At 40.2% G+C, this 576,716-nt stretch overlaps 18 protein-coding genes, 4 long non-coding RNA genes and 2 other non-coding genes across 46 annotated transcripts; 10 read left to right on the forward strand and 14 right to left on the reverse strand.

Annotated features, from left to right (window-relative positions):
* Window positions 1–23,872: 23,872 nt before the first annotated feature.
* ogfrl1 (opioid growth factor receptor-like 1) lies at window positions 23,873–34,511 on the reverse strand. The gene is made up of 7 exons (XM_044215178.1): window positions 34,167–34,511; window positions 32,691–32,777; window positions 32,458–32,536; window positions 32,082–32,160; window positions 29,674–29,740; window positions 28,799–28,944; window positions 23,873–27,939 (listed from the first exon to the last, which is right to left on the reverse strand). The coding sequence occupies exons 1-7, from the start codon at window positions 34,341–34,343 to the stop codon at window positions 27,396–27,398; spliced, it is 1,179 nt and encodes a 392-aa protein (XP_044071113.1). The 5' UTR covers window positions 34,344–34,511; the 3' UTR covers window positions 23,873–27,395.
* A 22,645-nt stretch (window positions 34,512–57,156) lies between these two features.
* b3gat2 (beta-1,3-glucuronyltransferase 2 (glucuronosyltransferase S)) lies at window positions 57,157–122,181 on the forward strand. Its single transcript, XM_044214004.1, has 4 exons — window positions 57,157–59,164; window positions 85,858–86,002; window positions 107,709–107,857; window positions 119,425–122,181. Exons 1-4 carry the CDS (start codon window positions 58,631–58,633, stop codon window positions 119,509–119,511), a joined length of 915 nt encoding a protein of 304 aa, XP_044069939.1. The 5' UTR covers window positions 57,157–58,630; the 3' UTR covers window positions 119,512–122,181.
* smap1 (small ArfGAP 1) lies at window positions 121,527–258,335 on the reverse strand. Of its 6 annotated transcripts, none has more exons than XM_044213999.1 (11): window positions 258,025–258,335; window positions 241,229–241,362; window positions 239,446–239,531; window positions 235,118–235,193; window positions 213,712–213,777; window positions 210,840–210,914; window positions 163,214–163,277; window positions 151,749–151,870; window positions 131,751–131,943; window positions 128,641–128,897; window positions 121,527–124,273 (listed from the first exon to the last, which is right to left on the reverse strand). In XM_044213999.1, the coding sequence occupies exons 1-11, from the start codon at window positions 258,140–258,142 to the stop codon at window positions 124,127–124,129; spliced, it is 1,338 nt and encodes a 445-aa protein (XP_044069934.1). In that variant the 5' UTR covers window positions 258,143–258,335; the 3' UTR covers window positions 121,527–124,126. The 6 variants fall into 6 exon arrangements, with proteins under 6 accessions (XP_044069934.1, XP_044069933.1, XP_044069935.1 ...); XM_044213998.1 differs by having other exon boundaries at window positions 210,840–210,917; window positions 258,025–258,334; XM_044214000.1 differs by having other exon boundaries at window positions 128,659–128,897; window positions 210,840–210,917; window positions 258,025–258,331.
* On the forward strand, window positions 250,608–254,433 carry LOC122884284. The gene is made up of 3 exons (XR_006379852.1): window positions 250,608–252,535; window positions 252,990–253,044; window positions 254,420–254,433. It is a non-coding gene; the product is annotated as an uncharacterized LOC122884284 (long non-coding RNA).
* Window positions 258,336–268,641: 10,306 nt separating the features above from the next.
* slc1a4 (solute carrier family 1 member 4) lies at window positions 268,642–292,903 on the reverse strand. Of its 2 annotated transcripts, XM_044214651.1 has the most exons (8): window positions 291,626–292,903; window positions 283,947–283,989; window positions 282,259–282,324; window positions 275,026–275,192; window positions 274,575–274,808; window positions 273,401–273,595; window positions 273,060–273,194; window positions 268,642–272,407 (listed from the first exon to the last, which is right to left on the reverse strand). In XM_044214651.1, exons 1-8 carry the CDS (start codon window positions 292,138–292,140, stop codon window positions 272,164–272,166), a joined length of 1,599 nt encoding a protein of 532 aa, XP_044070586.1. In that variant the 5' UTR covers window positions 292,141–292,903; the 3' UTR covers window positions 268,642–272,163. The 2 variants fall into 2 exon arrangements, with proteins under 2 accessions (XP_044070586.1, XP_044070587.1); XM_044214652.1 differs by lacking the exons at window positions 283,947–283,989; window positions 291,626–292,903 and adding an exon at window positions 282,832–283,910.
* Window positions 292,904–307,055: 14,152 nt separating this feature from the next.
* sertad2b (SERTA domain containing 2b) lies at window positions 307,056–350,395 on the reverse strand. 2 transcript variants are annotated; one of them, XM_044214340.1, is made up of 3 exons: window positions 349,952–350,395; window positions 324,961–325,129; window positions 307,056–309,678 (listed from the first exon to the last, which is right to left on the reverse strand). In XM_044214340.1, exon 3 carries the CDS (start codon window positions 309,672–309,674, stop codon window positions 308,382–308,384), a length of 1,293 nt encoding a protein of 430 aa, XP_044070275.1. In that variant the 5' UTR covers window positions 309,675–309,678; window positions 324,961–325,129; window positions 349,952–350,395; the 3' UTR covers window positions 307,056–308,381. The 2 variants fall into 2 exon arrangements, with proteins under 2 accessions (XP_044070275.1, XP_044070276.1); XM_044214341.1 differs by lacking the exon at window positions 324,961–325,129.
* A 4,631-nt stretch (window positions 350,396–355,026) lies between these two features.
* On the forward strand, window positions 355,027–360,993 carry LOC122884916. Of its 4 annotated transcripts, none has more exons than XM_044215424.1 (7): window positions 355,027–355,140; window positions 355,238–355,315; window positions 356,271–356,390; window positions 356,891–357,243; window positions 357,609–357,650; window positions 357,778–359,498; window positions 359,846–360,993. In XM_044215424.1, exons 1-6 carry the CDS (start codon window positions 355,099–355,101, stop codon window positions 357,929–357,931), a joined length of 789 nt encoding a protein of 262 aa, XP_044071359.1. In that variant the 5' UTR covers window positions 355,027–355,098; the 3' UTR covers window positions 357,932–359,498; window positions 359,846–360,993. The 4 variants fall into 4 exon arrangements, with proteins under 4 accessions (XP_044071359.1, XP_044071360.1, XP_044071361.1 ...); XM_044215425.1 differs by lacking the exon at window positions 359,846–360,993 and having other exon boundaries at window positions 357,778–359,047; window positions 359,382–359,497; XM_044215426.1 differs by lacking the exon at window positions 357,609–357,650 and having other exon boundaries at window positions 355,030–355,140.
* Window positions 360,994–362,180: 1,187 nt separating this feature from the next.
* Window positions 362,181–367,925, forward strand: LOC122884914 (alpha-internexin-like). The gene is made up of 5 exons (XM_044215416.1): window positions 362,181–362,899; window positions 364,582–364,812; window positions 365,096–365,623; window positions 367,498–367,622; window positions 367,733–367,925. The coding sequence occupies exons 1-5, from the start codon at window positions 362,606–362,608 to the stop codon at window positions 367,923–367,925; spliced, it is 1,371 nt and encodes a 456-aa protein (XP_044071351.1). The 5' UTR covers window positions 362,181–362,605.
* Window positions 367,926–367,971: 46 nt separating this feature from the next.
* On the reverse strand, window positions 367,972–380,937 carry pcgf6 (polycomb group ring finger 6). Of its 6 annotated transcripts, none has more exons than XM_044215418.1 (12): window positions 380,795–380,937; window positions 380,427–380,538; window positions 380,038–380,137; window positions 378,768–378,864; window positions 377,716–377,771; window positions 377,549–377,608; window positions 376,758–376,875; window positions 376,258–376,285; window positions 375,401–375,499; window positions 371,103–371,162; window positions 370,574–370,660; window positions 369,374–370,456 (listed from the first exon to the last, which is right to left on the reverse strand). In XM_044215418.1, exons 2-12 carry the CDS (start codon window positions 380,499–380,501, stop codon window positions 370,406–370,408), a joined length of 831 nt encoding a protein of 276 aa, XP_044071353.1. In that variant the 5' UTR covers window positions 380,502–380,538; window positions 380,795–380,937; the 3' UTR covers window positions 369,374–370,405. The 6 variants fall into 6 exon arrangements, with proteins under 6 accessions (XP_044071355.1, XP_044071357.1, XP_044071353.1 ...); XM_044215419.1 differs by having other exon boundaries at window positions 380,763–380,839; XM_044215420.1 differs by lacking the exon at window positions 369,374–370,456 and adding an exon at window positions 367,972–368,402 and having other exon boundaries at window positions 380,427–380,849.
* Window positions 380,938–381,161: 224 nt separating this feature from the next.
* On the forward strand, window positions 381,162–384,416 carry LOC122884918. The gene is made up of 3 exons (XR_006380001.1): window positions 381,162–381,622; window positions 382,793–382,882; window positions 384,370–384,416. It is a non-coding gene; the product is annotated as an uncharacterized LOC122884918 (long non-coding RNA).
* A 2,603-nt stretch (window positions 384,417–387,019) lies between these two features.
* LOC122884919 (RING finger protein 122-like) lies at window positions 387,020–400,223 on the reverse strand. Of its 2 annotated transcripts, XM_044215428.1 has the most exons (7): window positions 399,981–400,221; window positions 399,020–399,879; window positions 392,929–393,085; window positions 391,796–391,838; window positions 391,634–391,675; window positions 390,342–390,424; window positions 387,020–389,504 (listed from the first exon to the last, which is right to left on the reverse strand). In XM_044215428.1, exons 2-7 carry the CDS (start codon window positions 399,108–399,110, stop codon window positions 389,384–389,386), a joined length of 537 nt encoding a protein of 178 aa, XP_044071363.1. In that variant the 5' UTR covers window positions 399,111–399,879; window positions 399,981–400,221; the 3' UTR covers window positions 387,020–389,383. The 2 variants fall into 2 exon arrangements, with proteins under 2 accessions (XP_044071363.1, XP_044071364.1); XM_044215429.1 differs by having other exon boundaries at window positions 399,020–400,223.
* On the reverse strand, window positions 394,621–399,013 carry LOC122884920. The gene is made up of 2 exons (XR_006380002.1): window positions 398,336–399,013; window positions 394,621–398,097 (listed from the first exon to the last, which is right to left on the reverse strand). It is a non-coding gene; the product is annotated as an uncharacterized LOC122884920 (long non-coding RNA).
* A 3,736-nt stretch (window positions 400,224–403,959) lies between the features above and the next one.
* Window positions 403,960–405,821, reverse strand: LOC122884924. The gene is made up of 5 exons (XM_044215441.1): window positions 405,372–405,821; window positions 405,166–405,258; window positions 404,771–405,037; window positions 404,555–404,647; window positions 403,960–404,292 (listed from the first exon to the last, which is right to left on the reverse strand). The coding sequence occupies exons 1-5, from the start codon at window positions 405,429–405,431 to the stop codon at window positions 404,101–404,103; spliced, it is 705 nt and encodes a 234-aa protein (XP_044071376.1). The 5' UTR covers window positions 405,432–405,821; the 3' UTR covers window positions 403,960–404,100.
* A 7,538-nt stretch (window positions 405,822–413,359) lies between these two features.
* xpo1b (exportin 1 (CRM1 homolog, yeast) b) lies at window positions 413,360–442,547 on the forward strand. Of its 3 annotated transcripts, none has more exons than XM_044215432.1 (25): window positions 413,360–413,751; window positions 415,301–415,432; window positions 415,814–415,915; window positions 420,093–420,165; window positions 421,779–421,840; window positions 423,962–424,006; window positions 427,361–427,542; window positions 429,089–429,137; window positions 429,250–429,369; window positions 429,464–429,592; window positions 429,687–429,845; window positions 430,025–430,222; window positions 430,892–431,030; window positions 432,014–432,195; window positions 432,413–432,569; window positions 432,724–432,887; window positions 433,058–433,192; window positions 433,323–433,515; window positions 435,898–436,004; window positions 436,309–436,503; window positions 437,818–437,986; window positions 438,347–438,481; window positions 438,598–438,757; window positions 438,885–438,981; window positions 441,036–442,547. In XM_044215432.1, exons 2-25 carry the CDS (start codon window positions 415,307–415,309, stop codon window positions 441,180–441,182), a joined length of 3,225 nt encoding a protein of 1,074 aa, XP_044071367.1. In that variant the 5' UTR covers window positions 413,360–413,751; window positions 415,301–415,306; the 3' UTR covers window positions 441,183–442,547. The 3 variants fall into 3 exon arrangements, with proteins under 3 accessions (XP_044071367.1, XP_044071366.1, XP_044071368.1); XM_044215433.1 differs by lacking the exon at window positions 413,360–413,751 and adding an exon at window positions 421,231–421,279 and having other exon boundaries at window positions 415,396–415,432; XM_044215431.1 differs by lacking the exon at window positions 413,360–413,751 and having other exon boundaries at window positions 433,323–433,506.
* A 2,001-nt stretch (window positions 442,548–444,548) lies between these two features.
* On the reverse strand, window positions 444,549–456,283 carry sanbr (SANT and BTB domain regulator of CSR). Of its 4 annotated transcripts, none has more exons than XM_044215435.1 (21): window positions 455,462–456,282; window positions 454,300–454,451; window positions 453,977–454,148; window positions 452,857–452,959; window positions 452,344–452,582; window positions 452,064–452,122; window positions 451,413–451,573; window positions 451,086–451,172; window positions 450,792–450,902; window positions 450,480–450,603; window positions 450,175–450,327; window positions 449,328–449,470; window positions 449,077–449,173; window positions 448,955–448,987; window positions 448,612–448,711; window positions 447,691–447,776; window positions 446,509–446,537; window positions 446,060–446,133; window positions 445,780–445,868; window positions 445,479–445,561; window positions 444,549–445,346 (listed from the first exon to the last, which is right to left on the reverse strand). In XM_044215435.1, exons 2-21 carry the CDS (start codon window positions 454,447–454,449, stop codon window positions 445,310–445,312), a joined length of 2,130 nt encoding a protein of 709 aa, XP_044071370.1. In that variant the 5' UTR covers window positions 454,450–454,451; window positions 455,462–456,282; the 3' UTR covers window positions 444,549–445,309. The 4 variants fall into 4 exon arrangements, with proteins under 4 accessions (XP_044071370.1, XP_044071372.1, XP_044071371.1 ...); XM_044215437.1 differs by having other exon boundaries at window positions 452,857–452,956; window positions 455,462–456,281; XM_044215436.1 differs by lacking the exon at window positions 455,462–456,282 and adding an exon at window positions 455,256–455,377.
* A 236-nt stretch (window positions 456,284–456,519) lies between these two features.
* pex13 (peroxisomal biogenesis factor 13) lies at window positions 456,520–461,737 on the reverse strand. Its single transcript, XM_044215439.1, has 4 exons — window positions 461,421–461,737; window positions 459,962–460,668; window positions 459,696–459,818; window positions 456,520–457,479 (listed from the first exon to the last, which is right to left on the reverse strand). The coding sequence occupies exons 1-4, from the start codon at window positions 461,492–461,494 to the stop codon at window positions 457,112–457,114; spliced, it is 1,272 nt and encodes a 423-aa protein (XP_044071374.1). The 5' UTR covers window positions 461,495–461,737; the 3' UTR covers window positions 456,520–457,111.
* A 9,645-nt stretch (window positions 461,738–471,382) lies between these two features.
* rel (v-rel avian reticuloendotheliosis viral oncogene homolog) lies at window positions 471,383–487,967 on the reverse strand. The gene is made up of 11 exons (XM_044214522.1): window positions 487,851–487,967; window positions 487,413–487,451; window positions 485,599–485,738; window positions 485,234–485,382; window positions 484,317–484,408; window positions 475,716–475,856; window positions 474,860–474,964; window positions 474,399–474,617; window positions 474,192–474,257; window positions 473,987–474,061; window positions 471,383–473,860 (listed from the first exon to the last, which is right to left on the reverse strand). Exons 1-11 carry the CDS (start codon window positions 487,855–487,857, stop codon window positions 472,947–472,949), a joined length of 1,947 nt encoding a protein of 648 aa, XP_044070457.1. The 5' UTR covers window positions 487,858–487,967; the 3' UTR covers window positions 471,383–472,946.
* A 1,760-nt stretch (window positions 487,968–489,727) lies between these two features.
* On the reverse strand, window positions 489,728–507,450 carry papolg (poly(A) polymerase gamma). Its single transcript, XM_044214105.1, has 24 exons — window positions 506,684–507,450; window positions 505,513–505,671; window positions 505,041–505,107; window positions 504,780–504,861; window positions 503,185–503,294; window positions 502,239–502,292; window positions 501,366–501,477; window positions 500,713–500,802; window positions 500,295–500,433; window positions 500,094–500,166; window positions 498,138–498,258; window positions 497,823–497,907; window positions 496,885–496,938; window positions 496,452–496,571; window positions 495,988–496,097; window positions 495,060–495,181; window positions 494,775–494,932; window positions 494,538–494,638; window positions 494,000–494,202; window positions 493,786–493,869; window positions 493,629–493,688; window positions 493,363–493,466; window positions 493,136–493,239; window positions 489,728–492,052 (listed from the first exon to the last, which is right to left on the reverse strand). The coding sequence occupies exons 1-24, from the start codon at window positions 506,698–506,700 to the stop codon at window positions 491,877–491,879; spliced, it is 2,505 nt and encodes an 834-aa protein (XP_044070040.1). The 5' UTR covers window positions 506,701–507,450; the 3' UTR covers window positions 489,728–491,876.
* A 1,657-nt stretch (window positions 507,451–509,107) lies between these two features.
* haao (3-hydroxyanthranilate 3,4-dioxygenase) lies at window positions 509,108–516,682 on the forward strand. The gene is made up of 10 exons (XM_044214106.1): window positions 509,108–509,303; window positions 509,520–509,598; window positions 510,576–510,659; window positions 511,443–511,549; window positions 512,952–513,041; window positions 513,149–513,192; window positions 513,274–513,419; window positions 514,208–514,276; window positions 514,473–514,555; window positions 515,015–516,682. Exons 1-10 carry the CDS (start codon window positions 509,215–509,217, stop codon window positions 515,085–515,087), a joined length of 864 nt encoding a protein of 287 aa, XP_044070041.1. The 5' UTR covers window positions 509,108–509,214; the 3' UTR covers window positions 515,088–516,682.
* Window positions 516,683–519,519: 2,837 nt separating this feature from the next.
* Window positions 519,520–523,479, reverse strand: LOC122884790 (transmembrane protein 229B-like). 2 transcript variants are annotated; one of them, XM_044215144.1, is made up of 2 exons: window positions 523,312–523,479; window positions 519,520–520,459 (listed from the first exon to the last, which is right to left on the reverse strand). In XM_044215144.1, exons 1-2 carry the CDS (start codon window positions 523,346–523,348, stop codon window positions 519,975–519,977), a joined length of 522 nt encoding a protein of 173 aa, XP_044071079.1. In that variant the 5' UTR covers window positions 523,349–523,479; the 3' UTR covers window positions 519,520–519,974. The 2 variants fall into 2 exon arrangements, with proteins under 2 accessions (XP_044071079.1, XP_044071078.1); XM_044215143.1 differs by having other exon boundaries at window positions 523,297–523,447.
* A 3,516-nt stretch (window positions 523,480–526,995) lies between these two features.
* Window positions 526,996–529,794, forward strand: LOC122884456 (hydroxycarboxylic acid receptor 3-like). The gene is made up of 2 exons (XM_044214411.1): window positions 526,996–527,129; window positions 528,176–529,794. Exon 2 carries the CDS (start codon window positions 528,252–528,254, stop codon window positions 529,242–529,244), a length of 993 nt encoding a protein of 330 aa, XP_044070346.1. The 5' UTR covers window positions 526,996–527,129; window positions 528,176–528,251; the 3' UTR covers window positions 529,245–529,794.
* Window positions 529,795–531,457: 1,663 nt separating this feature from the next.
* On the forward strand, window positions 531,458–531,551 carry trnai-uau. Its single transcript has 2 exons — window positions 531,458–531,495; window positions 531,516–531,551. It is a non-coding gene; the product is annotated as a tRNA-Ile (tRNA).
* Window positions 531,552–545,336: 13,785 nt separating this feature from the next.
* Window positions 545,337–553,859, reverse strand: LOC122884746. Its single transcript, XR_006379959.1, has 2 exons — window positions 551,192–553,859; window positions 545,337–550,285 (listed from the first exon to the last, which is right to left on the reverse strand). It is a non-coding gene; the product is annotated as an uncharacterized LOC122884746 (long non-coding RNA).
* Window positions 553,860–573,321: 19,462 nt separating this feature from the next.
* Window positions 573,322–573,415, forward strand: trnai-uau. Its single transcript has 2 exons — window positions 573,322–573,359; window positions 573,380–573,415. It is a non-coding gene; the product is annotated as a tRNA-Ile (tRNA).
* Window positions 573,416–576,716: the final 3,301 nt, after the last annotated feature.

Raw genomic sequence — 576,716 nt, forward strand, 5'->3', positions numbered from 1 at the left:
AGTGAGAGAGAGTGAAGCAGAGGGAGAGTAGTACCCATAAGTTCACACACACACACACATACAGTCCACACACATGCATACTTGCACATGAGCATCTTGTTATTCTCCAAAAAGACTCTGGATTGTGTAGACATGGACAGTAATAGAGACGTACTATAAAGCAGACATAGTGTGACTGCAGTAACACGCGGTCATATAATTAGAGCTAAATAACATGTACTGTTGGATAAGTAGCATTCCTGAAGCATTATCTCTGCTCTGCATTGTCAAACCATCCATTAGGCTTATTTACAATAGACTGCCTGGAATTGAGTGCATTTAAGACCGTACAGGACCAAGAGTCAAGGGCTCTCAAGGCTTCCAAGGATTACTTCAAGGGCATAGCAGAGGTTTGTAATTTCAGTTAGAACCTTTCAACTCTGATTTTCTGCCACTTTGTACTGGAGTGGAAGCAGATTGAAAGTTTGAGTCACAGAAGTGAAGTAAATACTGAAAGAGGTCCACACACAGTAAACAATTAAAACTAAAGTTTTGCTAAGGCTTGATCAAAAACGTGCACAAGTAAAGGTATCTGACGTCTGTATTAAGCTGGTTGACTTTGAAACTGCTGTTTATGTGTGCGCACGATGTGCGTCCACAGTATTTTGTTCCCTTTGTTTTCGTAAAGATGTCCGTTCACTGAGACAACAGTGGGCAAGCTTACATCATTGTGTTCCAAAAGTTCTGTTTACCTTCCATAAGATTTACATTTTCAGATTTATCCACTCTGGGGAGCGTTTTCCAAAAGCTCTGTTTCTAGGTGAGAGAAACTCTGGCTTAGTGTGGACGGAGGGCCGAAACACAGAAAAAGAAGCATTTTTGTGTACTTCTTTGTGTTCTATTTTGTTTTCTTTTTGCACAACCTGTCAGCAAAGGAATCCCCAAGCTTTAGCAGCAATGATGATATTTTGCTTTTATAATTCAAAGAAATACAAAAGAAAAATTTGGTTTACCCAATCTTGGAAAGGCAATGAGATCATGGCGAGTTTCACTGATTGGCAGTGTGTTTAAAGCAATACTTTGACATTTTGGGAAATACACTTATTTCAACCTCAAAGCACCACTAAGCATAATTACAGTCTCACAGGGCTGCTAGCATGACTGTAGACTCTTAGTCTTGTTACTTATTTAAAGGGCACAGCATTTTTGTTGTATGAGCAAAAAAAAAGACTTTCCTATTCCTGATATTCACCTTTATCTGACAGCTTTTGTTGTTACAGATGACCTCAACCACTACAGATGACTTGGATCATTTACAGAATAAGATGTGGACTAGGTAGGTTGAGAAACAATGCTAAACTCATGCCGTTGCCTCGCCCTTGATCTCATTAAACACACACTGATTTCATTAGTTAAACGTTAATTTCGGAACAAAGTTTGGTCTGCCATCAGGTAACTCATGGAATTTACAACGTTAGTGACGTTTGTCAGTTTAAGCGGTGAAAGCAACGGTCAGTGCCAGCTTAAAAAAAAAAAAAAAAAAAGAGAATCTGTGTAATGTTATTTTGCCAACCTGGGTGTCAGAACAGGGTCACTTGCACCTGCAACACGTAGCAGGGTGAGGTGGACAAAACACAGTAGAGTGAAGAAAGAAAGATTTTGATCAGCTTTATTTTAGACAATACTGATCTTTTAAAAAATGCCTGGATCTGCCCTGATACTGATACTGATACTTAGGATCGGCTCGGGACGTCTCTAGTGAGCAATATACTGAGCTCAGTAATGACATGCTCTCACCAACCTTTTACCTCGAACTTCCTAGCCAGGATTCTACATAGTCAGTCAGCTAAAATAGAACAGTTACATCCGATCCTGTGTAGTAGCAAATGTCAGGAGCTCAAAGTGGCTTTGCAGTTCACGTTTAATTCATTTTAGTACATGCTGGTTAAAAAGCGTTGCTTTCTTTACAGTTAGCTTGACACTTCAGTTCTTTGTTAGTGAAGGAGCGGGAGGGAACCGGGGGAGAAATGACATTCCTGTCTTTATCTCAGCACAGGACACACATGTGATTACATGCTCTCTTGCTCTTTCACTCTCCAACTCTATCACACACATACAGTCTCTCTTCCTCTTTCTCTTTCTCTCTCACTCACACACACACACACACACGCACGCACATGCTCACAAAGACATGCAAACTCTTACAGATGCACTGTGCTGTCTTTCTAAGTCGCACTCTTTCTCTCTGACACACACACACACTCAAAATGACGAAGGCTCACTTATGGGGCCCATGCCATCCTGCCATCCTTTTTAAGCATTTAAATTAGTCCAGCCACACAGCACGACAGCCAAAGGTGTGATATGGGCAATGCAGTTTCACTTTTTGTATGTATATGTGTGTGTGTGTGTGTGTGCGTGTGTGTGTGTGTTAATATAAAGAGAACGTGGATGAGAAATGCAGATAGAGGAAGAAACAGGAAGTGAGCGTTTGGGTTGGGGGAGCAGGGTCAGAAAGGGCACTATGGGAGTCCTCCACATTAATTCGCGTGTGAAGAAGTAATTAGGTGTGTGTGTCTGTGTGTGTGTGTGGTACGTACGTATGCTGAGCTGTGGGAGTGCGTATGCTGGCTAAACAGACGGGCTGGGTTGTGTTTACATGGTAAATATGTGTGTGTGTGTGTGTGTGTGTGTGGGTTGGGAGTTAAGAATGTGGAATGTCACATCCTGATAGAGTGCTTACTAGACAACAAAGCCAGGGAAAGAAAACATAGTAGAAACCATCAACTCTGCTGGTCACTGCTCAGCACTGAGTCTGTACTGTAAAACAGACAGAATGAAGGCTGCTCTCGAACACTGTAGTGTATGTGAACAGTGCCAGTGAGGCTCGTGCACCAATGTTCTGCTTTTGTGTTGCAGTGCCCTGTCATCAGTGGTTTTCATAGACTTTTGCAGTTATGTCACATACCTTGAGAGTTAATTATTATTTTTTTTTGTATCTTTTTAAATTGATCAGCACAAACCTTAGTCACAGTTGTATATGTGTGTGTTTCCTTTTTAATTCCTTGTTTAAAAAAGCAGTACGGAAAAAAAAGAAAAACCAAGACACCGATGATTCTCTTACGTCTCAAGAGAAAAGAAAGATACTGATAGTTGAAGTCTGGAATTCAAAATGTAAATTGTAAACAAAATGTAGTTTGTGCGTTGGTGGCAATGTTGAGAATCAGAGTTCTGTTAAGGAGGTATTAAGGCTTAAAGGGACAGTTCACCCTAAAATCAAAAATATATTTTTTTTCCTCTTAGCTATTTATCCATCTAGATTGTTTTGGTGTGAGTTGCCGAGTTTTGGAGATATCAGCTGTAGCGATGTCTGCCGTTTGTGAATATAATGGAACTATATAGCACTGGCTTGTGGCGCTCAAAGTGCCAAAAAAAAATAAATTTGAAAAATTAACAGCAACGTCTCTTTCCAGAAATCATGACCCGGTTACTCAAGATAATCCACAGACCTTGTTGTGAGCAGTTTCATGTAGGAACTATCGGTAGAAAGAAAATAGTTCCTATACGACAAGTAGAGTGCCATCTAGTTCCATTATATTCAAAAACGGCAGACATCTCTACGGCTGATATCTCCAAAACTCGGCAACTCGCACCAAAACAAACTGAATAAATAACACTACAGGTAAGAGGAGAAATATGTATTTTTGATTTTGAGGTGAACTGCCCCTTTTTAAATGAAGTATGTTTTGAAGTGAGTGTGCTTGATTGACAGGTGTCCCAACTGCGGTGATTGCTGCTTACTTTTTCCTCCTCAGCTCCACCCAGATTTTCTTACTTTTGACCAAAGTTGGACAGAGATTGACATCCATGGGTTAATACCAAAAGATGCTAAACTGTTAATATTCTACAGTGTATGTTTAGCTCTAGCTCCTTAGCTCCATAGCCTTGCAAATTTTCTAAGCCCTAACCTTTTTAGTCCTCATTATGGTAGCTACAAATGTAGTCCCTTTTGGAAAAACCTGAACAAACTGTTTGCTAGCTAACATTAACATATCATTCCTAGCCTAGCTGCTAGCTTAATTGCCTGTTTAGATTAGATGCGCCAGGTTTCCATCCAAATGTAGCACACATTTTAAATGAATTTCCAGAAAAAGAAAATGCAAATTAATTTGCATTTCCATCAACTACCGCTATGCAAACATTAGGAGTTGGTTCATCAAGATAAACAGTTGGTGGTGCTAACTCTCCAGTTAGGTGCCAATTAAACCATTGCAGAAGAAGAGGACACAACGAGATGTCATAATTAAGAGCGGCAGTCAAACCTCAAACGAACAAAAACAATGTAGAAAATATGACGGAAATATGGCATTTAGAAAATACATTTATCATAAGAGATATATGCACACAAAGACATTCAAATATATAAACACACTTACCTACATTTACTCAGATATACATGAATTTAAAGTAAACAAAAGCTCCTTTACTACTCTACTACTTTAAATAGAAAAAATAACGGATAGAAAGGCTACTACAAAACAAAAGTAAAAAAGTATATATTATGGTTTTGAAATGTAAGGTGAAGCCTTACATTAAAAGGTACAGTACGTCAGATTTGTTAAGGACAGCACCAGTAGAATTTTACAGTCATCCCATACTTTTGTGTGATGATGGATTATGGATCTCAAGCAAGAAGCAGGCGTCTGCAAGTTTGAGAATAAGAATAGACAGCAGGCGTCAGCTGTGGAGGAAAGTCACCAGTGTTTTCTTTGAGTCCAAGTTGGCAGTGGGACAGAAGCTAGAATCATCTAGTAGAGTTCTGTAATTCTGTGCCCTTATGTCGATACTGTATGTGTGTGTGTATCCATTCTTGTATTGTTATATATTTATTAGTTCTATTATAGTCTGTAATCATAAGATAATCAGATGACTGTGTGTAACTACTTTTTTTATTTCAACAGGTGGAATTATCGCACATCAATGCTTGACATCTTTACTTGTTCGACTAAACAGTGTAGTGCAGGCCTGCATGTGTGCATGGATTGTGTGTGTGTGTTCATAGGTGCTGTATCCTCTCCAGGCCGGTTGGCAGTCAGGGCTACTGTAAACATCCTTGACTGGAAGCTGGTGTTAGGTTCTGGGGCTTTCAGTCGGATGTTTGCAGCAGCCAACTGCTAGTACCATCGCTACACTTCACCTGCTGTATGCCGTCACATAACGCGTGTGAAGTGCACTGACCTGACGTATGTGCAAGTATAGTGACGGTTGATTTAAAGAATGGTTACATGAATAATACCTTACATAAAAAATGATTTGGTTAATGGGGAAAAACTACAGTTTATTACAACCTGGGTTTGCCGTACCTCTTCCCATTGGTTCTATCGGTTATGATGCCATTGCACTAACTAAAGTAATTGCTGTCATCTCGGAACAAGGCGACACAGCTACAAATCCTATGGGACAACAAGCATGACTTTCAGATTAGCTACCACGTTATTTGGAGGTAAAACCGAGAGTGAACGCTTTTGTAAAGCCTAATAATCTGTAATTGCACAGCGAAACCTTGAGCGCGCACAACTACGGCCAATAGCCTATACGGTAGGTCAAAGTTGAAGAAGGAAGTCGGGCTGTAAGCTGTGAGGGATGTTTGCAACAGACAGTTGGGGTAATAATTGTACAGTTTGCCTTCATTTTCTCTTCCAAATAAATGTGACTAAAATGGCTTGTGTGCCACTCGGGTGTTTTGCCCCATTGGACCTATTTTGAGCGATAACTCCACATTCCGAGATCTCAGCAATTGATTTGTTGAGTACCAGTGGCGGCTGGTGGTTATTTACCTGGGTGGGGCTACAGGTAGTGCTTACACACTCGTAACGTTGTTGAACTATCGAAGACATACATACTTGCATTTATCATGCCATCTTGCCATTGACTGCTTGAATTTTTGTCACATTGTTGCCATCTGCTGGACTAGACCAGTGGAGCTGGCTAATATTGTGGTAATGGCTATATGTAGGTGTGTCCTGCGGGGCAGCTGTACTACAGCTTGATGTAAACAGGAAGAAGTTGATTAAAGTCAGAGCTCAAAGTATGACTATGTGCCCCCTTCGTATTGATAACACAAATTCTAGACCTAATTAATACTTCTTAGACTTCTTAAAAAAAGTGAAACAAAGGGGCTAAAAGTCTCTGCTTCTTTAACAATTATTGACAGCGCGTTAAATACAAACACAGAGAGCCTTCCTTGTGTAAGGTCCTGATTGGCTACTCAGCCAATCATTCATGAATCCCAAGGTTTTATTGGATTCTTTTTACACCCATTTACTTGTATTAAATGGAGGTGGGATCAGGAGGAAGCTAGTGCTGAATTAGTGTGTATTGGACGGCAAAAGAGAATACAAAATAGCCAATCGTTTGGAGGTTTATTTCATACTGTATAACTTCATTTGAAGTAATATTAAAAGCTCATTAAGTTGCTCATTTCAAATATATAATAATAATTTATTAAGCTTTCTGACTCTGATGCACCACACGTGTGCTCTGTATTGGCCGCCACCGGTGAGTACAATATTATCATAACCGATACAACCATTGGCACAAGCCACAAAAATGAAACCTGTGTTGTAGTACACAGCAGTTTTTCTTTAAAACTCAGTCTCTAACCACTAGGTCACTCTTGAAAACAAATGGCAGCTCATGCTTACATTTACTCAGAATACACTACTTTGAAAGTCAAGGGCTTAAGATGGCTCCTAACACTATTAACTTTACATGGTTGTTCATACTGGGATGAATCGCAGTCATGCGAATGTTAACTGAAATATTTTGGTTTAAGTAAGTGGTTACCAACCTTTTCAGCGTGTGACGAGTCCAAGTGACCTTCATTGCCCCAATCACAGCCACAATAAATGCTGCTTGAATGAACTTGTGCCTTTCAAAATTGGGAAAAGGCACAAGTTGTATGGCTGTTAGTGACAAAAACTTGGGGGATGACTCAATTCATAGCAAAAGTAAATATGTACCACTGGCACTAAGCAAAAAAATCATAGAAAAACTGTAGGGAGGAAAAGGAGTGTGATTCCAGGGAAAAACGGCTGGCAGTGATAGTTGTTTCCATTCAGGCCATTCAGTTCCCAATGGATGGGAGCGGCGTCATCGTCTCCTGTGAGACGAGGACAGGGGAGGAGGGGAAAGAAATGGAAGGAAAAAGATAAAGGGAAAGAGGAGCAAGATAAAGTGAGGCAGCTGAGGTGAGAATGAGGGAGAAGAAGGTAGAAGAAGATATGGGTGAGGAGACAAAAACGGCCATTCCTGAATGGTTTGCCCTTGATTCCCCCTCCATCAGTCGGAGCTGAAGGGAAGTGGGTGTAACATACACTACAGGACCACAGACAGGGAAGGAAGGAAGCATTCTAATATTACAGACTCGCTGTGGGGGTGGGGCCCCCACATTCATCATGCCATGAATGAAAACATGCTGTGCGTCTTGCAGTTTCTGTCTAAACAGTCTCAGCGCTCCTTCCTTGGTGCTGGAAAACCCAGGAAATAGACAGTTCAGCTCTCAAAAGCTCCTCTACATTCAAAGAGGCTGTCAAACCAAGCAGCCTATGATGCAGCAGTATATTTGCTGCTCCTACAGTATTTAGACGGAACAAAATTCCATATCAATTCATTTGAAAAGAAATAATCTGCCTCAGAAATGTACATTTAGTCTAGAGGTGTGTTGGTTTATGGTATTCTTAGTGATGATCCTGTTTGGCAACAATGAAAGTAATGTCATACCAAGAATTTATGTGATGTTATACTTTAATAGTGTTAACTTGCTACCAATTTTTTTTTTCTTTTTTTTTTTTTAAAGGGTGAAGTCACCCGATAAAACAAAACAAAAAACACTTTCACTTTCTTACCTCTAGTGGTATCTAACCATGCAGATAGTTGTGCTGCTATTTTTTCTGGTTTTTAGATATTTCATTCGTGGTGCTCACAGCATTGGAAAAAATCCATAGAAACAGCAATGTGTCTTTCTGTAAACAGCAGATGACTTTCTACTGAAGAAATAGATGAAATAAAAACTGTTGACAACATATTCCAAAAACAAAAGTTTGGTTTTTTTAATGTAATTTTATAATGTGACGGGCACTTCAAACAAAATTCCATTCAACTCCATTGTTAATATTTCAAAACCTGGGCAAATAAAACTATCTTGGCATGGCTAGATACCTCTCTAGAGCACTGGTTCCTAACCTGGGGGTCGGGACCCAACTGACGGTCGCTAGATAAATCTTAGGAGTCACAAGAAGATTGACAGGATAGGGAAGCAGACAAAAACTATTTCTGCTACATAAAATTGTTTACTTTTTCAAAAGTTTCTCTAATATTTGTTTTGATCTTTATTACTAAATTATTTGACTTCTTTAGGCCTATAAAAATTGAACAGATAAAACTAGAAATAAATCACTTTGATTATGCTGGTCAAAACTCATAGGCATATGCAACCTATAACAAGTGGTCGCAAGTAGACATTGCTTCGTTTTTAGGCTCACAGACCTAAATGGTTGGTAACCAGTGCGGAGAGAGAGAGAGATATGTCTGAAAGTATTACATATTTTAAACTTAATTTGGTTGAACTAACTGTTTAAGTACAGTTTTTACAAAATGGAACGCAGAAATTTCAACATCAAATTTTGGTGTAAAATTAACTTGTCTTCTCAAAAGCAAACCATGTCCAGATGCACTATCTGTGCTACTTCACACTGTTTTCTGTTTCAGACAGATTCTTAGGTCTTAAATGTGTTAAACAATTTTAACATTACTATCAACTAACTTCATGCAAGGTGTAATGTTGCCCTTTGACCTCTGAGTTCCAGGAAATGTAAACATCCTACACTCTCGGCGTCCGCCCCCTGGTGGCCGGGAGTGGGACTGTTTGCACTGTCTGGCTCAGGAACTCAACTAGCAGCTGGGGAGGAACATTCTATTTTTATTTTTGTGTCAATTCACATTTCAGTGCAGAATACAGATATACTTTTAAACATAATATAATTTATCTGGTACATTTTGTTACGGTTACTTAACTTCAATTCCCCAACCAAAAACCAAGGATACTGAATGGAGCAGGTATATTTTTACTTCCGAAATAAGTTAATGTAAGTCCTCCATTACAAATTCGACTTCTAAGTGTGTCTCCTTGTTTTCTGTGAGAAGAAATGTTGGAGGATTAAACCACATTTTTTACCTTCTTGCCCTACTAATGTGGTTTTTACCCTCTTGGGGTCATAATATGTGGTATTTCTAGTTTTAAGCAGGAAATTGCTTTGAAATTGTTTCAGCATCTGAATGCGTGTTTTAAAATCCTAGGTGCAACACCAAAACAAGCACAATTTGCTCCGTGTAAAACTGACATTTCATACACACAAGTAAAACTGAACTATTAAGCATTTCACTGTGGAAGTTAGTCCTCTTTCTTAAAATCCTGCAAAAGAATTCAGATGTCTTCACTCAAATTATCGAATGTCAATAGAGCTTTAGAGAAGCCAGCCTGGCCACACACAGATTTACAGTACATTACCACAGGCCTGCTTTCATTCTTTCAATTTGCGAAATGGTGTCTCCATTCTCAGTGCCATTAAAAGGACATCAACAATGTTAAATTTAACTTGATGTAAGTGGCCAGCAGCCTGTGTAAATAAAGAGTTATGAAAGTATCAACTGAAGGATTTGTGCAATTCCTCTGACATCCTTGGTTGAACTGCTGGGGAATGCTTGCCATTCGGGACAGGAAATAGGGAGCGGCACATCTCTGATTGGTCGGTTTCCCTGAACCAGCGACCTTAGTCATGGCTGTCCCATTGGAGCAGGGACACAACTCACACACTTGAGAGTATGTGACAGTTTTATTCTTTCTCTGAGACTGTAACTACGCAAATGTGTATTCAAACCTGTCCATCTACATAACTTATCCAAAGGCAATCAACAGAAACTCACTTGACTACATGTAAGGAATCAGTGGTCCTATATGTGTCATTATGCTGTAACCTGGTGTGTGTGTGTGTGTGTGTGTGTTCTTTGGCATGTTAAGTAGCAGGAGGAAAGACGTACAGAGGAAGCAGAAACAGTGGGTGTTGTCTGCTATTCTAGAACTAAAAATATACAATCTGTAATACATAGGAAGGGAGGATATGGCTGTTTAAAGGGGAATAATTCTGTGTGAAATCTGTTTGGTCAGTGTACTCAGTAGAGCTCACGATACTGTACCTATACTGTACATGATGGCAGCAGTAAGATCGGGAACAAAAACAGACTTGAAACTCATATAAACAGTTTATTCAGAGCCTGAAATGTAGGATGTGATTTCTGTTCATAAACACTAGAAATCATGCCAGCCATGCATTATACTGTTTTTTTTTTTTGAATAGTGTAGATCACCATCAAGTAGCTAATAGTTACTTCTGAATTACATAAATGATATTTTCTCTGCATATATGAGCGTCCTCCATCTGTAAATGGTCATGTTCACTGTGAATCTGTATGACTACTTCCTCTAAATATTTTTCTGGGTATTTTATGCCATTATTAGAGAATACTGTATGGAGACAACAGGAAATTAGGGGAGAGAGATGGGGAATGACATGCGACAAAGGTCCATGGCCAGATTTGAACCGGGGATGTTGCATGTTTACGGTCAGTACCTCGTGATGTACATAGACATCTATAAATTGAATATTGCCTATTTGAGTCCATTAAAAGTATTTATAGTGTTTGTCTATACACAATGTTGTCTAAACCCCTTCATATACGACCACCTGTTATCACGTGACTGAGATGCGAAACAACTAAAAAGAATCGCAACATTACTAAAAATTGACCCCAAACCACTGAAGACACACAAAACATTATATTTATATTATATTGTATGCATTTTAAACTGTTATGTTTTTCTATATTTATATTTTATTGCATGTACTGTATTTTTCTACTCCTTGTATGTACTACTGCTATTATATTCTGTTCCTATGTGTTGTATCCTGTCACTGCTTCAATTATCCAGTTTGTTTTCAGTTACCACTGGAGTTTTCTGTGACTTATTGTGCTTACTTAGCTTTTGCACATACAGTATCTAAAGGTATAGCAAATTACCAAGTTTGATGTACTCTTTATTATAAAATAGAAAATAAAAGTACAAATGTAAACATACAATACATACATCTTGTACTTTTATGTACAGCTTACAAGAGAATTGTGTAAAATGTGCAGTGCATACTCTTCCCACCAGATGGAGCCATAGTAACACTGCTTACAGTCATACATCACTGCTGCACAGGTTCAGTTACCAACCTATAAGATGTTATGATTGACTGAACTCAAGGTTGAATAAAATTGAGTTGTGTCTAATAAAGATTTCACTAGACTGGTTATTGCATATCACTGTGTCTCTAAAAAGTCTGTCCGGAAAGCCTAAATAGCGCTGTGAACAGGTGTGTGTGTGTGTGTGTGTGTGTGTGTGTGTGTGTGTGACATTCAGTATCTCAGGCTACATTCTCTCTGGCTGCAGAAAGTTTTCCGGGTCAGAAAGTGGGGCAGTAACAGGTAAGGAAAAATTATATATTATAAGTATATATAAGTTCCTGTTTTCTGCACAGCAGAAAGCAGAAGTGGACTTTTTGTCTCAGCTCCAGTTTCTACCACAAGACATAAAGCAGGGAAAGCCCCCGAAACCAAAACTAACTGCAGTTTCAGCCTGTCATCGAGACTGAGGCAGAGCTGCAGCACTGTTTGAAAAGCCTGCAGTCAGGAGTTTTCATGCAGAACAGTGTGTCTTTTAAAGACTACACAGTGACCCATGTAAAGTACAGCCTTAATGCTGCTAATGTAAAGGGCCGTCCATTATGAACTGACTGAAACGACCACCAAGCCAACGGTGGTAAAAACAGCATATAGGTTGACATGCAGACATTAAACACGTTGCAGATTGCAAGTCAAAGTGTCAGCTTGACTGACTCCAATTTGAAGTGGGTATTTTCTAAGTAGGCACCCTTTATAGAGGGTTTATAAGTTGCAACTAACAACTTTATTAATGGTTGTAAGGTTTTATAAATCAGTTATAAGCATTTATAAGAACAAAGTCTGAGCTGCCATGTTGTGAAAAATTCCCTTGGCTGGTGTTTATCCTTTCTATTTGGTACTAATGTCGTTATAAATGCTTTTTAAATCCCTTAATAAATACTAATGGATTTCTCACTGTCTAATAAGCCATCAGATATACCGTTATAAATGTTCATTAGTCATTAATAAAGGGTTTTTAATTCATTAAGTCTGCAGTTGTAAATGTTAGTAAGTTGTTAATAAATGGATTTTGATGGTCAAATGGTCCAGCCACTCAAAGAGCTTTTTCACAATCTGGCAACCCAAACCTTGTTCTTCTTAATAGCTTATACAGTAACTGATCTATAAGGCATTAGTAAATGACTTATGAATTGTTAATAAAGCCATAAGTTACAACATAAGCTCTTTATAAAGAGTGACCTACTAGAAAGTAGCACCCTCCTGGGTTTTGTTGTAGGGATGCAATTAGCCAATCACGGCCTACTTTGGAATTGGATATCATTTGAGTGACTGAATTCTGAGTGTGAAATGTATGTAATAAATCGTGACCTCAGAACTTCCCACAATGGAATGAAAAAGTTGTGTCCATGTCTGTACACTACTTTCTGCTGACAACCCACAATACATTTCATTTGACAGTTGCGAAAATTAGCGTTCTAACCCTGCTCTAACCTTGTCAGTGATGACGCAAAATGATGATTCATAAAAGTCCAAAATGTCATTTTATAATTGCTCAGCAGAGAAACAGGTTTGAACCCAGATGCACAACTCAAGAGACAGGCAGGTAGGTAAAAAGTTCACGTTTATTCGTAGTCAAAGTTCAAAAACCAGGCAGGCAGCTAAAACAGGCAAACTCAGGCAGAGGGGCAAAGGTCCAATAGGCAGGCAGGCAGAACAGTAAACACAATAGACAATCTGGCAAAGTGTGATTGGGAATGGGCCGGTGTATATACTGCAGGGGCATGTTCGGTCTGAAAACGTGTGCACCGTTTTGCTACGGTTTCCGGGTTGAACGTCATGTTTCCGTGAAACGGTGTGCAACAGGCATTATGTACGTTTTCTCTCATTTGGTGGGTGTGTCAGAGGTGTTACCCAGTCAGCAGAGACGCATAAACCCTGCAGTATTAAGGCAGTGCGCACAATATCATATCACAACAATCAGCAATAATGAGAGGCCTAATACTCATATTAAAATAATGAGCTCATATAGATCATAACACAGTCTTGAAGTGGGTTTTTCTTCACCTGAAATGTTTGCCTTGTCAACCTGAAATGTGAGGCAAACGCTGGCTCACTATTAGGAACCACAGTTTCCACATAGCCCTTCACTCGCTTGGGATGTTCTGCTATTCTGGACAACAAGGGCACTGACTGTAACATCAAGCATATTTTGTAGTATTAAACCCATATTTAAACTGATTTCATCAGGCGCCGAAAATTCTTCGAAAAGAAAGTAAAGAATGGCCTTCTCTGCTGCCACAGGTGCAATGCATGCGTAACACAACAGGGTGCTCAACGCACCGCCGTTTCCGTTTAAATTAACGCTTAATGTTACGTTTTGTCGGGCCAGAAAGCGCTCCAGGACTGATGGGGAAAATGGGAACTGGTGTGCTGGTAGGCGGGGGAGGTCAGGTGATGGGGAATGGAAGGAGGGAGTTGGCAGGATCTGAAGTGACAGGAGAGTGAGTTTGTGGCAGGGAAAACAAAAGCAGCCATGAGAATGTGCAACTAAGAATTGGGTGGCTTGTGACACAATTTACTGCTTACTATAGAGTAAATGATCGAGTGTCTTTTATATAGGGAGTAGTGAATGAGTGAACGAGGGAGTGAGGTGTGGACTAACAATTGCATGAGTCAAACACATAATGTTTTGGTTGTACTGAAACAAGAAGTACTATTTTAACTGACAGTGAGGAACTATGAAAGATCCACTGACATTAGATGTGTTTTTAATCACCTGAGGATGTGTCTTAGTTTCTTCATGCAGCATTATATACAACTCTTTAGAACTCGTTTTGTATTCTGCCCATCTTGACGTGCATTTGTGTGAGTATAATTTGAATCAAGAGCATAAGAAGGAGTGGAAGTGTTGGAAGCTCTTCAGCTCTGTCCATCATTACAAGCACACATTTCGTGGCCGAGCATTGCCCAAATCAACAGAAGCTTAATTTACATTCTAGGCAAGGTTTCCAAGTTTCAAAAGATACCAAAGATATCAAATACTTCAGGCTGAATTTGGGGGAAATTTGAAGCAAAAGACATCTAGAACAAAGATATTTGATTTAAAGGACAATCCATAAGAAAAACGTGTTGTCCGCGGTTTGAATATGCAGTGTAAGCGTCAGAGTTTCATTAAGTATTAGACAAGCAGATACACAAGGTAAAACAGAGTGTGGAGACAAAAATGATTTCTAACTTCAAACATATGTAAGGGGAAATAAATTGGGGATTCAGGTTGATAAAGGGGTTCATATAAAAATGTCATTTTTCATTGAACTGCTCAGAATCATGAAAAAACGAATAAACTATCCCTTTTATGAAAAACAGCCACTGAATGGGATTGATTGCAAATGCTTGGTTATGTTTTTAAGATTTAAATGTTTCTCCAGTTGTTCAGTGCAATCTGCCAGAAGTAGCAGTATTCAGGCTTCGACTGTCAGCTTCAGCGCTGATATATGCACAAAGGCAAAAGGAATAGATCAGTTATTGTCAAAGACTTCAAAACAAAGCGCCGCTGTGGTGCACGCTGCTGCGTTACAGATATAGCCTTTAGACATACTGTTGTGAAAATAAGTGTTGGTGATTACCAGTCTCCAGCGGCGTCTGAACTCTCTCGATCTCCCCTCAAGGATGAGACAGGAGAATATTGTGAAATCTCTTTAAAAAAAGGCACAGCAGTGTGCTGCAGAACATGCTGGGAGGAAATGGAAGATGAGAGGACAGGAAGCACATGGAGACACCATCTGTTGTTGGGCAACAATGGAGAAAAAAAGTGCCAAACTGGAGACACACACACACACACACACACGTGCACACATGATATAAAGCAAATGGCAAACAGAGTGCAAGCACAGACAGTTTCAACAGTGTGAGCACATATTCGTCGGAAAAGGATGCTTTAACATTCAAAATTCCAAACTAGGCGCAGATTTAAAAAATCTGAGAAGATTGTAAACATAAGGTAATTTACATCCTATGAGAATATAATAGTATGAAACAGCATTAAAATGTATTATATGTTAGGCAAAAAAAATCATGGTGAAATAAATTAGAACACACACACACACATAATTTCTTTGTATTAATTCAAATTGCACCCAAAAGCCTAATCCTACACTTCATGGTACAATTGAAACAATTCCATTCAGTCGTGGTGCCTCAGCTGCGTGACAAGCTAACGTTATTCTTAGGCAGTTACCTTTTACAAAGTCAGCAAACACCCTTACCTTTTTCCATGATATTCCATCTATGGTGTCAAATCCAAATTGCTTCCTCACGCTACTTCTCAAATGATTTGATGTTATGAGTATCCGTTCAGCACAGCTTGCCAGTTTCCTCCATTTTCCAAAGAGAACACCTATAGCTTAGTTTACTGAGGGCAACAGGGCATGCAATAGATCATACTGACACCCCGGCTGCAGCACAAAGCATAGTCTACTGTGCTTACAGCCTACCCTGTGAAATTTTTCTTACCGATCATTACAGAATATTGAATATTTAATGTTTTCTTATGTTTGAACACTACTTAATAAAAATGGGCATCTCAAACATGCAATGACTTCCTCTAGCATCACCATGAGGTTGACACTTGTGGTTATGATTGAAATGTCTTGACAACTATTGGATAAATTGCCATGAAATTTGGTACAGACATGTCCACCTCAGAATTAATTGTATTAACTTGGGTGATCCCTCAACTTTTCATCCAGCGCCACCATTAGGTTAAATTTTTGATTCGTTATTTAGGACCACTACCTGCGAAACTAATGGCATTCCCATCAGCTTCAGACATACTTTCATTTAGTGCTACTAAGCAAATGTTTGCATGCTAACATGCTAAACTAAAATGGTAAACATGGGAAACATCAGTATTTTAGTCACTGTAGGAATTGTTAGCATGCTAAAATTAGAATCTAGCTCAAAGCACCACTGACCATAAGTAAAACCTCACAGAGCCGCTGTAGTCTCTTAGTCTTGTTAGAAGAAGAATCCAGGCTGTACACTGACTCCTAGGAAGTTTAAAGATGTAGGACACAACCTGTGGCCAGATATAAGCCACACACACAAGCGCTTTGTTGCTATCTTGCTTCTATAATTCAGTGTCTTCATCTTTTGATATGTATTTCTAAAAACTGTAAAAACCCATTGCAGTTCTTTGCAGTGGGCCTGCAGGTACTACATTGACCAACCAGTCTCAGCAAGGGGCAAAAGACCATATCACAGGTAAAGGTTCAAAGCTGTGAAGCAGGTTGTTTAGATGTCACCCCATGGCAATCCTCTCTCAGCCACCACCATGGACTAGGCTGGCAACACACTTCAGCCTTCAGGAAGCCACCTCTGCCTTCAGACCATGGCGCCTGGAGCGGACCCTGGCCTTCACACAGAATAACAACACAAGTCCACCCAGACACACCTGCCTTCAATCAACCCAGTGAATCATAGCCATTGGCTCACAGCAAATGGAGAAATCCCTCCACCCCACACACAGACACTTACATTACATTACATTTCTTCCAAACATCAGATAATGTGGTGAATATCGTGTTGAGTTGTGTACAGTATTATTATATACCGGAATCATCTTGGGCAGGATGTCAAACCAGTTCCTTCTTTCTTCACCCAAGGTGCCCAGCAAACCTAAAAGAGTCCAATTAAATCTCTCACAGGCTCCATTTCCTGCTAGATGATAGGGTGTAGTATGATTTTTTTATTATGCCATTCAACTTGCATAGTTCGTGCATCAGTCTGGATTCAAAATTGGGGCTTTGGTCTGACATCAATCGTTTGGGAACACCAAAGGGTTGAATTACCTTGTTCCATAGTACCTTAGCTGTTGTCCTGCAGTTTGGTCTGTCCATGCATGAGCATATCCACCATGACCAACACATTATGACAAGGGTCTTCTGGATGACCTATGGACAGAAAGTCTGCAGACAGCAGTTCCAAAGGTGCAGATGTCTTAATAGGGATTAAAGGGGCTTGTTTAGTAGTAGCAGCCTTGTGCAAGACACAGTTTTGACATTGAGAGCACCAGTTTGTAACATCTGTGCTTAAATTAGGCCAAAAAAAAATCTTTTGGATCAATGATATTGTATTTTCTCAGCCCCAGCGACCTGCATATTATATAAGTGTATATAAGCATATGATATAACTGCCAAACAGAATGTCGCTCACCCTCAGGGACCAGGAGTTGAATCACTGCGTCGACTTCCTTCGGGTTTCGCAGTGTATGGCACACTCCTGCCGTCTCTCGAGCTTGTTGGGCCGATGGCCCCTCCGCAGATAAAATGACACTCTCCTCAAGGTTGGTTCCTCCTGAAGGCTTCACCGCTGAGCTGGTGTGCGCTCAGGGAACAAGGACACACAAGTGTTGCGTTTGGGAAGTTCTCCTGGTTGGCCTTTCCTGCTCCCACACACATTGCTTTGGCCACATGAGCGCCAACGTGCACGAATGATGGAATTTCCACCTGTTCTCTGCTGTATCTGGTGGAAATCGGCAAAATGCATCTGCACTTAATATGTCCTGGCCTATACTTAACCTTGAATTGAAAACTTGCTGCTGCCCATCTCTGCTCCAAACTACCAAGTTTAGCTGAGTTTAATTGCACCAGGGGATTATTGTCAGTATATACAACAAATATGTAGAGCATAATGTAAATACTCAGCAAATTTTTTTGTTACTGCCCATGTCAGAGCCAAAAATTCAAAAGCCAAAAGTTTAAAGGAGCTATAATTTTTTATTTTTTTTTATCATTTTTCTCTGCTGGGCTCAGGCTCCTGCTGGCAAAAGCAATTACCCTTTCTGTCCCATCCTGCACTTGGGCAAATGCAGCTCCTAAACCTCAATCACTGGCATTTGTGTACAAAATGAAAGGAAGGTTAAAATCAGCATAAGCCAAGATTGGTTTAGAGGTTAGGGCCATTTTTAGTGCATTGAAAGCATCTTCACATGCTGGATTCCATTTAGTGGGCCATAGGCTTTCCCTATTTCTTAGATTCTGAGCTGTTCCTACTAACATTTGATTGGGCCTGCAATTTTAGCAGTCCTTCACAACTCTGCAGTAATAACCCGCCAAACCCAGAAAAGATTGCAGTAGTTTGAATAGGCCAATCCTGGATACATTTCATTTGATCAGGATAGCAATTCCTCTCGCTGAAACCCAGTGTCCCAAATACAGCACTTCCTGTTTCAAGAAGCGACATTTGTTGGGCTTTATGTAATTTGTCAAGCACTGAATCCAAATGAGACAAAAGGGCATCAATGTCTGGGGAGTATATCATCACATCATCAGTTAAGACTGTAGATTTTGTTCCCCCAGACATGTATGCATTAATCTTTGAAAGGTAGCTGGCGCATTCAACAGATCAAAGGGCAATCTGGTAAATTTGAATAAACCCTTAAGTGTAGTGAAGGCTGTTTTCTGCAGGGAAAACCTCCACCTGACAATCCGCTTGCAAGAGCAAATGGAGGAAAATACTTTGCCTTGCCCACACTTGCCAATGATTCTTCTATTCTTGGGAGAGGATAAGCATCTTTATGGGTCACTGCATTGAGTTTGCCATAATCCACGCAAAATCTCACAAAAAGTGTTCCATCTTTCTTGCGGACTAGCACAATTGGGGAAGCCCATGAGCTGGAACTAGGCACAATGATGTTAGAGTCCAACATACCTTGAATCAAGCTCTTCACCTCTTGGTACATTTTAGGTGGAATCTGTCTGTAGTGCTCCCGCACTGGGTTTATAAAGCAAAGCCGGAAATTTTCCCGCTCCTCTGTGGACAAATGGAGGCCTGTTAAATCAGGAAGAACATACTGCTCTTTAGACTTGGATTTAGTTTGGTCCATAATCACTCTAACAGTGTTTACACCAACACACGTCATACTCACACCATTCTCCTGTGTGACATCTGCTGGATCAATGATAAAATTCTTAGCTAGCTTCTGATGTCTGTAAAGGTACATTGGTGAATCATTGCAGTTTTGGACTCTAATCAGGACCCAGAAAATGCACATACGCACGTGCACGCACACACACACACACACACACACACACACACACACACACACACACAACAAGCCAGAATAACTCCACACCAATCATCAATAGCCCTACAGTGGGGCTTAAGCAAACATTATGGAAGGCCTCCTGATTCACACATTCAGTATGAATCAGTAGAGTGTGCACGTAGGAGATACACATGATACACAAACACACGCACACATAAACACTTACGTGTAGTGATGTAGGCCATGGTGTGATATCATCGCTATTTTCAAGTGTTATTTACCTCCTGTTTTGGAGGAAATAAGCGCAAGATTCTAGTCAACAGCCACATCACCAACCAACATCTGGATGAATGGGTGAAAACTGGGAGAGGTGAAGTGAAGGCAGCTCTACAACAGAGATAACTATAAGAGAAGATATTGAAGAATGAAGACATTATGACAGAATGCAACACCTTGAATGTCACTTTGGTTAACCAAACACAACACACAACAACAGCAAAATGTCTCTAGCTAAAGTAATCTTGTTGAGTTCATTCAGATGTGTTTAAAAATACATTGCTCTGGCAATAGTTTTAACATTGCAAAGAATTAGCTCGTCATGACAAGAAAAGTTTTCTTATCATTGTAAGAAGATGTTTACGGAGCCCCCAAAGGCTCACGGTGGGATTTGCGTTACCTTGCATTCCCTCTGATCCATAGGAATAGTTGGTGTGTTGGTCCAGTCCAGTTATAATACACTGTCAGTTTAGGGAAACGTTCTGCAGATACCACAGAAAGGAGAGATGATGTGACACTTTACATTATGCATTTATTGTTCATTACTCCTTTCAGTATACAGCCACTGGCTGTGAGTGCAGCTGCTCTGCCTGGCTGTGGTGGGTGAAACTGTGGAAATGGTTATTGCTCTGGATGCATTTGTGGTTGAATCTATGATTCTATGGATATGGCTACGGTAGCTGTACTGCGACTACTCTTTCCTGCTCCTATTAACATTAGCCAAGAAATCATTGGTAATGATTAAGCCACACAGGATTTGAAGCTGTGGTGCTTCTATCAGATATGACAGATGTGTTACCAACACACCACAAGAGTTCAGGAATACAGTTGTATTCAGTCAGCACAACTATGTCAATTCACTGCACACATACAGAGGAGGCAGGCAGGCAGGCACAGGTTCAAAATACAGGAACAGGTAACAAAGAACAGGTACAGGAACAGATACAGGTGGCTGGATCCGGCTGTTCCTGCCGACTGGAGATCTGGCTGACCTGGCAGGGCGAGACTGTATCTCAAGGTCTTGTGGAAACTGAATCTCAGCAGATGGAGTTTGCGCAGGTGTAATGGTGATAGCCCAGTTGTAATCACATGACCGAAGTGTGGAACCTCTGTCACGTGATAACAGGTGGGTGTAGTTGAGGGGGAGATGGTAACAGATCATAATGGTTTTTGGCATCAGGTGTGAATGTCCTCCTTGATCTTTCTCCAGCTATCGACTGACTCCTGGTCAATGACCTTTAACCTTCGGACATGCTGCACCTTTCTCTCTCTATCCTCGTCCTCACTAACAAGATTTTGTGCTCTGAGTAGGAGGGTCCTCACCACTGATCTTATATGATATAAGTGGTGGTTAGAGTTAAAATTGAGATACTGGTCTGTAAGAGTGACTTTCTGTACACTGTGGTCTTAATATTCCCATAAGCCTTCACATGGATTTTAACATGTTAAGTTTCTGAAGACAGTCATATCTGACTAGCTGATCACTCCAAGCTAAATCAGGGCTAATCACAGGCCTAACCAGAAAGATGTTAAAGCAAGCATATTTTTCATGTGTGTTCTCTATAAAAGCACTCATCTTTTATAATACAAACAGAATAACCCTAAAATTTCCATTTTCAATATATTTATAAAACTGCATCATGTGAAGCTGCTGCTCCTTTGACACTTCATCTCTCCCGTCTAGTGTTTTCTTGTCAATGGCCGCGGACGAGACGAGCGGAAGGGCCGACGCTGTCACTGATGGGAAAAGAAAGAAAGGTTCAGTGGGAGTGAGATGAGTCGCACTACAACAGAACTGTTGTAGATGTTCTTTGAAGACTCTGGCGTCATCTTTCTGCTTAAGCCCTCTCCTGACGGCTGCAAGCTTTCTAATCGTATCCCTCTCATTATCTTCCAACTTCTTTGTGGAAAACAAACACTCGTTCGAGAGAGTTCTTCTGTTGGTTTGCTATTCATATAATGTAAGGCTCCTAGTGCCTCCCCAGCTCTCTTTACTGAGAATTTTAATCCTATTATTCAGCTGGTAGATCTGCCGCAACAGATGTATACTTGAAGAAAAATCAGAGTGTATTTCTTTCTTGTCTCGGCTCTGGAAGGCACAGGCATCACATGATTGACTGTAAGAAGCTTCAGGACTGGCCGTGTACATAATGAATGGTTAACAATACCTCCGAACTAGAAATGTAAGTAATGGTTGTCAAGCTTTCTGACTAAAGAGATCCATAATATGTAATTTTTGTGAATGCATTCACAAAAATGACATGAATACATGAATGCATTTACAGGCAGAATATCTGCTGTCTGCTGCATACTGGTGTTAATGTGCCTGTCCTTTTGTCAGCTGCTTCTTTGTCACAGTGTAATGTAACACTAGATGAATGTACATTTATGTTTTATGCCTGCCAACAGGGTAATCTGTGTCTTGTCTGGACACAACTGATAATAAATGTATAATTGTCTAACACAAACAGATGATGATAGGATACATTAGAGAGGTTTTATGCAAATAACATTCATAAGTACTTAATGCGGGCTTCCAAGCAAAACTCTTAACTGCTGTGATCAGAAGTGAGACATGAAATTACCCTACAGTTATGGATCCTGATGATGACACGTTTTAGCCAAGTCTAACAGATGCTGATGACTCAGCTACAGCACATAATGCATAATATGAGACTGTTCACTTAAATACCAGAAATAAACCTGGGCATTGTTATTTTGTGTTCTGTAATGTGGGCATATCGATCCCTTAAAGATCAACTCAATAAATGTCTTTCTGGTTAAAGTTTCTCTCTTCTCGTCTCTGTGTCGACTCTGCATGTAAAAACTATATCAGGGACATTCAAGCCAACATACAAGTGGATAACACTTGAGAACCATACTCAGAGTGCATGTATTGGTCATTCCAATAAAGGGAAGACGATGATAGGTCCATAGGTTCCATAGGCGCTACTTACTCTAACCTTAAATTAGTCTTGGGACTCTTTTACTTTGCTCCAGAATTTCTGAGGCAAACTAAAAGTCTTTTTACCCTCACCCGTGCCTGTTCAGCGACTTGCAGTGAAATTGACTGTGCTGAAGTCGAAGGAAGGTTGTGGTAGGTAAGGTGGCTCAGGAAAAACAATCAAGCAGAAAAGTGCAATTTTGATGTGAAGGACGGGAGAGTTTGTGCCTGCATCACCTGCCTGCTCACACCAGGTCTAGTTCTACTATGGCTGTGGTGATGATCTAACATAGCCGTGATGCAAGAAGAGCGCTGTCCCTTCACTCCAGTTTGGAAATCAAATGTATTCATAAAGAGAGCACTTGAGTCCATAGTGATCGTGGCGTGTCGCCTCCAAACCAATGGGTTCAGAAAGCTGCAAGGTCCTTCTTTAACACAAAATGGATCATCACCACAGCAGTGCTCACATCCTCATTTTCAGGTACAGAATTCAAAACAACGTTGCATATGTTTATGTGTGTGTATGTGTGTGTGGTCTTGTATTATACATATTGTGGGGCCATAAATCTCTTTACACAGTCACGTTGTGGGGACTCGCCTTCCTTTTGGGGACAAAATCCCAAAGTCTCCATAACGTAAATCATTTAATTTTAGGGTGAAGACTTGGTTTAAAGTTAGGGTAAGTTTAGGGTTAGAATGGAGAATCCATGACAAAAATTATGTATTAAGGACGTGTAAAGCATTATGCAGGTTCATTTCATATGTTTACTGGTTTTTAAAATAATAGTAATAGTATTGTGAGTGGAAATTGTGTAGCTTTAAAGTAATCGTTCAACATTTTGGGAAACACACTAATTCACTTTCTCTCCAAAAGTTAAGCACAACTGGGCTGTGATTATGTGGTATCGATGTGCATATTAATACTGCATTAGTTCCAGTTAGATTAGAGGTTCTGACATTAGCGATGTTTCAGAAGTCAGGCAGATAATCTCAGTTATATTAATTCAATTCAATTTTATGTATATAGCGCCAATTCATAACAGAAGTTATCTCATTGCACTTTTCCTATAGAGCAGGTCTGGACCGTACTCTTATCATTATATTAAGTATTTGAAAGTGAAACCCTTTGCATGTCTATTCCTCTACTGAGTGTATTTAATAGTGAAATCTGGTAGAAAAACTGTGGTTCTTTGGCTCCAACCACTGAGGTTTACCTCAACTGAGATTATTCCTGCTTCCAGTGTAGCTCTGCACCTGACAAATGTGTGCTTACCAACTTTAAAATAAAATGTACAGAGAAACACACAGTGCTAACTTTCTTTAAACACTTCCAGATGACAAAATTCTTAATTCACATTCCTATTTTTATTTGAGTTAAGTGTGGCAAATTTCACATTTTAGGGCAAATGTTGTGTTATTGTGGCCCATCTATGCCGAAAGAACGCTGGGAAAACACTGGTGTCTCCAGCAATATTCATCTATGGAACAATCACATTTTTATCAATAAGCCAGATACAAACAATTTCAAGTATTATATATTATGAACCTCTCCTCTATACCAATTCTTATGGGATTTATTCCTGCTGTTATTGTACATTAATACTCATACTGTATATGACTATAATGCAAACAATAATATATAATAATAATAATATCAAAATGCTGTACAAAAAACAGAATGTACAGGAAATTAGTTGAGAAAGACACTCCTTACAGCATACAGATAAACATAAAAAATACAAAAAAGGCACTTAAGAATATCAGATACACACACACACACACACACCCTCTCTCTCTCACACACACACACATATATATCTACACATACAGTATACTAAAAAGTCAGATACTTGAGTCCATGTTATCACACAATTCACCTGAAGTTATTTTTACAATTATATCAGATACACATGGCTGGGGAGCAATGTAGAGACCTTATCAGTTAATGCTTATCATTAGGCCTTATCCTACAGGAAGAACAGCTGACAAAGTCAGGAAGAAGTGTTTTAAATCCCGATCATATGCATCATTACTGTCTTACACCTCACATGGCTTTTAATTTGACAGATATCTATTGCAACCAGGAACTCAAATGTCTGTGTTTGAAATGATACCTAGAATTAAACAAAAAGTCCCTATTGGCTGACTGGACAGACCGATACACACGCCCTGCTGTGTCAGGCTAAAACTGGTCTTTTATTAGACAAGCAAACACAAGCAGTGTGATGCTGTCAACCTCTGATATGATGAGGGTGATGATAGATGTGATGCTTAACAACATCTCAGAGGTGAGTGTAAAATCTGCAGATAAACCTGCTTTACTTCCTTGAGCACCTGCTAACCCAAAATAATTAGCCTGGCTTTCAGTGGAGAGTTAAATTACTGTAGCGTTCTACATGCTCATTAATTAAGTGACTCCTGCATCCTTATTAGAGTACAGTTCTAGGGGAAATATTATTTTTGTGGGGTATTTTTGGGCATGTAAATGAACAATATATTGAATATCTGACAAAAATATCAGCAGATGCACTACTACAAACTCACCCCAAGAAGCTTTTGACTGTCATACTCAGAGGGATAAAGTCAACAGTATCACCACCTACTATGTGTAGCCTGGTTGAAAACAAATTATTATTGCAATGTTAGACAATATGAAAACAATCACGGCAAATTCTTGACCATTTGTAGATTATATACGTAGATCTGTTTCTAAATCAACAATTTGGAGAAACCTACAGCGCTTTCAACAGGAAGACACAGATTGTCAAAAAAGTGCAACACACCTGTCACACACATCACCTGTCTGACCACATTAACTTCAGTCACAGTTCACATCCAATCACCTTGTTTACTTAAGTATAGAGGGCTTTCATGTGACATAACACACTTCTGCTATTGACAATAACAGCTAAAAAAAAAAGCATGGTTCTGCGCTGTTCACTACCAAGTCACCATTTCACCAATGCCCCACTTCAATGATTTTGTCAAAAAAATTAAACCACAGTAGGGCTGTCACCTTTTAATTTGAAAATTTGAACTACCATTCGAACGGAGGAAAAATTAAATATTAGATCTGAAATGATCAGTCGGAATTTAATATTCATAGTCGCAACAGACCGTGTTGTGTCTCATCAGTTTCAGTCTCTTTCAGTCTCATTTGTTAAATGCACTCTGATCTATTGCATGCCCTGTTAGCCTCAATAATGCGCCAAACGAATAATCATCATGACACAAAACCATCTGAAAAAACAGCAGAAGCATTTTGAATTCAACACCATAGGTGGAAAAAAGGTTGATAAAGCTATCTTTAAAAAGATAACTGCCGGCAGTTATATTACCGCAACAACAAATCTGAAGTCACCTGTTAGCTTGTTACTTGAGTGAGGCATAGCGAAGGCGCGGAACGTCAATTCTTCAACATATTTGACGATTAGTCTACATAGAATGCATTCAAATGATTACGTGCTAGTTCTTATTTATTCAAAATGTACTTTTTTGGACAAGTGGCAGCCTTAAACCACAGTGGTTTGCTAACCACTGCTGCTAACACTAGCTAGCTGATGTAGCTTCATTTGCACCACCAATATATCTTTCAGAAACTACCATTAACAGCAGATGTTAGCATTTTAACTTTGCTAAATTAGCCTATTGGCTAGTTATCCAGCTAAAAGTTTGATATTGTTTTTTCAGAAGAGGCTAGGGCTAAGAAAGACAGACTTTACTGTGTCACAGTAACTTATATTTTGAAACAGATCTTTCTATCGACACTGCTCCCTTTGCTTTGAAACAGTAGCAGGAATCTTGGCCTATTATCATTTCTATATTTAGCCACTTTTCCAGTGGACCTCCAAGGTGCCATAGTTAACAGGAGAGTAGTGATGTCACTAAAAAGCCTCTCTATTCTTAACTGTTTCTTATAGATAGCAAGTCAGTAACAAGTCTTGTTTTTTGCTCTATAGTTATGTACAATTTTCAGAGGGAGCGGCTATCTTCAAGCAGATAAATATTGAGCTGTCCCTGCTATTATTAACAACAAAGTGAGGATTTCAAGTCAATCTAAAAAAATATGGTTTAAAAGTATTGCTATGACAAATTAGCCCACCCCTGCCTTTTTCACTTTTGTGATCCTTATGTCCTTTCACAGGATTTGAAACAAAATAAAACAAATTCTCCCTGATCTCCCACTTCACATTATAATTTTCACTTTACAGCGCCTGTACAAAGTGAGCTCAGTCTAGCTTGTTGCTCACTGGAGCTCCAGCTACAGTGTTTGATGAGTAAGCAGGATTCTGATTCCCAAAACCATCGCAAGACAAACGTGCCAATCAGACACCATTGGTTCTAAAATGGGTGTCAGTATCAGTAACCACATTTCACCTCTGCCACAGTTCCAGACCCAAAATATTAAATAAGGCATTCTTCTGTCGTTTCGTTGTTTCATAATCATAGCCCTGATGAGGAAAAGCCTTGCAACACACTCTCTACTGGATTAGATGGTTTTGGGATTTGGTCCAAGGCGAGTTTGTTTAGGTTGGCTCAGGATATGACCTCCCAATCACCCCAGTCCCACCCCATATTCAATACAGTGAAACTGATTTATCAGCAAAGAAATAACATCATATTTGTTTATGGTAAGCCCTTAACCCTGAATTGATTCTAATGACACGTTGGTCAGATTCTATGTATGTGTTTTACTATTACTGTCATGACCCTAAGTTTCAGTGTCCTTTGGGGTCGTCCAGAAGTCAGAATAAAGTTCTGGCATAAACAATGATTTTCTTTTTCTTTCCAATTTAACTGGTTAATTTTCAAAACAGCCGTTTTGTTTTCTGCTTTGATAACTTGATAACAATCAAACCCTATTCCCTACAAAGGAACAATCTCATTGTACTCGTTCCTCTCTCCTCTAGCTCCCGCCATCATCAACGCTCCCTCCAGTCCAGCCATATTGGAACCAAGTCCTGTGCAGCCCTTCAGCCCTCCTCCAGCCAGGTCCTGGCACGTCATGGCATCATGGGAAGACACAATAATCCTGCTACTTGCAGATGTGGAGGTGGTGCTCTCCTCCCCCCTCCTATGTTGCTCTGGTGTTGGAGCAGGTGCTCTGATCCCACTACTTCCAGCACCTACACTACTTCCGACACCTCCCCTTTTAGGTGGCGGACCCCAGAGGAAGGCATGGGCAGGCCTGTAGTGCTTGCGGGCATAGCGGAGCAGGCGTCTGCGGGTGGCCGGCAGGCGGATGGTGTAGACGTAGTACTCCAGGACGCTGTGCTGCATGCTGGGAATGGTGTTGTGGCACAACGACTCCTCCAGGAACAGACGAACCAGCGGGGCCTTGAAGGCCTCATAGCCGAGCTCACCTAGGGACTTCAGGATGCGAGTGATCCGCAGGTAGTTGTGCTGAGACCTTGAAAGAACAATAATAACCAATAACCAATAATGTTAGTGAACATTACCAGGTCATGGAAGGAAAACAGATTTATGGACTAAATTCATCAACAATCCCACTGAGAATTAGACAAGAAGTGGGAACAGAACAGCTGGGACAAACATGAAACATGCAGGCCAGCATACTGAAAAGAAATCAAAATTAGGTGCTGAAATGAACTCTGCATGACTCACGGTGTTGCAGTCATCTTCAATTCTGAGGTCTTTGACAATACAGAGCCCTAATTGTTTGTTTCTGATGGTTGTTTGGCCTGAGAGGAACCTAGAAACCCCTGTGCACCAGATGCAAAGGTGGTTGTGCATATTTGATGGGATATTAAAAGCAAGAGAAGGGAATAAAACTGTACTGACCAGCTGCTTTATGGTGGAGAATTTGTTGTTTTTCATGTGGTTCGGATAATGGCAACAATTAGCATCAGATGCTAAGGTTTAGAGGTGGTTTGTGAGTTGAAGAGGTTATAGAAGGAGAAAAACATACCTGTACTAAAAGTATACACGTTTGGCAAGAAAACTCAATGACTTCTCTCGGGCCATGAAACCATCCAAATAGGATGTGAAAGAAAGAAAAATCCTTTAAAACCCCTTTAAATTACCCTTTAGCCATCTGTTTGTTGACTTAAAACATGTTGTTTCACATTTGGCTGCTGATAGAAGAACAATTAAGTTGCATGGGATTTAGAATAATTGCTTTGCTGAAGGACACAAAAACAGCAATTGGCAACCGAGCCGGAAGTTCACACATATTCTGGCTGCACTTCTATACCCCTAAGCTGCTGCACAATGTGTTTGTATGTGTGTGTGTGTTTGTGTGTGCTTACTCATTAAGGTGCTGGAAGCGCTCCTGCCAGTTGGGAGCCCGAGCAACATTCCCACTCTTATCCAGCAGTTTGATGCCATAGAAGTCCAACATCAGGGAATAGGCCGTCAGGAATCTCCGCTTAGCTTCCCGAGTGCTTTGGAATTCCTGACAGGATTCAACACAGCAGATCAGAGACCAACAGACAGGAACAACAACACCTCTCTGTTTGGCATCAACATGCATTTTGGGTGATCAGATGGAGAGGAAGGACATAAAATCTACGTGTAAATGCACTCTCGTCTCACCCAAACCACATCTGAAGTTGGTCAGAGACATGTTTTCTCTCATTAACAATGGAATGTAAATGAATTTCAAGACAAATACACATAACCAAAGAAAAACTAACTTTTAGCTGAACAAATACAGTTCAAGTGGGTAAGCATTCTTAACGTTTACATTAATAATGCTCAAACTGATGTCAAATTTATTCAGAGCCAAAACACAATGAAGACAGAGCCTTTTTTGTTTTTGTTCCATTTGAGTGACTTGTGGAACTGCTTTATACAGGGAATAGACCATATTCTTTAAATGCAACAACTTACAGCACACTGTCATTTAAAATGTAAAAATACCCCTCTTGTTAAAAGGCATGTTTTTAATTTATTGGTTGAATGGAAAATGCACTCTATCACTCAACCATGGTACGCTTAGCAATGAGGAAGTGCAAACAAACCAAATATGCAGCTGGAAGCTCAGACAGCAACGCACTTGTAAACATGGTGTCAATATACTGACAATGTGTGACATGTGTATATATATATATATATATATATATATATATATATATATCTATATATATATATATATATATATATATGTCTACTTGTGTCTTACTTTGATCTCATCCTGAGTCAGTTCATGTGCGTAGAAGTTGAGCCCTTGTTCTCTTAATGGGAACAGCCTGCCACATGGAAAAGGGAGAAAAGAACAGAAGATCAAATGAAAATAGATAGATGTGTTGAAAACACATTTGTTTACTAAATAATGTAGATTATTACTTAAGTGTCATTTCACAACAGTTGCTATTGCTGTCACTGTAAAATATAGAAAGTTAGTACCACTATTGCTCCCTAATACAGGTCCACAGTTGTATGACCATAAAAAAACTGACCGTTCGCTAAACCCCTTCCCCGAACAGTGATTAACCAATCATAACTTAAAGTTCCCTCCCCAGACACGTTTCCAAGTATGTAAAAATACTAATAATAATATTTTGTTTAACATGGTTATCTCACGTAAAAAGTTTGTTTTAAAAACTCTGAAAAGGGACTCAAAGCACATCTACTCTTTCTCCCTCATTGAGAAATTCTAGATCTATGAATGCCCCGCCCACCACCGCTGCGTGTTAGGTTGACTGGTGCTGCTGAGAGCATAGATGTGGGCGAGAGACATACATCCATGGTGAGAGAGTGGTGCGCGTCAAGATGGCGTTAGAAGAGTTAGAAGAAGGAGAGATTCGGCCGTACATTTGTGAGCCTCAGTCGGACCCAGATGAGGAGTCTGTTGTGCACCAAAATAGGCAGCTAGTGGACGTATCAGAATGGTAAGTGTAGTTAGCATCTTTTATTTGTTTATGTTGTTTGTTAGCTTGTAACTGGCAGTGGCTGACACAACCTTAGTGGTTGTGAAACATACAATAATATCTGCTACAGTGTTAGTGTTTTCACATTGTTATTATGTAACGTTAGTAGATACTGGACGGAAGCTCCAGGTCCCGGTCAGCATCCAAAAACTGCACACTCTATGTTTGCTGTCAAAACTTTCAAACTACGCTAACTTAGTCCAAACTCTCGCTCTCTGTACTGACAAGTCCGCTCTGCGTTGGAGGTTTCAGGTTTCCAAATCTAGGAGTCCGTTTGAATCTCAGATTTTTGGAAAATGTACAGACATCTCCCCCTTCAGTAGAGGAATGTGAAAACACCTCTCTAGTGACAAACTTTGCACAGATACAAGTCAGTAAAGTCAAGGTCTGACATTTTAGGGGACTTAAACATAAGAAAAACACATTTTTGAGTGGAGGGCTACTTTAACAACCGTAGCGAGGCACAGCAGGCTCCTCAAGCTTTGGATTTTTCCACACGTTGGAACGCTTGCTCGTGGTGGGATTTGTTGGGTCTCTGTAATTAATATTATAAAGAGTACGGTCTAGACCTGCTCTATAGGAAAAACGCAATGAGATAACTTCTGTTATGAATTGGCGCTATATAAATAAAATTGAATTGAATTGTAGCAATGTGCATTAGACTGTAGTAAGAAAGATATTCTGCATATAAAGAGTTTGAAAGGTGGTGTCACAAGAGCAAAAGTCTTAGGAATGGATTAAACAGTGTGTTTGTCTGCTCTCATGTAAGCTGCAAATATTAGCATGCCTGGCTAACTAGCTTACTACCTACAACAGTAATGTAGCGTTACTTCCAAGGCCCGGGAGCACATTGTTAACTAATTACTACATTAGTTTGTGGGGTTATAGGTTACGCTAAAAAAGCCCTTTTCACAAGCAGCACATCCACTTTGTAGTATTTCCTTATCATATTGATAATACTAAGACTTACTAGTTCTACACTGCAAAACAACAATGTTGTTTCTTTATGTCCATGTCTTCTACATGGATCATCTATTGGTGAGGTTGCTGTGTTTTAATCGGGACATGCAGCTTTAGCCTCAGTCTTTAGCACAATATCATGTATCAAGTGCATATTTAAGGCCCTTTTACAAGGTTCCCATTTTAAAACATTAAAAGGTCAGCCAGACAGAGTGTTTTTAACCAACTCATGGAGCTAATGTCAATTTAATTAGCTAGCTACAGTAGCTACAACTGACAAAATCTGACAGCGACAGTTGTCATTTCAGCAGTCAACATCAATGGTCCCTTGGCTTTTGTCTACCGCTGTCTGAGATTTGTTTTCAAAAATGTCTAAGAATTTCGAGTTGTAAATCTGCCCCTGCTTGTCAGGTGTTGTGACAGTAACTAAAGGGAACGGGGCACAGCGAACGAGTCAATTTCAAATCTATTCCGATTTTAAAACGTCCCACATTTCACTTTCAGGAGGTACAGCTGATAAAATCCTCACTTTATTTGTGGTGACATTTGCTTGACGATTGAACAGAAAAAAACAAGCTTTGACATGTCGGCTACTGTGGCTTATACCACCAAGCAATTAACAATCCAGTCAATTACCAGGAGATTGTGCTATCACATATAAGGTAAATGAAAATGAAAGCAGATAGATGAAATGTCTCACCATTGAATGTAGGTGTGATTGTGCTCCAGTTTGTCATAGTCGCCTCTCCACTTAGTCAGAATCTCCTCTATATAGATACCTGAGAAGAGACAGGGGCTAATTAGCTGCCACACACATTTCTAGTGTGTATGTATGTGTACTGTATGTACGGGTGTGTGAGTGTGTGTGTGTGTGTGTGTGTGTGTGTGTGTGTGTGTGTGTAAGCGTGTTTAAACATTGGATCGGTCCACTAATCTCCTGGTCTTTTCTAGTCAAACATGACCTTTAGCCAAACAAAACTCACTAAGCCCAAAGCCAACATTGCTTCGCTCCACAGAGGCAGGAGGTCTGCATGCATAGAGTGTGTGTGTGTGTGTGTGTGTGTGTATGATCTCACCATCAGGTACTAGAGGGATCTTGTTCAGGTAGAAGCGCAGGTTACGGTACTCGTTGGGTTGCCGGGACTTTCTGTAGTTCTACACACAAACACACAGATCAAAGAGATCACACTGGGCGTCTACAATAGCAGAAGCAGAAAGCAACTGTGCGTTGTATTACATTTGTGGGTATCAATGGCACCACAATAACATCATTTTTTGTTTGCGCACGTGTGTGTGTGTGTGCTTGTACCGGGTAGTTATGACGGTATTTGTAGAGGTCTCTGGCAGCATAGAAACTCCTCTTCATCTTTGGAACGGACTCTGGGTATTCAGTCAGCTGAGAGAGGAAGGATGAAAGACAGACAGACAGACAGAAAGAAAGGAGGATAGAAGGGAGGAGAGATGGAAAGAAAGAAAGAAAGGGAGAAGAGAATGAAAGAAATAAAAGAAGAAAGGGTAAAAAGACATAGAAGATGTCATAGAAGACATAGAAGATATGAAACCAAAACATCCTGTGTTTTCACAGACGCAGTGTATCACTCATCTACCATTCAGCTGAATTAAAAGCACTGACTTTGCTTTTGAGGTCGAGGGCTGTCACCATCCATTTCTTTCTGGTAAAGGAGGACAATTCACATCAGCGCTGCCGTGCAATCGCTACAAAAGGAGCTAGAAACTAGATCTGATTCTCAAATCGAATCTGGGTCATGCTAACTTCCACTGGTCAGAAAGGCTCGCAGTGTTACACTGGGCCTGATCCTGTTATATCGAACTTTATAGCTACTATGTACTGGACAGTCTATTAACTATACCAAAACTCACTCAAAAAATTCACCCAGTACCTCAAGCTATATACTGTATATACTGTGTGATGTTTCTTTTCTGTCTTATTACAGCCAAGTTTGTGACTTGTGTGATTTTAACCTGATCCTGATATTACATTACAATCTGAAAACTGCATCCTAACTTTGAGAAATTTCTGGTTGTAATCATGGCAAAAAAATAAATAAATAAATAAAAAATAGTCCTGTTATAACCTGCTGGTTTTAATATTCTGAAAGAGTGTGAAGTAGTCTAATAACATCCCTCCAGCCAACTATTCTGACAGTTCAGGACCATAAAAATGAGGCTGTAGTCTAATAGAATATTGTATTTCCTTCATAAACCAGCAGGCAGACAGTGTAACTTCCACGGCAATATTGAGAATAGCCAACTACCTTTACTAATTAACTAACAGAATTATGTGTACAGTATGTAGTCAATATTGCCATGTTTGGTGGAATATCCTCACCACATAGTGGTTTTGGCATACAGCATCATACAATATATAAAATAAGATTTAATACTTCAAATTCGTCAACGTTATATTCGACCAAGCGGCATTTTATGTCAATTCATCTCAAATTTGATAACAATTTTACAGTTGGTTCAGTGCTTGCTGCCACCCATTACTTGTAGTTCACACCATGTGAGTGTAAATGTTTGCATATAACCAAGGTTAGCCTACATAAAATTGACATATTCTTGAATGAAGTTTGGCGGTGGCGGTACGCTCGCCTCAACAGCACAGCAGCATGTATCGGTTACTCGGTTGCCCTTTTCGTGTCCTGGCCTTGTCAATATTGAGCGCTGCCGGTGGCACACATTTTACCGCAGCATGTCCCGGCTCTCCCCACCCACCATTGTGTCATTACATGCATACTACAGAACACTCACTGTAACTTACCTGCGGGGATGTGTCTCCGGCGGCCCGCTCGCTCTCCGCCGGGCTGACGGAGTCGGAGATGCCGCTGTCATCTTCAGCCGCCGGCTCGTCGCTCTCTGAGTCCGACCCCCACGTCGAGTCGCATTCCTCAACGGTGCTCGGCTCCTTGAAACGCCAGCTGCCCAGCAGATTTCCCATTTAAAAAACATGCAACACCTGCTCTCTTTTATTAACCTCTTCTTTGGACAAAATAGTCTACTACATAATTTTACTCACAACCTCGTATTTCGAGCTGACACTACCCTCAGAACTGAGCTTTTAAATGGTAGAAAAGGGGGGAATTTCCAGATCAGCAACGATGATGCGTCTTTCGGTATGAGGGGTGATTAGTGCCACAAAGAAGCAGGAGGGGGTCTTAAAGCTACAAACTGAATTTTGAACTGAATAAGTATCAATTGTTTTGATGGTTGCTAGAAATATCATCAAATAAACTATTAATTGGGAGTGATTGTAAGCGTCAGTGGTAAACTAAAAAAACATATAGGCCTACAGTTTATTGTTACAGCCACAGCTTTGGGTGATTGGTAAACAGCTTGCTGCCATCACTAAATGCAGCCATGTAGCCATTCTGTAGTGAACCTATTTAAAGTAGCTGAAGTTGGTGTCTTTTCTCACTTGGTGGTCAGCACAGTTTTTCCATTCTGTTACTTGTGGTGTTGAATGCAGCTGCTCTACTGTACTTTTGGTCCAGCTGGTTTAAGCTCCTCAGTCATACAGTATGACTGTGGGATTTTGCTATTATCTTCACTACTGTATGCCAAGGTTAATATTAACATGTCCCTGTGGTGACCTGATCCATGTGGATTTTTTTTTTTTTTTTTTTTTTTGCTGTCATCTTTATTTTCTACCAGATATTTGATGTTTTTGTGACTCAAGATGTTTTGCACATTAGATTAAATGTATACATGTACATAGACAGGTTATGTTCTGAGTGCCTCAGCTGCATTTTATGACAATATTGAAAGACAGAATGTGCAACCCAAATGTTAGATTAATTTACAACACAGCAGAACAACAGAACATCTCAATCTGGCAATAATCATCATATATTTTTGTGCTTGTTTTCCAAGAATTATATATAGAATATATATTATATATTGTTCTTGTTCCTCTGAAGACACTGATACTATTTGTAACTAAGTAGGCCTACTTTATAGCCCATAATTCTGCTGTCGGATCCCTTGCTTCTCCTCTTCCTGCTGCTGTGTGGCATTAATCACTCCCTATACATATTCCCGGTTACAGCAGCATCAGGACCAGAGCTGCATCACGTGACACCGGGGCAGGGGGAGGTTTCAGTGCCCGTATCAATGTCACTCCGCAAACAAAAGGAAACTGTGAAGTTCTCTTTCGGACAATCCAAGCTATGTTTGGATTTTATGGCATTATGGTTTTAACTACACAGAAGATATATAGGAATAGTTATCTTGGGCCATGTGTAAACATATTCCTAGCATGGCAAAAAACTGACTTTAAAATTGTCAGTAAAAGTCAAATGTACTGAATGACTTTAAGGAGATATTTACCTAGCAGTCTCAATTAGCCGTTTGTGTGAAAAAAAAAATCATTACATTATATTTCAGAGCTTAATTTCTCAAATAATTTCTTTTTTTCTCAGCTATAGAAGCACGGTTATTTTTAAATTTTCACTTTTGAAAAAAGAATTTAGTTCAATCTATCTCACAACTTAGTGTCATCACGTCTTTACTATCAGTATGGGGATGCTATTAACCATTTATTACAAGGGTGATCTGCTCCAGTCACTGTCATCCATCACTGACATGATGGATATGATGCAGTTTGATTACATATTTATTGTAAAATTAAACAACACTGTATTGGTTCCTTAACCTGAATTGATTCTAATGTAAAGTTTCGATTTACATAAATATTTTACTGCCTCAGTAAATTGGCCTTAGTTTTAATATTAGTATTTGCCGGTGGTGGAAATTAACTTGTGACTTGTTTTATGTTACTTTATCCTTCTACTCCATTTTAGAAGGAAATAATCTACTCCTTAGTCCATTACATTTATTTGACAGCTATAGCTACTAGTCACTTTTCCGATTAAGATTTTACATTCAAAAACATATGGTAAGGTTACAAAATACAACACATTATTAAGGATTAAACCAGTAACTCCCAACTTTTTTGGCTTTTAACTCTTCACAAAAAACAGTGTCTGGTTGGGGCCTCTTGACACATTTCAGATGTCTAGATTTTAGATGTCTGTTGTTATTATAAAGAGTACAGTCTAGACCTGTATTGAATTGAACTGAATTTAACTGAACTGTTAGCAGTTCAGTCAGTCAATGTTCTGAGTACTTCTTCCACCGCTGGTATTTGCATTGACCTTAGTATCATCATAGCTTTTTAGTTTACAGTTTAGGTGTCCTGTTTTTCAAAATAAAATTCGACTGGATTATCACAAGTTACAAGCAACTTTACTGCAAATTACATTAGTATTGACCTTCAAAAGCACATACGAGTCCAACCCTTGTAGGCATTTTGGTTTGGTTAAGCTTGTAGGTCGACCACCCTTAGACTGGGAAGCGGACGCACCTGGAGGGGAAACTACAGTTCTTGGCAGCATGACCGACACCTGTGACATTGATGTGACTCATGTGATCATAAGGTACCTCCAGCCCACCAGCTGGGGCTGCTGCTGCAATGGGTGAAGGCACTTTAAAAGTGAGCCACAGAGGTCAGGGTAAAGTCATCGTTCTAGTCGAAAGAAAAATGTGTGATGTCAAAATCAAGTGAAACCGAGAAATGAGGTAATCGAGAGTCGATGCAACAGTATCAACAGCATAGTCTCTGTTTTGTTACCAAGTACAGGAACTGAAGTGATAGTATTTTTAGTATTTTGAGTGACCCCTCACATTACATTACATACATTATAAGTAATGCAATATGATAATATCTCATAATATTTTAACTAGAAGCAACTGGATAGAGTGCAATCCTTCACAAACAGTTAACAACGCTGCACGCCCTATATTGCTTCTTATCTGTCTGTTGGGTTCATGCCGGGTTTTATTTGTCTATAAAAATGGAAGTGAATGCAATGTTTTCAGCCAACTTATATGTTGGACTTCCCAACCACCACATGACTACAGCAGAATTCTTACAACCACAAATCAGTTACTGTAAATGGTGGAAATCCCAGGATCAAATGACTACTATAATCAAATCAAGCACAGCAAAAATCCTTTTAAAATGTGTTGAGAAAAGCTGTTTAGTACGGTACAGTAATAGACAAGTCAGGGTTAAAAACATTTGGTCCTTCTAACTTTGTTAGTAGAGGTGAACACAACCAACTTTAACAGGTGATCTTTTCCTAATCTGAGGACTGAGGAACAGCCTGTGAGGATATTAGCATTTCATCTAAATATGAGCCAAATGCCACAGCACAAAATCATTTTTTTCTTTACATACTCTTATGCCTTTATTGCTCATATATTGTGTCAGTCACAAGGGAGTTTTCTGCCAGTAAGCATTTTATTGCTTTCAGTCCAGCCTGTTTCCTCTAATGTGTTCTGGAAACACTAGACCAGAGCCTGTATATTGGGAAATAACAACCCTCATGCTGTACAGTGATAGTACACACTTACACTGTCACACAGTTAAAGTTAAAACCAAGCATTAATGTAGGGGGACTGCAACTAATGATGACTGGTCAATCTGTTTCAGACACTCCCCTCCGGCAGGAGGCTGCGGTCTATCAGGACCAAAACCTCACGCCACAAAAACAGTTTCTTCCCGACTGCAACCGGCTTCATCAAAAACACCCGGGCCCCCCACTGACACTGGCTCATACCCCCTTAACCCCTCACTACATGTCATACTGCTAACGTAAAGTCTACACACCTGACTCAGTGCGTTACTTTAATGCACATCTTTTATATGACTTTTGACTTGTAGTACTTGCTTGCTATCTTTCTTTATATTTTTCTACTTACTATGTTTATTGCGTGCACCATAATACCAAAGCAAATTCCTTGTATGTGTAAACCTACTTGGCAATAAAGCTGATTCTGATTCTGCTGATTGTTTGGTCTATAAAATGTTTGGTGTGTAAAATTGTTTTGTCTGACCAACAGTTAAAAACCAAAGATATTCAGTTTACTATCACATAACATAAAGAAATGAATCAAATCCTCACAGTTGAGAAGGTGGGACTTCATTGGCTTTTTTTCTTGAAAAATGACAATTAATTGATTAACAAAATAGTTGCTGATGAATTTTCTGTCAATTGTTGTCAGTCAGCTCCACATTAATACAACATTCAATTCAATTCAGTTTTATTTATATAGCGCCAATTCATAACAGAAGTTATCTCATTGCACTTTTCCTATAGAGCAGGTCTAGACCGTATTCTTTATAATGTTAATTACAGAGGCCCAACAAATCCCACCATGAGCAAGCATTTGGCGACAGTGGCAAGGAAAAACTTCCTTTAAGAGGCAGAAACATTGGACAGAACCAGACTCAATGGTGGGCGGCCATCCACCGCTGCCGAGTTAGGGGGGGGGGCATGCAAATATGTTAACATGTTATAAATATGCTTCAGTTGCCTTTGTGGCATTTAGCACAGTGGGCTTTGCTTCCATTTGGGTGTAGACTTTTTTAGAAAATAACATGCACTCAGTGGAAATGACATGATGCCACAACAATATACCAGGGACATAAATGAGGACACCAACAAAATGAGGAATAAACTTTAGTATTGTTTTATTCGAAGGAACTACAATAAGAGGATGTATTTATGTATTTAAGTGTTGTGAGAACGCAATTCTCTTTATTTATGCTGTATTAGACACAGACTGTACATTATGAACAATTATGAAATTCTCTTCTGCTTATTTACCTGAAGCACAGGCCTACAGTAAGTTGAATTTGGATATATATATATATATATATATATATATATATATATATATATATATATATATATATATATATAGGACCATTAACAAGCTAATAAAGCTAATTAACAAGCCATTAACAAGCTAATAAATTACATTAAATTAAATTAAAGTAGAGAAGCTTATTAAACAGACTAATAGAATACTTTTGTAGTCCTTTATTATGTTTAGCCTAATCTGTTTTTATTCACTGCTTTTATTAGGTTTCTTGTGTCATGATAATACTATATTTGTTTGTATGTTGTTTATCTGCTTGTTTGTTTCTTTTAATTCTCACCATCAACCTGCCCAGAGACTGCAGATGAAAACGTGCCTTTTAGCTAAATCTTTGACACATTTACCTCTCGTAGATGTTAATTAAAGCTGCACTAATCAGTATTTTTTCTAAGAACAATGGCTCAAAGTACTGCGTGCAATGTGAAAGGAGTTGCTCGTAGTGACAAACTCGCAGAAAACGATCACTCTGCAGTCCAGAGTTAGCGATTAGCTGGTGGAGCATATAGAAGCTGAAGACCCAGATATTTTTCTCAAAATAGGAGAGAGGAGACTAAATATTGGACTTAACATTCATCAGGTGACCAGAAACACGAGTCCAAATAAATGCTAATGTTGCTATGTGTCTGCTGGATGTGTAAACAGGCAACTGTTTGCTAACACATTTGCCATGTGAACTTTCTATATTTAAATTATGTCAAATGATGATGATGCTCCGGTTGTTGGGGAAATCTGCCCCGGAGCAATCAAAGAACACAATGCCACATTTGATAAATTCGCATAAAGGTGGCACATGTGGTCTTTGGACATTTCACTAAAAAAAAAAGACTAATTAAAAAATGATGATTATGAATTATTGATTGCAATGATTTTGCTGAGAAACAGTTGCCTGTGCGTCTGTAAAGAAACTGTACAAGCTCAGAGTGGTAGGACATTGAGCAGGGTGTATCTGTACCGATCTGCAGCCTCCAAGGAGGGTTTCATAAGAGATCAGTCGAAAGCATAACTACAAATAAAAACTTCATAGATGGATACAGAAGGCCACATTTGCTGCAGCCTCTGAAAGCATTTGGTTCCTCTTTCCCTTTTCTGCTGTACTTACCGTATATTTACCACCAGGGAGCAGTGTTTTCAATATAATGGCAGGCTGTCTCATCGCCAGCCCCTCCCCACTCTGTGTGTGTGTTCATGCTACATACATGAAGGTGTATGTAGGTATTTGTGCCTATGGGCAGATAATAAAGAGGAGGAGAGGAAGTGGAGGAGGTTGATAATGTATAGAGACTCATCTGCATACACACATGCATGCACACACATGGGACAGGTGCAAAAGTACTTTAGCTGTAGCTGCCAGCACAGACGCAGTATGCATCAAGCTAAGAAAAGGCCTCTAGGTGAAATGGGCAGCTCAATAATCCCTGCCTACTCAGCCGTTTGGGTATACGTGTGTTCATGTGTGTGTGTGTGTGCGTGTGTGTGTGTGTGTGTGTGTGTGTGTGTCTTAAAAGCTGTTATGTCTCTCCGAGGATTAACTTGGGTGTGTCGTTGCCATTAACAACATGTTAGCTACCTGAGCTGAGAAACCAACCATAAACCATAATGACCATACAGTACCTCTGTGAGTGTGTGTGTGTATGTGTTTGTGTGTGTGTTTGTGTGTGTATGTGTGTGTCTGTGTGTGCAACTGACTCTTTATGATAGCTGAATGTAGCGATGGTAGTGTATGTAGTGAAAAGATGGCAACGGGGGGAACAGATTGAAGGGAAGACACTTTTTTCTAGTGTCAAGTTAAAGTACATCTAACACAGTCAGACACAGTTTACTCTCTTAAACTGGTTATCAGTGAGGTGATTTTTTTTTTTTGTCCCATCTTTGGTGTCATGACCTCATTGCCAGGGTGTTTTTTGTCACTGGGACTCTCAGAGGTCACCTGCCAATCAACCGGTGTGTGTCCAGTCTGGCAATGTGACATCTGTAACCTTTGATTTTCTGTTGGTGAAAGTGTTGCTCTTTTCTATGATTTGCCGTGGAGGCTATAACTGCTCATACTCTGTATTCAGCTGATGTATGTGTGTGTGCGTGTGTGTGAGAAAACAGGGAAATCACTGATGCATAGTGCTCAAACTCAAACCCATGATACAGTGTTCATAAAAGATTGAGTTGTGTGAAATTTGAGAAAAAAAATAATGTTATCTTTCATTTTGCCATTGTCTTCCTCCATATTTTAATATACTGTAGCCTATTTGTTTTTATAGTAAACCTACAAAGCACTGTGTCAGTATAATCTGCAGAATTTGGTCCATAACACACTCTATTAATATTAAAATTGAGCATTAATCATGAATAAATCCCATCAGAGGGATTTTGAACTATAACTGAATACTCTTTCCTCTAAAAGCTGCAAATTAAAGTTTGGTCCACTAATGATGTGGAAATCTAACCCACATTCTCAGCTAATTAAAAAAAAAAAAAGGAAAGGAAGTCATAAATGTTTATAGATTAAACTCTTTTCTAGGGAAACAAAAAAATGGATATATAGGAAGTAATTCATTGAATGATTCTGGTTGTTATGGAATAAACAGAAGAAGAGCAGGGTAGATACTGTGCTGGAGTAACTGAACGGTAAAGTACAGGTCAATACATCATGTAGCCTAACTCACTGTTCCTGTAACAATTTAGTTAATTAATTATGTCCTTAGATGTTCTCAAGTGGTTAGAAATGAAAGATGGAGCAAGATTATCATGGTATTGATGTCACAGAGACACACGTGTTTATGTCCAGCCTATGACTGGAATTCAATTGCTCAACTAATTTAGGAGTGCCCTTTTGACTTGGTTCAATGAGTGCTGCAGTGCTGCTGTTTGTCTTGCTGTCAGAAATAAAACCAGTGGCTCTGAACCTGGGGATTCACCCAGAGAGGAGACTACATCCTCACTAGTACAAGGGACTCCTGTGACATCCCCTGACAGGGCTGCTGTTTAATGTGACATCATCCTAACCAACTCATTCTTTTTTAATTTTTCCTAGCAAACTGAAAAAATAAAATACATCATGTCCTCTATGGCCTACTGAACACCAGGCAGGTGCCCAGAAGACCATATTAGCGCTAGGTGAAAAAAAAAAAAATCAAACTGCACACTCAACAACAACAAATCGTTCTCCAGACTCTCCACAGTCTGCAGTTGTGCACACTATTTCAAATAAATCAACCTCCCACTCTGGGTGGACAGCAGCGCTTCCTCCGCCCACTCATTCACAAGCCAAACACACTCAAGGTTATGTACCTTGAAAAATGGCTTCTGTAATACATCTGTTGGACCCTTTTACAGCAAACCTCATGATGTCCCCATGTAAGGCCTTTTAGCATGACGTGAGCATGAGACATAGGTCATCCAGCCTGTCAGATATTGTGAATAGGTGTTGTCTACATTAAACTCACAGGCACAACCTGTGACACATGCATGGTTAATAGTTTATTTGCATGAATATTGTAAATTTAATTCTCTCTGTTAATTGAAAAAAAAATTGTCATAGTCCTTTAAATGAAAGGAGAGAGACTAAAACATTAGAATACAGTATTAAATCACAAACAAGCTAAACTAAGTGTACCCTCAAGAGTGTTGCAGGGACAAGGACAAATAGACTGAAGGTGATAATTCTTAATTTAAGGGAATAAATAAAATAAACTGTGAGCTGATTTTGCATTTTGGGGGTAAAAATTTTTATTTTGTGCTTTAAAAAATACCACTGTCAAATACATCTCAACTGAGTAAACATTATTTATAAGTTTGACAAAATAATCCCAACCCAAGGACCATTTTCTCACTGTTTGGATCTGTTGACTTGCAAGCTCAGTAGCTGTTATGATTTCATCCATATGTCCATGTTAGCTTAAACGTTACAGCTGCTCTGTGGATCAAATGACTACGTGGAATGTGAAAGGGTATCACCAACCCTGTCTCATTCCCAGGTCATCAAATACCGACGTTTTGCCACGCCCCTTGGTGTCCACCATTTTGGTTTTTACAAAAGAAACTTGGCAGTCACGTTCCATAACATTAACCTATTGTAGGCCTATTGTTGAATTATCAAGGGCACTTTCGTGTTTTAGTTTTGCCATGGATGGTTTTACATTGGAGTTAATTAAAAGCCCGGTGCGTCTCTTACAGACGATAAAGGGTACCTTGCCCACAACTTTACTGTAGACAGCAGACAGACAAAGTTAGCTACTTGCTGCTGAACATAGTGGAGCATTTAGCAGCTAAAAAGCCAGATATTTTCCTCAGGAGTTGGTGGAGACCAAAACAGAGCAAACAGGAGAGTGAATACGACTCCAAATAAATGCTAATGTTGCTCCGTAACTGCTGGATGTGTAAATAGGGAACTGTTGCTAACAAATTTACCATATCAACTTAGTACAGTTGACATGGTGATAATATGTCAAAGTTGTGTTTACAGCTTGTTGTGTGGGCCCCAAGTGGCCAAAAAAAATCAATCAATGCAGGTTTCAGCATAAAGACAGATCCATCTCCATGGCAACTGAGTAAACTACATCTACTAATAACTTATGATATGGTTGAAAGCTCCAGAAAAAAAGCAAGCAAGTCGACGCTAACTTGGGATTGTTTTGTCAAACCGCTATTTCCAAGGAGGAATTTGCTTGATGCTTAATTATCAACACAATTTTAAATTTGTGAGTGTTCTTTCATGACAAACACATATGTATGTATGTTGGTATGGAGTATTAAATGACAGCCTCTTCTTTATAAAAGAGACATTAAGTAATAATAATAATAATACGTTAAATAAGTGAGTAAGAGTTGCTCTTACTGTAAAAATCCATTTTCATATCCAGATCATAATGTACTTTTGAATAGGTTCAGCTTGGACCTATCTGATGCTGACAACCACAAGATTCATGGCTTTGGGACTATAAGGAGGGAAAGAGAAAGCAGAGTCATCATGCAGAAACGATCACATCACAAATGAGTGTGACAATCTGAGAGCTCTGCGTCAAGTCATTTGGGATTAACAATTAGCAATAAACACAGATTACAGCTCATGAAAAAAAATCATTATCTCTCTGCTCTGGTAATTAGGACCTCTAGCTGATCTCAAGTAAAATGTGTGTGTGAAGCAAAGCACTAAAGAAAAACTGTGTTTTGGTCAACTTCCTTCTAATAAATAATGGCTACAAAATCTGTCAAACACTTTCCAAACACCACTCCCAATTCACTTCTAACTGTTCAATGTCACACCCAAACACATTTTGTTGAATTTCGCCTCCATTTTCTATTCCCCCGCAGCTTTCAAGTAGCAGTGCACTAGCAGCTAATCTCTCAGGCCGACAGTCTGGCTCATGGCTAACGACTAAGTGTCAGTGTAACAGATGAGGCTGCTGTCTACACTGACCTGTTTACAGACAGTAAAGGCTACAGGCATGAATGTTGCTGGTGATAAATCATTCATCCACAATGGCTAGAAGATTAACTGGTGGCAAATGAACACCAGCCACCAGCCCAAAATGTTGCTGAATCAATACATCAATCAATTAATTGATCAATGTAATGCCATCAAATGTAGATTACACGTTGGGATGCTAGAAAAGTTTGTTTTCTTCACAAATAAAGAGACTAAGAATGCCAATTTCAGAATAACACATTTATGTTTATGTTTATGTTTGTTTCAGTGTTTAATAAGTTGTGGGGTGATGGAAGCCATCAATACATTTTTGGTTTTCCCATGCTAATCATCTTATAGTGTGCAGTTGAAATAGAAGGGGATTTTCTTTCTCAAATGAAAAAGAAGAAGCCCTCTAGTTTCATAGTTTGAATTAGAATATTAAGTTGATAAACTGGACTCCATGAACAGACAGAGACGTTTTTCAGCTCAGACAGAATGGCGGGTGTCAGTGTGAAGATGGATTACTCTAAGCTCTCAGTGCACTGGTAGACAGTGACGGCACAGTGAAACACACAGACAGCTGTAAGGTGATATATTACACTACAGTTTAAGACACAGTAGTGTGCACAGACTCTTTCAGAGGCAGTGAACCAAACAGGGGAAACAGGGAACAAGATGACTAGAGCAGGGGAAAACACAGAGTACTGGGATGAAGGTTAATTCACAATTATAAATTATTGTCTGGAGAAAATTGAATCCAAATCAGACATTGTAACATCTGGATCATTGAGGTGAAAGTTCGTTCACATTATCAAATCACTCTCATCTGTAATATCTTCTTGGCTAATCTGGTATCTTTTGTCTAGCATTGTACTAGTGCTAGTCCAAGTCCAAGACCACCATGGCCAAAATCTCAAGTAGCAAACGTGTCAGGCCGGCTCCACGGTACTCATGCTGTCTTCACACTCTTGCACCACACCCAGAAACCTCCGCAAGAATGTATCTGTGACGGGTGCGCAGACCCAGCATGTGCGTCTTGAAATTTGAAACGTTGTGGACCACGCCAGCTGCACTCGGCTTGGCGTTGATTGGCTTGTTGGTCTGTTGAACCACCAGGCCAATCTCTTCCTTTTCCAACTCCTTCAAAAAACACAGTGGAATCCAGATAGGCAACACATTTTTAAAGATGATAATAACGAGGAAGCAATAAGAAGAAAAAAAAAACAACAACACGTGCTGTTTTAAAGCAACATGCATCCATTGGCATCCAAGAGTTATCACATGCAGCTTTTCCTGCATTCGTCAACTTCAATAGCAGCCTCCTTGTGAACTCGCTGTAGATTTGTCCACAGCACCCACTACAAGGCCAAAGGAGGAAACTCCCAAAAGGATGAGAGTGCAAGTATGAACACATTAATTTGTAGCTGACAATTTGCATCAGCTGCAGAGGAGATGACGCGTGGCTTGGCGTGAGGGCCATATTAAGCCCAAAAATGTCTTCAAAAGCAGAACTACTCAAGTCTAAAACATGCATGCTCTAAAGAAATCCCAACTTCCCATTCCCAACTTTTAAATAATTTTCCACTTTTGCTCCTAAGATACTAATTTACTGATAATACCTTTTTTCAGACTTCCAACAAACAGTTAGGACTTTGCCTTGACTTGGAACCTACTGGTCTTGACTCGGGACTTCATAGCCAAGACTTGAGGCTTACTTGTGACAAAACAGTGACTTTGTCCCACCTCTGCCATTAATTGATATGGTGGTTAGCAGAAAACCCAGCTTTGCTGTCTGCAATGTTTGTATATATATATATACATATATATTTGCTACCAGTATATGTCGCTAGAGTTGGACATTTTCAAACCCTACACGTAGAGGCCTTAAATTATTTAAGTACTAGATCATTTAATAATACTGTGGAGGTGGGCATGGTTAGCTGTCAGCTGCAGAGGGGGAGGTGGGGGAGTGGCTCAGGTGAGCAGTGTCACAGCTGTGTCTTGTTGACTAATTATGCTCTCCCCTTTTTTATGCAGTAGCATGCTGGAGTGGAAGCGCTCAAACAGGAACTTTGGACTTTGTTTAAACTGTGAGGAGGAGGAGGAAGAAGAAGAAGAAGAAGAAGAAGAAGAAGAAGAAGAAGAAGAAGAAGAACTCGGCCAGCGCAAGCAAGTGGCGTTGTGGTTGAGTGTTTTTGTTGATCGCTGAAAGTATGTGTGTGAGCAGTCTGAATAAATAAAAGATGTGACCTGTAGTACTTCTGTTCCTGTGTACACCGACGTGATAGTGTGCTGCTGTAACAAAAGAGTTTCCCCTCGGGGATCAATAAAGTATTTCTGATTCTGATTCTGATTCTGAAAATGCCCCGCTGCGTCTGTGTTTATGCCAGGGGAACCCACGGTTGCAACAGTCCTGCTACAAATACCTACAGTGAGAGGTATCAATTCTATTATTTAGAACTATTGAAACACACAACCACGCACACACTCTTTAGCTTTCTACTACCTTGTCCAATAACCAAAAAAACACAGCTAACTTGTCCTTGAGCAAAACACACTGAACCTCAAACGGATTAACTGACTAAAAAATTGACATCTAAAACAGTCCAGTGCAACTTGTTGCACTTAACACTCATTCACTCAGCCAAACCCCAACATGTAGTTAACATTGCATGCACGCACGGTGCACAGAGTTTACATTGACGCTGTGTTTCTAAAGGGAAGGTCTCCTCTGTTATGCTAATGGGGCCAGATATTGCCAGTAATTCAAGGTTAGTCAAACAGCAGTTTGTTTGGTTGCTGGGCACGCTCGAGAGACTTTCCTGTCCTGGCTTGACAACACGCTGGCAGAGCTACAGCCATCAATGTCATTGCACAGACAGCGTGAGGTAAAGCATTTGTTTCCGAGTCCAGCCTTGTGTTGTACACAAAGAAAAAGCCAGGCGGCGAGCCAGCTGAGAATGTAGTCACAGGGAAAAGTATGTAGTGTATAGCTGTGTGAGAGACAAATCGAGGAAGGGTGAGATTTTGCTACCTTCATGTGCATATGCAGTGCTTAGGCATGTACACTTTAAAAGGCTCCTGATAGATATTCTGTCAGTGTTAGTCACCCCAAATTGACGTCCTCACAGCAGCTGATGGGCTCATTTAGGATGGGTCTTAAATGACTGTTGTGTGTGTGTGTGTGTGTGTGTGTGTGTGTGTGTGTGTGTGTGTGACTGTGTTTTACCTCTGCACTGTACTGTTTCCTCAAACTGCACTGTTTTCTCAAGCAAATCAGAGTAGATTGCTTCAGCGCTCTCAGAAAGAGAGCGAGAAAGAGAGATAAATACCAAATGAAATAAGAAAAGAGAGGGAATGAGATGGAATGGAAAGGGAAAAAACAGCGAGCCAAAAAAGGCACACAGAGGAAAAAGAGACAAAGAAATAGAGAGACAGAGAGAAATTGATAAACAGGGAAGACAGTGAGAGAAAATCTTTATTGCATTTTTTATCCCGTTTGTCTGGTAAGAAAGGAGGAACAAAAACAGAGTTATTCTTTTGGAGATTTGATTTTAGAAGCAGAGAATAAATTCAGTACACTGCCAGGTTCTGCTACTCTGTTGGGAGCACAGAGGAGGCAATTTTACCCTTTATGGCCTTATTCACAAAACACTGTTCAGCTTTCAACCAAATGGTCAAAGGTATTATAACCAGAAGCTTGTATCAAACCCATAAATGTATTTTGTTGATGGATAATGACAACATCAGCAGTAGTTTGGTCTACTGAAATCCAAAAAAGGGAATGAGTAAATTGACTGAATTTCTTTGAGCTGTTTCACTATTGTGACATAATTAAATTGCACTGTTGGAAACTTTTCTGGATCAATTTTCATGGACACAATCATGTTCAGTCACTATTTATTTCTTCTCAAGCATGATTTTTCATGCCCTTTAAAGAAGGCAGCCATGGTTCACCTCATGAATAATCATGTTTCCACCAAGCATTGTCCTGCTGCTCAGCGAATTGTTAACTTTGGATCCTGCTGACACAATGTGACCACACAAAGCTCAGTTTAAGAATCCTTAGTTAGTAGTTAGTGTGTTTTAACTTTCGGCTCAACAACATAACAGCAGCATTTAGCATGGATGGATTACTGCCTACCAGGCTCAGGCCTAGGGGCCTAAGTTGTCACGGGCAGGGCTGCCAACTTTTCAATTTAGTTTGGAGTGAGATTCGGTATCGGTGAAGTCGGTGCATTTTATGAGTAGGCCTTCTGTGACATACATGGGCGTATGTGCTGATGGCTTGGATCTTGCTCTTCCCATTCAGCTGACTTTTCAGGACCTAAATGATCACAAAGAGATGCAAAACAACCACAAAGAGACGCTTTTACATGGCTTATATAAGAACCTGGCCTTTTACTTTACTCCAGAAGCAGCTGGTGTACCATAACTCAAATATTGGGTCAACAGATATTTTGATGAGGGTTACACATTTAGCACCATGAAGCAGTGTAACAGATAACATTTACTATATCAATAATACACTGGTTGTCTATGGGTTCACCTTGACCTTGAACGTTTCATCCGAAAACATCTAACGGCAGTTAGTGTTTAGAATTGTTCCACATGGCCACACTCGAAGGCGTGGTGAAAAACTGCCACCAAAGCCTCCTCATGGCACATCACACTGCCTCCCCTATCTGACTCCAAGAACTCTGTGTCTTTTGTGTGTTTGTTGTCTTAATGGCATTCATGCTGTTGCACTCAGTTTAGCGTCACACTGAAGCTGTGTTATAAGAAACATCTACTGTTTATTTGCTGCTGCAGTAGTTCCATACATTTCACTGATATGCAAATTCATTACATTACTTTACACAATTACCAAATAGAGTTAAGTTTTAGTTTTACTTCTCTTTATCTGTCTATATGCTCTCTCTTATTGATGGCCACACTCAAAGGCGGGATGGTAGAGCAACATTCCAATAATTTCCAAGTTTTTTTAATCTTCAGTAGAAAATAGAATGTAGCAATGTAGTGTTTGGTCACATTTCCTCAGAAACGTTAAACGATTTTGAAAATAGCTATCCAACTGCTACTGGGAAATCTAGTTAAACTAGTAGCATTGCAACATGTAGCGTCGACTCACCAACGCTGATAATGCTGGTGTTGTTATTGCTGCACAACTGGTCATGTCCTTTCTCACTGCCATTATTGGCTTGGCAAAAAAAAAATAAAAAATTGTTAAAAGTGTTCCAGCCCCACACAGATTACAGATGCACACATCATAGCTGTAGCTGGTGCCCTTTTTGTAATACATATGAGAATTGGATTTGGCAATGAAAAGGATCACAATAAATAGCTGTGTCATTAACATACCTGGCAAGACTAAAATCAAATGGCTGCCATGTGAATGTGAAAAAGTGCTCCAACTCCAAACACCTGCCAATACATGAAAAGTCTCATGTATTGTACTGTATGTATAAGGGCTCATCTAGCTGACACATTACCACATTTTAATAACCTTCATCAATTCCACTCAGGGGCGAATTCACAAACAATGAATTGAGGCCGCTGATAGCACCATGAATTGAGCATCATTTGCAACCGCTATCTGCCCCGTCTCAAGATCCGTTTCACAAAAGATATTGCCGCTAATGATATTACAGCGCAAACATGGCCATAAGGTTTTGCAGCTGAGTGCAATTTGCCATTGTTTTGCATCTGTTAAATGTTCATCTGCAATTCTCTGTTTTGGTCCCAGTAATGTTTGTTCTTAAGGTATACTGAAGTAGTAGCAGGTCACATGACATGGTTAAGCAGCATTTGAGTCAAGAAATGCAATGCAATCACAAATGCAGTTGCAAGAACAATAGCCTGCTTTCCACTCATGTGGAAAAAGATCTTTGATTTGAAAGAGAACTTGTTCTAAATATAATTATAACTATTCTAATAATCTAATAACTCCCCCTGCTCTTTCATTCGTTTCTATCTGCGAGATATTTCTTATTTTTCTATGACTCACTCTGTATGGAGTTATTGTTATTTGGGGTGCTTTAACTGTGCGCTCTCCCTCAAGTCTCTGGGCGCATGGAGAGCTGTTTTCTCTCCTACTCTGCTCTCTGCTGGACTGTTACAGTGCATAAGAATCGTCTCCGTTTCTCACAGCAGCAGGTTTCATGTTGTTTTACAGTTTCATTCCCTCATGGTGGATATCAGGTATGGTACTGTCTCTGTGCCACCTGTGCTCATATGATGTACTGTGATGCGCTATTGCTTCGCCACACTACAATCACTGCTGCCATGATCACTGGAAAGTCCGGGTGTGACGCCCCTTTAAAAATGCCCTTCAGTTACCATCAACTCTCCGAAAAGGTCCGCTGGAAAAGTCTGTAATCAATGACAATTTGGGTAATAATTTTACTGTTAGCCTTCATTTTCTCTACCAAAGCAGTATGACTAACCTGTGGGTTTGTTTAATTCAATTCAATTTATTTATATTGCGCCAATTCATAACAGAAATTATCTCATTGCACTTTTCCTATAGAGCAGTACTAGCCGTACTCTTATAATAATAATATTTACAGTGACCCAACAAATCTCACTATGAGCAAGCACTTGGCAACAGCGGCAAGGAAAAACTTCCTTTAAGAGGCAGAAACCTCAGGCAGAACCAGACTCAGGGTGGTCGGCCATCCACCGCTGCCGGGGATTAATATTAATAAAATAATTGGAATGTAGAAATACCTGTTGAAAGCGACAGGAGAAAGGAGAAAAACGAGAAAGCACAGAACTAAAGGAGAGAGAAGATGTCGAGTTAGTAACATGCAGTAATGGGATAAGAATGCATACAGATGGAGAGGGAGAGGAGGAGAGAGGAGCTCAGTGCATCATGGGAAGTCTCCCAAACAGTTTAGTCTGTAGTTTACCTTTAACATGTTGTTTTGCTGTGTGAAACATCCTGCTACTAAATCTTGATAGCCTTGGTAGCATGAAAGTATTATTGGTTATTGTTCCCAAATCAAATAGATTTGCATTTTTCCACATTTTTTTCTTCAGTCATGCACACTCCCCCCTGCAAAATGTCTTCAGGCCCCCTAAGGTTGTCCCGCCCCACAGTTCGACAACCACTGATTGAGTTAATTAGCCACTTTAGCAGCTTTATGTAGCAGTAGAATCAGCAGATGATGCCAAGTAACAAAAAAAAGTAAGCGATGGAAAACAGGGCAAGATGCTATATTTTTCCATTATTGTTGTATTATTTCATTAAACGCAATAAATACAGGGTCAGTGTATTTTCTAATACATATGGTTAAATGTAAAGACATTAAATCTAAAGCATTTGTTATTAGCCCTTCTATAAATATATGATACTCAAAAGTGATTTTGAGTCAAACCACTATTGTATCAGTGTTGGGAACTAATAATTTAGTTAAATACATGTTAAACATAGGTTTGTTGTTTTCTTCCATATTTAAGAGAATGTCAGGAGCCAGGAGACTGACCAATTTAACATCTAACGGAGTATTACGCTCTTGACTTTTTTAGTACTGATGCCATCAAATGTCAAGCGGCGCCTCTGAATGTCTTTTCATCCCGGCGCAGAATGTATCAAGGCACCCACCGATCTGTAGAAGTGCTGGACAGAAACTTATTTCTATGCTAATGGTGTTGACAAATGTGTTGTGATCGGGTTGCCATTTTTGAGCGGATTTGAATTGTCCCCCTGAATTGAATTGTACTGTGAATTATCATATAATTGCATTTTCAGCTGTGATTTATGTGCACATCGGAGCTGGTGTGCTCCAGCTAGTTGGTTGTGGCATTTCGGCAGCTGGTCTGACTCCAAACACTGCAGGATGTTTCTCCACCAGTAAACATCAATCTTTACCACCCCATTCATTCATTCATTCTTTGCTTTTTTCTTTGTTTCCCTATAGGCGATGCTTTCACTTGCTCCTTTATACTTCCCATCTTCCATCCTCTATCTCAGCTGTATTTGAAGGAATGACAGTGAGGTACCCTCAGGGTCACAGAGCAGATCTGCATTCTTCATGGTGCATGCACATACAGTACACACAGGCACATACATTCATACATGTGAACAGTCACGTCTTCTCTTCTCTGTCATTGTATTTTTTTTTCTATCCCAGCGCTTGGCATTGACACATTCTCTCTCCATCCTTTTGTCTATATGCTCCAGTGTGTCCTCCTCCTGCCCACAGTATTAAATTGCATAGGTTTTGCACTGTGAATATGTATATCTATATCTAAAAGAAGGTAATTGATGAAAAAGAAAAAAAAAACAGAAGAAAAAAGATCACCACACACTTATCGCCATGTACAGTATGTGATAATTGTGCAGATTAGTTTAAAAGGATTCAATGTTTTTTCATCCATACTGGGATAGAAATGACTGAAGAATGTCCATTGAACATAAGGTTAAAAAAATTAAAATTCCAATCATAAATAAAACGGTCCTTTCAATGATTCTAAAACCTGTTTGTGCATACTTATGTATAATCATATAGCTCGGCTGTATAAAAAATAGTTCAGTCTAAGGCCTTCCCAAAGACAATGTGGTATTGACCAATTGTACAATAAATATGACAAACTGCATTATATACAAATGTGAGAGGCAGAGGACCATGCAGCTGTACAGTCCCACAGTGTGTAGACTTAGTCATCCACGTCATTGTTTGTCACCACACTGCATGGCCCTGGCTGCCCTCAATCACACAGACTCCTGACATTTAACATGATGTCACATAATAACCAAGCCTAAGGAGTCAAACCAAAAGCATCTCCAAATTCAACCCTACATTGATGACAGGCAGCTGACTCAAGTCTGTGTCAAAGGAGCTGGACCAGGACTGGTGTACCTTGACGCGGTGAAAGAATAATGGACTGGATTTCCTGAAAGTGAACTGATTTTTTTTAACTGCACCAACTGCTATCACACTTTGACAAAGTGCTCAGGTAATGCTGAGTAGATTGGACTTTTAACTGTGCAAACACTGGCTGATATAAACCTCCACAGCTTTTTCAGAGCACAAGGCAGAGGCACAAGTTTTCAAACATACAAACAGCAAATGAAGTATTTGCAACCAGTTAAAACTGCACTAGTCGATATTTTTATATTGAATCAATGTTATGTGATGTAAAGTGAAAGGTGTTGCTCATTGTGACAAACCCACAGAGAATGTGCCACCTGACTGCAGTTTTCCCTAACTCCATGGAGCTTTTTAGTCCAATTTAGATCATTTTTTCTCATAAATTGTATTTCTACCCCGAGCAGGAAGCTTTTTTCAGCAAAAAAGCTCTGATAAATGCACTATTCACTAACTGCCCAGCATCAAAAAGCAGATACACAAACCTAGTTGCTAGCTTAACTAGCTGGTGAACATAGTGGAGCATTTTAAAGCTACAGAGCCAGTTACACTTAAAAAATAGTTTTTCTTTTCGTCTCAGTGCTATCTTATTGCCACATTTGTTCTATATGTCACTTGTTTTATATGTTACATGTTCTTGTGCTGCTTTTTTTTTTTGGTGAACCAAAGACAATTTTCCACTCTGGTGGACAATGAAGTTTGTATTGTATTGTATTGTATTGAATCGTATTGTATTGTATTGTTGTTACGGACAGAAGGGCAGGAGACACCGAGATGGAGACAGATGTATTTTATTGAACACAGCAATGAGTATGGAAGGCAGGGAGGAGAGGTGGTGGAGCCCACTGGAGAACCGAGTGGTATTCCGCTACTCTCCTTGTGGATTGGGGCTGGAGAAGGAGAACCGGAGCAAGGTACTCGGGAGACAGGAAGGCACACGATGGGTCGAGGATCGCTGGAGTAGAAGTACAGGCTGGCGTAGGAACGGGAAGGAAACCAATAGGCGTTGAGATCGATGTCGAAGAGTCCTTTTCATTGACATGACTGAACAACAGGCTGAGGTGAGTAGGGTGCTCTTATACTAGTGGTGATGAGGTGCTGATGGGGAGCAGGTGTGTGATAGGGAACAGGTATGTGATTGGAACTCTGGTGAGGGAGTGCGTTGAGACTGGGTGATGGTGGAGCCTGGCCTGTCTGTGACAATTGTAGGCTATTCTATATTTTTTTCAGGGGTTGGAGACCAACACAGAGGTATAAGGACAGTAAATATGGGATATTAGCCAGGTGGACAGACACACTGCTCCAAATAAATGCTAATGTTGTTGTTTGTTAACACGTTAGCTATAACAACTTCATAAGGTGATAATGTCTGCGTTGTGTTTCCAGCTTGTTCTGCTGCCCTCAAATGGCAAAAAATCAGTTCTTGCATCTTTAAAAATATAGGAGAGAGTAACTTCTTTTTTCATTCATCCACAGACATGGCATAATTGCGTTCGAGGGGTCAGCTAGTCTGCAAATTACGAGCTATCAGCTAGTTAGGATATCTTAAATTTGGAGGTGTAATTAGCTAAAAGAAAGCTGAGTTTGACTACATTTCATTGTTTGAGTTAGTAGAGAGTGTGTCTTCAATTCACGGTATCAGCTAGCGCCTCTTTTATCCTTTGGATCATGTCTTAAATTTTTTTTTCATCTCTAATTTTAACAGTTTTCTGCCCATTGAGGTTTAATTATGTCTCCAGAGCAGTTCTACCTCTGAAAAATCTGCATTTATTAACTGACAAAGCTTTTGTTATTGTAAATTCATTTACATAATATATTAATATTGTCATGTAATTTAGAAAAGCATTCCTTAGCTGTGAGAATTAACGACATGCTGAGGTAATTTGCTTGAAAGCTGTTGTTCAGTGGCTGATGCTTTACATTGCAGTGCAGTACATCTGCAGCAGGATTGGCTGTGTGACAGAAAGTTGCAATTATGTATACTTAAACATGTCTATTTTTGGCCCAAGTGTCCTTTCAGTTGTCTGTCATTTACATACATACACACAGGCACACACACTTCCTATGAATATAACAACATTTACTGTATAATATGGAGACTGACAAGGCAGGTTGACAAGTGACTGACAGGTGTGACAGCATGACAGAAGGAGGAGATGGGAGAAGATTTTACAAAGATGATCGGGATGATGGATCAGGAAAGGAGTCCAGACTTGACATTGGACTGACATGATGAGTGCAACAGGATTTAAAGGAGCAGTCCGTATGATTTATGCCATATTATGATAAAATGGCAGGGTTTTATAGAGTTGTTGATCAATTCCAATGACTCAAACATTACTTTGCTTGCTGCTGGGACTTCTCACTCTCAACACTCTCCACCCAGGCATGTTTGAAATAAAACAAATTGGGTTGCAAAACACTTGATTATCCAGTATAGAGTTATATAATATAGTGCAAAATGTACGTTTTTGAACAAGTCCCTTTAGATCTTGTTTTCGAGGTCCTACATAAAATGAAAATAAAAAAGCTGTTCCTCCTCTATGTGCTACTAATAATATCTGAAGCAGTTTTAATCAAAATGATCTAATTTAAAATTACATTCAATTACATTTTGCTTGATGAGTCATCTTAATTTCTAAATTGCTCATTGTGTGTGAACAGATGCAGAACATGCAATCAGGGTTGATAAAGCATGAAAATTTAATATTGGAATAAACCATTTGCAGTCATCACGCCAGTCTCTTAAAAGTGATTTATCACTGAATAAGCCCGTCACCTGGTTTTCACCCAAATCACTGAGCATGAGATTGATTAAGCCTCCAAAAGGCTTTTTGTTTGAGGACAATGTAATACTCAATAAGTCTCAAAGTGCCAAACATAGTGCCAAAAACTAAAGTCCTCCCTAAAAAATCAGGCCGGTTACCTAATCCAAACAATCAAAGGTGCTTTCATCCTGTGAAATTGTGAGCTTGTTTGCCTGCAATTAGTTTGGTGTGCAAACCAACTCTATTAGCATGCCTCAGTGATTTCTCTTCTCTTTCCTCCCGACAGATCTCTTGATCCGTGTTGTATGCATAATTAACCATCAATGATTAACTTCTCAGCTGAAGTGGAGAACACCAGTAAGCCAGGGGCTCCTGCACTCATCCGTTTCAAGGACCCCTAAATGGATCGGCAGTAGACCACCAACCCGTGTTTGATCCGATTCTGTTCAGATGAACCCCATCTGAGAAGTCAGCTGTTGGTAGATATGACCTCGTACGGTCAGATAGGGTGGTAATGACACAAGGGAGGGGAGAATCTGTATCATCAACAGTTATTCTCTTCACAATATTTTGGCCTTTCTGGATGCCCACTGTGTCAGATTAGGTGATCATAGAGTCATAAAGACTTATGTTTATGTTCAAGTGACAAAGCCCTCTGTAGTAATAGTATTTATGATGGGAGCAAAGGAGAAAGTCAGGCAATGATGTATTTTGTCGTAAATCTGGACGACATGTTGACTATGACGACATTGTCGTCGCCAACGCCCCATGTCTGTCGAGTCTGGGCTGTATCAGGCTGATATTGTGTGGTCTGATGCTGGCATTATGCATTTTCTCACTGTCTTGTGAGCAATGTGAAAAATAACATGTCACCACTTTTCCTTCATTTTGACCCTGTAGAACTCTTTCAGTGTCCTGGGTCAAGAAATACAACCCTGAGCCACTCCAGCTTTGATTAAAGGAATAACATTTATTTGGTCTATAAAATGTCAGAAAATAGTGAAAAATGCCCATCACAAGTTCCTGGAGCCCGTGGTGGCCTTCAGGTGCTTGTTATGTCCAAATAACACATCAAAAAGACTTTCAGTTTACTCTCATATACAGTAAGAGTAAAACAGAAAATCTTCACATTTGAGAGGCTGGAAACAGCAATTTCTTTCTTTTTTTTAAATGACGGTTAATCAAAACATTTAGTAATTGTGTTAATTTTCTGTCAATCAACTAACTACAAATTGTTTCAGCTCAATTTATAAATTATGAGAGCACAGGCTAGCCTTTAGGTTTAGGATGCATACCATTTAAACATAGATCCGTGATTCAATATTGCTCAGGAAGTGTGCATGTTGCATGTCATATATCTTATTATATGAGGTCACCCAGGATAGTCTACATATTATGACCTATTTCTAATCATTTTGTGCTGACATGTTTGTTTTGAGTTACTGTCTTGAATTTAACCTACACTCTTTAAGGACAGATAAGGGTGGTGAGAGTGAAAAGCATGTTTGCAATAGGTCTATTTCAGAAATGACATTTTTCTCCTGTTTTTAGCATTAGGGACCCCAGGAACTCTCTCAAGGACCCCTGGAGGTATCCATGTCCCGGGAGTCCTCATATCAAGTCCTCATTTTTTTTTTAATTATTTAATAATGTATTCTTGACAAACACAGCACGAGCTATGGTAACACAGGCTGCTCTCTCTTTCTCTCTCTATGCCTCTATCGACTGGGTTTATTCTCAGCGGACAGTGATGCGCACAACATGGCCTTTCTCCCGTGTTCCCTCCTCTCTCTCTCCTTCTCTCTCCTTCTCTCTCCCTCTCTCTCTCTTTCTCTCTCTTTCTCTCTCTCCTTCTCTCTCTCTCTCTCCTTCTCTCTCTCTCTCTCTTTCTCTCTCTCTCTCTCCCCAGGTTCTCTTCTCTATCCAGTCTACCCTCCTCTGCTCTGCACCTGCTCCTCCCCTAATGCCTTATTATCCTCAGACTCAGAGCAGCGCTCCGTCCTCGCCAAATGATGCTCCTCGGCGGCGCACATCGGTGGGTTATCACCGGCCGCTGCAGGGAGGACCGCTCGGGCTTGTTTTTCTCCTCTGGAAACACGCACTGAACGCACTGGGCGACAGAAGATGGGAATTTAGCGGGGTTTAGGAGCGAGTGAGCTGGAGGAGGTTAGGAAGACGAAGAAGCACACAAGTCCCATCCGAGTGAAGAGAGGGAGGAGGAGGAGGAGGGGGACTCCGGGGAAACGGTCCCGCCGGGACGGGGGAACGCAGCGGAAGGTTTTGTGCCTCACATAGTTTGAAATGGACTCAAGATGCCTGTTTTTGTTGTTTGGTTGTGAAGAATAGAATCACAGGATTTAAAGGAAGTGGTTCTTGGATTTGCGGTCGGTCGGTCGGTGCTTTTCTGTTTGTGATGGAGTGAGTGAAAGAGAGGGCGCACGGTAACTTCAGCCTCGCCATGAAATCAGTGTTTTTCAGCCGTTTCTTCATCCTGCTGCCCTGGGTCCTTATTGTCATCATTATGATCGATATCGACAGTAAAAGGACGATCCGGGCTCCGGCAGCCGCTCGGAACGGCAGGGCGCAGCGGGCCGCCCGGACCGGCGCACCGGGGGTAGGTGGCACCCAGAACCAGACCGCCCTGCCGGTTATCTACGCAATCACTCCGACTTACACCCGTCCGGTGCAGAAAGCGGAGCTGACCCGTCTGGCCCACGCCTTCCGCCAGGTGCCCCGGTTCCACTGGATCGTAGTGGAGGACTCGACGGCGCGCACGGAGCTGGTGGCGCGCTTCCTGGCCCGGTGCGGCGTGCCGTACACGCACCTGCATGTGTTCACTCCCCGCAGGTTCAAACGCGCCGGGATGCCGCGCGCCACCGAACAGAGAAATGTGGCTCTCGCGTGGCTCCGGCAGCACCGGAGCAGGCGGGACACCGGGGTGGTTTTCTTCGCGGATGACGACAACACGTACAGCCTGGAGCTGTTTGAAGAGGTAACCCCGCATTTCATATGTTACCTGAATTATTACTGTTCAGTTCTCCTCACTTTACAGCTGACCAAGAGCATCATGGGAACTGGCGAGGTGCGGATGCGACGTTAGCTGTGGCGTATGTCTTACAGTAATTCTTCAACGTTTCATAGCTAAAATATAAGAAATTCAGTTGTTTTAGTTTGAAGACCATGAGGTGGAAACATAAACACGAGTTTCATTGCATTGCTACAGGCTACTTTCATTTGAATACCCTTCAAACCACGACATTAGCACTGGTGGAAGGAGTAACGTTAGGCCTACTCTGAACCTTAACTTAAAGTAGTAATACCACAAGGTAAAAAAAAAAAAAGAAGCCCACTGCATTACACGTAAAAGTTACTTGTAAAATATAAAATAACAGAAGTATTATCAGCAAAATTTAGGCAACACAATGTCACCACTAAAAAAGGAAATAGCACATTCATTATTTACAAATTAAAAGTTTAACTCATACATTATAAAACACACCCCTTCTCAGTTTCACTCAGGACTTTTGCTGCTACAATCTACTTGGTCTGGTATGACCAGTAGCTTATGGTGGCTAATGTTAGCTAATGTAAGCGAACCTTTAGATATTGTTGTGTTACTGACATCACTGAGACAGCTCACCGACTTCATGACTCTTCTGTACTTGTGCTGCTGTTACACTGCATTTTAGCGTTTGCCATTGGCTTATAATTGCCACCTGTGGCCATAGCTGCCTTTCAGAAAAGGTATAGGCTTGCTTTAAAGTGTCAGAAGTACTCATGCAGAATGGCCCCTTTCAGAGTCATATTATTAAATCACTTAATTATTAATGTTGATGCATTAACATGTCAACAGCATCGTAATGAACCCGGCATACATGGAGCTAATTTTAACTGCTTTACAGTTGGGTTGTTTAATCCAACAGTATCTTATTTGCTGATCACATGTTTTGTATTTATAATGTTAACCTGTAAAGTAACTACTAACTGTAGCAGTCAGATGAACTACTTGACTAAATGTACTTAGTTACTTTCCACCTGGACGTAAGTGTTGGAGCCCCACCACCAAACAGCTTTGATAAACCTCAGAGCAATCCCTGCACTCTCTGTTGCATAGGATTTTGTCCCACAGATGTATTTATTGATGTCATGTTGGGAGATAATAGCGGTAATAATAGCGTGTACTATTTGTGCGCCTTTTCTCTCAGCATCAGCACTGTGAGGGCAAAGGGTCTATTTCCCCCATTTCTGACTGTGTTTGCGCCCTGCTCTAATCATTATGCTGCACAGGAAATCTCATTGTCAGGCATTCCCCAAATGGGATCATTGTAAAGGAATTCAAATATTAAAATTCACTGGTTCTTTATGTTGATGGGATCCCACTGGAACCTTACTAAAAACCCTCGGGCGGTTCCAGACCCTGTTTTGAGAACCGCTCGTTTCAACTGAGAGGCCGTGGTTAAACCAATGTATTCTAATAGTGAAACTGGTTAAACTACATGGACTCTTGGTATTGAAGGAATATGTTCACAGAGAGAGAGTGGGAGCAGAGTGAAGGCTAAAATGAGTGAGAGAAAAAATAGATGAAGAGTAAGAAGGAGTACTGACTGAACAAGAGATGAGAGAGATGGATGGCGGCCGTGGCGGTGCTCGGGGTGTTTTGGTGCACCGGGGTTGCCACTTCTTTCAAATCTTTATCTCACCACCATCGCTGTCCAATTTTCTACAGATCCACTCGCCAGCACAGAATTAATAAGCAAGATTGTGTGTGTGTGTGTGTGTGTGTGATTAATTTATTTGCTCTAGCTCACTGTCTGTGTGTGTGAGTCTATACTATGGTGAGATTGTTAGGGGTTGACAGCAATACTGGTATTATTGAATTGAATTAAAAAATAGATTTTTATTTTTATATTCTCTGTATTTTCCAGTTTGACCCTTTTCATGCCTTAAATCCTTACACTTACGTGGATGTAAAACCCTCTGAAGTAGCATTTAGACCAATATGAGACACTTAAAGTCTTCTGATATATAAATACTGATAAAAACATATCAATGCTGTAGTCTGCAAATCTGAGTTGGACAAGAGGCTAGATGATATGCCAGTATCAATCTATTACATTGGCAAACTGATACCTCCACGTAATTCAAGTCGATGTCTGAGAGTGTGTTTATGTTAAGTGCATGTACGTGTATGGGTATCTGTTTTCACATCACTGTTAACGATCAGTTGTCCTTTATGTTGAAGACACACAGCCGTCCTCCAATACACCATGCTCTATCTAGATGTCCAGGTAACAAAGAAAGACGAGCCAATAGCAGCGGCAGCAGCAACTAAACAATCTGCTCACTCTCAGAAATGCACAAACACTCTGAAAGAATGCTTCTCTGATTGCTGATTGCTCGCTCTGATTACTGCCATTCAAAGATAGCTCGCCCCAAATCTGAAATTGGTGTAATAATAAAATGTTCTGAATGCAAAACATTTTTTATAAAAATTCAGAGAAATCCAATAGCTCTGCACTGAATAATATGGTAAAAACTGAAGGAACATACTGCAGTTTATCTGATTATAATACATATACACTATATATAAGCTCAACTTCAGGGTGAGTGATTTAGTGACTGATAAGCTTTGATGTGGTGATTCAAAAATGTTGTGCTCTCCTTTACCTGAGCTTTATAGGATAAAAATTGTTGCAACATGTTGATTTGAGAATCCTCTACTTGTGAAAGCAGTTTTGCATGATAAATGACTTAAATCATTAATCGATTATCCCAGTAGTTGCAGAATAACTTTCTGTCCTTTTACTAATCGATTAATCAATTCAACTTTTCAGCTCTAAGGCTAGGTCTAACAAAAAAAAAAAAAAAACGAACTGAAGACAAACTGCGGTTTGGATTGGTGCTCAGTCCATCATGCTTAGCTAAAGTTACAGACGAATGACCCGAAGGTCTGTCTAATCAATCAAAATGCAGCAAGGTACATTTTTCACGTTGGTTCAAGCTAAAGAAATCCAGCTTTAATTTGAATCACATGCTGACTCTAGCTGGCTTTTTTCTCCATTGCATCCCTGAATGCAACACAGGTAAAAATCCCCCGTATTGTGAACCCAGTGTACTGTAGCTGAGTCTACTCTGTGCTAGATTCTGTGCCTGCAGCTCAGTGTTAAGAGCATCTGTTTGATTTGTTGATAGCCCCACTGTCTTATCTCTGTCCTCCTGCCTATTTCATTACCCAGCTCCTCTGTGCAGGTAATGGCCTGTCATAGAGAGATAATAGGCTGTCATATGGCAGTAATAACCTGTAGAAACCGTCTGCAGGCTTTAGACTGATGGCAGTAACTATGCTTATAGTGGGTGGCAGCTTCATATTAGAAACCTTTTTCAGGCAGTTAACATTTTTGCAACTTAACTATTATTTTACTCTGACCGTTTGTAATATTTCTTAATCCGTTGTGAGTTTTTCATGTAAAAACAGATAAGTTCAGATTTTCTCAAACCCAGTACAGCAGGTCACATGCGTTTTGGTGGCTCTCAGAACCCGATACACATTCACTGTAATTACGTGCGTAAAAAACAGAAGAAAATAGACTAAAATACGTAAAAATCCGCTTCAGGTCTTGGCTACACATGTACTGTATAGCTTGAGTAAAAAACTTCCTGTGTACACAACAGTGTATATTTGATCAAATGGAAGCATATCTGTTCTGTGAATCGGACAAGTTACCAACATCAAAAACACCTAAAAAAGCTGGCAGTAATATTTTTCTATTGATTGATCTATCGACTATTTTACCGATTAATCTAAACGATTAATTTTCAAACTGACCATTTAATTAGAATTTTATTTTTACAAACTGTATGTCATTGTATAATGCAGCACAAAACAAAACGGAAACAAAGGTTCACATAGTAAAGGGCAAACTGTAGGTTTCACCGGTCAAATGTCTCCACAGTCAGTAAACCAGTTCGTTCCCAGTTGTGTCCTCTCCTGGTTTATTTCGTGTGCCCAGCTTCGACGTCTGTGTCTGTTTGTGTTGATTTGTTTGAGAGACAGAGAGAGAGAGAGAGAGACACATCTGTGGTCAGGCGACATAGAGAGTGAATGAGGAGACGGAGCGCCGGTAGGAGAAAGCCGGTGAATCAGAGAAATAAAACGTTTACATTCTTTTGTGATTGTTTCACAGCGGTTACATTCTAAAGCACAAATAAACACGACCGCATATTGATGCTGACGCATTTTCAGCATCGATGTCATCGATTACATTGACTACTCGCGGCAGCCCTACAGCTTCTTCCTGGTAAAAATAGTTTTTTTTATTATTAACAACCTGCACACAGTGCTGGTACAGAAACACATTTGTAATAATGTTAATAGTAATTAACATTATTATTACTATTCTTAAATGTTTTCCCTACCTTGTAGGCCCACACATTGTTGTCATTGTTATTGCTTTTATTATTATTTCTTTTTTTCTCTAATGTTGCTTCACTTGTAAACACAGTACAGTGGTCTCCGCGGGTTTCCCCTGTATAAATACCTACCAAAGTGATTCAACCACCAAAAAGAAGTATTTTTATTCAATATAATTATTTAAACCAAATGTATCATTCCATTAGCTACTGTAGAGCAAAAGGCAAGGCATTTCTGACCTGCAGTTGCCCAATTAACAAATGAGGAACACCAGCTGGGGCAAAATCAGCCTCATGCTTGACTCTGGGTTGCTGATTACATGAAAGTAGCTGCCCAGGCTGTTTTGCTCCAAGAGCAGGCTACAAACTACCGCAGAGTAATGAGCAAAATGTGTTCCCCCCCCCCTATGAAAAAAACATACGTAGCAAATGTTTAACAAGCCTCCTTGCATTCCCCTTCCCTCTCTGGCAGCAGAGTCAGAGTGAGAAGTCAGCTGGAAAGGCATTTAGCATTGAGAAAAAAGTTAAAGGGTATATTCTCTGTTCTCGTACATTAGTCAGGTCTCAGTGTGGCATGGTTTATTATGCATGCAACACGTTCCAGCAGAGTCACCTCCTAGCAGTCAATAGGGTGTCAGAAAACACAAGACTGCTCATTAAATGCCGCCCATGCAATTACACCTTGATTGCCCACACACACACACACACACACACTGCTTCCTGCTAATTTCTTCAGGTGATTTAGCATTTTTGCCTTCAAAAGTCAGTGTGCTGCCATCATGGGAATCTCCCTCACTTCAGATCACGTTAACATGGTGTTTATATAATTTGAATGATACAGGTTTTCGTGAATCACCTTTAATTTTGGCTATTTTCATTCAAAGTTGTATTTACTCATAGTTTCTTCCAGACATCATTAGCGGACACTAAAACTCTGTTTATACCCAGAATAAGGGAATTGTTGTGGAAATTCCCTAAGCCACTGTAAATGAGGCTTCATTGATTACTTTTGGGTTATTTTAGCAAAATATCTCCCATAGCACAGTGGAAGGATTTCCCTGGTGGGAGAAAATCAACGGGGAACAAGGATTTGACTTTACTTTGGCAGTCCAGCAACAAAAGTAGTTCCCTGATGCTTAATAATGCAGGTTCTTGCTTGCTTTAGTTTATTCACAGATCACGGTAGTGTAATACTTGTGAGATACAAATTTGTATATCAAAATCAGAATCAGAAATACTTTATTGATCCCCGAGGGGAAACTCTTTTGTTACAGCTGCTCACTATCACGTCAGTGCACACAGGAATAGAAGTACTAAGCAAATTAAAATATAATACACTATAATACAGGCAAGATAAATTAAGTACAAAGTGGATATAAGTATAAAATTAAGTGTGAAGTACAAAGTGGGTTTACCGGTTGATGATAAGTATGTACGGTATAATGATACAATGTAATAATATAAGTAATAGTGCATTTACTGTTAAGTTAAGTGTAGCTTATTAAGATGATTATGAGACGGTGGATATTGCACAGCGGTAATAGAAGTATGAATAAATATCAATCAAATATTATTGATATAATATAATAATAATATGGCACTTAATTTATATTTTGGGTTTTTACCACTTGGTTGTTATTCTTGTAATTCTTGTAGTTTTGGTCCTACTGGTAGAAGTTAATTTCTGAGATCTGGGAACAGGTCAATAGGGCTGCACCTAACGATTATTTTTTTATCGATTTGTCGATTAATCTAACGACTAATTGATCAATTATTCTAAAGATAATTTTTTATTACTTAATAAATTAATAAAACAATTAATTTAGCCAAATTAAATGTCAAAAACGTGTCTCATTAATATTTCAATATTTTATTCAACCATTTTTACAGATGTAACAAGAAAGTATGTACTGCAGGGCATTATTTTGCAACAAAAATATGAATAATAATAATAATAATATACATATATATTTGTCTATTGAAAACATAATATTTGAAAGAATATTTTTATATATTACCCTATTTCTAGTAGGTTATTTCTTATGTTACCATTTTAATTCTACTTAATTCATCTTATATTCTTCTTCTTATTTTAGTGTTTGCTCACAAACTACTTTTATCTGCTCACCTTGCTTTTCCCTTCAGTTCTCTTTTCCCCACACACACACGCACACACCTACACCTCTGGTCTCTGCACACGCACACCGGCTTGCCCTGCCTGCCTCTTTCTGTTTCTATCAGTGTGTGTCTGCACTGTTCTTCAGTCTGTTTCTTCACCAGCACTATGTTTTATAAAGTCGTCCAAAAAACACAACTCCCATTATGGATTTTTTTTCACCCGCGATTCTGTTTTACAACAGCAGGTGAGCCGTGTGTGGAGGAGGCTTGTTGATAATGACGTCATGGCACCGAGTGACATCGGCACCAAGAGGTGCACTTACAAGCTTTTACAAAACATAAGTAGGCCTACATAAACAGGAGACGCACGGGAAGGGTAGAGCGAGGGGAGATTGTGGGTGAGGTTTTAATGCTGCAGCTTGTTCTCCTGGAGAATCCATGCTTTGACCGGGTGCAGCCATACTTACTTGCAACGCATCGAGGCATGATATGCACATTGACGTATTTCCATAATCGCTGTCGATTACGTCAATGAATCGTCCCAGCTCTACAGGTCAACATCACTAAAAAGAAGTCACATGGGGCAAGAAATATGGGTGAGGAAGTGGCGTGATTGAGATCGAGTGAAGATGATAAAACTTTTGTCTCGTAGTTCAGAAATAAGATTCATTCATGTGTTTGTATAAGGTTATGGATAGTTTTTAGCTCATGCTAGCTAAACTGTTAGTGTTGTAACTAAATTGCTAAAGTGCAGTTATTCTAAAGTTGTTCTTCTTTTGGCATTTTTGGCAGCTTCATGTGCATTGCCTCCTCCTTCTGGACTGGAGGAGGGCTGACCCTGAATTACATGTAGCCCGGGAAAACCAGTCAGATTTGTGATCTGGCCAACAGAGACGCATTTATGTGTTAAGTGTAAAAGATCTGTATTATGAGACACTTGAAATGACAAGTGTAAATGGGGCCTTACACCATCAGAGAAGTTTTAAATAAACCCCCAGATCAGCAAAGTAATTACCAAAACTTTATGTGTGGGTAACATCCATTAATAATATATCCATGAAATTGTGAAATAATCCAATACATTTTAAAAACTTATATTTCTAGTGTATGGAATTACAATGGTTAAAGGGGGCACCAAATCGTGTAGGTGCAATCAATTAATTTTGGTTATCAGAATTATCAAATATAATCAAAAAATGCATATATAACCTTAATTAATATTAAAGTTCCTCTGGGCGAAAAACCAAATCATTTTATGTACATTGACAAAAATTAAGCAGGCCTGTGCTTAGCCGTGTTACGCTATCTTAGGCAGTCACAATTTCAAATTTATATAATTTATCTGTATTTACTGTATTTATTTAATATTGAACACTTTGGGTCTCCATTTTGGGTTCAACTTAACCTGCTGTACTTACCTTAGTTGTTCGCATACACGGTTTTTCTGTGCAATGAGGAATTATTATGGACATTCAATTTTGATTTTACCTCCAAATAAGGGGGCTTAGATAATCTGACTGAACTGTTGGCTTGTTTACTACCTATCTGATAGTCTGACTGCTTACCTTTCTTCAGTCAGATCTCAGCAATTACTTTAGTGAATACAGTGTAATCATAACCAATGATGACATGGCATGATGGCCAAAGCTGCAAAAATAAGACCCAAGTTGTAATAAACCCGAGTTATCTTATAAAACTACTCATGAAACTCATCTTTGTTTATGTAAATGGTTGGTCTAAGAATATTCACCATTAAATATTTTGACCCCAACTCTGTCTGTCTTGGGTTTTACAATGGAGGAACCCACTGAAACTTAATTGCAAAACAAGCAATCAGGAAAATTAAGCTGTGCTTTTTTTCCCCTCTTCATTCCTGAAAAGCTGACTCCGGGGATGGAGGATTTTTCAGCTGACGGTAGCATGGCAGAGCTGTTTGATTCAGCTGTAGCAGCCTGTCAGCCAGGCAAGACTTTCGTCAGACCTTATTTGAATAATTGAACTCCCACGGCCCTGAGAGCTCCACAGAAGTCACAGCGACTATTTTAGGGAGCAGGTACTTAAGCAAATGCTCTGTGCTGAAGTGCGACTCTGGGACACCTTTCCCAAATGGTGCCATACTGGATCTAGTGTTCATTTTTTAGTTCTGATATGGTGTGATGGCTTTTCAGATTGTGTATTAGTGGTGGAAATCCACTGCTGCACTAAAATGCAACAAAGATCTTTTCCGTTTTGAATCGGAGGGCTCATAAACTTTTAAATTCTAATTTGAAATTAATTTGGATTTTCATTATGCTTTCAAACTTATGCTAATACCTGTCGCCAAGTGCTTGCTCACGGTGGGATTTGTTGGGTCTCTGTAAATAATATTATAAATAGTACAGTCTAGTCCTACTCTATAGGAAAAGTGCAATGAGATAACTTCTGTTATGATTTTGTGCTATATAAACAAAATTTTATATATTCTTCTCTCATATGTTATGCATCCTATTGGGGAGTCAGTTGGTATTAGGGAATTGGCTAAAAGAAGTTTTTGGAGGAAATGGTCAAAAGACACACATGCAAACATAAAGCATATATTTGATCCAAGCAGCAGATTCCAGGCCTGCAGAGAATCGAGAATCGGGGCGGCACAAAGAGAAACTGCTGGGATAAAGGAACCACAGCAAAATGGGAAATTCAATTTCCTCAAACACCTATGAGCAATTATCATAATTACATAGTGTAGTGGGAGAAGCGAGGGTGGGGGGTTGTAATGTCAGGCAAGCGAAGCAGAAAGGAGATGAACCTCGCCGAGAGAAATTGTCCGTGTTCGGGTTGGTGGGAGGGTAAGGATGGGGGGAGAAAGGAAGGTAATGGAAAGGTTGAAGGCTTTTAAGGGCCAGTGAAAATGTAAAAAGGTGTTATGTACCAGCTCTCTGCTTATTTCCGCTGCCTTTTTTTTTCTGAATTTGCAGTTTGACTACACATCCTCCCTATACTCTCTATTCCCTCATCAAATCCCCTTTTTGCCCTTGTTCACCACTGTGTGTTACAGCGATTGGGATACATTTATGTTAAACAGAAGCTGGTATTCATTGAACCTGTTTTATTAAAATTAAATTGACACATTTTGTCATTAGGGCTTGCAAACCCTCCTTTCAGTTGGTGAATTTGTCTAGATTGAGGTGACATGAACAATATCAGTTTCATGTCTGTGCGTTAATATGGAGCTGAGGCAGTGTTGCCTGGTATACAAGAATTATTGTATTTGTATGATATTTTAGCCCTTTGTACAATGTACAATCAATAATTCTGAACCACTCCCAAATATGGGAACATTCTGACATGTCAAAACTTCAGGTTTTTTCCCCAAAATAGTGAAATTGTATGGAACTGATTTGGAACCGGTCTGATTAGTCATTATACATTTATTATGTTAGCAATGTGTCAGGGAAAACTTGGATCTGCCAATAATAGTCCAGTCATATCTCTTCTGAGATCTTGCCACCCACTCACAACCTCTGACTGTACAGTATTTCCTTTCCTTGGGTATGTTTTATGTGTCAAACTGTTTTGTTTGGTATGGTTATCCTCAAGTTTTGTCTGGTATGGTTTAAGGTACAAAAATGCTACATGTAATTTACAACATTTGCTTGCACACAAGGTTTCATAGTGTGTCCTGTAGCCTGCATAGAAAACACTTGCCTGTAGTAGTGGAACCCATTGCAGTCAACTTGGTGAACCCATCAATGTACTGTGAACTTAACAGTCCTGCAATAAATCCTCCCTTCATGAAGGTTATAATGTTTGTTTTTTGTTGAAACAGTTTTAAAGAGGTTGATTCAACTAAATAATCATTTTGTAGGATATAGTTTGTGCTGCTGTTGAACTGTATTGTGTTATAATGAGAGGTCTTTCTAATATTCAGTCTACCCTTATAGATATAAACATGATATGACATGGACAAAATATTAGAAACACCTGTCAGTATAACACATTACAACTCAACAGCACCAACAGCTTGTGTCAGGATGTGTTTAGCTTAGCTTAGCATAAAGTCTAGAAATGAGGGCAAACATCTAGCACTTCTGTTTAAAGCAAAAAACTACATCTACCAACACCTCTAAAGCTGACTTTACACAATGTGTCTTCTTTCTTAGAGGGATAGTTCAGATTTTTGGGGGGTGGGGTCGTATGAAAATATTCTAAATATAGCGTACACTTAAACTGATTTTTTTAGGTGGCTAGAATACATTTTGCTGCTGACCCTGTCCACAGCAGTAGGTTGCTTCCATGCCGATACCCCTGTCTCCTTCTCCAAACTGGGGGCATGCCGACCGCTATCTAATGTAGGTAATACACTGACTATGGATAAGCACCTCATACAACCCCACTTCAAAAAATTCGAACTATTCCTTTAAACTAATAAATTAACAGAAATGCAAAAATGACAAGTCATGATTTTACAGAGGAGTTACATGTTGAAACTATTTCTTTTAGAACAGTTTATCCATCCACCCAGTACTGCAGCATCTGCAGCTACAGTGGGTACGGAAAGTATTCAGACCCCTTTAAATTTTTCACTCTTTGTTTCATTGCTGCCATTTGCTAAAATCAAAAAAGTTCATTTTATTTCTCATTAATGTACACTCAGCACCCCATCTTGACAGAAAAAAAACAAATGTAGAAATTTTTGCAAATTTATTAAAAGAAAAACTGAAATATCACATGGTCATAAGTATTCAGACCCTTTGCTCAGTATTTAGTAGAAGCACCCTTTTGAGCTAGTACAGCCATGAGTCTTCTTGGGAATGATGCAACACGTTTTTCACACCTGGATTTGGGGATCCTCTGCCATTCTTCCTTGCAGATCCTTTCCAGTTCTGTCAGGTTGGATGGTGAACGTTGGTGGACAGCCATTTTCAGGTCTCTCCAGAGATGCTCATTTGGGTTTAGGTCAGGGATCTGGCTGGGCTAGTCAAGACTGGTCACAGAGTTGTTCCGAAGCCACTCCTTTGTTATTTTAGCTGTGTGCTTAGGGTCATTGTCTTGTTGGAAGGTGAACCTTCGGCCCAATCTGAGGTCCTGAGCACTCAGGAAGAGGTTTTCTTCCAGGATCTCTCTGTACTTGGCCACATTCATCTTTCCTTCAATTGCATCCAGTCATCCTGTCCCTGCAGCTGAAAAACACCCCCATAGCATGATGCTGCCACCACCATGTTTCACTGTTGGGATTGTATTGGGCAGGTGATGAGCAGTGCCTGGTTTTCTCCACACATACCGTTTAGAATTAACGCCAAAAAGTTCAATCTTGGTCTCATCAGACCAGAGGATATTATTTCTCATAGTCTGGGAGTCCTTCATGTGTTTTTTGGCAAACTCTATGCGGGCTTTCATATGTCTTGCACTGAGGAGAGGCTTCCGTCGGGCCACTCTGCCATAAAGCCCCGACTGGTGGAGGGCTGCAGGGATAGTTGACTTTCTGGAACTTTCTCCCATCTCCCTACCGCATCTCTGGAGCTCAGCCACAGTGATCTTTGGGTTCTTCTTTACCTCTCTCACCAAGGCTCTTCTCCCACGATTGCTCGATTTGGCTGGACGGCCAGGTCTAGGAAGAGATCTGGTCATCCTAAACTTTGTCCATTTAAGGATTATGGAGGCCACTGAGCTCTTAGGAACCTTGAGTGCTGCAGAAATTCTTTTGTAACCTTGGCCAGATCCGTGCCTTGCCACAATTCTGTCTCTGCGCTCCTTGGGCAGTTCCTTCGACCTCATGATTCTCATTTGCTCTGACATGCACTGTGAGCTGTAAGGTCTTATATAGACAGGTGTGTGCCTTTCCTAATCAAGTCCAATCAGTTTAATTAAACACAGCTGGACTCCAATGAAGGAGTAGAACCATCTCAAGGAGGATCAGAAGAAATGGACAGCATGTGAGTTAAATATGAGTGTCACAGCAAAGGGTCTGAATACTTATGTGTCGTAGGGGGTGCTGTATGGAGGTATGTGGACCCAAAAGCAGATGACGAGGAAGCAGTCTCAGGGAAAAGTAGCCGGATGACTACCGTGTTTATTGTGGGGTGGTATGCAGGCAAGAACAGGCAGAGGTGAGCAGACAGGTAATGAGCAGACAAAAGGCAGATAAGTACCAGATAGCATGGGTGAAAGCAGGGGAGTGAGTCCAAGGTGGGAACACAGTTCACAGGGGAGCAGGCAAAATCCAAAAATCCAAGAATCCAGAATCTAAAATCCAAACAAGGACCACAGGAGAACAAAGAATCCAATATAAACTCACTAGATACCATTGGCAGCAACAACACCATGTGTACAACGATGATCCGACACAGAACAAACAAAAGACCAAGACTAAATACCCTAGGGGAGGTGAGATAACAAGACACAGGTGCCAACAATCAAGGGAGGACCAACAATCAAAACTGGAGGGAAAACACAGACAGGAAGTAAAGACACACAAGGGAAGAAGAATACTACCATAATAAAACAGGAAGAGATAACACCAACACTACCACAGTATGACCATGTGATATTTCAGTTTTTCTTTTTTAATACATTTGCAAAAATGTCTACATTTCTGTTTTTTTCTGTCAAGATGGGGTGCTGAGTGTACATTAATGAGAAATAAAATTAACTTTTTTGATTTTAGCAAATGGCTGCAATGAAACAAAGAGTGAAAAATTTTAAGGGGTCTGAATACTTTCCGTACCCACTGTATAGTGCGGGTTGCTAGGCACAGTTTTTGAGCACACGTTTTGGTTTTGGTCTCTATACAGGCACATTGGTACCTCATCTAGCCACGTCACTGTGTTGACAAGGCTTTGGGAAGCTACTCACAATCAGTGTGCCAGGCTGTTGTTTGCCAAGAAATACTTGCCCTTAAAACCACTAATTGTAATTTTAACATTTCTGTGTACATGTTAAGGTGGTCAGTGTATTCTGTCACTTTGGTCAGAGACAGGCTAGCAGTTTCCCCTGCCGCCAGATCTTATGCTAAGCTAAGCTAGCACGTCCTGATTCGAGCTCCGTACACACACACAAGACTTATATATTTTTTATATATGACTATTTTTATTAATGCACCGCATAATACAAGCAATCAAAATAAGGAGGGGAATAGTGATGTATGACTTTTTTAGAGGTGAAAGAAAGGTGAGCAAACAAATTGCTGGATTTTGCCAGAAATAATTTGGTTTGTGCACAACATTACGTTGTTGTACAGTATATATACACAAATGCTTGCACAGGATATGCACACAGACAGCTAGTTCCCCTGTTGGAAAGAAACACTGTGACATTACAGTATATGTACAGGTTTGTGGATATTCTCACATAAATCACTCAGTTTCATTCATGCATATACAACCACACACACAAACATGCACCCAATACACATGCACCTTCATTTCTTTCATTTTTTTCCACATCCACCTATAAAGCATTCAACTTGCACACATATCAGGCACCACTGCATCACAGTTTCATAGCCTGGCATCTCTAATTTGATTCATTCATTTTCTCCCAGCTCATTTCTTCCCTCCCATTCTCTGCCATGCATATTAATAACACACTGATAAAAATACGCTTGATTAAAATCACACCCGGCCTAGCCACCCGAACACTCGTCCCGGTGCGCAAACAACACAACGACGCCTCTTTCTTCAGGGCAGGAGGCAGGAAACGAGAACATCCATAATGGATTTCATATTCTTCATCATTAAGAGTCTCTTTGTGTGTACACAGAATTCACTTCTCACCCATTTGTTTGCTGGGAAGGGAGTCAGAGTTGATTACCCAACTGAGCCTCAGTGTTCCCAGACAGAGTGTCCTGGCTGCGAGTCAGATGAAATGTGATTCCTCTCACCACTGTATTTTTCACCCCTAGCTTTTCTTTTGGTTACTTGTAAATAGCATGCATTTAATGACTGAGCTGCCGGTGTTGTAATTTGTCAGGACTTGCAGGTTGTCGTGCACACAGCTGTATCTGAAATCATTTTTCATGTGCGACAAAGATGAATTATTTGTTATCTCAGTACAGCGTCTGCCCCCTGGTGAAGATATCCATATTGATAATGAGACAGGAGCTTTTGTAACGCATGACAGTGTCCACTGGTGGCTCTAACTCTACAGCCTAAACTGATGTACAGTACAGAACAAAGGCCTGTACAGATTCATCAGTGCAGCAAAGAGAGGGATGAGAGGGGCAGAGAGCTTGTGTTGTTGTTAGGTCTTATCAGAAGACGTACAAGGTACAAGGTAATTTGATCCACACCCCGGCTTCCTTTTCCGATGACGATGATGATGTATTTCTGTCACAGGTAATACGTATTTCAGCAATAAAGCCGGGGGGGACAGATGAAAAAACAAGAATATAGCTAGCAGAGTTTGACGGAGCTGCAGGCCACAGCATCTACATGCGCAGCCATTGCCATAGTCAGAATCTCCTGTACCAGTCGATTTGAACAATTTTGGCTTAGCTCTTTAAAACAAATCCAATCAAACATCATTCAATGATGTTTCAGCATTAAGGGTCAAAAAAACAGTTTGAAAGAGCTACCGGCCGCTGCAGCTACATGCGCAGCCGTTTCCATAGCATGACATGACATTTTCCTGGAATCATTCCCATCTTTGACTTTCACTTCAACAGTCATATTCAAAACATTTTTCACATATGGATTTAATTCCATTTCACTCTCAATAGGTGTACTAGATTGCAGACCTGTGGACTTGAGTCACATGGCTTAGACTCTGGTGACTTTAGACTCAACAAAATCCAACTCCCAAGCCCAAAGATTACAGTAATAAAAATTAATTTTAAATGTGCACCGAATTAACTCTTAATTTTCCTGCCGATAGATAAACTTTGAATCAATTCAGCAGCCAATCATGCGCAAGCAGGAGGGAAAGGTGCGTTTGGCAGTGCACACCAGCAAACATAAACTTACAACTTATAACTTGCTCAGAACATGAAACACAAAGTTTAGGATTTGGACTTGGAACTTGTTGGTATACTTTATAGCCAAGACTTGAGTCTTACTTGTATCTTGCAAAACAATGACTATGCTCTACCTCTGCTGAAAAATATATAAATGATCATTTAGATATTTATCTCCTTGAATTGCCAACCAGCATGTGTACATATTTTACTTGTGGTGTACAGCAGCAAAATTAACTGAACTCTTTTAACACTATTTTAGACAAGAACTCCCTCTTCTAGGACACCTTATTACTTTTTTAGAATACTCCTCTCTGTCTCTTACCACCAACACTGAGGACAGATGATGGTGAGACAAACATAGTGTTGCTGTTATATATATTTGTGATCATGGAAGACACCAGGAGATGGTAGTGGCACAGAGGAGGTTTTGGGGTCCAGGTCATACCCGTGCTTGTCTTGGCGCCACCTTGAATTTGCTTGACATCTTCTCTGATCCAAACCATATGTTATCATTCTGTTTCTCCATATTGTGATTTTATTATTTTTATTTCTGTCTACTCTGTATATAAAACATCTATTGTAAGACCCCTCCTCTGTTGCTCTTCCTGCTTTTTCTTTTCCCCTTTAAAGTTTTTCCTTCTCCAAATAGACCTTTTTCACAGCAGACATTTTGGTTTGTCACAGCAGGAAAAACACAAGTGAAATTGTTAACATTGAAGATTCCATTTAGGTGAAGTAATTCCAGGGGCCTGCCCACTGGCATGGATTAACTGAGCCATTGTTTTTTTTTTTTTTTAAGATTTGTTTTTGGCATTTCTGCTTTATTATGATAGTAATAGCTGAAGAGGCAGAGGGATGACATGCAGCAAAGGGCTTGGGCTGGAATCAAACCTGGGCTCACTCTACCAGGTGAGATACCGGGGAGCCCCAACTGAGCCGTTGTTAACGAAATTTGATTTCACCAGTGCTTTGAAAAATGTCTAATATGGGTGCAAGGAATGACAGTGTTGTATGTATACAGATTGAAAAGCCCTTTCTGGCAGTTTTGTGATTTTTAGGGAGGCTGTATAGGGGTTTTCGTGTGTGCAGTCTATCGGACCTCAAGGGCTCTGAAGATTTGTGATTTTGGGCTACATAAATATAATTTACTTGACATGAAAATCTGGGGGAAAACCCACAAAATCTGGACAAAAAATTTAACTTTGTGTACAGAATATCAATATAGTGTGGATTATTACTATTAAAATACAAAATTTGAAGACTTGACACAGGGCCGAAGTGCCTGCTGCTGATGTGCAATTTAGCTTTGCCCTTAGAAAGAACTCCATTAATGTGAATGCTTAAATCATGTACTATATTGGGATCTCCAGTCAGTGTTTAACATGTGAAAATGTATTTATGTCCAATAAGTAAATGATTTGTCTTGCACCAGAAACCAATAAACTAAGACTGTTCTCTTCAGCTTTAAAATGTGTAGCTGCTTCACAGACAATGAAAAGGAGACTGAATATGTGGACACACAGAATTTGTTGAGTTTTTACACCCCAAGGAGTGATGTATTCCTTGTGGAGCCATGGCACTTCAGGACTAGAACAAATACTTTATCTCCAGAAAATCCCACTCTGTGCTCTCACGGCAACCTTTACTATTTTTCCTTCCCCAGTTCAGTCCCTGTGGGGGAGCTGCAGAGTTTGTTCTTGATGGCAAACCTGATCATAAGGGTGAGCTCTATGGTTTCTGGCTTTCTGACAGAGTTGTTTGTGTTCTCGGATATGGACAGGATACTACATTACATGCAGGACTCATAGCCTCTCTGGGACCTTAATCCTGCTCTGTAGTGACACAATACAAGACTGACATCAGGAGTGGCATCTAGCTGTTTTTACACACTTACTATTCTTCCAGGAAGGACAATTGTTCTTCCTTTTAAACCCCTTTCTTTATACAACTTTATCATTTTGCTGTTGCTTGCTGTGATGAATACACTGTATTGATTTCACAGAGCTACATCCCAGCCTAAAAAGATTGGGTGTGTGCTTCCCCTCCAACTGTAACAACTATTTGTACGTTGCCTTAAAGATATATGGATTTTTACTCAACTTCCAATGAAAAATAAGCATTAAAACGCATGTACACCCACACTCCCACACACTCCCCAAAACAGAAGCCTTTCTGTGCAGAAGATTACATTCAAGATTGTGTTGATTTTTTTTGTTCAACTCCATGCTTTCCCAAGAATGTTGCAGTGTTGGTGAGTGTTAGTGTGGAACTCATTCTTTAAACCCTAAAGAACTCTTTTTTTTCTGAGATAAAGGTATAAAATCCCCTAACAATGACAACCCAAAGTGGGAATAACTGTTATGAAAAAGCAGGAAGTGGTTTTTTAGCGGCAAAAAAACATGAGATGATAGTAAAATCAATTAATAAAAGATAGACTGAGTTCCTGGTTTACTCCTGAATTGGCAGTAAAGAAAATCTGGGCAACAGCCAGAAACAGGAACCAACTCACTGGTTAGCATTTAGGCGTTAAAGGAATGAATGCACAGCTGTAGTCAGAGCTGCCAAGTCAGGATACTACTCACGCTTCCTCACAAGTTCCTACTTAGAGGCAAATTCAATAAATCTTTACCTCCCTATATATGAAATCTGATTACTGTTTATCATTAATTCAGAATGATCTGCGATCAGCTTTCAACAGACATTTTCCTGCTGCTAGCCATTTGTCTGAGGGTGATCACACAAATAGCTCGTAACCTTTCACTGCTGCTGATGTACTGAAGTCGTTTATGTTATGCCATAGATGTTTTTACATCTATCTACACCTGTCATCACAGAGCATATTACATATATGTTTAACCTTTCCATTATTTCCATTTCCATTTCTGCTGCTCAGAAGATCCAGAGATAGATTATAATCATTTGCATACTACTGGGTGACTGGGTCACAGAATATAAATATCTTGGCATCTGGCCTTATGAGAAATGTACATTTAAAGATCTTGCAACAGAAACTTAGCTTATAAAAGCAGATTTTCTCTGAGATGTAAAAAGAGGATTGTTGAAGCAGTTTTCCTCTCTGTTCTAGAGTGCTTGTATGTCATTTATAGAAATGCTGCTGCCTCCACTTTTACCATTCAGCCCTTTGGTTCATTACTGGAGATAATTACAATACTTGTCACTGCATGCAGATGTGAACCATTTGTATTCATGTAGAAAAAAGCCTGAAAACTTCCATATTTTATGCGTCTATGGAACTTTGGTTGGCACTGAACCTAACCCCATACTGGACTTGTTGACTCTTCCTGCACCATATACCACACCGGATTTAGGAAAGACTGCTTTTATTGTTATCAATCCGGGCTCATGGAATAATCTGCAAATCCACATACAAATCAGAAGGCTTAGACTCCCCTAAAACTTCAGACTATTCTCAACAAATCTGCCCATACCTTGCTCTAACTGCTTTAATTGAGCTCCTATTCAGTTTACTATTTCCTTGTGTCTGTTCTTGTCACATTATTTGATTTATTTGTCATTGTACCTGCCAACAGGGCATTGCTGTATAACAGCATGTAGTGTATGCTCAACCAACCATCCCTGTTTGAATAAAGGTATAACTAGAAGTTTGTGTTGCAAACTTTTCCTGTGCCAGCAGTAAACTACAGATGGTGGCATGAAAACCAGCATGTGCTAAAGCAGTCGCCACCGAGCAGAATAATGCACCATCTGTTGAAACAGTCACCCCACAGCTTTGTTCGGCTCCCAGCAAACATTTTGACATTGAGTTGTTGCTGATAAGACGGCCTGCACCAACGTTGAAAATGAAAATTGAGACAACATCTGTAGTCAGCTGCTACTTGCATCAGGACCGAAATACAGTATCTTTCTGATATCAGATCAAAACTGTCTACAAAGCGGGTTTAATATACCTTTTTTTAATCCTATGATATCATGTTGTTAAAAGATTGTGCTTGATTAAACTGATGCTGAACTTGGACACCCCCTGATCATTACTGCCTGTCAAATGCTTCCTCTGTATGCGGGGGCAAAGATTAACTTGTCATTTTAATCTGATTTTTACCTCAGACCCAGAAGATCTGGAAGGTGTGTGATTCTGGGTCTAATAACACTGCCACCCTAGATAGACAGACTCACTTTATACACAGATAACTGCGTAGCCTGGCCACAGTCCAGTTATAATGGATAAATGAAAGCTATAAAGACAACAAGAGGGTAAGCAGTAAAATGTGCTGTTGATGTAGCCTGGCACTGCCAGCCCAGTTTTCATCTCACTCATTAATGCAGTCTGGAGAAGCTCAACAGACATTTGTTTGAGACAGATGTCATCTTAACTAGGCCATACAATGGATTATTGACATCTTACTCCTTCAATCAGACATCAGCATAAACCCTTCCTGCATCTGATTCAAATAACTCGCTGAGCTGTCATTGGTCTCCGCTTCTGATTTTCAGACTAGGAAAACAGCAGCGAATGTGAAAATGATTTGTTCTAAACCACCAAAACTTGAGGCAAAAAATGACAGAATCCTGCTTTCTTTCATAACTGTAACACCTTGCTACCAATTTTTTTTTAAATAAAAAAAAAATGGGTCAGATGATTATATGTTATGTGAAAGATGTGAAGCATTTATCCACTAAAGAGCCCGATTTTTTTAAGCAGGAAAAAATCAAAATGTTGGTCTTCAAAGTGTTATAAAATTGGGCCCCTTGTAAGTCCAGCCAGCGTTTCTGAATATGTTTGCCTACCCACGGACCCTATTTCCATTCTAATGCTCTAATAATGTGTGACACTGTACTGAGCTTTGAGGCGCAGCATTCAAACCAGGAGATCATTAGCAGTCAAACTAGGACTTAACCGCTAAGCCAAAATAACGATCGTACTCCAGGAATGATCTGTGAACGACCAACAGCCTCTCTTTCTTCTTCCTTCTCTCCTTGTCTTTTCATCTGTGTTTTCACAAAGCAAAGGAGCTGGAGTCTTTGAAAAATGACCTGAGAGAGAAAGGCAGACAGCAGCAAAAGAGAAACGAGGGGGAAGGGTTTTAGCGTCACACAGGCAAACTCAAGGGGCCACGGTATTAACAGTGAAAGGGCTTCAAAGCTGCTGGCATCGCTCCGGGGCCCTGGCAGGAGAGAGCGGTGTTAGGGTGCGGGGCAAAAGAGATGGAAAGAAGAGAACGTATCTTCAGTATAAACAACTGACAGATGTAGTACATGTATATAGTTAAATATCTATAATTAAATGTAAAACTAGCATGGAAATATTACAGCAGAATAAAGAATATGATCCACATATTCGAGGATTTTTAAACCTGCAACAAGCTCAGCTGCTGCTCAAAACTGAAATGAAAAAAATCTTAAACATACAGGCTTAACACATGCGGGCTGGTTACCTCCCACTTTGTGTTGTTTTATTAAACATGTTATTATAGATGCATGTTTCAGATAGATGTCCATCCTGTCTGTCCTCAGAGTGAGCACCTGTCAGTACTTTCTCTGTGCAGAGTGTTTGTTTTTGTCTCCTTACCTCCGAAGGTTGATTAGTTAGTTTCTGCTCTGTGCGCACAAGAGGACACAGACATTCCATGTCAACAAAATAAGGACACACTGGATTTAAAGGCAAAAAGCCCCCAGGCAGCGAAAAACCAAACCAAAACCAGTGTAAATTCTGAATAAATGTGCCTGTGGATGTACAGATAACATGCAACCTCACTTTCACTACTGGATGCTTTTCCATGGAGCCTATTTTTTAGCCGGTTTTGGACCATTTAAAGTGAAGAAAACTGCTATGAGAAAATGTTATTTTCTGTGCCATTAATTTGCTATGACTGCCTATATTTAGCAACTCCTCTAAACGTCAGGATACTGAGGTTAAGAAAACATTGTTTATCTCTCAAATAAAAAAAAAACTTGAACTACAACCTACAACATATCAGCCTGGGGGAGTATGCTGAGTCTGTGTCCGGATACATATGTAAGTACATAGACGATGTCTGTGTCACCAAGAACATCACCACCCGTGCTAACCACAAACCCTGGCTCACCTCTGAGGCGTGTGCGATGTTGAGAGTACGAGATGCTGCCTTCAAATCCGGTGACATGGTGGCCCTCAGATCAGCGAGAGCCAACCTGAACCGAGCCATCAGGGTAGCAAAGCAAAGTCACTTCTATGACTCCAGGCACACCAGGCACATAGGGAAGGGGATCCAAACGATCACAGACTATAAGACTGCGTCACCACCCTGTGATGACAACACTGACTTCTTCAATGAGCTCAACAACTATTTTGGATGGTTCGAGGCACTCTCAACTGAGGTTCCAGTTTTCATACCGCCCTAACTGCTCCATTGAAGACGCCATAACCACTGCACTCCACCCGAGCCTGGCACATTTGGAGAGAAAGAGCTATGGGGGTAAATCGGTGTGAGTATCATTGTAAATGCACAGACTATGAGTCACAAATGTATATATATATATATATACTGTATATATATATAAAACACACACACATATAAACGATCTTCAAATAGATTTAAAATTCACAAACAAGCTCTTCATGATCCACAAATAAAAACCAGTGACTTGTACTTGAAAACCAGAATTTGAATAAATGCAAAATGACTTGTCTGCACATGTGTGTCATATTCTATTTGTAGATTGTTTTCAGAATTTTTGACACTACTGTTTCACTGTTTCACAAGTTAAAATTTCTACAAATGAACTCTTCACAATTTGCAAACAAACACAATCTAAATGATAGGGCAGGTACTACTACTCTATCTGGTAGGGCAGGTTTGGTTATTAGCAGAAATATCAAATATATTTATGAATATTAATACAATTATTAATATTGTCAAAATTATTAATATAGATGAATAATTACGGGGCACCACCCTGGGATCAGGGACCAATAACCGAATGTGAAGAACAGTCTCAAAGGTGGCTGTCCACCTAAAAATTTTCTTACATTAATAATAGACAATGAAGGCTGAGGTCTGAGCACTGACTGTCGCAACCAGCTATTATCACAATACGTACACACAATGACCAGGCAACTGCTCTTTAAAAGATACAGTAGCATTTATTTAACCTTAACACTGATTATCAATAACTTCAGCTAACAACCACTATCGTCTAGTCTAAACACAATGAGCATACAGTCAGCAAGCATGTAGGATGTGTGTGTGTGTGTGTGTGTATGTGTGGGACAATAGAAAGAGAGAGGAAAGCACACAGAGTAAGGCATGAGGAATCTCAAATGCCGTGGCAAAGTGTAATTGTTGTCCCTTTATCACACAGTAATCCAGCAGCAGACTTTCGTCCAGTGGCTGTGTTACTGGACCTTAGTCTGATAAAGCACAGTTATTAGCTCCCACAGTGGCTACAGCTGGCACAGTTAAACGGCCCAATGGCGTGAAAAGACAACGGGCAGTGTGGGGCGCCAGGCTTTATAGAGTTGGTGTCGTCATAACCGTGCACCGGGATTTCATGCGCTGTTTTGTGTGTCCCGTCCAGTGGGAATCCAGTTTTGGATTCAACTGGGATCTTGCGTTGGCTTCAAGCGAGATTTCGCCTCAGTTTTTCATCTAGGTGTGAATTAACGGCTGTGTCGGCTTGGCGCCTTTCTACTGTCTGTTCTTTGTTTCTCAGTCAAGTTTTGGCCTTTCCAGGTAGGCCTGTCTTTTGTCCATCGCATGTGGTGAGGCTAGGCGAGATCCAACATCCCCTCTTTGCAATGGAGGGTGGGGTTCTGATCACAGCCTTCAGAGCAACACTGAGGCCGAACAGTTCCTTGTGGAGGGGTAACATGGCGTTACATAGTCCTTGCGTTCCTTAGAATGGGAAAAGAGGTTAACAATTCACAGTTAAAGGAATTAGTGTCTGCTCACACTCTAGAGCCTAAGTCTGGGCAGACTTCTAACTAACTAAACTACACATACATGGCACATATAATTCAGTATTCCAATCAGACGAATCATTAACCGCACACAGTTCTTAAATGCTCTGAGTCACGATGGAAGCATCGGATCATGAAAGTAGAGCTTGAAAGAGGAAGAAAAGAGAAGAGCAGAGGAAAGGTGGTTAGCAGTTAGTTAGCCTTGCTCCTTTGCAGGATTGGGGCTAGTCTGTGGGATGGTTGCTGAACTGTGCATGGAAACGTGGCTGAACAAACAGGAGTGAGTCCAGTTTGGCCTGCAGCGTCTTAATGTATTGTACATTACGTGTGCAACAATTGTCGTAATGATCCAGCCACTAAGGAGGCGCCTGAGGGCGATTGCACTGATTGGGTGTTCCTGACAAGGTGCCGACCTGCTTATTTGATTAGCAAATGTGGTCGTGAGCCCAGTTGGTTTGAGACTGAACTGCACCAATTTTCAATTCAATTCATTTCAATTCAATTTTATTTATATAGCGCCAATTCATAACAGAAGTTATCTCATTGCACAATTTGGTCCCTTCAGCTAGAAGTTGCTCTTGAAGGGAGTCGTCAATCATGAGGTGACCTCTAAATGCGTCCATAATCTCAATCTCTGCGTCATGCCTGTCGGAGTTGAGGCGATGGAGGACAATATCATCAGTATGTACAGTGGCTCCTTGTGGAACCGTTAGGAACACCGTCTGGTTTGGCAGAGTTAGCTCTGCCAAACCAGACGGTGTTCCTAACGGTAGTGGCGGTATTATGTCGGTCATAAGACATTAATACTTCAATGGCGGGTGTGCTAAGTAGCCATCAGTTGCCAGCTTGCTCTACTCTCGTGTCTATCCCTTCGTCTCTTATGGACATGCTACCTTGGCACTTTTGTTCAGGAGACTCGGCTCTCATCGGACATACACTCAAACTGCAGTGGAGTAATAAGCAAGAACATGTCACATCACTACATGTATAAATTAGACTGATTTTGCTTTGGCTGATCAGTTATCAGCATATTTTTTTTCTGTAATGCTTTTACATGAGAAGTTAAATAACATTTCAATACTTACTACAATGTAGAGAATCAAACAATGACACTTGATAGCAAAGGAATCCTTCATTTGAGATTTTGTCCCATAAGTGGGATGTAATTTTTATAATGTCGTTCTCGTTTTGTATATCCTGGGTTGAGTACTACTGGTGTTTGATGGTCAACATCTAGGACAAACAGACTATGATCTGATATTGTTATCAGGTCTAACATAGCGTGGGCCACAGTAACTGTAAGAAGCTGACTGTGTTTCTAAAACACTTTAACTATAAACAGAATCAAATCACGAACTGTTTATTGTGTTCTGTGTCACTGATTTTAATCAAGAAATATTTTCCACTGAAAAATAAAATTGTTTAGGGTTGGATAATTTCAACATGCCACCTACTTAAACTAAGTGCTTAAATGAAATTGTGAAATCCCACACACTGTCAGCACACTGTCAGCAAACAGAGTTTATCAGAGACAGGTTTCTTTCATGGACCGGGCATCAAATTCACAATGTGAAACAACAGGGGAACAAATCTCACATCAACATGTTGTTGATGTAATAATTGTCTCAGGTGTTTGAGATTTGGCTCGGGTGGTTTGAGATTTGGTACTGCTTTTTGATTGGTTGTTACAGCCTGTGGCTTAAGTACAAAACTATGTTGTTTCACATTGTGAATTTGATGCCTGATCCATGACTAAAACCTTGTCTCTCATAAACTCAGTGCTGACAGTGTGCAGGGTTTCTACTGTCTGCAGTTTTGCCTCTGTCATTGAGCTCTGGCAAGGCTCAATATGCACTTTGCTTGAGCCAGACATCATTTAATTAGGCTGTCAATGGCAGATCGACAGTTCGCCCTATCACTAATACATCAACATGAACCTTCTCCTGATTGGACACTCACTGGGCTGTCATATGTTTTTGCTTAAATTTATCAAGCTAGAAGAACATGGCAAAAATGTCAGATTTCTCCTAAATTATTCACCAATAAATATATTTTAGTTGAAATAAATACTCTTTGGGGTATTTTTATTTTTCTACAGACCATGTTCTGTACTCAGCTATTCTGTGCACACAGCCAGGTCTCCTCCTCCATGATTGCTTGGAAGTTTGCAACAGAACTCTAAATCCTCTCCATACATCGTGCTAAACATACACTTGGTTTCCCGTGGCTTTAAAGGCTAGAACTCAGTGTGATGTCTGTGTGCAGTAATGCAGTGCTGCTTACTGATTTGGTTTTGTTCTGTTGTTTTGTCATGAGCGACTGGCTGGAGGCTGTTTGGGTGAACGATGAGGAGCAGTGTCTGAATGAATGGGCTTCAGGGTGGCCGGGGTTGGAAAATAGAATCACACACACACACACACATACGCATCCACACACAAAGCCAAGATACAGATGTCTCATACTCCAACACAAAAACTCAGCCGTCCTCACAAGAGTCCACTCTTTCTCTCTGTCTTTTATCTCGCTCTCTCTCTCCGTTTCATTTCTCGTCGCACTGCTTCCGGCTGTGTGCAAATTCATTCACTGTGAAAATGGAAGACAGCTCTGCGCAGCACAGTTTCATTTAGTCTTCTATTCAGTTAGCCACAGAGTCCCTGCATGCTGCTCTCACCCACATTTCAGATGAAATTAAAGATCTCTAATCACTCATGCGCACTGACACACAAGTTCATTTCAGAATCAACGTCACCAGTGTGTTCACTGACTTTCTGGGGTTTTTGACTTTATTGCATCCACTCAGAGTGGACATTGCCTGTAGGCTCAGACATCATGTCTCGTTTGCTTTTGCAGAACTTGTCTTGCGATTGACAAGAAAACTGAATGTGGACCAGCAAAAAGTCTGGCTTTAGATGGCGTCGCAGCTGTTGTTACTGCAGCAAAACATGCTTTTAACCAGCCCCAAAGAGGAGAGTGTTAGAGCAGATCTGCCTCCTGCCTGCTGTTTTTAAATAATACAACTGTCAAATGGCTTTGGTCAGGTTTCAGTTCGTCACAGAGGAGACTATATTCAAAAATCCCCAGTCTGCTGGACGTTTACGCCTGAAACTCTTAAATGAATTCCTCCAATATGTCAGAGGACAGTGGACAGCTTTGTGTTTAACTTAGTCTCATTTGGTTCTACCAACCATCTTTACACTTGAATTGTATGAAAATGATGTGTGTATGTGTTCAGCTTGAGTGAATGCAGATGTGTAACGTTACTGTATGTAATAACTGAACAAACCCCTTTCCTTCTTCCTTTTTTCAGATGCGTAGTACTCGAGGTGTGTCTGTTTGGCCTGTGGGATTTGTAGGTGGCAGAGCATATGAGCGCCCCCTGGTGTCCGGGGGTAAAGTTGTGGGCTGGTACACCGGCTGGAGACCAGACCGACCCTTCGCCACCGACATGGCAGGTAAGGAACAACTCGAATAAGTAAAATTACTTATTGTGTTAATAAAACTGATTTCAGATTTGTTTTTGTAAATGTTATCCAACAAAATGACCAGAATGTATTTAATGAGAAATTTAGATTTAACAATGGGACAAAGAATGGTTATCAGCATATTTGTTCACACTAATAAATCACACTGGAAAGGTCTCCAGATTACTAATGATTGTGCTTACCCTCTGGCCTTTCTTCTAGCATCACCTTCAAGTCAAAATTTCCACTTGATCAACTCTCTTTTTTTCATGATCTCGGTAGATTGCCATCAAAATCCATTCATTGTCTGATGTGAATAAAATCTTTTGATTCTAATGACCACATACATACATACTGTTGGTAAAGCACCACCAAAGGAAATTCAATAGCATTCTGTTTGTTCCATTCAACATTTTGAACACAGACTTTGCAGCCTCTCAGCCACTAGTAAGGCTTTAGTAATCTGTCTTGTTTTCTTAAAGGTCTACTCCAACAATTTTATACATTAAAATTAGTGCCAAGAGTACTACTCAGCCTGTGAAAATGGCTGTATAATGTTTTCTGTGGCTCTGGAGGAGCTTTAAGTCTGAGAAAATGGGATTGGGCTTGGAGACTACAGATTTATAACAGAAAGCTTGTGTTACAAAGTGGAGATGTGGAGTTTGAAAAACGTAGGCATTTATCAGGCAGGGAGACCCTAACTTTGTGGAATGAAAAGTCTGGCAATGGGATGACAGAATTTAACTTAAATCCAAACTTGAAATAAGGCATAATAATGTGTTTATTTACTTGCTTCTTTTATTGTAAGACTAAATAGATTACTGGTACAGAAATAAAATGCTTATCTTTTTTGCAGTATAGGTCACATGCTATCTCCTGTCTCTTTGATACTCTTTGCTGAATTTTATTTAACATAGCAGGATTGTTTAAAAATGTTTTTTGACCGAGGTAGAACAGGGAATTCATGTTCCATCTGGAGGTAAAAATGTAATAATATTTCAGCTTGTGGCCTTTACTGTTTAGTAAATAGTGGTGAAAATGAAATGGTTCGTCTTTTTTAGTTCTCAACTCTTTGTGGAATCAAAAGATTGTATTGATCAATTCAATGATTACAGAACAGTTAAAGTCAACTGGACTGTTTTGGCCTGCTGGCTTTCATCAGAACAGAGAACAAACAGAGAACAATATGCTGTGCTCTTTCTCTCTGTGAGTTTACCAGAAGAGATCACACATTTTTCTATTGAGCTTCTGTTTTTTCATAGATTAATTTACCATAAAATGAGATCTGATCTTTCCAATTTAATATTCTGACTGCTACTCCTCCACACAGGAGCTCCTGTGCTACTCTGCTTGATTGTTTATTCCTGAGATAAATCACAAAGCATGATTGCAGAGTCTTGTTGAATAAAACTGTTCTGAAAATCACCAGATTAGATGGAATCAGAATTAAAGGAATTCAGTAGTCTCAAAATGAAGGTCTAAGACATCTGGAAACTCAGCAGTTTATGAGTTGTCTCAGAAAGACTCCCCAGCTCTCAGTATAAAGTCAAACAAGCACATACAAAACCTGAACAGATGCACCAGACATTAAAAACCTTAATATTTCAGCTAGATGTTTTCCTCTTGGTCAAAGTGAAAAAGTTGAGATAAAGAGAATGAAAATGTTTTTTTTTTTCAAATTAACGGTGACATTGTAGAAAACTGTTTTTGCTTCTTTTTCTTCTTGTTTTATTTCCTGCAGTGCAGATGCAACATTGCCTTCTTGCTACCACCCCACCATGACTTGCCTCCACTTCACGACAAACACCAAAAAAAATAAGTACAGCTGACCAAAATATCATATGGTTTGTGTGTGGATAATATGAATAAATGTTGTATTAGGTGACAGGCAGCATTGAGATCCATGATGTATAGTCCTCTCTCAGAAGCAAAGGCAGAAGTAGTATGTGACATTGTTACACATACTCCATAAAATGTCATAGGGAGAAGGTTAGGGTGAATGGTTGGGCATACAAAGCGTCTGACTTCCACAGACTACTGTTCAACTTCCCATCTTGCACCAACAATTAACATTGGTTTCTTCCCTAACCTTAACAAAGTACTGTTAGTTGACTAAACTTGACCAAACCTTATGAGTAGTTCAGCATAGGTTCATACACTTTCTTTTCCAAGAGTTAGATGAGCTGATCAATACCAGTCTAATGTCTGTGCATTAAGTATGAAGCTGGAGCCGGTGGGTGATTAGCTTAGCTTAGCAGAAAGGTAAAAATGACACCTAACACCACAAATTGTTGTTTTTACAGTCATGTTAAGGTGTTGGTTGGTTATTTTTGAACTTTGGAGAGCGACAGCCTAGCCGCTTCCCACTGCTTGCAGTCTTTATGCTAAGCTAGCTACCACTGGAGCTGCAGCCTACTTAATACACAAACATGAGCGTGGTATTCATGTTCTCATCTCACTCTCAGAAAGAAAGCAAATCCGTTTCCCAAAATGTTTAACTGTTCTTGTAAGCATTGAGGCGCCAGGTCGTAAAACGCTCATATGAATCATTTTTGTAAACAATGCCATCCTGATGATAGGAGCGCAGGGGCCGACAATGCTCATATGACAGCAATGACAAATGATCTGTTGTTTTCATTTACGCTGTTGGCTCCATTGACTCCACTGATTACATCATTTTGTTGATGGAAAAACACTAATTTTCTTTCGCCAACCTCCTTAAAACTCAAATGGAATACCTGTTCTCTCTGTATTGATGATGAAGAAAACAAAACTATATTGTTACAAGGTGCGACCAACCTTTAGGACAGAGTGAATGAAAAATCCAACTTGACAATATCACTGCAGTGATATGAATGCATCTGGTTGGATTAGTGACAGAGTTTTTATATGGAAAACACAGAGTCCAAATTTGTCTTGTAGTTATTATCGTTCTAATGGAGAGTAAAGACTAAGCAAACATCTCCATGAATCTATTTACGTCTCCCATCTCCAGTGTAAAAATCCAATCATAGGAGTGTTCAGCACCAGTATGATGAAAATAATTCATCACACTGACCAAATAATAACAGCCTGTCAGTCACCGCTCATTATCCCACTTCACCCACACATACTGTGTTTAGACTCTCTGCTGTCTCTGTCTCTGTCTCTGCAGTTTATGTAAATAAATAATATTAAATGTAGATGTGTTGCTTTACTGTAGATACAAATGCTGATTATCATTCCAAACACATATGTGGACACAGCCGAGGGCAGTGCCGCAGAGCGCACATGCGCTCGCACTCACTCTCTCACACACACACACACACACACACACGCACACAGGTCTGCCCTTGGGATTAACGTTAGTTAAACCATGATAACAAGAGCGAGCCTCTCTTTTTTCTATCCTCCACCTTTCCTGCTACACCACGGCCAAGATCTCATCCCTCCATCGTACTCCCAACCATCCCATTCCACCTAATCTCACTCTCACACACAAACACACACACACACACACACACACACACACACTGTAATTATCAGCCTTACTTTTACACTGCACTATATAATTACACTGTCAATTTGCAATGCTAAGATTTACTGCCGTGGCTGTATTACGAAGCATTTTTCGCTTTAAATTCTGCAAGAACAACAATGGCTGTGCCGAGCGAATGGCACAAACTTTATTCACTTTTAAATTATTATTCATAGGATTTACAATGTGGTGTCTGCAGAGCACTGAGTGAGTGCCAGTGCGTGTCCTAATAGTATTGTGTTATACAGCGCTGTATTGTTAGCAGATCACCAAAGCCTCCTATCTACTGCTCTGTCTCATTTGGCCAGACACAATGGAGCCTGGACAATGATACTGTGGAGTACTATTCACCTCAGTGTGTGTCTGTGATTACAGACGTGTGTGTTATACACATACACACACACAATTACTACATCATCCATCTATTTGAAAGACACACAAGTATACACCTGCCAGCACTTGAATTGGAGTGGACAAGCATACATGTTCCAGGACACGCATATATACACACATGAATTTTCCAGAAGCACATTAAAGCTGCATCTTTGCAAACAGGGCAGTTGAGTATATGTGTGCGCACACAGCAAACACAAAAATACAAGGTGTGCACACACAAAGACACACCACCACAAAGACAGTTATACCTTTGTTGAAGTGGTACTTGTGCCTTGGGAGTGTTCCCAGAGATAGAGACATGAAAGTGTTTAACCCCCAGTAACCCCAGTGTTTATAGGTTCATACCCTGCTCCTGAGATGGTGAGATGAGAGGTGCAGAGAGGACGATAGAGACAGTGTGCAGAAACAGTTTAAGACCATTCCTACTGCACTGAAGTACTGTGGTAAGAGTCGATCTGAACAGAAACAGCTGAACAGGGGAGAAAAAAAACACACATTAACAAAATGTGTCACTTGTACCAAAATATAAATTAAGGAGATAGAGGATGAATGTTGCAGATCATAAGTTATTTGACATATTTGTACAGTTCAGTCAGGACACTTAAGTCAAGGTTTGAACTGTTTATTGTAACAATAAAATGCATTTGGCGGTTAGGCTCTGCTAATGTCATGCTGCAATCTGCTGCACTTGATGCTCTACCGTTTTAATGCTCCTGCATATTTTTGGTTTGCAGATTTTCTCTTTGTTTACACTTATTCTAAAAAGGTTGGAGGTTGGAAAAGGCATCTTTGTTTCAATACATATAGTACAGTTCAACAGTCTTCAGTACGTAAACATAGCACACAAGCACACACTAAAAATCGCGGGTTACGCAAGTATTTTTCTGGAAAAGGGAACAGACATTGGCGAAAATTCCTGGGAAATACTGGGAGCTTGATTCCAGATATTAAACCTTCTTAAACTACCCACTAACCAGAGCTTCACTCATTTTTTATTTATTTTTCATTCTTATTTATATAGCACCAATTTAAAACAGATGTTATCTCATTGCACTTTTCCTATAGAGGAGGTTTAGACCGTACTCTTTATAATATTATTTACAGAGACCCAACAAATTCCACCATGAGCAAGCACTTGGCAACAGTGGCAAGGAACTTCAAACTTCCTTTAAGAGGCACAATGCAAATGCAATTTTAAAATAATAATAATGTAATGGTAGAGGTTATATTAATATTAATATAGTAATAATAATAGGAATGATAGTAATAGGAATAATAATGATAATAATAGTAATAAGGCTAATAATAACAATTGTAATAGCAGTTGTCGAACAAGAACACAGGGCCCACAATCACAGATCCAGAGGCAGAAATACCTGCTGAAAGCGACAGAAGGAGAGAGGAGACGAGAAAGCACAAAACTATGGAAGAGAGAAGATGTCGAGTTAGTGACATGCAGGTGGCATGTTCCAGGACACGCAGTTTTGGAGACTCTGTAGGTGAGGAGAAAGATTTTAAATTCTATTCTGGATTTTACAGATATCTCTTTTCTCTTGTGCCACACCATTCTAGATCAACAGTCTTAAGGGACTTGGGGCAGCCTGATAATAAGGAATTACAATAATCCAGCCTAGAAGTAACAAATGCACGGACTAGTTTTTCGGCATCATTTTGAGACAGGATGTGCCTGATTTTTGCAATGTTATCTAGGTGAAAGAAGGCAGTCCTTGAGGTTTGTTTCATGTGGGAGTTAAAGGACATATCCTGATTAAAGCTAACTCTGATGTTCCTTACAGTGGTTCTGGAGGCCAGGGCAATGCCATCTAGAGTAACTATATCTTTAGATATTGTGTCTCGGAGGTGTTTGGGGCCAAGTACAATAACGTCAGTTTTGTCTGAGTTTAACATCAGAAAATTGCAGGTCATCCAGGTTTTTATGTCCTTAAGGCATGCTTGAAGTTAGCTAACTGATTAGTTTAATCTGGCTTGATCGGTAGATATAGTTGGGTATCATCTGCATAACAATGAAAGTTTATGGAGTGTTTTCTAATAATATTGCCTAAAGGAAGCATATATAAGGTGAATAGAATTGGTCCAAGCACAGAACCTTGTGGAACTCCGTGACTAACTTTGGCGTGCACGGAGGACTCACCGTTAACATGTACAAACTGAGATTGATCATATAGATAGGATTTAAGCCAAGTTAGTGCGGTTCCTTTAATGCCAATTAAATGTTCCAGTCTCTGTAATAGGATGTGATGGTCAATGGTGTTGAATGCAGCACTAAGATCTAACAAGACAAGTCCATTGTCCAATGCAATTAAAAAGGTAATTTGTCATTTTCACCATTGCTGTCTCTGTGCTATGATGCACTCTGAATCCTGACTGCAAAATCCTCAAATAAACTATTGTTATTTAGAAAGTTACACAACTGATCAGTGACTGCTTTCTCAAGGATCTTTGAAAGAAAAGGAAGTTTAGATATAGGTCTATAGTTGGCTAAAACCCCTGGTTCAAGAGTGGGCTTTTTAAGAAGAGGTTTAATTACAGCTATTTTAAAAGACTGTGGGATATAGCCTGTTAATAAAGACAGATTGATCATATCCAGTAAAGAAGTGCCAACTAAGGGTAAAACTTCTTCAAGCAGCATCGTTGGAATGGGGTCTAAGAGACAGGTTGATGGATTAGATGAAGAAATCGTTGAAGTTAGTTGAAGAAGGTCGATAGGAGCAAAGCAGTCTAAATATATATCAGGTTTTACAGCTGTTTCTAAGGTTCCTGTGTTTGAAGATAAATCTGTACTGGTTGAGGCCAGGACGTGATGGATTCTGTGGGAAGACTATTAAATGTTCAATTTCAATGCCATATACCAGAACAAGGTAGAGGGTGTGGTTAAAACAGTGAGTGGGTTTATGTAAACTCTGACAAAAGCCAATCGAATCTAATAATGAGATAAACGCAGTTTTAAGGCTATGATTTTCAACGTCCACATGAATATTGAAATCACCTACAACAATTATCTGTTTTAAGGACTAAACTTGATAAAAACTCTGAGAATTCAGATAAAATTTCAGAATAAGGACCAGGAGCACGGTACACTATAACAAACAGAACTGGCTATCGTGTTTTTAAGTTGCATGTGAAAGACTAAGATCAAGCCTTTCAAATTAGTTATAATTTAGTTTAGGTTTAGGGTTGATTAATAGGCTTGAGTCGAAGGTGGCTGCAACTCCACCTCCTCGGCCGGTGCCTCGAGGAATGTGAGTATTAATATGACTGGGCGGAGTGGATTCATTTAGGCTAGCATATTCTTCATGACCCAGTCAGGTTTCAGTAAGACAAAATAAGTTAATATGATACTCTGATATTAAATTGTTCACTAGTACAGCTTTATATGACAGAGATCTGATGTTCACATTTAATTCTCCTATTTTGTTGTGCTATTTCAGCGGTGGTAATTTTGTTTAGGTTTTAATGTATAACTCCCCTTCTGTTAACTTTTGATTTTATTCATTTAAGTGGTCGGGGGGCAGACACCATCACTAAGGAGTTTTGGGTGGGTAACTGCTCTAATGGAAGCACAGAGAAGCGTGTCACACTGGTGACTGGAAATGAGACAATACGCTTACCTCAAATCTTCCTTGTTCTCTGTTTTTCTGTTTATTTCTCCAGAAACCTGTTGTGCGTTTAGAAGAGCAGATATACACGTTTCCTAAAGTATATCTAAGTGGAATCACTGTAGTGTTATATAAACTGGTGATAAAGGTTGCATAAACAGTTAATTTATCGTTGGCTTTTGATTTTAATGTCACAGTGTCATGGTTGCTGAGTGTGCTTATATCTGTTTTTGCCCTGGAGGTAAACTCTTTTGTATTTCATATCAGCCTCTGAATTGAAAGTGAATCACAGAGCGATGGGATGGAACAGAGACAGGGGGAAGGGATGAATAAAGGGAGAAAATGAATAAAAATTGATTGCATGCTAGCATGTAAACCTAGGGGACAACAAAGTGATCACATGGTTCCCTCAGGCTACCAAAGCTTCAGGTTAATCTACAATAAGACAAATCAATAAAGCACAAGAGGCAAGGCATTGTTTTCCATCTCATGTCATGTATTTATTCTTTTTTTTATCCTCTTTTCCTCCAGTTCTGTTTTCTCTTTCCTTATTATGTATTATTCCACGTTTGATTTTGATTTCTGATAGATGTAATATAAAGTTCTGTGTGGGGTCATTCAACTCAAAAGAGGTTGTCTCCTCTCTTATCTCTTTTAGCTCAGAACATTTCATGGTGATTAACTGTGTGCACATAAAATTTCATGACACTTAACTTATTATATTTTAAAAGATGTACAAATGGAAATTCAGGCATCATGATGGTGCTGGAGGAAAGATTAGGGTGTCCCTAAAAACAGGAAATCCAGCCATAGCTTGAAGTCTGTTGATGTGCTCAAGTGATGTCACTTGAGTCAGAGTCAGTTGGGGCTGAAGACTACAAGGTTGAAAATGTTCTCATCTCTGCTTGAGGCTAGCGGCTCCAGGCTACTGTCATGTGTGTTGTGTAGTGGTATGTGGATCCAAAGGCAGATGACCAGGAAGCGGTATGAGGTGAAGTAGCCAGATGGCTACCGTGTTTATTGGGGGTGATGTGGTTTACAGGCAGGTACAGGCAGACCGGTAGGCAGACAGGTACTGAACAGGCAACAGGAAAATGGATTACCGGCTGGCAGTGGTGGAAACAGGGAAGTGAGTCCGATGTGGCTAAACAGTCCAAATAGGGAGCAGGCAAAGTATAAAATCCAGAATCCAACTAAGGTCCACAAGACAAAGAATCCAAAGCAGAACTCACGGTAAGAATACCGGGTAACTGGGCACGCGAACCAGGTACAACAAAAAGAGCAACTGTGGGAGCCACGCTTCCTCCTGGAGCATTTCCCGGAAGGCGCCAAGAAAGCAACAGACTGAGGTGCCCCCTGGCTTGCAGGCTGAGATGCTGACTGGAGACTAGCACGTAGGAGGTATGTAGGGATATGAACTGGGGACCAGCAGGCTGAGGTGCAGTCCGATGGCTGGCAGGCCGGGGTGCAGTCCGATGGCTGGACTACCGAGAGTCAGGCGGGTGCCTAGGTATGGGTTCGGGACTGGGATCGGTTGAGGAGTAGCAGGCAGGGTTGCAGGCTGGGGTGTCTGGGTATGAAGGAAGTCCGTGAGCCACCCAGGGATGGCCTCCCGCAGCCCAGGTGATGTCGAGAGTCTGGTTTCGACCCGACATTTGATTGCCTCTCTGCGGGACTTGTCACATATTTCCCCCCATATGTCCCTTAGGCACACCAGATCACAGACCATCTGGTCCGCTTACTCGGACAGTTCTGCTGGGTCCATGATTGGTTGGATCATTCTGTCGTGTGTGCTGTGTAGTGGTATGTGGACCCAAAGGCAGATGACCAGGAAGCGTGTGAGGTGAAGTAGCCGGATGGCTACCATGTTTATTGGAGGTGATGTGGTTTACAGGCAGGTACGGGCAGACCGGTAGGCAGACAGGTAATGAACAGGCAACAGGAAAATGGATTACCAGCTGGCAGTGGTGGAAACAGGGAAGTGAGTCTGATGTGGGTAAACTGTTCAAAATAGGGAGCAGGCAAAGTACAAAATCCAGAATCCAACCAAGGTCCACAGGAGACAAAGAATCCAAAGCAGAACTCATGGTAAGAATACCGGGTAACTGGGCACAGGAACCAGGTACAACAAAAAGTACACCAAACGGCGACACACACAAAGGTCAGAAACACTCACAGGACAGGAACAAAACTCAAGGCAGGAATCACTCAAGGCAGGAATCACTCAAGGCAGGAATCACTCAAGGCAGGAATCACTCAAGGCAGGAATCACACCAGGCAGGAATCACACCAGGCAGGAATCACACCAGGCAGGAATCACACCATCAGTAACAACAATGATCCAACACTGAACAAAGACAGAGACCCGGACTAAATACCCTAGGGGAGGTGAGCCAACGAGAAACAGGTGCAAACAATCAAGGAAGGGCCAACAACCAAAACTGGAGGGAAAACAAAGACAGGAAGTAACACCACAAGACACACAAGGAAAGGAACACTACAAAATAAAACAGGAAGTGACAAAACCTTAAATTACGACAGCTACAGTAGTCGCCACTAGCATAACACACCCAAATCTCTGACCAAACTGTCAGTGGTTGTGTTGCATTGTGGGTAATGTAGTCATCAGGTTCTGACGAGGAAGAAGAATGTATGGAATAAAAAGGACGATATTTTTGGTTCTGCTGCATCAATTTAAAGCTTTTTTTAAACTGTCCATCATGTGGCTGACAATGTTATAGGAGTGCAATGATATATATAATTGCCATCATTAGGCCACTAATGCCCCTTTTTGAACAAATAGGTCTAGATACTAAGAAGATACAGTGTCAAAACTCAGGAACTAAATCAGGAATAAGGGCGTCCCTTTTGTGCATTCCTGAAGAACCATGAAAATGAGGCAAAATAAACTGATGACTAAAAAAATTATGATTTCAGTTTCTACACACAAGGAAACAAAAGTCATCAAGTTGTCCTTTGAATGTACTGTGGTTTGTGAATAGATGGATGAATGGATGCAAAGGAGACATGCAGAGATGGAAAAGGAGACTGAAAACTTCAGTACGCCTGTCTCCAAAGTAACAACAATCTGCATTTGTTTCAAACTGCAATTAATAAAATAGCAAATAAAGATCTCACACAACCTCTTTGCATTGTATGTGTTCTAGAGGTCTGACAAACATGTTGAATTTATTTCCTTCCTTTGCAAAGCCGATTTTTCTTAAACAAGCGTTTTTGTTTACTAGCTTGCAGTCTTCTTTTTCACTGCCTTTGTTGGTGCATTAGTGTTTCTTGATACCTGCGTGCATGTATGTGTGCATGTGTGTCCTATTGCGAATGATGAGAACTTACAAAATGGGGACCTAAACATAAAAACATTACTCCATAGCGGTCAAAAACTTCACAGGAAACCTTTAATTTCAGTAAACATTACAGGAAATGTCCACGCCTTGTCCTGAAAACGATACTACTGGCACAAAGGGCTTACTCTGTGAATGAAGCTAAACAGAAGCTGAAAAGTCTGTGTTACGTACTGTAATTCTTTCCCGATAGTTCCTAGGCTATTAGAAAGTACAACCCCAGTGCAGGGACTTTTTTGGCTCCAGGAAGTATGGCTGAGGAACTAAATTTAGACTCTGGTTCCTTCAGTAAAAAGGTAAGGTAAAGTTCCTGAGTTCTTGAAATGGTTATGGGCCCCTGGAAAGAGGCTATAAACATGCAATAAGCTCACACAGTAAGCTTACACTGTTTGTACAAAAAAATCTAGGCATGCATAATCACAGTTGTAGAATAGTTCTAATTTCAGTTGTTGATAACTTACTGTATGTACAGCGCCCATGTAATTATGGTCGACAAATGTTTTTCTCCAAAAAGGGTAATGTAGCACTCAAGCGATACATACAGTCATTTAGGTCAGCTAGAGTGGGTCAGGAGTAAAATGGGACAAAGTTAGTGCAGAGGCTGGACAATAGCCTCTTGGGCAAACATAGCTCAGATAAGCTGTGATCTCCATATCACAGAGGCTGGCTGTGGGTTAGAAGATGTCTATCTTGTAATTGCTCTTTTATATCTATCTGCTCCACCTGAGCTGCATTTATGTCTGTGATTAGCCTGCAGTATCGCACATAGAGCAGTAATAAGCCTGATACCGGACTAACCTAACAGTTGTATAGGCATTACATCAGGGTCTGTGTGTGTCTTTTTTTTACCCTTAAATAAACAAATTAAAATATAGTGGTTATCAGTACAAAGTATAACCATCAGTCTATAAACATTGGTTCTGTATGAGTCTTTAAAATCGCTCTCAGTCTCACCCTGGTGTGTATGTGTGTCTGTATGTGCGAGTGAGTACAGGATGAAGTGGTAGGGTGTGTTTGTGATGGTTGACCTGACCTAAAATGCAGCAAACTTAAGCCTATAGAGGGCTGATAAGCTGAGCGCATTTGCATGTCTGCAGTTTCTCTCTGTGTGACCCATGCTGACACTCACATTACTCAGAGGACTGCTGTCTGCTGGCCACGTGTCAGTACCTCAGGATAGCTGCAGCCTTGAAAATGCTTTTCAGCCAGGGGGAGAGGGAACAGAGAGGAGGCAAGGATGGTGAATTACTTGGGGTGAATTCCCACACTAATGCACTGATTGCCAAGGCGTTCCACCCACTAAAGATTTGCATAAATAAATATTCAGTAATTATGCCGAGACCTTGTGCATGGAGGATCGCAGCAATTTCTGAAAATATCTTCCTGTCACACTCTAAATGAGAAACTTCAGCATCCCTCAGAGAAATGCTGCTCTTCTTAAAACATAACTACACCTACACTTTCATTTGTGCTGTCTTGATGGGGTATTTAAGGACTGTACCAGTGTTTTAGCACATTTACTACAAAGTACATGCTTTAAATTACACCATAGTGTTTAGAGTTACTCAACAGGCAGAATGAAGGCAAGGCAAGTTTATTTGTATAGCGCATTTCAACAACAAGGCAATTCAAAGTGCTTTACATAAAACATAAAAGCAATATAGGGCAATATAAAATGAAAAAACAATTAAAGAGTTAAATAGAGAAAGAAATTAATCATTATTTGAATTAATAAAAGGCAGTGGCAAACAGAAAAGTCTTCAGCCTTGTGCTTTATAAACCAACAGTAGTATTTTGAAATCAATTCTTTGACAGACCGGAAGCCAGTGCAAAGACCTCAGAACTGGAGTGATGTGATCCACTTTCTTGGTCCTAGTGAGGACACGAGCAGCTGCTTTTTTAGAGAGACTTGTAAAGACACCGTTACAATAGTTCAGTCTACTAAAGATAAATGCATGGTTTAAAGTTTTTCCTAATCCTGCTGAGACATAAATTCTTTAATCCTGGATATATTCTTAAAGTGGTAGTAGAATGAATTTCAGGTCTGAGACCATGACAACACCAAGATTTCTGGCTTGGTTTGTGGTTTTTAACATTACTGTTTGAAGCTGAGCGATGACTTTTAATCGTTCCTCCTTGGCACCAAAAACAATGACTTCAGTTTTATCTTTGTTAAATTGAAGAAAATTCTGGCACATCCAATCATTGATTTGTTCAATACACTTACTTAGCGCTTGTATGGGATTATAGTCCCTTGGTGATATGGTTATGTCAATTTGTGTGTCGTCTGCATAAATATGATAACATATTTTGTTGTTTTCCATAATCTGAGCCAGTGGTAGCATGTAGTCCCTGTCCTTTAAGTAGGATTCAAACCAGTTTAATACTGTGCCAGAAAGTTACACCCAGTTTTCCAGTTGGTCTAGTAATATGTTGTTTTTTGCCACCTGTGTTTAGCTTTACGACACTCTCTTTTTTCTATTCTTACCAGCTTGGCATTTCTCCATGGAGATATTTTCTTACCAGAGACAGCCTTCACCTTAGTGGGTGCAATGGCATCAATAACATTTGTAATTTTAGAATTTAAGTTATCTACTATCTCAGTGAGACCCAAGAGAGGGCGGATGTGAAAGAGAACACCTGAATAAATATTTCACTGGTGTTTTCATTAATGTAGCCTTTTTGTGATTACCTCTGTTTGAACATTTGTGTGCACAGAGATAACACTCTCAAAGAAAACACATGAATGATGAGAGCGACATCAGTCACCACAACCTTAGAAATGTTCAGACCCTTGGAGATGATTAAGTCCAAAGTGTGCCCCTTGTTGTGTGTGGGCTCTGTCACATGCTGAGTTAGTTATCAAGTTATCAAGAATACAACACAGTTCTTTAGTCCCTTTGTCCCTGGAGGTTGTCAGCATGGATGTTAAAATCACCAACAATGACTACACAGTCAAAGTCAATACAGATTATAGACAGCAGTTCAGTAAAGTCTTAAAAAATGTGTGTACAGTATTTATGTGGATATTTACAAATATAGCTCGAGAAAAGGAATTCAGCTGAAAAGCCACATATTCAAAAGAAGCAACATTTCTATAAGACATCTTCTTGCATTAGAGGGAATCATTGAACAAAATGGCAACTCCACCTCCTTTCTTATGCACTCTAGGTTCGCTCATAAGACTGAAGTTGGGAGGGTTAGACTCTTTAAGAACAGCTGCACTGTTATCTTGGTTTCGGTTTCAGTTAAAAACATGAAATTAAGATTGTGCTCAATAATAAAGCATTATCTGCTAAATTGTTTGCAACAGGCTGTGGCTGACAAGGAATGAATGCTAAATTAGCTAAATTTGTAGAATCAGTTGAGCGCCGTAACTGGCTGAGGACTTTAGGGCGAGGGAATGGGCGGGGGGTAAGTTTGGTTTCAACAATGACCAGCTCTTTCATCTGGTCAGTGAACTCCAATAGGGGGAGAATGGAGAAAGGGTGACTGGAGATGAGGGATGACCTGGATGGAGTTTGGGGGGGGGGGGGTGAAGAAGGTGAATCCTCACCGGTGTGTTAGTGGCGGGGTGGAGACTCTTCCCCTCGACTCTGATGTCTCTGATGATTAAAGCTCTTCTCAGGCGGGGGCTGGGGTAGCTGTCCTTCAAGGTTTCTGCCGCGCTGTGTTATATCTTCCTCCTGTTTTGATTCCTCTTGTATCTTGTCCTTGGCAAGGGGAACAGATGGGTGACATAGGAAGTAAAATAGGTTAGAGATGAAAATTTTTACTCCTGACTTGTTATGGCAGAGTCCATCTGCCTTAAAAAGATGTCTGCAGTCCAGGAAAAGTTGAAATTGTCAATAAAATGCACTGAATGGACGGTGCATGCAGTTGAGAGCCATGTGTTCAGTGCCAACAATCTGCTGAATCTCTGAGCTCCTCTTCCGACTGGTGGTAGAGGGCCACTGATCAACACCTCAGCATTTAGATAGCTGACTGTGTTCAACAGATCGACAGTCCTGTTTAAGCACTTCAGACTGTTGTTTCACAACATCATTGGTTCCTATGTGCAGTATGGTATTTTCCACATTTGGGTGTGCAGCCATGATATGCAGGATTCTTTGTCATGTCAGATAACATATCCTTGGGATCCTTGGTGTTCTTACTGCACATGCTTCTTGCATCTTTTACAGCGAAATCACCCACAAGCAGAGCTTGAGGCCCAGTCGTTAGCTTTCCCTGTAGCCTTTTACTTTCTGATTTACTCTCAGTCCTTACCCTGCTGTGTTTAAATGAGAGGTTATCCAGGTCATCAGACAGAGATCCAGGGTCCTGCAACAGTGGAGCAAATTTGTTCCGCAGTTGCATACTTGATTGTTGGGTAGGTTTGTTGCTAACTCTCCCTTTTGCAGCTGTATACGGCTGTGTCCTAGTAAGAACAGGGGTTGAAGAGGCGCTCTGCCTGGATGATAATGCAGGCCAGCCAGTCACATCACAAATCTCAGGGCACTGGGCTCTGCCTGTTACTCGTCCTCCCATTTCCCAGGGAAATTATTTACTCTTAGGCTTTGCACCAAGAGAGTTCCAGGGAGGACTTTTAGATTTATTGCCTGGTACACAGCCCTCCTGTTTCATGATAGTCTTGTTGGTGCTAATTAGTCGTGTTTTAGCATGCTCTTGTCCACTGCTTTGAGTCCATAGTAAAGTGGTGTCTTTACCACATAGTCCATTCACTTCCATGTTCACTTATAACCAGTGGATTTTGGTTTCCAGCACTGCAATTTTCTGTAGAAGTTGTCCGTGGAGAAGGGAGGCATCTTGCTGCTAATTAGCTTTAGCCAAGTATCCACTCACTGTAGTACAGGCTTGTGCTGTTGGTAGACCACACTCACGTAGTACTGAAGAGGTCATACAAGTGCTGAAGATATGACAATAGTTTACTTGATCGGAATAAATTACAGTTCCAATGATTTATAAGTATCCAGAAGCCGCTGCTCATAATTTCTAGCAGAATATCAGCAAAAGAATGCAAGCAGAGGTGAGAGCAAGCAGCAAAGCACCTTCTCTCCTTCATTTTACTTAGTGTAAAATGAAGGAGAGAAGGTGCTGATGGGATTTGTTTTCAGCCCAGTGGGGGTGTCCTGAGGCTACAGCATGGGGTCTTAAAAGGAAATGCCACAGAAGACAAAACCCATAAGGATTACAGTATGTTATCTCTGGACAGTCCATGCTAATGTTTGTGAAATATGACTGGAACTAAAAACAGTTCGATCAGATTGGGACATTAGAGCTAATTCATGATTGTATAATATAAGTTTTCCATTGAGAATTAATTATATCAGTATTTTACAATACTAAGAACCATAGACTGGTCTGTGTATTATGTGTACAAAAAGCTTTGTAGCCACTCTAGTGGTGTAGCTCCAGGCAATGTTGGTTGGTTGGCAATCCTCCCCTTTGGTCCAGACTGAATTATTGGATCAAATTATGGATTGCATGGAATTTGACATTCATGTTCCCCCACGCAATGAATTGTAATAACTTTAGTGATCCCCTGACTTTTCATCTAGTATCATTGTCCCGAAATTTCACATTACCCAATACTTTGCTGTATGACCAAATACCTGCAAAAATACTGACTTTCGCATCAGCCTCAGCTATACTTGTTTTTAGTTCTAACTGCAAAAGTTAAAATGATAAAATGATAAGCTAAGATGTCGACCATGGCAAACATTACCTGCTAAATGTCAGCATGTTAACATTGTCATTGTGAGAATGTTAGCATGCTGACGTTAGCATTTAGCTCAAAGCACCACTGTGCCTACTGTAAGTACAGTGTCATAGAGCTGCTAGTGTGTCTGTAGACTCTTAGGCTGTAGAAGCATACGGTGTAGGTTTTAATGAGTTGAGTCTCAGTTTCACCCCTTCGCATCACTGCAACACAAGATCCATGTATTATACATAAGTAGGCTGAATCATACTTTAATTATATTTCCCACAGTAACTTTATTGACATCACTTCACTTTGTGATATAGAGCAAAGGTGGACTACCCAAATACTTATAGAAGTGGAGTTACATCCAGGTAATTTATAATCTCATTTCACTTTGTCTCATTGCTACAAATGAGACTACTGCTGTGCAGTCACCGTGTTTATTCATTCATAGATTGCAGTGATCGCAGTGAGCAGGTTTGCAGTAGAGATGGCTATGTTACTGAAAAGGACTGAGAACTGAGAACCTTTCTTCACCTTACTTAACGTTGTCTTCACTCTGAACAGTTTCCACCAGTATAGAAAACACAAGCAGCCCATGCCAACCAATCACAGTTCTTATGGTCTCCACTTGTTATCTCCTTACATGTGGTATCCCTGACGTGTAGTTAAATTTTTGAGGAGGTGCATGTCAACTGTGGCACAGCTACAGCGGCTACATGTGTAGGCTCCTTACACCATAACACCATGACACACAAGCATAAATCTAGCTTAAGTCTTGTTATCCAGTCAATATCTTTGAAAAGCTAGCTGTTGTTTTAATCAAAAGTCATATATTCTGTTTCACCAGAATGTGAGAGTGTGTTTGCTTTATTATTTGCCTCATGCTGGAGCCTCCTGGCAGGTTAGGACAGCTCTCTTAAATTTTGGAAGATGGGATAGGATTATTTTCTTAGGTTAAGATAGTTGATAATATGATTTTACTATGGCTAAAGCAGGACTAAATGGAGGAGAAACTATCTAGTGATAAACATATAGTATGTTCTGAAGATGTACAAGGGGATAAACTCTCAGGCACCTCATGAAAAAGCACTGCCAACTTATTGAACAACAAATGATACACACAGTTCAATCATATTGAGCTGAGGGCCAATTACCAACATTTGTCAGCTTTAAAAGAGGTCTGACAATTATCAATTGAATGTGTTTAATGTGTTTAAAACAACTTCATACTGATAGAGCTCCACAGAGGCCTGAATTTCAAGAGCATCAGTTAATATAAATGCAAAATTACTTATGTGGAAATAACAATCATGTCAAACACAGATAAACTGCAGACTACTGGCAGAAGAATAGAAGCCAATACCTCATTGCCAGGCAGAGAGGGACACTTAACAGAATATTTGCCACAAAACTACACTACTTTTTCATTTGGAAACAATCTATATCTAAATTATATCTAAAGGATTCCTATTCTTTACTTGGAACGCGTAGATCTTTTTTTTTTGTCCATAGCATTCTCCAAGTTTTTTTCCCGCCATTAGCCACAACTCCATCTCTGAGCACTTTGCTCTCTCAGTAAAGCGTCAGCTATAGGTGGAGGCAAAAAGATGTAAAAGAGACATCATGTGTCACCTTCAGACCTCTGGCCTCAGGGTCAGACAACACATCAGATGTGTGAATGACGTGTTCTCCACAGACATGTTGATGGGAACAAGGTTAAGTACAGCAGTAGAAAGGATTAGCTTCAGCTTTTATGTTTAGTTTGTTGCCTAATGTATATTAAGTGATCACATTGATTATTTGAGTTATAGAAAATAGTTTGAATACTAATGTCGCAATCAGAATCACTTTTCAACCTTTAAACATATTTCTGCTTGTAGGACAATATCTTTTTGCTTTCAAAGTAATTACGTTGTGTTAGAATTTCTACCACTGTTACCAATTTTTCAGGTTGAAATCTGGTTGCAAGCCAGCCATTAATCCCCACCTCTCGTCTATTACAACACACTGGCATCATGAGCATTTTGACTTTCCTCTGACTTTCTCATGCTGTCTTTCTCATCTATAGTACAATTATGGCAGGAGAATGGCAGACCCCTGCAGTAAAGGAATTTCATATCAGAATCAGAAATACTTTATTGATCCCCGAGGGGAAACTCTTTTGTTACAGCTGCTCGCTATCACGTCAATGCACACTTGAGAATAGAAGGAATAGAAGTACTAAGCAAATCAAATATAATACACTATAATACAGGTAAGATAAATTAAGTACAAGTGGATATAAAGTATAAAAGCTAAAATAAGTGTAAGTACCAAAGTGGATTTAGAGGTTGATAAGTATGTAAGTAATAGTGCAATAATGAGTACTGTCAAGTTAAGTCTAGCTTATTAGATGATTATGAGATGGTGGATATTGCACAGGAGTAATAGAAGTATGAATAAATATCAATAAATTAAACTGAAAACAGAGTATATTGCACTGGAGTATTGCACCCATTTGGGGGAGATGAGTCTTTCACTGAAGGTACTCCTTTGTTTGACCAGCACATCATGGAGTGGGTGGGAGACACTGTCCAAGATGGCATGTAGTTTGGCCAGCATCCTCCTCTCTGACACCACGGACAGAGAGTCCAGCTCCACCCCCACAATGTCACTGGACTTACGGATCAGTTTGTTGAGTCTGTTAGCGTCCGCTACCCTCAACCTACGGCCCCAGCATGCAACAGCATACAGGATAGCACTGGCCACCACAGACTCATAAAACATCGTCAGCATTGTCTGGCAGATGTTGAAGGACCTCAACCTCCTCAGAAAATAAAGGCGGCTCTGGCCCTTCCTGTAAAGCGCTTCAGTCCAGTTTATTGTCTATGTGCACTCCCAGGTACTTGTAATCCTCTACAATGTCCACACCTACCCGCTCGATGGAAACCGGGGTCACTGGTTCCTTGGCCCTTCGTAGATCTACCACCAGCTCCTTAGACTTTGTCATATTGAGCTCCAGATGGTTCTGCTCACACATGAGACAAAGTTCCCCACCACACCCCTGTACTCAGTCTCATCACCATCGCTGATACAACCCACCACACCAGAGTCATCAGAAAACGGTTGCAAAAAAAGCAGAAAAAGGTTGCAGGACTCTGTATGGTAGCTGAAGTCTGTGGTGTAGATGGTGAAGAGGAAAGGAGAGAGGACAGTCCCCTGAGGGGCCCCAGTGTTGCTGACCACGCTGTCCGACATACAGTGCTACAAATGTACATGCTGTGGTCTGCCAGTCAGGTAGTCAACAATCCAGGACAGGAGGGGGGCATCCACCTGCATCACTGCCAGCTTCTCACCCAGCAGTGCTGGCCCGGATGGTGTTGACAACACTGGAGAAGTCAAAAAACATGATCCTCACCGTGCTTACCGGCTTGTCCAGGTGGGTGTAGATGCGGTTCAGCAGGAAGATGATGGCGTCCTAACTGGTGTGTCGAATCTGTTAAAGAACAGAATAAGTTTGTTGGCCCTGTCCAAACTGCCTTCAACGCCTCTGCTGCCAGTCGGTCTGAAGCCAGTGATGCTCTTCATGCCGCTCCAGACCTCTCTCATGTTGTTCTGCTGGAGTGGAACTTGTCCTTGGCCTCCCTGATCTTCACCTTCAGGTCAGCCTGGATTGCCCTCACCTCCTCCTTATTACCATCAGTAAAGGCCCTCCTCTTGGCATTCAGGATGTCTTTGATGTCCTTTGTTACCGATTGTTTGTTATTTGGATAACAGTGGACCATCTTAGTTGGGACAGTGCAATCCACACAAAAGTTAATGTAGCCAGTGATGCACTCAGTGAGCCCAACAGTGTCGTCTCCATGAGGCTCCCAGGCATCCCAGTTTGTCACCTCAAAACATCCCTGAAGTGTCTCATAGGCCTCCTCTGACCATCTCCTCACTGTCCTTATGGTCGCAGGCTGTCTTTTAACCAGAGGCAGATAGCAGGGTTTGAGGTGAACCAGGTTGTGGTCTGACCTACCCGGGGGGGGGAGCTGTATGTATCCTTAACGTTAGCATACAGCCATACAGCTGGTCCAGTGTCCTTTCCTCTCACATACTGGGTGAAATTAGTCAGTGTTGTTGAAACACTGACATGGTTGAAGTCACCCAAGATTAATATGAGTGCACTCGGGTGTTGAGTCTGGAGTTGTGCTATGGAGGTGTGAATGGCGTTGCACGCCGATGCCGGGTTAGCAGAGAGGGGGATGTAAACAGCCACAACAATGGCATGTGAGAAATCACGTGGCAAATAATATGGCCAGAGTCCCACAGCTAACAGTTCAATGTCCGGGCTACAGATACTCTGCTTGATAGTAACATGACCAGGGTTACACCATCTGTTGTTGACCAGAACAGCAAGCCCACCACCTTTCCGCTTACCGCTCCGGGTGTGATCCCTTTCGGCCCGAACAGTCTGAAAGCCATCAATGGAAATGTTATGATCCGGGATATCCTGGTGTAGCCATGTCTTTGAGAAGCACATCAAACTACACTCACGGAACTCCCTCTGACTCCGGGCTAACGCCATTAGCTCGTCCATTTTATTCGCCAGTGATCTCACGTTGCCCATTACAAGAGAAGGCAGACACAGCTTAAATCTCTTGTTCTTAAGTCTCTTTTTTCTGGACCCCTCTTTCTTCCCTCGCCGCTTCGTTCCACCTCAGCATCCTCGGTGTGTCCTCCTCCAGATCTCAGTGGTGACATCGGTTGTCCTGGGCGCCATGCTGCTTGGCTTCAGCATGATCATTGTAAACAATGCGGCCAAACAGCTGTTCTACAGCGGTGCCCTGACCGAGTAGCAGAAGAAGTTTCACGGCGAAAAAAAATACCAAAACACTTTCTACTCTCACTTTCGTGAGAGCGTAGTTTAAATTACACATACACAAAAGTTTACTCAAGTTTGAAGAAAAAGGAAAGCTAAAAGTTGGAAACAGGCAGCATGCACGTTGGCGCACTAATGCACTCTATCATTTTCTGCTCTGATTATAATAGACTCATATTGTGTTTTTACTCCATGCTGGCTAACCTGTTTTCTTTTCTCTGCCTTTGTTCCCACTCCTGCTCTTTTTCTCTCCCTCAGGATTCGCCGTGAACCTCCAGGTGATCCTGGCGAATCCACGGGCGCAGTTCAAGCGGCGCGGCTCCCAGCCGGGGATGCAGGAGTCTGACTTCCTCAAGCAGATCACCAAGGTCACCGAGTTGGAGCCCAAGGCCAACAATTGTACCCGGGTCAGTAAATAGGCACCGCTGTCACCATGGCAACAGATTGACAATACTTTTGGCTACGTAACAATGCCGTTCAAGGGCCTTATTTGCTGCTCACATCTTCAAGTGAAGGACATTAACCAATTGTGTTTTATAATTCAGACACAGATAGCTAGTCTTCATTTCTATTCTTTATTCTATTATAAACAGATCGCTCTGAACAGATACAGCGTTCAAAATTTGTGCAGTAATATTTGGTTTTCCCCCCACTGACCTGATTGACACAGTTTGCCATTGTCACAACACTACTTCTCAGAGTTATAACTCAGTCAGTCAAAACACACAGACATCATAAACACACACACACACAGTCTCTAATTACAGCGGTGTCAGGATCTGATGTCCATCAAGGATAAACATCCACAAACAGACGCTTCTGACTTAAGATCTTGTCTCGCAATCACGACTTTTTCCAGCTGATTTTTGTCTGTACAGTGTGAACAGTAACTGCTAGCAAAATCTGTAGTCTTGTTGCCAAACAGGACTTTACAGATACAGATTTGTCAAAATGAAAACAAATAGGCCATGGGCTAAAAACACAATGGTGTAGATAGTTACATATTCGGCAAGGATCATCCTCATTAACTTTTCATCAGTTTTCACCAGATTAGTTGTGCAGTGCAGGATGAAGCTTGACGGATGTTCCACAGGTGTTATTTTTACAGAAAACAAATTAATGGGAATTAATGAGTTGAAGTTAGGGAAATTAAGTTCTAAAAATGGCATGCAAAATGGCCAAAAGATTTTTACAGATTTTTGTGAATATTTTTCCCTTTTTTTATAGATACTTCAAATCATCTTTATTTTCATGAACAACTCCTCCCACTGCATGCAAATTAAATGAAATTATGCAATACAGCCCAGTGAGCCATCATGGCCCGTTGTTTGTCAATAGCTGTATCTTTTTTCCATTTCTTTAATCATAGACACCTCCAACCAACTTTAAACTAATTTCGGGTCTCCTCCCATTACATTCCCAACCTCCAGTATTTAAAGAAAAATCATGCAATATGGCCCAATGCTATTCTGACTTGTATTTTCTCTCTGTTAAAACCTCCTGTTGTATTTTTGCCATTCATTTCCACCCAGACCATTAACATTTATGCAGATTTTATGTAGACTTAGTTCAGAGTCTCAGAGCTCTTTTTTTAAATGTAGGGTTCAAACACAAATAGTGATTTATTATTGGATTAATTTAGGTACATGGTTAAAATATTATATTCTTTTGTAAACACTTGTATTTTAAGGGTCAAAGGTCATGTCCACAGTTAAGATTTCATTTAAACAATAAGGCAATATGCAGTTTGTATTCTTTAAAACATTTAAGTGATTTTTCTACATTTCACTTCTCTCAGTCACACTGCTGTTTGGTTATGCAGGATTGATCAGTAATGTAATAAGTATGTTATCAGACTGTATTGACCTGCATATTGGTGGTAGATGACACAGACTAGGGTTTAATAAAAGCCCATTTTACCTGTCTTAATCTAGCACTTGTGCGTTTGTGTGTGTGCCTGGGGCAAACTGCAGTCATAATAATGGCTACCATCACAGCAGTAACTAACCATGGGGCATCTCTCCCCACTATTGACAGCATGAGTCATGCTTTAAGCTGGTGGTACAGGCTAAACTTAGACACACATAGCTTGAATTGGATAGAAATGGCGTTATAGCGCTATAAATTCTAGTTGTGTGCTTAGACAGCTTAGATTGATGCAGCTCATCTCAAATCACCACAGCCCCTGTTGGCACTTGGCTTTATGAAGCCACTCATCCTCTTGACAACCATCACAGAGCTGCCTTAAAGGACTTTTCGTGAGAAATGGATTCTATTATGTTTTTTCCTTTAAAGGAGTATGTGAGCTAAAAGTGTCACCTCCCCAGTTGTTCCAAACAAGCATCAAGTATGCAAGTAGAAATTCATTTACGTGTTTTTAGTTTTTTGTTCAACTGTTAATATGCTTTTCTGATACTGTTTATTAGCAATGTTCATGTTAGTCCGTTATAGCCTGATAATCAAACTGAATTGTCATTTCACTTCACGTCATTATTTAGTGTGATATCATGTTCATCAGGCATTTCCTGTTCGGGAGGAGGGATTATTTTGCCCGACCCAATCAGCAGTGACCGACGTATCCATCAACATAATTTTTAGTGGACACGAACACATTTCCACTTCAGCCGAAAATATGCAGATTCAGGAGTTGTTACTTTTGTAAGTCCACTAAAAAACATATATAGCTCCTAATTTAGGATGCAGATTTTGCTGTGAAATTTGCTAAGAACATTCATGCTTCCAAGTACATGAGCCCCACTGTTGGACAGGGGCATTACAGTGTGGGGAATAGTTGAACGAACTATCGAGTGCCCCAACATGGGCAGGGCCGTTAAGACACCTGGAATTAACGTTTTTATTTTCTCTGCAATTTAAAAATGTTAAGTTATAAGCATCATAACTAAATTATTATTGTTGACAGACTATTTTTTTGGTGTGACTATTTCACTACAGAGTCTCTCAGTTACCCTGCCCCCAGAAAGTAGCTCAGGGTTTAGTCTCCTCCCACAGTAGGGTTCAGACAAAAGAATGTCCAAATGGGGTAACCGCACTGATGTTGATGCTGGGATCTTCCAGACAATCATGTATTTTCAAAGAAAGGGAAGTCAGGCTACCAATAGAGATAAGAAAGATGTAATATTGATATTTAGATTGAACCTAGCTATCTAAAATTATAATAGTTTGCTGATAAATGAAACAACATTGCCCTCGGTTTCAGAAACAGCCACAGAGAGTGGAACAGCTGCACATCTGAGCTCATCGGGTGTCTAAGTTGCAGGAGTTTACACTGAAAGGAGATTTGCAATTCTAATACTAAGTGGTCCATTTTATTGTTTTGTATTACAAGTGTTATACAGTTTTAAGATGTTGGTAATATACAATATTAAGATGTTAATTTCAACTACAGGCCAAAAAACAGCATCGGTGTTTTTTGCTTAAAAATGATTCCCCTAATGACCACCACAGATGCATGTGATAAGTTGTTGAATTTGTTATTTGTATATGACAGTGGATGTATTAAGAGGGGAAGGGGGTTAAATAGGGGAGAATATGGTCAGAGCCCAGATTTTCCTGCTACACCCCTGCTGATAGTAAGGCTCAAACAACACCAGAACTGTTGTTTCAGTCCAGTAATTTCGAGTTGTGGGGTGCGACAGACATAGCAGCATCTAGGGGGCACCAGCAGGGCTATGTTTTTTTAGTTTTGTGTAGTAGAATTAGGAATCTGAATTAATTTATGGTAGCCAAATCACCATCCTGCTTCTATCCCTCCATTACACTGTAAACAGTATTTTCAGTCTCTGTGGAGAAAAGTGCAGCAAGCAGCTGCTTCACCTGGAATCAACAAATATGAAATCTAAATGTACTCTTTATGCGTGCAGGTCACATTGTTGCACTGAAAGTTCCTGGTGGGTTATGGGTAAATGTTTCCTGCAGGGAATATGATAAAGACCCCCGGAGCTGCTGGATCATCATTTACAACTGGCTGCTGCTGCCGTTGCAGACAGCTCTGTGCTGAAACTATCATCATCATTATCAGCCCCATTACACTAATGGAGGTGTCCTGCCGCTGATATTAATACAGGCCATTAGCAGGCTGTGACATCATCAGTCATCACCCAGGACCACACAAATAAGAGGATGTGATATCGGCATTTATCACATCACAGTTACAAAAGCAGCGGAATGTGACATCATCACTCATAAAGCCACTGTTGTTCAGTTAGAAGATGTGACATGACTCCAACAGTTTATCCAGAGATCATAACTCATAACCAGTTTTTGTCAGGACAATTGTGACGTCATCATTTCTCAGGTTGTTGTGCAGAAAATGTGATGTCATCATGAAATGTTCTTGCGAAGTTAGAGATGAAATCATCACTGATAACCAACAAGTCGTCATACCTAAACGACAGAATAGATCTTTTGCCAATGACTCCCAAGTCACGTGACGTAAGTTACTGTGAGGGAGCTGGAAAGCACACTAAGGTGAAAAAAGACACATGTACATTGACTTTGTAAAGTTTGTTAAAACAGCCTATACAGGAAGTTCATTTTTGTTATGTTGTGCTTTTATTTTGGAAACCTTACTAATCACTCTCTCTTTGAGGTCTGCTTCCTGGGGCGTGTTTTCATGGAGTGCACGCGTGAGAATGCAGCCACAGGACTCCAGCAGATGTCAGTTACCTTATTAGGCCTACCAAGTGGTCAGTGTAGAGGCAGGGGAGTGGGTAGAGGGGCCTTTTATTTAAGTTTGGCTTTTGTTTGGTATTTTTTTACTTTATTATGCATTTTATTTAATCTGTATTAGGCAATAGTCATTTGTATTTGATGTATTGTCATTGTCATAACAGATGTTGTACGTGACGTAACTTAAGTTAAGTACATAACTTAAAATAAGTCAGTGTTAACATTTGATTTCACACGGGGCACGAACAGCGGCCTCCTGGGTGAAAGTCCTGCGTTTGACACACACACACACACACACACACACACACACACACACACACACACACACACACACACACACACACACACACACACACACACACACACACACACACACACACACACACACACACACACACACACACACACACAGGCCTCCTCCCTATATGGTCGCTCTTTAAACTACCTCACCTGACTTCCTCCTTTGCTCCTGTCATATTAGGTTATTATAGTTTAGCATTTTTCATTAGTCTTCATTTTTACTTTTTGTTTTCAATTTCAGTTTAGTTTGAATTCATTTTTAAAGCGGCTTTGCTAGTTTAGTTTTTAGTTTTTGAAAATGCTTAGTATTAGTTTAGTTTTTATAGGTTTTAGTGTTAGTTTTAGTTATTATTTGTAATATGGGGTATTTGTCAGAGGCGAGATTCAAAAAGGTCAGAAAAAGTATTGCGTAATAAAACATACTACAGTACAGTACATTCGTACTGCCTGGCCTGGATCTAACGTTAGCTTCCTTTCGGGGGAGGGGGGCTGGGCGCTCTCCCTTACCTTGTTAAACTAAGCTAGGTTAGACTTCTTGTGGGATTTTTTTTCAAAAGGAAGATTCGTGGGATTTTTTCCCTTGAGAAATGTTTCACATATTTTATCAAGGCACTTGCTTTTATCTGTGACAGTCGTATTCAAAGTAATCCCAAATGGGACTCTGGCGCTTCTCCCGACTTTCGCCACCGCCATGATGCCAGCCGTGGTGTGGATGAACATGTCACGGACCGTTGCGGTGCCGACAGCTGGTGTAAAACTGGCACAGCTAAAAAATTGGAAGATAGATTATCTTCCAGTTCATATCCACCTGAAATACTAGGCTTGTGTAGTATGAAATAAATTGACAAAGACGAAAACTAAGGACATTGTCTCTATAATTTTAGTTTGTTTTGTAAACACACAATACAGTTTCAGTTATCGTTTTTTTTTGTAAAGCCTCGTTTTTCTTTTATAACGAAAATGTTTTTTCACATTTAGTTTTCATTAACGATAATAACCTTGGTGCAGTGGAAGTGACATCGTTTCTCATCAGTTTTTTGTACAATGAACAAATAACAATACAGAAAACAATACAATAATAATAATAATACATTTTATTTATAGAGCACTCAAAGACACTTTACATAAGTTAAAATACAGTAAATATAATATAAATTGAACACACCATTCCACCAGAGGTCCATTTCAATTATTATAAATTAATTTAAAAATATAAATGAATAGATAATTTTCAAAAATGAGTAAATCCACTGTGCTTTGGTTAAATCCACTGTGCTTTCAGGACATTTTTGTGAATAAAGAATTTTGCAACAAAAATAACAATAGTTCAGTTGAAATTATTTCTTTTTGCATTTTTATAGGACATATATCACAAGTTAAAATTAAAAAGTAGTAGTCACTTTTAATAAAGTGGCTTACACAAAAAACCTTCACAGTGCTGCTTTCATTAAACATGATGAGTATCAGTTTCTCTTTAAATGAAGCAAAATACACAAATATCAGACAAGTCAGTACATTTTGCTAAATGGGAGTTGCAAGGATATCTATCCTGAAGAATCTTAAAGGAATAGTTTAACATTTTTGGAAAAGTGCCATTTGCTTTCTTGGCCAGAGTTAAGAGTCTGTACGGTAAATATGTTGCTGGAGCCAGGTGACATTATCTAATAATAATCTTATCAAGATTAAGTCCACTTTAAAGCAATGGATCCACATTTTGAGAAATACATCATTAATTTTCTTGTCGAGAAGACTGATACCACTCTCATATATTCATTCAATATAAAGCTTACCTTAACATAAAGACTGGACACAGGGGAACCAGCTAGCCTGGCTCTGTCCAAAGTTCAAAATCCACCAAACAATATCTCTAAAGCTCACTAATTATGATAATTTGACATCTCATTTGTTTAATCCATACACAAATAGTAATGTTAAAATGACAACTTACGGTTTTATAGGAACTTAGTCCAGCAGATAACCCCCCATAATACTGCAGCTTGTTGTTTTTTAAACTTTTGTTTTTGAACAGATTAAACAAATGAGATGTAACACTGGCTAGCTGTTTCCCCCTGTTTCCAGTCTTTATGTTAAGGTAAGCTTCATATTGAATGAATATATGAGAGTGGTATCAATCTTCTCGACAAGAACATTAATGATGTGTTTCCCAAAATGTGGATCCATTGCTTTAAAGTGGACTTAATCTTGTTAGGAATATAGTATTTTTGGGGAATCAATCAAGCTTTCTTCGAAACCATCGAAGATGAAATCGAAAAGGATTTTCCTAAAGGGATGAGTCTATTTTGAGAGTGAATTAAACCTTTTATGTGTCTGCTGTTACAAGATTTACTAAACAGACTCAGACCTTCCAGGAATTAACCCAAGAAAACCCCTCTAACTTCTCCTCTAAAACCAAGGTGACGTTTCATTGAGAATACATGATAAGATAGGAATAACATTGTCATTGTCATCATTACTTATAAGTTATCAGAGGCACGACAGACTATACGTTGGTCCCCGAACAATCATAGAGGTAGGAAGGGAAGGAGGTAGGGACCGACTTCCGGGAACAAGAATGTTAATGAACAATGGCGGTGTGTATGATACTGGCTGGCTAGTGTTCGGAGAAGCCTAAAAAAGAAAGAAAAACGGACTGTGACCGTAACATGTTTCACGGTTCCACCTCGCAGCACCAACATCATTTCTCTTTCGCTTACTATTGTTTACAGTTGTGCACAGTAGAGCGCTCTGTAGTCCTATTGGTCAACTTTTGGAACACGTTGTGGATTTTGTCGTCGGACGTCGTGAGGCATCCCAGATGCAGCGTCAGTTGTCGTTCGCTATGATACACTAAACGGGATTAAATGATCAATTGTTGTGCCCGACGCCCATTTTCGTTCCCGACGCCCTACGTCTGTCGGGTTGGGCTGTTATCGTGTACTCTGAACCTGGAATAACTCTCAAGCTTTAGTTATATATATGGTCTGAACAGTTGTGAATGAAATTATTTGATATTGATGCCTTTCCGGCAGCGGTGACACACCCTAACTCCAGACTCCACTTTGTCCACTTTGAGGAAGGTATCTAGGATCAGATGACAGAGCCTGAATCCAGACCTTGACAATGAAGGGCAGAAATGCTCATCTGATGGCCGGGTCAGTATCTGGAGACGACTGACAGGAGCTGTAATGTAGTTAGAGCAGGAGTGTAATGGCAACAGACAGCAGTGACAGGACAAGAGAAGAGGGGGAAGGCGGGTACAGATGGAGACAGATGATAGCACCGGAGGAAAAGGAGATAGAGAAGAGAGGAGGGAGAGTAAAAGCCGGTGTAGAGAAAAAGGAATAGGTAGATGAATTGATTGAAGGTGGAGTTAAAAAAAGAAGACAGACAGAACGACACAGAGGAGAGAAAATGGACACGGATATCTGCTGCCATGGACTGAAAGACTATACTATATTTAATTTGCATTGGCTCTCAGATTTTCTGCTAAACTTAATTGTTATTTTATTAATGTGGTTAAATGCATCTCTGACCACCACTAGATCTAGTTTGGGTGATCTGATCCTCAAAGCATCCTGAGTGCATTTACAAATGGATTTGATGCATTTTTTTCTCACTGTCCCATTAAGGGATCATTCTGGTTTATTAAAACTCGGTTCTCGAGATTGAAATTTTATTCTTTGGACCTTGGAAACAGCAGTTGACAAAAAGAGTCTCAAGTCCTTAAAGTGCTCAGAAAAATGGAGTTTGCCCAATTGTCATGGAATTGAGGATGTTCAAATTTCCATCTGCTGAGGAAGATTGTGTGATATAAAATCGAAAGCTCCAGAACAGCTACTAATGGACCTAGTGGTGTAATTGTTTTGACGGCACGCGCTAGTTTCCTCAATCTTGCGTTAGCAAAGAGAACATTTGGCGAGTTTGATCAAAGCGACAATATGATATATTTAACATGAATATTTTATTTTTCCCCAAGTTTGAATGGTAGTTTGAATTTTGAATAAAAAATGGGAATAATAAAATTGTACTCACCAAGTTAATTACTGAGATCTCGAACACTCTTTAGGAAGACAGGGCCAGAAACACGAGTGGTTTTAAACAAACACCCAGGTTAGCAAACTCTTTTTGAGGAGAAAACCAAGAAACCAGAGAGCACTGACAACTGTAAAAGTACATATATTGGTCACTATTCTCTAATAATCAAATTTAAGGGATTCTTTCCAAAAATCTTATTTATGTTGTGTTTATGTTTTAAAAATGTGGCCAATATATTGTTATCAGCCTTTTTTAAATGCCTTAAAAATTCATTAAATTCAGTCTGATTATCAGACTATATTGTATATATAGTGAATACAATGTTTTCATGACTGATAGAAATGATGGGCAAAGCTACAAAATTAAGACCCAAGTTGCAATAAACTGGAATTTAAGTGCAATCATCCAAGATTTATGTCATTTCGAGGTAAAACTGGAAACTGTTGCTACACAATCGTCCTTCCACTGCTTCTCCACAAATTCCTCCTCCTGATGGGGAGAAACAGGCCTGTTCTCTCCTTATGCTATTAGGGCAAAAAAAAACAAAAAAAAAACAAAACGCTCTAACCTGGTAAAGCTTTTTGTGTCCAAGTTGCCTCAGGGAGGAAGAGAACTGAGAGAGGACTGAGAGGTAAAAAACAAGAGCAAAGGCGTAAGAGAAAAATTGGATATGATGAATGAGGAAAATGCAGAGCAAACTGGGAGAAAGAGACTCTTGTGAGTCTTTCAGTACTGTTTTCCCCACAGCTCTGGAGTGATGCTTTAGTGGCTGCTACATTAACCTCGTTAGATATGCAAAGCAGGCCAATTAGCAGCACAGTGTGCAGGAAGTGACATGTTCCACCTGAAGAAGCTGAGAAACGCCAGTGTTCACAGCCAGCAATAAATCATGCCTCTGTGAGTGTGTGTGTGTGTGTGTGTTGCTTTGGACACAGAAATGTCACACACGTGAATTATAAGCTCATTAGCTATTGACAAAAAAATAAATTAAAAATTCTTAATCCAAATAACTTGAATCTCTGAGGAATGAAATGTGTGCCTCTCTCCAGGAAAATATCACTCTCTGCATCCATTGCAGTGTTTTCTCACCATTATATTGCTGTGAAATTGGTTGCAAACACAAGACAAACAACTGCAGTGAGGTGCATGCTGCTTTTGATTTGATCCATTTCAGGATGTGTCTTCTGTGTGTGGAATCCCTCCTGGCAGACTGGTGAGCATTAAATTCAACAGCAGGAGGATACAATGCAATCTCTGTTTCAAAGACTACAGCAGTGTCTTTCATTTGACAGATATTTCATCAGAGCATCATCAAGGAATGAAGCCTTTACTTCAAAAAGTCTTTCCAACGAGGGAAATACAACTACCCACTAGCTTTAAACTAACATGTAGCCAGTCACCGCTGATGTAATGGAGGTTCCTCCCATATTTAGCTTCAGGGGTGTCAATCTGTAAAATCTGCACTGAAGTGTCAATCTGACTACCCAAGTGAATCTTAACGGACTCCTTATCAGCTCTGATCACATGTAATTACCATCACAGGAGAGTGTGATCTGTGAAGTGCAGGTAAAATTACATAGATTTCTACTCTTCACATCATGCTGCTACTAGTGTTCGTGTTCTCTCTATTGGGGCTGGTTCACGTAGGCCGCATTCTCAGGTTGGTTCTGATTATTCTCTGGTCTATTCGTATTGGGTCTGACTGTCCTTGGGTCTGTTTCGGATCAGATCTCTTTCATTTTGAACATTTTTATGCATGTTGGGTTTAAGTAGGTCTTCAGTGGGTCTGTTTCTGATTAAGTCCAAAACCTGGCTTCTGTGAAGACCTCTACTGGAAACACAAAATGCTACAACAAAGGCCAATGAGACAAAAAAATACAAAAAGTCAGACGATCAGACAGGTTGTAAGGAAGTAAACACTTTAGCCAGGTACACAGGTAAACTGTGTGTACTTAACTATGGTAGGTCAAAGGTGAACCAGGAAGTTGGCCTGTAAACTGTGGAGACATTTGCAACAGACAGTTTGGGTAATCATTTTACTGTTCACCTTCGTTTTCTTCTCCAAATAAGTCTGGCTAACCTTGGGGTTTGTTTAACATCTGACTGCTTGTCCTTTTCACCTTTTTTTTAGCCTCATTCCTAGATCTCAGCAATTAAAGGTACCCAGTGGAGGTACCCACTGTTTTCAGAATCAAGACGTTTCGGCTCCCATCCGGAGCAATTGTGAATCAATTGAGAATGACTTCCAGATGACTACGACTGAAACCTTTTCTACGATGTGACAACAAAACAACATTATCATGGATGTGGATGTTCTCTCAGAGAACATTACTACTTTTTCATGTTGGTTTTAGAGGCTATGCATCCCCACTAACCAGGAAAAAATTGTAAACAGTAGTAAGAGAATACAGCCTCTTAGTCCACTCTTGAGCGATTAGGTCAAAGTGCAGAGTAAGCATTACTCCAGCCACGATGTAGGGTTATTATGACAGTGATGTGCATACGACTAATGCACATATGTTATTTAATTAGTAAGTTTAATAAGTTTCATTACAAATGTTTTTTATTACATTATTGTTATTTGTTAATTATTACATTATTGTTATTTGTTAATTATTACATTATTTATTATTCATATTTCAACTGAGGGTGCAATCCATGCGTTTGCACCCTCGTAGAACTGGGCCTGGCTACTAGTGTTCAAAAACCTCCACAGCTTTTTCACATTTTTCTACACTGACACACAAAAGAATTCTTAGGCACAAAATACCAGGTGTCAGCAGCTTTAATCAACTTAAGTCTTTGGTCTTACATGGTATCAGTAAAGCTCTGCCATCCACCTGCATCTGTGCTGTATTTATCCAAGCATAACAGCCTGTTCATTCTTTATTTAGTGTCCAGCGTTTACACTGTCAGCAGACTTTTTCATTCTTCTTCTTCTCTCTTTCAGGTGCTGGTTTGGCACACTCGCACAGAGAAACCACACCTTGCAAATGAGCCCAAACATCGGAAAGACACTGTGGTCATCGAGGTGTGAGAGGAAGAGCTGAGCAGCGGATCCAAAACCAGAAGCTGACTGTGGCTGGCCATCATCTCTCGGCTGGGACTAAAGACAGCACCCTGCTTTCTCTCCTTATCGGGTTAATACAATCTTTTCACAACAGACACAGACTCTGAGGAGCTGCATGACTTCTGGCTGTCTGTCAAACGTGCTGTGTGAGAACTGGACAGCACTGAATATGTTCGTTTTACAAACTGAGATGACTTGGACTGTTCATTTCTTCCATCTACAGCTTGCTGATGTAAAAAAAAACGTTTTAAAAAAATCATGTTGCTGAATTGAAAAGTGCCATGAAAATCATTAACGTAATTTTGAATCATTAATACATCATGGTGAAATTAACTGTAAAACCGTGATATAATTAACATACAAACAAGGCTCGTGGTTCAGATAACTGCCTGTATCTTATGACAGTGTTATTGTGATGCTGTTTCTTTAACGGCAAATGCTTATTTGTTTTCTTTACAATGTCTTTGCAGTAAAAAGCTGGTTTCAGGATGGTGTTAGCATAAAACTAGCTTAGCATAAAGGCTGGAAACAGCTAGCCTGGCCCTCTCTCTAAAGTTCAAGAATATGCCTACCAGCACACGTTTTATCTCATTCATTTAACCTGTACATAAGCAGAAATGTTAAACTGACAATTTGTGGTTTTAGGGAGGTTACGTAGGCTAACTATTTCTTTGGGAACAACAGCTAGGTGCGCAGTGAGCCAGACATGCTATGACTAAGTATTGGATAGACAGATAAACTGCTGTTCACCAAGAAATATCTCCAACACGTAACTCCCCTTTAAAATCACAAATTGTGATTTTTACATTACAACTGTTGTTAACATTTAAACAAACTAGATACAATGTGTTAATTAGCTTTAAAGGTGTTGGTAGATGTATTTTTGGACTTTAGAGAGAGCCAAGCTAGCTGTTTCCCTCTGTATCCAGTGTTTACGCTATGCTAGGCTAACCACATCTGAACTCCAACTATGTACTTCACGCACACGAAATTGGCAGTTTTTCTCATCTCACTTTAAGAAAGAAGGCGAGTCTGTATGTCACGTTATGTTCCACTACCCAAACATAGACGCTGGGGTAGGCGTGTAGGAACAGTTGCTGTCGGCGCTCTCGTTCTCCTTCGTCCCTTAACTTCCCTGTCGTTGTTTCACTGGCAATCACCCATGCTGAATTTACTCTTGAACATCTAAAATAAGCGGATTCACTACGTGAATGCCTTTGTACATCAACAGGAAACTAACTGTAGGATAAGTCTGGTGAGTGAGCAGAAACTATCGCAAATTAATGTGTTTCAGAAAGTTGGCAACCCTACCCTACACATCTCTCTTCACTGAGCAAATTAAAATGTTGGAAGGGAACTTTTTTTGGATCTGCTTTTCACTCCTTTTATCATCTGCCAAAAGTTTTAGGTCAGTTTGCTCTGGAAGAACAGCACCCTCTTCATGTCTTCATGGTGGCTCATAGCTGTAAAGAACCAATCAGAGGCAGACAGCAGCAGCTAGATTTCCCAGCTCTGGTCTTTTTTGTCTAAATTAGTCACATTGATATCTCAAAGTTAATGTGGTAATGATTTATTGATGCATAAATGCTATGTAATTCTCTTTTACAACACCCTGAACTGATCATATGTAATGAACTGGAACAACCTTTACTGTCCTCTCATTCTCTGTGTAAGTGAAGAATGTGATCAGGTTGGAAAACTGCCCAGGTGAAGTAACATCTCTCCAGACAAGCTGCCATCAATAATGTAGTCTGTGTGCCAACAACAAAGAAATCTCTCACAAGTAAACGGGCCTGCCAGCGGAGGAAAAAAAAGGAATGAATTGAGTAGACGGGATATCAGACTGGCCGCTAGTTTCACAGCTCAAATGTGAACCATTTTCTTTAGTGTATTTAACTTGGCAGTATTGTCCTGATCACTGAAGTTTAGAGAGGATTGTGTTGGTGTATGATGTAAACACAGGGAATAAAAACAGGATTAAATCCAGGATCCAACAGCCTTTATTTCAAATGACCCTCTTGTAAAACTTGGAACAGAAAAAAGGAGCAAACTAATAAAATTCCAATAAGATAAAACAGTACTTTTACAGTTAAAAGGGTCATTGGACAAAGGTGAACACAGAAAAATTCCTGGATATTTTTTTAATGCATGGAAACTCTTTTTTTCCTCTGTACTAGGCACCAGAAAATGTAAACACATTGGAAATAAACCTGGAGGACATTAGATTTATTGAATATGTTTATGTGTCGTTCACACAAACCAAGTGTGTAAGAGTGCTACAGTTATTGCATGGCAGGGGGAGCCTGTGTATACAGACACGAATCTGCAGATTCATGTCTGCAGCTCGGCAGTGTGATCGTAACTTTGCGTGCATATATGTGTGTGTGTGTATGTATGTTTGTACATTTCTACTCTTGCTCCTCTGTTCTTACTCCTAATAAACAAGGACTGGACAGTGGTGATGGGACTCATCCAGCGTTTTCATACAAGTCCCCTTTTGCAAGCACTGTCCACTCCTGTTCTTCGTCCTGCCAGTCTAGCCCTCTGATTGGTCATCCAGGTTTATTTGCATCAGATTAACTGTGCTTCTCTTGTACTGCACACAACAAAACACCACAATAAAGATGGCAGAACATATGGTTATAGCATCATATATGACGGGAGCAATATTTTGGGTGTCACATTGGTCCAGTTAAAAAAAAGAAAAAGATTGTGGAAATCCTACCCTGCAGTTGTAAGGGAACTGACAGTTCACGTATCTCTGCAGTTCCCTTACAACAATCTGAGGAACGAAACCACAACACACGAGAGATACAGTACCTGCTCTGCTATTTAAAGTGCAGTAAAGACAAACAGCTGTGATTCCAGTAGTGCTTTAATTTGCCTTGGGGGAAACTGCTCATTTCAACAACAAGGAATGTCTTAACTGGGTCGGAGCCCAGTTTCTACTAATCCCAGTTCGTTTGGTTTTAAAACACTTCAAAACACCACAGAGTGGCTACCAAAGACACCCAGAGGACCCATGGGCCGCCCAGCAATTACTGAGACTTTAAGGGAATTCTTGACATTTGGAGTTTTAGGGTGCTTTTAACTTGCTAGCAGTATGAGAAACAGGGTTGGACTGATAAATTCATCTGCTGATAAAAGTAGTGATACTGGATAACTGGCCAAACAGCCAGTGTTGTGTATATTATCAGTGGTTCCAAAAAAGTTTATACATAACTCCCTAAAACTACAAATGGATTTTTTTACATTTCTTTTTGTGTATGAATTGAACAAGTAAGATATAACTTTTTAATTAGAGGTGCTGGTGGGCAGAATTATAAACTTTGGACAGAACCAGGATAGCTGTTCCCCCTGCTTCCAGTTTTTATGCTAAGCTAGGCTATTCGACACCTATCACAATACTTAGCAGACATCTTCTTCTTCTTATCTACTCTAATCTCTTTAGCAGGAAAGCGAAGAAGGGTATTACCCAAAATGTGGAACTATTCCTTTAATTGGAGAATCCGTTACTGACAGTCCTTAGTTGAATAACTTATATTATAATAACGATTGTTTAAGTTGAATAGTTTTTAGAGTCCTAGGAAGACTCTCCAGTATTTCACAATAAAAAAGCAAAGATTCAGAAAAAAATACAATAAAAAACAAGAAATCTTCTAACCCAACCCCCAAGGTTAGGAACCACTGGTGTGTATAATCTTTACTGTAGAGCTGATGAGTGGTACACCGGCTGCTGAGGGAAAAAACGTAACCACGAGTGGAGTAAAATAACATCTATTGTATAAGCAGCTTTAAACCCATGTCAGTCAAACCCCATTTAGGATACTTTAAAGTAAACTGGAGAACCTCATCTATAGATCTTCCCCCCCCCCATGGAGTGTCACGTGATGAAGATAACTCAAACCAAACAAAGTCATTGAGAGTTGAAGCTTCAGCCTTTCTTCTATGGCTCTAACAATGTGGAAGGTTCACATCTTATTCACATAAATACAGTACTGTTCAGACTATTATCTGCTACGAGGCTCTGCTCGTCCTATAGAGAGGGGGAGGGAGAGGAGAGATGGGGGGGAGGGTTACAATATACACAGCAGAGAGAGGGAAGAGGACAGGGTAGCATAGACCAACCACAAGATAGCCATATCTACTGTAGGTATTAAAAGACTATTCACTAACTATCCATTTTGGTAATGATATTATATTACTAGAATAGACACTTGGAGTTATTGGTCCAGCAGCTTTCTTTTCTGTTGATTCTGCTGTTTTGTCTCTTTCTTCAGACAACAACAACAAAAAGAAATCAAAAAGTAAGAGGACAGTTGAAATAAAGACAGGAAACAACAGCTGCCAGTCTTTCTTTTTTTCCCCACTCTATTCAGTGTGATGTCATCTTGGCTTTTTAAAACCATGGTGAGGGTGTGTAGGGTTTGGGAGGGGTGTTAAGGGCAGTCAAACTACCCCCGCTGTGCGTTCTTTATTCGGAGTTGTGAGGAGATGGGTGGGTCAGGAGCAAATTTGGCCATTCTGTTGCCATATCACCACTCTCCGTTTTCCCCCACTCATCCTCTGGACCCCCTTCTCGTCACTTCCACAGCTGAGTGCTGAGGGTCTGCCCGGAAGCCGCCGGTGGAGCCGCGGGCCAACCAGTCACGGGGGCCCCTGTCTGGCTAAAAGTGGCTTGCACTGGCCCTCCACCACTTATGGCCATGCCTGACATCTGCTGGGTCATCTGAGTGAGGAAAGGAAGGGAGAGAGGAGGGAAGTCAGTGTTAGAATTCATCAGAGCAAAAATAGACAGCTATTCCCCCATCCCTCGCTTTTTACCTTCGCCTCTGTTCTTGAAGGCTTCTGGCTTCCCCTGCTCCCTGCCCTCTCCCCCTCCCACCACTCCCCGTTCACCTCCCAACTCTTCACCCCTGCCCCCTCCACCTCCTCTGCTCCCCTGCTCGTCCTCCTCCTTCCATCCTGTCTTATCTATTATGAATGTGCTTTGGTGCAGCGCTACTCACTTATCTGGTCATCTGAGAGCTGTGGGTGAGTGTGTGTGTGTGTTGTTACGCATGTGTGTCAGCCAAGCCCAGACATACGTGCAACCAAGCGCTCGTTCATCAACTCACCATTCCATTACGTCTTCCTGCACAGTATGCACACACACACACACACACACACACACCTTGTCGTCCACCTCCCACTTTGACTGTTCAAAGGCAGTGACGCATGCATGTATGTGTGTCACAGTGGTGATTTATGATCTCTCATTAACCTCTCCTGTTGTTAAGATGCTGACAAAATTTTCGGTGCTGAGTGCAACCACACACACACAGACACACACACTATATGATAAGGACTGGATATAAGCAGTGTGTTTCAGCAGCAGGTAACGGATTTATGACGGGGAAGCTCTTAGACACGTGTGTTGACAGGCCTCCCAGTATTGATCCAGCATTGTAATGTACAGTGGGTACGGAAAGTATTCAGACCCCTTTAAATTTTTCTCTTTGTTTCATTGCAGCCATTTGCTAAAATCAAAAAAGTTCATTTTATTTCACATTAATGTACACTCAGCACCCCATCTTGACAAAAAAAAAACCCTGAAATGTAGAAATTTTTGCAAATTTATTAAAAAAGAAAAACTGAAATATCACATGGGCATAAGTATTCAGACCCTTTGCTCAGTATTTAGTAGAAGCACCCATTTGAGCTAGTACAGCCATGAGTCTTCTTGGGAATGATGCAACAAGTTTTTCCACACCTGGATTTGGGGATCCTCTGCCATTCTTCCTTGCAGATCCTTTCCAGTTCCGTCAGGTTGGATGGTGAACGTTGGTGGACAGCCATTTTCAGGTCTCTCCAGAGATGCTCATTTGGGTTTTGGTCAGGGCTCTGGCTGGGCTAGTCAAGAATGGTCACAGAGTTGTTCCGAAGCCACTCCTTTGTTATTTTAGCTGTGTGCTTAGGGTCATTGTCTTGTTGGAAGGTGAACCTTCGGCCCAATCTGAGGTCCTGAGCACTCTGGAAGAGGTTTTCTTCCAGGATCTCTCTGTACTTGGCCACATTCATCTTTCCTTCAATTGCAACCAGTCATCCTGTCCCTGCAGCTGAAAAACACCCCCATAGCATGATGCTGCCACCACCATGTTTCACTGTTGGGATTGTATTGGGCAGGTGATGAGCAGTGCCTGGTTTTCTCCGCTTAGAATTAACGCCAAAAAGTTCTTGGTCTCATCAGACCAGAAGATATTATTTCTCATAGTCTGGGAGTCCTTCATGTGTTTTTTGGCAAACTCTATGCGGGCTTTCATATGTCTTGCACTGAGGAGAGGCTTCCGTCGGGCCACTCTGCCATAAAGCCCCGACTGGTGGAGGGCTGCAGGGATAGTTGACTTTCTGGAACTTTCTCCCATCTCCCTACTGCATCTCTGGAGCTCAGCCACAGTGATCTTTGGGTTCTTCTTTACCTCTCTCACCAAGGCTCTTCTCCCACGATTGCTTGATTTGGCTGGACGGCTAGGTCTAGGAAGAGTTCTGGTCGTCCTAAACTTCGTCCATTTAAGGATTATGGAGGCCACTGAGCTCTTAGGAAACTTGAGTGCTGCAGAAATTCTTTTGTAACCTTGGCCAGATCCGTGCCTTGCCACAATTCTGTCTCTGCGCTCCTTGGGCAGTTCCTTCGACCTCATGATTCTCATTTGCTCTGACATGCACTGTGAGCTGTAAGGTCTTAGATAGACAGGTGTGTGCCTTTCCTAATCAAGTCCAAGCAGTTTAATTAAACACAGCTGGACTCCAATGAAGGAGTAGAACCATCTCAAGGAGGATCAGAAGAAATGGACAGCATGTGAGTTAAATATGAGTGTCACAGCAAAGGGTCTGAATACTTATGACCATGTGATATTTCAGTTTTTCTTTTTTAATACATTTCTACATTTCTGTTTTTTTCTGTCAAGATGGGGTGCTGAGTGTACATTAATGAGAAATAAAATGAACTTTTTTGATTTTAGCAAATTGCTGCAATGAAACAAAGAGTGAAAAATTTAAAGGGGTCTGAATACTTTCCGTACCCACTGTATATATAGTATAAGTCTTCATGTCGATAAGTCTGGGCATTTTAAATTATTTTCACATGGAGAGATCATATCTGTTATTCAAACAAGAATATTTTTAAACCAAAAATCTGTGTGGTCATTTTGATCATGTAATAGAAGACAAGATGAAAAACATTTTAGTAAGAGGCTGGACTGCTTGGGTATGAACTTGTTGCTTTCAATCAAACACTAAATAGGAATATAGATTAGGCCATTTGGCTGGCCAACCAGTTAACTAATACTAATTTTATAGTAATAGTTTAGTAATACAATTTGTTTATATATTTCTATTTTTCATTTATTTCTCGGTAGCTGACTTACATGATTTTAGGTGATTAACCAAGAATATGCCACATATAAAGAAAAGAGTTACTCATGAGTCAATCAAACACAGTGTCCATCTGCCTTTTTTGAGCAATGTTTCTTTCACAGTTGCCACCTCATGAGACAGTCTACTGAAGCTAATGGATCAAAAAGGAATTTTCATACAAGGCACTGTACATATTTAAATATCCAGTTAGCTTTAACTTAACTTACCTGACGTTTTTATCAACAGTGTCAGGGTTGCACTTGGGCTTGATAATTCACATCTTGTTTAATTATATCCCTAACTGGCAGTACAGCTTCACTTTTTGATTTTGGGCTATATAAATAAAATTGACTTGACTTGACTTTGTAGGCTAACTCTGTAAATATTTTTGAGTTTGCCAAGTGTAAATGACATCTCTAAAGTTTGGATACATCCTATTTCCTAATCACCTTTTAACTATGAGCAATGGGGGTCCTACATGAACACAAAATAATCTGCTGAAGTTACAACTGTTTTGTTTATTTCAGTTGGGATTTCTGTATTTGTGTGTTTGTCTGTGCTCTTCTCACTGCTCTGAAGTGGGTGGGGCTCTGCCGGAAAAAGGTGATGTCATGTACTTCCATGCACCAATCAGGATTTAACAACATTTGAATCAAAATGTGATGACAGTTGTTGGGTTGTTTGCTTACGTGCCGGGCCACAGTCCTGATGAAGCAGATTATCTGAGTTTTTGACTCTCACTTATTAATACCTAATAATGTTTTTTCCCCAAAATGTTAACATTGATTGTTGCTTATTTAGTCCTGGTTTTTTGTTTTTGAGAAGATTTAAAACCACGTTTTTAAGGGCTGTAAAAAAAAACAAAAAAAAAAACATCCATCCAAAAAGTTGAATGGTCACCTAACTTTGCCTCTTCCTGCTATACACAGACGAACCTCCTGCTTTGTTGACCAGTCTGCCAGCCACACCTACTGTACCTAATTTGCATATTATGATCCAGTCACTATGTGGGTAGAATCACAATAACAAGAATGCTTATCATTACCACCAGGTTTAAATGAAAAGACCCAGGATCACCTGTCACTGCCCAGATAATGAACCCAGACACAGGTTGAATGTTTATTAGTCAATGTTTGTTCACTCCACCCAGTTATGTGTCATTCCCAGCTAGTTATACGTTTTTAAATGACTTTGTCACCACTCCCCCTGCATCAAAAAATCCCACCAAATGTTGGTGACTTTATTACGTACTCGCTAATCATTTCATGGTACTGGACTGGAATTAGGGACAAAGGGACAAGAAAGTGACTTGACAGAATTTAAGAAAAAATACCATTATAATATATACAATAACCTTGGTTATAAAAAAGATTGAATAGTTGATTAAGGCTGCTCTTCTTGGGCTTTCAGAGAGGCTGAAGGAGTGAGGTCATTACTGCACTGGGCTTTGCATGAAATTAGGCAGCAGAAGATTGTGTAAGACCATATATTAATTTTTAGAACCAGAATAATGGAACTCTTTCACAGGTGGTGTAGAGGAAAAGGACATTATATTTATGACATTTTTATTTAGGTTACTAGAATAAACATGTAAGTGTGCTTCCTAAAAGCTTAATGTGCAGAGAAACCAGAGTGGAATTACAATCAGCTAAATGGTAAACTGATGGTGAGTTCATCATCACCATAAAATGAGTTAATCACCTTTGTCTGTCCTGTTACCTGGCTCATATTCCACTGTCCTTGCTGCTGTCCTTGCTGCATGCTGTACATGTTCTGTCCCTGGCTGGCTGGCACCATGCCCTGCTGCTGCATGCCCATGTAGCTGCCGTTGGGCAGAGCCATGCCGGGCATCATGGCCCCTCCGCCCATCATGGTGGTGGGTGGCACGGCTCCGCCCATCCCTGGGGTGAAACCCTGCGGAGTGAACTGCATCTGAGGCTGGCCCATGTACATTCCGGCTGGAGAAAAGAACAACAGACACACACAGAGTTAGTCAAGTTATATAACTGTGCTCTACAGGACTTGATGTAAACTCTCCTACCACTGAGCATATTTTCAACTAAACATAAGGGAAAACAGAGTTGTGTTGAAGTAAATAAACAGTTTTCCTCACACACTGCAATGCAGTTCTGCTTTGATTCACTACTAGATATGTAGGAAAATAATTAATTTAAAGAGTAATTAGTTACTCTCTAAAATCCAAATATAAAAAGTCTCAGGGGTGTCAAACTTCCATATAACCAGCTAAATTATTCAAAACACTTCAAAACACTAAGTATGGCCACTACAGCCACTAACTATGTCTTGTTATTGTACTTTATTTCCCTTTCTCTGCAAAGCACTCTGTGCTCCTCACTTGAAGAGTGGTTTATAAATAAAATTAATTTAAAAAAAAAATCATTCAAGGCATTTTATAGCATTTATTGTGCAACACCCATTCAATGTATTTTCACTTTGTAATTATCTATCTATATAGTAGTTTTCATTGTTAGTGGCGGAGTTTGCCATTCCCGTGGGATTAAAATTTGGGGATTCACAGGAAACGATGCAACATGTAGTTCAATGTTAATGTTCATAATTTTATCTAATTAATAGAAGTCTTACTGTTTACTCTTAACTCTCCGAACGCAAACAGATAATTTCCTACTGCTGCTTCACATTAAAAGCATTCAACTGGCAAAACACAAGATGGCTTTTATTGTGACGCCGCCACAGGAAATGCAATGCCTTTGGTACCAAGGTTAGGACTCAAATCTGTAACTTTAGTCAGTTTGATTTAAATGCAAGACTGACTTCATAACTAACATATATGTGAAAATGAAGACATTGCTTGACTGGGCCGATTTCAACACGCCAAAAAGCAGAAATACTTTTTATTACTGCATCTAAAGATTAATCTGAAACGGCAGAATATCATATTTCCATGAAAATATATCACCCATCAGTCATCATTTGCCCATCAGCGCTACATGAGTCACTGTGGGAATGTGATAAGTAGCTAAACAAAAATGCATCATGATTTTTACTGAGTGGAAAAACCTCAAGGAGTAGAAAGAAGATAACTTCTTTAAATTGACAAAACATCTTTTGATATTAGTCAGCTATGCTGAAGGCATGTACAATATGTTAGAGACTTCCACCTAATACTGAAAACTAGCCTCTTTTAGCACAATTCCTACCATGTCTCAAAGTGTTAGAATCCTCACCTGGTATAGAATCAAAGTGGAAGTCAATAAAGGATCCACGGATTCATGGACTGTTGGTAATATTTTGTAACTTCAGTGTCCATTTTGATTATTTGGGTATTAGCTGCACTTATAGCCACATCCATCCTGTTACTAGAGAGGCCAACACACAACCACACACACACACACACACACACGCACAGAAGTCAGTGATTTGGGGTATTAGCCTGGCAAGGTTCTCTTGGCTTTCATCTCCATCAGCATTTATTTGGATTCAGAGAGGACAATACGGCAGCAGAAAGCCCTTCATCCTGATTTCCATTCCTAATCCTCTATACATCAGCGTAATCATGCAGCAATATAATCAATATGCACATGTGCCTGCTGTACAAATCTGCTGCCTACTATCCCCCACCATTCAGAAAACATGTACCACTATTACTTTCCCACACACTCCAAACATGCACATGTTGATGTATGTGTACGTATGAACAGCCGACTACATGCACACATACACACACACACAAACAGTATTGTCACTTCAATCTTTACACATAATAACTGTGAGATGAGTGTGAATCTGCAGGCACTTCTCTATTTTTACTGCTGCAGTGGGACTCCAGTAAATGCAGCGTGGAGTGGACCTGTCTGCCTGTCTGCTTTTCAGCATGCTGACCTTTTATCTGCTTTCACTCTCCCACATTTTTATGATGCATCTTTCCTCTGATGCATGTGTGAAAGTGTGTAGGTGTGTGTCTCTGTTTGTGTACAAACACCTACGTCTGAGTATGCGCTCTTGTGCTTATATTACTTGTGTACAACACATTTAAGTGCTCAACAACTACCATTTCTTTGCCCTTGAGCAAGGCACTTATAACTGCAATATACCACGTTTTTACATGCAATGAGAAAATACTGGATGTATTCCCCATAACTGTCTCCCAGCCCTGGGGTCAGGACCCCCCAAGGGATCACAAGATAAATCTGAGGGGTCATGAGAAAATTCCAGGGATAGGAAAGAAGAAAACATACTGTATATCTGTGATACAAACCAGGATTGTGAAATTCTGAAAAGTTTTACCAATTCAACCATATCAAAATGATTGAATCAACCTGGGAAGGGAAAATCACTCTTGGTTAAACTTCTAACAACTCATAAACTTTATACAACCTGTGATAATGCGGGCCACTAGTGAACATTGCTTTATTTCCCCAAGGGTTAGAATCAATGGTATACTGTTAGATAGGTAAGATGCTACCTGGTGTTGGGGCGGGGTTTGTTGCACACTAGCTGTAAACTACAGTATGATAGCTTTGGTTGAACAGCTGAGATGCCAACAGTAGAATTACAAAAGGTTATTTTTGCAACAATATACCAGTAAGCCTTTGCACGCTAGGGCTATTTCCTGTAGTTGAACAGATTATGTTCAACTAGAATATGTATTAACCAAACTAAAGGAGTAAGTGGCTTAAGAGTCGAATAAACTGCTGCAAATTAGTTTGGTGTGAAAATATTTTAACTTTGTCATTCTCAACATAAATATGTAGATGCTGGATGAAATGATTAAGCTCAACTGACTCAATATGGATGACAAAGGGTTAACAAAAATGCTGCATGTGTGTTACCTTGTCCTGGAGCAGGCTGTGACTGGCTCTGCGGCTGACTGCCCACTGAGCTGCTGGCATACAGAGACAGGATGGAGTCTTTAGATAAAAGCTTCTTCTGCTCCGCCTTCGTGGTGGTAGCGGTGGAGGTAGAAGAGGAGGCAGAGGAGGAGGTGGAGGGGTCTGCCTGCGGAGGTGCTGTACTGGAACCAGACTGTCAGGGACAAAGAAGTGGGGAGGGGATGAAGAGAAATGTCATGAAATATGTATAGTTTCATCCAAACATATTTTTTATCTTTTGATGTATAATGTACTTGCCACCTTACACATGCACGTATAATACAGTGCAGAGTTGGATATGCCAAAAGTAGGGCTGGGTAAGATTCATAAGTTTTGGCACTGATACTAAAACAATCCTTTTTTCAATAACTTACAATTATTTTTCAATAGCGTGGCTGGAGCCTTTATTTACCTGATGAGCAGAGAGAACCAGGCCATTTGAAAAAGGCTTCCCCCAAGGCCGCTCTCACGAGATAGAAATGACAACACCATTTTGTTTCTTTTCTTATGTAGCAGTATACACTTCCCCCACCCCTTAGAAAACTATGTAACAGGGAATCTCCTAAACTGAATAAAAAAGAGGAGGCTGCATGGATGCACTTCAGAGTGAGTAGGAGATGTAACTGAATGCATCTATGCTTACTCTCCTCGCGAGTAAAAACTTAAGTTAATGCCTTTGTCTTTCTTTCCTTGTATATGATTTAAATGTTCTAGGTGTCTTGAACCTGACACTTATATTTCAGATGGACCTTTATGTCAATTATATTATATGTTAAACTAAGAACCCTTCCTTCATTTTAATGTCTTTTCTTGATAAATTCAGCATAATGTTCAAGCTCCACAGCACTAATTCCATCAGTACAACAGAGTCGTCATACTCACCACTCTGCTCCCCTTAGTTTCACTATTTAACAGAAATACTATTCTCCCTAATTAATTAATTCTAATCACTTCTACTTTGCTGTTCTTTCAATCGGTGTTAAGCTGCTGTGAATGAAACTCAACACTTCCTCCGCACATGTTTCACATTAAAAGCCTTCTAGCAGCTTAAAGGGTGTAATTCCTCCTTTTTCTGGTAGGCTTTTAATGTAAAACATCTGCAGGAAGTGTTGAGTGTCATTGAACACCGATCGAAAGAACAGCAAAGTAGAACAACTGGAAGTAATTAGTGAGAAAAAAATGGAAAAGTAGAAGCTGTAGTAGTGGTAAGTATTATTGGCCATTGACTGAATACCTACATTTACAGTTTAAACATGTTTTTCTACCAAACCCTTTATTTTCATTTAACAGAAGAACCACAATTCTTAAATGTTCGTACAAGAACTTTGATTAAAAATAACTGTTTAAAGTTAGCAAAATTTTGATTGAATTCCGGAACTATCACAATGAATAAGCAAACAACAATACGAATCCGACCAGACATTCAATGCCAACTTTCAGTCCTTACAGTTTTTGGTCAGTACCAAAAACTACCTATTCCTATCCCTAATGGACTTCATGCCATTTAACATTTAATTCTTGGAAGTCTTTCTCTAGGTCTGCTCATTTAGCTCATTAGCTATTTTTTTTATTATGTTGGTCTTACGTCTATACAGGTACAGGTACAAATAAAAACTGTGCGTATAGACTCGGAGTATATTCATTCATACATGTACTGTATAAATCAGGGTGAGAAAAGATGAGACAAGTCAGGAAAGCAGGCGAGGCGAACAGAAGAGACAAGATAAAAATAAAGGGGAGAAGAGCAAGAGTTGAATAAAGGACAGGAAAGGAGAGAAAAGAACGGAGGAGACAATAGAGGAGAAGAATTGTCACTGTAAGTGTGACAGATGACATTAATTAGGCCACTGCAAAGAGAGGTAGACATGAACAGTTGCAGACAGGACACACACACAGTTTCGCTCACATGCACCTTTTCATTAAAAAAAAAAAAAAAAAACTTTCAGGCACCCACCCATTTGGTCTAATGGATGGAGCTGACAAAAACACCTGCTTAAGAGCTCTGTACAGGTGTGTGTGTGTGTGTGTGTGTCTGTGTGTGTGTGTGTGTGTGTGTGTGTGTGTGTGAAGTGAGGGGACAGAGAATGGTGAGAGAAAGGGAGAGGCAACAGTCAGCTGGACTTCATGAATAAGATCAGGAGAGACAGTGTGATAAACAGTGGCTCCTGCAACACACACAAACACACACACACACAGGTAAATAAACCCTCCGAATCCAATGTCAGTACTCTATACAATTTCAATTCAATTTTATTTATATAGCGCCAATTCATAACAGAAGTTATCTCATTGCACTTTTCCTATAAAGCAGGTCTAGACTGTACTCTTTATAATATTATTTACAGAGACCCAACAATTCCCACCATGAGCAAGCACTTGGCAACAATGGCAAGGAAAAACTTCCTTTAAGAGGCAGAAACCTCGGGCAGAACCAGACTCAGGGTTGAGAGAGAGAGAGAGAGAGAGAGAGAGAGAGAGAGAGAGAGAGAGAGAGAGAGAGAGAGAGAGAGCAGGAGGAAAGAGAGCATACAGTAGCACAATGCAAATTCCACATAGAATTATAAAATAATAATGTAATGGTAGTGGTTATATTAATATTAATAAAGGAATAATAATGATAATAATAATAAGACTAATAATAATAATAATAATTTTATTAGCGGGTGTCGAGCAGGAACAATGGGGTAGTATGGCTTGCAATCACAGATCCAGTCTCTGCAGCTCCAGAGGCAAAAATACCTGCTGAAAGCGACAGAAGGAAAGAGGAGAGAGACGAGAAAGCACAAAACTACGTAAGAGAGAAAATGTCGAGTTAGTAACATGCATTAATGGAATAAGAATGCGTACAGATGGAGAGGGAGAGGAGGAGAGAGGTGCATTATGGGGAGTCTCCTGGCAGTCTAGGCCTATAGCAGCATAACTAAGGGATGGTTCAGGGCTCACCTGAGCCAACCCTAATTATAAGCTTTATCAAAGAGGAAAGTCTTAAGCCTACTCTTAAATGTGGAGATGGTGTCTGCCTCCTGAACCCAAACAGGGACCTGATTCCACAGGAGAGGAGCTTGATAACTCAAGGCTCTGGCTCCCATTCTACTTTTAGAGACTCTACGAACTACAAGAAACCTTGCATTCTGGGAGCGCAGTTCTAGTGGGGTAATAAGGCATTATGAGCTATTTAAGATACGATGGTACCTGACCATTAAGAGCTTTGTAGGTGAGGAAAAGGATTTTAAATTCTATTCTGGATTTTACAGGGAGCCAGTGCAGAGAAGCTAATATTGGAGAAATATGAAACATGTCAGTACATGTGCCGCAGCATTCTGGATCAACTGGAGAGTCTAAAGGGAATTATTGGGGCAGCCAAATAATAAGGAATTGCAATAATCCAGCCTAGAAGTAACAAATGCAGGGACTAGTTTTTCTCCGTTATGTGCCGGATCTTTGCAATGTTACAGTCCTTGAAGTTTGTTTCATGTGGGAGTGAAAGGGCAATGCCATCTAGAGTAACTATATCTTTAGATATTGTGTCTCGGAGGTGTTTGGGGCCAAGTACAATAACTTAAGTTTTGTCAGAGTTTAACAACAGAAAATTGCAGGTTATCCAGTTTTTTATGTCCTTAAGGCATGCTTGAAGTTAAGCTAACTGATTAGCTTCATCTGCCTTGATCGATAGATATAATTGGATATCATCCGCATAACAATGAAAGTTTAAGGAGTGTTTCCTAATAATATTGCCTAAAGGAAGCATATATAATGTTAATAGAATTGGTCCAAGCACAGAACCTTGTGGAACTCCATGACTAACTTTGGTGTGCATGGAGGATTCATCGTTAACATGTACAAGTCCTTTGTCTGATGCAATTAGAAAGTAATTTGTAATTGTCACCAGTGCTGTCTCGGTGCTATGATGCACTCTAAATCCTGACTGGAATTCCTCAAATAAACTATTGTTATGTAGAAAGTCACACAACTGATTGCCGACTGCTTTCTCAAGGATCTTAGACAGAAAGGGAAAAATCTACAACCACACACACACACATTATACTTTCTTTTAGTCACACACAAACACAAACATAATACTCAAGTGTGCATGCCCATGTGAGCACGCACACACACACACACACACGGAGCTTTGTGAGTGTGCTGTGCTCAACTGCTTAGCAGGCAGTGCTGCTCCCCTCTGTCTCTCTTTACTGACTTCCTTGACTGGAGAAGGGATGGAAGGAGGAGAGGAGGGAGGCAAAGGAAGAGATAGAGGAAGGATAGAGGAGGGAAGAATGGAGAAGAAAAGGATGGACAGAGGAAGCAAGCCAAGGTAAGATAAAGAAGAAGGGAGAAAGAACAGAAAAAGAGAAGGAGGGAGGTGGCCAGGATGCAAAAGGAAGAGGAGGAGAGGAAGGTAGGGAAGGACAGAAAAAGTAAGAAAGAGGAAACAGGGAATAGTTGAAGGTTGAAAAACAAAGATACAGAGAAGGAGAGAGGAAAAAAGAAAGGAAAAGGGAGGACAAGTTGAGAGGAAAGGAGGCAGGGGTGGATGAAAAAATAAACAGCTGAAGAGAAAAGATGGCTAGCTAATCATGCCAACCCACACATACACACACAGGGTCCATTTTCTCTCAAGTGAAGCCAGTTAAGGTGAGTCAGGTGTTGGATGGAGGGATGGAGCTTCCTTCCTATTAATAGCTGCATTACATTAGCATGATACTCCTCCTGAATAGAGGAGTGAATGAGAACAGGCAGCAAACTGTCCTCACCTGATCCATCTGATGTCAGCAAGCTATTTAACATGACTCAATCAAGGAGCTAAGCCTATTTGCTGCTAAGCTTGTTTGCAAAGTTGAAAATTACATTTAACAGACTTCAAATCCCCCAAACTGCAGTAATCGCCAGCCATTCAGTTTCCTTCTTCAAGACATATTTCTAGAACGGACAGCTGGACCTGGACAGAGTCTACTGGCTCAGAATGATTTGGCAAAGGAGCAGCAACATGTGGAGCATGTGTTAACCAATGAAAACTGCTTGGAGGTGGGGTGTGTTTAATTTACTTTGTACTAAGATATTGTAACTTTTTACTGTGTAGTATGGCTTTTTTATGGGTGCTGATAGTGACAAACCTACAGTGAATTATCCCCCAACTCTATAGTTTCCCTCAAGAGTTTTAGCGTCTTTCAGCTTATTGTTTTGTCTGCAACTTTACTGTTCTAGTTCACTCTCACTGCTCTCATCAGTGTTGTGTCCAGTTGCAGCAGGCAACTGTTTTCAGTGAAAAAACTTAACAAACTCACCGTACACTACCTGCTCAGCCCCAAACAGCAGACAGACACAGTTAGCGACTAGCTGGTGAACATAGTGGAGCATTTAGCAGCTAAAGAGCCAGATATTTCCCTCAGGAGTTGGTGGAGACCAAAACAGAACTAAAACAAGAGGGACTATTGGACTTAGATTTGCCAGATGACCAGAAACACGACTCCAAATGTATAATGTTGCTCCATATCTGCTGAAAGTGTAAATAAGCGACTGTTTGGGAACACATTCGCCAGGGGTCTGTACTGGGGTTTTCCCAATCTAGTTATGAGCGTGTTCATAAAAGGGGTGGTGTTTGTAGCATATGACCAGTTGCAAACAAGGACAAGGTTACTGGCAGCAGAGGGGCATACTTTACAAATAGAGCAAACTATAATATCAGACAAATATGAAGAAGTTAAACACATAATCCAGCTGAAAGCAACACAGTTGCAGCTGCCAAATGCAGGAAGGACAGCTGCCAAAAAAACGCTGACTGTGTGAATGCGTAAATGAATAAGCTTATAATATCACTGCCCCATCATTAGGGCATCAGTTCTGACTATAATTACATTTATAATAATAAAGTTTATTTGTATAACACTTATCAAAACCAGCGTTACAAAGTGCTTTACACATAAAACACAACAAAAAAATACACAGTGAATAAACAGGCAGGCATAGGGAATACAAATAAAATAATTAAAATAGAGCAGTGCAAGACTTAAGTGCAGCATTAAGAATAAAGTATAATGTAACTCAATAGTTAATTAAAATAAACCTAAAAATTATGAGAAAAAATTAAAAGAAGGTATGAAGATTTGTGTATTCCATTAAATTAATGTGCTGCTTAGATGTATTCTTATGGTATGTATGATCATTTTAGCCTTATTCTTTGAGCTGTAACCCGAGTGCTGTGAAACGGACTTGGGAGCAAATAAAAGATAAATATAAAAACATAATTCAAAGTGTTAAGTAGGCTTACTTTCATATCTTATAACTACAACAAGTACAAGTACAAAATCATAAGGGTTTTGTTGTCTCTGAACATGCTTACCCTCCTAAGAGACCCTCCCACGAGCCGCACACCAAGTTTAAATTTTTTTATTCTTTTTTTATTAGGCGCACCAAGGTCCACAGGATCTTTTATGAATGGTGATGCCATTTTCCAAGAGAACTGATTGGTCAGTAGCCTATATAGGTGGTGCCATTACACGTGTTGATTGCTTATCTCAAACATAACCTGCTGCAGAGCAGGTTAGATGTTCAGCACAAGTTACCATGGCGATCTATCCTGGCAAGAAGCAAACCACCGTTGTAACCCTAAAAACCCAGGGTTAAACCTGAAGTTACCTCGCTAACCCCAAATCCTGCTTAGCAGCACAGGCCTCTGATCACATCTCTAAGGTGATTTTAATGTTGCGTTCATAGCTTGTTCTGCTGCCCCGAAAGAGGCCAAAAAATTAATTAAGGCAGGTTTCAGAAATTCATGTTAAGGCAGTGTTTCCCAAACTGGGGCTGCACATGACAAGGGTGAAAAATGTGGAGTGAAACTGAAACTGAGGAGACCATTTTCAGAGCAGACATTTTGACATGTGAAACTCAGGTGTAACTAATAACATGGTTAATTGTTGTTCTGCATTGCATTAATTGCTGGAGTAAAGCCTTTGTTAATGTCATTAGTTCCAGCAGTTGTCCAGCTGCTTTTCCTGCTATGACAGGTCAAAATGTCTGTTGTGAAAAAGGTCTATGAATCTAATTAATTTGGGAAGAATAAAGAAACAGCAGTGCTCTAATGCGAGCAAGGTTTTTTTCCTCTGGGATATTGTATTCTCAGAGACAATCAGGCCTACCATCTGACCTACAATACTATATGGTCAATCAAACTGCATTATCAGCGTCACAGACAGGCTGATATGTAGCAGTCTTTGAAAACATTAATATATCATTATCAAAGTAAGTATACTAGTTACTGTGAAGCAAATGAGACAGGAGATGTTTATTAGCCTTTATGCCATTCTGGTGCACATGTTTCTTAAAATTAAGGTCTCAACTAGTTGAAATCCCAAACAAAACATCATAACAGGTGGCATTATTCCTATTGTGTGGTCTCTCTCATTAGTTTCTCTTTGAGTGATTTTTTTTTAATAGATTTTGCTTCTGATTTGTTGAATGTGTGTAGGCTCTTAAGTTGATTTGTTTTTGGCTTCGCAAGTACAAGATGACCCATGGTGACCTGTCTGTACAAGTTGTTCTGTAAAGACGTCCGGTTTACCGTCTACGATTGCATTTCTGGCAAATATGAGAAGACTGGATGTTAATTTCTCCTCAACAATCATGACAGACTGCGGTGCATCTTTGCGACATTAGTTTTAAAAGAGCAGTGAATAGCTAGTCTTGCAGCTCTATTTTGTGCGAGCTGGATTTTTTTGACAACATTTTTTGCAGCACAGGAGCACATAACCATACAGTACCCTAGGTAAGAGGGAACAAGTGCCTGTGTCACCTGATTCCTAATTGATGGTGTTACATAGGGGGAGGCATTCCACGTGATACCCTGCCCCATTTTTACAACAATAGCGTCAATATGGTCTGACCATGCCAAGCATCTGTGATTGCCAGACACTCCAGGAGTATTAGCTCCATTTGCACTGAAAGAAAAGTGAAGCGATCCAGGCGATTTCTTACCAAAGCCAAACTGGTGGCACACAATGTAAATGCAATAATACAGCAGTCTAACCTCACTTCTAAAGGAAGGCAAATTCCAGCAGAATATGTCACATGTGCATCTATCCTTTTCTTAAACACACACACACACACACACACACACACACACACCACATAGTGTGTGATGCGTTGCGCGGCTCCTAGCAGCACATTGTGTAATAGAAAGCCTCTTCAACAAGGCTCCATTCTTTTCAGCCAATGTTGGTGCTGATGGGTGCAGCCAGAGCTTTGAATTATCACTCTGACAGCCTTTTCCTCACTGTCGCTATTCATAGACCTTTACAGCCAAACACACACACACACACACACACACACACACACACTAAACTATCTTTCTCCCTACAGTTTTCCATCACGGCTTGAAATACTCATACACTCCCCTCTGATAGACCATCTGTGGCTTTAAAACCACACCAGGCTCTGTGTGTGTGTGCTGAAGGATTTGTGCTAATTTACTGGAAACAAAAGCAAAGCTTGCCTTGGAAATCTGAATTCGAGAAAGAGAGTGACAATAAGGAACAGGGCGGAAAGAAGGAATGAAAGAAAAAATGAAAGGAAGAACAAGAAGGAAGAAATCAATTGCTGGTCAGTTCATTACCTCATCCCTCTATACCTCCCTCGACTTTTTCTTCTGCTCTCAACAAACTGCGTTCATTGCGCTTTCTTCTTCCCATTCGCTCCCTCATCCCTTCTTCTGCAATCAACTGCATTTCCTTCTTTTCTTTCCTCTCTGTAATTTCTTGTTCCTTTTTCCCTTCTCTCTTTCATTCTGGTTAGTCCTCAAACACAATGCACTTGCACAAAAAGCTTCTACTTTAACTTAATAAACAGAGGCCGTGTTCAGCCTGGGGAGACCATTGTTAGGTGTTGGTGTCAGATGTATTTTTTTCATGTACCATGTAAATTTCACAAAAATACACCAGGAAAGTAGACTTTAGTGGCACAAAGTTTGGCTGGAGTGAAAGCCATAGCAATTAAGGCTCCTTGTTCCTCATTAAACCTCGAGATTTGGTACAGCATGCATTATTAGGATATTCCTGCTAGGTAAGAAGACGAGTACGCCTGCTCATAACTTCAAAGATGCACTAATCAATATTAACAATGGATTAAATGATTATATTTAATGTGAAAGGAGTCACTTGAAGTGACACACCCACAAAGAACTATCACCCAACTCTGCAGTTCCCCTCACTCTACTGATCATGAAATCTACGTGTTTCCGCCTGCATGATGTATCAATATGTAGTGAATACGAAGCACCAGCAATTTAATTAACATTCTCCACCATGTAACATGTAGTTAAAATTTTGCTCAGTTTTACACTAAGCCATTTCTCTTGATCCGTCAAGAGATAATGCACAAATTAGCTTTGTGAGGGAATTAACCTGAAATCAGGCAGCAAGAGGTAAAACAAGGAACGGATATGTAAAGTGACTGAATGTAAGTTACAGAAAACAAAGGCAACAATCTTTATACGTGAAACATTTATTACATACAACTAATAATTACTAGACACACACAGGAATATATATATGCAGCCATGAATGTTATGAATACAGCGATGAATAACTGATAAATGATAGAGGACCAGTGTAATCAGATAAGTGGATAATTTTGGCATTGACCAGTGAAAATCACCCTTTATGTGCCGTTCAGCAACTGAGAGAAGTTTTGGGAAGCACTTGTGAAATATTTCATGATTCCATATCATGATTATATTGAAGGGAGATTCTATTCCTGACCTCACGCTAAATTACTTGTTAGTAACCTATTAGCATCAACCCAAATATAACACAGCCTTGTGAAGCTCCCAAGGGCTTGGGTTTCTTCGGCATTATTGGTCCCACGGTGTGACTCAGCTTGAATCGGTCTCTCTCAGAAGGCAGATCACCCACTTGGCTGGGTGTTCTGTAGCTGCGATGGCTTTCAGAGTTTCACAGTTCGTTCAGTTCTAACTTTGTCATGTTAGAATGCTGGATGTCGACGTTCAACACGTTCTGTGCGGCTTGGAATTCTGTTGACTCTCCTGGACCCGCAGGGATGAGAAGCGTGGACTGCAGAGCCAGCAGGACAGGGCAGAGGGCAAGAGAGCTGGGCTCCGGACAGACGGCCCGCATGCCGCCGTCCAGGCGAGTCACAGAACTTTGTTAAGGGTCTGCAAAGTACTGAAAAGAAGAGGCATTGAAGACTAGAGAGTTTGGGCTTTCTCTGCTTTAGTAGTCTTCTGTCCAAGGGACTGCGATGTGATCTGTTCTGTCTTAATTATTTTCCTGTACTAATTTCTTAAAGAATCAATTGTTTGTTATCAATTTAATGCTTCCATGTTAAACTCAGTCTCATCAGTTGCTGAAAGACACTAAACACCTATTATATGAATAACAGGATTGTTAACCCAGGAAAATGTCATAAATGACAATCATGTTACATCTGTTTTTATTTATACACATGTTCCTATATATGTGCATAGTCATATAGACAGGAATGTCTTTTGTTTGTCTCTTCTCTGAGTTAACAGCATGGTGTGATTTTGGCTAACATGTTGACATGTGGCAGTTATCAGACCTGTTAGGTCCAGGCCAGTTGTAAAATGGGGCAATGGTCATTTAACTTTCCCTTTGATTATTCCTTGAGTTCTAGCAGATGTTTGCTTAGGCTCCAAATAAAGTGAAGACAGGATGTTTGACCGGAGGTTTTATGTTTGAGGAGAGCTTGTCCATGACTAAACAAGCGGTTTAAGATGAGGGCATCAGGTCTGTGTGGGATATTTAAATTGTTCGTTATCATTATCATCATAATCTTACAACTGTTTTGGTTCGGTCTTATCAAACATGTTTCTAGCAACAGCATGCAGCTGTTTTCAGCAAAAAAACAAACAAAAAAACTCTACAAACCCACTGTACATGACCCGTGCAACACCAAATGGCAGATAGTAAATGTAAGTAAATGTTGTGTTTACAGCTTGTTGTGCTGCCCCCAAGTGGTCCAAAAAATTTATTAATGCAAGTTGAATACAGAAACAGGTAAAGATACCCACACTTGCAGTATTTCCACTATAATGCTTGACTGTACTGTCGGTTTTATGCTCTGTTGCATTAATCTCTTGCATGTTTCCTGGTAAAAGCTCTTAAACAGTGACTTTTTATTTTACTTTGTTTGTCCATGCTTGTTTTCAGTGGTCTGCCAATCATAATTTGATTGATGCAAGATGGCTTTGTATGTTGGATGTTCTGATTCTGTAAGGATGACCGTGTAGCGGCTGGACTTAAAAGCAGGAGGCTTGAGGCAGAGGTTAGGTGCAAACCAGCCAGGTGTTAATTTCACCCACAATGAAGACATAGTAACAGTAACAGTCATACTTTTCAACATAAAATCTTGACAGCAGCAGCGTTTGATGGAAACTGGCAGCCTTATATAGCCTGCAACTGGCAACAACCTCGAGCCTACCACAATACAGGGAAATCTGCCCCTCACCTGACTGAATGTCTAATCGTCTGCATATTCTTAATTTATGTTACACATTACAATAGTATCATAGAAAACCTGAAAAGCAAATTAAAGCACACCCCTACACTAATTACCACATGGTATCTCCCGGAACCTTTAAATTGGTGCTCAGATAACCTGGGGACTCTTTTAGCCCGAACACCCTGGAGAGGAGACACAATAGAGGCGAGTGACCTGAACACAAACATTACACATTTTATTATTGCACAACCAACAACAGTTAACACTGCATTCAATCCATCATTATTTTAGTTATACCACAATGAGCACATTGTGTTGACATAACCAAACTAGCTAAACTGAGTGTATGTTTGTCTTTACAGGGCCGGCCTTCAATCAATTCCCGCTAAGAGGCAGCTACAACATCATCATCATTAAGACATGCAACAAGTTCTAATAAAAAATTTTAACCCTTGTGTGTGCCTTATTTCTTTTACCATACAAATTGTGCTCCAAAATACTAGATATAAGAGGACCTTCATTACAGTCTCAAAAAGATATTCCTTTGTTGTACTGGTCTTCAAATGGTGTGCTGACTTCATGTCTACTGGTCTTGCTCCAGATGAGAATCTCTCCAGCATTTGTTGCACTGCCCATTAAGGAAGTTTGAATTTAGCTGCCATTTGGCGCTGGGATAGATTTTCAGCACCCAGGAGAACAATTTGGTCCCCAACTGCTTCATTAACGCTCCTCTAACATCATTACGAACAACTGGAAAAAAAGCCCTGGTAATGGAGACAATTACGGCAAGAATATTGTACTGATTTAGTCAATATAAAGTATGAATTCTTAAAGACCAAAAACTATTGAAACTGAACTATGAACATATATCTGTAACATTTGAATAAAATACTGTATATAATATGGCATGACAATAATTATCAGTTGCCTTCTGCATACTGAGGGCCAGATTTACTAAGAAAATGGCGTTGCACAAATGTGTGCTGTGATTTTCATTGAGTTTTGCAGTCCCAATATGTGTATATGCTCCTGATTTACTAAGACAGCAGCTCATTACGCAGTCAGCTCCTGAACCGATCCTGGGACGCCAGACGCACACCGTGAGTGAAGGAGAGCTCAGTCGGCACAGTTCAGCGGTGGGATTTCTATCAGATCACTAAGCTCAGAAAATCAGTGACAACGTAATGATCTTGATTCTAAAACATTTACTTTGGACAACTCCAGCTGAGAAAACCTGCTTATATTACTCAAAGGAGGTGGAGATGGTGTTAAAATGCAGCTAGGTAAATGCAGCCAAACACAGTTAAATGTCTTAACAAAAGAAAGAACAGTTTAGCTGTAGTCTGTAGTGATTCTACTGTTAACTGATGGTCAGGTTCAAGTTTGATGAGCACAAAACAAAAGTCCCTGCCCACTTTTCGTTTGTGTTACAGTAATCAGATACTATGTTCATTAATAATAGCCTAAATGCTTCATTTATGTTTCTCAGAATCCTGAGGAGAGAGGCACACCCTGCAGACACAAATGACATGCAAACTTCGACTCCAGCCTGTGGCGTCTGATCAGTCTGTTTGCATGTGTCACATCATGACACGAGGAAAAAGTCTTATTAAATCTGCCCCTGGGTCTCTTACTGATTGCTCACAAACTGGGTAACCTGTATGAACCCAGCAGCTTTAGGAAAAAACAGAAATAGGATTGTTGGTGGCGATTAAAGCCAGTGCTTCTGGTGTGTCTGTTAGGGCGGATGGGACTTCATGCTCTAGGTCCTGTGTGTCCCTACCCTTACCCTCCACCTTCCCCTTACTTGTTCTTCTGCACTTTGTCTCATCATTCACTCTTTCTCCTTCCTTCCATCCTTCTTTCCCTCCCCACCACTTCAGGTTTTTACATTCTTTTACCTTTTCTTGGCAAAACTTTTTCTCGCTCAAGGTGGGGTGAATGAGAGACAGAGGGCAAGACATAGAGAGAAAGTGTGTGTGTGTGTGTGTGTGTGAAAGAGAGAGAGAGAAGGAGAAAAGCTAGGGATAACACAAATCCTCCCCCTCCTACAAGGCTGTAATCATATTTTTGTAATTGACGTATTCGCAGATAGGCGAGCGATCCCCGATGCCAGTTAATAGCTGCACGAATCAGCAGGCTGCCAGCTTCCTCTTTTTTCACGCACCCAGCTAATCACAGCTGTAAAGCAATATCTGCCTGCTGAATCCCACATTCAGCCCTCTGTATGTGTGTGTAAGGTTAGGTGGATGTGTATTGACTGTCAAAACCATGTCTTTGTGTGTTGCTTGTATGTATAGGAGAGGAGAGTTATGTGAAAATGGAAAGGTTGACACAGGAAAGTTCATGGAGTTTCCTCCTGGGAGCATGAAGCTGCACAGCAAATTTTGCGAGCGAGTAAGGGACCAGGAGATACTGTCATTACACAACTGAGAGGGGCCCGATGGTCAGGAAAGGTCACCTAAATACAACCGGTTTCTTCCTCTAGGAAGCAGAAACATGAACAGGGAATTAGTTTGTCAGACTTGTTGGTTACAGACAAACAAACAAAAGAAGGCAATCACAGGCTAACTGTCACACCAAGGCAGAGGCAATTATTATCCACATACTGTGAGGTAACTGCCTTTCTTTTAAATGCTGCTGGAAATGTCAATGATAGTCTCCACATTCCACTGGACATGGCTCAGAAAAAGACAAGCAGATCTCTCCTGGTGAGTTTGAAGGCAGCATATAAGAATCTTCTTTGGACCTTGGTGGTGTATTAATACACAAAGAATAAAAAACCTGGCTGTGAGAGCTGCAGTGAACTCCATCTTCTGAATAGAGGACTGTGGCAAAAACAAAATGTACTGTTTGACATTCAAATAATACAGTCTACAAGACAGACAGTGCAGCCATAGGCAGAGGGCCATGTGAGAGCAGCCTGTCAGGTATCAAACAGCCACTATGCAGCAATCACTTGCACTCTGTGAAGTGTTGTGTAACAGTCCAAGGCCTTAAAAGATAGCCCGACTCTGCTGCACTGAAAAATAGTCATTTTTAATCTAATGACTACAACATTACAAAAGCCGCTTCAGGGATCACATAAGGTACAAGGTAGCTTTATTTATCATTTTACAACACAGGGTTGTATAACGAGATTTGAGTTGTAGTTCCTTTTATGCTACTCACAAAACAAAACAAACGTTATATACAACAATTAAATACAGTAGATGAGTGAATAAATAAGTCATGGATGTTATCATTATTCAATCCGACGAACAGTGGAGGAAAGTAACAAAGTACAAATTTGAGGTACTTGTAACTTTACTTCAGTATTTCCATTTTATGTTACTTTATACATATACTCCAGTACATTTCAGAGGGAAATATTGAACTTTTTATTCAACTACATTTATTTGACAGCCATAGTTACTAGTTACTTTGTATGTTAAGATTATACATAAAAACAATAATAAGCTTATAAAATACAATAATTAGTAAGACTTGGGCTTTTACTTTTACTTAAAGTACCAATACAGCTTCCACCACTGCTGCTGAATAATGGTGCAACTTACTGTATAGTAATAAGAAGTTGGCAACAGCATAGATATTTTTTTCACGACAACCTGCTGTGCAGCACTGTAGTAAAAACATTAGCATCGTTGAGCCTCTGAAATTATGGTTCAAAGAATTATGCAGCTCATGGTAGGTGTGAAATTCCACTCCTGTCTCTTTGTCTAGTGTTGGAAAAAGGTGGTGTCAAAAATCCAATAGACATCAGAAATCGAAAGTCTACAGTCTTTCATCACAATTTTACACACGTTTCTCTTTCCATGGTGACTGCTGTTACCACAAGAAGACGCTTTTCACATGAACTTTAATTTCCCTAGGAAGAGTCTTAACTCGCTGGACGAGAAACAGACTGCTGAACACATTTGGATCCTGATCGTTTACTCCCGAGAACAATCCCATACCTGCAGAAGGAACAGACACGGACTGACAGTTCCCTTCACGGAGAGCAAGATCGCCGCTGAGCCCCTCTCCCTACTGATATTGACCGCTGTTTTCCTTTGCTGCCCTGAAAGCAACAGTTTCACCATTGGACCTGGATTCGTCAGCGTCCAAGCCTGAAAGAAACTCTGCTGGACAACTCCAAAACAAACTGACGCATGAATCGCTTGCCAAGAGCGATTTCAAGTAAGAGGCTTGTGTCTGGGCAGATAGATTTTATTTCATCTAAGTTTCATTGTTGTGAATTGTGCGTTGCTTATTTTTGAAAGTGACGGAATGCTGCGTCCGAATTGCTGTGTGTTTTTCTTTGTGCTTAGCACGTTCCATTTTGTATCGGTATCACACTGTGGGGCTGTTTTAATTGTGTTAGCTTTAGCCACTGTGGGATCTAATAACTGTGCTTTATCAGACTAAGGTCCAGTAACACGGCCGTTGGACAAAAGTATGCTGCTGGATGTGACAAAGGGACAGCTATTACGCTTTGCCACGGCATTTGATATTCCTTGTGCCTCGCTCTGTGTGCTTTCCTCTCTCTCCACTAACCCACACACCTTTGCACTTACATTTACACGCATACACACATCTCAAACGGCCCAGATAACGTGGCAGCTTTGCCAGCCAAGTACAAATAGAGCTCGTCCTCCCGTTTTGGCTGTGTCCCTTTGAGATTCGCAGGCCTGCCTGCCATTTGGCTTTGTCCATGACGACCACCCACGTGGCCGCCACATTCCTTGCGCGCACCCCCCCCATCTTCTACACCTTTGAGACTATTTTTCATGTTTGGTTATTGATCCCTGAGCCCAGGGTGGTGACACGTAATTATTAATCTATGTTAATAACTTTGATAATATTCATAATATTCATAAATATATTTGATTTTTCAGCTATTAACCAAACCTGCCCTACCTGAATCCCAACAAGCGTTACCTCGCATCACCTGTGACCGAACCAGGGCATCACAGAGAAGAAAAAAGGAGGAGAATTTTGGAATTAATGATATATGGAGATGAGCGGAGGTGCAAAGCAGACACAGAACTGCAATAGATGGAGTCAATGAGGAAGTGAGCATGGAGGGGAGATTAGAGGGTAAGTGGGAGGCTGGTATTGGCAGAAGGGGAGCTTGCAGTTACAGCAGCCTATAATTGTTCTTCATGCCTGGGTCCCCAGCGAGTCACTGCCTGGTCTGGTCCCAGGAGGCTCGGAGATGTGTGTGTTTGTGAATGTGTGTGTGTTTGTGTGTGTGTGTATCAGAATGAGACATACAATTTGAAGCCAAAGAATAGGTCAGAGTCAAAGAATGAATTTTCAACCCAGGGATGGGTCACTGTGAATTTGAACTTTGTGTATGTTTACATGTGTGTATTCTGCTCTTATAGTACATGAACTGCATATCATGTCAGCTTTTTATTTTCTGTATGTGCATCTATTCTAGAATCTTCTGTGTGTGTATAAGTGTGAAAAAGAGTGTGTCCTCATTTCTAGCCGAGCCGAGGTCAAAGGCCACGCTTAAGGGACCACAGTGGCATTTCAAGCTCAACGCTTCTCCTTGAAAATGTTTAATTCAACCAGCCTTACTAGTTCCCCTAAGACTAGTTGGTGAAGGAGTGAGAGAGGAAGAATGGAAATATGAATGAGGACTGGGAAAAAGAGTCTTTTTTTTTTCGTTTTCTCCATTTTATTTTCTCTTCTCTCTTCTTATTTAGACAAACACCCTGTTTATTTTTTTTATTTACCCAGAAAATTACGACCATCCGATTGGTGAGAGTCACATAGGGTGATGGGGGCGAGTGGGGATGGGCTCTTTCTGAAATCCACAACCATCTCCACTGTCTTAAGGGTGTTGAGCTCCAGGTTGTTCTGACTGCACCAGATCACCAGGTGGTCAATCTCCCACCTGTAGGCAGTCTCATCCCCATCAGAGATGAGCCCAATGAGGGTGGTGTCGTTCGCAAACTTCAGGAGCTTGACGGACTGGTGACTGGAGGTGCAGCTGTTGGTGTACAGCTGGTGGTGTAGTCTCTCTGAGTACCATCGTTTAGCTTCTCTCACCGCCTTGCTAAACCTGTACTGACTCCTTAAACCTGTCCCTGTCTCCACTCCTGAACGCCTCTTCCTTTTCTAACCTTAGCTGTCTGAGTTTAGCTGTGAACCAGGGTTTGTCATTGTTATAACTGCGTGATGGTACACATCAGTCCTCACAGAAGCTGATGTATGATGTCACAACTTCCATGAACTCATCCAGACTGTTGGTAGCAGTCCTGAATACATCCCAGTCAGTACATTCCAAGCACGCCCGAAAGTCCTCCATAGCTTCACTGGTCCACTGCTTTGATGTCCTCACAACAGGTTTACAGAACTTTAATTTCTGCCTGTATGCAGGAATCAGGTGGACCATGACGTGGTCAGAGTGTCCCAATGCAGTGCGGGGGATGGTGTGATGACGGACATTTAATATACTGTCTGTATTTGGGGATTTCCCTTGTTAAAGTCATCGAGGACAATAACTAAGGAGTCCAGGTTTCTCCACTCCACACACAGCATCTGGTCGGCGAGCGTGAACTGTGCGTCCTGCTTGTAGGTCTGCGGTGGAATGTAAACACCGACCAGAATGAATGAAACAAACTCACGGGGGGGAATAGAAGGGTTTGCAGTTGATGAAAAAATATTCCAGATCAGGAGAATAGTGCTGTTGTCACGTTGTGACACCAACCACTGTTGATGTAAAAACACATACCTCCACCTTCTGTTTTGCCGGAAAGTTCTGTGTCGCGATCCGCTCTGAGAGTTGGAAGAGATGGAAGCCTGCCATCTGCAGCGCAGAGTCTGGTATCGATCCACACAACCACGTCTCCATGAAGCATAAAACGGAAGATGAATAAAAGTCTCTGTTTTTCCTCACCAGTAGCTGAAGTTCATCCAGTTTATTTTACAGTGAGCGCACGTTGGAGAATAATATTCCCGATAACGGTGTGCGATGTCCGTGCCGGCGGAGGCGCACAAGCGTACCTCCCTCTCCTTCGTCGTTTCACTGCATGAGCAAGGGTGAGAGCACCTTTGACTAGAATGTCTAATAATTCCACTGATGGAAGCAGAAAAGTGGGAAATAAGTCCGCTGGTGTAGTTCCCCTGATGTTCATGAGCTCTTCTCTGGTGAAAGAGCTCCAGGTATCACAGCAGAAAACTGAATTTACAAGCAAAACAATACAAAACAATGCGCACCAATACACGAGGTAGCCATCTGTGGCAACAGCTTGAACTCTCTGATTACCCTATTCAGAGCTACAGTATGAAAATAATTTGCTTAAAACAATCACCTGTCTTTAACAATGTACTTCAAAGTTTGTGAGATTCCAAATACTGTTCACTCTGTCTTTTTATACAGCATTTAAAGATGCTATTCTCTATCTTATCAAACATCAAAATGTTACAATTGTGCTTCTTCCTCGACAAAACCATCTATGGCTGAACGCAATTAACACAATCACCAGTATGCAGAGTGCACATAAACCAAACAGTCAAGAGTTTCATTATACAGTTTGGCCAACTCGTGGAATTAACGTTAATTACTGGTGGCATTTGTCATTTTAATCCCGCAAAATTGGGGGTCGGCAACTAACACTTTCACCTCTTACAGCTTGTTAATAGTGTAAGATTTAATTAAAATTGCACTTTCAAATTTTGAGCGATAAATATTTCAGCCATTACTCCCACCATTTTATTTACACCGTTTCTCCTCCTTTTTTTAAAAAAAAAATTCTCTTCTTGTTTGACTCATTCCTTCTCATCTTTCCTCAACTTGTTGTCATTTTGCAGTGCCTCTTAGAAAAAACAAATGTGCTTTCATGTACATTTGTTTTTTTGTATTTTAAGTGAGTCATTTTTCTCCATATTTCCCATCACAGTTTACCCATGTGTTATTTGGTCAGCTGCATTAGGTTTAAACAACATGTATATGGCAGGTTTGAAATAGATTTTATTGCTTATGTTATATTCTATATTTGGGTTGTATATTTTAATCTGATTTCACAACACAGATTGATATGGTTACCCTAAAGAAGTACCAGACAAATTAAGTTAAATACATTATTATTGCTATATTCTAAAAATAAAAGTATTATTACTACTACATCTCTACAACTCCCAGCTGCTATCTTCATTGTAGCAATTCACCATTATTCCTCTTACTGTCAGATAGGCCCACACTCATTCTCTCTTTGAAAGACATTGGTCAAATGAATTCAATAAAGGAGAGTCTGTGACAGTTTGCTTTGATATGATCCTCAGAGAGTATGAGTCTGCACGTATAGGGGAGATGGCGTGTTTGTGAATATGCCTGTGTGTGTTTGCATCATGGTAGTCTCCGCAGACTCCCTGTGTTACAGTCTGCCTGAAGTGATAAGCAGATGATGAAAGCCTGAGACTGTGTGTGTGTGTGTGTGTGTGTGTGTGTGTGTGTGTGTGTGTGTGTGTGTGTGTGTGTGTGTTTGTTACCTGAGCCTGCTGTGTGTTGTTGGACGAGGGGAGAGGATTAGAGACCATTGGTCCAAAGATATCCAGTTCATCGCTGACTGGTGCAGCACCACCAGAGCCCTTCCCACCACCCTCTGGAGCATCTGAGAGACAGTGAGAAATTCAATTCAAATTAGGAAACACCCATCTAGATCACATCCTATATTATGATTACCTGGGGCTCAAAATCAGTGCCTCAGGTAACTTTGGTCTGGCAGTGAATGCACTGAAACAAAAAGCATGTAGAGCATTTTATGCAATTAGAAGAAAATTTTACAAAATAGACAGTTTAATTTACAATTAGAATTTGGACTAAAATATTTGACAGTGTAATCCAACCAATCGCCCTTTATGGTAGTGAAGTTTGCGGTCCACTTAGTCATCAAGACTACACTAGATGGTAAAAGCATCCCATCGAGGCATGCAGAATTCTGTAGGTCCCTATTAAACATCCAAAGAAAAACACCAACCAATGCATGCAGGGCCGAATTAGGCCATTACCCAATGATTATTAACATTTTTTAAAAAAAGAACACTTACATTTTGGTTACATCTCAAACTGAGCCCCAAAGACACACTGAGATTTCAGGCACTACAAACCCAAGAACTGAACCCCAAAAAGAGTCCCTTCTGTTATCTGGTCCTGAGACTTACTGATCAAATAACACCCAATACCGTTCAACCTCAGAACAGCACTGCTTTCCAACCACTAATCAAAGTAAACCAAATTATGAAATTAACAAAAGATGCAGATGGAACATTGAACAAATCAAACCAAAACACAAAACAAACTTAATTGCTATCTGGTCCTAAACCATGGATATAAACTGGCAGAGTATATCTTTACTGTCAGAGATCCAAAGCAGAGAGACATCCTGACCCAATACAGACTCAATGACAACAGTCTAGCCATAGAGAAAGGACAACACAAGAAGTCCTGGCTACCAACAGTGGAAAGACTCTGTGGTGAGGAAGAGACAGAAATGCACTTCGTCTTAAAAGGTGACAAATATAATAATATCAGAGTGGAATACTTGGTGGAATATATGGAGCTAAATGACATTAAAAAGAAACAGATTCTATAAGGAGAGGGACATGCAGCATACTTAGCTGCACAATATGTGACTGGATGTCACAAACATAGTTAAAAAAACTTCACTGAATAAAACAAATAATTATCTTGACAGCCTTCCACACACACACACACACACACACACACACACACACACACACACACATCCTTGTACTTCTATCTTTGTGAGGATCGTCATTGACATAATGCATTCCCTAGCCCCTTACCCTAACCTTAACCATCACAAATAAATGCTTAACCCCATACATAACCTAATTCTAACCTAACCCTTAAAACCAAGTCTTATCCTTCAAACAGCCCTTTGAAGTTGTGAAGACCGGCCAAAATGTCCTCACTTTCCAAAAATGTCCTCACTTTGTAGGTAAAAAAACATGTTTCAGTCCTCACTATCCCTTCATCCTCCCCTAAACATCAGCCCTTCATCAGTGTGCACACACACACACACACACACACTTGTTTCACTATCCCTGTGGGGGACAGTCATTGACATAATGCTTTCCCTAGCCCCTAACCTTAACCATCACAACTAAGTGCCTAACCTTAACCCAATTGTAAAGTCTTAACCCTCAAAAAGCAGTCTCTACCCATGGAGACCTCAATTTTTGTCCCCACAGTGACACAAGTCCCCATGGGTTAGTGTGCATTCAGGTTAAAGTCTGGGATATGGGATACTGGGATATAAGAACATGAAAGTTACATATACACATACATTTTGGTTGTATATATGATTTTGATGTTATATAATATATTTTATCCATATTATGTTATTGTTTGTTTTACTGTTTTTGTGTATTTATTATTTTTTAATATTACTGTTTGGGGTATTGTCCAGATATTTGATCAGTTTGTACTTGGATGCTTTGGAAAAATTATTTTCAATACTTTCATGCCAGCAATTTAATTGAATTGAACTGAGAGAGAGAGAGAGAGAGAGAGAGAGAGAGAGAGAGAGAGAGAGAGAGAGAGAGATATATGACTGAATCAAAGGCATCCAAGCAAACAGGTCAGGTGATGGAGCTGTAAATTCTGCACATTTATGACACCTGGTGTAATCCCGGTAAGACCTTTTCTTAATTGGCAGGTAATCATTTATGTACTTTAGTTTACAATGAAATGCTGTAAATTCTGTCAGTATACAGTATAACCTTGTGTACATTTTACATGAAGTTGTATATCCATAAATGTTTTGGCAACACAGTGCAGTGTGTTACTCATGATGATAATGTGGATGATGATCACCTAATACTAAAAACCTGAGTTTTTATGACTTTTGAAGACAGTCTTCATACACCCCATGGCACAGATTCCTCTTTGCACTGAGAAAAATTAAAAAGTCAAAAACAACATTTAACCTGCTGATGAAAATCATGCGACATGATTGAAAGCTCCAGAACAGCTACAAAATAGACCTACAGACAGATATTTAACCACATTAATGAACAGGCATAAAGGGAGATTAATAAAGACATAAAAAAGTGAAGGTACTGACACTAAAAGGACTTATTAAATATGACCTTTACATACATATGCAAGGGTATTTATAAGATGTATGCATTCACACAAACAAAATTCTGATGACTGCACTCCTTCAGTAGTTAGCTTTGCCCTGAAATCTTTTTCATTTAGGCTTTTCCTTTTGCTCTGGGAAAATACTTACTAAATAAATGTGTATAGTATATATGAATATAAATAAATATATTTGACATTGTGTCACAGAGCTGGTTTAGTTTAGTTTCATTTAAGTGTAGTTGAATTAACAAGAGTCAGATATTGTAACTAACTCTAAAAGGGCACATTCTGTCACAATGGATGTAGTTTTTTTTTGTTTTGTTTTTTTACAGATGGTTCAAAACTAATATTTTCCATTTATTTGGTTAAAATGAATAGGCCTTTTTCATGGCAGGCATTTTGAGATGTAGTGGCAGAAAGGGTACAGGTACTATTAATTAATGATGGCTGCATTCCATTTAGGTGTGCCAGTCCCAGGGGCCTGGTATTGTATCATGGTATCATCTCTGGCATGGCCTATTGGTGCATCTATATGGAACGGAGCCATCATTAATGTTATTAGTTTAACCATTGTGTTTCCTGCTCTGACAAGTCAAAATGTCTGTTGAGAAAAAGCCATATGTTCAAAGTCACAAAAAAGGATACTGGACTGGTAGTAGTTTACCATACTGTATTTTTAAGTTTTACAACTTAAATGTATATCATAGGGAACTGTCTCAAACTACTGTTGGATCATTTAAGTGGATATTTACCTTATGATGACCACCTATGGCCATTATTTACTCTCTTTTGTATTTAGCACCACAGCACTGAATATGAAAACAACTTTTAAAGTTCAAGAAATAGTTCAACCTTGCTTTCTTTCAGAGAGTCAGATGAGAATATCAATCAATATCAATCTCATGTCTGGATGTTAAGTACAGAATGGGAGTCAGGATGTGTTTAGCCTAGCTTAGCACGAGGACTGGAAGCAGGGTGACACAGCTATCCCTGGCTCTGTCCAAAGTTCTAAAATACGCCACTGAGCTCACTAATTAACATTATATCTTGCTTGTTTAATCTGTACACAAACAGTTTCTCGGCACTGTCCCTCCCATGAAACAGTTTGAAATGTAACTGTTTCATGGGGAGGACTGGCCAGGTAGACACAAGGACATGTAGTTGTTTTTTTTTTTTTTTTTAAATCATGGGTTTTATTTACTCAACAAATGAGAAAATACAAAGCAATAGTGGATATCATCTAAATTTAGTCCATAAAAGAGGTCGACAACAAAACAAAACTGCAACAGTATTGAACAAACTGACTTTAACAAACCTGATTGCCTTATCTGAATGAAACATGAGTGAACACACAAGGGGTGGACAAAATCCAATAACTAAAATATGTGCAAATAAACACTAGACACTGTTCCCAGTTTGCTAACAACTCAATATTAATTATGGAAAAACAACAACAAACTCTCTAAAGACAGCAAATGAGCGTATTTCCCAAAATATTAAAATATTCCATTAAGAGTATATATATAAGTAAGATCCTTATTTGATGGTTACTTCCCAAGAAAACGAAGGAAGGAGTCATATCATTTCTGTTTCTTGTTAAGCTCAAACACATTAGCTAAATTAAAAATATGGCTGATGTTTAAGATGTTTAACAGTATCATTATGGCAAAAAGTGTTGTCCAGTGAGACTGTTCCCATGGTGCTAAAGAAGAAACTCCCATTACACAATGTACTGTCATCTGAGAGACAGCGAGAGTTGAGAATTTTGTGTGTGTAAGAGTGAGTGAGCAGCGGAGGTCATTTATATAACCACAGTGATGAAACATCCATAATTTAGCCCTTTTAAAGTGTGAACAAGACTGAGCTCCTTTAGCCAGACAGCAGGGTACAAGGAAAACCATTTACTTTGAGGAGGCCAGAAAGACCACTCCACATCCTTTCAAACCACTTATTTAAACTCATTTTCAAAAAATGTTGTGATTGTGACATCTTTCATCCTAATATTTAAACTATTGATGGATGCCATCTTGTGATGCTTTCATGTCATTTATGAGCTTGGCTTTTATTTTGATAGTTAAACTACTTTGTAAATTGCTGTAAAAAGTGTTTGAGGAATAAAGCCTATTATAACTATGATTATTACTTTAGGGGCTGACAGGAATGACATTTGTGAGTCACATTGTTACATACTGAAATAGAGTGAAAAATACAATTTCATGTGCATCAATTACCCTCCTACCACTCTAATCCCCCCTCTCTTACCAAAAACTAATTCACCCATTGCCATGGAAATGAGCCACAGGGAGAAAAAGGGCCCATCATCACCATCATCACTGACGAGCTGCTTCTTGAGAGCACTCTCGACTTCACCATGGAAACAGACCAATAGTTCAGGCTAGGGGTGTGTTTTATAATCACCCCAAACCCCTTTGCCCCGAGTACATTCACACACACACACACACACATATACAGAGCCTCCCAGTATCTTCAATGAATGCGGCGACCTCATTCAGCAGTGGGGGGCTGTCACATTAAGGTCTTAGCCACCACCACAAGGAGTAAAATATCTGACTTGATTAAGCCCAGCATTGATTCTAATACAATATTCTGAATAGATTTCACACAAATACATCTGAAAATGTTCTATGATTATGTTATCCCAATGCTCAAAATGCTGCAGGCTTTTGCATTCTATCAATAATAAAATTCACTGGGTCTTGGTCTTTGAAGTATTGGTACAGCCATGAACCCAAAAGTATGTTCAGTTAACCCACTTTGTCCCATAGCACAAGTCACAACTAGGGCATGAAATGAAGCTTGCCCACCCCCCTGCGAGTGATCTGGGATCAAGTGAGTCCAGAAAAAAGAACACGAGCCCAGTTGGTGACCGCGTTCATTAGCTGCTTGTAGACAGAATCATTATAGAGAGGAAAGTGTGGAAAATGGACACAAAATGACCTGCTACTGGTTCAATATGTTTGTTTACAGGTGATAAAGGAAGTAAGACACCACCTCCTGCTGGGTCCCCGAATGTGCACGGATATAAAATGGTGAACAGATAATGCAATAGTTTATAGTGTGATGTTGGTGTTTTGATGCAAATTTGCACACATTATTAATGGATCTTTGAAGGGAGCATGCAAACAAACATCAGCCAACAGACAGTAATGGCGGACACTTGCTGTGTTTACATAGTTTAAGTCTGTTAACACAAGTTGGATAATGGCAAAATAGTAGTAGTCCCTTTACAGTCAAGGCTGCGCAAAGTGAGCAACTGCCCTGGGGGTACAGACCGCCAGTGGCCCTTAAAACCCAGGTTCACTGCATATATATTGATTTTAGCAATTTGCACCACTACAGTATACTCATATCAGCTAAGGCGGGTCCTGCATTATTACCTAGTTTTGTGGGCCTGTCTTGTAGAGGAGTCCTGTATCAAATTCTAGTTCTATTAACTTTATTATATTAGTTTAAATTGTCCTCGATTTTTTCCCTTGGGCCCCCTAACAGGTTTATGTGGCCATGTTTATAGAATGTCTACACTAAGCTACAAAATGTCTGCCCAATAGAAAAGAGGCTTAATCAGTTCTTCTTTGTCTTGTTTTGATGGGTAAAAAAACTAAACTGTGCTTCACAGCCAACATCTGGTAAGGAGTGGTAAAGACACAGCCTTGTTACTCTGCTGAGTCCCAGCCTGTTTAACATAAATGCAGCTTAAAAGTACCATTGGAGTTTTTGACCACAAGTAGCGCTATGGAGTGATGTTTTGTTTGTCGTACATGCGCAAAAGGACAGATATGCATGCACGAGCACACAGGTGACGTGATACACATTCCTGCCACCAGTTTCACACTTTTCCGCTGACTGACAATTGGTGCCAAGAAATATAGCAATGCACCAACAAAGACTGCTAGCAAGAATACATAGATGTACAACGATACATGTTTTAATATATCAGCTTTGCAAATGTTTTATAAGGAATGAAATGCATTCGACACATTTGTTAGGCCCCAAGGATACACAATGTGTCAGTGCGTTTTGGTATGAATCAATGAATGTAAACATACTACTGCTCTAATGGAAATGTACCCAATTGTTACAGCTTGTCTGGTAAACACTGGTCGAGGAAACAAATCCTGTTTTTTGTGACAATCAGGCAACTGTCAATATATTACGTGGTCATCTGCACTGTTAACTTCGAGCAGCTCATATTCTAGGCTTAGATAATTAATTGCTGATTCTTTGTCCCGGTTTGAATTTCAGAATTTCGCCAACTGTGCCTGGAGACAGCACCATAGCCTGACCTGCCACCCATTCATTCAAACTGCTAGATTAAACTCAACACTGCAATCATTTATGTTATCTGCTGCTCGCTACATGGCTTAGCTAAGTCTACAATAAAAATGTATGAATCTGCATGGTCTTACTTCACCTCCTTTTGTGCCACCTTCTCCATACCTATTTGGGCTGTCAATATTTCCATCGTGCATGCCTGTTATTGTTCACTGTTTTGAATCCCACAAAATGCAGCCATCCTCCATAAAGGGACTTGTTGCAGGTATTCAATTCCATCCGCGCTGTTTGGATCCATCCACCTGCTAGAAAACCCATTCATCTCCTGCTAAATGGCCTTAAGAGATAGAACCACAAGACAATGATACACGTCGCCCTTTCACTCTCCCACACATGCAACAATTTATCACATTTTTAAGGCACAGGTGCTTTGGTCCTTACACAGACTTATTATTAGAAACAGTCTTCCTCAGAGCTTTTTACGAATTTCTCAGAGGTGGTTCACTATACGCACAGATCTTTTGATCGCATGACCTCACTATAGCTGACATTACAATTAACAATTAACCCTCACTACTTCTCTATATTTCTAAAACACTCAAAAACTGATAGGGATAGGAAAAGAACGTCAATTTTAATCTCTGAGACAAACTCTGCTTTTGCCCTCTGTCTTCTATGACTTGCTACCTGAGAAGCCGACCCAAAGCCAGAAAACAAGAGCCTCTCTTTGCCACAGAGGAGGGGAAGCTCATGTCCCAAGCTTGGTTTACCTCTCGCCTTCGCCTCCTCTGCCAACCCTCCGGCCTCCCGCCAGAGCGCTACACTGCTCATTCTCTCCGCATCCGTAGCTCCTGTCTCTACGCTCAAGGCTATGGGCCAATGGTCGTCATCCGCCTACAAGCCTCATGACTCAGCTGCCTGCATCTGTCCAGCAGAAGTTTGCCACACAAATGAAGTAAAGCAGGTTTCCTCAGCCCAGATGTTCATATCAGAGGAAAGGATTGTTACCTTGTTGTGTTAATTCACTGTAACTCCCATATCTAAAAATATTTTCAACAAGTGGTAATGTGTGACCACCTTGTAAAAAGTGCTTTGATAAAGTAATAATAAGTAATAAAAAATACGAACGTTATTTCTGGCCCGAGGCTCAAGCCATCCTCGATGCTCAAAAGCAATGCCTTTTGATTTGCAGCTCATACAATAATGTTTCGAGAAACTGCTGGGCTCACTTATTAACTCACTAGCTTGTTACCTCAACTAGCAATCCATGTAGATTTAATTGGCCTCCATGTAAGCGCATGGAAATCCAGGCAGGTTTGCCTGGTATGGTCGTTTTGGGGGTCTTGCTGCTGCTCTCCCTGCCTTATGGCTTTCCACGTATGTGCGTGGAAGGGCGGGGAGGTCCAAGAACAGAGAAATACTACCACTAAAGTGGTGCTGAGAAATATATAGTGATCAAAGAGAGGGTTAGAGGCGACACAAGGCTGTCCTTACTGTCACACAGACAGACATGCAGTATGAGTCTTAACACCGACTTGGTGTGGATGGTACAGAGAAAAAAAAGATGCGTTTTCAAATTAGCTCACCTAGTGTGGACGTAGTCTTAGCATGTTGAAGCATGAAGCATACATTGTTGATGATCTTCATTGTTTTGGAAGACCCAGCTGTGTACCCCTTCTCCCATTTTTCTCCATATTTTTTTGTCTCTCTCTAAGAGCAAAGATGCCAGAGGCGTTTGGAAAAAAATCTATATGTTTGATGATGTATTTGGAAATGGTCTGAACCAATGTTAAGTGAATGGAAACAGAAACTGAAGAAGAAAAATGCTCTATCCCTGTTCACATCAATAAAATGTGTGTTTATCCTAATTAAAAATATTGAAACAAGAATAACTTAAACATTTCTACTACAGGTAAAGCTGGGACTAAAACAAGGACAGTTGCTCCTAGAACACGGAGACAACACGGAGGAAGAATCCTGTTTACTTTCTCTGGACACAAGTGTCAATTCAGCGTGTCAAGGCCATTAGTGCAGGGAAAGACCGAGGTACAAGTGAAAGGGACATAGAGACAGAAAAAACAGAAACTAACAGACAGGTGTGCTCCATCAGTTAAAGTTTCTGAAATTGATTCAGTGGCTCCTGAAGAGATCTATTTTTGGCAGGATGGAACATCTCTGAGACAGCATTTATCATTATGGGACACAAAAGCTATCAAACAAAATCTTTATTTTAGATTTTGTTTGATAGCTTTTGTGTCCCATGATGATAAAACAAAATATGTTTTAAAGTTGCTGTAATCGAGAATAAGCCTTCTTTTATATTAGATATTTAATAAAAAGACAATAGTGGTCTAATTGTTTGGCATACCAACAAGAAAAATGCAAGGATGGAAAGAAAATTTGTATAAAAATGCTAATCTGGATGTCCTCACAATATTGTTTTTTACTTTCATTTCAGCACAGCCTGCTAAACTAAATTAAACTGAAGAGAGGAACTGACAGAAACACACACACAGATATAGAAGTAAAGGCAGAGAGTGCCTCTTTGACAGCTGCAGAGTAAAGTAACCAGAGACACAGAGGGATGGATGGAGGAACGGGGGGATGTGTGAGTGCTGAAGGCATACTGCCACGTATTTGACTTATTGATTATGTGTGAAATCTCATCCACTCGACATGGCTGCAAGGTGTGTAGCATCGGTTATTTATAGCAGGGCATCCACTCTCGCTCTACCATGCTGCGGTCGAGAATGTTTGATCAATGCTGTATCCACTGGCTCTTTCTTCTGTCAGCACAGCTTACCCTCAGCTATGTCTAATACAATACAGCATTGTATTGGGAAAACACACTGTGATTGCATATTACAAATTTATGGTGAAAACCCTGAACCAACCCTCACTTTTTCTGCTGTGTTTTTACTGAGCATGGAGCAGAATCTCGTGGTGGTTAACTGGCCAAGACACATACCGTGTACTCAAAATGTCACAGGTTTGTATCCAGCTTGTGACCTTTGTTGAATGTCATATTCTTGGTGCATTCAATTAGGCACAAATGCCATTAAAATGCATGCATGCGGTAAAGAACACATGATCAGTTCCCCCTCAACTGACAGCTTGGTAATCTATGTCTACACATTTGTCAAACTGATAATACAAATTCCTGGCCAGTTGTTGCTTTATTTTGAGATTGTTTTGCACTGTGCATATATAGATGGTGTGATGATAAATTATATCAAATGTCAGACACTTTGTTGTAGGTCAGGGTTTATATGGTGTTTTCAGTAATTTTGCCAGATAAGACCTCTTGCCTGGTTGAAGTTGGGTCGGGTCACTTCTGGGGAGTATACTGACCAAACTCCATGTATTGATAACAATGATAGAGGTGACACTAAGTTGTCCTGCCCCAACAGGTGCAACAATACTAACAGGAGAGTTACACTTGAAAGCAGGGCAAAAAGCCTGTGGGGGGAGAAGTGATAATTGCACAAATGGGAATAACAGCTCACACTTTCAGACAGTCTCTCCTCATAGGCATCCATAGTGTAACTCTGTTGTTGTTGTCTCTGTGTTTGTCCATGCAACAAGTGATGAAAGCAGTTGTTTAAAGAATGAAGAATGAATGAACTTGCTTATAAGATTGTTGGTTTCGGAAAGTTGCAAAAATTGTGGGAAAAGTGTCCCTGCAGCCAAGCAGCATCCCTCCTTCTCTACTGCATGTATTATTTAACAGTGCAATTATATAAGAATATGAACAATCAACTTATCCTGAATAAGAGGTCAATCCCACCCCCTCTCTCAAATTGGATGGACATTGCAGAGCGTCACGATTTCGAGGGTCAAAAGTAAAAAGGATTGAACTTTACGCAAACCGAAGGAGGTGGAGATCAATTTGCGACCAGAATCGAGTACGCCTTAACCCATTCTTCACTGAAATGAATGGCGAGCAAATTTTGGTTTGACTACACCTGAGACTGGCTGACACTTATCAGCCAAAATAAGCGAAAATACATGAGTGGGTGTACCATTGCTGTAGAGGCCCTAAATTAAATACGCTAAATCTGGTCTCTGATGTATCCCCACATCTTTGCTGACTCAGAAGCATTTGATGCCATACTTCTTTTCCCTTTTTTGCTCTAAAATTTAAAGCCACAAAAATGCATTAAGCGTAATTGTTTCCCTTTCCTAAAACCACCTTTTAGCTCCATAGGTCTGCAGTTTTTACATAGATATATGTTTTTACATGTTTTAAGGGCCCATTCCAATTATTTTGTTCCTATTAGATTAAGGACTAAACCAGCTAAAGATAGATTTCCCACAATGAGGGTATAAAAAGGTTTCTGTACATCACTCAAATAAAGCCTGACAGCATTAAACATTTCCCCTTATAATATTACACATTATTTAACCTGCAATTAATACAACAATCTAAAAATGTTCAACTGGTTTAATTTACATATCTAACACATAGGAAAACATCTGAATACACTCATAGTTATTATATTGTCTGAGGGTTATTATATTGTAAGTTGGTAGAAGGTTGGTCATGTCTTACCCAGGCCCAGCAGATCCACAGCCGGCTCTGTGCTTTCCTTGGGACTGGCTCTACACTCGGACTGCTGAGAAAGACAAAGACAAAGGTAAGAAAATTATATAAAATTGTTTAATGTCCAATTTTCCCCAGTGTTCTCAATTTTACAATATGATAGATACTGCAATCATATGCAAGGATTTGACCTGTCTATTTAAGTTTTGATAGTCATTTATCATGATTAGATTTTGTAAATCATTGCTCTATTATGCATGCCCTAGTGTGTATCCTGAAAGTTTCCCAACCATTGAGTAGATGTTTTGGCTGAGATCTAAAGATCTAAAAAAAAATCCATTATTCTGGATTTCAATGGAGAGTTTTTTTTTATTTAAAGGGACCCTGTGGAGTTTTTGATCACTAGTGGCACTATGGAGCATTGTTTTAAGGGTGTGAGTCCCTGTTTTGTTTGCATCTTGTGTTCTACTATCACGCACATATGCACGTGGGTGACATAAATGGCATATGATGATGTCCACATCGTTTGGGGGAAGGGGGTACGTTTTGAGCCCAGTCACAGCCCATCCTCACCTAAGTATCTAGTTGCAGTAAATGTACAGTGTAGGCTACAGTTTGCCTATGATTAGCCCTAAGGTTAGTATCAACTTCAGCCCTGGAGGAAAACTAAGCCTTTCCTGCGTTTCCCGACCAAGGTCTGAAAGTTGCAGCAGGAACGGTTAACACTATGCTTGAGTTACCTCATTAAGCAGATTATATGATTATAAAAAATATTTTAAATACTAGTCATAGTGATAAATTACTCATATAAGGATTTTACTCGCAAAGCTTTTATTGCACTTTCAGTAACAAGATTTTACTCGCCAAAAACGGGGGTGGGGGGACTTTTAAATCACAATGTTATGAAGATAGAGGGCTCAGTGGTTGATGGCTATCAGCCATCGGTGATGGATGATGGCATCATTCATCAGCCCAGCCCTAATTCGTGCTAATAGTTTCACTCATTTCCACTGATTGGTTATGCGACAAGAAGCATAACGATGCGCTAGCAAAAGGCAGGGGAAAAAAGGACTGCTAGCTGATATGATTCACATTAAACCGCCTTAATTATTTTGGCCACTTGGGGTCCGAGGAACATGCTGTAAATACAATATTGACAAATCATCATCTTATAAAGTTTATATGGTGAACATGTCAGCAAACTGTGTAATGAAATAACTTCTGTTATGCATTGGCGCATATATAAATAAAACTGAAATGAAATGAAACCGTTCCCTAGTTACATATCCAGAAGACATAGAGCAACATAAGCATTCATTTGGAGTAATGTTTCTGTTCACCCTATGAAAGTCAACCATTCTCACTCCCTTAGCTCTGTTTTGGTCTCCACCAACTCCTGAGAAAAATATCTGGCTCTTTAGCCACTAAATTCTCAATTCTCAAGAGACAACCTTTCACATTACATGTAGTCATTTAATTCATTGGTAATCTAAAAATATTGATTAGTGCAGCTTTAACAACACAGGGTACAAAATATTCAATAAATTCACTATGCAAATGTTTTATGAGGAAAGAAAAGCATTCAGTGCAGTAACCTGTAAGGGATCAAGAATACTCACAATGTGTTTTGGTCAAGAAACACTAAACAAGAAAACTAACCAGGGTACCTTAAATTTATAGACAAGATGAAGCTTCTACAAGGCTCCTCGCTCTGCATATTTTGTGGTATGCCACAAGTGGCAGGAAATCTGCTCAATTGTTTTACAGAACAAAATAGAAAGACAGCACAGTTTTTCCAGATGAAACAGAGATCTAGCTTTCTTGAAGGTTTCTGGAACTTTTGGCAATGATAGACACTTGAAAGAATAAAAACATATATTTACTGTATGCTCCATAGTAAAGCAAAGGTAAAAGAATGTACAGAGTACCCCTTCTAAATGCTTACTTTAAGTAAATCAAATAACCGACACACAAAAAAAATCAGTAAACAGCAATATTGACAATAACCTAATCTTTTAAGTCATATATCGAGTAGACCTTTCAGCTGTTTGTCAGTGTTATACTGCCTTCGCAATATTGTTTCTGATAAGTAACCATACTAATTGAGTTTTGAAATTAAAAGCAAATTAGGGGAGTAGAATAGGGGAAAAAAGAGGTAGTGTGGGAGCAATAGGAGAGAGTAAAAAACAAAATGAAATACAGATAGAAGGAAGGAGAAAGAGGGAGAGATTAAAAGTCAAAGGGTAGGAGAATAAAGAAGGGAGGATGGGGCCAGATAGAGTGATATTGGACAGAAAAATCTGGCGAGGGAGAGAGAGTATAAAAAGTTAACACGTGGGCCATGAGAGATCTACAACGCTGGTAACAAACCCAATTTCCCCCCAACAAAAGATCGATGGACCACATTAAATTCAATGTCGTTCCAATCCAAGGCAATGAAAACAATTACCGTGTCCGCTCCTAATCAAGAATGCATTGGTTGCGAATTGATGTGTGTTGGGACTGCAGCAAAGCTTGAACAGTGGCGGCGTGAATTGCAGCAGGAAGGTCATTTGTGTACAGCAGAAAGGGGTTGGTTTGTGCTGTGCATTCATATTGACTGACAGTGAAGTGCAGTTATACAGGAGTCTGAAATACCAGGTATCACAGGGAAAGCATTACCAAAACTAGTTAGGGTTAGGGGGAAAACAGACTTCATGAAATATTGTGGCTTAGTGGTAGAGCGGGTCGTCCACCAATCGGAAGGTCGGCGATTCAATCCTGGCTTCCCCCAGCCCACATGTCGAAGTGAACTGAACCCCAAATTGCTCCCGAGGGCTGTGTCTTCAGTGTGTGTGTAAATGAGTTAGTTTCTTTAAACTGATTGAACAGTGGCAGTTGACACCTGCCATCAGTGTGTAAATGTGATATGTAGTGTGAAGTGCTGTGAGTAGTCAGAAAGACTAGTACTTACAAGTACAGTCCATTCCACTACAAAAAGATTCCTTGCTGACTAAACTGCATATTTAATATTTAGATAGATTTTCTTTGCATATCTAATACATTTCATTGTTCAACAAAGTTATTTCATTCAGAGACACTTGTGTCAAGGGATTGACCATTTATAGTTAATGCTATTATTTGAGGAAACTCTCAAAGAATCAGAGAATTTTGCTGGAAGAACTAATCTCCTTGACATGTCAACAATACCAAAAGCCTAGCACATGAGGAGGTTGAGGTGGTGGAGGAAGCATTGACAGAGTAGTCAGTGATAAAATGTCAGGTTATAAACGCCAATATGTACACCAGAATGAATATGACTAGATATTACGAGTCAGCTGGTGGCCAAGCAGCTGATAACTGAAGCATGAATGACGCAGCTGATGCCAATCAGAAAATACAAATGCGACTTCAGTTCTCTGTTTGAACCAATGCAATACTCCATTTCTAGTAGCATTTATTCATTCAAAGGCAGTATCACATTCTAGATTTTGGCTTCCCATTTGGCGGGTCACCTTCCTTAAACAGTGGCTGTTAAACCTTCAAGAAATTCTTAGCATTACTTTTGAAGCAAAAGGTTTTGTGTCACATGATGGTCTTCAAAGTTGTTTGACAGATTTTCTTCTCACTGACAACAATAAAATTTAGGGATAGGGATGTACTGATCTATGTTTTTCTCTCCCGATACCCATTCTGATCTTGAATTCAGGGTATCTGCTGACAGATTACATATCCAATACCAGTCCTCTTTTTTTCTCAAATTTAAAATCTGTGAAACTCACTAAGTGAATCTCTTTGAGTAATTTTTATGTAAAGTAACGTGAGGCCAGGGATTGCTGTGGCACTAAAAACTCACTGGCCCACCATTGCGGAATGAATGTAACTGACAGATGAACCACTGAATATTACAGTAACAGTGATGAAAAAACTGTATTACATGTGGTCGTCAAGTGAAGTGTTTAATCAGGTAAGCATCGGCACCAGTACCGATATGGCAAATGAGATTGGTGCATCGTCAACCCTAACCATAAGATTAAGGGGAAACAATATTATATTAGAAAATGTGTATATCTAAAAATCTTATAGTACAAAATATCAATACAAGCACAGTGCTCAAACAAACATATACACATCATTATCAGCCGAACCCATGTTGGTCAAACCACATTACAAAGTTCTACTCAGAAAAGCCCACACCTCCATTAAGAGTATCTGCAGGGAGAGAGCAACAAGAAAACACTTTATGGTATGCCTGTCCATTTGATTTCAGACATTTCAGACCATGCACAGGGTTACAAAAATGAGATTACATAGCCTTTCAATGCTACATCCCACACAGCTGCTGTGAGACAGAGGAGAAAGAAATAAGAAAATCCTAAATGTCACTCTATATAAAAAGCTTAAATTCCCTGCAGTATGTTCAGGATTTGGATAGAAATGCTGCCAATATTCTTCTTGAAACGCTGGCAGACAAGTTGGGTTTTCCTTTAGTTATCTGGGATGACACCAGGTGATGCAGCTGACAAACGGCTAGCAACATATTGTGAGTGGGTGTCAGGGTCAGTTGAGTTTGAGGAGAGAGAAAGGCTGAGACAGAGATGCACTTCCTCCTACAATGTAAAACATTCAAAGAAATAAGGAACATTTACTTTAACTCTGTAATTTCAGATTTCAAGGAGCTTAATTGTCCTCTCAAAATTAAAAATACTTCTAGGAGAAGGAGACGGGGTGTATCTGCCTGCCCAATATGTATCAACATGCCACAACCTAAGTGACAATGAGTGACCTAGACACACACAGCACCAGCGGTGTAAATAAATGTAAATGTAAGTACATTTACTCAAGTACAATACTTAAGTACATTTTTGAGGTACTTGTACTTTATTTGAGTATTTCCATTTTTATGCTACTTTATACTTCTAGTCCACTACATTTTGGAAACCAATATTGTACTTTTTACTCCCTACATTTATTTGACAACATTAGTTACTTTGCATATTCAGATTCAGTTTATGGATTAAGCTACCCAGCAGTATATAAAGTTAGCCTCATCTTTACCAGATGCAACACTGGTAATACTTACACAATAATGCATCACTAATTACAATCTAGTGATATAATATATATATCAATTATTCGGAAATGGACCATTCTGCATAATGAGTACTTTTACTTTTTGTGCTTTAAGTATATTTTTGAATGCAGGACTTTGCAGGAGTATTTTTACACTGTGGAATTGCTACTAAGTACTGAGTACTGCTACTATCTGAGTAATTCTTCCACCACTGCACAGCACACACATGCATTCTCACGCACACACACACACACACACACACACGCACACACACACACACAAATACATGCATAGGATATACTGTATATAATGTATATAATAAATATATATCAATCTAAATATTGTGTTAATGTTCATATTACTGTTATTGTGTGCTGTCTAAACAATTTGGACAAATTATATTTTGATGCTTTGGCAACATTGTTTTTGAAACTTCCATGCCAATAAAGCCCTTTGAATTGAATTTAATTGAAAGTGGAATAGGAGGGGAGGCCAGCAATCGATAACCCACCACCATGCCAGTTGGAATGAATACCACTGAGCAAACCATACCCTCTGATGACTGCTGTCATATCAGATTGCTGTCAAATACACACCAGACAAAGTCATCAGCTGACGCCTGTCACACTGCACATCTGAGTGGAGGCAAAGTGTGCTGTAAGTTTGTCCCTGATGTACTCGATGGCTTCTGCTGAAGCCAAGACAAAATGGGTGACAGTGAGGCAGTGTTGTAGTCAAGACCACCTAAACCGAGACCAAGTCATGACCAAGATATGAGTGTATTGTGACCAAGACAAGACCAATACTTTGAGGGGTTGAAACCAAGGCAGGGTGAGACCGAGTCAAGACCAAGACCAAGCAAAAACGTAATTTAGGAACAACAATTTGTCACCACATACCCTGTCCCCTCAATTTCTCACAAAATTAACACTGCATTAGCTAGCTTTACATCCCTCAATATATGTTAACTAAATTAGGTAGCTTGCACACCTAGCTAGGTGGCAAATAGCTGGCAAGCAACTAAAACTAGCGCCCTGAAACATACAGTATTTAAATACCGTAAAACTTAAATTAATAGCCAGGGCTTTTATTTGTTTCAATCACTGAACTCAACCTGCCTATATTTAGGACAGGCCTTCAACTCCCTTCGCAGAAAACTTTTGCTCAGCAAAGATGGGAAATACTATAAAATTTTTTATTTAAAGCAGTATGAATATTTCTTGTATAAAAATAGGTTATCGAATAACATATCAATTATGAATCAGTCATTTGATCTTGTTGTCTCTTGTCAAGCGTCCTGGTCTTTGTTCCTGTGTTTCCCACTGAGTTTTTGATTATTTTCTCAGTTTCGTTTGTACTATTTCCTGGATGCGGTGGACCGGATTTTGGTTGCTCTTTTGGATTATTTTTTCTGATTATTTTGTCACACTATTCTTGTTACTAATTCATTTCAATCACTTCTACTTTGCTTAATATATATAAATGCAGTCAATTTACCATTTATATAATACTTCCTGCACATACAGATTAAAAGCATTCCAGCAGCTTAAAGTGCATAATCACAAGGTCAAGAATGAACTCCCAAACAGAGTGGTGGGTATGACTTGACTAAATTGTTGTACTGATGGAATTGGTGCTATGGAAATGTACATTATGCTGCATTTACTATTACTATTACTATGTATCATTATATAGACTTGGTCATTATTTGCATACCTTCTTTTATTTTATAGTTATTGTTAGCGACATTGAGGTATTACTAGTCCCATCTAGCTTTTTTTTTTAACCATACAAAGTTATGAGGATTCTTGATCACTCAAGATTTCCAACATCTCCAGATGAAGTTCAAGGTAACAAAGACACCTAATGTTACAAAAATGAATGAAAATCATTTTGAAATATTTTTTCATTTATGTCACGACAAGCATGGAAACAACACCAAGGGACCCATGAGGCAAATAATTAATCAAGATAAGGAAGGTAGCTGCCAGAAATGGTAATACCGTATATAAATATTCATTAGGTACATGAAACTGGACCTAAGATCCCTCGGGTACCTGTGGCATCCTAATTACATCAAAGCATGAGATAATGCTATTATAAAAAGTGCTTGATGAGACGATAAGCAGCGGTTTAAAAGCTGGCAGCAGCTTGTGTATCTGGCATTTATGTTTTGTATGCAGCTTATATTAAGTGGACAGTACAGACTGACATCTCAAAAGGAAAACAGCATACTGAACATGCACACAAATGCATGATATTTAGTTTTTGTAGATCTCTTCCACCTTCAGCACCTGCAAAACAACAGGTCAAACAATGTGGAAGGAAGAAAAATGGAAGCTGCTGTCAAGGCAGCTGAATGACAATAAAATAATGAGCATATAATGTGGTTTTAATGGTGAAATTTAAAGGGCAGGTCTCTCAGAGAGGAATTATCCTGAGCTCAGTCTGAAACTAAGGATGATTTTCAAGAGATATCTTCTATGAACATGGCATAAAACAGAAACTTCAATCCAAAAATATTATCATCAGCTCTCAAAAAGTCTATTAGACAAATCTGTTCAAGTACAGTGCTTAAATTTTGAAACACATAGGGAATATAATATTTGTAAGTCCCATGATACTCATGTACCACCCTGACAAAGGCATATAGCTGTTAACATTTCAATGGAGCAACTGACTGTTACTTAGGCTTCCACAGGTCTGCACTTTGTTGTTCAAATCTGGGCTTTGACAAACAAGTACAATTAACCAGTCTTGTTTTTACCAGTTGACAAGTATCTCTACAATCAAACCATTTGTGTCTGCCGCCGACCTAGACAAATGTTTTTATGCTTCCACTTCATCCCTTCATGATTATTGTAACTCCCTATATTTAGCACTTAATAAAAAAAGAGCAAATCTGTCTAAGTCTGCAAACTGGTCCAAAATGAAGCTGCAACACTTTTCACTCTAAGAGAAAAAAATACATTACCCCTTACTTTTACTGTCTTCCAACTGCTTCAAAAACACAGCTCAAAATTATATTTATCACTAAGCCCATACGTACAAGGGCACACTTAAATCAACAGAAAACAGCTCTTCTCACAATTCTTAAGCCTAGAATTTAGGCATATGGTCAAAGTGCTTGAGCCCCGCTACAATGTGCCTTCACGTGTGCATTTCAGTCAGTCTGTTGTGCTGCTCTGTATAAATGAGCGCAAGCTGCAGTTGTTTAGGAATTATCAAGTCTTACGATAGAGAATTACATTTGTGTTATTTATTTTTTCTTATTGACAATATGACAGTATTTGAGTGTATTAACTGTTATAGTAATCATGGCCAGAGAGCTACTGTTTAATGTTTACATTTTTCAAAATAATTACAAAAATATTTTTTTTGTTTTCCTGCTGTACCGAAAACGTACCAAACCGTGATCCTAAGAATTTTGTGTACTATTAAACCCCTACCTTTTACTGTATAATGTTATTACTTCCACATGTTTTTTGTTTAAGCACTTTGTAATTATGTTAAGAAAAGTGCTTCACAAATATAGTTATTATTGATATTGCACGTGCACTACTTGAATGTGCCATTTATCTTATTTGGACTTATCCAAAAACCATAGTGGGGCATCAAAGTGGCCCAGTGGTCTAAAGGCCCCATGCACTATGCAGTAACAGAGATCTTGCAGGTACATCGCATGAATTGCAAGATGGGTCTAATAAATTATTGGTCGTAATCTGTGTCAAACAGTGTAAAGTGTGTAAAATATCCATTTTGAGAAATGTAAAATTGTGTGATGGATGCCTAGTGAATCGTAGGGCTATGATGTAAATAGAAACAAAAATACGCAAGCAGAGACTTCATCGACTTGCGCTATGTATTCTGTATCATTTCATGCTGTATACTCATTGGTTTGTTTGTAGATGCGGGTGGTAGCAGCAGTCACATTGTGCGAATTTGGTTCTAAAATTTCTTTGTCTTCTGTGGCGAAAGCTCTAAATCAGCCATCAATGGACTTGTCTCACAGTGCAATCTAAGATAACCCCTGATGTTACGGACACGCCAGGCTCCACAATCACCCAATCACAGCGCACTCCCTCACCAGAGTTCTAATCACACACCTGTTCCCTATCACACACAACTGCTCCCCATCAGCACCTCATCACCACCAGTATAAGAGCACCCTACTCACCTCAGCCAGTTGTCCGGTCTCGTTTGTACTAACGACTCTCCCCATCGATGAAAAGACGACATTTGAATTCCTTCCCTTTCCTACGCCAGTGTGCGCTTCCACTCCAGTGTTCCTTCCTCCAGTCGAGTGCTCAGTCTCCAGCGTGTGTGGCTCCAGCTCCCAATCTCCAACCCCATTCTACAAAGGACAGTATCAGTACTCCACTCGCTAGTCTAGACTGCTCCATCACCCATCACTTACCAACATACTGTGTCCTTATTGCTGTGTTGAATAAAAACCACATCTGTCTCCACCTCGGTGTCTCCTGCCCTTCGGTCCGTAACAGAAGACCGGACCGCACCGTAGGACGACCAGCATGAGTGCCATGGATCCTTTCCAAGAGCTGGTGGATCTCCTTCGCCGTGGGCTCTCCGCCTCACCGCCGTCACTCCACCACCTCCGGTGTACGCCAGTCCCATGGCCAAACCAGCGGCCTTCTCTGGCTCAGCGGAGAACTGCAACAGCTTCATCCTTCAGTGTTCGCTGGCCCTGGAGATGCAGCCGCACCTGTACCCTGACGAGCGGTCCAAAGTAGCGTTCATCATCTCCCAGCTCCATGGATGCGCACTACAGTGGGCCGAAACTATATGGGCACAGAATGGACTGGTGACCCAATCCCTGACAAACTTCATTTCCCACTTTAAGGATGTGTATGGAAGACCAGCTGGTGACTCCTCTGCAGGAGAGTGCCTCTACCACCTCAAGCAGGGTTTCCGATCCGTGAACGACTATGCCCTGGAATTCTGAACCCTCGCGGATGCCAGTGGATGGAATGAGCAGTCCCTAGACACCACCTTCCGTCAGGAATTGGATCCCAGGGTACGGCTGCATCTTGCCGCATACAAGGATACCATCAACCTTGAGTGGTTCATCCAATTATCTATCTGAGTCGACACCCGTATGCAGGCGTGTTTGGAACACCAGCACCAGCCGTCATCTATGCCATCCCTCCGCCAGCCAGAGACTCACTGCTCTCTAGAACCAGACCAAGAACCCATGCATCTGGAAAACAACAGACTGACTCCCACTGAGCGGCAGAGACGACTGTCCCGGGGCTTGTGTCTGTACTGTGGAGCTGCGGGGCATGCCATAACTTCCTGTCCCATTCGCCCTCTTCATTACATGGTGAGTGCCATCCTTCCATCTATTAAGAATATGAAACCCCTCTCCACCGTGGTAACCCTCACTACTCCTGCTGTGTCCATCCCAGTACAAGCCCTCATCAAGTCCGGGTCAGACGGTAACTTCATCTCAGGTGCCCTCTGCCGCCAGCTCCACCTCAAGACCACTTCCACGCCATCAGTCTACCAGATTCACGCCGTGACAGGCAGACCACTCAGCCGCACACGTTTCCAGGTATGTGCTGGTCCCATTAACATCTGGATAGGAGTGTTGCAGTGGGGCAATTCCTGTTTCCCTCACCTACCTCCACCATCTACTCCTCACTCCAAGATACTTCCTGTCCGCACCACATCTGTAGAGAGTCCGCGAGAGAAACAGTCTGTAGATATTCCACCCTGATACGCCTCCTTCCGTGATGTGTTCTGTCCTAGGAAAGCGGCCAGACTGCCTCTACACCGGCCATGGGACTGCACCATTGACCTGCTACCGGGTGAGCCAGTGCCCCGTGGGAAGATCTACCCTCTGTCCATTCCAGAGCAAAGAGCCATGGAGGAGTATATTGAGGAGGCATTGGCTACGTCCCCTGTGGCATTCAGCTTTTTCTTTGTGGCCAAGAAGGACATAGGCTTGCGGCCTTGTATGGATTACAGGGGACTCAACCGGATCACCGTGAAGTTCCGCTATCCTCTTCCCCTCATCCCAGCAGCATTGGAACAGCTTTGCGGTGCCACTGTCTACACCAAGTTGGACCTCCGCAGCGCATACAACCTCATTCGTATACGTGAGGGGGACGAATGGAAGACTGCCTTTGTGACTCCAACCGGACACTACGAATACCTCGTCATGTCGTATGGCCTGGCCAACACCCCCTCCGTATTCCAGGATTTCATCCACGAGGTGCTCCAGGAGTTTCTCCACAAGTTCGTCTTGGTCTACATTGACGACACTGATCTATTCCCAGAGCCTGGCTGAACATCGCCACCACGTTGCGGAGGTCCTGAAATGCCTGAGGGAGTTCCAGCTGTTCCTCAAGGCAGGGAAGTGCTCATTTCACCAACCCTCAGTGCAGTTCCTGGGTTACAACATCAGTAGCAGTGGCATCCAGATGGAAGAGGGGAAGGTGGAGGGCATATGGAACTGGCCCACTCCATCCACTATTAAGGAACTCCAGAGATTCCTTGGCTTTTCCAACTTCTACAGACGATTCATACAGAACTATAGTACCATTGTACACCCGCTGACCTACTCCGCAACAAGCCCAAGTCTCTGTCCTGGTCACATGCTGCTGACGAAGCCTTCAATGCTCTAAAGGAAGCATTCACCAGCGCACCGCTCCTGGTTCACCCTGACCCCGAGAGACCCTTCGTGGTGGAGGTTGACGCCTCTACCACAGGAGTAGGAGCGGTGCTGTCCCAACAGCAGGGCACCCCAGCCAAACTCCATCCATGTGCATTATTCTCCTGGAAACTTAGCACAGCAGAGAGAAATTACGACATTGGCAACATAGAACTGCTCACCATCAAACTGGCCTTGGAGGAGTAGAGGAATTGGTTCGAAAGTGCTAAACATCCCTTTACGGTGCTCACCTCCCATAAAAAACTGGGGGTACCTCAGGGACGCCAAATGCCTAAATCCCTGTCAAGCTCGCTGGGCACTATTTTTCACACCCCCATTCTACAAAGGACGGTATCAGTACTCCACTCACTAGTCTAGACTGCTCCATCACCCATCACTTACCAACGTACTGTGTCCTCATTGCTGTGTTGAATAAAAACCACATCTGTCTCCACCTCGGTGTCTCCTGTCCTTCTGTCCGTAACAGCAGAGACCATCTATCACATCATCCCTTCTGTACAGACCTTTGTTGCATGATACCTCCCTCTTTATCACCACATTTCATGTCTTTCTCTACTGTATACTATCAAGTAAAGGTAAAATGCCCCAAACACTCATAACAACTTAAACAGTGAAAAAGTTAAATAAAAATACTGATCACTGGCCCAAAACACCAGCTATCAATGGCTTTAGTCCAAAAATATTTGTATTGACTTCAATACCAAGCACTGCATCGCCGACTACCCCTGCACAAATGATGAAACCTGGAACCCACAAAGCTTACACATACATACTGTATATACAAAAACACGCCTGCAGCTCCCACCCTTTACAGAGAGGCTAGTGACCCACTGAGACTGTACTCAACAGCCTTACGCAACACAATAATCTAGTGTCCTCCTTCACACGTATGAGAGGCAGATGAAACAAACGTCTTATCCTCTGAGGAGAGGCAGAGCGAGGTGATGGAACACACAAAGAGCAAACAACACTAAAAGAGAGAGAGGGAAAACAAATAGTGTGGAGGGAGACGAGTAGAAGATGAGGGCTGCAAATTGGTTAGTGGTGGGAGGAAGGAGCAACAGGAGTAGGAGCGAGGGAGGGAAGGAGAAATATAGAGGACAAATACAAGAGGGACAAGAAATGGAGGACAATTAAGAGAATAAGGAAGAAAAAACAGGACGATGATTGAGGGAGACATAAGACAGACAGCTGCAAACAGTACAGCTGAAAAGCAAGTCTGTGACAACAGCAAAGGTAGCACTAAGAGCTGCAGCAGTAGTAGTCAAACCGTAAATTCTAAAATAGTTTTATTTACGTCAAATGAAGAGAGACCCAGGCCTTTAATAGGGATGAACCAATCTAATGAGTTGGATTGGTATCAGTCAGATGTTACACATCCACAATAAATACAGTTTTCGGTTCTGCTACTGTATGTTAATTTGCTACGATGAGCTAATGTTGATGCGTTAAGCTACTGCTGATAATCATCACTTCTTGCATGTGCTTCAAAATGAATGCATTTTAATTTTAAGGCAATGGTAGACCTTTACTGTAAAACTGTAATGTTACATGTATTAAGTAATCACAAAAACTGTCTACACCAATATCATAAAATGCACAAGCCTATTAAGAATGGTGAATAAATGACCCCACGTACAGTTAAGAAGTTGTGTTACAGTTACAGCATGAGTGAAGCTAATGAATTCCATGCAGTGCGGTGCCACTATACAGATTGTAAACATGTGAAAAAGAAAGCCATGGTTTTGGATTGGTACTCAGTAGCAGCAAATACCCTGAGTTTATATTTAGGAATCTGAATTTATGTGAGAAAATGTCATAACGGTGCATCCCAAGCCTTTATATCTAATTTCCCAGTTTTTATATTTTATCATATTTTAGTGTAGAAATGTCCCTGATTTATGATGTTGATGATGTTTTAATTTGCTGAAAATGCAAACTCAACATTTCCTCCATTTTAACCTGCAGATGAAATCAGGACAATGTACATTTCCACACCAGTGGAAACAACATCAAAGAATTAATTCAATTATTGATGTTCTTAATTAATTCGAATTGCAGCAACTTTGCCTTTTTTCATGCTGTGTTAAGCTACTGTCAATTCCACTTGCTCCAGATGAAGGTATTATGTCCTTTAAGCTGCTGAAAGTAATGTGTACCATCTGTGCAGGAAGTGTTGCATTGACAGTAGTTTAACACTGAACAAAAAAACAGCAAAGTAGAAGCAATTATAATTAATTAGTGAATGAGAGCAGTGTGACAAAATAATCTCAACTCAAGGTCCACTTAGCTTTTTCTGAGCTTCCAGTCGTTGCTGAGAACAGTTTTGGTCAAAGCTCCGAAAAATCTAGGTGTACTGTACTTATTTGCTAATTACTTTTGATCACTTTGACTTTGCGTTTTTTCATTCTGTTTAGCTACTTCCTGCACAGATGTTTCACATTAAAAGCTTTCCAGCAGCATAATCCCAAGATCCAGAATGAACGTCCTCAAATGAGAACAATATTTCTGTTAAAAAGAGAAACTAATAGCAACAAAGTGGTGAGTATGATGGGATTATATCATTGTACTGATTATTATTATTATTAAATATTGCTGTGGAAATGTACATTATGTTGAATTTACTATGTGTACCATTATTTGAGACTGAATACCGGCTTTTATTTGACAATTATTGGAAGTTGTGGTAGCTGTAGTGGTGACAGCAGTAGCACAGAGTTACTAGTAGCAGTGGTAGCAGTAGCAGCAGTACTGTAGTACATTAGTAGTTGTGGTAGTGCTACAGTTAGTGGATTGTCTTCTTGTGACTGACTCATTAACAACATAAAAGAGAATAATAAAACTGCCACTGGCTGGATGAGCCAATGATCCCAAAAACAGACAGGTGCAGTGGAAGTAGGAGGAAGAAAGAAAAAGAGAAGAGTTGACCGAGGAGGAAGGGGAGGATAAGGAGGTCGATCTAGGGGGAGAGGAGAGGGAAAAAGGAAAGCGTGAAGACAAAAGAGAGCAGAGGGCAATTAGGAGGAGAGAGAAGAGTGTTGGATGTGGAACAAGGGAGACGGAAAGATGAAGAGGGCTGGGAGCAGGGAAGGTGGAGAGGAAGAGGAGATGGATAATGATGAGAAAGACAGGCAAAGAAAAGAAAAGATAAATGACAGGAGGAGAGGATGACAAAGGGAGGGACAGGGAGGAAGGAGAAGCACACCATGATGACTCATGATGAAGAAAGGAAATGGAAAATGAAAAACAAAGGATGAACTGAGGAGATGACAAGAGGAAAAGGAGACATAGCGAGGAAAAGAGAAGATAGGGGGCAGGAGGATGTGTGTGTGTAGTTTGTTTATGTGATGGAGGTGTGTGTGTGTGTGTGTGTGCATGGAGTGAGAAGAAGAGTGTTGAAAATGCATTACCAATAGGGACAGAGATATCCATATCATAAAGTGGGCAGCACCCCAGCTCTACCCAGAAACACAGAACAAAGTCTGTGTGTGTGTGTGGCACCACAGTATGTCAGAGGCTGTTAAGTGTGCTGGGATGCTGCAGTTCTGCACCATTCAACACGATCTGTCACTCAGCTGGTGGCACTGACACACACATACACAAACACATACACACACACACACTCTCAATCTAAAAGGTTTTGTCACAGAGAGGAGATCTTAAACTGCCACACGCAAGCATCTCTTCCACCCAGTTACATTCATCTGACAGTCATGGAGAACCCATTGCATTTTAACACACACACACACACACACACACACACACAAACAAACAACCACAACACAAACTCTCACACATTGGTATCAAGCACACATTCTACAAATATTTGAATCCACAGAGACATAAACAACACACACACTTGATTGTTTGAGGAAGGTCACGGTGTGGTCTGATGGCTGATGCGTGACGGTGCTGTTCAGGGAAAGAATACCTAATCAAATCAAAACAGTGGCAACTAAAACACACACACACACACACACACACACACACACACAGAGAGAGAGAGAGAGAGAGAACAATTTAAACAGGGTATTTAAAGGTATTTAAAGAAGTGAATCTTATTTGTCACTAAACAAAAGAGCTTTCAGAGCATCGAGAATCTCGTTAGGTTGTGTTTTTGAGAAAGTGGCAGCCAGCTTCACGTTAGAATTTGTTTGCTGGATTTAGGGAACACACACATACCAGCTGCTTCAATTCAGGGAACACACACACCCAAAGCCCACCTTCTCTTGAGGAACACACTTGATGAACTGTATTTGATGTACGCACACACTCAAGACACGGACTCTCACACACATGGATTTAAAGAAGACATAGTTGGATTTGGGAAAGGGATGTGCAAAAAACTGGATTAGCATGCTGGTACTAACACGGAACACTGGGTTACCAGTCTACTGGGGACACCGAAAATCTTCCTTCAACTTTTAGTGTTTTTAACCTTTAGAAATCAAATGTGTGTGAATGTTTGTGTGTCTGTGAGGGTGTTTTGTAGTTTAGTCAGGCTGTTTTTCGCTAGTCTCTTCCCACATAGCCTCTCATGTCCTATTCCAACAGTGAAGAATCAGGATTGGACCTCATGTTGTTACTGTGAAACCCACCTCCACCATTTTGCATAAAATAATTGGATTTATGGTGTTTTACATATGGTGTCCTGACTTTACTGCACTGGTGACTTCAACAACAAACACAGAACCTCTGTGTTTGTGTGTGTGTGTGTGTGTGTGTGTGTACGTGTGCAATCGAGAAAGTTGACAAAGAACTGAAATTTCAAAGAGAGTGTGAAGTGAGACTAAGTGAGAGAGTTGTACTTGTAAAATAGTTGGTGTTTTAGCAACTGTTTTTGCATTTGATAGTCATATGTGTGAATTAGCAATCAGAGCGAATGAGCTTGTGATTGTGTGTGAGATTAAGTTGGAGTGTGAATGAGACTGTAGCAGTACTGGAAGGGAGGAAGACTTTATTTGACAAGTATATTTTGCATAAACCCAGAGTCTCTATGCTTTACATTTGCACCTCCTAGGATACGTGGGCAGCCAGAGCACCAGATCCAGATCTAGGCGCAGTGCCTTGGTAAAAGGCAATGGCAATAGTGTGTCCATATCCTGCATATCTTTTTGCATGAATCCAGAACACACAAATGAGAGCCACGTGAACACGGAGGGAACATCCAAACTCATCAAACAGTCAGCTTTGTTTTGGGGGACGCATTGGAGACATTGGGATCAGGTTGGACCATATTCTCATTTGAAATGAAAATAAACCATACTAAATGGAAAGTCTCTGACTAAATCGGATCTGAAAACACCAGCAGCTTTTACTCTTAGATGCCCTGAATAACATTTTAAAACTGATACTGTCTTTGTTTGACTGTCTGTCTCCATGTATCTCCTTCTACACCATTTTTGAAAATACCTCTCCCTACTGTAGATTTGTGCTGTGCACATTTTGCTGCTGACACACGCTTGCTGAAAACATTCCTCTCAATATTCAGATATCTATGTTCTCTACGGTATTCTCAACTACCACAATAATGCAGAATAATGGTTGAACTTCATTCATCCAGGGAAAGTACTATTTCCTTCACCTCCCTACTCATGAATACTTAATAAACTGAATATTTACATGTAGAACTACTCACTTATAGCCAATGGAGCAGTCGAGGAGAAAGCTTGACAGGGGAACAATTGAGGTGGTGTATCATTTTAGCATTCATAAATCATTACCAATTTAATTTAGAGAAATGTATAGAAATTAGTGTGATTACTGTTCAAATCAACAAGACCATAAGAAAATTACTAGCCTTTACAACCCCATGCATTTTACTTGTGCCGAATTTGGCGGGTAATCTGCGCGATTGCTCTTCAGCACTGTTCTTCAGGAGCAAACAGAGATCACGCTTTCTGAAAGATTTCTGGAGCTTCTGCCAATGACAAGGTTTACAGAAAATGTGGTTTTTAATTCAGTAAACACTTGCAGTAAAGTCACATTGTGAGATATTAGCCTGGTTCCAGACCTCTATTACAGACGTGTGGGAATCACTGCCCACATGTCAGATATTTTTCAGAGATTCATATAGGTGCCTGATCAGATCCATCCACCATCCATTCCATACAAAAATGCTGATGTGTGGATTAGATTGATGCAACTGCACAGCAGGTTTGGGATGATTGTCAATTTAATTGGAAATGAGGATGGACTGAATCAATTTGCAATGTCTATCTAGATGCCAATGCTTTATGATTTTTTTTTTTTTTGGGGTGTATGTGCATGTACATACATTAATAAACCTAGTCTCTTACATGGTGTGTTATATTTTAATTCATTCTGTCTGTAGCCTACCATGCATTTACAATTTGATGCGTCCTCTACCTAGCAGCGCTACGGCTGCACAATTTACCAGGGTTGGGCAGAACAGATCATACTGAGACAGAGCTCAGAAGTGCAGTAAAAGCTTGTCTCCTTGATGTAGGCTAATAAACAACCACATACTGTATGTGCATAGCAAGTGTGGAGTACAAGTGAGAGAGCGAGGAGCAAGTGAGAGAGAGAGCGAGCGTCAGAAAAGTGACGGTGAATGGAGCAGAGCAGAGGAAAAGGTTAGCAGTAAATTGCCAATCTGGCTGTAAATGTACAGTGTGTCAGTTAAAAAATACTGCAGCTTCTCAAGACCAGGAAAAGTCTCATCCGTTGTTTCCAAACTGTTGGAAAAGTGATGGGGGTTAGCTCCGAAGCCCCAGTAACAACCCAGCCTACATTTTAAGAGTACTGTCTGCGGTCGAAACGGAAAACACATCAATGATAATATTAAAATAATATTAAAGTGATTAAGTAATTGAATAGCACACATTATATATATATATATATATATATATATATATATATATATGGAATATCTTAATGTGCGTCCCCACCTTTAGAGAAACAACTCATAATCCAACATATTTCTTCAACTGTCGTGAAAAACGTTGAGTTGCCTGCTCCTAGCTACCATAGCTTCTGTGACGTCTGAAAATGACATAGCTGGTGAGCTAGTTTCACAGTGCAGATGCCACTGTGAACGCAATTCTCACGAGACGGTGCAAGATCCCAGATGGTGGCTTCCAGCTGCTAGACTGCTGATCCAAGCAACACATCTCTCCTCTGACATAAAAACTTTTTTTTCTCCTTCTTCCTTTCTTTTTTTTCCCACTCAAAAACCGGACTATAACATCAAGCAACCTGGACATAGACAAGTGCTTCAACAGGATTTGCATCATGAACAAAGACAAAACAGACGACACAAAAAAAGGACAAAGCCAACTCCACTCCAAACCCCAAAAGACCCGATCCGGATTCACTCTCCAGCCCGTGAGTCTCGCATGGGGCGAAGCACAACTAGCTACTAAAAACCGTGACAGGTGGAGGAACATTATAGATGCCTTATGCCCCAAAGGGGGTGAAGAGCATAAGTAAGGAAGTAAAGCCTAACAAAGACCCAACCCCGCCATCAGGTTACTGTCCCATTTCTCTCATCAAAATGGATATAAAACTCATCAGTAAAGCACTAGCTCACAGAATAGAAAAGGTAACTACATAAATAATGTAGGCTTAATGCATTATTAATTAATTAGTTATTGTAGTGATGATGATGACAATAACAATAATACATTTTTATAGATGATGATTTTTGTTAATGTTATTATTTTTGATAATATTATCAGTATTATTATTAATACTATTGGGACTTACAGATGGAAATTAGCTTGTAGCTAAATCTGGTACAAAGCCTCTCTCTTCTTTTTGAGATTAATGTATTTTGTACATGGTCCCTGATATAAATACATTTAATAAACTAAACTAAACTGATATTATTATTGTTATTATTATTAGAATACAACTGATAAACACATACATCCACAACTTCCACAACACTGACAACTTCCTATCTGCTCATCTTCCACTTTATTTATTTATTCGTCATTAATATTATCCATTTCTTTATTTTATTCTATGTAGTTTTCAATACATTTTTCTCTCCTCTCCCCATGCTTTCCCTTAACCTGCCACTTCCCCTCTCTCTCCCATCCACTGCTTGCCAGTCCGACAGTGTGGAACACACACACACACCCCAACATTAAATCAACAACTAACATCACCTTGTTCTTTGACAAAACTTTTGTTAATTGTCCTCTATTCATTGTTTTGTTTTCCTCGTGTTGTCCTGTTAAAGTTTTTTGTCTTGCAAAAAAAAAAGACAACAGAACAGCTTACATGAACATGATTTCAGGCTGAAAAATTACGAGAAAATGAGGGGCGATTCAGTATGATTATTAGGCTACTAAAGTATAAAATAATAATAATAATAATGATAATATTAACGGTTATAGTAAAATAGCTACATGAAGCACCTATAATATGATAAGAGTCTTTTCAATCGGTCACTTGTCCCCTGCAATATTTACTGATGACTGTCAAAATAAATAGGTTACGGCCCATCTCCTTCACACATTTCAGCAGCGCCTTGACATAAATCTATGGCTAACAATAAATCTGTTGTATGATATATCTTACAAAGCCCTGAGCTCTGTAAATGCCAGCTAGCTGAGCGGACATGGAGAGTAAGCTGGGATATAACTGTCTCAGCGGCATATAGGCTCTGCTGCATCACAGCGGAGGAGATGTGTTTGTGTGTGTACAGGATGGGAGGAGGGGCATGTTGGTGCGTGCATTTGTTCATCTGTGCATTTATAGTGGGGGAGGTTGGATGTAGTCAATTCAATTAAATTTTATTTATATAGCGTCAATTCATAACAAAAGTTATCTCATTGCACTTTTCCTATAGAGCGGGTCTAGACCGTACTCTTTATATTAATACAGAGACCCAACAAATCCCACCATGAGCAAGCATTTGGCGACAGTGGCAAGGAATTATTATGTATGCATTTCTGATTATGTATGTCTTGCGTGTGTGTGTGTGTTGTTTTGGGAAACAGGCTTGATTCTCTTCCTCCAGCAGTGCAAATCCAGCTTACTGGTTAGCCTCCTTGTGGCTACACTATCGATCCTTTGACTGCTAGACCTCAGAGAGCACCGCTTTCTATGTGTGTGGTGTGTGTGTGAGTGTATGTGTGTGTCATGTTATTAGTCACAGAATGCTGCTCCTTTGGCTGCCCTTCACACCATCCGCTCAAACTAACTCCAATCGACCACAGATATGCTTTAGCTGCTGCAACTGCTGCTGCTGCTGAGTGTGTACGTGTGTGTGTGTGTGTGTGTGTGTGTGTGTGTGTGTGTGTGCGTGTGCCACATCCAATCATGGGAACCTTTGAGGGCCCAACTGAGTCCAGATGTACAGAGCACCTAGCGATAACACACTCCCCAAATCCCTGCACTGAATGAACAAAGATGCACACAAACGCATCTACACACACACACACACACATGCACAGACTCCTTCATTTCTATCTCCAACAAAGGCAAGCACCAGTGTTTTTCATGGAGGAAAGCAGCCCCTTGTTCTCTTTGATAATTTATTCATGGGCTGAAAGAAAAAGACAACATATGCCAGCAGTCTAACGGGATGTGATTTAGTGTTTGTAGAGAGAGCGATAGACACACGGAGAGCTAGAAAGAGAGAGGAGGAGAGAGACAGAGGGCGGACAAATGAAGGGGAAATGGAGATGAATAGAGATGAGGAGAGTGAAAACAACTATAGAGATGATGATAATAATATAATAATAATCACTTCTTGCCTAAAAAGGTGTGTTTTTGTAGCGTGAGTGTGGAGTACGCTGTCCTTTCTCTTCACTTTCAGTTACACACTAGTCCCGTCTCTTTCACATGTGCATGTCATAAATTAATCTTAACTTAAAATAAAATCTACTCTATATACAGGGCTTCACTTGTTTTAAAGAATGGGTAAATGAGCAGCCTACTGTACATATACACTATGACAAGACTGAATCTCAGAGCCCATTCACACTTGATAGCTATCTGATCTCAAAAAAGCGAAGTGTAAATGAATCCCAGAAGCATTCAAGACAGATTAAAATCCGATGGCTCAAACTACCTCCGGATGTGATTTGAGACGCATTCTAGCCAGATGTTGAAAAAGATGTAAATGCATCAGTCTCTCCAAGACGCATACGTAATCTTTGCTCCTCCCACAGTGTAACTATATCAGTAAGCAGTCTGTGCAAATACCCACTTTTTCTGATGCTCTTAATACATCCATGGTCTGGATGTATTGTGATAAGGGCAGCTAAAGTTACACTAAAATGACTTTCAATTCATGTGTTTGTGTTAGCTTATGGATTGGTGTTATCTCACGCTAGCTACAAACACGCTAGCAAACAGCTTCATGTGCATTGCCACCTCCTTTCCGACTGGAGAAGGCCCAACCCTGATTTACATGTAGCCCGGGAAAACCAATCAGACGCGTACCCCTGTAGTATATCACCTCAGAAAATACAGTGAATGGTCATGTCTGCATGTGTGAATCCATAAGACAATGATCCTGGAATTGTCAATATTTAGGCTGTGTCTCTTTTTGTCAATAAGTGTGGTCAAGTTTGCATTCGTACTACAACCACTCGGAGGCAGAAGCTGGACGTTTCAACCATTTATCTATTACTTTTAGCTATCCATTTTGATTTTCCTGCTGGATTGTTAACTAGTTTTCCTATTGTAACATTTTGGTGTTACAACAGGACTCAGGTTGGCGTCCGGTACAGTCGCCTTGTCATAGCTGGAAGATTACTGGTTATTGTAAAAATGAATTTAAATTGACCTCCTACCAATTTGTAATCCTATTTGTGTATTTAGTTTCCTCCTAAACACAAATATATGGATATATTTTTCATATCTTTAATCATATCATGATTTAAATTCAAATTAGCTCAGTTACCCCACAATCTTTCCTGGTACCCCCTTGTCACTGCAGAAGTTCCCCCTGGTTGTGAATCCCTGGGCGCAGCACCTCCAACACAGAAATTTCAAAATGAAAGTGCAAACCAAAATGTTAAGTAATATACGTACAAACAGTCACAACATAAAGTCAAAGAAATATAAATAATAAATATTGTTAATAAAGTGCAACAAAAGCTAAAAAACTATCTTTAATCAAAGAACAATACAAACTCTCTAATGGTATAATCAGGGCTGGACTGGGAATGAAAAATGGCCCACCGAACCCCTACTATATACCACTAGTATATCCTTTTACAGCTTCAACAGTTTACAGCTTTTTTGATTTATTTACCTTTGTCAACTACTCTCTTCAGATGGGTGTCTTCACTACTGCTCTTAAGACCACCATAGTCAAACCTCTTCTGAAGCGAAACAATTTAGATGCCTCACTTCTTGATAACTACAGACTACTCTCTAAGTAAAACTTTAGAGAAGCTTGTTTTTAATCAGTTAAATAATCTTATGAACTCTCACAATATCTTTAAAAAAAGACCAATCTGGTTTTTGAGCCAATCATAGCACTGAGACGGCAGTAGTCAAGGTTGTAAATGACCTCAGGGTAATATGGATATGAAAAAACCTTCAGTATTAGTACTACTTGACTTAAGCGCAGCCTTTGATACACTAGATCATTTGAATCTTTTAGGTGGACTTCACAATCAGGACACAGCTTTGCATTGCCATGTGTCCTGATGACAATAGATGACCAATTTCTACAGCTCAACCAGGACAAAAAAGAAGTCTTTGTTATTGTACTGTTGTAGTACTAAAGCTCAGAGACAAAATCAATCTGAAACTGGAAGCACTGGCTTTAACCCACTGTCAACAAGTAAAAAAACTAGGAGTTATATTTGACTCAGATCTTACCTTTGAACCTCATATTAGAAACATAACTGGGAATGAATTTTATCATCTTAAGAACATTGCGACAGTTTCTCTCTCAAGCCAACACAGAGACACTAATGCATGCCTTTATTACCTGCAGAATTGACTACTGTAATGCTCTACTCTCTGGTCTCCCTTAGAAGAATGTAGCTCAATTACAATTACTTCAAAACTCAGTTGCACAAGTGTTGACAAGGACCAGAAAGAGAGCACACATAACACCAATTTTAAAGTCTCTGCACTGGCTCCGTTTGCTTCAGAATCAATTTCAAAATCCTTTTATTGGTTTATAAATATTGTCATCTGTCTTACCGCTTCAGCTGCAGAACCTTGACTAACAGTTGGTATCGCTGGGCTCACTGGGCTGCTCTCTCTGCTGTCTCTCCTCTCTGCTGCCCGTGCCTTCGGACTCACAAGGCTGAGATGACTGACTGGTAACGGCACCAAATGAATAATTTGTTATTTTAAAACATTTGGCTGCCTCAGCCTCAAAGGACTTCAACCTCTTCTCTCTCAGCTTTTCAGCACCATCTTTATGTTTTACAGTGCAGACGCTTTGCTGCTTGCTCTTGCCTCTGATCGCAGTCTTTTGCTGATATTCTTGTTTTTTTTTCCTGCTAGAAATTATGAGCAGCAGCTCCTGGATACTTAGAAATCTGGGACTGTAATAGTTCAGATAAAGTAAGTTTTTGTCATATTTTCAACACTTTTATGACCTCCTCAGTACAACGCGAGTGCAGCCTACCTACAGCCCAAGCCTGTACTGCAGTGACTGCAGTACTTAGCTAAAGCTAATTAACGTTAGCAGCAAGACGCCTCCCTTCTCCACGGACGACTTTCACAAACTTCTACAGAAAATTGCAGTGATTGAAACCAAAATCCACCGGTTAGAAATGAACGTGGAAGTGAATGGACTATGTGGTAACGACACTACTTTACCATGTATTCAAAACAGTGGACAAGAGCATGCTAACACACGGCTAATTGGCACCAACAAGAATACCAAGAAACAGGAGGGCTGTGTACCAGGTAGTACATCTTGGTGCAATGCCTAAGAGCAAATAATGTCCCAGGGAAATGGGAGGACGAGTAACAGGCAGAGCCCAGCACCCTGAGATTTGTGATGTGACTGGCTGGCCTGCATTATCAAAACGTCCACGTATTTGTCTTCAGTAGACTCGACTATTGTAACAGTGTCTTTATAGGTCTCTCTAAAAAAATCGATCGGACAACTGCAGTTGATTCAGAATGCTGCTGCTCGAGTCCTCCCTAAGACCAAGAAAGTGGATCACATCACACCAGTTCTGTGGTCTTTACACTGGCTTCCTGTCTTCTGCTAAGTTATGAACCATCCAGACCTCTCAGGTCATCTGGGACAGGTCTGCTTTCGGTCCCTGGAGTCAAAACAGTGTTCACTTTTTCTGCACCATATAGCTGGAACAAAGTCCCAGAAAACTGCAGGTCCGCTGAAACTCTCATCAAGGCTAAAGACTTTTCTCTTTACCGCTGCCTTTTAATAAATCAAATTTTGATTCATTTCTTACACTGCACTGTAACTTTTACTCTCTTTTACCTTGTTTTTATTTTCTATTTAACTCAATTTAATTGTATATAAATGTCTTTTTATATTGCCCTATGTTGATTTTATGTTTTATGTAAAGGACTTGCCTAGTTGTTGAAATGTGCTATACAAATAAACTTGCCTTGCCTTTTCATTTGTCCATCTTGCTCCACTCCTAGTTATCCATGTAATGTCACCCCATAACAGAGATGGGAAAGGGGCGGTGCCCAGGTAATGTTAGGATCAACTGGACCAAAAGTAATTGGCTGGGAGAGAGAGGCTGACAGATATAAGACCCAACCACAGTGGGCTGGCATCCGGCCAGTCACGGCGGGGACACACAGGAGGCGGAACCGCCGTGAAGCGCCCCGAAGTGCTTCCTGTTTCCTTTAGGCATATTAATCAATTGGGTTGTTCAGACAGAGGGGGCGGCTCGCGCTCAGCAGCGATAGTTTCGCCATCTGGTCTATTTTTTCTGCATGCCGCGAGCGAATCTGGCAAGAAAAACCACTGATAATAAATTATAAACAATATAAATTGATATTATATATGATTTAAATGAGCTGATTCTGATAAATAATATCCCATGCTTGCCAACCCTTTTGATTTCTCTGCCCCTCTCCCTCCTGCTCTCCTGTGAATTTCCACCCCACAATAAAATATCAAGACCTGCCCATCCAATATATTTATTAGAAATAGTATCACTGCTGTTTGTGATGGTGTATTTTAAATTAGCTACGTACTTATTCCACATATTAGTCAGTTGTCTCTAAACAGAGCGAGAGAGCCGAGCAGACACACACAGGCCTCTGTGTGTGCGTTTGTGCGCCCTTCATCCCAGATCATCACACAAGGCGATCCTTTTAACTTCATTGTTGCAGAAGAAGCGACGCCCCGCAGAAACACAAAGCTTTAAGTCATTAATTCATGAGGTTATTATAAAGATCAGCTCTTTATTGTGATTAAAAAAGAGCAGAGGAGCAGAATCGCTTGTTGACTGGCGCGGAGAAATGCGCTTCTGGTCTGAACAGCCAGGCTACTGCTCGCAGGAGAAATGACCTAGCATGGCGCTTCACGGCACTTCTGCCTCCTGTGTGTCCCTGGCGACAGCCTCATTGGTGTGTAATCAAAGATGCATCTCTCTCACGCTTGTTTTTGTATAATTTTGGCACTCTGTTTTTGCAGATGCGGTGTTAATGAAGGCACTGAGCTCAAAGGCCGGGGAAGGGGTTTAAAGATGTGATTGGGCCAGCCCAGTGTCAAGAAAAAAACAATGGGCCAATCTACCTGTTTTATGGGCCGGTCAGACAAAAAAAAGTGTCAGCCCAAAAGGCATGTCGGACCACCGGGAAAGTGACCAGTCTGCCAGATGGACAGTCCAGCCCTGGGTATAATCCTCATTCATTTCTCTTGGGCATAAGCTCAGAAAATAGTTTAATGCAATCTAATACAACACTCCAACAAATTCTACCTTTGTGAGGCTTACAATGTTCATTTTTTGTTGTGTTGACTGACTGATGCATTGATTTAAGTGTATGGTAGCTTTTGAAGTCTTATTTCTGGTGTTGCATTAGTAAAGTAAGGCAAGATGCTTCTGGTTTGTCTACTCCCTCGATGAACAGGGCATTCATCAAGAATATCATGGCTTACACTGTGAGAAAGTTATTCTTGGGTTGAAACATTTAGGGAATAATTTTAATTGTGCCAACTATCTAATTTTTTCACTATCCATTGGAAAATACACAACAAGTCCTCCAAACTAAACAATAAAAAATATGTTGTCTGTCATTGCCTTCCAAAATGACCCATGTTAAGTGTTTTCTGATCAGGTTCTCCCATCGACAGGAAGATATTGTTTGTCACTGCCTTCCAAAATGCATATGACCATGACAAAAGTTATCTGATCGTTCACCTTGATGGTTAAGGTTTAGGTTTAAGCACAGTACACACACACTCAGATGCCAGATTCTGATCAGTGCTGTAGTCTAATTAGTGCCTACAGGCACTGGATAGGAAGTGTGGAGAAGGACACAAGGTTGAGCTTTGACAACCCCAATCAAGCTGAATAAAAACGGTTCATTTGAATACAAAGAAAAGAGAATGACAACTACTTGATATTCTAGTGTGTCTGTCAGGCTGAATGTCTGTGCATGACTGTCTATATTCATATCAACATATGTATTCAGTTTTACCCATATTATCTATATTTGCCTAAAGTATAGTACTGTATTTTAAATTTAAAATCAAACAATCACCTCTGATATGGACATTTCTCTATGACCGCAGCTGGTGAATATGTTATTACCATTTAATTTAAGATGGCTGAGCAGAAAAGTCAATGCTTCTGGTTAATTTTTCATTTAAATGCCCAACATATCCCACAGTTCCTCCTGTCAATTAATAGATACATCACCCTGCCTGCCCTTCAGCTGAAAACACAAAAATAATTTATTTAGTCTGTGAGGGGAGAATTTGAGTGAATTTTGAAGGTCAAAATACTGTTCAAGAGCTGTTCAAGTTTTCCTGACAAGTAAAAACAACAGGGCATGAAAAAAGGCACATGTGAAAATAATGACTATTGGCACAAAATATTACTAACCTAGTACAATACCATGTGTCAGCTTTCAGAAAAAAACCCTATACATCTATCACCACATGCCAAAAATCCTGACAATATTACATTACACATAACATAACACTTGACCTCAATCAAGGTAGCAATTTCAGTTTCAGTTTCATCAAAATGTACTTGGCAAAAGCATTTAGTAGTGTATAACTGTAATTTCCAGGTGATATCTAGGGCTGATAGAGGGATTATATTTTCCATTTGTCCTAAGAATACTGTAGTTACAAGAAACACTCACTGGCTGCATCACATAGCATTTTTACATCCATAGCACACATTGAACAAGTTATCAGAGAGAAGACTTATTGTCACGGTACAGTAGCCGGGATGTTCCAATCCAGTGACTGAATGTGACAACATGTGCTTTCTGGAGCAGTGACGCACGTTGACACCAGGAAATGGTAAACTGCAAAAACATTGATATTGGACAATCCTGCAAAAGCATGGATTATGGTCAGTGCCAATGTTTTTTACATTCTCGTTTTCTGCATTCTCGTTTTCCTGCGCATGGCAACTATGGTGTAGTTAGGGTTAGGGAAAGATTGTGGGTATGACAAATAAACTATAGTTACACTATAGTTAAGGTATTTGGCTAATGCTATTATGGTTAATAAAAAGGCAAATGCTAACTGCAGGTCTGTGACAGGATGCGAACTTGGGTCTCCTACATGACCTCCTAAATGGACTTGCTACACCTCTATCAACCATCCACAGCTCCACTCCCTTTCTTTCCACCTCACTACATATTCAGTAGGACACACAACTTCCTGCATTGGCACTGGACGCTGGCATTGGATGTAAATCATGAGGGTCAGATTTGTCCAATATTAACCAAATTCCTAGGATACTAGCCTGCATAATACAGGATCTGTTCAATAAAGTTACATTTTCCAAACAATAGCAACTTTCAATGTAAGTACAAATACTTACAATTTACTTTAACTTCTCTGATATAAAGACACATCCACTGCATCTGAACGTTCCTATTCCCTAGAATATAACACATACACGTGACATTCAGGCAGTACATACTAATATAAATATTCAGGAAGCCCATGTGAACAGCCAGCTCAGCGATTGTACTTCCCCATTTCTCACAGTCTACAATATTGATTCAGTCTTTCTAGAGCTATGACTCTCCTTCAGTCCTCATCATTGATAAGATTCATGCACAAGTGAAACTACTGTTGGGGGACTGATATGCTGAGGTTAGGTACCGCATACAAATTTCAATCACTATCACACTGGATTGACGTGCCGTAAAGGGACAACACTGCCTAACATCTGTCTGAACACCTGTGTTATGGTACACTAGGGAAAAAATCTACACTTTAGTATGCGTGATGAAAGGAGTAAAAAAGACAGCATCAATTATAAAATCAACGTGTTTCGGCAAATATAGCCTTCCTACGAGCAATGGGCCATCTAGTTTTGCAATTTGCTAATGATATAACTGTATAACCCACTGTAATATGGTTGTAACATGGTCTCATTAGCAATACTTTCTGTAGTGAATATTTAAGATTCAGTAAATCCAAGAGGTCAGCATCTAAAGGCTTTCTTTATTTTATTCAGTTTATCTTATAAATGCTGAAGCCTGCTGTATGGATGCACAGACAACAGAAAAATAAGGCAGACCCTACTGAAATCAGTGACATCATACATCAGCAAATGTGTTGATGATGTGAAGACAGTAAAATCATTCCCTAATCCGAAAGCCTGGATGGATGGAGAGGTGTGGGCTCTACTCAGAGCCAAAAAGCTAACAAGGAAGCATACAACACTGCTAGAGACTGAAAGCTGGTATCAAGGAGGCAAAGCTGAGACATCAGGAGTGACTGGAGAAAGCTCAATGCCAACAACACCAAAGATATGTGGCAGGTGATCAAAAACATCACAGGCATAAAAGCAGGAGCACCCCCATCAGGTATGAGGCCATGCTACCAGATGAGCTAAACACATTTTATGCTCGTTTTGATCTCCCCAACAAAGAGTCAGCTGTCATCTACCCTGCCTCCAGAAGATCGGCCACTGTCAGTATCCACAGCGGATGTGAGAAGAATCCTGCTGAGAGTGAATATGGGTAAAGCTGCTGGGCCTGATTACATGACTGGCCGTGTACTAAGAACATTTTTAACATATCACTGTCACGGGAAATTGTTCCCACCTGCTTCAAAACAACCACCATCGTCCCTGTACCTAAAAAGTCTGTAGTGTCTAGCTTAAATAACTACCGCACTGTGGCTCTCACCCTCATTCTGATGAAGTGCTTTGAGAAACTGGTTCTCCAGCACATAAAGAACAACATTCCAGCCAGCCTGGACCCTCACCAGATTGCATTTGGAACCAACAGATCCACAGACGATGCCATCTCAACTGCCCTCCACTCAGTCTTCACCCACCTTGAGAACAACAACACCTACTTCAGAATGCTGTTTGTTGATTTCAGCTCAGCATTCAACACAATCTCCCCCATGAAACTGATTGGAAAACTTAGCACTCTGGGCTTGAGTACCACACTCTATAATTGGATATTGGACTTCCTCACAAACAGACTGATTGGATTGGCGGTCACACCTCTTCCACTCTAGTGCTCAACACCGGAGCCCCTCAGGGCTGTGTGCTCAGCTCCCTCCTGTTCACACTGTACACACATGACTGAAACCCTCGACATGGAGACAACTCTGAAGTTTGCGGATAACACCACCATCATCAGCCGGATTTCAAACAACAATGCCACTTCATATCGTGAGGAAATGCAGAATTTTGTAGAGTGTTGCACACAGAACAACCTACTGCTCGATGTCAGCAAAACCAAGGAGCTGATCGTTGATTTTAGGACAAAGAAGGCAAAGACACACACCCCTGTCTACATCAGTGGAGCTGAGATGGAGCAGGTGAATAGTTTTAGGTTCCTGGGAATCAGCATCACAGAGAACCTGATATGGTCCTCTCACATCTCCAACCTGGTCAAGAAAGCTCAGAAACAGCTGTATTTCTTAAGTAAACTTAAGAAGGCAAAATTCCTGTGCCAAGTTCTTATTAACTTTCACAGAGGAGCAATAGAAACCATCCTGACTGGAAACATCACAAACTGGCATGGCATGTGCACGGCCCAGGACAGGAGGGCTCTGCAGCAGGTGATTAAAACCTCTACCTTCAGGCTGTGAGACTACTTAAATGAGCAGTGTGTAGGATTGAGTGGCATCTAGCGGTGAAATTTCAATTTGTAACCATTTGAATACTGCTCGCATCACCATCCCCTTCCAAGCGTGTGGGAGAAACTAAGGTGGCCGCGAAACTCGCAAAAAACGCGAATGGGCCTATCTAGAGCCAGTGTTTGGTTTGTCTGTTCTGGGCTACTGTAGAAACATGGCGGTGCAACATAGCAACTTCCGCGGAAGGGGACCTGCTCCCTCTGTAGATATAAAGGGCTTATTCTAAGGTAATGAAAACACAACTATTCTCATTTTGAGGTGATTATACACTAATTAAAACATACTTATAAATATTATATTTCATTTCTGCCAATAGCACCTCCTAAATGTTACACACTGGACCTTTAATTCATCCTCAGCAGTCCACCATGTAAAATAGTTTTTAATTTCTATGACTCATTATATATTCACTAATTTGCTGTATATTATTTTTGTACATAACATTTGTTTTTTAGTAGTATAAGGGGGAACTACAATCAACATCCCGTTATACAACCCTGTGTTGTAAAATGATCAATACATCTCTCTTGTATCTTGAAATAATGAGGTAAGTGAATTGAATTCTTACTGAATAACTCAAAAAGATTCACTGAAAAGTGAATGGTACTTCACTTCAATGTTCTTGAATTGAATGTTTATCAAACTCAAGTAAAGAGCTAGATCTTTACATTTTTAGATTTGAAGCAATTAGCTGTAGCTCTCATCCAGAGTAAAAACATCCATGGATGAGTAAACAGGTAAGGGATAAGGATCAGGTTCATGAACTTCTGGAGAGACATGGCAGTGAATGAACGAACAGATGCAAGACTGAACCTGTGACCTTTTGGTTACAGGACCGTCTTACTATCTTCTAAGCAACCGTTTCACCTGCACCTGAAGTACAGGTCTGGCCAAAGTCTGTCTCTAATGTCACCTCCATCAGTTATATATCAGTAAGTTTGACTGACATAACGTTGGACATCACTGTTCCAATCACAAAACTTCTGCAATTTATTCCCTTGTCCTCAAATAACACACAATAGTACACACCCAAATTTTACTTTTCAATTATCCAAACAGAAGTTGCACCAAAACTAAAATTAAATTGTAATCAAAAAATAAATGGATGGGCAATCAAAACCCAAATAACCCCCTACCAACACTGCTACAAAAACTGCAGGGAAATAATGAATGCTTCAATCATTTTCAAAGTCTCATGAGGCAGAGCCAACTGAGTCCTACAGCAACAGCATTTATTTTTGAAGTATTTTATTAGGGCAAATGGTATGCTATGAATAATACCTCTGCATTTCCACATACTTAAAGAATTGCACATTTTAATTATTCCTTTCTTATTTTGTATCTACACTTTATTAGGCAGAATACAAATGAAAGGAGGGGTGCATCACTTCGATTGGCCTTTTATTCTCTCCATTAATTGTTTCATCTCTAAAATGTAGGAAAAAAGTCCATTGTAATTTCCCAGAGTCCAAGGTGACATCTTCAAATGTCTTGTTTTATCTGACCGAAACAACAAACAAACTAAAACAAGACATTTGACACAAGCCCAAAGATATTAAGTTACATGTCATATATGAAGAAGAACAGCAACAAATCCTCACACTGGAGAAGCTGTATCCAGTGGATTTTTTGCAACAAAAAGTCTATCAAATGATCAATTTCAGCTCTAAAAGTTATCTAATCTAATGTAATCTAATCTACAATAAACACCATACAACAACACCAGCGGCAACAATCAGACGTGGGCAACAATCAGGAGGAGGATCTAACAAAAGAAAAAGATGCTTCTGGTTGCATTAATGCAAAACCAGGTTCCAGCATGGCGCATGCTATAGACTAAAAGGTAGGATATTGCAACCATTTGACCATTGTTTATTAAATCTGCCTCAACTATATGGAAGTGTAATATGAAATTGCTGGAGTACCCCTTTAAAACACAGCCAGTGTGGTTTGATAACAATGCAACAATATTTATTAATCAATAAATTAGATAGATTAGATTAGTTACTGTAACTGGACCTATGAATACTGCAGTCTGCGTGCAAGAATCCCTAACCTGAACAGATTCTAATTTCATCAGATTTAATACACATACACTATGCATGTATCATTACCTTTAATCGTCACAATGTCTAATCTAAAAAATATGGAAGATTAGCACAAAAATATTGTCTCTTGACAGCTGCAATTCAACAATATTAGAATCGGCCTTGAAAAATCCATACTTGTAGCCTCCTTCAGACTTACATCTGTAAAATTAGTTCAGTAGCTGGTGCATTCACAGTATTTTGCACTTTGAATTTAATGAAATCAAAGAAATGCCAAAGTGCTGCTTGTGTAAACCTCTTTGAAGAAGAAAGGAAATTAAGTGAAGTGAAAGGAGATGAAATATTTCTGCTGATTAAAGCAGAAAAGCCACAGCTAGTTAAAGGCTGAAGTGAACAGATACGTTTTTAGATTTCTTTTAAAAATATTTAGTGAGGTGGCTTCCCTGATATCTAGTGGGTAGTGTGTTCCATAGCTTTGGGGCGTAACTCACAAAGGCTGCATCCCCGATTTTCTGTTCAACTTCAGTTGCTGGGAACCTCCAATAAACCAGCAGCAGATGATTGCAGTGTTCTTGAAGGCAATTAGTGAACAAGGGAGTTAGCAATGTAGCTTGGTCCTAGCCCATTAAGTGCTTTGTATATAAGGAGGAGGACCTTAAAATCAATTCTAAATGTTACAGGAAGCCAGTGCAGAGCAGCTAAAATTGGACTAAAGTGCTCTCTCCTCTTGGTTATGGTTAATAGCCGAGCTGCAGAGTTTTGAATGCGCTCAGTGGGTTTTTTTTTCAGGAGGCCAGTAAAAAGTGTATTACAGTAATCAAATCAGCTTGAAATAAAAGTCATGAATCAGTTTTTCAGCATTTCACATACTTTCAGGTGGAAAAATTGTGTTTTCATCACCTTGTTAATGTGGGACTTGAATCTTAGATCTGAATCTAAAATAACACCAAGACCTGTAACCTCAGATTTAATCTAGGGAGTTAATTTCCCCAGATTATTAAACATCATTTCTCTTTTTGTTTTAGGGCCGACTAGTAGTATTTCAGTTCTGTCCTCTTTAACTTTAAGAAAGAATTGCTCATCCATTCATTTATTGCCAAAAGATAGGCAGTAATGGAGTTTATAGCTGCAGCATCATTTGGTTCAGCAGAGATGTACAGTTGCGTGTCATTCGCATAACTATGGAAACATACATTGCTCTCTAATGATATCACAGAGTGGCAGCATGTATAGTGAGAATAGCAATGGACCAAGGCAGCTCCCTCGTGCAACCCCAAAACAGATGTCATGTTTGACAGACACGATTTCCAAGACTGACATAAAACTTTCTCCCTTTGATGTATGTTTTGAACCAGTTTAACACACAGTCAGAAAAACCAACCAACTTTTCAAGACGATTGATTAAGATATCATGGTCAATTGTATCAAACACTGCACTTAGGAGGACAAGAACTGAGACCGTATTAGTTTAGTCTGAGGTTGTTGATTTGAAAGAGCAGTTTCAGTGCTGTGATATGTTCTAAAGCCTGACAGAAAGTAGTTTATTTGCACTGAAACTATCTTTTCAAGTATCTTATTAATGAATGGAAAGTTGGAAATCGGCCTATAGCTGGTCAGTGCATTACCATCTAGGTTGGGTTTCTTTAGTAAGGGTATTACAACAGCTGTTTTGAAGGCATCTGGGAAGATGCCTGTTTGAAGAGATGTATTTATAATCTCCAGGACATGACTTGAAACACTGTCGAACACCCGCTTAAAAATCCTGTAGGTACAAGGTCAATACATGAGGTGGAGGAGTTACACTCAGTGACAGTCTTGCAAAGCTCAGTTAATGTAATACAGGTGAATTTCCCCTTGTTAGATCTTTTTTACAGGGTTTGCTGAGGTCATCTGTGTTTAAATCAGCAGCAATACTGGCTCTAATGGAAGTTATTTTGTTATTGAAGAACAATGCTCTTCACAGTTTGATGCAAAGAACTGCGAACGGGTGGAGGCAGTGTTGAGTAGCTGGTCAATAGTATTCTAGAGTTTCCAGCATTCTCTGTAATAATCTTGGAAAAGTAATCCTTTCTTGCCAAACATATTGTGTTGTTACAGGCAGTCACGGCTTCTTTATATATATATCACAGTGAACTGTGAGCCTGGTTTTCCTCCATTTTCTTTCAGTTGCTCGACAGATTGTCTTAATCTCATTAACACTGTTATTGTTTAACCATGGGGCAATTCTGTCAGTCGACCTCTTTTTAACCTTTAGTGGAGCTACAGTACTTCAAGCAGATGACAAGTTATTGTTAAAATTTTCAACCACATCATTTAAAGAGCAGTCATAGCTGTATGACTCAAATGATCGCATAATATTAGAGAACTTTGCTCCAGCCTTGCCATCTAAGAATCTCTTTTGAACCAAAAATTCCCATTTAGTCTTTAAGATTAGGTTGGCATCAAAAAACACACAGTGATGATTAGAAATAGGTCATTCGAACACTGCAAACTGAAATCTGAAAAAGATTAAATATCTTAAATCATGGCAATATATGCTTGTTTTTTTGTTTGACAAGATATTACTTCTTGCCAGGCAGTTTTTATGTTATAGCATTTCACTTGTTTCAAGCTTTTTTCTAATTTTCTAGATTTTGTTATTGGTTCTGAGTAACGTAATGCTTGAAACTAGAATTACCAGAATTATAAAGCAACTTCATCAACACTGACAAGTACAAAACTGCTTTGTCGAAGTCAGAATTTCTTATTTCAAGCATCTTATCCTTTTTATCTCTTCACATATTAAGAAGATGAGGCCCAAACATTACCATGACGATGAGTGGCTTAATTTACATGTCGGATATGTAGAATGATCAACTGATCCTGATGAACATTTTGGATCTTTATTAATGAAAAGAATTAGGCTTTTCTGAAAGCTGACTTTTAAGTCATAAACCAGGCCTGTCTAGAGAGCTAATAAGCTTTGTCCAGCAACCTCCTCTGTCCCATGACCTTTGCCGGACTCAGGTCACTAATGGAAGGTTGAATGACAATTTCTCCATTTATTGTGGGCTGCAAAGACTCACAAGCATAAACAACATAAGCCAGTCTAGTAAATTACAACCTACTCTCCCTGACCAGTGCATAACACAACCTGACACCACCCTCTCTTAAGGAACATCTCATTATCTCTGGTCTTCATCAGGACTTTTCAACCTAAGACTAAAGGAATAAAGAAAATGACTTTGCCATGCAGAATCAAAAACTAATATGTTGTGTTTAATTGATAATTGACAATAAGAAGGGTGTGGAACTTCATGTGGTCATGAGAATGCGACAAAGCAATAGACCTTGTCAACAAAAGAACTGTGTATGTAAATAAATTAATATGATGTCTCCATTTTTAATTAACATTAACTATTCTTTCAGTACATCCATAATAAGTTGGGACAGCATACAGTAAGTGATAATATGGGATACAGTTTCGTTAGTTTGTCCTTGCTTACCACTCTAATGAGATATCGCTAATAATATTTGCAACTGATCTCTTGTTGTCTTAACCTTAATATTAATCAATTGAACATGCCTAAGGTTATTGGATGTTACATATTCACCTATTATGATGTGCTGAATAGCTAATGAAGCAGAAAATGTGAATATGTATCAACACAACAGTTAATTTATCATGGCTGGTAATAAGAGAAAATAGTGAAATGCTGAATCACACAGGGAGTGTGTGTATCCGCTAACCCCTCCTCCCCTCACCCCTCTGAAGAGAAAGATAAGCAGACAGACAAAAGACATTCTTTAGAATACAAAGAGTGTGGAAATATATGCACATCTAACTTGGTGTGTCATAATAGCAGATGTCTTAACATATAGGACAATATCCCGTTTTATTCATAAAAATGTGGTGCCTTCCAACAACTGATGAGACAAGCTTTAACACGGGAGAATTAAACTTAAATCTTTATTAAGCCATCAGAAAGAATTATAAGATATGGTGGAAGGGGGACTGAAGTTTCGCGCCTTGGACAAACAACCCCGCCCCTCTTACAGAAGACTTAAGACAAGAGGAAACTTCTTGCACTCTGACATTCTTTTCTTTCTGACATCAACAGTGGATCGAATCCCACCCCCCCGGAGCGAAATCGACTCAAAGACTTAAAGAAGAAGAAACTTTATTAGCGAATCTAGATGGCTGATACTAGATTAAGGAAGTCGCTACATCCAGTTGCAGCACTGGAGTCCTCAGCCAAAAGCTGGCAGACGCCCACCACGTTGCCATCACAACCGAACTTCATCAGCCTGCTTATGGAGGAGAGATCCAGCTCAGGCCAGAGTCGGTCAGTTTATTTAATTGTTACTATTAAAGTTTGTCCACATAGTGGTTTCCTTTTACACACACATTATACCGCTAACCAAAATACTCATTCACTGCATCCTCTGTGTCAAATGGTCATTCATTCATTTATTAATTATTCATCGCTGTGTTCATATCATTCATTCATGGTTGTATTTATCCGCACATTTGTGTGTTGAGTAGTATTGTAGTGTAGTCTATTAGTTTTTTTCCTGTGTGTGTAGTTAGTAGTTACATCAACATTTATAAAACGTTGGTTATTGTGTGTTTGTGTGTATGAAATATTCCAGTCACTGTCCCGAGACAAGAACTCTGTAGCAACGTCAGATCAAAACTAAAGGGATTATTAATTACATTGATCATTAATTAATTAATTTCTCCTTGTAAAGGAGTGGTGCCCTGTTTTAAAATGAATTTACTGAGTTGAATACTGTTATTTAACATGAAGGCTGATTTTATTCTGATAGCCGGAGGTGAGTATAAACCCGCTCGTTCCTCTTACCAATCTTAAGATCATTCGATATGATCAGTTTAATGCATTTAAACCTTTAATCTGCTAAAGGTACGTTCAAAGCTGTCCAGTAAATTCACAAGCTCCATTGCTTTGGAGTCATTCTTTTTATTGATATGAATATTCAGGTCTCCATTAAGGATTAATCATATCTAGTGATACCAAGTGAGATCAGCTCTGAGAATTCCTGTAGAAATAGTGATGAATATCTTGGTGGCCGATATAATGTAATGATAAGCACTGATAGTTCTGCTTTGAGCTCAAGAGCAAGATATTCAAATGATGTAAATTCACCCAGGTCAATGTCATTACACACAAATTGTGTGTAATGAAAAAATGGCTGCAATCCCTCCTCCTTTCCGGTTTTGTCTGACTGATAAAAATTGTAGTTTGGAGGACAAGTCTCTATCAGTGTTGCTACACCAGTAGTGCTGTTTAGCCAGGTCATAACCAAAAAACGTTAAATGCAACTTATTTTGAGATTATCAGATCATTAATCAAGAAGGATTTGTTAGCCAATGATTTGACAATAAAAAGAGCTCATTTCAGATGTAGAGATTCTGTGACAGGAAAGGAGACTGGTTGTGGCTGAACACTGACAAATTTAAGATTACTGAGACAGGTACCAGATGGTCTGTGATTGCTACGATGTGTTTGACCATGCCATTGGCTGTTTAAGATCAATGGTATGTTTAAGGAAGCGGCATGGGGTCTGTCTGATCTCTGATAGACACCTGAGTGATGATGTCTGTGGTTATTGCTGCTTAATAGTTCATCAATTTGACTAAGCTTCAGCGTGGCAGCTTTCACTAACTCCTTGATTCTTGAGTGTGATGGTGGTGGTGGTGGTGGTGGGGGGTCCCTGATTGGGACAGAGACATCAGAGGGTCAGGTGAGATACAGGCTGTCTGCGCTGTCCTCGCACTTCCCTCTCTCTCCCCCACATTTCCTGTCTCTCTTTAGCTGTTCCTATCAAATAAAGGCAAAAAGCCCAAAAAAATTAATCTTAAAAAAAGAGTAAAATAAACTTTATCCCATGGGTGAGGCACGTTTATGCTAGCCATGTATTCAAGCCAAGGAGTCTGCTAAAAGATTTGATTCCTTTCCCAAAAGTTGGAATGGAGCCTGAAATTAATACAGGTTGCGATTGACAGTCGCTCAGTTTCTCCAGTAGCAGGCAAAAGTCTTTTTTCAGGATCTCAGAGCCAGTTTTCCTTCGCAGAATGTCAAAAGACCCAGCGTGGATAATAATCCTCATATTACTTGGATGTGTAGAGAGGAAAACTGGCAACAGCCCTGTTCTCTCCCTGACAGCCATAGTAAGATTTTCAGTCATAGCCATTCTTACATGCTTGGTTATAGAGTCCCCAATCACAATAGTGTCTGTCATATCAGGTGTGGAGCAGTGGTTTTGGGGCTATTTCTTGGGTTTTTGTTGTCACACATTTCGTCAGTGGATCATACCTATTTTGCAATGGGAGTTCAGGTGATGCAGTGAGCATTGGTGCTCTCTTGTTGGATTTCTTGCTGGATTTGCCTCTGAGGCGGACGACATCAGACCATGTCCTGGCTGGTGCTGTGCCAGTAAGAAGCGTCATTAGGTTGCAAAAAGAAGTCTGATATAGAAGTCTATGAGAAAATTACCCTACTTCTTACTTGATTTATTACCTCACAAAGCGGTTTTATGGTTTACAGTCTCAATCGCTAGTTTCAAGTCTTCTTCAATACAGCATGATGTTCATTTTGTAAATTATGGTCCTATTTAGAGTAAAATAGACAAATTTGTAAATTTGTTTTTGGGTGCTGCCGGTGTTTTCGTCTAAGAACTTTGACCCTCACAGTGTGGTTTCAGTTCATGAAAGTTAATTCTAATATTGGTCGCCTAAAAATGTCTTCAGCGTTCAGCGTTTGGTTGTACTAAAAGACACTCTAGGCATCAGCTGTTCATTTTGTCCGGTAAGTACATTTTGTTTTAAGCCTGTTTTTCGCCAGCCAAAATTAGCATCCCAATTATTATCACAGTTAACGTGAATTATGGATGCATCTTGCTAACCTAACTAGCATACAAATATGGTCACTTCCAGCCAAAATGCCAATCTCGAGGCTTCAAAACGGTTGTCCACAAACCAATGGGTGACGTCACGGTGACTACGTCCACTTCTTTTACACAGTCTATGGAGTCTTCGCAGCTAATCCAGTAGTGTTAGGACACATCCAGGGGAGCGTGTCAACCACGTCTGTGATGGGATGCTCTATATTTGATGTAATCCCGTGTATAAAAGTTTGTTAGCATTTGGTGGCTCAGCACCTTGTACAGTAGCTGCTACAGAGTCAATGAATTGCTGACTCTCCTGTATTTGACGCAGCATTTCAATCTTCCTATCAAGCTGCGTTATGCTTTCAATGCAGCTCACTGATTTTGCTAGTGGGTTGTTCCTTTGATTAGCATAGGGGTCCTCTGGCTCAGCAAAAACACTAAAGGCCATCTTATTCTGCTATAAAAGTGATAAAAATATATGGTGGCAGCCTTCTGTGTCTTTCATAAATTAAAGTGCCAGTGATTTATAAGTATCCAGGATTCACTGTCTATAACTTTTAGAAGAATAAAACAAAGATATCTGCAAAAGAATGTAAGCAAAGAAGAGAGCAGGCAGCAAAGTGTCTGCACTGTAGGAAAGCAGGAAGTCAGTCAGTTGATGATCACTTCGCATCTCTGTGAAGGACAGAGAGTGAGCGGTAAGAACAGGAGGAGAAAGAGTGAGACAAGGACAAAGTGAGTGAGAAAAAGGACAAAGTGAGTGAGAGACAAGGAAAAAGAGTGAGAAGAAAAACAGAGAAAGACAGAGAAACAGAGAGAAACATGGCTGTCAGCATGTTTCCTGCTATACTGGAGATTAAACAGCTTTTAGCACGTCAGCATACACTTAGACTAACAAGTCTCTCTCTCACACACACAAACACACTCTATTGCTCTCAAACACACACACACACACACCAGAAATGTCCTCAAATATCTTCTTGACACTGGGGCTGATCAACAGCAGGAGCTCAGCTGATAAGGAGGAAGAAAAGGAGATGAATGACGCCACATATCTCTGCCAGCACACACACACACACACACACACACACACACACACACACACAAGACATTCTCTCTTGAAACATGCAACATGTATCACAAACACAAACACACACATACATCAATGTGTAACATCTGCAGGTAACATTCATTTTCATATGCTAAATATCAGATTTACACTGGGTTAAAGCACATATTATTGCTTATTAAAGTTGTTTTGAATCAAATGGTACTAAGCATTTGATATAATTCCTTGTAGTTTTTGAGATACAGCCATTTCTGTATCATATTATATTTATTCATTTGTCACATGGGGTTACTCATTTTATAATTTTTCACAAAAACACTAGTGGAAATACAGGTTCCTATGATCACATGTTCAAAAAAATTTATCCACTTAATGACCAGATAGACTCAAGTAAAAAATGTATTATAAAAAAGACTTTCCAATGCACTTTCAGGGAGAAATAATGAGAAATGTAGCTCCATGACTATGAGTTTCCATGCATTTCTATGGGGTTTATAGGTATGGCTGTACTCTAATTAACTAATGACCACTGTTCCTTTTAGAGGTGTCTCAACCACTTACAAAAACACACACACACAGAGCGAGAGAATAAAGCCTAAAGCCAGGAGCTTGTTTACATACATCTTTGGGCTTTGAAATGCAGGTGTGTTTTTATTCACATATCTAGTTTGTTGCAGTTGGCCAGTCTTGCTGGCAGGCACAGGGTTAGAGGTTCTGTAAGAGAGCTATGGCTAATTCTCGAAGATTAAAAGATCAAAAAGATTCACTGTTCAAGAGGTGATTGAATTGGTAACATCAGTTGACACTGAGTGGGCAGACATTTTTATTGAGCCTCCAGATTGTAAGAGTGGTGACAGTGCAGAGGACAGTGGAGATGAGGAGATGGGTGGAAGTCTGAAAAACTTGTCAGGTCAGCTGCTAGATGTTGTAACAAATGTGATCCTCTACAAAAATGGAGAAAGGGACAAGGTCAATGAAGATGAGAGTGCTGAAGATGAAGAGACACAAGTGGCTAGTACCAGTGCCAACAGTGAAAATGTATAGAATGAGGAAGGCCTACCCATGGATACACCTGTGAGAGCTGACAACGAGATTGAACAACCTGGAGCTACAACTGACAACGGTCAAAGAATAAAATGGTACAACAGAGATCTTCTCAAGAGAGAGGGAGAAATTTGCGTAGAAAAGAGCCTCAGAAACGGAGAACGAGACTGAGTGGGACTGAGTTCTTCGACAACAAGCTGATTGTTTAACTATGTGACCAGAGCAACCTATTTGCATTGTACAAGGGGATGCACAACCACAATGTGTCTCCAAATGAAATGAGAGCCTTCTTGGCAGTGCTGCTAAGTGGCTACAGCAGAGTGTCGAGGTGTCGCATGATGTTGCGGTGGCCTTTCTAAAATGAGAAGTAAAAATAGCACTCACTATACATTCATACAACACTACAAAATGGTGAACTCACTGTATAGGTGACTATATAATGAGTAATGAGTGATTTCAGACACAGGTTTGGGCTTTGAAGCCAATTTGACATAGTGACCAAATCGTGGAATTACAACTTCAGGGTCCGTCACTGGCCCCACAAGACTTTCCCATAGACTTACATTGTGAAAGAAGAAGCTGTAAAATGCTGGATAAATATTTTTGAGCGTCACAACCCCCGAATTTGATCCATTCGGTTTACATAATTTCAGTGCTGCAACTTGTTTTTTTTTTTTTATAAATTTGAAGTGAAGAAAGTGAAAAATGTTTTTTTTTTAAAGACTCCAAAAACTTTTATTACTACTTTAAACAGCATTCCTGTGTGAGGAAGAACTTATTTTCATTAAGTGAGGTAAATGAATTAAGCACATCGACTCATTTATATGTCGATGTTTTTGTATTTACATCCTTTGTATTGATATTGCAATCTAACTTTTTAACACATTTTTAACTAATTTTAAGAGAATTGATTTTGTATGTAGCCAATGAAGGCTAAGGATGAATCAGTCGATCTTAACCACGTTAAGTGCAGCAACACACAAGACAACACAGCCAGTACCAGCTCTGAAATGCCCCGTTTATGGGTTCATACGGGAAGACGGTGTAACAATATACAAAGAGTCTGGAGGTAAATGCATTTTTTATCGATTGGGAATAATCATATGCTGATTGCTTTTGATGCCATTAAAATAAAATGCAATATTTCTTTTCAACTTTGATTTTCTTCTGACACTGGAGCAAATTTATTACAGCACAACAGTGTTCTTCAGACCAGCTCTGGATACATTCACACAGCAGTAACCTGAGACAAATAACTTTAAACCACCACTAAAAACAAGAGTTGAGATTAACAGCAGGCACACACGTGGTTTGATTTCCAGTTTTGACAATGATGTCAAAGACATGAGAGTAAACTCAATAACAGGAAGAAAGCAATATACAGTAAAGTCTAACACAGACATGAGACTTTGATGCCAGATGCTTCACTGTGTATTCTGTGACTGCAGGGGAGTTCATAGAGAAGAATGTATGTACCTCATTGGTGGAAAAAGTCAAAGATGAAGTCCTTCCCAATCTCAGAAAAAAAAAGGAGAATCTTAATCTTCACTAGTCTGTCAGCTGTCACCTCACAGCAGAAAGATGATCTAGGGGTTTTAACCAACTATAGAACTATATTTAACCTTCCCTTTCAATCTAAGATCCTTGAGAAAGCAGTCACCTATCAGTTGTGTGACTTTCTAAATAACAATAGTTTATTTGAGGATTTTCAGTCAGGAGTGCATCATAGCACAGAGACAGCACTGGTGACAATTAGAAATTACCTTTTAATTGCATCGGACAATGGGCTTTTCTCTGTACTTGTCTTGTTAGATCTTAGTGCTGTATTCAACACCACTGACCATCACATCCTATTACAGAGGCTGGAACATTTAATTGGCATTAAAGGAACCACACTAAACTGATTTAAATCCTATCTATCAGATCGATCTCAGTTTGTACGTGTTAACGGTGAATCCTTCGTGCACGCCAAAGTTAGTCACGGCATTCCACAAGGTTCTGTGCTTGGACCGATTCTATTCACCTTATATATGTTTCCTTTAGGCAATATTATTAGGAAACACTCAATAAACGTTCATTATTATGTGGATGACACACAATTATATCAATCGATCAAGGCAGATGAAACTAACAGTTTAGCAGTTAGTTTAACTTCAAGTAAGACTTAAGGACATAAAAACCTGGATGACCTGCAATTTTCTGATGTTAAACTCACACTGACAAAACTGAAGTTATTGTACTTGGCCCCGAACACCTCAAAGACACAATATCTAAAGATATAGTTACTCTAGCTGGAATTGCCCTGGCCACCAGCACCACAGTAAGGAACATCAGAGTATCTTTGATCAGGATTTATCCTTTAACTCCCACATGAAACAAACTTCAAGGACTGCCTTTTTTCACCTATGTAACATTGCAAAAATCAGGCACATCCTGTCTAATAAAGATGCCAAAAAATTAGTCCATGCATTTGTTACTTCTAGGCTGGACTATTGCAATTCCTTATTAGGCTGCCTAAATAAGTCCATTAAGACTCTTCAGTTGATCCAGAATGCTGTGGCACGTGTACTGACAAGAACTACGAAAAGATATCATATTTCTCCAATATTAGCTTCTCTGCACTGGCTCCCTGTAAAATCCAGAATAGAATTTAAAATCCCTCTCCTCACCTACAAAGCTCTTAATGGTCAGGCACTATCATATCTTAAAGACCTCATATTACCTTATTACCCCACTAGAACACTGCGCTCCCAGAATGCAGGGTTACTTGTGGTTCCTATAGTATCCCAAAGTACAATGGGAGCCAGAGCTTTGAGTTATCAAGCTCCTCTCCTGTGGAATCAGGTCCCAGTTTGGGTTCGGGAGGCAGATACCATCTCCACATTTAAGAGTAGGCTTAAGACTTTCCTCTTTGATAAAGCTTATAGTTAACAGAACAGAAATATTACAATAGAATAGAAATCTGACAATATATTGTAATGTATAATAAAAGGCTACAGTGTGCAGTTTATGAGCAGATGGAGGTAGAGTAAGAAATGTAAATGCTACAGACCCTGTGTTACATTTCAGTCTCACTGGCTACAGTTGCCCATAGCCTTCATTCCATTTCCCTGTAGAGCATCTGAACACACACACACACACACACATACAGCAGTACCGACACCGCTGAGAGCTACATTATTCCCTCACTGCTTCGTAGGCCATGGAAATACTCTGAATGTACTAACCATGACCCAGAAACACACACATTCACTCCTTCAGTGCTGCCCCACCCTCTCTCTTTCACAAATACAAGCACACACACAGTAAAGATATGCATGAACACATACCACAGCCCTGGCATGCACACACATACCAAGGCAAAGGCCAATGCACAGCAACTCTCACACGTTCTGTCTTCCACAGAAAATGCATTCACATCACACACACACACACACATCCTGACCTCTGTTCCAGACGTCAGTAATTGCAGCTCATTCTGACGTTGGACTGAGTTGGAATTACATTCGAGTCAAAACTCAGTCATTTACTTCAAAACGCTTATCCTAGCTAATGGCAGTAATTTTGTCATTTTCATTTATCTTTCCATCAATATCCAGATTTTATTTTGAATCACGATGTTAAGCAAGTTGTCTTTCGTGGTTTTAGGGCATCTTTCTCTGGTGCAGTGAACATTAACAGTCTATCTACATTTAGCAAAATCTGCCAGCGTCAAGGGCTTCAGTGACACAACATATTTTTGAAAGACAACAAGAAAGTAAGAATTATTAAAGATATGTTGGAAACGGCTAACTTGTTTGATGTAGCTGAGGTTCAAGTTACAGTATCCAACACACACTTCACTTTCATGGATGATAACATAGTTTTTGAAATACGGCTCACATGTTTACACCCCTGTGCATGAATGAGAAATGATCCCTACTGATGCAGGGAGCAAAACTAAAGCATCTGTGAACAACATGAATGCTTATGAGGAGTTTCCCTTGAGGATTCAGTTCCTGCACCACAGAGGTGGAGCGACTGCACAGGCTCTCTCTGTTGTCACACATCATGCATTCATAACACCACACTGACACACACAAAGCATAGCACTTCTCCTTGTCCTCACTCCACCGTTCACAATGCTTAAACACCAATGTACATAAAGTGTGATCGATGTCAGTGGGCTGCATTCTCATCGTTTTTCTCCTTTACTTCTCGTGTCGTTATTGTAGGTGCACTTATAGGCCAGTTTTTATGGCAAATCAAATCAAAACTGAATTCAAGGGTAAAAACTTCAGGCACTACTGAAAGCCAAGAACCTCCATAAATTTGACTGAACAGTGATGTGCACATTAGCTTGTCATCAACAGACAAAGATGGTAGATAACATACAACTTTTTGTTAATTCATTACAAAGATGTAATTGTATTCTAGATTCTAGACTACAGGGGTGGCTGGGGCTCAGGAGGTAGAGTGGGTCGTGTAATCACAGGGTTGGGGGTTCAAGCCCTGCTCCTCCTGTCCAGAAGTCGAAGTGTCCTTGAGAAAGACACTGAACCCAAGTGGGCAGCTCCCGGTGGGCAGGCCAGCTCTGTGCATGGGGTACTTCCTGCCCATAGTTCATAAGGCCTTTTCCAAAAAAATACTGTAAATGACATGACTGTCACATTAACTGACACACATCATTTGATGCCTGTTGCACACATCAGATGCTTTACTCATTACCAATTCTTTTCTCTCGTTATTAATCCTCTCATTATTAAAACACAATCATTTAAAACTGCATTCAATTTTTTTGTTTAAATACCTGCATGATGCAGAGCAACTACATACCACTTTGGATGATGTTTTTATGCTGGGTTTCGTTTTACACTGCTGGTATTGCAGCTAATAGAACACCAACTATAAAATTGATTAGTCTATTGGTATTTATCAGGGATAAGATTAAATCAATAAAATTAATTTCACTTTGATTTAGCCAAACACTAAAGTGATTTCCACGTATCCTTCATAATGGGACAATGTCAGGTTCCCATAGCAAAAACCCACAACGTGATGCATACAGTTTGCGCAACTGTAATTACATGGCTTCGTTCAGTGGCATTACTAACGTACGGCTCAGTAAGTTTGCGTATATAATGTTTTCCCTCAGCTGAGAATCTATATCACTCATAGAGAATATCATCAGGAAAAGAATTAGTGAAAGGGTGGCACTTTTTAAACCTGATTTAAATCCAAAACTCTGAACATAGCCTCCTCCGGAGCAGGTTAGGTGAGCAGCTATCACGGCAATCTAGCCAGGTTAAAAGACACGCACCTTTGTGACATTGAAACTCTGGCCTTAGGCTCAACATACCTCGCTAACCCATTAATCTCAATTTGTAGTGCACCCCTCAGTTGCTCTTCTGTTGTATTTCTAAGAAAGTAGCAGCTCAATGAGTGTTTGCAGCCTCCAGAATTTTGGGACCTGTAGAATTAAAACACACTTGCTGATACCACAGTAACCATGTGTGACGCCAAATCAAGGATTATAACTTTAACCTATGCCAGGTTAATATAAACAAATTACTGATTTCCAGGTTACATGTAATCGATTACGTGTGAACATCACTTGTACCTTTGTGTTGTTGTGTCCCTCCACTCTATTAACATCCTTGTCTTTCTTCTTCTCGTCTTTTTTCTTTTCACGCTCCTTCTGTCAAGAAAAAAGAAAAGATGGTGTAAGAAAGTGGCATATTTGCAACAGCATATACAGCCTATAATATAAATTTGTGTCATAGCATCTACTAAAACCCCATACACACATTAAGGTAATTTATATCATTTAATAATGTATTTATGTATCTACACTCAACAGTATAGATGCAGAAAGTAAATTCTGCAATATATCACAGTGAAAACTGACATGTAATGCAATACAATAATTAGCATATCATACTGCTTAAGCATGCAGAAAGAAGGCACTTTTCTTCATTAAATCACCATTCGACAACCGTTATAATATTCTGTAGGAGGAAACATGAGGCCTAATGGTAAAGATTTGCTGCACCTCATAGCAGGTTGAAAACAATTAGATCTCATTCCTTAATGTGATTTTAATGCACTCACAATGCAGTTTTAATGTGCAGACATTATTAGAGTACAGAGAGTTGATGTAGTGTTTTCAGGTTAATGGTTCTCTCTTGCTTTGTCATATGTAAATGAGCTGGTGCTGATGCCAGCCACCAACAGGCTTTAGCTAATGACTGTCAGGATGCCAAAGAGAAAAGCTTTAGCTTAGCGGGTGAAGCCTACAATCTAGCTATTATGGTAACAATAACAGTCTGTTTCTCTCTGTCTCCCTCTGTCTCTATTCTCAATACAATTACTTTACTGGCTATGTATTTATAGTTATTTATGCTGAGATGGTTATTTGTCTTGAGAACATAATAAACAAAACTACATAATCATCGATATTTACAACAACAAATCAGGCAAATCAGAATGAGCACAGAGCATGTACCATTATTCTAGTCACTATCTTTTGTGCTCTTTTGTGAGCATGCATTATGTCAGTGTTTTTTGGCTTATGGAATGAAATATTAAAAAACAAACACAGCAACATTATAAAACCTGGGTCAAATGTCAAGGCTTGCAGGGGAAAAAAAAATACATATTTTTGCTTCTATTGTATTTTTTGAAGATTCTTCTCTGGAGTTCATGGCAGGGGAACGGAAACAACAATGGCTACTGTTTACATATGAACAGTATTACAGATCCTGGCCTCTATTCTGGTTAAACTGATTGACATTCTTGGTTGTTCACCTACAGCACATAGGCTATATTTTGGCTGCATTTTTGTTGACATATCCATCAGCAAGTTTGAGTATATTATCTTTGAGGCTCTGGCAGGCACCAAGTCTCTGACTCTATTATCTATGCGCTAATGAGGCTAGCACTGGGCAATTTGCTCCAGCAGCATTAGCAGGCTATTATAATCCCATCTGATCATCACTCATTAAACACAGCAAATTACAGCTGGGATCCTCCTCCACATATCATGTTAGCTGTGTTTCTAACTTTGGTTATTTAATCAGTTCATGTCTGCATGGCCAGCGCAACTTAAAGGAGCACTAACCCCATGCACAGGTGCAAAGGATTATGGTTGGTAGAGACTGGCATGGATAGGGAGTGGACGCAGCACTTCTAAATACTAGTGCTGCGTCCACTACCTATCCAAATTCTGAATGTGACATTTATGCCCTATATAGAAAAAACAACAACTATGGAACAATAAAAGTAGTGTCCATGGTATATACACTACTCTCTGCTTACAATCCCACAATGCAATGTGTTTCATTTGATAGATGCCACAGTACATTTGTCAGTGATGACGCAAAACAATGATGATACATAAGCATCCGAAATCTCAATTTACTGCTCACTACAGAGTAAACTATTGAGTTTCTTCTTATAGGGAATCGTGAATGAGTGAACAAGGGAGTGATTTCAGACACAGCCCCGGTCTGCATGCCAACACATTTAAAAAAAATACCTACTTGTGCTGCTGCTGTTAATTTATCTTGGTGCAGGGAATATCAGTGTGTATGTAAATATAGCCATGGACAGAGTTAACCATGGCAGATTTATAATTTGAAATTGTTTGACCCAGGTAACAAGAGAAGCATACAACACAAGAGAATAATCCAAAAACAATAATAAAAAAAAAAACATTACAGATTTAAAGTGCAGCAGGCAATAACATTTTTTTTTTTTTAAATCAGGTGAATGCCATTTTACTTGTTACTTGTTGTATTGTGGATAGTGTTATGTTCTGATTGCCGGTTCCATTTTGGATCCGGTTCACGGTTGGCAAAATACCAGGATTTGTTAAGCTCCAATGCTAACTTATCTCAATCCTTTTATCTCTCCTCACCCTTTTATAGCAAAGAGTAATGTTCAAAACATTCATGTGGCAGGCTTCTTATTGTCAGCCGGCACTGAGCGTCACTTTTGCCAGTTAAAATGAGTGAAATAAAAATAGTTTGTAAAACAGAATCAGAAATACTTTATTGATCCCCGAAGGGAAACTCTTTGTTACAGCAAGGAAGATGTTTCTGATCTCTTGCTTCCTTGGACAACTTAGCAAAAGTTTATCTATGACATGGCTGTCTGAATAAATCCTTCAAACAAGGACTATAACTCCAGTCCAGTAACAGCAAGGCATCTCCTATATTGTCAAAAAATATAATTTTATACGGTTAAATAATCTACGAGGCAAAAATGAAAGACTGTCAGGCACCGTCCCAATTAATGTTGCCAATATGAGTATCAGAGGGAAAAAATCTATAAGCCTAGTCAAACAATCTGCCATTAGTGGACTGTTCTGACCTTTCACTTGGCCCAACAAAACAGTGACAACACCACACCATATCTACTAGACAACATGGCCACAGAACACAACCACAGCAAAACAACACCACACCATAGAATACGGGAAAGACCTGCACCTCCTGTCTGCTCCTGTCAGCCTGTGAGGACGGTGAGGTGGAGGGAGGAGCAGCTTCAGAGGACTTCTGCCGGAAGACAGAGAATTTCAAAGGGTTAGACAGAGAGACAGCGACAAGGGAGGAAGAGCAGAAGAAAAAATGAAGATAGACAGAAAGAACAAGGAGAACAGAGTAAGAAGAAAGAGCGTCACGGGGGGGGGGAGAGAAGCAGAGAGAGAGCAGAGTTAATTAGAGGGAGTGATGGAGGATTTTCTCAGCTACAGCAGAGTAGTCTTCGCTTCAGTAGATGCTGCAAGCTAAGGTTATATTCAGCCTCACAGCTGCACAGGAAGAATGGTGTCAAAATAAGGTCTCACATACCCCCCCCCCCGCCCCCACATACACACAGTTATAGAGTGTAGGGATGACCTCTATTAACCTGTCGTTGACCTGTGAGACAGACTGAGAGCATGCTTGAATTGAACTCTGCAGCCTACCAGCAACAGTAGCTGGTTGTTTTCACAAGCCATTTTTATATTTCTCTGCTCATCAAGTGTTTTGTAGAGTAGGAAACTGTGATCAAACAGGGTGACAGCAACCATGTCTTCCTCTGACCCTACAGCCATTTTGGAAGAAGTTAGACAAATGTGAAAAAGTGAAAAAAAATTTAAAAATTAGAAGTCATTCGGGTAAAAAAACAAAATAAAAATAAAGCCAGGCCACAGTCAAATGTGATCAAACCACTCCCACACAGTCAGAAGCAGATTAGTTGAGCTTTTGAGTGTTAAACTCCTAAATAATACCTAAGGATGTTTTTTTCTAAACTTTGATTGTTACTTTTTAGTCATGAATATTTAATATTATAGAGAAATACTTAAACCTGTAATAACTGTGTAGTGTGGGCCGATGAATGAAAGAACAGCGGAGTGTTTAACAAGTACCCTTTACTTCAACAGGCTAAACATAATGTAAAAACAACAGTTATTAGTAGCTGGCATAGTTCATAAAGCCATCTTGACTCTCTAGCTCAGTGTCTCAACTAGCATCTGATTTACTACAGTGCTGCCTAGTGGTACAAAGTAGCAGAGCTATAAATTAACACAAACTGTTTGGGGGGTTTGCCACTTGAGGCAGCAAAAACAAGTTGTGAACACAACACTAACATATAAGCACTTTTTAACTTGGTGAGCTTGTTAGTAAACAGTTGCTACACATCCAGCAGTTATGGAGCAATATTATCATTCATTTTGAGTCATGTTTCCGTCCACCTGATGAATATAAGTCCAATATTCACTCTCTTTTAACTCCTGAGGGAAATGGCTCTTTAGCTGCTAAATGCTCCACTATGTTCAGCAGCTAGTCTCCAACTGTGTCTGTTTGTTGCCGATCAGGTTGCACACAATGGGTTTTTAAAGCTTTTTTGCTGAAAACAGCTGCCTGCTGCAGCTGAACCCGACGCTATGAGAGCAGTGAGAGTGAACCAAAACAGTAAAGACAGACAGACAGAATGAGCTGAGACTCACTATAAAGCTCCATAAAGCTTAGATTCAGATTCAGGTGATAATTATTTGTAAGTTCATCACTACGAGCAATCTCTTTCACATTGTCACACTGTTTTCACATTGTCCTGTGACACATTGTTATTATAAAAATAGAAATTATAGTCGCTTTGAGATTTAAAAACAAGCTTTCAGACACTTCAAAGCTGCATTCATTGATTTTCATTTTTAATTTTTTGTTACACTTGGAGGCAGTGCAGCAATCTGTAAACAAAACATTGACATCACCTTACAAAGTTTTTATGATGAACATGTTAGCAAACAGTTGCCCGTTTACACATCCGCATCCATGGACAGAGAGCAAAATTAGCATTTAGTTTTACTGACCACCTGATATATAAAGGAATAGTTCAACATTTTAGGAAATACCCTTATTTGCCTTTTGCCGAGAGTGAGATGAGAAGATCAGTACCACTAATTGGTCTGTGCGTTAAGTATGGAGCTGGAGCCGAGAGGCGATTAGCTTAGCATAAAGACTGGAAACAAGTGGAACAGCTAGCCTGGCTCTGTCCAAAGTTCTCGAACCTCTAAAGCTCAGTATGTTGTATTGAATAAACTCTGTTCTTAAGAATGAACTTCAGTCTCATCTTTGTATGTACAACATATGTTTGTTTAATCCTTAAACAAACCGTATTGTAAAAATGACCATTTACAGGGAGTTATGTGCTGTAAGTTTTTCTGTAACAGCTGGGTGCTGGGTACTTCCTGGAGTCTTGTATTGTGCTTGGTAGATGGGTAAACTATTTGTAAAGAAATAGTTACAGAAATTGCCCTAAAACTACAAATTGTTTTTACATTTGTCTTTTTTTGTTTTAGCCAAGCTAGCTGTTTCCCCCTGCTTCCAGTCTTTACCTATGCTAAGAAAACCGCTCCATACTAAAACACACAGTGGTATCAATCTTCTTATCTAACTCTCAGCAAGAACACAAATAAGCGTTTTTCTCATAATGTTTACCTATTCCTTTAAGTCCACTATTCACTCTCTGTTTAGCTTGTTTTGGTCTCCATAAAAATATCTGGTTCTTTACCTGCTAGATGCTCCACTACGTTCACTAGCTAATTGCTAACTTTGTTTTGTGTTGGGTAGATAGTAAGCAGTGGGTTTATTAAACCCCTCAATGTCAATGGGATTACAAAAGAAAAAGCTGAGAGCAATTGCAGAATTCAGTGATACATTTTTGTTCACATAATGTGATCAGTTAATATAAAAAAAGATTACTACAGTTTCAAAAGTATGTCTGCCTGTGTGTTAAAGTGTACAGACATGTCCCTTGTATCAGATGTAAGGCAACCAGGCTCGATATGCATTTCACCACTGAAAGAGATTATCATAGTGCGAGATGGACAGACAAACAAAATTGATTGAGACAGGAGGGAGATACAGAATAGTAAAGAAAAGATAATTCCCAATACAACATTTGCATGCATGGCATATGACTGCTTTCATGTTCAGGAGAGTCAAGAGAATAGGACTCCACAGATGAAATCATTCATTTATATGATTGAACATTTGTTAGAAGACTGCATTCTCTTTTGTCCCACAATTCTGAGAGCCATCAAATGCAGCATTGGCCAGTCTGACATGTGACCCGGATGTCACTAGGTCAATAAAAAGGTCAGGGATGCTTTGTTCTGCCTCTCTTTCTCCTGGAATTCTTCACTGTAGAGGGTTGGCCCCCCCTGCGTGGTTTGCTCACCAGCAGACACCCACCTGAACTCTCTCCTCCTGGCTTCGCCACGTAATCTGCTCGGAGCAGAAACACGCAGCACAACCGAAGTTTAGCGCCAAAGGCTATTGCACAAAGCCTGCTAGCTAACTATAAGAAGCACAAAGCAAGTTAACGCCGAGCGGTTAACTCAGACGGAGCGACCAGCTTTCTCCGCTCTCTACAAGCAGACACTGCACAGCAAAAGATGCTTCCACAGCGGAACCGCAATTCTTCCCAGCTTGGCTCGTCTACAACAGACTGACCGCCAGCTAACAGCGGCACCAAAGCAATCTCTCTTTCCCTCCCACGGATGGGTAACATAACAACTGGGCATAAAATAGAGTAACAGTGTACTTGGCTAAGCACAGGACAGTTTAGTTAATGATGCACATGAACTAATGTGTTTTTCTGTGGTCTGATCACTGACGCAGTCGAAGACAGGCAGTTGCTAGCACAGACCTTAACTAACTTATGCACTGGGTCTACATTTTTTCATAGCTATTGTAAACTACATGGATCATATATGCCACTGCTGTCGACCCTATGTTACATTTTGTTTATGCATGATTTACTTGTGTTAAGGGCATTGTAGAGGTGGCTGTTCCTCACTTTACCTTTTTTCTCTCCGACATCTTCTTGAGGATTCTGCCGCCAAAAAAGCGGTCAGAGACAGGCCGGAGACTGTGGGTGGTGAAAGTGACCAATCGAAGGAGCGGAGACATCAGCCACTGTCTATTCCATCCCCGCCTCCAAAGTCTCAAAAGTCAACTTGACGAGTGAGCGAGTGTTGAGCAGTTGCAAGCGCGTAGAGAGGGTTGAACCCTGGGAGCAAAAATGCTTCCTCGTGAGGATGCTTTTCTGCTCGCGGATACTGTTCTGTGCGTTGTATCACATGCACGTGCCTGGTTTTTATGTGCACAGGTTTTGAGACTGATTAAATGCCATACATTTTCAATCACTCTTCAAAATCAATACCAATCCAATCTGACAAAAATCCCATCAGCTTCTTCACCACAGAACTTCTTAAATCTTTCCAACCTGTGATGAGACATGTCAGTTAACATATTTAACTAAACAGTTCTGATGCTACCTTGGCCTTGTCTTTATCACTTCCTTGTTTATTCTTTGCCATCTGGCTGTTTGCTGCCTTTATATATGCACCACAGCTTCAGCTGCCTCCCTCAAGATTTGTGTCTCTTTCTGCCTCTCCACACAACAGCTAACAGATTGATTATTCCGAAACACGGTGAAAGTAATCAGGTCATTAAAAAACTAAAAACAAGTATGTTATGGGGGTGAAAAGTGAAAGGACATACAGTACAGTTATAGAATACTGAGCCATATAAAGCTAGAATGAAGCATTTAATAAGATTACTTTCAGAAACAGTATGAAGGAAAACTATGAAAGAATAACTTCACGGTCTAAAATAGTTTGAATTATACTTTCAACTCACACTGGTGGAAAATGGAAAATCCTACTATCCAACCCAATTATTCAAAACAACAAACCAGCAGTCCCAGTTTCATCAACTGCAAAACTATGCAACTATGACACGTTGGTTTACTTAGATGAGGAGCGGTAACTTTGTTTTTGAAGGCCTTGACATACTTCAAAATGAACACAGATGCAAACAGCAGGATGGACGATGACTCCGTTTATACTACACTGGGCGTTGAAGTCACGCAGACCATTGCAGACCCGCATGGCTACTCTGATGCAAAAATTATACTTTGAGCTTAACTTATAGTACTGTTAAGTCCAAACATCTGAACAATTCATCCAATCTATCTTCATGGAGACATGGTCAACTGTATCTGTGGTTCATCCACATTGTTGCCAAAATCCCAACACATCCTCATACCTAAATGACAGAATAGGTTGAGTAGTAGAGTGTGTTACACCATTGTGCACACACTCCTGCATTTGTTTTTGTCAGAATCTTAAATTAAGCTAAGGGAATGCAAATCTGTAATGGAACTGTACGAGAGTCCCATTTTGGACTGCTGATAAAATATACCAAGTGCTCTTTAGCATCTCACTGTTAAAACTAGCCAGAGAAAAAGGAATTCAGAGAAAGGGGTGACATCATTAACATCAACCCACCTCCTTTCCTTCCTCACTGCCTTCCTCTCCTCCTCCTTTGCTCTCTAAACCACCTGAGGGAGGCAACTAATACTAACTGTGTCTTTCCGAGGGCAGAACAGAAGAATGTTTTCTCTATTTTTCATCCTTCTCCATTTCCATCCTTCTCCCTCCCTCCTCAACTGTTAAGGCATCAAACGACTGCTTGCTCTTGTTGCCTGTGGTGGTGAAGGAGCGTAGCAGAGATGTGAATTCAGAGAAATTTCTATCCCGCTACTTATTCTGTTGACGTCTTCCAGACTTTTTTTTTTTTCCTCTCTCAAAACTTCCTCCTCTTGCGACTTTGATGCTGCCGGAGATGTCGACACAGCACTAAACAGTCACAGATGGACTGATGATGAAGATAAAGAGAAAAGAGGCTGGAGGGTAAGAAGGAGGAATGAAAGGAATACAGAGGGAGGGGGGGTGCAGAATGATAAAGAGTGGACAGATAACAAGAGTAGTAGTGCGAGCTGGGTGAAAGAGGATGAACAGAGGTTGAATAGACATTAGGACTTGGAGATAGACGTGTCTGGCTATCTGCTATGGCGACTTCTGATAGTGAGACAGAAAGATGGTTAACATCTTAACTGAAACTTGTCCGCTGGGCAGACCTTTAACAGCTTCATTTGTACTCTTACAGGGGACACTTCTTGAAGTGTTATAAATAGTTAGTTACACAAAGACAAATTATGGTGGCTGAGGTGTGGTTTTAGATGTTTAAGCTGTAATATAATTCCACAGCGTTCTAAAAGAATATTGAGTCACGGTCTACTGAATGACCGTGAGCTATGTTTTGTTGTGACATGGCTGCGGTAGGTATCACAAATCTGCTTGAAATCTCAAATGCATCCATTATAGAAGACTTTGTATAGAACCAGATATACTTTATTAACGACAAGGGTCAGAAAGAAAAAGCTATACACTTGATAAATTAACAACATGCGCAATAGCATTACAGCCAACTGTCTTGCTTAGAGCTAAGCAATCAGAATCAGAAATGCTTTATTGATCCCCGAGGGGAAACACTTTTGTTACAGCAGCTCACTATCACGTCAGTGAACACAGGAATAGAAGTACTAAACAAAAAATATAATACACTATAATACAGGTCAGATAAATTAAGTACCAAGTGGGTATAAGTATAAAATTAAAATAAGTGTGAAGTACAAGGTGGGTTTACCGGTTGATGATAAACCCACTTTGTACTTCACTTCTTATTTTAATTTTATAAAAAATTAAACGGCCATGCTAGCAGCTCTGTGAGCATTGGTGTTGATAGGTTTGCAATGTAGTGAGTTCCCGGGACCTACAGGTTGTCATTTGAGTGGGTCCCAGGGAAACTAAAATTTTAGTTTTTTTGACAAATTGTAATGTTAAACTCGTGTGTAGGGATGGGTATCATTAGGATTTTATCAATACTCTTATCGGTTCTTTTTAATTACTAAATAATTGCTTTTTAAAAAATATTATTTAAAAAAAGAATACATTCAGAACAGGATTAGAATTGAATATTTTAAATATAACTACAGCATCAAAAAGTAATGGTTACAACAGCAAAGTATATAAACGTCTCACTGGAAACAAATCTAAAATCTTAATTAAACAAATCATATTCCTGACATCAAAATACTGAGTGCAGTTTAGAAAGAATAAAGAACAGTCAGTCAGTGTCAGTCCTTCCTCCTGTCCTCTGTCCTCCTCCCTCTGCTGCTGCTGTGATTTCACTGCAGGTAAGTTACCGCTGGTAGAGGGAGGAGGGGCTGGTTTGCCTCTGCCAGCAGTAAGTTTACAAGAATTTGCCAAATTTTAAGATACAAACTAAGATAAACAGACTACATACAGACAGCTTCGTTTTAGCTCGTTTGTAACAATTCGCTATTAGCCGAGCTGTGCTTGTGTAAACATAGCGACGGTGGATCAGACTGAGGACGGAGCAGATTAAAATATCGCTTTCTACATGTTCACATGTTTATGCTTGTTGAACAGGTGTATTGATAAAGCATTGGCTTTTTACCTGCGAAGGTTTTATTGCACTTACAGTAACGAGAATAGTTGTTGTCAGCTCAAGAAGCAGGACGTGTACCTAGCAACATCACTGTGTAAGGCTGTACTTGAGCACAACAGTGCTATGTGCTAAATGCTAACAACAGCATGCTAACATTCTCACAATGACAATGCTAACATGCTGATGTTTAGCAAGCAAAATGTTTACTAGGTTCACCATTTTAGTTTAGCGTATTAGCATGATAGCAACTTCCAACTAGCACTTAATAAAAAGCAGCTGAGGCTGATGGTAATGTCATTAGTTTTGCTGATATTTGGTCATTTATCAAAGTACTGGACAATTAATATTTTGACCTGATGGTGGTGCTAAATGAAAAGTCAGGGATTCACAAAAGCAATTACAATTAAGCCTGAGGGGGACATGAATGTGTGTACCAAATTTCATGGCAACCCCATCCAACAGTCATTGAGGCATTTCACTCAAGGAATCACCAAAATCATTAGAATATATTGACTGGGAACCATGAATTTAGTACCAATTCATCCAATAGATGTTACGATATTTCACTAGATATGTAAAACATTTAACCTGCTGGTGACGCTAAAGGAAAAGTCAGGAGATCACTGAAGTCAGTAGGAAACATCCTCTGGGAACCATGAATTTCTTTACCCAATTTCATGGCAATCCATCTCATAGTTGTTGAGATATTTCAGTCTGGACCAAGTGGTGGACTGACACAGTCAGAGCCAAGTGTGGCAAAAAAAAAAACAATGCACAAAAGAGTCATGCTTTGCAGTAAGCCATTAAACAGGAGTCAAAAGTTCAAATATGTCTCTTGAATAAACTTAAATAAACTGTTAACTTTTTGTGCTAATTGTGGTAACTTAGCAAGCCAGCTAATTACATGGGCAATTATGGCAGGTCAGGGCTGGCATGTTACCAGTTAGCTCGCCAGCCACAGCAAACAAGTAATCTCTACGTTATCAAGCCTGCGCCAAATGAATTTGAGTTTTCCACTTCCTGTTGTGACCAGGCACGGAATGAAAATTGATAACAGTAGTATTATTAAAACTTACAGCATTAATTATGTAAAAGTCAAATCTGTGCTGGTCCATGTACCTCAATTTAACCACTAACTCCATTAAAATTGCCAGAGAAATCTGTATTCTCCTGTTCAACAAAAAACTAAAGTGACAAACTCCCTGTAGCTCTTTTGTCGTCCACTGATGTCAAAATACAATATGTCAGTGGATGGCAGAAGTTAAGTAGGCTGCCACAGCTGGCTGCAGGAACACACAGAACATTTCTAAGTACTGTGGACACAGCAGACAGGACATCCCTATGACTAACACAGGCAAATAAGGTTGAAAATCAGCAAAGTCTTCCTCCAGGGTGACTGTGCTGCTCTCTTGTGACATTTTTAGGCCAATCACTGGGTCATCACAGAAGGTTTGCAAGATGCACTCTGATGTCTTGTTGATTCCAGTAACATTGAAATACACACACACACACACACACACACACACACACACACACACACACAACCCTACTAATTCACTCATGGCAGACCAATGAGCTTATGCTGCATGGGCAATGGAAATGGAGTGGATGCACTTATGTACTCCACTGTGAACAAAGTACTGCAAGCTGTCCATTACAAAAGAACACTGTTTCTCTCCATTGGTTTCACACACACACAAACAAATAAAAATCCACCACTTTAAAGTTTTATATGCAATAGAACTTGCAGTCCAAGTCTGCATCAGTAAGGCTTTTTGAATGTCATTACGTTTGAGAATTGAAATCCTAAAATGTCAAAACACAGTATCTGGATCATCATAGGAAGAGGACTGAGTATCATTTGAAACTTTTCCATATCAGTGCCAATAAAACACCTTAGTTTGAGTATTCATACCAAAACAATGCCCTTTTCAAATTCTAACTGGTAAGTATAAACATGTTTTTCAATAAAAAAATGTTTTTGTTAATTTAAGGGCAGACTGTGTAACTTTTGAACGAATAAATACAAGTCTCTCCTCTTACAAATGAAAAGTTGAATTGACAAGCAATTAAACACTCTTCCATCAGTTGAATACACTAAGGGGTTTTGCTGTTACAACCTTACTTGGTCTGGTATGACCAGTATCTTATGGTGGCTAACAACTAAGTAAATTTTAGATATTGCTGTGTAACTGACATATTTCTGAGTCAGTTTGCTAACTTTATGACTTTTCTCTATTTGTGTTAATGTTACACACATTATTAGCATGTCACAGATAAACAATTAATGGTTTTATCACAAAAGTAAAACAAGAAATAGGAAAACCAGAAGACATGTTTGTTGTGTCCTTCTTGTGATCCCATTCCACCCGCTCAGTCAGATCACCCAATGATGATGTTTTTAAAGCTGCATTAAATAATATTTTTACATTAACAATAGGTCCAATGTGTAATGTGAAAGGAGTCATTCATAGTGATGAACCCACAGAGAATTACGCCCAACTCTGCAGTTCCTTTCAGTCCTACAGAACTCTTCAGCGTCTTTTAGCTTACTGTTTTGGTTTTATGGCCCGCAACTTCACTGTTTTGGTTCAGATTGACTGCCGCCACAACCTTCTTTCCAGCAGCAGCAGGCAGCTGCTTTTTAGCAAAAAAGCTTTGATAAATCCACTGTACACTACCTGTCCAGCACTAAACAGCAGACATAAAAAGTTAGCGACTAGCTGGTGAACATAGCAAAGCAATGAGCAGCTAAAGAGCCAGATATTTTTTCCTCAGGAGCTGGTGGAGACTAAAAACAGAGCTGAAATGCAAATGAATATTGGACGTACATTTGTCAGGTGGACAACAAGACAACGCCAAAGGAATCGTATCTGCTCAATGTGTTAATAACATGTGTGTTGTGTTTACACCTTGTTGCGCTGCCCCAAAGTGGCCCAAAAACTAATTTAAGGCAGGTCTAAAGCAACAGACTCAAGAGAATCTTGGGAAATTAAGTTAAAATCAACGTACCGCTGATTGCAACTTGTGGCCACAGTTCCCCAAAAGTTACAAAAGTTGGCCTATTTGATCAAAGCTTTTATCTTTTATCCAGCAAGTCAAACTTCTCACACGCGTAAGTGTTCAACGTTATCTCAGTACAGGAGGTCAGTCTCTGTAAAATACAGTAGAAGTCTATCAATATTGTGATTTAAATGTGGCAAGACGAAAAATTTGATCGAGCAGGTGCCATCTTCCAGTACTTGGTCAGTGCATTTCACACAACTAAACTGGAAAGGGTTACAGCTTGCTGCCCCACACTGAACCCATGGTGATAACAATTATGGTGAAACGCAGTCAAAATGTGTCATTAGCATAATTTCGGGTTAAATGCGTTTTTCTTGGACAACCACAATAGGAATGATCATTTCTACAAGAAATACTGCATGCATTTAATCCAATTGCATCATTCTGCATCCATCATGTTAGAGCACTGAAACTGACCATATCAAGTGCCAATATCATCCAAACATACTGGTAAATAAATGCAGTACAGTATGATGAACTACAGTGAAGAGGCATGCAGAGACACAAACTGTTTATTTTCTATAAGTGCTCAACAAATAAGTGAAACCAACAAATTCCTCACTCTCATTCCAACACACACACACACACACACACACACACACACACACACACACACACACACACACACACACATACACAACCTATAGCTCAGAGTTACTGTAGCCCGCCCTCTCCTCATATTTCTCCATCTGCACCAAACTGCTTAAAGTGATAATGAGTTGTTTTTAATAATTAATTTGCATATAAAAGCCGAGCCGTCTGTGTGGGTGGCAGAAACAGATCCTAGATCACAGTCTAGCTGCTGGCAATGCTTCAGAGGAAGCCAGAGAGAAAACAGAGAGAGAGGCAGGAGGCGAGAGGGAAAAAAGAAAAGACAAACTGAGAAACAGAACGAAGAAGAGAATGAGGGAAACAAAAAAAGAGAGACAATGAGGAAGGAACACATAGATGAAATAAAGATGTGCCAGAGAAAGACTGCTGTGAACAAGGCATTTTGTATTAATCTAACACATTTAGTGTTTATGTTTGAGAGTGTTTTTATTTTCCTGCAACATTTTTTTTTTTTTAAATGCTGTTTTTTAAATTCAGTTTGTGTGTTTGTGTTTGTGTGTTTGTGTGTACCTTCCTTTCAGTTCGTAGCCTTGCTAACTTGAGTGGAGTGTGTGGCTGTAAGGATAGAAATGTCCGCCAGTTGGCAAGGCTTTTACAATTGTGACAATTGCCCCATTTTACGACTGACCTGGACATCCCAGCAGCATTCTGTCCGCACTCGACTTTTCACAGCTAATAAAAAGTGGAAAAGTGTTCACTTTTGAACAGCTAATGAAACAAGAAATGTAAATATGCATTTACACAACAAATAAATTGATCATAATTGGAAATAAAGATAATGTAAGTGGAATGCTGAATCTCAGCGTGCATGTGTGCTGACCCTCCTCCTCCTCTCATCCCTCTGAGAGGAGAGGCAGGTAGGCAGAGAAAAGACACTCCTGAGATTCAAAGATTGCCAAAATATATCGACATTTACCTTGTGTAATTTTATTTTACTATTTAATTTACTGTTACAGATATATGTATGTATAGCCTATATAGCATATGGTGTGTTGTCATAACAGCAGATGTTTTAACATACATGTATCACGTATGACATTTAATTAACATTGTCTGTTAAAGAGTAACTAAACCCCCAAACCACTTTTTTCAGCTGAAAGCCAATGTGTATGGGTATTTAGTAGTGTTGCTGATGGATTCCAAATCTTAACATTTTAGTGCAAAGTATTTGAATTCTACATATTGTGTTAAAATATGCATAGCGACTGTCCTCTACAGGTTGAAACCCGGCTATTGCAATTGAATTTTACTATTGGCTGATCTGGTGGCAGGTGACGTATATGGTGGCAGCTTTCATCTCCAACAAACCCGCCCTCTCCTATTTAAAAAGTCACATGTCACACGTTTCGCTGCTCTGATTGGTTGTAGGTCTGAGCCTGCGTCCAGTGTGCAGGTTCGTCCATCGCAATGCAACAGGCTCACGAAACTCAGATCAAACTGTCAAACTAGGCAATGCTGATCAAATATGAATCAACATTCTGTTACTGCATTAACTATTTCGCAATTTAATTGTTTTCAGAAATACATTTTATTGTACTGTTTAGCTGTAATTCCAGAAAGTTTGTGACCAGGCTGCCATTTTTTAGCTGCTTGAAAACAGACCAAGCACCGCCCCGTCGCTCACGTTGCTTCTCCTCTCCTGCCCTGCTCAGCCAAAACTAAGGTGAAATAACAGATACTTTTCCTGTGATATGGGGTTTGATGCTCTAGCTTAATAAACACAATTAGGAAACGTAGATCGAAATTAGGATCTCCCATCAACATAGGTATGATAGCTAAATTACTTCAGGTGATAATAATTCCTAATAATAATATCCTTTGACTTTCCAAAACTTCTCGGTTGCTGAAAGGTGCCTAGTTTATTTCACTGGTAACTATAAAGTCAAAAAAGTTTGTCCACTGTGTTTACACTAGTTAAGACCACTTGCCAAAATAATCATTCACTGCAATCATCTGGTGTCAAATGGTCATTGATTCATTCATTCATTCATTTATTGTTCATCGCTGTGTTCATATAATTCATTCATGGTTGCATTTATCCTTTAATTTGTGTGTCTAGTAGTTATTAGTTGTGTTTGGTTGGTCATAGTAGTTAAATAAACATAAACATTTATAAAAACTTGGTTATTGTGTGTGTATGAAATATTCCGGTCCCTGTACATGAGAAAAGAACTCTGTAGCAACTTCAGATTGAGACTAAACTGATTATTAATTAATTATTATAAATGACTATCAACATTTTCTCTTTGTAAAGGAGTGGTGCCCCTTTTTAAAATGTATTTACTGAGTTAAAATCTGTTTCTAATTTAAACGCTCATTTTATTCTGATAGCCGGAAGTGAGTGTAAACCTGCTCTTTCCTCTTACCAAAATTAAAGTAATTTGCTATGATCAGTACGATGCATTTAAACTTTTAATTCGCTACAGTTGCATTGTTCATATTATTTCACAGTATTTGGTCTGTAAGTGTGTGTGAGTGTTTTGTAAACCTTTGATGCCTTACATCAGGGCTCAAGGATTAACGGTTTTAAATTAAAAACCATAATTTGAAAGAGAATCATTGATTGTGCTGAGTGATTATTCACAAGGACAGCAATTTACATTAAGAATGACATTGTTAAGGGGCGCCCCAGTAGCTCACCTGGTAGAGCGCGTACCATTAAGGCTGAATCCTTACCGCAGCGGCCTGGGTTTGATTCCAACCTGGGGCCCTTTGCTGCATGTCATCCCCTCTCTCTCCCGCCTTTCCTGTCTCTATCTACAGCTGTCACTGTCCAATAAAGCAGTGTTAATTTTGTTAACGAAAACTATGATGAAAAATGTTCGACCTTTTTTCCATGACGAAGACCAGACGTTGACAAAGATAAAAATAGATTTTTAATAATAGAAACTATGATGGCAACATCTCCGCTATAATTGAATAATTGTGCAATATTCTGTGTACTACTCCCGTGCAATATTAGTTTTCCCATGTTAGTTTTTCTTATTTATTGTTATTGATATTATATACCTCTATTACTCTCGACAGTACATGCACCTCTGCTTATTGCTTATTATGTTACATTGTATTATTATACTGTACTATCATCATCAACCGGTAAACCCACTTGGTACTTGACACTTAGTTTATCTTATACTTATACCGACCTGATACTTAATTTATTTTCTGACCTGTTTTTATAGTGTATCATATTGTTTGCTAGTACTTTCTCCTGTGTGCACTGACGTAAAGGCGAGCTACTGTAACAAAGAGTTTCCCTACGGGGATCAATAAAGTATTTCTGATTCTGATTCTGATGAAATGTAAGTTTTGTTTTTGTTGAAGAGACGAGACAGGACTAAAATGTTAGTGGTGGGCTATCGGACATTCAAAACATACACGATATTTTCCCCCAATTTTGCGTCTAGCAAATATAAACCCTGCCATTGACTGATGTGTGCAGACTGATGTGACGTGTGTAGATGCTGTCCCAAACCAAGTTAATGACAACAACATGATGGCTTCAACGCAAAAAAGGGTTTGGTCGGAAAAAAAGACTAGATCTATGGACACACTTTATTTAGAATTCAGCAGAAAGGAAAACACAATGCACTGTAGTAACGGGAGACTGAGAGACGCCCTGTGGCTACAAATTAGGTGGGAAGAATACAACCAACCTAAAGAGAAACTTGAAGCTGCACCACCCTGCTATTTATGCCAAGGTAAATTGCTAACTGTAAGTCCTAATGTTAACTAAGCATATACATTTGCTAACGTTAAGTCAATGTTACTGGGCAGTCGGCTATGTCAACTTGTGGCAAATTTGCTAGCAAGCCATGTTGGCTTAGCCTGGCTGGAAGACAGTTTTTGGTAACTAATGAATGAATGAACCTGGCTAACATTGGCTGGGTTAATGTGTTAGCTAACATCAGTTCGCTAGCTTCAAAGCTTGTGAGTGAAACATGCAGGGCTTGGCAATTAACTTTCTAACTTTTGGTCGGATAAGTGAAATGCTTTTTCATATATATCCTTCGAGTGAAACCTATGGGGGGAAAAAACGTGTTGGCTTTTAAGACCTGTTCCCCAATGTGTCTAAATGAGCATCTCGTGTTGCTGCTGGAACATTTATAGCCTGCGAGTTTATTTATTTATTTATATATTTGGATAAGCAACTTGTAATTATGCTCGATCCGTTTTCACTGACTTTACCAGAAGAAGCTTAATGGCGAGCCCTAAACATGCATCGCAATTACTATCTAGTCAAACAGTTTTTTCTAAGAATACACAGCAATTTATGTGGAAGATATTTGTGTATGATTTTTTAGCTCTAAGGCCAGGCTAATGTTTCAGCACTTGTGTGATTTTAATGTGTAATATTGGTAAGTACAATATTACACAACAGCCTGATAAACTGTCTAGTATGTTTTAAAAGAAACACATGCTGTCACCTTGATTCCAATTTCCGATACCTGTATTAGCCTAATTGAATTAGTTTAAAGAGAGAAAACATTTTGACTAAAACGTAATGACTTTTCGTCGACTAACACTAGACTAAAAATATGAAGGATAAAAATAACTAAAATGTAATACCAAAACTAATAAGCATTTTTGTCTAAAGACTAAGGCTAAATCTAAAATAGCTGCCAAAATTAACACTGAAAAAAATCCCCCGCTCTTTAGCTGTAAAAGGTGAAGAAATTATTCAGCGACTGTTCATTTCTCTGGCTATAATGACAACTGTAGCACATTTAGTCAGCTATAGCTAATTTACAATAATTATGCAAACTGGCATACCTAAAAAATTAAAGGCTCAAGCAAACATTGTTTTGTTGAGAAAGAAACACCTGTGTGGGAGGGCTGCATCTTTTTTGAAAAAACAAAACAAAAAAACAACACAGTGGTGCATCTTTCTCTACATAAACAATCACGTTGACCTTTTTCAAACACTTTCAGGCTTGGTAGTTGTCATATTTAAATGACTGACAGCTGGTGGGTTGTGAAAAGTAGGCAGAATCTCCCAATTACTTTAACATCATGTTATTGTCTTGATCACCTTAAAACCACTGAATTGAGACCTCCAGTATTCAGGGCTGTGAAGCAGCCTGTCAGTCTGTGAAGCTAACGTTAACGTTAGCTCAAGAAGCTACACTGCAGTAACAGTAGATGTAGTAGTAATCAAAACTTACTCGGTTAGACGTAACTTAATAGCTGTTTGTCATTTTTACCGTAAGTGGACAACTATGTAGCTATTATCAATGAATATAACACCACTTTTTAACTTTTGAATAGTGATTTTATTTGAAAGTTAGAGAGTAATATAATGTAATAGCTTTCTAAATGTGAACTAAATTTGTCATTTTTTCTATAGAAAACTATCTCAGTTAACGTCCAAGTTGACTATTTCTGTGACTGGTTTGAAAAAAAAGAACCCCAGGAAGACATCAATAGTCCTTTTTCACAGTAGACATTTTGACTTGTCATAGTAGGAAAAGCACCAGTGTAACTAATAACATTAATGATGGCTCAGTTCTATTCAAGTGTCCTAGTAAGCCATGATATTGTGACAGTGAACATGCAGAATACCAGGACCCTGAAACTGAAGCTAATGATGGCTAAATGGGATTCAGCCATCATTCATTGTATTATTCACACATTATTCACACACCTTTTCCTACTCTAACATGTCAAAATCTCTCCTGTGAAAAAGGCCTATAACAAGAAACAACAAGCAACTATGTTATTTAAATGCTCTTTTTCATGTACAGTAGATCTTGTTTAATAATAAGTAGACATCCAGCTGAACATAGTGTGGGAGTTACACTCTCACTTAATAAAAACAGGATGCACCTCACAAGTTAGTTACAACATTGTCATGGTGGTATGATTAAAAAGATAGGAGAGACTAATGATAGAGCAAGACGAAAATTTTCTTCACCATTTACACCGGGAGCACATTGTCCATGATGACACTGACATGCGCGCTTTGTTTCGATTCCGGTGAGCAGAGGTGCAAAGATTACAGTATGAAACATTTATGAGTTAGAAGTAAATTATGAAGAATCAACAAAAGATTGAAATAGATTATTGAAGAGGGATATGAGGAATAATTTGCATCAAAATTACATTAAATGGCAAAGTTAACGTTAGTTTATCACCACTTGTTGTCAGTATTACTCCATTGTGTAACCCTGAATGGGCTACTACCTAAACTTCTACATTTTTGTTACGCAGTCAATTAATCAAAGAAATCTCAGTGTTGAAAGTGAAGTAGTGTCTGTTGCAGTGATCGTTATTTGGAATAAACAAGAGCAGAACATTGATTTTTATGATGCAGTCACTTGAAATGGGAATTGCGGCTTGCCCGTAACAGAAACGTCTGCACGTTAAGTTATAGACTTCAACAGTATTTGTTTAAAAAAAAAATATTTTAATAATCTTTGAATTATGAACGAGGTGTTATTTGACAAAGTGTTGTATCATATGTTAACTACTTCACACATGACAGCATACAACAGTTTTTTTCTTAATACAACAGCCTATTGTTAGTTTTTTACTTTTCGTTACTAGTCAGTAGTGTCTTTATCTTCCATATTATCCGAACACTGCACTAGATGAAACGCCACTCTCAGCGACAATGTTTTGATTATGGTCAACTTAATTACTTTGTAGGATAAGTAGAGATGGTGCAACTGATCAAAGTGGGGAGTTTAATGTGAAACTAGTCAGTTACAACATAGTAGCTAGTGTTGACTTTACACTTAAGCTTAAGCTCAGCTGGTGCAACAGGTTGCTGGAGTTCAAAATAATAATTGCAATTTGAATAGCAATTGTTCAGCTCTACTTTACATAGAGTACAGCCAGGTTTCAGCGAAAGACTCCTCCCCCCAAAATGCACCACAGAGCGCCACAGGAAGTCCTGCCTGTGGCCATCAAACTCTTTAATTCCTCCCTCTAAGTGTCAGTCTGTATGACCCTAAGTCATTAAACTGGACATTGGATCATTAACATCACTGCAATACTTGAAATAATTGTGCAATATTCTCTGTTTAATACTCCGGTGCAATATACTCTGTTTTCAGTTTAATTTATTGATAGTTAACCATACTTCTATTACTCCTGTGCAATATCCACCGTCTCATAATCATCTAATAAGCTACACTTAACTTGACAGTACATGCACTATTACTTACTACTTATATTATTACATTGTATTATACCGTACATATTTATCAACCTCTAAATACACTTTGGTACTTATTTTAGCTTTTATACTTAAATTCACTTGAACTTAATTTATCTTACCTGTATTATAGTGTATTACATTTTTGATTTCCTTCTATTCCTGTGTGCACTGACGTGATAGTGAGCAGCTGCAACAAAAGAGTTTCCCCTCGGGGATCAATAAAGTATTTCTGATTCTGAGGACCACTGAGTCAAATTACTAGGGAGTTTAATGGTCGATTTTTGTTGGGGATACAGGAGGTTATATGTGAACACACACAAAGACTGCTTCACAAACATTTTGGTGAGCGTTCACACTGCCTTGCAGTGTAACTCGCAGTACAGAAGCAACCCACTCACTGACTCGACAACACACCTCACACAGATAATCTCTCTGGAAACAAGACAAGGAAATGTGCACCCACCCACCCACATACACACCTACACATTCACATCCTTCCTCTCCTAGCATCCACACAAACGAAGATTCACACAAACACATCCACAGACATCTCCACTTTCTGATAAAGACCTGTATCAGAAGATTACTGTATTTTTGAAAGGTTATTCTCTTGTGTGTGCACCAACTCTTGGTTTCAGATCCAATAAGAATGTTGTTTGGCCTGAAATCAGGGTTGAAAGGGATTTCACTGCCTTTCCACACATGTAAACTAAGAAAACATCATAGATAGATTAAAGTGCAGAGACGGTCAGTGACTGTAAAAATACTAATTTTACAGGCTTGATGAGTGAAAGACACCAGTGTTAATTTCGTTAACGAAAACTATGATGTAAAATGGTCGTCAACAACCTTTTTTCCATGACGAAGACGAGACGAGCTAAAAATAGATCTTTAATAATAAAAACTAGGACGAAATGTAAGTTTTGTTTTTGACAGGACTAAAATGTTAGTGGTGGGCTATCGGATATTCACAAAATGCATGATATTTTCCCCCAATTGTGTGTCTAGTCTGTCTGTCAAAATATAAACAATGCATCCTACTAATGATTGACGTGTGGTGCAGACTGATGTGACACTTTATTTATAATCCAGCAGAAAGGAAAACACAATGCACTGTAGTAACGGGAGACGGAGAGACACCCTGTGGCTACAAATTAGGTGGGAAGAATACCTCCAACCTGAAGAGACACTTGAAGTCGCCAACTGTAAGTCCTAATGTTAACTAAGCATATACATTTGCTAACGTTAAGTAAATGTAACGGGCAGTCGGCTATGTCATCTTGTGGCAAATTTGCTAGCAAGCCATGTTGGCTTAGCCTGGCTGGAAGACAGTTTTTTCTCACAAAGAAGTTTTCAGTTTGTGGTAACTAATGAATGAATGAACCTTGCTAACATTGGCTGGGTTAATGTGTTAGCTAACATCAGTTCGCTAGCTTCAAAGCTTGTGAGTGAAACATGCAGGGCTCGACAAATAATGTTTTAACTTGTCCGAGACAAGTAAACTTTTTGGTCGGACAAGTGAAATGCTTTATCATATATTGACCTATCATTCAAGTGAAACATATAGGGAACAACAGTGTTGGCTTTTCAGACCTGTTCTCCAATGTGTCTAAATGCGCATCATGTGTTGTGTGTTGTTTCTAAGATTACAGGGCAATTTATTTGGAAGATATTTGTGTATGATTTCTTAGCTCTAAGGCGTGGTAGGCATATTAAATCGACTAATTGTTTCAGCACTAGTGTGATTTTAATGGTAATGAATTAGTTTAAAGAGAGAAAACACTTTGACTAAAAGTTGACTAAAATGTAATGACTTTTCATCGACTAAAATGTTTTGAGTTGTCGTCGACTTAAAACTAGACTAAAACTATGAAGGATAAAAATTACTAAAATGTGACTACAACTAATAAGCATTTTCATCTAAAGACTAAGACTAAATCTAAAATAGCTGTCAAAATTAACACTGAAAGACACAGTTACTGGAAGCCAACCATGAGGCCTTGGCACAGACAAGTCAGTGCCGGAACTCATTAAAATGCCTTGTGTAAGGAAAAGATGCTAAATATGATAAGTAGCACATTTCAACTTTTAACACCACAGCAGCTAAAACCATGCACACACTCTTTGATGCAGTTTCTAGCCTTTTAGCATTCATTTTCAGATTCTCGACAAAAAGCAAGAGATGGGAAATCATTCATATTTGATCATTAAAGCAGGTACAAGGAGTCTCAATTTAATACCGATGCCTCTATATGACCTACATAAGCAAACGACATCATCAGCGAGAAGATTGGCTATTTCTATATACGATTTACGTCACACAGACTGGACATTACATTTTCCCAGGCAAAGATACACAGTGAGTAGTACGTTAGCCAGTTAAAAGGAAGCAGGAGGAGATTTTTCTTTACAGAATTTTATTTTTGACATTATGGCTGATACTGGGGCAGGATCAGCTAAGAGAAGAAAAAAAAGAATTGACCGAAGGACAAAAAAAAAAGCTAAATGGGACAATGATAGAGCTTATAACGTAATTTGCTACTGAGCTATATCTTGCTGTTGGCTTATTATTATGAAGACATAACATTACAAGGGAATGTTGATAACTATAGCTTTCTCAACAAAATAACTATTACAAAGCAACCAAATCTGTTAGTTGTAGGTTTACAGGTAACATAGGTGTATGAATGGTACTAAAACAAAGTTTACTTTGTTTCACCATTGTCATATTACAGTAATTAATCTTACATAGATTACATAGCCACAAATAGATACATGACCTCATCGCTATGCATCCTGCAAACAGCTGTGTGTAAAAAAAGAATAACAGTATTAAAAATAAGTTGTGTCTTTCTTTCACTCGCTTCCAAAACAAATGCACACGCTAGCCTGATAAAGATCTTTACGACACCAGGCGGCGGTGCTCATGGGAAATGCGGTCTTCATTCCAGGACACACTACCGCTTTTTTCCACAGGGGCCGCCAAAATCAACACAAAATGAAAGTTCCTTGTAGTTGCTTTAATATGAAGTCTCCTAAAATAAAAGACTATTTATGCAGATTTTGCAACTGTTAAAAAATTTGGTAGACTTTCCACAAAAAAGGAAAACTTAAGTATTCTAAAGGAACAGGGACATTTTGCATTTAAGTTGCTTTCTGTCATTAACAAGAAGTGATGTTGATACTCACTGGAGCAGTAGCCAGGGCCTCCTCGTCGTAGTACTTTTTCCTTTCGTACTTGTCCCGGATGAAGACCTCCACAGCTCTGAGGGTTAAGATTAAGGACTGAGATACTGCAAAAAAAATTCCAAATATCCATTATGCACACACGACACACACACATGACACACACATACATGCTAAAATTATTAACATACCGTAATTCTCGGGAATAGTGGAAAAAAACGTAGTCCCCAACCTTTGCTTTCCTGATTTTATGGGTGTTAGATACAGCAGGTATTAGAAAAAAAGAAGCTGTGATTAGGACATTGCCAATTTGAATTCCTGGATGAGTTTTGAAATATAGGCGGAGATAACGTGAGAAATTGAGAGTGTCCTCCAAAGTAAAACAAGAACATCAGTCTTTGTTCAAACACCTAAATATGACCTATGTTTACGTTTAATTGACAAGGACCTCAAGCGTCCGTGTGAATTATGACTCTTGTCTGTCAGGAGCAAAGGCAGATGTATCATGATGCTGATGTAGAGCCTCCAAACATGTTTAAATGGATGGATGGTAGGAGTGGGCGATACCAAAAAAATGTACTAATACCAAAATTGTTTTATTATTAAAAGTGGTGAATGTACTATCATGTAGGGAGAGCCATGTGTCATTATTTATGAGGTGCATCATTAATAGGCTACTTCTGAATACATTTTCATTTACAACAAATGGTTTGCCAATAATTAAGCATTTCTTTTTGCTATTCTAAGTTGATTATCAGTTTATAATGGTGAATAAGAAATATGTTCATTATGTGAATTATTTGAACTAGCGATGTAATTGATTCAGGAACAGGCCATATGCATCTAACAGTGATTTGTAATGGTTTTAGAAGGTACTGTTCCTGCCAATAGGGACATCTGGTCAGAAAAGACACTGAGCAACAACATATTTTATCATTTAGTTTGGAGGACTTGTTAAAGAAATTTTACACTCCAAGCTGCCAAACTCAACTTGTCTGAAAATGGGTTTTAAAGCAAATCCTGTCAGTCTTCAAGTATAAGATAAATTAAAATGTTCTACAAATGCTTGTCATAAAGAAAGTCCAACCTTAAGCATCTAAACAGTCAGATTACATCACTTGCCAAGGTTTGAAAGTCTTTAATTCACTGGTGTTAAAATCTATGACTTTGAGGTGTCCTCGTAGCATAACGGTTAAGGTGCATACAGTATCATAAAACCGCAACTTCCCCAGTGTACACAGTCAGCGGCAAAACTATTTGGAACAAGATACATTCTAGTATATTCCCTGACTTTCCTGGAGTATTAATCAAACTCCATGATTTTCCTTGTGTACAATGCTTCACTCAAAATGTCATGATCAGTGGGAACACTGATGAAAGACATTAAATCTAGACTTGGATTGTATCTCCTTGCCTAATGGTATCAATGGCATTACTAATACTGTTCAGTCAAAGTGATGGATCAGTAAAATTCAGTAAATAACAAAAAACTAGTTTCATTAACAACAAAAATTTGGGTGGCCACGGTGTTTACATTAGGATTCCTGCCCTTGTCTAAACACCATGACGTGGCATGCAAGTGTGTGCACACACTCAACCTCACACCCACAAACTCCAAATCACACACTCTCAAACACACACTACCAGTACACCCAGGCACTACATCAGCGCTAATCCTGACTCTCTTATCTCTCTATTTCAGCAGTGACGCTTCTGTCGGATCGAGTAATAGACTTCAAAAGATTGAAAAATGATGACCACTCGCACAAGTCGAGCTACGAAATAGGTTGGAAGAGGCAGGCTGCTGGAGCTGAATCTCAAACACAGCACTTATTTATTACTGTTGACTAGAAACAGCAGACCAGATAGGATGCTACACTACGATACTCAGTGTTGTGGATAAATGTGTGCCAAATGACATGGTGGTTATGTACACATGACCACAAATGAGTGTTAGATGAAGATGGATGGTACACCAATGAAGGACCTACAAAACACACCAAATAGACCAGAGAGATTGATATATGGGCCAATTTCTGGCATTTGATATAAATCATATCCGGTCCAGTCAGTGCTGTCCAGCTCTCAGCATTATACTGGTTACCAATGGGAAGTGCTAGCATATAGATGCATTTAAACTGCATTAGTACTGAATGGTGAGATAGCTACTGTAGTTACACTGGAGATAAGAACATTTCCACAATGCTAGACACTTGTGGAAAAAGCTGCACAAATAGAAGAAGTGCCAATGCCACAGATAAACTTCATCTGTAGATTAGCCATCTTACTAGTTAAGATGGCTAAGGTTGCAGCATATATCTCCGGCTCATTAAAACTAAGGTGAGACAGGTGGGGGAAATCAGCCCAATTAATACCCGATTCAAGAGAAAACTATTTATTAGTCAGTGTTATTTATGGACATTGCTTCCGCCCAATATGGTGAACAATGATCACAGGCAACGCCACTGCATAACATCATTTGTTGAGGGTTTCAATGGTGTATTTATAGTTGTGCAATAAAGGGTTACAGTGTAGCTCTGAAGTCTACTCACATACAGTAGTCACTGTAGCTATGCCATAGGCTTTCCCATAGCAGACATGCACATCCTAAAAAATGTAGCTACACATTGGGGCTACAGTAGCTACTGAGATACCACAGGAAGATAACAAGAAGCTTGGGCTGCTTGTGTTTTCTTCAACAAGTTTCTGATGCCAGAGAACTTTGCTGATAGTGAAGACAACATGAAGCAAGCTAGACAGTTATCATCTCCTTTTCAGTAACACATCTAGCAAAGACACCTCCACTGCAAACTTTCTCACTGCGACACTGCTGCTCTCTGTCAGAATGAATGAAAGAATGTAAATATGGGGACTGCACAGCAGTAGTCTCCTAAACCAAACACAAGCTATCTGGCTCTAACTCCAGTTCTACAAGTATGTGCATAGCCCATTGTTGCTCTATATCACAAAGTCAATGAAACAAAACAAAAGAGAAAATATGGCGGGGGAATCAAACTCCATTTTGTCATTTACATTCGTAAGCACAGTAAATAGCAAGGCCAAAATGATGTGTGAGTATGAACACAGAAGCACACATAGAAAACGCTCACACACATTCAGGCGGTAGCTCCTCTAATCCCGAATCTGTTATCTGCTGTTTTCAGCCAGCCGCGCTGCTGTCAGAACGACTAATGGACTTCAAAAGAGTGAAGAATGATGACCACCCGCACAAATGGGCCTGCCAGATACAAGATAGGGTATTAGAGCAGCATTTCAAACAGGGAGATTATTTATTTCAGTCTGCTGGTGGAAATATGAACATATGCTGCTGTGTTAACCACACAGCTGTCTTGTCTTGTATCGTGGAAAAGGGCAAACTGGAAACCGCTGTTACACCACTGTATTCATAGACACTGCTAGAGGTGTGGAATGACGCTAACGTAGTGAGCCGGTCACTTATTTGGTGCTGGAAATGATTGGGGATGTGCCGACGAAGCTGAAGTTTGATGATGACAATGAGTTAGATTTGATACTGTAATTTCTCTGTCTTGACACATCAAGAAAAAGGCCCATTGAAGAAGCGATTTCAAGTACGGTTAAACTGATCAGTATGCTGGTATTTCTGTATACACCAAGCATTGGATTATAGTGCCATCAGGCCTTTTGTTTTCTGGCTGCACCTCCCTCCCAATAGGCCTGATTACTGGGCCATCATGGAAACAAAGATGGTCAGTTTCAGGTGAAACTAGGCAGAGTAAACAGCACTCAGGAAGATTCCTCCCTGAGGGCAGGGCTTAAGCAACACAGAGTAGCTTAAATTTCGAACCATTTTCACAATTGAGAATGACTTCCGGATGGGAGCTGAAACATCTTGAATTTGAAAACATTTGTTATGTGCTTGTTATGCTTGTTATTTAAATCTATACTGACATGTATGATGACGGAGGGTTTTATACAAATGTATGGTGACAGGCAGTTTTAATGCACATATAATGTTAAGGAAGTTTTTTCTTGCCACTGTGGCCAAATGCTTGCTCATGGTGGGATTTGTTGGGTCTCTGTAAATAATATTATAAAGAGTACGGTCTAGACCTGCTCTATAGAAAAGAGTTTCCCTTCGGGGATCAATGAAGTATTTCTGATTCTGATTTCTGATTCTGATATAGGAAAAGTGCAATGAGACATAACTTCTGTTATGAATTGGCGCTATATAAATAACATTGAATTGAATAATAATGATCATTTAAATAAAGTTGGGGATGAATAAATGTTGGGGCCATTAAATAGACAGCTAGAGACCAACACACAGAAAGCAGGCAGGAAGAGGATACTGGTCTGTCTGTGGCCGTCTGAAGTTCTCTGGTAGGTGAGCTTCATACAGCTTTCTGGCCCTGCTGTTGCCCATGTCTACCATACTCTGCAAGGAGAGAAGGATAGAAAGAAAGAAAGAAAGAAAGAAAGAAAGAAAGAAAGAAAGAAAGAAAGAAAGAAAGAAAAAGGAATGTGGTGTTAGTACTAGGAAGGCAATTGGTAAAATGGCTTTAAGAACACGTCAAACACACACAGCGAGTTCTTTCATTTGTCACATTTGCATTCAACTCAATTTGCCCGCCGACTCCTTCCCATGCACACTCACACACATACAAACACACAGAGCGAAAAAACCACTGGCCTTATGTGTCAAGGCTAAATTAAGAGGAGGGTGATAAATGGGGTGATGATAGGAGAAGTGGAGGAGATGGAGTCGGAATAATCAGCCATCCGGAATTAATTAGTCATTGAAAACAGTGATTAACATTCAGAGTGAGACCCTTTCTACGCACACTCAGCTGATGGATAGGCACTGCCTTGAGGAATCACACAAACGCACACCTTTACCATAGTACACACATACACACCGAACAAGTGGATATATTAACAACTGGATGAATAAATAAATTACTGGCATGCTCAGGTGAGTTTCACAGACACACACACACACACACCACTTCTCCTTATTTATCGTATGTAACTGAATCAATGTAACATCCTAGTACCCACAGAACACACCTATACACAGACTAATAACAGTTCCCTATATTCCCTGCATGGATGTGTGTTTACACATATGTCTACTATCCACTGTGTATGTGAAAGTACACTGGAATGCATACTAAATACTACATTTCTGTGTGTGTGTGTGTGTGTGTGTGTGTGTGTGTGTGTGTGTGTGTGTGTTCCTTGTTCTTATATCCCGGTGGGGAACCTGCACACGGACCCATGAGGACTTGTGCAGAGACTGCTTTTTGAGGGTTAAGACAGGTTACAATTTGGTTAAGGTTAGGGTAAGGGGCTAGGGAAGGCATTATGTCAATGACTGTCCCCACAGGTATGTGTGTGTTTGAAGTCTGACATTGTTGTGTGTGTGCCACATTACATAGACATGCTGCTGGTTTAATTAACCCTTTGAAAACTAAACTGTTTTTGCTCGGTTTTCACTCCCTTTATTTACGGGTTTATGGCACAACATGTCTTCGCTCTGTAGGGCATATATTGTTATTTTCAACTGGGCTACTCTGAAATGCCTTCAATTGGCATGTTAGTGGTACAATACATGTTTGTTCCAGCAGTATGTGTATGACTTCAGTGTGTTTCGATTTGACTATGGATCTGAGAAGAAGGGGTGAGGTTTCTGACACAAATTGGGTCAATTTGGTTGAAAGGGTTAAAAGAAAACCTCCACTGCAAAACAGAAATTACATTGTGTTACTCCAGTGATTTTTAAAAGCCAACTTGCACAAGGCAAACAACAACTCTACTCTGTTGGACTTTTTTTCCATTGATTCTGCCGCGCAGTATGTGGACTGTTCAAATTTCAAAAGTACATCTGATTCTTGATATGGAGCAAGTTTGATTGATGATTTAATTTTTTCCTCATAGCTATCAGCAGCTACTGGCCCAGACTAGAACACATCAAGTACAACTTGTTGATCTGAATCATATTGTATAATATTGTATATTGTGTATTATTATTAATTATTATATGTGTCATTTATGGTGGATTTTTCCTTTAATACTCAAGTTGTCACTTGAGTTGTTTGTGTGTTAAAGGTGTGTGTATGGTCCTGAATATACCTGGATTTGCTCAGGTGTCCACTGGTCCAGATTGACAGATTTGACTCTGGAGATGTGGACACCCAGGTTGCGGTGGATTCCAGCACAGCGGATACACATGAACACCCCGAGGTTCCATGATGCCCATCGAGGACCTGAAATGGGAAAGAAAGAGAAAGAAAAAAAGAAATAGAAAGAAAAAGAGAGAGATTTCTGCTTTAAAGCTGCAATGGTTAAAATTTTTATGTAAGTCCTGCTGTTATCAGTTTAACTGACTCTGTAGCACAGCTGCAGAGAGGAGTATTCCATCCCTACCATTTGACAATGACAAGACAATGTAGAGTCAGTCTTTCAATTCCCTTTAATTAAAATCAAAATTGTGGAAGTGATAGAACAGCAGGAAGAGATGAATTAAAACTTGGAGTGACCACTATTCTCTTTGAACCTCTTCACCCCAACACAGTCCATCAAAAATGTGCTTTAAAAATTCAAAAGGTAACTCTCACTTCCACTTGCCACAAAGTAATACCAAGTAATACCAAGTTTGTCACCTAACAATGAAAGCTATAGGTTCTAGTAAGTCTTACAGTTTGTTAGAAACAAATACAGTAAGAACTCTGTAGTCAATATGAGCAGTGATAGCCAACATAGCTGCAAAGATAAAGAGTCCCATCCACAGAAACTCAAGCTCAGAAGTCGCAGTTTGGACAAACTGTTTGACTGACAAGGGATTTCTGGCAAGTGCAGTAGCTTACAGGTACAGTACACTATCAGAGTTGAAGAGAAATTCAAGAAGTTAATATGAAAAGATAAAATCCAAACAGCACAAACATTCAAAGTCTTGACTTACTTTGGTGAAATGGCCTCACTTGGAAAAAACTTAGTATTTCAGAACGTACACACCTCAACTTTAGGTTATCCTACTACCTGCTACATATCACATGCACGCCATTCACACACATTCATACACTGATGGCAGATGCTAACTGCTCATCAGTCCAAACAAACTAACTAATCATTCACACACACTCTGGAGCAATTTGGGGTTCAATGTCTTGCCCAAGGACACTTCAACATGTGGGCTGGGGGACACCGGGATCGAACCGCAGACCTTCCAATTGGTGGATGACCTGCTCTACCACTAAGCCACAGCTACCAAAATCCCTTCAATACATCTTAATGGGATTTTATAGAGGAGCATAGTGTGGTTTGTATTAGCTATTTATAGTAGGGATGCACCAATTGTGAAATTCTGGGCCGATACTGATGTTTAAATTAGCAATTTGGCCGATGGCCGATACCAATGTTTTTTTGTTGTTGTTTATCCCCCCTTTTGTGCCAGGGAAACAAAGAAATCTTCATAATAAAAAATAAAAAAATAACTGTTTTGAAGTCATTCAGCCCTTCATTACACTCTTAGAATGAGCACAAATTCAATCATAAAAATTTATAAAACAACCTTTAATATGACCTTCTTTTACATGAAAAAGATTCTTTTTTGAAGAATAACTGCTTCAAAAGCCTGTTTAGCCTGCTATACAACTACCTACTCAATGAGAAGAATGTTTCAGTACTTACATAGCCCAACAAATCAAATGCTGTAGTTATCAAGGACTGAGGCTTGCTTGTGATGGTTTGTGCTTTCTTGGTGCCCAGTTCATCTCACCGTTTTTTATCCGCTTTCAGGTAATCGTGTCGGTTTTTCAAATGGGTGATGAGATTTGATTTAAAATTGCTTGTAGTACCTCCTCTTGAAATGTCACTGGAATATGTCTTACAAACTGCCATCGGTGAATGTCATGTTATTTGCCGATATGCCGATGGCAGTCAGCAAGGCGGATATCGATACGATAGATCGGTGCATCCCTTATTTATGGATATTGTTTGATTACAGCTCCTATGGTTTAAGAAGTATTCTTCTGTATGAAAGTACAACCATGAACATGTCATTTTGTACAAATGTGCAGATTTATCGTTTTGTACATTAAATGTGCAAGTCCTGTTTAAAAAATGGCTGCATTTAACCAACTCCAAATAAGGAACCTGATTTTTTTTTTTATTATTGCTGAAGACTTTGGTCCTTAAAAAGCACAAGAACTATAAAATTCATGTATTTTTGTTGCATGCATTCTCAGTTACTTTTATTTAGTAATTAATAGCTTTAATTAAATGTCACTATAATTAAAAACCTAGTTCTAAATATGAAAGGTATCATAAAAACAGGTATTTTAGCTCATTGAAAGCAGCTTTGAGTTTAATAGACTCAAAGCTGTAATAGGTCATAGAATTGTTTAATCCATAAAGCCTAATCCTCAAAAACAATCTATTACATGTGGTATGACGACAGGGCAAACCACAGTTCTAAACCCATTCTTTCTGAGAGCAGTACAAATTTTCATGACACAAGTAAAACCAACTAAATTCAGTATCTTTGTTTGCTAGACAGAGGCTACTGCAAAAATAACTAACATGGCGTTACATAAAAGCCCTGGCAGAAAAAAAGAACAGGGCTTGCTACATAGAACCAGAAGACGTGAAGAGCCTCCAGACAGACACAGGCAAGATTTTGATTCCTGTTGACACACAATCATGCTGTCTGTTGAGAGGAGGGATGGAAATTTTTAATTATCCCACAAGCAACTGCCCCATACGGGTCTGAATTTTTTAAACCTGATATTAACCTTTTTGTTGAGACCTGCAGCTATACTGATGTTTTGAGACAACATTCAGTATCTTCAAACTACTCTATGACCTTTAACTTGTCAACATCGCATACCACAGAACCTAAGTAACGCTCGAAATTAATGATGTCCCGTTGTCCCGGGGACAATAAAAACAACACCTGGAACACAAAGATACAGTTCTGCAACTGTTGTTGATAAACTTATCATTACAAATGAAATTATCACATTTATGCGTCATGTAATATATAACATTTTAATTGTTAGGTGTTCAAATTCGAAAAATGCGAGGCAGCACCAGCACGAGCTCTACGCTACATCACACGCTACACACACAAAATCAATCATAGAGAGAGACCCAGGCTGTGCAGGGGCGAAAACCCTGCAGTCATCAAAATGCTAAGGTGGCTGAACAACAGCGGCGGGGGCAGCGGCAAAGCAAGGAAGCCCCCTGAAGAAAGCCACTGTGACAGCCAGAATCATGAAGAAGTGTTCCCAGTCCCATCCATTTACTTCTTCCCATTGAAATCTTCTCAACAGACAGGTAAGTTAGCCAGCTTATCAGTCATGTCTAGCATCAAGTGCTAGCTAGCTAGGTTTAATCGTGAAATGTGGATGTTATAATGCGATTGGCTGAAGACGGAGCTACGGCAACAGGCGGCATGCACGTTGGCGCATGCGCACTAATGTAGGGTGGGACAGTAGGGTGGGACTTGACGCAAAACCATAGACTGTATAAAACACAGACAGTGTCCGTGACCTCACCCATAGGTTTCTGAAGAGCCATTGTGAAGCTCAAAGTGGACGGCTCCCGGTGGCTCCGGCCATCACCATCTTGGCAGTGCCTGACAGCAGCTAATCCAAAAATGGGCAAAGAGGTGGAGCTGAGGCAGGCAGAATGAAGCCTGGTTGCTGAACCACCTAGTGGCTAGCCACCTGACAGGGCACCCACCTGTCACTCAAAGCAGCCACACCCTTAATTATGCATAACTTTAAGCCTTAATTTAAACAGGTGGGTTATAAAAAAAAGTCAACCCCTCACAGTTGTCATTAGCGGGGAAATTAGCTATAGAGACCAAAACCATTTTTTTGTACCAGGCTGTAAACATGTTTATTTCTGCTGTAAAGTTGGGCATTTTAACATGGCGCTCTATGGGGATTGACTCACTTTCGGAGCCAGCCTCAAGCAGCCATTCGAGGAACTGCAGTTTTTGGCACTTCCGCATTGCCTTCATTTTTCAGCTTTCAGAGATTGCTGCGTGCGCAAAATGGTTGGGGGAAAAAAAATAATGCTACAGGGATTGGCTTTGACGAGTTCCCCTGGAACTCCCAAACCTCAAGTTTCTCTCTGTTGTTTGTTAACATACAGCCTAACATTAGCTAGCTGCCACATATTAGCTAACATTAGCGCTTGTTCCAGTGGACTTCTGCCAGACCAGCATAACATCAGTTAAAAGTTAACTTTAACCCAGTCCGGCTCTATGTGAGAAAACAACAGCAATATATATATATACACACACTAAATCTCCCTCTAATTTCAAAAAACTATTTATGAAGGCTGTTGATTGTGAAGTGAAGATAGAATAATCTCACTCTTGTAAACTCTGTGTTTTGAGAAAAAAATGTAACTTAAATGGTAAAGATTATCATTAGAACAAAAACAAAGGAGAAGGAGTTCCCAGTAAAACAATGGAGATCAGAGATTGGTCGTTAGGTGCGCACATTCACAACTCATTCACGCTTCTGTCTAGTTGATGATTGGTCAACTGAGCATACTGCTGCTCTCCCCCACTGACTGAACACAGTCAGTCCAGAGAGCAACAGCCACATGAGAACACATGGTGAAATGTAGCGACTCTCTTCAAGGGAGAGAAGTTAAGGTGTGCCCAAAAAGTTGCTACAGTTGTCGCTAGGAGTTTTTTTTTAAAATAAGTGGTCTTGAAAGTCCCCAAATCTAGCAAGAAAGTCGCTAAGTTGGAAACACTGTGTCAGAGTGGAAAAGCCACTGAAATTAATGCAGGATACTAAAGGTCTCAGTATGCTTCAAACAAAATAGTTTGTACAGTGTGTCGTCCAACTATGTCTTAAGGCAAAAGTTCAGATCTGTTCAGAATGGCCGTGCTGAAAGGCAAGGCGAAAACCCTGCCATCATAGCCTCTTTGCTGTCTTGCAGCAATCAATCATACAAATGGTTACACACTTTCGGACAGTCTCTGCTTGAAAAGATTCATGATGTTTTGCGGCTGTACAAACAAGAAATGAAAGAAGTAGTTTTGTGAGGAATGAAAAAAGAAAGTTTGAGAGAGAAGTTCAAAACCTGCCTTACTTTAACACCTCAGCAAACCTGGCCAATCGCTGCATAAAGTGGGCACGATTGTAGGATTTTCTGTCTCTAAAAATTACAAAAATTGTCAGGCGCAGCTTCACCAAATTCCACAATTGAAAAGGTTTCAGACGTTGTAAGACAATCCGACAAGCACTTTGTTTGAAGCATACTAAGGCCATTAAACTCACTGAAACCAAGAATATTAACACACTCGTGCATATGTGTAGAATCTCTTTAAATTATCTAAAATATAAGAGCTTCCCATAGAAATCTGTCATCCAAATGCATCATCTATCATATATAAAGTAGCACAAAACACCCTAGTTCTGCCAAATCTCAGTAGGCAATGGCACCGAAATGACAGTCAAATCATTTTAATAGGCTAGTGGCTACAGTCCCTCGGTGCCATCTTTGGCTCTGTCCCTCTCCAGAGCATGAAGCTTACTATCTGTCAATTTGACGATTGAAAGCGACTTTGAACACGCCAAATGCAAAGGATAAACTTTTATGGATCCAGGCTACATAATGGTGGTGCAGCAGGGACGGTTGGATGGCAGCGGGAATGCACGCAGTCGAGTGGGCTTGCCGGTCTCGGGTAAGAGCATCAGTGTGTTAATGCAGTGGCACTAATGCGCTGGACGGCCTAAAGGAGCATTAAGGCAGGGATGACTGAGTGTTAAGCCTAAATCAAGCAGCTCAGCCATTGTAAGCTGGACTCTATCTGAATGGATTGGACTTCACTTTGATCTACTCTTAGATAACCTCTTTCAACACATTCTCCAAAACAAATGCATATAGTAGTCTGAGCTGAGTTCTCATCTACATACAGTGAAATGCATATCACATATGTGCATACTTATGGAATAATGCAATTCGCATTCTCTACTGGCTTCTGAGAATTTCTATTACTGTGAGAAAATCAATTGAGCAGTTCAGCAGGGTCTGACTGTATTTAGAAAAGTGAACGTCTAATACAAATTATACTCTAAATATAAAGTACGCTATTGTAGAAAGACATACACTTTCACCTGTGTCTTGCTTCATCAGTGCTAAACTGTGCTGCGCTATTTCAACCAGCCAATCACATTTCTCTTTGGGATGATGAGCAGCCTGCACTAATGCTCTCTGATGCTCTGACTGGTGAGTACCAGTGTCAGTAGATGATGATCAGCAATACCTCTGAGTCACTTAGCGGAATCTGATTATTACCCACTTTTGGCAGGAACCAGATTTCAGAAAGTTCATGTAATTCGACATTCGTTTCCTTTATTCCTTTATTCCTTTGCCATGAAAACCCTTAACTTGGTTTTTGAACGTTTTTAGGTATCATTATGGTAACAGTGTAGTAAAATGAAAGCAAAGACCATTCCTTGTGCCTACTGTATGTGGTGTTGTATCTAGACTATATCAATTGATATACTTTTGAATGTGTGTGCAAACACATGCACACTCATTGAAAATAAAAGCTGCACTACCGTCCAAATGTCCTGACCACCAAAAAAAAAAAACCTTTCAGAGTGGCAACATTATACTACTAAACTTTAAACATATTACTGTAAATATAATACAGTTATATGATAATCTTGGTTCAACAATATGCTACAGAGTAGCAGCGAAATCAGATTGCTGACCAACTTTATGTAAACTGGGGTTTTGCACATTTGTAAATGGGTTATCAGATTCCCTCGGTTTATCCTGATTGCTCAAAGTAATCTGCTCTGCTTTTGTGTGCATGGAAACTCATTAGCTTCAACCATTAGCTACCGTGACTTATTATTTCAGGGTTCATTTTCACCTTGTTAACTTGAGGTTGGTACAAATGTGGTGCTGAAGGGTCCTAGGTGCGCACCAAAACTAATGCTTTTTAAGAGCTAAGTAGGTCAAATTAAAACACTATACTTTGGTGTAATGTTAAACTTTTGGCAGGTGCAATATAATAGCAATTGTGTAAAAGAGGAGCCTTGGCTGTGGAGGGTAAAAGCCACTCTGGTTTGTGAGTGCTGACCAACTGCACTGGTCTGTATCTATTAACCTACTGTTGCTGCATGGCCTGTTTGTATGCTGTCCTATTCTGAATTCATCAATAATTTCTGGTCGGCAGGTATAAAAACTATCTTTCCCCCAACCTTAAAATGACCTTCCCTGAGTCTTCAAATGAATGAATAAAAAATGAATGAATAAATGCAACTGAAGCATATGATTACTATGAAGTGAATAGCAGATGGGTTAGCTGTAGTGTTGGTTCTGAAACATTAGTATCTGTTCATCTGTGTCTCTTGTGGATAATTCAGATTCAATAACAGTCTTATTATGCTATCCATCTTTACACTTGCTCTGCACTGAAGTTTGGACAAAAATAGACAGCTGAATTGAGTTCTCTCAATCCTCCCCACACACACACACATACACACACACACACACACACGCACACAGAATACAAACACACTAATGCTAATTTGTAGACTGCTGACCTGATTAGACACAAATGAGCTCCTCTCACACACACACACACACACACACACACACACACACAGCGCTTTCATGCAGGTAAATTCAAGCATATCCTGCAGAATGCCACAAAGATGCGTGTGGCATGAGCGTGCCTGCACAAAAGATACACATATGCCAACATACAAGCACACTGACACACCCACTTGCAAACAACTAGATACCCATGAAGATGACATCACAGGGACCCACTTAAATTAATATGCACGCAAATACAAACATGCGTTTTTACCTATATGCATACAAACAGAAACACACTGAAAAAACAAACAAACAGTCATTCCAGCTGAGACACAGACAGACACACACCCTGGAGCCTCGATGAGTGACAGGGGAGAGGGGGTGGCCAGCCAAGCATGAAATTAAAGCCCCAATTGTCAACCTGAGGACAGGACGACGACTGATGGGTGTGTGCGCGCGTGTGTTTGTGTATAAATGTGTGTGACGGTGAAAGCAAGGTGGGGAAGGCGACCGCAGATACCAGGTGAGGCGTTGTGCTCTTCCATCGAGATCAATCTGTGGCCCTCTTTTTAATTCTGCAGAACATATGCTGATGGGCATTTAAGCTTTGTGTGAAAATGCTCTGAAGCAACAAATAAGTAGGAAAAATAAATAAGGAGCATCTGAATTTACGGATGTGATTCCTGCAAGCTTATTTGATCAATATTTGTGAGCAAGAACAAAAGTCTGCGACGAGAAAGCAGAGCCAGTTCTTTCTTCAGGGACAGTGTCAAGATACAAAGTTTGAAGTTGAAAGAAGTAGATTTTGTGGACTTAAACCACTTGGCTCATACAAATCCTACGAGACTAATAACACTGCAGTCTTTATCTGTTCTGAACCACAGCACCCAGAAATCCATTCTGGCTACTGTCACGGTCACCTTTCTGCCTTTTTATTTGAATTTCTCTTTAGCTTTTATATCCTTCTTTTATTTTGTCTTAAAGGTTCTGTATATGAGATTTTGAACATTTATACAGCAGCAAACAACTAGTGGAGTAATGGCGTCCTGAGCAGAGAATGACATCATACTACCCATTCATTGTCATCCGAGCTTCTCTGTTCTTTGTTTTGGTAGCCAGTCCGGCCGTGTGTGCATGTTAGTGCATGTGAGTCCCTCCCTGCGAAACTGTTGGCTTTGAGGAGAGCGATATAACGGCTGTTTCTTTTCTCTCTTTCTTTTAATGGGCGTACTTTGATGGCCGCATTTGTCACCAAGTATTACGTTGCAGCCATTGCAGCCCGTTCCGCGGATGCCTTTGCATAATCTAAATGTGTATTAATGGTTTATTTTGCCCAAACCAGAGTTGGTGATTGTTGGAACAGTGGAAAGACTAACAAAGACGGTTTTGGTGAGTTTTACTTTGTTTCTGTCCAGTTTCAATGAAGTGTGTTTTATGATGATCTGCAAAGTAAAATTACTGTTTTTCCTCAATGGAGTCTGGTGGGCCGGGGTCTGAGATGCGGGCGCTCTAGTGCGACATTTAGTGGCAGTGAATGTCGCATACAGCTCCTTTAATGTCCTCTTGTAAAACACCTTGATTTAACAATATAATTCTTCTCCTTATTACCTCTAGGAATAAGAAACAACAGCTAATGTTAGTGCATAAAGGCTGAAAAGTGCCACATGTAAGAAAATAAACCCTCCCTGTGCTGAAATTCAGAGGTATTCTCCTTTAAAGAAGGTTAACAACCTCCATTTCCTAATTAAATGTCCTCTTAGTAAATCATCGGAAGGCTGCCAAAATCTTCAGCACAGGCCGGAGGAGAGTGGAGAATCAGAGAGCACGAGCAGGATGCTGAGGGGGAAATAAAAATAGTGCTGTGCTGCTCCCTGCTGGTCCATTAGTGTGATTCAGTGTCAACAGTAATGAAGATTGGATAGACTGCTTCTTCAAGGAGAAATGTTATCCTCTCCATGCAGTGTTTCCTCTTTATTATTACAAGAGGAAAGCCTAATAAAAGCGTATCATCTGGTCTTATTGTCTGTTCTAAAACAAATGTAGGAACATTATGGCCCAGACAGTCTATAAATCACGACAGATGGACACTACATAAAACCATTATCAGAGGTAATAAAGACTGAAACAGCTAGGAGGGATATACCCAGGGGGTGAATCCAGATACTAGAATTTAAATTACAACTTTTAGTCTACAATTTGGCTTGTGGCTTGTTTCGTTATGTTTTCTATAGGAAAAAGATGAATGATACTAGAGCATCAGCAAGCATGTGAGCCACAAGATTTTAAATCTTTTGCTCTGTTCAGCAGTTTAAATTCAGGCAACAGAAAATAACTGATGGATGGATGGATTAAGAGAGGACAGGATTCCATCTGCTGGTGATAGAAGGCAGTGTAGTGAATACAGCCGGAGTATGTTAACATTCTTGACATGACAATCATGTAGAGCTGAAACAATTAGTCAATTAATCAATAAGTCAATTGACAGAACATTAATTGGCAACTGTTTTATAATTGATTCATTTTTAATGCCAAAATATTTAGTTGACCCTCATTGATATAAACATAGTGGACAAAATGTTAGAAACACTTCTCAGTATGATGGAATACAGTTCAACAGCAGCACAATTCACATCCTCCAAAATCATCATACAGTTGAATCAATACATCTCTAAAATCAGTTTCAACATTTATTGCAGGACTGTTTTATTAGACTGGTTTTATTTTAGCTAGGTGTACCTAATAAACTGGAAACTGAGTTTACAGATAGCATGGAAGAAACCCAAAAGACCAAACGCTGCTTGTCTTATCTCATCAATACTGCTAAAAGCTATTCAGCCTGATTAGTTTGGTCACTCAGAGGTAAAATACCATCCATAGAAGAGTTGTGAATGATTAACAGAGGGCATGGTTAGAGTTTAATCAAACTATCTAACAATCTACTGGACTCTCCCTAGCACTCAATCTAGATCTATAGTAAATCAACAGGTTTGCTCAATGTATGAATGTGCTTAGACAAAAGATAAACATTAATAAGACACTTTAATGCCACCATGCACTACTGTATGATGTTACATTAAGACAAAAAGTTAGCAGGTTTTTAATAACCATCTTTGGAGCAAGATGACAAAAGGAGGTACATGGCGATTTCCTCTTCTCATTGAACGCTGCCTGTGCGAGGTTGGCCGAATCACCCATCTTTTTGTCTACAAATCATCGTGGCATTAAGAATAAAATACAATGGCTTCAATCTTATTAGATGGCTTTCGATATAAATTTATACTTATTATGGTGTGATGCAAAGCAAATTTTGGTAGGATTTGTCAACACAAATTGTTTTGTTTTGTTAGTAAATAACTTGAATATCGATGGAAACACACTAGATTAAAATTGTTATCATGTTATAGTAAAGTGACTTTATATGAATCTGTTCTGAATCTACAACCAGAGAGACATGTCAGACCAATATCACGTATATTGTTGCAGTATCATGGCCATTAGCTGTTGAGTGAGAATACTAAAGTACATGTCTTTGTTTTGGTCTTTAGTCAGTATGATTCATGGCCAACATTAGCCGACACTCAAACAATAACACATCAGTTGTCCTTCAATTATGCTGATGTAAAGCTGCAGAAACTATAAATGCTTCAACATAGAAATAAACCACATTTCTAACATTTGCATGAAACTTGCTTAACAGTTGGAAACATACATTACCTATGTGACACTGAGCCCAACTTGCCACTACACCCACTATATGCAGGCTGAGCTGCAGCGTCTCACTGATGATGCCTCTTCTCTGGACACTGCAAGGCTAACCTGTCCTTCACACCTTTAAAATGTGTACAATTGCAGGTGCGTATGCAACCTTCTGGGTCCAAATTAGTGTGAGTGTGTGTGTGTGAGCCTGTGCCAGTATGTTGTGTGTGTGACAACAGAGAGGTACCAAGGACAGGTCGTCAAAGCGCTGAGTGCCCTGCAGGCGCTTGCCAAGATCTGCTGTGCCAGCACAGAGGAGAGCATGTGCCAGCTCCGAGCACCCCCAGCCACAAATCATAACACTGACACACTGCCAGCCTCTGTGTGTGTGTGTGTGTGTGTGTGTGTGTGTGTGTGTGTGTGTGTGTGTGTGTGTGTAGCGTTTGAGTCACATTGGTGAAACGATTGTGTTAAAACCAAAGGCGAAAATTATAGTCTGGACTCTAAGTAGTGGACGGACTGAGATGCCAAGGAGGACAGGAAAATGGAATTGCAATCAACCCTCTCTCTCTCTCTCTCTCTCTCTCTCTCTCTCTCTCTCTCAATGTAGGGCAGTGTGTGTGTGTAGACAGGAGAGAGGATGGAATTACAGCTGAGAGGCTAAGGTGAGTCACCACACTGCAGTGGTCATAGCAGGGCTGCCACACCCAGACACACTGACTGCAGCAGGCCGTATGGAGGACAGATAGTGTTTGGTCATCCCAAACCCTAAAACAAACTGCAAACTGATCGATCAATCAAACCAGAACTCTGTCCTCTGAGTGGTCAATCAGCCATGGAGTGAATGCTTGCTTCAAAAATCAATAAAAGCTAATACACTGCCTCTCTTGTGTTTGGAGTGCACTGTGGAGACATCTATGTTCAAGCTCACAGAGAGAAATGTTCAGAAGTTGACAAAAACAATCTCAACTCCAGGTCCAGTTACAGAAGTTCAGTTATGAAAAGCCCTGTGTGGTTAGTGTAGTGAAACAATGGGACACGTTTTCAGGAAAAATGAAACAGATACAAAAAGATGGTAACCAACATTAGTTCTGACTGTCCATTAAAAAAAACCTTGTTTTAGCCCAAAACATACATAATAAATATAGTATAGCAAAGTAATACTTGTGCATAGTGGTAAATGTGGACCTTGGAGAAGCTGGAATGTCACAGAAGTGCAAAATGTTAGGTGGAATGTGAGGTTAGGAATGTGTTCATACTAGGGCTGCATGATTTTATAAAAAAGGACAGAAAAATGCAAAATGTGTTGAGGGACCAACAGCCTAAAACCCAAAGAGTTTCAATTATGCAAAATGCTATATAAATAAAATATTGGTAAATAAAACATCTACCAAATATACAAACCATTCTTGTTTCTGTATTAAAAGAATTATGACATGATGCAGTTGCTTGTTGTTGAGGTTGACACTTGTTGAGTTTTCCTTTTCAAACCACAGAAAACTCGAAGTACACGCAGATCAGCAAAACAAGTCAGCAAAAAACCTTATTTTTGTTGATAATTTTGACATCTACAGAGCAGAACCCAAAATACTTTCACACACTGAATCTCAGATGATTCGGTGTCATGATTATCCAATTAGCTTGGCTTTGCACACTAGTGTCCTCCATTTTTATTTATTAGTCTAGTTTACTGATAGGTCAATAGGGCATGTAATAGGTCAAGCTGATAGTAACGTTTAAGAACGCCTTCGGCTGGAACACAAAACAAACTACTTCAGTTTTTTTCCCCATGTTCAAACAAAAGTTCAAATTTCAGATAAAAAGTGACAGCCCTACCACCTGTCTTGTGCAAGTTCATTAGCAATGTTTGTACACATAATTTATTTTCTACTACTTTGGTGTTGCTTTTGACATTACTACACAAGTTAACTTGAGTACTTAATAAGAACTAATTAGGAAGCATTAAATGAAAATGCCTAAACCTCAATGACTGATGCCCTCTGTTCCCCAGGCTTTGCTTTTGAGAATTCTTTTTTGTAGTCTTTGCAGATGACACCACCCTCATTGGGCTCATCTCTGATGGGGAAGAGTCTGCCTACAGGTGGGAGATTGACCACCTGGTGACCTGGAGCAGTGATAACAACCTGGAGCTCAACACGCAAGACAGTGGAGATGGTTGTGGATTACAGGAAGAGCAGCCCCACCGGCCCCCATCTCCCTGTGCGACTCCCCTGTCAACACTGTGGAGTCCATCCTGGGCATCATCATCACTCAGGACCTCAAGTGGGAGCTGAACATCAGCTCCCTCACCAAGAAAGCCCAGCAGAGGATGTACTTCAACCTGCCATCCTCACCTCCTCCATCACCATCTGGTACGCTGCTGACGCTGCCAAGGACAAGCGCAGACTGCAGCGTATCATTCGCTCCCCCGAGAAGGTGACTGGCTGCAATCTACCTTCTGTCCCTCCGGGACCTGTACGCCTCCAGGACCCTGAGGCGAGCAGGAAAGATTGTGGCTGACCCCTCCCACCACGGACACAAACTGCTTCAGACACTCCCCTGGAGGCTGCGGCCCATCAGGACCAAAACCTCACGGCACAAAAACAGTTTCTTTCCGTCTGCAGCTGGCCTCATCAACAAGGCCCGGGACCCCCACTGACACTGACTCTCATACCAACCCTCCCCCCCTCAATTTATATTTTATATTTATGATTCTGACCTGCAGTACTTGCTTTATCTTTCTACTATGTTTATTGTTTTGCACCAAAATATCAAGGCAAATTCCTTCCTATGTGTAAACCTACTTGGCAGTAAAGCTGATTCTGATTCAAATAAGAGTCTCTGCAGGTGTTAACTGGTTGGTATCAACTTTGTTATCATTTTGCACTGGCACTTGAAACTGACTTGGTGATTGTTACTTACAGTGTGAAAATACAGTACAAAAAACTATTTTATTTATTAATTTGAGTGGTAATGTTAAGCAAATTTTGTGCCAGATTGTGGTTTCTTCCTGATCCTTAGGTCTTTTAGTTATGAAACTTACTCAGCACAAGAAAAAACTGATTCAACTTATGAGGCTTTTTCACAACATCCATATATTGTTTGGATAAAAATAGCTGTGACATAGTCAATGTGACTCATAGGGCATGGCTGAATGCTGCTGCTTTATGACTAACATAAGTAAACATGCCTCGGGCTGCAGGGTGCAGTGTCAATGAACGTTGCAGAAAACAAAAATCAGTAGATCAGATTTTAATGCAGTTCAGCTGCAAACCTCTATGAGACTTCTATGTTAGCTAGAATTATTAGTTTGTTTTGCAAAAAAATACCACGATTGAATACTGACATTTAACAATGCAGATCAGCAAATACAGCCATTCTCTTACCCACCAGGTACCAGTAAAAGGTTTCTTTATACAGGCTTTCATTATCAGCTGATCCTTCCCATTATGAAATTCATAATGACAAAATAGTTGAATTGTGTGCTGTGTCAACCTAATCACTAGCAACAAAGGAAAGCCATGGTTAACATAAGAATGGTGTAGTGTGTACCAGTCAACCACAGCCAGGATGGACTGGGAATAAAAAAAATGGTCCTAGACTTTTTTACTCAGTCTGCCACCCCCCTTTACGTTTTTTTCTCTTTTTATTTGTCCATCTTGCTCCACTGCTAGTTATGCATGTGATGTCACCCCATAACAGAGATGGGAAAGGGGCGGGCCCAGGTAAAGTTAGAATGAACTAGACCAAAAGTAATTGGCTGGGAGAGAGAGGCTGACAGATGTAATACCCAACCACAGTGGGCCAACGACACATCTCTCTTGTTTTTGTATAATTTTGGCACTCTGTTTTTGCAGATGCGCTGTTTAATGAAGGCAATGAGCCCAAAGGCCGGGGGAGGGTTTAAAGATGTGATTGGGCCAGCCCAGTGTCAAGAAAAAAAAACCAATGGGCCGATCTACCTGTTTTATGGTCCGTCCACTGGGAAAGTGCCTGGTCTGCCAGAGATGTGGTGGAAAGCTACCTTGTGATGAGAATTTTAAAACTAGGATATTATTTATGAAGACTTTACAAACTATAAATATGATGTATTTGTATGTTAAAAATGACTTTTGGTCTGAAAGGGTCGCTATACTCTAGTCTGCAAAGCTGTGGTGCATCTGCCTTCCATTATGTGTCTGCTGTCAGCTACAACACCAGGCTAGGATCATGAAATAAGCTACTATTTAGATTAACATCAAGGATGAGGGTAAAGTTAAAAAAAACTGAGTACTTCTTAAAATCAACTTACATTGACAAAAGATGCAGCATCAGCAGCAGGCAGTGGCAAATCATGATCAAAACCGTTTCAGTGGCTGAGGAAGGTCTGGTACTACAGATTAGTCGGATGGCAGCATAGGCATGGTGATGACGCAAAAGGCATTTAATCTCAGTCATAGGTAGACCCGATATGAGCCGTTCAAACTCCACTCGAAAGTCTGGGAATTTCATGCTTCCATACTTATCGGCAAACATACACTTAGGTTAAAACATTTAGGCAACAGACAAGATCCTGTGACAATTTTGTGATCAATTGTGCAAAACATTATTACTGTTGGAGCCATTTCAATGGTGGCCATTGGCTGGTGCTGTAGGTAGGCATGGTAGTCTACTTAAGTGTAGGACTAATTGATAGAGGTGTGCCGAACTCTGGCCTGTTTGACTCTGATGAAGACGCACCTTGCGTCGAAACGTTAGTCATTTAATAAAGTCGGTTGCTTCAAGGCCGTGTGCTGCAGTAAACTTTGGATCTTACCTCTCTAGTCTCTCCTGATTAAGTTTCAGATTTTGGAATGGACTTTCGCGGGTGGTTTTGCTGTGCACGAGGGCATCGCGAGTCAGATGTAAGGTGTTGCCTGCAGCTGCAACAAACCTACGGTATCTGATGCTGACGTTTTTTTTTTCTACGCGGGACATTCAGCGAGCAAACTACACCTTTTAATTTAATGTTGCGTACACAGAACAAGCATGTTTTCCGCTCATAAATAAACCAGTCAAGGGCATGACATCGATACTATCGGGCAAAAACTGCTTCAAGTTACACGCAGCCATACATTACAAAACCGGAATTATAGTCCATCCGATTTCAGAATAAAAGTACCAAGCATGAATTTCGAGATTCAGAGTGAAATTACAAGTATAAAAAAACAACTACTGGCATAAACAAAAACGATAAAGCGTTTCAAACTATTACTTTATTAATTATTATTATTAGTAGTAGTGTTGTTGAAAAAGATCTCGATGAAGATTTTACTTTTAACATGGCTAACGGAAGTTGTTACTTGGATAAATGTCGCTCAATATTGTTAATTTAGGCATATTTCTGACTGGACACGCAATAACGTTAACTGTGTTTGCATTGCAGAACATACGTGTAAGTGTGTCATTCTGATTAAAAATCATTTCAATCGGAATGACACACTTTGGTATTAAGCAAAGAGGCTAAGAGGGATGTAAGCATAGCTAAACATGAGTGACATCAGAATAACGTTACAATATGTTGCTAGCTTTAGCAAGCCGTTAGCTGCCAAGTTCCCACATCATTTCATCTTTTCATACACACATTTCTGACATGGAAGTTTTACAGCAAATATTGTAAGGCTTACCTTTTGCCTCACAGTCAGCACAGTACTTGTTCTCGTCTTCTCTCAGCAGTTGAGACAGAATGGCCTGATGCTGCTCATTCAGTTTCTGGGCTTTTTCTCTCTCCGACCGCGTCGTCATTTCGCCAAAGTTTGGAAGTTAGTCCTACTTGTGTAAAGCCGATAAAAACCACGGAGTCTTCCGCTTGTATTAAAAAAGGGTGGGACACCCCCTTGTAGCCGCACTGTACTGCCTGTATTCAGTTAGCTTGTATCCTGCTAACAAGGCAATATGGATCTAAGGCAGCATCATCCCTGCTGCCTTCAAGGCTGTCGGAATTTTTACAGCAGCACATGAATCAGAATCTGCTTTATTGGCCAAGTATGTTTGGACACAAGGAATTTGACTCCGGTTTCCAGTTACTCTTAGTGTCCTTACATACAAATGTACAGGAAGATACAGAAGACATTCAGCTAAAACACAGACAGCACGCTAACAGAGATAAGCAGATAAACATACATCTATGTACATAAGCTGCATCTTATGAAATGCGCTGTACACATTTATATTATTATTAATATTTGCTCCTGCTGGCCAGGGTGGGCCACTTCTACAAGTGCATAGAACTGAAATAAAGAGTATTCCAGTGGGCAGAGAAGAGACAGGGACATCAAAAATGGTTGTAATGGTTATCAGTAAACTGTATGAAGTGGTCATGGATGAAGAGGTGTTGGAAATAGGCAATAATATGATCCTGTTGGATTCAGGGAATGGAATATTTAATGTAGGATGTCATAATATAGACTACATTATAGAACGTACCACACAATAAGTGATTCTTTTCTTTCAGCAGTTGGTTCATGTCTCCAATAGATTACTCCCGAGAGCAAGAGTGCTCAATAACTCGAGGAAAACTGGAAAAGTCCACATCTCAAGACGAATAAAAAAAGATATTTTGCTGAACCGTCATTGAACGGAGCAGGTAAGTACTCAAATAGCTAGCTTTTTATCTAGGTTTGGTTGTGGTGTTTTCACATTCAACATTTTACTTAACCTAAAGTGCAGAAGTATTATAAGCAAAATTGCTTCAAATTCAAAGTTCTCATCTTATGCAAACTGGCTCCTTTCAAAGTGTTGTATCGTTATATATTATATTATTGGATTATTAATACTGATTCATCAACATGGAAGCTGTATTTAAATGTTGCATGCTGTCAAGGTGAAACCAATTAACCGCTTTATATATTGTTGGTAGTTTAACCTTTAACATTGCATCATATTTTATAAACTGAATAATCGTTTGTAAAATAAGCTGTGTAAAATCTTTATCTGCAAAGTAAGTAGTAATTATCATTGTCAAATAAATGTAGTGAAGTAAAGTGTACAGTATTTCCCTCTGAAATATAACATTAGTGAAGCAGAAGTAGAAAGTATTAGAAATGGAAATACCTCTTAATTGTACATAACAGAGTACTTTTACAGTGGGAACTTTACCTCCAGTTACACTGTGATGACGCTGATTGTGCAAGTGTGTGTGGGTTTACTTTTCCTAATATTTCTACTTCATTTATTATTATTATTAGTAGTAGTATTCAGGATTCTGTTATCACTCTCAGCCAGAGCTCCTGGCTGAGCTGATTGGGGACATTTACTGTTACAAAATGCTGCTCCTTCTCATCGTGACTCTAACCAAGAATCTAGTTTGCATCTGGTCCTTTTATTCCCAATTGTTCTCTATAAACGTGTCTCAAAACCAGCTTCCTATTGCTGTGTGTCACAGGAGCCCAGTCAACTTCAGATAGACAGAATAGACAGAATCATTCTTCTGGTAGAGTTCAGTAAGAACAAACTGTAGCGAGACAGCATACAAAATATCTGCCAACGAGATGGATCAAAGTGCAGATTTTGAGCGTGCTGTAGGGGAGATGGAGTGGGGAGAGTTGGTTTCCACTCTCCAGGCAGTGATCGATGAAATGTTGAGAGACACACCCGACCCTCCACCTCCATTTCCCGTCCCTGGTGGGCTAGGTTTCGACAACACCTACCCTCAGCCAGTGGAAAGTCTGAGCGGAGGATGTGGTGGGTGCTTCCCACTGGGAGCAGCTCCACAGCTTTGAGCAGCCAAGTTTATTGATGGCTACTCCTGGACTAAACATTGGACAGGCTGCTCCCATCATGGACCAAGGACCTCATGTGTTGCTGAATGTAATGAGTTGTACAACGGTACTGTAAGTTTGTTGTGCTGATGAATAAGCTTAATAACTACCAATTAGTCGAGTAATAATTCAAGAGTTCTCAGTGTAGTAAAACTGAAAACAGAATGAGGTTATCTTAAGAAACGTCGTAGAATTTCGCTTTGCTGGAAATCTCCTCTGCCTTCCACTTCCTCTCAGAGGCTCTATGATATTATTTTTATCATTAAATTGGAAAAAATAAGATTTTCTCCTGAAGATTCATTAGATTGTTTTTTTTTACTAAACGGCAACCTTACATAACTAATTTCAACAACTTGCAAACCCTACCTTCCAGCAGGGTAGCATGTCCCAATACGTATAGGGGTGGAACTAGAGAATATCTGCCCTTTATCTTTTTCTGGCATAGGTATGGCATAAATGATTGTTTAACAGAGTAGTACCTGATTGATTTTCTCTTGAACGGCTGATCGATGAATCAACTATTTGTTTCAGCATGAGCTTTAAGTTTTAGTCTACCTGTGGATTATCTGGGATGTACTACAGAGCGACCATTAATTGTTTCTGACGTTATTAATCTTTAATTTTGTTAATATGTGCCAGTTTTGCTTTTTATCTGTAATTGTTCTGGGTGGATGCACACAAACTGCAAGCAAACAGAATCTTTCCAAAACTCCACACCTGGTAAGACCCTGGTTAACCACACACACTCTGAGCCATCTTCACTGTTTGGTTGTAGATGCGGTGCAATAGACAGCAGGTTTAGTAGCAATGTTGTGGGAGAATATCAATGCTGGAAGAGTCACAGCTGTACAAAACAAAGACACACATCTACTCTGAACTTTGTCCTGCAGTTTCAGTTCAAAACTCCAATAGAAAAATGACACTTTTTATTACTATGTAAATTGAAATTCAGGCCGTAGAGTCTTGTAGCTCAGCATTTATTTGTTAGGATAAATAAACTATATTTCAACAAGGCTGTCTGCATCAGAGTTTCAGGTGTCAGGCTGAGCTCAAATACACCTTTATAATTAAACTGAATTGCAGGTTGAAGGCATAATGAGTAGGATTTTCCTAAAAATAACAATGTATAGACTCATACAAAAGTAATCCCTCTCAATCATCATTAATGACCCACTAGAAGTGTGTGGCGGTGTCTGTATCTGCAGAGACGCTGCCCTTTGCCTGTATTTTATTTTTTTCTTCTTAGTTTGCTGTGTTCGGGACGTTTCTGGCCGTCAGCCTTTGGTGTGTAGCCCCCAGCCAATAACGGAGAGACCAGGTTATATTGCTGTCTATGTCTCTCTCCTCTGCTCTCTGTGTGTCATGGATGTATCTCCAGTGTGGAGATAGGTCTGGCTATGCGAGACTATGGATGTATAAAGAGCTGCAGGTCTGTGTGCGTCTGTTTGACCCGAGGGCGGGACTGAGCTTCACACACACACACACACACACACACACAGACAGACAGACAGACACACACACACACACTCACACACACAGGCAGGCAGAGCGGAAGTGTTGCTTCGGCTGCATGTTCACACAAAATCCGGCAATGTGGCTCCTTCTCGCAGGGTTGTGTGGAGGTGTGGGCGATTTTATTTGTGCTTTAGAACGTTACCGCCGTGAAACAATCAAAAAATAATGTTTTATTTCTCTGATTCACTGCTTTGTCGCTCCCTCTCTTCATTCACTCTCTAGCTCGGTCGACCACCACTGCTCACTCTCTCTCTCTCTCTCTCTGTCCCTTGTTGAGCCGGGGGAGGAGGGGCCAACTTTGAATCGTGTGTTTAAAAAAAGCAACCAACAAATCCTACTCATTCTGCCTTTAATTTGATAAGTAAACCAGCAAAAGTGACCAGATGTTCATTAAGTGATGTGACTGCACGTGAAACAGGTTTCACATTCTGATCCTAGTGGCCTGACAGCAGTCTGTTACCCAAAAAGCAGTCTGTTATTCAGTAATAACAGCAACATCTACCACTGAAGTTTGAAATAGTAATTGTTTGTACAGAAGCCAATTTTATTAAGCAGAAATCTGAAGCCTTTAGTTCACAGGTGGATGTTTTTACACCAAGGCCAGGCCATTTCTGATAGCAAGTCAGAGTTAGAGGTAAATTTTAGTTTTAATCAGGTACTCATGGGGACTCATTAAATGCTGCATTAATGCATTAATTAGGCTCTTGCCTAGATTTTTCCACAGTGGTGGTGACCTTTGTGACCATCTGCAGAAACACTTGTGGTTATCTACCTGTGTATAATAGATTCTAAAGGTGTGTTTTTACTCCACAGATGTCACGCAGCCCATTCAAGCACTTACTCTTACCAAAAGAGAGGGGAAACTCTGACACCTGGTGGACAGATGGCATCATTGCAGTTTATCTAATCACAAGTTCTGTGTGTGTTTGTGTCTCCAGTATAACAGTGTACCAGTTGTGAGGCTCCCTGAAGGCATGGACCAGAACCTACGTGGTGTTGGAGTGCTGTTGGAACAAAGCCATCAGCATGGTGAGGATGCAAGTGTGGCTGATTAAATTCAATTATATTTATATAGCGCCAATTCATAACAGAAGTTATCCCATTGTACTTTACATATAGAGCAGGTCTAGACCGTACTCTTTATAATATTATTTACACAGACCCAACGATTCCCAGTGGCAAGGAAAAACTCCCTTTTAACAGGCAGAAACCTCAGGTAGAACCTGATACTCTGCTAAATACACAACCACCCAAACCCTCCACTGTCCAGGTACTGATACACACAAACATCAATACACACACACAAACAACAACATCAACACACACTTCCACAGTCTTTCACAAACAGAGTAAATGTTCATTCATTTTTGGGGGGGGGGGGTTCTGCTACATTCCTGATTTTATGAATTGTATCATTATTACTTGACACTTTGGCAATATTGTCTTTGTTACACTCATGCCAATAAAGCATATATATATATATATATATGAATAAGAGAGAGAGAGAACGGAAGCCAATTAAAAAGCAAAACGCAGACAAATGGTTTGATGAAGAATGCAAGACCATCAGAAAAGAAAAAATAGCAAATGAAAAACATCGCCAGCCAAACAGCCCAGCCTTACGCATTAGGTACAATGAAATTTTAAACAAATATAAATGTACAATTAGGAACAAAAAACTAAATTATACCCACAAGAAATTTCAAGATATTGAAAACACCATTAGTACAAATCAATTCTGGGTTATGTGGAACAACTTCAACACAAAGCAACAACAAGCACTACCCATCCAAAATGGTGACATCTGGAGAGCACATTTTGAAAATCTGTACAAAGACATACCAATAAATCTAATTCATTCAGAAGAAACAATTAAAGACAACCAAAGCCCCCTTGATTTCCCAGTTACTTGGGAAGAATTGACCACACAGACAAAATCTCTCCAGCCAAGAAAAGCTTGTGGTCCAGACAGCATTAAAAACAAAATGCTCAAATGCAGCACAACCAGAGATGCAGGGTGCAGTGTTGAAGTTGTATTCGTACTACAGTCAGGATATTTTCCCGACATCTGGTGCAAAGGGCTCATTTCCCCCTTTCATAAGAGTGGGGACAAATCAGACCCTGGTAACTACTGCTGACACTATCTGTGTATTCTAAATAAAAGAATACTAGATTTCCTTGAAGAACACTCCATCTTGAGTAAAAATCAAATTAGCTTCCTCCCAAAAAGCCACACCACCGACCATGTATACACCCTTCACACTTTAATTAACAAACATGTACACCAAACAAAAAATGATAAGATAGTCACTTGTTTTCTGTTTTAGAGAGCTTTTGACTCTATTTGGCATGAAGGGCTCTATTACAGACTTTTACATTGTGGTATAGGGGGCAAAATGTATGATCTGGTTAAATCACTGTATTTGGAAAATAGATGTGCTGTAAAAATTGTAGACAAACAAACTGAATCCCTCACCCAGAGACGAGGTGTTCATCAGGGCTGCAACTTAAGCCCGACTTTATTTAATGGTTATATAAATGAACTTGCTGTACAGTTGGATCAATGTGCTGCTCCTGGCTTCTCCCTCCTAGATAGAGAGGTGAAGTCTCTGTTTTATGCTGATGACCTTGTTCTACTGTCTCCTACTGAACAAGGACTACAGCAACAGCTGGACATAGTAGAAAAGTACTGTCAGAACTGGGCCGTGGCAGTAAATATGAAGAAAACTAATGTCATGATTTTTCAAAAATGCCCCAGATGCAAGGAGAACAAATACCAGTTTACCATTAATAATCATTTCATTGAACACAGTATGAGTTATACCTACCTTGGTATAACCATAACACCATCAGGGAGTTTCAACATGGCAGTGAATGCGCTAACAGAAAAAGCTCTAAGAGCTCTAAATGCAATTAAGAGAAAGTTTTATAATTTTCAAATTCTAATTAAAATTTGGCTTAAAATATTTCATAGTGTCATTCAGCCCATTGCGCTATATGGTAGTGAAGTATGGGGTCCACTCAGTCATCATAGCTATACCCGTTGGGAAAAACATCCAACAGAATCGTTACATGCAGAATTCTGCAGATACATTGTACACAGAAAAACACCAACAAATGCATGTAGAGCAGAATTAGGCAGATACCCACTAATAATTAACATTCAAAAAGAGAGCGCTCACATTTTTTAATCACCTTAAATCCAGCCCCCTAGATACCATCCATTCCAAAGCCCTCCAATCCCAAGAGCCAGTTTGTGGTCGCTGAGCCTGTAGTTGGTTAGAATCTGTCTCTGCTTTCTATCTCTGACAGTAGAGAGATATTCTGCCAATTCATAATCTCTTTATTACAGCATCTGTATCTAAAACCGAAGAGGTCACTTAACAAGCTATGAAGCTGTGTGACACCAGTGATGGGGCCTACTCCCTTACAGACAGGTGTGATGGAGGCTCCTTACACACAGACAGTCCTGATGCGGCCTCTCACACACACAGACTGCAATGACTCTGCTCGTGTGTGAGATCTGTCACCTGCCACAGGTGTATGAGGTCTGCTTTCTGGACTCCAAGACCAGCATCCACAGCGCTGGTCTCCCCCGCTGCACCACCTGAAACGCAGGCGACGGAGTTCACCCACTTGTTCACAGGTGTCAGTGATGATGGAGCAGCTTGAGCTCCTTCCCCTCACTGCACTGCCTCAGCTGCCCTCCTCCCCACACTGTGCCTGTAGATTTTGATCAAATAAATATGTAAAAAACAAAAAACTAAACAACATGTTGATGGTGTAAGTACTTCATGGTAAAGGACTTCATCAGCACTTAATCAGAATTACAAACAGCACTTTGACATGTGACTTTTCTAAGCAACATGAGACAACTAACAGAGCACCACAAACACAGTATCATTGCCCCATGACTCTCCCTCCATGAAGGTTGGTAACTGTTGGGACCACTGTCACTCCACCATTTGAATTCATTCATTTGTGGGACTTTAACTGAACTTTTATTAGGAGACTGCATGCTCCTTTGTTCTGTAAAAAAAAAAGGAGAGCCAATGAACTCAGTCTTCTACAATCCTCCAGGTATTCACGCGTGGGTGTGAACTCCCCCCCATGGACCCAGCTTCCAGCTACCATTGGTCAGTCTGATCTGTGACCATTGATTTCACCAGGTCAATAAAAGGGTCAGCAGCCATTGTTCTTTTTTCCCCCCTCCTGGCTTCATCTATAGCATTGCTGCTCATCCGCAGCTGTCCACCAGTGTGGCCTGCTTGGAGCAGACACACAGCAAAACCAAACTCTCTCTTACAGCAGCGACGCAATGGCCTGTTCAAGATTTCTGCAACAATACTTAGTTAGCGCCAACAGCTACTACACAAAGTCTGCCAGCTATAAGAACTAACATTGAAGAGAACAAAAGATGGAGCTCCTCCATCTGCACAAACAGACTGCACAGCAAGGATTTTTCTCCAGTCGGAACTAAAAATTCTTCCACACCTAGCTCATCCACATGGCCAGCTATAAAGGAGGACTTCAAAGCAACCTTCTTTCCCTCCATGGACTGGTAATGTAACTGGGCATTACATAGCTTCACATAGCTTAACAATGTACTTGGCTATGCACAGGACTGTTACTTTTGTGAATGTATATGTATTTATTAGGTTCATTGAGTTTTATTGTTGTGATGTGTTTTCACTGTTATTCACGGTTATTCTGGTAGCCATATGCTAAGTTGATGTTAGTGATGTTTCACACAGACACAGGGTCTTGCATGCAACTAACACACATACACTTCAATTTGGCCCAAGAGCCACACTCTTTAACATATATGGCCTGGCTGTCATTTTGAATTTCCTTTCTTTGTCTAACCATGCGGCCGTGGCTCAGATGCCATTTTGAATTAGATTTCTTTAGTTTGACATAATTTTGGACCCAAGCAGCCATTTTGGATCACACACACACACCCTTTGTTCTGTAGTTTAGGGCATTTACAGTTGGACTTCATATTGTGTGTTTTTGCTTTGTTTATCTTTTAATAACTGCTTGTGTACGATTATGCTGGTTTCTTTAATGTTGCACAAAAGTATATAATAATTAATTTATAATAATTTGCCAACCTAATCAACCAAATCTTTCAACCTACTAGCTATTAATGGTAATTTTGATTATAATTATTAAATTAATTTTTAAGTTAAGCGTTCCAAATGGATAGTTTAGTGTATTTTATGAGACTGAATCAATTAGCTATCATTTTCCCTTGTTTAAGGGTGGTGCCCCCTGAGAACTTTATTCATTAAAGTAATTATTTATGATTATCTTTGATAATTCTGACAGCCATAATTAATTGATCACACCTACACAATTTGGTGCCCCTTTAACCATTGTAAATCCCAACATAATTAGAATCCCTCTACTCAAAATTTTAAATAATAAGAAATAGTTAAATGATTTTAAATCATAAGGCTAATAACAGTTAGAAAATATTTTCTAAAACAGCCATATATATTTAGCTAAAGTGTAAAGATGGTAATTAAATTTAAATTATACATTTTTTTATATTGAATAAATTGACAATTATTTAATTGTACCCGGTCACATATTCATGTACATCAGTTGTTCACAACCTTTTTTACTTGTTTACAAGTTGTAAGTTCTATCAAAGATTTTCCCATTGAACATATAGATTCAGAATAATGGACCTACTCAAATATTCAAATGGGAATTTAAGACTGGAAAAATTGAGAATTAGGGGCAATATTCTAAAATATTTTTGTTTGTTCCCCTGTGCAGATTTACCCATTCAACAATGTTGCCAGAATTTCCATCACCCATAAAAATGGGTTTTCCCATCAGGTCAGTGTTGCATTGAGATTATTTGACCTGAATGTTATTTGGTCAAGCTTTGGTCAATAGCTCTGTGAGATTTAAACTCTATTTCATTATTATGTACACACATCATCAGAGCACCCCTACAAAAAATCCCGCTTAAGACACACCATTTGGCAATTCCCCATCCAATTTTTGGGATTTGTTGCAGCCCACATAGAAAGATTCCAAATGTTCCCATCAGCGCTCACATGTCTTTCAATTGTGGGATTAGGATAACAGGTTCACTTGATATGCAGATTGGGTCATATTGAGGTTTTCTTCAAGGGCCAGAGAAGGTTGAAAAACCCTGAAGCCAGAAAGAGAGATTAAACAGCACTGAGCACAACTGTGCACCTTATAATGTACAGAATATGTTTTGGAATTGACATATCTCCATACAGTAAGTGGTTTTGATACCTTCTGAAAAGATATAGTGTGATCATCCTTTCAATTGAACTTTCCTTCATAATTGCCTAGTAGTGAACGGCAGCAGGTCTTCAGTGTATCTGTAGCAGACCTTACATTACTTCTCCAGCAACCTCAGTTTCTCCTCACTTTTTCTTCTTATTTCACCTTCTCTGTTTCTCCAACAATGAGGTCCAAATTGTAAATAAGTGTTACTTTGCGCTTTTATGAACTAACCTCTGCTGTCTGATGATGTCTTCATTGTATATCAACACAATACAAATGAACAAATTCTGCTTTTATAAACAGTTTTTATCATCATGATAATGATGATTAATAATAATAGTAGTAGGACCATCGACAAGAGTGAGTTGCCAGATGGAGTAAAGTGTCACAAAGCACGGGCAGAAACTGTGACATTTTGACAAGCCAGAAACATCAGCACCAGGCTGAGTAATCACTACTGAGTGGTACATTAAGTATACCAACAATCTTATCAACCCCATACTTATGTGCAATAGTCAGAAAAAAATGATTAACCCTTAAAATAGCATCAAATATTCCTGTGTATTGGGCCTGGTTCTGCAAAAGCCTTTAAAGGGCAGACAAAAAGCTTGTGTTGACATAGACCTCCTGTGTAATATCCTGAATAACAACATGACCTAATAATAAAGGGTTAAAAAAACAGTAGCCTTTTCATTTGGGTTGCATGAAAAATGTAGTGTATCACCTTTAATGTTGACAGATAGCAGGACCAACAGGAAAGAGACAGCGGTACAGTGTTACACATTGACAAGGCAGCAGTTTTTCCTGAACAAAAAACACAGCAGAAATTAAAGTACATTTCTATCAACAGGTTATCAGAAACACTGGCAGAAAAATTCATTAAAATTATATCATAACAATAAAAATTGAGAATGAGAAAGTACAAATAATACAAAAAGTTAAAACAATTACAAATAAATTAATATTAAATATGGGCTATATAGTACATGTACCACATTATATGTAATTACATGTGATTGTACCAGATATACTCAACAAAATCTAGTCATAAAGATCAGCTTTAGGTTAACAGAGCAGTTGTTAGCTTAGAAAAGTCATCTGTTAAATCTCAGATGATGAGTAAGAAATTTTCAAACATACTAGTTCGCTTCCTCATTAAAGGAGACAGTTTGTGTCACACCATGATTGAGACACACCATGATCCAAAACTAAAGCAGCACCACCACGTCATAATGAGCATCTCAGACATTAGGTGACAGCAACATGCATTAAGTTTATGTTCATATACATGACGTTCCTTCCTCTCGTGGTTTTCACTTTAAAATATAGTATAACACAAGACTCAGCTCAGGAGCAATTCTCATCACCAGTTGTTCCCTATGAATGTTAAACAGTAAATCAAATAAATAGGAAATATTACCACAGTTATCATTCAACAAAGCCAGCTGAAAACTCACAAGTGTTACAGACAAAAAAATGGTTCAACCAAGCTGATCGCCCTCAGTTTAGTACTTTCACATTAATGCCTGTCACCACCACTAGAGGACAGCACAGGTTCATCCTGTCAGTCAAGTCCTGCATCCTAATGGGAGACTTTCTGCTAAACCATCAGAAATTTGGCAGTTTCCTTCATGTTAAACTGTATATCATACTGCACAGACATCAGCTATAGCATGTTGCAAGTCTAGTCTTACAGTTTTTATCCCTAGATCAAGGAAAAGCACCAGGCAGTATGCACTTTTAAAAAAAACCCACCAAGGTAAACATTTAGCCAATAAGACAGGAAGGGGTTTTGGTGAAAAGTCAGGGACTGTGACATAGCATCATCTCTGGTCTTAAAAACAATTAAAATACAAATATTAACAAACATCACATAACTTCCGGGCTAATATCATGATGCAAGCCTCTGAAACACTACTGAGACAAACACTCTAAAATCAAAGGATGGATTCACAAAATAATGACATCCAGTATGATGTGAACTCATGTATTTTGGTCCAGTATTTGAGTGTAAACATTTGATGGAGCTTTGATTTTTGAGTGAAGTCTCTGTGCATTTGCTGGGATGTCTTAATCCTGAACTACTGACCTTACTGACAACCATAAGTCGAATATCTGTTCTTTAATAAATGTGAGACTGGAGTGTTTTCGTGATGTCAAACAAACAAGTGTGTTTACGGTACTTGCAAACTAATGTTCCATTAACTGTAATTATGTCCCGTAACTATGTATTTAACAGGATCCCGTAAGCTCTTCAAGATGCCTTCAAATATGGAGGTCAGCTTTTGGGCAACAATAGCAGGTTGCATTTACCTAGCTCCTAGTTTGCTGTCTCAACAGGACTGGGCATGAAACTTTCATTTTTGTTCTGTTTTCGACTGGGAGCTGATCTTTTCACCATACATAATTTTTTTCATACTATCTGTTTCATGTGTTACAATTACTAGCTAACTTGAGTATCAGGTCAGCTAACCATGACTTAATCTAAACACCTGATATATTAACTAAGAAATATGATCATTAACTAACTAGCTAACTGATAGCTGCATGTTAACATGCATTGCTTTAGCTGGCTAATTAGCTAGCAAACAACACCCAAAACTAACTAGCTACTCCTTGGTAACGTATTTCTCAAAAGCAATTAGGAACAAAGCTACCTGCTACTTTTATAAAAAAGTCGCAACACTAATGTATTGTTTGAAAGTATTTTGTAACAAATAGGTAAGAAAGATGCCAACACACACAGATTTGCGCAGCTGACTCGCCTAATTCAAAAAGTGCTGATGCATAAATGCAGCTTTTGAGAGCTAGCTAGCTGAGACGGCTGGGTGTTCAGTGTGTAGCCATTATTAGTACACAGACTCCAGGAGCAAATTTGTAAAGCAACTATATCATTAAAAAATTGGAGGAAAATGCTGATATCAAATGGGAAACAAAGGCAGGTAAAAGTTAAGTACCTTATCATGTTTGCAGTTGGCTTTTTATGTGGACTTTTCCCAGAGATTTAGAGAAAGAGAACATTAACCCCAATGTTCTGTTTACTCAGGGATAAATAGGATTAGTCTGGGGATATAACACGTATCGATAGGTTTTCCCACATGGTAACGCACCAGCTTCAAATGATCCAACATTCAAAATGCTTTACCATAGTGTGTGTCACTAGTTAAACAGGTTGCGTAAGGCTTGTCCAAAAAATAGGCCCAATTCTTAACCGGTCATTTGAAGGGTAAATGTTTGACATTGTCTGCTGTGTACCACACTGTGTGTCACTGGTTAAACAGGTTGCGTGAGGCTTGTCCAAAAAATAGGCCCAATTCTTAACCTGTCATTTGCAGGGTAAATGTTTGACATTGTTTACTGACAGTCAGCAAGCAAAAGTCTGGGCACCTCTTGTAAACAACTCTCTGAATTATGACAAATAACAATTTTGAACCAGGGACCAAACAGTTCCCTTTTCAATCTGATTTGACTTTGAAAGACAGAATTTGCTGTTTCCATCCAAGCTAAGAATGGGCTGAACAAATAAAATGCAAATACATACATTTCCACCAGCTGAGTTGAAGTGATTATACAGGCATCCCAAATGTGTAATTAAGTTTGTTAGACACTTTGACTTGTCAGCAGTTGGCAAGTTGTTAGTGATCTATAGTTAATGTTGGTCATTGCTGTCTGAAGATAAAAACAAACACAAAACAAAACACTTAATGCTGTTCTATTGTACAAACTTATGGCCGTGAGCATCTCATACAGTACATGAGACAAACAGAGCTACGACATTTACGGGAATGTTTTGGGGACATTTTACACAAAGTGTGTTTCCATCACTGTTTATAGCAAAATGCTTTAATCAAAATTTTAAAAATACAAAAAAAATAAAATAACTTTTTAGCTAGATTGAGGAAATGATTTCTAAATCAATAATTCTAAAATTCATCATATCCTAATCTGCATTAAAATGCTTGTATGGAAACCCAGTTATTGAGGCATAAGCCCAAGTGACTAAATTTCGAAAGCACAACAGCAGCACTAGGTGCATTGTAGACTGTTAATGCTCTAGACAGTTATGATGGCACTTTGTTTTGTCTCACAAGTGAAACCATTAGTGACCTTGTTTTTTGAATGGACACTGAGTCAGAATGGTGTCACATCAGCAGCAACGTCAGAAGTGTCGAAAGGTCGAAAGGTCAGGGGGCAAGAAGAAAAGTCTTGCTGAGTTCACAGGACAGACTCAATGGCTTCCGGCGTGGCCCCTAAGGCTTTGGTTTGGTGCATGACAAGTGGCGACGTCTCCTCCTCCGCCTGGATGTTGGCCACCGCCTCCACCCGGACCTCCGCCAGCTCCCCTTCTTCCTGCTGCTGCTGCTCCTGCTGCTTCTTCATCTGCTGCTGGTTGATGTGGTGGAGGATTCCAGCACCCAGAGCGTCGCCCTCCACGTTCACCACCGTGGTGGTACGATCCCTGTACGCAATATGGACATAAGAGACAGCTGAGGCCGATCTGCTTTCAGCAAACATGGAAATAAGATTACATGGTTGAAGTTAGCCCTGACCTTATGAGTTATCATCTTTCACCTGCTGTAATCATTTAAAGTAAACAAGCACTACCACAGATCATCTTTCTTTGTTCTTAGCTGCTTCTATTAATGCCCCCATTATTTTATCTCCATCGAATTTACATTAATAGTCTCATTTTTGGAGTTAAATGTACAGTATTTCCTCATTATTAAAACCAAAAGAAAGGACTGAAAAGGGCACGGCATACTTCTTATCAGCCCCAACCAGAATGGAAACAATATTGATAGAACTCCTTCTGCATAAGGCTGAGTGTCTTATCTTCACAGTTGGATGTTTTTGTTCCATAACATGAAACCAAAAGAAACCCTGGAGTGACTTTTGAAAGCCAGAATTTTGCACCACCCGGGACCTGTATAATGAAGCAGGAATGCTTTTTCAGGTTCACCCTTTCCCTGTTTCTCCGTTGGCACACCAGTTGGGAAACCCTCGTCTAGTTTTGCTTACTGTAATGTTGGAAACGTGTGTGCAGACGTGCTCAGATGCTGCTGTGTGTGTTATCTAATATAGGTGTCAGTGGGTTCACAGGCTTTACTCACACAATCCAGTCAACAGCCAGCATGAGGGACAGGTCGTTGGTCGGCAGGCCAATGGCCTCCAGGATGATGGCGATGGTAATGATGCCGCCGGCTGGGATGCCTGCTGCACCAACACTTGAGGCTGTGGCTGTCACCCTAGAAATAATGATCAAATAATCATATGAATGATATAATACTACTAGTAATACTTTTGTAACAGAAAGAACAGAAAGTTGACTTTTTAACTTTGCTGGCAAATGTGAGAACAAATCTTTGAATAGATGATTTTCGGGTGCTTTCATCTCTTTTAAGTGTTCTGCTGAGCAACTGGAAGAAAACTTTTTATCATCCCCTGAACTCACAGGATGGTGAAGATCTGTCCAGCGTTCAGCTCAGCATTGTTGAGCTGAGCGATGAAGACAGCAGCGATGCACTGAAATATGGCTGCCCCATCCATATTAACAGTGGCCCCGATGGGAAGGATGAAGCGGCTGATGCGTTTGTCCACACCGTTGTTCTCCTCAATACATTTTATCATAGAGGGAAGAGTTGCTGAACTGGTGAGAAAAAGATAATTTCATCTTTCAGCCATTCAGATGAAACTAATACCAAACATTCATCTAACGTTCAAGCTTCTCAACCTTTACCCCCAAATCACTGCAAGCCATAAGAATTTCCATATTGCCTTAGCTGGATTAAGAGTTTTGATATTTAAATTACAGGGTGCAGGAACTATAAATGCAAAACATGATTCAGAATGTTAAGGTTAGTTAAACAGGTCAAACCAGCTTTTCCTATTTGTGTTACAGTTTTTCCGTGCCACTTAACATCTGACTAAATGTCTTTCTTAACATCAATATGAAAATATGGTATAACAAAATCCAATTAAAGACATTTCTGTTGAGAATATGTAAGATTGTAAGTGTGGCCCTTCTTTGCTATTCAAAAAATGTATGTGCCACTCCATTGCAAAGGAATCCTGGATGACAAAAAGGCTGTACGGCCCTCTTTAGATTATATTATCCAACACTACTACACTGCATTAACTTTATAAAATCATTTCCTGAACTGCAGTGCAGTCAAAACAAAACAAAATATTTAAAGACCTATTAGTGGCCCCCGAGAAGCTGCATTGTTCAATGCATTGCACAGTATCAATAGTGTTGAAACAAACATCATACTGATTATTTTGCTCTTCTTAGAGCCTTACCAGTTTTGGGGCTAAAAATGTCAACTTTGTCTTGAGGGTGGTGCTACAGCAAAGGTCACAGGGGTCACTAAACTCTATAGGGTTTCAATACATTTGGAAATCTGCCTATTAGATTATGAGATATTATGAGTGTGGCTCAAGAGGAAAGTTCAGGCAGAGAAAAGGGTTTGCCTTCTAAAAACCATGAATATGCTCAGTAAATTTCATAGCAACCTGCCAGATTTTGATCTTTCTTGTGTACAAATTGAACGTTTCACCAGATAGTGGAACTAGCTACAGGAAAGGTCAGGGTAGATCATCTGGGACCCTGTGATGTGACATTATACCTGGAGCAGGTGGCGAAGGCAGTAGTGAAGGGCGTGATGAGGCCTGACAGGAAACTGAAGGGGTTCTTGCGTGTGAAGCCAAAGTAGATGAGGGGCAGGACGATGCCTCCATGGATAATGTGGCCCAGGATTGAAGCAAAGATATATTTTCCCAGACTAGTGACCAGAAGAACCACATCTTCCATCTCCACAATCTTACTGCCCACCAGGAACATGATGCCAAAAGGGATATACCTTAGAGACACAAGAGGTAAGAATTTACCAGGAAAGAAAAAACAGAAGGATAGTAGTTGGAATGTGGGATGATAACAATGGTCAGTCAGTGCCTGCTTTTAAGGTCGTATTAATGTATAACGTATTGTCACAAAATATCACCTGATATTCAAATATAGTTCAAATATACCACTATCAGTACCACTTTAAAATCCCATATGCATCCAACTCTACTCACCACATGATCCAAGACACCAGCACCATGGTGGCCTCGTTGAAAGCGTTGAAGAAACGAATTAGCTCCTCCCCCTCATCTCCCAGCTTCCTCAGCGCCACGCCAAACACCATAGCAAATAACACCAGACCAAGGATGTTCATGCCATCGGTTTCAGTACCAATAGGCACCTAAAACACACAGTAGAGTAGAGACAAAAAGTAGTGAAGAAATTGTGGGAAGGAGAGCTTTGAAAAACCCTTTGGTAGGTTAAAAAAAAAATATTTGAAAAACAGACAAAATGGGAAAGGGCCTACAGCCATGCGGAAGGTTTGACAGTTGAATTTGGTTCGGTAAGACTTGATGTCTTGATGTTTTAACATGAGCATCATTTCATTAAAATACACATCTGCATTGAGATAAACAGTCTTTCAAAACTGCAGCTAAGACAGTTTACCTGGACACACAATTGTGCAACAATAAAGAAAGATTTTACTTTTGAAAAAAGAAGCTGAAATTTTTAAACAAGACTAAGAGACTACAGCCATGCGCCACATGTGAGGCTGTACTTAGGCACAGTGCGGTTTTCAGCTACATACTAACGTCAGCATCCTGTAGCGTGATGATGATGATGATGATGAATAATGATACTTCTTTTATTGAGAAACGAGTGACCCTTTCCTGATTTCACGGTTCACATGACCTCTGGGTCACAAAACAGGCCTTGCCAGGACTCAAGGATGACACTAAAGGAAAGTTAAGTGACAACTGACCAAATGTGGACTGGACATTCACAGCACACAGCACTGTGAACTCATTAAAACAAAGGAACAAAGTTTTCAATGCAAAATTAAATGTAGGCTACATTAATTGATATGTTAGGTTTAATTAACCATATAGGACGAATGTGAAGCTTTGGGTCAATATGTTGATTTGGATGCAGGAATGACAGAACACAGATACCCCAATTCCGATGCACACACACATGCAGGGTGCGTGTGTTTGCTTGTCACCCCTCCTCTTTTCATCCCTCTCAGGGGGAAGAAAGCAAAGACAAGGAATACAAGGTACAAGTACAAGGTAATTTATTTATCATTATACCACACAAGGTTGTACAACTAAATTAAGTTAGTAGTCCCTTCATGCTACACACATGCTACATACAATATATATAATATATACTGTATATCCTACAGTTATTTACATATGTACATACACATATACACCTGGGAAATAATTACTTTTTTAAAATATTTTTATTTTATTTTTTTTTCCCAAGTACATTTTTTGAATTTGCATCTGGGGGAATGCAAGACAACATCAACAAGACAGTGAAAATAATAATAAGGTTATTATCTTCAAATAAATTGTTCGACATCTGGAAACAGTGTCAATCCACTTTGAGTGTGCTTGAGAACTAAGCACCATCAATGTAAACAAAGAGTCTGTCTCGTCTCATCCTCCAGAGTCTTGCACTCCTTCATGTGGGCCAACAGTCTTAGATTTCCTGTAGCTTGGCCAGCCTGAGTCCCATTTCGTCCAGACCGGACATTAGCCAGGAGCAGCCTTAAGTCCAAACTGGGCCAGCTTGGCTCCTATCCTGGCTCCTATCTCGACTCTTCCTCTCCTCCCAGGGCGTTCACACAACAAATGTCTGGTCCGGTTGATCTGGCTGGGTGGATCGTCTCAAGGTCTGCTGCTCTTTAATCCAAACCCCAGTTTCCTTTTCCGATGAATAGGTAATACGTGTTTCAGCAATAAAGCTAACAGATAAAAACCAAAATGTAGCAGTTTGAAGGAGCTAGTCTACGGACCGCAGCATCTACATGTGCAGCCGTTGCCATAGTCAAAATCTCCTGATCCAGTCGATTTGAACAATTTTGGCTAAGCCCAACTATTTAAAACAAAAATGTAGCAAGTTTGAAGGAGCTACCAGTCCCTGAATCTACATGCGCAGACCTTACCATATCAGTCTGACATGTATTGACACTGACATGTATTGATTTTATTTTACTATTTTATTTGCTGTGCTTATAGGTATATGTATGCATATATATAGATCTATATAGGTACATATGTATATGTATTGCCATAATACCAGATGTGGTACATGATTGCCATCTATGAGCCTATGTAATACTGTCTTATGTTTATTCATAAGATATGTGAGGTGTTGGTATCTTTCAGCAACTGAGGAGGCCATGCTTTCAAACAGGGAAATTAGACATGTGTTAAACTTTATTAATTATTTAGAAAGAAACACTTAAGAGAGCGGTAGGGTTGGGGGAGTGAAGTTTTGCCCTGTTAACATCGGGCACCGCCACCCCCTTGACAGAAGACTATAAAGCAAGAAGAAGCCCAAAGATTACTCTCTTCTCTCCTTCTTGGCATCTCGTTTTGTCCTCTTTGGGTTCTCGATCTCTTTCTGCAAGAGGGCGGGCGGGCGAGCTGCTGGCCCGGAACTCAGCTGAATTCCTGAACCACACCGAACATGCTGAAGGCCGGCATCCAGCCAAATCTTAGAGAAAGAAACCTTCTACAAGAAACCTGCTCCAGTCTTGCTGCTCAATGCCTGCATTTCTAACATGACAAAAGTGAGAAAAGTCAGAAAAGTCAGAACTGCAACAAACTCTGGTGAACACTGTCATCGCGTCTCCAGCACACCCATTAAGTATTCTCCTTCCCTTGTGTGTCTTGTGGTTTTACTTCCAGTCTTTGTTTGCTTTCCCTCGGCTACCTTGGCTGGATTCTGGATTTTGTACCTTGTCTGCTCCCTATTGGACTATTTAGCCACATTGGACTCACTTCCCTGTTTCCACCACTGCCAGCCGGTAACCCCTTTTCCTGTTTGTTACCTGTCTGAATGCTGGTATCAAATTTCAAAGCAATCCATCCAATAGAGTAATTTCATTATGAACCAGAAATGTCAACTTTATAGTGGTGCCAGAGGAAAATTCAGGAGATAGCCAACATCATCTAGGAACCATGGATGTCTGTACCACATTTTGTGCCAATCCATGCAACGGTTGTCAAGATATCTTACTCCAATCCAAAATGGCAACCTCACTAGGTGCTTGAGGAAAAGTCAGGGGATCACTAAAGTCCTTGGGATTAATCTTCTGGGGACCATGAATGTCTGTACAAAGTTTCATGGCAATCCTTCCATTAGTTGTTGAAATAGTTCAGTCTGGACCAAAGTGGTGGACCAACAGGACTGATGTACTGACCCATGATCCACACCGATGGCATAGCTAAAAATGTATGTTGATCAAACAAGACTGGTTTCTTAGGTCATGAAACACTTTCACACAACAGCATTTGTTGAGTGTTGGTCGCATACTGTAATCTTGAACTGGGACCTCATCTGTAGCATTTCATTATGGAGATGGGAAGCTTGTCAAACAATAGTGCTGATATATTCTGCAGTAGTTTATATGACAACTCTTGCTACAGTGTGCGTGCGTGGGTGCATAGGTCTGGAGACAGTTGAAGGATTCAGTGAACTGAATGATGGATAATGAATAAAGACAGGGACAAATCCTGAGCTCAATCCCCTTCTATTGTCCTGAGCTCTCCCACAGCTCCACCAGCTTCATCCCCTGGCACAGGGGGGACTGTCCATTATGACCCACAACAGACAAATACCATGGACTAATGCCAAGATGAGATCCTCCAACTGTTCCCTTATACTGGGTCAGTGGAAGCAAGCCATGGCCACTGGGGAGAAGTAGTTGGATTTAAAAAACTATTACCGCATGTTCAAAATTTTAGCATATTAGATAATACAGAAATCTCTTATTTAAAAACCTGCCAGCTAGTTACTGAAATTTAGTAATTAGTTACAGTTACTAGTTACTTCTCTCAAAAGTAATTGAATTACTTTATCAATTACTGTAAAAGTAATTAGTTACTAGGGAAAGTAACTTTTGTGTTACTTTGTCTGCTTCAATTCTCTTATTAATGCACACATAGCTATATTATTTTAGTGACAACTGTCAAATTATATCTACAATTGTACCCATTATCCCTGATCTGAGTAATTAATACCAGATGGCAGCAACAACTAGCGTTCCTACATGTAAGCTACGCTTAGACAGTAGGATTTAGTAGAAGAAGACTTACACGAAGCTGGATGTATATTAACCGAGCATTGCTACAGTAGTTGATGAACCCAAGTTTCTTCAGTTTATATTAGAAACACTACAATCACTATGATGAACAGCAAGCTCACATTTCCAGAACTGTCTAGTGCCAATGAAAGGTCGTGAGCTGGAATGAGCTAGAAACACGAAAAATGCAATTTTGAACAGGCCACACCCCTCACACCGTAAGTCTGAATGACTTGGAAAAAGTCCAGCTCAATGTGCTCTACAAAAAAGCCTCTTGGACCACTAAAATCCGCCTAAATAGATTTTCTGCCATTTCGAATTTTTTGAAAAACTAATTTTTGACATCTACTTCGAAAACGTAGGTCCGATTGCTACCACATTTTCGGTGGATAATCATTGGATGACGCTTATCAAAAGTTGTATAAAGCTTGTTGATAATCTTATTTAGTTCTCAAGATATTGACCAATGAACTTCAAAAGGGGTATGGCTCAGCACATAAATAGACCAAAGTCAACAACCGTTGGGCCAATCGTGAGAAAACTTACAGGATATGTTCACATAAGTGCCTGAAACATACCCTGAAAGTTTCATTCAAATCGACGACTAGGGGGCGCTACAAATGCAAAAAATGTGTGTGGCATAACACAAATCAGTCTATAAATCAGACATCGTTTGTCCAATCATCACAGAACTTACAGGATATGTCTACAGAAGTACCTGAAACATACCCTGAAAGTTTTATTCAAATCAATCGCTAGGGAGTGCTACAAATGCAAAAAAACTGGGCTTGGCATTACACAAATCAGACTATGAATCAGAAATTGTTTGTTTTCTTCATTCTATTTGTGAAAATGCAAAAAAGGGTGATTTCACTGCTTTTTTCACGTCACATTTGACCAGGTCCAGATCAAAAGGTTTAAACTTCTAACAGTCTGTGTTGGCTTGAACCCCGGAAATGCCACTTGGAGCTATATTTTAATTTAAAAAAGTAATTAGTTACATGTCTAGTTACTGCCAAAAGTAGTGGAATACTCCCGACACTGCCTGTCAGTAATAAAAGTGGTGTTATGGAACATTTTACGCATTCTTCAAAGGTTCTTTAGTACCTACTGTGTTGAACCATTTGAGCACAGTGCTGCAGATAACTTTAAAAATGGTTCTTTGTAGCAGCTAACAGGGTACTGCTGTAGTAGAAGCCTATTAAACCTTTTGTGCTACTATCTTAAATGCTTTTGTTCAACAGTCTGTATATCATCATTCATCTGTTACTCTGCTTCTGATAAACTAACAAACTCATCATACACTCAGTTATGATCCAACATCCACTAAACCTAACAGGCCCAGCGGCTATCTGGAAATCTGCAACCAGCCAGGTGCCAGGCTGTGTTTGTTCCCTGTTTAGACCAACACATGATCTTCCTCACTGGCCCAATGCATATCTGGTGGGTCAAGCTGACCTGTCCATTGACCAACACTCTTGACTGACTGAAAGCTCATCTCACTACAAAAACAGAAACCACTTTGTAACACTTCATGCACTTGTTTTAAAGTTGTACTAGGCAAGATATTAATGTAAAAATAAACCCAAATTCTGTGGACCAGTCTCCATCCCTTTTAAACCAGATGCCAAACCATAAATTAACTAATTTGGAAAGTCTTTCCCACGAGGGTGTTCATGATGTTGGCCTCAGTTGTAAACACGGGATGGAATTAGTTGTGTGAAGAATAGCTAGCTAATCACTGTATGAAGTGGGCGGGCTTGTCGGGTTGTCAGTTTCAGAAAGTAACAAAAATTGTCAGAAGTACCCCACCCCCAACCAAACCCAGAAAGTTGTGGAAGGAGGGTCAGATGATGTTTGACAAATAAGCACTTCGTTTAAAGGATCTTTCCAGTAATCTGTGAATCCAGAGAAAATGCAAAAACACCACAGATACTTTGAACACTAGATAATCTAAACCTCTATGTAGACAATACCACAGAAATGGGAAAATGTTGAGGCCATTGTTAAGCTGATTGCTACTGCATTCCAAGAAGCACAGCACAGAACTTTTCTGAACTCCTGAACACAATTTTGAGCATGAAACAACATAGCATGACACTGCTGAGGCCAATATGACGGTTTGTCAGTTTGAGTTAGTCAAACCAAGTGGTTACTTATGTAGTGTCACTACGAAAGGATCTGTTCATGGCAAGTGTGGAGAGGAGGAATGATTACTCTTCCAACATATATATGACATGTGAGTATTGTATTAAGACAGACTTTAAAAAAAATGGAACATATCCATTAATGTGTGTGTTAAACTTAAAATGCTTTTTGGTGATAAACGCTGGATAAACAAAACTGTGTTTGATTGAGATGAACTTTGCAGGCTACATAAGATCTCATCTGCTGGTATTTGCTCTTTGCATGTTTGCACATGTCCACACTTTTAGGAGCAGAGTAAATAAAGGTATTTTGTCCCTCATAGTAATGAACAGCTTCTCCCTCCTTTTTGTCTTCAGTGCTATACCTTCACTGGTTTAAAATGCATTTTAATTATCCATTGATCTATTTAAAATCTGACTGTAAATAAACAAATACTGTTGGTTAACAGTAAGTAATTGCTAATGTTATTCTACTTAAGTGTTCATGAGTTCTGAAACCCAGGGATCTACTCATGGCCATTTGGCGGCAGTGGACCTGAATCTCTGAGACATTTTTTAATCTTTAAATAAAAAACAATTAAACGATAATTGTTTTTTATCACACACACAGCCTTATTTATAATAACTGTCCTGTTTTAACAGCTCACATGACCACGTTCACTCTTACAAAAATGTCAGCATTTCCTAATCAACCTTGAACCCATTCTCCCTAAACAAAGTCATCCATTTCTCTCAAATAGTGCATTTTTAGTGAATTTGCACCCATGGGTGACTCACATACACACACAAAAACTGCTCAGAGTAAACATGTTCTCCAAGGATCAACAGTAACCTCCTGTTTTTAATTTGGCAGAGATTGTTTGACTTATATAGACACAGATAAGAGCACTTTTCCTTTCAAATTTGCGCTGTTTAGCATTTTACACATGTATCATACGTGTGTGTGAATGTGTATGTGATTGTGTGTGTGACTATGCATGGGATGCTTATACTGTTTATACCTTTTGATAGAGGGTGGTCCCATTGGTGTCGTTCCCTACAGCAACCATTTTGTAGTCAGTGGCATACTGCAACATAAAGGAAAGGAAAACTTTAAGTTAATTCTGTTTGATGCTGTTAAGTCATACATTTTTTAGTACATTCTAGTGCTGACATTTTTATGAAATGTAATAGGAAATTTCATATTTCTGTTTTTGCACAGATTAGATGAATAAGACTTTATGCTAAAATAAGCTAATCTCCTCCCAGCTCCAGTTCTGTACTTAACCCATAGACATGAGAGTGGTATCTATCTTCTCATCTAACACTCTGAAAGAAAGTGAATATATGTATTCCCCAAAATGTCAAACTACTCTTGTAATTTCAATCATTTAATCAGAGCAGCACTTAAATTTTGCCACTGACTGAAAACCTCATGTGAAGGATAAAGGGTTTTTTATGGTTAAGAAAAAATTGTGTTTAATATAATTATAATCTTACAGATGCACAGTAGCTTTTGTGAGTGGTTTTTCAAATGTTGCTAAGCAGGGTGAAAATGTGGTGAAAATGATGGAAAACACCTGAAAACTACTTACTACAACAATGTCTGTTCATTGCTCTTGAATGCAGCATGTGCATGGAGTTGGGGGCCGGTTTGATGCTGTCCACTGAAGTTCAGACAGTCTTTCAGCAGTAAAGGAGACAACCAGCACTGCTACAATTCTCTCTCTCTCTCTCTCTCTCTCTCTCTCTCTCTCTCTCTGCATGTCTTTAAAGTCTATAGGATAAAGGTTCCCAACATCTTGGCAGATCTATGGACTTTAAATGAGGCTATAGGTTCTTGAAACTGCAACATACTTGGACTTGCAGAGGCATACAGTATGTGACTATAGTCACAATACTAAAAAGCCTTCCCCATAATCTAAATCTTACATTTCATTTGTTTAAATGTCTGTTTAAGCATCTAGCTGCTTGTCATTTTGTGTAAATCTCCCCTCTCCTCTGCTTTCTTGGTTTAATCCACAGTTGGACCCATTCCACAGGGTCTCTACCACAGTATAGGCTGGGTGGGCGTCAATATTGAACTCTATGACCTGGCTGCACTTTGAAACTCCATTTACTCTCTCCGTGAGAAGTCAATAACTTGTTTGTGAGTTTATAATTCACTGGCATGTTTTTAGGCAAGTTTAAGGCAATTGGTTCGATTATGTGAGTGTCTGTGCATACTTTCCTTTTTGTGTGTGCATAGCCATGTTGTATCCCGGCATCGCCAAATATTGAACTTTCCTGGATCTTATTTTAGCCTTAACAGACACAATAATAATTCTAGGAAGTGGAGGGGGCTGCGTTCAAGAGCAGCGAGGCGAGGCGGGTTGCTAGGCTGGCTCGAATGGAATGGTTTTACCATGGTAACGGCTGGTAAGGGACAAGGAAAAGAGCCGTTTGGGCAAGCAGGGGAGAGCAGTGGTCTCTATTCTGAACATCTCCTCATTAAGAGGCATTATGAGGCCCTCAGCGCTACAGCCAGGATTTATAGCCGCTGTACATTAATATGGAGTGGCATCCGCCTGGTTGGTGAAATAAATTTTGATGAACAATCCAAACAAGACACAGGTGGTAAGGAAAAACAGACAGAAAGTGGGGATAAAAAGGGGAGTTGGTGAAATAGTGAGGACAATGTGGTGTGGTGAAGTGAAGTGCTGGCACTCACAGAGCGGAAAGCAGCAGCTACCAAGTTCGCTGGGAATAAATTTCTGAGAAAGGAAGAGAAAAACAAGTTAGATTCACAGATATGTACTGCTATGTTACTGCTATTTTTCCTGTTTGATTTCATGTAATTGACCAAAAATTCTGGTAATATTTAAGCTTAAGTTTGTTATTTAAAAAAAAAAAAACAATCAAACAACAACTCAACACTAGCCTCAGAAAGTCTTTCAAAATTGTGTGGTTAACCCATCTGAATGATAAATTGTTCACAGGATTGGTCATCACACACTCCCTGCACTGGCTCTTTTCCCAGGATCTTCCATTAAGTCGACTGTTTCCTAAATTCCCTGACAAAGCAGTTGTTCTGGCACTGATCTACTGTCTGGTTCATCTTTTATTAAAACAAATCACCAAGGTCTTTACTGGGATTAGATATTCCTGGAGGTTTCACTGTATTCATTTACTCTTCACTTTTCCGTTATTTGATAGGCAAACAGAGATATTTCTTTTACAAGAGACTTTCATAAAAATGAAAGATAACACTTAGTTCAGTCATGCGTTGTCCTGTAGTCGGTCAGCAGCTTACAGGGTTTGGTTGTAGCCTGTATATTCTTCAAGTTTAAAAATAAAATGGCACTAACTTTTTATTTTACACAATTGTTTTACATGTTTCAATTTAAATTTCCCTGTCATACAAATAAAAAACAGCTGCACAATCTTTCCCTAGCTTTAACCAGGTAGTGTTACTTGCCTAAACAAAACCACCACTTTTTTGGTCAGCAGCTCAGAAAACCCTCATTTTGGAAGGCAGTGACAAACTATTTTTTTCATTTTGTTAAGAATACTTGCCTCCTTACACTTACTATATCTAGATTATATGCAAGTGTTGGCGGAGGAGGAGCCAATGGCCTGCATAATTATGTTTTTTTAAAACCTCAAAACATGAAACATAAGAGGTGACAGTGTTTTGCTTCATTAGTGTTCGCAGGTCTTCCTGTCAGGTTACATACACTCCCAAACACATCCATCACTCAGATACTGTGGCCCAATTCCATACTATGTACCAATTGTACACCATATACCAGTTGTCGTAGTATACTGTTTTTTGCAATTAGTATACAGCAAAATCAACATACTTCACTTCCTTTTAGACCGGGTTGTACCAAAGATCAGGATTGAAGTTTATAATCGAGTATGGATTAATTTAGATTAAAGGCTGAAGTCGCCATCTTGAGGTTTAGGGTTGTGGAGTGCATATTGTTGGCTTCAACCAACAAGGGATATTTAGATGTCTACTTGCAGGAGGAAGGATTACTCAGGACAAGGAGCATAACGTTTGTCTTCCTTTACTATGTGTCATTTACAGTATACTGTAATTAGCTCAACATGACTGACATACCAACATAACTGACATACTAAATAACATGGGGCATAGGAACAAAAATAGTACCAGTACTACAATATTAATTATCAACAACAAGATAAAGTTCCGAAATAGTTGGGGTATCATTTGCCTGCCTGCACAGGCACAGGCTGCAATTTCCATGAATACGATGTACAACATTTGGTTTAGCCCATTCATGGGCACATTGACTGCACAGACGAGTGAACAACTCCAGATGCAGGGGTTGTGAGGGAGTGTGCACCAGAATGTATTATAGGAAGTTCAATTTGTCTGTATATAAAAAATAAAAGCCATTAAAGAGCTGGTTAGAGCTGTAAAGGCATCACTAATGAACTGGCTCCCCCTACTAAAGAATTACTGAAATCCTTCCAGTCAGGCCAGTTTGCAGCATTTGAACTGGAAAGCATCCAAATCAAGCTGGTTTATCTCATTTGAAGTACACAAGCTGCTGCTGCTGGCCAATTGTGTGGCAACATGCGGAAGATCTGGGTAATTTTATACCGGGAAGTCTTACTTTTTTGGCTTCATGCGTCACTGAGCAACTTTCATAGGAATGAACGGGGCCCTGCCTCCGACGCTGGATCCAGTTCTCTTTATACATCCATGACAGCAGTGCTTTAAGCTAAATGCTAATATGCTCACAATGACAATGCTACCATGCTGATGTTTAGCAGGTTTAATGTTCGCCATGTTACCATTTTAGTTTAGAGAGATATTTCAGTCTGGACCAAAGTGGTGGACCAACCGACCAACAGACATATTGACATTATCATCCCTAGAGCCATGCCGCTAGTGTGGCTAAAAATAATTTGGAATGTTTTCATTTTAGTTTAGTTATTTTGTGTTGCCCTGCCTGCTTCTGTTACCACCTCCAGTAATTTATTAAAGTGACCTTTTGTTTATTCAACCTTCCCATGTGTTCTGTCTGCATTTGGGTCCACCTTTGAACTGAAACGTAACAAAAGGAAACCCTACATTCATAAGAGCCACAGTAATGGAGAAGATGATAATATCCAGCTTTGAAGGAAGTTCATTATTCATATTATAACTGGACAGTTCAGTTTGGAATATCGTTTTTTTTTTTGTCACTACTATAAATCCATTATGAAAACATATTCCTTGACAGTCTGTCTTTATAGGCACCACGCAGAAGTTATTTTCACTACTGTAAAATAAGCATACAGGGATTACTGTAAGCTTGCAGGCCTTTTCCATGTATTAGTCTGTGTTTGTTGTAACTTTATCCTCTGGGGTCACACTGTATTGTGCAAAGAAATACAGACTTTGCTCGCATCTATTCCCATGGCCAGACCACAGCCAAGCAATTCAGTCCATAACCTCATGACCCCCCCACCCCCCACCCCATTAACTCAGGGCCAAATGGTGCTACAGCTGTTAAATGTCAGCTCCACTGGCCACAATGGCAGGTAGCCATGATATCTTCATTTAGTCACTTCTTTATTTCCTACTGCTGCTAAGAAAAGTCATTGTTTGGTTAAATTATTGCACCCACACAAGGCTTCATACTCTTCTTTTTTCCATGAAGGCGGTCAGGTTTCCTCTGTCACGTGACTGAGGCGAGGATCTGGATTAACCCTGGGAAACCAGAGCTGGCATGCTTTTCCCACAGAGCCTCCCCTGAGCCCCCCTGCCTCCTTTCTGTGATTTCTAAAGCTCTGTTACATAACAACTTGATTTCCTAATTAATCAAAGCCAAACATCATGCATGACCCTATTAATTCACAGCAGCAGAAACGGGTTATTCAGCTAATATGGTCAGGAGTGTTTCTAACTTTCTGGTGTCATTCTGAATCACTGAAACACTCATTGCAACAGTTGACAGGTTTTCTCTACTCTCTATGAATTAAGATTCATTCTCCACACAGAAATACAAGTAACCAATAGTCAAAGTTGATTGTTTTAAGAAAGTAGTTATTTTAACCCAAACCATGATCGACCATCACCTGAAATGTTTCTCAGCAAGCTATATTTTGAAAGTCTAACCAGACGTTGCATCATATTTATTATTATTATTATTATTATTGCTAACTGTGGAATGAGGACGTGTTGAAAACATGACAGTGCCACACCTAGGCGAGGCAAAATGCATGCATGCTTATCAACCTTGACACTTCAAAAATGTCTTTGAGGATTTCTTTGGTGTAGCTGTATTGCTGTCCGGGTGGAAACAGAAACTACAATGAAAGGCAATGAAAGATATCAGGAGGGTTGGCAAGTATGGCAAAACGTGACACTGCCACGGTGGACTGGTGGTGTGTATTACACACTTTGGGTATGATACCGGTTTCATATAACGCGACTAAGAGTCTACAGCCACGCTAGCGCCTCTGTGAGGCTGTACATATGTGTACAATAGTATTTGGAGCTAAATGCTAATATCAGCATGCTAACATGCTGATGTTTAGAAGGCAAAATGTTTACCATGGTCGCCATCATAGTTTAGCGTGTTAGCATGCTAACATTTGCTAATTAGCACACAAAGTACAGATGCGGCTCATGGGAATGTCATTAGTTTTGCAGGTATTTCGTCATAAACCAAAGTTAGACTGTCCTCCCACAAAGAACGACAGCATCAGCTGTTTCGGCAAGTGCCCCAAAACCACATCCGTTTACATTCAAGTGACTAAGCCCTCTAGTGGCCATAGTAATTATGACAGGAGCAAAGGAGTAAATCAAGTGACATTGTTATACAGCGACAAAGTCTGTGTAGGGAGGTCAGGGTGGATGTATGGGTCAACAAAACATCAGACTTTAACAAGGGAGATCGCTGTTTGTTTCCCGTTTATTAATGTAACCATGATGACGAAGGTCCCCTAACGTTAACATAGTACTACATGGTATTTGAACCCAAAACACGATGTATTCTGTAGTTTAATTTGAGAACTTGTTGACCAAAGTATTGGACATATTAAAATTTGGACCTGATGGTGGCGCAACATGAAAAGACAGGGGATCACTAAAGTTCTTACAATTCATCCTGTGTAGGACATGAATGTGCATTCCAAATTTCATGGCAATCTATCTAGGAAAAAATCAGGGGATCACCAAAGTCATTGTTCCAGTTCACATATAAGCTCAAAGGGAGATTCTGAGACTTATGTGTCCATGTAATGAGAGTGTGTCGACAGAGAAATCGTACAAATCCCAGCTGTCCCCCCACAGAGAAAAGGAGCAACTGCTTAAGACATTATCTGGACTTTAACATCATGTCCAGGAAGATATAAAATCCAAGGCTCTGCCAAAGTTTAACACTTTTTTGCCCTTGGGCAAGATACTGAACCCCAAATTGCTCCCGAAGTGAGTGTGTGAGCAGTTGGCACCTGCCATCAGTGTATGAATGTGTGTGAATGTGTGTGAATGACATGTAGTGTAAAGCGCTTTGAGTGGTCGGAAGACTAGAAAGGCGCTATACAAGTACGGTCCTTTTACCATTTACCATTTACTTGTAACCTCTGTGAATGAAAATGATCCAACTTAAAGACACCCCATACTGTCAGCTTCAGTCCCAATTTATCAGCAATAAGAATAAGAATATGTCTCTATCAGAATTGGCTTTCAAATCCTGTACTGGTCCAATCCTTCCTGAAATGTTTTGAGCAACTGACCGCCAGTACAAATATAAAGTCTGACTCCAGAGTGTAAAACTGAGAAATAAAAACAGACTGTCCACCTGCTATCGTGATAAGGGAGAAGTGCTGGCAGCAGCCGACAGCGTTTAGTTTGTACTGCGCAGTGCTGCTATGGGGTGTGAAAGGTGACATAGAAGTGGATTACTTAGCTAACTGAGAGGAGAACTGACTTGTCTACGTTCGCCAGCGCCTGGTGAAAAAAAAATCCTTCAATTTCGATTGCGTTGATGGAGAATGCGGGCGATGTCACGGCGACGTATCAGAGGTGCGCTCAATGTGCGAGGTGGCGTGGCAGCGACGGAGCTGAGAAATGTACTTTTTTTTTTTTTTTACTTCGCGCCCGGATAACGTGCGTGTGAATTAGAGCATGGAGAAGGTGCACGTCTGCATAAGCACACAGATAACGTCCGTCTCGCCTCCGTCAGGCTGTATGCTGTGACTGCTCACATTACACGTAAATGCAATGAGGATTTGGATTTCACAAGTTTATCAACTTTACAGCCATACCCAATTTATGCAATATCTACTGTTTAGGTCCACATTATTTAGAAATATTAGGGGAAAACTCTGAGTTACGGAAATCACATCTCTATACAAAACTGCATAGTCTTTGCCCTAAAATACATGCCAATTTAGATATATAGCCTTAGCCTATTTATCCCCTTTCCAGGTAAGCTAGCATGGCATACAAATGCATTTTGACCTCTGCTTTCAATATACCTCGGTCTTCACTCTCTACTATTAAAACTAAGCCCTTTAATGAAAGACTCACTGTTGGCAAGCCATGGAGGTGTAACATTATTTCAACTATATTGACTATATGGAGGCTAGCTTGCGATAACCAAAGCAACCATAACAACTATAACAGTGCCAGGTTATTTGGTGAATACTGGCGAAATGAAAGTTACTAAAGTTACACGTCACAGACGTCACGTAGCTTCTCACGCCCATTCTCTGACGTCATTGGTCACGGCGTCAAGGTAAGCGACGATCGACACGATTGGCTGCTTAGTTATCAAAGTGCTGTCAGCTTTCACACCCCATATGGGGTTTATCCCTCCACCTCTTTCCCTTCCTCAAAATACTCTCCTCTCTTTTAACAGCTGTCAGCTTTCCCTCACACTGTGGGAACTTATTATTAGGACTCCTCCTGTATGGCTCACTGAAGGCCAGTAAGTAAGCATGCTGTTATTTATAGGCTGAGTCATCTAATACAGCTTTTTGGCCATCACTCGGACAATGAAACTCTCAGCTGACACCTTAGTGTCACCAACTAAATCCACAGACATAACACCATGTCACTCATAGAGATGTGCAGTGCTTCAGTGCAACTGGAGACGAGCCATAGTAGCAGATCAGCTACAAGTCAGCAACTGCTGAAAGCATGTGCAGTCAGATCTCCATGGCAGGTTGGGCGGGGCCCGGTTAGCCAATGAGATGGAAACAGATGATCCCTACGGGGAGAAGAAGAAGAGTCTTGTGCTAACTTTAACTGAACATAGTGTCGGGGTCCTTCTGGAAGCACCAACCACTGCTGTCCCAGTCTAAGGCCCCTATAGGCCCTTAGACTGTAGACTGTGTAAAATGATAGTGGGCTTGGAGAATACCTTGTTTGGACATAAAACCTGGTTGTGTATATAATAATGGCAACAACGAGATGGCAATGACATGCCTCTGCAAAAGTCCACTATGCATTTTCCCTTTTCCTTTTCCACTAGAGTGACAAAGCAAGAAGAAAAGCATGACTAAGTGGCACTTCAGCCTTGCCTTTTTGCTGCATGCTGATCTCAGTGGTGGACGAAGTCTTCAGATCCTTTACTTGAGGAAAAGTAGCAATACAACAAGAGCTACATTCAAAATCTTACTTATGTAAAGGTTCAGAAGTAAGTATTAAAAGTACTCAATCTGCGGAAACATCATGAGTGTTTTGTTATAAAGTGGATTATTATTACTGATGCATTAATGAGTAAGCAACATTTTACTGTTGCAGCTGGTCATGGTGGAGCTAATTATAGCTACTTTATTTACCTTTGTGTAATTTAATCTGTTACAATGTATGATATTTTACAAGATAGTCATGTGTTTTGTATGTAAAATCTTAATGTGCAAAGGAAGGAGTAACTGTGGCTGTCAAACACATGTAGTGGAGTGCGTCTCAATTGTAGTGAAGTAGAAAGTGACATAAAATGGAAGCACTCAAGTAAAGTACAAGTACTCAAACTTGTTTGTTACTCTCCACCACTGACTTGAGTTGCATATGGGGGAAAGGATTCGAGTAACTGCCTTTTCCATGTAAAGCTCCAGCCAAACCAATTCAGTGGGTAATGGATGCTGGAGATGAGTCTGTGATGACCACATTCCCAGACAGATAAAAGTCTATAACAGTCACAAAGAATGACTTGGGTGTTCAAGTGGATGTGTGCCACTGCATGTAACGCTTCCTACAGCAGTCAGTGTCTCCTGGGATGGCCCCATGCGTCGAGCCGCTCATGTGTGTAAAGGTGAATTTGCTCTTCGCTCACAGCGAGGTAGGGCGCAGCGCAAATGTCTTATTCAACAGCGTCCTGCATATCAGTGTTTCAATTTTTCTGATTGTTAAAAAAAAGAATTAAAGTGTTGCTACAGTACCTGGCCAGATCTAAAAACGAGTCAGTGGTCTCCTTGTTGCTGCTGACGCTCTCCAGTCCCAGGTTGTTGGTGTTCAGGGCTCCTGCGCCCACGCCGGGTTTGATGATGAAGGCCAGGGCCACCCCGATCCCCGAGGCGATCAGCGTGGTCACCAGAAAGTAGGCGACCGCGATGCCCCCCAGCTTGCCGAGGGAGCGGGTGTCCAGGCTGGCGGCGCCGGATATGAGGCTGCAGACGACCAGGGGCAGGATGATCATCTTCAGCATCCGGAGGAGCATCTCTCCGGGGAAGGCGAAGTAGGTCATCTGCGCCTTGGTCAGGTTCATGTTGCGGACCATCATCCCGAGCCCGACGCCCACCAGCACCCCGGACACCGTCATGATCACCAGCAGGTTCTTTCTCAGAAACTCCATCAGCTTCTCCCTGAAGCTCTTCTGCGCGCTTTTCTTCAGGATCCGGTCGGTAGAGGCCGAGCTGGGCATGGCGTGCCCGTTGATCTCGCTCTTTTTCTCCATCTTTTTCTCTTCAGAGAACCGTGGGAAGCTGAGTCCGCTTCCAAGCAGCGTGGGTTAGATGCACACACACACACACACACGTTTGGCGCACGCACTCTGCTGTGTGAAGGCTGGTCCGGTGTGAAGGCTGAACACAGAGCGCAGGGAGAGCCAATGGAGAATAGGCGACGACACAGAAAGCCAGTGGAACATGCGCACAAAAACCGGTACAAATACCAAGAGCAAATGATGCAAGAGCAGGGAAGATTGCCCGGGTCTGTGGCATTGTGGTACATTTTCCTGTACTGACTATAAACATGTGGTGATTAAACCACCAGAAGAAGACAGCTTCACAAAAATGTTGAGTTTATTTTCTATGTCCTGAGACTCTTCTTTTTTATGGCAGTTCATTTGAATGGAACGGCAGCGCTGAAAAAAAAAATCTGAATAATTTCATGAAATAATGGTTATTTTAGAAAGCAGAAATTTCAAATAGACCCCATTGTTCTCTGAGGACTGATATACTGCACATAATGTGCATTGCATTTGTCCACATTCACTCGTGAATCCTCGTTGCACCTCTGGTATTTAACCACGAGGTGGCACTATAATAAAGCTATTGTACGTTATGAGTATTTCCACAACAGCCAAAGTTAAGCTATAGTAGAAAAAAGATAGCAATAACTACACTTTTGGCTCTGCTGTTGTTTAATGTTCCTGTTTCTTCCATCTGTCTTTTTATTTGTGATTTACTCCTTCTGTAAAGAACACTCTATTATCGCCTCTTTTTGTACACAATGTGCTGTATAAATAAAGGATTATTATTTTAATATTATAATTCACAAGTGTTAATCCAGAGTTTAGCAATTGAGCTTCAATATGAATTATTTGTCAGTGTTTTTTTACTATAAAATGTGGAATTTGAATGGATTGTAACTGTTTTGTTCCATGCATGAAGTTATATGATTAAATATAACAATAATAATAATATTTCAAATAAAATAAAATAATATAAAATCACCAGTGCATAGTCCATTTTCATTATTGAAATGTATTATTTATAGATTGTAATATTTTTGACTGTCTGTTGACCTTTTACTGGCTTTTGTTGGTTTTTGGAGTTCCATATATTTAACCCACTTTCTATGATTATCATGTAATTATACAGGAATACAAAAAAATTGAAGGGGTTTTGTAACGTATAAAGTTTTGGGGAAAATGGCAGTCAGTAAAATCAGCTGATCATTTTAAAAAAGAATACTCAAAGGCCTGCCATGTTTTAAGTATCCACCTGCTGTAAAAGCCATGTTAATATAATAAAAGCAGCATCTAGACGACAGAGAGAGAAGCAGCCCTCTGTCTCATTGCTTCTGTTACTGACTGTCATCTGTGTTGTCCTCAGTGACCTTAGCTCTGCTGTTGCTAAGTTCCCCCTTCCCCTCACAGCTGTGTGGCCTGAATGCTGGAAATAACCACCGGCCTGCGGATCAGGAGTCATGGCTGTTTAACAGTGGAAAATGTTGGCACTGTGCTGCAGTAAACTAGAAGAAAAAAAACAAAAACAGAGAAAGACACAGGCTGAGCTTTGTAATGGAGACTATCCAAGTGAGACATACAATATCCAGAGCAAAGAAGAAAACAGCCAGTGCATCAAGGTGGTACCAACACTTTATTAGAAGATCAAATCTGATCAAATTAGTGTGATCCGTGTTTGATATGACACATGGAAAATACTGGTTTCTACTGTAAAACCTGGACTTGAACTTACTCTAAAATCATTTTTATCAGATTTTATTCTAGTTTCCAGGATGAACTCTGGCACCTACAGAACAACCTGTGAGAATTTCAAACATGACTCATGACTGTAGACTATGCAGACCAAAAACTGACAAAAGGCAGTAAAAGCAGTAGGATAAAAGGTTCAGATGAGTCAAAAATGTAACTGAATACATCAATAGGTTATATTGTTAGTTAAAAAATTATGTAAAACAATTAAAAAGCTTTACACTTTTCTTTGAATTAGCTAGCTAACTTTTAACCTTAATTAGCAAGCTAACACTAATCATACACTTTTAGTTTAGTTTGTTTGACATTATCAAAAAGCTGACATTAAATCAGGCACAGCAACAAATTGTCAACAAAATGTAAAGTCCATAATTTATTTTCATTGTGGTCCCTGATGATAATGTTATGGAAATAGAAGGTCTGAACTTCTAATTAGCGTTAGCTTGCTAACTTTTTTATTGTTAGCTTCCCGGCAAATTTTTTTTAGCTACTGTTACAAGAGTTTATACAGTGATGCTACGGCAGTGTACTGTATACAGATGATAAACATTACCTACACTAGCTGGGGTAGTTTTATAAAGATAGTTAGAAAAGGCTGGAGCTCAAGCATGTCTAGCCACCAGTGTTTTCAGTTAGCTAGCATGCAAGCTAGCCACACAGACCTCTCGAGTGATCCATTGATGGAAAACTGAAAACTAAGGAGCTAAAAAATATAATGAGCTAGTGTAAGATAAATAGCATAGTGAGCGGAAGTCGTGACGTCACTAGCCTCTGTTTCACTAGCAACTAAATTTCTCATTCAGCATTTCTTTCATCGGTCTTCTAAAAAAATGAAGGGTGTTCTTGGGGTTTACTTTCCCGATACTAAGACAAATCGGCATTCACTATAGCAGTTGCTATAAAAAAATTGAAACCTTTCTGATTCCAACAAAGTTAATTACTTTGGTTTTGTCCATATCGATAAAACTCATCAAAGCTCTCTTCTAACCTAATTTTTTCTACGTTCTAGTTGTAATCCATGCTGGATATCATGTGTAGACCACACCATGTAAATTCGATGTAAATTGGATATTGTCTGTCACAGAAGTTATCATACATGTGAAGTTTGATTCAGATGGGAACGATGTACAGTAAAGTTACAACCAGTTCCTGTTTCATGGAGTAACATCGAAATTCGCCACCCCTTAACAGCCACATTGTTTGACAAAAACTCAAGCTTTTGCTAACTTTTCATCTGCAACCTGTTTTATATATGCTGACTAAGTTTGAAGTGGATCAGATTGACGGTCTATGACAAGTTCATTAAAATATGACCCCTATAAATCGCCAAAAATATGAAAATTAATTAAAAATGGTTGACTTCCTGTTGGGTTTAGGTCATGTCACTAAGAGACTTTTTTATTCGTCTCGGCATCTTACATGTGACTTCCTGATGTCAGTAGGTGGTGCTATGACTATGACTCAGTTTGGGGATGTGGATGTGTTCAGGCCTGGACTCTTTGTCCTGAAGCAGAATTGGAGCGATTAGAATGTTTAGAAGAAATTAGTATTAACAGGGATGCGTGTCCTAATGAAAAATTAAATAAATTCCAGATTTACAGCCACTAGAAAGGAGGGCAGTGTCAGTTGAATTTCAAATGCAGAAAATTAATTGATCAGAAGTATTATCTATTATGTGCTCATTAAATGAGCTACAGGCACAGATGTTTTACAAAATACGTCAATGGTGCCTAGATAAAGTAAATGGGAAAAATCCTGACCCATTTTATGTATTTATTTCTGGAGGAGCAGGCACAGGAAAGTCTCATTTAATAAAAGCTGTGTATTATGAGGCATGCAGATTGTTAGCAAGAATGTCTAATAATCCAGATGACATTCATGTTTTACTAACTGCTCCTACTGGTGTGGCTGCATATAACATTAATGCTACAACAATACACAACAGCTTTGCGATAATAATGCTAGGTTGGTAATAATGCTTCATTGCCATATCAACCTCTAAGGAAGGAAAAAGTAAATACAATAAGAGCCAATTTGAAAGATCTACAAATATTGGCAATAGATGAAATTTACATGGTTGATCATAAACTTTTGGCCTATATCCATGGGAGACTACGACAAATTAAACAATGTGCTGATTTTTCTCCCTTTGGCAATGTTTCTGTTATAGCTGTTGGAGATTTTTATCAGCTGCCACCAGTTAAAGGAAGGCCTCTTTAGACAGAGCAAGTAGGGACCAACCTATGGGCAAATACTTATAGTCACATAGAGTTGACAGAAATAGTGCAGAAAAGAGACCAAGAGACACTAAATCGACTCAGGAAACATACCAAAGGGGAAAAAAGAGCAGGATGAAGTGTTATTAAAACAATGTGAGACAGGCATGAGTGAAGACACAGAGGACCCTCAAAATGTTGCAACAAACAGCGAAGTGCAAACACATAATTTCAATATGTTTGGTCCAAAGGCTCACGTTATGCTTATCAAAAATATAGATGTTACAGATGGACTTGTTAATTGAGTGTTTGGCACTGTTTGTACTGTGAAATTTGATGGAATTCCCAAAAACGTCAATTTTGATGATAAAAAGATTGGCAGAAAACTTAAGGTTAAATTTCCATGTTCAGTACCAGGACTTGAAAATGCAAGCCCAATAGGCGCTGACAAGGACAAAGTGACAAGCAGTAGTGGAGTTAGACGTAAATTCCCATTACATCTAGCCTGGGCTTGCACAATAAATAAAGTGCAAGGGTTCACTTTAGACAAAGCCATGGTGTCATTTTAAAAAAAAATCTTGGCTGGCCGAGCATATGTAGCCTTAAGTCAAGTGACATCTTTGGAAAATCTTGTCATTTAAGATTTTAAAGCCACTGCCATATATTAAAAAAACGGTATTGACATTTATCTAGAGAAAATGAAAAATATATTGAGGCTCCATTAACAAGAACAGAATTTTCTCTGTAGGTCTGTTTACATAACATTCGAGGTCTAGATGTACACATAACAGACCTAAAACATGATCACAGGATATTGTATGCTGACATACTTTGTATTACAGAAATATGGTTGCAACACAATGCACCACATAATAATATTGCAATGCCAGGATGCACAATTCACCATAAAGTAATGTCTCAATCATACAGTAACGTGGCAATTTTCTCTGGTTTACAGATAGAACAATGGTGGCGTTGGCTTCTATCACAAAAACCACATCATTTGTGACATTCTACATGTGCCTTGTAGTGACTTGAAAGCCATAATCTTTAATGTTCAACCTCTGAACCACAATTACAAAGTGCTGTATAGACCGGCATCACAGAAATTTAGCCTATTCAAAACAAACCTGACTACTGTAGTTAGCCATTTTAATCAACTTTCAGTAGGAAAATAATAAGGGCTTGGTGGTAGAGCCACCTGGGCTTGGTGGTAGAGTAGGTCGTCCACTAATCGGAAGGTCGGTGGTTCGATCCCGGCTTCCCCCAGCCCACATGTCAAAGTGTCCTTGGGCAAGACACTGAACCCCAAATTACTCCTGAGGTGCCATTGGTGTGTGTCTGTTTTACTTTATTTAAACTGATGGCAATGTGAATGTGTAATATGTAGTTGAAGCACTCGGAAAAGTAGTCGGAAAAGACTAGAAAGGCGCTATATAAGTACAGTCCATTACCATTAATGAGAACGCACTTGTTTCGAAATCCATAGAAAACCTCATGCAACAGCAAGGTTACAGTCAAATTGTAACCATGCCAACAACAGAAAATGGGACAGTAATTGATCACATTTCCATGAAAGACAATCCTAAAATCGTGCAAATAATTTCCACATGCTACAGCTACCACGAATGGGTTTCTTACTTGCTAACTAGGACCTGCAACATTCATCACTGAAGGTGGAAAGTCTGTACTACTGTGAGGGGGGCTCTTTTAGTGAGTTTATGACTTAAGTTACACACTTGAAGAAACATTTCTATAGCGCCAATTCATAACAGAAGTTATCTCATTGCACTTTTCCTATAAAGCAGGTCTAGACTGTACTCTTTATAATATTATTTACAGAGACCCAACAAATCCCACCATGAGCAAGCCCTTGGCGACAGCGGCAAGGAAAAACTTCCTTTAAGAGGCAGAAACCTCGGGCAGAACCAGACTCAAAGGTGGGGGGCCATCTGCTGCTGCCGTGTTGGGTTGAGAGAGGGGGGGAGGCAGAGAGAGCGAGAGAAGGGGGGTGGGGGAGAAGGAAGCACAATGCAAATTCCATCTAGAATTTTAAAATAGTAACAATGTAATGGTAGTGGTAATGTTAATATTAATAAAGTAATAATAATAGGAATGATAGTCATAGGAATAATAATAACAATAATAGTAACAAGGCCAATAACAACAACTGTAGTAGTAGCTGTCGAGCAGGAACACAGGGGCAGCAGGTGGCCCATAACAAAGAAAGAACAAAACTACAAGAGAGAGAAGATGTCGAGTTAGTAACATGCAGTAATGGGATAAAAATGCATACAGATGGAGAGGGACAGGAGGAGAGAGGAGCTCAGTGCATCATGGGAAGTCTCCCGGCAGTCTAGGCCTATAGCAGCATAATTTCAGGACTCACCCAAACCAGCCCTAACTATAAGCTTTATCAAAGAGGAAGGTCTTAAGCCTACTCTTAATCATAGGAGTACAGCACCGAAAGAGATAAGCCTTCAGTCTTAGGAGTTTAGCAACCCAAAAAAATAGAAATGTCCATCCAGCTCTTAGTTTCCTTTACGTTAGATACCATCCTGCAAAGTCCCCTGCATTTACCTGATCATTCACCTGATCCTGTTGCTTGTTCCATGCCTTAGATTACTCATTCTATTTATTTATTTAATTATTTATGTATTCACTTTCTAGCTTACTTATTTACTTATGTAGGGCCTGCATCATTCATCACTGAAGATGGAAAGTCTGTACTACCGTGAGGGGGGCTCTTTTAGTGAGCTTATGAGCTTTTTCATGTGTATGACTTAACAAGCTATACACTTGAGAAAACATTTCCGACATAGGAGTACAGCACCGCAAGAGACAAACCTTCAGTCTCTTCAGCTCTAGTGTCCCTTACTTTACAGATCCATCATGCAAAATCCCCTGCATTCACCTCATCATTCACCTGATCCTGCTGCTTGTTCCATGCCTTAAATTACTCATTCTATTTTTTTTTTTTTTTTTGCTACAATTTATGTAGATTGGATTTGCAATCCCAGATTAGTTTAAAAAAAAAGTAGGTTTCACGTTTGTCGTGATTTTGCAACAAAAGTGCCACCTAGTGGCTGAAAAATACATTTGAAAAACTCAAAATGGAAAGAGACATTTCTGTTGAGTTTTTTTCAAATGTGTTTTTTTTTTTTGCCGCTTTAAGCACCACAAGCCAGTGCCATATAGTTCCATTATATTCAAAAAAGGCAGACATCTCTACAGCTGATACCTCCAAAACTCAGCAACTCACACCAATCTAGATGAATAAATAGCACTACAGGTAAGATTTTTGATTTTGGGGTGAACTGTCCCTGTAAGTCTTGGTGTCCATGTATAATTATAATTATTTCAAAACACAAATAACAGAACAAAATATATCATTCTTGACAATAACATATATGAATATCATAGTAAAAAAAACAATAGAAAAACAATATTTGACTTACCTCTCCTCTTTCCATAAAATGTGCCAAAACACATAAAATGATGCTCCAAGGGAGGACGTCTTCCCTAACCAATCAACAACCAGAATACAATATTGACATGGCATTGGACCAATTATAATTTCCAAATTTCTGAGTAAAGCCATAGAATATTCACACAGTAGCAGCATATTAGAAAATAAATTATAACGTGCAAATTGCTCACTACTTTTAAACACACTAAGAAAATACATTTTATTTAGGCCTTTTCAACAGAGTCCAAATTTCTTTTTTTCAGATTTACGTTTCCCTTTTTTTAATCAAGCTGTAGCTAACTAGCTCCTTGCATTAGCCAACGCAACAGTTAGCTTGTTGTAGCACCCTGAAGAACTGTTGAGCTAATGGCGAGAATGGCTTTGGACTGGGGGGCACGGCAGAGGCAGGACGCCGCTGGGGAGAGCAGCCTCTGGCCTCGCTGCCTCAGCTGTCTGGGCTTGACCCACGGCGGGACTATGGCCAGCCGACATGCTGCTGCACTCCCCTCACCCGGGACCCCAGTATGGGCGACGGACTGCTGCAGGGCATGGAGGATATTGCTAGTTGGATTATTGCTACATTTGCGAGTGCTTATGTTAATCGGCCACCTGCTCTGGATCAGGTATTTACCAATGGTGTTGTGATAATTCCTTTGATATTTCCTTTGTAGTCTAGAAATGGAGCTGATGTGTTTAAACTACTTTGTTAAGGATAATTGCCAGCAGTTTACGTATATTTAATTTCTCTTGATAGAAACCACACACTACTTTAATATGCCCTGGTGAACCTGTACTTGTGATAATGCATTGTTGGGAATAAAATATTGGAAATCAGGCCAGCTTGGATTCAAATAGCAAGTGGTCATCATCAGTCACCACACCTTCCTTCACAGGTGTTGAACACTGGCCTGCTTTTTGTTACAGCCCTGATAAATACTCTATTTTCTGCATTAGACCTGTATGGTTAATCTGGAAAAAACAGGATAAAATTAAATTATGTTATTTTTAATAAGATAAGTAGCAACTAGTGTAAAATAACATGATGCCGTGGGTCGGTTTGCTTGTTAACTGGTATTCTAAGTGCACCCCTCAGTTATTCAGATTGTATATAATAGTGTACTGCTATTTTTATAAGCAGGAAACGCCATGAAACGCTCGAAATATGAGTGGTACTGCCCCCATTTCAAGTGATACTCCTCCACCTGATCAAGCAGCCTATATAAAAATTGTTCTAGGGCAGCCGGCTGACCAAGAGAAGTGTGCCACAAAGATGGTGCTGGTGCAGAGGAGGCTTTCAGTTCTTTGACCAGAAGTGTCTGGATTCAAGTGGTGGAGTCAAGTCACTTACTGCAGAGAGGTCACCCAAATTAAACAGACTTGGTGAAGAAAGGGATATCTAGGCCAATAAGGTTTTCCACAGTGTTATGTATACAGGGTACCCCTAGGGTTCTCCAAGTTCAATTTAAGACATTTTTAAAGACCTTTTGAATACCACTTAGAATGAAATTTAATGCCAACCTCGTGGCCATACTGGCAAAGGTATGAAGGATACAATGGAAAATCTGTGTGGATTTTAAGCCCTCGAAAATAATTATTTACCAAGTACTTGAATTTAATAAAACACTCATAATGTTCACATTCATTTTTAATACACAATAGCTTTGTGAGGTGTGTGTGTGTGTCCTCTAACCGTTTTCAGGATCCAAACCACCTCTGCCCGAAAGGTAGAGCCACAATGAGCTCGCAGGTTCACGGGCCGCACTACTGACAATGCGATTTCTTCAGTATTGCTACACACTGGTGTTGGTGAAGAGCTTTGCTGTGCACAGCACTGTGCTCTAGGTGCCTGCTGCTGGCGGGCTGTAGCACATGTGACGTGTTTCGCGCTCTTCATATGGGAGTCCAAAGCCATAAGTCCCATCGTCCCCACTTGAAATACTTTCGGCACAAACAGCATCGTGCCTCACGGTCATTGCCTGGAATGAGTTTAACCCACTCATATTTTGGATTCTGCTGCCACTTAACGACACTTGCCCATTCTGAGGCAATGAGCTAATGTTAGCTTGTTAGTAGCAAGGTGCGAGGCGTTTGGTTTTCTTTCGTTCTTGCTCGCACACACTCCACTGTAAAGTGCGTAAAGCAATACACTGACGTAAACAGTTCCTGTACTGTTGTAACATCCAAGTCACACCAAACAGAGTCAATTGTAACATTACACACACACAAAACGTTTTACACATTTGACAGTTATTTATGACGTTACAGTATTTATTTAATCCTACGAAAGGACAAGAATTTTTTTTAAGACCTTTGTCAACAAAATTCAATACTTTGTAAACGAAATTCAATACTTACCTTATTATGAGAATATTAAATTCAATGTTTTACCAAAACTCCTGCATTTTTGGGCAACTCCAAAGCATGTGTACTAAAGAACTAATTGTGTCAAGACACCTCCTGCACTCTGAGTTGTCAACCAAACCCACTTTATGCAGCCTGGATGGCGTCCAGTAGACTCTATTTATAATTTTGGATTGGATCAGTCTTGTTCACTTAACATTTTTTTCCCCATTCATAAGAATTCTCCCCCATTCTGCCTCTGTAAATGATACCTCTAAGTCAGTTTCCCATGTCAATTCAAGGGACAGTATATTGGAATCCAAGGCCGTAAGCATCATAGAGTAGTAGGAAGGGGCTTCATGACCAAGTCCAGAAATGTTTAGGAGTGTCAACGCTAGATGGGGCTATTGAGGGGGAGCCAAAAGTTTGTACCAGTAGGTGTCTTTATTGTAAATACTTCCAAAATAGTTTGTGTGGTAAATTGAATTCCTGTCAAAGTGCCTCAAAAGATTTTAATGTTTCATCCTGATACAAGTCCCCTAGAACTGTGATACCTTTTTGAAACCGGGTGATTAATCTATACAGAGCCTGGGATTTAGCCAGATCCAGGCAGACCAGTGAAGATAGGGGGGGACGACACCAAGGCCTCCTCTGTCCTCTGCAGTTTTTGCGGGTTCACTCTGGGATGCTTGTTATTCCATAAAAATTTATTCCAAAGTTGATTTAATAGTAGTGTAGTGGGATTCAGACTGGGAGAGCCTGCAGCAAGTTTAATGATTTTACCTTGCACCACATAGAGAGATACAATAGACCATCACTCTATATCAGCCTGCAGTCTCTCCAATAGGGGGTCAAAGTTTATTTTAATCAATTCAGACAATGGGGGTAGGGGGTCCATTTGTACATGTGAAACGGGTTTTGCACATTTGTAGATTTCTTTCTGTCAGCTTGTGGACCAAATGTGACTTCCCTCCTATTTATTTGTATTTGTTGTGGTGAAACTATTTACATTTGTAAAACCTATATTATTTTTATGTGAAATTAAAATACATTTTTACAGAGTAAGTTATGCATATTTGCAAATTGTATTTTTGTGGATATGACTTTACACAACACAAATAAAAAATACATGGTTGTGCGTAGTAAAATATTTGTGTATCATGGTACACATTTGTGGATTGTCTTCTATAGGTTACAACTAATAAAGTCCAATAAAAACTCCCATACATTTTAGCTAGGTTAAATGTCTACACTGTTGTCTCGTGTTGTCTCATGTTGTCTCATTAGTCTCATGTTCCAAAACAAATTTAAAAGCAAATTGTTTAATTGCGTCGTGGTTATGACATTAGCATTAGCCTTGCTAATATTATCTTAGCATAAAGAAAATGGAACCATCAGGGGCTAACTTTAAAGTTAAATTGTCACTTTGGCTGAGGAGCTCAACTTATGTTGTAATCGTCAGCAAAATGGTAACGTTAGTAACGTTAAACGAGTAGACCCAGAGCCCTAACGTGAGTAGCGTTATACAAGTGGAATTTGGAATAACAAGTACGCTAACTTTAGACTCCATGAAATAACGTTAACACCTCACGTTACATCTAAATTGTGATGGCTAGCGTTCACTAAATCAAAACAACTGAACCTTATCAGGCTAATTAACAGTCCCAAGCTTGACATATAGTCATATAAACCAATTGAGTTTATCATAACACTTAAGACCAGAAACGGCCCTCTTCAGTCTTTACTCTTCTTAGGTAGGCTATGTTGCACATGCCAAGAACAGAAGCCAGGAGCTCAGGAACTCAGAAGGTATAAAAAATATAAAATACAGACATTATCAGTAAACATTTGGAATTTCCTGGAATGAAAAGCATGACCCAAGTATGGAACTTTGGTCACATGATAACAGGTTTTCAATTGTGAAAAGTTCAGATTATTTTGTCAAACAAAAAAAATCTATTTCAGCAACATTCATTAAAAGCACGCTGGTCAAAGGTCTGCTAATTATATAAATATGAAGGCCAATGTGTTTATGAGCATGTATGTCAAAAAAACAAGACTGTACACAATATCAGAAAGTAAGGAGACAAAACAGACATTTGCTCTTTTTACAGTTTATTGTATATATATATTTATATATATATAAAACTACAAAAGTAAGACTTTCAAATTCATAGACAGCTGTCCATTATCTCATATACTATACATATACACATATATGTATGTATATATATATATATACATACATATATACATATTTATTATCTACAGTCCATATTTGGATCCCAATACAGTGATCAGCTGACAGTTTCTCTCTGTGTGTTTGTCTTCTATTGCATAGAAAAAGGCACAGCTCTGAGGTCTGTGTAAAATACAGCCGTCGTAGGAAATCAGCCTCGACTGCGATCAGTCCTTCTCGGCGATTGAAACCACTGCACACTCGGACAACGCTAAAACAGATTCAGTAACAAACACTGATCGAAAAAGTCTCAGGAGCTCGAATGTTGTTCATATTATGTACATTACTTTTGGCATTGAAGCGTCTATGACAGGCTTTGGAGTCTTGACATCTGAAGGTTGGAGACGGGTTTTTGAGTATTGCTGCATGAACTGTTCGCCTTCATCTGGAAAATGATGAACAAAAAGAGTACAAAAGATGTAAAAAGTTGTGGCCGCCACCCCACAAATATCAATAACAAAGCAACAAACAAACAGATAAACAAGATAATATAACTACCTATGTATATAAAAAAATGGCTTCCACCCATAATTCCACACTCAGATACATTCCTATCTGAAGTACATTCCTACCACACATTCTGTACACACATTTACAATCCAAATGTTCACTTCACATCAAAAATAAATATATTTACACAGAAAAGAAAAAACAATATGAATAAATAACTTCATTGACCAAAATACAAGCACTCCAAAATTCAAACATAGTGAAAGAAACAAGACACAGTCGTCTACAAACAGTACTAGTTGGTGCTGCTATCTGTTCAGCTCACACTGCTTTGAATTCAGTTCAAATGTAGTTAATTTACATACTAACTGAGGTCAAATGCACACTGGGAAACTAATAATCTTCCATTAGAAGAAGTTTTAACATCACCCCGACCTCAATGCTGTTGGTTAACACAGTAAGATGAGTCAGACTGGATTCCAGATAACACATTCTGTCCCACTAACAACTGCTTAATCCCAACAGCTTGGAACTTTACTAGAAATACTATTAACATACCATTTTACACCATAGCAAGGCTGTTGGCAGACAGAAGTGTTTAGGGTTTCTTGTGTTATTTGTTACTTAACTACTTTTGAAGGAAAAAAAATCCACCCTTAATTATTCGCAACACCTCTTGGTGATGTACCCTGCATTTCTGGACCACTGCAGTGTCTGTGGTGTATTTTTCTAATATTGCTAGACAAATGTAGATATGTATAATTATAAGATACAGTGCATAGCAGTTACAATGGTGTTTGGTTTAAAATGACCCATTAAAGTTGCACTTATCAATATCTTTTATATTATTACTGGATCGAATGATTATGCATAATGTGTAAGGTGTCATTTGTAGTGAGGAACTCACAGATAATTATCACCAACTTCTGCAGTTCCCCTTAGTTCTATGGAGCGTTTTAGCTTCATTGTACTGGTTTTCTGGCCCAGAACTCTTCTTTCATCTGCAGCACATCTTACATATAAGCCAAAACAATTTTATAAGGTGATGAGATGTCATATGTTATGTTTTCAGCTGTTCTGTTGTTGAGGAGGTGGAATCCAATTTCACCAAAAGTAGCCTCAAGACTATTACAACACTTTACCACACAAGTCCTGAAATGCATTGAACATTCATGAATGGTGATAAATAAGTGTAAAAGTATCCCAGGGTGGATTTTTCCTTTAATATTTGAGCCTATTGATGAGTGATGAGTCTGACTGACTCATTGCTTCTGTTTTTCTCAATATTGCAGCAAGAAAAGGCATTTTACATCTTTTTGTTTTATTGTGTCAACTCAAAACAAGTCATGTATCTGCACCTTGAAGACTCCTAAATTTGTACTATCCTGTGGTCCTGTAACTAGTTTGACTTCAATATAAAAGGAAATATGGTAGGTCTGTGATTTGTCTGCGTCTACTGCTGGCCTTTTCTACCTATCAAATTACAGCTATCCTGGTGGCAACATGTTGGTCCAATTCAGAATGGGCAATGTGCGAATTATGGCTAAATATGTGACACTGCTATACACAATACAAACTCCTTGCAAAAGCTTTTGTGTGGCTGTGGATCCGTTCATTCTAAATGGTCAGCAGTCTGATAAGGTATATTTAGATGACTGCGACACAACTGTTTTAAGCCTTTTGCTTCTTCTCCAAAAAGCTCTGCAATGCATTTTTATCCCTTTTTACTTTGAGCACCACAGTAGCCATATCTGTGAATTGGGGAAAGTTGTGAGTTGGATTTCGACTATTAAATTATCAAACATAACATCAGCTTCATTATTTTAAAAAAGTAATGGGAAATTTGTGTAAACAGGACTATTTTTTTTAACTTTGATAGCATATAAAAGGCTCAACTGTAGACATAGCATTTGATAAACTGAGTCTATTCTATTTAAAACTCTGTGTGTGTGTGTGTGTGTGTGTGTGAGATCTGCTGGGGAAAAAACATGAGGAATCCTCATGTGACCCTCATCTTAGATGCTGCACTTAGCCATCACATTATGTCTTTTTGTGCCAAAAATCATTCATAGTGGCCGTTGCAGGAGGGTAGTGTTTTGAAACAAGTCTTTTGCATCGTTACAGTATCAGGTTAACACTGTGGTTTGGGTGGTTCAGTGGAAATCCACATTCAAATTAGAGACAGATTTAGCCCTCCTGCTATCGTATGTGTTTAAAACATCCATGGGCTTTGGGGTCAATATCAAAACTGTACTGTACAAAAGTGAGCAAAACCATGAGATTTGGCATATAGGGCTCCTATTCTAAACAAAAGTAAACATATTCTGCAAATACAGGGTGTGTGTGTAATACTGTATGCTGGGCTGTAATTTGTCTGTCACTCATGTTGCTAATTTTGTAGGAATCAAACCAAAAATAAGGCATTTCCACTCAAATATTCAACTTTCTTTGTGTGTTTATGAGAAATTCTACAGAGTCACATTGGTACCACAATGACTTTCCCTGCTATCTGTGATAGTTGTTTTGTCTTGGGTCCTATGAAGCCAAATTAGTTTGGAGCCTAAAGTCTCTGCTTAGGTTGGACTTTTCAGATCATCTACATCTACAGTAGCTGGGAGGAAAGAGTTGGTGATGGGCTGCTGCCGCTTCTAATGTAAGCACGTCAAGCTTTCCTGTGGATGTAGCTCATTTGAATTCTGCTGTAACTGAAGCATGATAACTAGCCCAAATGACTGAGCTCATGTAAATTTCCATCCAGCACAGTTATATGTGCCTGCCAATAAGGAAGGGAAAGAAAAAAATAAGTCCTGAACTGAATTCATAGACATGATGTGTACAAGAACAGACATCTCCTTCTACCAAAAGAGTTTAACAAACAACCAGGCGATGTGTTTTAGAGCTATTCCCAAAGCGTAATTATATAGCCAAGCTAATATGTAGCACACTGGCAAAACAATGTATTTCTCATAAAAAACTTTTTATGCTTGCTTTACAAATAACATAGCATATGTAATAAGATAAAGATTAAATAATTATTATTTGATCATGTTACCTTACCTCAAATTACCTTACTTAATAATAGTTTTAATACAATACAATAAATTAAAACAAACATTGAGGAGTGACCTCTCTAGGCTTGTTAAAGTGAAAAGAACTCGGAAAAAAACAAATACTGTAAAAACAGGAATTGAATAAGTGGTCATTTTGAAAGGCACTCATCTGTTAAAAGCCATGAATTCAGTGTGTTTGTGTGTTTTGTGTGTGTGTGTCATGTGTGTTCACTTGTATTTCTATACCTGTGAGAAGTAAATATCCTCACAAAGACAGAATGATCAAAAATCCTCCAGAATGAGAACAATTTACCGGTCCTCATTTTTTCTATTTACAGTTACTTTTTAGGGTTAAGGCTTGGGTTCAGGTTAAAGATTAAAACTAGAATTAGGTTTAAATTAGGATAAGGAAATGAATGGAGTCCATGGAGGTTCTCACAAGTATAGAAATACAAACATATGTGTGTCTTTGTTTCCTGGTTACTTCATTTCCATATTTGGAAAGGCAAGCACAGTGCATGCACAGTGTTGTGTAGTAGCAGTTATCATAGTAGTACTAATTGACATCACCATCAATGTTTACAATTACCGACCTTTGAAGAGAGTAAAAAAAACATAAAAACAACAACCAGAAAACCCCCCAAATCAATCCCAAATTGTCATTCCAGTCTATTCTCAGGATTTAACTGTCTGTGTGTTTCTGAGGTTCTGAGTCACGAACCCACCAACACCTCCATGATGTGGTCTAGTTCTGTCAGATCAATTTTGAAAGGCTGACTGGCTGAAACCTGGGGGGCGGGGCCGCTGTATGGCGACGCCAGCGATTTGAGGAGGTCGTCCGCCGTCACCACTGGCGACAGTTTGGCGAGGCCACCACCTGCCGTCACGCTCACAGCCCCTGCTGTCGTGCAGGGGTCAAAGTCATACATGGACGTGTCGATGTCGGCAAACAGAACATCGTCCAGCGCCAAGTCTGATAGAAACCCCGAGGGGGAGGAAGAGGAAGAAGGGGAGGAAGGAGAGGAGGAAATGTCTACTAGGCCACTAGGGGGCAGTGTGGGCAGAGTGTCCATCGGCCGGAGCTCAGCACAGCGGCTTTCTGCTAGCAAGATGCCAGCTGCCTCTGGTTTAGCACCCATGGTCCTGCAGTCTCTGGGTGGGCCTGTGGGTGTTGGGGAGAGGGGTGCTAAGTGGGAGGGCTGGGTGAGTGGCGTGGGAGCTGGGGAGGTAGTCACGGTCGTAGTATTAGCTGCTGCTGTCCTTGTTATGGCTGTGGGAGGACCCAACTCCATGTCACTCAGAGCGGAGGGGAAACCGTCATTGGACGAGGCAGGCACAGGGACCCGTGGGGACGTCTGGCTCAGAAGTGCCGAAGGTAACGGGGGAGGCTGTGCCGGGGGAGGCGACAGAGGAGGAGTGGGTGGGGATGGAGCACAAAAGGCTGAATCTCCACCATCCTCCTCCAATAAGGAGGCTGGAGTGAGGCAGGCTTCCAGAGGGGCGGAGCAGGCCTCCAAACGGTTGTGGCAGGCCTGGGATGCCTGGCAGTTGGGAGGCACCATTGGGTGGGGTGAAGACGGTGGAGCGATCACCGGCATCAACAGCGCAGAAGGCTGGGATACCTGTGCCGTCGCTGCCGCTGACAAAACACCAAAGGAGGGTGGTGCCTCACGGAAGCCCTCATCCATAGGGTCATCTGGTGGCGGCGAGGGCGGGAAGAGCAGCGGCCGCAGGGAGCCTTCCTGCTTGAGTTCATCCTGGATGCGTCGCAGCATGTTGTTGATGAGGACGCGGCGCTCCAGGCTGGGCTCGCCAAGTGGCCGCTGGCTGTACAGCTTCATCAGGGAGATGTTGAAGATGGTCTGCCGCTGCAGGGTGTACGACACCTTGGACAGGCCCTCTGGACCGAGGCCTAGTCCCCCTCCCGCCACCGACACCTCCAGCGTTTTGCCTTCCAGCCCCTCTTCATCCTCATCCAGCTTCCGCTTCGCACCTTTACCGAACATATATCTGGAAAACACAAGACCGCAGAGACGGGACAGGAGTTAACTTGTCTGTAACATAGTCAGTAACAATACAAGGCAACAAGCATGTCAACTTGGGTTGCAACTGATTATTCTTAGACGATTATTTTTTCAATTAATCAATTTGTATATTAAATAAGTAAAAAAGTAAGTAAAAAATGCCCCTGTGACATATTCAAATTGCTTGTTTCAGAAAGAAAGGCCTGTGTTAATATATTTGTGTCACTACGAAGTTTATCCAGCAGCGCACTGTGTCATTACAGTGGCATGCAGTGTCATGACACGAGAAAGAAGAAGCAGCTTTGTAGAACTCGCATCATACCATGAAATGTAACAGCCACCTCACTAATGGTAAAAACTATAAACCAGCACAAAAATGAACGAAATTTTGCGAATTGCAAATATGCCCCCCATTTTTTTGTTTTGTTTTTTAAAATCATTATCGTATATAATTTGAAACACCAGGATGCAGCGAGAATTGGTGTGTGTGTGTGTGTGTGTATTGCCCTATACGCTCACTCCGCAAGTTGCGTAGGGCCCCGCCTCCCCCCTAGTCAAAGCGAGTGTCAATGTTTACAACGTTGATGACAGGATTAAGTGGAACTATTCTTCTGGTCACTTAAAGAGAAATTAAACACCATGAGCGAGAAGTGTGGGAACAAAGGTAAACTTGTGTTCTCTGCTCTTCAATGTTACTGTTATTTGTCAGCAAGCTGCTAGCTGCATCTCTCTCTAGTCTGTCTGTCTTGCTAACCTAGCTGGTTAGTGCATCTCTTGGTCTGTCTGTGACTTGCTTGCTTGCCAGCCAATTCCAGGGCTGTGCTCTGTGACTTTGTGCCTGACAAAAGTGAGAGTGACATGCAACTATTTATTACACCAACGGGCAATGGCGTTTATAAACTGCAGCACAGAAAAGATGACTGCGTTGCGCGTGAACATATGCGCATGCACGAAATTATACTCGCGCTTTCCAGCAGCAACCTCTGTGGGGACCAGTGCAGACAATATACAGGCGTGATGGCACTCTAGGCGCACATAATTTTAAAACAAGACAATGATTATCTAGTCTTTCAGTCAAGGTTTAGTTACAACTCGGGAATAATGCAAGATGGAAAGCAATGGATTGACACCGACTATTGATTGAATAATGAATTTAAAATGAATTGTTTGACTGGAATAATTACCAGGCAGCAGAGTCAAAGCACAGCGTTATATTTTATTATTTTCTACATTTGATATTTTCTCTAATTTATTATTTATGTTAATGTTAATATTCACTTATCTTAAGATTCTCTAGAAAATAGTCTATTCATTCTGTTCTGTATAGGTCTATTTATTCTTAGACCAACAGATGAAGTAAACTGTTTTAAAGGAGGGAGGATTGTAGTGGGAGCACTGTGCTGTCAGGTGTGACTGTGTGGCAATGGCACATGGTTTACATGGCTCACGGGTCAGAATAGTTTTGTTCTGTTTTTTAGGGAGGCCGTAACAGAGCCCCTTTGCAGAATTTTGCCTAGGGTCCCAGGGAGTTGTATGTCAATTTAAGTGGCGCTCCTAAATTTTGTGCTGGTGCGCCAAAATTTTTCAGTTGGGAGCACCAGTGCTACTAGTGGAAAAAGTTAGTCTGGAGCCCTGAGAGTAGTTGCGAATTAATTTCCTGTCACTCGATTAATCAATTATGCAACTCATAACTTCAGCTCTAATGTCATCTAAAATAAATGATGTACCGTAGTCCTGGTTTGGCCTTTTTAGTAACAATTACATCACCATACACTGATTTGTAATTGTAGCACGCCACTTGGGCCAGTCCCCTTTGGACCATGGGGGTTAAATGTAACCCCTCTGGGTATGTCAAAAAATGCCAGAAGGCAGTGATGAGAATTCTGTGAAAATTTTAAGATAATAAACTAATCTTCCTCAATTACTAACCATGTTTTAAATACAGGGTTCCCCCCCCCCAGTGGACTTTTCCCTGACTTTCGCTAACCAATTCAGAGCACTTCCATGACCAAAAACTGTTCTTTTTTCCTGGTTTGTTGAAAACTGGTGAAAATTGACATACTTTTTTGTTCCCTGCCTGGAATACACCTCAAACAATTCTGATATTCCAAAAAATTCACACCTGGCCACTGGGGTTTTTGTCGGGGATGCACCGATCCGATACTGATATTGGATATCGGTCCGATACTGACTCAAACAGCTGGATCAGGTTTCATGACGATGGGGCCGATCTATTGAATTAAATTCTGTTTATGCCTACGTGTGCGTACTACGTCATGCGTCAGCAGCGATTGTGATTCACTCTGAAACACAGTCGCAAAATACAGCTGGAGTCAAGAAATGTAATAGGTCAAAGGTTAAAACTATAAACCAGCACAAAAATGACAACATAAACCACCATGTTCTGAACATACACATTACAAATACTGACAAAAAGTAGCATTTGCATTTTGGAACATAAAACAGCAAACTTAAACTACTCAGTCCAGCACTAGGCATCATGGGAAATGAGTGGTGTTGCTACAATATGTAGCAAAAAGTGGATCAATGCATCCCTAGTTTTTGTATGTTGATTCAAATCCAGAAGCCCTAATGAATGACAGTTTAACTGGGAGGGGTCGACTATTTGTCTATTGAAAATATCATATATATAATATTTGAAATCTATTTCATTCATTTCATTTCTATTTCAACCCTATTTCTAGTAGGTTATTTCATATTTCACCATTTTAATTATAGGCTACTTAATTCTCCACCTTATTTTAGTGTTTACTCAAACTAATCTGCTCACCTTGCTTGCTTGCTAGGGGGAGATTGTCTACTAGTTAATCGATCGAGGACAGCGTCGTTTTCTTGGACGGATAAAAAAAAATTATTATAAAATGGGTCGCCAAATGTACTTTGCCGGATGTTAATATACCTGGGCGGACCGCCTAAGTAAAGTCTATGTGGGAAACACTGGGCCCTACTGGATCTCGACATGTTTGCAGACTGAAACCCAGCAGCTTAACCGTGGTGATTCAAAAAGCTGCTTAAACGCAACAAGCTTACTGCAACAGGGAATTTAAAAAACATACATTGAAACCAAGAGCAGCTGCAATGGGAGCCTCGCCGCTGCATACTGTAGCCCGGCACACTCATACACACACACACACACACACACACACACACACACACACACACACACACACACACACACTCTAAGTTATGTAATAGCAGCGTTCCCTGCTGTACCACAGGATCATAGGCCAGATTTAAAGCCCAACCCCCCTCCACCCTCCCTCCTCCTACCATATTAGAGTAGCACATTGAGTTACTTATACCACTTTCAGACAGAACCCATTCATATGAGACAGCTGCCACCCTGCTTCTCAGTGTTAGCAGAGACTTCAGTCTACACTGTAGTTTTAAATATTAAACTGATAAACTGCAGAATTACACTGAATAACGTAAAATTACAAATTAAGTTTTAGTTTCACCTCTTTGTCTGTCCATCTGCATGCTCTATATCTTGAGCGTCCACACATGCACTTTGGACCTCTTTGTATCTAACTCTCTCTCCTTCAGTTAAATGACATTTAAACGTCTGTATCATTTAATTAATTTCCATTTCTGGTAGCAACGCCAGTTCACCAAAGCCGGACAGCATCCAACCTTGACTGAGAGGAGGGTCAACTGAAGTGGGTTGACTCATACTGATAGACCCCCCATGCGGGTTTGACCCGCGTCACTGTGTCAGTCTGAATGGGGTATTAGTAAGGGGGTGGGGCAGGGTGGGTGGCGAAAGACATACAGTAGGAGAGGAGAGATAGCGAGCCACGGTGACAAAGTCACAGTTTATTCCCTAAACGTACACATTCCAGTAGGTTAATAGGTCTCTCTATTTAATCAAACAATCTGATGGTGTCATTATTGATGCTACAGAGAAAGCAAGGAAGGCAGAAAGATAGACAGGAAAATGAAAAAAAAAGACATGAAAAAAGAAAAAAGAAAGAAAGACAAAGATAGAAAGTAAGAAAGAAAGAAGAAAGAAAGAAAACAGGCATCGCTGCAGTGTGTTTGACTCTAATCCAGGCTGACAGACTCATGCAGCCAGCCACTGTCTACACACACACACACACACACACACACACACACACACACACAGCGCATGCGTCTCCTCACACACACACATACAACCACACACAGGAAGTGTAAGCTGCAGGCCCAGTCACCAAGACTGGTTGGTTGCCATGACAAACAGAGTCAGCTGGGAATTCACCCAAAGAAATGACAAAGAATGGGTTTGGGGGCTTTGGGGTTGGGGGTTGGGGGGGTAGAGGAGTAGGTGAGAGATTGGTCTGGAAAAGGTTGGAGGGGAATGAGCAACTTTCTCTCCTCCCTCTACTAAAACTACTGCTGAGGCAGGTACTTCAACCCCGACCTCTTCATTACTTAGACTTTGCAATTGGCTCATTCATGGTGCAGACCTGTTAGTTCACTGGCTGTTCATATACAGTTTCATATTAACATTTTACTGTTGTTAGGGGATGTAAAAAACCTTTTGACCATTTGATTTCTTTGCCTTGGACACAACAATAGTACCTCAACATTTTTCTACGCTAGCAAGTTGGCTGTAATGTCTGTCACTGAGAGTCTGTCATTTTCCATGGCAACGGTTACAAACCAGATATTGACTTGGGGCTTTTGAGGTGCTGGTAGGTGCATTTTTTAAACAGAGCTAAGCTAGGCACCAAAATTATATCGCGTTAACACATTAATTGGTATAAAAAGATGAAGTAGAGTGATTGCACTCATTTTGGGCTATCAGAAATAATCGATATTTATATTAAATGATAGAATTTAATTTGCATTAAATTCACCTCGGGGCACCACCCTTAAAGAAGGGAAAACTATAGCCAATTCAGTCTCATCAAATATGCTAAACTATCAATTTGGAACTCTGATTAATAATTTAATTAATAACTACAACCAAAATCAACCATCAATAGCTAATAAAGTTTGAAGGGTTTTGGAGTTCTAAATAGTAGAGGTTGGCAGCATTCACTCTTGTGCAACATTAAATAGACCAGCATGTATATTCAAAAGCATTTAGCCTATTTACAAGATAATAAAAGTAAAACACACAATAGGTAATCTAAATCTAACTGTACTTAACTAAACTCAAGATCCAAAGTAGTGTGTGTATGTGAGAGAGCGAGAGCATGTGTGTGTATGCGAGTGTGTGCCAGAAAGAATGTGTGTGTATGTTTCTTTGTTCTTCCTCCGTATGTTCTACGTGCACGAGCATGAACACATGTGTTCAGGTCAGAAACAAAGAAAGAAATGTGAAGCGGGAGCTTTGAGTTTCCTCTCCGGGGCCAAATTGGAGTGAGTGTGTGATTCGTGCAGGGTAATGGTGCCGGGTTAGAAAAGAGGACGGTTAGTTTGCATGTGAGACATAGTAGTTACTGGATGTAACAAGTTCTATGAGTATATGCATATACTAATATACATAGTATACGTATATAAAGCATAACTAATATCAACTTAGCATGTGGCTACCAAATTATGATGAAAAAGATCACAACAATAAAGCTCAATGAACCAAATTACTACATGTACACTGACAAAAGTTAAGCAGCCCTGTGCTTAGCCGTGTACACTGTTACGCTATGCTGTGCCCAGTTAACGTTACTAGTCCATGGAGGGAAAGGGGTTGCTTTGGTGCTGCTTTGTTAGCTGGCGATTCAGTCGGCTGTGGATGAGCGAGGCGGGGAAGAATTGTGGTTCCGATGCAGTCTTTGCTGTGCAGCGTTCCGATTGTGCAATTCGGAGGAAACAGTCGCTCCATCCTTGTTCTCCTTACTGACTTAGCAGCTTGGCGCTAACTGGTTTTGTTGCTCCTGTTGCTTGTAAAGTTAACTGACAGACTTTGTGTTGTAGCTGCTGGCGCTAGCTAAGCTTGGTTTCAGGGGATCTTAGGCAGACTCTTGCTTCACTGCCGTAAGAAAAAGAGTTTGGTTCGGTGTGTCTGCTCCGAGCAGACTACACGGCGGAGGAGACCTCTGTCCCCAGGTCAGAGAAGTCTGAAAGTCTGACAACGATTTAGCCTTTGGGGGCAATGGCCAATGTTTCGGGGCTTCCGGTGCTGGTCATTGTTTACAATACAATTAGCAATCTCGGAACCCATCGGCTATCGTTTGACGATGATTTGAATGCAGATAAATTTAAAATAGCTAATAAAAAGCTAATCTCTAGGGTTCCAAGACTGATAAAAAGCTAAATCGTCGTCAGACGATAGCCGATAGGTGAGAGAGAGGATGACATGCAATAAATGGCCACGGGCTGGATTCGAATGTGGGCCTCTGCGGTTAACACATTAACAACTGACCAATTTATGGACACTTCAGCTGCAATATGTCTCTTTGTTCCAGTCGCTTGGCAGGAAATCAGGTAATACAGGTGATGTTTAAGTTAGATACAACCATCTGGTGGACAATATATGCCATCTAATCAATTCTCAGCGACAGGTAAAAGTATACCTGTTAAAACATGTTTCCATTCCTTGTCACATGGCCAGCAATGGCCTACAGGACATGTGAGAGTCCTTGGCCTGGATACTCTTCATAAATGTTTTATCTCACTTACTATTTCTTTTTTGATTAATCTCAGTCAAGGTGGCTATTATGATGGCTCGAGCGTCCTGATGCTTACATGCTAGGATCAACTTGAAATTCTACAAAAACACTAGTTCTTAGTTTTTGCCAGTTTCATATTGAAGTTTGGAGAGTATCCTGACATTAGTTACGTCAATTATTGATCAAATTTTTTCATCATTTTTATAACCAAAGAAAAGACGTCAGCATTGCACGCGCTGTTTGATTGACAGGTGATCTCTGGGAAGTGCAGAGCAGAAACTCCACAGCAATGTTAGCAGCAAAGATGAAGACAAGATCAAAACTCATAGAACTGCATTTTCAGAGAGTAAAAGACGTTCTTGAGGCTCATTTGGGTGCCATCGAGAACTAAAAACCTAACTCTTAACTGTTCTAATTGTTTGTGACTTGTAACCATCTACTACTTGAGTTTCTGCATTCATTGAAGCTAGCTAGCTAATGCTGCTTCTAGGAAAATGGCGAATCAGAGAGCGTCAGGGAGAGACAGAAACAGAGAGAGTCAAAGAGAGAGCAATAGAGTTAGTTTCAAAGCAGTTTGCGGGTGTGTGATTGAGAGTTGAAGCAGCTGCGCATGTCTGACTCACTGACTCATGGCAGGGTGTTTAGACACACACACACACACACACACACACACACACACACACACACACACACGGTGCAGGGCTGACATACCAGAGGCGCCCCACCCCTTACATTCCACTTCATTATCCTCCTCTTCCCTTTCCTTCTCCTCCACCTCTTCCCTTCTTCAGTCGCTCTTTTACCTCTTTTCCATCTATGTTTTTCATCTTCCCTCCGCTCTTTACCTCACACCCTCCCCCCTCCTTCTACTGACTGTCCTACCATTGGCAACCATCCTACACTCTATGAGCCATGTCTAGATATGAACACACCAGAAGAAGTAAAACAGATGATAAGTGAGTCAAGTAGATAAAGCACAGCACTGGAGTACTGTACTCCAAAATGGAGCCACGATCTTCATTCAAGGTCACTGTGACTTAACGCGCCACTGTTAACTGTCTCACAAAGAACTGTCTGAAAACTACATTTTCCAGAAGGTTTTCCATGAGGAAAATGTAGCTAAAGGTCTTCTGAGACTTTCGAAGCAAAGATATGTTATCTGTTAACGTGTATATGTGCTTCTGTGAAATCTATTCAAAATGTTGGATTAGAATAACTTCAGGTTCAGTGCCTCCAACAGTCCAACAGTGTGATCAATTTCAAAATAAGTGTGTAATCAATCCAACTGCATCATACCCATCATATCAGAGGCTGATAACACAAACTGGACAAGGTTTTACTTTAATAAAAGTCCAATATCTACCTATTATCTTATCAGTACTTGTAATCAATGAGACATCTTATGTAGGGCTGGGTACTGAACTTCGATACTTTTATGGTATAATCCGGAGCCGATGCGGAGAGTACTTCTGAAGGCAAACATAGTGTTGCTTAACGTTACAGACCGCCAGATAACGGAGAGAAATACTCCTGAAGTTGACACGGTGGATTGTTGTCAGACCCGGGCTAGCTTCTCTTTAGCACAAAGTAAGAGGTCTCACTCTGCCACTATTTCCCAAAACTACAAACATCACCCACACAGTCATTCCCTTCTACTTCTTTGGATTAGGCAGACTAGACGCTACAATGGCGTATTGCTGTCATACTGTTTGTTATTAATGTTCCTTTTGACATTTATTTATAGGCTATAATCCAATACTATACAGATATTCCATCATTTTCTTCATTTTAGTCCAGTAATTCAGGTTGCGTAAAGTGTGCAGTGTCTCCAGCTGCTTTGAACAGCTTCCTCCTTTGAAGTGAGTAATTTTACCGTAATGTGTAATGTAAATTTCTTTCGTTCATGAACCAGCATTGAAGTCAAGGTATTGGTACCGGTACCAATATTGAAATTTTTTGAACGATACCCAGCCCTAATCTTATGAAATGTGTTCCATTTGCAGAGATTCCTCCTTTTTTCTTACCCTAGAAACCAATTTCAAAAATGTGTGACAAATTTCTACTAGCCTAAACAAATAAAAATCAATACATAAATGGTTGCTTCCTGCAGAGCGAGCTGATCTATGAAAAGAATGTCAGATAGGAACATTTCTCAAAATAAACGCTTATTTGATTTTGCCTACTGCCCATAATATCACCAAATATCCTGATACAAAACCAAGAACAAACCACAGACTGAGCTACTTCTGAACAATTTCCATTAAGCTACATTTTTTAAGGAAGATCAACTATAATTGATGAGGACACAATACGACCAAACAGCATCAAAATCTGAAATTTAATCTCAAATAGAAAGGCCTACTTGTGGCTAAGTGTGTGTTTAGATAAGATTACATGAAAAGTTGATGATGCCCTCAGGGAAGTGGGCCTCGGCAGTAAAATAATAATATAGAGCAAGAAGAAGAAAAATAGAACATAAAGAACGTGCATTGAGTTTGAATATATGTGAAGGAATGAAAAGTATAAATCTAATCACAGAATGATGGTGGAAAACATAAAAACATGAGTGTTTTATACATTTAGAGGTAAGGTCAGGTGTGTGTGCAAGCATGAGAGTGTGTGTTAGCCTGCCAACTGTGCCTGCAAACACACATTAGACATGTGGGCTGAGCATATTATTCCAGGAGCTGGCTGTAGTGTGTGTGTTGTGTGTGTGTTGTGCCGTAGTGCAGTGCTAGTGGATGGACTCTGCAGTGATGTTATGATCCTGTAACCGGATACGTTGGTTTCCATGCCTGAGCTGCACATCCACCCCTCCCCCTCGCCTCCACATTGGGCTATTTCAGGTTCTCTGGATGCATAAAGTATGGACACACACTATGCTGCTGCATGTAGAAGAATGTAGCACTGGGTTGTATGCTTAGTATGACATGTATTAATCTCAGCATTCGTTCGTGCACGAGGGCACACAGTAGCACACTTGCAGTTCGCAGTCATGACTGTGCTTCCACTGTTCCTCCTCGCTGTAATGCATCCAGCTCTGCACATGAGGACGACACTGTCCAACTCACTCCTGTTTGTGTGTGAGACACACACACACACACACACACACACACACACACACACACACACACACACACAAAATGTAGAACTAGTAAACACATTCCAGACAAAACCCAGAGGAAGAGATAGTGCGTTGTAGTGCTCGCCTGACCAGACCCACTACGCTCAATAGCAGCTACGCTTCCACACACAACTTAAGATACAGTTACACCATGACGATAGCTACTACTACTACTGTTTCTACTACTGCTTTTACTGCCATGACTACTGCGGTTACTACTACAGCTCTGTCTAGTAATATATTCATTCTGGTTTTGAGCACTTGCACGCATGCATTAAGTGCCACAATTAGACTTGGTCATCAACAAACCTTCGACAGCAAATTTTCCATTAAAAGTTTCAACACGCTCTTTTGCATGGGCCTGCAATAAAACAGGCAAATACCCTCAACCAGGAAAATACAGTGCGTGTGTTTCCCCAACAGCTGCTCTCAACAAGACTGGTACTCAAAAACCGGAAACAATGAAGTGACACCATTAAACTCTTTAAGACTTATCATTAAGCAAATCAGGGTTCAGTTCTCACATGTGGTTTAAATGGTGAAATGCTGTTAGGAGTTTGGTGATGGTGAATAAAGGTCAATTAAATATTAAAGGTCATATAATTTGTTTTTTGATCTCAAGTGGCTTCAAGTGCAATTTTGCACTTTACAATTATAATATTATTGTGAATATGAGCTATATTATGGCTTACACTGGTAGTAGTGTTAGCTACAGTAAGTTGTCAAACACCCCCCATGAACTGAAACCATGTATACTTGAACCCAACAGTATAACTAATCTTGAAAACACCTTTATTTTGAAATTGCTGAACAATGTTCACAAGTGTTTCTGCGGAACAACAACAAGGGAGGACAGATGGTAGAGGAGAGTAAGAACCAAAATAAATAAGCCAATCATGCGGCTGGAAACAATGTCCATGGGTGTGCGTGCCACAAAACGTGTGTGTTTGTGTTTTCGCTCATAGTGATCATAAATGCTCACATTACAGAGGTCAGCTGGGTATCAGACAGGGTATTCACACAATCTCTTATGTAATAACAGACCTGGTTACAAAACACTACAGCTCCTACTGCGCAACATGCAGCATCCCATTAATAAAAACACAGTGGTGTGAGCGCCTGCATGCTCAGGTTGGATTTAACCACTTAAAACAAAGATGTTGCTTTCAGTTAATAAAGAGCTGAAGGCCCTCTTGAATGAAGCCTGAAAGATTTTGTTCCCCAGTTTTGGTGAACAATAAATGCATTACAATTCATTTTTGAGAGTAATCCTTATTTATTTGTTTTATCTGAGTGAATGGCTTTCTGTAGTTGATTTACAGCAGGGGGGGAAATTAGCACTCGCCAAATGTGGATGATTTTCTGTAGCTTGCAGGAAATGAAAGCTTGCTTACCGGTAGCTCCGTTTTCATAGCCTAGCCTATTAGATGAGCTTATCAGAATGGATGTTTCCAATGCAGCTTCATTTGCTCGGCACAAGTAGGTAAATGAAGTCATTCAAAACACAAACTACTTGTGTTCATTTCGCCTGTAAGTTATTGCTTAATGCCGCTAATTACAACCTACTACATCTACGGTATCGCCTAATACTACTTAGCTAACATGATGAAACTATTCATGAAGTCAGTCTAACATTTGATCGCGTGGTCAGTGGTTACATAACCTTCGAAACGAGCCACAACTTAGTCGTGCGCGTGCACGCATGTGCGTGCGTCATAGGTGCTCTCAGGTACTTGAACAAGTAGCATTAGACCTACTGTGTGTGTGTGTGTGTGTGTGTGTGTGTGTGTGTGTGTGTATGAGAGAGAGAGGAGAGAGAATATTGGTATTTTCCTTAAGAGTTTAAATATTTACCTTATGAACTAAAATAGCCTATTGCTTGAATATTGTAGATCTTGATTTATTATTTTTCAAATGCAGTTACACAATGCTGGTGTGACGATTTATGCTGGCATTTCAAGTTGTGTATGTCCCATAAAAGGTCTAACTCTCACAGTATTATGAAGGTATATATTTTTTGATTACAAACAGGGGTAAATGTACTGTAAGAATATGGGGAGCATAAAAAAAAAAATGAGTGGATGTTGGATTTTGGTATCCACCAACCACAGTGGCAGGCGGACAAAAAAGTTCATTTCCAACACTGATTTACAGCATTTAAAGTAAAGTTAGTTAGTCTGAACTAGAGTGTTTGATTCATCACACACTCTAGTTCAGATCACCGATCAGATCTGGGGCAAGCAACAGAGTCACTGACTTGTAAACCCTTTTTTTCCTGACTTATGTTGAAACTAAACTCAGTTGCCAGTTTATTAGGTACATATAGCTTTTTGGGGGATTGTAGTTTCTATTCTGTCTATTTGGTCTCGGGGGCGGCTGTGATTATTATTGGTAGAGCGGGTCGTCCACCAATCGGAAGGTCGATAGTTCGGTCCCGGCTTCCCCCAGCCCACATGTCGAAGTGTCCTTGGGCAAGACACTGAACCCCAAATTGCTCCCGAGGGCTGTGTCTTCAGTGTGTGTGAATGATCAGTTAGTTTCTTTGGACTGATGAGCAGTTAGCATCTGCCATCAGTGTATGAATGTGGGTGAATGTGATATGTAGTGTGTAAAGCGCTTTGAGTGGTCGGAAGACTAGAAAGGCGCTATACAAGTACGGTCCATTTACCCTCACTGACAGAACTGAGCTGGACAAAACATTAGAAATATGTCTCAGTATAAAGCAATACAACTCGACAGCACCACAAACTACTGCGACCAAAGTGACCATAAATGAAATAATCATTGAGGCAGGATTTATAACAGGGCTGCGATTTAGCTAGGTGTAATTGGCATCTGAGTATAAACATTCAACCAAGAACCAAACTTCTGCACAGCCAGTACATCGAACACCATGAGTCAATCTTAACGAAGAGACCTCACCTGACAGGTGCCTATGCTTAAATGCCTTATTCTTTGGGATTAAAGGTACTATGTTAGTTAAAGGGACAATCCACTGTTTTTACAAAAAGTTAACATCATGTCTCGCTTTTACAGAACTGTGCAGTAAGTCACAATGACACACATGCACAATAAGGGTGTGCGTGTATCTCAAATTTCTGGTCATTAGTGTATTCACACACAAGCGCACTCCCTCTCACGCACGCACACACACTTAAGTCTATAAATAAAAGGCAGAAGAAGAGAGCAGATTTAGGTCAGCAGACGTGTCTACACGCCGTTGAGCGCTCCACTCTTTCCACCGAGCCTCTTCGGGGGGAAAACACAGCTTGACACGTCCAGTGACAAAGCCTCAGAAGTAGGGCTGCACAATTAATCACAATATTTTCGAAATCGCAATATGGCCAAGTGCAATATCGCAGAAGCTGCAAGTTTTTGATAAAGGTAAAATGTGTGACAAAGCGCATTATAATGAAGTACTGTAGTGCTGCAGAGATGCCCTGGACTACAAATCTTGTTCTCCAGATGTAAGAAAACATGTTCGGTACAGACCCCAACAAATGTCACATCAGCATGATTTTAATAGATTCAAAAATGATCATTCCCACTAATCGTGAATCATAGCGCAATCGTTATATCTCTCAAAATAAATCGCAATATGATTTTTTTTTTTTTTTTTTTTTTTACCATATTGTGCAGCCCTACTCAGAAGCTACAGAAATCTACAGCGTCTATATGTCTGGTCTGGTTACTGCAGCATGCACTGTATCACAGCAGCATCAGCATTATTACCACAGTGCCCACCTTGTTACAGCAGCACCAGCTTTAGTGCTGCAAGTGTTATCATTTTTACTGCAGGCAGTACCCTTATTACTTAAGTATAATCTTTGTGAATGCAGTACATGTATTACTGCACTTGAAGCCTTACTGGTGCAATGTGAGCCTTATTACTATTTCTACTTATAGGTATTCAGCTACTGAACGTATGCAATATAGAGTAGCCTGTTACATCCATCCCTCATAGGGTAGCCGATGTAACAGAACTTCCTTATTACTGTAAATTCAAGCCTTAGAGACTGACAATAAAAGCCTGCAGCTGTCACCTCTCTCATGATGTCCAACACATTTTCATATCAAGGCCTTCTAAAAATGCCTGTGAAGATATGTGTTAAAGATGATTTAGTTATCCCCAAAATTTCCTTCCAGCTCAATATTGATGTATTGAGTTTGAAAATAACAGCAGCAAGCTGGGAGGACATTTAGGGGATTTGGAGGGACTACTGGGCGCTAAAACAAAATCAGGGAGTGTATCTTAAAACTAAAGGAACACTATCCCCCCCCCCCCATTTTGTTTAAGGAGTTCAGCAGTAAACTGTAGAGTGGAAGCTGATCAGAATTCAGCCATCACCATGTCTCTTATTAGAAATATTCCACAGTGACATTTAAAATCAAAATTCTTTTGATGTACTCTGGACTCTACCAGGAGTCTGGGGACCTCCTGCGGGCTACCCCACTCAGCAAAAACTAGGCTTTCCTCTCCTCACTGTGGTTATCTGCTCATCTACAGTATAGGCAGTTGTATAACTCTGCATCACATCTGGCTACTCCTCAGATGGGCTTTGGCACTGATCAAACAGGGCTCTGTGGTCTGATGTGAGTCTATATTGTGGGTGCTCCTCCAGACAAAGTAAGAACCTCTGAGATGACCTACACAGCACAGGAGCAACAAAGTGAAGAAGAGGTAACTGACATTATAAGAGCAGACTGCTGTGTTGTGGTGCACGTTATGAAACAGGGGCCCCTCCACTCACCACAACAACTACGCTGACTGAGACAGTCAAACACTGGATACCAAATCACTTCCACAATTACACTGCAAAAACACATTTCACTAACGTTACTTTAAGGTTTTTACAGGGGTACAAGAACATGCTTCACACAAGTTGTCAATCAAGACTAAACTAAATGTACAGTATGTGTGCTTTTGTGTAAATATGGAGCCCATCTTTTCTACGTGCTGTTCTTGACAACACATCTGTTCAAATATGTAGATTTAAGTCATTATATTTGGCCCCAAATACATTTTCAATTAATGTTGTTTACATGTAAAAGTATAATGTAGGTCATTTAAGTCATTTGGAAATTACGTTTTAAAAATTTGAATAACCAAAAGGTGATATTATTAGTTTATGTAACGTTCTTCATTGTAGTAGTATGTGTCAATGGGTGAGTGTATTTTGGGGAAACACTCTATGTATTTGGGGTAAAAAAGTTTATCAGACAGACTTTTCCCCCGTACTGATCAACTGGAAAGTGGCGGCCGCTGCCTCGGCTCTATAAACTGTAATGACTTTTCCGCGGACAGAGACAGAGGGTCACTGGAAGAACAGCAGAGACAAGTACTGGAAGATATTATCCATTTTAATACGAAAACTTTTTCAACCAGACCCCACTACCCACAACACTACTGAAACAGCCTTCACCGTGTCTATTATTCATTAGAAACGGGTTACAATGCCTTGCCGTAATGCATTTCCTCGACGTGTTTTACTTTGCTCTTTGAAAGATAGAAACGGTGTCTTACCACGTCCAGGGCCGCCGGAGTTTGAAAGAGAAACATGGGGGGGTATTTAAACAGTCCTGTCGGCTACTGAAGAACAAGCCGTCCTCGGTCCCGGAGACTCTGTCACACAATGGCGCTGATAGGAGGAGAAAACTGCCTCCGCTCACAGGAACGCTGCTGCCTTCACGAGCTGTTGGAAAATACTCGCGAGGTAAGCTGCACGTGCGCTAATGCCCAGCGATCGGTTAAATTTGATTCAGAAACTTTACAAGATGTTAGTTAATCAGTGGGACACCAAGCTACACACAGGTATTCGCAGATCTGTATAAGACAGGCTAATGTGGCTAATGTTGCACTTAAATGAAGAACGTGGGCAAGTCCAAATGTGGAAGATCAAGATGTGACAGTTAAAGGACAGATACCAAACTAGATGCATTTCACTACTACTATGTAACTGTTAAGGAATCTTTATTTATTTATTTACATTTTCAGTCAGTAATAAACTTTAAGATGGCACAGTCGTCTGTGCAGAGGTCTCATTAAAGGTTGTCCTCCTTAATATTGGAGACAAAATCTGCAGATAGCAGTTACAATAGAGTTAATTAATATATACTTCTTGGATACACCTACATTTTTTACAGTTACTTTGCTTAAAAAGTCGTTTACACTCCCGACATTATTATTAATGTAACAACGGCATAATTAGCCATAACAGGAGCCATTTTGTTACGGTGGTTAAGTTTACGAGGAGCACGTGAAGGCATCAGGACAAGCTGAAACCGAGCAGCTGCCCCGAGAAGTGGCGTCGTCAACTTTGCCCCAACACACAGGCACGCACGCGCGCTCGCACGCTCGCACACTATGTTGTAATACTGTATTGCTTTCTCTCTCCCTATCAGTATAAGACTGGTTTATTAAACATTAACAACATTTTGAAACTGTAAAGCGGAAGCAGTGTTCACGTTTATAACTGTAACTGCTGTGTCAAGCCCTTTTTACACAGATATCCCGCAATACTGCCGTGAAGAAGAGCCATCATTACGCCGGCTTTGCGTTTTTACACTGAACCCAGTGTGTGATTTTAGACAGCATGCCGGTGTTCCGGAAAGTACCCCCTCAACGTAGGCGGAGCTGATCGTCATAGCGACGCAGCCTTTATTCACTGACAAACTGTAACCTACACTGTACATTTACTGCCAGATTGACAACTTCACTCCTCACCTTTTCCTAGTCTGCACCACTCGCATTCGCCATCACTCTCTCGCGCTCAGCCACACACTCACTACACACACGTGTGTGTCCGTACCTGCCAACACTCCCGTCTTTCCCGGGGTTCTCCCGTATTTAAAGGCCATCTCAAGGTAATTTGCAAACTTTATTATGAATAGTCGTCATACACGGATCCAAGTTGTTGTCACCGCAACCTGGCAACCCACAACCGATCCAAAGCGTGTGGGTTGCCAGAACAGACTATAATAAAGAACCCCAGTTCTTTATTATAGTCAAAATAGTATGTTATCAGAGATTTTTAGTATCTGGTGGTGTTTTGCCTTTTCCACTTTGACATGTACTGAAAACTTATCATGTAACTCATCATATAAATCATTAATTTATTCTTTTATTGACACGAGAACGGTGAGTGGTCACCGGCATGAGACCGATGGTGCTGGTTAGTGATGGCCCGTGCAACCCGGCAGCAGATGGCAGGAAGATGTCCAGTAAACCCAAACAAAACCCAGCAGAGAAAATGGGCATCTTAGACCGTTTGTGCCCCCTGACGCCCCCTGCACAATCACCCAGTTGTGTGCTGATAATACACTCACAATCACAAAACACGTCTCCCTGTTTTTTTTTTTCCCAGACAGGCTGCCTGTTCTCGGGACAGACTTTGATCAACCCACTGTCACAAGTATTTCCATCTATTGGAGTCCAGTGTTGACAGGACTGACTTGTTGGCACAGAATCATTCAGTTCCGCCTCTTGTCAGGGTGGAAGACCGCAGGCCTTCGTGCTGCACTAAAACTCCCCACTGTAAAGGCCTGGTCACACCAGAGAGTGGCACAATGAAAATCATCCACGCATCATTGCGAAAGATTTGGTTCTAGAACCTTGGTGAAGCTATGCTAACGCTAGTCAGTCACAATAGCTCCCGAAGCTGCTTTCTGTTTTTGTCGTTTACTCCACTCTGGCGTTTTGTTCTCAGGATTGTACGTCATTTAATTCAATAAAGTTTTATTGCGTTGGGGGCTCTCCGAGCTAACAAGCTAGCTAACTATGAGCTTGGTCGCTAACAGGACAACAAGTCCACATAGTCAACTCAAAAGATGGATTTGTACCATCGACTCCTGTCTCATAACTGTCTGCAAACCATTCGGCTTTTGTCGAGCAGTTTCTTTTCCAACAGAGGAGGGTTAAATAAAAGTGGAACGGTGCAAAACAGCTAATACGCTACATTCCTCCATTTTGGACTTTTTGGCTCTCTGTTCTCTCAAATATCAGCACTTGTCAACACAGCTTGCTACTGGTCAACGGCGCAAATTTGCTGGTCAAAGGTCACCCAAGTTCAACATAACAGCAAATATTCATACAATATAATGCACTGATGAATCAACTGATTTCAAAGTGAAATTTCGCCATTTAAAATACTGTTGTGACCAGGCCTAAAGTCATCATTGGCTGAACGTTGCAAGACACAAAAACTTCCATCATTGGACAGTATGACATGTATGAGTTTTTTTGTTTTGTTTTTATAAAAGGCTAAACTGACTCAGCTCAATCAGTGCAGACAGCAGTGCTTGTGGAAACTGCTGGTCCAACAAGAAAATACAAGAATATTCTGTTATTCTTGGCAACAGGGATTCTCAATATATTGGTATCATGCAAACAGTTAAGCCTGAATGAAACCTCAGCTGGAGTATGGCTAACTAGCAGGTTAGCTTGGGTGGCAAGCTGTACGTGCACGCATACGTCGCTTCTGTGGTGAATGGAGATCTGATTTTAGTCCTGTGTTCATCTCTCTGGACTCTGAGTTGACTCATGAATGCCGAGCAGCGAGGAGGGATGACTCTAAATAAAGATTTCAGGTCAAAAACAGGAAATGGCTCAGTGAGCAGGGAGGGCAGGGCCATAGCAACACCAACTGGAGAGCTGCACCCACAACATCCCTCCCTCCCTTAATCTATCTTTATTTATTTCTCCCTTGCTCTTCTTTTATTTCCCTCTCTGTAAAAACTGCCTGTTCCTCGTTTCTCTTGCCTTTTTGCTGTTGCTTTATCCTCATTTTTCATTACCTGTTTCTGTCTCTGTCTCTCTTTTTCTGTATTTTTCTTCCATTCTGTCCATTCATTTCATTTTTTTCTGAGGTTTTGATTTCAATTCGGTGACCTTATTGCCACGACTATCAGAAAGAGAATTGCAAAAGGTCAGTAGTTTATGCATTCAAACCATCATGAAAGGCTAAATTATTATTTCCAAACATGTACTATAAATTTAACAGAATTATCAGAATATACAATAATATAAAAAAGAGAACATGTTATGCTGCAAGACGTTCAAAAATCAGTAAATTCTCTATTCTATTTTTATTATGTCTTTGTCTACGTTTCTCTGTGCACGTATCAGGTTGCGTGTGGGTGTCACTATCAGTGTGAACTTGAGTGTGAACCTGACTCACGGTGAGGTCACTGGTCCCAGTCCAGCCCTGTATATGAGGCTACATGTTGCTTCCATCCCTCACCGTGTCGCGTCTTTGGGTGATAACGCACTGGATTACGACTGTCACCAGAATTAGTTTGCTGGCCATCATCTTCCATCTTCCATTTGCACTCACTGTGACAACACACGGTGCATTTTTATATCACCAAGGTCTATAAATTCCCACAGACGCATAAGCAGGAAAATGCTAGCATGACACACACACACAGCTGGAATAATTGATTCACACGCATGTGTCTGTGTGTTACTCATCAGTTTTATTTACGTATGTATTGATTATGTCCTCTACTACGTATTTGTCTTAGTAATTTAAGGAATCACTACACACTACTAGCAGCATATTATTGTTATTACTGTTGCACCTGCCTCTACAACTATTACAAGATGCAAGATAGATTTATTGATCATTTTACAACACGGGGTTGTATAATGAGATTATGATTATAGTTCCCTTTATGCTACTCAAAAACAAATGTTATGTACAAAAATGATATACAGTAATACTGTTGCTGCTACCACTTCGGCATTTTCTTTCTAAACACAGTCAACACCAATTTCTCACAGCATGGGGTTTGAAGTATAAAAAGACACACATACTATACAGTATTACATTATTATACAATAGGGACAGTCATTGAAGTAGTTTATTTGTTATCACATAACTCTAACCATCAGAACTAACCTTAACCTTAGTGTGACCTTGTTCCTAAAAATGTCCTTTGAGGACCAGCCAAAATGTCCTTACCCTGCATAAATATCCTTACTCTGAATCTCCAGCATTTCCACCAGTCCTCAAAAAAGACCAACTTCGTATGCAGAATATTAAACAGCTACGACCAGACAACCTCGAGAAACAGCAATATTAGCTGTTAGGGGAAGTCCACCAATTTTCTAATCAGCTTACTCTACACGGGGGTCCTACTCAGCCTGTGAAAACAGTTGTCTAATGCAATGCTTCCCAATCAATAGGAAATGAGAAATAATACATAGTTACGGTATGTTTATTTCTGACTTTTCTCAAATTTCTGCTTTTATTGTGAGATACTGGATATTTTAATTGTACGGGCCTCTAAAAACTATTCAAATGTATCAGTTTGAGAAGGGACTGCTTGCAGCTCATAGATGTATGCAACCTGTGTTAAGAGGTCACAAGTTGAGATTGCTTCGAGTCACAAGCCAAAAAGATTGGGAACCACTTGGGAAATGTGTTCTGTGGCTCTAGGAGATGAATCAAGTCTGGCAAAATGACTCTGATGATGTCATCAGGGTTGTCTGACTTGGGCTTGGGGACCAAACAAAAAGCTTGCTTGCAAACTGGGGACATGGAGTTTAAAACACACACTGTAGGCATTTACCAGACATGAAGGATCTGTCCCCATCTTTTTTTATCTTATCATATTATTACCCCACAAGTGGACAGATGACCTCAGTCTAATGCCAAAAACATTGACTTCTATATTTGTTTAAAGAGGTGTGTGGGAGAAAATGTTAAACTTCTCTTGCATTACATTTGGAAACTACAAACCCATAGGAAAGTGCACAGGCAGGGCGATTTCACCTTTGATTATACAGCTTTGAAAATATTCAAGTTTAAAATTTTGAGTGAGTGAGTATTTTAGAGCAATGTGGTCCTAAAAACTAAAACCTTTCAAATTTGGCTTACAAAAGGAAGAGAAACAGAGTAAAACTAATAGAAACAGCCATGTGTGCTGGCAGATTTGGGAAGGGGAACCAGAGTATTATTAATACTATTAAACATGGGCGTGGCACACCAGCCCAACATGGGGGGGGGGTCCACACCAAAAAACACCCATCTGCTTTCTTTCCCATTCTCTCTCCCTCTCTCTTTGTCTCTACCTCCTCCTATTCTCCCTCTTTGTCTCTTTACCAGTCTCAGTGTCCATCATTCCGACTCTATGCCCCATACACAGCTCCTGCCTCAATCACATACACACACACACACAGGATGGTTTATCCTTGATACAGCATCGTGTATCCATGATTAGTGCCACCTTTTTGTACGGTACTATTTTAATTGATATAAACACCCACACAGACACACACAAAGCTGGACAAGGCCCGTTGGTGTGTGAAGTGGAATCTCTCCGTTCGTCTGCCGCCTCACCATCTTCCTTTCTTTTCACTGCATTGAGACTTCAAACACTTGTTAAGTGCCTTGACTCACGCACTTCAAAAGGGGAAGTACAAGTAAGCAAAGCAAGTCGGCCTCCTGCAGTGCTGCCATTTTAGACAAATAGGCTCCCAAAATGTTGTCATGCCGCCTACACTCATTACCTTCTCACTAGTGGTTTCTCGTAATGTTGGTGATCTGAGTCCTACTGTGACAATCAACAGCAGCTTTTATCAATTGATGTTATATGGAAGTTATCATGAGGCAAACAATCACCAATGAGAAGAAAAATTAAGAATTCATAAGAGCATTAACTTTTCCTTACAAGCACCTATTGTCTTGTGTAATATAAATGTACAGGCTAAGGACTTATAGTTATGTGTTGACCAAACTAATCCCTGAGTAACAGGGTGGTTAAAATGAGCTATTCTCCACAACGTCTTAGGTCAAATGTCTAAAATGTAAATCCACAATGTGAGTCAGTCAGGAGCACATAATGTAAATCAAAACTCAAACTATAGGACAGACATTTAAACATTTTTCCTACAGTTGGCAAAATTGTTTACTTCTTCTTGTAATTTTAAAAGAGTCACCAGAGAGTTAGTCGACAGTCCTGCAGGTAGCAGTGCTGCAGGAAAAACACCAAAATTCAGTGACTTATCTGAATGGGGACCTTTGTTGCATATCATCCCTCTTTCTCGCTCCAGTTTTTCTGCCGCACTTCACTGTTTCCATTCATTTAAAATACAAACACAAAGCAACCCTTCCACACACACACACACACACACACACACTGCTAAAAATAAAATGTTGGGGCTTATTATCTCAAGATCATGATTTAGGGTGCTTTCACAACTGTAGTTTGGTTCATTTGGTCCGGACCAAGGGAATAAATGAAACATTGTTCACACTGGCTTTTCACAAACAAACCAAGACAAGTAAACATGAAGTAATCCACACTGACAGACTGACTGGCAGTTTATGCAGCACTTTACTGTTTCTAATACTGTATGCATATTTATGTTCTCTGGTGTCACAAAGAGCTCACTCACGTGCTGACGCGTTACCATGGTTACCAAATGATTTTTTTTTTTTTTTTACATAATTATATACATCACTTATACAGATTAAGATCGCTTCCTGAGCAGTTTACAATCAGCAGATGGATTTATTATTAGCTTTTAAAGTACTATCACAAAATCCTGTGGTTGGTCCGTTTGCTTTCACAAACCACAAACAGAGCACACCAGAGTTCGCTTGGAAGTGGACCCCGGAAGACCCTGCTTTTCAAGCGGTCTCGGTCTGGCTGTTTGGTCCGCACCGGGGGTTCGGCTACAGCGTTCACGCTAGCCAAAACAAACCGTACTAACCGGACAAACACACCAGGGTTCGTTTTAACCGAACCAAACAGGTTAGGTGTAAAAGCACTCTTAATGATCTTGTCATGACTTAATTATATTATTACATCTATGTCAAGATGACAAATGGTGCTTTCTGGGTTTTTTTTTAAGCCTTTGACAAGATTACAGTTTAATAACAGTGTTGTTTCCACATCATAAAAAATGTGTTATTATCTAAACAAAATTTGACAATTAAATTGTGATCTCAAAAATTTGAGATCATTAACTATCTCGTGATTACTGGCCTCAAAATATTATCAGCAACCACAGCTGTTTGTGGCTTTGTCACAAAGTGGATAGTTCGTGATCAAAACTGTGTCACACTGGCTTTAACTACGGCAGCACTGTTGGCCTTTTGATTTACCATAATCTAAAAAAAAATTGGAGGATTTTTGAGTCGTTATAAGAGAAGATGAGCTTTTATTGATCCCCAGAGGGGGAAATTCAGAAATAAGTACAGATAAATAGAGAAAGTAAAAAAAAAAGTTTTAAAAAGTATATAAAATAAAAATAAGAATAGAAATAAAAATAGAAACTATACATGAGCATTACAAGTAAACCCAAAATTACAAACAGTGGTGTGATTAGTAGCAGCATTATTATTTTCCTTAGCCAAAGAACCCTCCTTCTTCTGCGCAGACTAAGAATCTTCTAGACGTAGAAGAATTTAGGGAAACTGGTTAGGACGCTCCAAACAAGACTTTTCATCTCGCAAGAAGAGGGCTTGTGCCTTGACTAAGAACATGGGTGAGAGAGCGAGCAGGAGGGAGGTGTGTTTACTCATGGCTGTGTGACACCTCCAGTGTCAGGTGACTTACAGGAAAGCAGTTGTTGTTCTCTCCCCCTCTCTCTCTCTCTCTCTCTCTCTCTCTCTCTCTCTCCTCTCTTTCATTTGAGTCCTTTTGTTTTCTTTTCTCCTTGTTTCATAACTTCTGAGATGAACTGCTTTTCTCTCTCTATTCACTGACTTTACTGGCGGGTTGTTTATCAGACTGCCTACTCGAAAAGTACGAAATGCCAAAAACAAGCAAGAAGGTTATGCTTCCAAATCGTATAAGATGATGAATGACTTGATTTGAAAGCAGTCACTGTAAAAAAAAAAAAAAAAATTCAAAAAAAGTTCAGCACATGATGTTATTCAAATCAGTTAAGACATAATAATAACCATCTTAGACATACAGTACAGTACTCTGTTGTATGTTTTCATGGCTTTTGGCTCTGGGCTATGTGAAAAGGTTTACCCTAACCATTTAATGTGTGTGTGTGTGTGTGTGTGTGTGTACCCATCCATAGCAAACTGGTGAGTGTGACACATTCCAGTGGGACAACTCACCAATAGTCTAGCAGTAGATGGGACACCGATACCTCTGTCCTCTGGGGAAAATTCAACAAAAACACATTGATGGCGGAGAATTCAGTTCCCACTATTTGACGTTTTTTTTTCTTTTTTTTTTGCAATTTGGGTCACAGGTTAGCTCAGTTCCGAGTGGTCTGAACGGTAGTGGAGGCAGTGATGGTTGTTACAGCGCAGGAAGTAGTAGTGATGGAAGTAATACTGGAAGTGATGGTAGTGGTGTTACAAGCAGGAAAGGTGTTGAGTCATAGCAGTAGCAATAGTAAAAACTTCAGTGTTATTGTTTGTTACAGACTTACTCACCGTATCATTACGTGCGTGTGCATTCTTCCCTCCCACATACTTTTGCTGTCTTGCCTCTAACAATAAATTCTGCAGCGTTTTCTTTTTTAGAGTGCACTTCAAGTCAAACTGGACTGCAGTGAAAACACTGTGGAGGGAGATCCTGTAGCTGAAAACAGGAAGGTCATTAATCTTCGAGAGAAAGCGAGCCGACTCAAAAGTCACGGCACGAGGAAGCAGCCGCAGCGGCTCAGCTTTAGAGACTAGCGGCCAGCAGCTTTAGCTGGTTATCCGTCACTTTTTCTGCCCTCTGGCAGCTTCATTTGACTTACTGTTCTCTCCCTTCCAGCTGCAACATCCACAAAGCGCTATCTTACCCCTCTGGTGTCGCTTTTTTGTTCTGTTTTTTTATCAGGAATAAAGAACAATGCACAAAAAGTAGGAAATCACTCAATGTTGTCATTGCAGCCCAGGGGTTACTGTGGATGAGTTAACGGAAGAATTTACGACTGGCCTTTGAGGTTACCTTTTTTTGCAAGTCTATTTTGTATCCCTACCATTTGTACCTTGAAAAGGGCAACTAGTTACCCAAAGTGTCATCTTCATCTATTTTAAATTGTTTTCCAATCCGGAATAGCTAGTTATCCCGACACTACAGTCCTTGTTGCTGCTTACTCCCACTCTTGGTCTCGGAAGTGTGTAGACCGAAGGAGAACAAACTGAACAACCAGTAGGAGTCACTGGTGCGGCAATAAAACCATGATCCTTTATTGGCTTCCCTTCTGTGAACACTGACGACTGCATCCGACGTAGTGCCCTGCCGAGCCGGAAGCACATTGCCGCCGGGGACTGACCCGGGTCTTTGTTTACCCAGGGTTGCAATTAATGATTATTTTCATTACTGATTCATTTTATGATTATTTTGTCTAATTATTTGATTATTTGTTTAGTCTATAAAATGTCAGAAAATAATGAAAAATGCAAGTCACAATTTCCCAGAGCACAAGGCAACGTTTTCAAATAGCTTGTTTTATTAAACCAAAAGTTAAAACCTGGAGCCAGAGACTATTTGTTATGTTTCATTGATAATTACTCAGGCTTCAGTTGGTACAGTCAGGCCCCGTTAGGTGCCTGTTATGGTACATCTATTAAAATTTTTTTTTTTTCTATGCACAAATGTGCTGCTCTTGTACCTCTGTTTTTGAGTGTGCAATCTCAATACCTCAATATACGTACATGTAACATTTTGATTCCTCTAGTATGTTACATTCAGATCACATTGTCTCCAGTGTCTCCACACATCTAAATCTGATGAGTAATGTCTCCCAATTTAATTCATTTCTGTGGTATCATCATCATAATCTCGTTCCAACTTGTCTGGTTCATGTGTTTCCTTCAGTCTCACTACATTGCTAATCATCCAGTTTGCCTCCTGTTCTCTACTTATGTTGCTAATGTTACGCTGACCCGAATGCTTCGAAGCTTCTACCGTTGCCATGGTAATCGACATTCAAATCAGTATTCGAATGCTCTGTTGTTATTTTTTTTATTATTATATATGCATTACCCCAAACATCCCAAATAGCCGATGAAATAAGAAATAGTAATCCAACATTATTAACATTAAACGGCATCTTAGAGCGGAAGAGGATGACAGCAACGCTGTGAAGCCCCAAAAACTGTATTCGGGACAGCCCTAGTTCTAGCCTTTACCATTATCCTGTAATTTTAAGTTTAATTCAAATAATTAAGTAATAAAACGCACCCCTGCTCAGTAACACTCTCAGGGAATTTGTTACATTTGCTACAACCTTACTTGGTCTGGTATAAGCAATAGCTTATGGTGGCTAATGTTAGCAAATTTTAGATAGATATTGCTGTGAAACTGACATTATTCAGCCAGTTCGCTGACTTTCTGACCATTTTCTACTTGTGCGGCTATTACGTTTTAGCATGTGTCCTTATTCTGTAACTGTCACTTGTGGCCACCGTGTTCAGCAGAAGTTCCACGGTCTTACTTTGATTGCAAAGTTGACGATGTGAACAGATTACATCACGGCAACACTGACAGAATATAGTAAGCATTATTCCATGTTATCAGATCAGAAACTGAACAGTTTTCTCTACTTTTGTTGTAATCAGAAGACTGCAGAATAATAATTTTACAGTCACAATCCTTTGCTGCAATCAGATTACTCTAATCCTGTTTGATGTTTGAAAGCAGCAGAGCACTGTTATCAGTTTTTATTAATTTCTTGCTATAACCCTCTTATATGAAAATGTGTTTTTATGTTGATATACTGGAAACAGTAATCTGATTATAGTAATCCAGTTACATGCACAGTAATCTATTACTTCTTCCCCTGTTGCTGCCCTCCTACGCTAGACCAGACTGGCTGAGTCAGCTCCGCTGCTCTATCACGATTCAGCCTGACACACTTTCCCTCCCTCAACCCCCCCCCACACACACTTTCCTTCATGAATCTCTTCATTCAGTCTGAGCTGTGTTCAAAACTTTCTCACCTCTCTGCTTGTGCTGTCAGTCTCTTACTGTTTCATCTGATTGCAGTCGCTCCCTCTTTATCTCTTTGCAATAAGATATAACACCCCCAACTTCTGCCTCGCTTTTCTCCTCTATTTCATTCTTTCGACCCCTCTCTCCCTCCCTCCCTCCCTGCTGGCTGCCTTCAGGGTAGCAGAAGGGAAGTGAATGGCTTCAGCCCTCCCAGCTGGTCCCATCACCCAGCAACCCAGAGCAAAACAAAAGAACACACACACAAGCCTACGAACAGGCAGGCAATGCGCACACACAGACGGGTTCACTAGCAGATGAGTAGATGCATGTTCTTAGACACACACACACCAGTACCCCCACTTCTGCCCCCGCCCCCCAAACTCACATCGATAAACACAGCCAGCCATCCAGCCGTCCCCTGCAGACTCCCACCCATCATCCCTTCCTCCAGTCCCCCACCCATCACCCATCATCCCCTTCTCCCCTCCCCAGCACCCTCTCCAGACACCCAGTCCTTTGTCCACACTCTGCTCTGCACAAAAAAAAAATATTTGGGGGGGAAAACAGATGAACATGTGTTGGTCCAAAAACGAAGTCGCCACAAAGTGAAGGGTAAATGCGCTGTTTGTGTTTACGGTGCTCACACACACACACACACATTCAATACAGTACATACATAAAAACTGCAACTGAGCATCGGAACAGAGCTCGATTGTTATTTTAAATTCTGTATTCATTCTGAAGAATGCTTTTGACAGGCCGCAGAAAAATTGGGTGGTGATAATGAAATAGCTGAAAGAGGGTACGATACAACCGACACAGTATACTGTGTCAACATAAAAGTTACTGAGAAATCTGAACATTTCCATCATCCATTTTTCAATAAATGACCAGAAAGCTCAGTGACACTTAATTGTTAAATGATCAGGGCTGGATTAACACACTAAGGGGCTCTGGGGTAAAAAGGTGCTGTAGGCCCCTATTGACCCCCCACAACCCTTCTGCCACTCTGTGTATGTATTAAGCACAAATTTATTTCGTAACATGCACCATTTAAGCACAATATAAACTGAAATAATAAGAAATAATAAAGGCCTTAAAACTAGATTTTAAGTGGGAGTCCTCAAGATTAAGGCCCCCATCATTTCAGTTTATAACGTGCTTTAGTGGTGCACACAGTGTTAACAAACTAATTTGCTGTTAATTAACTTATCACAAACTAATTGCTACTTAGTGAATCTGGAGCCTTTGGGCCCCCAGTGGCCCACCTTCTGGTGCACTCTGTTGGTACACCCTAAAGACACGACACGACACCCCCTGACCAAAACCAGTCACAGCATTAACTGGGAAGAGGTCAAAGTTCATCAACTAGGAATCAGTGGACAGCTGGAGAAAGATCAAGGAGGACATTCACGTCTGACTTCAGAGACCATCTTTGAACGAGAGACTTATACAAACACCTGTTTTCATATGACAGAAGTTCCACGCCTAGGGGCTGGATGTAGTCCAAAAGCGGAGGAAGACAGAGAACACGGTTCTGTATAGCACATTGAGTGTTTGCATACACTGACCGCACAGTCCGCGTGTACAGTTTGCGCAGTCATACATTTTGGGCTGCAATCTGATGCGGGTACATGACAAAGTTTACGTCACACGGAACAGCCATACAGATGCGGAAAGTATAATGGGGGCTTTAGTTCACATAACGACACCTGAGTTTGAGCCAGTCCCATTTGCTGAATGAAGACTGCGAGATGCGAGCGAAAAGGTCCGAAAACATAAAAGTTTGTTCTTGACCTTGAAAGCAGTAGCTTGACAAATCATCTCTCTTACCCCAGTGCAGTCGCAAACAACAAGACAGCAACCGCGTCTGGGGCTTTGTCAGCCATAAAATGGAACACAACTAGCATGAATATACTGTATTTCACATGTGAATCTGCACATCCTGTACAAAGCATTAAAAAAGTCAAGACATGTTACAGGCCACATCTAGACAGTTTTATCATACATGGTAGTGGTCGACCGATATTGGTTTCTCAATGGCCGATGCCGATATTTAGAGAGCAGGGCGGCCGATATATAATGCCGATATCAAAACAAAGAAAATGTATAATTCCACTATTCCATGTACATTACAATCTAATATACATGGTTATCTTAGCCAGTAACATGTGGTTTTCGATGGAATTTTTATTAATTAATGAAATAGAAAAAGACATTGTAGATTTCAGAATGTGACAGTACAGTATCATTCAACTGCATTATTCTACACATTATAACATAATATATATTTAATGCTAGCCAGTAACAGTTTTAGATTAGATTTGTTGTCATTTAGGATGGGAGAAACGTGTTAACATTTAGAAAAGACGATGGTGACCGAGGACATTTAGGCAAACGTTTACAGCAGGATGCATGAGAGTTATAGTAAAGGGCTCGAAAATAACTTTTTCACCACCTTCCCAAAACTCCCAACGGGGAGTGCTAACGTCGTTCCACAGCAGCCACACTGACAAAGCTGCCTGCAGATGTGTCGATGTGTCTGCAGATGTTTTTTTGTTCATCGGCCTCGTGAGCACAGGCATCGGTCAACCGATTATCTCAAAATGCCAGATAATCGGCCCGATTAATCGGTCTATCACTAACACATGGATGTCAATGCATTGCTATAGTCTTATTGATTCTATATTTTGTTGTTTCTATATCCTCTTTTCATTTGTTGCTGTAATGTCCAAGGCATGAACACACAAACACAGAGATCCACAGCAGCTGATTTTAGGAGACAGCTCTAGCAGAAGGACTAAAATGGAGCAGCTATTGTGCAAGTGAATAAATTTCATCTTCATAAAATCCGAGGGAAAACAGTCAGAGCAAGGCAATGACTGGAGTGGAAAAAACCAAACCGGACTACTAAATATTTAGTTTAACTTTCTCCTTCGGCATGGTGATTGTGAGCCAAACCAAACCTGTAAGAAAAATGGTTTGCTCCCAAGCTTTTTCAGCCCAAACTGCATGAAATGGAGTGAGATTTTCTGGAAACAACACAATGTGGAAAACCTGAGAATGCGAGCCACTTCTGCAGGCTTCGGGAACCATAACAGCAAATAGGATGGAAAATTGGGGGGAAATGATCTGAAGTGAATTGAGTCCAGACTCATCTGGTCCGATCCTGTCTAAACACGCTGCTCAAACATCAGTCTACCTCCAGACTAGACCAGTTGAGCCCCGTCCAGTCCACCTGAGCTCGGGCTAGTCCAGAGTGGTCTGGTTTAGTTTGGTTCAAAGCAAAGCCAGTGTTGCCTGGTCCAGCTCAGCCCAGTCCAAAACCGTATGTCCCAGTCCCAATCTACAACCATCTTAACCACATCCCTCAGAGGCAGCCCAGTCTGGCCCTGCAAACCGTCCCAGCACCAGTCCCAGATTTTTCTTGAGACCTCTTGGGGGATCCACTGCAATGCACAGTCTGCCTTTGAGGGAGCAATGCAACAAAAAGCAGAATGAAGCCACTTTTTCCTACAGTCTCGTGCATTTTAACTGTTTAACTGTGTACTATATGTGCATGCGTGACCAGCTGTGTGCAACATGGAATGATGTGTGAATTTGCCATCCCAAACACACACACACACACACACACGACTTGCTTCCACACAAAGCCCAAATTATGGTGTTACACACATCATCATTCAGTCAGAGACCCAAACAGTAATCACCCCAAATGCTACTCTGCGCCATTGACACAGATATCAGCCACTTGAATGGCTGCCAAGCTGACACAGCACTGTATAACAAAGTATATAATCATTATGCCATAATCATACAGTGGCTGCAAGCCAAATATCCCAATATCAGGGCTGGCCTGTATACACTCCCTCACCCATTCAACATTTGCCATGGCTGATTTTTTTTCAGCGTGGTCACTACAGTCCCTAATGCAACACTGTGTTAGTTACACTGAAATACTGTACAGGCTAGTGGGAGTACAGACTGTCCTGAATATAGACTTTGTACACGCTTTTATATAAGTACACCATATCAGTATACATTATCAGTGTCTGCTATTTAAGCAAGCAATACACTTTCAGTATCTCAGTAAACAATACAGATAATATATTAGCAAACACCTCTACAGACAGGGATTGAATGAGTAACAAAATGTCCTAAAGACAGACAAGCTTTGTGCACAAGCTTTGCGTAATGCAGAGCTAGAGGCGCTGGAAACTGCAAGATGAACTTATTGCAAGAAAAGTACAAAGTACTCCGAAAATTCTCCAATAAGTACATTTAAGCAACACTAGAAGCTACCCAGCTACAGCAATGACAGTAAATAATTGACTTAGACTTGTCTTTTCTACCTTTTTTTGAAAACATTTTTTTACAAAAATGCCTTGGATTTTGTTTTACCCACAGTGCTGCGGAATGCTGCTCCCACCAAAGATGGGGGTGTGTGTGTGTGTGTGTGTGTGTGTGTGTGTGTAAAATCACAACAGAATCTATGTGAATGCTTCCTGCATTTAAATACATTTACATCAATCTATTAAATAACACATTATGATGACATGGGTTATCATGCTTTCATGAAATAATGGTAGTCCAACAAACTTACTTACTTATTTAGTGTCATTAGAGGATAATGTTGTCCTTCACTGCCTTATCTTTGATTGATGGCAGCTTGACAGGAAGATGACAAATCAAGTGGTTGAACAAAAACAACGGTTTGAAAAGTGAGGGGGACATAACTTTTGGGATTTTTTTTTTTTTCACCTAGTGCCATCATCTGGTTAAAATTTGAGCGTTTAGCGCCAATTAGCAGATGCTAGAATGCCGACATGCTTAACTAAGATGATGAGCAAGCATTACACCGGCTAAATATCAGCAGAGTAGCACTGTCACTGTACACGTGTTGGCATGCTGACATGAGCATTCAGCTGAAAACGCCACCGTGTGCTCCTGTGGCTGCAGCCGCTTAGTCTTGACGAGCGGCGTACTCCTTTCTCCTGGCTCCCACCACCTTAACATGCAGCAGTCCAGATGTTCATCACATCTGAAGACTGGGAGTGACATTAAAATACACACGTTGTTGAACTCAAGAAACACGCTGGTATTCCTGCAGCACGATGACTCTAACGTATAACATCGAACTGCTCAGTGAGTTTACAACATCGTGTTAAGCATTGAACAGCATATTCTCACTGTCGCATGCACACTTACAGAGTGGGAGGAAGAGTACGTGGGAGGGGGTATTCCAACAGAGTACATGATGTAACATGGACTACTATACAGGTAGTGGAGCAATGAGTCACTGTGCTGAGGGAGGTAACATAATAACATCCCAACAACTCAACATCTGTGTGTGTGTGTGTGTGTGTGTGTGTCTTTTCAGAGGATGTTATGTTCACAACACGCGCTGCAAAAGTGCCCACCTTAACAATTCATTTAGACTCTGTGTTCAAACCTGAAAAATGAATTACTGTCATGTAAGCTAGATTTCCCACGTGTAATTCCATATTTTTAATGTTTATTCAATGACCTTGGAAATACTAATTTGACCAAAAAAAAAACAAAAAACAAACAAACAAAAAAAAAATCTTCACTCAAGGTCCACTAGCTTTTTCCAGACCTTTCAACCGCATGGTCTCATGGTCTACCTCAGAAGATGAGGTGTGCTTACTTGTCATGGAGAAAGCTCAGATGTTATCATGGGACCTTAGCAGGGAACTATGACAACTCCAGCCAATTGAAAGGGTATCTATCTATCTATCTATCTATCTATCTATCTATCTATCTATCTATCTATCTATCTATCTATCTATCTATCTATCTATCTATCTATCTATCTATCTATCTATCTATCTATCTATCTATCTATCTATCTATTTAGCCTCTCTCTGAATGCAGGCTTATCTATTAGGCTTATCTATTATTCATACTTTTCGCTCTCGTTAAGAGGCCTGCTCTGCAAACGCTGCTCTTCTGACATTCGATCCCCCTGTTCATGTGTGCTTTGTGTGTGTGTGCGTTCTGCATGTACAGTATATGTTCCTCAGAGCTATACTTGTTTAGTCTTGTCTCCTCTGGACCTCTGAATGCAGCACAATACTTCCATAGTCATTATATACTAAGTGCATTGTGATGCACATCATAAACATACTGTAAGCACTGTGGAAAACAACAAGTATAATGTTGTAATGAATCATGCTTATATTATGAGGCCTGACCAAGGAGCTAAAAGGAATCATTTTAACAACATTTTTATTTAAAGCACCTTTTACTGTAAAACACAGTTTTAAAATCTAAATCTTTAATCTCAATAAATGGTGAAACAAAAAGAATATAAAATAAGAATTAAAACTGACCAGCTTGTGGGCTGTTACACAGTTTTACACGTGTTTTATAATTAAAAATAAAAACAAAATATCTAAAACTATTCTAATCATTTAACAAAACAATACCAACTCAAGTTCTACTTACTAGCTTTTTTCAGAGCTTTCAACCATATCACTGACATTTTTAAATCAACACAAGCGAGAAGTCCTGACAATGATATGGATGAAATTAGCTTCTGAGCTTGCATGCTAACAGATCCTGCTCACACCTGGGCAAACTTCATCCGCTGATGAAGACCGTGTGATACGGATAAAAGCTCTGGAAAAAGCTAGTAAATGGACCTTGAGTTGGAATTATTTGTCAAACTACTATGTCCAAGGTCAAGAATGGACTTCCATGCCTAATTTTAGGTATTCTAAAAAAAAAAATTTAAATACACATTATAATTTAAATTTTTCCACATTGTGCCACATTACAGCATATTTTGTTTAACATGAAGTTATCATAATGGCTGCCAGTGACTATCTGTTCCAGTTCGCCTTCCGAATCATTTCCAACAAGATCTCAAAAGACAAGAAAGACTGGCATTCATGTAATGATGTGAAAATGTCCTGTGTTCCCCTCAGTTTCTCCTCATAATGCCTCATAGTTGATCTTTTAAGTAAAGCTGGATGAGGTGATACACACACACACACACACACAATCGCTATGTGAGACAGAGAAAGAGAAAGAAGCGAGGTAGGTGCTGCTTGTGTGAATAATGAAAAGGAGGTCAGTGCCTGAAGGGGTGGGGCGATGGTGAACACTCTGCTCAAAGTAAAGGCACTGAGAACGTAGAGCTGCCACACACACACACACACACTCATACACACACTAGATCGCCTATTGTGATGGTGGATTGACAAGTAATGGGGCAAACTAAACTTGCATGTCCCATCTTTGCACCTTCACCTCCCCTTAAATAAGCATTACTGATAGGGATGGGACGATGTACGATTTTATCGCGGATCAGGATAAAAAACACTCAAGATAAGTTGATTGAGTTAAATTTCCATTATCGGGATAGTCGTGGACATCCTCACATGACATGAGTGACTTTAAAAGAACAAAGCCAATTCCAGTTGGACTATTAGTTGGATAATTACTGTATTTCTTCAGTCAGGGGTAAATTATATATACTGATGCAATTGATGAAATTGTTGTATGTACTATTTGATATCATGGTAGAGAAGTGAAAAATAGAGCCTGATTTAAAAAATACAGGAATTATCATCTAAGAAAGAACAGACTCACACAATGTTGCTATTTTTTATTATTATTTATTTATCCTTTATTTATGCAGGGGGACCTTATGATTAATGATGACCTTATTTAAGATTGTTTGATTGTTTGTTTTTCACTAAAAAGATGTGTCCTATCTGTAATGCAAAATGTAAGGTAAAGTGATTCTAGTATGTTATGGTGCCATTTTAAGAGTTTTAAGCATTTTTTTGATGGTTATTGGGATAACATCGCGAATCGCAATTAATTTGGCCAGGATAATCGTGACATGAAATTTTCATTATCGTCCCATGCCTAATTACTGATAAGACGTAAATGCTACTGTAGTCCTACAAAATATAAATTGTACACTTCAGTGTCATAAAGACCTTTCACATCCATTGCTGACGTATGACTTCATTAGTCAAAAACGGCGAAACTCGGCGAAGCAAATACACAGCTTTGATGAAAGAGTTGCCACAACATGACGAGTCGTCTGTTATGTTCCTACTGATCAATGAACATCTTGTGGTTTTTGACTGGCTGTCTATTCGAAGTAACCAAGGTTTCCAATTTTTCCTACAAAATAAAAAAAAAAAAAAAACTGAAGCCCTATCGGTCTTTGAGACAACTGATCATACGCTAAACCCGTCCCACTTAGCAACCGTATCTAGGCACTAGGCCTGTCAAGCTTTTTTCGATTTCTCCACGTTGCGGCGGTGTAGTGAGAGCGGTTTGAATTTGAGTTTGGAGGGTGTTGTCTGTTTGCCTTTCCAAAACCAAAAACACAGGAGCAAAAGTGTAAGGCATGGATTAAACTGTGTGTTTATCTGCAGTAATGTAAGCTGTAATTGTTAGCATGTCCAGCTAATTAGCGTACTGCCTACAATACTAACGTAGCATTACTTCCAAGCTCAGGAGTTAGCATATCATTAACTAATTACATTAGCTAGTGGGGTTACAGGTTACATTTTAAAAAGCCTCGTCCACTGTGTGGAAGCCGGTCCCTGGATGCTATGAGTTCAGGCTAACGTTAGCATCTCTGTCCCGCTCTTTATTGGATTTTGGGAAAGTTTACATTCTCAGCCACATCACAAAGACAGCGATACGTTTAGTCAGTAGGCGATTTGTTCATTTTTAACAAGGGGGGGATGGCCCAGTTGGAGCCTACTGCCGTTAGTTCTCATCGTAAAAGCCTTTTCTCTTGTAACGTTAAAAGTGAAAATACGAAAAAGTATATAAGCTGAGCAGCCAAACAGGTTTTCTACATGGATCATCAGCTGGTGAGGATGATGACTTTTAGGACCTGTTAGCTTTAGCCTCAGTCTTTTAGCACAAGTGCACGTTTAGACCCTTTCACAAGATTCTTGTTTTAAAACGGGTCCACTGGAAACATTTAAAAGTCAGCCGGAGATGGGGTTTTTAACCTATACTTGGGGCTATTGTTAGTTTAATTAGCTACAGCTGATATAATCTGCCATTGATTTGAAAATGACTTTGAATTTAGAGTGGTAAATCTGCTAGCATTAACACTGTAAACTGTTTATGTGCCGTATGAGAACAGTAAGCTCGACAGGCGCAACAGTAAGGGGGACCGGGGTTAGCGAATGGTCAGTTCTGACACTGCAACAACAAGCTTTCCAAGAGCATCTTCATCAATGCCTTTTCATCTGTAACACTGCAATCGGAGCTTACAGCCCACACAAGTTTTCTCCAAGTCGAAAGCAATATGTCTGGGGGCTGAAACTGATGACAGTCAATATTTTGTTGGCGCGTGATAGCTAATGGGAGCCACAGTGAGGGTCCAGCATGACGTTCAACAAATGGCAGCTAAAGCCCACAACATTGCAGGAACATGAGCAGCACCTCCGCCCGCTGTCTGAGCGACCAGTAAGCCCTACACTACAAATTTAAAAGGATTATTCTGAACTTAGACTGTTCAGGCCAGAGTGAAACATGCCCGTTTACCCACAGGTCCATATTAACAAGCTTAATACAGCATCTACACACAGACACACACACACACTTATAGGGGAATTTGGAGGGGATACCTGTTCACTGATAGTGCTGGTGTAGTGCAGTGGAGCAATGCCAGTCCTACTGAGGGATTATTGTGTGGTGATGCTATCATCACAACCACTCTCCCACTGTCTATTTATAGTTCACAGAGCTCTCTGCCTCTCTCTCTCTCTCTCTCTCTCTGTCTCTTTCAGTCTCTCTGTCAGATTCTCCATACTGAATGCCAAATGCATTAAAAGGAGAAGGTCAGAAAAAACAGAAACACTAACCAGCAGTTAGTGGTTTCAAACTTAGAAATATAACACCTGTCCCTGATCTTACACAGAGTGCTATTCTGAAGTTGGTAAACTTTATATATCTCCCTATATGACACATAAATACAACATTTTCACCATAGAAGATAACATTCCATTCCATTTATTTACATTTTATCCGAAGTGACTTACAATAAGTGCATTCAACCGTGTGGATACAACCAAGAGTCATGCAAGTACATCAGCTTCATCAAATATGCTTAACTGCTTCAAGTGCTACATTTAGACACAATAGGAGATAGAGAAAGTGCCGGATTCTTCTTCCCACCAGAGACAGCTGTCTGCAGCCACAGGTTCACCTTCGGGCTCAGAAAGTTTGAGACGGTCAGGCGCTTATTAAGGTGTCTCATTAAGATTTCCACCTGCAGTCACACCTCATTTGCGGAGTGGTTTATCTGAACTCCAGAGTATTAATTTCAGTTGGTCAGGTGAGAACAAACTCACCCGTCATGCGTCACTTCTATCTGGAAATCAAACACACACAAAAAAAAATTCACCATAGCTGCATTTAACCACAACATTCCCTCAAAGGTAGAAGGTGAGCTAGGGTTTCTACTGACCAGTTTATTAAATGTGGACAGGCGTCAGTCTCAGGTTTAGGCCTGTCACGATAACTACTTTTGTTGGACGATAATATTCTCCCAGAAAGAAAATGCGATAAATGATATTATTGTCATTTTAGACCACTGATATAATGATAATATAATAGCTTAATATTGCAAGTACACCGTTTCGAAGAGCAATGACCTTTTAAGCTGCCTGAGCCCCGCCCACGGTGAACCTCAGACACAGAGAGCAGACGACGAGAGGACAGAAGCAGCGCCACCAGAAATGACAGCAAAACGTGTCTCGCACTTAGCGTCGGTTTTTTTCTGTTCAGTTGGCTTAGGCACTGTGAAAAAAGAAACACTCAGGCTCTGCGCCCAAGTCTTATAATGTAGGGAAAACCTTATTCTGGCATCACGTTTGCTAAAATGTTGGTGGCATTCTTATACGTACAAATAAACACGCATGTAAACGCAACGGGCAAAATCCTACTATATACTGTATGGACATGACCTCTATCTTTTTTGCTGACCTCGATACGTCGATAAAGTAATTATTGTGACAGGCCGACTCCAGTTTACTCTGTTCATCTTAGATTTAAGCGATTTCAGATGTACTGTAGGGACCTGACCATAGCTCAGGGTCCTGAATGTATCATCCCAGTGTTCAGACAGTGAGCGCTGGATGGCTGCTGATTCTGTGTGCCAGACGGGCCACAGCGTCTGAGCCCCAGGCCGGGAACACAGACAAACCACGGCACCTTAATCTGGATTAGCTGCTAAATTAGAAGCCTGGTTGCTTGTGTAATCCCGTTGACAAAGTTCCGGCAGCTCCCGTGGCCATTTGACGGCAAACGATTCACTCAGACTCGGGCCAGACGGAGTGACCCATACAGAAAGTACAGTTATCTTAACACAAATTTTAGATGGATGCTATGAAAATATCCGTATAAGGGCACCCAATTGAAGCTACAACAGAAAATCTTACACTGCTACTACCAAAGAAGAAAAGGTGACCACATCTCAAGCCCTATAAAGTCATCATGAGTACAGCGGAGGAAGAAGTATTCAGACGTGCCTGAGTAAAGGTACCAATACCACAATGTATGCATTCAAAATGCTACTTAAGTAAAAGTACAGAAGTATTATTAGCTAAATATCAAAAGTAATAGTACTGATCATTATGCAGAAAAAAAATGGCTCCTGTGACTGATATATTATTATATATGACAGTATTAATAGTTGTTGTTAATATTGATGCATTGGCGCTCATGTAGCATTTTACTGTTGTATCTGGTTGAACTACTTTATACACTGTTTGGTAGTTTCATCTCACAAAGGGGGTAGGGAAGAAGGAAAAACAAACTTCTGCTACACAAATTGGTATTTATTTTTTGGCCATTTCTCTAATCTTTGCTTTTTCGTAAAATATTGGATACTTTTACGTCTATGGGCCTTGAACAGTTATTTTAAAGAGACCGTCTGAGAAGTTTAGAGGGGAAATGTCTCTTTGGTGGAACTGCTACCATGTCAGGCATCTGAAACACGTCAAGGGGGGTTGTATTTTTGTATGTATTGTGTAATTATGTAAATCTTAATCTGAAAAATAAGTTGCAATTATAGCTGTCAAATAAATTCAGTGGGGAAAAAGTACAATATTCCCCTCTGAAATGTAGTGAACTTTCCACCACTGTGTGAGTACAACTAACAGAATAAACCTCTATGGGGACATTATTGGACTGCTGACATGATCCCAAAGAAAACAAAAAATATATAAGTATGGCAACACTATTAAACCCATATAGAAACACTGCGACAGCATTACAACAGATACTTATGTATAGCCTACTCTTTGCACATGTGCAAACATTAAGCATAAGTGTCTAAGCTTCCTGTGAGCCTTAAATAATAGTACGAATAGTAATACTACTACTACTAATAATAATAATGATAATAGTATTAGTAGTAATTAAAAAATACACTTCTCATCAAAAGAATAATCTCACAATTATACAATTTTTTTCCCCCTACAGTTTGAACTTGATGACACTACACGCCCTCCTCCAAGTACACACACACACACACACACACACACACACACACACACACACACAACCACAGCCGTTTTACACCAATGTGTGGATCAAGCCCAAGTAGGGAACGCTGTGCTGCACTGGAGCAGCGCAGCAGCAGATCAGGATGTGTCTGTCAGTCAGTTATGGTGTGTGTGTGTGTGTGTGTGTGTGTGTGTGTGTGTGTGTGTGTGTGAGCTTAACGACAACTTGGTTATATAACGCAGGCAGCAGCAGAACAGCGGCAAAGGCGCGCTGCTTTCCTCCGAGAGACAAGAGACCACGGCCAGTTTATCCGAACCCGACAGGTTATGCTTTCACTCTTCTGAAAACCTTTTCAAACTGGACTCCCTGAAAAATCTAGGAAGTTATTGATCTTGCGTTACGGGGAAGTAACTGTATCTCACGGAACATAGAAGAAAATATAGGCTATGTTGATCTTTACAATCCGTTACTTAATTCGGCATACACATACTTTGCTGAACATACACATTTTACTTTAAGCACTGATTCACCCTGTTGGTCACGCAGTCCCAGTCTCTTTCAGCAGAAGAAGAATGTCGGTACAAGGGGCACCATTTCCAAAATCTATATATTTTATGATAATACGTCATATTTGGTGTGACAGATGTATGCCGATTTGAAGAGCAGCTTGAATTAATTATTTATAATAATTATAAGTATATCGGAAGCCTTGTTCTATCGCATATCAGCTTTAAACAATAAGCATGATCCAATAAACAACACATTTTCCAGTGCAGTTTGGCAGTACACTGTCCACGCGCGATACAAGGGTGCGTAACGGGAATTCCACGCTGCGCTTTTTCTCTTGTGAAAGCGTTGACTGATGTAGACAGGCAAGAGTACTTGCCCATTCATTGGACACGTACATATACGTTTACCATACCAAGAGCTACTTTCTGAAAATGTTAAAGGTGCTTAAATAAGGAGGCAACACGCGGACGCATACAATTCCACGTACAGATAGCGAGGTACAGAGAAACATAACTTACGATCACAACCAACAGCACCAGACACCAATACACCATACAAGAGTTCAAGATGCAGTTTGAGACACTTACCCTCTATGGCAGATCCGTCCAGCACGGTGCTAAAGTAGAAAAATAGATTTGAAAGAAATGGCTTTCGAGGTGTTTTGTTACGGAAGAAAGCTCACTCCGCTACTGCTGAGATATGTAATTTCTATTTTACCTAAAAACTGATGGACCATGTACAGGCTCAGTCCAACGTCTCCAATGTCACAGACCGCGGCCAATGCGAAGTCATGTAAGAACAGCCAGTCTGGTGCTGCATTTCTGTATCACGAGGCAGATAGTAAATAAGAACAACCTACTGCTCTGGCCGTAGGTGGTCAATAACTCATACAAATTCGGCTCAGTTTAGATTTTAGATGCTAAATACGATTAAAAATTACAGTTTACCTTAGCTTTCGGGTAGTTTAGCTACAATTTAAAGAGGCTATAGGGCTAATGTCAGCTTTCACGTGTTGAAATATTAGCCTAGCTTAAAATGAAGGCTTTAAGCAATGGATGGCTAATTTTACTTTTATCACCGGGTGTAGGAAAATGAAACAATTATTTTGACAATATAAAACAAAACGTAGGCTAATAACTTAACTATACATATAGTACGCTATAATAGATAGACATACGCATATAGGTTGCCCCTGCTGAAATTCCCTGTAATTATTGACATGCTGAGAATATTTGGGTTATTGTGTGACTTATGTCCCTTCCCGTATGGATCTGTATTTGGCATGAGTTTAAAACAGAAATTTGTTCCCACAGTCCATGAACGCAGCAGCAGCAGGCAGTGTGTGACAGACATGTCGTGCGGTGACTCAGAGCTGAGTCAGAGCGTCGTGTCCCGCCCACATCGCGGTGGCGGCCAATAGCGCTCGTGCGGAAGCGGGCACAGTGGCGAACTCAGCCCCCACCGTGCTTCTGTGTACGGTTTAAAGGGACGCCAACTCCCGGCCCATTGATTATTAAAGGCAGGTGGGCGGGTATACGTGTTACATATTCATATGTGACATAAATATGAACAAATATTTAAATATGAAAGATTGATTGGACTACATACACAATGAACATGGGAAAGGAGCAACAAAACAATTGCTTCTTCGTTTCTAAAAAAGAAAATCCCTCCTCATTCAAGGATTTAAATAACAATCATGAAAGTGAGGTTTCACCTCCTTTAACATAATCTAATTTTGTGTTTAAGTTAAAGCAGCATGTCAGCCTACCTGTAAATATGAATGTATGAGTGTGTTGAGACCACTGACTGCATAAACATACACAGTGTGTCAATTTCATATACATTCCCATGGCTGAAGACACCTAAATATCAGCAAAAATACTTCTTTCCTCTAGAGTGCACACTGCAGACACAAAGACACACTCTTTGGCTGTCCTCCTGGTCACTCTGGAGAAGAAACAAGGGGGTCCAAACCCGATTTTGGATTCCGGAAGAAGACCGCAAGCCGACAAACATGGATGTAAACAATTGCAGGTTTCAGTGTAAAAACTCTCACGCGAAACAACATCTTCTTCTTGAAACTTTCATGCCAATAAAGCCCTTTGAAAGCCTCTGAATTGAACTGAATTGAATTGTATGCAATGTAAGGCCATTCTAAACTCACTGTAGAGTACACGAGCTTGTGTGTGATTAGGATTTTGTTTTGCACAGCTCTTCATATACCAGTCAGCTGCAGGTTTGACTGAATGAACTGCACACACACACACACACAAACAGACATAGACTCATATCCTTGAACCCACTACTACAAATACCAAGTTACTGACTCCCAGTGGCCTGACCGACACCCCCACAGAGACAGACACACCTTCCTAACCAGCTACCCACCTGAACCTATTTTACACCAAGTGTGTGCTACCTTCAGATTGCAACGGTGATGCAGATAAACCTGAAAATGATTCAGAGCTAGACGACAGATAAACAATGGTACAGCTGTTTCACAAGGCAGAGGTTCTACATTTGTTAACTAATAGCTTCATTAATGGTTACAAATCATTCATATGCCTTATATATCAGTAATAAGGTACTAAGGACAAGGTTTGATATGGCTGATATGATGATATAACTTTCTGCAGCAGAACTTGCTTCGTTGTTTTGCCTCATTCATCAGGAACAGTTCAATCGCTCACCTGCTGAAAATCAGCTGCAGAGCATCCAAACCAAAAAAAATCTATCTGTAACATAACAACAGACGTGATAGGCCTTTTTTCACAGAAGACATTTTGATGTGTAAATAATGAATGATGGCTCACTATCACACTGTCGTGGTTTACCGGGACACTTACAACGCAGGAATCCACCGCAGCCATGGTTAATGTTATCAATGACACCTGCGCTTTTCCTACTATGACAACTCAGAATGTCAGCTGTTAAAAAGGCGTCTGGCTTATCAGAAAGTGGAAGTAAGTAGGTCATTGTTAAGGGTCGAACTCTACAATAAGCCATCAGGTCTGCAGATATAAATATTAGTAAGTCATTAAAGGGTTCTTCCACTAAAATCCTTCATCAAGGCGTGCATCTGCTCTCACTGAGGTCCACAATCATCTTCTGTTTTTACTCTGTTTTCCTTATTCGACTCCCTATTTCCGATTCTCTCCCTGACATGTTTTATCCTGCTGCGCCGTCAGGTGGTGGAGGACTGCTACGACACCCTGCAGGAAAGGAAACGTCATTAATATCAGGAAAGGCTTGGGCAGAATTTCCACTTTGCTCCATTTCTCTAAGATATACTAATTTCCAGAGAGATCTTATCTTTTTCACAAGATCTGTATAAAAACACACGCAGTCGTGGCAGGGTTAACCTGTTGAGGGCCCCGGGGCAAAAGTTTACTGCTGGGCCCCCGGTGGGTCACCCCCACTTCCCACCCTCTGTGCATGTTTATGTACCTGCTGCCTCCATGTTCCCATCAAGTAGTGCACACAGCAGACTATACAAGGTAGCTTCATTTTTTCCCCTCACACCCAGAAACCAACCAGTACTCCTGGACTAACACATCTGGCTCCAGGTGTTCCAGGTGTTTTGTATATAATTAGGGAATAAAGAGGAACATCTCACTCCCACGTGATTTCTATAGAGGGCTATGGGACTCATACAAGCTTAAACTACGGAGTAAAAAAGATCTCAGTACTCTAAGCCAGCAGTTTGAGAGCTCTGCCTGCTTTGAATGAAATAAATGACAGAGCTTATGTGTGTTTTCTGCTGTACGTACAGAAGAAAAGACAATAACAAAGTATTTCAGAAATTAAAAAGTTAATACTTGCCCTATGACAAATGAGCATTGCATTTAAATATGGGCTGATGTCAAGTAAAGAAATAGGAAGTAGTGGCACGTTTTGAAGAAACTCAACTTTCCTGCCTTGCAGTCGGCGACACGAAGTGACATATGTTGTTGCTTTTATAGGTTATAAATGTCCATTTTTCCCCTCCGTGTAAATATTGAACTTTGATTTGATCTGAAAATGTGTCAAATTTTTGCCATTTGTGATTTATTTGAACCATTTTGGTCTACTTTTATTAGATTTTTTAGTTTTTTTTTAAATTTAGTTAAAAGCTCTCTCTCTCTCTGTCAAATTTATTTTATTGGCAAGACCGCAGGATGCTCACCTGATTTCATACAATTCTGCATTTTGCCTTAGTGGAAAAACAGCCTACACCTATGCTTAATAACTTTCACTGAAATAATGTTTGTAAGCCTACTTGTCTGTACAAATCTTATGGCATGTATTAAAGGATGGTGATCTAAATGATTGTTCTGACGAAAATAATCTGTTGGCGAAGTCCTTTCAGATAAAATACATAAATACCCAGATATCTATCATTTATTTGAGCCTTATTGTGGCTAGAAACTGAAATTTTGATGACAGCAAATGTTCAGGGGGAGGTTTTTCTGTTCTGTATCGACCACAAAGTTGTTGTTTCTTCCTTCAAGAAACCAAACCTTCGTTCAGTCACTTGTAATTTTAATCACCTAACATACAGTCAGCTGATGGGCAACATAACATCAGTGTGAGCCTCAGTTTACTGCAACAGACATTCATTCCATTGGAACATTCTGACAGAAATCAAATGACAAGAAATAGCATTTCCTTTTCCATTTCCCCCCATGCATTTCCCTTTTCCCGTGGCAGTGGTGGTGGAGGAACTGGTAATTATGTCGCAATGTTCAAATGAGGAGAAATGTTTGCAAACACGTCTTGCATTGACTCCGATATAAGGTGATTTAAAGTTTAGAATTTGGTTTGTAAGTTCATCACTTTTTGTGTTTAGAGATAAATCAGTTTGGCTCTTTTTTTACTTGAATTTCGGTTTAACGAAACACTAAAATTGCTGTCTGTAGGGAATGATCTGTGACATGAGACAACTACACCACTTATGGTACAGTAATATTTGGTTTCATCATTACTGTTGTCATAACGTGTTGTTGTTTTCTTTACGGATAAGAGAGAGTACGTTTAGTAGGCTATATGGAAATGGATGGTGCGCACAATAATGCCATCGCTGCAAATACCGTGAGACTTTGCATTTGAGCAGTGAAACTGAAAACTCCCTGTAATCATGAACTTGTCAGGACGGAAACAAACATTTGAATCCTCCAGAGGGTATGGTGTTTGAATTTAGCCGAAAAGAAAGATGCTCCGACCGCTCCGATGGAGCTGGACTCACCCCGAGGACGGCTGGAATCTGCGCAGCAGCACACCTGTCTGATGTGCAGAAAGCACTGCAGGCCAGTTCCGTTGGCTCCTCACCGGACCTGTTGCCACGTCAGGAGATTTAATAATGAATGAAGTTACCCGGTGCTGTGCCACGTGCGTAAAAATGCGCGCAGCGTCTCAGTTTGGAGACGCGCGTATCGATCCCGCTGCTGCGTGATGACTTCAGGTATTTCATAAACTCAAAGGAAAGAATACTAGCCTGCATATAAACGGTCGCAGGGAACGAACATTGACGTCTCTGCATAAACCCTACTGCCGCTCAGTGGTGCGAGCCTATTGGTAGATTGTATTTTGATGAGCATTTTAATCTGCAATATGTGTGAAATTGTAGAGCAAAGTGAAAGAGCCCAAATGCAACACAGCCTACATGAAAGGTGATTTACATTTCACAAACATTTCTTCATATGGAGAAACTTTAGATTACAGAGGTGCGACTGTAAAAACAGCTGTGTACGAAATGGACGTGAAGGCTTCCGTGGTTGCTATGTTTTGTCTCCAGGTGCATCACTTTATGTAAGATCGTCATTTAAACATAAACAAAACCTCTAACGGCCAAGAAAAGATTTTCACAAGTTTCACTCGACGATTTCTTCCAGATGACCGCTTCTACTGAGGACTTCTTCCGTCCTGACGAGGACCGAAGACGTACAGAGCAAACTTCCAGCATGGGAAATGTGAGATTTCATCACGTTGAAAGTCTTCGGTGTTTTCTGTGTGTTTTAGAGACTTTCAGAACCCTTAAACGTGACTGATGTTTTGCCAGTAGGCTCTGGCAGAAGCACTCAGGCTCCCATGGTGCAGAGAATATACTGAAGGGAAAATAATAATAAATTGCAGGATCAGGATCAGAACTGGACTGTACCGGATCAATTCATCTATTCATTAAAACAAAGACCAACCAATGCGCATAAAATAATTCAATAATAATAATGTCATGTTTTTATATATCCAATAAATAATTAAAATCACAAATTTAAATCAGCAAGCTCCCAGCTGGGATACACAGTGATGTTGTGAATGTAAGTGCAAGTTAGCCACAAGTAGTCTGAACTACTATACCTATATGATACCCAGCAGATATGTGGCAGTATTCTCATACAGTTTGTGGCAACATAGTGGTTTGTTATTTCATTGAATGTTTTTCTTCCTGGGGGGGATGTGTAGCAGTAAAGCACAATACTTACTGACATGATAAAGGCCTTAAGGGGGGTCCTGCTTTATTACCTGACCTTGAGGCCCCGTCCCAGAAGAGGACCCCTATGTCAAAATCCTGTTTTAAGTCATTATTTCAAATTTATGCTTACATGTTGCATATTCCTAAATCAATATATTTATTCAGGTTACCACAGTAAATCTGGAGCCGGAATTCTACCACAGAACAACTGTACACACTGGGGTTAGTAAGGGCCCAGCTGCTATTTCCCCCCCGGCAGGTTAATCTGGCCCCGTCTATGGGGAAATTTTAGGGAACAACAAAATATATGTTGGTGAAAAGTAATGTCGTTTTCTAAGAGAAGTTAAACTTTTTTTTTTTTTTGCAGGAAATTGTGAAATTCACATTATTCTGAGCCCTTTGTTACATTTACTGTACTTGTAAAGCCTCATTCTAACGTGTGCGTATTGTCGCAGTGTGATGTGCCCATCCGAGACCATGACAAACAGAGGGCGAGGAGAACCTCTGGACGCTGGGCACAGAGTGCGTGGAAGCCTGGAGCCTACAGCAAGTGTCCGTGCTGCAGGGGCAGCCAGGTCAGAAAAAAAAAAGGTTTATGTCCCAAATTGTTCACAGCGTAATCTTTAACAACTAGAGAATCAGACAGTTTTACAAAATGGAAAACACACAGCGGACTATATTTTCAATACTGAATGTTTTGGCCATAGTCTAGGCCTACTGCACAGGCCTATTGCACTGCTTATTGGACTCATTTACATTACAGTAACTTTCCTGTTTTTTTAACCAATTTACAGCCTCACTTTGTGACAACTTCAGTTTTCAATTTCTACTTCAAGTTCATTTTTACTGTCCTTAAATTTAAATTCTCCTTGCAGCCAGGTGAAAAATAAAATAAAGGTTGTATCTCTAAAACCCTATAAAATGGACAGAATCTGTGAAGGGTCTTTTAATTTGACAAAGTAGTCCTCTGCAGTGCATCTGATGTAGATTTTTCTCTTGTGAGATTCTAAAAGTGCGTTATTAAGTAAGTTTACTGGAGCCTGACATCCACTGGTGTGTTGCTGACCTTCCCCAGGTGCCGAATTTAAACCCAAAGCGGCAGCACTCTGCTTGTACTGGCAACCTTCCCCAGAAGAGGAAGCGGACCTCAGTGGCCCGTCCTTCCAAACCTGCTCCTGAACACCCAGAGGTGCTGAATTGGGTTCCCACTCCTCAGCCCTCCACCCCAGCTGCTGACATTCCAGGGCTGTTGAATCTGGTCCCAAGGCCTCAGTCCACCAACCCACCTGCTGACCTGCCAGTCGTCTCAAATGTGGCCCCCAGCCCCCCACTGCTCCGCTGCAGCATGACGGAACCTCTGAAAATCCGCAACCGCTCAGTGGAAGATTACCAGCAAATCTACCATGAAGTGGCAGATGATATGCTGAGGTACGTTTGTGTCAATAATCATGACTCTTTCAAACACGGGGGAAAAAACTATCACTCAGTTTTTCCACATACAAGCTTTTTCATTGTATGTATCAAGACGGTGTAGTCCCTCATTCGTCCAGGAGTGTTCCATCGTAGAAAAGGTTTCAGTCGTAGTCATCTGGACACTGTATTCAGAATCAAGACGTTTCGGCTCCCATCCGGAAGTCATTCTCAATTGTGAAAATGGTCTGATAACTCAGAAATTTAAGATACTCTGTGTTGCTTAGGCCCTGCCCTCAGGGAGGAGTCTTCCTGAGTGTCTGCTGTTTACCCTGCCTAGTTTCACCTGAAACTGACCTTCTTTTGTTTCCCTGATGGCACAGTAATCAGGCCTATTGTTTTCTGGCTGCACCTCCCTCATCACTGTTAAGTACCTGATTAGCTTATGATTGGCTTGACCAAAGTGTTAATACACTGTGGTAAACGGTTGGCAAGTATGTATCATTATGATTTCTGTTTCTTCCAACCTCTGCCTCCACCCTCTGCCAGCAGCTTTTACCACCCAACTGCTGCACCCGCCTCCACCTGCAGGTTCTGGATGACAGCTACATACATATCTCCACCCACAGCCTCTGAAGTGCCCCGTTCCATCCATCCATACAACCTGCACCTCCACCTCCACCTGCAGATTGTGGCAGACAGCTGAAGGCCGTACCTCCACCTACAGCCTCTACCAGCAACCTGCAGCGTCCACCTCCACCTGTAGATTGTGGCAAATAGTTGAAGCCCGAACCTCAACCTACAGCCTCTGCCAGAAACCTGCAGCTTCCACCTCCACCTGCAGATTCTGGCAGACAGCGGCTGCCCACAGCAACACCTACAGGCTCTGCAAGACACCTGCAGCGTCCGTCTCCACCTACAGCCTCTACCAGCAACCTGCATCTCCACCTGCAGATTCTGGCAGACAGCTGAATTGCAAACCTCCACCTATAGCCTCTGCCACCAACCTGCAGCGTCCGCCTTCACCTGCAGATTGTGACAGAGAGCTGAAGGCCAAAACTCCACCTACAGCCTCTGCCAGAAACCTGCAGATGCTTGCCTCCACCTGCAGATTCTGGCAGTCATCTACAGGCCAAACCTCCACCTACAGCCTCCTCCAGCTCCTGCCTGCAGCATTTGCCAGCAACCTCCCACCGCGGTCTCCACCTCCAGATTCTAGCAGAAAGCTGCAGCCTGAACCTCCACCTACAGCTTCTGCCAGCAACTTGCACTGCCACCTCCACCTGAAGATTCTGCCAGACATCAGCAGCCCGAACCTTCACCTACATTCTTTGTCAGCAAACAGCTACTGTCGCCTCCGCCTTCATGTTCTAACAGACAGCTGCGGCCCAAACCTCCACCTTCAGTCTCCTCCAGCTGCTTCCTTCAGCCTTTGCCAGCAACCTCTCGTCTCCACCTTCAGATTCTGGCAGCAGATGCAGCCCAAACCTCCAGCTACAACCTCTTCTGCCCTCCACTATAACCTCCACCTTTTTTAGGTAGCTAAAGATCCAGCCTACCGTAGCCACCTCTGTCCCCAGGCATATCCTGCAGCCTCTATCAGTAATCCGTAGCCCCATCACCCCCCTGCCCATTCTGGCAGATAGCTGCAAACAGCAGTCCCGACACTTGGTGGCAGCAGTTACTCCTGCCAGATATATTATGCCTCAGCCTCCACATTCACTTATAGCTCCTATCAGCCATCTAGTAGGATGCAGCTCCAACTCCCGCCTACAGTCTTTGTCAATTCAACCCCATGCAACCTGCAGCCCCAGTTTTCTCAGTATGTATAAAGGGTTACTAGTTACAAAATTCAATGAAAACTAGCACCAAGTAGCTTTATTTTTCCTAAACTTTAACCCTGTTGTTTTCTATTTCCTGGTTGCTTTGGGTAACCTCATGTCACTATAAACCCTGCAGCAAAGTTTCTCACTCAGCTTTTTATGTGTTGTGACCCCCCCCCCCCATTAGTGTTCACATTGAAAGGTTCAGCCTTGTGATTGTTGAAGCCACCACCTACAAACCAGTGGTTGCCAGAGGGAGCGTCTCATGTGAAATGAGGGTTGGTGGTAAGGCACATTTACGGCATCATGTGACGTAAATTGTGTTGTGTGCAGGAAGAGCACCCAGCCGTCAACATGAACCTGCACTATATGGAGAAAAAAAGGACTGTGATGCTGAACTTCATCTACCAGAAAGAGCTCTTCTTCCTCCAACCAGGCTTTGCACTCAAGGTAGTAATCAGTGTGATGCACAGCAGTATGAGATATTTGGTAGAGTCTCAGTGTCTAGCCATGCATTTTCAGTTAATCAGATTTTTTAATGTGCGTTAGAAATGATCAAGTCTGTCAAAGTCATTAAGTGAAAACAGGAATGTCATGTATCGATGTATCTATCAGAATAATATCTGAGGTGTAAACTATTTTCATGAAATGAAAGACCTCAAATATTTCAAGGTCTGGAACTCTTCTGAATGTAAATAATCCTACAATTGACTCTGAGTGCAATGGTATTTTTTTAATCGAGGTTTGGTGATGTATTATATTCTGATACAACACATTTTCTTTGTGGTTTTGTCCAGGCCCTGTTGGACTTCACAGACTATCAGATCTACCAGGAGCGGATCGAGGGCCGTGCAGACTATTCCTTCTACAAGAGCTGTGCATCAGAGACGTTTATTCCTCCTCACCATCCTCCACGTTCACCACCAACTCCTGCTCCTCTCCCAAACTGAGAGCGCCCCTTCACGTATTCCCCTCGTATCCTCCGTACTAGAAGTTTCTTCATGCTCTGACCTCACTCCTGAACTCTACCTGTAGAGTAGCGCATGCCAACGAGCCGAGCCTTTAATTGTACCTTGCCTGTCACGCCTACAGGGAGTCTACGTTTCTATGGAAGTCACTGAACTGCAGAAATGATCTCTGCTCTCCTGATTATGCACATTATGAATTTGAGGATGTCGATGAATGAATCAACAAACTTTCTGGGAGTTTCTGAATGAGGACAGATGCCCTTCATTTCCAGCCACGCTCCCTTAAAAAGACTGCCAGTTAGCTTGCTCTGTTAGTGTGAGTTGTGCTTGTTCTTTAAGCCTTTGCGCTGTTGCCCAATAAAGTCCATCAATCAGAATCAGAATCAGAAATACTTTATCTCTGCAGTCATCAGATTTGAGTCCACAAGAATTAGTATAAAACAGATACCTTAATATTTGAGATCTTGGTGAATTTGTGGAATTTCGAACGCTATTTTCTCATCAGACATTTTTCTCATTTTTATCTGTTTTATTGCAGTTTGCCAGCAGCTATATGTAATTATAAGTTTCACTGAGGTGCCAAGAACAGGTCAAGATGCTACTGTGATGGATGTGTTGAAACTTACAGGGACTAATGTACTCCACTGTAAAAAGGCCAACTTATATTCTTTGACATAAATAATGATTACAAGTTGTTCGAACTTAGAAATAGAAATTATCAGCATGTAGAGTAAAAATGTTTGTTGTAGCAACTAACAAAGCCAGTCCTCAGACTTCAACAAAAGTGAAAGAGTCCTCATAACATAAAACCTTTAGCTATGATTCAGCACAAAGTGAGAACGTTTGTTAACTTGTGTTCCTTAGTTTTAGAACCATTTCATAACTTACACAATGCACGTTTTGACTAACTGTAAATCAAGTTGTTGATTGTTAGCAAACTTCCCAGCATGGATTGTATAAATAAAATTCTCCAGAGAGCCTTGTTTTTTAGATTAATTTGGGGAACGTTATAATGGAGTGTTGTTATGTATCTGTTTCTGCATGTGTCTCAGATGAGTCATGAGTCATTTCATTATAGTGAATGGTGATGCTGTAGTGTAATAACCAAACAAAGTACTGGAAAGGGGGCCACATTGTGTAACATCCCAGCTTGTGAGATCAATGAAATGTTGTGGAGAAACTAGATAGACCAAACTCAGACCTGTGCCTGTACATTGGAGCTGTGGTGCATAGGACAGTGGGTAAAACCCACATCCTGAAGGCATTTTGTTTTTTTCATTAGCACATCCACCAGCCACAGCGGTTTATTTTAGAAAAAGTGACTGCAACACAGCATCTCTCTGAAGAAGCCTCCCATCATGGCCACATTTTCCTTGCATCCAGGAAAATGGTGAAGGACAAGACATCAGGGCCTAACTGAAGTTACTGTCCACACTCCCAAGTCATTCTGGACTACCTGTGAGTCTGCAGGGTTCTTTGGGACTCTCAGGTGGAACGCCATGGCCGGATTCATCTGCAAGAGTGCCCGGAGCAAAAATGAGCTGATGGGCCCCCTTTTAACACCTCGTTCCTCCCCCTCTCTGTGCAGCGTGTACAGTATTCCTATGTTGGAATACATCCAGGTTTGCTGTGTGATAATGTGATTAAACACACATTCATTTAGGAACTGTCAGTATCGGCTAAAAAACTATTTTTCACACGAGAATGCCCGTTCTCAAGAGCAGGTAAACAGGACCTGTGTGGAGGCCCTTATCATGCTAATTAATAAACCTGTTGATGTTAAAATTAAGTACAGAACAACTCAGAAAGTGTATTGTACTAACTATGAAGCGCTATGAAGGAAAATTAATTTTTCCTGCTTCGTCCATGAGAAGCGGGGTTGCGAGTGGCAGCGAGAGGGAGCTGCTGGACCACAGCGGCATCAGGTGCGCCCTGTGCAGGTGAATGTGGGAAGGGCTGATAGTTGATGAGCTGCTGCTGCTGGAAGCAGTCAGGCCAAGATCAACCCACTGGTGAACATAGGTCAACAAATATACCATTTACTCCTGTTTGAGTTCCAAATACTAAAAAAAATGTGTGTCCAGCTGTTAAATAATTACCCGTTTAAAAAATGAAACCATCTATTGGTTAGCCATTTTTAAAGATTTACTTTTTTTTCCCCATGAGAAACAAATGGGCCACAGACTATTGTTAGTTTGGGTAATTTCATGGGATTTATTGACAGCCTTTTCCCTTAAAACTAGATTTTAAGATGGGGCCTCAATATTGGGTAATAAGGCAGGTGTTATGGCCCCTATGGGCCCTATTATTTCAGTTCATAATGTGCTGAAGTAGTGCATACAGTATTAACAGACATCTGCAATTAATGAAATTACCCAAAAGGAGTCTGGGCGGAAAATGTACATCAGTGTTTGTTTTGATCATCTGGAATAACTAAAAACTCATTTAACATGTTCACTCCACTGCACAAATGTTATACAGTCGCGTACCTTCGTGCGTAAAGTGGTTCGCTCCACTTGCAGCCTGTTGTCTATAAGCTCCTGCAAAGCTCTTTAAGTCCCTCAGTTTTATATCTGACTCACAGCAAAGATGAGCCACGGAGACCGCTACACCTCGTCATCCTACCGGAAGATTTTCGGGGATTCTCCCAGGTTTTCCATCTCCTCCTCCCGCATGAGCAGCGCCTCTCCTCGGGGCTCCCCGGGGCTCCGGTCCATGGCTGCGTCCCGCAACAGCGCGTCCGCCCTGAGCATGTACAGACGGGTCGGCCGGCCCTCCGCCTCTTTCTCTCCGGTGCGCGCCGACTCCCTCGACTTGACCCAGACCTCCGTGGTCAACAATGAATTAAAAGTCATTAGAACTAACGAGAAGGAGCAGCTGCAGGTAAGTGTGACGGGTTGAAACTAATTAGTCACTTTTTGCATGTTGGGTCACTACAAAAAGATTGATTTAAAAGTATTTCAGCTGATTGCTCTATAATGGTCTGTTTTCATTCAAAGTTCCATATTATATATCTATATGACTTATAGTTTTAGACATGAAGTAGCATTTAATGGGCAGAACTTGCTCAGGAGGCACGAAGCTTAGTGAATACAATAAGCTTAGGTTCAGCAGCTCCAGCCAGGACATTTCATCGCAGAATCATAATTTTCCTAACACCTCACACAGCTAATAAGGGCCACATTTTATGACTAATTAGCTTCCAATTCTGGTGTCCCCGTCCCTGAGTATCAGGCCACTAGTTAAATACATTTACCTGGCAAAGTAGGACTAAAGCTGTTTATATTGGATGAAAACTACTATTAGGCTCCTCTAGTGTCAGAACGACCTCATCCTGAACTTTATTAAGCCTTTAACCAATTTAATGACACTCCAAACAATGAATTCATCCTTACCATGATGAAAGCACCAATCATTTTGCAAACTTTGCAAAAGCTGACCTGGTCTTTTGACCTCTCAAAGATCCCTTCCAGATATGTTTTAGTACATGTAAGAAATACTCTGCTTTGAATAAGATTATGTGCCTTTCACAGAAGAAAGTTAAAATGTCTATCTACTCCTTCCCTTATAAATAGAAATGATGGTGAGCACAGACAAATTTCCCCCCTTCAGCAGATGATTGTGAAAACAGCCTTCTAGTGACTAAACATCATTTTGACATGCCACAGCAAGAAAGGCATAGTGTAAATAATAAAATTAATCACGGCTGAATTTCATTTAGCTGCTTCTATCTAATGTTGGCGAAGCTAGCTTTCTCTTGTGAGCGCTGTCTGTCTGCTGTTTAGAAAACTGTTTGGATTAACCACTTCCTCCTGGAGGAGAAGACAGTCCATCACCAACACAACAATGTCAGCAAGGCAGTAAGAGAAATCACCAGTGGGATGGGATGCTTTTCTTCAGATCAGCCCCATTTTTAAAGCTGCACCCACCATATTTAAAGCTGCACTAATCAATATTTTTATATGGACAATGGATCAAATTACTATGTGTAATGTGAAAGGGGTCGCTTGATGAACCCACAGACTCAGTAGATTCCTCCAGCTATCAACAACCACACTGTACACTACCTGCCCAGCAGCAAGCGGCAGACAAAGTTAGCGACTAGCTGGTGAACATAGTGGAGCATTTAGCAGTTAAAGTAGTTGGTGGAGACCAAAACAGAGCTAAAAGGAGAGTCAATATTGGATTTACTTTTGTCAGGTGGCCAGAAACACGCTGGATGTGCAAATAGGCATCTGTTTGCTAACAACATGTTAGCCATATCAACTTTTTAAGGTGATTATATGCCAATGTTGTGTTTAGAGATCGTTCTGCTGCCCCCAGTGAATGCAACTGTAAGCTTACCCAGTGCAGCTTTGACACATTGTTTAATTCACGGTGTGTTCAGAAATATAAGCTATTAAAATAAGTGGCGTTTCAATGGTAAATGATAATAAATGCAGGCACTTTTATAACAAGTTTAAGGTTAAGTGAATCAAACCCCTCTGCTTTGCTGCCTGTCCGGTATTGCAACCCTAATGGAAGATTTTGTGTGATGATAAACAAGCGGTTATCCTGTTGCACAGGGTCTGAATGACCGCTTCGCCATGTTCATTGATAAAGTCCGGCACCTGGAGCAGCAGAATAAAGTGCTGGAGATAGAGCTGGTGGCACTGCGGCAGAAGCAGTCCGAGCCGTCCCGCATCGCACACCTCTACCAGCAGGAGATGAGGGACCTGCGGTCCCAGGTGGAGGAGCTGAGCAGGGACAAGAACCATATCCTGATCGAGAGGAACAACATGGAGGACGAGCTGCAGGTATAAGCACTGGGTAGTTTTGAAAAGGACAGGGAGTATGTAAGGAGATTTCTTTTTTTGCTGTATCCTGTTAGTATTTACTGCTGCAAAGTCCAGTTTCCCCTCAAATCACAAATCATTATATTATTTCATCGTCACCATCATCTTTCATCCAATGTCTCATCTTTCATATCTTTTATCTAATAATTTTTTACCTTTCCTTATCTTATCTCATTGCTCAAATCTTACTTGCCCATTACCTCACCTCTCTCATCTCTCATTCTCTCCTCACATCTCACTGCAGAAGCTCAGTGCGAAGTATGATGAGGAGGCGAGGGCACGGGAGGAAGCTGAGCAGACCTTGAGGTCCTTCAGGAAGGACGTGGATGACGCCGCAGCCGTTCGCCTGGACCTGGAGCGCCGTGTGGAGTTGCTGATGGACGAAATCTCCTTCCTGAGGAAAGTGCACGATGAGGAAATCCAGGAGCTGAGCAGCATGATGGAGGCGCAGCAGGTCTCCGTGGAGCTCGAGCTCGCCAAGCCGGACCTCACCTCGGCTCTGAAGGAGATCCGCAACCAGTACGAGTCCATCGCCTCCAAAAACCTGCAGTCGGCCGAGGAGTGGTACAAGAGCAAGTTTGCCAGCCTCAGTGAGCAGGCCACCAGGAGCAACGAGGCCATGAGGGCCAGCAGGGAGGAGATCAATGAGTTCAGGAGGCAGCTGCAGTCCAAGACCATTGAGATAGAGACCCTGAGGGGCGCCAATGAGTCTCTGGAGAGGCAGATCACAGAGATGGAGGATGCACACAACGCTGAAGTCACAGCTATGCAGGCAAGCAATCATAGTCATTAAAAATAATAGTAAGTATTCTCTAACTGGGATAAACCAGGGGACACATATTAGCCTCTATCTATGTCGCCATCAGGATTACTGTCCCCTAGTCTCCTTAAAGGGTCTTTTCACCCAAATTACACAAAAACAGACTTTCTCATTTACCTCTTGTGGTATCCAGCAGGGCCATAGCCATTATTCGTTTATATTGTCATTTATATGGAGCAGGTCTTCGAAATAAATTGATCTTAGAATCAACAACTGCTTTTGAACTTAACACGACTAACTATACTCTAACTACTAAAACTGTTTAAAAACCCTTTTCCCTACAATTATTGCCAGAATACATAGTTCTTTCCAGGAAACTTCTATATTATTAGCGAATTACAGACCTGTAAGATAAAGCCTTACTGTTGTATTCCCAATATGAATATGTACTTGCTGTTTCAAAGCCCTCTTCACACTGCCAGGAATAAAATTCTGGCGGAGAAATACAGAATCACAGTGGGAACGATTTTAACTGTAGACTTCCTCAACATTGCTAAAAACCTCCAATTTCCGAGAAGAAAATACACGAGGACATGATTTCAGTGTCCTCAGTGGTCGCTGCGGCCCTGGTATCTAGCCATGCAGATATTTTTAGTTTGATTTGTCCAGTTTTTGAGATTTCTGACTCCACCCCAGTACAATGGAGGTGAATGGAATTTCATTTGGGTGCTCACAGTATTGAAAAAAAAAAAATAATTTCTTTCCAGAAACAGTGTCCCTGATACTGCTGATAATCCACAGAACAAACAAGGGACTATTTGTTTGATAGAAAGTAGTCCCACTCACCTCCATTGTGTTGGATTGTAATTTTGTTGTACTGGTTCTACAGATACAGGCAAAACTGGAACACCCTATTCGATGCAAGTCTTTGAGCAGGCATTGAAACAGTAAAAGATAACAAATAACGTATTACTTTGATACAGTCCTTGGAAATTGCGATATTACACATGATTATTATGATAAAATCCCCCCAAATACTACACTTTCGGAGCAAGCACTGGAATTGTAAACGGTCAACGGTGAAACGTTTTTTAAATGTGCTGGGGGAAAAAGTCACCTGCTGCAGCACTGCTGTCATTACTGTCTACAACTCTGTAGAATAATAGGATTGGAAGGGAGCAGATCTCAGGGTCAAGGTCCTCATGAATTATGTCACAGCTTGAGTAAAGCTGTTAGCGAACCTCACACAGCATGGAGACCCCAACGTTTGTATGTCAAGGACAGAGTAGAACCGAGGAATCCAGCATACTGACGATTTTATAATTTAAAACAATCCCTCATACGCTCACTGATTGTAGTTCTCCTGCTCTGTTGCTTTTTTTTGTTTCGGGACATTAGAAATAAAGAAACCCTGCCTATAATATTAACCTGTCTCAAATAAAGTTCTGTCTCTCTCTTTACTTAAAGTAAGTTTGACAACTTAGCGTCGAGATCGTCTAATTCAGGTCACGCCTTTAGTGTGTGGTAATCACTTTAACAAGCCCCTGCGACTGTGAGACTGACTGAAACAGTTCTTAGTGAATTGACCCTGCGTGTCATTTAGCTTAACCTCTGACCTGCTAAATCGGATACAGGAAGGCCATCTGCTTTCACTGGCTTTTTAGAGCAGGTGAAGTTAAGCCCCAAAGGTTATTGAATTCCTTTGAGGGATACAAGGAAATCCTATGGTTAGCAGTTACACCACAGGAAAGCCTACGACAAAGTGGATTAAAAACAGTCTATATACATGCTAAATAGGTGAATTTACCCCAAAAACTGTGTCAGACACTAATGATAATCTATCTGCCTCTACTCGTCTAACTCCTTTCTTATTTCCAATGTAACAGGACACTATTGGCCACTTGGATACTGAGCTGAGGAACATGAAGGGTGAGATGGCCCAGCACCTGAGAGAGTATCAGGACCTGCTCAATGTCAAGATGGCCCTGGACATAGAGATAGCCGCCTACAGGTGCCAGCTGGATTAAAATGGACAAACCAAACAAAAGATAGTAGTAGGCTCATCAAAAATCTTTAAGCATTGCGAGGTGTGTTGACATTTGTTTCCTTTGGTCCTATAAGGAAACTGCTGGAGGGGGAGGAGACTCACTTTAACTCAGGGATGTCGTTTGGTGCTGCCAGCTACAGCTACCAGGCTCGAGCCTCAGCCGGCGCCTCCAAGAGCAGCCAGAAGGAGAAAGAAGGGGCCACGAAGGAAAGCTTCAAGGAGAGCAGTGAGGATAAAGATGAGGCAGACATTAACTCCAACAACTGAAGAAAGACAGACAGGGAAATCTGGAAAGTGGGAAAAGAGATACACTGTATATGTATAATGAGTTCATAGTTACATACTGTATTTATTAAGGGCAACACTAATACAAATGTTTTAGGACTAGAGCTGAAGTCAATATTTGGGTGATCATCAATATCTTGTGGTTAAAAATTTGTCTAAAAAAATACAAAATTTGACGTTTTTTCTGGGGCTCAGTATTTAGATGATCTTTGGACTCTAAAACGATCGCATTTTCTAGAAATAAAAGGAGAGGTGTGTCAGTATTATAAGACGTAAACCATTAAACAAAGGAGACTAACCTGTAAATGTAGACCAAATGTAATTTAGGTCTTCAGAGGAGATGAAAATGTTGCAGATATTGTAAATGCAACCAAGTATTGAATGTTCTGGGGATGAATTTCCATTATGCTGCTGTGTGAGATTGCACTGGGGGGGGTGTCGCTCAGATAGTCTTCATTTCTTAAGAGAAAGACATCAAATGTTAGCGTAGTTCCACTTCTCTGTCTCAGTTTAAAGCACTTTAGGCACATAGGGTGTATGGAGGATGATGGCGTCTGCTGGCTTTTTCTTTGCACCACTGTGTAGATGTTCTCCCCCTTGCATAATACATAATTAGACACAGTACTACTCTGTTGGAAAACCCTGTAGCGGCAGAAAGAATAGCCATCATGGTTTATCACTATGTGGACATTGCGTAAGCAGTGAAAAATATTCATCGCATCAAATAGCACATGCAGTCCAACTGTTAGCACAGGTCTCTTCACCTGGCTGCAGTGTCATACTGGGAAACCTGCCGTTTCAGTCGCACTGAAAAATGCAATGAATAAAATGACATGACTGAAAAATTGTTTTCTATGCTTCCATATGCAAGTCAGCGTATTCACAAATACAGGAGGACGTTCATCCAAGGCCGCCCCCGGTAAGATGTGAATCTCCACTAGTTCAAGCCAAACTGGGAAAGAGCCTCAACTCAGTAACAACTTGGACTCTTTTAAGATTTTAACCACATGTACTGAATGGTAGAAGAAATTCAGAAATACCTGGCCTTTGAAATGAAGAATTAAATGTAATATATCAAGATATTAAACAACTAAATAATAAATGTCATTCATCACGGGCTTTGTGTTCTCTAGCTGTGGTCAGGAAGGAATGCAAACTTCATATCTCCAACAGATGACACGGACTGGTTGACTTGTGATACTTCATAACTGCACACCAATAAACATGACCTGTATGATAAAATGCATCACTGGTGGAAGCAGTACATTGACACTGATATCATTTTCAATTTAGTCACAGTTGAGCAGTTATGTGAAGTATGGACATAGCATTTTCACTTATGAACGTAGCCTACAGTATGTCTTAAAAGTCTGATCTTAGGCATAATCCTCAATACAAACAGGAAACATGGATGAATTAAGAAACATTTCTCAGTCGTGCAGTCATTTATTAATTAATTGTGACAAAAGCAAGTAGGAAAGGTATTTTTATGAAACCCTACGAAAGACTTCCTAATACAAACTCCGTTTAAATAACTGCTTTTGTGCTCGGGCGAGTTGTACTGAAAGCATGTTTTATCAAGTCAATCGCATCAATTTACATCAGTAGTCTATACAAAAGCTCTTAAATGTGTAAATCAACAAGAAGAAAGTTGTAATTAAAGATAGACTCTATATAAACACGCACACAAACCTTTGGTAGTGAAAGCCCTTTTGTTTCAAGCCCTTTAAATCACAATTATCTATCTGAAATCACACAGCACTTGAAATCATAAATAGAAAAAAATGAAGATACCGGTTGCTAAACTACACTGATGCAGCTTTTCAGACATGACATTGTATTGCCTTCACAGACGTACTGTTTGAAATTTGAGGAGTTCCAGACTCACTAACAGTGGTTCAGTCCAGTTTTAGCCACAGCAGTAGTCACATTCTTGTGTGGAGTGAAAGCGCACTGAACAATACCTAAAAAGATACCGTGGCAGTAGGAAATAGGTATTTGTACTTTCCATTCATCGGGGATAATTCATTTTTACATGCTGGCACTTCAGTAAATCAAATGAATGTCACTTGTGTCCAGCAAACTTACAGCAGACACATGGGTTGTCCTGAAAACAAGATGTTGATCTTGGGAGTTGGAAATTTGATGCTGCAGTGTGAACAGCAGAGTTCAGGTTTACATCTTTTCATTCTAGACTGTTCAATAAAGAAATCCAAGTTCTTGGACTTTCTCTTCTCCAGCCACCTGCTACACTTTAATGCGACATTTAAGTTTGAGGTTTTATCGAACAATCTGTAAGCAGATTGTGACAATTGTAACAACACATCCGAGGCAGCTGTGGAGTCGCTGTAATGCCAATGTAGAAACTTTACTCCACATTATGACAAGAGTCTGATGAAGAGAAACAAAGTCCAAAAGGTCAGTCCTTCCCCTCAGGAATTAACTACATCCACCTCTCGTGGTCAAGACTGGGAGGGCAGGACCAAGCCAAAGTGCAGCACCAGCAGACCATCCTGGAGCAAAGTGGAAACAAGACCAAAAGGATCTCTCAAATGTATTCCTGGCCTTCTACAAAACTTCCATTATTAAAATTGTGGTTTGTTCCTACTGTATGTTGTTGTGGTGCTTACCTGTAGTGCCTCGTCGCCCACAGAGTTCTGTATGTCTTTGAGTGACTGGTAGTGATCTAGGAGGTGATCTCCACAAACCACATCCACCTGCAGGAAACACAAACACTTCAGACCACTGCAGCAATTCATGATGCCTAGAGAGAACTGTGTGTGTGTGTGTGTGTGTGTTTTATAATGATTTTGCCATAAAGTTTCTAGGCTTTCAGGTCAGTCCTACACAAAACTCTTCAAAATTCTGGAGGGACAAATTATGAGTGCTTCACAGCTTTTGAAATTGATTGGTTTTGACCAAACGAAACCATCTAGGGTACCCAGTGTCACATCAAAAATGCAGGGCAACATTTTAAGTGACCAAAACACTGAACATACAGGAAATGCTTCAGATATGTATGAGAAACTGGAAGGTGATGATGGGGAAGACTAAAACTTCAAGGGCAACTAGTCAATTCCAATTCTTCGAAAAGAGTTATAACAATATAAGAATTTAAAGGGAAGAGTTATATAACTGTTGTGAGAGTGGACAGTGAACCTTGCTTAGTCTTCCTCTGTCCTCTCCGGGTTCGTCCAGACAGGCCAGGGCAGTGCAGCACTGAGACCAAGAAATCAGCGTAAGCTTCTAATCCTCTTCCACGTGTTACTAAATACAAAATACACCAACACTCACCGTCAAACTGACCACATAACCCATTTCTATTTGTGCTCTGAGGAAAGGAGGACACTTCTGATTGTAACTCTAATATTTGTAATCATGAAACATCTCTTACAGCATGTCCCCTGCTCTTAAGACAGACATGTGGTATCATTGGACTGCTTATTTGGTTATAATCAGATTAAGGTTGTCCTTAAGGAGTGTCTGTTGTCCTTTAGATGTAGGCAGCCTGCTGAGTTTTGACCTGAGTAGCTGACCCTTCCATGTTGGCCTCTGCTTGTCTTCAGTGGACACATGTGCATTCCTCACTGCACTGCTCGATCCTCTGGTTATGTTTTCATGCCTTATCTTTTTGATACGTTTCAGTTTCACCTCTCTTTCTGTCCATATGCATGCTTCCTCTCTTGTTTTCCCACACCTGCGCACTTTCTATTTCTCTTTTGATCTCTGTCCCTCTCTCCCTCTATTTTCAGCAAGTCGTTTGAATTTTTGGTTTAAACGTTGGTATCAATTAATTTCCATTACTGGTAGCAAAGCCAGTTCACCAAAGCAGCTTTTGACACATATTGACCCGTAAAGACCCCCGATGCGGATCTGACCCATGTCACTGCGTTGGCTGAATGGTGTATTACTACTGGACTTTTAAACACTAGACAACCAAATTTCCTCCTCCCATTTCTTATCACTATGATACGGCTGTTAAGAGGACACATCTTTCAATAAGATAATGACAAAGTTTACTTACACCTTGTCCAGTGTTGCTATCATTTCCTGGAAACAAGTAAGGGTGTAACGGTTCTCAAACCGCAACCGAATCCACGATATAAAACGTCCACGGTCTCGAGTCGCGGTTTCGTCCTGGGTGTGTTAAAAAGTCAAAATAGTCTATTTATGTCTACCAGTCGCACGCACAGTACAGAAATTCTAGAGCGCAGGTTTTACTAGGAAAGTTTTGGTAGTGCACCAGTTGTTGTCTATTAGCTGCTAACTTTAGCATGCTACTCAGCTAGCCTGGTTAGCCAGGTTAGTCAAGCTCAAGTAGTGTTGGTTTCCTGGTTCGTTAAAGCAAAAATGGACGATTAGTGTCAAACTGTATGCTGACATTGTTCAACTGAAGAGTACGTCTGCGGAAACACTTCAAACATGTCATTTACAACGGCATTAACCAAAAGTGTCGATTAGCGGAACGAGACAGAAACAGACTGGAAGGCGAGTCCTTCTCCCCGCAGCGTTCAGGCAGCCTCTCACTGCAGATTCAGACCATGACCGAGCAATAACTAATGCTATAGGAGTGTTTATATGCGATATTGTTCAGGAATGATCAACAAGTCAGTCTTACGATGGAGCATTACTGAAATTTTTGTTATTTTTGTTATTTATTTGTTATTATTGACACTATGCCAGCATTTGAGTGCCTTAACTATTGCAGTAAGAATTATAGCCAAATGTGCTGTTGAATGTTTACATTTTTCAAAATAAATGACAAATGTCCTTTTTTTTTTTTTGTTTTCCCTGCTATACTGAAAATGTACCAAACCGTGACCTAAACCAAGGTACATACCGAACCATGAGCTTTGTGTACTGTTACACACCCCTACAAACAAGTAAATTAGGCAAGTAGGATAGGCTACGTCATTAACAACAAGGCTCCTCCACTTGCGGCTCACCTGCTGTTGTGAAAAAATCCAAAATGCGAGTTGTGTTTTTTGGGCGACTTGATAAAACATAGCGCTGACGAAGAAAGTCAACAGAGCAGGCAGATGCAGGGAGAGAGAAACAGAAAGAGTCGGAGCGGGGCAAGCGGTGTGTGTGTGTGTGTGTGGTGGGGGGAGTTTGTGAGTAAACACTAAAATAAGGTGGAGAATTAAGCAGAATTAAAACGCTGAAATAAGAAATAACCTACTAAAAATATGGCCATGTATTAATGTATTCTTTCAAATATATATATAATTTTTTTCGATAGACAAATATAATGAGCCCCCCATGCACACGTTCCAATGTTCAATACCAATAAATGGCTTTTCTTCTTCATAAGGTGTATTTGTATTATTAAACTATTGTTAGGCTTATACTAAAATAGTGGCATAAAATGAACAGATAAAGACAATTAAAAAAATCGTTAATAACAATTATTTGTATGACAATTAATAAATAACAACAACAATAATTAATAGCGAAAATTTCATGATCGTGACAGCCCTATCTGAGTCATGCAGTGGCCCGTCATTTGACACGTCAACTGACACACACAGCACACCCCGACTGTACCCTACAGACAGAAGTAGCTGGGATGTGCCCATCCTGGGGTCAGTCCCCTCCTGGACCCCCTTCAGTTCGCATACCAGCCCCGGCTGGGAGTTGAGGACGCCATCATCTTCCTGCGGAACCGCATCTACACCCACCTGAACAGGCCGGCAAGCATGGTGAGGATCATGTTTTTTTGACTTCTCCAGTGCTTTCAACACCATCCGGCCAGCCCTGCTGGGTGAGAAGCTGGCAGCGATGCAGGTGGAGACCCCCCTCGAGTCCTGGATTGTTGACTACCTGACTGGCAGACCACAGCACGTGCGTCTGTAGCACTGTGTGTCGGACAGCGTGGTCAGCAACACTGGGGCCCCTCAGGGGACTGTCCTCTCTCCCTTCCTCTTCACCATCTACACCACAGACTTCAGCTACCACACAGAGTCCTGCCACCTTCAGAAGTTTTCTGATGACTCTGCTGTGGTGGGATGTATCAGCGGTGGTGAGGAGTCTGAGTACAGGGATGTGGTGGGGAACTTTGTCTCATGTGTGAGCAGAACCATCTGCAGCTCAATGCGACAAAGTCTAAGGAGCTGGTGGTAGACCTACGAAGGGCCAAGGCACCAGTGACCCCGGTTTCCATCCAGGGGGTCAGTGTGGACATTGTAGAGGATTACAAGTACCTGGGAGTGCAGATGGACAATAAACTGGACTGAAGCGTTTTACAGGAAGGGCCAGAGCCGCCTCTATTTTCTGAGGAGGACAATGCTGAAGATGTTTTATGAGTCTGTGGTGGCCAGTGCTATCCTGTATGCTGTTGCATGCTGGGGCAGCAGGCTGAGGGTAGCGGACGCTAACAGGCTCAACAGACTGATCCGTAAGGCCGGTGACATTGTGGGGGTGGAGCTAGACTCTCTGTCCGTAGTGTCAGAGAGGAGGATGCTGGCCAAACTACATGCCATCTTGGACAGTGTCTCCCACCCGCTCCATGACGTGCTGGTCAAACAAAGGAGCACCTTCAGCGAAAGACTCATCCCCCCAAAATGCACCACAGGAAGTCATTCCTGCCTGTGGCCATCAAACTCTTTAACTCCTCCCTCCAAGTGTCAGTCTATATGACCCTAAGTCATTAAACTGGACATTGGACCATTAACATCACTGCAATACTTGAAATAATTGTGCAATATTCTCTGTTTAATACTGCTGTGAAATATACTGTTTTAGATATTTATTCATACTTCTATTACTGCTGTGCAATATCCACCGTCTCATAATCATCTTAATAAGCTACACTTAACTTGACAGTACATGCACTATTACTTATTACTTATATTATTACATTGTATTATTATACCGTACATGCTTAACAACTGGTAAATCCATGTGTAACTTTACACTTATTTTAATTTTATACTTATATCCACTTTGTACTTAATTTATCTTGCCTGTATTATAGTGTATTATATTTATTTGCTTAGTACTTCTATTCCTGTGGGCACTGACGTGATAGTGAGCAGCTGTAACAAAAGAGTTTCCCCTCGGGGATCAATAAAGTATTTCTGATTCTGATTCTGAAATGTGATCAAATAGCTGCTTTTCTAGAGTTGACTTATACCAACACTAGGAAATAAAAACAGTGGCATATCAACACACTGCTGCTGTGTGGGTTTACAAAGACAACAACAGACATGGTTGTTTTAATATGCATCATACGCTGCAGGTGTGTGTTGCCCTTAAGTGAGGACATTAGCTTCCTGGCTGCACACTGTTGGCCATTACGAAATTGCTGTCTTCTAATATGTGAAAGCGCCCACACACTTACATACACCACTGTGGCCCTGGTCACGCCTACACTATACTGTAATGCCAACTTCCTTTGCTATCCTACTTCTGTGGTCACTTTGTGAACTCATTAGCTGTAAGCCTGGCAGACTCACCTGGCAGGTGGGGCTCAGCTCCATCTTCCTCCTGATGAACAGCTCCACGTGGCGGATAGTGGCCTCGCCTGACACACGAACGTACCGCCTCTCTAATGGCTAAACAGTGACAGGGTGGAATGTTATTCATCAAAAACTACAGAGATTTATAATTAAATTGGTGCCATGTCATTTTAAACTGTGAAACTGAAAAAAACAAAAAACAAAAACGTAACAATGTTGGTTATTATACATGTGTGTTTTATCTACACAATATTCCTATTTGGTGCAACCTTAAAAACATGGCTTACAGGGTTTAAAAATTTCACTTAAAATTGAATTTATAAATATTTTCATATTAACATATCAAATGAAATGTAACTCACAGCAGCTCTACAGAGCTTTTAGCTCCGTGTTTATCCCAGCCCACACACAGATTATATGATTAGAGTGTCACTGCTCTGCCAACCCCATATAAACCCATAGGCTGCTGTTTCCAGCAAGTAGTGAAGAGAGTATAGCATCTAGCTGCTAAAGACTCAAGAGACCAGTGCTACAATGCCAGAAAATATTGGACTATCTAACTTTTTAGCCAACAGTTCACGTGGGTTTTTGAACTGCACAGTCCCTGATAAACAATGCAATTCTCTGAGACAAAAGGATTCTTGACAGTATATCCAACAGACACTGTAATTACAAGATAGCTTGATCAGGAATATCCTAATGGATCATCAGGCGTGGGTGCAGCATTTAGTGCAATCTTTATCATGTTATCATCCATCGTGTCCATAGTTTCTGTTACAGTGCACTATTATGCACTATTATAATCTAATAAGAATTGTTATAAATCCCTGTTATTAACTATTTTAAGTAATTACCTTATAGTTACTGATGCCCTCTTCAGCCCTGAAAACAAAACAAGAGTCAGTATACAGTAAGTACAACTTTTTGGTACTAAGCAAGCAGTCAATATAAGACAATGGGACTATCTGGTGGCATGTGTATGTAACTACATGCTAATTTCATTCACTGCTACAAACTGGGTTCCCCTTTTTCCTCAAAGCAGAAGACGTGGTTGCCAAGAGCCAAATTCAGGTCAGTCCGTCGTGTTTACGTCTACAGGTCAAAAGCAAAGCCCCTATCCTTTGAACTAGAATTATTACCTCTCTTATCTTGTACCTCTCTTATCCTGGCTGTTATGCAAATGCCTTCACACTGAACTTATGAGTTTGTATTCTTTTTAAAAAAATGGGGCATGAAGTACACAATATACCTAGCACTAGGCCATTTTTACAACAGACATTTGAACATATCATAGCAGCAAATATCAGGTGTGATTAAAAAAGCTGGACAAAGAACTGCCCAGTGAGATCCTTGCCCAACAAAATCCAGCAGCAGAGATACATCCAGCTCAGGAGGAATGGTGAACACAGACTGGGGAATGTTATCCTTCTTCTGCCTCCTTAACACAACAGGACCCGGAGGGGAGACCACCACTGCAAAGCAGGAACGAGAAAACACAGGGCAATTCAAACTCTCAAGCTCTTGCTACTGTTGTGCTGAAAATCTCCATCTTTGGATTTCCAGTTCATTAATGCTCAGATTTAATTGCAAAATGAAAACACTGAAGTTAAAATGTCAAACACATTATGCATACAAGTATAAAACTGAATGTGGTTGCGAGACGGTCAATGATTGTTTTCTCCTCTTATTAAAGTCCTTAACGGTAGTTCCCCTTCTTTGAGGACCTTTGTTCCTTTGTTCAGTCTTCCAATGCAGACAACAGTGATCCCAGCTTGATAAAACTTTATTGTGTTTGGGTTGTGTTTCAGTGTTGTCAAAAATAGTCTGATTGGTCAAAGGTTGCACTGCAGTGAGAGAAGACCAATTTGTTACTCATTGACAGAGAACAGAGTGGTGTCGTTCAGGTCCCCATGGAGCTCTATGACCAACAGCATTAAATGTGTTGTTGTTCAATATTATTTGATAGCTTATCTGCAGTGCGTGGATCGCCATTGCAGTTACTTTGAGTAAATACTTCAGTAACTCATTAAAACCGAACGAAAGTGAAATACTATATGTGATATCACACACAGACAATGAATGACAAGCGTTCCGCTAACGTTGCCCCAAGCCTGTTTACTTAAACTTATGGCTGAACTATTTTACCTGGTTTTGGCACATCCAGCCCTCTCTCTTTGTAGAAGTTACTCATTTGTTCTCTTTCGACTGTAGTACAAAAAAAAAAGAGTTCACATTAGAATTTTAACAGAAAATGACTCATAATGTTTATGAATTACGTTAAATACATCTGACTGTATATACACTGTACTTACACTCCTCCAGGAAGGGAACCATTTTGTAAACAATATCCTGCAGTTGTCTGTCAGGCCTGTAGGAACACAGAGGAAAAGTGTTTGAAGCTTGACACTGACTGCTTTATCACAGATCTGACTGACAGCAGATTTCCAATCCTAAAATTGATTTATTTCCTCAATTTTAGGATTCATTGTGACAATAAACGAACTATAAAAGTGTTTCCACACGTTTAAAAGACTTTTCCCTTCTGAATAACTTAACCTCAACTATAAAAAATTTGGCTGACAATAGGCTTGGGCGGTATTAAGGTATTATGGTATACCAGGGTATTTAGAAATCCCGAAAGTATTTTAAATACCGTCAAAAACACAGACGCCCCCCTTTCAGGTGGATCGATCATATTGGCTCTTAGATATTTTATTTTCTGTGCACTCAGTTCGGATTTGAGTGTGTATGTTTGCTCAAAAGACGCTCTGTGCTTTGTCTTGTAATGTCAGTGTCGCTTCACATTGCCACTTTTAATAATCGCCACGGTCTGCCAGTGGGAAGAATGAACATGTAAAAGAGTCTGTCCATTCTGGATTCAAAGATCTCTTTTTGCGGTCTACTTTTCTCTTTTTAGCACGCCATGTGAAATTACTTCATTGTCTCGCATTTTTGTCCGACTGTCTCTCATCTCGTCTCCGCTGTCACACAGGCTGTGTGTAATCTCACTCACTCACTCACTGAGTCGAGTCGCAATGCACAGATTTGATTGGCTGAGTAGCGTTATGTGAGATGATTCTGGGCCGCTAAACCAGTGCCGTAACGAATAGAAAATCTGCGCCGGTTAAAATAGAAACACTCCGGCACGCTACAATGACTTCTATCACCAGCAGCTCAGCTTTTACGCTTTTTTTTTGTTTTTTACATAAATACCATCATATACCGTATACCCCGGTGAAATGTCAGGAAGGTATGAAAAAATAGATACCACCCAAGCCTAGTTGACAACCATCTATTCACTGAACAGGTACAGAAGGTGATCCAAATTAGCAAATACATCAAGAATTAAAAGGCCTAGGCCTACCTTATGTTGTAGAGTGGTTGTGTCTGGTGGACTACAATGCTGCATGTGGGACACCTGTTGCTGTAGAAAAAGTGCTTCACGATGCAGCTTTTGCAAACTTGGAAAAGATAAAACACATCAAAATGTAAGACACAGTCAGGACATGGCCAGACTAATATTGACTTTTGAGGCCTGTAGTTGCATTCTGTCTGGATGTCAACAAAAGCCACTAACAAGCAGTAGGCAAAGTGACTTCAGTCTGACGCGAATGACAGGAGATGTAATCTGGTTTAAAAGCATTTACTTAAAAAAAGTTTCAATTACATCGTCACACAAAAAACCATGCTCTCCCGTGCCTAATGTCCGACTCTACTGCACATGACGACACTCATTTTATACATTACCTATGTCTTATACAATGACTAGAAATTATGAACTATGAATTTTGCATATAGAAAAGAAAAAGACAATCTTTTTGGAGATCTTTTTTGTTGTCCAACTCTCCTACAGACTGTTGCATTCTGATATAAGCTTCCTGATGGCTGAGGTTGCTTGAGAAATACAATTTTTTTGTGTTAGCTGCAACAACATAGTTGCACCTGCAAGGCCGAGATAGATATTAATATTTTTGAGTTTAAATAATCTTAGGACTATATACATACATACATACATATACACACACATATACAGCCAATATTATTTTTTTTTTACGTAAACACAAACGTTTTTGAAGAATCCCTTAGATTTGATTGATTGTTAAAGTATTGCGACCGACACATATAGTGAGCAGTGTGTTTTTCAGTTTAAAAAAAACAAACAAAACCTTTGCATTTTTGAACTGAAATTTCTTGTTACCAATAAATAGCCAATATACATATATGCTGATACAGATATATCAGTGATAAGCTAATATCAGCCGATACATTGGCCAAACCGGTTTATCAGCCGGGCTCTTGTTAAATCTGACACACATGACATGGGACATCATGCTAGGGATGAAATGTTGGTATGGGCGTCCTGACAGTCTAGTAGTCTAAGAGGATTACTATGAAACCACAGTATCCCCAGTTTGTACCGTTATTACACATCATTCCCCATGTTTCATGTCTTACTGTATCCCAAGAAGTTTGATTCCCAAAGGAGAAACTCAATCAGTGCTTGTCCGTTGCTATGCACCCAGTGGTGTAAGGAATGTATTAAATTAAACACCCAATTAATTTAGAACCCATTGAATCCTCTTAAAGTCCTCTGAGGACTCGAGGAGCTAAAGCAGACCTCTGTTGTGACTCACATGTGTGCAGGCACTCTGTGATGGTGGTGGCATCGATGAGGAAGCCGCAGCAGAGGGCACAGCGGATATATGGATAAAACTGATTGAGGGGGAGCTTGGGCTGAAAGTAAACAAACCACAGTCAATAGTTAGAGCTTTAAAATAGCCATGCCGCTGCATTTACATCACATGAACTCGAGTCTGCCTCAAAAACCAGGCACACAAGTTCCTTCTAAGCGTCAACGTATGTTTCACTTAGCGCATGTTTCTTTTCACTAAGAAGGGCATCTCAAAAATGTAGGATATATTTGTCAGTTGTCAGAAAAGGGTGCAAATGAAAACGACGTGCTCGCTATGAATGGAGTAAAGTTAAAGAGACCTTCGATATGAGATAATATCTGTAAACGTACCTCGTCCTCTGAATCGCTGTCTGATATGTTCGCTGACCCTTCATGACTCCTGCGACCATATGGAGGAGGTGACATTCCCAACAGCTGCTCACAACACTACAATAGACCTCACCTGCCAGTGAACGTGTGGTAAGTTAGCTAAGTTACGCTTGGCTAGCTGGCTAACATTAGCTAGCTTGCTTATTATATGCAATACTAAAAACATAAACACATGCGCTTGGAGATTGCAGCTACAGCTTCGTTGCTAATGTTACCTAAAGTGGCTAGGTTAAACGCCTCAGTCTGTGATATTACTATAAAAGAACACTTTAACATGAAATAAGATTACTTCCTAACTTTATATACTTTGTCGCCTTCTTCACACTCACGTTAACGACTCAATTTCCCTCGCTCGTACTCCGCGAGCGGCAACAACAATACGACGTCCGGCCTGGATCCTTCAGAATAAATGTGATCTGACCAGATATATTAGAGTCCAGCGTTTTATACAGTCTGTGGATTCCACACAAAAAATAACCCATTTTATGACCTGTACGTGATCCTTCCATTTTAATTTAATCTGTAGCTGTGTAGAAAAAAAATGCAGACCCTTAAACGTTCAAAGCCTTCAAAAACAAAATTTTACAATCACAACACATAAGAAAAGCCACTGGCAATTTGGTGGATTCACTTTAACAGAATTGTATGAATTAAATAATGAGGGAACTGAACTGGAATTTGACCTACAGCATAAAATATAACAAAATTTAGTAACTAAGTATTTCTCTAATGATTCCAAACACAATTGACAAATTCCAAACATTTATTGTGAAGACACAATGATGTATTTTCCGGTGATAGCAATACACGGGGAAGAAGGTTTTACTCTAATTTTACCAACAGGGGGCGCTCGAAGCGCATGATAATGGACAATGCCAGTTTTACAAAAAGTCACTTTTCTTGAAGTGCAGAAGTCATTCCTGTGTTGTTCCTGGATGCGTGTCTGTATTTATTATTTTCTGTTTTTTCCCTTTCTTTTCATTCAATTTTATTTTTGCTTTTGTTGGTATCATAATGGGGAGGTATTTCTTAGATGTGCCCAGGTGAGACCTCGCTGGCCACCAGAAGTGAGCACTGACACTGTTGACTGAATCAGGAGCGGTTCCTGGAGCTTCAGCTGAGAAGAAATCAAAAAAGAAGGAAAAGCTAATATTGCTGTAAGTGTGTAAAGCAAACATTTTATGTGTGAAATATTTGTCCAAAATAATAACATTTAATATAGAAAAATGCATCAACTAATGTTCTTCTTTAAGAATTCAACACAGCCATAACAATGTGGACAACACTATCTGTAGATCCACCAATTAAAATTATTTTCCTTGCAATGTCAAGGAAGGAATCTTTTGGTGCATTTGGCAATTAATTGCAAACATTCATTGCATGGACCACAAGCTACCAATCATTTCTCCAAGAGATGTTTCCCACAATTGCACATGGCTCCGTGCAGTAAGCACTTAGACAGAGTAAAAATATATTTCCCACTGTGTGTTACATGACACTTATCTGTGCCCCGAGGGCTCTGTATAGCGACTTGCATATTTTAGACAGAGGTTTTGAAGTGTTGCAGTGACATGCCCACCAGAGACGGGACATCCGCTAATAGACAATCCCAGCAGCATGTCTAAGCAGCACAGACATTCCTTCAGGAAACAATTTATATCATGTCGTTTATGGGAGCTGGGAAACCCATCGCCATTTCAAGCATTACAGTGGATTTTATGCTTCAGCTGATGAAACTCATCCTCTTGTATTGCAGGTCATTGGCTCCAAAAAGCATAATCGCTGCTGTGTTTCTGGTCATGTAACTACATGCAGGGGTTATAGGTGCTCTGAATTCATTCATCCTTTTGCATCATAATCCGTTAAATGGGAGAGTTCAGAGATGAGAAACAATCCACTGCCAGTATACACAACATGTTTGAGTGTACATTTTGTGTATTTATATTGGCAAGACTGATGGTGTTTTCATTTTGAACATGCCTAAGCCCTAATATTATTTGGGGGAAACCAAGTCGTCACCTCCACCTTCTACAAAGCATCCTTTGTAGCTGATGTGTTCAAATGCATTCTGATGGAGCGGCATGAATCAACTTACTCCACTCCTTAATGACTATTATACAAACCAAGGTGGTCTGAGCTCATTCATTTCATCAGTCATTTATAAAGCCTACTACTTATCCAACACTTGTGGATAATCTGAGGAAGATTATTTCAACTTTTTTCCAAGTCCACCTATTGCACTTATGTAATCATATTTTTCACTCCCCATTTTAACCAGTGTAGCACTGGCAGCATTACACCTTCACCTCTGTCTGCTTTGTATACAGTGTCACTGAATCAGCCTGTGGGTGTGAAGATGATGCATGCTGTCCTGCATCTTATACCTTTGCACATTATTCTTTGAGGACCGTCAGCAGGTACGAGCAGCTGAATCAAACAAAATCACAGACTTATTACTACATGAACGGTTGCTGCCATAGAAGTAGAGGAAATGTTCTGCATGGGAGAAAGTGGCATTAAGTGTCACAGATCACACAGATATAAGGGAGAAAGAGTGTGTTTGGCAGAGAGAGAGTGATAGTTCAAGACATAAAATTTGACGATGAATTAATTAAATTAATCTAGGTAACAACGTGGATTTTTAATTATTTTACGACAGTAGAGAGATGACAGGAAATTAGGGGAGAGAGATGGGGAACGAGGGAATGACATGCAACAAAGGACCCCTGGCTGGATTTGAACCAGGCACATTGTGGAACCCCTACACTACCAGAGCACCCCGAGTTAACAACAAGTGACGCTTGTCGACAGTTGTGCCTCTTGTGAGTTTAATAACTCATATTTATTATATTTTGTGGTAATAATTGCAAATTAGTACAGTAGCCTGTGGAGAGCTGTAGCCAGGATTTCAGAAATACTGAGGTCATGAGTCTGAACATCTCCAGCAGAATCCCAACACCCTGAGAAATTTTGGACAAACCACCAAAAATATTGGTATCATTTTTTTAATATTTGCTTATAACAGTTTTTATCTTTTATGTAAATCTTATATCTCCACAATGGCAGGACATATTTCTGGTGGAGAAATACCAATTTATTTTAATTGATTTTTTGGCAGAACAAATAGTCAAATATAAGAATGCTGACTTGATTCTATCTCTGCTCTGGCTGTCTCTCCTGGCACATGTGTGGTGTCAGATCGCTTTCTTATTAAATTTGAAAAGACACTAGCCTGTCCTTGTAATGCTGGTGGTGATGTATTTACCATTAGCACTTGGTTCAGTTAAGGTTGGAGTAAGTCTGTGATCTTCTCTCTGTCTGTGCTCTTGCATGGTTAAAGTCTTACTTTAACTACACAATGTGTTTCCAATAGTAATATTACATCCAAATTTTCTGATGTGAAATATGAAGTACATCAGGACTCTGTTCTTGGCTCTCTGCTTTTCTCTATTTATATTCCACCTCTTGGCCAAATTATACACAGTCATGGAATTAATTTCCACTGCTATGCGGATGATACTCAGCTATATGTGCCTGTAAAAGCGGATGATCATTCCCAAATTGTTAAATTAGAGGCCAACTTGTCTGCTGTAAAAAACTGGATGTCATGTAAATTCCTGCTCATACATTCTGAGAAAACTGCGATGCTGATCACTGGCCCTGTTCGACATAGACACCAGTTTGACAAAATTTGACAAATAAGAATCTTGGTGTTACGTTTGATCAGTGCATTAAAGAAATCATCAAGCCCGCCTTTTTTCACCTACACAACACACAGCTGTGTGCCTATCTCCCTCTCTCTCTCTCTCTCTCTCTCTCTCTCTCTCTCTCTCTCTCTTTTGTCTCTCTCTTCCCCCTGTCTCTCTCTGTCCCTATTTTCTCCTTGTCCCCCTTTTTCACTCAGGCTTCTCTGTGCTGGACCATCGGCTTTCCTGGGACCTCTCTCTCTCTTCTGGCAGTTGGAGCCTCATTCCAGATGTTTTGGATCTGGATCATCGTCCTCCAGGAGATTCAGCCTCTCCTCTCGTCTCTCTCTCTCTCCCTTGTGTGCATGTTGTCCTTGTCTCTCTCTCCCTCTGTGTGTTTGTTTCCTTTCTCCCATCTGTATGAATGGTGTGCTTGAGCTGCTGAGTTTTTCCTTATCTGAATCTGGTCTAAGGATGGAGGGTCATATGCTGTGCAGATTGTAAAGCCCCTTGAGGTAAATTTGTGATGTAAACAAAATTGACTTGACTTGACTTGACTTGTGAACCTGAGAGGTTTAGTGAACGATGTTTGCAGTAATGGATCAGTCATTTCCATTCATGATAATCCTCTTTATCCTCTAAATGTACCCTCCACTCGGTGTAATCAGGCAGTTTATGTGCAGAACACTGAATGCTCACTGGGACTTCTTGTGGTTAAATATTTACTTTTGAGAGATTTCTTTGTGATGAAGTGTGGACTACTTTCTATCTGCCAAAGGATGTCTGTGGGAATATAGAACATTTGTAGTGCTGTGTTTTTGGGAGTCATATTCTGCCTCTTAGTGTTTCAAGTGCCTTTGCAAGTCATGCAGTTAGTCAGTAATGGAAGATCAGCATCCTTGAAACCTTTCATGACACACTTGTTGTCTTCTTGTGCAAATATCCTGATGTCATGACTGAACAGGGAATTTCCAGACTTCTGCTCACTGTGTGTAAGAGCTTTGTGTTGTCTGTGTTTGTGTGTGTGGTGCACATTTTTGCAGTCGTCATACTGTACCTGCATGATCATTTTGTATTTACTTGTTCTAGGGACATCATGAAGGACTCGTGACCAGAGGCCACGTTTTAGAATACTTTACTGATACAGACACTCTGAGCACTTAATTTTTCTTGTGGAAATGGGGGAAGCCCATTAGGTGGAATAAATTGGGAATTCACTATTGGTTTACGTTAAGTGGTAAATACAGCTCTGTAGCCAGGTGTCTTTTGTGGGATTAGGGGGAATTTACAGGAAGGGAGAAGACGTCAAACATAGAAAGCTTGTAGGAATCATTGGTCTTGGACAAGATGGTGTGACTTGGTTGTTCTGTGGGTTCTTCTTTGGGTGCCAAGACACTCAGGGGTTGCGGGAAATGACGTTGCTGATAAAATTGCTTAAGAGTTTGTACATTCTTGTACATTCACACTATGGTCATAATACTGTTTTTGTTTGACTTGTCTTTGTTCCAGTATTTCCTTGACTGGTTTGGTTACTGCGTTTGGAAGTAACTGTTTTTTAGTTGCTGGAATGCGTGTAATCAGGCAACGTCCCATAAGGAGTTGAGCTGGTGATGCTCCTACATTATCTAATGGTGTGTTCCAGAGGTTCAGTAAGGCAAGATAGTGTTCTCCTTTATCTGTGTGCGTTTTCTTTAGCAAGAGTTTGACAGTTTGAACTCGTCTCTCTGCCGATCCATTTGACTGCGGATAGCGTGGGCTTGATGTGACGTGTTGAAATCCCCACTCTTTTGTGAAGTTCTTGAATACATCTGAGCTGAACTGACAAGCATTGTCTGAGATCGTCACATCTGGAATGCCATGTCTCGCAAATTGTGATTTCAGATGTGCGTCTAGTGTCTACACATTTTTGTTGTACGTGAAGAGATCAACACCAATCTCTTCCCATGGCCTCTCAGGTACACAGTGTGACTGCAGTGGCTCTTTGGTTTGTGCCCTTCTGTATGTGTTACATACTAAACAACTGCTCACCATTTCTGTTATTTCTAAGTTAAGAGCAGTTCCCTCGCCCTCCTCCTGCAGTTTTCACGGACTGGCAATACGAATTAAACAGATTTGGAACTATTCTATTTTGGGGGGTTTTAAGACTTCTTCTGGAAAGAAGAACTTCTTCTCAACTTATTAGAAGAGCAAAATTAAGTTATTTACACTCCACTGACCTTTACCCAACAAGACAAAGACTGCAGTGGTGCTTTGAGCTAAATGTTAATGTCAGGCATGCTAACATGCTTACAATGACAATGCTAACATGCTTATGTTTAGCAGGTATAATGTTTACCATGTTAACCATCTTAGTTTAGTGTGTTAGCAGGTACAAGTACAGCCGAGGTTGATGAATGTCATTAGTTTTGCAGATATTTGGTCGTAAACCAAAGTATTGCATAAATAATTCATTTGACCTGTGCTACAGGAAATGTTTAGCGATCACCAAAGTTATTACAATTCATCCTGAGTGGAAAATGAAAGTCTGTACCAAATTTCATGGCAATCCATCCAAAAGTCATCAAGACATTTCACTAAAAACCAAAAATGTCAACCTCATAGTGGCACTAGAGGCAAACGCTATGTGGGTATCATGAACAACATGTTATGGCAATTCATCTAGTAGATGTTGAGAGTAGAGAGAGTAGTTGTTTTTGTTGTTCAGTCTGGACCAGAGTGGTGGACCGACTGACCAACAGACAGACATTTCCATCCCTGAAGTTTCGCCGTGCTACTATGGCTACAGCACATAATTGACTGTAGAGGGCAGCATTACGCCTCACAGCATACAGCCTGCTGGAATTTCATTAGAAGATGAACATCAACAACCTATTTCAGGCACATTTATATTTCAGAGGTGGCACATTATTGGTGGAAATCCTTCAGGCACATACACACACACAGTTGGTAAGATCAACTAAAATCACTAAAACAAAGTTAGGGCACATTGGTATAACCTTTCCATATATTATAATGACAATATGCAAATAAACCGTTTTTAAGTGTCAACGTGTAGCAAAACTAGGAAAAAAGACTTGGATCCAAATGACCTTATCAAAACACTGGTTATATATATTTTTCTAAAGTCAGAAAATTTATAAGCATTTACAATTTACACAGTACTCATAGTATATTACATGGTACAAACAGAGAATGATGTTTATGGTGCACTTCACTCAGACAAGAAACCAGCTCAAACAGGCTCTTCATATCAGTGCAGTGTCTCTATTTATATCACTACAGTACAGAGCAGCTCTTAGACATTGGGAGCTAAGATTTCATTGAAGACTGGTTGGTTCAATTCTGTCCCACTAGCAATGATGACATCCAACTATTTGACAAATGAGAGTCAGAGTGTTTTAGCATCACTGACACACAATACCTTTTACTGAAAGCCAGATATGATACAAAACAGCTCCTTAAAAATAACTTTAAAAAACATGTATATAGGTGTTATTTTAGTGGTTGAGTCACTTAGGACCCTTAGTTGTAGCTGAACAGGCATTTCTATCAGATCCCATATGACTCAACTGTCTTGTCATTTAGATCTTCACTACCTTTACTCAGCTTGGCAACACACTGTAGGATGGAGCTGATTGACTCGGAGACAATGGATGATTACAGCCAAAATACACACCCCTGATTCTTGTTTACATTGTGCTGTTTTGTCAAAAGTCCTCTTTTCAACAACTGCACATCTTTCATTACATAATTTGCCATCACATTTAGGGCAACAATCAGCCAAAGGAGGTTCTGATATTTTCAAAGCTGGTGTCTGGTGGTTGAATCTTCTTCTTTCCAAGCTCCAGGCTCTTAAGTTGTGGTGAAAGACACATCATCATGTGGCGCTGCATGTCATGTTTTTGGCAAACTGAAAACGAGCAGACTGGAGTTTCTCATACAAACATTTCTCAGAGGCAGAGCTGCTCTGGAGGCAGAAATAATCCCATTAGTTGGGTTACAGCAGTAACCTTAACATGCTGAGGGACCAACACATCTGTTTGGGTGACACAAGTGGAAGACACATAAAAGCTAAAAGTGTCTTGTCTGACCCAACTTGCCTCTCAAATAAGGAATTTGAACACTTCCCAACTAGCTGGTATCTTCACACTCTGATAATGATCGATGTTTGTGGTGATGATGCCATGATGTTGATGTTGATGGTAAATGCTATTGTCTTGATGTCACATGTGGTGCTGTAACAGACGTTTTTTTTTTTTATCTTCCCCAAAGTTTGTCCACTACAGATAGTGAAGTCATTCAATCAAATAAAATCGAACTTCAGTGGATGACGCTAACCACAGTTTCCCTGCAGGCTAATCGAACCAAAGCCCATTTAAAAAGGCTCCAAAATAGACTATGAGAAAAATGTTGAAGTAGCATTTGTGATGTCACCCATTTGATTGAGAATGAGCTTGACAGTTAACTGGAGCCAGACAATTCAGGGCTGTGTCCACAATTGTTCCTACATAACTTATCTATAATGAGGAGTAAACTGGGATTTCACACACTTATGAATCATCATCATTGTGTGCTATCGCTGACAGGTGTGGTCTCTCGTAATGACAATATATATATATTCAGCAAACGTGAAGCATTGCATTGTGGTATTTTTTAGCAAAAAGTAATGTACATGATATAGGCGCAAGATTTTTCATTCCATTGTGAGAATTGCTGAGGGCAGTGTATATTGCATTGATTTTACATTCTTATTCATTCAATTCCTGTAACTGTTCTTTTGCTTTGTTCTCTTATATTAAAACAAGTTAAGTCAGACAGCCAAATTAAATGGCAGAACCTGCCAGTCGAGCAAACATAGCTCTCTTTAAGCCTTTATCCTCTGAATAAAACACCAATACACACAAGTGGAATTAGCTAGCTGACAACCAATCTTGATAACCCAGTCTGAATCTGTTTTTTAGTGGCTTTTGGATGATCTGCAGCTTTAAGGCACTTGTGCATTAGTTTAAGAATCGGGCTATGTACTGAAAATTTTATTATCTAGGCCTGATAGTTAGCTATCATAAATGCCATATCAAGTATTAGTGATGATAGCCCCCCCCCATATAAGTAGCTCTGCCTCAAAAAATGTTTGCATTACTAAAACTAAGTGAAAGTGAAACAGGACACTCTATAGTGACAGGTCTCAATTGACTGCAGAGCGTGAGGTGCCGCTGGACATATGCTCCCCTCTCAGACCTCCAGGAGACTCTGTGGCCGCTCAGGCGCTTGCGGCGGGTTAGGCTGGAGGCGACAAATGGGCTTGTTGCACATGGGGCAGACGCTGCGGATCTCTAACCATTTTAGCAGACACCTGAGAAAAGCAGATGAGATGACGCATATTACCTCGTTTTGTCATTTCAAAGGAAGACAGAGCACGCAAAGTGGGTCTAGGTAGAAACTTTAGGTGTCAAGACAAGAAACAGAAGTTCAAACGGCTTCATTAACAGCTGTAACACAGGGCTGAACAGACAGACATACTGGGTATTTATACAGTTCACAGGTACTGGTGATACAGCTAGAGAAATGTGGACAAGCAAACCGATCTAGAACAACTGTTGTCAATGTCACCCCTACACTGCAGGGCAAAAACAGGTCTCAGTTGCATAAAGTACGCTCATGTTCAAACATGCAAGGACATATGTGGTCAGGAATTTGCTCGTCATTTTCTGCAGGGCACCCTGAAAAAGTTGCTCACTATCTTTTTCTGAATTTCTGACTGGTTCAGCTGTTAACTTGAAGGCAGAAAGCCATCATGAAGTGGTATTTAGGAGTCATTCCTTCAAACTGGTTAGTGAACATTTTTGCTCATCAAGGAGTCTTCACCAATATTTTACAAAATCAAGGCCAGAATAATATTTTGTGGTTTTAAAAGTGAGGCCCATGGAGCCACTGAAAATGGATTCGCAGACACAATGGCTGTTCCGAAAGTGCTATTCCACATGGTTTCAACAGGAAGATAGTTTGCATCTTTGGTCTCAAACATAACGTATGAGTCAACAAAATTACCTGCATGATTACCAGATTGTGAAACAGCTAAACAAATGAATCAGTGGGGAGTTTTTGCATTTTGAGCATGTTCACAAATATGGAGTCAGCTGTCCAATCTCATGAAAGTTTGATGATTACCAGGCACAGTTTTAGAACTTACTTCTTGTGAAACGCATGGGCACATGGGCACACTCCAAGCTCGTCCCTGCTGCGAAACTCTTCTAAACACACCGCGCATGTTTGCTGAAAAGGGGAAATGACAGATTATGAAATCAGTTCATAACCGACATGCCTGTCAGCTTAACTATTTTCAGTTAACACAGTATATCCTGATTCAAGCACTATCATAACTCCTCAATTCAGCCAGTATACAGCATTTACAGTCAGAACGATTATACATCCATTCAGCAGCTACTACTGTATAATTCTTTGCTAAAATAATCACCAATATAACTTTGCATGACTGCACTGCAATAATTTGATCACTGCCATAACCCCTTATTCATACGAATACTGTACAGTATATACTGACAATATTCTGTTTTTGCATTTGGTATATTCAGTGGTATAATAGTGTACTCAATTGTCTCACTTTTCCAAAACCTGGTCACAATTATTATGTATATGTATATTATGTAGTGTGAAATTGGGACATAGCTTATAAGCCATAAGAACTGTCACGTGACTGCAACAGTGTACATACTGGGGGCCAGCTAGCTGCGGTGTCTAGCTAAGCAAAATGTCACAAGCTAATGGGTTAATTTCAGCAGCATTCCAGAAACGAATAACTGGGGCTAAACTAAAATAAAAATTATTCCCATTTGAAAATTTTCACATAAGTCAGTGAAAATGTTAGCCTGTTAGCTCTGCGTTGCTCTAACCTTTTTTTCCCCCAAAGTGAGGACTTTCACCTGCCACTAATTTAGCAGATGGTGAAGAAGATTTGCTCTTTGTTTTCTTCTTAACTTGAAAGATGTAATGGCCTTTTCTGCATACAGAACCCCCTTTACAAATAGCCAAAATGAAGTACGGTAACTTAAAAGTTATATCATCCGCATTACTTCCTATCCGAGAATGGGGAAAGCTTAGCTGGATCTAGAATTTTGTTTGGTTATCCTCTGAACTTCAGTGACAGCAGTGACTCGCTGATTACATGTGCAACATTTTTACGCTATAATTGGACAACTTTGCCAACAATTGTGAAAAGTAGCCCGCTTGCCTGTTTTTCCAGCAAATTACAGATTTACTGCAGCTCCTTACGGCAGTAAATCTGTTGCTAAAGGTTGCAGCCATTACTTCATTTTGCTACATTTTAAACACTTGAGTCACTAAACCACTCCAGAATGTTTTCCACATTCATTTCGTCCTATTAGCCAGTTAGCATTGGTCATCTCCTTTCCTTTAGACTGTTTTATAACAGGACTCATCCTGTTCATCCTGTGTTCAACTTACACCAAGAAGGCTCAGTTTCTTCCCCACTCCTCTCAAAACAACCTGTTGACAAGAACGGATTTGTGACAAAATGCATATAGCACACCAGACAAAAAAGCTAACGAATATAATCTGAATTACAATTTGACACTAGTCAAACTGGATATAGTATTTACATATTACCTCATTGTAACCATGCTGTTCTCTTGCACCTTGTCGCCTGAGTCTGTGAAACATAAAAAACACATTCATCATGCTGTAATTTAGATTCATAAAAATTCTATTATGTGCCTGGTGGCTCCATATCTGTCTTCCTCAGGACATGTCTTGTCATGCTGTATGAATCAGCTGAGATTCTGCTTCGAGCAGTTCTGGAATTCACACAATGCCAGATTCAAGTAACAGCCTGTGCATCGACACTCACCACGAGCAGATCTACACTTTCAAGAACGTGTCCTTGTATAAGAATTCTGACTGAAATTCTGTTTGAGTTGAGCATACGTTGCTGAAAGCATAAACAGATTACCGTTATTTTGGGGCTCTGTGAACCAGTAAAAGTTTTAACTCATAATTGCAATGCTCTTTCAAGTTTGAAACCTTCTAAGGCGTTCTAGGCAACTTTGATGGCTTCCAAGTATGTGTTTGAAATATACCTTTGTCATCACTAAATAAATCTACCACCTGTACATAGTCCCACAGTCTATTATAGGTTTTTCACATATCTTTCTGGCAGACAAAATAAATGAGCCTCCTCAGCTGTAGTGGCAATTTGGCAAAGGTAAAACTTTGAACAAGTTTTTCCAGAAATCCTGGAAGTTGACAGCAGTACACTGACCTAATCCCAACCTGTCCGTAATTGCCTTATGCAGCGTTCACTTGTACCTTTTGTGATTTGTCAAACAACAGACAATGCACCGTGTGTTTCCATGTAATACAATGACAGGCCTCTGCATCGACAGATTACCTGAATCAACTGAGGGTGGTTCATTAAAATAGTCCGGCCATGGGTGAAACATTCACTCACTGCTAGGAAATAAGACCGCTGACTTTGTTTTCGTCACGTATTGTGTTGAGGGTAGACAATTTATTCCACCAGTGACCGGAGGGTGTAAACTTTCCTTTGGGCTATTTTGTGTTAAATTTAAAGTCATACAGACTATTGATATTTCAAGCCTGAAGCAGTTTAATCATAAATATTTTGATAACAATTTAATTTCCGTATATATAATAGATAATAGTTATAGTATAGACATCTTGCTCTCTCCCTCTACAGGTAGAAACAACAGGTATATTGTATGCAAGAAGTTGTCTTGTACCTGAACAGGTAGCAGCAGAAGATGAGGCTGAGCATGAGGATGAAGAGGCCGATGCCCAGGATGATGATGTAGACGTTGAGCGGCAGGTGGAAGAGCTCCTCAGATGTCATCTTGCAGTAGGGGTCGATGTTCTGCAATCCAAGGTCACACAGACACCCTGATAGGACGGGACACATTGTGATACGAAATTGTATTAATACAGCTAAAGCAACATGGTTTGGCTACCAGGAAGAAAAAAATACCTATGTATCAGTATCACCACAGTCCTCACAGATGATTTTTATAATAAGAAAATGCAATATTTCCTCAGATTTGTATTCTTGTCAGGGTGAAAAGCCTCTGAAAAAGCATTTAGAAAAAGGCATTCTGAACTATCCATTGAATCTACAATTATACCAGTACAAATATTAATGCATACTTGTGTGGGAGGAATTCAAACTTCCTACAGACAGTTAAGTATTAACAGTTTTGACCATAAATACAACTAGTTATGAAACTGTATCATATCCATCATATCAACATATAAAAAAAAGAGTTTCCCCTCAGGGATCAATAAAGTATTTCTGATTCTGATAATATTTTCATGAAAGGTTGGTGTTGGCCAGTAGTCTAAACCAGCTGTGTTCTGAGTCAACTTCTTCTTCAAACAAAGAACAAGGTACTCATGAATATACTACTGTTGGTAATATTTGCAAATACGCATTCATGTTTTCAAATGCATTTTCAAAATGTCATTTTCTAAACATGAATAGCCACACCAAACAAAGCTACAGTCAGTTAACTCACATGTAACAAAATGTAGCCTACATCATGTGGCATTTAGAAACTGCCAAAGAAAAATTGTATGACTTTCCACACAAAGTGCATATCGAGTGTTTTACACATGGCATTTAAAGACTGTGAATTCATTTGAAAGCATTAAGAGATTTAGCCACATTGTTTATTGCTTAGACAGATGTTAGCACAAATGGTTTGCAACATTTGCAGTAGTGTGGGTGAGCTGCCGTGTTTCATTTCTTTATGAATGATCTGATTATTGGAGTATTTGTTTTCTGTATTTGTTTTGGGTTCCCAAAGTATCCAAACCTGATTGTTGCCACCAACTTACATACCAAAAAGCTGGTCGCCCACACCTTCAAACTAACTGTTTATTTTAGCCTTTCACCATAATTTATGAGGTTAGAATTAGGTTTAGGTTAGAGATTCTTATCACGCAGTTCTGCAGTTCCCCTCAGCTCTGCAGGGCATTTTAGCATCTTTAAGCACATTGTTTTGGTTTTATAGTTGCAACTTTACTGTTTTGGTTCAGTCTCACCGCTCTCCTCAACCTTGTTTCCAGCCACACACTACCTGCCCTGCACCAAACAGCAGACAGACAAAGTTAGTGACTAGCCGGTGAACAAAGTGGAGCATTTAGCAGCTAAAAAGCTAGATATTTTTTCTCAGGAGTTCGTGGAGAACAAAAGAGCTAGAGAATTTGTCGGGTGCTAATGCTAATGATGCTCATGCCTATTGGATGTGTAAATAAGCAAGTGTTTGTGACGCGCGTTTATGAGGTGATAATATGTCAATGTTGTGCTGTGTTTGTTGTGGTGTCCCAGAAAAAAAATGAATTAATGCAGTTTTAAAGTTGCATTGTAGCTCTGTAAATAAAGTAGCTCTGATGGTTAGGATTAAGGTGCAAGGGAATGACATATTGGCCCAAGATGGATAGTGAAACAAGTTTGCATGTACATGTGTGTATCTTCTTCTTACAGCAAACCCTTTCCACTCTCAGTGGAGCATACTTGAGGTCGTCAATAGTGGCCTATCACTGTAGGTTCATTGTGGATATTTTCTATAACTTTGTGTCTGTCCACTTGGTGGGATATTAGCCCACTCAGCTCCATCAGAGCCTTGTCAGTGTGTTTCTATGGTCCACACAGGTCTTCATGACAAACATGTCCCATCATACATGATCACCCTGTCTGGCAATCCCATGTGTCCACCTCCCATGGCGAGGATGTGGGGTGTCCACACTGCATCTGTGAAGCCTCGTGTTTCAAATTGCAAAGTAATACTGCTCACAGTGTAGGGATTCCTGAGCTGCACAAAGGTTTTGAACTTGGGTGAAAGTTGAGATATTATTGCATGTGTAGATGTGGTGCGTAATAACAGCTATGGAGGTGCCTAATTTACAATTTTGTGTTTAAATAAGAAGTGAGTGATTAAGTGAGAAAAGGGGAGAGAGCTGTGTTGAGGAAATAACTTTTGACACATTTTTTCTTGCTGATATATTTAAACTGCAATTGACTAACAATGTTTTCTAGGCTTATAAAAAAAAAAAGAATCTCTAAGCACTTGTACAGTAACACTGAACATGCCTTAGTTTTTCGTTTAAAAGGAATACACTCCCAATTTTGGATGATGTGTAGCTCTTGCCCCTACATGGTTTGAATACACTTACTGTAAGTCACACAAAAATGTCTGCCAAATGAATGTAATGTAATGTTAAATCTTTATGGCATAAATCCACAGTAATCAGGATCAAACTGAGTTAAGCTACAGAAGAACAGAGTCTGTTAAGAGAGAATTTAAATTTTTGTTTCTACTGGTGTTTGCCATCCTCATAATGTTGAGTGGCTATACCAGGAGAGAAACCTTACACATAATGGACTGTAAGTTCATGGATCCCACAGCAAAAGCACCTCTCCAACACTGCAAAGGACTTTCATGCAAACTTTTACAACCATCCTTGCATCACACAGGAATGTGTTCCACTTGCTTCTTGTTAGTTACTTGGCTCGGGGAGAAAGAAGCTTTCAGCCTGAGGGGCTCAAATATGGCAGTTTTCATTCTACATGGCGCACATCAGCCTTCGTTACCTCTTTCATAAGGTCAAGTGCCACAACTTGTACTGTGGTGGTGACATCTTGGTTCAAAAGTCATTCTTTAATGGATAGGGGTCGCTGCAGGAGGGTGCAGCCTTCTGTTGTACAGTGGGGGGTTTTTAGGGAGGAGTTTACTGGAGGTTTGGGTGAAGGAGGAGGCAGCTGTAATCTTAGCACGATGTTAGTAAATCATTGATAGTGGAGCGCTAAAAAGGTAGGCCACTGTGCAGTCTGGACAGGACTGTAGCTGAACACTGTTAAAAAAGAATAATAGCTTTGGTTTTATGTGTTTTGGCTGGAAAAATAATAGAACCTGCATATAAACTTCCTTTAGAGATCTCAGTTGTTTATTGGAATATGTTTGAGGTCATGTCAGGGTAAATCATCATTGTGATTATGGTTCTTATTGGTCATGTCATAACTTTGTATATAAAATTTCACATTAGGAGTGGGTTGTGCCAGCTATTGATAAATCCAGTGGCAGGTTTGTGTGGAAAGTCCTTCCTAAGTTCTTAGTAACAGCTAGCTAGTTTCAAACTAGTGGGTTACTAAATTTAGAAATTAACTAGTACTTAGCTAGTAAAGTCTATAGTAATGTGTAAATCGGTTGCTAGGAAACATCCGTAGCACTGTCCAATCAAACTATGTAAACAAGAAGTCACTGTAGCATCACAAGCTATAACTTAATTAACAGTTTTAGGAGGGCAAACAATAGATTATAACTGAACAGCCAATCCCATTTAAATGTTGGTATTACTTTTATGTATAAATGCAGAATTATGTGTCTCAGAATCAGTAGTATTCATGCAATGAATGGGAAATATCCAATTAAGCTAACCTAACCAACATTAGGTTAAGGTTCAGTCATTTCAGTCCACACTAGTCTAACATTCTGTGATTTAATGTTTTGTAATTTGAGGGATATTGTGTTCTTTTTGTGAAATACTATTTTAAATGTCCCCAGTAATCTTTATTAAACAGCCTTTTAATCAAGTTATTTATTTTACTCTTAAATTTTAACATTATATATTAGCTTTGTCAGTTAGTTCCGTTTAGTAACAGTTACATCTGGCAGTTACTGGGTGTGTGAATATTTAGTAACAACTAATCTCTACGTAAGAAATAATACCTGGATGTAACTCCAGTTCTATGAGTACGTGCGTAACAGGCTTCACTTTTGGTTTACCCCTTCAAGGGGAGCCTCAGCACCCTGAGACAGATGTTTGCCCTCACCACCCAGTCAGGTGGTAACATACATGCCCTATGAAACAGCGGCGCACCCGTCGCTCGGCTCCCTTTTGAGTTTGGCAACTGATGACAGGGAAAAAATGGCTCGCCTTTATGTCACCTCCTCTCCAATATGGGAGAAAGTTAACCGGAAAATGGACGCCGCGCTTCGGTGATGAAGCTTTCCGTGACTGTGGACTGGGGAAGAATCATCCCCTATTACCCGTGTGGGAGTCCAGATGTGTGCTCCTGTGAGCCTGGCACAGTTAGGGGCACAAGTGAAGGTGGAGGGTAATAATGGAAATGGTAGGAGAAAATTAGTCACCTTGTGCCACATCCTCGTCGGTATGGGAACAGTAAATGCTACACGTCAGTGATAAACTCAGTCCATCACAGGAGAACCTGAGCTATCACCCAGCGCGTGGGCTGGCATGGTAGCACGCAGCGATCATGGAGAAAAAAAACTCAGCCACGGTGATGTGTCCAAGCTTTCTTTCTCTTCTCCACCTCACATGAGATGGGGAGAGGAGAAGTCACCCCATCCCAAGTGGGCTGCCTCTCCAAATAACACTTCACTGAGAGGCAATGTTGCACGTTCCTGTGCACCCAGAGCGGTGAACAAGTGGAAGGTATGGCAGAAAAAAACATAAAAATGAGAGGCCAGGGAAGAACGAGCATCAGACATCACCTTCTCTTTATTCACCTCACCTGGGGTGAGACAGAAGCAACCCTGTTCCCCGGTGGGGTGCCTCTAACAACATAACACATGCATCTGAAACAGCCTGTGTATCAGTGTAGCAATGTGGAAGTGCTTAGCTTGCTCTTTACTGGTGAAATGAGGCATGTGGGAAGGGGAGATTGAGGCTGGGGGAGACCGCAAGCATCTGACACTCTCCCCCCAATTCAGGGAGCGATAAAGCAACCACATCCTGGGTGGGGTGCCTCTCATCAGCACATGTATTACAAATGAAAAACACAGCCGCTTATGTTCCTTCAAAGTCAACAAGCCCAGCAGAAGAGTCTGAAGCCGGCATGGGCTGCACGCATCCTGCTCGGTCCTGATGGTGAAAACCTGGGACAGATCAAGTGAGGTAAGTAGTGTTGCTAGCTAGTGCCAAAGCAGATTAGCAAGTGCTAGCAAGTCATGATGTAGCTAGAACTAGCCAGCTAGTGTTAGCTAGTGACACAGCCTGGGCAGCACCAGCCTAACAGTTAGCAGAAGTGTCATATGCCACCAGGGCACCGGCGACACAAGGCCTATGTTTCAAAAGCAACAAAGCCAGCAGTAAATATCAACCAACCTAGATTACCTTGACCGCTGTCGAGCAAGCCAGTGAGGGAAGAAGCTTGCTAGCTAGTGCTAAGCCAGATTGGCAAATGCTAGCAAGTCATGATGTAGCTAGAGCTGGCCAGCTAGTGATGAATCCTGAGCGGCACTAGCATAGCAGTTAGCAGAAGTGTGCGGTATGTCGTCGAAGAGGCAGCGGGAACGAAGGAACTTCCTCACAGACGTGCTGGTCATCTTCCTCGTGGTACTAGTACCATGGCTAACCATGGCTAGTTAGCCACTGCTGCCTCCCTCCCCAGCGCCGAGCTAGGCAGAGGGAGCGAGCAGGCTAAACAGGTAATGAGAAATTTCAACAGGACTTGCTGAAAGGGACATCTGAGCAACCAAGTTTTAGCTGAGTGCTGTGTCTGTACTCAAGGTGGCTGAATGAAACAGGGAGCCCAGTGACAGGTGTGCCTGTGTTTTATCAGGCATGCATGCCACCACCTGATTGGGCGGTGAGTACAAAGATCTGTCTCAGGGGTGGAGCCTGATGGGGTAAACCAACAGCGAAGCCCATTAGAGGGCGAAGCACATACAAAATAGAACTTGTTTGTGTGGTGCAACTCTGTTTAAGTGATGTGTAAATCTCCATTTAGAAAGCACTTACGTCATTACTAGGCAAAGTTTACACTTAAGAAAAAAAAAACAACTCCAGGACACTTACCGTTACACCATTGGATAGGATGCATCAAATGTGCAGATGTTCGGTGGGCAAACCCAGAAAATCTTTCAGGTCGTGACCTCTCCAATATCATAAAGTCTGGTTTCCACAAAAGAACAAGCTTTGACCTGTACGTCCACTACTTTTTAGGTTCAGACTAGTTTACCCTGATAGCTGATAGAGCGGATGTGCAGTGAGTTAAATCCTTGTGGTCTGGGGAAAGCTGACCTGATTAGAGACTCGCAGTTCCTCGAGAAGACATTACCCAAATAACCAGCTGCTCATTTGAACACTGACACCTCAGTCTGCAGTGATGATTTACTCCCAAAAACGCGATACTAACATCCACTTTAATTGAGATTTAGACTCCCAAACAACTGTAAATGTATCAGAGAAAGAAATTTAGGTATCCCTGTGTGTTCTCCACTGTAAGACAAAGATAACAGTCTTGGAGATGAACCTGTACACCAATGTCACTGACAATATGAGGAAATATAGTACAAATCCCATCCAGCACAGAGGTTTTGTACCTCTGGCCGAGTGCAGTTCCTGCTTTTTTGTTTTGTCTCCCCTTCAAAACATTGTCACGAGTCTCTCCCTCCCTTCCTCCTATTCTTTTCTCTTCTCCCTTCCTTATTTCTCTCTCCTCTGTCCTCTCCTTTTAGATCTCCACGACGCTTTCCTCCTCTCTGGCTGTGAAAACCTGCCGTGTCCTATTATGGAGAGACAAAGGGAAGGACATTGATGGGTTTCCCGGCAGCACAGCCAGCCAACCAGGCGACCAAGGAAGGCAGAGAGTCAGGCAGGCAGCCTCAGTGTTCCTGTGGAAATCAGCGTCTCATATCTTCCCCTGCCTTCCTGCTCTGAACAAAGAACACAGGGACGTATGTAACACAGGAAGACAATGCGGCTAATGTTAATTCAGATCCAGGCTCTCCTCTCTTCTCCTGTATTTTCTTCTCACATTCACTCTCCTGCTCTCTCCTTCCTCGTCTCTCTTCTCCACTTCTCGTCTACAGACTCCGTTTGTAAACAGATCCCTGCTCATGTGATTCGCTGTCTGCATCACAACTCTGCTTTCAGCGCCCCCTCCTTTCTTCTTCCTCCCTCCCCGCGCCCGTCTGCCTGCCCTCCCTTTACCTCTCGCCCCTCTGGGTTTTTCCTTCCACGGCCGCCCCCACCCTCCCCTCCCCCCTTTGCAGCTGCAAGCTATTACTGAAGTAGCTGCAGAGCAGATGGCAGACAGGCAGATGTGGAAACAGGCGTGGGGATAGGCTGTGATATGGTAGTTATATTATAAGGTAGTTTGATTGATTACATGCTAATTGATTTGTAGGATATATCACTACCAACTCTCGTTATACAAACTCTCTCCTTGTTTATAGAAAGATCATAATCTGAACTGATTCAGATGGGGAATTTCCACCAAGGCTGGGCCATAAACTGGGCAAAGCAGGCAATTGCCCCAGGGGCCCCCAGACCCTCAGGGGACCCAAAGGCTCAAAGTTCACTGTGTGACAAATTATTTGTGGTAATGTACCTCATTGTAAATATGTTTAATACTGTAATCACCACTGAGGCCTAAAGGTGACACCTGCATTACGTCTGAACTTGAGGCCTCATCTTCTACAGGGGCCCGGAGTTAAAATCTAGTTTTAAGGTCTGTATTATTTTTGTTTATGTTGTGTTTACAAGGTGCATTTTACTAAATAAATTTGTGCTTAATACACACACAATGCCACGGGTATAAAAAGTATATACTGTAACTATTTAAGTGTCATCTTTTAAATCGCAAAGGTTTGTTTAAGAGTGAAAGTATGCTGTATGTATTTGGCTCCTTTATTTGATGTTATGACAGGACATAAAAACTGTTCGTTTTTCTATACTGATCATAAGATGTCAGTTAAAAACATTCATGTAACTATTTTATAGCTAGGTTCCATACAAGACGTACTCTGCCCAGGCTTAGCCTAATGCTTTGTAACCCCAGTACCAATAGCAATGTACACTGTAATGCACCTTATTTAAAAAGTTATTAAAAAGTAATTTAAAAAAATTTGTTTTTTTTGTCAGTATATCATCATTTTAAAATAAATGATATAAATAATTACATTGCAATATCAGCATTGTTACCCCACGTTGACGACTTTTCATGTCTTTTTTTAAAATATGCGTTCTCAGTCATTTAAAACTTTCAAAGGCAAAACACAAAAAATGTTCTTCCCTTGGACCTACAGTATTTGTCCCAGTGTAGGTATCCAGTAGGTATTTTATTGGTACATATGGGGGGATATGTACTAAATAATTACACTGTAATTTGTGGGCTGTATTGTAAAGCTTTACCATATTATGTTATGCAATTTTGGGCAGGAACGTGGTCAGATTTAAAGGGGCACTCCACCAATTTTACACATCAAGTTCAGTTTACTCATCAGAGGGAGTACTATTCAGCCTTTCATGTAGCCATATAGCGTGAGTGAAGCGTGAGCTGTTACGCTGCCTGTGTAGACAGCTAGACTGATTAAAATAGAAGTGTATCTGTTCTGTCAGATGCGCGTGTGAAGGACAACTGAAAAATGCAGCTGAAACGCCGCCGGTGTAGACAAGTTATAACCCTGATGACGTCATAGCAGTGTCATCAGAGTTATCTCAGATTGGGCTTGAATTTTTTTAACAGAAAAAAAGTGTTACAAACTGAGGGTGTGGAGTTTGGAAGACATGGGAAAAATCTCCAGGGAGGGTCTAATGAAATGCAATTGAGTTGCATTGTGGGAAGTGTAGGATCCAGTGTTTTTTGGAGCTTGACCGATACTCTGGACTAAAAGTCAAGATATCTCGGCCTCTGCTGCTTCAATTTTGACCATTGTTTTTTAAATCTGTCTCTCACTAGTACCCCAATCTTTTTGAAAGTGCAATATTAAATCAGTGTAGTGTCCCTTTAACTGGGTGAATAAATAACATTCACTATCAGATACTTTAGAAGTAATCCAATCTGAAACAAGAGCCATATCAGTCAAACCCTATGGATAAGGACCAACGGGCATTCAGTTATGAAAATAAATGTCAACAACAGATGACAAGAAAGTAGAAAAAGAGAGAGACGTGAGCAGAAAGTTAAAGATAGGTAAACATGAGAGAAACACGACAGGTAGTTAGCACAGCTATGATAGATGGATTATAAAATGAACACATCATCAGTCTGGTGAGATATGAGAGGAATACATAGAAACAACACAAAACCTGATGTTTTGAGCTTGTTTCCTGTAGCTTGTTCAGTTTGTTCTTACCTCTCTAATGAGCTGTAACACAGTTCTCTTGGAGGAGCGCTGAGACTCACATTTTCTACTGTCTTACAGTGTTTGTTATTCGCTGCTACTTTATTTCAAATGCTCTCACCTGACCAAACGAACTGAGCCAAGGGAGAAAACACTCCAGTGTTCAACTAAATCACTACACACACACTTGGTGTGAACGTGCCCTGAGGTCATGGGCCAAGTGAGGATTAATGCAGCCAGTGAGTTCATTTCCGCCTCAGGAGCTGCTTTGTCATATTTGTAGAACTAAAACTACAACCTGCTAAATGATTTCAGTTATTAGCCAGTAAACACTTTCTGTAAGCATGTAAGTAAGGAGTTCTAAGAGTTCTTAAGATAAGTTTTCCAGCAAAACCAACTTCCTGCTCTGATTATGTTTGATATAACTACATTAAAATGGAAATAGAATGAAAAAGCAGCCACTTCCTGAAAGTGGCAGCTGGGAAGTTTTAAATATGAGAATAATAAGCACGTAACATTATATGGTAGAATTAGAGGCACGACAAATAGACACATGATCTGTTGGCAAACTAAGTGTTTATTCACCTTTTATTTATTTTTAAATTACACTTTTTGTATTTTGCAGTTGTTTTCATCTGAGCAGGGTCAACTTCCATTTCCCTGGAAGTTAGAATGAATAGAAAGGTGGAACCCCAGCCAAAGATTAAAAAAAACAACAACTAATTGTCTGTATGGTTGTAAAGCAATGTAATACAGTGTGTCTTAGCTATAACATATGAGGTCCATCTAGTGGCTGATGTGCAGAAGTGCAGCACATGACTGACTACAGACCCTGGACCCGGTGTTTAATTCAAGTCCAATATAAAAACGGTATATACATCTTGTGAGAGTTAGATGCTAAAAGACCTTTATAAGACCTGTATCAATTTGAGCTTTGTTGATCTTGTTGAAGAAATTTGGCAATTATAATTTCACAATTTTCATGTTTCTTGCTGGAGTTTTCTCTCTAGCTTCCAGGGTTCGTGAGCATTTGTTGCTATTCAATATACAACATGTGACAGAAACAAACCCTAAACATAGTTGGATAGTGAAGTAGACTCCTTTATTTAAGATTACGGTAAGATTAAGATAAAAGTAAATATTCAAATATAAATCTGAACCTTTGCTAATATGGTCGTACCCAAAATATTGTCACTTTAATAGTGGACCTCACTAAGTCAAAAAGACCATCATCTATATCGCCATTTGATTTAGAAAACCTCCCCCAGCTGTATCTTAGTGATATTTACCATTAGGAAGGCTTTTTGCAAGCTTGTACTACATAAATCTGACATGACATGAATGTGACTATATGAGCATGTGTGTGAAAACACTGAAAATGATGATCAACAAGAACAAAAATCTGTTTAAAAGTTTCGGTCCTTGGGTTTGATGGTTGTCAAATGAGTCTGAACCTGTGACGCCTTCTATGTCCAGGTTTTTGATGGTAGGCCTACTTGTAATTCCCATATTTCTGAATACAACATGCATGCTGCACGTTTTTACTCTTCATTACACAGCACCTGGTGTGTGTTACAAAATTCTCCAAATCTTTTTACTACTTTTCAGCTTCTGAGTAGGTTGCTCAGTTTAATCATTTAGTCAGTTTTGCAATAAAGTGTCCAACTCTGCAGAGATACGGGTATTTATTAATATTATGCTGTGCTATTGTGTTGTTTTGAACATGTGGAAACTATTTATTTGATCAGGCTGGCTACTCCAGCGCTCTAGCTGTAGCAGTCTCAAGAGATCCCGAAGTACACAGAGGATTTAGAGCAGCCCGCGGTGCTGGTGATGGTGTTTTCTGCGTGCTGCCCTCGTTGCAGGGTATGCCGCACCTCCATGGTGTGCAAAGGAAACACGGAGGCGTTTGGAGCCAGTGTAGAGATCATTTAAGAAATCCATGAGCCACAACGCGGTGGAGATGTCAGGAAGTGTCACTAGGGCTCTTCTCTTCTCCACCTGTAAGGTCATAATAATGTCAAATTACATGTTGGGAGTCTGCAGCAATAACAGCATCTCAAACTTTCAGTACATCTCATCACTTTGAGGTGAATTTGAATCAAACTGTTAAAAGTCTTAAAGAAACGCGTAGATGAGTGAAGTGAAAATATGCAAATCACATTCATTATTATTAGAGGTATTCAGCTGTCACACTGTTCCTCGTGTTTAACCCCATTTCCAAAGCTGCTCCTCTACAGGACCCATGCTGTGAAGTTAGTACCTTGACATTGGTCGTGTTTGCAGGGAGGAGGCTGAGCACCCGGTACCTTTGATCGACATGTCTGGGCAAGTTACCAATATGAAGACACACAGTCTGGCAAATGGAAACCAGAAGTTTTACTTAAATTAGGCATCTAAAAACCAGACGTTCTACAGAGCCTAGGCATCTAAAATCCACCACAAAGCAGAAATAATAAAAGTTCAAATGTCCTATTACCTGGCTGTAAGCCGGTGGATACAGTGTGTCCAGCAGAGAGGGCAGTCTCTGTGGTGGCATGTCACTAAACCTATCTTTTAGGAGACGGGGGGGTTTGGCACTCTGACTTTCTGATCTTCCAGTCGCGTGGGCCTCTCTGACCTCTCTGGGCTTCGATAGACCCACAAGGAACCCTTTGATGTCGTTCAGTTTAATCACGGCTACGGCAGCATCATCAGCGTTAGAGTAAGTCACCACGCCGCATGTGATTCCATTTTTCACTATTTTCTGAGTCATGAGAGGAAACAAAATAATCATATCTTTACTAAACTATTGAGAACAGTGAAGAAAATTGTGAAGAGAAAGTGAGTGAAATATCCAAAAGAAGTTTATAAAACAGTCTGTAATAAAGTTACCTGAACACTAACAACATATCCAAAAGGTAAGGACATGTTGAGCAGATCCTCAGCAGTGAATTCTCTGCTCCGGCTCGCAAAGATTTTTATCGTCTGCCAGGGCAAAACATTTGTTCAAAACTGACATCTGGAAGTGGTTGAGACTGTGTATATTTTCAGAGAGCAGTGAGTACACTTTTGAGTGCTTGAGTTTAGTCCATCCCTACCTTTAAATTAGTAACTTCCCGACAAATCATCTTAGGCGATCCCTGTTTGTCCATGTCCATCCTACACGTAGAGGTTTCAAAAACTCCGAAAGTCCGAAAGTAAACACCAGGTGGTTCAGTATTCCAGCCCGGCAACAATGAGTGCGTTCAAATGCAAACTAATATGCCGGTTATGATCTTGTTTTTAACGTATCCCAGTTATGTGGTGTGCATCTAAACATCATCTCTTGGTTTAAGAAACCTGGATAAACCCTTATCCTGGTTTTGAGAAACCTGGATATGCTACCTTGAGTACTCCGATAGAAACCAGGATACTGTGGCATGTAAACACCTTATCCAGGTATCCGAACATTCTTTGTTGATGGTGAGAAACCAAGACACAACTGCACACAGATGATCACTCATCGTGTATACAGGGACACGAACAAGAGCGAAACCGGTCTTGTATTCAATGTTGTATCAGGGCTTTTGATTTGAACATTCACTCTCACATGGAGACCATTAACATTCTAGTATAGAGTGCTGTTTTCAATTGAAAATATGGTCAAACACTTACAAAATCGAGGTGAAATGTAGTTACATTTGTGAAATATCATCAAATGAGCTACAAATATAATTTAGTGCTGTGCTTATGATAAAAATGAAAAATAAATTAGACAACAGTTTCAAAAATAAATATTCTAACAAGTTAAAGTTGATTCAACGCAGTCTGTTTCCTGGCAATGCAATTCCAGTAAAGTGGTCTGTAGCTGCACACTTATCAATGCAACAGAAGTGTCTTGTTTTATCATTCTGACAGCGCCATCTAGTGAACGATGACCCCAGGAGTTCAAATTCAGTAACAGTTGCAAAATGTCATCGAGTGCCAGGTGGAGGGGACATAGTTAAACTCTGCTTTGTGACATTTCGATCGATCATAGAAATATATGGAAATCGCCTTTTTCATTACTCTTCCTACGGACTTTTTTTTTTATAATATCCTATGAAGGTGAGATCCAGCTTTACCTATAACTGTGTCTCCAGGGCAAGTGGTGGTCTTGGTATGCAGAATGATCTTCCTAGTGAGTTGGTAATAAGCTCCACAAACGGGAAAAGTGGACAACTAATTAGCATACAGAAAACCTAAAACCTTATCAAACTGCTAAAAGTGAAATTTTGGACTGGATGACCAAAGTAATTAGGATTCATCCTCTGGGGAACACGAATGTCAGTCTAGCATGACAAAAAATTGGCAGCTTTAGCTCCCCAGTAGCTGCTGCTGTTTTCTTTTAAGCTATTATCTAAAGAGCACACTTTTTTAAGATGCTGCCCCACGTTTTTTGCGTTCTCAGGGGTGCAAAAAGATTTATTCTTGCACCTGGCATTGATTTCGTTTGCAACTCTTTACATGCTTTTTTTGTTGTCTTTAGTTTTCAATATGGTACTAGGTGGTGGTACTACAACTTTTTATATGTTTTCGAACAGCAGCAGACGTTCCTCCTGCTCCAGTTTGCTTTTCCCTTTGTTTCCATTTTGACCAATTTCCTGCAATTTCATCCTTATCTACATGGTTTCATTTGACACGGTAACTGCTAGTGGAGATATTAAAAATTAACAAATAAAGTTAACTTAAAAAAAAATCATATATGATTTTTAAAAGAAAGAACGATGTGGCAAATGTAGGTAAATCCCTGTGACCGAGGCTATTCTACTTTAGGCATACATGTGATTCTCCTAAATTGGGTCTTGACAGTATTATTAGGTGTAAGCAGAGGAGTACTGGTTGCTTTCTCCGTCTCTGGGATTATAAAGAAGCCTTCGTCTATATTGTACTGTCTGCAGTGTATTTGATGGGAACTCGGAGGCCGACATGGTTCATACACAATGCACAGAGAGCAGGAGGGCGTGCATGTGTGTGTAGGGGGGGGGGGAATAGTTTGCCCTAGGGGCCCCCAAACTGGTTCCTCCAGCTAAGATAAATATCATAGATCATCAGGGCTTACAATATGTACCCTTTGATCATGATCACATTGACTAAATTTAAAAACTAAATGCTGTCTCTAAGAATGCTGAAGGTATTTGAGGATGTATTTGAAATTATTAATGAAGAATATTGGTTGGACTTGTTCTTCAGTTCATTTGAATCCTAACTTGAGCACTGACGTGAGTTTTTAATTCACAAAGTGTTACTTGTTGTCACAGCTGTACTTGACAAATATGCAGCTGACTTTTTCCTGGAAACATACAGGTCACTTGAAATGGAGCCAGTGGGGGTCACATCTACAAACAGTGAACAGGTCATTAATGGGTCAGTTTTGTGTTTCTTAGTAAAAAATTCAGTGGCTTCAAAGTGAATTATGTGGTATTGTGAAGTTTGAGACTGTGTCAAAACACAACTGTTTGGTATAAGAGTTTCTTTTTAGGGTTGTCATCATACAGCTACATTTTAGAGACACACTTCAATGACAGAAACATTACTTTCACAAAAAAGAACTACACACTTTGGATGTAATTCTTGGACAGATTATTTTTTCTCATCAGTGTCTCGATCGATGATCGATTTGTAACCAAAATATAAATCAATACCAGAAGCACTGAATTTGAATTCTGAAAGCTGTACTTATTATTTAGTTTGTCGTTTTTGTTGATTGACAATAATAGGCAAGACAGATCCAAACCTTGTTAGAGTTACACTTATAATTAGACACTTTTCTGATTAAATCTAGGAAATCTGAAATTGGTGTATGATTCTATATTGAAATACTAGACACTACCGCAGACTAACTTTAGACAAATATTGTTACTTTTACGCGTCTTTTTTGTATATTTCAAATGGTCACTGATTCAAAGTGGCCAAAGGGTTATGTGCTGTGGGTTAAGGAGTTAGGGTTGCCTGCAAGCTCCCCAGTCACTGTCGCTCTGCTCCACCTCAAGGATAGCTGTCTAGCAAGGTGGAGGTCGGTCATTATTTAATGATAAAGCAAATATCATAAATACATACATTGATTTATAAATAAATAAATCCACTGGTGTACATGTACTTACAGCACAGAGCAATGGACTTAAAGTAAAGGAAAAGACAAGCCTGCTGGTGTGATGGATAACTAGTGAAAATGAATAGCTGGACAATAAGCCCTTTCCCACAGAAGATGTTTTGACATGTCACAGCAGTGTAAATAATAAAATTAATGATGGCTGAATTCCATTTAGCTGCTTCGGTTTCAGGGTCCGGAGCCCTCGCTAATGTCACTAGTAACACAATCAGAAATTTGTGCTTTTTCTGCTGTGACGCCTGTCGTGAACAAGGCCTATGCCATCAGTAATATCTAAATATGCAGACTGAGTGCTAAAGCACAAAGAAAGATAAACACGCATTGCCAGAATTAAGCTTGTGCAAACATGAACTCTGACCTGACAAATCAAAAACACTTTCAAGAGGCCACATCTTCAGTGGGACATGATTCCATCAAAACACTCCTGCAAAGATAAGGTGCTCCTACTGGCAACACTGTAATCACTGCACTTATCATAAGTCTCACTCATGATCCCAAATTTTAGGTTGAACTTGAGCCAGAACCATGCTGACTGTGTGAAAATCACTATCCTCTCTTTACTATATACAGTATGATCTATTGAGGCAGAGTTCGACACAGAACAGATGGTTTTGTTTTGCATTAAATGAAACTTGTGTTTTATCGGAGCTGACCACTAAAGAGAGCCCTAAAACAGTTGTAGAACATATTAGGACGTGTATTAAAATCGGTCAAAACGACCTGATTTGAGCAGGGATTTTTAAACACATTAAAAAAATGTTGTTGGAAGAGGATTGAGTAGCTCTGTTGTTTATAGGTGAAATACATTTCAAACCACCCTGAAAGAATCTAGCTCCATATTCCTATGTGGACAAGATTCAGCAACATATTGTCTGATCGCTCTAAATTTGTTCCGATCTAAGGCCTCAAAGTATGTGACCTAAATTGTTGAAGGAGGCTCACTTGGTTTGACTAATTGTCTGTAATCTGTCTGTAAAAATATAACAGCCTGGCCAATTTAATTTCCTTAATAATAGGTCATGTCACTAAGGTTAATATCTCAGCTTGAAGAAACCTTCAGAAGATCCAGGTCAGGAGATGAGGTCACAGTGATACCAGTACTTTTTGTGATGACCACGTTTGAATTATAGCCCCTGTGAAGTTTCAAGGATTGTCTATTTTCCACTAAATTGGGGAATTTGGAAAATATGATCAAGGGTGAAAATTAGAGCTTGTTAAAGTTGCTATGCAGAACACTACATAGAATCACATTTTGAATTGACAGCCTGTTCCTGCAAGGGTCCCTGTCTGCACACCTACTTAAGCTAATTGAAGTGTGTAGACCCATACGCGTGCTGCGACACATTGCATGCATTCATTTGGCAGACGCTTTTGTCCAAAGCTACAAATGAAGGACAATCCGAGCCGCACAGGTCAAGGAGAAGCATTCGAGTCTCAACACTCAGTTTCATGTTCCAGCTGACACAAGTGCCAAACGTTTGCAGGTGCGTGACGTAAAAGAAGATTATGAGAGAGAGATGAAGAAGAATGGAGAAATGGAGGGAGACAGAAAGAGCACAGTAAATACTCTCGGACGAGGTGCGTCTTCAAGCGATTTTTGAAGATAGCGATATGAGAGAGCAACAGATTAATCAATTGACTTCAGAACTATAGGGGTTAACAATATGAATGGATGTGGTCAAAACCTGTAGAGACTTTGGATGAAGCTCAGCAGTCTGGGAGAATCTGACTTCAGAGCAATACCCATATACTCCAAAAAAGGCAACCTACACTATAACAACGATATATCAAATACAAATAATGACATTTGATTAAATATTTAGGTATAATTTTGATTTGTCACGTCTTCCATGAATTAGTGGAATTATTGTACTTTTGCACGAACGTGTTTATCTTTCTTCATGCAATTGAACAGTTACATTACAGCTTGAATTTTGGGTTGTACTTGTTTCTTTTATGTAAAACACTTGTCTATAACATGCATTTCACGAGTCAAGTTTGTCTTGATTCTTCTTTGGTTGGTTTATGTCTGTTTTAAATGTATAAATAGGCTTGTTTGAGTGTGGCTTTCAGTCACTCCGTCTGTCACTGCCCCAGCAGAGGGCGCTCCAGGATCACATCTCAAATGCAGCGATTTTAAAACTCATGAGTTGCAGAAGATGGCGCTGTTATTTGTTTATGTAATATGTCCCAGCAGGCGAATCGAAAGGCACTTGAGTATTCTTGTTTTATGTCATTATTTCCTGCACCAGCTATCACCAAGTACAAGCACATTAAATGATCCCACAGGTCTGACCAGTCCAGGAGACCGACAGTATAACTGAAGTTTTGTTGTCACACTGGCATTATCATGTGATGCCTCAGAAATTGTGCACCAGTTTTCATTTCTCCTTTTACTGTTGAAGGCTCATATGCCAAGGCTGAACATTCAGGCACTGGGTCAACAGCAGTAGGAGCCAGCCCAACAAATTACTTTCAAAGTTTTTTTAGTTGATTGCCACATGGAGCTCAGCCCCCTAGTGTGGTGCAATGATAATATAGGCCTATGTAAATGGACTACCATGCCCTAACCAGATAGAACAAGATTTAACCAGCCTACGCCTGACTGAGGTTGCTTACCTCCAAACTTCACACATGTGTAACAATAAATTCCAGCACTGCACTATGAAAGAAGCCCGGTTCAGCTGACAGTGAGCGCCTGAAGGCAGTTGACTCCTGGTGCACAAAATCACTCTGAATGAAATTACGCAGGTTTTCATAGTACATTTATTTTTAATTATGTCAGACTGATGTAAACTTCGTCAAGTATGACCTACTTTCAGTGAAAGGTATTAGTGAACACTCCTCTGAAGTTTTTGCCTTATGAAGATCACTTTTCATCGATGATGTGAGTTGAGAAACTTTTTTCACCAGGACTTCACTGCCAGTGACTATACGTGATACATTCTCTTGAGTAAATACCTATTCCCGAAGGTACTCTCACACACACACACACACACATGCAAGTTTGTGTTTATTTAAGCAAAATGGGTGGGTATTGAGAAAATATTCTTGCATATGGATCAGATAAAAAAACATAATGGAGGATATGGAAGTCTATCCTGCATGCTTTGCAAATCTGATATCACAGTCAAAATCACAAGTGTGGACAACTGTGAGCATTCAGTACATGATAAACCACAGCAGTTAAAGCAGCAAACAGTCACGAGACAAAGAGTGTTATATAGATCTATATGAATATCCCCTATCCCACAGACTGTACGTCTTAAGTTGAACTTGAGACACTGATTTTTTTTTTGTTGTATTCCTCAAAAGTGGGCTGACCTGTTTGTGTCTGGAAACGTGTGTTTCCTTTTCTTCCAAGGGTAGAGGACTCAAGAAATGTGACAGCTTGGAGGGCAAACCAAATGGCATTCATGAATCAACACATAGATAATAGGCTTTGAAATCTTGTTTGTTAATAACAAAGGCTCAGATATAGGCCAACTGTCTGGGGTGTGAGGCTGATCCAGTGGACACTGACACACCAGCAGTGCACAGATCCAATAGCTTACATTATAGATGGAAAATGGTATGCATATTTTATTGAAGAAAAGTTCAATAAGATTTTAGGTTACTTTCTTTAAAGGATGGAGGGGGGGGGGTGCATAATGATACTCTGCACCTTCATATGATACCTACATAATCAGAAATCCACTTGCAATGTAATGCATTACGATATGCATTGTGGGTATAACAGCCTATGCAATGAGCTGAATAATTATAATGCACTTCTGATAATGATCAGTATGCAACCCTGAAACAACACAACTAAGGTAATGCCAAGTTTTGTTGCAATTTCACATTTTCATCAACTGATCCAAAACGTTGAAGGACAAAACGACATTTGCTTTCCAATCCAAATCCAACAGAACACAACAGCACAGCACAGAAACGATGTGACTTAGCACAAACAGCCTTTCAGCACCAGCCTACTTCAAATAACAGAAATGATTTGCACATGTTTCTATGGGTCGCCGAGACATAAAGAAATGAATGGTAGACAGTGTTGCTGGGTAAAGACTCAAACGCCCTTCGAAAAATCCTCCCTGAATGACTTTACTGGGTTGTGTACTGTCTCCACTACACACCAAATCCAGTATTTTTCCATCAAGTAGCGCGCTCGACCACGTGACCACAAAGGAGAAAAAAAAAACGCTGTCATGTTTGCATCCTCAATTGACAGCGGTGCTCACTGAATATGGCTCTCGATTAGCAAGAAATAGATAATGCTACTACAATTTTTTTGTCTCTGCTGCTTCTGACACTATATAATTACAAAGTCCGCCTTCCACTTTAGTACTGTTGCCCATTCGGGAAACAAATTCTCATCCAGGTCGTTTTTCTAACCCCGTGCGTTCATGATCATGTAACCACTCCCACTCGTGGCTGGTGGAAAATTACCAGCTTACAAGCAACAGGCAAATGAATGGTACTTGCGGTTTATCACATCATTCAACCCAAAAGTGTACCTGCATGAGATAGCCACTTAAGGACTTTCAGGATATATTACGTTTTTAAGTAGTAAAACCTTTACATTGAGTTTAAGTGGATAAAATCATTAAATGGCATTAGTTTTACGCCTCGTAATTGTACGCGCGAGCAGCAATGCTATGTTGCATTGACATTAATGAAGGTAATATATAACTTGACCCTCAGGAGTGGCAATAAACAGTGGTCGCTTACTTATTCGCTATTCTGATAAGCGGAGTCATGTACAGGTCCACTCTGCATGAGAGTCTGCCCTCTTTTTCTGTCCGGGCGGAGTAGTCGCGTGGGCGCTTGAGCGAATTGAAATAAACTGACAGGCCAATCATTCAATAGGACACCAACTAGGAAGTCTCCGCCAAAGCCGCAGCCAATCACAGCACGGTGTGGGCGTAACCCTAGTCCAAACTTTACGCGGCGCCATCGGCTGAAAACTAAACCGAGATGGAATCTCCCAGTCTGAACCGGTTTCAACCGGTTGCGAGTTAGTTGCTTGAGAGAGGAGAGGAGGCGCAGGCATACAATCTCTACACCGCCCGCTGGAAAATTATTAGAGTAACAAATTAATTAGTGAATCAAGGTTTACTTTGTTTCGTAAAATGTATCGGAGTGACAAATTCTTGGGTTTGCTGTGATAGTAGTTTTGGAATCCACATCAGTGGTTCTTACCAGCCAGACATCACTCACTACTGGAACTGGAGATAGTCAACGCTGCAGAAATAGGAAATCTTTTCTAATCAACAGTGATACTGAAGCCCTCACTATATCTTGTAGCGTCTTTGGCAAACGCCACTCTTTTCAGTCAGAGCCTTGGACTTTAGGTAGGTAACTGGGGTGAAGTGCAAACCTTCCATGTTGTGATTAACGTTACGTTAACGTTACATGTGCACGGAATAAAATGCATTTTGGTGTGGGTATTAAGTTGTTATCTTACGGTTTACGTAGCACTGTCATAGTGCTCCCGAAAAGACACGCTAATTCATAATTCACTAGCATCAGTGGGATAACCAAATAGCCTTCGACTGCCCGCTAGCTATCATTTACCGCTTTATAAGGATTAGCTAACGTCGGCTGTCAGAGAAAGTGCTCAAACTTAACCTAACTAAATGCATAAGTATCCGAGGCTGCCTCTTGTAACGTTACGTACGACACTGCAGATGAATAAGTAACCAAACGTTGTATGATTAAATCCGTGCCTCTCCCACCACAGCAGCATCACTCGTGTGCGTGATGTGAACGGATGTCAAGTTGATGTTGCTAGGTACTTAGCGGTAGCCAATGTTAACTTTATCTCTGCGTAATTGTGAAGCGTAATGCCAGTCTTCCTGGGGTGTAGCCGCAACACAAAGCGTCAACTTCCCCAAACAGCGTTGTTAATTGATACAGTGAGTGGAATTCATGTATGGGCGCCTTCCGTCCCTGGTATCCTTGGTGGGAGTGGTTGTAGTCAGCAGCGAAGGACCACACGTGAACTGCTTGTGCGACACACTGCTAACATCTAGCTAGAAATATAGCGTAAAGGCTAGCTAATGTTAGCATTTTGTGTGAAGTACGCTAGAGCCGCGTGCGCGCTGTTTACATAAGCTACATTACAAGTAATGCTAGGAGCTGTCAACACAGTTGTAAGCTGCATTCATTATTTAGCTGTTTTTTTAACCACTGCTGCCTGCTACTTGTGTTGCGGTCGTTGGTTGGAGGAGTGAGCTCCGTCCTTACAGATGTAAACAACGTGACGTCGCCTAGTATATCCGGCACGTGGCTCGGTTAACCTTCTTAATATGGTAGCAGAAAGAAGTGCTTGATTAGTAGAACAGAGCAGGCACTATGAGCAGACTGAGCAGTAACTGCCTGCTTATTTTTAAGTTTGAATAACCTATGGGGAAATGTCACTGACCGTTTACAAATCAATATTAACCTATTTTTGGAAAGATAGTGTGGTGTCAGTCTGGTAAAAGCCCTCCTATCACCAATCAAATTAAGGTTACCTGAGGTTTTGAGACATTTTTACATTAAGAGTCTAGTGTTACAAGCTACTGGGTGAGATAATTAAGTTATTTTGTCTTTGCTGTCCCTTTTTGCAAGTCCTGACTTCTGGGGTACTGTGTCCAACCTTTTCAGCCAAATTGCATTTTTCTAAACTCAGTTCAACTGAAGAACTGACAGAGCTTTCCTTTCCTTTGTATACTTTTTGAATAGTGACAGGCTTGTGACACCAGGCGCTTAACTTCTTCAGCTCACTGGTGTGTCTAGGGGATTTTTGTTAAGTGGTCAGCTGTTTGGAATTGTTTCTAAACACACAGTTCACATGACTTTGCCTGTTGAATGTGTTCTGTGCACTCATGACCCCTCCCTCTGCTGTCCTTGTTGCAGAGCTCTATGCCAGCAATTATGACAATGTTAGCAGACCATGCAGCACAGCAGCTGCTGGACTTCAACCAGAAACTGGATATCAACCTGCTGGATAATGTGGTGAACTGTCTATATCATGGGGTGGGACCACAGGTACGTTGTGAAGCATATACAAATGCTTTATAAGCCATTGGACACAAAGTATGGTGTGTGTGTGTGTGTGTTTATGTATGATTATGCCTGGAATAAAAGGGAAAATGTTTTTGTTATGTTTTGACCAGCAGTGTTTTCTATGCCGCAAGTCCTCTTTAACCCACTCCTAACCTAAAACACACTGTATGTTAATTCTTCCTTTCCTGTTCTACCTGTAAAATATATCTGTCTAGGAGTGCCAGATTTTTAACCAAATGCACATGATGGTTACAACATGGACAAGTCTAGAAATTACTGTTGTCCTGTTTTCTAAAATGCATTTTCAAGTCATCTTGGCACCTCATTGTTAAATCGTGAGTGTCATTCGTATTTGTATTACAGCAAAGAATGGCACAGGAAGTGTTGACACACTTAAAAGAGCACCCGGATGCCTGGACGAGAGTGGACACCATCCTTGAGTTCTCCCAGAACATGAACACCAAAGTAAGCTAGCTCCAGTCCAGAGAACATTGGTGGAAAGACACTTGCTTGTGCTTTGAGGAAGTGTATGCTATCACAAATACAATTTGTAAAATAAAAAACAAAACAAATATTACACTAGGCCACAGTGGCTCTTTAAATTATGTAATAGATGCTATTTGGTGGATCTTTTCATTGAAAGCGCATATTGTGGGTGCACATGGACCCAGCCGAAGTTGAATACGTAGTCCTGGCGGCATTTGCACCATGCCCTAACTCTTGAGCTATGCAGGACCTCTGTCCCTCTGATAAATTTAATTCTGTTTGATCTGAACCTACCAGATTAACACAGACTTTGCCTGTCAACTCCTGTAATACAAGACTAAATAAGCCTTTTTAAGATTCTGCCCTGTTGGGTCTGAATGGGAATGAGCTCCTGTTATTTTACCCATCTTTCTTAATCATACCAATCCTATCAGCTATGTTTATTTTGGTACCAGTGTGGTTTGTTAATATGGAGACAACAGTAATGATGGTCTCTGCTAGGAATGCAAATTTGAAGCCATTTTCTTGATCAATCATCACGAAAACGTTTGACATGGTCACAATCCAGTAAATTAGGTAGTTGAATCATAAATTAAAACAAGTATATTTTTGAGTCATAAATTAGATACAACAAAATAAAGCAGTTGCTCCTGCTTCGCTTGTCATTCAACAAATTACCACACAAAATCAAAAGGTTCAAACATACATATGAATAACTTACATGCTTTACTACAAATTAGATGAGACTAAAAATGCAGGGCAAGTTCAACCCATGTTTGAATCTGTGAAAAGGGCTGTAGCTTACAATTGCCAGCGTCAAGAAGAAAAACAGAATGGGCTGCCCCGATCCCCTTACCAGTTAGATATATGGGCATATCTGCATGGCCAGGCGTCCGTTGTATGTGCAGGTTGTTACTGTAACTCCTTGTTGATTTAAGATTTAGTGCATCAAATTTGCAAGACATAGTGAGTTTAAAGAAGGGAGGGGAAAAAAGCAACCACAGTAAATATCTCAGATAAAGAGCTGCGGGCAATAGCGTTTAGTTTGAGTGAACTCGAACTTCCAGCACGTCATCAAAGACAGAAACACCTTTTACACTGCAGTTTCCTGTCATATAAAAAGACAGGTGCTGTGCCCACGGCATGGACTCTAATCAGTTATTGCAGTTATACTAACTTTTCAGCATATGTCCAGCTGCTAAAAACATTCACACAGATGTAAACAATATCCAGTGTTGTCAGTTGATATGTTCTTGATTTTTCAAATTAATAACCGTAGTAAATTGATTATTAATAAATCATTAACATATCTAGCTCCTTTTGTCTGTGATTTCTCAGATTTGGGCTATTCCTTACAGGGTTTCTGCGGGTCCTTAAAAAGTCTTAAAGTCTAAAATCCAATCATCTGAATTTTAGGCCTTAAAATGTCTTAAATATGATTTTAACAGGTCTTAAAAATTGATTGGATTATGAAGTTAACATTACTTTTATTTTCATTATTTCATTACTTACGTATGAACTGAGTATGAAATAAAATGTAATGCATCCACGACTTCCTCAAAGTACACAACGTGACATTTGCCTTTTTAACTTTTTGCTTGCCTGTAAAATTGCTTTAACACTGACATTCATTACTAATGTCTAAGTTGATGTGTCAACAGTACCTTTTCTAGTTTTACATTTGTAATTTGCCAAAAAAAATAGGGGCATTAGAGGAAAAGAGGGAACAAATGGTAAACACCTCTTGAATTCTGCATTTATCTTGCTTCATTAGTTTAAAAAGTGCATCATTTCAAAGCACTTTAAACATTTGGCTTTTTCTTAGTAGCTACAGTAATTATAATATTTGAAAAAATGTAATGAATTCAAGCTGTGACTATTTGATATTAATCACAATGTTCCATTATGTTTATGGCTTGTAATAGGAAGAAAAGGGGTGTGTCATCCTGTGCATCATGACACAGCTAGGCTTTGACGGCAGGCCTCCACAAGGTCTACCCTTTTTAAATTCCCTTTGACTGAATTCTGTTCATCCGTTTCTATTGCATCTGTTTCATTGGACAGAGGGAGGGTGCAGGCTGCAGTCAGTAGGATCCATTGTAGAGAGACAATCTGTTGATGACTTAATTTCACCTGTAGGGATCATGGCTCTGTTCTCGCCCCACCCTTCTCTCCTTTTACAGTGCATCCTCTTCCTCTTCTCCCCTCTGTTTCCCTCAGTTCTTCAGCCAAGACCCATTTAAAAATGTGCTTTTGCCAGCTAAAAAGTTGCAAAGCATTTGTTAGTTTTACTGCTGATAATATCTCTCTTCTTACCTCTTGTGGTGGTTTGTGCAAAGTGTGGCAGTTAAAGGTGAAACAAAACATGCCAGAAATGTGTGCAACACTCCAAGTGACACCTGTCAATGTACAGTCAGTGTGCCTGTAAAGAGATTTCACCTTTAATCTTCCAGCATCCATTGTCTTTAGCACATTGTTAATCCTGCTCTAATAACATCCTATACTACACGTCATTATTTTTAGGAATCCTTGTACTCTTAAATTGATGATCCCTACAGTTGAAACAGTCAGTTGAAGTAACACTTGATCAAAAACTAATAAATAAAATGTTTTTTTGTTTGTTTTTTTCCTTCATGCTTCACTATCAAGCAATCAGAAATTAATACAGGGCATAACCTGTGGTTGGTCTTGCTGTTCCTTATGACACACCAGTTAAAGGGATCTGATTTTAGGCTTACCGTAGACTTGAACCATAATCTACATTTTAGTGTTGGAAAAATGGACTCACATGGTCTAGGGTTGGGTATCGATGAGATTTTATTGGTTTGGATTCTGCTTAAATTGCTTGTTCAGAGTCTTGGCATGTAGTTTGAGTAATAGAAGAAACCTAATAATAATAATAATTAATAATATTATTTTTGTATTTTGTAATTTTTATATTATAATATTATCCCAGTTTTACACTTAGTTTTGTTTTATTTGGATGTGATAGCCCTGTGCAAACAAAATGCAAGAGACTGCTTTGGTGGGGGCATGTTGCTTCCCCCATGTTACTGCCGTAAAATACGATCCAGGAGTTCCAGTTTGAATAACAGATCCACGAGTTTGATGGCTTATCAGACTGCACAGTTTATATTATGAGAGAGGATTTTACTGCTCTGAAAAGTTATCTCGTCGGCAACCGTTTTATTTTTCATAGTGATGATCTTTAGAAACAAGGCATTCATGTTACAAACTAATCTACAAGGAATGTGAGCTTGCACATATTTGATTGACACCGCAGCACCTTGACCAGATGACCTTGCGTCTTTGGTGATACAGCAGAAGTTGAACCAGGTTCAACTTCTGCTGTATCAACAAAGTGGTTCCATTCGAATGAATGAGGGGTGGTGCATTTTTTCATGCAGGGCTAAAGTTGGCCTGACTGCGGCCTTATACCCATGCTGAAGTAAATGCTTCATCATGATACACACTTATTTTTGAGCTGTGCATTTGCATTGCATTTCACTGCTGTTTTTATTTATTTTTTTTTTTAATTGACCTGCAGTCTGTCATACTATAAGCACTATACCTGTGTGTTGACACATGCCCAAATGGTGAGGTACACAGAAGCACAGTAGGTTCAAACTTTGCTTTCAGGAATTGTTAAGCGAAATCGGATAGCATGATTCTTAACAAATTCACAGTTCTTATATACTGGAGTCAGTTCCGATTCAAAGACCAGTTCTCGATGCCCAACCCTACATAGTGTCTGTAGCCTCAGTAAAAGAACATTTAACATAGACCTTGTTATGTCTTCTAAACCATTAGACTCACCCTTGGAGCAATCAAAGCCAAAGCTAGTTAATGGATTGTTGTATTTCTTCTGCCGTCTTTTGCTGTCTGGTGTGATGCTGGGAGAAACAGCAGGACTTCTGCAGTGTTCCAGCTTAATGCTGCTTATAGCGATTTTAAAAAAACAAACTACATGTGAATGTTCTGCATACTACAAAATCTGCATGAAAGATGTGGTTCAGTCCAATCCAATTTAGAAATGCAAGTTATTACAGGCTGATCCACTTCATACTGTTTTTGGTTCGTATTAAATTACACAATGCTTGTTGTTGAGTGTTAAAATAGCTTTATCCTAATGCAACTCCCTCCTTGCATGTTACAGTACTATGCTCTTCAGATTCTGGAAACGGTTATCAAAACAAGATGGAAGATTCTTCCCAGGAATCAGTGTGAAGGTAAAACTTAATGTTGTGGTACAATTCACAAAATCTTTGAATTCTGTGTCAGTGCCTTTTTAAATGTTGTGACGTGCGGTTGCCAAGTTGAGGATTGTTCCCCCACTAAGCATGCTGGTTTGTTTTCTGCTCGACTGGCTTGCACTGGCCGCTGCAAGCAGGCTGGATTCTGCACTGTAGCAGTTGTTTTTAGAGAGAAAACAACCAAAACACCCCAGCACTGATTTTAAAGCTTTGTGAAGGGGAATCTTTAAAGAAGTAGAGAACTTTAGTTCAAGTTATTACTGTGCTTGCTTACATTGCTTTAACATGTTAAAGCCCACGTGTAGAATTTATATGTGACAGTATCTTTCAAATTACTCTGTTGGCATATGTTTTTGTTTGTAGGAAAATAAGACATTCCCAGTATTTCTTTCAGCCAGTTTATCTTCTTGTACCCGTAGGGGAAACAGGGACAGGTTATTGGCATGGATTAATCCCTGCCACAGTCTTTTTTTTTTTTTTTTTTTTTTTTTTTTTTTTTTTTTAAACTACCACTAGGAGTTGGCAAAGTCAGAAATATTCAAAACATAGGGGCTTTATTTAGATGTCTTTTGAAAAATTCCAGATTTTCATAATTAATCACTATGGGATTAATTCTACTTTTTTAAAGATAAATTCATGATTAGACGCATCAAAGGCTACTATGTATTGCAGTATATCAGTACAGTAATTTTATATGGTTATAACAAAAATATAAGATTTTATATTTTCTGACTTTAACTGTTGCCTAATTGCCAATTCTAATTTATTTCCAAATGTTCCTGTTTTTTTAGTTTAAAATGTATTGTCCTGTGATACTACCTATTGCGTAAGACATTTTTTATTTAGGTTCCTTTTAAGAATCTGAAAACAGAGTGGGATAAAAATTGTCTTAAAAGATTTTGGTTTGAGCAAAAAGCGATGATTATGGCATACTTAATAATTATGTGCAAATCAGTTGATTCTGCCTCCCTCCATTCTTCTATAATTTTGCTCAAAATTCATTTTTTCATTGACCTAAGACTTCCCTACTTCTGACCGTAGATGCCTGAATTTTGTTCAAGTGGCAAACCCAGTGCAGGGCGACCGGCAAGTATGTCTTTTCCCCCCTTGTGTCAGAGTATTGCCTTGTTTTCGGCTCCGCTCACTACACCTCAGCACATAATTTTCAGAATTGAGTTCAGATACAGTCTAGAAACAAATGCGAGGGAGCTGAAAACACATTTTTGAAGATGCTCTGCTCACATTGACAATCTTGACTGTCTATAAAAACACCTGGGGAAATGTAACTTCCACTGAACTGACCAAAACTTTTGCCCTATAGAAGTTCAGTGGCAGCTGCAGCCCACATCCATGTGTTTACCAACTGGCTTTGCAAGAGTATGTAAATGGAGGACCACATTTTTTTTTTTCAAAGTACACATGTACTGGGATAAGATTGGCAGATTCAGCTAGTTATGAGCCAGCAGAATGTGTTAGGGTTACTGAGTAACGTGCTCCAGGCAACTCGTCATGTCAGGATGTGTTTAGATTTACATATTTTATTGGTGCATGCTAACAGTGTTTTTCTGACATCTTTGTGTGTTTGCCAGGTATAAAAAAGTATGTTGTTGGTCTCATTATCAAGACTTCATCAGATGCATCAAATGTGGAGGTGAGTAAACTTTGAATTTAAATTAAATCTGAATAACTAGGACTTGTACTTAAGTACAATTAAATATTTATATAATGTTACAATGTTGGGTGTTCATATTAAACATGGCCAAAGTTTCGAATAATGAGGAAAACGTATGTAAAAGTAATCCCTGTGAGCAAAAAGCTCAAGCTTCAGACTGCTGTGAACACTAGGTTTCCAACGTTTTTTTTCTACTTTTGTGTTGAGCTGACGTCAGCCTAACTCGGATGTCATGGCGATCGGTCATCTGTATCAAAGATGCACTATAACATTTCTAAACCGTCTATGTCTGTATTGACAACTTATTTGTTTTTACTTATTTTATATAATTCTTTTGTAAATAAAGAATAAATTAAAAAAAAGCTCATCTGAGCTTGTACGACCGATCTTCTCTAAAGTGAAGTGTGGAGATGGGTCTGGCTATGCGACACTACTCTGCTCAGGATTACTCTTCAGTCAGTCAGTATGTCGCGTAGAAAGCGCTTTTTTGGTTGTGAAGGAAAGTTAGTTTCTTGATAGAAAGAAGGCTTTAATTGTTGCTAAAGTACTGTGAACAGCCTTTCACTGACTATTATACTGCAACCTGAGCTTGTACACTTTATGGCTGACCAAAGTAACTACCCCTCAGCGGCGACCAGCGGAAACACTGAAAACTCAGATATGACGATATGGTCATCTGCTATATTGCACATTAATTAATATTTGAATATATTCAATATATAGGCCAGCCCTACATCAGAGCAGCAGGTAAAGTGTCAGTTCTCCTAGTCAATCTCACGACAGCCATGAGTAATGTTGGTAACCATAGTGCTGTGTCGTCCAGACCAAAGATGGTGACTTCAGCTGTTTTTTTGAAGGTGTTTTCAGCCAACTTGACCATTCAAACAACCAGTGGGGAGTTGTTAAGATTGTGTGTGTAACCTACACCAACAGAAACTTTTTATGCCTTCCTTCCGGAGAACACAGCATTTGGTCCCCTCGGTACTAAACTTAAATGCTAAACTGTTGGGAACGAAAACTGTGTTTTAAAATGTATCACTTCTTTGCAATTGCTGATTTATTAGCAGCCCATGTGAAAACATGCATCACTCACATAAGAGAAGCAGCAAGTGTACAAACACAGCCATCTAATATCTAACTAAGTCTATATTTTTCCCTTAAGTACCTAATATTAGCAGTACTCTGCTAGTTAATACCACAGGGACTACAAATATTTGTTGAAATACTAAAGTAAAACTGAAACAAAATGAATCTTTAAATGTACCTTGAAAACGAAACTGGGATTGAAATCAGAACCAGTTAAATGTTATGAGGCAAACACATTTGCTTTTAACTAAAGGTCAGCTGTGGATGAGGGTCAGGTCTCATGCAGGTAACGCATAACAATAACAGAGTGCTGTTGCCAGCTAAATCAAACCTCTGTCTATCTCTGAACTTATACACTACCAGTTGGCTGTTTAGTAATTCAATTAATTTCAATATGCTGTATTGGCATGAGTGTAACAGAGACAATATTGCCAAAGCATCAAGTAATGAGATTAATAAGAAAAAAGTACAATGTGATGGTGTGATGCTGGGAGAATTATTGAACCAACCAAGTTGACCAGACTGTTTTTGAACAGTAGGTTAATTGGATTCGAAGTGAGGTTTCACATTCAGGTACAAGGATTCTATAAATGGTCTGTTATCCAAAACAGCACTCCTTTTATTCTGGAATAATGATTTCATTCAGCTTTAAAAAGCATAATTTGCTGCAGTGTGACAGAGAGTATTATATTAGTGTAACTTCATCACTTACTTAACTGAAGGCTATCATTTTAGGATACATACATTTTATGTAAAGTTCATTTCAAATTTAATTACCCAGTCCTAAAGCGTCTTTTACAAACACATACGTCTTTACTCCCTTATGTCAAAATGTAACGTAACGTGTATGTAACGTTTGTTCATTTAGTTATTTTTGTTGTATTACATTTCAAAATGTTTTGCCATGTTCCAAATAAAATTTTTAATGATGTATGAAATGACAGAAGGCTTGTGTTCTGAAACGAAGACGGTATGACTTGCATTCATTTATCTCTTGTTTATTTTTACTTTTAGAAAGAAAAGGTGTACATTGGGAAGCTGAACATGATCCTTGTTCAGGTAAGCCTTTAAAATGAATGACAATTCAAAGAATCTTATTACCAACTTTAACCATTTTCAAGACTAGTTTTAGAACCATATTTCAGCTGTTTTTATAGCTCAAATCCTCTGCTGCTTAGCCTTTAGGCTATAGAATGGTGAAGACATTGTTTTTCTCTTCAAACCTGCATCTTTTTTTTAACAATGTGCTTTTGATTTGTTATAGCCCATTTACTTTAAATATTACATGTGAAAAACTTTCACATGTAATATTCACATTTCATGTCACTTGGCATGTACACAGTGCCTCAGCCTGTGTGTGCTTAAAAGCAGGACAGTGTTGTATGTGGTGTGTTTATTTTATCTTTGGAAACTCTGACAATTGATCAGTTTTGTCTATATGACCATGATTGTAATCCATCATTGCGAATACCCCAGCTGTTAGAAACACCTCATTGTGCTCTGTTGAAACACTGGAATGTTTTCCTAACTCCACAGTGTTGCGTGTGAGTGAATTGTGGAGAGGCACAAAGAAGTGGCAGCAAACAGTTTCAATGAAGTTATCCACATTGACAGCAAGAAAGTACACCGGAGCAGGAAACTCCGTTCTAGCTAGCTCCTCGCATCCTACTCATTGTCTATGACATTTGAAAGCCACTGATGAGTACTAAGGCACTTATTGATACAGAGTACACTACACAAGAATCTAATATACAGAACAATATCTGTGGTCCTACTGGAGACTGAAATTGTCTTAGTTTGTATTACAACGTGTATTAAGCAAAATACAACACTATGGCTCACTGGCTGCTGCTGGAAATTCCTGAGTCAAGGTGGTCGGTTAGTTACTGAGTGTTTAGGCAGGTGATTAAAATGTAGGTAAGGTAGATGACTTTGAATAATGAATTATAGTAAACAGATGAAGCAATCCGTCTTAGGAGACTGGAGGTGAAACTGTAAACTAAAAGCACTAAACCGGAACTTGGTTCATTCAAACAGTGATTTTAATGTTAATGTCATTGCTTGGTGTGGATTGTGGATTATGGATTAATGGCTTTTCTGTAGCCACAGTGAGGGGTTATGTGCAGAGCAATCCAGTGATTAACAGGTAAAAAATATTTTAGTCTTTATATCACATTCACTACCTCTAAATTTTAGACAGTTTAGCACATCTGTATGTGAAACACAGCACAATACTTTTTATATAAAATAAGAGATGCATATGCAGTCTTTTTTTTTTTTTTTTGAGTAGAATTTCAGAATAACAATGTGGGTTTGGGCATCTTACTGCTGCCTCAATGCTCCCCTCAGCTTTTGTAGTGATACTTTTTTACCTGAAGATGTCACTCTTAATTAATCTATCTGACTCTAAATTGTCTCTGTGGCCTCATTATTGGAAAGAGGATCACGTTGAAGAGGAGATGCAGAGTATTTGTTTGTATGGAAACAATAGGATATAAGATCTCTAGTCATTATTGATGTAGCAGTTTTTTAACCAGCAAAGAGGTTATCAACAATGACACACAATATACGTATAGAACAAAATATTATATAACATATTATGTCAATAAGTGTCAGTGATAATTGTACCCTTACTCCAGGAAAGCGCTGAATCCTGTAAATGCCGGGCTGTAGAAATAAGCTGTTCACTGCCGGCCTGTGCTGTCTGGTCAACAACTTCAGGACACTAAGTCTTGTGAGTCATTAAGATCAGAAAGGCCTTGAGACTGATAAATTAGACCATAGTGACTTATTGGTGTCCACATTCTGAATTTTGCTCTTGAATGTTTGAATGTACAACAATTTGACGCTGTGTGTGTGTGTATGGGGGGTGTAAAGGGTCACGGAGGACACGACGGACGTACACACGCTTGTGTGATTATATACTAAAAGTCCCACCTGTTTGTATGTATGTGCGTCTGTGTGTGATTAATACAACTCAGCCATGCAGACGCACGTGAATGTGCATGCACGTGTGACTCGTAAACACACAGGCGTGCGTGAGTACGACGTCTGCGTGCGCAGAATCAGAATCAGCTTTATTGCCAAGTTGGTTTACACATACAAGGAATTTGCTTTGGTATTTCGGTGCCTAACAATAAACATGCAAAGTGCATCCTGTGACTTCACGTGTGACTCTTAACCCAGGTTCAGCTGCCAGAAGCAAGTGAACACTGTTATCACAGAGGCAGCAGAAAACCAGCTGTTTATCTAAATGTGGACCACATTAATAGCCTAGTATGATTCCTTATTGTTGTTTTTATCTGTTTTTTGTCATTTATGTAGCTTTATTTAAATTTTTTATATATTTTTTATCTCTTCAGGCGCTTCTGTTTTTTATAGGACACAAATTTTGTTCAGTGTTAGTGGTTGGTGGTATTGGTGTAGCTGTAATGCGCAGGTCTATGGATCATCACGGCGGCGGTTCAAACCCACCCTCAAGCATATTTGCTTTAGCTTCAGAATTACCATTGTCTGGTTATATTTTTCCATCATGCTGCATAAGGACATATCGACTTCAAAGTATGTCGGCTAACTTGTTTTGTTTTATTATTACGTACAGTTGCAGGATGCGCACACAGGCGTACGTACCATAGACTGTATAAAGTATAGACGTAGTCTCCATGACGGCACTCATAGGTTTCTGAAGAGCCAATGTGAAGCTCAGTGCGGTGGCTCGGGCCAATGCCATCTTGGCTGTGCCTGACTCCGCCAGCTCCTGGGCTAATCCAAAAATGAGCAAAGACGTAGAGTGTGGGTGGAGCTGAGGTGGGCCGAATGAAGCCTGGTTGCTGAAACCAGCCACCTGACTGTAATAAATAATCACATGAGCGTATGTACATGCATCTTGTCCTCTGTGACCCTTTACACCTCCCATAGTGTGTGCGTGTGTGTGGGGGTGTCTGATGTACATTCGCGTGAGGGAGACAGAGGCCGGCTCACTGGCTACATGTGTGACTTTGCATTAATGCCAGGGAGAGTGAATCACTGCCTGCGTCAGCTGAGCGAACGTTGTTTTGGCCTTCAGGGACTGTAGAGCTCCAGATTCCACACTTGTCCTGAGGATGATGTCTTTAAAATGTTTGTGGACATGTATGTTGTATTTGTAGTAGTGTGGGGTGTGCTTGTCATATGACTTAATAAACACAATTTTACATTCAGTTTTACTACTGTATGATTATAGTAAAACAGTCTCCTACAAAGCAGAAACAGGGGCACATGCTTGACTTGAGATTTGAAGGAGGGATCGTTATTTTTAGCAGGAGTCACAGATTCGACCCCTCAATTTTTCATTTTCAGATCACATGTTCTTCTCAGTGGAAAATGTCACTTTTGAACCATGTAACACCAATATGTGTCTGTATATTTCTGTAGATCCTGAAGCAGGAGTGGCCCAAACACTGGCCCACCTTCATCAGTGACATTGTGGGTGCAAGTCGTACCAGCGAGAGCCTTTGTCAGAACAACATGGTCATTCTCAAGCTGCTCAGTGAGGAGGTCTTTGACTTCTCCAGTGGCCAGATGACCCAGGTCAAAGCCAAGCACCTAAAAGACAGGTAAGCATGCTGCATCTTCATAATCTTCGTGAAGCACAATCATGTTAATTGTAGCAAGTGCCCAGGAGTTTGTTTTGAAGGCATTGCTAGAAAAACCTACTGTATATCTGAGTGCACCACCAACATTTCATAGTTAACCTAATCAAAGGATAGATTTTGTGTGGAGTATCATATTACAGTCAAGATTCCTAAATATTTAACTTAATTACAGCATTTATAAAGCATTTGTCTGTCATTGATTGACATTGACATTGAGTCCACATTATTCCAGCACTTTCAGAGCATCATAAAATATGATCTCAGTGTGTTGGCATTTGAAAATATTGTGGCATTAATCCAATGATGTAATGCTGTGATCTGTATCTAACAGACTTGCAGACAAACTGCCTTTGCTGTGCACTGGACGTTTGCCTCTTGCTGTTGACACTTTTATTACCACTAAACTACAGTTGGCAAGTCAATCAGTAGTATTGTTACAAATATTATGCAATTGATTTGCAATTTCTATGTTGCCTTAATTACAGGCAGTTGTGCACTCTATTGTGCACAGCCTGCACATACAGTATAAATGAGCTATTCAGTTCTGTTTGGCCGCACAGCGTAGGTATCTTTGATATAAACAGTTTGAGACAGGATGTCAAAAATGAGCTTTATATCCCTCATATCCATGGACAATTGTCGCTTGTCATGCACGATTGACTGTAGTCAGTGTTTCATTACATCATCCTATTGCCCAGGTTTAGTAATAGTTTATTTTGCCAATTCCTTATTCAGATGTTCCCAAAGATGCTTACCGGGTTTGAAGTCTTTTGAGTGAGGAGAAAGCTGTACAAGTTAATATTTTGTATATGCACTTTCTTGGAGAGTATAGTAGAATTTCTCTTTGGTCTATGTGTAGTTGTTGATCTTAAGTCACCTGTATAGCTGAAACATTCTCACACCTGAAGACATCCACTAAACCACTAAATTTGACTAATGGTTTACACACTGTTGTTAGCATATTGTGCGTCACATAAGCTTTATAGGTGCAACTGTAAATTTCAAACCTGGATTCATCAGTCAAGAAGACATTTTTCCCTGCTTTGATACAAAAGTTTAGGATTTTTTCCACAGTGTTTTATTGCGGAGGCGGCCACCTTGACTGAAATAATGACCAACTCCACTAACATTAGAAAACATTAATACACTTAAGGGGGAAAAAACTGACCTTCAGGGTGAAAAATCAAAGACACAATTTCACTCAGAAAATTTCATAATTAATCACTGATTGTTTAAAAGATCAACTATTAAAATTTATAACAAGAAATACCTCAGGCTCTGTCAGATTTAGCTCAGCAGACGACAGTGATCGATCAATCGCATTGTAGCTAGACATGTGTTTTACAGAAAGCATTAAGATGAAGTTAATTTAAAACTTTACATTTAAATGTCAGTATGATCTCTTGAAAGAGAGATCGTCTCTGCCTTTCTCAAATGCAGGAAGATCTCTAAAATGTGTGTTTAGATGCATACAGTATGTTCCATAGTGTTTCTTCTTTTCTTTCAGCATGTGCAATGAATTCTCGCAGATATTCCAGCTTTGCCAGTTTGTTATGGTATGCAAATCCTCATCTCTTACTTTTTAGCATTGTTGTACAATCTTTTATTGTCAGTTGAACACCAGTACTTGTCCTTCAACTGTTTTTCGTCTCATTGGTTGCACCTTAGGAAAATTCCCAGAATGCCCCCCTGGTACACGCCACTCTGGAGACCCTCCTACGTTTTCTCAACTGGATTCCTCTGGGATACATCTTTGAAACCAAGTTGATCAGCACATTGGTGTATAAGGTGTGTACACAGATGCACACAATGTCACATAACACGTTGACACACAAACAAATTGTTAACAATTAGTTTTAACATCTCTTTCAACTGTTTTCAGTTCTTGAATGTGCCCATGTTTCGCAATGTGACACTGAAGTGCCTCACTGAGATTGCTGGTGTGAGCGTCAGCCAGTATGAGGAGCAGTTCGTCACACTCTTCACCCTGACCATGTGTCAACTCAAACAGGTGCGTTAAATTGTCAGATGAGACAATGCTCAGATTCCCTTTTCTTGTTGTAAAGATACAAATTAAGATTTCAATCTGATCCGTAACTGTGTAGATGCTGCCTCTGAACACCAACATTCGGCTGGCCTACTCCAACGGGAAAGATGACGAGCAGAACTTCATCCAAAACCTCAGTCTGTTCCTCTGTACTTTCCTTAAAGAGCACGGGCAGCTCATTGAGAAGCGGCTCAACCTCAGAGAAACATTAATGGAGGTAAGAGAGAATACTGTCAGTTGCTGGGACACATCTAGTGGTGTAACGGCTTGTCTAAACCAGTAGCACAGGAGGGGGGGTTTAATATTGGAGAATAAAAACATAAGTCTCTCTAACAAACGGTGTCTCATGTAGATAACTGCATCCATGGTCTAACTGTTTCCATGGTCCTCTTTCAGGCCCTCCACTACATGCTGCTGGTGTCAGAAGTGGAAGAGACTGAGATCTTCAAAATTTGTCTGGAGTATTGGAACCACTTGGCTGCTGAGCTGTACAGAGAAAGTCCCTTCTCTACGTCCACGTCCCCCCTGCTCTCTGGCAACCAGCACTTTGACGTGCCACCACGCAGACAGCTCTATCTGCCTGTACTCTCCAAGGTACCACACACAGCCAATTACATTTAACTTGCTTTACTTAAGAATTAACGCACCAACAGCCTTGAATGGCATTGTCCCTTTTTTTCACTTGATGACATTTGCATACACATTGATGTAATATGATGAATTAATGCATTGTTAGGATGTCAACAATATGGCCATAAGCTGAGAAAATCAACATCAAATATTTAGAATTTGCACTGTTGAAGTTTAATTTACAAATGCAACTGTTTCTTTTAAGAAACATTTCTTTCTTACGAGTTAGAGATGGCACAGCAGTTTAGTGTTTAGGGGTGCAGAACTGTTTCAATTTATGGAACCTGCAGAGTCTTAGTTCACAGTCATACTAGAATCAGTTGGCACTGGTCAAGCAACAGGTGGCTGTTAAACTGCTGCCAAAAGAGTTGCTAGTTACAATGTTACTGAAAATCAGCAGATAGTAAAGCAAAATAACAGATTTTCTTCTCTTTGGTGATAATATTTTACATTCCATAATATAGTGTGTGGTGTGTATATAGCCATGAGACATACAATACCTCCATTGTATACATTGTTTAAGGTTGCACACTGTGATATGTGTGGGTATATGTGGGTGCGCAAGTGTGAGAGCAGTGAAGCTGCTCTTCAAGGTGTGTGTACGTGCTGACAGGTGTTTAACTCTTGTGACAGGTGCGTCTGCTGATGGTAAGTCGGATGGCCAAGCCGGAGGAGGTATTGGTGGTGGAGAATGACCAGGGAGAGGTGGTCAGAGAGTTCATGAAGGACACCGATTCCATCAACCTCTACAAGAACATGAGGGAAACCCTTGGTATGACTTAGTAATAAAGCCATCTAAAGTCCACATCCACTTCCGTTTTCCTTAGTTTACTTTTTCTTGGCCACTTGTCTTAAATTCAGTGTTTAATTGATCATAACCACAAAGAGTGATATGATGTCTGTATAGCTTCTAATGTATGCACCCATCCAACTATTTCATTGATAATGCAGCTTCCTGCATTCTTACTGATCAGATGCATCCTCACAATAAATTGGTTTATTTTACTCAGTACTACTATAATATTTAAATATTGTAGGACAATCAGGCTGCACGGTGGCTCAGTGGTTAGCACTGCCGGCTGGCTGAGGCCTTTCTGTGTGGAGTTTGCATGTTCTCCCCGTGTCTGCGTGGGTTTCCTCCAGGTGCTCCGATTTTCACCCACAGTCCAAAGACATGCAGGTTAGATTGACTGGAAACTCATAGACCAGCAATTAATTCCGGGTGTATCTGCTGGGATAGACTCCTGTGACCCTGAACAAGACAAGCCATTAAGAAAATTGATGCATGTAGGGAAAGCTTTAATGTTTATACTCTTTAGCATTGGCTGCTTGTAACATTGGCTATCTAAAATCAAATGATTATGATGATATAATGATTATACAGACTCCTGGGTCATAAAATTATAGCTGTGAAGCACCAACTGCTGGGGTTTGGCAGATATATTGATCAGTGTCACTTACCAAACTGGCAAAACATTTCACTGTCTCTGTTCATACACTTTTTTCATGTTCACAACTGCACAGATATGTGCTTTTGGCTTTAAGTTTACTATACATTGTACACTTACTGATGATAATTGGACAAAAGATCCGCACACTGTACTAATAGCTCCCAGCAATTGAGCAATGTTTCGATCTAATCGAAATCATTTAGTTTGCTTTTTGATCCAGCACCTGTTAAAGTTTTTGAGATGCGCATACCCTGCACCCTGTTACACTTACTGATAATACAAATCTACTTTGTGCTTTGTGCAGTGTACCTGACTCACTTGGACTATGCGGATACAGAACGCATAATGACAGAGAAGCTTCACAACCAGGTGAACGGTACCGAATGGTCCTGGAAGAACCTCAACACGTTGTGCTGGGCCATTGGATCCATCAGTGGGGCTATGCATGAGGAGGATGAGAAGAGGTTCCTGGTCACTGTCATCAAGGTATAAAAAAAATCACTGAACATGTGGTCTGCTCTTTTTCATTATTGGAAAAGAGAAGCTTTAAAAGTGTACTTGCAGTTTATCCCTCTCTGGTCAGGTCATGCGATTTTTGATACTACTTTGACGTTAAAGGATTTAACAAGCCATTGTATAGAACACTAAACACTGACTCCAGGTTATGTGTCTGTAATTGTGAAAACCCTTCTGTTTGTCTCAGGATCTGCTGGGTCTGTGTGAGCAGAAGAGAGGAAAGGACAACAAGGCCATCATTGCCTCCAACATCATGTATATTGTTGGCCAGTATCCACGCTTTCTCAGAGCCCACTGGAAGTTCCTCAAAACTGTGGTCAACAAGCTCTTTGAGTTCATGCATGGTGAGAGATGAGTGTTTGTTTTGTTGTTGTTTTTTTTTTAAACTTGAATGCATTCATTATGTTTTGGGAAATTAATTGGTTTGAAAATGTTGAATTTATAAATATCATATTTTGATGTAACTTAATATCACTCTCCATGTCCCTTCTTCATCAGAAACCCATGATGGTGTTCAGGACATGGCCTGTGACACCTTCATCAAGATTGCCCAGAAGTGCCGGCGCCATTTTATCCAGGTGCAGGTGGGAGAGGTGATGCCCTTCATCGACGAGATCCTCAACAACATCAACACCATCATCTGTGACCTTCAGCCTCAGCAGGTCAGCAAATAGATGCTGATGGGCATTATAATCATCTCTAGAGATTTATCACATTTGTGCATTGTGCAGAGAGAGACACAGTTATCACCAGAATTTTGCTTGAAAATAATTTCTCTTATTTGCTTTTGCCCAGTCAAGTTTGCATACTAAGTTTTCCTGTTTGTGTCCAGGTACACACGTTCTATGAGGCAGTAGGTTATATGATTGGGGCCCAGACAGATCAGGCTGTTCAAGAGCACCTGATAGAAAAATACATGCTGCTGCCCAATCAAGTGTGGGACAGCATCATCCAGCAGGCCACCAAGGTAAGAGACCAATATACTAACACATACAGAAAAAAGTTACCTAATATACCAGTCTATATTTCTGACAGACAAACAAGAACAGTGTGTTAATCTATAGTCTGCTCCATCCCTCCTCCTGCTGCTCCCTCAGAATGTGGACATCTTGAAGGACCCAGAGACTGTGAAACAGCTGGGCAGCATCCTGAAGACCAACGTCAGAGCCTGTAAGGCTGTGGGACACCCCTTTGTCATCCAGCTGGGACGGATTTACCTTGACATGCTCAACGTCTACAAGTGCCTCAGCGAGAACATCTCTGCTGCCATTCAGACAAATGGTAAGGGAGGTGTGTGTTTGTGATCATACAGCTGACTGATAACATGTCTGTAGATTCACCTCATTGTTGTTCACACCATGATGTAAAATGAGAGTCGTTATGGTTACATGAGCGTTGTTACACACAATTTTAGTTGACGATTAATTGTTATACAAATAATTGCGATTAACGATTTAATTGTATTTTTCTATTCATTTTATGCCACTATTGTAGTATAAGCCTAATAATAGCTTAGTAATACACATACACCTCATGAAGAAGAAAAGCTATTTATTGGTATTGAACATTAGTTTTATTTATTATCCTATTTCCTGTAGGTTATTTCTTATTGCACCATTTTAAATCTACTCAATTCTCCACCTTATTTTATTGTTTACTCACAAACTACTTTAATCTGCTCACTTTTCTTTTCCCTTCAATTTTCTTTTTTCTAAACACGCACACACCTACACCTCTGTCTCTTACTGCAAACACACCGGCTTGCCTCACCCCGCCTCTTTCTTTTTCTCTCTCCCTGTATGTGCCTCCTCTGCTGACTTTCTTCGTCAGCACTATGTTTTATAAAGTCGCCCAAAAGACACAACTCGCATTTTGGATTTTTTTCACCCGCAATTCCGTTTTCACAACAGCAGGTGAGCCGCATGCGGAGGAGGCTTGTTGTTAGTGCACCATCAGGTGCGGCATAAGTAGATCTACATTACACCGGACACTCTGTGTGTTTCTCTTCAGAGCATGTGCGATTGTCAGTAGAGCAAGGGGAGATTGTCCACTGGATAATTGATCGTGGATGGCGTTGTTCTCTGGGATGGATAAAAATGCTAAAGTGGGTCGCCAAATATACCTTGGCTGCTGTTAATATACCTGGTACTTGTTGCGCAGCGGCATTTTAGTATTTTGTCATTCAGTACGGGCATTTTATTTGTAGCAAGACTGTCTCTTTTTTCTTGTGTGCGCCTGTTTTGGTGACTTTGAGTCTTTCTTTGCTTAAATGGGAGGAGAGGTGCCGTATGAGGTCTGTCAGTAATGATCATGTATCAAGGATTTTTGCACTTGCATTGGCCACTGATTCTGAGCAGGGAAGAAATGGCGATCCGTGAAGGAGGAATAAATCCTGTTCAAAAGCTTAACCAAACCTTTTTGAGGATAATGTGATGGTCAGCTTAGCTGTGAGCCATCTTTTTTTTTTCCTTACCTGTAGGGATGGGTGATATGGATAAAATTATGAATTAAGATATATGTAATGTCAGTTGTGATGGTGTTTTCAGTTGTAGAAATTCAATCGAGAAACCATTCATTGATAAAGTAACAAGATGGAAATGTCTGTTTTGGGATGATCCAGTGAATTAAATACCTGATGGCAAATCAAGAAAATTCATTGATACAGAAATTCTGTAAATCTAATGTTGTCATAAAGTAGGGATGCCCAGATCGCGTTCTTTGCCACTGATACTGGTTGCCGATCGTCTTTGAGCCATATCGGCCGGTACGCAGCCGATACCGATCGTTTTTTGTTTTGTTATAGCCGCTGGTATAGCAGTATTAAAAATAAAGTACTGGAATACCTTGAAAATAGCCTCTTTTTTAACAAAGTGCTTAAAAAGTCAATTCAAATGAACCACATAACGCTTGAAGTTTTCCATGGCAGGAAATTGATCTTTATAGTGATTGGCTTTTGATTTCTCTGTTTTATACCAACTGCTGATTTCTCACTCCTCCTAACCGGCCTCCAGTTAAAAACAAGGCTTAACAACCTAGTCTGTTGCAGGCCACGTTTTGGCCTTTGTCGTGGCTCAGAAACTGACATCCATAGAAACATTTGGTCTAAACTTGAACCGGAACATCTGCAGATTAATTTCATACCCGATATCTTATGATCCACTAAAATTAGACACGATACGAGATTAATAAATCTCAGTTTTCGTTAGCTTCGCCACCATCTTGACTGGAAAGGAGCCTCTTGCTCAGTGATTTGCAACATTGCCTACAGTGGCCTAAACGTTGTAATGGCTTAGTTCAACCAAAGATACAGTGATAAAGGAAGAGCAATTCCGTGGTACCTATCATCTCGCTGCTTGACCAAAAGTGTTCTGGGGAGCAATTTAGCATTTACTAAACTATAACGCACAGCAAACGAGAGGAGACCCTGACACACAAACATGCTGCTGGTGATCCTTTCCTGCTCAATCAGTCAGCATTTATCTGATGCACAGGTCTGCAGTTGTCCATGACTTGTAGTCGAGTTTTGTATGAGCTACACACTCAAAGACCCTTTCTCTGTGCCCTGTGCAAAACCTTCACTCATCCTCACAAGAAAACAATATATTACTAGACAAAGTGGGGAAATTTTTGTCATGCAGTACCTTCAATATGTGTCTCCTCTTTGTGTTGCAGGTGAGATGGTGACGAAACAGCCCTTGATCCGGAGTATGAGAACAGTGAAACGAGAGACACTGAAACTGATCTCAGGCTGGGTCAGCCGATCAAACGACCCACAGATGGTGAGAAGTCACTCTGAAATCTGGGGGAGGAAACCTAATATTTCTGAAGTTGTCTTGCAAAACAATAGACCTATTTTGGGATGATGAACATTCTAATAACTTTTTTATTAAAGTACGTTGATTGCATTTCTTGTTTGTGAATTTAATGTGGTCTTGAGAAAACAGCAGTGATACTGTATTTTTACTCTTGTGTCTCTTACTTAAATTTCTTTCCAGCACCTGTCTTTAAAGGTGGAAGCTCCTGTTTTTTCTCCCTCGGTTATTGGCGTGTTGATCCTTGCTGATACCTCCTGTTGTTTTCCAGGTAGGGGAGAACTTTGTTCCACCGCTGCTGGACGCAGTCCTCATTGACTACCAGCGCAATGTCCCCGCTGCCCGTGAACCCGAGGTCCTCAGCACCATGGCAACCATCGTCAACAAGCTGGGGGGACACATCACCAGCGAGATACCTCAGATCTTTGATGCCGTCTTCGAGTGCACCCTAAACATGATCAACAAGGTAACATGATCACAATGATCAACTGGACACAGTTTGTAATCTGACAGTTCCGATTCTTCACTGCTTCAGTGAAAATCTAAGCTTCCAGTACAGTAGGTGACTAAGCACCTTAGTCATCAAGAAAACATTTGAATTAGCAGGTTTCATTTGCACATAGATAAGCAATCTACTGTATATCATGTGGCCTTCACTGCAGTCTGTTAATCACAGTGCTATATTGGACTAATTATGTTTGTGCACTTTGACATGATGGGCCATTGTTAGAAAACCAACATCTTATATCTCTTTTACATATAGTTCATACATACCTATATTGAAGTCTTAAAGTAAATGTCAGTTTCTCCTTATAGTTTATTTCATTGGCAGTTGCAGTCCAGTCATTCTTGGTTGGAAGGTTTGCCTGCAGCTGTTTCCAGTCATGGCTTTCAAGTTCCAGAAAACCTGATCAGAGGATCTGTGATATTTGTGTGGAACTTGTATGAACTGCCTATGAAAAACTATAGCATAAAAAATAGGTTGCTGGCGAAAAAATGGCATTCAAGTTTCTCAACTGCTTGTTGGTGTCATTTCTAAAACCACGAGGTAAGACAGCCTTTAGATAAAGTTTCCTGTGCTCTATTTTTCATGTTTGAAGGAAAAAAAGACAAACATAACCGATTCAGGGCTGGATTATTCCACTATGGGGTTACCTTGAGGGCAAAAATGTGCTTTGGACCCCGGGGCAGTTGCCTGCTTTGCCCATTTGGTAATCCAGCCTTGAACCTAATGCGTGCATCTACAATATGTATCAGATTATGCTTAGTACAGTCAGACTTGTCTGAATGAAGTGAAGAGCCATATCTAACTCAGACTGGGGGGGGGGGGAATTTCATTTAAATAAATGAATGCATCTTAGCTACAAAGAGCACTGTGCTTTACGGTCTTATTTTTGACTGATGTTCAATTCTAGCATGTTTTGTAGGACCAAATTAACAGGCAGGGATATTTTTTATTATTTTTAAAGTCATTGCTTTGAGCGCATGGTAATAACTGAAGGCAACTCCGATGAGAGTGTCAACATTTGTATCCTCTCCAATCTTCTCTCATATGGACTGTGGTGGCTGCACAGTAAGAACAACGTTCAGAGACTTCAGTAAGAAAATCAACCTGAAACAATAAAAGTCCCCCCCATCCCCAGTGGAAATGACACCCCTCCCTAAGTGCCCATGCTGGCTTATAAACATTAGGTAAACCAGAGCCGACTGGACAAACTCTCGAATGATATAGTAGGAGTAAACATATTTAAACAACCTGTCTATTCTGTTTTTCTGCTAGAACTTTGAGGAGTTCCCAGAGCACAGGACCCACTTCTTCTACTTATTACAAGCTGTAAACTCTCACTGCTTTCCTGCATTCCTCGCCATCCCCCCTGCCCAGTTCAAACTGGTGCTGGACTCCATCATCTGGGCCTTCAAACACACTATGAGGAACGTGGCTGATACTGGTAAGGCTGCTGATGCACACACACACACACACACCCATTTTACTCCATTTATTAATGTTTATACTGAGCAACAACGCCTAGAGCATGAATACTAAATGATGTAAAACAATCTGGGTGCTGTGTTTTATCTTGTCATGAGGACAGAGTGTCACAGGTGGGGATGGTCTTCAAACAGCAAAAACATTAACACTGCAGGTGCACTGTGATACTTCACCTCAGCAATGTTCAGAAGCTCTCGCTCATATTTACTTGTCAGATCATGCTGTAATACACATAACATACACATAATGTACAGGCTGACCTTTTGAACTTAGCAATGTGTATGAAGCTTAAGTTGTGCTTCTGTTTCTGCTCATCCAGGTCTGCAGATTCTGTACACGTTGCTGCAGAATGTGGCCCAGGAGGAAGCAGCCGCTCAGAGTTTCTATCAGACGTATTTCTGTGATATCCTACAACACATCTTCTCTGTGGTCACTGACACATCACATACTGCTGGTGAGTTTACACACGTGAGCTGTGGGGACACCAGGGGGAAAGAAAGATGATGTGATTAAACACATATAATTAAAGTTTCTGTAGTAAAAGGGTGTGTGTTGGTGTGTGTCCTGCAGGCCTGACGATGCATGCGTCCATCCTGGCCTACATGTTCAACCTGGTGGAGGAGGGGAAGATCACTACAGTGCTAAACCCTGCCAGCCCCACCAACAACCAGGTGTTCATTCAGGAATACGTGGCTAACCTGCTCAAGACGGCCTTCCCTCACCTACAAGAGTGAGTATGAACACACAAACAAACACACACACACACACACACACACACACAAAAAAAATCTCTGCTGTAGTAAAATACACATTAGTTTATCATCACTGTGATTGTGTGTGTCTTTTGTTTGTGTTAGTGCTCAGGTGAAGGTGTTTGTGACCGGGCTGTTCAGCTTAAACCAGGACATTCCTGCCTTCAAGGAGCACCTTAGAGACTTCCTTGTCCAGATAAAGGTGAGGTTACTGTTGGTGTCAGGATTTTTTGTTGTTGATTTTCAGCCATTGTTTGGCATAAATACAAGTAGCTCCTCTTTGGGGTGAATTAAGACAAAAATCAATGGTTATACAAAGTGTTAATTTAATGTGATGTATTTGAATTGTCTATCCATGTGTATTTGTTTGCTTATAAAGCTGTGAACTAAACTGAACAAAGCCCTGCATAGCTTTGCTTTGCTGTTTGTTGTGTGTGCTGCGCGGGCTTTGTCTCTTCACACAGAGGTTATCAGGGACTACATAGTTAGCTGCTTAGCTGTTGTTTCCAGAAATAACATTTTCCTGCATGGCCAGGTTGTGCCAAGTATATGGGAGGTTTGTGCCTGCTGTGCCAGCTTATTGTTATTGTACAACTGTGTATGATAGTGACAAAGTGATGTGTAAAAGCTGGAGTGTGGAACTTTTTTCTCTCCCTTCTGGCAATGAGTAATTATACAAACACTGTCGACGCGTGCTTCTGATGTATGCCTACAGTGAGCTCGCCCCACGCTCGTTACAAAAATACAGAGAAATTTCCAAGAGCAGTAACGTGACATCTGTGTCTGCTCTCAGTCCCTTCTCTCAGCACTCTCCAACAAGGAAAAGCTAAAGCTACACCAATGGCTATCCGTGTTTGTCCTCGCCATCAATCGCTTTCTTTTTTGACAGTAATCTTTCCTGTGAACACAGAGTTTCTTTTTTCAGAAACTTTTCATGGATGCTTCTTAGGTTTTCTTAGGAAGAGAGAGTTGCGTCATCTCTTGGCTCATGGCGTTATTGGCATGACTGCATACAATACAACATTGCAAAAGCATATTAACACAAACTATACAATCATAATAAACAATTCTCAATAATAGTGCTGACTGATAAATTGTATTTTAATCTTCAGCGCAATATGAACATGCGCAATAAACACGATGAATAAGAAAAACTTTTAATTTAGGGATGGGTACCGAAACCCAGCATTAAACGGGCCCCAGGGCTAAAGACCGTAGTATTTATCACGCTGCAGCCTCGGCCCTGCTCACACACACACACAGCAGCTAGCAGTGCTCGTTACTCAAAGTGTAATAAAACCTTAGCGAGTAAAAAAGCCAATACGCCTGTTCAACAAGCATAAACATGTAGAAAGCGATATTTTAATCTGCTCTGTCCGCACTCTCTCGTATGTTTTACACAAGCACCGTGCGCTAGCTCGGCTAATAGCGGATTGTTACAAACAAGCTAAAACTAAGTATGTATACAGTCTAACTGTTTAGCTTAGTTTGTCACGTATCTTAAAATTTGGCAAATTCTTGTAAACTTACTGCTGGCTGAGGCAAACCAGCCCCTCCTCCCTCTACCAGCGGTAACTTACCTGCAGTGAAATCACAGCAGCAGCAGAGGGAGGAGGACAGAGGACAGGAGGAAGGACTGACACTGACTAATGTCTGAGTTCTTCATTCTTTCTAAACTGCACTCAGTTTAGATGTACATGTTTTGGTGTATATGACTTATTTTATTAACATATCAACAATTTTGCTAATTAGTTAATTCCTAGTCATTTATTGAGCAGAAATGCTAAACATATACTGTTTTACTGTTTGCTTCAAATCATTGCAAATTAAATAGATTTGTGTTTTGGAATTGAAATATGGAAATTGCAATATGGCCAAGTGCTAGATCCAAATCGCTGGAGCTGCAATGTTTTGATAAAGGTAAAATGTGTCACAACATAAATACTACAGATGCCCCGGCCTACAAATCATATTCTCCCGGCGTAAGGGAACCCCAGCAAAAATCACATCATCATCATTTTTATATTTTTTTCAGCGAAAATTAAATGGAAAAATTACCATTCCCACTAAAATCGTGACTCATGTTTTTTTTGTTTGTTTTGTTTTGGGGTTTTTTTGCACATCGTTCAGCCCTTATCCTGCTGCAGGATAAGTGGATATAGGTAATGGATGGATGGAGATGTAGTCCGGATTTTTAAGACAGAGTAAACCCTGCAGCTGACCGCAGTGTTTCCTTGTTCTCTTCTGCTGTTCCAGGAGTTTGCAGGCGAGGACACCTCAGACCTGTTCCTGGAGGAGAGGGAGGCGTCACTTCGTCAGGCCCAGGAGGAGAAACACAAGATCCAGATGTCAGTCCCGGGCATCCTCAACCCTCACGAGATCCCTGAGGAGATGTGTGACTGAGCACCAGCTCAACCAAACTGTACAGTACTCCAAACAAAAAAAAACAAACAAATAAACCCTAACCACAGCAACCACAACAAAACCCAAGAGAGGCACTTGAGTGTGGCGGGAGGCCGCTCACCCTCTGCAGAGCGGGCCGTCCCATTGGATGTTTGTTGACCAAAACAATGCCAACAAAATGTAAATGATTACCGCGTCACCCTGTGGCCCTTTTTACATAATCTGCGTTTTCTATGGAGACTTTTTGTGTAATATCTTTCCAGAACTGTTCATCTAAGCTTATGTTTTGTTGGTCTCTGGCGCATCCCAAGACCTGCATGATGAAGTTGTAATGATTAGGACACCTTAACCATCTTGTTTATGTTCTGTTCCCTCCACCCCCATGTTCTTTTTCCCAGTTCTTCCCTTTCCCCATATATATATATATATATATATATATATATATATATATATATATATATATATATATATATATATATATATATACACACACACAGTCTGAGCAGGGTTTTTATGAAAAACGGCATATCTTTCAAGTCGGCATAGAGGCGTCTAGACCTGTGGTGTGACAGACAGCAAGTGTTCTTTAGGGGCGCACACACCACTTGTTTGATGCCCCATGACATTGTGGGAGAATGTGAATCTAACGGATAATGAATGAAGGTCGAAAGATGCTGCTTCACTTATCAGCATCTGTTGCTCATGAATTATGCTTCACCTAAAAAAAACAAACAAAAAAAAAACATGTTGCCAGCAGGAGGTTTTTTTAGGGAAAGCAAAACCGAATATGTGCATATCATCCCAATTGTATAGCATCTTTAATACCATGGGAACATTTTTTTTTCCTTTTATTCTATTGTTTCTTTTTGTTGTGGGTGTGTGCGCGTGTGTGCTGTCGCCTAGTCGACATCAGCGTTTTGTTTTCCTCTAAGAGGATTGTTGCTCACTTGTGAGCCTTCATTAATGGGATGTTTTAAGGAAGTGGCGGAGGTATTTATGGGTTCTTAGTTGGTTGCATCTTTATAACAACTCCTGTTTAACTCAGATGGCTTTGAAGATTTTGAATTGTACTAATTTAGATTGTTTACCATGCAGTAGTGCTTCAAGACACTACCTTTAGAGCAAAATGAAAAATAAAACTGGGTTTACATTTAATTGAGTATTTTTCATTTGTACCTGTTTGAGTTCTGTCCAAATAAAGGCTTTTTGTCCAGAGAGCAAATTAATTGCCAACGAGTTTAATTAGGAAAAGAATGTATAAATCCAAATAAGTACCCAATCTCTTATGGCAAATTTCCCTTCTCAAGGTGTTTCATTTGTTGTGAACTTTTTGAACTGATTAAAGTTGAGAATTTTATAACCCTGCCTTTGCTCAGATTTCCTCATTTCACAACAGAGAGCCCTTTTTACAGGAATTGATGGGTTTGGGCTTTTTTGTTTAGATTACTTTTTGGGCTTTTTGGTTTTATTTGACAGGAACAGCTAAAGAGAGACAGGCAATGTGGGAGAGCGAGAGAGGGGATGACATCAAAGGGCTGTGGGTTGGATTTGAATCCGGGCCGCTGCGGTAAGGACTCAGCCTTGTACATGGGGAGCGCGCTCTACCTGGTGAGGTACCGGGGCACCCGAGGAATTGATGGTTTTTATACCAACAAAAAATGTTAAAAGTCCCCCACCAAAATAAATCATTTATTGAAAAAAAAAAAAAAAGAAAAGGTTTTGCTTATTGTTACTTTGCTGTGATGTTAATGATCAAACTTTTTTTGTGTGGAAAATGCATATCAGCCGGCTATATAATTTTACATCAGTAAAATTATTAGTACATTTCAGTGGAGGTTTTAAATGTAGTATATGCATGGAATATTAGTTCTTACCATACTGTCATTAAAAATCAGAAAACGTTACCAATCTTCTGTACAGCCCTATACTGTTTAAAATTCTTCTTAGTGTATGCGTACTTAAAACAATAGCTCTGATCTGCTGGTCAGTAATTGCTAAATGTAGCAGTGCCTCATCCCAAGCATAAAATATAACTTAATCAAACCATGTAAACTAACCACGGTCAGTTTCTCTGATGTAGTGTCATCTCTCTAGGTATTGACTGGGAGATGTATCTCCTGCGCTCAAACCCACTTCTCAAATAAACACATTGACATAAATCCTAAAAGCAAAGGTAGATGATGGATATCATCTGTCATACGCACTGTGGCATCTGGCCATTTCCGCTCAGACATCTTTGGCCAAGGTTGGTGCTGTGTAAACGGACCCTGCCACTAATCCCTGTTAACATACTGGTATTACATTAAAGGTTATGATGACGCCCTGCCGCTGAAAGTTGAAACACTCAGCCTGTCAGCTCTGATGCAACCAGAGAGGAAGCTGTTGGGACTCATGCTGGCAGACACTCACTATGAGACTAATTCTGCGTTGAATAGTTAACTTTACTGTACTTTGGTTAATTTTGTTGGGGGTCCAGTATGTCAGCAAACTGTGTTTTAGTCAGAACCTGGACCTGGAGTGCCCACTTGTTACGGCTGCAGATCCTTATTTCTAATGTCCCAACACCCCTGTAAAGGAAGGCTTTTGCTGATATTAGTCATACAATTTTATTTTTGCATGGTTTGTAGCCTTTGGTGGAGTCAGCATATCTTTCCTCTGGTGCATTACTAGTTCATATGTTTGCTTTGACGCCTTCATATCAGACCATCTCTCTGGGACCATAATTCAGTCCGGCTGTAACTGAACGCCCATCTCTCTCTCTCTCTCTCTCTCTCTCTCCCTGACCCAGATCCAGAGATCCTCAGCCATTCACGGCATCTGCTGTCGAGGAGAAGAGGGAACAGCTGGGGTAACCCCCCCACCCCCCAAAAAAAAGCCAGCTCTACGCCCTCTTATGCCCTGCTCTGTGCCTACGCTGGGCAGGCAGGGTTATTAATACCCCTGTGAGAAAGTTGGACAGGAAGAGCCAGGTTAGCACACCCACTGGTCTGTGCCTCTCAAACAGAGAAGGTGGCTGACCCTGTACCCAGGGGCACATACCAGCGCTCTGCCCAGGGCTTTCATACTGTTTCTACAATATGAACAGACTTCTTTTAGCCTTTCGGGCAAGAAAAAAAAAAAAAAAAGCCCTCTAAGGACTGAAAACTGTGAAAAGAGTAGAATCAGTATAATATCATTTAACAATTAAGTGGAGAAAATGATTTGTTGATAACACCTGGCAGTAAGCTGGAGCAGAGGTGGCAGGTTGCAATCAAACTGGGGCAAAGTTGATAGTTGTTGAGAGCCCAGTTAATTCCCCCAAGGTAATACACTGCCACCCAGTGGACAGTAAGCAGAGAAACTTGTCAAATAAGGGTCTAAGAGGAGTTAAGTGTCATTCATGTTTTATTGGTCCCAGTGTTGTACAGTACTGTCTCATTCCAATACAGATAGGAATGACTAGAACTATATGTCTACCAGAACTGGGGGAAACATTTGTCTCACCCAGATGGCTGAGCTTCACCACAGAAGAAAACAAATGATAATACAGAGTTAATTTAATGTACTGATGTACTGTGATTGAAGCAGTAAACTTTTCATTCCCTATCTGACCTTTAGCATAACATATTTCTCTCTGAAACTAGTTTTTTTTAATGCGGTAAGTGTGAAGTTTACTGGATCCCAATAATTCAGATCCTCAGGTAAGATGACGGTCGGAAAAGAATAAACTATTAACATTTCTCATGTTGTCCTCTGTAGGAATTCCCAACTTGTCTAGCTCTAAAGACACACTGAGAGGATCCAGATCCAGAGTTCTCCTTGTTTTTCAAGGACTGAGCGCAGCTGCACAAATAAATAGCTAGCTGAGTGACAGAGGATGCAGTTGATGGTGATTCATACATAGTCACCTGAGTTAAGCAACGAGGGAGAGAACAGGACTGACGAGGGGTGAGGGTGAGGAGAGAGTCCACAGCTGGGTTATAAGTGGTGGCCATGCTAGAGGGGCTGCCAGCAGGAAGTTATTTTGTTGTACTGAGCCCTCACAGAAGGCTCTCGCCTCTTCCTCTTAGTTCTCTTGACTCTTCATAAGCTCTTCATCAGTTTTCATGCTCATCTCTTAAACGGTGGCCTTTTCCCCATCGAGTCCTTTATGTTGTTCGGATTTGAGCGTAGCGTATTTTCGATCTACAGAGCCAGAGAAAGAAGAAAATGGTCAATTATTGAATGGGACATGATGAGGTGTGTGTGTGTGAGCGTGTATTACTCATGTATGTGTGTGTGTGTGTGTGTGTGTGTGTGTGTGGGTACAAAGAGCACCTGGGTGTCTTCTCTGAACTCTGTCTGGCTTGAGAGGCACCCTTAAATTGCGCTTCCAGTCTGGAGTAGATTCCCCCTGTAGGCTGCAACAGCAACCACACACACACACACACACACACAAATTCAGAACAAAAATAATCCGACATCAGGCAGCTGCAAAAACTAGGACAACAGGGCTGACAGCTCAACACACCAGTCACAACCACACGATGTGAAATAAGACAATAAATCCAGGTAAATCTTACATTTCCTGCATCCTGATACTAAATAACATTTTGAATGTATAGGAACAGATACTTGCCTCTTTAGTATCTTTAGATTTGCTCTGTTCCTGATCTCCAAACCTCATCTTAGTCAGGTGGCTGATGATCTCCACCATGCGGCGCTGGTCTGGTTCATAAAGACAAAAATGATAAAAAGAAGAAAAACACAGCAAGATGGAAACTCAGCAAAAATGTACGAATAAAAGAATAAAATAAGAGCAGTTATAAGAATGGGAATTGAATGGGTGGTACATACTTGATATGCCTAAAAATATCAAAGTATTAATAACATTCATTTCCTGTAGAGTCCTCCTTTACCTTCTTCCCTCTGAGCGTCCTGGTTGTATCGCATGGAACGAGAACTGTCCCACTTACTTTTCTGGACACTCACTCTACAAAACACACACCACGGGCACCAGTGTCAACTAAACTTCAGTTAATAAAAGACCCACACCTATTCTAGTGGGTTGCTGGCTTAAAGGCAAACTACCTTCTTCAGGATCCTGAAAAAGGCAGTTGAAATAAGTTATGAGTGTGCTGCTTTCCCATTCTTTTTTCCAAATTTTGGTCAAACAGCATGCACGAGTACTTATCCTTACAGTGTCAGATAGATACACATTTACATATAGTTACATATAAGTGTCAGGTAAGGCCAAAATTCACAATATTTAAAAACATAAGTCAAATACAAGCCGAGCATAAACACACTTCCACGAGCATGAGTATGAGAATATTGTAAATGATCTTGTGTTTGCACATTAACTCACGTGAAAGGTGTGTTGTCCCTGGACTGTGACTGAGGTAAAGAAAATCAGATTTAGAGAACATAACAATGCAGGTATAAAGTTACAGTTTGCCATTTAAGTGTAAGTGTACGCAGTATCTCCAAATTTAACTCTTATAGAATGTAAAAAAATAAATAAATACACAGTATAAAAACAAACAGACTAAAGTGTTTCTGGTTGAATCTACAATAACTAATGAAAGTTCAGAAACCATAAATAAGCAGCGTACAAGCTATGTTAAGGGACATGATGTTCAACTGTGTCTCTTTAAGCAGATGTTTTGGAGTAGTAATACATGATTTAGAGTCAACTGTAAGTACAAATGGTAACACTTAATTTGGAGGGGTGTGCATAAGACTGACATGACACCGTCATAACCATAACCGTTCAGCAGGTATTTCTGCCTCCGGAGCTGCAGAGTCTGGATCTGTGGTTGTGGGCCGCCTGCTGCCCCCCGTGTTCCTGCTCGATAACTGCTACTACAGTTGTTGTTATTAGTCTTATTACTATAATTATCATTATTATTCCTATCACTATCATTCCTATTATTATTACTTTATTAATATTAATATTACCACTATCATTACATTATCATTATTTTAAAATTCCAGGTGGAATTTGCATTGTGCTTCCCCCTCCCCCACCCCCAAAATGTAATGTTAAACTCATGTGTAGGGATGGGTATCATTAGGATTTTCTCTTACTGGTTCTTTTTCATTACTAAATAATTGCTTTTTAAAAAATATATTATTTAAAGAAAGAATAAATTCAGAACAGGATTAGAAGTGAATATTTTAAATATAACTACATGTTGTTTCTAGAGCAGCAACAGTAATGTTTACAACAGCAAAGTCACTATATAAACTCAATAATATCTCACTGGAAACAAATCTAAAATGTTAATAAAATAAATTCCTGACATCAAAATACTGAGTGAAGTTTGACGACAGGTGGTTTTCTTGCTGGGTTTGGCTCCTGGCACCCTGGGGCTGAGTCAGCTAATAGAACGGCTAGCTGCACGGCTAACTATGCTAACAACTTGACATTGTATGGTACCATAAACCCAAAACAGAAAACAAGTCTTTTAGATATTCAAGTTGCATTCTGCAGTATTTTACTCCACTGAGGAATTTAAATTGAATATTAATAAAGTCAATGACTCACTTTCTCTGGTTTGTCTTTGCGTTGGAAGTTTGGAGAGGACATTTGTTTTTTCAGAGGTCTGTGGGTCTTCTTGGCCTTCTTAGCAGCTGGAAACAGAAAAAGAAAAAAAACAGGATGAATATGCTGATGGCATCCGCCGCCATCTGCTGGCCAAAGGGAGCAACTGTTTTCTTTTCCATCCTTAAAAAGTGCTGGAAGCAACACAACAACGAAATGTTAAAAATAAACGTGTGATGATGTGCTATAAATAGAGGAATGTTTCATTATGTGTCCTCATTTTACTTTTATCATTTAAACTACACTCAGTGTTGAAGGGAAGCATAATGAGGTCAGGGGTGATTGGTCACAGCAAATGATAACCTGAAGGCATCATATGTTACATGACATGAAAATACAATAAAAAAATACACAAGGAAAGTACAGTATATTCAATGTATGATTATGAAAAAAGAAACACTTAATCCATATATCAATATGCCTCTGTGAAAATATTCAGGAAATCACCAGAAATATCTATCTGGAGCTCTAGTCACCCTATTACCTACTGTCTCAGCATCACAGCAGTAATAACCGTTATGACTTTCTATCGCTGTCCACTGCTCCACTGTCATTACAGGATAAAACTGTTACAATAGTAATGACAAGAACTGTTATGATCCTGTAATTAAACCTAGCGACAGCATTTTCATTACATGAATATGTCCATGACTTATTATTTCTTTCAGACAAGCAGTGCACCAACTGCTGTGTGCTGTGTGCTGTTTGCTATTAGCGCTGAAACAACTAGTTTATTACACAATTAGTTGGACAGAAAGTTAAATATATATTTAGTTTAGTTATAATTATAATAAATCATTTTTTCACTTTAATGAGCAACCACCAACATGAGATCTGTCACAAAAAGCTACAAAGCTTCTTCACCTTGTTTCTTGGACAGCTCCTCTTCGTCCCCCACCTCATCTTCAGTGACCTCTGACCCCGTGGTGTACTCCTCATCCTCTGACAGGAGAGACTGCTGCCTCTGGAAGGGCAAAGGTCACACATTTTAGACAATGCCACTCAGCTGCTCGATGACACTGACTTTAAATGCTGGCACCCTCAATCTTCACATTTGACTAATCTAACAAAAGATCTCAATAAAAGCACCGTTTGCAGTTTCCTTCACACCTGGATGCGTTTGTAAGTCTGAAGACAGCTGGCTAACAAAGTGATCAATGCCAGAATATAAGCAGATGTAATGAAGGAAATGAGAGAAAAGTCCTACCAGTTGCAGACTCCAGTTTTTCAAAAGGGAAAACTGGTTAAAAAGAAGAAGTCAGAATCATAAACATGGCACAGGTAAAGAGACACACTGGTAGAAGAAAAGCATCAAAAAGAGAGACTTACAGTGCTGCCATCTCCTTTCAGAGGTCCGAGCAGTGTTGGCTCCAAGAGAACGTCACAGTCCTGGACCTTCTCTGCACTGGATGGACTCTCCTCAGTACTAACACACATACGAACACACTTTTCTTATTAAATTTCATTGAGATCTTTCATAACAAGTGCCCCTGAAAAATGTTGGCAAAAAGACGCACACACACACACACACACAAACTGCCAGAAATGTACCTTCAAACAATCCACACACTCATGCTCACCCCTCTGCAGGTGGTGTGTTAGACAAACACACTGCGTCTCTGTGCAGCAGCAGGTCATTAAGGACTCTGGTCTGGGCTGAGGTCACCTCGTCACAGCTCTCCTCGTCAGGTACATTCACTATGTGGTCTCGCATCTTACAGCCCTGAACACACAAACACTTCCGTGCTTAAACTGTATTAGGATTTCCTGAAGCTTTCACACGCAGCTTGAAACGCGTTTGGGGCAATGAACTGAATGAACTACAACACTGAGCAATCACTATAAAAGATCATATCATCGCAGGGAGCACTATTTAAAATATAGGTTACACTGCCCATCGTATATCGGTCTCTTTGTGCAGCAGTTTAGCTCGTGTTTGTGTGTCTGTGTTATGTGTGTCAGGATGAACTGTGAGCTGCATTTACTCATTCTCTGTAGCCACGGACAGGGTCACAGGGGTCAGTAGCCGTCCCAGCATGCAGTGGGTGGAGGGCATGGAAACACTCTGGGCAGATTATTTATCTGCACTACTTTACAAGCCAAGTAGAGGATTTTGAAAAGTACAAAGTAACAGTAATATTAAGCATTAACAGGGCAGCCATTAGGTAATCGACCTGTTTTTCTAACAGTTTTAAAGAGAATATGAAAGCACGCATTTGATTTATGCAACTAACTAAATATTAATTAGTTAATGTTGAACCAGCTAGATTAGTTTTTTGGTTAAGAGCCGTTTAAATAGAACATTAGTACTTTGTCAGCTTTTCAATTAATTTGTGATTCCATTTTACACTATTGTCGCACGGTATTGCATTATCACACAACAGGGATAAAGTGAGTGTGTGTGTTTGTGTGTGTGTGTGTCCATACCTTGGGCATACCAGTGGGGTCAAAGCGTAGAACCCTCTGGTTGCAGCAGGGGTAGATTCCTGCACCATGCCAGCCTTTCTCTGTACCCATGCCAGGGTACAGCACACAGTCTGGGTGGTACTTGCAATGGGTCAGCTCTGCACACACAAACACCTACACACACACACACACACACACACACACACACACTCTTTAGGTGGGGTTGAACATACAGTGTCCTAAGTGCTCAGGGTCATAGTATCAATCTTGCTTATTTGTGCATCACACATCCATACGCTCACATGCATGCATACACAAACACACACCTGTTGGCATCGGGAGCAGGTGAGGTAGTTGATGGTACCCCAGATTCTCCAGTAGACCAAGACCCAGGACTTGAGCTCCTCGTACAGACTGGTGATGTATTCATGCACATCCCAGCTCTTCTGTCTGCAAACGCACACACACACACACACACACGGACTGTGATCAAGAATTTACCCCTTAAAAGGTAAACGGGATATTTCTGTTCTCCATGTATTATTGCTGACAGCTAAACAAATACGGGAACTATGAGTACATGAATTTTGTCCATGTATAGGACACTGCTATGTCATACTGAATGGCTGCTATAATACCTAGTGTGTGTATAGATGATTTCACCGCGAGCGTCAATGTTGATTTTCCCTGGAACACATGAAATCTTCCTCTCTGTGTCTTTGGTCAGCAGTTTAAGGCACAGCCCACACCTGGGGTTAAACACACATAGATGATAAATAGTAAGACCGCTATTAAAAATAAGAGAACAAATCAAATATCAAGTTAAGAGAAAACGTGCAACTAATGTTTAAGGACTCACACAAACATAAGTAGCGATTAAGGCTGTTCAGCAGTGCTTGCAGAAACTAAGAAGCTAAACTGCTGCTCCTCACCTGTAGAGAGTCGAGGCGTTTCCTGGTGAATCTCTGCTCTGGTAGCTGGCATCGAAGAGACGCTCGATTTTCTTCTGAAACAATTTGCTTTGAGGGGGAAATCAAAAAAAAAAAAGGAAAAAAAAAAGGGGGTACATTTCTAGCACTGGCTCCTTTTGCATTTTCATGTTGTCACAAATAGAAGCATACATGAACCCAGTGACTGAATGTGTAAGGATGACTCTCTCTATGACACTGTTTATACAAGATCACATTCACCTCACATCACATTCATCTTCGACAACTGACTTGTAAAACAACTATATTCTTGCGTTCCCATCTCGTTACCTTTTGAACTTGTCTTTTTTGTCCCGGATGTCGTCGGCCTCATTGTGGTTGAAGAGTTCGGCGATGTGTGTTGCCAGGTTGCTGTTGATGCAGTTCATGTTGCAGGGTGTAGCCACGATGGCACTCATGTGTTTGTGGCAGTACTGGATGCACTCCTCCACCTGACCGCGGACAAACATATACCAGTCTCAAAAGACCTTTCACAGCAACGGTAAATTTAATTTCAATTCTCCTACAGAAATACTAATCAAACACTACTTTATCATTGCTACAATGTTAGCTCTTCTTACAGAACCTTAGTAAGTACAGCAGTGCTGAGAAAATGTACTGTAAACTGTCTAAATAACTCATAGGGGCAAAACAACATCTACACTCTTAACATCCATGCAACATCAACTTAACAAAGCTCTATGTATGGGCCTCTTGTTTTTCCTGGACTAGGAGAGATTACCAATGATCAGTTCTGAAGCACACACACACACATTTGCAAGCTGCTAGTACTTTTTTGGGCAAACTCCGAGGCTTCAGCATCTTTGCTATAAGATGTTCTTGGGAATATGTTGTTGCCAAGGCCAGGGATGATTTTACATCTGAAAAACAAAAGGCCCGAAGCGCATCACCACACTTAGCATCACGCGTCACAACACTTACTAACGTATCCATCTTCAAGAACTCGGAGGAGATCAGGATTGAGATCACATTGCTGGGCTCTGTAACCGACAAACACCACATGACCAACCAAGCAAACCCCACAACCAACAAACAACACAGAACACACAGCTAGTAACCCACCAAACACACGCCACGTTTAGTGCCTAATAATCGAGCACCATTCACGGATTCAAACAGGTAATGTAAGTGACAGCTCAGGCATTCCCATGTATAATAATGTGATATCTATTATTGCTTTACAGTTTTTGTAAGGATTTACCAAGCCGGGGTTTGTCCTTGTTTCCCTCCCCTGCAGAGTTCCTCCTGACGTAGTTCATGAGCCAGTCAAAGATCTGCACGTCACAGTGAACGGAGATGTCCACCTCCTCCCACCTCTGGGAGTCCACAGACAAGTACTCAGCGAAGTAACGCATCTCTTTAACGAGAAGATCTCTGGGACACGTGAAGTCCTGCTTCAGGTTCTTGGTCTCATCACACACATGGATGACCATGTTGGGACTGTAGGAAAAAAAAAAGAAGTTCAAATCCATTACTTGAAAAAACAGACCTGACCGTAAAACTGCTAAATATGCGAACATAGAACTTTTCTAGCTGCCTTTAAAGTCCACAATGTGTGAGTAAAAAAGATTTTTGATATAAGGTGGAGTATCATTTAAACATAGAGCAAGTGTGCACGTATGTGTACGGAAACAACGTGCTCTTTTTTTAGCTGGGCTCACTGCTGTGGGAAACAGCCCTTTGTAAAGACTGAGGATGAGTTCTCAATACTTACTCTCGTGGCTTCTGAGGTTTGTCATCCTCCTCTGATGAGACTCTTTTCTCTTTCTTCTCCACAGCACCGACCCTTCCGGAGATTCCTGTGGATTTGGACCCTGCTGACACCAGCAAAAAAAAAAATTTAAATATGCGTTATCAAATAACAGTAACCATCAATACCATAGCTACGCGTGTTTTGGCACTGACATATATTTTAACGAAGTATTGTACTGCTCTAAAATATTGGATTGTTCCAGTAGTCTATGTTTTCTACTCGCCTGAGAACGTAGTAATTAACACAGTTTGCTGTGCCTGAACCGATTACATCGTAAAGCAAAAGGCATAGTCACAATGTTCAAATTCAAATTAACTTCATTTGATACAAGCTTTTATTAAATAAAAACAAAATGCATTTTAGACTGGATAAAACTTAAATGATTCCTGTGAGGCAAAAAGCTGTAACAGCAGCAAAAAAAAAATAAATAAATAAAAATGAGATGGCAAACTTATAACAAGGTTTCTGCAGGGCTCACTAAGTTACATTTAAGACCTTTTTAATACCATTTAGAATGCAATTTAATACCAGTTTCATGACCATACCAGCCGGCCAAAGTATGAAACTATGATGGAAAACCAGTAGTGACGATATGGCCTAGAATTATTTAGTATTATATCACATTTTTTTCAGTAGCTCCCATAACAACACAACTTCTATTGATACAATTAATTCATTAATGCAACCTGGACCTGGATAAGTGGCATAAAATAGATGGATGGATTAAACAATAAAAATGATGAATTCATATAAGTTCTTCTAAGTCTTTGCTAACATTACGAGTGTTCGCTACAGGTCTGACGGTGCTGACTGAAGAACTGAACAGCCTCCTGCAGCACAGTCCAATGTTGAAAATATCGTACTTTTACTTCATAGATGTATAACGTCTCCTGACAGATACAAAGACATTTTATAACTAACATTACTGCCCATGCAGATATCCTGTATGAATAAAGATGACTTCCAGGTTAAAATAGATGTGTAAGTCCTTAACAAAAACAAGTTTAAATACGGAGCTCTTGTTGGTTAAACTAACCAAATTAAAATGTTATCTGTACTACTCAGGATGGCACCAACTGACCTGTATTTTTGCTGCTGCTCTGGCTGCTTCCTGTCTCCGCCACCTCCCCAGTGTCCAGCAGCGTGGACAGGCCGTCTGAAGGGGAGGTGCTGCCTTCTGTCAAGGCATTACATTGGTTGTCCACATGAGGAAAACCCCCCGTGCTCTTCAGCTCCTCAAATCGACGGGCACACTGTAAGACCACATCAGTGCCAAAGTATTACTTTTTTTATCAACAAGCCAGGCCTGATGTTACAAAACCATGGAATGATTGATGGATGGGACTGGATAGATGGAGGGGTGGATGGATGGAAGCATTCATAGTTACCCAGCATTCCAGTTACCTCCTTGGGAGTGAATCCTGGAACTAGCTTGGCTACATTGTCCCAGTTTATGGGCTGGGGCACTCCCCACAAAGAGCCCAGCACCATGTCCAAAACCAGGACGTTGTTGTCATAGGGGAAGTTGTTGTTGTCTGAGCAGAAGCGGCTCATCTCTACAGAGGCAGAGACAAGAAGCAAAAGGCAGCAAGTCAGCGATGAATGCCTCTCTCTGCCTGATCACCAGATCCGAATCAGAAATGATTGGTCGATCAACAGAAAATGAATTGCCAACTATTTGAATAATCCTTTTAAGTTGTTTTTCAAGCAAGAACGCTAAACATTCTCTGGTTCCAACTTCTCAACGGTGCTGCTCTCTTTAGTGTAATGTGATATTAAACTGAATATTTCTGTTATTATTTTATTTTATCTTTTTACTGTTGGTCAGGCCGAACAAAGGGGTTTAGGAAATGTTCACGATTCCCTGAGATTTGATAGCCCCAATGATAAATAGTTTAATCGAGAAAATAATCACCACATTAATCGATAATGAGAATAATAGTTAGCTGCAGCCCTAATCCACATAATGAATGCTTTTGTTCATTAGAAGACCACTCCTATCTCAAGTGAAATGGGCTATGACAGCAATAGCAGTCACACACCAGATATTATTACATTATCATATGTGAAGTTAGCATGAATACTGATTAATGAATAGAGAATGTAGCTAGTGGAGGCTAATCTTTCTTATATTCAGTTTAGCCAGTCTCTAAAGGTTCCATATTTCTATTCACGTTCACACAATTTTGACATACATCAAAATAAGTAGTCTCACAGCAGTCTAAACTGGATGTGAAAAGTTACTATGATGTTCTATCACTAAGTTAAATACATGATAGGTCATAACATCCCGAAGGCTCTGCACAGCTTTACTCAGAGATACTGTTAGCAGCCAAAGATGAGGTGTGCATTTTACATACATGTGCTGATACAGGTGTATGATATAAATTCATGGTGTACAACGGAGAAACTCAGTGGTGTCAGCAGAGTAGTGATGCTAACGCAGGCCGAGTCCCTCTGTCCTCCTCCTGCTGCATCAACATCAGATGCCTTTGGGTCAAATTAAATCCGCTGGTTCTCTACACAAAATTCAAACAGCAAGAAGGATAAAATATCGTTAACGTACTTATCTGGAGTCCGAAATATTCCTCCCCGTCGTCTCGTACAGTAAACTAAGCTGGTGCCTGTTTTATGTCATTGTGTATGGATGGTGCTGATGCTGCGGTCTTCTCCTACCGGCTACCTGCAGCCATTGCTAATGCTAGCTAACTTTGCGGGACAGGATCTGCTGCCTTCAGGTACTCATGGTAAACCCTTACTCACAAGCGCCACACGACGCGTCACGACCACCAGTGACGGTGTCAGTCGCTCAGTCGTGTGGTATTCTTGAGTTGTTGGTGGGTGCTGCTATTTTCTTCAAAGTAGGCGAGTTACTTTATGTTGCAATGTCAGGATAAATTGTAATGTATACACCCACATAAACAATTTTGCTCTCTTTATCGAAGTGGGCAGCTATGCGATCAATTCTGTAAGCCATTTAAGAAAAAAAGTACGAGTATGACCATGCGTTACGGTTAAGAATCTTTTGTCCAAGTACTATGTACAAGGTCAAGAATGAATCTTCAAACTCAATTGCATGCAAACCTATATTTCCGATAGTATTGAACACACCATTAGCTTCAATCAGCTAACTAGCACGTCCATCAGGCAGCTAGGTGGCTACTCAGCATAGATGTTTGTATACGTTTAAGACCAGTAGCACGGGGGAAATGTTATCGACGGGCTGCTCGGTCACAATACAAACTCAGCGGTCAAGTCCTAAAATAATTTAGACAAGTAACGTTAAACGCTTTTTGGCTTGTTCCGTCGGTATCTGCAACGCTGACTCGTCCCCGTTGTCGCACTGCAGCAGGTTAAGCTTTGTATAGGCGCCTTGTTGCTTAGAGACAGCGGCCATCCCATGTTTCTGCCACAAATCCTCCTTTAGTCTTTAAAAAAACTGAATAAAGTTACATGTAAAAATAACACTAGCAATAATATTACTGCAATAAAAAATAAAAAGGCGTTTATGTTCGCTCTTAACTCTACAGATGTGAAAACCCCATTACTAATTAAACCTACTTTATAAGACCCAGCGTTCAACTCCTGTTCACTAGATGAAGACATTGCACAATGGGCAAAAAATGATTTTTGATCATGTTTATTTTCAAAATAATTTGTATTAAATATTAACAAAATTACTTTGTGACTAAGGAACTGTTGAAAATGTGCAAAATTAGCCCCTTCTCATTCTGAATAATTCCAATCCCATTTGCCTCACAAAGAAGATATACAGCAGACCAAGCAGAATACAAGTGAAGGCCAAAACCAAGTACAAGGTTACATAATTACATTATCAACCAAAATACCCTGGCATTGTCCTTACACTGTCAATATACAGATGATGTGTCAGTGCACCTCATTAACTTAAACATTGAACTAAATACTGTTAATGAACAATCTCAAGACATTACATCTTACATCAGACATGATCCTAAGAACAGCAGTGTACCATATATAGAGAATACACAAAACTTTCTTGTACAAGCTCTGACTAAAGAAATAACCTCCTAACTTAAGACACACTGGTTTTAAACAGTACAGAAGGAAACCTGTGTGTTTGATGTTTTGAATCATTATAGATGAGCCTGGGAACTACTTAGAGCACTGACTGAGCCAACCAATGTTAAGAACACGCACAGACTTGCATACAGAGATGTGCACACATGCACAAACATCACAAGTCTGTTTTGTCAGGGATGTTTAGCGCGGTGCTGGAGGGCATACTGGAGTTGGAGCTTCCCAGACTGAAGGAAGCTGGTGTTTCTGTGTACACTGACTCTAGCAGCTCCTCTGAGGAAGTTGAGGCGGAGGCTGAACGAAGGCCCGGGGTAAAGCCTTGGGCAGGATTTAACTGTGGGTGTGCAGCAAGGGCTGTCTGGGAGGCCTGTGCGTTGCCTTGCTGGACCTGAGCAAGCCTCTCCATCTCTGCATGCTTTCGGCCTCTCCTCTTGCCAAGGATCTTGACATAGTTGGCTGGGACAAGTCCTGTGGTCTGACCGTCCATGCTGGCCAGTAGCCAGCCACGAACCCTGGGCTGTTGCTCTAAACAAAAGGGGAGAATAAAAGGTCATGATCTGAGCTCGTCAACATGGGGGGGAAGTTCACAACTATCTCTCTTGGAAAAACACACAACACTGTTCTATTGTTTCAAAGCATGTCTTCCTCTTCTATTACTGACAATTTGTTTGATGATGAAAGCTTCACTCAAAACACAAACTTTAAAAATTGACTGATGTCTTTGCAATACACACTATGCATTTACAATACCACATGGACAGGAAGACAAGCTGTAATTTCACTCATAATGTTTATGTGAATCCCATTTTAAAAAAACAGCAATGTTTGCACTTAAACTACATACAGTACATAATAAAGTTAAGGAAATAATCTTCACCTATTAAGACAACATTGCTATAACAACAAACACAAAAAGCTATATGAAAAACATAAAATAAAACAATGAAATCTCTCTCTTTGTGCAGCGGCGGGGCTTCAGGGTTCTGCTACATGCAGAGGAGGACATCAGAGCTGCACAGCAAGTCAGAGAACAACAAGTAGACAGCGATAACACGGTTATTTGGTTTATTTCGTGTACCCAGCTTCGAGGTCTGTGTCTGGCTTGCAGTCTATGCTGAAAAATAGACATACCAAGAAGCGTCCTTTGGTTTGTTTGAGAGAGAGAGAGAGAGAGAGAGAGAGACCTGAAGAGTGAATGAGGAGAGGGAGCGCCGGTAGCGAGAAAGACAGTGAATCAGAGAAATAAAACGTTATTTTCTGATTGTTTCACAGCTGTTACGTTGTAAAAGCACAAATCAACATGCCCACACCACTGCGGCTAATCGCTGCAACGCCTGATTTGGTTTGAGTACGGGTAGGGAAGAGCGGGGTGTTGCAGCAGTGACCCTCCTCTGCTGCTGGAGTGGAGCATTTCTCAGAATCTGGAAATTAATTTGGATTAGTGTGAGTGGATATTCTTACTCAGGATAAAATCTGATGACTTGGAAATTGCATAGGGTCTGACTGGAAATGGCTAAACGTACGTAGGCTAATAGTCAAATAACGAAATAACTGCTGAAAATATTGAGTGTGAGTGTTCATTAACCCCCCCCAAAAAAGTTAGATTTTTTGTTCTCCATAATAATAATAATAATAATAATAATAATAACGGGGGATCAGAGAAAAGTTCTTCTGGCGTGTGCTCTAAGATAAAAGTAGACAGTGAAAACACAGCTTTTGCGCTTTTTCACCAAGGACGGTTCAAAACCAGGATGTCTCATATAAGCACATATCTTCTGAGCAAATATATCCACTCAAATGATCCGAACTGAACGCACAGAAAATTAACGTTCTAAGAGCCCAATATGATCGATCCACTTTTTTTTCGAAACCTCGCTTTTATGTGTTTATTTTTAAATGCAGCCCTCATTATACTTGAAATGAGAAAATATTTACTATTATAGTAGGCCTACTTAACATCTGTGTATAACTGAATGTTAGTTTCATGTTGTTGGTATACTCATTCACACCTCAAATCAACAGTATTCATTTTTCTATGCACTGAAGCAGCAATACCGGAGGCCAAGAAATCGGCCCGTTCCAAACAGGCACGTTTTGAACGGCCACTGCACTAGTCTACTGTAAAACAGAGTAGCAAGAAATCTACCAAAATACCCCAGGCTAGGAGTGTAGGGGTGTACCATATCGTAATGTGTAAGAAGTGTAAGAAGACTGTAACAACAAAAGGGGGCAATACAACAAACACGTTTCACCACCTCAAGCAAAAGCACCCGGGTGGGAATGAGGAGAGCCAAAAATCCAGCGAGGAAAGCGCAACAGCTATTGTGAGTTCTAAACCAAAAATATTTTCCAGTATTTTGTCATATCATCAAGAATATCATTATCACAGAAATACCCTGAAATATCGGGATATTATTTTAGGGCCATATCGCCCACCCCTATAGCACTGCGTATATGTAATTTTGTGTGTTGTGATATTGATATATATTGTGATATAATACATTTTCTGGAAAATCAACTCAAACTGTTTATGGATAAAATAACCAGATGAGAAACTTCATCACAGTGATGCAAAAAAACAAAAAACAAAAAAAAACATACTCAAATCCAATATTGCCATAAAACACTTGTATTCAGTGACTTTCAACACTGACCATAATGGCCTAGTACACCCCCAGATGTGTTCAACCATTTTCGTATGAGAGAAACGTGAGGACAGCAGCCATTAAAGGAGCTCTCACCTTTAGGGGCAAGGTTCAGCATGTCTCCGGCCCGCATAGAAATCTCCTCCTCAGATGCAGCTGAAAAGTCATACTCTGCTCTGGCCACTACATGGTCATCCTCCCCGCTAGCCCAGTTAGTGGCTAAATAAAGCAACACAAAACATGTTTACTTGTTAGGAGTAAAGGACAACTACATACACCAAAACTTAAAAACGTCATGTGTATAAAAATGTGGAAGTTCGCCATCTCATCTGCAAGTACAAAATCTTGAATGTAAGCCTCACCGTTTTCTTCAGAGCCAGGGCTGGAGCTCAGCAGCTTCCAGATAAGGTAGGGTCCCCCCAAGACTACAGCGAAAAACAGAAAGATTGGCCAGGACTTCACGGGCTGATCCTCCATCCCTGCTCCAATTCCTCTGGATGCACTTGTAGCCAGAACATCACATGCACTGTCTGCCCACAAGTCTTCAACCTCAGCGTCTGACCTTCGCCCCAGCAGCCTCTGTAACCGTCGGTAGAGGTAGCGCAAGGTGCGTACCAGAGCAAAGGCTGACAAAACTCGGGTGAGGTGTGTACGCAGCCGTGTTAGGTGATTGGCTACATCCAGCACAGCACGGAAGCTGTTATACACAGCTGAAAAGGTGGCGTCCAGCATCATACTAACTGAGGAAAAGGCCTGGACAATGCTCTCGATGGACTGGAAGGCACCGCGGCTGCTCTCCTCAGCCTGTTGCACGAACCGGCTGGGGGCAACGTCCTCCGTGAGGGGGAGGCGGCTGTAACCTCCCAGGCCGTAGCCACCACCATAGCTGTAGGGGTTGTACCCCCCATAGATGGAGCTCCCATAGGGGCTGTAAGAGGAGTTGAAAGAACTGTAGGATGGGCGGTAGCCCTGCTGGACGGGACGAGGGGGCACTGGGGGCACCATTCTGGTCAGAACAGGAGGGCCTGCAGATAAAGAGGGGCCTGCAGATGGTCCAAAGTTTGTAGACCTGTTTGGTGAAAAGGCCAAGACAAGACATAGAGTTCAAAACAGCTTCAGTGATTTTATATATGTTATTTTTTGTGATACAGTAGAGCATGGGTGAGATTGGGCCTGCTTAACTTAAACTACAGCAGGCATTAGGTCAATACCAGGACATTCAAAAACAAACCTGTGGGTTTGCTCGAACAACGTTGAACATCGAAAATTACGTTCTTCAAATGTGGTCAATAAGTTGTTGGTATGAAATTGCTTACAATTGCAAACAGCGATGCGACCTCAATCGAATAGTGCTTCATTTAGGTTATTAGTGAACAGGTGAGAAGGAGACAGTTTTATCGTAATTTCTGCTGAATATCGTATTAAAAACTACTTTTGTGTGGCGTTTACGTTCATCATTTAGAAATGCGACAAAAACAAGTAGTTATAAAGGGAGCCTAGCGTGAAACACCTACCATACCCCCGAAGAAGGTACATGATTACATGGCCTCATTGGGCCTGCTAGTTGGTTGGGTATTTGTACAGTTGTTGCTTTGTTTGAATGCCTGTACTTGGCAAAAAATATTCTGACAAATGGAAATACGAGTGGTTAACTGGTAAAGACTCATACCACCGTGTCAAAGTTTACAGTTTGGATATCCTCTCGCTTGTGCAACAATCTTAGCATAAACTAGCTAGCAACAACACCGAACCAGCTGCCGTCAGTACGTTAAACACACAAAGGCCTCGGCGACCAAGCTAACGCCGCTATAGCAAGTTTACCTGTAATTTATAGGTGCACTCATTGCCCCTGGAATACGCCTTTCCCATGGCTTTGGCGGAGACTGTGAATCCATCACAAAATATATGTCTTTAAAGTGTAGAAATAATGCGGAACTTGTTGTCCCGGATGCCTGATGCCTTCCCGTGCTCTTCGTAATTTCCTTCTTCTAATATCACAGCTCATGTATATGTGCGTGGATTAAATAGCCCTAAAGGGACTATAAACACGTTAAACAATATTGGATTTATTTAGTACATATCTATGTCTATTGGATGTTGGATGGCACGACTTCCGTGGCATAATCTCCAAACAGACATGATGGAATTTCCAACGTTAAAAGGAATTTTCATAATATTCCCGATACCTCCTAAAGGCACCAAATGTGTTGTGCTGTGGTCAGACCAGAATAACTGATAGAAGATATGTATTTGTATGAACTAAATCTATCTAAAGAGCTGAATATATTTAGCAGTAACTATAATTTATATCTTTATTTTTTTGTCACTGCTTAAATTACCTCCCAAATTCATTAAAAAGCCTGTGTGTTTTTGACACTCGATTAGTACAGCCTGGCCCCTTAAACAATTAAATGCACTTCTCACTTCTGTCCAGCAGAGGGCGCTGTGGCTTATCAGAAAAGAAGACCTTCTTTATACACATTTACAGCTTACAAATATAAACGGAAAAAGGGAATTTCCCTCCACTGAAATACACGGTGGTTTTCATTAGTAGTTTACTAACTAATGTCCACTCACATTGACAACAGTAATTTTAAATTTTCTAGTGATTTGGCTAAAGAGAAACATTAGCACTGTCCTAAGGTTTGGACTTTATTATGTACCTGCCCAACCCTTCACAAGGAAGTTCAGATATAGAATGTGAGCGGGATAAGCAGACTACTGTTATCAAGTAAACATGATACAAAAAAAGTGGGCTGTCCTTAGACCAAAGCCCCTTCATGAGAAGATAGTGTTGCACATGACATGATTTCCTCTTTTAACACTCAACTGTAAGGTGTGAAGATCTGCTAACAGCTGCTTTTTCTGCTCTGAAAATCCATTCTAAGAAAGAAATGACGAGAAAGAATGCTATTCTCACCATCTTAAATAGATCAATCATTTCACAGAACTAGACCATTGACAGTAGATGGAGAATTGCTTGTAAAGCAGAATGCTTAAAAATAAAAACTGTAGCAAAATTAGTTTGTCCCATTGAGTACTATCACTATTTTCCTACGTCAGACTAGTTTTATTGCTGACATTGCTGGCAGCTCTGAGATTTGAATTATATGACATGTATGAATTTGGTTTGAGAGTGGATTCCCCTTTGAGCTTTCACTAGCTTTCAGAATCAGGCCAAGTGTCGTTCAGTTAACCCTGTAGTAAGGTTTGTGAGGGGGCGGCTTGTGACTTCGCTGCCGTGAGCATGAGGAAAGCTGCTCTTTCACGCAGGCAGTGAGTGCAGAGGTGTACGGTTTGGTTTTAGGAGGGAGCCCTGTGATGTCAAGTGTTGTGTGTGTGTGTGTGTGTGGTGGGGGGTTAGATTCACTAAGGGGAGGACGACAGACAATGCCTGCGTGATGCCACAATGTAGGTGTGTGAGATTGAGGCTGCCGTTTGTGACATGATGGTGTCAGGATCCCAAGCAAAAGGTGACAAAAGTGTTGGCTTGTGATGTCGCTGTGTGTGGGAAGAATGCATGAGCTGATGATGGTCCTGGTATTTGGGGTTTGTGATGAGCGCCTGTGACCTTTTGTACTGTGATGATATAAGAAAATCAAAGACAATTAAAAAAATCATTACATTCAAGCAAATATATAAAAACGAGCATTGGAAATACATTACGTGGTCAAAAGTATGAGTATGACACCCGAACATGACACCCATGTGTGATTGTTGGATGGAGCCTACTACAGGCCAAGCTGTGCTGCAGCCTCCACTCTTCAGGGATTTTGCTCCCATTCAGGCCATTCGTGACGTGAACTGCTGACGGCTCATAAACGCTTCGGGTTTCTTGGCGAGAGTTAGATGAGAAGATGAATACCACTCTCACGTCTCATGTCCGTTAAATACGAAGCTACAGCCAGGAGATGGTCAGCTTAGTTTAGCATGAAGACTGGAAACGGGGAAACAGCTAGCCTGACTCTGTCCAAAGGTTATAAAAAATATGCTTAGCAGCACCACTGAAGCTCACTAACAAACACGGTATATCTCGTTTGTTTCTCGTTTGTTGCAAGAAATCACCAAAATGAAGATGCAGCAAAAGAAACATCAGTCTATCTGCAGTCCAGACCATTGCACCAGTATTCTCAATAATGGCAGTCTGACATTTTTGGGGTAAAATGTTGCCTATTATTGCCAACACATTTCACAGAGACTGAAAAAACTTGCTGGGGCAGACACAAACTTACCCTGTATATTCCTACATTATACAAACACAGTAGGTGGTCATCATCAGAAAAATAGATCTAAGAATCCCTAAGCAAAACTGTTTCTGTTCCTGAGTACAGATTTAGCCTACTGCTCCAACCAGACGTATGAATTCACTCTAATACAGCATTCCTTTACTCACTCTGAAATTCCAGTGTTTCTAACTGGTTATATGGTGTATTTTTGCTGGGCAGCCCGCTGGATTGGCCTGAAAGTGATGTGGTGTACTTTTCACAGACACTGCTTCCCCCTTTGCTCTGTGTGTGTGCTATTTCTCTTTGTGCAGTACACGCGCGTATTGCACAAAGTATACACAACGGACAGGAAGATGGAGGCTTATACAAAAGTGGAACTGTCGAGAGAAAATATTGGTGGAACATACAGAACTCAATTGAAGTTTGTGTGTATTTAACCCCTGCGTAGGCCACAGTATGTTGACATGTTTGTGTAATTGCTTGTCAAAAAAGGAAATACAGTAACTGACTGTAGTGTCAAAACTAGATAACACTGTAGTGTCTTTTGTACTGGACTGGGAATGCGGCAATGTTATCTAGTTCTGTTATCTGAAGTGTAAAAAGGCAGCCAGCAGTAACTAAGTTACAGAAACAGTGAAGCTGAGAAAAAAGGGTCTAAAATTTGAAGGCTACTTAGCTAAAGTCAATAACAGCTATATAAGATGTAAAACCTTAATTTTATACCTTTTAAGGATGATTTTTTTGGGATGAAATCAGATACTGTACTCGTATATTTGGACCATCTAAAGCTAGGCTAGTTAGCTTTCAACACAACTTATTTATCTGGTGTTGCTTTTATTCTCTTTTATGATTATATTTAGCTACTGCCTTATGTATGTGGTATAACAAACTCAATTACTAAGAAACCGGAGGTTCATATAGAACAATAAATCAATAGATTTTTCAATCATAGGAAACACGTTGGGGAAAAGTCAATTAATTAGCTTTGGCTAAGGCTAGCTGTGATTCCACTCTAGCTAGCTTTAACTAGCTAGCTAGAGTGCTGTCACTGCGGTTTGGTTTTTACCTCACTGTTGTAGTTTGTGCAAATTTTACATGCTGTTTTCCGCCCGAAAATTATAAATTTCTATGACATAATAATTTTATACGGAAAAACATGAGTCAGGCATACATAAACAAGGAGTACGGTCACTCTCGTTTAGAATAAGATCTCTGTAAACAGTGGAGACAATTGACATAAACCTACCGAACACCCTGGAACACACAAGTAGGCCTATACACTGACTGTTCTGGTCAAACATTCACAGTAAAAGCTTCGTGGGATTTTCCCTGCTCTCAAACATGAGTTAGGTCTTAACATGATGAGCCTTTCTAGCTACACATAAGGTACAATACCTATAATTAAAATGTGCTGCAGGAAGTTTGCAAATTGTAGGATCAGGGAAATTGCTCTCAAAGAATGGAAGTAATAACTGTTCTGCATTTCGTAGCGAGGTCTTGGCTCAGTGATCTTATAGGTGGAAAAGATGACTATATATGTGGTTATGACATTGTTTGGGCATCATTCCATGAGTTGATTCAGCAGAAGACAGATATTTTTGAAAATTATTTACAAAATGAATGGACCTTTTGGAGCCTGTTTTGTTCCTAAAAAGGTGAATTACTGTATGCAGATTGACATGTGATAAAGTTAGAACATATGTTGTTCCTTCATTTAAAAATAATAATAATTTAGTGACTTCCATGGGGCAGCTATTGTGTTATCCTCAGTCCGATGTGTGTTACAGCAACATGATGAAAAGCTGGAGGTCAAAGCAAACTAAGATGATGGGGTCCTGAATCCCTTATTTGAGTAAGACATTTGCATACAATAAGACAGAAAATCATATTTATGTTCATATTTATGGTTAGGTCTTTATGTAGTAATATGAAACCCCAGATAGTCTGATTTGTTTTTAACTTGTTAGAATTGAATGTGAATAATATACATACAATGACATCAAACTCAGTAACGTTATATATGTGTGATAACATCAGTTAAAGCACCAGTAATGTTATTTTTTTTTAAAACATATCAATAAATACATAAGTGGATAAATACCATGAAAATCTAACTCTCTACTCAGTATTGCATGCATACACCACTGCGAGTGCTCTGGTGTTTGAATACATCAATGACAAGCCTGCCCTCTAGTAACCCCAGCCTAATTTGGCGAGATAATGGCACGTTCATTCAGGTGGAGTGTGACCGGATGTCGGTGTTGTCAACAACCATTTGCAGCAAGAGAGGGTTTGCAAGCTTCAAAGGAAGGGGAGTTTGAAGGAAGGGGAGGAGACAGAGCAGCAGAGGAGGGGCATTACTGGAAATAGGTGGCTAAACAGGTCTAGCTTGCCTTTTCCAGAACATGGTTAGGAAATACTGAAAGAGAGGACAAACTCTCACTAGCCTGTGTATGCACAGAGAGGACCTGGCTGAGCACACAGACGCAACATAACGAACATGCTCATGCAGTGTTTGTAGTGTGAGAACTTACTGTTTACCCCAAGTCCTAATACTAATGCAGCTCTTTGCAGAAGTGACTGGAAGAATTACTCCATCATTGTCTATGTGAGGACTTTCAGTCCTCTTATTATTTACCAGTAAACTGGATTTGATGTTGCCATACCTTGTTGTTTTTTTTTTTTTTAACTCTGGACCAGTAAACACTGGGTTAAGGAGTCACACCTAAACATCAAAGCCCAGAGTTAGCATCTTCAGGATGTTGTTTTAGAAATAAACCAGACAATGACCTTTGTTAGCCCTGGGCTAAATGCGGGGCATGCTAAATTGTTGCAAATCTGAAAAGGAATTGTAAGCCCTCAGCCAAAAGCGTAGTTTGAAAAGCCTTTTTCTGAATCTATACATCAGGAAGGTCCTCACGGAGACTTGTTGCCCCCCTTTATGTGATAGAGTTAAAACACCATGTTTAATAGCTGTCCCTTGCTTTTAAACTTGTCTGGGACATCTTCATTGTTATCGTAATTATTGGTCTTCAACTGTGAGCAGCTGAAGAAGCTGAATTGTCATTTAATGGAGACGTAGTAACCATACAGCACTATGTTTTGTGCTTGAACCTTTGGACTGGTGCTCTCAGACAAAGAAAAGTCTATGAACAGTAAATGGCAGTCCATGGGTAGTTTTCTTCTGGACTCAACAACTCTTGCAGTGTAGTTTAAAGTGAACTCTGGCCAATGTCAGGAGAGAAATTATGCCAGCCCAGTTCAGATGTCAAAATATCAATGTTGTGTCAAAAGGTCAATGTAGTAACCCATGTTACAGGAACACATTAACACACACACACATTATCTGCATTACCATCATCTCATCTATATGTGACTTTAAAAAAGAACAGGAAGACATTTTATGGAACCTGCTGTGGTTACTGGTATTTTCTAAAAATGTACACATTGTTTTTAGTTTTAGGAGCCAGTTAGATTACTTTAAAAAGAACAAAACCTGCAAAAGATTGGTGTTTCTTTCCATCCATCTCTTTTTTGTCTGAGACGGCCAAAAAATTGAAAGAAGCATATTGTTTTATATGAACAATATGTTAAATGGATTTGTATAATGTGAAAGGTGTCTCGAAATTATCACCTGACTCTGCGGTTCCAATCGGCTCCACAGAGCGTTGTAGCATCTTTCAGCTCGTTGTTTTGGTTTTACGGCCCACAACTTTACTGTTTTGGTTCAGTCTCACCGCTCTCATTAATCCTGTTTCCAACCACAGCGAACAAGCTCTGATAAACCCACTGTGCGCTACCTGCCTACTTTAAAACAGTCGACAGACAAAGTTAGCAACTAGCTGGTGAACATAGTGGAGTAGTTAGCAGCTAGCATCTAGCAGATCACAACAGAGCAGAAAAGAGAGTGAAAAGGACTTCCGTTTGCCAGGTGGCCAAAAACATGACTTCAAATGAATGCTAAAGTTGCGCCACATCTCCTGGATGCAGTAATAGTTTGCTAACATGTAAGCCATATCAACTTATATGATCATAATGTGTCAAACGTGGGATTTTTAGCTCGTTGTGAAGTTCTGCCTAAACAGACAGATAAATGCAGCTGTAAACTTTTTTTTTGATATTACTAAGAAATGCTTATAACCACCAGTTAGGGCTAAGGTCATTTAAGTTTTGGTTCAGTAGACTGCATAAATCAAAATGACAAAGACTGGAGGTGAAATTGAAAGTTCAATAATAAAAATGCTGTCTGCAAATGAGTTGGGGCCAGTGAACCAAAACCAAAAACCTGTGAGTGGATTGTTGACAGTATCCTGTGCAGTGAGGTTAAATCAGGGTTTACTGTAGTTCCTTACAACAAGACAGGAAGGAAGCTACATAGAGCATTTCACCTCAGTCTCCTAATACAAGAGAAAACAAACATCTCCAATGTAGCACATCCTGGATTCCTTGGTAATGACGCTTCAGGACACACTGCATGTGAAGTACCATGGCGATATCGAATGCAGAATTTCAGAAGAATCAGAAAGAAACAAGATTAGAATCTAAATGTTGATTTGTTACCTAATCAACGTTCTTAATCGTCCTAATTGTGATGAAAATGTGATTGACACTGATGTAAATATGAAACTGTACAACAAATTCAAAGAATTATCATGACTGTCAGTACAAAAATATGTCATACTCCTCACATTTACAGTATTGTCTATGTGAGTCAATGCTAAAAAAAAAAGTATATCATTGGTTTTCTAATCTTTTGACCGAAAACTGCAGCCTAAAAGTGCATTTTGGAGTTTTTATTGGCAGCATGGCTCTTGGGATGGCAATGTCAGTCAATTGATCAATTTTGTCATTGTGGGCATGGTCGCTGACATTATTATTTAGCTCTATACAGCCTCAGAGCCGCCAGCATGGCTGTAGACTCTTGTTGAAATGTAATTCATGAATAATAGCTGTGTTGTTTTGCTTAACAGAGAAAGGTGTCTGAGTATGCTCTGTAAAATTCAGGCCATTAAATATCTCTTACCAGAAGTACTTATAGCAAATAAAATATGTGGCCAAGTTTAGAACGTCTGTCCTTCAGTCTGTGAATGTGGGATTTTGCCCCTGTGTCAGCAAGCATTTGCCCTGTTGAAGTGCCACTGAGCAAGTCACTGAATAGCCGCAAGCTCCAGCGGCTGACTTTGAAGATTTTAGATAGATTTTAAGTAGATATTTCTCACATTCTTGCCACCAGATTATTGAAACGATCAGTTTCACATGTGTCAGAATTGCACGTCATTTCATGTCAAATCATTTTGCTGGCCAGTGTTGTACACAAATGACAGGAGATGACAAAGTGACTTTTCCCTTCCTAGATTCTATCTGATGTAGGTCATAACAAAGGCATGAGATAGATGATCATCGTCTGCCTTTATTAAATTCTAACTTTAACCACAATTTGTATAAAACATCAATATTAAATATCAAAAAAGAAATAAAGTATTTTGACATCTAATTTGGTATAAACCACAATATATGATTCATATGATTTTGAGCAGGTTTTTGGAACTTCTAAATTGAATAGAGGCTTGTTAATAGCAACATAGATGTTTAAGTGTTTGGGCCAGACACTATCCACTTACTTAACTGCCATTACTCAACAGTAGTGACTGTAATAATAATCACTGCAGTTCCTTTATTGTGCAACTGGTGAATTCTAAATTCGACCATATTCTGTACAGAAACCTGATAATTTAGAGTAGTGAATATAAGTTTGTGTTCCTTGAAGTGTGTTTCTCACAGCAACGGCGACGGTTAGCTTAGCTTGGCATAAAGGCTGGAAACCTGGGTAAACAGCTAACCAGAATGTGTACAAAAGTAACAAAATCCGCCTACCAGCACTTCTAAAGCTCACTAATTGAAACGTTTTATCTCGTAAATTTAATCCGTAAAAAAACAAAGCGTACAAGTCAGATTTTGTTAGCCTTAGACATGAGCCATGCTAGCTAGGCTTAGCTAACAGTCTCCTGGCTATTTCAGAGTGTTATCAATCTTCTAGTCTAACTCTAGACAAGAAAGTGATTAAATGCATTTCCCAAAATGATGAACTATCTTTTAAAGACAAGCACCTGATAGCCATAAACATATCAGAATGTAAAAGAATTTGTGCGACACGTTGCAGTTTTACGTGGGGTTATGTGCCACACGCTTTCTTGACCAAAAGCAGTAACCTCAGGTGTTTCCCTGTTTCCAGTTTTACACTAAGCTAGGCCAACTGAGTGCTGGCTTTAGATTTGCAGACATGGAAGTGGCATCAATCTTCTCATCTAACTCTCGAAAGAAAGCAAATAAGCATATTTCCCAAAATGCCAAACTATTCCTTTAATACGTTTTTTGGAGTTTTAATAGGTCTGATATTGTTTTACTGATGTTAAATCTGGTTGCTTTCTTATGTTTTGGGCCGTAAATCAGGCAGGCTGGCACAAAATGTAAATCCTGTAGGCAACAGTGGCTTAAAAATGTACAAGACTCAAAAGTGATGTAATTATTTTTAATGTTGAAAGCGCCAAACACTTTCACATTTGCGCGTGGAGATGCCAGCAAAAGGCTTTGATCGGGCCACAAAAGCCAAAGTTTCACTGCTCAAACTGCTCAGACTTTCATTTCAAGCTCATTTTCAAGCAACGACACTAATGCTTCTGTGTTACCTGTTGACTAACAGATGAAACTTGGTTTATGGTAGCAATAAGGACAAACTTTATATTGCCGTAGAGCACTATTTTATTATTGATGTGTTACGATATATAATTCGAAATCCTATTATTTTTGATATCTTGATACGTATATTTTATATATAGAATATACTGTAAAATTAATTGGTATATGGACAAGTGATACATGAATTGGGTTTTTGTTAAAGGAATAGTTTGACATTTTGGGAAATACACATTCGCATTCTTGCTGAGAGTTAGATGAAAAGATCGATACCACTCTAATGTCTGTACAGTAGGCTACATTAAATATGTAGCTAGAACCAACAGGCGGTTAGCTTAGCTTAGTTTGTAGAGTGGAAATGGGGAAACAACAAGCCTAGCTCTGTTCAAAGATAACAAAATCTGCTGTGCATTATCTCTAAAGCTCACAAATAAACATATATCTCAATTGTTTAATGCGTACAAAAGCCAGTGTTACAACTACACATTGTATTTTTGTGGGGGTTATATGCCGGACTAGTAACTTTTAGGACACAGCTAGCTAGCTATTTCCCCCGTTTCCAGTCTTTATGGTAAGCTAACTGGCTGTCGCTATGTATTTACCATTCAGACAAGAGAGTGGCATTGCTCTTCTCAACTCTTGGCCAGAAAGAAAATAGGTGCATTTCCCAAAATGTCGAACTGTTCCTTTAACTGGCCATGTAAGTAATGCACTTGGCCTCCTCCTCATCCATTATGATCATATATCAGGGCACCTGGTCATGCTTTATCACATAACTGTTATGTATGCTTGCATGTGAAGATCATGTATAGAGTGTAAGAGATGTAATATAAAGGTGATAATTAAATGACAAAATATGTGGAATAAGACCAACTCTGTTTATTAAGAACTGATTCCGTAGAAAAATCCAAAAATATCAAATCTTACAAAGTAGTTATCAAAATATTTAATTTCATTTAAAACCAAAAAGCTTCTGGAAAGCATACAAGTAAAAAAATAACATGCTCAGATGAGCTAGCCTAGAGGTGACAGAGCCCTGCAGGCTGCTTCCAGGTCATAGATTTGAAACCCACACAAGAGCCAGTGTTTGTTCATTATCAGCCATGTGTACTATCACAATGTCCTCGAGCAAGGCACTCTGTGAAGCTACTGGTAAGAGGCTCAGTTGAATGAATAAAACACAAAATTGACATCTATATCTAGAAAACATCTGGTATCTGAATAACACATGTGATCACTACTATGACACAGTCATTACAAAGGAAAGACAACACTGAATGTGCTTCCTCCCACTTCCTCAATGGAAATTTCAGTACCTTGCCAGTTCTTGAGCGTTTCAGCATGGTTATTGCTTTCACTCTCAACTATGGCTAACATGTATGTACAGAGTGCACTTAACAGCAAATATTCTGCTAAAAAAACAATAAAACAGTATAATATGTAAGAATCCTTTACAAAGCAATAAAAAGTAAACCCGTGATAATAAGCCATTTTTTTCTGCTGTACTTTCAAAATCCCTAACATCCATTTACCCCCATTTTTTTCAAGGTCAAACACCCCAACAAAACATTGATTATTATACAGTATGTTGACAGTGAATCCAACTTCACCCGAGAAAGACAAAGAAAGAAAGTAGTACATTCATTTCTTCGGAAATCTAACTTTGGCTTGGAAACCATCAGCATGTCGTTTGATGAGGTCATCATTACAACCTAAGGCATGGTTCACCCACATACAGGTCTTAGCCTTGCAGAAGCCAGTTGAACTCATGTGAGCTCAGTTTTATTGACTAGTCTAGAGAATATCCACTGAGGTCCATAATACCAGCAGCTGTAGGCCAAACCAATTAGTGAATTAGGGCGATTAGAACGACCACGCAACTTGGCATCTCTTCAAACACCCCAACATTTTAGAGGTTACAGGTTGGGGTGGAACCTGTATAGAATCGCACCTTAAACCAATTGTAAACTGGGGCTTTGAACAAGGCATCCTTGATATAAAATGCGGCAAAGTTCTGAAACTACATGGTCTATTTCTTATCTCAAATCTAATCTAAGAAATCAAATTTGATTGATAATTTTCAGGAGAAGGTGTCCAGATTTTCCAGATTAATAATGGGAAGCAAAGACCAATGACAGCCATGTTTGGCCAATCAGGTGTAGGAAGCATTCTTGGTGTCTAGTCTGTAAGTAGTCTGTAATCAATTGTACCACCTAGAAACAATGCCTTTGTCTGGTTATGGATCCAATTGGCTGCCAATAATTTTGCTCTTAAGCCCACTGATGTAATAACCCAAGCAAATACCCACTGAGCCTTACTGGGCCAGAATGGGTGAAGCAAAATATCTGGCTTTGCAAGGCTAAACAAGACCAATGTATTCCTTGGCGCTGCTTCTGTTTATTACTTGACATCAAAAATGTCACTTCTTTTAGTCGCTTTGCTGAGTTGCTTTGATCCAGTCAGCCAAAGTTGAAAAGTGGCCTTCGGGGGCCATTCCGTTGTTTGAATAAGGATTTTGAAGATTTTTAAGAGGCTGGGTGTTGCCACTACCATCTTGCCTCATTGGATCCATGATGGTGCCATTGCTCATAGGACGAGGAAGCAAGTTGGTGTAAGTATTTCCTTGGCTTTCCCTTGGGGATTGCATGAGAGAAGCATGGGTCTCTCCCACTGTGTTCTGGGGCTCCTGCTTCAGCTGGAAGCCAGTCTGAGACCCTTCTCCCACCAGGGTCTTCAGAAAATCTTCCCCTTCCATTCCCTGTAGGAAGGGGAAAGATCCCAGCCCCTGTGACCCCCCTCCACCTCCAGGTACTGACCCATTAAAGGTGTTCTGGACTGGATTGGGGGAATTGAAATTGGGCCACACACTCTGGAGACCCTGGTTCTGGTTGCCAAGATGGTTCTGGGCCCGGGTCTCAGAGGTGAGCTCCCCCCTTTGGTGCTGCAGGTGAAAGAGCGGCTGGGACTCTGACTGGCTCATTCCAGGGGCCTGGGGGACTGTATCCAAGCACTGCAAGTCCCTCATGGAGAGCTGAGGGAGGGTGTTATTCTCAAAGCTGTTGTGCTCCACTCTGTGGGAGTAACCAGGTCCACGGTTTGACTGCTGTTGTCTGCTGCTATTAGGACGTGACAGATTGCTCATGACACCAGATGGGTTGATGGTGACTGTATTCATTGAGAGTGCTGGGTTGGGATTTGCCCATGAATGACTGACTGGTACATTAGGAGCCTGTGATGTCATCATTACATTCTGAGGGCCTGGTTGGTAGGGCTGGTTGAATGCAGTAGGTTGTTGCTGCATCGTAGATGTTGGCTGTTGCCTCAGGTACATGTTGCTGAGGTCTGGAAAACATATGGTGACTTTTAGTGTGATAACAAGGCAGTATTATCCTGATCTGGATGGAAATGTTGTATTTGGATTAACATCTAATCATTGCTATTTGAGGGAAACCAAGTTAAACCAGTTACCTTTCCGCATGTGACTCATGGTACTCTGTGGCACCGCCTTTGGCCTGTTCATAGCCAGACCAGCAAAAGTACCACCTAAGAAAAGGCCAGAAACCTTTGTTACAATACATACATGTATACTGACATACAAAGGACATTCTCATACATGCACATGTGGAATCATATCAGATGGTTTGTACTGTATATACAGTATCATATCTATTACCTGACAATCCTGATATCCTCATCAAGTTCTCTCTTCTGCGCTTCTTCTCATTGTAGCCGTAAGGATCTATAGCAAACACAAAATGTTCACATATATCACCCAAATATAACGGAGAACTCGGGCCCAGTTCCTGGACACTAGCATCTGACAGAGGAATGGCGATAGTTTGAGTTTACCAATAACAGAAAGAAGGTGATCATTGCTAACCTTTGTCGTCAGGCAGATATCTGAAATCCATCGGTTCACTGACTTCCTGATCAGAAGGTCGCCGCAACTGCATTTGCACAGTGACTGACTCTGTTATGGAGGTGTTATAGTAGGACGGAGTCTTGAAGACAATGGCTACTTGGCGATGAACATCGGCCTGGGAGAAGGAGCCTTTGGCCTCCCAGCCGTCAGAGGAGAAGAATCGCACCTCAATGTCATCTGGAGGAAAGGCGGATGATGGGATGTCAGGAATGGAAAACTGAATGAACATACCGAGAATTGGGCACTATGGCTATAAATAGCAAAATGGACTAATGGATAAGTGGATTTAATGATGATGAATGGAGAGAAAATAGATGCAAGCTAAATGAAAAAAAACATGCAGTATACTGAAAAATGTGTAAAATAATAAAAGGCTGATCAATTAAAAAAAGGCCTACAGAACATTGATAGTAATGTACCTTTCTGTACTTTGTCACACAGTAAGAAGATCTCATCCCCTCCCTTAACACTGCCACTGTTCCTGTTGACGCGACAGATCCTCAGCTCGGCTGTGTTTGGGGCCCCTGATGATACAGAAACAAGTTGTGAACATGCAACCCAACCGACACAACAAATCTAACAACTAAGACTGGATACTATAAGTAAGACAACATTTATTTTTCCAAGAATGATAATGTCAGAACCTGCCTTCACATGATCTAGCTTTAGTGACTCGGAGTAACTTGCTCAATATTTGCTTCAGTTTAGAAAAAGACCACATTCAGTTTACAGTTGAAGCCTCACCAGGTTGAGTCACATGTCACATGCCTGCAGTCAGAAGAGGAAGTGCTCCATGGTTACGGTGTTGTTTGAGGGTTGGTGTATAAAGAATTTCCTCTTTCTCAATATGTGTGAGGAACACTGAACTAGTTCACTAAGTGCAACACAGGATATCTACTGGACACACATACGCAGGTCTTGCAACAAACACTTGCGTGAACAGACTGCACAGCTACAGATACTTCTCAACCTCTCATTTCTTGAATAGTATTAATATTACTTTATTTCAATTAGTAGGACATTAATAAAAGTCTAGGTAAGGCTATGAAAAGACATGAATATTAGTATAAAATATTTGCAGCTGTTATATCATCATCATCTCTTCCACTAATCCACTATCTATTGAACCCTAAGGTGGACACACCTAACCTTAGGTTGCCTGTATTCCCGTCAGTACAATTATATGGCAATTTCATCATGTTCTCATCACTTGTAATTGCCTAACATGACGTCAGCATGAACACACTTTGAAGCAGACAGAGCTCAGCCACTCACTGTTGTCATAGATGGGGTTGGTGACGATGGGGTTGAGCGGTCGGGTGTAGTGGCCGTTCTCGTCCTGCAGGAAAACCTGGATACACAGGCGAACCACGTTCAAGTCGTACTCCTCTGTCTGCAGCAGCTGCTCACGTGGCACTGAGGTCACACAAACACACACACACACACACACACACAGGTGTCAGCTAGGTGAGAGCAAATACTGATGTTCACTAAAAGCATTATTACTGACATAAGACAAACAACCAGCAATATAAGCAAAGGATCACTTACATCACTGAGCTTAAGCTCTGATACTACACAGAGTAGATGGTTTCCCAAGTTCACCCAAATAACCATAAGATGCAAAGCTAGAAGAATTTTTCACCTTGGCCCTAGTGAGCTCAGATAGTTTTGGTTTTATGTGCTTAGGTTTTAACTTATCTGCCTCCAGTTGTTGAAGAAGTATTCGAATCATTTACTTAAATAAAAGTACTCGATTGTGAGTTAAAGTCCAGCATTGAAAATTATACCTAAGCAAATGTATGTATTATCAGCAAAATGTACTCAAAATTAAAAGTACTTATAATACAAATATACAGACCTTTATTACTATTCTATACTATATTATAGGATTATTATTATTATTGTTATTGATGCAGTAATGTGTAAGTAGCATTTTACAGTTGTAACTGGTTGAGGTGGAGCTAATTTGAACTATTTTATATACTGTTGGGCAGTTTAATTTATGACAATGCATCATATTTTATAAACTCATATGTTTTGCATGAAAAATCTTGATTTGTACATTTACTAGTAACTATAGCTGTAAAATAAATGTAGTGGGGTAAAAACTGCAATATTTCCCGCTGGATTGTAGTGGACCAGATGTACACCACAGCAATTAAATGGAGGTTAATGGAATTTCGTTTGTGGTGTTTAATCCACAGATAGTTAATAGCATGGTCTGTGGATTATCTTGTGTAACCAGGACATTGTTTATGAAAATACACTTTGTTGGTGAATTTTTCAAATTTAGTTTTTCAATTCTTTGACTACCATAGACAAATGGCGGCAGAAGTTTTAAAGGCGGGTACCTCAATATTACACAACATCAAGCTATCCGCATGGCCAGACACCACTAAAAGTAAGTTAAAACATACCTCTTTTTGAAATTTGGGTGAACCGACCATTTAAGATTGTTGGCTAAACTGGATTTAAGAGTATTTCCCCTCCACTATATCCCTTTTTATGATGCATATAGCAACAATATAAGTGTGCTTCAATTGCATCATAATTAATATAATCACAGAATAATGAAACCAAATGTGCAAAAAAATAGTGTATTGAACAATTAATGACATAAACGTGTCAAACCATCAAAACATAGATATATAGATAGATATATAGATAGATAGTCTATAAGGTTCTCATGTTTGTCAAATCTGTAGGCTGTCCCCAAAACCTCAACTTTGGATCAACATAAACACGTCAGAGATAAGCTTTTTCAAGCGTCCACAACCTACACTCTCATTTGCACACACTCACACACACAAATACATGCAAGCGTCACACATACCGCCCTCAGAGGCAACACACAAACACACACCTTGCAGGGAGAGCTTTTACTGAGAGACGCCCACACACCGACACACACACACACACCAGGCTTTCACATCTGCCTACTTTCTCTTCCTCCATCTCTTTAGCGCTCATGTCGAGGCCATCCCCGCCTACAATTTGTCGCCACGGTGACGCTCGGCGACGTCACCTCAGAGTGGAAAGAAGTGTGTGTGCCTGTGTGTGTGAGTGTCTGCACAACACAGAAGCAAGAGATGAGACTCCCTGCACGAGTGACCATGATGGCTCCTGACGTGTGTGAAAGTGGTGGGACAAGAGCGAGTGTCAAGTCAAATCTCTTAAACTTGCTAACTTCATAATGTGCTTCGCACCCATTTTAACACTGACAGTATAATACCAGAATTTGTTATTGTTCCAAACGTATTCCATGGTGATAATACGTGCATATTCCTGACAGAAAAGCATTTGTGAGATGTAGGGAAACTCCTCATCCTTAATGAATGTGTCACTGGACATGTTCAGTGCAAACAGCTAGCAAGGTATTTTTCCTGCTTTGTCTCTGCATGCGCTGCTGGCACCAGCCATTATCCTTCTCAAGGCTCAAGTCCAAGTTAAGTCACAGGTCATCAGTGCAGCCACAAGTCTGTTTGGATATTGCTTAGTCAGAAGTCATCCAATGTGTGACTTGAGCGTGACTGTAGTCCACAGCTGTGGAATTACCGACGACTAACATGTCTCTCCAAGCCCCACATCTCCTCGAGCAGTTTTAGTGAGAAATGATACAATACACGTTAACCTCGACGTGAAGCTTCAAGCTTTGTTCAAAAACTCTGATATTAGATATCAGATACAGCCAAAACATGTCAGACTGGCTCTAACTTTTATAACAATGTTCTATATTAGATGGCATATAGCATTCAGACCTGTCTGACGTGCTTTAAATCAACTGCAGTTTTGTTTGGATGCAGCCATACAGGAATTGTTTGACATTCTGGCAAATACGCTTACTTGCTTTCTTTCTGAGAGTTTGATGAGAAGATCAACACCACTCTCATAAATGTCCGTTAAATATGAAGCATCTTGGTTAGCTTAGCTTAACATAAAGACTGGAAACGGGGGGGAAACAGCCTGGTTCTGTCCAAAGGTAAAAAAAACATCGCCTACCAGCACCTCTAGAGCTAACTAATGAACACTTTATACCTCATTTCTGTACAAAAAACTGAGGTGTACAAGACAGAATGTGTTACCTTTGGACAGAGCCATGCTAGCTGTTCCCCCCATCTTCCAGTCTTCATGCTAAGTTAAGCTAACTGTCTCCTGCTTCATATTTGACTGAGAGTCATGAGAGTGGTATCAATCTTCGAAACTAACTCTCGGCAAGAAAGTGAATAAGCATATTTCCCAAAATGTAGAACTATCTTTTAAAGACAAGCACCTGGTAGCCATAAGCATTTTAGAAGTATGTAAAACAATTTAGTAGTATACTACTTAGTAATATATAAATGAATACGTCATGATGTAGCCATCACAGAGCATATTTGGAGAATGCAGTATTTACTAAATGAGGAGTTCCCTCTGTTTCAAACAAAAAAGTAACAACACTGAAAATTAAAACTGCTGAGGGCTGAGGTGTCTCTCTATAACAATAAAGTCATGCAGCTCCATGCAGCTCTGCTCTACTTCAGATTTCTGTTTGGTCATCAGGTTTGTCTGTTGTAGGTGGCAGAGACAGACCCACAGTGGAGAAACTGAAGGAGGGAGAAATGAAGACTTGCTCGTGTATGAAAGTGGAACTGTTAAAGCAAATATTGATGGAACATACTAAGTTGGTCTGTATGAGTGCTGTATGCGTGAGTGTGTTAGTGAAAGAGGCTGACGCTGGACAGGTGCAGGAAAGTTGGTTGGAGGTAAAAGCAGTGGTGAGTGAGTGTGTGTGGTGGAAAGAAACTGGGCCCGGAGGCACCGGGCATCCTGGCTGCATGAAGCTGCACCTGCAGAAGGACGAGGTCATTGGCTGTGGGGGTGACGGGGACAGTGAATGGCGGGGGAGGGGGGTGTGCGCGAGGTGAGTGGTTAGTGTGAATGTTGGAGCAGAATGTGAGAGTGAGAAAGAAGGGGAGGCAGGTGCCAAGCCTCACCGCAAACAGCGTCTCCACTGCATGACTCACAATTTCATCAAGTTTCATGGCATGCATCGTTCAGTTTGTGTGTCTTACTGAGGCTGAGGCAATGGCTACAGAATCATATATTAAAGTTACATCATATATATATCTATATACCTGCACTGTAATATGAAATTACTATATGTAGCATTTAGAGTTCCACGCACAGGTCAGTTCTCCTCTGAAATCTATGTTACTGCTTTACAGCACATAGGGAAATTGCTTAAAGGCACAAAAATTATAGAGGATGGTTTGGATACAAACATAGCGGAAGTATTTTGGCAATAGCAAATAATAGAAAGAGTAAAAGGCCAACGGAAAAACCACTTCCAGCATGTTAAACCTCTTCAGTCAAACAGACAATTAGAGAATGGACAAGTAGCGATATTGTCTTTGTGACAGAAAACATTCAGGTTTATGGAACTTGGAAATTACCAAATCTCTGCCAATATTACTCTACATTACTCTCCTCTATGATCTCATTTGCGTACACTGATTATACTTAGGTAAAACAATGAATTGGGCAATGATGATTTGAGTTTCAAAACTAATTTATGTGACTTTTAACCTACTTAACCTACTATTGTATCGATATGTAGGTTACATATATGTAAAATACGTGTCGTATGGGCTCAAATAAGGGTCAAAAAGATTTTGAGCTTGCGGAATGATGTTAAGAAATCATTTTAAAGCCTGTGGTTGTATATCACCCTTTGTAAACCTGTGAAACAGAGAAAACTGGAGGAAAAAAAGACACAGTCTATAGTGATTTAAAGTGATAGGCATGGCTATGCAGGTTTAATCACTGTTGTTTGATATCACTGAGTGATAGAGGGAGGCAAAACTATGGGCTCAAATAAGGATCAATAATATTTTCAGTTTTTGAAATGGTGTTCAGAAATAATTTCCCTTTGTGAGCCTGCAAAAACCCTCAAGACTTAGAACTGTAGAAAAAATGAAAGAATGACTAACTACAATTTGTGCATAAAGTATATCAAAGGTGAGCTTACACAAAGAGTGAGAAGAGCGGATTTCTTGGAGGAGAAAGCACTGTCGCAAACATTTACCAGGTGTACCACCACCACACTGTGAAATGTGAGGGGATAGTAATACAGAAACATATTACTACGTCACACACACACACACGCACACACACACACACACACACTATTCTGTTCTGTGTCATTACCAGTACAGGTGAGGTGAGCTTACAGTGACTTAACTGACTCTGTGATCTCATTAGGTCTCAAGTCATTACGCGTTCAACTACACCGTTGTAGCCCAAAACACCATCTCACATGCATGAAATGAGGTGAGGTCAGTGTGTGTGTGTGTGTGTGTGTGTGTAAGGTGGTTGGGTTTAGGGGAGTGTGAGCGGGGGGTGGGGGGGGGGGCATATCTCCCCTGACACAGGAAGCAGCTGAGTTTCACAGCAGAAGTGAGCTGAAGAGTGGGGAAGGTTTGAGCCACGTGAAAAAGAAATCCAGCTGCCCATCGTACAGTCTGCAGCAATAAATACATTTAGTCTGCGCCTGGGGTATTGCCATGGCTACATGCCATCTGACATTCAGCTCCTGTATCTATACCTGGCACTTTACTAGATATGATTGGTTGAGCTTCACACGACATCTTGCTCTGTTTGCTTGGAATGTCGGTTAATCTAGAAATTAAAGCTGCACTCGTAAGTCAACAGGAGTACAAGCTAAACAATAAGAAACTGAAAACATACGCCTCATATAAAGCGGCTGCATCCAACTTTAATTCCACCCTCTCGACAACTTTCCTGTAGCTAGACAGAACATGAACTGAACATGATGGCCCACTTCCCATCAGTGGTTCTTCGTGGACAAACTATTGACAAGATTACTTTTGATGCAATCTCATCCACGTTCGAGGTTAAAGCTGGGTCATCTAGTCACCTCCAACCTCCTTGTACTCCCTTTTAGATGAAGATGCAGAAAACAGCATTAAAATTAGGAATTCTGTCATATTATTCATACGTTCTATTCATCTATCAAAGTCCATCTATACTCGTGATAATAAACAAAACTGCTCTATTAGGGAATGACATGGGGAAGATGGTAAATGGTGACATGAAAGTATCAGTTTTACATAATCTACGAAATCAAGCTGCTGGCTTTAGGAGCAAATTGTCTATGGTTACAAATATCCACTGCATCCTTCTAGACCACATGATTCACACAATAAAATATCTTGAAGGGTAGCAGTGCGGACATTTGTATAGTCTGACATCACTGCAAAAAACACCACTGGTGTTTCAAGTCTTCAACTTCGAAGATCTAAATTAGTTCTTTAACTCTAATAGCAAGCAGATAAGAAAATAGACATGTGGTCATATATGGTGAAGCTCAGCAGAGACTAAAAATGTCAGCTAGGGTTAGAGCTTCATATCACCCAGGAACCATCTATATCATAGTTTCATGTTTGCCTTATCGGTCTACGAGGCTCTGTATGCAGCGCTTAGGCTGATTTGCGCAAGTGAAAGTAAAGTATCAGGTTTCAACACTTTTGCAAACACAGAAAGTCCTAAATCAAAGCATTAGAGCAAATTACAAATATGTGAAATATGTGTGGTTAACAGAGAACTCTGAGGACAGATTTTTGGTTAATTCAAGCAGCTTTAGTCACCACTTATTGCCTCTTAGACTTGCCAACATGCACATTTGCCTAGTGCAATTTTAAAAATGTATGATATTGCGTTATATCTGTAACAACCATAAGTTTAAAGATCAAAAACCAAACACAAACACTAAAAGAATATATGTCTAAATCAAACCCGATCATAAACCTTTTATTCCCTCCATGGTTTTACAGTCCTGTAAAGCACCATACCCTACTTTTATCATCATGACTGAGAGCTGGGGAACCCCTTGGTCCACCCCCCCCCCCTTTAATGAATCCTGCATTCCCAGCTCTCACGTGGCATCCTGCACTGTGCTGAATTGAGCAACTGTGACCAAGAATGGGGAAGTAGCTCAACGCCTGTTTGTACACGAGAACCGCTGTCTGTCTGCACCGGAGCACCACAGAATGAAAGCGCACTGAGGAAACGGCATTATCATAGACAGTGCGGTGGCAAGAGAGCGGGTTTTCGACTTGATGTTAGGAAAATCTTCTCGACTGCCTGAGAACTGGGTCAACAAGCATTTGAAAACAATTCTTTTGAATTGTTTTGAACATGTTTGAACAGTAACAACTGCAGGAAAAGCAACAGCAGCAACAACAACAGTAACAACCAGCTACAGTAACAGCAAACAACAACAACAATGATATCAGTGCAGCAGCAGAATTCAAATAAAGCATTTCACCTAAATACAATGACACTATTTACTTTGTCCACTGCAAATTAGTTGGTATCAGCATATACAGTACAGTATAATGGCAGATATGCAAAAAGAAATGCTAATATATCAGTGTTTTACAGGCTTCATTTATATATATATTACCCTTATTTTTTTATTCATGTTTAAAACATCTTTGTTTGTGTGTTTGTGCTTTTATTTATTACTGTTTAATACTAAGTTAATGGGATTTGTTATAATATTATAAAGAGTACGGTCTAGACCTGCTCTGTAGGAAAAGTGCAATGAGATGACTTCTGTTACGAATTGGCGCTATATAAATAAAACTGAACTGAATTGAATGTCATAGATAAGAGTCATAATGTTAACAAATTGATTCAGTGTCTCGATGCCTGTTACGCAGCAATAACTACCTAATCTACCTACGGTTCGCTACCATTAGCCACCATAAGCTCCTGGTCATGCCAGACCAGGTGAGGCTGTAACAGCAAAACTCCTGAGTGTATATCGAACTAAGCTAGAGTGCATTTTATTGCTTATGAATTGAACTTTTCATTTGTACGAGTGAGATTGTGTTAATTCTTCTTTTAAAAGATACAGTCTTGCTTTAAAGTACATGTACTTAAAGGATAAGGCTCGCGTTATTCTATAGTTTTTAGTTTTAAGGCAATGTCACTCGGATGGTCGGTTAGTGCACCACTTATCTCAAACACTAGTGGATGGATTGCCATAACATTTTGCACAGACCTTCATGATCAATAACGGCATGTTAGCATGCTGATGTTAGCATTTAGCTTACATCCGCTAACTTGTCTGTAGACTCTTAGTCTTGTCTCATTGTCAAAACCAAAACCAGCAACTACCTACTAAAGATGTAGATGTTATAAAAAATGATGATGTATTTTTTTTAAAGGCTCAGTAATTTCCTGTATTTTTCCTCAAACAGGAGTAAACAGTGCATTTGTTGTTGTTCTATTTTCAGCGGCGGATTAATCCACATTTGGTGAGTACTTCCGGCAGCAGGACGATGTATGTGGGCCTGACTCAAAGCAAACTACAGTAGCCATGTAGACAGTGTTGAAAGAACATGTCACCCTTTGCAACGGTGTGACTCACTGATGTGTGTTTTATAGTTTGTGTACAACAGTGGAGCTCTACGGCACAGAGGAAGCAGATATATCAGGCTTTGGATACACACACAATACCTGTTAGTAGGATACATTCATTGATGGTTTTAGTCTTTTCTTTGGATTTACTGACAACAACTGTAATTTACCCTGCCTCAGTCAAAAAAGACCACAATTATATATTCTGTTTCAAATAGTTTTTGTTTAGGCCTTTGTGTTAACAACAAATACGAGTATATGATTATCAGATTTTACTTATTCTCAAATACTAATGTCAGTATTGGCCCTAAAAAAAATCCAGTATCCTTCAGGTTCTGAAGATGATATGTTACACAAGTGGGTTGAAACCACTGCTGTCAGTCAGTGTAATGTGTACTCCCGATGAAACACATGAAAACAGAAGAAATTCAGAGCAGGAGGACTCACCATTGAAGGGGTTGATCCCTCTGGTAATCCTCTGTACGATCGCATCTTTCACTTCCCTCCTTCTCACACACTGGATACCCAGATTCTGGAAACTGCGTGAATAATATTACAACAGGGCCGTGAGAAAGTGACAGACTTTTATAGTGCTGCAGCAAGTTGATCATAATAAACAAAGCGCATGGGGCCACACCTGAGTGAAGTATGATCTCAAAAAAGAATGCTGTTGTGTGTAAAGTTGTGTGTGAAGATCAACTTCATCTAACCCATCTGGTTTTGCTTGTAAAACAGATTACCGCAAACTAATGACTTTTCTGATAATGTTTGGAGTAATTCCATTGATATACGGAGAAATCTAAATTAATCTGAATTTACTACACAAGTCCATGAGGGATTTGCAAATTATACACACCAAAAGATACTGACTCATTCTCTCAAACACATGCTCGAGTACACACACACACACACACACACACACACAAACTCTGTTTTCTCTCTCTAACACACAGTGAATATGGATGATGTCACTTGGGGAATTTCCCATATTGCCATCCTCATCACAGACTTGGTAACACAAATATGCTTTGTGTGTGTGTGTGTGTGTGTGTGTGCGTGCGTGTGTGTGTGATTTGCTGTATGAGTTTCTTCCTCTGTATCTGAGAGGTCACCGATTTACACTTGATGACTCCCGAAACCGTCAAGTGAAACATAAAATACTGTTAACAGAAAGCAAATTGATTATGTTGTGGTGTGTGTGTGTGTGTGTGTGTGTGTGTGCAAGAGAGAGGGTGTGTTGACTTATGTTGATTACAGCATGCTGATTAAGACTGAGACTGGGGTGATAATTACTCTGATGACGACAGTGACTGTGAAGTCACTGTATATTACTACAGAGTGCTGTTGGACAGAGGTGAACTCACGCGATCACTCTGCGGTCTGGACCAAACTCGGCCTCATAGAATCCGTCTTTACAGTCCTTCCCCACCAGGTCGTGTGGATGCGGTCGGTACGGCTCGTTCTTGGTCACCAAGTAAACACGTACTTTCCCTTTACCGCAGTAATTCAGGATCTGTGGAGGAAGAGGAGGATGCTTTAACAGTCATTTATAGGTATATATATATTGACACATATGCATGCAAACTTGAGGGAAAGAAGACAGAAGGAGGAAAAAATTAGGTGCTTTAAGGGCTTTGTGTATTTTTCTATAATACCAATAAGGTGCTTTTATATACAAACAAACATGTAAGTCTTTGCAGTTGAGGCGATTCAAGTTCTGCTGACTGACCTGCAGACTGGGGTAGGTCCTGTTGTTGTCGGAGCTCTTCTCGCCGGGGATGCTTCCGGCCGAGCGACCCTCACACTTGTACCTGAAGCGCATGCCCCTCTGCTTGGGCTGCTCGAAGATCTGCATCGCCGGCTCAGGCACTAGAGAGCACAGGTGATGAAAACAGTCAATGAAGGGATGGGGAGATGGGGAGGCGACGAGGCAGAGCAGAGCCAAGTTGAATCGGTGCCCAAATAAGACAGAATTCTCGACAGTGGTTTTGTGCTGGGAAGGTGAGTTCACAAACCAAACTACCAAACCTGCTTTTATCAACTAAGATTCAGAGGACAAAGTGGTTTAAAATAGTTATATTCATTTTTGCTTAATTTTTGTATCTTTTTGTTTTGAATGACAAACGTTACAGGCTCAAACCGTCAATAGTCAGTATCAATAAGTCATGCGAAGGTATATTCAGTTAATGGCCATGTTTGTGACATTCAATAACCCAGGAAACACTGAATTTGCAGGTCAAAAGACAAGTCCAAATGCCTGCTGTGAAAAAGGTCTAGTAATTGTTTGGTTCTACTAAATGTAAGAAAATAGTGAAAAATGCCCATCACAATTTCCTAAAGCCAGTGTTTTAGAGTTAATATTTCGTTTCTGTCTTTGCACGTTGCCTAAAGGTTTGTGTAAAAGTAAAAAACTATTACCAAATGCCGGTTTCAGAGAATCCCCCCTACTATGAACCTTCTCATTGACACTATCAACTACCTAAGCTTTATGGGAAAGATGACTTATTGTACACACTTCAGCTACAGAAAGACATCATCCTAATCTTTCGGTTTTTGTTCTGCATCTCACGTTCACTGCTAAATTCAAAATGGTTACTGTCCGGTTCAATAATCCAGTAAGCATTAATTCAGTGATTTGCAGTTAGTGTACACATAGTGGGCAACATTTGGCTGAAAAGTGAAAGTTTGTAGAGGTTTTCAGAGTTCAGTTATGCTTCTCATTAAAATAGTTGCTGACATACAATAACGTTATATGTAACCTGGATGTCTAAAACTCTTTCAGCATCAAATTTAGCCCCATTAGATGCATAGGCAACTTTGAAACTGCAAGTCATCAAATTAGTGCGTACTAAAAAGGCAAACCTCAGCCATTTTGCATTCAAATCAATGCATCAAGTGAGTTAGTACTACTTTAACCTTTTTGTGCGAAACAAAACCTGCCCCACATGATGCCTGTGTGAGAGAGGAACTAAAACTGATCCGGGAAGTGTTTCTGTTTCTGGTGTCCAGTGTTTCCAATGATTTTACAACACAAAAATCCGTTTTTGTGGACACGACAGCCGAGCGACAAGCGCTCCGACCAAAGTGCAGCGTTGACACACAGATGTTACGTAGGCCAGTATGAAACAAGCCCTGTTACATTTCTGACATAATTAAGAAATGTTTGTCAAAAAAGTGGCACGGCCATGACCTGCCTTCCTCATTTTGCAGCTACTTTACCAAATGACGCTCCAAACACAGAACTGAGAGATGATGTAGCTCTCTCACACACACGCGCACACGCACACACACAGACACAGACACAGACACACACACACACACACACACACACACACAGACATTTATAACACAATAAACTCATACATCACAAACTATAAGGATGACACACTCACACCACTGGTCTGAAAAAAAGAAATGCTTACAAATGAGGAAGTGAAAGACACTGCAATGCACTGAATGTTTGGCACTTATATATTTTGACTTGTGGAGACAGACAGCAAATTTTGACACAAGACGTGTCAAGAGGTGTTAAAATGTACTTACTTAGGTGTGGATCGTCTGCTAACATGGAGGGCATAAGAACTGAGGAGGAAAATGTGACATATAGGAGGAAATTAGGCAAATATGTATGCAAATTAGTTACAAAACCATACTGAATAGTGTTTCACTCAAACTGCTTTGTAGTGTTTTGTAAGCTCGTTCACTGTAACCATTTACACTGACTCCAATAACACTGTCAATCGTTGCAACAAGGAGGAAGTCGCACTGTGTTGTTAAATAGACTTATAATAAATAGTGCCAAACAGTATTTAACTCAAGAACTGTGTTGGTGTTAGTGTTGCTATTGTACATTTAGGCGTAAGATATTTCTATAAACAAAAAAAGTCGGTATATGATTATTGGTATTTATTACATTCTGCCCTGACCGCTCATTCTACACGTTACCGCTATTATACAGTAAATAAAGGTGTTGCTACTCACCGTCCATGATGCGCACACGCTCTCTCTCAGCCGTATCACAGGTTATTGTCTCTTGGAGAAGCCGAGCTGAAAGAGTGACAGTGGATAGGAAAAGTGATATTTGTTAGACGAGACCAACGGGGGGGGGGGAATTCCCCTCTGTCACCGCCCCCTTCATCTGAACTGGCCAATGAGAAGCCGCAAGGCTGAGAGCGCTGAGAGAAGTCACTCCCTTTAAACATAGGGAGTGTGAGATGAGAAACCGAGTGTGTGTGTGGGGGGGTGAGGGGGGAAATGCGGAGACACATGACAGCAGCCTTGATTTTTGGGGGGGGGGGAGCCACGAGAAAGAATAAAAGCTTAGACAAAGTCAAACTGTATACCATACTCACTGTGAAGCATGGAGGCAGCAACATGCATATGGATGCCTGATATCAGCCAGCACTGACGGTTAAGATCATTTTGAGTGTATGATCTCGCTGGTTTGTGCCTTTGTGGAAAAGATATACTAGGTGGTCATTGAAAAACCCATGTCGTTTAAAGGAATGGTTCGACTAAGGCTTCCTTGCAGACAATTAGCTTAGCTACAGCTGTGAGAACTATGTCGCTGGAGCCAGAGGCCAGTTAGCTTAGCTTAGCATAATGAGTGGAAACAGGGGAAACAGCCAGCCTGGCTCTGTCCAAAGGTTAAAATAAATAAATGAATAAGTCGCCTAACAGCACCTCTAATTAACATGTTTAAGGTTGTTTGTTTAATCCATACAAAAACGTGTAAAAACGATTATTAGCCTTTTAATGGATGGCTTATTTCTTGGCTAGGAGCAGTTGCCAGGCAACCTGCGGAGACTCCACTCCTAACATCCTGCCAAGCCAAGAACACCCTGCAAAACGGCAATTTGTATCTTCTGAAAGAAAGCGAACTAGCGCAATTCCCAAACTGTATACCTAGACAATTGTATATTTTCATACAATATAATAATGTTTTTCTTGGGTTGTACAAAAACAAAGAGGCTACTTTTTTTGTGTGTGTGTGTGCCATGAACTTAATTTTTTCATCCAGATGGTTAGAAGAGTCTTTGAGGATTCTGGAAATACTTTCTGAGCAGCTCTACGTGTTGTTGAATGACCTTCTGGCTATGTTAAGATGTCTTTGCATGCATAAACACAGGCTGTATGGCTATAGAACATGTTATGCAGATGATAACTCGAGTTTTATCCGGTAAGTCTCTTGATACCCATTAATGATGAGGCCAGTGGTAATGACACCATGAACTAATCATTAATCATACAAAGTTCATTTCTCATGTTGAGATTAATTCCTTGACCTTGGAAACAGTTATTGACAAACTGATCTTCCCACGAGGTCTGTTGAGTAGCTCTGGAGTTTTCAGTTGAATCGCATGGTCGTCCTTAGCTCAAGATGGAGTTTGCTGCCCAGTAGTCATGGAATTGTAGATATATCAATTTGCATTTTTATTTTTATTTTTTAGCACTTCAAGAACATCTCTTCCATGTTGGCTTAAAAATGGAGATTTAAATTTCATTATTGACCTTTGAATACACCACCTGACAATGCAATCTAACCACAATGTCCATTTTGTGGATTCAATTTAATCTAAAAACATAATTCAATCATAAATTTTGTACATTTAATTGCTCATGGTCAAACAATATTTGCAACAGTTTTCTTGGGAACTATTTAAAGCTTACTTGTGATTTCGTTATTAAATGTGAAGTGACACTTTAAAACAGGAAGACGCTTCCAGGCAACCAAACAAGGCGTATAGGTCATAAAAATCCCTCTCATTACTGCAAGCAGAGCTTTACATGTGGCGCAACTGACAACTGGAACAATAAAAATATAACGAAACATATGTAACAAAGAACAGACACCGGCATAGTTTTAAGGGGTTTAATGGGTGTACAGATTCATTTAAAGGAAGTGATAAACACATACAAAAATACCCTTTCAATACATTTTAGAAACAAACATCTAAATGACTTTTGTTAAATGTTTCTGAACAGCAAAACATGAGTTGTCTGAAACAGAGTGGTGCAGATTTCATTCAAGAGACCTACCTGCTATGAATGCTATTAAAAAAAAGATCACATGGTACAAATATGCAAATATAAATAAAGTGATAAGAAAACCCCCAATAATGAAGAATATGCCTTTTGAAAAAACTGTTCTCTGTACATTTATTTGGGGAAGCTGATGCTGGAAAAAGAGTCTCGGTTGACTCTACCTGCTCCGAAGAAGAGGGCGCCTCGTCAGCATCACTTTATACTTTGTTGTACATATATCTTCTGTGCTGAAGTTAAACACAAAGTCACCCAGCTTTAGACCATAAAGATGGAGGGTTGGGGCCCAAGGAAGGAAAAAAAGATGTCTCCTGACCCCCCACCCGTGGCCCCAGGATGCCTTTTAAGAACCTCCACAGGAGGCGCAGAGGGTAAACACCCAAAATGAAGGGAATTCTGTCTCTCTCCAACACACAAACACAACCATCTATGCATGCACGCTCACACACAGTCAACCACATACGCATGCATACACACACAAACCAGCACAACTTGTCAAAAAGCTTCGAACCATATTTTTCACTAAGCACCACAAACTCTTTCATGGACACAAAAACAACCAGGACCTGGCTTCATCAGGAACAAGCTTCACTAGCAAACAGACCACGGTGAACCGGTGGGGGTGGGGGTGTCAAATAGTTTCCTGAACAAATTAGTTTTGTTGTTTAGCCCTCCTGATGGACTAGAGGTTCATTTTAGGTGTCAGACAGACAATCTGTGAATCACAGGGACGTATACAAAACTGATGTTCAAACACTTTCCTGTAACTGCCTTAACTGTGCAGAGCTCACCTTTTTTTTGTATCAACTACACCTATCTTACATCTAGGGCTTAAACAACCCATGAAAAGTAAGCAAAAAACTGACCAACCTTTTCTTTTAATCCAAGACGAACAATAGGTGTGACACGGTGACATTGAAGCTACACTGAACAGAAGGATTAGCGTAGCATTTTGATATGGTTCTTTCGATATTCTGTACTAATCCTTCCAAGAGCTAAACCATAACTGAAAGGCTTCAGATCCATTTTATCACTTCCAGAAAATGCATGATGTTTCCTGTTGTTGTAAGAATTATTTTTTGCTCTTACCGGCACCTGAGAAGCACTAATGTCACTGGGCGTCAATGATCACCTACACACAGCAAGTCCAATACTAACCTGGAGTCCTCTTTGGGTAGTCGTGGTGGTCCAAAGAGTTGTGGTTGTGATTTCAGTCATATCCAAGCAAACCCTCAATGAAGCCTCCCTGCAACTGTATCCAAACCTATACAGTGTTTACAAAAAATTTCCAGGGCTCGAGACAATGCTTTTTTTTGGGACAAGCAACAGAGAAAAACAAAAAATTACATTTTTTTCTTTTTTTTTTTTCTTTTTAGATAAAACTACAGTAGAATGGTCAAAAGACGTAACAGTGATCTTTTGCTCTTTTTTTAAGACAAAAAAAGTTATGTACATCAACATTTACTGTACAGGATTCTGTTTGGGGTGGGGGGGAAAAAAAACAAAAACAAACTTTCAGCATACACCAGAAGTGTGTGTAGCAAGCGTCGATAAATGTTTTGGGCTGTTTTAAAACATGTTAACGGGAAAAAAGGGAAAATGAAAAGAAGAACAGCACATTTTCCATCTGTACTGTGTACGTGTTTAAACACGGTGGGAGAAGACGAGTAAAAAACGGTCGCTGTAGTTCTCATGTCAGATATCTCCGTGACTGTTGTGTTAAATGCCCTCTGGCTGTGAGCGTGACAGAGGGGCTGACATCTGGTTTTGACCAAATCACCTATCCACTGGCAAATCTGTAATCTCTGAAGATTTGAGGTGAGGTGTCCGTCCTGCTGCTTCACACTTGAGATTGACTGACTTGAACACACTCCCTGTCCCTGTGTGAAGTCATCTTCTTGGTGTTTGACTTAACTGTAAAGCCCCACCTCTGTGTATGTATGAATCCAGTCTACAGTTGTGTGTTCAAGCTATGTGGATTCTGGCCTTCTCTGTTTCTTTCAGCCTCTTGGCCTGCTCCTCCACAGAGGGGGAGTGGGGTCTCTTGGAGGCCGCTCCGTTCAGCGGGTCAGCTCCTCGGCTCACTAATGTGGGGATGGAGCTGCCGACGGGGGGTGCTGCGTGTTTGGATGCCACGTGTTCTACAGAGGGAAAGAGGACAAAAACGGTTAATTTTGGCACCTGATTTTGTTTTAGTGTTAGTCTTTTGACAAAAATGCATCTCAGTTTTACTTTAGTCACATTTTAGTCATTTGATTTTTGTAAAACATTTAAGTCTAGTTTTTGTCATTGAAATCCTCAGTTTTGCATTTCTAATTCTGTTGCCATCTTTGTTGTGTACAGCGATCATGGTTACAAGTGTCGTACTTCACAAGGTTAGTGGAAAAGGCACTGTACACCTGTTTATAGCAGACTTATTAACATGTCCATAGACAGAGATCCCATGTCTCTCTAATACAACAGACTGAAGAACAGACTGAAGCTGGAATTATGCCAACGTGCACAGGGTTTGCTCAGAGACGTTTGCGAGGCTGTTTGGATTTTAGAGAACAATCCAGTTTGTTGTCTGGGTTTAACTTAAGACAAGCGGCTAAAATGTTAGATAACATTAAGACAAAACTGTTCCTTCAGGAGCACATCTAGAGGAAGCGTTATGTTAAATAGTTGACAGCGATGATCATGCACTCATTCCTACCGATATACTACCTTTAAATACACACACAAACCCCAGCTGACTGAAAGTAACATTAATTTAAACACCCACATACTGTATAGATATTGCTAAAGGTGTGATAAAGTTAGATTACTTTTAAAAATAAATGTGTGTGCTGTCCTGCATGTTGTTTTGGTTTGTTCAAGCTGTTTTGTTGCCGTCTCTTTTTTAATGGATGTAGATGCAAATAGTCAATAAATCTGTTAGTTAGCATTACTGAAATGTGACATGCTGCTTAATAGTTCAACAGGTCAAGCAGCTAAATCAACTTTTGACAAAGAGATAGTTTTAACAGTCAATACACTCATTTCGCATTATAGTTCATTTTTTAACAAAACCGTTTGGTTATTATATGTTGATGGAAACTGTAATAAATTGTTTTTGTCTTGGAATTAAAGGTTAACAATATTTTTTGGTCATAGTTTTCCTTAACAAAATTAACACTGGACAAAATACAAATCTTATTAATGAATTACCAGAACTGATAATTGACTGAGAATTAGACACTCACTTGAGCCAATGACAGGAATGGACATGCCCTTTTCTTCGCTGGCAGGGGCTGGAGCGTCAGTGGTGAGGGTTCCCTCGAACACTGGGGGCTTGGGAGGTGTGATGCTACATTAAATTGAAACAGACAGGCCAAGACATACAAAGTTAAGTGTAGTTAAAATATTAGAAAATCAAATAACAGACAGTTTCAATTGCTGTGATGGTGCTGGAAAAACAGTTGAAACTCACTTGTGGCGGTTCAGGGCCAGTTTAATGGAATTTTTCACGACACGGCAAGTGTTGCTGGCTGGGAGAGGCGAGGAGGCGTCTGGCAGCTCCATGCTCGGAAGTCTCTGAGGTAGGAAACAGCAAGCATTTACGTCATTTAAAGTAATTTAATAACTGCTTTAACAAAACCAAAGTCCATCACATAGAGAAAGTAATTACCCAATGTTAATTAAAATCAAACCATTCAGGTATAAAATAAAGCTAACTGTTTACAAAGAAGACGTTACCTGTGTTCTTGAGGTATCAATGGTTGGAATGGGCTTAGCCTTTGATCCAGAAAGGGGGGTCTAATGGTGAAGAGAAACAAAATGTGAAAACACTAACGTTTTTATTTCATCTGGCTATACAGAGTTAATTGAATCAGACAGAGTCAATAACACCTACAATATTGGGTCCTTCTCCATGTGTGTAGGAGTCAGAAGATGGTGGATATGGCTCTTTAAATGTAGAGTCATCATTGGACACCACCTGCAGCAACAACAGTAAAGCATGACCATTAAATTCCATTTAATTTGCCATTAGGTTTAAATCCAACACCAAATGTATTCAAAAAAGACATACTGTAACTCCAGCCCTGAACGGAGAACATCCTCCTTACCTCTGCGTCTTTGTGCCTCTTGGCCAGGTCCTCTTGTGTAGGCGAGTGTGGTCTCTTTGCAGGAGCTCCGTTGACAGAGTCTTCCAGGCCGTTGGGCTCCTCTCTGGGGCTGCTGGTGGCATTGGGCTTCACATCCCCGCTCAGCACTGTGGTGATGGAGCTGCTGGCTGGTGGGGAAGGAGGCTTTGCTTTAACCGGAGGCTCTTCAGAATGAGAAGGAGACAGACATGCAGAAATGTGATCATGGTGATTTATCCATGTCTTTGATATCCATTTAACGACATGCTTTCAACACTTCCAATAGCAACATGCCTTTTGTTACTTAATATTGTTCTCTAGATTTTAAGTTTTGGTTGGTATTCATTATTATGTATACATATGGTGGCTACGTAATGGGACTGTTAATTATGCCATATGACTCTTTATGCAATTTCTAATATATTAAACAGCCTATCCCAGAAAGGATAATTACTTTACTTTTCCATACTTACTAGATAGTATCTGTGTAATAGTCACTGGATTGACTGAATTTACTCACTTGAGCCAATGACTGGGATGGACATGCCCTGGTCTTGAGCAGCTGGTGCCGCGCTAGGCACTGGGGAGCCCTCCACAAAAAGCTGCTTTGGAGGGCTGACACTGCAAAACACAGACGACAGAAAATATTCAGTCAGCATTATATTGTGGATTTGAGCCTGGTCAATTACAACACTGTATCTGGTAGAAAGGCCAGAAATAAAAATAAACTGCACTAGAAGTATAGAGGTTATCATACCTGTCATCAGTGTCAGACGCGGGCTTGGAGGGTTTGCTGGTTGGGGAGCTAAAGGGAGTCCCCGAGTCGGTGTCTCTGGAGCTGTCCAGATGACTGCTGTCCAGAGAGATCCGCTTAGAGCTCCCACCGTTAGAGCTGCGGTTCAATTCAGCTATGCTCTGCAGAAAAGAAGAAAAGGGGGAAAATAAACACTATAGACAAAGAGGAACAATGTTAAGATAATAACCACGATATGCTTAAAAATTATTAAGGCTTTGTCCCAACATGCACTGGAAGATATCTCACCCTCTTCTTCTTTTGCACCAGTTCAGGAGGAAGGTACTGATGGAGCTGTTTCTTCTTCACATGTGTTGCTTCAATCTTCATCCCATCCTTCAGCATGTTGATATTGTTGGCTTGTCTGTACACTGCAGAGAACAACATGTCATGTTAAGGTACACTGATGAATGTATAAACATTTTTCTTCTTAGCATAGTCCAACTGACTGCTGGCCATTTCTTCGATTCTAACACTAGACATCGCAGAATTAATAATTTCAAATACTTTTTTCAGTAACAGAAGAACTGACACATAGGGCTGAGGGTTGGGCAATATTTTGCTAATGAGGTATGCTTGTGTATTTTTTTAACCTGGCACTGTCTCTTTCTGTCTTGTCTTGAAGAGAAAGTCAATTCTGCTATATACCCAGGGAACTAAAGCACATGTATTGAGGCTATTTTATGTAGCACATGGCTTACGCTCCTGGAGGTTGCCTCTGCGTGTCATGTCCCTACAGAAAATTCTGTTAAAGATTATAACACTCACACTATACATACAAGCTAGAGTGCCTTGCTTAAAAAGTATCTCCATGTTATTTTTAATAGAATTAAAAAGTGTTTTACAGATTAGAAAAAGTCATGTATATTTTCTCTTATTTTCTTAATAGCCAAATAGTTATATTGCATGTGATTAGAAAAACAGTGTGGGATAATTTGATTAATTCTGTGGTGGTCAACAAAGCAAAAGAGCAGAAATTGTTCCTGAACACCTGAATTTTGAAATTTACTGTAGTTATTTTAAAATGGGTATTTATCTCACTAAATGCTACCTTTTAGCCATTTTATACACTTGCAGTACACAGTATAATAGCAAATGTCCGGTGCTGTAGCCTATTTTATCTTAAATGTTTGAATAGGTTGTTCCACAACCACAAACAGAAAGTGATAGGCCTTACCAGTGTCTGTGAAGGACTGGATGTCGTACGTCAGGTCAATGTTCACACTCTCCGCATTCTCCACTTTTTTGAAGATGATCCCAATGAACCACATGGACACAAAGTCGTTCCTGTTACAGAAACACACACAGCAAAATGAAAGTAACAACTGACTTTCAGACCTTAGTATTGAACATGCTTTGTGATGCTAGATCCAGTAAATGCATACACTTGATGTACTCACAAAGCTCAACCAATTCCACGAGCCTGCCTAATAATTAACAAGACCCTAGCCAATAATGATTTCATGACTCACTGGCTTGCACTAGCAGTATTCACACATGTCAACAGGAACCTTGTTCTAATTACTCAAGGACAAAAACTAAAAATAACTTGCTGAAAAGGTCTGATTAACAGGATTTGCCTTTACTAATCCCCAACTTTCTAACTGAGCTGTTTGTATGTATGGATAAAACTGGACTCACTCGTTGCGGTTCTCTTTGGATCCAGGGAAGGACTGGGGGTTGACATGAGCCAGGGTGATGTACTCATTCCTCTCCAGGTTTCCCACCAGAACGCGGATCTTTGACTCTACCAGACCGATCCTGAGGTAAAACATCAGGATGTATTCACAGAGGTGTCGGTAATACAAGTTATCTTCACAGTACTGCTGTACAGTTTCCTGCCTCCACAAGTTCTTCTTTTAGTTAGATTATATTTATTTCTTTGTTATCTTGTGTCAATGATGTGCTACTCATTAATTTAAATTCATTGAAATTTACGCTTACACACACACACGTCAGGAATGGTGCAGAGCCGCCCCAGTTGGCTGAGTTGAAATATACTGATGTAGTTTAAACACAATGAGGGGTTAGGGTGGTCTGACACCTACTAGAAATCCAGTTATTTGACACTCACCATTCTAAGTGGTTTTCTTCTGTGGACGCACTGGCAGTGAGAACGATGTAATGCCTGTAGCACAAAACAGAACATCAGGCAAGATGCAGAGTAACTCAACCCAACAGACTACCTCTAAAAGACTCATAATGCTGGCGGCATTATTGCAGCATTAGTGAAACCCTCCTCAGGTTTATTTATGATGAAAAACAGCTTTAGAACCATACAATTGAATGAAAACCTCCCTCATTACAATCATTATTTCTTGAAAGACTACTGCACATGCATAATGATCTTATGTCCAGCCCCTGTACATCTTTACATGTATGATTCAGCAATCTTAATTTCTAGTGTACATGCGATTTTGATCATTAAATGATGTCATTCAGCAGCATTTTGATAATCAAAACTCCTGGGTTCAATGTGCTACACAGTGCTTAGGTGACTAATGTAGCTCAAATGGTGGTGCAGCAGCCAACAGAACCTGGCAGAAAACTGGTACAGTTGTGTTACTTGAACTGCGTGGAAGGAACTTTCATAAACAAAATGAGTCGACCAAACTCTACTGACCACAGTTAGGATGAGTCAAATCTGCCCAAACCCAAAAAGTGAAAACAATAAGTTGTTCGGAAAAAAAAAAAGAAGAAACTTCCTCCGGTTTTAGTTTCAACTGCACAAATACAGTCCATGGCCTGCCAAAACTGTTAATGTCACACAAACAGTTCATTTCCACATACCCTTACATGATACTTGCTGATAAAAAAAAAAAGAAAAAAAAAAAAAGAAAGTTAAATGCATACAACTTGCATGTTAAAGAATTGTGATCTTAATGCTAAGCAAGGAAACCATGACTGCCATATATACGAAAAACATGCAGCTCTACTTTTATTCATCTTACATTGGTTAATAAAATGTTCCATCCATCAATCCTTGACTAACTGACAAAAATCAACACCTACTTGTACTTTTGGAAAAAGTTAGGTGGCTCAAAGAGTTTGGGCCATTCTGCTTTTCCCTGAAGAATCTCATCTGTGACGCTGAGGCCTGTTCACACCAGACACAGTGGGACAAAGACATATCAGGCTTAACAATTCAACATTCAAAATGACACACTGAAAAATGTAAAATAAGGTGGTCTTAAAATTCTTAGCAATGTACTAATACCATTGCCTTTCACAAAACTAGGTGAGACGAGATATGAGATTTTAACTGGAAAACCAGGTGAACAGATATTAAATGTTTCAGTGCTGTTTCAGTCATGCAGTCTGCATTACCGTATTTGAACTCCTCGCTCATGATGGTGCGTGTTGACGTGGAGACGTTGTACGTGGAGTTCTGCTGGGGATAGGCAGGTGTGATGATGGGCATCAGGTGGTATCTGTCAGATGGGTTCACCTAAAAAAATAAATAAAAAACACAGCACAGGGACCTAGATTGGTTTCACTGCAGAAATGAGAGCCTTCACCAACACGCCAGCACACTCCAGCCACCAAACTGAACGAGTAGCGCAACTTCACACCCACGCACTGAAAGGCATCATAAAACCAAGGGTACCCCCCACCCCACACCCACACACACAGAGGGTACATCCCAATTCACTTTACGGTTTTCACGTTTCCCTCATTTGCATTTTTTCCCTCAAGTGATGTGAGGAATCAAGGAAACATATTGTAAAATGACATGTACTTCCCTTTCAAACATGCAAAATGATTTGTCAGTTACTGATGAAAGCTGCAACAGAGCTTTACCATCAATATTTAATGTAATAATGATGTGACGTACTACCCAAACAGCAAGTCACCACTATTTAGCTATTTAATATTAATGTTCTCCAACATGACAAAACATAATCTGAAATATTACATGTTTCCATTGAGCCTTAAAAAGGGAAAGTTAACCCCAAAATCGAAAATACATTTCTTCTCTTATCTGTACTGCTAATCCTCAGACCTTGTTGTGAGCAGTTTCATGTAGGAACTTTCAGGAGAAAATAGTTCCTACATGAAACTGCTCACAACAAATCTGGGGATTATCTTGAATAACCAGGTCATGATTTCTGGAAAGAGACATTGCTGTTTAGTTTTTCAAATAATGTTTTTTGGAGTTTTGAGCACCACAAGCCAAGTGCCATATAGCCCCATTATATTCAAAAAAAGACAGACATCTCAACGGCTGATATCTCCAAAACTTGGCAACTCACACCAAAACAATCTAGATGGACAAATAACACTACAGGTAAGAGGAAGTTGGATGCTAACTGCACATGACTTTTAAGCCATTTCTGCTGGCAGCAAAGCCTTTACCATGCAATTATTTGTTTCTGCACTACATTTTGCTTGCAAACGTTTTAATCGTCTACATTATAATGAGCATGTCTCACAGCAAACAGAAATAATTAAAGTAGCCAAAACATTTGGGAAATTATAATATTGTATCTAAAACTATACTTTCTGCCCAATGCATGGTGATTGTTGGCTGTACTGTGACTGAACGGAAACGACACCATTAGATAATTAAAATGTGTTTATTGCTGAAGGGACACTACAAACATGACACAGCATTTACAACAGCTAGAATGTTTTCAATTAAGGCTGTAGACCAATTAGTTTGGGATAAGTAAATGTACGATATTATTATGAAAAAACAGTAAGACAAAACTAAAGCCAAAACAAATATATCAAAGCCCTGGCCAAGGAAAAAAAAATTATTAAAAAAAAATCAAAAATCAAATGAACAGCTGACAAGAGTGTGTAAAGGCGTCCTAAACAAATATTTACTGCACACAGGACCGTTCTGTCCACACAGGTTTTTGATTGCAGTGTTGCACTGATGTGATTTAAACACAATTGTCTGATCTGTTGTGCTATTGCTAATGTATTTTTACTGAAGGGGTGTGTCTGTCTGATAAAAGACGTCCACGTAGGAAGTCTTCCTTGCTCCAAGCTGCTCTGGGAAGCCTCCTCCGAGCAGAGTTAAGGGCATGGAACTCATATAGGGGACCCGATCAATTTCCGGGTCACATGATGACAGAGGAATGAGGAGACATGAAATAAGAGAAAATAAATGTACCTATACTCTATCTGTTTAGCTAACCATGACACACCAACAAACTTTTCAAAACTCAGATTAACTCCAGATACTGTTTCCTGTGTCTGCACACCAATACACATACAAAACTTAGGCATAACATCATTATAAACGTGGAAATAAAACACTGGCGTCATACTCACTCTAGGATCCCACACAGGTAAATTCAGATTACTGTCCTCAGGCTGTTTCAATAGCACAGGATTTGGCCACTCCCTGTAGGATGGACATGTAGTAAAACGTGTGAATACCGAATACAATTGGCATTGCACATGGCTGTGAAATACTGCCATCAAGTGGAAAAGGAAAGTAGCAAGTTACAATCGCAAGAACTAAATTCTCACCATTTGGAAAACACCAAGAAGAACTTGTGGACCAGCGTGGCAGCCACAGCGTTAGGGTAGAGCTGACAGGTCCTGGCCACTAGCATGGCCCATGACACTCCACCCAGAAACCCCAGCATGTTGGAGTAGATCCCACGACCTGCGGGCAGAGGACGCAGTACAATAAGGTTGTGGCACCTTCAAAATATTGGTGTTATCTAAAAGATTAGCAGTGTCGGTTTGTAAAGTATACACAAAACTGGGAGGACACCTGTAGGAGGCAAATATCTTAAGTTCTACACACAAATTTGTCACTGCCACTTTTTTGAGCATTTATGTATTTGATATTAGCTCTTAAATTGTGACAACTACTGAATGACACCCATGGATGCAATAAAATGCAATAATAACAGATTACTAGAACATTGAATCCACATACGTTTTGCCCACAGTTTGATGGCTCTCAATGTCAGCCTGAAGTTTTCTTTGTTTGGCACCAGGTACAAAATTTCATCGGTCACCCGACAGCCTGTAAGACAAAATGTCAGAAACCCAAAACACTGAGAAAAGTAAGACGGTCCCTCATTCGTCCAGGAGTGTTCTATCGTAGAAAAGGTTTCAGTCGTAGTCATCTGAACACTGTTGTCAGAATCAAGACGTTTTGGTTCCCATCCGGAAGTCATTCTCAATTACTCAAGGATACTCAGGAAGATTCCTTCCTGAGGGCAGGGCTTAAGTAACTCAGAGTAGCTTAAATTTCGGAGTTCCCGGTCCATTTTTCACAATTGAGAATGACTTCCGGATGGGAACCGAAACGTCTTGATTCTGACAACAGTGTCCAGATGACCACGACTGAAACCTTTTCTACGACTGAGAAAAGTATTACACATTTACAGTTAATGTGTAAATTCCTAGAAAGAGAAGGTTACGGTTTCAGAAGAAAACAAACTTATGTTGTTTAGATTCATATACCTGCCTCTACTATTGTACTTATTAAATGTCACTTTGGAAAACAGCACCAGCATCAGGCCTCAAGTCAATATCAACTTCTGTACTGTATGTATACAATCCAATAGAAGCCATGAAGTGTACCATTAAGGCTGCGGATACACCGAATGTCCAAGTTTCTCAGGATGGAGTCCCCCCTCAGGTCCAGGTTGTCTGGAATGGACTGTAAGGCGAGTCTGGCGAAAAGCAGGTCAATCTGCTCCGACAGAGACAGAAAAATATGAGTAAATAGGAGATGAAACAGTAAAAATCACTCATCTTCTATAACCGCCAATCCTGTTCGGGGTAGCAGGAAGTCAAAAATTTCTGAACTTGGTGGTTCTCAGAATCAGATACATAAGGGACTGAGGTTAGACAGCCAAAATGGTAGGCAGAACAAATTGTTTTAAGTCATGAATTGGTAGACAAGGGCTGCTTAACCCATTTTTTTCTTGTAGGAATGGCAGTATGGCACAGTAGGATGAGCGTTTACATTATTCTGTTTAAATGTTTTATTTAGAAATTTCATCAAGGCACAATACAAAACTTGCCCAGAGGTTTAAAATTTTGGCAGATTATGGTCATGTTAATGCTCCTCTCGGTCACCTTATTCTACATCTCCTTTTCTGCACTGTTGTAGAAGTTTTCATAGACCTTAACTACAAACTGAACCACTAACATGTGTCATGAAGTTCCTACCTCGGCCTGAGAAAACCTGTTTTAATTTGTACACATTTTTTGTTAAGTCTGATCCAAACTGGAAATCAAAACCATCAGTCTTTGCACAGCTATTATAGCAGACATTAGTACCCTTTAGCTGTAACTCTTTACAATCACAGCCCTACCTATGCTTAACAACACGTTACCTATAAAAGCTTTGTCAAAATGGTAATTGTTATTTCCGAGTAGTGTGTATTAAGTTAGGCAGTACCCCTATATGTAGACAACACACATCACTTGGATCTCAAAGTGACTTACCTCTATTCCGTCAAATTTGAATTTTATCACTGGTACAAAAGCATCCTCGACAGCCTTGAAAAAGCACCAAAAGAGACAATATCACCAACAAATCTGAGACAAGGCGAATATATGGACTGAAATTAAGACCAAATGAACCAGAGGTGAAAATCAAAGTCAAGTAGACAGAGCTTGCAGACAGTAATATTCCAAAGACATGTAAAGTAATGCTTCCAGCATGCTACTCCTTTAGAATGTCACCAACAGTGCCTTGAAAATGTTTGAAGACAGCTGATAACAGATTTCAATGAGAGTGGGTTCAAATTCAGAAAACATGAGCATAGTGTGGAATGTGAGTGTCACTTCTGGATGTCTTTGGAGACCAGGGTTCAAATGATCATCCTCCTCTTACAATATCCAAGAAACACAGGGTTACTCTCAGTAACATCCACCAGTAAAAGTGCACTCAGCTGCTCCACTGAAAGTACCACTATGCATTTTCAGATAAGATCAGCAAGATGAGAATCTAATTTTATTTATTTTTTTGGTAAAGTGCAAGTAAGCACTTCTACAAATAGCTATTTTGATAATCGTATTTAAATATTTAGCGTCACAACAAAAATAAACTAAAGGGATGTACCATTTTTTAATAATGTGTATTGTTGTTAATGAATACACACAACTTAGGAAATCAACACAGCAGATCTAACACCATAGGCAACACTCCTGGGTACTGCTCATCTGCTGAGAGTTACTACAACAGTCTGTTGCTCTTGCATCTTTTTCACTGAAGAACAGACTGATTTTTCAAGATCAGGGATGAAACAGGGACTTTCTTCATTGGGAAATGGCCAAACAAGGTGGTTCCCCTCTAAATAACTTTAGCGTGGGACTTTTGTCACAGAAGCCTATACATAAGTACATTTGTTACCCTGTGCTTTAATGACAAAATGCCAGAGAGACTTACCCTCAGGTCTTTGATCTCTTCGTGCTGTTTCAATTTCTCAAAGAAAGACTGGAAAAAGTCACTTCTCTCTACATGGCGTGGAGCCACACATAAGGCATCAATATCAGCTCCTGGAAGAAAGAGTAACTTTCATCTATGTAATCTGTGTTGCCCATTTGGTTAAATGGTTGATGACTTCAGTAATAGCAGAATTCTAGGCTAAAGAGAGTTCATGTAATAAAACATCATGGATAAACAACAAGTAGAGCAGCTAAAGTGAAGTGCAGCAACTTTTGAACTCAGTCTATAAAATGTTTAGACATTTTTTAACAAATGAAACCACACATCAGAGCTGGTTTTGCCGGACACTGATGGCCTCCAAGGAACCCTGTAAAAAGGCAGGCAAAAATGAAATACCTAATATTCAAAAATGTGTCCCTTTAGAATGGAATTATACCTGATATCTTCAAAGGAGTTGTGAAATCGAATTCAGATAGCGGGGTCCCATGTATTATTTTTTAGTATTTTGTATTTACTGTGAAAGATATTTATATTCTGTAACAATAGCACTAGTAAAGCCAGTTCAATTTAGATGATGATCTGTTGTGACAGGAATGTTTGGACAGGATTTGGGCAGCTGTTCTTTCTCTCCAGCATGAACAAAATACAGAACTTCAAATGCAGTTTTCAACCAACAGCAAACAATTTAGAGGTGGGCACACCTGTGAAACTTGAAGACTGAAATTGAAGGAAAGTGACTTTCTTTTTACTCAAAAAGCCTCAGCTCACTATGTTGGCTTTAGCTGCTTTTCATTTGTTTGCTCTCCTCTGCAGATCACTTGCTCACAACTGTGATATGAAGAAGTTCAAGTGATTTAATGGAACATAATGTGGCAGTTTCCATGTTTGTTTATAACAACCCATTGCATTTCTAGATAAATCAAAGCATTGAAAATTGATCAGGGGTTTTATAGCTGATATCAATCAATGAATAACTCAATCACCACCAGGACCATTACCAATTTTGCAGATTAGTTTGGAACATCCTTACTTATTCAGATTAATGGCACACACTGTATAGTTTGATTAATATTTTTTTAAATAACTAAATAATTTTATTGCACAACAAACAGTAAAAACCACAGCAATGTATGAACAACATACATGTATAACGATACATGTATATTCTTTAAAATAATTTGATTTTACTTGTGTCTATTGTTTAAAGCGAGGAGGTACTCAAACCACATTCACACTAATGCCTTCAGTCTATACTAAGCCAGTGTTTACCAGCTTTCATTAACCCAAAACTAGTCTTTTCAAAAACACTGTCAATAACATGACAATGCCAGCCTTGTCCTTTAGTGGTCAAGGTGAACTGAGCTTTTCAAAAACAATGACGCATGCCTGATTAGACAGTGCTGTGTGGCAGTAATGTTGTTACCTCTATTTGTCTTTGCTCCATTTGAATGCCAATATAGCAAATCACACAGTACAAGTGTTGTCATTAAAGTTTAATGTTTTCAGTCACCTTCCCGGCATAAAACAGTGATTTGATTGATGATGTTGTTGCAATGAATGAATGAATACAATACTAAAATATCAACTAGACATACCTTTTGTGTGCACTCCAAGTCGGTATGAACCAAATGTAAATATCTTGCCCCCAACACAGCTTATAGCTGATGGTGGAAGGTTCTGTAGAGGAGAGAAGCATATACAGTTAAGTCAGTATGACATGTTTTCCTCTTTATAGCATAACTATAGAAAGCTGTAGTGTCTCTAGTGTGATTTGATAGTCACCATTAATGACCCCATATTACATCTTAAATCAGGGCTTTTACTCAAAAGGCATTCAACACCACAACCGAACCTACCTTTAATTCACTGATCTCTGCAATCCATTCCTTAACAAAGTTATTCAACTTTCCAAGAACTGCAAGTCTGAAAGGAGATACAACTTTTAGCAGGTGCTTCATTCACAATACAGCCCATTCACTAAATCACAGTGAGAATGAAAATGATACAAATACATCATACACATTCACAAATTCAGTTGTCGTAAATATGTAGATTCAAGCACCAAGGCATATACATTTAGTTACCACAAAGACGGGAACACACATAAAATGCAGAACAACAGCCTTATAATAAATGCTACCTTTGAGAGGCTTAGAAGTTTCCATTTTTGTTGACACTACCAGAGAAGGTGCGTTATATCGCAGGTGTTCATGTTATAATGTGCACCACTTCTAAGTGTAGTTGTGATTGCTGCAATGAAAGGTATGCAGTCAAGATGCCCAATAGTTGTGTTATTGTTAATATGAAATTATACTTGCTGTTCCTCACCTATGATTCAATTCCTCTTCATCTTCAAACACCCCAAAAGGTTTCATAGCATCACAGAGCTTCTGGGTGTACTGGTGGTCTATTTCTCGTGGGGGTGCAAGGCTAATGGCGGAGGTGATGCCATAGTGTTTCTGAGGCTGCTGCCCACCAGGCATGGTGCTGTGAGGGAACACGACATGGGAACAAGGCGCAATACATGAAATGACAGCTACTACACAACAACATTTCACGTTACTACCCTCCTTTTATCATGTCATGGTTTCTCAAACTCTGTCTTAAATAATGAACAAGATGTGAACTCACAATTCGTTACCAAGATAAGACATTTATCAGCCACGGCCAAAATATGTAAGGTGTTATTCATTACTAGTCCATTCTAGCTATTCTCCCAGTCCTGTTTTGCTCTTCCTGAGGTTCCTTCCATTTTTCCCTGTTAAAAGGTTTTTTCCCTTATACGAATTGAGGGTCTAAGGACAGAGGGTGTTGTATGCTGTACAGATTGTGAAGCCCCTTGAGGCAAATTGTGATTTGTGATATTGGGCTATAAAATGAAATTGACCTCACTTAACTGAGTTAGTTTATGTTCCTCTCCTTTCTATTACCGCGAACCCATGTGTAAACACTTAGCTACATGCTCTGACAGCAAAGTGATACATTTAGATTACTTAAACAACAAGCGTATTAATGACTCCATAGTTGTGTGCAATTCCAAATCTTCCAAAGTGAGTTTACCAAAATTACAGAAACGTGTTTGAAATGTGCTACTATTCAACCTAAGCTGGCGGCGAACGAACGTTAGCTGAGAGGCTACAAACAGGTTGGAAGCGCTAACAAATTGGCTAATTTAGCAAGTTAGCAAAAGCTAGCTGCCTGCTACGGAAGAATTGGTTTTACTAATGACTCGCTTTCCGGTTAGACCTATTTCAGAGTAGAAATTTTATCAAACAAAAACAAGTGAAATCTGTTCGTTTTATTAGGCATATTTACACTAACGTTATAACGTTAGTTACCCAACAACAAACAAGCGAGGTAGCCAACAAACGCTGGCTGCAGGCCTTGTTTGGTTGTTGTGACAGTTGGCTAACGTTAGCTTTTAGCCTATTCTTTAGGACTCTCTTACACGCGAATAAAAATGTTCATAAATGGAAAATGTGCCACATGCATAACTTACCTTGACATTTCTTTCATGACACTCTAAAAAGCTTTCACAGTTTTTCTGCTGTAAACCCGTAAAAAAACTAAGAAAGTCAGCAAGTGGAAATGATAACAGCCTCGACCTGATTACAACAATGGTCACTTTCCAGAGAGCAGTTCAAACCTTCCCACTGAACCGGAATCACTTCTTATAAGTTAACGCATCAGCTCGTAACCCTTAAAGAATATTCATGTCTAATTAATTTACAAAACGCACAGGATTTTTTGGATGCTAGCAGCTAAACACGCGTTTAATTGCTGTTAGGCCCTTTTTTTAATTCAAAACTTCAAATGTAACGGCGTTTGTTGGGACAACGTCTGCGTGCAGCACGCTGAGCAACCATCGTCAGGAGGCAGGCACCGCCTAACTGAGGCCACAAATCACGTGACCGCCGAGGCCTGAATGCTGCTGAGCCCGACAAAATCCAGCACAGCTAGCTGCAACATGTTACCCTCACTTGTTACACAAGGTGGGTATGAAGTCGTAAATATATATCAAGACATTTAGAATTTAATATTTTGAAAATGAGGTAGCATAAAAGCCAAAGTATATATATAATTTGGTGAGAGGGTACGTCGGCAAATGTAGCGTTATGTTAGCAAATTTTGGCTGTTTGTTAGTCTGTGATTACTCAAACGTACTGTTAGTATATATAGTAAATTTTAAACTGTAGAATTGAAGTATTTCCCCGCTGCGCAAAACTTTTTTGGGACCCAACTAAATCTTATCGAAAAAAGGGAGGTAAAATAATACACTTCATTAGTGCCTGTGTGTATGCAAAATAAAGGTTGCATGTCTGAAAAGTAAACTGCTGTGTTGTGCTCATTGTTGCTGTTTATTGTTGTGTCCACCAGGGAGCAAGATACATATAAGATAAAGGTATAAAACTGAAAAGTAAGGTTGATTGCAAGCTCCAGATCCTCAACCTCTGTTTCAGTAACTAGATGAATACATGATGATGTTTACTAATATGTAATTGTAGGGCCAATAACCGTAACAGACGATAATTATCTGTTGTAAGGTTGAAACATACTGATATAAGCGATAAGAGATAGTCTACTCTTGCTACTGCGAAAATTTAAGAGGACAATAAAGGCTATAACAGAGGCTTTTAAGAATCATAATTCCTCAGCAAAAAAAAAGCAATTATAATATTCAAATAGTTATTGTTTAAATGTCTCAAATGATAAATGTATCACTTGAAGTAGACTAATGAAAAGCCACTGCACTGTAAATAATGGAAGCCAGGCATGAATAACACTGTTGTTCTTGTTAGTTAGCCATATGCTGTTAATCACAGGGTGTTCAGGTATATAGAAAAATAAGAGTTTATGTGAATATTTTTTCTATTTACCTGATAAACTGTTGAAGTGAAGTGTCACAACTAGCACTGTAGACAGGTATTATGAAATATGTCCCAGTGTTTAACGTTTCCTGGCCGCTGGTAAACTTTGAAATGTTGAATTGAAGTTGTTGAAAAGTACTGCCTGAACACACCATTAGTTCTGTGATCCGCCTTCTGGTTCTCTGAAGAACCCACAGCTTTTATCTAATCTCACCAGGTTAAGCAACTCTTATCTAGAGGACAGTTTAAATTATTACCCCCCCCCCCGGTGTAAAATAACCTCAAATAAATCATAAATCATCAGCCTTGATCGACTTCAGTGTGAACAGTGAATGATCATCAATTGGTTACAGTCCTTGTCAAACCTCTGCAAACTTTGGTGCTATGGAGGAGATACTACACATATGATGCTGGCATGTGAGATTACACTGCATAATTTGCCATGTTGCAATCGCCTTTAACGTTTTTGACAATAAGTATAACTACTATGAGTATAACGTGTAGTTTAAGGTATGTATGTAAGGCAAATATTTCAGCTTAAATATGACATTTGGTTTTAATTGGTCAGTGTATTCTTTGCTCAACAGTGTTTTATAACCAAATATCTCATCAAAACGTTGTTAGAACCTTGATGTTCTCTATGAATTTACATCAAAAGATTTATGGTAGGCTAGGTAAAAACTATTTTGCAAATAAATGTGTTTTAAACCTTCAATACAACCCTATTCTCAGCCATTTTAAACCCTTTTCTGTGTTTGTTCTATTGTTATGTTGAAGTGCTAATATTAGTATGTTCTTGTCTCTGGGATTGCTCTGGGCATCACCCTCAAGACCTGCGTCCCTCTGTCAGACAAATTATGTATTGGCTTTCCAGGACAAACCTAATGTATGTGCACAGTGGCTCAGCTTGACTTCATGAGTATTGTAATGGATTCCAGCAGGTCTACAGGGTCACTGCAGGACAACACTATGTTACTTGTTATGACAGTGCAAGCAACCTTTCACCTTGCTAGGAAGCAGAACTCCTCCCTCCATGTCCTACACCCACTGCTGCATTTTGGACTTTCAGTGTCAGTCAGATTGTTTAAACTAATCAGACTGGTCAGAGGAGCTTAATACTGCAACAAAAAGTCAGTTCAAATCAGTCCAGTCAGAATCAAAAATGAGCAACAGACCTGTTCTTGTGAATGTGGAAAACTGGATTGCAGAGAACCAGAATGCTTTTCTGCCTCCAGTGTGTAACAAGCTCATGTGAGTAATTTTAGTGGGTTCTTCTTTGCAACAACTTGATCGATTACATGATGTGATGAACAATCAGCAACTTATTTCACAAGTTTACAGCAACTCAGATTGAAAAAGTCTGTAAATCAGTATTCAGTTTTGGTACATAGACAAATGAACAACAGAGTTCCATATTTGAGGACACGTGGTGAGCGCACTGTTGTCTTTAATTCCTCTTTCTCTCAGGCACTTTTCCCAGTTGATTATCATGTTTGTTGGAGGTCCTAATACCAGGAAGGATTATCATATAGAGGAAGGGGAGGAGGTAAGAGATAAGTACTGATTTATTCTGCATAAAGTCTTACTTCCACCATAGCTATCGCAAAAGAGTTTCCCCTCGGGGGTCAATAAAGTATTTCTGATTCTGATTATTTAATGCAAACTTAGAGTTTATCTTTAACTACAAAAATACAACTCACTTGAGCATAAGTTTTTCAAGCGATTGCACATCATCAGGGGGAGGAGAGACATATGAAAGTCCATAGGTCACCAAATTCCAGCTGTTATTTTATCTTTCAGTTCTTGATTTAACTGCTTTGCATTCACAGTTAACTCCACATCACAGTTAACTCCCTTCTTTCAGTTCCCCAAATGATAACTTCCTCTTAAAGCAAGACCTGCAGTAATGTTTGCTTTTTCTGTTGTTGGCATCCTTTGCTGTTTGGCTTTTTGAAGTTTACAGTGTCAAAGTATAAAGGGCAGTCAGGGGACAGGCATATGTAACATGCACCAAGCTGTTAATCAATAGTGACACTTGAGTAACATTTCTAGAGTTGTGGTAATTTTCTGCACTATCCTAAATATTTCTTGAATCTTCTCTGATAATACAGTTGTGTAATCGATGCAGCAAAACCAGAGATATCGTCTTTTTTATTCCACACATTCTTCTTCCTTGTCAAAACCTGGCGCCTACATTACCCACAATGCAACTGCCAATAGTTTGGTCAGAGATTTGGGTGTGTTATGCTAGTAGCAGCTAATGTAGCCTCGAGCCGCTAGCTCATTTTTCATTTTCAAACTTGTAGTCTTCAGCTCCAGCTGACTCTGACTCAAGTGACATCACTTGAGGACATTTATCAGACTTCACACAGCTCCCTCTGGAGACACAAAAGGCTTTATACAACCTTTTCACATATGCAGTAGTACTCCCCGACACCTTTAAACACACTTTGATGTGTAAAATCGGTGGGGTTTCCCTTTAATCCAATAGTTCTTTTGTCTTCCACTTTCTGGTTTAAATAGCTGTTCTTCCAGCTGAAGGGGGACATGTGTCTGAAGGTGATTGAAAATGGCAAACACAAGGATGTGCACATCAAGGAGGGAGAGGTGAGCTCTAATATACAGTGGTGTGCAAAAGTGTTTGCCCCCTCCCTGATTTCTTATTTTTTTGCATGTTTGTCACACTTAAATGTTTCAGATCATCAAACAAATTTAAATATTAATCAAAGATAACACAAGTAAACACAAAATGAACAAAATGAAGACAATTCTGCAAAGATGAGTGGGCCAAAATTCCTCCACAGCGCTGTAAAAGACTCATTGCAAGTTATCGCAAACACTTGATTGCAGTTGTTGCTGCTAAGGGTGGCCCAACCAGTTATTAGGTTTAGGGGGCAATCACTTTTTCACACAGGGCCATGTAGGTTTGGATTTTGTTTTCCCTTAATAATAACAACCTTCATTTAAAAACTGCATTTTATGTTTACTTGTGTTATCTTTGACTAATATTTAAATTTGTTTGATGATCTGAAACATTTAAGTGTGACAAACATGCAAAAAAAAAAAAGAAATCAGGAAGGGGGCAAACACTTTTGCACACCACTGTATGTTTTTATATACTGTTTTTTTCTTTGGGATTGTTGTATATTCTGCATAATAAGTCAATTATAACATATTATTACTACATATGGAGTCAACCTTAAGGCAGTTCAATTCACTCTGTCACTCCTCCTTTCAATTGTTTAGGATTTTCTTCTAATGAAAATAAGCTGGTCACATACAATGCTCCAGTGCAACTCTGTCAGTTAAATTTGTGTGATGAACCTGATCTCATTCACACTGTTTTTTCTCTGTCAGTCTGCATTGCATTCATTTCTCCCCCCTTTTTAGATGTTCCTGCTGCCTGCTCGGATCCCCCACTCCCCCCAGAGACAGGCCAACACTGTGGGACTGGTGGTGGAGAGGAGACGGCTGCTGACTGAGACTGACTGCCTGAGGTTAACCACTGTACCTCCTCCCCTTCTCTTCTCTCCTCTCCTTGTCTCTCCTTTCTTTACTCATGTCTTCTTAAGTAGATCATAGCAGGGGATACAGGACAAATGAACCAAATTACAATTACAGGAAAATCCAAACTTTGTTGAGCGTTGGGAGAAAATATAGGTACAGCTTTTCTGGCTTGTTTTGATGCATTATTTGAAACAAAAGAGCAGTTCTGAGAATAGGTGACACAAACACCATAACTGTATATCCATTGGCAAAACAGCAAACATATGTTCCAAAAGGTGTTATGTTCACAAAACTCTTAATTCAGTCTTCAAAATCACATACTGGTGTCTAAAAAGAAGATCCTGTAAGAAAAACTCCTCATTCAAGACAGCAAAAAGAAAAGCAACCATCTTTCAGAGGTGATACACAAAATTGAAAATAAAATCAGCAAAATATTTTAGGTGGTCTGTTTACTGCTCAATATCTTGTCTGTGAATTACATTAGGCCATTGACTTTTAGCCACATAACCTACTGTAATATTCTTCCTGACTGGACTCCTTAATAAAATAGTTTGTGTGACAAATCCAGCCTTAACATGACTACACTAATGTCATTACAGGCCAAGTCCATGACCTGAGTGAGTTACCTGGACATGAGATGTGAGTTAGTACATTTTCCACAAATAAATAAATAATTTAAAAAAAATTACTTTTTTTGAGGACGAAAGACCATTGATATTTGTTTGCCAACACTCCCAAACTGCTGCACTACAGTCTGATGAAAACTCACATTTTCAAATATGACATTATATTGGACAATATCCCTCCATGGATTTTCCCATCTTACATTCACACACCCCTACTGTACATCACAGCTGCTTTTCCTTCTCTCTTTGCATCCATATCTTTTCACAAACACCAGGTAAATAACCTGCTGCGTCTCATTACATGTGACTTCATGATGATTATAGAGTCCAATGTTTTGTATCTTTGGTCGTATTCTCACAGTGAATGAGTCGACACAACAGAAACAGATTTCTCTTCATTGGGAACAAGATTGAAAATATTTCGAGCCGAAGATTCATTTGAAATCATTTGAAATTTGCACTCCGTCCCTACACTTGTGTTAAATGGTTGTGTGAAAAGAAAAGAGAACTGCGGGGAAAGACCCAGAAGTCATTAAGAGTTAAGTGAATGCATTTGAAGTTGTGATCACTGCTGTCTTAGAACACAGTTGGCAGAAATGCATCAAATCAGTGGAGAAAAACTGTACACTAAACTATGACTTCCTGTTTTGTATCTCAGAGGACACTCTGTCCAAATAAACCATAGGATTCAGTGAGAAAGTAACAAAACAGTATATATGTAAGAGTTCCAAGCAGCATTAACATTAGCGTGTGTTGGTGCTTTCAGGTACTATGTGGACAACACCACTGATACCCTGTTTGAGAAATGGTTTTACTGCCAGGATCTCGGAACCCAACTGGTGCCAGTAATCAAAGAGTAAGACATCTTCATTGTCATCATCACATCTACACACGTCATCTCCATCAGATCAGGTTGTTTGTTTTAATACAGTTTGTTGTTCTTGGTTGACTTTTTATTCACAGGTTCATGGCATCAAAACAGTGTAAAACAGGAAAACCTGATCCAAGTGAGTTGTTTTGAAATTTCTTGTGATTCCTGTTGAAATGTCTCGGGTCTAATCTGAAGTCGAATCCCTTTGGATGAACAGATGAAGTCTTCAGAGAGCCTCCGTTCCAGATGAACACCATGAACGTGATGTTACCCTTCTCCTTCAAAGACTGGGTGGACAAACAGAGGCCGTCCCTGGCCAACGGCGGGCCCATCGACATGTTCGGAGCTCCGTTTGAGACAGAGGTACCAGGAATCATGTTATCAGATGTGTTTTCATAAAAGATTTTTAATCTTGTTTACTTATTATTTGATCAGATAGTTGCTGATTTAAATCATAATCTTGCCTATTTTAAACAATTTCATTCAGTCAGTGCTCTTATGCAGCTACTTTTGATTAAGTCAGTTTTATTTATGTAGCCCAAAATCACAAATTTGCCTCAAGGGGCTTTACAATCTGTACAGCATACGACACATCTATCCTTAGACCTTCGATTCGGATAAGGAAAAACTCCCCAAAAACCCCTTTAACAAGAAAAAGAAAAAGGAAGAAACCTCAGGAAGAGCAGCAGAGGAGAGATCCCTTTTCCTGGACGGACAGACATGCAATAGATATTGTGTGTACAGATTAGAACAATATGGAAAATTTCTTTAGATGTTTAATACTTGAGAACTTTTTTTATTAAATGAAAAATGGATTTTATTGGAAAAACATGTTTATTTTTCTTAAAGTAAGGTCCTGTATAAAAATATATTGTTACTGTTTTAGTAGCAACAATCAGGTAACATATTGGCAGTAGTAGTGGAAGATTTCAAATACCCAGCCCTAATGAAAACATGTGTAGCCTAATGTCAATTTTTACTTTTTTGCTGACAACTGTTAGAATGCGTCATTTTAATTAAATGTTTTGGACGACTAAGCTTGGATGTTCATTATTGCATTATAGATGAAAATAAGTTACAGTGGATTTGATTACATTTACAAACCAAGAGATGCAACAATGCAATAATGCTACATTTTATGACCATGACAGGCAATGGTGTTTGGACCTGGGCAGACAGAGACGTCAGTACGACAAAGTGACGTGTGGATCTGGCAACTGGTATGTTCTGTAAATGTGCTGTTCCTTCTGTAGCTTCATATATCCAACCCGTATGTCAGTGCTGTGTAGATGCTGCTGTCCCTAAGTAGGATGTACCTGTGTCTGACACACTGTGTAATAACCAAACACTCAGTTTGTCAGTCTTTGTCTAATCACCTTGTCTCTTTTTCCATCTCTGTCTCTCTCCGTCTCTCAGGAGGGATCCTCAAGAGTAACTATGAATCAGCATGAGTTCACACTTTCTGCAGGAGACAGTTTACTCATTTCTGAACAGAGCCAGTGAGTCAATGTTTACATTTAAAGGTGGCGTATGCGATTCTGGAGAAATCCAATACCATGACAAATACCATGATAGAGAGCGAACAACGACACAGCAAGTAATGTAACTAACATTAGCTGGGTTGTGGGTTAGCAAACTGTGCTACAGCTGCTGCTGCGAAGCTAACAACCAGAGAGGATGAGACAGTTTCCCAGAGCCAGCACAGCAGCTCCAGACAGCGATACTCACAACTCTCCTGCTACTAAAGACCAGCAAAAAGACGTGTATTGGATTAGAATCGCATACCCCACCTTTAATGACAAACCCTTCCTCTAAGTGTACAAATTATTAGGTAAAAAGTGTTGCAATTTCGCTTCCCGAATATTCTGATTTAGTTTTAAAGGAGGGGATGTGACAGTAATGACTTGAGATACTACTTTCAAAACTCAAAAAATCGAACACGGCTTCTTCTTCTGTAGGTACCAGTGGCAGAGAGATGAGGGGACCGTTGCCCTGTTTGTGGTCCAAAACCCTGAGCGGAAGAGACCCTGAGCATCACTGCCAATTCACACAAACACATTAAAGTGGCAATCTTGAAGATTTTCATTAAAATAAATGTCTGTTAAGTCACTATCTATCGCCAAATGTGGTAACAAAATGGTGATTGAGCCTATGCCCCACTGATGAAATTATATTAAAGTCAATTGCAGTATTATGAACTGGGTGTCTGTGGCGACATTCTCGGAAAAAATGCTGTATTAAGTTACTGCTAATGCAAGCCGAACATTTCCTACTGCTGCAGCTTCACATTAAAAGCATTTAACACGAGATGACTTTTATTATGAAGCAGTCACAGGAAATGCAATGATAGTCAATGTTTTGTTTGTGAGCTTGACACTGACTGCTATCGTTCGGAACTAGAAGGAGCAGCCACTGTGAGCTGTTAGATGAAGAGCTGCAGGCGACAGGATGCGCACCTCCAACTTCTCAGCGAGGTAACCACCTCCTTTCACTCTGCCCTGCTGTTAGCAGACTCAAGCCATGTGCAGCATAAAGTCAGATCACGGTTGCTCACAGAATGATGGAAAAATCCAGTTATTGCCTGATTTCTTTATTAAAACGACAATAGTTTGTTTTGCTGCCCCCAGAATTTTGTGACCTGTAGAATTAAACCGCATTTGCTGTTACAACCAGTTAGGGCTGGCTTGGGTGAGTCCTGAACCATCCCTTAGTTATGCTGCTATAGGCCTAGACTGCCGGGAGACTTCCCATGATGCTTTTTCCTCCTCTCCCTCTCCATCTGTATGCATCTTTATCCCATTACTGCACGTTACTAACTCGACATCTTCTCTCTGCTGTAGTTTTGTGCTTTCTCGTCTCTCTCCTCTCCTGTTACAGCAGGTATTGTTGCCTCTGGAGTCTGGATCTGTGGTTGTGGGCCACCTGCTGCCCCTGTGTTCCTGCTTGACAACTGCTACTAGTCTTATTACTATCATTATTATTCCTATCACTATCATTCCTTTTATTTTATTAATATTACCACTACCATTACATTATCATTATTTTTATAATTTGCATTGTGCCCCCCCCAACCCAATCTGATTCTGCCCGAGGTTTCTGCCTCTTAAAGAAAGTTTTTCTTTACCACTGTTGCCAAGTGCTTGCCCATAGTGGTATTTGTTGGGTCTCTGTAAATAATATTATAAAGAGTACGGTATAGACCGGCTCTTTAGGAAAAGTGCAGTGAGATAACTACTGTTGTGAATTGGCGCTATATAAATAAAATTGAATTGAATTGAACTAGGTGTTGCCAAATCAACCAGGACTGAAAGCTTTCATTCATTCATTTAGGTTGGAAACTTCTGTTATGTGTTAATGAAAGTGAACACTGGGCTCAATGTTCATTTCAGTATTGATAAACACCACATAGCCGCCGACATACATGGCTCAGGAGGTAGAGTGGGTTGTCCACTAATCAGGGTTGGCGGTTCAATCCCTGGCTTCTCCTGTCCACATGTGTATGAATGAGAGGCACATTGTAAAGCGCTTTCTCCTTTAAGGTAGAAAAGTGCTATATAAGTGCAGTCCATTTACCTTATCTTTATTTATGAGAGAAATCAAATAAATAAATATCTGTAGTGATAAAATTGTGAGTTGTGATCATTTATCTTAATACACATTCTCCCCTGACAGTTTTTGACTTTCACTTCCCAATTACCACATTTCTTGTGGTAGTGCAGGGGTTTGGCGTGAGATTCATTTACTCCATTTTACACAGGAACTGTATCAAAAACCCTCCCAATCCATCTGCCTTGTAAACTGTGATACGGTATGTAGATTTCCTCTAGAAGTAAAAAAGTTGGGCTAAAAAATGTCAAAACTACACATTACAGACACAGTCCTAGAGTAATAATCTTATTGGCTGAAAAAGCGTTAAACACAAGTTTCAACAAGTGTTAGGAATAATCACCTTGTTGTCAGATGATATTCGTGTGTTACGTGCCAAGTAGAGTTTGCCAGGTTCTTATTTAAGCAACACCATGTAATTCTGAGGTGCTTTTCCAAAGAAACCCAGAACTGACTTGACGTGATTTAAGAGCATATTTGGCTGAAACCCGCACTTGGTGCAGCAATGGGTGCAGTTACTGATGAGACATACAGTGCATCTGGAAAGTATTCACAGTGCTTCACTTTTTCCCACATTTTGTTATGTTACAGTCTTATTCCAAAACGGATTAAATTCATTATTTTCCTCAAAATTCTACAAACAATACCCAATAATGACAACGTGAAAGAAGTTTGTTTGAAATCTTTACAAATTTATTAAAAATAAAATATGAAAAAATTAACATGTACATAAGTGTTCACAGCCTTTGCCGTGACTCTCAATATTGAGCTCAGGTGCATCCTGTTTCCACTGATCATACTTGAGATGTTTCTACAACTTGATTGGAGTCGACCTGTGGTAAATTCAGTTGATTGGACATGATTTGGAAAGGCACACACTGGTTTGTATAAGGTCCCACAGTTAACAGTGCATGTCAGAGCACAAACCAAGCCATGAAGTCCAAGGGATTGTTTGTAGACCTCTGAGACAGGATTGTATCGAGGCACAGATCTAGAGAGGGGTACAGAAACATTTCTGCAGCATTGAAGGTCCCAATGAGCACAGAGACCTCCATCATCTGTAGATGGAAGAAGTTTGGAACCACCAGGACTCTTCCTAGAGCTGGCTGCCTGGACAAACTGAGCAATCGGGGGAGAAGGTCCTTAGTCAGGGAGGTGACTAAGAAAATTCTCTGGTCTGATGAAACAAAGATTGAACTCTTTGGCCCGAATGGCAAGCATCATGTCTGGAGGAAACCAGTACGATCCCTACAGGGAAGCATGGTGGAGGCAGTATCATGCTGTGGGGATGTTTTTCAGCGGCAGGAACTGGGAGACTAGTCAGGATCGAGGGAAAGATGAATGCAGCAATGTACAGAGACATCCTTGATGAAAACCTGCTCCAGAGCGCTCTGGAACTCAGACTGGGGCGAAGTTTCCTCTTCCAACAGGACAACGACCCTAAGCTCACAGCCAAGATAACAAAGGAGTGGCTACGGGAACTCTGTGAGTGTCCTCGAGTGGCCCAGCCAGAGCCCAGACTTGAACCCGATCGAACATCTCTGGAGAGATCTGAAAATGGCTGTGCAGCGACGCTCCCCATCCAACCTGATGGAGCTTGAGAGGTCCTGCAAAGAAAGAATGGGAGAAACTGCCCAAAAATAGGCGTGCCAAGCTTGTAGCATCATACTCAAAAAGACTTGAGGCTGTAATTGGTGCCAAAGGTGCTTCAACAAAGTATTGAGCAAAGGCTGTGAACACTTATGTACATGTGATTTTTTTTTCTACTGTTTTTTATATTTTTAATTATTTTGCAAAGATTTCAAACAAACTTCTTTCACGTTGTCATTATGGGGTATTGTTTGTAGAATTTAATGCCTTTAGGAATAAGGCTGTAACATAACAAAATGTGGAAAAAGTGAAGCGCTGTGAATACTTTCTGGATGCACTGTAAGGGTAGGCTTGTTGTAGGTAAAACTCCAATGCAAAAAACGCATGGATCACATATCATTGTCCGCTATTCTTATGATCATGGACAGTATGAACAGTTTTTTGTGAATATAAACTATTAATATAAACATTTTAGTGCATTAAACTGACTAAAAACTGTTAAAAAGCTCTTCATCCTGCAGCCCAAGGGAGTCAAACTGGATTTGTGCTGCTATTGTAGAGTTTTTATACTTAAATGCTTGCAAAATGGTCTAAACAGCTCTGAATTCTTACATGACTGAAAGTGAAACTCCAATCAAACTGTCTTGTCAGTATCACATACTCACCACCTGTAAAATTGAAAGCTGCAGTTTCAGCTTGAATAGATTACAATATATTGCAGTGATGACCATAAACAGCATACTGATGGACAGCACAGAAGTGGATTTTGCTGTAGGAGGGATTTCATATGTCTTGATGGACGCTTGGATACTTTTTTTGTTTTGTTTTTGGGTTTGTTACATTGCCCACAAAGAGCTCCTATTTATTGGGGGCCCTTAGCAGAATGGAATCAGAGATTTGCTTAAAGATATTTGAGAAAAGTTGCTAATGTAGCATGTGCAAATGATCATTAAAATGCTAAAGAATCAAATAAAATGAAAAAACTTTTTTTGAAAACAAAATTTCAGCGACTGTCTGGATTTGTTAAGTGTTGAATGGGAGAGTTGCTTGTTCATTCACAGATATGAATTTGGTTTTGCTGCATGTCATCTCCTCTCTCCTCCCTTTACATGTCTGATATCAACTGTAACTGGCCTACAGTCAGACTGATTCTGAGTTACGTGCTGTAACCATTTCTTGGTGACTTCCTGGAGTCATCACTGTGAGTTTGCTAAGCAGAAATTCCGGGAAGTCATTACTAAGAAATAGTCAAGCAAACCACAACTTGTTGTTTTTACACTTTTGTTTTTTTTGGCCAAGCTAGCTCTTTCTCTATTCCACTTTTTCTAGTCTTTGTGCTAAACGAAGCACCGTCATCTGCCTGTAACTTCATATTTAATGGACAGATATTATGATATGAAAGTGGTGTCGATCTTCTAACTCTTAGCAAGAAAGCAAATGAGCTTATTTCCCAAAATGCCAAACTATTCCTTTAAAGCTGTCATACAGTCAGTTACATTACTAAACCAGTTGTATACACATACATACACGTACATATACATATACATACAATCAGTCTGTGAGAAAAAAAGGCTCACAGATTGAACTGAAAAAGGTTGTCAGATTTAAAGACAGCCCAGGGACGTCACGAAACTCACAAAAGCGTGGTGGTGTTCCTAAAACAATGCCCATAAATTCTTTCTAGTTGCTTTTGGGAGCACATTATTTCAGACTGATATCAGTTCAGCTGTGCAGTCTTATCCTCAAAGTGTTCCTGATCACATGCTTCTCTGCTATAAATGCTGCCACAGCCCAGGGCAATGCATACTCCAGTGTAACCAGTCCTCCCAGGTTGTACCTATAACCTGAGTAGTCCCAGGGACAGGCCCCCAGCAGCCTCAGCCCTGCCCCCCAGCTGAACTCCCATAGGTAGATGAACACCGTGTAGGCCGTAAGACGCACTGGCAGTGGGTGATGCTGATCCAGCAGCCGGGATCTCAGGCTCTCCATGAAGTAGATTGCGGTAGCGTACATAGGCAGCGCCCAAAGGCTGCTGTGACCCGCCAGCCTCCTGTCGTGGGTGCTGCACCAGTCCCACACAGCAGTGAAGGCCACCTCACAGAAACAGCCATGCAGTGCGTACACATAGAGGCGAACTACAGCAGAGAGAGGACAACTTGAGACGCTCCCATGTGGCTTTGCTGGTGCTTCATCTTCAACACCGGTACCTGTCACAAAGAAACTGTAATTACTGTATGGTTATGGCCCATTTGGAGAGTAAGATATCCAAAATGTGCGAAAAGTGTTCACAAAAACAAACATGATGAAGCTATTAAATAACCTTAGCAAAGATTCTTTATAGTTTAGAGTGAAGGGATGAACTTCAGGCCTATAAATTTGATCTAGGGAAAAAAGAAAATTAGCCAAACAGTAACAATTACCATCCCATTACCACATTAAGTGCAGAGGTTACAATGATACATTTCTGTTGCGATGCCTATTATTGCTAAATTTCCATTCTTTAATGAATACCATTTAATATGTAACAAAGTAAACTTCTTAAAGTAATTTTAACTTAGTAACTTATTCGCTTTTTTGCTGAGACTTAGATGGATGACTTTGATGGATATTTTTTGGCCGGGAGCGGTAACTTCCTGAAATCAAAAAGTTACTATGCCCAGGCCCAGCCAAAAAATAGTTTGACACACAACCCCACACACATTTTTATTCTACGGTTTTTGTACAGATTAAACATTCAAGATATGTTAATTTGTGACCTTTAGAGGAGCTGGATTTTGTTACCTTTGGACAGAGCCAGGCAAGCTGTTTGCCTCCGTTTCCAGTCTTTATGATAAGCTAAGCTATCCAGCTGCTGGATCCAGCTACATCTTTACGGTACAGACATGAGAGTGGCATCAATCTTCTCATCTAATTCTTGGCAGGAAAAAGTGAATAAGAGTATTTCCTAAAATGTTGAACTATTCCTTTAAAGCTAGGGTAGGTAACATTGGAGAAACTAGAAAGAGAAGAGCTAGATTTTGAAAGTAGTATCCAACCGAAAAAAATCCTACCCCCTCCCTTCAGGTCTCCCTCCAAAGCTACTCCCCCAAAACACATTTTCATGCGCAATGAGTGCACGGGCAGAGTGAGCGCAGGTAGACAGGCAGGTAGGTTTATAGGTAGGCCAGCCAGTCATTTAGCCAATCATTTCATTCGGGCCGAATCAGGGGTGAAAGTAGACTGAAGTTCTTGCCGGTACTACTACCCAAACCTTCATCGCTTCATGTTGTTCTCCTCCTGCCCCCAACTTCATGCATCCCTGAACACAAGCATTGCATTTTTTAATGGAGCAGTGTGCAGGATTTATTGGCGTCTAGTGGTGAAATTACAGTTTGAATACCGCTCGCCTCACCCTCCCCTTCTAAGTGTGTAGGAGAAACTACGATGGCCGCGAAACTCGCAAAAAACGCAAAAGGCCCAATCTAGAGGCAGTGTCACCCACCCACCCACCCAACAACGATGTTATCATCCATCGCAATGTTTCACTGTGGACATCCTCATATGCCAATTTGGTAGACATCGCCCAACCCTACTAGGAGTAAAACCTAAGAAGCGTCCAAGAAAAGTTTCTGATGCGCCAAGTAAAAAAGAAAAAAAGAAAGAAAGCGATTGACGGCGAGGACAAACACGGATAGCCACTGGTGTAGCTTTACCTTTTCCTTGTTGGAGAGTACTGAGACAAAGGACTGAGGGCAGACACAGATGTCACATTACTGCTCTTGGACAGGTTGGTAAAATATTTGGAGTAGGCGATGTAGCTATTACATTTACTCTACCTAAATAATGGATTATTGTCATGGAACTGTGGAAATTTCTCTGTATTTTTGCAACTATTTTTGAACACAAGCCTGGTGCGAGCTCAATGTAGGCATACATCACAAGCACGCATCGACAGTGTTTGTGTAATTACTCGCACTGTAATTACTGTAATTAGACAAAAGGTCTGCACTCCAGCTTTAAAACACACATAAGTAAAAGTGAAATTACTGACTACTACAGGAAATGCAAAACTGTTTCAGTGACAGGTGTTGCCCAATCGGTACATTTTTGACCATATTAATCTGAGATATAGTTACACATGTAAATGAAAAGTTATACTTGAAAAAAGAATGCGTGTTTCTCAGCTGATCATAATTCAAATCATAGCCCTATGAACCTCAATTATTGTGGGAGTGATAGCAGTTTGCAATCCTGTGCTTTGAGTTTTAGTAGGGGGACCACAGGTTTGTGTGCATTGGGATTATGAGTTGTTGCTTCCCCTTTTGTTTTCGTCCATGAATGTGAAACATGGTGATCAAAACTGGTGCGTAAGAAAACCAATAATTAAGTAGATAACTGCTGCAACAAGTAATCAATAATGAGATGTATATTGTTATAGAAAAGTCACAACTATTGGATAAAGCGGTGTTGTTTGCGACATGTTTGCATTATTGACTCTGTTAACCACGAAATTCTCCAGTCTAAATAACAAATCTTCAATTTTTAATTTCTACTTGCTTTTAAAGGGGTGGAATCATACCTCTTAAACCAATCTCTTTATAGAGAAAACGCAGTGTTTCCTATGAATCTATCATGTGTTACAGCATTTGTTTTACCATAAGCTTCAGTTTAAACAAACAAATATATTAAATAGTTATATTAAACTTTTATACAATTTTGACAGGTAATATTTAGGCCCTATTTCTTTTTGGAAGAGCCCATCTTTTTTTCTAGATTTTCTTCCCCACATTATAATACCCCCGGTGCGTATACAGTCCTGTTTCATCCCTCCTCCACGGGACAAACACCGTAGTGTACATGCTCTAATGTGGATTAACAGGCTAATAGCCCAGCTCAGTGAGTTAAAGGCTTGGAAAATCTTCAACAGCTTTTCATTCTGCACTATAAAAAAATGTACCAATGCCATATCAACTTGGTGACTGTCCCTGTCATTAAATTCTCCTCAAAATAAAATAGTCATTTATATAATACACAATAATAGAAAATAAACAGTAACAATTCTCACCTCGGTCATTACTACCTTGCGTTCTCCTCGCATTTAGTTTTATCGTCTCCATCCCTGGGCAGCATACAGGTCTCTGTGCCTTTGTAATCCCTCTGCTTCCCTGTGTGTGTGTGTGTGTGTGTGTGTGTGTGTTTGTGGCTAAACATTAAGCGGCTCGGTGTTATCAGAGTGAGACAGTGATATCTCTGTCACAGGCTGAGGTCGTGAACCAAGGGACAGACCCAGGAAGCAAACACCTGAGGAAAATATTTCTGTGTGCATGTAGTACCAATAAAAGTATTGATCTCACAGTGGATGAATGGTTTCTTTTAAGCATACAGTAAGTACGCAAATGTATTGATGTGTGTTTTTGGAGGGAAACTTGGAGGTTATCAGTGAACCACAGAAGCTGGGTGTATCAGAGAAGATGCCAAGAATTTACACATATCAATCGACAAGACACTGTACAGTGTATTTCTTTACAAACATTTTAAACTATTTTATAACAATAGTTTTCAAATTTTGGTTCCTAACCTACCAGCAGATGTGATACATTTTGGACATTTGCAAGGTCATATTTCAGACAAAAGAATATTTCTACTACATAAATATTCGTTTTGTGATAATTAAGGCAGAAAAAAATCTGGGAAAAAATTATTCAAAAGGTTGTGAATGTTATTTATGAATGTACAAATAACACAAACATTATCATAAGAGTGATATGTTTGAGTTGCAAAGTTATTGCAGGTCTTTCGGTTTTGGCTGCAGTAAAGATATGTACGACACCAGATTGTTAGTAGTCATTCATCTGCAGTTATAAAAATGAGTAACTAGAATTTACTCACTAAGCACTTACAGCAAGACTTGTGCTGAGAAAGCAGCCAACACACATATAAACACACGCTGTATAATGGATGCAGAGCTCTACCAGTACAGTTTCACTCATGCACAGCATGCAATGTAACCATAAAGTGTCTCTGAAAGCAGATGTCGGTCCTGACGTGGTGCCACTGCTTAGTCCTGTGTGTTTGTTTTGTGCGTACTCTAATAAAACAGTTGGATGAATGGCGGACCTGTAGATCAGAGTCCAGTGATTCTAGTAAACACACCTTTAGGGCTTGGAAGGGGGACTGCGCCGCTGTATGGGAGTCAATGACCATAAAGTTATCGAGCTGACAAAGGTCGGACAGCGAAGAGCTCGGCTGACTCTGTGTGTGTGTGTGTGTTGCATTGTTGCATACTGAATTGTCACCAAAGAAAATTTGGCTAGGGAAATTAACATGTTCTCTCTCAGTAAGCACAGAGAGCCTTCACTCACTGCCCTTTTCAAATCACTTATGATCAATGTTGAGTCCGTTTGGTATGGGAAACTGAATGGACTCAAATTAGATTGAAATCACAGTTCTTCTATTGTTTTCAGAAAGCACACCTCATGTCTGCAAAACTCTACTGATCTCCTGCAAAATGAAACACACACACCATCATCTTATCTGGTTAAATAAAGGTTTAATAATTATGAAAAAATATGATTACTAATACATTTCTAAAAACCAATTGAACATTGATGTGCTCAATATAAAACACTATCATGAATGGAAAACACTAGTATGAATGCCTTATCATGAAATGTAATGGGTCTTTTGCACGTCTAGTGTTACACTTACTACATGTACAGTAGTCTTTATTTTCCCAAAACACTGTCTACATCCCAACATACACACAGCTGGATGTGTAAAGTGTTCTAGTAGAAAATACAATAGAAAATTGTACTGTATACACTACACTGTATACAGTAATGAGATGTGATGAAATGACATGACATTGATGTGAGATAAGATGAAATGGGTCAAAATGAGGTGAGGTGGTGTTACAAAATCCAAAATAAGATAAGATGAGATAAGATGAGGTTGGATAGGATTACATGAGGATTTGAGATCAGGTGAGAGGAGTTGGGTTGCACAGGTATGATGAGATGACCTGAGACGGGTATAATGGGTTGAGGTGAGGTAGATGAGATGTGTTTAAATGAAATGAGATAATTCGAGATGAGCTAAGATGAAATGAAATATGATACAATCAGTCCAGAAGTGGCCAGGTGACACTAAATAAGACACTTGATGTGACACTTCGAAACCGAAATTAAGTTCAGTGCAAGTCCACACACAAAAAGTAGCTAAAATAGTTATGCACTAGTTATACACTGGCTAATGCTTGTAAACTAAAACACTGGAGAGGGTTAAAAGTACGGAAAAGACTAGTATTTGACATGACTAGTGATTAGTTTGGAGTAACTAAGTGTTTTTTATTTTACGAGGGAATTAAGTATTAACCTCTCATGAATGCTATCGCACTGCTTATTTAAACCACAGTATGTGTATTTATATTTTAGTCTGTGTAATGCCCCTAGATGATGACAGCAATGCTACAGGGGAGTGCCCTGACTGGTGCAAAGTACAGGGAGCTTTGTTGTAACATCCATAACATCAGAATAAATACAGTGACCAGTGGAGTTCCTGCAAATGTTCAATATTCATGGATGTGAATGTCAATAAAAGCAGTAAAATGTAAGTGTGTGCGTTAATTTGTTGGCATTCACTGTACCTATTTCTTTCTATATAGGATGTCTACTGATGCTATTCTCAGAGGTGTTTATGATAATGAAGGGATAACAAAATGCTATTGTATTATATTTTATTAAATGTTTATCAAAGGCAAAAAACAATACATAGCTCTTGAAATATAATTAATTAGGATTTGGGCTGTTGATATTAACCATTCAGAAGCGAAAGTCAAATTATATCTCATTACTAATGGGTAGGTATTACATTGACAGGGTTGCTTCTTCTTAATAACATCTTATTATTGAGCTATGATGAAATGAAATATGATACAATCAGTCCAGAAGTGGCCAGGTGACACTAAATAAGACACTTGATGTGACACTTCAAAACCGAAATTAAGTTCAGTGGATGTGATGAAATGATATGAGACAGAAAAGGACCAGACCATATAGGGCAGACTGACACTTTATAATTTCATAACTAAGTGGAAATTCTGATGTCACTGCATGATAGTATAAAGGTCAGATATAAATTTTACATTTTACAAAATACAGCACAAATGGTAGTGTAAATTATTGCAATGGAAGTGTACCATTGGCAGTAGCTACTAGATATGCACTGATATGTACAGTACCTACAGTATACACCTATGCATATACAAGACTGGAATTACTGTTTAATATTAACACATATTATACAGTAGATACAAATGTATCAATGAAGTGAAATGTGTAAATGAGGATATTGATATACTTATGAACACAGAGGCAGAGTTTTTTTTTTATGTCAACATTAATAAAAGTATTAATGGAAGTGGGTGTGTGTATGCGTTATAAGTGTCATCACCGACAACAACAACAACAACTATCTCTGTCAAGAAATAATTGTCTCGCAATAATTTCTGTTTTTTAAATGATGAATTCTCATTCATCAATACAATATTCCCATAAAGGTTCTTTGGTATAAAAAGTAGGACAAAAAAGCGCAACAAACATGCAATTATGCAACATTATACAACTGTGATCCCAAATACCAGAAGTGATTGTCTTTTGTCAGTTTGTTTTCCCTGGAACCATCATGGCCATCCTCGTGTTGTGACATGCCCTCAGAGGAAGCCAGCTTTTATACAGAAGATCTTGTCCCACTAGATCACTTGAAACACTACTTGAAAGCGATTTGTACACGTTATTGCCTTTGTCTGCTGATAATCAATCAATAAGACAACTCTGACCTCTGAGAAGGAGGGTGTTCAGGTCTTTTAGAGGGAACCAAGGATTTCAGTGTTGACTGCTGGTGAGTGCTGGAAGTTAAACGTTTTCTGTACTGCACACTCATTTTGAGTTTAGACCTTTAAAAGACTGACAAAAGCGTTTTTACTATCATGATGTATCTCATGACTAACATCGCAATATGAAGGCAGTTGAACAATACAATGTTATATTTATATATGAAGTGATGTAGAGTATAGATAGGAAAAAGCAAAACTGTGTCGGCATACAATTTCACACATTTTATCATATATTGTTATAGCCCTGAAAGAATGTTGTGTTGTATGAAACAAGAACTTTGGCTTAAATGTCACTCTATGCTTTTTCAGGTAAAAATTGACAACACTGCTTTATCATATGGAAAGTTCGGATACATTTTTTTATAAAAAGTCTAAAATTGATTTTTAAGGTACATGGCACACGGGGACAGAAATTACTGTAGTTACAGACACACCTCCTTCTTGTCTTAAAAGAATAGTTTGACATTTCAGGAAATATGCCAATTTGCGTTCTTGCTGAGAGTTAGATGATAAGATCGGTACCACTCTCATGTCTGTACACTAAATATGAAACTGCAGCCAGTAGCCAGTTAGCATAGCTTAGCTGAAAGACTGGAAACAGGAAACAGGAGGAAACGGATTAAACATGAAATATAGCATTTTAATTAGTGAGCTTTGAAGTTGCCGGTAGGTGGATTTTGTTGCCTTCGGACAGGGCCAGGCTAGCTGTTTCCAGTCTTTATGCTCGGCTAAGCTAACTGGCTGCTGGCTGTAGCTTCATATTAAATGTACAGAAATGAGAGTGGTACCAGTCTTCTCATCTCACTCTTGGCAAGTTGGAAGCGAATAAGTGTATTTACATTTACATATATTCATTTAGCAGATGCTTTTGTCTAAACGTACAAATGATTTACAATCCAAGCCACAGCAGATCAAGGAGAAACCTTCGAGAATAAGCGCTGCAACACTCAGCGTGTATTTCCCAAAATTTTGAACTTTTGCTTTAACTATATGATCCATGAAATATCAAAGTCTAAAACGTTTTTCTCTCTCATTCTCTCCTCTGTGGAAGTTTCAAGAACATTAGATCTTCTGAAAATAAGAAGCAGTGGAAAAACCAGAGTGATCAGACTGCATTCATATCTGAAATGGAGTTGATGACTGGCACCAACGAGTCGATAAATGACACTACCATTTTCATGCATTGCCAACCCACCCAAGACCTTGGAACTTTGTTCCTGCTTTTTTTCATGATCATTGAAGTGATTGTGGGCCTGCCAGGAACCGTAGTAGCCTTGTGGATTTTCTGTTTCCGCATGAAATTTTGGAAACCCCACACTCTCTTTCTCTTTAACCTGGTTCTAGCTGACTTCCTGCTCCTCATCAGCGTACCCTTCCGCATCGACACCCACCTCCGAGGGGACTGCTGGGTGTTTGGACACGTCTGGTGCCGCATCAACCTCTTCATGCTGGCTGTCAATCGCTCTGCCAGTATTGCGTTCATGACAGCTGTGGCACTGGAACGCTACTTTAAAGTGCTCCATCCGCATCACTGCATCAGCCGTATGACTTTAACTCAGGCGGGTTGGCTCGCAGTCCTGATGTGGATTGCTGTGATCGCCCTTCGGATTCCGCTGGTGACCTACAACCTCCTCAACCAGAGTGGCACCGTCTCCCAGTGTCGCAGCTTCAACTCCTACATTGTAATCCCTTTGGCGATAAAGGTACACTACGTGGCCTTCACTGCAGAATTCTTCCTGCCCTGGTTCTTGTTGCTGTTCTGCTCAGCCCGGATTGCATGCTTCCTGCACAAACGGCAGATGGGCAGGCAGAAGAGGGTACGGAGGGCCATCCGAGCAGTAGGGGTGATCAGTTTGGTGTTCACCATCTGCTTCATGCCAAGTATTGTCACAGGCTTAGGCGGGATGTACATCAAGTATTTCTACCCCAAGGACGACACGTCCTACAATCTCATCACCCAGCTCTTTATGATGTGCATCGGCTTCACCTACCTCAACAGTGCTTTGGACCCTGTCATCTACTCTTTCTCTAGCTCCATGTTTCTTGATGCCCTCAAAAGCTCTTTCAGCTTTAAGAAAAAGAATGTCAGACCGGCCAACAACCCAGCTAGTAACTGCTGAAAGGCAGAAATAATAAAATATTACATATTTTTTCAAATGGATAGACTTCCCCAGAACAGGGTTGTAGGTTCAATCCTCAGATTGTTGAAGAATCTTGAGGGAGCTGCTGAACCACTCTGATAAGTGCATTGAGAACATTAACTATATGGCTAATGCTTGTAAACTAAAACACTGGAGAGGGTTAAAAGTACGGAAAAGACTAGTTTGTTTTCTCTTAGCTGATGTTCGTTTCCTATTCTATATTTGACATGACTAGTGATTAGTTTGGAGTAACTAAGTGTTTTTTATTTTACGAGGGAATTAAGTATTAACCTCTCATGAATGCTTTCGCACTGCTTATTTAAACCACAGTATGTGTATTTATATTTTAGTCTGTGTAATGCCCCTAGATGATGACAGCAATGCTACAGGGGAGTGCCCTGACTGGTGCAAAGTACAGGGAGCTTTGTTGTAACATCCATAACATCAGAATAAATACAGTGACCAGTGGAGTTCCTGCAAATGTTCAATATTCATGGATGTGAATGTCAATAAAAGCAGTAAAATGTAAGTGTGTGCGTTAATTTGTTGGCATTCACTGTACCTATTTCTTTCTATATAGGATGTCTACTGATGCTATTCTCAGAGGTGTTTATGATAATGAAGGGATAACAAAATGCTATTGTATTATATTTTATTAAATGTTTATCAAAGGCAAAAAACAATACATAGCTCTTGAAATATAATTAATTAAGATTTGGGCTGTTGATATTAACCATTCAGAAGCGAAAGTCAAATTATATCTCATTACTAATGGGTAGGTATTAAATTGACAGGGTTGCTTCTTCTTAATAACATCTTATTATTGAGCTACAGTACACTCTTTTGTTTCACTTCAGTCATAGTCATTTCATTCATATCTGTATCGCTGAGCAAATCAGAGATGTGGTCTGTGATTCGGATGTCTGGAGCCAGGTAAGGATTATAGTATAATTTGAAAATAATGTTAGTCATAGATACTTTATTACGTTCTTGGAGGATGTTCTTGTCCACAGTCACTTGCAGCTCTACACAGAGCACATCAATACAGCATGTACACATTAACAATACACAAGACATACGATGCTTCAGCACAGCTATTACAGTCAATACAATGAATATGCAAATGTTTGAAATGGACCAAAGGGTAATATGTGGCAGCATACCTGTGAAAGAGGGTAGGTAAACAGAAAGACAGAGAGACAGAAGGTAGATAGAAACAGATGGGGGACAAATCAAAGGAAAAACCTGAATAAAAGTGTTGAGAAACATATCATATGCAGATGCTTCTGTGCACCAGCGCTCACTGAATGGTTTGGTGAGTTTGAAAATGACGTGAATAAAATGCTACGGCCTTTACAGTCATCAGATCTCAACCCAGTTGGATCTCAACACCTTTGGAAGATTGTGGACCAACCTGTAAGACAATGCTCTCCACCACCATCACCATAACACCAAATGATATAAAATAAACTCTCATCTTCAGATCTGTTCAGCGATGTCTGTGACTGCCTCTGATGCTATATGTCCTTTTGTTATGTCTGGCTATGTTTGTTTTTCTTTCTATCTGCTGTACTCAGGTCTCTCTTGCAAAACAGATGGCGGAGGATGACACACTAGAAATAGTGAAAGTATTGGTAAAGGCAGCCTGCGCTGTTCGTCAATATTTCAACATTTGTGCTGTATAACAGTAAAGACTTTTATGTCTGTTGTGTCTTTGAGATTCACTTTTTCTGCAAGAAATGTTTTACTTTGAAAATATGACGGCCCATCTGTTTCCTCGTGTATCGCCGTGACAAAGAGCATGACATAATTGACCCATCTTCCTCTTACAACCCTAGCTGTAGCCTAGCTACTGGCAGTGGGGGACACGCTGTGAGGACATAGCAAGCCACTGTTGACATATTATTTTATTATATACATTGAAATATAAGCCTATTATGGCAATGCTCGTATTAGCATTTCTTTCTGCTCGGTAACCCTGCTGACATCTATTTATAGCGCTTCGGGTAACAGCTTAGCAGTCATTTCACTATTATTCAATCCACCATTGTCTTTTCGTACTTTCATATAAAATATAAACGTTGTCGTGAAGCTGGTGCAACGGCGTTAAAAGATAAACGAAACACGCAATATGTAAATAATTAGTTCAATGCCGTTTGTTTATAAACCCAACTGCGGGGAAAACGAAGTGAGCTCCAGTGGCGCAATCGGTTAGCGCGCGGTACTTATATGACAGTACATTGTAGAGCAATGCCGAGGTTGTGAGTTCGAGCCTCACCTGGAGCAGTCTTTTGATACTGAGCAACTGTATGTTTTACGCGAATCTACTTCATTTTGTATTACAAATACGAGAAATCCTATTCACAACGGAATACCGATAGTGTCTCATTTTGACTAAATCACCTCTTAACGAGAATAAGCACAGTTATACAGCTTTAAATATAAAATACAAGGGCATTCTTCCAAATAAATTGCAAGTCAGTAGGATTATTATAGTGATACCATAGAAACCATAAAAAAATGCCATAAAAGAGTGAGGTCACTTATATTCACTTACTATGGACACAAAGTCGGTACATAGACATTTAAAACATATTGGGAGGCAAATATATATACAAATATTTGTATATATACAAATAGAAAATATTTATATTTTCATATTTGAAACCCACATTTGTTTTTACCAACAAAGATATATTATCCATTATTTATATTAATATCTTGTGACAAACCTGAAACATCATAACATCATATTGTAGTAACATGGCATGTAAGATATGACTCAGTATTCTTTACAGTACAAACTCTTAAGTAGTATTTCAGCTTTACTGTAAACAGGGGGCAGTATGTCTCCATCTCTGAAAAGACCCAGTCTTTGAAAGTGTGGTGAAATAACACGCCACTCATACACTGTACTTACAGTAGGTTATATGCTGACTTCATATTTGCATCTTAAAATAATTATTTACAAATTGTTTAAAATGGATATCAGATTTGTAATGGATATCAAACCCCACATCTTGTATGGTGTGTGATTTGATTTACATTCACAAATAGTTAAAGATGGATATCAAAACTCACATCATGCCCAAAAATAATCTTTGAAGAAAAGAATACTTCAGGTCATAGATTTTCAAGTCAAAATATTTGTATTGTAAATTTGATACAGATAAAGTTTCGTCATTCCACACCTGCTTGTTTTCTGGCTTCAAACTGTTTCCAGGAGACTCAATTTTACCCTGGGACCCATTTTTCCAGTTCAAAATCAATAGCATATGGTCAAATTCATTTTCTAAACACTGTAACATGACAGAAATGCAAAAATTAATTATCATGCAAGTGATAAGATCATGAGTCAGTGTGAGAGAAAAGTGTTAATAATGACCTGACATGACACTTTGCAGGTCTGCCACTAGAGGTCATTGTTGTCCACTGTTTTGACTTGCTAGTGTTTTTTTTTTCTTCCGGTGACTGTTTGAATGTGACTGGCTGTGTCTGCTGTTTGAATGAAAACAGTTGGCTTTGCTTTTCCCGCTCTGTGTATTCCTTGTGCGTGTTCTCATCTCTCATACATGCAGTTACGTTTTACACAAGCTGACTTTATTATCTAGTGGGAAATGCCGCAAGACCTGCACATATGGATGTCTGAATAGGCTGTTTTTTAGTTTCATCAACATTTGTGTGTTGATAAAAATGTGATTTTTGGAGTTTGTCATCTGGTTGCTCCTGCATGTAAGTTAAACATGTAGGAATAATTTTTCATCTTGCCATGCTGCCCATTAAAACACTTAAGTACTGTAGGAGGAAAGTTATGAAGATATGAATGGTATTGTTTATGCATGAATGGAAAGATGGATATATATATATGGGTAGATATGATATGATTGAAACCTCAATTCAACACACACACTCACACACTGGTTTCAACAGTCTTAACCCCAAGATGGATGCATAAGATGCATATTATTGACTGTCACACGCTCCAGAACAGGGTTAATGTAGAAAACACGGCCTGCTGAGAGACTTCATCTTGCTCCATTATGATCACATGAGGCCAGATGCAATGTGCATGAGATCACCATTTTGCAATGGTCGGATGTGTCTGTGTGTGTTCATGGTGTTTGCGTGTATATGAGTGTTGGTTTGGAGTGCAAAGAGTACTTGATTACCCACTCAAGTAAGGAGTATTTATAGTTCACTCAAGTGTGGAATGGCAAAAGCTCACTTACACTCAAGACATTACCCTGCCTCTTCTGATCTAACAACCACACTGTCAGTTTTTCCTGACATTTTCATCCCTGTCCCTATCATCACTGTACAATACTTATTTGTCCAAACATGAGACTCTTTTCATTCTGCCAATGTTGTCTTTTCTCCTCCTCCTCCTCCTCCTCCCATAGCTGACTTTACTGGCTCCCAGCCTGAACCAGGCGTATCCTCTCAATATATACTTTATGTGTGTACATGTTAGAATAAATATGTAGCTATAGTGCAGTCAAAGTAAAATGGTGAGTAAAGTATGAATCAGTTATCATCATAAGATAATATCCATTAACACACAGCATCAGATGTGATTAGATTAGAGGAATTGTGATGCAGAAAAAAAGAAAAGAAAAAGAGAGTGCTAAAGCTAAGTCATTTTAAATTAAACCTATCACTCAGCATAGTATTTATAAAAGTCTTAGCATTTAGTATACATGGGGCCTACTGTCTTTCAATATATAGTGTATGCTAAAGTGTTATCATGCAGCTCTACTGTCACTCAACTTAGCATTTGCTAAAGTGTTAGCACGCAGCCTACTGTCTCTCACAGTATATGCTACAGTGTTCACATGGAGTCTATTGTCTGTCAATGCGGTGTTTTCAGAATGTTAGCATACAGTTTACTGGAGACTGGAGTCTTCTGTCTGTCAATGTAGTATAGCCAAAGGTACTGCGTTTACTGGCTCTCAACAAAGCATGATAAAGTATTAGCATGGAGCCTACTGTATCTCAGCCTAGTGTGTGCTAAAGTGTTAGCACGGTGTCGCTTCTCTCTCAACATAGCATATGCTAAAATATTATCGTGCTGTCTACTGTCTGTCAATGTAGTGTGTGCAAAAGTGTTAGCATGGAACCTACTGTCTCCCAACACAGTGTATGCTAAAGTGAACACACAGAGTCAACTTTATCTCAACATAGCACATTCTAAAGTGTTAACATGGAGCCTTGACTCTCAATTTATTGTATGCTAAATCTTCAGCTACATTTTGTGTCTATTTTCCCCTCACTTAACCAGCCAACCTACCAAAAACACGGGACAAGAATTTTTCCAAATCACGTTTTGTCTCAAATCCGAGCAATGTCTTGGTGACATTGTTTCCTCAAATAAAATGTAATAGGGCAGTGCACGGTGTACTAACAGTATACATACACAGACATCTTTTTTTGTTTTGTTTCTATTATGTCAGAACAACCTGTGCAGCATTATTAGATCAGGGGTTAGTATTGGTTATACAGTAAGGTTCATATCAACCAACACATTCCACTTGGGACACATTTTGTCAGTCTGTGAAATATGTGTGTCATCATGTCTTTAGTTGTGCAATAGCTATGGTTTGTTATGATTTGAATATACAGCCTGCTGACCCATTTTATTCTATTGGAGAGGGGTAATGAGGGTGTGTGTGCGTGAGTATGAGTGATAGTGTAATTAAAAGAGAGAAATGAGATGGGGCAAAATGTTTGATGGGAAAGGAAGAGTCGGAGAGTGTGTGACGATGAGCGAGAACCACGCAAATCATGTGTGTGACGAGGGAGAGACCTCAGAATAAACAGAACCCGAAGGCACCGTAACTGCGAGTCTGTAGGTGTTGTGGCAAGGCCTGTTCTCATATCTCTGCCGTGATCTGGCCTGCAGCATCAACCACCTCCTCTCATTATCCAGCCCTGTTCATGCACACACACCACTGCAAAAGAATGTAAATCAATATAGTTTTTTTCCATTAAAATATCCCATTAATCACCACTGCTTTTATTTGATAAATAAATACACTTGTCATGAATGCAAACCACCAGTGGTTATAATGAAGCCTTTATTTACCTGTTAAGACTACCAATTTTAGGTTAACTGCTTCCCACAAGAGCACTTTGTGTCAAAAGGTCTGTGGGAGGATATACGTGCATTGAAATTCCCTCAAAATTTTGCAAAAAAAACCCAGATATTGCAACTGTTTAGAGGTTGACCCACAACTTCAAGCTCTAATGCAGCATTTCAGTGTTTTGAAAGGCATCCTGCAACAGTATATTAAGATCTTTAGATCCAAGCCCGCCCCAGCCTGTTACTAACCACACAGCTATGTGTCACAAGCTATAATTCACATCTGTCTTTGGTTTGCACTGAGTGCTCACTCACTATCTAGCTGCCTGACAGCTCCCAGGCCCAGCTGTTATGTATTGTGGCCCGTAGGCTTTGCTCATTACGTGTGAAGGTATAATTATTATCATTATTGTTTTCTTTCCCTTCCACTGCTCTCTCAAGCCTGGAGCGACTTCACTGATGAAGCCTCTGTCAAGTTACCAAAAGGAAGTGATGTCATTTTGCATGGCCGCACACCACCAAACTTTGAGGTCAAAGGTGTGTCTCATCAGAAGGGGAGATGTATGTGTGTGTGTTCATGTGTATTGGATATGACCTACAGCCAGGGAGGGTGAGTAAGTTTTGAGAAAGATGTGTGATAATGTTTTGTTCCTAGGAAGCCAATTATGTGACTGTTCAACATGGGAAATGTGTGAATTTCAGGGTAATCTGTTGAAGAATTCCCATATGTGCCATTTACCTCAATTTAACCTCCACTTTCTCACACTTTATCATCATCATCTTTTAGCAGCAACTGGTCAGGTTAGCATTGTGTGTGTGTGTGTGTGTGTGTGTGTGTGTGTGGAGGATAGTTGTGTTCCAGGCAGTTCACACATGCCGACTCAAAAGCTGGGAGAGCAATAGGCTGCTATTCATTGTGAATGGGAGCTGCCTGATGAGCTACAGAGATTTAAAAGTCACTTAGCAGCAGAACAGGTCAGTCATCTTACTAGATACTAAAGTGTTAACATGCAGCCTACTGTCTGTCACAGTATGTGCTGCAGTGTTCGCATGCAGTCTATTGTCTGCCAATGTAAGGTTGTCACGATACCATAGTTTTAAACTTCGATACAATACTTGTATATATGATACTTGATACCTCTCTTTCTAGGCACACAAAACTTTGGGTTGAATATCTGTTTGTAGATCTGTTTTTTTTTTTTATAGCTTGGGTACTTTCGATACCATTGAATGCATAATTAACGGAGATCGAAAAAAGTAGCAACTTTTCGATATTTTTGACAACCAGTGATGTCAATATGGGGGACAGAGCTTTTGCTATCAGGGCCCCGAAGCTCTGGAACAACTTGCCCGAAGAAATTAGGTTGTCTGAGTCAGTGTCTTCGTTTAAGTCTCGTCTCAAAACACAATTTTATCTGAAAGCATATCCTGATTTTACCTGAACTGGCTGTTTATTTTACTGTTTATTTTATTGCTTTTCTGTATTTCATGTGTTTTATTTCTTTATATTTCGTCATTCACTGTGTTATTTTATTTTTCTTGTTGTGAAGCACTTTGTACTTTGTTTTGATAAGTGCTCTATAAATAAAGTTTTATTATTATTTATTATTTTCAAAATGCTAGCATAGAGTTTACTGTCTCTCAAAGCGCTGAGGTGTTAGCATGGAGTCTTTAGCATGGAATCTTCTGTCTGAGAAAAGCTCAACTTTACGCAAATGTCCTCTGATGCAATTCGAGCAACAACCATGCGAGAGCCCGTCGTGCTCGTTTTGATTCCCACAGAAACTGAAGTACAAAGTTGTTTACTATACGCTCCAAGGGAGGCGAGGTGCAGATACAGGACCGCAATGCCAATCAGTCTTGCCAGATCGGGTGTCATTGTTGTATTAAAACAGTTTCAACAACACGTACAGGAAATGAACTATGTCGAGTGTAGTATCGTGACTACGTCAGAAAACAAATGTTTAGTCGGAGCAGAGTGCTGAACACCACTCACCCACAGAGCTACAGATTCATGACCCTTTGGCAGGATGCTACAACCTATTCTACCTGTTATGGATCTGATTTGCTTAGGCAGTGTGTTGCTGGAGGCTGTTGAACGGCACTGCGTCAAAAGATGAGCAAGGACAAACTTTTATGCAGATACACACTATGTGTTTTTGCCTGAGCCCTCTACCTTGCAGCCTCAATGCCGTCGTCTCACTGAAATAAATGAGAAGGCTGTGTCTTGTGGAAAACGGCCTTACCACCCCATGTCAAAGACCTCTGCCAAAGTTCCACTAAGCAAGGCTTCTACCTACGGCACGCAGTGGTGGAAAGTAACTAAGTACTGTACTTGGGTACAAATCGGAGGTACTTTACTTTAGAGGGAAATATTTACTTTTTCCTGCACTGCATTTATTTGCCAGCTTTAGTTACTAGAACTTTGCAGACTAAGAGTTTACATACAAAACATGATAACAATGCATCATGTTTTACAAGTTCATCATTTTTTGAATGTAAAATATATTAAACTACCCAACAGTATATACAATAGTTCAAATCAGCTCCACCTCAACCAACTACAACAGTAAAATGCTAATTACACATGAATGCATCAGTAATAATAATCCAATAATCAGATATATATTAGTGAAACACTCACAGGGGTTATTTTTCAGCATTATGAGTACTTTTACTTTTGATACTTTAAGTACATTTTGCTGATAATACTTCTGTACTTGTACTTATATTTTCAATGCAGGCCTTTTATGTAATGGAGTATGTCCACAGTCTGGTATTGCTGCGTTAGAGACTAAAAGTGAATGAAAGGTTGCTGGTTACTGTGAGTTGTGCTGTGCGTCCTCACTCAGGAGTAATGAAAAGTGAGTACAGCAGCAGGTGGCAACTGGAAACTTGTACAGTTTTCCAAGTTTTCCATGTACTGAACACTGTGCTGAGCCAGACGGGCCAGATGCACTTAAGAAGTGGAGTATCTACAAGTGTGTGTGTGTGTCGAGGACAAGGGTGTGTAAGGCTAGTTGGCTGTCTTCCCTGCTGCACCTCCTTAACCTAATTAAACATCCATCCAACAGCTTGGCTCTTTTGCCAACTCCAATCACACACACAAACGAACACACACAGTCTTCCTGGAAATTACAGTGGATTTAAAGGATTTGCAGCACTTCACTCTTCATTTACGGACTCTTGGGTCAGATAAGCAACATGTTGTATGAATCAGTGTTTGTGTGAGTGTATAGGTACACATGAATGTATTCATTCCCTTGTTTTATTTCCAGGAAATTTGTACTTAAAACTTTACTACAAACTATTGCAGCGTCCAATAACTTCCAGGAAACTTGGACTTGAAACTCCCTACCTTATGCAACTTCCTATATCTTCCCAGCAGGGTTTAAGGCTTTTATTTGTCAAAGGAAAAAAACAGCATGGGGATTATTATCATCCCGGCCAGAGATTTTGTTTATATCCCAGCCTCCACCCCTCTCCCCTGGCCCAGCAGGGCCTGGTGAATGACCACATCCTCTACACACGCCTGCCCATCCAGATAGATGTCACAAATAATGGGGGGAGTGTTGGGAGTGTGTTTGATTTATGTGTGCGCAGAGCCCTCTGGAAGAGGAAGAGTGTGTGACCTGATGGAGGGCCAGGATCTCTAAAAGGGTCCTTCCTGAGAGTCTGAGCCAAGCAGCATTCTTGGCTGGACTGACCTGAACTCATCACAGAAAGCGAGAGGAGAGTTTTTATATGTTGTTAATACCACCGTGTATTTGTCTTGCTTTCAAGGTTGTCTCTCTCACTGTTGCTCTGTCTTTTCCCATGAACAGTCTGCATGTGCAAATAAACACACACACAAGTTCAACATCTCAAAATTTGACCATTCTTTAAAACATCTGCTTCTGCTACAACAGACACTGACATAAACACACACATATGTGCTTCCCTCTGGTCTCCATGACTTGTGTATTTGCTGCTTTGTTGCTACGACAAACACCATAATCTTCATTTTGGCATGAGCCAGGTGTGTTTCATCAATCCTCCAAATACTTAATATGGACTCAATGACTTATAATGCGTCCATTGTGTCTGTTTCTGCTCGCTGCATAACAATCGCAGTATGAGTCAGATATGGATGGTATAATTAACAGAATCGTGACCTTTGATAGAGGAAGCAGACTGTCTGATCCTGTGCCAGAGTGATTGTGTACTCTACCTGCTCGGCCAGCTTAACGTCACGGCGGCTGAAAAAGGAGGGAAGGATGTCTGATTTGTGTGTTTAGTTTGTGTGCGAGAGAATGTGTACATGTGTATTTGCTTGTGTATGAGTGTTTGTCTAGGCAAAGACGCTTGGCGTGTCTCAGTATATTTGATGTGTTTTTATGAATGAATGCATAATCTGGTTTTTCTCTGATGTGTATGTATATGTATTTTTGTGTGTTTGTGTAGTACAAATGACATCATAACTTTCTTTATAGTGAAGTTTCTCATTTTACAAGATATGAGAATTGATATTAGGCATATTATATTAGACATAACTAGTGTTGTTTTCAATTACACAAAACTATTTTTCACCAGGGCTGTGCTACTGACGATTTAATCAGTATTTTCCTTGAAGTCAACATTAAAGAACTTGAAGATCATCTGCATTTAGGAAACTCATTTATTTACTGTAGCTCACATTTTGTAGCTGCATTACTGATATATAGAATTACTTTATCATTATTCTAATTCATTCAAAAGTGGAATTATATATTATTGTGGTGACTGCTATGTAGTTGTCTACTTAAGGTAGGCTATATATCAGATATCTACATTTATCTGCAGATAGCTCCCAGTCTCCCTTTAGCTGCTGAGCTAATGTTAGCTCACATGCTAGTTTTACAGACAAACAGAATAAGCTCCTGCTCCTCAGCACTGAATGTCCAGAGATCCCAGTTAAGGCAGCGTGGTCAGCAACACTGGGGCCCCTCAGGGGACTGTCCTCTCTCCCTTCCTCTTCACCATCTACACCACAGACTTCAGCTACCACACAGAGTCCTGCCACCTTCAGAAGTTTTCTGATGACTCTGCTGTGGTGGGATGTGTCAGCGGTGGTGATGAGACGGAGTACAGGGCTGTGGTGGGTAACTTTGTTTCATGGTGCGAGCAGAACCATCTGCAGCTCAATGCAACAAAGTCAAAGGAGCTGATTGTGGATCTACGGAGGGCCAAGGCACCAGTGACCCCGGTTTCCATCCAGGGGGTCAGTGTGGACATTGTGGAGGACTACAAGTACCTGGGAGTACACTTGGATAATAAACTGGACTGGACCAGGAACACTCAGGCTGTTTACAGGAAGGGCCAGAGCCGCCTCTATTTTCTGAGGAGGCTGAGGTCCTTCAACATCTGCCGGACAATGCTGAAGATGTTCTATGAGTCTGTGGTGGCCAGTGCTATCCTGTATGCTGTTGCATGCTGGGGCAGCAGGTTAAAGGTAGCGGACGCAAACAGACTGAACAAACTGATCCGTAAGGCCAGTAACATTGTGGGGTGGAGCTGGACTCTCTGGCGGTGGTGTCAGAGAGGAAGATGCTGGCCAAACTACACGCCATCTTGGACAGTGTCTCCCACCCGCTCCATGACGTGCTGGCTAAACAAAGGAGCACCTTCAGTGGAAGACTCATCCCACCAAAGAGCACCACAGAGCGCCACAGGAAGTCATTCCTGCCTGTGGCCATCAAACTATTTAACTCCTCCCTCTAAGGATTAGTCTGTTTGACCCTAGGTCACTAAACTGGACATTGAGCATTACATCTTAATAATAATTGTGCAATATTCTGTTTACTACTCAAGTGCAATATTAGTTTTCCCTTGCTAGTTTTTCTTATTACTGTTACGGATATACCTCAATTACTCTCGACAGTACATGCACCTCCGCTTTTACTATTATTTATTACATAATTAGTGACATTGTATTTATACTGTACTTCACCATCTACCAGTAAACCCACTTGGTACTCGACACTTAGTTTATCTTATACTTATACCAACATGTTACTTAATTTATTTCTGACCTGTTTATAGTTTAAATTATCGTTTTCTCCTGTGTGCACTGACGTAAAGAAGAACTACTGGAACAAAGAGTTTCCCTACGGGGATCAATAAAGTATTTCTGATTCTGATTCTGATTCTGATTAATATTAGTGTGAAAACAATGACAATGTGAAAGGGGGTCGCTTATAGTGATGAATCTACAGAGAATTATCACCTGAACCTGCAGCTCCCCTCGGCTTTACGAAGCTTCACAGCGAATAAGTTTATTGTTTAGCTGTCCGGCCCACAACTTTCCTGTTTTGGTTCACTCTCACCGCTCTCATAGCGTTGTTTTCGGCTGCAGCAGGCAGCTGTTTTCAGCGAAAAAGCTCCAAAAACACACTGTACGCTACCTGCTCAGCACCAAACAGCAGATAGACAAAGTTAGCAGCTGGTGAACTTAGCGGAGCATTTAGCAGCTAAAGATCCAGATATTTCCCCTCAGGAGTTGGTAAAGACCAAAAACAGAGCTAAAAGAGAGTGAACATTGGACTTACACTCTCCAGGTGGTCAGAAACAAGACTCTAAATGCATGATAATGTTGCGGTTATGCATGATAAGTGTTACAGGTTAGCTTTAGCAAGTGTCAGCTGTCAGTACTTAAATGCTATCTTGCTAGAATGTACAGCAGTCAGCTAATGCTAGATTGTTTATTGACTGGCATATTCATCTCTCTGTTGGTCACTTTGAACAGCAAACAGAATCCTCACTAACTTTAAGTATCAAAACGGTACTGAATGGTGTCTCTCTCAACAGTGAAGACCTATTGAATCACATAAATTGTCGTTGTGAAACCGGGGCCAAGTGACCAAATTAATACAGAGACGTGGATTTTGACTCTGGATGGACAATTTATTATTATTTATTTACTATTACTATTTACTTTACTAGTTATTAAAAAGGTTTTAGACAATTTATTCAGTACAACATGATAAAAACACACAGTCCTAAAGGAAGCATGATGTTAGTGCCAACTTGCCACAGGTGCTAGAAGGAAAGATAAAAATCGGTCAGTACAAAAATGCCTCCGAATTCGCAGGAGCCAGACATTTGGGAGTTTCTAAGATGCTACCAGGATGCCCAGACACTACCACACACACACGCACTCCATTGCTACCAGTACGCCACCCTGTTCGTCTGGCAGGAACACTACAAAAAAAGAAGGGAAAAAGAGGCAAAAGGACTGAGGTCGAATCTCGCCATAGCAAAAAACACGCAAGAAACATGAGCAAAACCTTAGCAGTTGGCACCAACATTCTCACAAGCTATCCCCCTATTAGCTGGATCCAGTACAGAACAAAAAGGCACGGACAGCAGCACAAAACATACAGGCAAAACAGCAGTGGCTATGACAACCTAAAATGACTAAACCACAAGGTAACTTTTACCTCAGTCGATAACCAACTCCAAAAAGCCTTCCCTGTGGTAAGCTCCAGCTCAGCAGCTACCTACACATACAAAATGTATTGAGTATTAAAATCACCCAGTGCCATGTGTTATCTAGCATTAAGACTAGTCACTTATCGTACCTTCAAGACGGATTATCCAGCCTACAGGGCCGGCAACAGGGTGCTTAAAATGCCTGTAATAAAAGAGGCAGAACTGATCAATACAAGTCTTTAAACATGTTCATCAAGGTTAAAACAAGGTCAACTTTAGAACATAACTTCCTTCTTTATTGCGTTTTGGGTGCATTACCGCCATCTTCTATGTTGGAGTGTGGACCAGAGTTATCTATCCTCTTAATCAAACAAACAAGCAAAAAAAACAAAATTAAAATAAAATCTAGATATGATATTTCACTGATCACTAAATTCTTTTGATCAGTCCAGTTTCTTTCAAATAATGGAATAGCCTCCCTGTGTCAAATACATTTTGTAGACTCAGTTCTTCCACTCAAAGCTTCCTGATTTCCCTCTTTAATGTTTCCCTCTTTGCTTCAGATTTACTGAGTGAAATGCCCATGATCTCCTCATGCTTCAGAGCCTGTTTTGCTAATGCATCCACAATTTCATTGCCCTTAATCCCTCAGTGAGCTGGTATCCACATAAATGTTATCAATATGTTCATATTTTGAAATCTGTACAGCATTTCATATATCTCATTAACTATATCCTGTCTACTGTGAGATGTAAATGACTGCAATGACATTAATGCAGAACAGGAATCTGTACAAAAAAATAACCTTTTATTTGTAACTCTTCTATCCACTGTAGTGCTGTTGCAATTACCAAAATCACGACTGTATCTTCAACCAAGACTGCAATATTTTCAAATCTTTTATGAACCTGCATTTTTTTCCAGAATACACAAATCAACTCACACTGAGGGACACAGCCAGGGTGGTGTTACTGGTAACAGTACTGTGGGGATATATCTCACAGCTCCATGCAAAACACTCCTGTTTGGCCCTTTCTCTCTCCCAACATGGGAGAAGTACCTTTGTTGTTGGATGAAGTAAGATCCTGAGTGCTACCATCACATATAAGCTCTTTGTTGGGTCTCTGTAATTAATATTATAAAGAGTACGGTGTAGACCTGCTCTATCGGAAAAGCGCAATGAGATAACTTCTGTTATGAATTAGTGCTATATAAATAAAATTGAAATGAATTGAATTGAATTAATGAGACAATAGTCTTCAGTTTTGTGCCTGCCAGTGAACGAGGCAGAGGGCGGAGTTTCCATGGGGAGGGAAAACCTGAAATGGTGCATTACTAGGCCAAAAGCCTACCTATCACACTTATTTACTCAATGTTTGGTAATGAACAAGCTACTCGCTAGCTTGTGAGCATTGACACACCCACAGCGACAAGCAGAAGAGTGATTTGTTCGCTTGCAGTATGACAATACTGTAACAAACATACTGGTCGAGTGTACAGACACTGCCCTTAATTTTATGGGGGACACTTGGGCACTGGGATGTTGTAGTGATGGCATATTTTATGTTTTCAGGGGGTCATTGTTGCAACGGTGCCCTTTGGCTCATACCCTGTGTCTGTGTGTAACTGAATGCATGCTAAATGCAAGAATACAGGCATTTGGCCCATATTCCTCCTCCCTCTCTGTGTTTTATGTTCTGCACATGCCTGTTTCAGCGTCTCATGTAAGCAGACAGGGCACAACTAAGCGTGTGCGTGTTTGCGTGCATTAGTCCCGGGTGTTGTGTGGATCTGTCGGCGCCCAGCCTATACCTCCCCGTGGGCAGATAAAGGGCGGTAAGGTGGCTGAGGGCTGGGAGGTGCTGACATGACTGCCCAGTTCAAAGAGATGGAGCAGGAGATGCAGGCAGAGAGCGAACAGAGTGGGCTTTATATTTACCTTGGCTGAGCCTGGGAAAAAGTCTGGAGTCCCCCCGTGTTCGCCTGTGGTTACAGGCAGGGAGGCAAGTGGACTTACAGGTGCTGCATAGTGCTGCTCAGACTCCGTGCTATGCCATAATCTGTCATCTGTTGAAAAATCTCAACAATATCCCATGTATTTTCACTGAGAGCTAAGGACTGATGGATGGCACAGAGTGTAATGTAGTCTGGTGAAAATGTCAGTACTGATGCTGTTCCTTTTTGTGAGAGGCTGAAAAATCATGTCTTCTGACCTCCATCCATGCCAATATTTTGGGTGCATGTTCACCTTGTTACTGTTGCACTTACTGTAATTGCAAATTAAAAATGAATGCTATTTACTCTATGACTTCATTACCCAGTGAAATGGTTTTAAGACATGGCCACAGCAACCAGGATAGTTTCTACAAGTACTTGTCTTTTCCTTTCACAAATAGTTATGTCCATATGCTTAAAGTTTAACTACTAAAATTACAAATATAAAATCCAAGTTGTAATAGACTGTAGTTTTATACAATAAGCACAGGTAAAGACAAAATGTTATTCACTTATTTTTCATATTAATTAAAAAGACAAAGCCTAGCTTGATATTACCGTAAATTCTCAAATAGTAGCCTTTATTAACCTCACTTAAATGCAGGGAACCAAGGCCTTTATTTGAAAATGTATTAATAATTTCTTCTAAGAATATTTGATCATATTTTCCTGTTTTCTGATCTGTTACAGGGCCAAGGGACCTGGGGGCTAGACAGGTGAGGGGCAGAAGACCTCAGGCGGTTGGCCTGAAGGCAGGACAGAAGAGCAGAGCAGGTCAGGAGGGTGACCAGACGTGCGGGGCAACTCCCTCTGCAGGCTGGACAGGATGCCAGGGGTGAAGATAGAAACCATCTAGAGGCCGGCATTGTGGCTGGAGATCAGGAATGGGGTCTAATGACTGGAGAGCTGAGCAGGAAGCTGGCAAGAGGACAACTGGACTGGAGGCTGGCAACAGAGAGACTCGCAGAGTAGCTGGTTGAGCCAGTGATGCCAAGAAACCAGGAGGTGGCTGCAGCTCAGGGCCTGGTGATTCCAGCAGCTCAAGACAGGCGACTGCAGCAGCTCATCAGAATCAGGAGACATCGGCAGCTCAGGAGGTACAGGCGGCTGCGGTTGACTGGATTGCAGGCTGGGGTGTATGCTGAAGGCTAACAGGCCGGGAAGTAGGCTGAAGCCTAACAGGCTGATTCCTGGCTGACCAAAGGCTAGCTGGCTGAGACACAGGCTGAGGTTGAGATGCAGATGAGGCTGGAAAGTTAATAAAACCCTCTATCAGTCCAGATAGCAATCAGCCAAGGCTTGGAAGAAACTGTCCATCGTGCCATTGTCAAAGATGCCTCTTTCTGCTCCATACTTGTGGCCTTTATTGCAGTATTTCAGAAGGCACTCCATGGTATAAGTTCATTCATTCAGTTCCTCCACAGTAAACGATTCGCCTGCTGGGTCCGTTTCTGGTCAGGTCGTACTGTTATAGTTCAGTTCAGGAGGTGGACCCAAAAGCAGACAAGACACACGAGGACTGGTAAAATAAACAAATTATGACTTTTATTACTTACTGAGGAGGAACACAAAACAACTAAGGGCAGCTGAGAAGTCCAGGTAAAAGTTCAACAAAGAGTAATCCATGAAAAAGTCCAACAGAGAATAAAAGAAGCCCAACAAAGGTTAATCCACAGGGAATCCAAGAACAAAAGGGAAATGCAGGAACACAGGGAGAACACACTGGAAAAATGCCGGACTGAGGATCAAAGGCAGAACTGGGGGGAACAAACAACCTGACAACTGACAGAAGAAAGGTACATGGACTAAATACACAAGAGACTGATTAACTGATGCAACACAGGTGACACAGAAAACAGGTGAGAAACTAAACAAAGACAGGAAGTATACTATAAAACACACGAGGAGAAATGAATATAACAAAATAAAACAGGAAATGACTAACTAAACCCAAAACTAGCAGTCAGAGGGTCACCAAAAAATCAGGAACCATCTTCTGGGGATCATGAATATCTCTGCGATTGCAAATTTAATGGCTAATAGTTATGAAGACGTGGTATCTTTATTTGGACCAAAGTGTTGGATGGACCAAGGAAGTGCCAAATCGATGGGTTAACTGACATCACTTAACAATGGTACGTTCACCCTTTTTTCATTTTGATATATAGTGTATAAAAGCTTGGTTAATATACATTTATTTATGTATTCAATTTTTGCTGCAGCACCCACTTTGGGAACAACTACTGTATAAGTACAGTTTAACACTATGTAGAGCTATAGAATGCAAACACATGCTCTTCACTGCCCTGATCTTTCTCTAATCCCCAAAAATCCTACCCATTTTACTCCTCACTATGGTCTTTCTTCATCATCATCCTCATCCTTCTGTGCTCCCAATGGAATGGCTCTCTATGTAGCACCATTCTTCTCTGCCCTATATACAGGTTGGCTATCACCTCTGACACTCCACGCTTAGTGCTTACAACCTGCAGTCCATGCACTCACACCTGGCTGTAGATACTGTTGTACTTGTTACTCTGCCATCCTGCCCTGCCCCAAAGCCACAGTACAACCATCCTCCCTCAGCCACACACAAATTACCTCCAGGATTTTTCCAGTATTTTTAAATTTTTAAACAATTTTTTACGACACCTTCCTTAGGGCTGACTAAGATAACACTTGTTGCTGGAAGGGGCATACGTGTACATTGGCAGGGCCAGGCATGTGTCACTCAGCAGGCCCTTGCCGTTTTATTAATAGTGTTTTATGTTTCGCCACAGACGGCTATGAATGTGGCTATTCAGCGGAGGATGCAAGAAAGGGTTTGAGAGTAAAGCAAAGGAAGCCATGTGTGTGTGTGTGTGTGTTTTGTAAGGACTGGCTAAGGTAGGCTGGTATGCTGTCTGATTTGAGCGATCGGGGGGGGTGTCAGTTGTTAGTGTGTGTGTGTGTGTGTGTGTGTGTGTGTGGGAAGGGAGGGGAGAGGCTGACATCACTCCTTCCAGTGCTGAGGAGGTTGTTGTTGTTGCCATTCTTGGCCGAGAAGAGCTGGAGCTACAGCAAACATTTCTACGGAAATTCACATCACAGGGGCTCTGTCATTTCCTACTGTAGACTCACACACACACACACACACACACACACACACACACACACATAAATAAACTGAGGGAGACACAAACGCACACATGCTAAGACACATGCTGAATGGCATACGCATTCTCACACATACGTAAGCATGAAAAAAGGCCAAAGCACTTCACACAATCACACACACAAACACACACACACCAGCAGATAATTTCCAGTTTAATTACAGAGCATAGGTCTGACACTGCTGCATCATTACTCCCGGTGAAACCGCCAATTATGGATCAACATCAGCTGTAAATCTGCCTATATTAATAAGGTAAAACTGGGCTGGTGGGTTGGGTGTGTGTGTGTGCGTGTGTGTGTGTGCATGGACATGGGTGTGTGTGCGTGCATGGGTACAGCACAAGTAGGCACTTACTTGCACATATTGCCCAAACTCGGGGCTTAAACACATTAGGCTGCATGCAAGGAACATGCCTTCAGGGGAAATTTATGAAGCCTGACAGCACAGTGCGGGCAAAGCAGTCATTTTCACTGAATGGAGTTTAAAGGTGCAATCTGGAATTTATTTGACCATCCACACTCACATGTGCGTTAAAACGTTTTGGACTTTGGGAAATAGCTGATGGGAAATAAGCCTTCTTTAAAACTTTGTTAAGCCATAGTAACTTGATACAAATGTTAGACATATGAACAAACCTTTGATGCACTTTTTCAGTCTTATTTTGGCCTTGTATGAAAAGAAGTACATTTAAAAGTGACAAAGTCTAAACAAACACTGTAACCAAAGTAGTGTGACAAGGATTCAATGGGGAAACCATAGGCTAATTTTAAATGTACCTTAATACATTAATACATTCAAGCAATCTACAGAGGACTTAAAACTATAATGAGATTTAGAGGATTTTATTTGACATAATGCAGAGAACCAATATTTTGAAATGAAAATCCTTGATATTTTCATTATATCAGTCATCAATGATTATGTCAATTTCCTTTCAAATTGCATACAAACACACAATGAACTCACAGGAAACAAAGCATGTACATACTGGATGTGATGTAAAAACCAGAACATGCACACATTTCACATAATGCTGAAGACATTTAGTAACATTTTTAATTTAATTCATCATTTATTTTAGGACTTCTTTTCATTTGTTGTCAGTAACTTCCAGTTTAGCCCTATGCTAACTTGAATGGGGATAAAAATAATTAAATCGTGTGGCTCTTCTAGACTTCCTAGTTGTTATTAGACTGAATGAATCAAATTCCGATAGTGAAACGAGTAATTTCGTGGGGGTTGTGACGCTAAAAACAATTTATCCACTGTTTTACAGCCGCAACAGTAGCGACGGGGTAGGCTATGGCGGAGCCTATGACATAAGCACAAGTTTAACTAACTTGGTTGTAATTGGCCAGTGAGCCCAGTCCCGGTACACACACGCAGCACGTGCTCATGCGCACCCTGAATGACAGGCACACAGAGAGTGCCGGTAAAGAAAAAGACAGGCCGGACGGCCGGTGAAAACGTTATGGATTTTTTGATGGCCCACTGGGAGTTGTCCCGATATGCCAGTTGTTCAGTACACCACTGACCACCAGTAACCACAGATGTTGTCAGATTAAGCAGGATTGAAATCTTAAGGATTCACTTTAATACCAAAAACATTTGACTTGTGTACTGAAGTTGTAAAATAAGTGGTTAAACTCACACAAAGTAAAATGTTACGCTGACGATGTTGTGTGTTCAAACCTTCTTTCATTTCTGACTATGTAAGTGTGTGTGTTTGTTATATCAAAAGGAATGAAAACATTTCCTCTTCCTTTCCATTTCAGTTTGGAATGAAAACATGGACCCCTTCCTTCTGTCTGGCTGTCTGTCTGTCAGTCTCCCTGTGTGTGTGCGCGTGTGTGTGTGTATATACTCTGTGCCTAGGGTGGAGATTAGGTCTGGTATTAATGGGATGTCCCTTGCTGCATGTCCCCCCTCCCCTTCCTCACATTCCACTGTCCCAAACATACACACTCACATACACGGCCTTATGTGACCCTCTCCACCCTGCCCTACTTGAACATACACATGCACACACAGTCACACACACATTCCCCTTTGGCAATGCTTCACTCCCTTGCTCACTCACTACCTCCCTCACCCTCCCGGGCCTTTGGACATCAGAGCAGGCCTTCCCAATCCCCCTTTAGCAAGCATCCAGACCTGTTAAACCAACAGACGGCTAGGTCTATTGTTCCACAGCTTGATCTGGAGTATGTATGTTGGTTTGACCCGGACGGTAGGTTAGGATAAGGTTTGGACAGCGTTGGATCCCCTCTAATACCAGAAAAGCAGACGTAAAGCCGAGTCCAGGACCTCCGGCGCTTTCAGCGATACACCCTCCTTCACCTGCATACACACACACACACATAGTGTTATGATTGCCCCATAAGAATAACAATGTTGTCTTTCATTACCTAAAAGATGCGTTCACACCAGAAAGTGGCACATCGAAATTCATCTGTGCATTCTCGCAACATATTTGGCTGTAGAAGCTTCGTGACTTAGTGAACACTTAGTTAGTAAGCTTGTTAGCTCGGCCACTAACAGGACAATAACTGCACACAGTTTATTCAAAAAACGTATTTGTACCATTGACTCCTATCTTATAACTGCCTGCAAACCATTCCTCTTTTGTAGAGCAGTTTATACTCGGACAGAGGAGTATAAATAAAAGTGGATGGTGCAACAACTAATAAGATACGATAAGTTTCATTTTGGACTCTGTGGCTTTCCGTTCCCTCACCAAAGTTGAACTGGACGCAAACAATATGCGTGGATTTACTTACTTACTCACTTTAAATGCTAGCGTGACCGGGCCTTAATAGGAATTCTTCAAATTGGATAGTAAAAACTCAAATAAATATATGCACACATATGTTAACCCTAGTCTTACCATACCCCTGGACTTTACCCTTACCCTAACCTAAACCTAATTCTATTTTTAACCATAAAGCAAGGTCCAAATGTAAGACACATTACTCAATACATTGTTAGAGAGTATTACCCCAACATTTGAAAAGATAACCTTTCTCAGTGGAAAAATTCAAGCTAACACCAAAAAGAAAACATTCAAGAGAAAACGTAAAGATTCACATTATTCATACTGGGCAAACAACATAGAGTCATTTCCATTATACAGTAGGTAATTCCTTCCCACACTTTCGATATTGAATGCCTTTCAGGCTTCCTGTTGCCATACATAATACATGATGCACATTCAAACGCCTGTACATTGAAAACAAGCTTTTATACCTGCCTCTTCTTGACATCCAGCTCCTGAACACTCCTCTGTGACTGTTTCAGAGGAAAGAGTTAAGCCGTGGGGTGTAAGTGTAATGCATACTGCCCTTGCGAATTGACTTTAAACGGGGGGAAAGAAAGTCAGAACACGGCAAATGGTTTTGATTTATGGGAGCAGAACCACATTTGATATTCATTTCCGCAGCTGTGGCCAGCTAAAAAAACAGCCACACTGACAATGGCGCAGTGTAACCTTCCAGTGTGTGTGCGCGTGAGTGTGTGTCTCAGAGCCTGCGTGCGTCAGTCCTATTTTAGAATTGTTTTGGGGCTCTTTCAGTCAAACTCGCCGCAGATGTTTCTGATTCGCCGAACACATATAATAAGTAATTATTGAAAACACCTTTCGGTTGCCCAGGGTTGTGTGGTGCTTCATTTTGTGTAATCGAAGCTGTGGTTTTTCAAAGAGACAGGATCCAAGAGTTTATTGAAAGCCAGCAAAACAGCCCCGCAGTCAGAGTTTCCTGAGAGAAGAAGAGAGAAAAGGGCGCTTAAAGAAATATTCCCCCCACTTCAGTGAAAAGACAGAAAGAGAGATGAGAGGGAGGGTCTGGAGATGGAGAGATGAAGGGGGAAGGATCAGCAGCAATCATAGCCAGTCAGGTGGAAAGAGATGAGGAGATTTGGTGGTTAGAGATAGAGGGAGGAAGAGATTGCTCATTGTTAGGATAATTAACTAACTGAGACTTCAACTAAGACAATAACTGGGCATGTAAAATGCTAATGTTCGCCTCTGATAAAACATAATGTGCAAGAATTCTTACATTTTTCTATCATTTTCCTTTTCTACGATGGAACACTCCTGGATGAATGAGGGACTACACCGTCTACATGTTGAATATTTTTTCCATAATTTCTTCAGCATCAAGAGGATAAATCTACAACTGTTAGCAAGCATGCACAAACACACATTACCTAAACTCTCCATTCAGGGAAGAACCAATGGAATATATGATAAGTAGGTAAAGTGAACTGAAACATTCATGAAATGTAAGAACCAGACTGAGATGTGAGTTACATTTGAAATTCAAAACACACGGAAAGTGTAATGACCCTATGTTGTGCTTGTCTCATAAAATACGCCCCCTGTACTCTTTGTGACTGACTCGTTTGGCCTGATCATGCCAGCGATTGGAATTGGCTTAGTGCAATTTTGTGATCAGTCTTTTGAATAAACTGTGTTGTCCCGTTAGCGGCCGAGCTAACAAGCTTGCTAACTGACACTTAGCAAGCTTGCTAGTTTGGAGAGCTTCTTTACCCACTACCAATAAACCTTTATTTAATGAAATGATAAACATTCCTGAGAACAAAATGCCAGCCAGAGTGGGGAGTGACCAAACGACACATTGCAGAGAAAATAGAAAACCTTACAAGCTAATGAAGCTTCATAACTTTGCAAACTTTTTGTCTGTCTTCAATAACTCTTTATTGAGTTAAATGATGTACAATCCTGAGAACAAAATATACCTTTCTCACTTACAAGCAAATATGACAGCAATTCAGTGAATATGTGGTAATGATAGAATGTTGGTATCAGTTTATTCTCCTAGTCATCTCTCTACACTGTATGCGCGTCTCCCCGGTAGAGCTGCATTTACTTCGCTGCGGAAGGTCTGTGACTTTAGAACTGTGTTTGCACAAGCTTACATGTCTACAAATTGGTGTCTGCGATTCTGTGTGGGTGTCTGAGTGCTTGTTCTGTATGTGGGTGTTTGTGTTCTGCGTGTGTGCTTGTCATTTAGAGAGAGATGGATTGAAGAGAAAGGAAAAAAAGGGAGAGAAAGAGATTGGATACAGGATGGGGGATGACAGGCTGGATCTGATTACGGGTTGGAATGGCTGGGAGGGTTTGCGGTGCAGCGCTTTCTCAATAGTACATTCCTGTGTGCAAGTTGGGGCAGGATCCACAGCTACAGGCCAGCCTTTGCCAGAGGGATTGAGCAAAAAGGACTTAGTCAGAACAAGAAGCAGGTCAGGACTCACATTTAGTAGGCCCTTGCTAGATAGCAAGATAGAAGATGAGTTATTCACACATCCTGCGCTGACCTCCCTGACACTGGAACACGTTTTTACCAGCCTCCTGTGTTATATGAGCACAGCAGTTTCTGCAGCTCGGAGGTCTAAGGTTGGAACGGTGGTTTATTGTTTCTGGACACTAGGTGAATGTTGAATTCACATGCCCACTGAAACTGTCAACACTGAGTGGTGACCTTTAAAGAAGGAAGCCGACTTTTTTAGAGGCACAGGGGTTTGTGTGGGCCAAGGTTTTGTATTTGTGTGTGTGCCAGTGTGCCAGCAGGAAACGTCTGACAACTGTACAAATCAGCGCTTTTAAAAGTCAACAGCTGTATGCCAGCGTGACCCCTCAGTACTGGAAAATTCAAAGGCTCACCTGCTCTGTTGGGTAAAATGTTAAATGTTGCCGATGGGTGCTTGGCATCCTTTCCCTCCCTTCTACACAAAAACACAAACACCAGTTAACAGATCAGACCTGTCTATCAGTCCCACTGGGAATGAGCCAAACGTCTATCTTTCTATTTAGCTGTCTGTTCCTTGGGCTAACTGTCTGACTGGCTGTTTGCACTTGTCAGTAAACGACAGACTGTTTCTCTTCCTGTCTCTCAATATTCTGCATTCTCTCTCTCCTCCACACACACACACACATGCACGCACGCACGCACACACACACACACACACACACACACACACACACACACACACACACACACACACACACACACACACACACACACACACACAAAAGCACTCCCTCTGTGTCAAGTTCAGGCTGAGGTTTTGACACGAGTCAGTGAACAACACAGAGGTTCCCATGCTGAAAGCTGATAAGGAGGCTTTCCTCCCACTGCCAACTCCTCTCTCCTCCCATGCGATGCTAGGCAGTGTGTGGTTTTGTGTGTGTGTGTACACGGGCAGCTGCGAATGGTAGGTGGGAGGATGAGGAGGGTGATGCAGGCCTTCGCCCAGGCCTTTGTTCCCTCTCCTACTCCTGCCGCCATCACTGCTGACGGTAAACACCTCCACCAACTCACAAAAGAACCCCCCCCCCTCGCCCTTTAGTTTGATTTACTACAACGAAGGAAATAACATTAACATGTTCGTGCGCCCCTCCCTCCCCTCCCTGCTTGCTCTTTGTTCACAGGTTTGTTTACTATTCTCTGTATGGAAAATCCTTCAGGAATGTGGAGGAAGTGGGTGTTTCCTCCAGTAGCTTGAGTTTTAATGGGGTTTTGTGGAGGGCAACAAGAGACAGGGGAGGATGGGGGCAACCATCCAATATCCCACAATGTTTCAGGTGGTCAGGCAAGAAGGGTGTGTGTGTGTGGAGTTGGCTTCAGGTTACCCGAGGCAGCGGGGCCAATCATTCCTCGGGCTGCATTAATTAAAGGGGTTAGTCTAATAAGTTAAGCTTCAGTCCACACGGGCAGACACATGTACAAGATGGATGTTCCTCTAAAGTTCCATCGTCAATTTTAAGAAACAAAGATCCATTCATCTGCTAATTATCCATGCCCAACTATCCTTGGATGATAATAATAATTCAATACCATGATAATTTCCCTGATCCAAATATAGTCTCATTTTCATTCTAGTTCTTGCATTTTTCACGCAATATGAAACAAGGATCAATTAAAATATGTTTATTAAGCCTTAAAACCCCTGAAAACACACACCAAAGATTCAGTTTGTAAGGTTGTCAATGTCACCACAAGGTCCATTTGTTTCCAAGATCAAGAATGAACTTTCAATCTCAACTTTCAAGCTAACATGGAAGAGGAGACTTAAAGTGGTCAGAAAGAAAAAGAAAAGATGTAAATTTGAACATCTACAATTTCATGACATCTCATCAACCTTGTTTCCAGCAGCAGCAGGCAGCAAAAAACTCAACAGCACACAGTAATCACACACACACACACACACACACACACACACACACACACACACACACACACACACACACACACACACACACACACACACAGACACGCACACACAAGTTAGCAACTAGCTTGTGAACATAGTGGAGCATTTAACAGCTAAAAAGCCAGATATGTTTGTTAGGAGACAGAACAGAACTAAAAGCAGAGTGAACATTGGACTTCAGGAGGTCTGAAACAGGACTTTAAATGAATGCTAATGTTGCTCGGTGTCTACTGGACGTGTAAATAGGCACCTCTTTGCTGACACATTAGCCATAACAACTTTATTAGGTGATGATGTGTCTCAGTTGTGCCAAAAAATCAGTTATTGCAGGTTTAATTTCAAAATCCCTTAATTAACAAATCAAGTAGACTTTAAGGGCTACATGACTTTCATCTTTATTGTTAGTTTAAGGTATTATTAAGGGATTAACTCCTTTATTAAGAATTAATTTACCCCTAAAAACATACCAATTTAAGTTAAAGTGTGAACAAGAAATGTATGGCCCCTTTAAGATATAAATTAAGAGTTTACTTTGAAAAGTCAAGGCATTCTGTTTCATAGTGACAGTTTAGAAAGTAGCTAATTACCTCTTTAACTGTTCTTTACATCACTGTTAATTTGTCATGCCAGTACTTTCCTGTTGGTGTTGTGCGGCCTTTGACCCCCTGCTACCAGTAAAACACCTCTCTGATTACACACACACACACACACACACACAACTGTGCTCACCTGCAGCCTTCCTCACTGACCTCTGACCTCAAGAGCTTCAGTAGCTGCATATAAATCTCAACCTGTGTTTCAAGCTGTTTATGTTCAAGTAATTATATGAGGACAATCCAGACGAGGAAAACATGACGACACTAACAGTGAGTGTAATAATGCTATTAGTTCCTGGCACCTACGCAGGAAAGAAATTAACTGTAATAACTGTTTGCAAATACTGGAGGTCACAACCTTTCCATTGTGAGCAATATTTTAGTGGATGGTGCTCTCACACCCACTCTCACCCCCTCACCCCTCCACACACACACACACACACACACACACACACACAGCATGGCCCTGTGAAAAGGGGCTGAATCATCTGTGTTAATGAGGGCCTTATATTTCCATGCTGCTCTGATTCTGACTGTGTCTGCGTCTGCCTTGACCACTAAAGAGCCACAGCTGCCCACAGAAATGCCTACAAGGGGATGCCTGCCTCCTGACTCCATGTGCTCTTGTGTGTGTGTTTATGTGTGTGTTTGACCAGCATGAAAAGTCCATTGTGTACTTCTTTTTTTGTGTGTTGTGTGCATCTCCCTCCCAGCTAGTAGTAGCAGATGCAGTGGCCTCCTGGATGGCAACATCTGAAATGAACCTGGCTTGAAAGTATTTGTTTGGAACGAGTACCAGAAAGTTTGGATAATCCCAGAATAGGTATACAAAAGTTGTACACTGTTGTGTGATGTCATCACTTACCTAACATGACCAGTATTATCCCAGCACAATAAAACAGACCCCAAGAATGAGTTGCAAACACAACAGGTCTGGTTTGTATCTGTTGCTGCAGCCCATCCAGTTTAATCATTGAAGTTTCTGCATTTATGTCACTGCAATTTACACTCATTTGTACATGTGGACTATATCTGCATGCGCAGAGTATGTGTGTTAGTAGATGAGGGAGGGGATCTAATCTGTGTGTGCACGTCTGTCTATCTTTGCAGGCGATGATCTGATCTCAGGTGTGTGTTTGCGTGTTTTTGTGTTTGAAGAAACCGGCCCCCCATCTTCCAATCTGTCCATCTCTTGGCGCTCTTGTAGCAGCAGATCAGAGTCCCACCCCTGTGCAGCAGGTGATCGCAGGACTCCTTTTCTATTTTATGGAAACAGGCCTGTCACACTGGTATGTGACCCGTCTGTTAGCACACGAGCACTGCTACTAAACAGTGTTTAACTGTTTATAGAGCTAGTCACTGCTTCTGTTGGACCTTCTTTTAATATTTAGCAACGTAACTTAATATCTACCTTGATATCTAGTAATTATCCCAATAAGGGGTATACTGTATATTTACAGTAACACGGCAGCGGCGGATGGCCGCCCATTGAGTCTGGTTTTGTCCAAAGTTTCTGCCCTCTTAAAGGAAATTTTTCCTTGCCACTGTCGCCAAATGCTTGCACATGGTGGGATTTGTTGGGTCTCTGTAATTAATATTATTAAGAGTACGGTCTAGACCTACTCTGTAGGAAAAGTGCAATGAGATAACTTCTGTTATGAATTGGCGCTATATAAATAAAATTGAATTGAATATTAAATTCCCAGAAGAGGACCTTGATATTTTCTATCCAATCAGACTTAAACAGACTTCGAAAAGTTCCTCCCTAAAAACACATGACATCTATTGGTCTAACCAAAGCAGTAAGCAGAATTCCAATTAACAGGCACATATGAAAACGTTTTATTTTCAGGTGAACATGGTAAACATTATTCTTGCTAAACATCAGCATGTTAGCATTGTCTTTGTGAGAATGTTAGCATGCTGACGTTAGCATTTAACTCAAAGTACTGCTATGCCAAAGTACAGCCTCAAAGAGCCGCTAGCATGGCTGTAAACTCTGAGTCTTTTTATATTTCTGTTTGTGTACAGATTAAACAAACAGATACAACATGTTAATAAGTGAGCTTTAGAAGTGCCGGTAGGCAGATTTTTGAAGTTTGGAGAGAGCCAGACTAGTTGTTTCCCCCTGCTTCCAGTCTTTATGCTAAGCTGAGATAAAGCACTACTAACCTATGTTAAACACTTGTATTCATCCTACTTTTTGTTATATATGGTGGAGTCATTACTCTCATTTTAATCTTCAGCCTTTTACTAGCATAAACTAAAGAGGCAAACCTCAAATTTTAAAACTTCACTGGCAGGAAAATGGGTATCTTCTTAAAAATACTGAATATTATAGTAATATTCAGAACCTTCAGTGCAGTACTACAGTATACTAGGCTTTGAGATTACTTAGTCACATTAAACCCTACTTCATATACAGTGAGATCATATAGAATTAGGCAATTAGACCATTAAGCCATCAAGATGAAGCTAGAACAAAAGTCTTGCACAAAAACTCCTCAGACAGGCTATGATTGACATTCTCCTCTCAGCCCTGGAGTGTTTTTGATTAACATCCACCAAATTCCAGCTCTTTTAAACACCACTCAGACTGCTCAGATTAAACAAGGCTAGCATGTAAACATAAATCCAGCGTGTCTGTGCACTGGACAGCTATAGTATATAACCACAGCAACATTTCTACCCGTTGTTTTTTTTTTTCCTTGCTCCAACTCCAACTCTGAAGGGAGGAGGCTTCAAGTAAAGGCTTGATTTGGATGGGAGATGTCATCTTGAATAAATATCAAGCACTGCTCTGAGAGACAATTCAGCGCATGGATATATACAGTGAGAGCCTGCCTCGCTGTTTGTGGTTGATCCTGCAGATAAAATGTTATGGTGGGGTTAGGTGTGTTTTGGATCAATAGAATTACTGTAATTGGCTGGCTCGATTTCAGGGGCAGAACCGTCTGGATGTCATGGCTGAACAGACCATGACCTAACAGATGATGGAGTTAAACACATAGTGCAGACTGCATGTACGGCTGCAAATTGAATTTAGGAGAAGAGGCAAACAAAACAGCCTATAATCTATTTTGAAAAGCAAACAAGAGCACGAGCGTGTGTGTGAATGTGTGTCGTAGTGCTTAAAGCATGATGGCTCCTAGAACCAGGAATGGCGATAGCCCTTGTTGTACACCGACGACTACTGCCGTCTCATCCTCCGACATACACACACACACACACCCGCACACACACAAAATCTAAACTTTTTAACAGTTCTACAGTAAAAGTACTGCACATTTATTTATTACAAACAAGAACAAGAGCTAATAAGAAATCAAGACAAATATCAGCTCCATCATGTTTTTTTAAATGTCAAAATAAAAAAATTACTTTTTTTTTTCCTGGGCACAATTTTGTTGCCCCCCTCTGGGTGGTGCCCTGGGTGGCCGTCTGTGTCGCCTATAGGAAGCGCCCCCCCGCTGAGGCTGAGGAGATACAGGAGATGGATAGTGGGGTCATGGTCAGGAGAAAGAGGTATGTGTGTGTGATTCAGGTGGGTGGTGACAGTAATTGCTACCTATAGAGCCCCCTGGGGTGAGCTCATGCTGTAAATGGGTTGATGCTGGTGGGCTTGGGGGTGTGTCTTTAATTAAACCACTACATTGCTTACTAAACATCTTGGCTCCAAGGTTCTGGGTGTAAAATGAGCAGCTAATTGAAAAGCTCTGACTATTCTGCTTGTCTTTGGAAGAACCAGAATGGCCGTCTTCACTGTTTCTACGTGTGGAAACACATGCATACTCAACAGTTGTAAATTTCTCCTAAAATGCAAGATGCAAGATGCAAGATGCAAATTTCAAACAATTTGTATCAGTAGTCAGTTAATCTATAAAAAAAGTTTGTGCACGTTTTCCCATAATAACAAGCGTGGCCTCAAAGAGTTGCAAAATCCAGGTAAGTATTTGACTAATATATTAAATAAACAAATTTCAATTATAATAATAATGCCGGGGTGCACGGTGGCAGAGCGGCTAAAGCTCCTGCCTCCCAATAAGGAGATCGTGGGTTCGTGGGATCGATTCCCGGACCAGACCAACATCACACAATCTCTCTGGGTGGAGTCTGCATGTCCTCCCCGTGTTACCGTGGGTTCTCTCCGGGTTCTCTGGCTTCCTCCCACCGTCCAAAGACATGCATGTGTAGGTTAATTGATAACTCTAAATTGCCCGTATTGATTGAATGTGAGAGTGAATGGTTGTCTGTCCTTGTCTGTGTCTGTGTTAGCCCTGCGACGAGTTGGCCACTGTCCAGGGTGTACCCTGCCTAAGGCCCAAAGTCACTGGGATAGGCTCCAGTCACCCGCGACCCCTAACGGGACCAAGCGGTAGAAAATGGATGGATGGATAATAATGCCTTGACTTAAAATGATTATTTCTTGGCTAGGCACAGTAACTTCTTGGAGTCTCTGGTGGTTCCCTGGCAAATCCTATGGGCCAAGAAATAGTTCAGCATATTACCCCCTATAAAACATCAAATTGTTGTTTTTACACCTCAGTTTTTGTATGGATTTAACAAACAAGACATAACGTGTTAATTAACACGCTTTAGAGGTGCTGGTAGGTGGATTGTGTTACCACTGGACAGAGCCAGTCCAGCTGTTTCTCCCTGTTTCCAGTCTTTATGCTAAGCTAAGCTAATGTCTGCTGGCTGTAGCTTGATATTTACCATATGGACATGAGAGTGGTATCAATCTAATTTACCACCAGAAAGCGAAAAAGCGTATTTCCCAAAATGTTGAACTTTTGAATTAAATGTAGCAAATAAGGCTGCGTAACATTCAGACTTCATTAGAAGACATACATTAGATGAGACTGAACATGCTGGGAAGCAATGCCTGTCAGAAGAGGTTAAAACTCCAGCAACACTTGTGGTATATAGAACAACTTTATTGGTGTTTCATGATGACCCTGATGAAGGCCGCAAGCCGAAGCGTGCTGGTCTAACAGTAGAGTTGTATACTAGAAGTGTTGCTGGAATTTTTACCTCATAAGACTTTTTTCCCTTCTCCATGCACCTTGGAAGTAGGTGAAGTTGTACCAGAAAACCCTACAACAGGGATTGACGAGATATTGGCAGATCTGGATAGCTAGCTAAACCGAAAAGACACAAGAAAGAAATTCTGTTTGATTTTCACAGTGTTTCTTTATGTTGATGGACAGGTTCTGGACTGGTTAGTCAGTCAGGGCAGTTAGCTAGCTCTCAGGACTGACACAGTGAGCGCGATCCTGATGAAAAATAATCGCGTGCGGCCTTTAGAGTCAGCACACACACCTGTACCCTGTCTATCTCATTAAAAAGAGACACCACCTAGTGATGAAACCTGGCACTACACCAAAACCACAGTACATTTGCTGACAGTGTACACCGCATGTCCCTTGTCTTCTATGTTCTTCTTCATTTAATCAATTAAATTATTAGCAATGATTAATCAATTATTTATTAATCATTGACATCCCTAACCAAAATGTTTTTTTTTTCCTGCTGGTAAAACTATTCCAGACTTAGATTTGATTTCTACCCATTTAACCTCCACATACTTCCAACAGACTTTAAAATTTAAAGAATTAATGTTGTAAAGGTAAAAGGCATGAAGAGAGGTTGGTTGATAATAACAAGGAAGTAACCAGAAGGCCAGTATACTGTATATCTACATGGCTGCCCTTTGTCTTTGCTTTCTCAACTGTAAATTGTTAGCTGGGGATGCAAAGGCCCCAGTTGAGTTTCCCCTGACCCAGCATCTCCCACAATGCAGCGCTGGTGCCAGGGGAAGTGTAGTTTGGGTTCATGCTTGTTTCATTGTGTTTCCAAAATGCCACATCCACAATGGCATGAAAGACGTCTTGCTGGGGGAGACGGGTGAGAGAGGAAACCAAAGCAGCTGGAGCACGCTGAGCCGAGTGGTTTTCCATTGCAAAGAGAAAAATATTTCACTTTTGTCTTGCTGTATCATAACAATAACAACAAGAACGTTACAATGCTTTCCCTCGATCTCGAGACTGCCACCGCCTTCTCACATTCACAGAGCGATGTTGTTGCCTGTTTTCACCGAGCCATTCAGAGTGTGTCCTTGCTTTCTGCCTACGTCACAGTGATTTAGGTTCTTCCTGCTATTTGGAGAAATAATGATGTGATAGTATCAATGAGAAGCAGACGGGGGGCAGGAATACAAGACCACAGACTGAGCTGACATTTCCTTGGATTTACGTTGTTGTCACACAGCTATAAATAAACAATACAATATGGTTGACCAAAATGTCCACCTGGCTTTCTGTCAGACTACGATTTGACTTGCTTCTGTAGACTTTTTTTTTGACTGGTTAATTGAAAAAAGACAACTAATAGAATGACTGATGGAAATTTTAAATTAAATATGATTCATTCTGAAGGATATTAAGGGTCAGGACTTCTTGGCTAACATAATGAACCACTTGAAAAAGACTATTTAAAGATACTCAGTGATCTGAAATGGATCATAGTGATTTTTAAGTGAATGAAGCACTCAGTACGGAAAACACATAAGTCATAAGAAAAGAACTTGAAAGTGACGTGTTCCTGTCATTGACATATAAGGCTTCAGTCTTTCATGCAGGAAAGTTATACAACAAACCCAATTCACCTCAAATCTCAGTTTTATAATACCAGAGAAGACTGACTATAGTTGTTGAGGTTTGATTGATTCAGGCAAATCACAGCAGAGGGTGTTATCATGGGTAAGTGAGTCATCCTCATTACGCCAACCGCAGGCCTGTTCATGTCTGAGAACATTAGTTGGTAACCAGTAAAGTCAGTTATGAGGAGCGCACATGATGTGACTGTTGTGCACACATAATATGTGCGTGTATAAACCAGAAGTGAGCGTATGCAGCATTGCTCATGCTTTGCTTCAGTTTGACGCTTGTGGAAGTGAAGGTCTTAAATGTACTAAAAGGTGTTAAACTGTGTTTAAAACTTGCTACAGGCATGTTAGCTAGATAGCTAACAGCAAGACATAGCAAGCTAGCTAGCAGGGTAGGAAACAAGCACATCCAGGCTAACAGAGTAGTAAAACATCTGGAAGAATGTTAACAAAGTCATCTTGGATGCATTTTAGTATTATTGAAATGAATATCAACACCACTTCAGTTGTGTAGTTTTGATTCTAATGCACTGCTAATAGGGAGACAGCAAAATCTCTACTCTGTATGAGTTTCAAACTCATTACATCAACAAATAAAAGTTCTGCCTTCAAAAACTACAGTATACAAAAGAAGTATTAAACACTCAGTGAGGTGAATAAATGTGATTTACCTCCATCATGGTTGAATGATGTGACACCTGCAGCTAAGTTACATAATTTATATTTCAATACACTAACTGTCACATCGATAACAATAATCAGTCTTGTTATAATCATTATAGTATTTACTTTCTTAATAACTTAGTTATTCTCAGATCACTTCATCATGTTTTAGAAGGTAAAAATTGAAAAACAACAACAAATTGCTTCTAGATAATTTTTTTTTTGTCTTTGCCACATTCTACATAGGACACCTGCATTTTTTAAAAAACTTTCTTTATGTACAATTGAGGTACAACAATAGTTTTACAAAAACATTGTAGTACAAGCTAGAGGAGTCCGCTAAGTCTATCGAAGTCCTTTCTGAAGTTGAATTCAAAGTTAAATAAAAACTAAACTTTCAAATAATGAAAGTTTTCTTAGCTATTTTGTTCCTCACATCTTTAATTAAGGTGCCATACTGTTTGAAAGCAGGGTTTGGAGTCAATCTAGCTTTTTCGGGATATACATCAAACACCTGCAACTATGTACTTGGCCTTATCACAGGCATTTCCCAACCCAACCTTCCACCTGTGGCTTCTAGGGAGAGCACAGTTGAAAACAACACAACTTACAGTAAGTGGCTGCAGAATTCAGATGTTTAACTTCAGAATCCACCAATCACTGCTATTTTAAGGTCAGAGGTAACTCATTTGACTCTACCATGATTCTTTGTGTGTGAGACTCTACAGTTTTAAAGTAAGAACTGATTGATCGGCAAGCAAGAGCGAGCTCCACTGCAGCATCAAGTGAGCCTTGAGGTAACACACTGACACGCAGACATACACACATATTGTATCCATGCACGCAGATTTATAGCTCTGGTCCTGGAAGCATGAGTTACTTGCTGTCTCCCCTGAGACATAGCCACTCACCCAGAAAATAATGACCCTTGCAGTGGCAGTCAATCATTGCTGCCCAAAGAACATTCAGTCCCCTGTAAGGCTGCAAATTTATGAGATGACTCATATTATCTGGGTTTCCCATAGGACATACCCACACAATCAGGCCCCAGAGAACACTTGCATTCTGTCAGAGCACTTTAGGTACTTTAAACAAAGTATAAAGAGTTTGGTTGAGGTTACAGAGATGCTGGTTAAAGGTGGGGTATGCGATTCTAATCCAATACACATCTTTCGTCATATTGAGCAAATATCTCCTCGCGGTCCGCTTGCTGTCCGTTCAGTGTATGCGCTGAAAAAAAAATCTGGTGTTTGTACACAGCCCTGGCTCTGTTAATAGGAAATAAACAAAATGGCTCGGATCGGGCCACACAACACAATTCCAACCATGATTTTTGTGTCAGGTAACGTTAAATGACTTGCCCATGGACATTCAGCCCACTTTCTAGTTTGCCAAGTTATGCTGCTGTTGTGATGTTAGCTATAGTAGCAGAGTTGTGAGTATCGCTATCTGGAGCTGCTGTGCTGGCCCTGGGAAACGCCTCATCATGTTAGCAGCAGCAACTGTAGGGACAGTTTGGACGCCACCTTTAATCACAGTCATCTATTAAACCAATTCCACTCCAACATATAATTATAAACCTGGTTTAATTGTTTCTTCTATCCTATTATCTGTTATTAAAAATGTTTTGACCTTTACTCTTGTACTTTCATCTTGTGGTGCCTTTATGTCAGTTTCAATAAATATACATATACAGTATGTTGGGGGTAGATATGGACCAAGTGCCTTGCTTAAGAACACCCAAATGGTGATATACTTCCATTGGGGTGTTGAGGGGATTGGACCTATGACCTCAATTTACAGGTTGGCATTCCTTAATGTCAGGCTAATCTGTCAATCTACCAGTTGCTAGTTCAAATCCCCAGATACTGTATGTAATTGTGGTTCTGCAGTGCAGCCAACAGGTGTGAATGCTTGATCCTCCCTATTCAATTGCTGCCCTCAGGCTACTGCTGTAAATAAGAGTGGACTCTTACTGAACTGCTTTGTTCATTCCTACCCTTCAGTAATTAATCTAATGTACAATACACTCCAATTCTCAGAAATGTTATGTTTCTTGGTCTTTGTTTAGGATGTCTTTGACAACATTAACCACTTAACAAAACAAAGAAAACTTAAAATCACACAGTCTATAAGTATAATTATTTTATGTATCCGGCTCACCTAATCTGTCATGACATGACTCACAGCCAGTTGTAGGGCTGCAGCTATCGATTTTTAATAATTTTTCCATTTTTCCAGGACTCACCCAAGCCAGCCCTAACTATAGGCTTTATCAAAGAGGAAAGTCTTAAGTCTACTCTTAAATGTGGAGATGGTGTCTGCCTCCAGATTTTTAGCAATTGCGTTACTCAAGTTAGTTGAGGAATCGTTTCAGCCCTAGCCAGTTGTGTCACATTAGCCAAAATAACCCTGCTTCAACTGTTTTCAGATCAACCAGCCTAATTAAACAAGAACAAAACCCGTCACGTGTTAATAATGCATGCGTGGAGCAGGTAGAGTCTTGTTTGGCCTCACCTACAGCAGAGTTCAGCTGTATACTATGGCTGGTGTTCTTCAGCAACTGGGATTTCCTTTCTGACTTAATGGAGTAGGCTACACCATTATGGGGAAATTGACTTGTTGGACATGTTTTGCTGTAGGAAAAAAGAGATCATAGTCATCCATGTGTCTCAAGTAAATCATTTAGTCCAGTTGTCTATGCTGTTGATTAATATGAGGCTCTAAGCTAGCTTTTTAGCATACACTATGCAGGATGATGGCTCCTAGCCATTATTTGAGGGAGGACGAGGGGGGATGGCATCCCCCTTGTTAGCAGAAGGACCAAAATACGTCCCCCTTGCTAACCTGCTCAAAATATGCTCTGTGCTTTGTCTCGTAGTGGCGCTTCACATTGGTGTTTTTAATAATCACCATGATCTTGGAACATATGAGACATACTGGTTTTGAACTGGAAGACTAAAAAATAGGCTACCTATCCACAAGGGAGTCCTCCTTGCCTACTGCTACTAGCTAACACTTCAGTATCGGCTATACTATGTTTAATATTTTTGATAGGGCAAGTCTAGTAGTTTTGACATGTAAACATTCCATGAAATATGACATCAAAAATATACTGATTTGAACAACCCGATTAAGCTGCCAGTGTTGTTTGGAACTGAAGCTGATGTTAGATTCCCAGGAGGCCAAAATGGGCCCAACAGAGACCTAAATCCAGCATGGCTGGTTCTGGGATTGATGCCAGACTTGAGATGAATGACATGTCAGAGTCTGTCCAACACTTGTCTCTGTCCAATTTTGGGTGCCAGCACTGCCCCAAACCTAGCCAAAGTGCTGTTGGGTTGAGCTGCTTTTCAGCAAATTAGGTATTTACAGCCACAGAGGAGAAATGAATCTCTTGCTCATGTCTGACTTTTGTCTTTCTACCAGCGTCTGTGAAATCTTTTTATTGTTACCAGCCTTGCTTAGAACCAAAGGTTAACGGTACAAAAGACACTCAAAACCAAAGGCGTAGGTTTGCATATGGACGGTAGGGACATAGCCCTACCAATATTTTGGGAGGACAGAATTGTCCCTACCAATATTTGAGCAAACTCATTTGCATTATCTTTGGAGTGAAGTCAGATAATTCCGATGTGTCCTCCCAGAGACTATGTCAAATTATTGGCCGAGAGGGGGTGGGCTGTTGTGTCCCTACCAATGTTCAAAACTGATATATAATGAATGGAAAATACCAATTGTTGAAGCTGTAGGATAACTCACAGATTAACTCTGCTGCTTAACGTCTGATCAGTATGAAATTTGAAAATCAGAGTAGATCATGATCTTGTGAAGTCATTGGCCATGCCTTAATCACTCTGCTTTTATTCTGAGCATATAGCTTTTTTTCTCTCTGATGACATATCTTGGTACAGTTGTTCTTATACATGCACACATCTCAGAAATACTCCTCCTGCTTGTTTTTATTCACTATTTAAAACTTCCACCATCACATTATGTGCTCAACTGATGACATAATGACTAGTATTGTTTTATTCAATGTGTGATGAGTAATAAGTAGATGTTAACTACTAAGACAAAAAATTTTTTTGGATGTAGTTACTCTTTAAGTGGTAGCCATCTTTGGCTCTCTGGTGCGCTGACACTGGCCCAACTTGGCTGGCCATCTGAGTGTACATAGCTACAACCTTTATGTAGTTGTTTTGCATGAAACAATTATAAAAAGGTGTCTCTGAATAATGCCAATTGCATATGATCACTTACATATGCCAAAATATTAGCATTATGAATGTTAGTCTGAATGATTTGTATGCCTATCTTCTCACATTTAATGGAAAAGTTGACTAGACAATCTATACATACTACATACTAGAACAATTTGTTGCATTGCATAGCCAGTTTTCATGCTACCCAAAAGCCTGTGTGTATTTGTCCAGCTCCTTGTGTGTATGTGTTAGGAGGCTGCAGGGTGGAGAGTAGTGACTGTGCATGTGGAGACCCACTTTGCCAATGGTGACAGGATCCGTCAGCGTTAGCCAAACCCAGAAGGAGATAGAATCAGTCAACGCGAGCCGAGCCTGGAGTGAGACAGCTGGCTTACTTACCCTCTGCTCAGACCCTAAAGTCTCCATTTAGAAGGAGGGGGGAAAGTTCTCAACACTTTTCAGCAGCTTACCCACTGCATGTCCATAAATGGAGCCTCTTGTATCATCATCAGTCATCATCACTTTGTTGATTCACGGTAAAACAGTAAGTGGTCCAAGTAGTGAGTGATACTGAGGTGTTGTATTCACAAGGGCTTAGTTACTGTCTCACACCTTTGCCTGTTAAAGTGCATATTTGTATGAGCTTTGTATATGTATTTTTGTGAATTGTAAGTGTTCATACATGATTATCAATTTTTGTGTGTTTGTTTTTACTCTTTCATGCCTCTCTGTGTTAGTGTGTGAGTGTTTCTATGTTAGTGTGTCACTGTGTGTGTGTGTGTGTGTGTGTGTGGGTTACCAGCAGACCGGCGGTATGGCTGAAGGCCCGGCCATGAGAAGCAGCAGGATGACATCAGAGGACAAACTGTACTCATAACAATGTTTGTTTCCACGTAAACGGACGATCGCTTTGGCCCCGTCTCCACAGCATTGGCCCTCCAATCAGTGCCCATCATCATCATCATCGCCTTCAGGGGGCCGTCCAATTACGTCGTCCTTCTAGCCTTGACCTCCCAGCTGACTGCAAACTATCCATTTCACACTGGCTTCCCTATTCTTTCCCTTTGTACCTCTTTCTTTGTCCTTCTGCTTCTGTGTCTCTCCATCTTGCCTTTTCCCCTCCTTTCTTTCCATCCCTCCCTCTCTGTTTCTCTTCCTCTTTCTCCTTCTGTGTTGTTAGTGATGGCTGTTTTTCTTGGCAGGTGAAGAGGCTCGATGGTGGTTTGGTCCCAGTGACACTGCACATTTTCCCCTTCTTTTTCTCTCTCTTCCTCTCTTGCCTTCCTTTTTCTGATGGTCTATTCTTGGCTGTGCATCCTCAGCAGTTTATAGGCGTTGCTCTCCCAAGGCGTTACGCTAATTGTTATTCCATTTCCCCATCGCTACATCACTGCATCTGAATGTGTGACTGATTGAGTTTGTGTGCGTGCATTTGTCCATTTCTGCATGTGATCATTCAATCAGTTTTGTATATTTGTGCAAAAAGTGTGTTTGTATGCACTTCCTTCTGTTTAAGTGTGTGTGCGTGTACATTTAAGTTGTCATTTGTTATATTTATGTGTGCGGGTGTCACTTATCACCCTAGCATCTCTTGATTTAGGAAAGCCTGGCATGGTTGCCAGTGTTCCACAGCGAACGGGGCAAGTGTTATGTAATTAGACCTAGTTCTATGGATGCTGCAGATGTCTGTGTGTGTCTCAGTGTGTGCGTGTGTGTGTGTGTGTGTGTGTGTGTGTGTGTGTGTGTGTGTTATGGTTAGCAATCCATCTCCAGGGCATCTGCTCTCCATTATGTTTTAATGGATGTCAGATAAGAACATGACAAACGGATGCAAAATGCCTGAGAGCTGCCTCAGCCTCCCCACTGGGGGAGCTGGAGACTCATGGAAGAGAGGATAACTCTTTTATTTTTCCATCTCTCCTTCCCTTTCTTCCCACCAGGGGCCTAACAAACTGAGCCAAATCATTTTTGACGATAATTTTTGTGATTTGTGTTGGCTCTGCTTTGGTGCCAGATGGGTGGGATTTGCCACATAGAACAATTCAATGAGTGCCAGAACTATTAGACAATTATTTGAAATTATTTATAGGTCAGTTTGTTGAACTTTTCTGTGGTGGGCAACTTGACTTGACACTATTTGAGCTGTATTAATGGTGTAAGCCCCACCTAACCTGCTGGTATTCCAAAAGTATTGTTCAAAATCATTTGACCCAGGTCTGTTACCCTTTCTGTCCGTTCCCATTTATATCATCGTTCCTTTCTTCCCCCTTTAATTGCTTTTCTCTTCCTCAGTTTTTCAGTCATATCTTACAGCCAACTAATCAAATTTGACACTTTTTGTAAAGGAGGGACTGCTTGGATAACACCTCCATGGCAGACTGACAACCACATGGTAAGGAAAAGTAAGTACACATTAAAAATCACTTTACATCAGTATAGCACTGACACAATACTGGGTTAACTTTACTCACTTCACCAATGGGTTGTTATATCCATTGTTAGTGTAATTGTTTTATATCTCTGTTGGTTTATTTACCCAAACTAAAATCTGGTTATTTTGAGCCAGAGCTAGACACAACAAGGTCAAATTTTATCTTAAAACTGTTACAAACTGTATGTTACTGTATTTTTAATTGTACAAAATAATGTGCATATGACATTCAAGACTGCAAAGGGTACACATATTAACAATCAGTAAGAAGCAGTGACATGTAAAGTTTTAAAGCTAGAGTAGATTATAAGTTTTCAAACCAAACCATTTTAGTTTGGGTAATTAACCCAAAAGTAATATAACAAATAACACTAACACTGGGTCAAAACAATCCATTTTCTTTTGTGATTTTCTACCCATGGGTAGTGGGTAAAGTTCACCCAGTATTGCAATGGTGCTGCATTGGGATTTTTATTGTACAAGTAAGTAGTAAAACCTTTATTTATAAAGTACTTTTTAAAACCAGGTTTACAAAGTGTGTCACAGTAACAAAAAAAGTCAATAAACGCATTTGAATACATATTTAAATCAAAGACAAGCAAAAATAGAAAGAATAGGAACAATTTGGGGCAAGAAAGTCTCAACAAAATGCCCTTAAGAATAAAAAAGGTTTGAGATGAGATTTAAAACACATAATTTGCTGATCCGACCCCCAGAGGGGGACTGTTCCATTCCATAGGAGTCAGGACAGCAAAAGCTCAATCAGCACGAGTCTTGAACTTTGAGCAGGGCACAACCCTTGCTATGATAACCTGAGAGGCCTAATAGACCTGTATTTGTTCAGCAACTCACTGATACATGTTGGAGCCAAATTGTGAAACGCCTTAAAAGTAACTAGAAGGATTTGACATTAAATCCTAAATTTGACAGGAAGCCAGGGTAACGAAGCCAACACAGGGGTGATATGGGAATGCTGTGGAGTCTTAGTTAATAATCATGCAACAGAATCTTGAATTTATTGTAATCATGGTACAGCTTCTTGCCTTAATCAAGAGTTAATTAAATTACAGTAGTCAAGACAAGAGGAGTCAAAGGGGCATAGTTTTGCAGTATTTCTTAATTGAAAATAACAGGTCTGAATAGACTTTCTATAAGATGTTTCTCAACACTCAAATGGGAGTCAAAAATGAACAAAATTGGTTTCTGGAAATCATCTTTGAGCTGTAAAATTTCAAAAGGTCTTACTTGGGGCAAAGACAAGAATGTCAGTTTTGTTGTGGAGACATCCAAGCAATAATCTCCTTAAAAGGATCGATATAACTCTCATGTCTAAACAGTAAATATAAAGCTACAGCCAGCAGATGGCTAACTTAGCTAAGCACAAAGACTGGAAACAGAGAAACAGTTGGCCTGGCTCTGTCCAAAGGACAACATCCGCCTACCAGCACCTCTAAAACTCACAAAATTAAACACATTATAGCTCGCTTGTTTAATTCATAAAAATGACAAATCACTGAAGTACAGGGGTTAAGTGCCGAACTATTACTTGGCCAGGGCCAGTTGCCAGGCAGTGGAGACTGTAGGACTTTACTGTGCCTGGCCAAGAAATAGTTTGGTAACCCTCCATAAATGACGAATTGTTGTTTTTGTTTTTAGCTTTAGAAGTGCAGGTAGGTGTATTGTTTCCCCCGTTTCCACTCTTTATGCTAAACTAACCAACTCCTGGCTCCAGCTATATATTTAGCATAGAAATAATGGTATCAATCTTCTAATCTAATTCTAAAACTTTTCCTTTAAGACAATTATGTAAAATGGCAACATTTGAAAGTTTACCTGGTTTCACAAACATGTAAAGCTGGACATCACTGGCATAGCGATGATAAGAGACACAGCCAAACTTACTGATAATGTGCCCTAAAGGAAGAATGTAAATGGAGAATAAGACAGGTCCCAGGATTGAAACTTGAGGAACTCTATAGGTCAGAGAGACAAAGACACTTTCTCAACAATGGATTAAAAAAAAACTGGTGACTAGATAAATAGGAAGATATCCCAACCCATTTCTTCAGACAATCTAATAAAATATTATGATTAGTGGTATCAAAAGCTGCACTTAAATCAGAACTAAGATGCAGCTTTAAACACGATCGGACTGCTACAATACGTTGCTTGTGACTCTAAGGAGAGCCGTCTTTGTGCTGTGCCTCTGATGGAAAAGATAAATATTCCACCATTCTCCCGCTTACATTGCTTTTTCCCCCCTCTGTCCCTTCTTTTCCTCTCCTGGATCACTTCTCATTTTACCAGATGGTCTTTTCACACTCCATTCATTCTGCTTGGACAGCAGGAAGTCAAGCCTGTATGGGACACTGGAACATTAATGTGTCCCCTTTGGATGCAGATCCACCCATTGGAAATCAATTGGAACTCTGGGTTCTCTGGGATCTTCCAAGCTAGTACTGCCAAACTGGCCACCAAGCCAACAAAATGAGTTATGGTGTAGTTGACCTTGATTTAACTGCCTTTTGCTTTGCTACTCTGCTCACCGTTTTCCCTTTTCTTATTTTCTTGCCATGCCGGAACTTAATTTCCAAATGTGAGGCAGCTTAATCTTTATCAGTCTTTACTGGTGCTTGGTTTAGTGTAAGGTATTTTTATCAGTTGTATTTGGTGTTATATTGCAACCATAAAGACGTGTCAGAAATCAAAGTCTCTCACACACTCTCTCTATAACCCCCTCCCTCCTTCTTTACCTCCACTCCAACCCCCCCCACCAACCACAGTCTGTTTCTCATTGCTGCTCTCTGTTGGAGCGCCAGCATGCGTCAGAACATCCCTGCGGCCTCTTCAAATAAAGACAGTAATGCACATGACTTAAACCAAGTGCTATTCCAGTAACCATCTTCCTTTGACACAAATCAGGTGTACTAGTTGGACTGTCCTGTGTTACTACCCCTCTTTGAAATTGTAAGAAACTGGAAACAACATGGTTTATGAATGAGCATTTGAAATGCAACAGCCTTTTACAACTAGGAGATGTTACAGCTGAAATCCCGTTCCAGTTCTCAAACATTACAAGACATCAAAGGAATGGTTCCACATGTTGGGAAGTATGATTATTCTTTTTCTTGCCAAGAGTTTGATTAGAAGATCGATACCACTCTCATATCTCTTCCATCAATATGAAGCTGGAGCCCACAGGTTAGCTTAGCATAGCATAAAGACTGGAAACAGCTAGTGTGGCTCTGTCCAAAGGCAACAAAATCTGCCAACCAGCTCCTCTAAAGCTCACTAATATGTTGTGTATTGTTTGTTTAATACATATAAAAACCTAGTGTAAAAACAACAATTTGTGGTTATATAGACTTTTTCTTGGCCAGGCACAGTCACATCCTAGAGTCCTGTTGTCACTGTGAGGTTGCCAGGCAACCAGAATAGACTCCAGTCACTGGGCCCAGTTGTTCACCAAGAAATACGACGACCCGCTCCACCTCTAAGCCACAGCTGCTGCATAGATGTGTACATAATCATAATCACGAGTGTTGTGTGTTTAGACACTTTACTGTCTGTTGTGTCATTGAGCTCCAGTGGCGCAATTGGTTAGCGCACAGTACTTATATGACAGTACATTGTAGAGCAATGCTGAGGTTGTGAGTTCGAGCCTCACCTGGAGCAGTTTCCCTAATTTTTTAAAGAGTACGGTCTAGACCTGCTCTATAGAAAAAGTGCAATGAGATGATTTCTGTTGTGAGTTGGCGCTATATAAATAAAATTGAATTGAATTGTTAAATACGGATTGCAAAACTTGTATCAAGATCAAGATAACTTTATTGTCATTCAGACTATACAAAGAACAAGTGCACAGTAGAATGAAATAACGTTGCATCCAGCTCACAACGATAATTGAGAAATACTATAGAACTGAAAGAGGTAAAAATAATAAATTAATAATATTTATAATGCACACATTGACTAAAATTGCACATATGGATAAAACTGAACATCTAATAAATAAAATTGCACGTCAGAGAAGAATTTGAACATCACAGGTTAAAAGCAGTCACTAGTCCAGCACAATCCAAGTGTGTGTGTGTGTGTGTGTGTGCGCGTATGAGTCAGTGGTTGAGTATGTGTGTGTGGGATTGTTACTGGGAGTTAAAGAATCTGATGGCTTGAGGGAAGAAGCTTTTGCAGAACCTGGCAGTTCTGCACCATATGTTACATAATCTCTTGCAGAAGGGCATGATAGGGATGGGTGGGGTCCTTACCAACAGAAAAGGGCAGGTAGGTGTGTTCTCCTCATCTGTCTCAGGAAGTGCAAGCGCTGCTGGGCTCTCTTGACCAGAGATGAGGTGTTTAGGGTCAAGGTCAGGATGTCCATGATGTGCACCCCCAGGAAATTGTGTTCTTGACTGACTCCACAGAGGTGCTGTTGATGTAGAGTGGGGTGTGATTAGGACGGTTCCTCCTGAAGTCAACAATTATGTCTTTCGTTTTGTTGACATTCAGGGACAGATTGTTGGTGATGCATTAGTGCACTAGTTGTTTCACCTCCTCCCTGTAAGCCAGTTCCTTGTCGTCCTGGATGAGTCCAACTACTGTTGTGTCATCCGCGTACTTTATGATGCAGTTCGTGCTGAACTTGGCACAATACTCGCGGGACATCAGGGTAAACAGCAGTGGACTCAGGACACAGCCCTGAGGGGAACCAGTGTACAGAGAGGGGGGTGCTCAGGGACCCAGTTTGCTTATCAAGTGCTGGCTGGGGTGATCGTATTAAAAGCTGAACTGAAGTCCACGAACAGCATTCGCACATGGGTGTTCTTTCCTTCCAAATGTGCCAGGCTCGGGTGGAGTGCAGCGGTTATGGCGTCTTCAGTGGAGTGGATAGGGCAGTGTGCAAATTGGAATGGGTCTAGTATAGGGGGGAGTCTGGATATTATGTGGTCCTTGACCAGCCTGTCAAAGCACTTTATCACAATGGAGTGAGTGCTACGAGCGTTGGTTATTGAGACATGAAATTGTGGATTTCTTTGGCACTGGTATGATCGGTCTTGAGGCATGACAGCCTGGCTCAGTGAGGAGTTAAAAATGTCTGTGAGAACATGTGCCAGTTTTTCAGCACATTGTCTGCGCACATGACCTGGTATATTGTCAGGACCTGCAGCCTCCGTTGGTTGACTCTCCTCGGGGTCCTTCGGACATCAGCTGGGTCAAGACTGAGTATCTGGTCATTGTGGTGATGGGTGGCTTTCCTCACATGTGTGTCACTGAGTGCCTCGAAGCATCCAAAATAGTTGTTGAGCTCATTGAGGAAGTCAGTGTTGTCATCACAGGGTGGTGAAGCAGTCTTATAGTCAGTGAGCGTTTGGATCCCCTTCCCTATGCGCCTGGTGTGCCTGGAGTCATAGAAGTGACTCTGGATTTTCTGACCATTTGCATGCTTTGCTACCCTGATGGCTCGGTTCAGGTTGGCTCTCGCTGATCTGAGGGCCACCGTGTCACCGGATTTGAAGGCAGCATCTTGTACTCTCAACATCGCACACACCTCAGAGGTCAGCCACGGTTTATGATTGGCACGGGTGGTGATGTTCTTGGTGACACAGACATCGTCTATGCACTTACATATGTATCCGGACACAGACTCAGCATACTCCCCCTTGTAACAGGCCTGGACTTGTGCAGTCAGTGCTGATTTTCTGTGTCTGTGTGTATTTATGAGTCAGAGGTTGGAGGTGGGGTGAAGGTGCTGAGAGACACCTAATCCCCGAGTACAGACACAGACCTGGATGGAGCATTGCCAAGGACACAGGTAATACTCTCTCTCTTTCCTGTTAGCACACACACACACACACACACACACACACACACGATTGTACTACTGTGCGAACCCTCCAACAATTGCATCGATCCGATAATATATATATTACCAGCTCAAAATTTGGAGAAAAAGGTACAGCAATCATGAAAAAAAAAAAACTAAACAGCCTAAATCAAAGGTTGAACTGCTATGTGGAAGAGTGACTTATGTCTACTGAATGAGAAGATGTTGATTCGCCAAATTAGCACAACATAAATTGTGTTGGTAGTATGGTCATTATTTTGTGTTACACAATAAATTAACATTTTTAAACAAACTTATAAAAGTGGCTCCCAAATAGCAATAAGAGAAGGCTCTGTCCATAAAAAGCTGGACACAGCAACAATGGCTCACGTGTAGATGCATCCGTCTCTTGTCATAACACCCCTGTATCTGCATTTGACACACAAACCAAAGTCTTTGAATTTTTTTCACCACCTATACAAGTAATAATTACGGGCACTGTAGCAGTTTAAGATTGCTGGTCGAACACCTACTTGGGAAATCCTCCCTTGACTCTATTATAGACCAATGTCAAAATTACTGTTCCGGTGAAACTTTTAAGAAGTTTCTTTTTTCAGAGCACTGAACAGTACCCAAACAGCACTGAACAATTTACTTTGAGTAGGTGATTTTGTAAAATCCTGTTTTGCTTTAAGGGCTGTCTTTGTCATGGCCAATCACTCTTTCTTAATGGTCTTCATTAGGAAACACTAACAATGTTTGCTTGTGGAGTAAACCAGGGATCCATCCTTGGTTCCATTATCTTCTCAATCTACCTAGAGTATATGCTCCAAAGAGGTCATATTATTAGGAAACACCATAACTTTCAACTATTATGCAGATGATCAAAAACTTGTCTGTTAGCCCTGGTGTTAGGGGGCAACTCCTTCTTCTCTAAAACTCTATTGTGGATGTTTGTTGTTTTCTAGCTTTTTGTGAAGCAATTTGAGTTGCAATTTAAGTGCTAATACAATAACATGTTTTATTTTAATCTTTTAGTTGTTCACCTTCAGGACAAAAGCACACCAACACACACAGAAAGATACACAAACAGACAGAAAATATCCTTACATGACAATAGCACTCTTCATCTTTTTTAACACAGTGACCCAA

This window comes from Siniperca chuatsi, linkage group LG11 (assembly GCF_020085105.1).
Source record: "Siniperca chuatsi isolate FFG_IHB_CAS linkage group LG11, ASM2008510v1, whole genome shotgun sequence".
Taxonomy (NCBI): Eukaryota; Metazoa; Chordata; class Actinopteri; order Centrarchiformes; family Sinipercidae; genus Siniperca; species Siniperca chuatsi.

Bases quoted from the DNA above. Each gene is read 5' to 3' on its own strand.
- ogfrl1 (XM_044215178.1), bottom strand. From the start codon at position 34,343: ATGGGAAATCTGCTGGGCAGCTGGCGTTTCAAGGAGCCGAGCACCGTT. The intron at 32,161-32,457 runs GTGAGATCATAC...GTCTCTTCTCAG, and splicing joins GATCCCTCTAGTACCTGATG to GTATCTATATAGAGGAGATT. The intron at 27,940-28,798 runs GTAAGCACACAC...TGTTCTTTCAAG, and splicing joins CGCTTCCAGCACCTTAATGA to GTCTCAGCACAACTACCTGC.
- b3gat2 (XM_044214004.1), top strand. From the start codon at position 58,631: ATGAAATCAGTGTTTTTCAGCCGTTTCTTCATCCTGCTGCCCTGGGTC. The intron at 59,165-85,857 runs GTAACCCCGCAT...TCCTTTTTTCAG, and splicing joins GCCTGGAGCTGTTTGAAGAG to ATGCGTAGTACTCGAGGTGT. The intron at 107,858-119,424 runs GTCAGTAAATAG...TCTCTCTTTCAG, and splicing joins AGGCCAACAATTGTACCCGG to GTGCTGGTTTGGCACACTCG.
- smap1 (XM_044213998.1), bottom strand. From the start codon at position 258,142: ATGACGACGCGGTCGGAGAGAGAAAAAGCCCAGAAACTGAATGAGCAG. The intron at 239,532-241,228 runs GTATATTCAGGA...CTCTCCTTGCAG, and splicing joins GGACACCTGAGCAAATCCAG to AGTATGGTAGACATGGGCAA. The intron at 151,871-163,213 runs GTAAGACATGAC...ACTGTCTCTCAG, and splicing joins TGTGGATCTGCTGGGCCTGG to ATGCTCCAGAGGGTGGTGGG.
- slc1a4 (XM_044214651.1), bottom strand. From the start codon at position 292,140: ATGGAGAAAAAGAGCGAGATCAACGGGCACGCCATGCCCAGCTCGGCC. The intron at 275,193-282,258 runs GTATAAACAGTA...TGTGTGTTTTAG, and splicing joins GGACCACCCTCTATCAAAAG to GTGCCTATTGGTACTGAAAC. The intron at 273,596-274,574 runs GTATAATGTCAC...TTTTCTCACCAG, and splicing joins GCCTTCGCCACCTGCTCCAG to TTCAGCAACTCTTCCCTCTA.
- sertad2b (XM_044214341.1), bottom strand. From the start codon at position 309,674: ATGTTCGGTAAAGGTGCGAAGCGGAAGCTGGATGAGGATGAAGAGGGG.
- LOC122884916 (XM_044215424.1), top strand. From the start codon at position 355,099: ATGGACGTGAAGGCTTCCGTGGTTGCTATGTTTTGTCTCCAG. The intron at 357,244-357,608 runs GTACGTTTGTGT...CTGATGGCACAG, and splicing joins GTGGCAGATGATATGCTGAG to TAATCAGGCCTATTGTTTTC. The intron at 357,651-357,777 runs GTTAAGTACCTG...CTCTGCCAGCAG, and splicing joins GCTGCACCTCCCTCATCACT to CTTTTACCACCCAACTGCTG.
- LOC122884914 (XM_044215416.1), top strand. From the start codon at position 362,606: ATGAGCCACGGAGACCGCTACACCTCGTCATCCTACCGGAAGATTTTC. The intron at 362,900-364,581 runs GTAAGTGTGACG...CCTGTTGCACAG, and splicing joins ACGAGAAGGAGCAGCTGCAG to GGTCTGAATGACCGCTTCGC. The intron at 364,813-365,095 runs GTATAAGCACTG...ATCTCACTGCAG, and splicing joins ACATGGAGGACGAGCTGCAG to AAGCTCAGTGCGAAGTATGA.
- pcgf6 (XM_044215418.1), bottom strand. From the start codon at position 380,501: ATGTCACCTCCTCCATATGGTCGCAGGAGTCATGAAGGGTCAGCGAAC. The intron at 380,138-380,426 runs GTACGTTTACAG...GTTTACTTTCAG, and splicing joins ACAGCGATTCAGAGGACGAG to CCCAAGCTCCCCCTCAATCA. The intron at 377,772-378,767 runs GTAGGCCTAGGC...GTGTTCCTACAG, and splicing joins CAACCACTCTACAACATAAG to GCCTGACAGACAACTGCAGG.
- LOC122884919 (XM_044215429.1), bottom strand. From the start codon at position 399,110: ATGATATTGGAGAGGTCACGACCTGAAAGATTTTCTGGGTTTGCCCAC. The intron at 391,676-391,795 runs GTAATATGTAAA...TCTTGTCAACAG, and splicing joins AACAGCATGGTTACAATGAG to GTTGTTTTGAGAGGAGTGGG. The intron at 389,505-390,341 runs GTAAGTTCTAAA...TGCTTTTCTCAG, and splicing joins GCCCATGCGTTTCACAAGAA to GTGTCTGCTAAAATGGTTAG.
- LOC122884924 (XM_044215441.1), bottom strand. From the start codon at position 405,431: ATGGACATGGACAAACAGGGATCGCCTAAGATGATTTGTCGGGAAGTT. The intron at 405,038-405,165 runs GTAACTTTATTA...CTCATGACTCAG, and splicing joins GATATGTTGTTAGTGTTCAG to AAAATAGTGAAAAATGGAAT. The intron at 404,648-404,770 runs GTAATAGGACAT...TCCATTTGCCAG, and splicing joins ATCCACCGGCTTACAGCCAG to ACTGTGTGTCTTCATATTGG.
- xpo1b (XM_044215432.1), top strand. From the start codon at position 415,307: ATGCCAGCAATTATGACAATGTTAGCAGACCATGCAGCACAGCAGCTG. The intron at 429,593-429,686 runs GTGCGTTAAATT...GTAACTGTGTAG, and splicing joins CCATGTGTCAACTCAAACAG to ATGCTGCCTCTGAACACCAA. The intron at 430,223-430,891 runs GTACCACACACA...CTCTTGTGACAG, and splicing joins ATCTGCCTGTACTCTCCAAG to GTGCGTCTGCTGATGGTAAG.
- sanbr (XM_044215435.1), bottom strand. From the start codon at position 454,449: ATGAGCCGCTTCTGCTCAGACAACAACAACTTCCCCTATGACAACAAC. The intron at 449,471-450,174 runs GTATGGACACAC...TTGTGTGTTCAG, and splicing joins ACCCCACTGGTATGCCCAAG to GGCTGTAAGATGCGAGACCA. The intron at 446,538-447,690 runs GTGAGTCATTGA...TCTTTACCTCAG, and splicing joins GCAAAGACAAACCAGAGAAA to TCACAGTCCAGGGACAACAC.
- pex13 (XM_044215439.1), bottom strand. From the start codon at position 461,494: ATGGATTCACAGTCTCCGCCAAAGCCATGGGAAAGGCGTATTCCAGGG. The intron at 460,669-461,420 runs GTAAACTTGCTA...TTCACCAAACAG, and splicing joins AGTGCACCTATAAATTACAG to GTCTACAAACTTTGGACCAT. The intron at 457,480-459,695 runs GTGAGAGCTCCT...CCTTTTGTTTAG, and splicing joins GCTGAACCTTGCCCCTAAAG to AGCAACAGCCCAGGGTTCGT.
- rel (XM_044214522.1), bottom strand. The intron at 475,857-484,316 runs GTGAGTCCTCCT...GTGTGACCTCAG, and splicing joins AGGGATCAACCCCTTCAATG to TGCCACGTGAGCAGCTGCTG. The intron at 474,618-474,859 runs GTACATTACTAT...CCTTTCCTCCAG, and splicing joins GTGTGACAAAGTACAGAAAG to ATGACATTGAGGTGCGATTC.
- papolg (XM_044214105.1), bottom strand. The intron at 494,933-495,059 runs GTGAGATATCTT...TCTTTTCTGCAG, and splicing joins TGGTGCAAAAGAAGAAGAGG to AGCATAGCTGAATTGAACCG. The intron at 493,240-493,362 runs GTGAGTTTCAAC...AATTTAATGTAG, and splicing joins CTGGCCCTGAACCGCCACAA to CATCACACCTCCCAAGCCCC.
- haao (XM_044214106.1), top strand. From the start codon at position 509,215: ATGAGCAACAGACCTGTTCTTGTGAATGTGGAAAACTGGATTGCAGAG. The intron at 509,599-510,575 runs GTAAGAGATAAG...TGGTTTAAATAG, and splicing joins ATATAGAGGAAGGGGAGGAG to CTGTTCTTCCAGCTGAAGGG. The intron at 510,660-511,442 runs GTGAGCTCTAAT...CCCCCTTTTTAG, and splicing joins TGCACATCAAGGAGGGAGAG to ATGTTCCTGCTGCCTGCTCG.
- LOC122884790 (XM_044215143.1), bottom strand. From the start codon at position 523,348: ATGGAGACGATAAAACTAAATGCGAGGAGAACGCAAGGTAGTAATGAC. The intron at 520,460-523,296 runs GTGAGAATTGTT...TCTTTGTGACAG, and splicing joins GCAAGGTAGTAATGACCGAG to GTACCGGTGTTGAAGATGAA.
- LOC122884456 (XM_044214411.1), top strand. From the start codon at position 528,252: ATGGAGTTGATGACTGGCACCAACGAGTCGATAAATGACACTACCATT.